We start from the raw sequence: 576,716 nt of genomic DNA on the forward strand, positions 1-576,716 counted from the left end.
TATGAAGGTTTTATACATACAAACACATGTTGAATTCTGCTTTGTTCTTGGTTTTTCATGCTTTTATTTAACTTACTCTCTCTGTATATGTATAGAGGGAGGGACCCCTCCTCCTGTTGAGGGAGGGACCTGGTGGGAGGTGATTGGCCCGTGGGGGCAGTTTCCCCCATGCTCTTCTCGTGATAGTGAGTTCTCAAGAGATCTGATGTTTTTTTTCTTTTTTCATATTTAACAATCTTTAATTCAAATGTAAAAGTTTAATACAAGCCATTTATAGGGCTTGAGATTTGTTGGTCTTTTATAAACAAGAAATGGGGAAATACAACAAAATGATCTTTCCACTTTTCAAAAGCTTTCAAGTAAAGGATAGATCATAGGGCCATAAAAGATCTATTTAAATCAAACCCACTTTCACCCCCTACCAATTGTCTTACACCCATTCCGCAATCTTAATACATATTCCTGAATTAAGATTTACAGTTCACCTTTGCTTACATAACCATTTAAAAAATACTTAGCATCAGTGTGCTTCCTATATAATGCCAAACAAATCATGAAACTACTTCAATATGCATTTCTTCTTTTTTTTTTTTTTTTTAATTTTTTATTGGATTATAGGTTTTGGGGTACATGAGCAGAGCATGCAAGACAGTTGCGTAGGTACACACATGGCAGTGTGCTTTGCTTTTCTTCTCCCCTTCACCCACATTTGGCATTTCTCCCCAGGCTATCCCTCCCCACCTCCCCCTCCCACTGGCCCTCCCCTTTTCCCCCCAATAGACCCCAGTGTTTAGTACTCCCCTTTCTGTGTCCATGTGTTCCCATTTTTCATCACCCACCTATGAGTGAGAATATGCGGTGTTTCATTTTCTGTTCTTGTGTCAGTTTGCTGAGGATGATGTTTTCCAGATTCATCCATGTCCCTACAAACGACACGAACTCATCATTTCTGATTGCTGCATAATATTCCATGGTGTATATGTGCCACATTTTTCCAATCCAGTCTATTATCAATGGGCATTTGGGTTGATTCCAGGTCTTTGCTATTGTAAACAGTGCTGCAATGAACATTCGTGTACATGTGTCCTTATAGTAGAAGGATTTATAGTCTTTTGGATATATACCCAGTAATGGGATTGCTGGGTCAAATGGAATTTCTATTTCTAAGGCCTTGAGGAATCGCCACACTGTCTTCCACAATGGTTGAACTAATTTACACTCCCACCAACAGTGTAAAAGTGTTCCTTTTTCTCCACATCCTCTCCAGCATCTGTTGTCTCCAGATTTTTTAATGATCGCCATTCTAACTGGCGTGAGATGGTATCTCAATGTGGTTTTGATTTGCATCTCTCTGATGACCAGTGACGATGAGCATTTTTTCATATGATTGTTGGCCTCATATATGTCTTCTTTCGTAAAGTATCTGTTCATATCCTTTGCCCACTTTTGAATGGACTTGTTTGTTTTTTTCCTGTAAATCTGCTTGAGTTGTTTGTAAATTCTGGATATCAGCCCTTTGTCAGATGGGTAGACTGCGAAAATTTTTTCCCATTCTGTTGGTTGCCGATCCACTCTAGTGACTGTTTCTTTTGCCGTGCAGAAGCTGTGGAGTTTCATTAGGTCCCATTTGTCTATTTTGGCTTTTGTTGCCAATGCTCTTGGTGTTTTGTTCATGAAGTCCTTGCCTACTCCTATGTCCTGGATAGTTTTGCCTAGATTTCCTTCTAGGGTTTTTATGGTGCCAGGTCTTATGTTTAAGTCTTTAATCCATCTGGAGTTAATTTTAGTGTAAGGTGTTAGGAAGGGGTCCAGTTTCTGCTTTCTGCACATGGCTAGCCAGTTTTCCCAACACCATTTGTTAAACATGGAATCCTTGCCCCATTGCTTGTTTTTGTCAGGTTTATCAAAGATTGTATAGTTGTATGTATGTTGTGTTGTCTCCGGTGCCTCTGTTTTGTTCCATTGGTCTATATTCTAAGCAAAAAGAACACAGCGGGGGGCATCACACTACCGGATTTCAAACTATACTACAAGGCTACAGTAAGCATTTCTTCTTTTTAAAACAAAGGGGGCAGTTATCTGTAGAAAGCAATACTCAGCCTCCAGATACATTTCCCAGAAATGGCATATGCCATTCAAAGGCCCAGACACTCGCATGATTTCAAGGTAGAATACCTAGCCTAATGTGCATAGAAGCATGAATGGCAAAGTTGAAGATCAATATTATAACTATTTTTCTATTTATTTGAAGCACAGTAAAAAAAAAATGGTACACTTTGGAAATTCAGTGGCACAAGGTACACTGCCATAACTTGAAGGACATTATACAGTAAAAAAAGAAAAAATAAGGAGGTAAGAAAAATAATTATCCTGTTTCAAACAACTGCATTACATAATTTTACCTGCCCAAACAGACCATTTACAAATATTAGGTCAATAAACTACTAACATCCATAAAAAGGTAGCTTTCTTACTAAAATGGAAGAATTTAAAAGATTAGTATCTAAACAAAAGACAAAAACAAACTGGAATGAAAGCCTAGATATCACATCTAAAATCAGGGTTTTTTTGTTTGGGCCTTTGTACTCTTCTCTCCCTCTGCCATATCCTGCTGGAGTTCCAGGCCCCATTCCTCTAGGACCCTGTCCACCCACAGGCCCCGCACCTCCCTGCCCGAAGTGCTCAGTACGCATGTCACTTCCCATCATGGAACCACTCATGGTTGCTGGTGGAACTCCAGGATTAGCTTCATAACCTACGCCACCACCACCACCTAGAGGTGGAAATTTCTGGCCTCCTGAACATAGGGATCTCCTATGTTCATTGCTCCTCCGCCACCCATCTCATGTCTCTTTCTCTTGGATCCATGTAGCCCATTTGGCTATAACTTTCCTCTCTTTGGCACCTCATTTGTTCTTCCATATCACGCTGACGAATCATCATCTCTTCCTCTCTTCTACGTCGTTCCTCCTCTTGCCTCAATTGCATTTCTTTACGTTTCTGCAGTTCTTGATTATGAAGTTCTTCCATGCGTCTTAATTCTTCCTGTCGTCTCAGAGATCTGATAGTTTAAAAGTGGCACTTCTTTCTTCGCTATCTCTCTCTCCTGCCATCATGTGCAGAAACTGCTTGCTTCTCTTTCCTCTTCCACCTTGATTGTCAGTTTCCTGAGGCCTCCCTAGCCATGAGGAACTGTGAGACAATTAAACCTCTTTCCTTTCATAAATTACCCAGTCTTGGGTAGTTCTTTATAGCAGTGTGAAAATGGACTAATACAGATCCACCCCGCCTCACAATAGTCAGCTGAGTACTCATCAGTGTCTATATATGAAGCAACTACCTGAGGCTGGGGAAGAACTACCCACAATGAGACATAACAGTGTCCAGTGTTTAAACAGATCCAATAACAGTATCGGTTTCCACCAGCCAGAAAGCAAGCCCCATGATTCACAGCCCATTGATAGAGTACAAAAGACCTTGGCTAAGGAGTAGGGAAAAATTAGTCCTTGACTGAGCAGACCCAGACCCCTGCTCCAGACCTACCTAACAAATTTGAAAAAGTAAGAACTGAAAGAATCAATTTGTTTTCAAGTAACTTCTTTGCATCTCAGAACAAAGCTTGATAATATTTATAGTAATCCCAAAATATCCAGTGCTCAACAAGATAAAATGCACAATGTTAGTGTTATGGACTGAATGTTTGAATCCCCCTCCAAATTCGTATGTTGAAATCCTAACTCCTAATATGATAATATTTGGAGGTTAGCATTTAGGAGGTAATTAGGTCGTAAAAGTGAAGCCCTCATGAATGGGATTAGTGCTCTAATAAAAAAAAACATGTGAGGCCGGGTACAGTGGCTCATGCCTGTAATCCCAGCACTTTGGGAGGCCGAGGCAGGCAGATCACAAGGTCAGGAGACTGAAAACATCTTGGCCAACATGGTGAAACCTGTCTCTGCTAAAAATACAAAAATTAGCTTGATGTGGTGGCACACAGCTATAGTCCCAGCTACTCAGGAGGCTGAGGCAGGAGAATAGCTTGAACCCTGGAGGCAGAGGTTGCAGTGAGCTCAGATTGCACCACTGTACTCCAGCCTAGGCAATAGGAGCAAAACTCCATCTCAAAAAAAAAAAAAAAATTGAGGGCTTGCTTTTACTCTATTTGCCATGCAAAGTTAGCAATCTGCAACTCAGAAGAAGATCCTTGCCAGAAGCAACTGATTTCAGAATTTCAGTTTCCAGAACAATGAGAAATAAATGTTGTTAAAAGCCACCTAGTTTATGGTAATTTGTTACAGCAGCACAAATTGACTAAGACAGCCTAAAATATGGTTTAAAAAAACAAACAACTACTAGGCATACAAAGAAGCAGAAATATTCAACTCATAGTAAGAATAAAAATCAATCAAATTGAAACTGACTCACAACTGACACTAAGGTTAGAATTGGAAAACAAAGATATTAAAATAATTATAACTAATTCTTTATGTTCAAAAATTAGGTAGATACATGAGAGATATAAAAAAGATCCAAATCAAACTTCTAGAGATGAAGACTACAATGTGTGAGCTGTAAAGTACGTTTAATGGTATTATTGACAGATTAGACATTGTAGAAGAGACTGGAGACCTTGAAGACATAGAAGCTTTCCAAAATGAAGCAAAGAGAGAAAGGAAACTGTTTTAGTCATGGTTTCCTAGACAGAACTGATAGAATACGCACGCACGCGCACACACACACACACACACACACACACACACACACACAGAGAGAGAGAAAGAGAGAGGATAAAGGACTATTATGAGAATTGCCTCACTTGATCATGGAGGTTGAGAAGTCCCACAGCAGCCTGTCTGCAAGCTGGAGAAGCAGGGAAACCAGTAGTATTACTCAGTCCAAGTCCAGAGCCCTCAGAACCAGTGAAGTCTGAGACTGAGGCTGAAGGCCTGAGAGCCCAGGGGGCTGCCATACAAGTCCTATTGTCCAATAGCCAGAGAATCTAGTTATAATGTCCAAAGGCATATCCCCACTCTGGAAGATGGAGCAAAAATTCACTCTTCCTTCATCTTTTTTGTTCAATTCAGGCCCCCAGCTGATTGGATAATGTCCATCCACATTGAGGGTGGATCTTTCCCATTCAGCCCACCAACAACTCACATGCCAATCTCCACTGGAAACACCCTCTCAGATACTCCTGGGGCAGCCCAATCATTCCAACCAAATGGCAAGCCATCTGTGTTTCCCTTTCAGCAGAAAAGGGATGTGCTCAGTGCCCACTGAAGCACTGAGAATTAACAATGCTTTCCCAGGTACTTAAGTGTTCCTTAATCCAGGCAAGTTGACACCCAAAATCAACCATCACAAGGACTTATTTTTTTCTTTTTAATGAACAGAGCATCAGTGAGCTGTGGGCCAATTTCACTTGGGCTAATATATGTGACAGTGGAGTTCCTGAACTAGGACAAAGATAAGGGTATAAAAATATTTGAAGAAATGATGGCTGAAAATTTTCCAAATTTTATGAAAATTATTAACCCACAAATCCAATTGTGAATTTCAAATACAAGAAATATAAATAAAGCAACATCAAGACACATCATGATTAAATTGCTTAGAAACAGTGATAAAGAGAAAAATTTTTAAAGCAACCACATGAAAAAAAAAACCCACACATTCTATATACAGAGGAACAAAGATAAGGATGAGAGCAGATTTTTCTTTTTTTTTTCTAGAAACAATACAAGTAAGGAGACAATGTATCCATATCTCTAAAAGTACTAAAAGATCATTTGATAAGGCAAGCACTACCTTGATGCTTAAACCTAACAAAGAAACTATAAGAAAACTACAAACCAATATTGCTCACAAAGTCAACCTCTCTATTTGCAGACAATATGGTCATCTATGTAGAAAATGTGATGGAATTTATTTTTTTAAAAAAATACCAGAACAAATTATTTTAGCAAGATCATAGGATACAAGATAAATATGCAAAAATCAATTGTATTTCTATATACTAGCAATGACCAACTGAAAAATAAATATTTTAAAATAATGTAATTTAGAATAGCATCAAATTTACGAAATAGGAATAAATCTGACAAAAGATGTGAAAGTCTTCTACATTAAAATGATAAAGAATTGGTGACCAAAATTAAATTAGACCTAACTAAACAAACAGATACAGCATGTTCATGAGTCAGAAGAATCAATATTATTAAGATGTTCGTTCTTCCCAAATTGACCTATTAGAGTTAGCTCACTGCCAATCAATATAGCAGAAGGCTTTGTTTTTGTAGAAATTAACAACCTAATTCTAAAATGCAAGGGACTTAGAATAGTAAAAACAATTTTGAAAACAAAAACAATGACTAGCTTAGGCAACATAGCAAGACTCCATCTCTACACAAATAAAATACTTAGCCAGACTTGATGGTGTGCCCCTGTAGCCCTAGCTATTCCGGAGGCTGAAGTGGGAGAACTGCTTCATCCCAGGAGATGGAGGCTCTGGTAAGCTATGACCATGCCACTGCACTATAGCCTGGGCAAAAGAACAAGACTATGTCTCTAAAAAAATAATAATAAAAGAAAAAAAAGTACAAAGTTGGAAGACTAACACTACCTGATTTCAAGACTTTCTATAAAGCTAAATGAATAAAGATAGGTGTTATAAAGATAGACACAGAGCAATGGAACAAAATATTCCAGAAATAGACCCACATATAGATGGCAACTGATTTTTTTTTTTTTTTTTGAGACAGAGTTTCGCTCTTGTTATCCAGGCTGGAGTGCAATGGCGCGATCTCGGCTCACTGCAACCTCCGCCTCCTCTGTTCAGGCAATTCTCCTGCCTCAGCCTCCCCAGTAGCTGGGATTACAGGCACGCGCCACCATGCCCAGCTAATTTTTTGTATTTTTAGTAGAGACGGGGTTTCACTATGTTGACCAGGATGGTCTCAGCAACTGATTTTTTACAAGTCACAAAGGCAAAGCAGTGGAGAAAGGATAGTCTCTTCAACCAAGGGCACTGGAACAATGGGATATTCATATGCCAAAAAAATGGACTTCATGTCTTGTACCATGTATACAAATTAACTCAAAATGGGCCATAGGCCTAAATTTAAAACTAAATATTATACAATTTCTATGAGAAAACGTAAGGAAAAAAACTTTGACCTTGGGTTAAACAAAGATCTTATAGACACAACCCCAAAAGTACAATCCAAAAAAGAACAAATTGATGAGTTAAACTTAATCAAAATTAAAAACTTTCATTCTTTCAGAGAATGAAAAGACAGGCATAGGTTGGGAAAAAATATTTTTAAATCATATATCTAATGAAAGAATTAATTCAGAATATATGAAGAATTTCTAAAAACATATTATAAGAAAAAAAAGCAACTCGGTAAAAACCTGGGCAAAAGATTTGAACAGACACATCATCAATGAACACAGACTAATAGTAAATTAAGTGCATGAAAATATGCTTGACATCATTATCCATTAGGGAAATGCAAATTAAAACCACAGTGAGATGTGACTACATTCCTATTAGAATGACCAAAAAGATTGCCCATGTCAGTGTAGGTGAGGATGGGGAAGAACCAGAACTCTCATATGCTGCTGCTGGGAATGGAAAATGATACAGGCACTCTGGAAGACAATTGACAGAGTCTTTGAAAGTTAAACATATACCTACCATGTGATCCAGCCATTCTGCTTCTAGGTGTTTAACCAAAAGGAATGGAAATATGTATTGATTTAAACACATGTGCATGAATGCTCATAAAAGCTTTATTTGTAAAAGAAAAAATGGAAAGAATCCAAATTTCCATCCACAGATAAGTGAATATACTGTATAGGATATCCGTATAATAGAGAGTGACTACTCAGCAATAAAAAGGAATGAACTGGCCAGGCGAACTGGTTGATGCCTGTAATACCAGCCCTTGGGAGTCCAAGCCAGGCAGATCATGAGATCAGGAGTTTGAGACCAGCCTGACTAACACAGTGAAACCCTGTCTCTGCTAAAAATACAAAAATTAGCCGGGCTTGGTCGTGGGTACCTGTAATCCCAGATACTGGAGAGGCTGAGGCAGGAGAATTGTTTGAACCCAGGAGGTGGAGGTTGCAGTGAGCTGAGATGGTGCCATTGCACTACAACAGAGTGAAACTCTGTCTCAAAAAAAAAAAAAAAAAAGAAATCAACTAATGAATTATTAGTATGTATTAATATGCATAAACTTCAACTTGGATGAATCTCAGCATGATTATGCTGAATAATAGATGCAAGATAAAGGACTCAGAGAGTACATACTATAAACTTTCATTTATATAAAATTCTAGAAAAGGCAAACTTTCATATAAACTTTCATTTATATGAAATTCTACAAAAGGCAAAAAAATTCTAGAAAAGACAAAGGGGCATATGGACATTTTTGGGATGATGAATATGTTCACTATCTAGATGATAGTTTCACTGGTTTATACACATGTCAATACTTATCAAATAGAACAGTTTTAATATGTACAACATGTTACATGGCAATTATACCTCAACCGAGTTGTGTTCTTTTAAAAGTGTAAGTTTAAAATTATCTGTGAGGCTTGGCGCGGTGGCTCACGCCGGTAATCCCAGCACTTTGGGAGGCCGAGGCGGGTGGATCACGAGGTCAAGAGATCGAGACCATCCTGGTCAACATGGTGAAACCCCGTCTCTACTAAAAATACAAAAAATTAGCCGGGCATGGTGGCGTGTGCCTGTAATCCCAGCTACTCAGGAGGCTGTGGCAGGAGAATTGCTTGAACCCAGGGGGCGGTTGTCGTGAGCCGAGATCGCGCCATTGCACTCCAGCCTGGGTAACAAGAGCGAAACTCCGTCTCAAAAAAAATAAAATTATCTGTGAATATTATGCTTAACCTTTAGCCCTTTGCCTTGGCCAAAATGCCTTCTCATGCATAATTGTTTGCAGAGAAAGCTACATCTCCTTCACTTACCGTGATAAGACAAGGGGTAAACAAATGCTTTAATCACTGTGATAGCTGTAGTTCTAGCACCTGACTCATAAGAAGTACTTAATGTATGTGCAACAATAATACTTCATGCTTAGGAGTAATATGGGTCTAAAATTCACTAACTAAAGAACTATAAAAATGTGAGTTGCGGGCTGGATGCGGTGGCTCATGCCTGTAATCCCAGCACTTTGGGATGCCAAGACGGGTAGATCACGAAGTCAGGAGATTGAGACCATCCTGGCCAACATGGTGAAACCTTGTCTCTACTAAAAATGCAAAAATTAGCTGGGCATAGTGGTGTGTGCCTGTAATCTCAGCTACTCAGGAGGCTGAGGCAGGAGAATTGCTCGAACCAGGAAGTCAAAGGTTGCAGTGAGCCAAGATTGAGCCACTGCCCTCCAGTCTGGTGACAGAGCAAGACTCCGTATCAAAAAAAAAGTGATTTGCAATAAACTTAGAAGGTGACATTTAGGAGGCATTGCACATCACAGGAGCATATATTTCTTTCAAATACACAGAAGAGAACCAAGGAACAACTGAGCAAGCTCTACCCTGCAAGGTCCTGAGGATCCTTATCTAGCCAGTGACTCAGAATCTGACTTACTCCCAGGAGCCATCTACCCCAAAGTGCTGAGCACATCAAACTCAAAATGGCTGGAGAAAATGCTCGCTTCTGGTAGAAGAGCTGCATGTAAATTGGATACCAGAAGGAAAGCAATTTAAGTTATGCAAACACAACTCAAGTAAAAACAGATTAAAGAGAACGGCTGTAACTCACACCAAATATTTAGTAGCTGCAATTTTCATTTTTTACTGCGGAGTTCAATTTACAAAAACAACAATAATATCTATTTAACATCTGTTATGTGTCAACAGTGTGGTAGTCGTCTTTAAGGCTGTTAAGCATTCAAATAAATTGTAGGAGGCAATGAAATCTCCCTTCTAAGAAATCTTTCTATTTGCATACAGAACGTATCTATACAAAATGAAATAAGTGTAGATCTTCCAAGACAAGATCTTTGCCTATGACTTTTTTTTATATATTCAAGCTTTCATGGCCACGATGCCTTACATAAAAAATTAATTAATTACAGCACAGTTCACAATAGCTAAGATTTGGAAGCAACCTAAGTGTCCGTCAATATATGATTAGATAAAGAAAATGTGGTACATATATACAATGGAGTACTATTCAGTTATAAAAAAGAGTAAGATCCTGTCATTTGCAACAACATGCATGGAACTGGAGGTCATTGTGTTAAGTGAAATCAACCAGGCACAGAAACATAAACTTCATATGTTCTCACTTATTTGTGGGAGCTAAAAATTAAAATGATTGAACTCATTGAGATAGTAGAAGGATGGTTACCAGAAGCTGGAAAGCATAGTGGTGGAGAAAATGGGGGAAAATGGGGATGGTTAATCAGTTCAAAAAAAATAGAATGAGTAAGATCTAGTATTGGCTAGCACAACAGGGTGACTATAGCAAAAAGTAATTTCATTGTACATTTAAAATTAACTAAAATAATATAAATGAATTGTTTGTAACACAAAGGACAAATGCTTAAGGAGATGGATACCCCATTTATCCTGATGTGAATATTATGCATTGCATGCCTATATCACACTATGTCATGTAACCCATAAATATGTATACCTATTATATACCCACAAACATTACAAATACATTTTAAAAATTAATAGGGTATTACATAATTTCCCCCAGGTCTGGCTCAGTAATTCCCTATGAACAATGTAGAGAACATATTGTCTAGTTAACTTGGTTGAATAAGGACTCAATGAATGGGGAAAAATGTATTTGGAAATTCTTTCCAAAAATTGAAATACTATGGTCATCCATTCATTAAATAGTCACTGAATTTCTACGATGTCCTGGGAGTGTGCAGTGGTAAACAAATCAGGCATATGGTCTCTGCTCACATGAGGCCCACAGGGAGGCAGAAGATCCAAAAATAAATATACCATTATGCATTGTAATTAATTGAAAATATTTGTGTATACTAGGTGGCAGAGAAAGCCCAATGTGCTGCCTCACTGTAATTTCCAGTCTCTACAGAAGTAAGAAAGACATTGCTCTACTGCCCCTTAATTGCAGCAGCTTTTCTGTTTTTGCATTAGTAGTAATTAAGTGCCCTTGACATTTTCGTGCTCAGAGTGCAGCAACCTGCCTAACAAGCATGGCTTTCTTCTCCCTGGGCATAACTACTGAGTACTTGGCAGGCAGGCTGGACTGACCTGCACCATGCACAGAGCCAGAGCCCACCACCAATGCTTCAAGCCCAGAGGCTGTGATCCTGGGTGCATAGCACAGAAAAGACTGCCAGGCCGTGTCAGTCTTTTTAATCACACTTACGCATATAGGTTAACCACAGTTACATAAGCAGGTTCTGAGAAAAGGTGGGGAAGAGAACGGAGAGTTTTGCTACAACAGAGGCAGAACTCTGAATTTATTTCCAGCTGCCTTTCTTGTCTGTCCTGGAGACCTAAGCCCTCCAGCACCTACATACACAGTCTCTTTGGGAGCAACTATCCTGCCACTGGCTTAGAAAGGCTGATTCCTAAGAATTCCCTCTTGCTCCTAAGAAATTTCAAGCTTCTTTTGTGTAAGTGGCTTAATGAGACAGGATGAGTGATATAAGCAAGAAGAATCATTGTTATGTCATTTTATGTTTTTATCACGTTGTCATTGTGCTGGCTAAGTTCGTCTTTGATGTTAAAATACTAATGCGAATTGTGATAAAAAGGCTTTCAATATGAAATAGACAAGACATATTATGGAAAGAAATGCTTCCCAGAATGGATTTCCATAAAAACGTGACAAGACTTTCTCAGTGTCATTCTGTAAAATCGCTGCTATTTTTCCACAAATGCCAGATGTTAAAGCATTTGCATAGTATCCCTTGGAGGGTTGGGTGTAAAGACATGCATTAATATCAGGTTAACAGAAAATAGCTATTATATATAACATGATATCTAGACGCAGATGCTCAAGAAATGCCCATAGCATTTGTTAGGACTAATTATTATGAAGTCCATGGACCCTTTTTTATATCAAATAATTTAGTAGACCCTCACTTATAGATCTTATACTTGATTAAGAATGTGTAAAACTGACCAAAAATGTCATTGTGAATTTCATTAAATCTTGTATAAAGATCAAAATGTAGGTCTCCAGCTGTGGAATTTAGAATCTCATCTTTCACTATCCTTGAGCAGCTTTGAGTGAAATGGCAGATCAAAGTTTGCTTTTCATAAATATTTAAGTAATGTCACAATTAGCAATGCTCTTCTAGATAATTAACGTCACTACATATTATTAACTGAAAAGCTATGAAAACGTTACATGCAAGTTGTCTTGGGAAATATAATAGAAATGGAACATAATTTGACATTAGATGTTTGGTATTAGGTTGGTGCAAAAATAATTGCTTTTAATAGCAAAACCACAATTACTTTTGCACCAACCTAGTACTTCGTATAACATCACCAACAACCAGCCAGAAAGCTTCATATTAATCGTAAATGAATTGTTGCCATTAACAATGCTTTCTTCTCTGAGATTCAGCTGGAGAAGTTCATTTTGAAAACGTTTAAAACTGCTGTGCACATGAACCTCTGAAAAGATATGAAGCTCTGGCAATAAAACAGCAAACAATAAATGAAGGCTAAAAACAGACGGAAGCAATTTCCCAGTGCAAAGGGTTTTCTATTATTTTGATTCTCATTCCTTAGATGTTTTGGCTGAAGATATGAAAAAAAAAATAGATATGTTTTCCTCAAAAACCATCACTTTATTTTTGTGCCACAGTTTTAATTTGTTTAAAATAAGATGATAGAGAAAAAATTATAGAGATAAAATCAACTGTAGTAGCCAAAAAAAAAAAAAAAAATCAGTGTAGTAACCAAAGGAAATAAGTCTGTATCTCCAAATCTTTGAGAGCCCATCAGTGTGGCTGGCAGATGTTTTACAAACACGTAGGGAATCTGTCATGAACTTTAAACAGAAGACCAAGAGAGCTTTTTCTATTTGCCAAGAAATTTGGAAAACAAAGGGAAATTAAACCCATTAGTCTAGTTTAACATCATGTGCTTTCCCCACTTGCCCCCCCCCCCGCCCCATTGCCAGGGCTTATGCTCACACACTGAATGGTACTTACATTCCTTAGGAAAGATCAGTTGGCCCCATTTCAGGGCTTTAAAAAAGCCTCATCACTATGCACCCAACATTAACACTCAAAGCCCTGCAGGGCTGTACCTTGCACGGCTGCTTCTACTGAGTAAGATCCTCAGCAGATGAAATGCTAGCAGCAGCAGCAGCAGCAGCATCTATGAACTGCCTTATAATAGACTGCAACTTGGCTGCACTTAGTCATCACTAGGGCCACACACTGATGCATGGACTCCACCCTAAGAGACGCTGATTTCATTGGTCTGGGAGTGGCCTGGACATCAGGATCTTTTCCTTTTTTTTGAGACGGAGTTTTGCTCTTGTTACCCAGGCTGGAGTGCAATGGCACGATCTCGGCTCACCGCAACCTCCGCCTTCTGGGTTCAAGCAATTCTCCTGCCTCAGCCTCCCGAGTAGCTGGGAGTGCAGACGCGCACCACGACGCCCAGCTAATTTTTGTATTTTTAGTAGAGATGGGGTTTCACCATGTTGACCAGGATGGTCTCGATCTCTTGACCTCGTGATCCACCCGCCTTGGCCTCCCAAAGTGCTGGGATTATAGGCGTGAGCCACCGCGCCTGTCCATTTTGAGACAGAGTCTCGCTCTGTTGCCCAGGCTGGAGTGCAGTGGCACAATCTCAGCTCACTGCAAACTCCGCCTCCTGGGTTCAAATGATTCTCCTGCCTCAGCCTTCTGAGTAGCTGGGACTTCAGGCACATGCCACCATGCCTGGCTAATTTTTTTTTTTTTTTTTTGTATTTTTAGTAGAGATGGGGTTTCACCATGTTAGCCAGGATGCTCTCGATCTTCTGACCTCAGGGTCCGCCTGCCTTGGCCTCCCAAAGTGCTGGGATTACAGGTGTGAGCCATAGCGCCTGGCCTCCCTTTTTAAAAAAAACTAATAATAATCCACAGAAAGTTGCAATGTTTTTTCTAATTGTTACATCTCACACCAGGAAACTGACCTTGGTACAATGTGTGTGTATAGTTCTCTGTCACTTTATCACATGTGTAGATTCATATAACCAGCATTGCAATTATGATAAAGAACTATTCCATCACAAAGATATGCCTTTATGATATCACCTACCCACCTTCTCTCTACTATCCCTAACTTCTGACAAACACTAATCTTGATAATTTTGTCATTTCAGGAATGTTAAATAAATGGAATCGGCCAGGCAGAGTGGCTCATTTATGTAATCCTAGCACTTTGGGAGACTGAGACAGGTGGATCACTCGAGGTCAGGAGTTTGAGACCAGCCTGGCCAACATGTCGAAACGCCATCTCTACTAAAAGCACCCCAACATTAGCCAGGTGTGGTGGCATATGCCTGTAGTCCCAGCTACTCAGGGGGCTGAGGCACAAGAATTACTTGAACCCAGGAGGCAGAGGTTGCAGTGAGCCAAGATTGCACCACTGCACTCCAGCCTGGGTAACAGAGTGAGGCTCTGTCTCTAAATAAATAGAATCATACAGTGTGTACCCTTTTGAGATTGGCTTTTTCACTCAGCATAATGCACCTGAGATACATCTAAGTTGTATGAATTGATAGTTCATTACTTTTTTATTGCTGGTATAGATGTTCTACGCCATGGGGCTATTACAAATAAAGCTGCCATGAACATTTGTATAAAAGTTTTTGTGTGACCAGCCTGGGCAACATAGCAAAACCCCATCTCTACAAAAAAAAAAAAAAAAAAATTAGCCGGACATGGTGGCATACACCTGAGGTTCCAGCTACTCAGGAGGCTGAGGCAGGAGGATCAGTTGAGCCCAGGAGGTCAAGGCTGCAGTGAGTCACAATCACACCACTGCACTCCAGCCTGGGTGACAGAGCAAGACCCTGTCTCAAAAATTATAAAAAGTTTTTGTGTGGGAACATAAGTTTTTATTTCTCTGGCATGAATGCCAGAAGTGCAGTTGTTGGATTGTACATTAAGTATATGTTTAGTTTTTAAAGAAACTACCAAACATTTTTTTTTGAGATGGAGTTTCACTCTTGTTACCCAGGCTGGAGTGCAATGGCGTGATCTTGGCTCACCGCAACCTCCACCTCCTGGGTTCAGGCAATTCTCCTGCCTCAGCCTCCTGAGTAGCTGGGATTACAGGCACATGCCACCGTGCCCAGCTAATTTACTATCGAACATTTTCCAGAGTGGCTGTACCATTTTACATCTCCACAAGCAATGAGAGGCAATTTCTCCACATTCTTGCCAGCATTTGTTATTGTCACTGTGTTTTATTTTAGCCACTCTGTAGGTGTGTGGTGAAACTTCATTGTGGTTTAGTTTACATTTCCATCAAAATGAGTGATGTTGAACATCTTTTCATGTGCTTATTTGCCATCTGTATATAACGCTTCAGTAAAATGTCTCTTTATATCTTTTGCCCATTTTCTAATTGGATTTGGGCATGGGCCAGAGAGATGGAAGAGGGGCAGTGCATCAGAAAGTTCCCTAAGTGTATCTACTATGCAGGCATGTTTGGAAAGCACTGCCTCATTATAACTTCTTTATATAGGTACATTCTAAATGTAAGCCATTGCACCTGTGCTAATATTACAATAAGGTCAGTGTGGGCACTGACTAATTAAATATACCTGCAGTCCAAGGAAAAAAAACTGGAGGTACTTTCCATGACCTCAGGTTGTTTGCATATGCTCACCATAAGGCTGGAAGAGTGAGACCTGCAGGGAACATTTCTGGAAATGTGGCCCAAATATCTTCTGCTTCAGAATCATGGCATTTGGATGTGCATGTGTGCACCTGTGTACATGTGTGAAAAATGGTGATTCCCCAGTCCCAAATCCCAGACCTACTAAATCAGGACTTTTGAGGATGAGGCCTAGAAATCTATATACATAGCCCAGGAGATTTCCATGCTCTCAAAAATTTGAGACCTACCTTGCTCAGGGAAGGCTGGGGACCCAATCTCTCTACTTCAGGGCATAGGTGGGTCCCTTCCTATTAAGAAATCGGTTGGCCGGGCACAGTGGCTCACGCCTGTAATCCCAGCACTTTGGGAGGCTGAGACGGGTGGATCACAAGGTCAGGAGATTAAGACCATCCTGGCTAATACAGTGAAACCCATCTCTACTAAAAATCTAAAACAAAACAAAACAAAAATAGCCAGACGTGGTGGCACGTACCTGTAGTACCAGCTACTCAGGAGGTTGAGGCAGGAGAATCGCTTGAACCCGAGAGGAAGAGGTTGCAGTGAGCCGAGATCACGCCATTGCACTCCAGCCTGAGTGACAGAATGAGACTCCAACTCAAAAAGAAAAGAAATTGGTTTAGGCAGGGAAGAGTGGCTCCTATCTGTAATCTCAGTGCTTTGGGAAGTCAAGGCAGGAAGATTGCTTGAGGCCAGGAGTTTGAGACCAACCCAGGCAATACCGCAAGACTATCTCTATAAAAATAAATAAAGAGGCCAGGTGCAGTGGCTCACGCCTGTAATCCCCGCACTCTGGGAGGCTGAGGTGGGTAGATCACCTGAGGTCAGGAGTTTGAGAGCAGCCTGGCCAACATGGCAAAATCCTGTATCTACTAAAAACACAAAAAATTAGCCAGGCATGATGGCAGGCACCTGTAATACCAACCACTCACGAGGCTGAAACAGGAGAATTGCTTGGACCCAAGAGGTAGAGATTGCAGTGAGCTGAGATTGTGCCACTGCACTCCAGCCTGGGTGACAAGAGTGAGACCCTGTCAAAAAAAAAAAAAAAGAAAAGAAATTGGTTTAGAGAGGAGTTGCCGTGAGCTAACTTGGGGGATAGAAACTTGTGTTCTATTTCAGAAATATGAGGAACAGAAAGGGGCAGGATAGTGTGTTTTGTATTCGGCCAAGTATACAAAGGTATACTTGAGAAGCAATAACTTGTAGTGATCAATAAAGATAACATAACCAACATTGTATAAGCACTAACTAGTGCTAGCTTTCCCCACACACTAGCTCCCCTAATTCTTACAATAAGTTAGAGGTTATTATATTCTCTACTTTGTAGATGAGGAAACTGAGGTTCAGAGAGGCCTGGTCATTTGCCCAAGATCATAGGACTAGCAGATGTCAGACAGTTTTTCCTTCTGGAATCTTCCTTAATGTTGTCCTTAGTTTTCCCAAACTCCAGTTTTATTATTTAATATTTTTAGAAGACCTACTCAAACCTCATTTTAAAAAGAAACTAGGCCAGGTGCAGTGGCTCATGCCTGTTATCCCAGCACTTTGGGAGGCCAAGGCCTTTGGGTCATTTGAGGCCAGCTTGGCCAACATGGTGAGACCCCAGTCTCTCTAAAAATACAAAAATTAGCCGGGCATGATGGTGCACACCTGTAATCCCAGCTACTTGGGAGGCTGAGGCAGAAGAATTGTTTGAACCCAAGAGGTGGAGGTTGCAGTGGGCCGAGATCACACTACTACACTCCAGACAGGGCAACAGAGGGAGACTCTGTCTCAAAAATATGTAATAATAATAATACAAATTAGAGAAATTATTTTAGAAAAGAAACTATAAGAATTTATAATATATTTACACATTCCTGAATAGCCTAATTGATCATCATTGTGGGCTGTAATAAATGCTGCATGGAAGTGGTGTATCTAATTGTTTCTCTGGTGTAGTACTGCAGTCTGAACTGTACGCGTCAAGCCGGTTCTAAATAGAGACAGTGGAGCTCTCTGGAGCACTCAAGTGGCAAACTACTGTACAGTCGTAAAAATTCCTTTTATCCTGCTGCTCAAGAACGTGTCATGATGGGTAGAGTAAGCCACACCCTTTAAATATGCACGTGTGGCCCTGGTGTCCATGTACACAGCTGCCATTAAATGGCTCTTCCAGGTAAAAGCCCTTTTGTTTTCCAGCTTCTGTCCTGAATCCTCTTGGATGACTGCCTCAGGTCTCAGTGTGGCTCTGACATCATTGATATTTTCATAACGTACCCAGCTTCATTGTTCACATTTCCTGGTCTGTGCCAATTTGTGTTTGAGCACGCTGTGGACGTACGGGTATGATGAACCCGTTTCCTCTCTTCCCTTTCCACATTCAAAACCTAAGCCTTCCTGCAAGCCTCCTAGCCTTCGGGGTTTCCATAGAAGTCAGAGCCTGAGGCCAAGTTTAAGGTGTAAGGCTATATCCCAGAGCTGAAAGGGTGAGGGGAAGGGGAAGGGAGTCAGTGTGGGGTGATATGAACCAAACTGGCCAGGGTGCCACAGAAACCACACCTGTCACAGTCACGCAGGACTCTGTGAATGGGCCATGTGGAGCCACCACACATTGAAATTGTCAAAGGGGCGGAAGAGAGAGGAGCTTAAATCCTGACTCTCTCTGGTCAAAGTGGGGCCTCTGTGGATTCAACTCTCCCTTACCTGGCCCTTTAAACCGTGGCAAGGCAGCCATCTTCTAGGCCCCCAGTCAGGGGGCAAGAAGCTTCATCTGAGTCTGCAAGCCCTGGGAAGAGCCAGTCCCGTGCTACGGCCTAGGCTGCAAACCCCTGCGGCTCCCATAAAGTGGACATTGCAGCAGCCATGCCTAAGCCCAGCTCTCACCCCTCACCCCGTTGGGAAGCAGCATCTGCGGATATTGGCAGAGAGGAGGTGACATTGGGAAGCTGGGGCTCCCCACTGAGCAAGCAGCCAGGGCCCAGCAGGCAGATGGGGCTGAGCTAATGTGGGGAGGCACAAAACTTAGGTCCAAGTAGTCCTCTCCCCGATTCTAATGTCATATCTGAGTATCAGTCAGGGTTCTTACTTGCAAGCCACAAGAACATACTTTAGCTTCCTTAAACAGAAAAAGAATTTATTGGGTGTACATGGAAGACCTTTCAGAAACTGAAGAGTGGGTTTACAGTGCAAGCAATGAGAGCTGCCACCTAGGCAGCAGAAACCCGGGCACTACCATGGGGGCAGGAGCCTTTCTCTACTATAGCCTAACATCAGCACCTCCTCATGAGACCTCACACCATCAGCATGCCTCCAAAGAGTGCAGGGCCCCTGATGTGTGTTATGGGTTTAACTGTTCCCCCACCCCCAAATTCTAATGTTGAAGTCCTCACCCCCAGCACTTCAGAGTGTGCCCTTATAGGAGATAGGGTCTTACAGAGGTAATCAAATTAAAACAAGGTCATTAGCATGGGGCCTACTCCAATATGACTGCAGTCCTTATAAAAAGGAGAAATTGAACACGGAGACATGCATAGAGAGAAGGCAAGATAAAGAGACATAGAGAGAAGATGGCTACTTAGCAGCCAAGGAGAGAGAACTGGAACAGACCCCTCCCTCACAGCCCTCAGGAAACCAACCCTGCCAACACCTTGATTTCGTACTTTAGTCCTCCAGAACTGAGAGAACAATTTCTGATGTTTAAGCCACCAGTTCGTGGTACTTTTTAATAGCAGCCCCAGCAACAACAATCCTGGAGAGCAAAGGGGGAATAAAGAGAGAATCCTTACCCGTTGTCGAACTTTCGCAGATTGCTAAAGCACTTCGATGCACATTACTTGCCTGTTCTCAGAAGCACCCAGCACTTGGTTCAATGCCCTGCTGTTGCCATCTTCACATTCTTCATAATTTTTTAAACAAGGGACCCCACATTTCCATTTCAAACTGCCCCCCCCAAATTAGATAGGTACTGTCGCCTGGTTATCTTAGTAATCTCGTGAAGTAAACAGAGACTGTCATTATTTGTGTTTATTAATAATGAAACCAAAGCTGACAGAAGTTAAGCAGTTTGATCAACAGACTCCCTGGATGTGGATCAAGATCTGAGATCTCTGATGCAATGGCTTCTGTGTCCACCCAATTTTGAGATTCTGTCATTCTAGAACCTATATAAAATGTAAGAAAATTTGGAGGTAAACCTTTACACAGCTGCCTTGCTTTCACTCGGCTGTCTTGGCTGAAGTTTAGCACATGAAAGCAAGCTTGGGGTCTCCTGGAGAGTCAAGAGGTTCCTTTACCAGCCTCATCTCTGTCACTGGTCTGCTCTAGTCTACTTTTATCAGTGTTTTTGTTAGCCTTCATACGTGGGAAAGCAGGGTTCTTACCTGCCTGGACCCCAGGTCAACCCGGCTTGGGTTCAGATAGAAACTGCTGACCTCAGGCCACTGGATTTATGTCCTAAGCCACGGTCCTTGACAAATATTAGGAATTAATCAAGTAACCTCTTCCTTGATTCTAGATATTCACTCTCCTTTTTCCTGGGATAAACTAACCCTTCTAATTGGTCTGGTATAGAGTTTCACTGTCTCTCCCATCTCCTTTCCCTCCTCTCCCTTCCCCCTTGAGTCCTTGCTTCACTGATGTTCTTCCGTTAGGCCAACTGTCCCTGTCCCTGGACTTTCTTACCTTTTCCCCAGCCACTGTTCCACCATGGTTTTCTAATAGCCTCTCAGTTCTTCACAGCTCTCTCCTCCACCATCACCACCACATCCTCCCATTGGTGTCCTAAATAAACATTTCACAAAGTGGTGCTTCATTACTCTCGGGTCCCACTCAACTAGGTCATTTTCCAAGTTCATGAAAATTGGAAGCGGTAAGAGGAGGTTTGGGGGTTTTAAATTTATTTGTCACAGAATGCAACTTGGAGGGTGGGGTGTACAGTAATTCTATTTTGTTGTTGCTTATTTATCCCCTGAGGCAGACATAAGTTGTTTGCACACATGTCTTTCTTTGGACAACTTCTCCCCCATTGCGTGTGGGTCTTGTGGGGCTGACAGCCTCCTTGGTGCCTTCCCATATGACCCAGACTGGCCAATCAGAGTATCCTATCCTCCAGTAATTGGCTTTAGGATTCCCAGATGACACAAACAGCACCAATCAGAATCATCCTTGACAATGGGGATCTAGAAAACTGGAGGGAGATGGTCTCTCTTCCTCTACGAATGGGCAAGCATGGAGACCAATGCTAAGAGGAAAGAATAAAGGAAGTGGGGTGGGATCCAGATTTAAAGACTTCAACTTGATGAGATCACTAGCGATGGTTACTTGCTCACAGAGTCCGATGGAGATCAAACTGAACAGCAGTGATTTAGAGTTTTAAGGGCAGGTGGTATCAGAGAAAACTGAAGTTTGGCAAAGAGCGGTCTTGAATACACAGAGTGATGGTGCCAGATAGGAACTAGTACTGCTCTCAGGACCTCTTCTTTTTCTAACGTTTGGGGGTTTCTGGGTGTTATCATGCTTGGGGGGTGCTTTTGGCATTGTGAGACAGGAATGCTAGACTCTTGAAATGTGCAGGAGAGTTCTACAAAACGAAGAATTGTCCTGTTATTTGTTCTCCCTCTGCAGGAGATAGAAAACCCAAACTGTAGAAAGAAGCAGAATCACGGTGTCACTGAATGAACATGTGTATCCAGCCCTGTAGATGCCTGAGATCCATCCTCAGGCTGTACCTTTTCCACTTAAGCCTGTTTGCATTGGGCTTGGTCACTTGGCAACAGCAAGAGAACTAACAATTTCACACGTTGTGGGAGTTACAAGTGCTGTGCCCTTCTGCAATTGCCGTCCATAAGTCTCTAGTCTATACACTAAATTAAAATTCATGTTAAATCTTCCATCTGCCCACAAAGCTGGCCAAGTCGGTCCTCTGTCTTAAGTTCTTATTGGTTCCTCTTTGCCTAGAGGCTCCAGGGCAAGGCACAGAAAGCCCTGGTGCCTGAGGGCTGACCATCTCTCCTACCTCATCCCTGGCTACTTCCTGCCTTGCCCTCTGTTCCCTAGATCAACTGCACTGTTTGAGGATTTCTGTGGTCTCACCTGTCCATGCCATTGCTCCTTTGCCTGGAATCCATGTCCTCCCTCTTTTGTCCAGAGTCAGCTCAATCATCAAATCCCTCACAGGAAGCCTTCCACGAACCCCCAGCTGGACTAATGCCCCTCTTCTGTGCTCCCAAAGCACACAGCGTGTACCTCTATCTTATGATCATCTTACATTAAAACATCTGTCAGTGCATCTGTCTCACCCACTAGACTAGAAAACTCTCAGGTTCAGGGGTTGTATTTCATTCAGTTATGTCTTCCACAGCAGCTAGCATACAGTGGCTGGCATATAGTAGGTCCTCAAAAAAGATCCTGCTGAACGGATCCTTGTCATAGGTCAAATACGATAGTATTTCTGGTGTATCATAAGTCATATTGGATGACATCTGGGTTAACCCCCAGTTTATAGAATCTTTAGTTATTTGAGTGAACCACTGTTGCACCTATTACTATTTGTATGGCCTTTGTATGAAAACAAAGCTCTCTGAAGACAAATACTTTTTTAAATGGCTTGAATTACTTAGTTGAATATAGGAAAACAAAATGACAAAATGAATGCTTTTTTTTAAGAGTCAAGGTTTCACTGCATCACCCAGATTGGAGTACAGTGGTACAATCATACCTCACTGCAGCCTCAGACTTTTGGGCTTGAGTGATCCTTCCACCTTAGCTTCCCAAGTAGCTGGGACAACAGGTGCACGCCACCTACCTGGCTAGGTTTTTAAGAATTGTGTAAAGATGGAGATGTCACTATGTTGCCCAGGCTAGTCTCCAACTCCTGGCCTCAAGCAATCCTCCCCACCTTGGCCTCTCAGAGCACTGGGATTACAGGGGGGAGTCACCTTGCCCCATCCAACATTTTCTCATTTACACAAGGCCATTTTAGTTTCCCAACCAAGCACAGTCAGAGGCAAACACCACTGCAGAGGCAGAGGTGGAAGGCCAGGCTTCTAGAGGTGGGTTCCTCTCTGGAGTGGTGAGAGAAATAAGATTGCTCCTGAGCCCAGCAAGCTGTTGTTCTTTGGCCTGGATTTGGGAAGGAAGAAACGAGTCCCTGCGGCATCTGAGCATCCAGTTCCCTGTGTGTGGGTATAGACAGCATTCTCATTTTCTCTTTATCATCTCACAGTATATCCTTGTTTTTACTGTTTTTGTCTCAGAGGAGGTGGTAGGGTGAAGAGAGTGAGGAGAAGTGAAAAAAATGTGTATTTTTAGCCATGACACAGCCAAATGTTCTGAGTCTTCTTTTATAACCACATTTAAAAATAAATGTCAAGAGTTAGGAATTAAGTGATTTCTTAGTGTCCACATCCTCCTTCCATTCTTAGTGTGGGCGTGTCTTCTTCTGACCTGCTTGCCCTTGTATGGTCTTGCTTTCAACTCTAGGTGTATACATCACTTGCTGCATGGAATTTTTTAAGATATCACATGAAATGCTCTTGTTTTTACAGTTAAAATATGCACCTTTATTCTGAATTTAGTATAATAATACAACTGCTCCCATGCAAGGATGTGAGCATGATTTACCATGAAAATCATGCATTGTGCTGTGTTTTCACTCATTTTTTCATGCAGTACTTCTCGGACATATACCAAGGGTAAGAAATCAGGCAATGTACACAAAGATGAATAGCACCCTGCTTTCTGGGAGTTACCATCTGGACAACTCTTTCTCATAAGGGTCTCTGAATTGTGCTGACATTAGAATCACCTGCGGTTATTGCTAAAATGCAGATGCCTGGGCTGCACCCTAATTTTGCTGAGTTAGATCACATATGAGAGAATGCATTTTCATGTCTTCAAAATGCCTTCTAACTAAGGGTGTATGTGAATGCCTTCAAAATGCCTTCTAACTAACGAAGGAACTAAATGACTTTCGGGAGGAACTAATGCCATGAAATTCATAAGGGTGTGTGTGAGTGCCCTCAGTCAGGTTTCCAGAGGGTACTAGGTGTTAAGTTAACTAAGACTGAACCACTGTGGGCAATGAGACCTATGTTTAAACCTCAGTCTAACCATTACTGGCTGCATGTTCTTGGGAAAGTTATTAAACTTGTATTTCTTCTCACATCTTTAAACTTGGGATAAAGCCCACCTTATGGAGTTACTTTGAGAATTAAATGGAACAACACTTGAAAAGTCTTAACCCAGCACCCCATGTAGTGATGCTAGCCAGCAGACATTCTAGATTTATGGACACTTTTCAAAGATAAGATTTTTTTCATAATAAAATATTTTTTTCTGCTCCAGGTATATGAAAGCATAGGACTCAAGCCATTAACTCCCTTCTCCCACTGCTCTGCATCCTGTGGTTTAAAATGATTAAAATTTTTTTGCAATTAACAGCTTTATTGAGATATAATTTATATATAGTAAAAGTCACCATTTAAAGTACACAATCTGGCCAGGCAAGGTGGCTCATCACTGTAAACCCAATACTTTAGGAGGCTAAAGAGGGAGAATCTCTTGAGGCCAGGAATTTAAGACCAGCCTCGGCAACAAGTGAGATCCTGTCTCTCAAAAAAAAATTAAAAATAAAAATTAGCTGCAGTGATGTGTGTCTGTAGTCAGGAGGCTAAGGTTGGAGGATGGCTGGAGTCTAAGAGTTTGAAGATGTGGCCGGGCGCTGTGGCTCAAGCCTGTAATCCCAGCTCTTTGGGAGGCCGAGGTGGGTGGATCACCTTGAGGTCAGAAATTTGAGATCAGCCTAACCAACATGGAGAAACCCCATCCCTACCAAAAATACAAAACTAGCCGGGCATGGTGGCTTGCGCCTGTAATCCCAGCTACTCAGAAGGCTGAGGCAGGAGAATCGCTTGAACCTGGGAGGCAGAGGTTGCAGTGAGCCGAGATTGTGCCATTGCACTCCAGCCTGGGCAACAAAAGTGAAACTCCATCTTAAAAAAAAAAAAAGAGTTTGATGCTGCAATAAGCTATGACTGTACCACTGTACTCCAGCATAACTAACAGAGTGAGACCCTGTCTCTATAAAATAAAATAAAATAAATATGTCAATTGTTTTCAGTGTATTTACAGAGTTGTGCAACCAATCACCACTATCTAATTGAGAACATTTCCAAGATTAGTTTTTAGAATGTGTGTGTGTGTGTGTGTGTGTGTGCCTTCCTTAGGTTAAGTGAGCTTATCCTACAGAATTGTTGTTGTTGTTGTTTAGACAGGGTCTTGCTCTGTCACCCAGGCTGGAGTATAGTGGCACGGTCATGGCTCACTGTAGTCTCAACTTTCTAGGCTCAAAGCCATCTTCCCACCTCAGTTTCACAAGGAGCTGGGACTAAAGGTGCATGCCATCACATCCAGCTAATTTTTGTATTTTTTGTAGAGATGGGGTTTTGCTCTGTTGCTCAGGCTGGTCTCAAACTCTTAAGCTCAAGTGATCCACCCAACTTGGCCTCCCAAAGTGTTGGGATTACAGGCATTAGCCACCATGCTCAGCCCAAATTTTTAAAAACAAATAAATAATATTATACACTGTAGCAGTTATTTTCTATTTTGCATACCTTGGGAGACTACAGATCTTTCTTTAAGGATTTATTTTCATCTTTCTAATTTACCTCCTGGAATTGTTTTCAAAAATTTGTTCACATCGTTTTAAGTATCTTCAGTTGTGGTGGATCATCTTTTGAAAATGAATGTGAAAGTGATCAAAAACAGTGATTATCTGTCTTCAATGGCCAATGGAGGAATGCAAACTGGTTAATGCTATCTGGAGTGAGGGGTCAAAAAATCAAGGATTGACTATAAGTTAGTGAGACAGGTGATCTACTGTGACCCATATCTGAACTCTAAAAGTATAAAGAATGAACAAATTAATAAAAATATCAGTAAATATAGTGCATAAGATATAAGTTTGTTACAATAATTTAGGGAGATATTGTTAAGTCAATCCAGAAATAAATGGATTCTGACAAATCTGGCACCAAAGTCTACTATGACACTTACCATATTGTGCTGTGAATGTGTATCTGGCTACGTGTCTCATCAGCGTGAGCTTCTCTAGGGCAGGCACCTTGTCATATTTGTCTAAATATTGCCAGTACTTACCCATGTCCCTGACACAGTCAGAGCACCCAGTGAGTATCCTATGAAAAACCAGAGTGTCAAGCTCATGAGCTCTAGGCTGTGCATAAAGGCTGTACCTGTATAAATTACTTGGAGATAGAAAAACTTCTCTTCAACTGGTTCCTTAAGTTACTTTAGGGGAATTCTGTGGTACAGAGTTCTGGGTTGAGACACATGGATTGCTCAGTAACCCCAGGGCAAAACACAAGTGACTTGTCAACAAGGAATTATTTTATGTTAGCAATGCACATCTCCTTGTAAACAAGAGCTGACCACAAAACATCTTGACACACAGAACATAGAGATGCATTTTAAAACTCTTCATACCAACTATTATCTATTTCCTTGACCAAAATAATATCTAGGGATTATTAAAGCAAAATAATAATAATTCAGGTCCAAATTAAGAACCCTAAAATGTAGATTTATATATATATATATATACACACACACATACACACTTTTTTTTTGTTTTTTGGAGATGGAGTCTTGCTCTGTTGCCCAGGCTGGAGTGCGGTGGCGTGGCCTTGGCTTACTGCAACCTTTGGCTACTGGGTTCAAGCAATTCTTCTGCCTTAGTCTTCTGAGTCGCTGAGATTACAGATGTGTGCCACCATGCCCAGCTAATTTTTGTATTTTGTATTTGTAGAGACGGGGTTTCACCATGTTGGCCAGGCTGGTCTTGAACTTCTGACCTCAGGTGATCCACTTGCCACGGCCTCCCAAAGTGCTGGGATTACAGGCGTGAGCCACCGCACCTGGCCTACTTTGTATTTTTGTATATTCTGAAGAAAATCTATACTTCTTCCTTATGCTGCATTAACAATATGAGTATGTATTGTTTATATTAGAAACGGTTTAATCATCTCTATATGATGCAACTACTTATTGCACAGATTTTCTTTTAGCTGAAAATTTCAAGATACTGTTGACAATATGTGAACAGAAGGAACCATTAACTTTAATTAATATCTGAAAATATATAGGTTCAAATGATATCTTGGCATTACAGATTAACAAAGCATTTCCACATGCCCGATATCTCATTTACTTGCCTTGAAGGTACTGATTATTTTCATATTATAAATGGGAAAATTGAGGCAGAAAGAAATGAAGTAAAATCGCCCCAAGTCGCAAAGTCAATGCATTGCAGGACCAGAGTCCTAACCCACGATTTCGACTCCTGGCCTCATCGCCTTTCCTGTGTGAGTCCAACACATCCCCTCCATAGCTCGCCTTCACCATTCAGCTTACAAACAGGTCATGAAAACCTACTGCATGCTCTTGAATATCCGAGGGAATCCCACTACATTTTAAGATTTAGAAACAAATCCACTCTGAGAAGGAAATGCCAATGCTGCTGCTGCTTCCACCCAAAATAGATTCATATATTTTGTTTGATGAACCAAAAGATATCTTCTTCCTCTTGCAGTCAGGGGAGAAGCCTACTGATTGGAGAGAAGAGCTTGGACCTGCCATTTGCCCTCTGTTTATGCAGGAAAGGATTAATAATACCTTAGCATGATAAGGCCAGGATTTTAGTAGGAAACAAGGTAAAGTTACATGAATAGAAGGAAAATAGCTTTCTTGTTTAGATGAAATGGGGAATACAGATAGAAATTAATTATAGCGGCACTATTAGTGGGAGTCTAAATTAGTTCATCCATTGTGGAAGGCAGTGTGGCTATTCCTCAAAGAGCTAAAAACAGAATTTCCATTCAACCCAGCAATTCCATTATTGGTTCATAACTAGGGAAATATAAACTGTTCTGTCATAAAGACACATGTATACAATAGCTCAATTGCAGCACTATTCACAGTAACAAAGACATGGAATCAAGCTAAATGCCCATCAACCGTAGACTGCATAAAGAAAATGTGGTACATATACACCATGAACTACTACGTAGTCATAAAAAAGAATAGGATTATGTCCTTTGCAGTGACATGGATGGAGCTGGAGGCCATCATCCTTAGCAAACTAACACAGGAGCAGAAAACCAAACATAGCATGTTCTCACTTATAAGCGGGAGCTAAATGATGAGAGCTTAAGGACACAGAGGGGAACCACAGACACCCGGGTCTACTTGAGGGTAGAGGCTGGGAGAAGGGAGAGGATCAGAAAAAATAACTATTGGGCACTAAACTTAGTACCTGGGTGATGAAATAATCTGTACAACAAACCCCTGTGACATGAGTTTACCTATATAACAAACCTGCACGTGTACCTCCAAACCTAAAATAAAAGTTAAAAAAATTATAGAGAGAAGAATGTTTTGGTTTTAAACACTCAAGAGAAAACACACCAGGGCACTGAATGGAACCTGCTGTACCGTTTAACACTTCCCCTTATCTATGGGACTGGCGCTCATCCCCTTTCCTCTCCAGGGACTCGGTAGACGCATGTCTTGAAACCAGAGACAGCCTCCCCCTCTACAGAGCAAGTCAGTAGACAGAGAAGAGAAGTAATGGGCATTCACCAGAGGCCGCAAAATGTGCAAGTCATGAGAAGGACCAATGGAGAAGAAAACTTGATTATTTCTGTAAGGAAGAGGGAGGGATGGTAGATCCAAGGAACAGGATATCAGTGAGAAAGAAGGAAAGGGAGGCATACTGGGGAGAGAGAATGAAACTATCTAAAGACCAACAGAGGACCTGCAGTCACACTAAAAGTCATACCCAGGTCAAGGTCTAAGGCAGGAGAGATCACTGCTTAAGCCTCCCGGGGCGGGGGAGTCTGTGGAGGAGAGACAATGCCTTCTTCCACAGTTTTATCCCGGAATCTCTACAGCAGCAGAACAATGATCTCTTGTAAACACCTGCTTAAACCCTGACTGCATTTCAGTGGCTATCTGGTTTATGGAAAGGCAGGTGAGGAGGCGTCCAGCCCAAAGGGGGATGGTTTCCTGCCCTATGGTAACTGCTGTGGTTTCCCAGGGCAGCCATGAGTGTCCTCTCAGGGACACATACCCAACTGCAAAAACAGCCAGGTGAACCCCACCAGCCCACCACTATGTTCCCTTCCTTAGAGGCAAGCTAGTGATCCATCTGTGAGCAGAAAAGGCAGGAATTTGCTGTATGGTTTGTTAAAAGAAAGACTTTAGGCTGGGTGCGGTGGCTCAAGCCTGTAATCTCAGCACTTTGGGAGGCCGAGGCGGGTGGATCACAAGGTCAAGAGATCGAGGCCATCCTGGTCAACATGGTGAAACCCCATCTCTACTAAAAATACAAAAAATTAGCTGGGCATGGTGGTGTGCGCCGGTAATCCCAGCTACTCAGGAGGCTGAGGCAGGAGAATTGCCTGAACCCAGGAGGCAGAGGTTGTGGTGAGCCGAGATTGTGCCATTGCACTCCAGCCTGGGTAACAAGAGCGAAACTCCATCTCAAAAAAGAGAAAAAGAAAAAAGAAAGACTTTAGATAAATTAACAGAGTTAGTTAAACAAAGAACAATTGGAGAATTGGGCAACCCCACCATCAGAATAGGTTCAGAGCAACTGGTGCTGTCATGCATCAGAGAGGATTTATGGGCAGAAGAAAGTAAGTGATGTAGAGGAAGCAGAAGTGAGATACAGAAACAGTCAGATTGGCTACAGCTTGGGGTTTGCCTTATTTGACCATGGTTTGAACAGTTGGCTGTGGTAATTGGCTGAAATCTACTTGTTACAGGCGTTCATTCGTCTGTTTATACATCCAGTTAGACTACAGTTCACTAAGTATGGAGAAATCTTTAGGCTAAAATATGTAAGGAGGCAGCTGTAGGCTAAACAATTTAATAGGTTTTACATAGCAACCCTTGACCTGATTTGCTTTCTAGTTAAAAGTAGCTAATTAAAACTTACTTCACCTTCAGTAGACGAGCTGAATGGGTAAAGCTAGCATGATGTAAAAATTATGACATTAATTTCCCTACTCTCTTCCTTCTTAGAATTCCGTACCTTCTGAGAACCTGTACTTATTTCAATGGATAGTATGGATTTATAAAAAGATGCATGAAGGCATGACTGTTTGCATCCCCGAAAAATTGTAATATAACCAAAGTACACACAGTAAGTTTCTTGTGATATTTTATTCTTCGAATGCATTTAAAATATAATTCCAGGCCAGGCATGGATGGCTCATGCCTGTAATCCCAGCACTCTAAGAGGCCGAGGTGGGTGGATCAACTGAGGTCAGAAGTTTGAGACCTGCCTGGGTAACACAGTGAAACCCTGTCTCAGGTGTGGTAACACGTGCCTGTTGTTCCTGCTGCTCAGGAGGCTGAGGTAGGGACATCATTTGAGCCTGGGAGGGCAATGCTGCAGTGAACCATGATCTCGCCCCTGCATTCCAGCCTGGGTAACAGAGTGACAACAGCCTGTCTCAAGAAAAAAAAAAAGAATGTAATTCCAAAAATTCAAAATTTGTTCAGGAAGACAAGGGTAGGTATGTTTGTTGATTGTCTCTCTCATATCCATTCCCTACCTCTCTTTTCCTAATAGATCTGGGATTTCCCAGAAAGGTAGTTTGGGTGAAATAGGTTGTACCCATCCAGGTCCTGGAGCAGACCCTGACTGGCTTAATCTAATTAGAGTGATCTACCCCTCCTAGTCACATCAGTTGGTGCAAGGATGGGCACCTGACTACAATCTTGCCAATCAAAGCCAGCAAGATTCAATTAGGGGATTTTGGTTAAGCTATTAGAGAAGCAATGCCTTCCTGCTGGATCTAGCCGGCAAGCATGTAGCTCTGAGAGCTTCTAAAAGTCTTTTGGGATCAGAAGAGGAGGCCCTAAGAATAGAGCCATTAAACACCAAAGTGGCAAAGCTAAGAGGTGAAGAGGAGAAACTCGGTCCTAGTTAATGCTGAAGCCAGGGATACAGCCTCATTTTGTAAAACTGCTCTACATCAATCAATACATTTGCTTTTCTGAGCCAGTTTGGGTCAGGTTTTCCTGTCATTTGTAACCATAACACCTTATTTTCAAAAATCTACCTTATAAAAGGTAACACACATGTCTAAAACTTCTTTTACTGATCATTTAAAACTAAGTTTCATTTTCATAATGAAATCACATGAAGAACCACAAAATACTGGCAACGCCCACTGCAGAAAGGAAGTGGGTTATTTCCACCACTCACTAGCCTTTCTTTTCTCTTTTTTTTTCTCCCTTTTCCCCCACTCTCTCTGCCTCTCAACTTGCAAAGGAAACACTTGGGTAAATCCTATTTGGCCAAAGTCAAGTGCACTGAAGACTGCATTTGTTTTTCGGGAAGGTGCTGAGAATCTGTGTCACTCAGTGAGTATGGTGCCCTGGAGTGTTAGTAATCTAGATTTTCCTTCCTTTTGTGGGTAATTTGCACCATGACTTCTTAGCTATCACTCTCTGCCTTTATAATCCGCCATTTTTATTGAGTGAAGAAAACACAGCCTTAATTCTCCCTTGTCAGGTGAACCCTGGACATGTGTCAATGCCAGCTACAGCTGCCACAAGTATCATGAGTCCACGTGTTCTCTTCTTTCTGGATTTGGGGGCCCATTTTGAATCTTTTTGAATCCCTCACTACAGGCAAATATTTTTAAATGTCCCTTCATGATGATGATGTTAATGTAACTGTTTTGGTACCTGATTAAATCCAATTTTGCACATATCTGGTGTGCATTACATGGTAGTTATCCCTCTATCCATGCCACCCCTTCCCTGCCTATTGTGGGGTGCTAGGCAGTTGCATTGGACTGTGCCTTAATTGTTCAGCAATTAAATTTCCCTGTCTGCACAACGGACTGTGTGAGGTTCTTGAGACAGAACTAGCCCCACAAAGAGTGCTCTGACTTTGCCTACCCCTCCCCCCATCCTCAGCTGCAGGGCCTCAACTACTCAACTACAGCTCTTAAACAATGTCCATAGTGTCATTCATCAATTCCATGAAATTCTTTTTTTAAATGTTTTCTTCCCAGTAACAGGGACATATAGGACTGTGCTTGGCTGTCTTTCCCAGTTGGGGGAGTATAGGTTGTCTCCTATATCTGATGTTTTGCTTTTGGTTTCTCTCCCTTATTGACTAGATTGCTTTAGGGATATGGCGAACGGTTCCACAGATCCAAAGTTCCAGCAGCCTGTAAGTGCATGCTGTCAGGGTGACCTCTGGCAGTGTGTGGCCAGGGGCACCCTCCATGGCAATGGCCTCATGTGGACCTCAGTGAGCATACAGTCCCTAAGACCTGCATTTGAGGGCCCTGCCCATACACACACACACACACACACACACACACGCACACACACACAGACACGAATAAATTTATTAAAGAACATACAGACACCTCAGTCACTTGGAATGTGGCATTCAATGCTGCCTTAGTGGGATGTATAACCTCGACATCCATTTTCATGATTGACTGCATGGTGTCAATCATGAAAATGGATGTCGAGGTTATACATCCATTAGGGGAATGCTTAGCTCAATCCCCTAAAAACAAAACGTTACAGCCTCTCAATGCCATGAAGAATGGTGACACTGCTAATGTTTGAGACTAACATTATGTCAAATCCAAGAAAACCTAGATTTTTTTTAAAGGTCAGCTTGTCAAATCCTTCTCAGACAGCATGAATGCAGTGATTCCTGCATTACAACGTACTGTTTCCCAAGGGTGAGAATCGTCCATTTTCTTGCTTCTGTCAGTGTTCCAGTTTGTCGTTCCAGATGTACTCAAGAATTAGCATGGTTTTGCAACAGTGATACGTGGCACTTAAGGAGTGGCAGTAACTCTTTTTACTCTAAAATTTCTAGAGGCTGGAAATCCTGTATGGATTTGATATAAGGAGGTACGGTACAATTTGCAAAATAAGTAAAAGCAACTCATATGACAAAATTATTTTGTATTTTTCTGTAATAATTTATCATATTGGTTCCACGATAATGGATGACATAATGTTTAAAATTCATGAGTTATTTCTAAACCTAAGGATTTCATTTTAAAAACAATTCTGTTGTAAACGCTTCAGCAAACTTACTCCAAGTTGAAATGAATAAACTACACTCTAAGAACAATAGTGACTCAAGGAAGGTTGTCTAATTTGGCATTAAGAACATAATACTGATTGCAACGCTATATGAAGGGGTTTTGTTAAATTAGAGAAAAATATGGAAAAAACATAAAAATGACTTATGTCTTGAATATTGCTTGTCTTTAGAATATTAGTCATCCAGATATCACCAGGCCATCATCAGAACAGTGAGATTTCTGCGATCATGACTAAATCCAGTCACCGTTGATGTTCTGCTGACATTTGGTCATTTGAAAGCCAAAGCTTTGCAAGAATAATTGGCAATGTGAGAACAGAACACACTTCAGCAGCGTAATTTGTAACTTTTAAGTATTTGGGCATACGGCATATAGGCCTCCATTTCTCCTCCTGCCCCATTGCGCAAATGTTGGTGGCGGGCTGGAGTGAGTGGTACCCGGATCCAGGTGTCGGGGGGGGGGGCGGGGGGGGCTCTCCCTTGGAGTCCCGCCGCGCAAGACTCCGGGGAGCGGTCCGGCAGGTCCCAGAGGCCCCGCCCCCGCCGCCCACCTCCTTGGGAATTGGCTGCTCAGGTCCTAGGGGGCGGCCCCAGCGTCGGGATGAAGTCCGGCATCCCGGACGCGGGCTGTGTGGGGTTTCCGTCACTCGTGGACAAAGCGCCGCGCGCTGGCGTTGCGGCCCGGGCGGAGATCCCCGTCCCCTTCCCTTTCCTTCCACACCGGCTCGCTCACTCTCCCTCTGCGCCTTGCCCTCCCCCAGACTCCCGGGTTCGGCCCCTTCGGGGGAGGGTGGGGCGCTTGGGTTTCCCGGCCTCGCGTGCGTGTGTCCGAGCAGCCCCGGGCGGTGGGCGAGGACGCGGCTTGGGGACCCAGGAGGGGCCGGACCACGGGGTCTGCAGGAAGCGGAGGCGGCCGCGGCTCGTGGACCGGCTCGGCAGGGTGAGAGACACCCGGAAACGGATTCCGCTTCGGGGCCCGCGCGAGCCGGGTGCCTCGGAGGGCGCGAGAGGAGCGGGCGGGCGCTGCTGAGTAATCCCCGCGGCGGCGGCCGGGCGCCCACCTCCCCCGCAGCGCTGCAGCCGGGCCGCGGCTCCTCCCTCCGCGGCCCTTTCCTCCTCCTCCCTAGTCTCCTCTCTCTTCCCCTCCCCTCCCGGCTCTGCTCCGCTCCGGGCAGCTAGAACCCGGCTTCGGGCGCGCGTGCGGCCGCAGCAGTTGCTCCCGACCTCGCCTCGGCCCGACGCAGGGCCTCGCGCGCCCATGGCCGGCTCCGAGCAGCAGCGGCCTCGGCGGCGGGACGACGGAGACTCGGACGCGGCGGCAGCGGCGGCGGCGGCTCCCCTGCAGGACGCGGAGCTGGCCCTGGCCGGCATCAACATGCTGCTCAACAACGGCTTCAGGGAGTCGGACCAGCTTTTCAAACAATACAGGTGACCCACGCGCCCGCGCTCCCCTAACCCGGCCGCGCGCACTTCGTGTCCGGCTCACGCGCCTAGACCTGCGGTCCCCAGCAGCCCCCTCCCCCTCCCGTCGGTCACCGATTCCGGTCCCCAGGTCGCCTTCCCGGGCAAGATCTGCAGCCGGAGCTAATGCGCCTCGGCCACATTCCCCCTGTCCACCTCCACCCCCGGCTCCCTGGTCCTTTCCCTCCCGGGACCCGCCGCGCGCCCGCGGTCTCCCCTCACTTTCTCCCACCCTCGCCCTCGCAGAGATGTGGCTTCTCTCCGCTGGGCAGCTGGCTTTGGGACCGGATGCAATGTGAGGCAGCAGCGAGCTTGGAACGCGGACTTGTGGTGACTCTGGCTCTCGAGCTGCCCTGCCAGCCTTTGTGACACCGAGCCCACCAGCTTCCTGCTCCTCGCGCGTCGCATGGCTCTGCATCATTGTGCATTCTAGACGCTTTTATTGTTTGAAAACAGATACCCGCACGCTTGCTTTGCAGGAATTAAAAAATTTCAGCCCAACTCTGCCCACTCATCTCTCTGCCTTGTATTCTACAAACTCAGTCCTTAAAATGAGTTCCTGATGTCTTTCAAGCAGGCATTATTTATTAAGAATTTCTCCAACGTAAAGAAAGGAAGAAGTTAGAGGGAGTTTTAAAAAGTATATGAGAATGGTAGGAAAACATGTGTGTTAGGTTAATTTTTTTCTTTGTCTTTAAAAAAAATAAAGCGAAAGAACTGAAACCTGGTAGCTTTCCTGTGGGGGTGGAAGGAACCTTCATTTCCTTGGGGACCTGGCGTGTCTGTTCTGGGGTTGAGGAAGCAAGTTTGTGATATGCCGTTTGCTTGATGACAAGCCGTAGGGATATTGATGAGCAGCTTTACCCAACACGTTGAGGGGCCGTGTGCTTCACACTTTGGAGACCCTATAGTCTGGTTGGAACGAGAGGATCAACATGCAACTGTGACCGAGAGACAGAGTCTGTAAGAATGAGAGGAGAGGGAGTGTATGATGTCTAAAGTCTCAGACCTCAAAGAATGGTGGTTTCTACCCAGCAGAGCTTCCACCTTCTTGATGGCCAAGCAAATATCTATGAACTTTTCACTAAAGCCCTTTTATTTTTCAATCAGGGATTTCCCCCTGTTTTCTGAAAACAACAACTTCACTTTACTTAGAACATTTCATTTTTGAAGCATACAAGTCTGGTTTCAAGATGGAGTTGCATGAAAGACTGTTGATGGGGGATTCAAAAGATTTACTTGTCACACAATAAGCCCTCAGGAAGAAAGGTCTGAATATTTCCTATACTGTACTATGCTTTTTTTAGACTACTAGTTTGTGTTGCATGAGAGAAGGATGGAGAGTCTTAGAGGCAAATTACTCTTTTTAGTTGATGATTAAGGTACTTGTATATTTAGTACTTCTTGCTCTGAAGTCTCCTGTAATACTTACTTTAATGGTCTTTTTTCCTCTTCCTTTTCTGCCTTAGGCTGAAATACTACCTTTACATTGAAAGCATGACATTTTTGCTTTATCTAGACAATTTTTTTTTTGAGGTGGAGTTTTGCTTTTGTTACCCAGGCTGGAGTGCAATGTCGCGATCTCGGCTCACCCCAACCTCCGCCCCCTGGGTTCAGGCAAGTCTCCTGCCTCAGCCTCCTGAGTAGCTGGGATTACAGGCACGTGCCACTGTGCCAAGCTAATTTTTTGTATTTTTAGTAGACAGGGTTTCACCAAGTTGACCAGGATGGTCTCAATCTCTTGATCTCGTGATCCACCTGCCTCGGCCTCCCAAAGTGCTGAGATTACAGGCATGAGCCACCGCGTCCGGCCCATATCTAGACAATTTTATTTACTGTTAATAGAAGGCAGTATGTGAGTGCTTGGAGAACTCACAGCAACAGCAGAGAGACGCCCCTTCAAAGGTATTTCTCTGTGGGTGAGTGCATTTTGGATGTGTCCAGGGAATATTTACCTTTTATAGCTAGGTAATGTCTGCTTGTATTTTGATATGGGAACTGAAGATAAAGAAGGGAAAAAAATTGTAGTACCTCTTTTCTGCCAAGCACAGTGCTAGACACATTCCCTTATATATTCTCACTGTTGTGATGACAACAGAAAAGTGAGATGTATCTTATCATGACAGTTTTATAATGAGGGCCATGAGACATAGTTTTTGCTATGGACCAGGGCACAAACACTATAGTTCTAAATCAAGGATTCTTTTCATTTTACCATTCTGCCTCCCTCACTAAATTTATAATAATTTGTCATCTGCTCTGCAATTTTTTTCCCCAGCAATGTTAAAAAGCTTTTTTAGAAGTGGTAGGAAGGAAAAAGACAGAGGTAGACAGAGATGGTATCATCCTATCAGCTTTCCTTGGCCCCATCTGATTTGTTGGTGGTATGGATGGTCATTGCATCCTTCCCACCTCCTAAAATATGCTTCTGATGTATGTTCTGGGAAGCACAATTGCATACAGGTGTGATCATGGACCAGCATTCTGCAACCTGGGTTCCAGTCTTCTGCCACTTTTGTAGCTGCTGACTTTGGTTTCTCAAAATTTACTTCCTTATCTATAAAATAGGAGTAACAGTAAGAGTACCCACATTATCATGTGGTGGTTAGAATTAGAAGTCAGAATCCAAGGCCCCTGGCTAAGTTTAAGCACTCAATAAACTCTGGCTAGCTTCAGTACGTGGTGCCTTCTCCGCTAGTATCGTGCTTTCTTATTGCGCTTAGTATTGTGCATAGTTTGAGTACAAGACATGATGTCTTGTGTGCAGGTAGCTTTTCTATTTAAAGTTTATCTTAAGTATTACAAATGAAGAATCTAAGATTCTGTTATGCATTGGGAAACTTCCCTTTCTGATCCAAAGTTAAATGGCCTGCTGAAAGCTCAGCAGTGACTTGATAAGTGTTTAAGGAGCACACCCCTGGCTCATTTTAGCTACAGAGCAGGGTTAGGCAAATTACCCTGTCTCCTTATTAAATGATTGTTTATCACGGGGGACACCATTCCTCTACTAGTAGACCTTCCAGTCTTACTGTTACAGTTTAACTGTAGAAACATATTTTGTATCTACCATAACAATATTTTTATTAAAGCAAGAAGGTCATTTTCTCATGCCACCTTACTGTAATGAAGAAAGTGTATCAACAGCTGTCTGATGAAAAATGGTTACTTTGTAGAAACAGATTATGGTGAAGGCCACTCTGAATTAGTGGAAAGTCTGGATTGTATAATTCAGATATTATGCATGTAGGAATTAGAAATACATGCACAGTAGAAGCCTTCTTTTATTTTTTTTCTGAGACGAAGTCCTGCTTCGTCACCCAGGCTGGAGTACAATGGCCCTGTCTTGGCTCACTGCAACCTCTGACTCCCGGGTTTAAGCAATTCTCTTGCCTCAGCTTCTGAGTAGCTGGGATTACAGGCCACTGCCACAATGCCTGGCTAATTTTTTTGTATTTTTAGTAGAGGTGGGGTTTCTCCACATTGGCCAGATTGGTCTTGAACTCCTGACCTCAGGTAATCTGCCTGCCTTGGCCTCCCCAAAGTGTTTGGATTACGTGGGTGAGCCACCACGTTTGGCAGTAGAAGCTTTCTTTTGGAATATAGGACAACTCCCTGGTTGGGATTTGAACGGTAGCTGCCTTTCTATTGGAACTATAGTAATAATGTAGCAACAAGCTGCCCTTTGGTGGTGCTGAGCCACCATTATGCATTTTGTGATGTTTTTCCAGAGGTCAGGATAGATTTGTCCTGCTTGAGGGCTCTTGTGCTTTGAACCCAAGTCCAGATATTTGTACGTCCATTATCTTGACCACTTGAAGTCAAGTTCCTCAATACTCAGTGCTCTTGTCTGGCCGTAGTCACTCCCCCTCCACACTCAGACACTCATTCTCTTCTTGCATATGTGACATGCATTCAGACCTTTAGTTGCTCAAGCACATAAGATAAACTGTGGGTTAGGTGCAGAAGACTGTGCTGGATGTTCAGGTGTTGCAGTGTAGGTAAAGCTGATGGTGATAGGAAGGCTTGGAGACATACCCTTGATCCCCTGGAGCTTGTAGAAGAAAAGAGAAGCAACATCCAACCCAGTCTGAAGGACAGTTTTGTGGAGGAAATGACACCTGAGCATTATGATGGGGTAGAAGTGAATCAGTTGAATGACTTGAGAGGGGCAGGGGAAAGGGAAAACGAGAATGTGAGAGGTGCTGAGATTTAAACAGAAACCTAGGAGAGGAAACAGTGGAAAAACTCATGTGGAGACATGAAATGACCTTGGGAAAAGAGTGGTCAGAACTGCACGCTCACTAGTATTACTAGGCTGTTGCATTGGATGGCTTGTTCTATACTTTTCTTCCTACCACTGGTCAGTCCATGTTTCCCATGAGTCAGTGCTTTTTTCAGGGTTACTTTGCTGCCAGGTGTCTCATCAACTCACTTTTCACCATGGCCATTGTCCACAGTGTGGCTTGTCACAGCCATAATTCACTCTTGGCTCCTTGGGACTGCAGGATCCTAATATCACCACCTTTTTTCTCCTTATGGCTTGAAATACTACTTTTTAACAGAGGACTGGCAGGAGTGAAGCACGTGGAGCCCTGAGGAGCGTGAGACATTTGGAGCTCCTGACCCAAATGAGCCTCGTGATTCTTATTTCTGCTGGCCTGACATAAAGTCTCCCTCCTCTCCCTTGAGGTCACCAGCCCATCTCCTGCTTTAACTCTTGGCATTCTTTTTGATTCTCAGACTTTTGCAGTTCTTACCTCTGCCAGTGCCACTACCAGTTTCTGGCTGTAGATATTATTAAAAAGTCCTACTTAGTCATTGTCAACTAAAATAGGAAACATATCATTATTATGAATGTTTATTGGTACATAGTTGCTATGAATTGTGGCACTTTTCCATTTTTAAATTATAAAATGGCAAAAACTATATTAAAATAAAAAGCAAGAAAAATTCATGGTAAGAAATGTGAATGTGCATAAAATGAATGTGTGGACTCTAAATTGTTTAACATCGTTTCTGGCACATGTGACAAAGCCATATGAGAAAGTCGTAGGATATGCAGCCTCAGTTTGTGAGCATGTTGATTGTGGAGCTAGTGTTCTCACACAGATGATTCTGTATAATCCAGGGGTTGGCAACCTATGGTCAGTGGCCAATGCTAGCCTGACACCAGTTTCTGTAAATAAAGTTTCATTGAGACACGGCCATGCTCTTTTGGTTATGGGTCTGTGGTTGCTTCTGCACTACACCTGCAGAAGTGAGCAGTTGTGTCAGAGACCATATGGCACGCAAAGCCTAAAATATCTACTCTCTGGCCTTTTACACAAAGGTTTTTTATGCCTGAGAAAACCATGGTGCTTCCTGGAAAAACTCAAAGGCAGTGTGAGAGATGTTGGGTCAGCCTCTGAGCCTCTTGCCTGCCTAAAACGAAGTCAGATTCTTGGGAGGACAGGAAGGACTTGCAGGCTGTGCATGTTTTCTAGACAATTCAGCTGCTCACAGACAAAAATCTATCTCTGCCTTGCTCCTGGAGATGATAGGAAAGTCCATAGATACAAAGATGTAAGAAAAGGAGAAGCAATGAAAAGCAGAAATGGTTTAAGGAAACTGGCGGGAAAGACAGGAAATTCATCTGTTGACTTTTTCCATCCTCTTCAACTCAGTGGTGTGTTTGTAAAAAGGCACCTTTTTTCCCTCCCATCTATTATGCTATCTGAAAAGGTCCTAATTAAATATTCATTAAAGATTCATTTGGCTTAACTGAGATTCCTTTTAAAATACAGCTGCCTGTAGAATAATATAATTTGGAGGAAATTATCAGGAAAAAAAATACCTGTGCTGTAGTGTATGTAAGTTCCTGTAAGTGTGTACAAGTGTACACTTATACAAACACAAAGCGAAAGATGTGAGCCTTAAAAGAATGTGTTCTTGGCTGTGTGTGGTGGCACACACCTGTAATCCCAGCACTTTGTGAGGCTGAGGCGGGCGGATTGCCTGAGCTCAGGAGGTCAAGACCAGCCTGGGCAACATGGTAAAACTCCATCTCTACTAAAATACAAAATAATTAGCTGGGCACAGCGGCATGTGTCTGTAGTCCCAGCTACTCAGGAGGCTAAGGCAGAAGAATTGCTTGAACCCGGGAGGCAGAGGTTGCAGTGAACTGAGATCTCACCATTGCATTCCAGCCTGGGTGACAGAGTAAGACTCCACCCCTCCCCTCCAAAAAAAATGTGTTCTCCAAATCACATATACACTTATCCCTTATTATCCATGAGGGATTGATTCCAGGACCCCCGGAGGATACCAAAATCTATGGATGCTCAAATCCCTGATAGAAAATGGCACAGTATTTGCAAATCATCTACACACATCCTCCCAAACATCTGAACTTATCTAGTGACTTATAATACTTAATATTGTGTAAATGCTATGTAGACAGTTGTTAATACTGTGTTGTTAGGGAATAGTGACAAGGGAAAAAGTCTATATATTTAGTACTGATGGAACCTTCCTTTTCTTCTGAGTATGTTTGATCTGCAGCTGGTTGTGGAACTCGCAGATACTGAGCGCTGACTGTATTGTATTAACAGGTTCAGTGAGGTTACCTCCTTTCCCTCACTTAGTTGAAAGAAGCTATATTGAGTGAAATAAGGTTTTGATGAGGATTTTTTTAAAAAGGGAGAGAGAAGTAATATTGACACATGGAAGCACTTTCTATTCTAGTTACACAAAACCGCTTGTAGATCCCCAGACACATGGTATTTCAGGAGTCTAGACCTTTCACACAGGCTATTTTAGTTCCTGAAATACCATTTTCATGCCTGGTCTCTTTTGCCGAGGTAACCCTCCTATTTACCCAGCAGCAGCAGTGGGACTAGAAGCGGCTATGAAGGACTCAGGGAGAAGAGGGAGTATTAAAAAGTAAGGAAAAGTAGATGACTGTGTGGCAAAGATGAATTTATCTATTTCAAAACTGGCTGGTGCTGGCTCTGCTCTGTAAGAGGAGTGGGGCTGGGTAGGGAGGAACTGGTCCTGTCTTCTACAGCGCCTCTTTTGGCACTTACTCTCCTCCCAACACCCTAAATTCATGAGGCTGCTGCTCACTCTGTAACGTGGGTCCATGTGGGGGTTGAACAGCCTTTGTACACTAACATGGGAAAAATGCATTCCAGTTTCTGAACAAGTGACTGCAAATACATGTTTTTATTTAAAATTAAACATGCATGTGCTGTGCAGGAAGAGAAAATCATGCCTCCTGGAAGCGGATCTGATGGTGGGTGGAGCTGGGGCTTTTCTGGTTGGTGGTTTGTACCACCCTTTTCCCTGGCGGAGGTCGCTTTCTCCATCTCTTCCTTCTTGCTCAAGAATTTCAGAACGTAAGAAATGTGTCTACATATATCTAAGGTAGTTACTCCTGTCTTACAGGAAAACTCAGTTATTACAGAGAAAGCCCCTAGAGAGTGAGGAAATTCATCTCTAAAAGTCTGTGTTCATAGAGTGTCTGCCATGAACAGGACAAAGGTGAGAGGCAGATCTTTCCTTTAAGGAGGAATTACTTCATGTCTTTATTCAAATCTACCTCAAACAGAGTCACTTTAACACTCAGTCTTATCCAAGTTGTAATGTCTGCGAACTCACTGGCTTAGGTGACTTTCTTTTCCTTGTGTACATCAATGTAAACACAAAATGATAAATACTGAATGGCATTTACTGTGAGCCAGCCCACAGCCCCAGCCTTACATGAGCTTTTCACCTCATTTAATTCCCCCCAACCAGCTCTGTGAGGGAGGCCCTTACTATCTCCCTTAGACAGAGGGAAGAGGTAGAGCCCAGGGACATGAAGTGGCCCACCTCGGGTCTCACAGCAGTAATGGGGAGTGCTGGGGTTGAAACTGGGCTGCCTGGCTTCAGGGTCTGGATGTGACCATGTGCTATCTACCACTCTTACAGAACTTTTACAATAAAAGGATTCACATGTGTCCTGTCAAAGCCATTTGGGGGCAGATTCCTTTAGCAGTATGCAGATTGTACTCTGACACCCAGAAGCTATCCATCAAACCCCCAGAGAAATCTGTCTTCAGGGGAGATGTGACCCCAAGCTTTAGACCCTTTGTGGCTCCCAGTCTTGTGCAGGATAAAGCCCAGCATCCTGGCCTGGCCTCCGATGTCCTGTGATCTGGCCCATCTGCTTCCTGTCCTGCTTCCCTTGTCTCTTCCATGCTAGTTGTGTTGGGATATTTTGCATCATCCAGCCAGGTGTATCTTTCTCAGACACAGCTCAGATTCTTGGAGGAAGGGTGTGTGACTCCCCTGCACTCCTGCAGCATCCCATCCTTACCTTTATCTGGCACTTGTGTTGCATCAAAATAGTTTACACGTCTGCCTGTCTGCCTGAGAGGGCTGAGATGGTAGAGATGGATAATACCTGGACTTTCTCTCCAGGTGTTCCTGACTTTCTTGAGGTTGCTGGAGTTATGTGGGGTCCACATTGCTAAAGGCATAGCAGCTCCCCTTTATTTGAAGTCAGCAAGTGCAGCCCAGGAGGCAGCTGCCCTCTTGGAACTCCAAAAGCCTCATTCCTCATCACTCCCTCCCATTCTAATGGCATGGATGTGTCTCTTGGCCCAATTTGAGGTGCTCCAGACAGGCTCTAACATTGATGCTCTGTTTCTCATAAGCAGTTGCCAGAGCTCCCAACTGGCCCCAGCACTGCCTTTGCCTTGGAGTGTCCAGGCTGCCCTGTGCTGAGTAGGGACGATGGGAAGCAAAGCCGCTGCTGAGCCACCGCGGGTCTCAACAAGTGCCATCACAGGTAAAGCTGGCCCTAACGACACTCAGTCTCCTGCTTCCAAAGAGGTCACAGGTGTCAGCTGTGCCTGGCCTGGGCATTGTTAAGGCAGGATGGCTGTTAGTGCAGTGACAAGGAGGCCGGCCCAACTGCTGGGACTTTTGCTTCTCCCTTCTGATCCCTTGCAGGGCTCTGGGGTACCCCTAGGGGGTGGTGCTATGATAATGCTCTGGTATTGTTTGCCTGCCTGGCATGAAAAAGTAGAAATGTAGTTCCCAGACTCCAAAAGTGGGGTTCTGCGTTTCAGGAAGCGCTAGTCTCTGGGAGAACCTGGTGGCTGGGAGGGGAGGTTTGCTAGAGCAGTGACTTTCAACTCTGTCAGTCCAAATGCCCTCTTTTGCCAACAGATATTTTGTAATTCCCCTTTTATGATTCTGAAATGAAATTGATAGATGAAATGATCTACTTACACATATAATGTCTAAAAATAAATAGAATGCCCAAATAGTATTATAAAGGAAATGTTAAAAAATCATAATAAAGTTACATCTATCTATCTATATATTTTTTGAGACAGAGTCTTGCCCTGTCGCACAGGCTGGAGTGCAGTGGCTGATCTTGGCTCACTACAACTTCCACCTCCCAGGTTCAAGCAATTCTCCTGCCTCAGCTTCCCGTGTAGCTGGGACTACAGGTGTGTACCACAAGGCCTAGCTGATTTTTGTATTTTTAGTAGAAATGGGGTTTCACCATATTGGTCAGGCTGGTCTTGAACTCCTGACCTCATGATCCGCCCACCTCAGACTCTCAAAGTCCTGGGATTACAGGCGTGAGCCATGGCACCTGACCTACGTATATTTTTAAAGTGCAAATGCTCAGTACACCTTTTTCAGATGATAAAATGAAGTAGTTAGATGACTGTATCCTTGTATAATGAAGAAATTTGGCTTTAGGAGAAGGTGAGAAGGCATTGCAGAGAAGGAGAGAAAAGAGCAAGTATGCTTTAAAATAAAGGAAGTAACAGAACAAATTTACCTGTACATGTTAAGAGAAGGGGGAAAATAACCCTAACCCGCCAAGGCAAAATACTGGCTGTTGAAGTGGTTTTAATGAGCAGTGTGACTTCTTGCAATGAACCAGGCCTTCTTTGTCAGAGTGGTATTAATTTCCTGTATTAAGATATAGGATGTGTGCTGACAGAGTGTCTCAGAAAACCTGTCTCCCATTGTTAAATCCCTCTGCAAACCGAGAACTTTAGAGACCATTGGCTTTAATAGATGTCCAGAGTAGAGGATGAATTGAAAAAATGCTTAGAGGACAATTGAGTGGCAACCGACCCCTGAGGACAGTCTCAGCGTAAGGTTGAAAAATAAGATTCAAACCCAAAATAAATCGTTTTTTGTTTTTGTTTTTTCCAGACAGGCTTGCTCTATCTCCCAGGCTGGAATGCAGTGACATGATCTCAGGTCACTGCAGCCTCCAACTCCTGGGTTCGAGTGATTCTCGTGCTTCAGCTTCCTGATTAACTGGGTCTACAGGTGCATGCCATCATGCTCAGCTAATTTTTGTATTTTTGGTACAAAGATGGGGTTCCACGATGTTGGCCAGGCTGGTCTTGAACTCCTGGCCTCAACTGATCTGCCCATCTCGGCCTCGCAAAGTGCTGGGATTACAGGCGTGACATGTCATAAGTTTCAGTATGCTATGCATCCTTAAGAATATTGAATGGCAGAAATGAAATAAATTTATTAATGAAATATATTCATATCCAGGATTTCATATATCTTCAATAATTTATTTGGCTTTAAATAAATTAAAAGGAGCTTTCAGTATTACTGTTAAATATTGGCAGGTGATATACAAATGCAAGCTGGTTTAGCTGTGGTTCGTTGACAACTCAGATGCCACAAGTAGTGTTGCCGTTGGTGACATGGTTTTCCATAATCGTAAACAAATCATGATAAACTGTGTATTCAAGCAGTGTAAGGGATATTTGGTGTTTCTACATAAATGGAGATACATCTTAGAACTAAATAAACAGTTTTTCATCCATGTGAACTTCCAGGAAATGTTCAGAGTGGGCTGGATGATCTCACACATTGCAGGATGCCTTGCGTCCTTGGCCCCATGCAGTCATCATGTCATAAACGGCCCCATAGGTTTACAAAATGTCTCCATTGAGAGGCACTGAGCTTGGGGCTGGAAGGTTTAGGACCAGATTTGGTCTCTGTTGCTGAATCCACCAGCTGCTTAGAACAGCACAGCGGTGGGGTCTTTCTGCAGACAAAGTGGGGCTGCAGGAAGTGGAAGAGCTTACCCAGGCTGACACAGCTGTGGCTAAAGGAGAGAGGTGGAGAAGGGAGTTTCTCTGTTGGTACCAGGGCAGAGGCCAGGCGCAGGGTTCCTTGAGAGGTAAAGATCCCAAATATTGGACTCCCTGGGTCACACTGCCCCTAAACATCAGTCACACACACGCTGCTTCTAGGGCCCTAATAGCTCCAAAAAAGGATTTTTCTGTCCCTTGCCACATGAATGGAGAACCACTGAGGTTCTTCCCTTCTTCATACTCCACCTGGACCTAGCTTATAGGACCTGTATCTCTGCAGCTTCAAGGTGACTTTATTTTCCTGCCCTGTTCCTGCCCAACTCTTCCTAACTTTGAATCTCAAAGTATAAACTGGTCTATATGCTTCCCAGGAAGTGAGCAAGTCTTTTCTTTTGCTAAGTAGGTCATGCAAGTTAAAGCAAATACAAATTTAGTTAAAAAGCAAAGGCCAAATCCCCATAAATCAGCACAAGTTCTCCAAAGTTCCATAGTCTTTAAGAGCATGGGATGCTTCTAAAATGTGAGGAAGTAGGGTCAGATGCTTCGTGATTTTCATTGAGCTTGTACTTAGAAGTAATTAGTAAGGAAAGGAAACCCACATAATGTAGTATCTTCTGGGGCACCTTGATACACAGATAGGCAGAGCTTTCCCTGGTCCCACCCTCAACCATGACATCAGTTGCATGTTAGCTCAGCCTATTTTACATGCTCGGCTGCACCACAAGTCCCCTTTCAGGTGGGGCTTTTCCAGGAAAATACGAGTCTGAGCGTGGTAATACGCCTCACTCCCAGTGCCTACAGTGGAGTGTTATTTGCTGCTCTTCCCACTTTGACCTTCTTATTACATAGATTATTGTCTTTTCTGGCCTCTCCCTGTCTGTGGCAGCCATTTTTTGGGTTGTACTTCATGTAAATTATCACTCCATAAAATAAGCTTCAAAGATGAACATATTTGCAAATATTTGTATCATTCTTTCTTGCACATGAAACTCTTTGGTGCTAACAGGACAGGACAAAAAGAGGGAAAATGACATTTTGAATCCAAATTCAAGTTGAATTTGCTAAATGACAGAAAAGCAATTAAGAAGCAACCGTCTGGCACAGTGGTTCATACTTGTAATCCCAGCACTTTGGGAGGCTGAGGCAGGCAGATCATTTGAGGTCAGGAGTTTGAGGCCAGCCTAACCAATGTGGTGAAATCCTGTCTCTACTAAAAGTACAAAAATTCGCCGGGCATGGTAGTGGGTGCCTGTAGTCCCAGCTACTCTGGAGATTGAGGCAGGAGAATTGCTTGAACCCAGGAGGCAGAGCTTGCAGTGAGCTGGGATCATGCCACTGTGTGAGACTTTTGTCTCAAAAAAAAAAAAAAAGCAATTGGATTAAACTAAAATCCATGCTGCATGGCCTCTAGGATTGCTTCCAACAGAATGAGTCACTGGCAAGGCTTTGAGTGCTTCCCCTTGCCCGCCATTTTGAATGGTGAATTGCAAAATCTTAAGTTATATGTTGTTGACTGATTTCTGGAACAAGAAATAACTTGGTATCTTTCTGTCTTGCAAATTAAGCTCACCCATGTCTTTATTTAGGTCTAAAATAAAGTAGCATGTTGGAATTCATCAGCTGCATGCTTGTCTTATGTGACTATTTTTTTTTTTGAGACAGGATCTTGCACTGTCATCCAAGCTGCAGTACAGTGGCATGATCATAGCTCACTGTAGCCTTGATCTCCTGGGCTCAAGTCATCCTCCCGCCTTGGCCTCCTGAGTAGCTGGACTACAGGCCTGTGCCACCACACCCAGCTAATTTTTTACTTTTTAGTAGACATGAGATCTTGCTATGTTGCCCAGGCTGGTCTTGAACTCCTCAACTCAAGCAATGCTCCTCCTCGGTCTCCCAAAGTGCTGGGAATGTAGAATGAGACACCGCACCTGGCCTGATATGACTTTTCCAAGGCTACAATGCGGCTGCTTTTCCAGGCCTGCAGTTGTTGAAGGAATTGGGCTACTGACTTTCCACCACATTATAGCCAAGTTTGCATCGATTTAGTTGCACAGAAAAGAGTTTTGTTTACATCTGGAATGTCATTTGCTTCAGCTGCCAACCGTGTGGATCCAAATCAATTTTTGGTTATTTCTATATTGATGATTGATGAGACACTCATTACTTTGAATTATCAAAATTATAAATTGAATTAGAAATTACTCCTTTTGAAATAGCACGGAAAGAAACAAGGAGGTGGTAAAGGGCTGTGGTATGGGGGAAATGGCTAAACTACTTCCAAAGTACTTAGAAGTTTAGTCAAAGTGTCGGGACCTGCTATGGTGGAATTCTCAGACATTCTTGTTCTGGAGAAATTGCCAGTGTAAAAATGGCAAGGAGAGAATGCTTGAGTGTTTTTCTATAGCCCTTGTGTGACATTTTGGATCTGGGCTGGGCTTATGAGAGAGAGTAATTGAGGCCAACTTGAAATTGGAAGCTTTTCTCCTAATGGAAGAATGTTGAGTTGTAAAACAAAACAAAACTTCATCAAATAGCTATTCTATTAATTTATTCTTAAAGAAGCCTGTGAAATAGTGATATAAGCCCAAATGAAATTTTCTCAACCTATGCTCTACTAAAAACTAAAGAAAAATGTAGATGCCTTAGTGAAAGGTGGACATCTATGAATTCAGAGTTGTTTACTGAGAACTAGTTCACACAAAATTTTATTATGAAGAATGTGTCTAGCTTCCCTTTGAAATGACTTTTCACTGGAAAATAGAGAAGTCCATAATATTTTTATTTATGTATTTTTTATTATTTTTTTTGAGATTGAGTCTCACTTTGTCACCCAGGCTGGAGTGCAGTGGTGTGATCTGAGTTCACTGCAACCTCTGCCTCCCAGGTTCAAGCAATTCTGCTGTCTCAGCCTCCAAGGTAGCTGGGACTATAGGCACATGTCACCACACCTGGCTAATTTTTGTGTTTTTAGTAGAGACAAAGTTTCACCATATTGGTCAGGCTGGTATCAGCGTCCTGACCTCCAACGATCCACCCATCTCAATCTCCCAAAGTGCTGGGATTACAAGTCTGAACCACCATGCCTGTCTGTAATATATTTAAATTATTCCCTAAAATTAATTAGTGTTTGGGTTGCTTTATAAACAGATATGTAGGTTTTTTGTTTTTTTGTTTATTTTTGAGATGGAGTCTCACTCTGTCACCAAGGTTGGAGTGCAGTGATGCCATCTCAGCTCACTGCAACCTCCGCCTCCTGGGTTCAAGCCATTCTCTTGTCTCAGCCTCCTAAGTAGCTGGGATTACAGGCATGTAACACCACATCTGGCTAATTTTTGTATTTTTAATAGAGACGGGGTTTTTCCATGTTGGCCAAGCTGATCTCAAGCTCCTGACTTCAGGTAATCCACTTACCTTGGATTCCTAAAGTGCTGGGATTACAGGTGTGAGCCACCACACCTGGCCAGATGTGTGTGTTTAATCCTCAAAGCATTGATGCAATTTGTAGATTATGCCACATATAATAAAGGAATCATATTATGACTTAAAGCTCTTTGAGAAAATTATACAAATATCTTTTAAATTTCAATATTTTGGGGTGAATGTGTTTGGTTACATGGATAAGTTATTTCGTGGTGATTTCTGAGATTTTGGTATACTCATCTTCCAAGCAGTGTACGTTGTACCCATTGTGTGGTCTTTTATCCTTTACCCCCTCCCAACCTTCCCCTGCTGAGTCCCCAAAGTCTGTTGTGTAATTCTTATGCCTTTTTGTCCTCATAGCTTAGCTGCCCCATATAAGTGAGAACATAAGATGCTTGGTTTTTCATTCTTGAGTTACTTCACTTAGAATAATGGTCTCCAGCTGCGTCCAGGTGGCTGCAAATGTGATTATTTTATTCCTTTTCATGGCTGAGTATTTCATGGTATATTTATACCACATTTTTTTCATGTGTTAATTGATTGATGGAAATTTAGGCTGGTTTCATATTTTTGCAGTTGTGAATTGTGCTGCTATAAACATGCATGTGCATGTGTATTTTTCATATAATGACTTCTTTTTTTCTGAGTAAATGCCCAGTAGTGGGATTGCTGCATCAAATGGTAGATCTATTTTTAGTTCTTTAAGGAACTCTATACTGTTAATAATGAAAATATCTTGATTAATTTTGTTACTTTAAAAATAGTCCTTGTTGAAGGAGGGGTAAGAAAGTCTTTTTAGTTGAGAAATGTGGTTTGGATGTCCTCTTTGTAAATTGCTTATCAATGCTGTCTCCATGGACCATTAGCATAGAATAGAGATGAATTGCTTGTTTATTCTCTATCTTAAGATAGAGACGGAACTATTGCTGATAAGTTAGGAAAATATTTGATGCACATTAATACTAGATTGAGAAAAACTATTTAAAAATTGAAATAGTTTAAAATAATCTGAATAATTATTTTCAGAACATACCAGTAACTCTTAAGACTATCAGGACTTAGCAATAAATGAATATGAATTAAGCAAAACTAGAGAGGAATCTGAATAAGGGCAGAAGTAGGACACTCTTGTAGTCATACAACTGTCGGTTGATCTTTGCTTAAATGCCTGCACAGGCAAACAATGACAGTGGATGGAGGTGGAGTGGGTCATAGATCCTTACTGTTCATGTGTCATTGTGTCATGTGCATTTCATCCTTCATCCCTTAATCCCAATTTTCTCAACAGCCCAAAGGATAGGGTTTTTTTGTTTGTTTGTTTGTTTGGTTTTGTTTGAGAAGGAGTCATGCTCTGTTGCCGAGGCTGGAGTTCAGTGGTACAATCTTGGCTCATTGCAGCCTCAAACTCCTGGGTTTAAGTGATTCTCATGCCTCAGCCTCCTGAGTAACTGAGACTACAGGTCAGCCACCATACCTGGCTACTTTTTTGTATTTTTTTTTTCTTTTTTTTAGTAGAGTCAGGGTTTTGCCTTGTTGGCCAGGCTGGTCTCGAACTCCTGACCTCAAGTGATCTGCCTGCCTTGGCCTCCCAGAGTGTTGGGATTACTGGTGTGAGCCACTGTGCCTGGCCCTCAAGGATAAGTCTTTTATCTTCACTTTGCACATACAAAATTAAGGTTTACCAAACCCAAGTGAACAAGATTGTGAGTGCAAGATCTGCTTCTGCCCTAGAGTATATGCTGTTCCCTCCAAAAGAACCCTGTTTTTATGCTGAATAGTATTATGTGGACTTAGCCAGACTGCAGCTCAGTTGTTTACCCTGGTCTTCTTCCAGGGCTCCCAGGCTCAGTGGATTGTATCACTTGAAACCTGGATGTACACACTAGAAGGCTCTTGGCACCTCCGTCTTGCTCACCTTTTGTGTCTGCCAATTTTGCCTACGAAGTGTCAGTTGAATCCATCCACTTCTCTTCATCTTCACTACTACTGCCTAGTCCAGGCCACCCTCACCTCTCACTTGGACACTTGCACTGGCTCAGCTGACTTCCTTATATCCTCCCTGCCCTTCCTTACCTTCACCAGAGTGATCTGGCCAACATTCGAGTCTTAATTGTATGCCTCGCCACTAAAATCTCTTTTGCAGCCTCTGTGGTAGGCTGAAAAATGGTCCTCCCAAGAGGTATCTATGTCTTAATCCCTAGAACCTCTCAGTGCTACCTTATAAGGAAAAGAATAAAAGGTGCCATGCAGATGTGATTAAGTTAAGGATCTTCAGATGGGGGATTATCCCCGATTATCTCAGTGGGCCCTAAATGCAATCACATGTATCCCTGTAAGAGGGAGGCAGAGAGAGATTTTACACACACACAGGAGAAGCCGAAATGGAAACATCACGAGAGATATTTGAAGACATTGGCTTTGAAGATTAGAGCAACAGTTGCCCTAAGCCCGAATGTAGGCAGTCACCAGAGGATGGAAGAGGCATGGAACGGACCCACCCGTAGAGCCTCCCCAGGGAGTGTGGCCCTGCCAGTACCTCGATTTCAGCCCAGTGATACTGATGTCACTCACTCTTCTGGTCTACAGAACTGTAAGAGAATACATTTCTCTTGTTTTCAGCCACCAAGCTTAGGGTAATTTAGTATAATAGCCACTGAAAACTATTCAGCCTCCGATGGCTTTTAGATTAGGATTTGTCTGGCATAGCTCAGGCCTGCTTGGTTTGCCCTGTCACCATCCACTGCCTTATTCCTCTTTTTTTTTTTCCATATAAAGATTGAGTATTGCATATCCTAAATATTTGGGACCAGAAGTGTGTTGGATTTCAGATTTTATCAGATTTTGGAATATTTCCTTATACATAATGAGACATTTTAAGAATGGGACCCAAGTCTAAACACAATTCATTTATGTTTCATATACATTTTATGCACATAGTTTGAAGGTAATTTTGTACAATATTTTAAATTTTATGCATGAAACAAAATTTTGACTGTGAACGTCACTTAAGATCAGGTGTGGAATTTTTCACTTGTGGCAGCATGCCAGTGCTCAAAAAGCTTTAGGTTTTGGAGCATTTTGGGTTTCAGATTTGTGGAATAGGATGCCCAACCTGTATTTTAAAATATTTTTATTGTATTCTTTCTAGGCTGTGGCTGTACAAATCTCAGTTAGCTCATGCTATAAAATAGACTCATGGATCCCCCTTTTATACAGTGGTTTGTAGAAAAACAAAAAAGTAAAATAGCTTTAAATTGGCAATGACTTTGGTTTTAACCAGCTTAGAATCCATATTAACCTTCACTGAAAAGATCAATGCTGGCTCGGTGCAGTGGCTCACACTTATAATCACAGCACTCTGGAAGATGAAGATGAGTGGATCACTTGAGGCCAGCAGTTTGAGACCAGCCTGGCCAACATTTTTAGCGAGACCCTGTCTCTGCTAAAAATATAAAAATTAGCCAGGCGTGGTAGCACATGCCTGTAATCCCAGCTACTCAGGAGGCTGAGGCATGAGAATTGCTTGAACCTCATAGGTGGAGGTTGCAGTGAGCTGAGGTCGCATCACTGCACTCCAGCCTGGGCAACAGTGTGAGCCTGTCAAACAAACAAACAAACAAATAAACAAACAAATAAATAAATAAATAACCAACCAACCAACCAACCAACCAATCAACCAGTGCTTTGTCCAATTATGCCATTCGGTAGCATTGTATTCCATTGCTGTGTTCCTTCCTTAATTACCTTGATCTTTCAGATTCTTGACTTTGCTTTGCTTCCTCCTGACACAGGGTTTTCACTGCACCTGGAATCTCTCCTTCAAGCTGACTCAATTTCTACTTATCCTTCAACCTCAACTCCACCTTCCCTTTCTGGAGAGGTTTTCCATGGTCTTCCAGCCTCATTTCTTTGCTGTGCATTCTGTATGAATCAGGTTCCTTTCCTTTGTGTTCTTACCTCAGTTTGTAATCATACCCAGACAGCCCTTGCTTTACTTGCTTCTAATATGCACAGATTCCAGTTTCCAGAGTTTAATTAAGTAACACCAGTTCCTCACTAACACAGTTCAATTTTCAGCTACTACTGTGTATGAGTTATGAGTAACTGTAGCCACTAGCTCTTCAGGCCACAAATCATGATATATGTAACAGATACACATCATGATCAGTGGCCAATCAATCAGAGTCTGCCTGTGATTGGTCATTGAACCAGTTATTCAGTTCACAAACAGCAAAGAGTGTCCTTGTGTTGCTTTGTTCATTCCTAGTGATGACCCACTGACATTTTACAAAAGGGATAATTCAATGAGGGCTTTGGCCAACAAAGATGAAAGTGCAGCAAAGAAAAAAGTGGTAACACTGGAAGTGACATGGGAATCAGATATAAAAAGCTGATCTGGAATGTTGACATTGTCCCTATTTGAGTAGCCACAGGCACTTAGTGAAGAGGAATTTATTGGACGTAAAGGAGGAAAGTGGTTGTGAGAAAAAAGATGCAGATGTCACAGAGGAGGTGACACTGGCCAAGAAAAACTTCACAAAGAACTTTTGGAAGGATCTTACAACATTGAAAGCACAAAGGCTAAACAGAAGCTAAGCCAAACTTCGTAAGGAGAATTACAGTTGAAAGTATGATAAGATGCTTACTTTACATCATATGTTATCCTACAAGAAGAGGAGGGCATGCCCGGCTCAAAATCCTCTTGATAAGTTTCTTACAAAGAAGGAAAGTGCCTTAATGCTCAATGCTTCTAATATTTTAAATAAGAGTTTATAAAATAAATGTTTTGCTAATATTTTCATATCCCTAATATTTATAAATGGTAGAGTTTTGAAATGCTTTTTAATTTTTTTTTCAATTGTGGTAAAATACACATTAGGTGACATCATTTTATTTATTTTTAGATGTACGGTACAGTGGCATTAATGGCATTAAGTACAACCATCACCAGCATCCATCTGCAGAACTTTTTTGTCTTTATAAACTTTGTACCTATTAAATGATAATTTCCCATTTCTCCCTAGCCCTGGCAACTGCCTTCTGCTTTCTGTCTCTATGAATTTGTTTATGATAGTTACCTCTTATAAGTGGAATCATACAGTATTTGTCTTTTTGTGATTGACTTCTTTCACTTAGCATAATGTTCGTTATAGCATATGTCAGAATTCCCTTTCTTTTTAAGGCTGCATAGTATTCCATTGTTTGTATATACCACATTTTGTTTACCCATTCATCTATTAATGGACACTTGGGTTGCTTCTGCCTTTTGGCTATTGTGAACAATGTTTCTGTGAACATGGATGTACAAATATCTGAGCTCCTGCTTTCAGTTTTTTTGGATGTATACCCAGAAGTGGAATTGCTGGATCATATGGTAATTCTAGTTTTACTTTTCTTTTTCCATTTTTTTTTTAAGAGACACAGTCCTGCTTCTTGCCTAGGCTGGAGTGCCGTGGTGTGATCAGAGCTCACTGTAACCTTAAACTTGTTGGCTTATGTGATTCTCCTGCCTCAGCCTCCCGAGTAACTAGGGCTACATACACATGCCATCACGCCCAGCTAATTTTGTTTTTTTGTAGAACTGGGATCTCACTGTGTTGCCTGGGCTGGCCTCTAACTACTGGGCTCAAGGGATAATCTCACTTTGGCCTCCCAGAACATTGGTATTACAAGTGTGAGTCACTGTGCCCAGCCCTATTTTTAGTTTTTGAGGAACCACTATACTGTTTTCCACAGTGATTATACCATTTTACATTCCTATCAGTGATACACAAGGGTTCCAGTTTTTCTACGTCCTTGCCAACAAGGATTTCTTGATTTGTTTTGGATAATAGCCATCCTAATAGGTGTGAGGTGGAGTCTGATTTACATTTCCCCAGTGATTAGGGATATTGAGCATGTGTTCATGTGCTTGTGGTCATTTGTATATATTCTTTGGAGAAATGTTTGTTCAAGTCCTTTGCCCATTTCTTAAGTTGTTTGGTTTTTGTATTGTTGAGTTTTAAGAGTTCTTTATATATTCTGGCTCTTAACTCCTTATCTAGTATATGATTTTCAGATGTTTCCCCCATTCCATGGGTTGCCTTTTCACTTTGTTGTTAGTGTCCTTTGATGCAGAAAAGATTTTAATTTTAATATAGACCAGTGTATCTGTATTTTCTGTTTTTGTGTGTGCCTTTGGTATCTCATCCAGAAACCTTTGCCAAATCCAATGTCATGAAGCTTTTTCTCTGTTTTCTAGTAAGAGTTTTATAGTTTTCACTCTAATGCATAGGTCCTTGATCCATTTTGACTTAATTTTTTTAATGGTATAAAGTAAGGGTCAGCTTCATTCATTTACATGTGGATATCCAGTTTTTCCAGCACCATTTGTTGAAAAGATTGCCCTTCCCCTGAACCATTTGTTGAAAAGATTGCCCTTTCCCCATTGAAGGGTCTTGGCATCGTTGTTGAAAATCATCTGACCATACGTGGGTTCTGTGTTCTTTTCCATTCGTCTGTATGCCAGTGTTTGCACTGGTACAACACTGTTTTAATACTGTAGCTTTGTAGTAAGTTTTGAAATCAGGAAATGTGAGGTCTTCTGATTTGTTCTTTTTCAAAGTATTTTGGCTATTTGGGGTCCCTTGAGATTCCATATGAATTTTAAAATAGATTTTTCTATTTCTGCATAAAAGACATTGTTTGTATTTTGATAGGGATTACATTGAATCTAGAGATGACTCAAGTAGTATTAGCTAATATTAAGTCTTCCAATCCACGGACATGCAACATCTTTCCATTTATTGATCTCATCTTTGATTTCTTTCAGCACTGCTTCATAGTTTTCAGTGTATTCTTTTACCTCCCTGGTTAAGTTTATTCCTAAGTGTTTTATTCTTTTTGATGCTTTTGTAAATGGAACTTTCTTAATGTTTTGAATTATTCGTTGTTAGTGTGTAGAAATAAAACTGATTTTTGTGTGTTGATTATCTTCCAACTTTGCTGAATTTGTTTCTTTTAACCATTTCTCCTAGAATTTTTAGGGGATATTTTTGTTTCCATTTTTGTTTTCTTGAGACAGGATCTCACTTTGTTGTCCAGGCTGGAGTGCTGTGGCGTGATCATGATCTACTACAGTCTTTATCTTCCCAGGCTAAGTTGATTGTCCCACCTTAGCCTCCTGAGTAGCTGGAGCCAGATGTGTGCCACTACACCTGGCTAATTTATGTGTGTGTGTGTGTGTGTGTGTGTGTGTGTGTGTGTAGAGATGGGGTCTTGCCATGTTGCCCAGGCTGGTCTCAAACTCCTAGGCTCAAGCAATCTGCCTGCCTTGGACTCCCAAAGTGCCAGGATTACAGACGTGAGCCACCATGCCTGGCCATTTTTAGGGCTTTCTACATCTAAGATCATGTTATCTGTAAACAGATAATTTTATTTTTTTTCTTTCCAATTTGGATGATTTTATTTCTTTTCCTTCACTAATTGCTCTGGCTAGGACTTCTAGTACTATGCTGAATAGCAATGGCAAAAGTGGGCATTTTTGTCTTGTTCTAATCTTAGAGGAAAAGCTTTTGCTCTTTTGTTGTTGAAAATGATGTTAGCTATAGGCTGAATGTTTTAATGAAGTTTTTAAGAAGATCACACGGCACTTCTGATTTTTCCCATTTATTATTAAGATCAGTTTGTATGCTTTCAGCTTGCATGGTCCTTTTTAGGATCTTATTCTATCATATAAAGTGAGTACTGCCTGTATTCCCTAAGATAATATTTCCCCCAGCTGGACTATTCTCCTTCAGATGAAGAATTTTGTCTGTTTGGCTCACTATTATATCCCCTATACGTAACCTAGCCTAATGTCTATCATGTAGTAGGTACTTAGTCAATGATGTATGAATGATTCTTACTTTAAACATGAGTTTTTCTGGGTTCCCACCATATGTGCCATGTATCCCCCATTCTCCAAATGTGTGGATTCCTTATGATAGGAAATTTGTCTGGGATGTTAGAGAGTCTCAGATAGACCGTCTCACCAGGAGGATTGCATAAGAGTCCAAATTGGTATCTCTTACTTATTTTAAGGCTTGCGTGTATTAGACATTCTGTATTGTATTAACTGGTTATTACAATATTGTGATAGTGTCAATTCAGCACTTAGACATGGAATATGGTTTCTTTTGAAATGCAAAATTCACTACAAATGGAAGGTGGTAGTAAAGTGTAGTTGATGGCAGGGTTGCTGTTGTGAACTTGAGTTCTTCAAGGAGATCACAAAGAGATTGTGGCATTTTACTCTGGGATATGACTGTGAAAGGCAGGTACCATGGATCAGGTCAGGAGAAAAGGTCTTTTAGCTCTTTTCATTCTTCAGGTGACATATTTCTTCAGAGACTTCCCTGCAGATGAAGCCTCAGCCTGGGGTCAATAAAAATACAACCCAAAATCAGCACCTGCTATGCTGTGTATCCATTTTCCCTGAGTTGTCAGATGTATGTCTAGTGGCACCATTTATCTCTTACAATTCAAACCAAATTCTGTAAAGGGTAATGTTTGTTTAAAGTTGAGTCCTCTTTATTTTCATATGTAAACTAAACATTGATTATGTGCCAACTGTGTTTAAATTACTGTGGTAAGTCCTGAGAGGAGACAAAGATGAGTAAGATCCACACCCTGCCCTCAAGGAAGTACCCGTCTGGAGAGGACAGTCCACACCGCACATAATTTATTTTTATTTTTCTTGAGACAGTCTCACTCAGTCACCCCGACTGGAGTGCAGTGGCGTAGTCACAGCTCACTGCAGCCTTGACCTCTGAGGCTCAGGCGATCCTCCTACCTCAGCCTACTGAGTAGCTGGGACCACAGGCATGCACCACCATGTCTGGCTAATTTTTGTAGTTTCTGTAGAGATGGGGACTTGCCACGTTGTCCTGCCTGGTCTTGAACTCCTGGGCTCAAGCAATCCTCCTGCCTTGGCCTCCCAAAGTGCTGGGATTACAGACATGAACCACCAGGCCTGGCCCACACAGCCTGTAATTTAAATGGAACCACATCATGAGAACAGTAGTAACAACAGGTGTATTGGTCCTCTTGGGCTGCCATTAACAAGACACCAAAGACTAGGTGGCTTAAACAACAGAAATGTATTCTCGTAGTTCTAGAGTCTGGGAGTTTGAGACTAGGGAGCCAGCATAGTTGAGATCTGGTGAGGGCTGGCTCTCTTCCTGGCTTGTTGACAGCTACTTTATGGCCATGTTCTCATATGGCCTTTTCTCTGAGTGTCAGGGGCACGTGTGAGAGAGTGAGATTTCTTTCTTCCCCTTCTTAGAAAGACTTCAATCCTCTTGGATTAGGACCCCATCCTATGACCTCATTTAATCTCAGTTACTTCCTAAAAGCCCTGTGTCCAGATATAGTCAAATTAAGGTTTAGGGCATCAACATATGACCTTTTGGGGGACACAATTCAGACCATAGCAACAGAGATACACAGCACTTATTGAGGACCCCCAGTGTGCCAGGTGCTGTGCTGGTGTCCTTATTCAGTCCCCCATATGCACCTGTAAGACAGGTACTATCATTTCCCCCTACTTTACAGATGAGGAAACTGGGACTCAAAAGAATTATTTTCCAAGGACACTTCACTTAACAGAGCCAGGATTTGAAACCAGGACCATGGGAATTGAGGGAGTGTCAGAGGCGGTGCCTTGAGGATGAGCAGGAAGTCTTCCAGCGGGGCTGGGGCAGAGCCAGCATCCTCAAACCAGGCATGAGTTATATTCAGGGTCAAGGTGTTCTGTGGCCGCACAAAGGAATGCGTATTTAAAAAATTGGTGGAGGTGGACACACATGTTAGGTTGGTCTGTGTTCTATGTAGAACCATGGATTTTAGCCTTTCCCACTTGGGTAGTCAGGAACCACTGGTAGATTTTTGTTTTGTTTGTAGAAGACATGGGGTCTCACTATGTTGCCCCGGTTGGTCTCAAACTCCCGGCCTCAAGCGATAGATCTCTTGCCTTGGCCTCCCAAAGATCTAGGATTACAGGTGTGAGCTACCATGCCTGGCACCATTGGTGGTTTTTGAGCAGAGGAGTGACATGGATTTGTATTTTAGAAAACTAATTCTGGAGGCATTGTACACAGTAAGCCTGGAGGAAAGAGAACAAGTTAGAGAGCAATTGGCATAGCCCACATGGGGCTGGGGAGAGCAAGGGAGATACATATGAAAGGGTTTAGGAGATAGAATCAGCAGGACCCGTTTGGTTTCAATTTGAGTTTTGGTTGTGGTTGGGAGGAAAGAGGAAGAATTGAGGATGTTCTGGGTCACTAGTTGGGTGATACTGACATACAGAGCAAGAGAGGAAATGCAAGAAGAGGAACAAATTTGAAGGATTAAGCAATGTTATAATTTATTTACCAATTTGTCATCAATTAGCAAATGTGACACCAATTATTTTAACTCTCTTGGGAAAGAAATGTATGTAGTACTGAATATTGACAAAGGACTTGAAGTAGCTGGAGGAGTAATTGGGGGACCATGATTGGGACCACTAGTGATGATTTATTATAATTTAAGAAGTCAGTTAAAGCAGGGGAATATAAAAATGAATTAACATTGAATAAACATCTTGTTATTACTTTTGATGTGGGGCCAAGGCCTTTACTTTGTGAGTTTGGTGATGGATTTTTAACTTGACTTTCTTGCATAAGCCACATCTACAATACATTCCTGTGACTTTCAGTTATTGGGGTCACTAAAGTGTAGTAAGAGGTTAAAATCATTTGTGAAGCAATATTGGGTGGATGCCCCTTAGTTTTACAAGTCTTTCACACTTATCTTGCTTTCACCTAACCCTAAAGCAACTTTTAAAGTCATCTGCCATTTTCAAATCTTTTCAAAGCATTTATTTATTTTTCATAAATGTAATTTTTTACATTATTTCATGTAGTTATACAATGAACGATGAATTCTGTAGTTGTCATTTAACAAGGCTGTATATGTAGCAATTATTATATAACAAGGGCAATAGGAATAAACACATTTGGAAATAATCGCTTAGAGACTATCAGTAAGCATAGGGCTTAAGTAGTAAAGGGAAAAGCCCACTGGCCTGAGTATTCAATAGGTGAAGGGCAGCTAGCCCTGGCGTGCGCGCTCGTGCGCGCTCTCTCTCTCTCTCTCTCTCTCTCTCTCTCTCTCTCTCTCTCTCTCGTTGGTCAATCTAGAGATTTAGGAGAGTGAAGATTGGCTAAGCGAGTTTCCACTGTGTGTTACTTTTGTGTGCTTACATATATATAACACAAGGGCAAGTGTAGACATCAGTGTGAAATGATGGCACTATATCATTACATTATAAATTACTGATTATTTCTAAGACAGTTACAAAGAGGAAATTTAGATTGTAGGAGGCATTATACAATGATAGTTTACAATGAAAGTGGTGTTGGTGGAATTTTGCATTAGATACAATAGTGAAACGAAGTGGATTGAGTTCAGGGAAAAAAGTAGCGGATCTGAGAGTCTGTTGGATTACTAGAGAGAGATGAATGGAAATATTTCCTTCTGAAAATCAGATTTACATGTCATTTGATAATTCATGCCTGCATAGAGCCCTAATGCCATCAGTTAAAATTATCATTGCTTCAAAGTGAGCCCACCTACTTTCTGACCATGCTAAAAGCGCAGCTAATGGTAGCATCTAAAACAGCTTGCACGTACAGTCCATTATAGTAGGAACTCAGTTATTTTCCCTTGATGATAAGCATTGATTCGCTAGCACAGGAAGAGAAAGCTGAAGTCTTTTGGGAATGCTGGGCTCCACCTTGCAGCAAGTCTGTGTCTGATGGAGCTCTGGTGGATGAGTGGGCAGTGAAGAAAGCACTAGCCATTGGCCCAGCAGCGTGTTAACCGTGTGAGAGAAGGGCCAAGAGGGTCATTTGCCACCTTAAGAGACCAAGCAAATGATTGTAAAATGTAATATGTTCCTTAGTTCATGGTCCTTCAGGAATACTGGCCTCTGTCATTAGGTTAGGAATAGCTAGTAAACATGAAATATTTTAGGGACCGCTTTCCTCTTTAACCTGTTGCCCTGATTGCTTTTGTTATTTTAATAATGGAGAGAAATTGAGCCTCTCAATACTTTTAATGGGTGTATTATATTACTTTTTCTTTTAACAATTTAAAATAGTTTGTACAAAAGTGCAGCATATTATAAACAAATATAGATGGCCTTCATACTCAGAATTACGTTTTGGAAAATGTTCACGTTAGTAAACATTCGCCATATTCACTTCTGATACCTTTAGAGAAGTAAGACATTACAGATACAGTTAAACTTCCCTTCCAGCCCAGCATGATTTCATTTTCCTCTTTCCCTCTCCAGAGGCCACCAGTGTCCTCAGGCTGGTGCATGTCTTTTCCATTCTTATCTTATACTTCTATTGCATGTTGCTAACCGTTAACAACATATAGATTCCTGTTTTCAAGTTTGCATAATAAGTGTCCTTTGCAGTTTGTATTTTTCATCCAGTTTGTAAGTGTTGAAGTTGGCCCATGTTGAAATATATTTTAAATCAAGAACAATCATTTTAATGTCTAAATCAAGTGTTTCATCATACAAATATATGATATACTTAGTCATTACGGGTAACCACTTAGGTGGCTTCTGTTTTCTTAGGACCTTAACAGTGCTATAGTGCAGCAGTCCCCAACCTTTTTGGCACCAGGGACTGGTTTCGTGGGTGACAATTTTTCTAAGGGTGTGGAGGGTTGGGGGTATGGTTTTGGGATAGAACTGTTCCACCTGAGATTATCAGGCATTAGATTCTCATAAGGAGGGCACACAACCTAGAATCCACACATGCACAGTTCACAATAGGGTTTGAGTTCTTATGAGATTCTAATACTGCTGCTGATCTGACAGGAGGTGGAGCTTAGGTGAAAATGATGCTCGCTCGCCCAGTGGTTGCTCACCTCCTGCTGTGTGGCCCAGTCTCTAACAGGCCACAGACCACAGTACAGACCTGCCACCCAGGGTCTGGGGACCCCTGCTTTAGTGAACATCTTTCTTTTTTTCTGAGACAGTCTCACACTGTCGCCTGGGCTGGAGTGTAAAGGTGTGATCTCAGCTTACTGCAACCTCTGTCTCCCGGGTTCATACAATTCTCCTGGGATTACAGGCACACACCACTATACCTAGCTAAATTTTTGTATTTTTAGTAGAGATGGGGTTTCACTATGTTGGCCAGACTGGTCTCAAACTTCTGACCTCGTGATCTGCCCACCTCAGCCTCCCAAAATGCTGGGATTACAGGTGTGAGCCACCGTGCCTGACTTAGCAAACCTCTTTATACATGTTTTTATGCACATGTGCAAAACATTGCTGGGGTATATATCTAGATGTGGAATTGTCTGGTCTAAGGATCAGTGATATTGTACAATGGCAAATCTCTCTCCAAGGGTTTTTACAGGGGATTGTCTTGTCAATGATATGATATAATTTAAGATGTTGAAAGACTACAAAAGAAGAAATGAATATACTCTGTATATTTATACAGTGTAAATAAGGGGTGTGCCTAATGACATTTAGGGTTTTGGGTTTTTTTTTAATTAGCTGTTTCTTTATTGAACATTTCCTGTGTACTGAAGCATTGTGGAAGCTTCTGGAGCAATTTGAGAGTAGGTGCCATGACTTTCATAAATATGTTTATATTCAGTGTCTGCAGAGCAGTACATTTTGGGGATAAAATAAACAAAACTATGTGGAAGAAATAAGATCTGGTCTCTATTCACAAAAATTTGGAGTCTAGTTAGGATTATATAATATGTGTGAAAGATATACATTAATGAATAAAACTAAGTAGTTGAAAATAATGTAATTTGTAGAAGTAGCTTGAAAATTAAGTTGAAGAAGTATATGTTGAAAAAAGAACGAAATAAAAAAACCACTCAGTGAGCTGGGTGTGGTGGTATATGTCTGTAGTCCCAGCTATTTGGGAGGCTGAGGTGAGAGGATCGCTCAAGTTGAGGACTTCAAGGCTGCTGTGAGCCAATGATCATGTCACTGCACTCCGGCCTGGGTGACAGAGCAAGACTCCATCTCTAAAAACAAAAATCTACTCAGTGACACTATTCTTTTTTTTCCTACCCCTCCTTTCTCCATCTTAGAATTAAACATTGAGAGAATGAAGTTATTAGAGCATTCATTCAGCAACAGAAAAATACAATTAAAGGGATGGGAACCACTCAGGGTCTTCTGATTATGAACCAGGTTGGAGACACTGAGGCCAGATGCCCCGTGGGAGGTAGGGCACTCTAGATGTGTCTTGAAGCCCTGCCCATCTTCCGCCTGGGCTGTAGCTGCACAACACAAGGCTGCAAGTGTTTGTTGCCTGCTATCCCATATTCAGTGCTTTCAGACATTTCATGCTGTCTCATATTCAAAGCTCACTGAAATCTGTTACTGCACCATTAACTCTTATGTCCATAAAGTCCCTGAGCAAAGGCACATGGGAAGGTGAAATTTTGCCACCAGGGCAGTTCCAGGGATGGAGAAAATCTCAGGGGGTATGGTATTAAGCTCAATCATGGCAGGCTCAGGAGTGAAGAAGTGGTTTGGCATCTGCAAAACGTTTCTCTAATTCCTACCAGCTCCAACATTTAGCAGTGCACAGGCAGGACAGCATTTTAACTTCTTGCCAAAAGTCTGTACCTCCACCAATTGGGTTTTTCACCTATGGGAATTAAACTTCTCTTCCATAATGGCAGTTGGCTGAAAGATTATTTGTGTGTCTGTCTGTGTATCTGTGTCTGTGTGTTTAATAACCAGTTTTGCTAGAGCCACAGTGCAAACCCAGGAACATTGGTTTCATTCTGTGTACACTGGGGACAGGTTACAGAGAGGGCATCATGAAAAAAGTCAGATTTTTTTCCAGGATTTGAATCAGGAGTCTGAAGAAGAGAGGGGTGGACGTGCAGAGGCTGGGAGGCAACAATCAGTCTTGTGGGGTGGTTTAGGGCTTGCACATTTGCTGAGCTGGATCAGAGGACCTGCTTGGAAGAAGTGAGAAGCCATGCTAGGGAAGGCCAGGTGCCTGGTTGAGGGGATGCTCAGAGCCTGGCAGTTGCGTTACTTTGCTGTGATGCATAGTGGAAAGAGGCGACTGATCTAGAACATGTGGCATGGTGAAGTGTCTTCAGGGTGCACAGCTTCTGTGGCAGTTTGGCATGGACAGAGTCTGGGGCAGGCTCTGTGTAGCAAGCCAGTCATGAGATGCAAGGACCGAGATGAAGGTTGGTGTAACAGGAACAAGGAAAAGGAATAACACAGAGCAAGAACACAGGAGAACAAAGAAAGGTCAGGACCCTCATCCTCCAAAGGCCTCTGAGGACGAGGGACCATCACTAGAATGGAAAATGGAGATGTACTTTTGGGGAAAGGATCTTAGATTTGGTTGAACAGAGCAGGGCTTCAGCAAATACAGGAATTCTTAATTTCAGGTAGGAAGATGTTAGCAGCGTCTTCTAATATTTCTTTTCAGAAAGATTTATGTCATTTTAGTTCACACAACTCTGTCTGCCAGCATCATTAACTTACCTAACTTGTTTAGAAACAAAAATTCCAATAGCACCTCTGAGACCGTGCTAGTCTAAGTGTGGTTTGGGGACCAGTGGCATCAGTATCGTTTAGGCACTTGTTAGAATGTAGAGTCTCTGGGCAAGGTGTGGTGGCTCACATCTGTAAGCTCAGCACTTTGGGAGGCCAAGGCTGGTGGATCACCTGAGATCAGGAGTTCAAGACCAGCCTAGCCAACATGGCGAAACCCCGTCTCTACTAAAAATACAAAAATTAGCCAGACGTGATGGCATGTGCCTATAGTCTCTGCTATTCGGGAGACTGAGGTGGGAGAATTACCTCAACCTGGGAGATGGAGGTAGCAGTGAGCTGAGATCATGCCACTGCACTCCAGCCTGGGCAACAGAGTGAGACTCTGTCTCAAAAAATAATAATAATAATAAAAATAAAGACTTTAAAGAAAATGTAGAGTCTCTGATCCCAGACCACCTGAGTAAGAATCTGCATTTTAACAAGGGGGAAAGGGGGGATTTGTGTGCACCGCAAAGTATTACATGCTCTGCTCTGACACACTGCCTTTATGTGGCTTAAAAATAAAATTATAACTTAAAATGTTATGGCATATTCAGTTTTGTTTTCTGAAAGCCTGTAATAAATACCCAAAATGCCATTTTAAAAATGCTTATATTATCAGCTCTAAAAATGATGAATTTAGCAAGAAATACAGTGTCTATATTTCTGCTCTGGAATGTAAACTCCATGGGAGGGACCTCATTCCACTGTTCCACTGCTTGCAACAGAGCTGGTACTTACAGGTATTCAAAAAATATTCGTGAAATTTTGTATAAGTAAATAGATGAAATTTAATTATATATTGGCGTTTTAAATTAGTTCTGTGTGCACATTTTAAAGCCATGCCTTATGTTGATCAAATTGAAAACTTTAAATTATAAAGATAAATGCTTACTCATTGGTAACATAGAAGGAAAGGAAAGCACATACATAGAAAAACCACCCTTTACTCCCACTACTTATAGATTACATTTTAGGGTGTTTCCTTCTGTGGCTATTTTTACTTAGTTTATCTTACTACACATCTTATTTGTATCCTGCCGTTTCCATTTATCATCATGAGACAGTAACTGGTTTATTGTATGTCCTAAGCTTTAGGCATTCGAGATATTTTTCTTGTTTGCTTATTATGTCCACATAAGGCTGTATAATTACATCACATTTTCACATGAGGAAACGAAGGTTGAGAGTTTGTCTTTCTTACTAGTAGTCAGATTTAGTCCATGATCAAGTTGAGATTTTAAGTTGGTAGCATTTTCTAGAGCCTGTGCTTAGAGTAAGCATTTCCTTAGTTATGACTTTTTGTTGTAGAATAATATTTTGCTAGGTGAGTATGTTTAATTTGACTAACAGTCTCTATTCCTCAATATTCTAGTTTTCTTGTTTCTCAATACTGCATATAATAATACAATGAATATTTTTGCATAGAAATTTTTTCTATATTTTATTTCTCTTAGGGTAGATTTCTTAGAAACGTTTTTAAGTCTCTTGAAACGTACAAAGAGAAGTTTCCAAAAGATTTGCACCCATTTTCATTCCCACTAGTCACTGTAAATATATTGTGTATTTGAATGCCTATAGACAAAGCAATATGCTTTTTTTCCTGCTTCCACAGAAAAAATACATTTAGATGTATTTTCTTTATGCTTCAAATAATATGATTTTTATTTCACTTAATTGACTTTTGTTATTGAAATACTTAGCTTTCCCTAAATATCAGCTTCTTTAGTACATAGAATATAAGCATGAGATTCATATTCTCCCCTGCTTAAAACCCTATTTTAAAAAAGTTCACAGTTTCTTAAGAAGATACACATTTACATTGATATATATTTCTAGGTTTTTTGTTTGTGTGTGTGTTTTTTGAGATGGAGTCTCACTCTGTCACCCAGGCTGGAGTGCAGTGGCACAATCTCGGCTCACTGCAACCTCCGCCTCATAGAGTCAAGTGATTCTCCTGTCTCAGCCTCCCAAGTAGCTAGGATTATAGGCGCCTGCCACCATGCCTGGCTAATTTTTGTGTTTTTAGTAGAGGTGGGGTTTCAGCATACTGGCCAGGCTGGTCTTGAACTCCTGGCCTCAAGAGATCCACCCACGTTGGCCTCCCAAAGTGCTGGGATTACAGGCATGAGCCACTGTGCCTGGCCAACATTGACATATATTTCTTAATATCAGAAGTCTTCATAAACTGGGGGTTTTGTGGTTATACAACCTAGTTATTTAACTTTAATGTGTATTTAATACCACTTGTTCTCAAAAATCAAAACATGTCATTCTTAGACTATGGTATAGTGTTTCTTTCTTTCCTTTCTCCCTCCCTTTCTTTCTTCCTCCTTCCTTCCCTTTCTGTCTGCCTTCCTCCCTCCCTTTGTGCAGGAAAGCAGATGATACACAGAGAAGAAAACCTATTGTAACAACAGCAAAACCAACCAAACTGACCTTTACTTATATATAGCTTACTTTGATCCTTTAATAAAACTATTGAAGAAGGAATCTCCTACTGCTAATATTTGAAATAATAATAGATCATTATAAAATATAACAGCTCTGTATTGAATCAGGACCATAGAGGAAATAACAAAAAATATATGAACCTGATGTATTATAGATTGTATACCTATACTGAAATATTTTGTGTGCCCCATAAATATATACACCTACTATGTACTCATAAAATTTAAAATTAAACATTAAAATAGTATTTGAAAGATGGAACACCGCCTTACTCATTTAGCCATGTTTATTTTGTACATTGCATGTTTATTTGTAGTATAGCTTTCTCAAATATAATCACAATTGCTTTAATATGGCAAAAAATGCATTTTGTTATTAAAACAGAGCCTCTTATAGGTAGGCTTATCTATTATATGTATGATTTTTGTGGTCTAATAGTGCCCCAATAAAATGGAAATTTAAAGATAACATTAAAGTTTAATAATTTGTGTGAGACTAATAAACCAGCGAATTTGGAAAACAAATATACACGTGTGCCTTCCAAAATGTGTTATAAAGTTTTGCAATTTTGAAATACTTGATAAACTATAGGATACTAATATATAATTGCATAAGCAGTTAAGGACTCATGAGAATGCGTTGATTTTATTTAAATTTTAAATACCCTGTTTCTGACTTCTTTAAAGAAGTTTTTATGCATTGCCCTTTTGCATTTATGCAAGGCTGTCATAGCCTGAAGGCAGGGGTCAGTTATGCCTGTGTGAGTAGGAAATTAAAGGCTTTTATGATTCTGATTTCAAATTTTGAAAGAAGGACATGATAAATATTTGAGATAAATGTATATTTTTGGTTAAAACATGTAACATTTTTCTCCTATCTCTAGTGTTCTGAAATATCACTTAGTTTTATATAACTTTGAGAATATATTGCTTTCTTTTTGTGAACTCTGTTCCTTTTTCATTAAAAAAGTCTAAGTACTATATTTACTTTTTAAGGCAACAGGAAGTAGCAGTGATTGCTGTTTTGAGGTTGTTTTTCTTAAGTGGGCTTTTCAAAGACTGGAGGTTATTTTTAGGCTGAGGTGGCAATCAGTGTGTAGGTCAAAAAACAGATTTGTTATTTTCTATTGTAGAAATATGTTCTTTGAAACATTGTAATTATTTACATTTTAAATTGTTAAAATCGAACAATACAGTTATGGAATGGATATCTCAGTACATGATTATGTAGTTCTTAAGACATGTTTGCCAACTCAAGAGAAAATTTTGTAATTATGATAGGACTCCTAGCTTAAGAAGTGGCTTTGTAATGCCACCTTTCATACTTTTCAGCATTCTATAGGTAAACAATTCAAGAACTATATTTGTAAAGTGATGTTTCAAAGAGAGTGCACGGTAAAGGCAGGAAATCATTTAAAACATTTTGTATATTCCAGAGACTACTCAAATATTAATCCTGTTTTCAGGAGTAACTTCTTAGGCATGGAAAAGATTTTCCTTTATTTAGACCAATTCATTATTTATTAACTTCATTCAATAAATAGTTACATTGTACCTACTATGTGCCAGGCACTATTTTAGTGAGTTTGTTCACCAGTAAGTCAGCTCTATAACATGGAAAGAAATGGAAACAATTTCACCTGCCTCATAGCCACGTCTGTAGCTCAGCATAGATAGTCTTCTGTTCATTTGCATGCCAGGCTGTACACTCACTCACTCACTGACTCATTCATTCGCTTATTCGTCAGATACCCATTGAGGGCTTTCTGGGTGCTGATCCCTGTGCTAGGAACTGTGCCGGTGTGAGTGGTGTTCTGAAGGGTGAAGGCTGAGGATCTTGAGAGCCCAGAGGAGGGATCCAGCCCAACCCCGGGGGAGCAGGAAAGGTGGTCTGGAACCAGCACCCTTTGGACCTAGGCTAGAGGCCGAGCAGGAACCATTGAGAACAGAGGCAGGAGGTCAGTGGCCCAGGCAAGAGCCCTCACCCCCAAGCCCGCAAATTTTCATTTTGATTTGGAAAATTTATAGGATTAAAGTAATAATTGGAAAGGAAATAAAAATGGAAACATTTCCTATTTTCCCTATTCTTATCTGGAGACAAACTTAATTTCTGTGTTGCTGTTTTCTCTCTTAAATATCCCCTTACTAAATAGTCTGTCCATATTAATTAGACTGGGTAATAATAACTCAAGAAACATTTGGCAGTTAAAAGATGAGTGACTCAGGGTCCGACCTTTTTCCTTGGCCTTCATTTCACTGTCTCTCTTTTCTCCCCTCTTCTTCCCAGGCCTGGCTGGCTAGGTGCCTGGTTACCATTTGGCCTCTGAGAAGGGTGTGGCTGCCAGCCCCCAGCTCTCCATGCCTGCTTAGGCACTTGTATCCCTTAACCTGTTCACCGTTTCTCCTTTCTCATTCTTCCCATCATCTGTCCTGCTTAAAACTCCTAGGTTCTAAGGGACACCCCTGTGTTGATTGCCTTTCCTTTGCTGGACACCTGAGACAGGCTAAAAGGTAAAATTTGGCCTGGTGCAGTGGCTCATGCCTGTAATCCCAGCACTTTGGGAGGACAAGGTGGGTGGATCACTTGAGGTCAGGAGTTGGAGGCCAGCTTGGACAACATGGTGAAATCCTGTCTCTACTAAAAAATATAAAAATTAGCCAGGCATGGTATCTCATGCCTGTAGTCCCAGCTTGGGAGGTGGGAGGATGACTCAAACCCAGGCGGTAGAGGCTGCAGTGAGCTGAGATTGCACCACTGGACTCCAGCCTTGGTAACAAAGCAAGATCTTCTCTCAAAAAAAAAAGAGTGAGCCGGGCCAGGCACGGTGGCTCATGCCTGTAAGCCCAGCCCTTGGGGAAGCTCAGGAGGGTGGATCACCTGAGGTCAGGAGTTCAAGACCAGCCTGACCAACATGTTGAAACCCTGTCTCTACTAAAAATACAAAATTAGCTGGGCATGGTGGTACATGCCTGTAATCCTAGCTACTTGGGAGGTTGAGGCAGGAGAATCACTTGAACCCAGGAGATAAAAGTTGCAGTGAGCCAAGATCATGCCATTGCACTCTAGCCTGGGCAACAAGAGCAAAACTCCATCTCAAAAAAAAAAAAAAGTGAAATTCTGTTTTTGTCATCTTGTTGTTGAACTTATCTGTATTTTGAGTTACTTCCATGACTGAGTATTTTGCCATACTCAGGATGCCTTCATAGTGTATGTGTGTCCTAGAAATGCATCTGTCAGAGGAATAGTCCATAGGAAGGAAGGAGCAAGGGCCTGGTTATTATTGTTTTTAGGGTGCCTCTTAGAGAGTGGCTCAATAGTGATCTGTAGATGATTACTATCTCAGGCTGTAGGGATGGACCATCCAGGCTCCTGCTTATTCTTCCCCTCAGTGGGGAGGAGACCCAGAGTAGACTAGCCCCAGATGTCCTCCCATCCCCTGCCTGCTGCAGGCTAACAGCTTCACTGATCTTGGTGAATCTTATGGCTTCTTGGCACCAGCCAGTGAATTACAAAGTCTTTTTTTTTCTGATAAGATGCAAGGCCATATCACAAGCAGTTAACAAAAATAAACAGAAACTGCATTGGCTGTAAGCATAAACATTGCTGTACATATAGGGGCCATGCTTTCTGGGGACTGGTACCCCTCCAGGCCTGAGGTGCCCCTGACCTCCAGGGATGTCTGGGGTGAGCTGGTGGTGGCTACAAACATCTATATTCCCCAAAAGGGTGGGCACATAATAAAAACAAGTCTGAACAGAAGACTGGACTTACTCCAAGCATTTGTAAATCAAACACTCATAAACAAAATGGCTGTGGCAATCAGTGTTTTTAGAGGCATGCTGTCCTTTAGATTAAAAGGTCCCCAAAGGTCACGGTTTGAGTCATGTCTGAAAAGCAAATAAAGACTTCCCATGAATTCCCCACAGCTGTCTTCTGGTGAAGGAAATAAGCACATTTACTTTTGTGAGTGAAAGCCTTTTTACAGGTTTAGGTGAGGAAGATCTTATATCTAGTCATTTTTTGACGCTGTGGAGGACAGTTCATCAGATGAAATGGGAAGTACGGATTTTGTAGGACGTAGTTGGTTGGTTCATTAAACAGGCATATATTGAGGACCTGTTAAACTCCAGATCCTGTTGTCGGTGGTCAGGACAGCAGCCAGTAACAGAGATAGGGTCCCCACTCCTGGGGACTTTTATTTATTCAAACAAATAACGACACAGATATCAGATAGTAATAAGTGCTCTGCAGAGAATTAAAATATAGAGAGTGATTGGAGACATACTTATATATCTTTAAAAAGAATACTAGAGAAGACACATATGATGTTAGGGGGCCCTCATTTGTTCACAAAAAATTTGATGACAAGGGATGATGATGTGAGTCAGAGTCACCACCATTTACCCACTTTGCATTGCTGTTTATTAGAAGGGCGATTTGGACTTTCTAGATGCCAGACTGGACAGTGTATGCTCTGTGAAGAGCAGGAGTATTTTTGGTCATCTCCTGACCAAGTACTGGGCCTACTGTGTACTTGGTGTTCAGCAAACACGTTTTGAATGAGTGAGTAGAACACAACTAGATTCATTAGAATTTTTCCTATCGCCCTAAGTATAAGAAAAGTCACTTTTTATTTATTTTAAACTGACGAACAGTATCCAGTCATGACTTAGGTGGGTGATTTTAAAATTAAAACTCTTAAAAAAATTATTGCGTGTTTTAAAGAAAATTTATGGTTTTCTCTTAGATAACTTGGAGGAGCCAAGGAACAAACTGGAAAACTATAAATTATTTATTAGACTATGATACTGAATTTTATTTTTTGGTTGGCCTGACTTCTCAATTGCTTTCCTAGTTATTTGACTTGGATGGAGTTGATTTTTTTTTTTTTTTTTTTTTTGAGACGGGAGTTTTGCTCGTTACCCAGGCTGGAGTGCAATGGTGGGATCTTGGCTCACCGCAACCTCCGCCTCCTGGGTTCAAGCAATTCTCCTGCCTCAGCCTCCCGAGTAGCTAGGATTATAGGCGCTCGCCACCATGCCCAGCTAATTTTTGTATTTTTAGTAGAGACGGGGTTTCACCTTGTTGACCAGGATGGTCTCGATCTCTTGACCTCGTGATCCACCCTCCTCGGCCTCCGGAAGTGCTGGGATTATAGGCATGAGCCACCGCACCCGGCCTAGTTGATGTTTTAATCCTTCCATGAGTAGGCTAAGTGTCAGCTGTGTACTATGGGAAAGCATTGAGAATTGGAAATTCATCATGGATCCTTAGAAGATGTGGAGCAGTGGAGCGTGCAGGCCGTGGAGTTGGACCTGGTTACTCTGACTCATATCATCATCCTTTGTCATCATATTTTGTGAACAAATGAGGGCCCCCTAACACCATATGTGTCTTCTTTAGTATTCTTTTTAAAGATATATAAGTATGTCTCCAGTCACTCTCTATATACCTGTCCCTCAGGCCTTTTGGGAGGAGGAGACCTCATGAATGAGTAGAGCCATTGGTATTACTGTGGAAGTGATTTAACTTTTTAGGATAATCATAGGTAATGAATTTTATCTGATATGTAGCAGGATTCAAAAAGGGACATTCCACACATGCTGTCCAATCTCATATGAGACCTCTAAGGATGCTGTCTGTAATACATAAAGGAAGCATTGACAGTACTTTTAAAGTAAGATGCTTTCAGAATAAATCAGACGGTTTCCTTTTGAAAAACATTCTTCATAACTATATAAATCATGTCAAGAAAAACCCTTCCAATAAATCATTTCCCATTTTACTTTTCTTGGCCACTGTCTGAGGGAATAGATTGCTTTTCTTCTTCAACCTTCGATGTTCAGTTTTCCATTTACTACTTCCAAGACACCTTTACCTTTTCTGCATATGGAAGATGTTCTGTTTAATAAACTGTTGAACGAATGCCACGTAAACAAGGTGCTAAAAACATTATGTTCTTCCTTCCTGACATAATATGGGTAGAGAAAAGTCTTTCCCTTTAGTTGGTGAGTGATATAAAGTTTTATGTTCTTGGGCACTGGCTGAACAGCTATTCTTTCTCTGTTATTGCTGCAACATCTTTGAATTAAGATTGAGACCTCCAACTTGCTGAGGCGGAGGTTACAGTGAACCGAGATCGCACCATTGCACTCCAGTCTGGGTAACAACAGTGAAACTCTGTCTCAAAAGAAAAAAAAAAATAGTTTCCTGTGTCTGAGTGGTGTTACAAAGTAAGTTCAACAAATTTGGAAAACATAGTTCACTGCAGAAGCACTAAACGAATCTATTGATTCTTGCTACAGTGTACCCAAGTTAGAGAACTTGAGATATAGAACAGTAAAAATGAGCCCATAACCCAGGAACCACAAGTACAAGCTACGTTGGGGCTGCATTCAGAACGTCAGTGTTCTGTGAAATTGAGACATTTCAAGGCTTTATTTACTGCTGACTTTTATGTGTTCAAAGCACATATTTTTAGTTTTTGACTCAGCCCTCATCAGATTATCAGATTCCTTATTATAAAACTTTTTATTGTTTTTCTTGGCAAAGTGGGGAGGAGTTAGCTAAGTAGAGAGATTTCACAATTAAAACAGAAAAAAAACTTTTTCAATAAGAGAATAAGCAAAAAAAAGTGTTAAAGTTCCATTTTGTTAAATTTTGAAAGGGATGCATTAAAAATCTTATTTATACTACTTATATGGGTTATATATAAAAGTGATCTTCAAATTATTTGCATTTGTTTTTGGAAAAAAATTAGAGGCTGTCTTGGGGAGTGACCTCATGTAAGTGAGGTCTGTTCTCTACTTCTTGTGGGTTCAGTTCATTGCCAGCCTTGTGCTAAGGGTGCCCTGGGCCACAGTACAGCGAGGCCTCAGCTTGTCGCTCAGTGGAACGCTCATTCCCACATAAGCGGGATTTGGCTCTCTTGTGATGAATCACCCCATTCTTCTGTTTGGTTGGCTGGATGGTATATTCTGTTGAGAAAATTGTATCAAAATAACAACCAAATCACAGGGATGTAGAACAACTAAACCAACTTAAGTTATGCATTTTTCTCTCTAAAGGGAGTGGAAATGTAGGAAGAGTGTCTGTGGTGACAATTTGAAAACAGAGATGATGATTAGAGCAGTTTCAGTCGTAACTGTTCAACCTCCCCGCCATACATGCACTTTGTGCTGGGGAAGACCCCCTTGATCTTCTTGCCCCTCACAACAAATTTGTTCATTTTTTAAATTGTCTGTATGTGTTGAAACAGTGTACGCAGAACTTTTGTTTTCACAGTAACTTCTATCAAAAATCTTTTTAGGTCATAATAATATTCCATCTGGTTATTTGTGAGTCATTTATTCTATTGTGGAAAGTTTTTTCAATTAATTTTTTAAACTGTGGTAAAATATACATAACAAAATATATCATCTTATCCATTTTGCAAGTGTACAGTTGAGTCGTGTTAAGTACATATACGTCGTTTTGCAACCAATCTTCAGAACTCTTTCTTCTTGCAAAACTCAAACTCTGTACCCATTAAACAATAGCTCCCCATTCCTTTCCCCACCCCAACCCCTGACAACTACTATTGTGCTTTATGTCTCTATGAAGTTGACTATGATAGGTACTTCATAGAAGTGGAATCATACAGCATTAATCTTTTTTATTTAATATAGAAAGCAATTTATTCCATTTTAAGCACTTACACAGTCATAGAGACTGACAGGCCTGCTGGTGAAACAGGCCACCCAAAATGTAGGTGGCATTTAACTAGTGGTCAAGGATTAACTCCTTAAAGAAAAAAAAAAGCAATTTTTATCAAGGACTATTTAATTTTTTTTTATTGTTTTGAGATGGAGTCTCCCTCTGTCACGCGGCCGTAGTGTAGTGCACGATCTCGGCTTACAATCTCCGACTCCCTGGTTCAAACGATTCTCCTGCCTCAGCCTCCTGAGTAGCTGGGATTACAGTCATGCATCACCATACCCGGCTAATTTTTTATTTTTAGTAGTGACAGGGTTTCACCATGTTGGCCAGTATAGTCTCAATCTCCTGACCTTGTGATCCACCTGCCTAGGCCTCCCAAAGTTCTGGGATTACAGGCATGAGCCATCGTGCCCCTCCTAATTTTTAAAACAAATACAAGTTTTTGATTCACTTTTCTTAACTTGACATAGTGTACCTGTGGTATAACTGTTAGTTAAAAACATACATCTTTACAACTTGATGGTCCCAAGTTAAAAAAAACTGGAAACACCATGAAAGAAACAACATGGAAACAGCTCAAGAAATACACTAATGAGCAAAAATATATGGGGAAAGAGGAACGTGTAGTTTTGATTTAACTGAAGAAATCAAGAGAAAACTGGTCTACGTATGAAAACGTGCATCCTGGAAAGTCAGGTGTCAGGATTTTTGAGTAGGAATCCATATGGCTTTAATCTCCCCTGTTTCCTGAATAAAAGTGACATCTTTCAGTATTTATACTTCATGGCTCAGACATCTACCTCATTTGTCTCTACTCCTCACTCACTCTAGCCTTTACTTAAATGAGTCTGAAAAACTTGGGGATGTAGCATGAGAAGGAAAATAATCACACATAGTTTCCTGTTTCTGTAGCTGCTTTAGACCTGGGTTTGTTACTAGAAAATTCCTGAAGAAAATTTCAACGTAAGTCTGGCTTTGCTGAATCAAGCCCCCATTTAGAAAACACCCACTGTTTGGGTTAGTAGCATTATTGGTGGTACCTATTATGTAGAGGGATAGCTGAACACAGTCCGTGTCTCAAAACCAGTGTTAAATCAGTCTCAGAGTTGAGAAGAAAAAAGGGGAGTCTAAAATCACAAGAAGTAAAGACATATATATCTAGGACCCTTGTCCTTCCAGATCCACGCTTCCTTCAGGGTCTTCATCATTATAAATGTTCTCTGCCATTTGCCACACTTGCATGATACTGTCTTCTGATTCAGAACAAATCACCCAAGGGTCACTGGGATTCCAAGAGAAATCAGGTATCTTGGCAGTGTGACCACCACGAATAAACAACAACTCTGGTGGCCCGTCTTCTGCATCTTCTGGGGATTGTTCCTCTCCAATTTTAATTAAATCCCAGACATTCAGTCTGTAATCAGTACCACTGGAAGCCAAAATAGTCTCATTGTGAAGTGACCACTGAATCTGGAACATTTCATCCTTATGTGATTCAAAGGAATGCAACTTAAGTTTCAGATTTCTCAGATCCCACAAGGCAAAGTCTTGTCAGCTGATCCTCTGGCAAGAATGAACTCACTATAAGGATTGAAAGAGAGGCAGTTCACTTCAGCAGTGTGAGCATCAACGGAGTGGTTGGAAGTATTGTTTGAATGAGTATCCCAAATTATAAGTTTCTGATCATCAGCAACTGATCCAAACAGAGACTCATGGAGCAGATGCCAGAAAACATGTACTGCTGTGTGCCCTGTAAAGATGGTCTTCGCCTCCACCACTTTTCCCTCCTTTGGAACAGCACTGATGTCCCACAGGCAGATGGTGTGGTCATCTGAAGCACTACATAAGTGCCCACTGAGATTTGGGTTCCAAGAAAGCTCATAGCCTTCCTTCTGATGTCCACGGAGATGCAAGTCTGGGTTGCATTCTCTAGAAGGATCTGGTTTAGAAGGATGTTTCGTATAGTCAAAGACAAGAACATCACTGGAAGGAGTCTGTTGTAATGATACAAGGGTTCTGGGGCATGTAACGGGCCCTGTTTACTTCTCCTTCATGGTTGATCTTGATTTCTATTTCATGTTTTCCACTAACTGAACCAAAACCTCTGAATTCCCCTTTCTCACTGTTGTAGTGTGACACATCAAACTGAGCATCATCATTAGGAAGTTGCACTCTGACTATAACAAGATGGTTTTGTTCATCCAATGTCTGTGTTCCCAGGACAAGTCAATGAATGCTGAAATCTTTTCCCTTCTGGTCTGGTTACATCTAGAAGCCACTGGGCAGTTAGGCTAGGCCACTCCAGAGCATGGGTCGTCACCACATCACAAAGAAAAGGAGTGTTCTTTTTCCAAATTTTGTACTCCTCATTGACCACTCATTCTTCCATCATCGAAGGCTGCTTCCTTGGCCATGGTGGGCAAGCTGGGGGAATCCTGGAGTGGAGAGTTGCGGGAGGGGTGTGTAGGATGCAGGCCCTCGCTCTATGTACAAGGCCTCTATTGTTTCCTACCAGTATTAATCTTTTTGGGCTGGCTTATTTCACTTAGAATAATGTCCACAAGTTTCATCCATTTTGTCACATGTATCAGAATTTTCTTTTTTTAAGACTGAATAATATTCCATTATATGTATACCACATATTGTTTATCTATTCATCTGTCCGTGGGCACTAGAGTTGCTTCCACCTTTGGGCTGTTGTGAATAATGCTGCTGTGAACATGGGTGTACAAATATCTGTCTGAGTCTCTGCTTTCAATTTTTTGTGTATATGCCTAGAAGTGGAATTGCTAGATCATGTGGTAATTCTGTTTCTAATTTTTGGGGAAACTGCCTATAGTTTTCCATAGTGGCTACACCACCTTACACTCCCACCAACTGTATGCAAGGGTTCCAGTCCACATCCTTTCTGAAACTTACTTGGTTATATTTTCGATAGTAGCTATCCTGGTGGGCATGAGGTGGCATCTCATTGTGGCTTTGATTTGCATTTCCCTAGTGATTAGTGATGTTGAGCTTCTGTTCGTGTGCTTATATAGCCATTGGTATATCTTCTTTGTCTATTCAGGTTCTTTGCCAAGTTTTTAATTAGCTTGTTTGTTTTTTGTTGTTGCTGAGTTGTAGACGCTTTTTAATATATTCTGAATATTAACCCCTTATCAGATATATGATTTGCAAATATTTTCTCCAGTTCCATAGGTTGGTTGACTTTTCACCCTGCTGCTTATGTTCTGTGAGGCACAGAAGTTTTAATTTTAGCGTAGTTCAAATTATATACTTTTATTACCTGTGCTTCGGTGTCACACCCAATAAATCATTGTCAAATGCAATGTCATGAAGCTTTTTCCCAATGAGCTGTTAAAACCAAGGTTTTCTGTATTCTGGTTAATGTTGCAACAAGTAGCTTCACGCATGTAGTTTTCTTTTCTTGGCATTGTTTCACTCTTCTTTCAGAAGAAAAGATGAAATACCAAACCAGTTTGCCATCTTAAAGTCCGTTTTTGATGATACCACGCAGAGCAGAAGATATCGCTTGTCTTTTTGGCAAAAATTATGTTTCTGAAGGCAAGGTCTAAGGCATTAGAGAAGCATTCAGTGTTGCCCTTTTTGCTAATTGTGCAAAGTTAACTGCAGTAGTCCCCTGGGGCTGTGATTTTTCAACAGCATGGGTCACAGAAAAGCAGAGCTTCCATTAAGAGTAGCAGGGGTGAGTGCATGCAGTTTTTTCTTCAACCTTCAGATCTTAGGTCTCAGGGCTGCAGTGAAAGATGTGGATGACAGCTGTGGGCTGATTCGATTCAGACGGCCCTGTGCTTCCTTTGTAATCCCCAAGAATCCAAACCCCCACACATTGAAGAGGAATGAAAATGAAAAGTCATTTTGGAAAATTTTTCTAAGAACTAAACATAAAATAAATTTAGGACATTTTCAGAAAAATGGAAGACTTAAAAAATTCTAGCTATTCACCACTTTGGGTAGTAAAATTGCATTTAAAGAAACATATTCAGTTAGGAACTGTTTTATAGTGATGATGCCCACTTACCTAAGTGAGAAATATTCCTCTGAGAATTAAATATATACATTCTCTTCCACTGTGTTTCAGGAAATAAAGTCTTCATCAGTCAAGTTTTTAATATCCTGGAGAAACTTTAAAAAAATTTCCAAGGCAATGTTGGTGAATATCAGAATAGAGGATCAGTTGCTTCCTTTCATTCACAACAGGTTTTCTGCCTTTGGATGACTCATATAGAGAGAAAATTTTAGAGCCATTTTATTACTGATGGTTCATTTTTAAAAAGCAGATGCAGTGAATGTAAGAGGCCCTTTCATGAAAGGATTCCAAAAGACACCTTATCTTTTGTAGAACGTATATATGTTTTAAAAATTTTTTAGAGACAGGGTCTCACTATGTTGCCCAAGCTGGTTTGGAACTCCTAGTCTCAAGCAATCCACCTGCTTTAGCCTCCCAAAGTGCTGGGATTATAGATGTGAGCCATTATGCCTCGCCTTGTTTTTTACCTTTTTATTTTGAAAAATTTTCAAAAGTACATAGAATAATTTAATTAATTCTGATGTTCTTGTCACTCAACTTTAATCATTATCAAGTCATGGCCAGTTTTGTTTTATCTATCTTCTGTTCCCTTTTAATCTCTTTGCCCCAAATGATTTTGAAACAAATCCCAGTCAACACATCATTTTGTCTGTAATGACTTTCATACAGACCTCTAAAAAATAGAAGATCCTTTAAAATATAGCCACAGTGCCATTGTACACTGGAAAAAAAGAATACTAATTCATTTGTATAATCAAATAGTCATCAGTGATTACTTATCTGATTGTTTTTCTCTTTTTAATATTTTTCTCTTTTTCATAAGGAAAAACTTACATAAAGAACTTTTCCAATGTAAACATCAGTGTAGCTACTATCCAGGTAAAGTTATAAGACATTTTCAACACTCCAGCGCCCTCCTTTGGGCTCCTTCTCAAATTGATACTCCCCCAGAGGTAACCACTGTTCAGACCTCTGTCATCATTAAAAGTCAGAGTAGTGGTTTTGGACTTTAGATACATGAACTCATCTAGAATATACTCTTTTGTGTCTAGTTTCTTTGACTCAACATTATCACTATGAGATTAATTCGTGTTATTGCGTTGAGTCAATATGTTGCAATACTAGATCTGTTCTGTTGATGGACGCTTGAATTAATTCCACTTTGAGGCTAGTATGAATAACACTGCTATTAACATGGTGTATGTGTCTTTGTGGGGAGCATAATCATTCATTTCTGTTGTAAAAGTTACTGGTTTACCTAGTAATCCCGTGATTGGGTATGCACCCTAACAAATAAAAATTGTTCTGCCATAAAGACACATGCACGAGTACGTTCACTGCAGCACTATTCACAATAGCAAAGACATAGAATCAACCTATATATCCATCAGTCATAGATTGGATAAAGAAAATGTGGTAGATATACTGTGGAATACTATGCAGCTATAAAAAAAGAATGAGATTATATCCTTTGAGGGAACATGGATGGAACTGGTTAGTGACATAGCCTTAGCAAACCAATGCAGGAACAGAAAACCAAATACTGCATGTCCTCACTTATAAGTGGGAGCTAAACATTGAATACACTTGAACACAAAGAAGGCACCAACAGGGAGCAGGGCGCTACTTGAGGATGGAAGTTAGGAAGAGGATGAGGACTGAAAAACTACCTATAGTATACTGTATTTATTACCTGGGTGACAAAATCATTTGTACACCAAACACCTGTGACACAAAATTTACCTATATGGCAAATTTTCACATGTACCACTGAGCCTAAAATTTAAAAAAATTAATGACACCTATATGTGCACAAAATTAAGCCACTGTTAAATTCATTAGAGACTGGATGCAGCAAATCACACCTGTAATCCCAGCACTTTGGGAGGCAGAGGTGGGTGGATTACTTGAAGTCTGGAGTTCAAGACCAGCGTGGTCGACATGGTGAAACCCCATCTTTACTAAAAATACAAAAATTAGCCAGGTATGGTGGCATGAACCTGAAGTGCCAGTACCTGGGAGGCTGAGACACAAGAATCACTTGAACCTGGGAGGTAGAGGCTGTAGCCTGGGTGATAAAGTGAGACTCTGTCTCAAAGAAAAAAAAATTCATTGGAATAAATAATACAATTATCAAGTTCATAATTAATTTAAAAAATTACTAGGGCAGGCATTTTTAGATTTAGTAGACACTGGTTAGTGACATAGGAGAATACTAGTTGCTCCACATCTCACTAACGCTTGATATTGTCAGTCCTTTCGGACAACCGGATGAGCATAGTGGTATCTTGTTTTGGTTTTAATTTGTATTTCCCAGATAAACAATGATTTTCAGCACTTCTTAATATGTTTATTGGCTTTTGGCTACCCTTGTCTGTGAAGTGCCTATTTAAGATTTTGGCCATCTTTTTAGTAAGTTTTCAGTCATTTTTTTAACTGATTCATGGGAGTTTTTAATGTATACTGAAGATGAGCTCTTAGTTGGATATGTGTATTGCAAATAACTTCTTTCAGTCTGTGATTTGCTTTTTCCAGTCTCTTATGACTGAATGGAAATTCTTAATTTTAATTGTCTTGATGTCTGGTAAAGTAAGCATCTAGCTTTGTCGTTGTTCTTCACATTCGATTTGGCTATTCTAAATAATTTATTTTTCCATATAAATTTGTTTTTTCAACTTTAAAAAAAAACTTCTAAATTCAGAGGTAAATGTGCAGGTTTGTTACATAGATAAACATGTGTCTTGGGCATCTGTTGTATAGATTATTTCATCACCCAGGTATTAAACCTAGTACTAATTTTTTATTTTTTCCAATCCTCTCCCTCTTCCCACCCTCCATCCTCAGTTAGGCCTCAGTGTCTGTTGTTGCCCTATATGTATCCGTAAGTTCTCATCACTTAGCTCCCACTTATAAGTCAGAACATTCAGCGTTCAGTTTTCTGTTCCTGCATTAGTTTGCTAAGGATAATGGCCTTCAGCTCCATCCATGTCCCTGCAAAGGACATGATCTCATGCCTTTTTATGGCTGCATAGTATTCAATGGGGTATATGTGCCACATTTTCTGTATCCAATCTATCATTGATGGGCATTTTGGTTGATTCCATGTCTTTACTATTGTGAATAGTGTTGCAGTGAACATACACGTGCATGTATCTTTATAATAGAACGATTTATAGTTCTTTAGCTGTATATCCAGTAATGGGATTCCTGGGTTGAATGGTACATTAGTTTGTTTTCATGCGGCTGATAAGGAGATACCCGAGACTGAGACTGGGTAATTTATCAAGGAAAGAGGTTTAATTAACTCATGGTTCCACATGGCTGGGGAGGCCTCACAATCATAGCAGAAGGCAAAGGAAGAGCAAAGTCACGTCCTGCATAGCAGAAGGCAAAGGAAGAGCAAAGTCACATCCTGCATGGCAGCAGGCAAAGAGAGAATGAGCACCAAGTGAAAGGGGAAACCCCTTATAAAACAATCTGAGGCTTATTCACTACCAGGAGAACAACATGGGGGAAACCCACCACCATGATTCAATTATTGCCCACCCGGTCCCTCCCACAACACTTGGGAATTATGGGAGCTACAATTCAAGATGAAGTTTGGGTGGGGACATGGCCAAACCATATCAAATGGTATTTCTGCCTCTAGGTCTTTGAGGAATTGCCACACTGCCTTCCACAATGGTTAAACTAATTTATACTTCCACCTACAGTGTAAAAGTGTCCCTTTTTCTCCACAACCTTGCCAATATATGTTGTTTTTTGACTTTTTAATAACCATTCTGATTGGTGTGAGATGGTATCTCATTGTGGTTTTGATTTGCATTTCTCTAATCATCTAATGATACTGAGATTTTTTTTTTTCATGAGTGTTAGCCACATATATGTCTTCTTTAGAAAAGTGTCTGTTCATGTCCTTTGCCCACTTTTTAATGGGGTTGTTTTTGTTTTTGTACATTCAAGTTCTTACAGATGCTGGATGTTAGACCTTTCTTAGATACACAAATTTTCTACCATTCTGTAGGTTGTCCATTTATTCTGTTGATAGTTTCTTTTGTTGTGCAGAAGCTCTTTAATTTGATTAGATCCTATTTTCAGTTTTTGCTTTTGTTGCAATTGCTTTTGGCATCTTCATCATGAAATTTTTGTCTATTCCTGTGTTCAGAATGGTATTGTCTAGGTTGTGTTCTTCCAGGGTTTTTATAGTTTTTGGTTTTACACCTAAGTTTTCATTCTATCTTGATTTAATTTTTGTATATGGTATAAGGAAGGGGTCCAGTTTTAATCATCTTGTTATGACTAGTGAGTTATCCCAGCATCATTTATGGAATAGGGGTTACTTTCTCCATTGCTTGTTTTTGTCAGGTTTGTTGAAGACTGGGTAGTTGTAGGTGTACAGTCTTGTTTCTGGGTTCTCTATTTGATTCCATTGGTCCATGTGTCTGTTTTTGTTTTAGTATTGTGTGGTTTTGGTTGCTGTAGCTCTGTAGTACAGTTTGAAGTCAGGTAGTTATGCCTCTAGCTTTGTTTTTTTTTTTTTTTTTTTTTTTTTGCTTAGGGTTGCCTTAGCTATTCAGGCTGTTTTTTTGGTTCCATTCCATATAAATTTTAAGATCAGTTTTTCAACACACACTCACACAAACACAGCAAAGATTTTGCTTAGAATTGCATTGAATCTGTAGTTCAATTTAAGAGACATTGTCACCTTAGCAATATGGAGTTTCCAATCTATAAGTATTATATGTCTTTTCTTAGATTAGTGTTTCACAACCAGGGTCAGTTTTGCCTCTGGGTGGACATTTGACAATGTCTAAAGATATTTTGATTACCACATCCTTGTTAGGGTGATGACGTATGATATTGGTGTCTTGTGGGCATACAGGAAGTCTGTTTGCCATCCTACACAGACAGGACGGCCCCACAACAAAGAATAATCCAGCCTGAAATGTTAAGAATGTTGGAAAACCCTAATTTATGTCTTTAATTTCTCTTAGTAATTTTTTTCATTTTCAGTGTTGGGATATTACACATTTTTGTTAGATTTATTCTTAGATAATTATTTTGATGCTATTGTGAATGGTAGCTTCAAATTTCATTTTCTAATTATTGCTAGTGTGTGTGTATGTATGTGTTTATGCATAGGAGTGTATGTATTTGTTGTTTTTTATGCCTCTTATATTGTCTTTATATGTTTCCGTTGCTTTTTATTTTTTATTTTAGAGGTTCCTCTTTCATCTCTTTTTCCCCTTATGATTTTTTATTGCTGTTTAAGAAACTAGAATTTTTGTCCTGTAGAATTTCTCACAGCTTGAATTTGGCTGATTCTCTGCCATGGTGATGTTTAATATGTTCTGTCCCTATCTTTATGATTATTGCCTCTATCTGTTAATTTTTTAGGAGCTGCAGAATGATGACACTCTAATGCTATCATTTGCTTTTCATTTGTTAGCCCAGAATACTTTTGTAAAGGGAAACTCTTCCTTCTTCCACCACCCCAACTAATTGGTTAGTCTTGAGTTCATAGAGAAAAAGCAGGGCAAGTGCTTATTCTTTCCCTTTTTTTTAATCAGTTTTCAAAATAATGAATTGGTTCCCTAGGATCTTCCACAGACAGCCAGTGAGATTTTTTTTTTTTTTTTTTAATTAAAAGTATCAGCCTGGTGCAGTGGCTCATGCCTGTAATCCCAGCACTTTGGGAGGCCAAAGCAGGCAGATTGCAAGGTCAGGAGTTTGAGACCAGCCTGGCCAACATGGTGAAACCCCATTTTATTAGTGAACCATCACTACTAAAAATACAAAAATTAGCTTGGCGTGGTGGTACGTGCCTGTAATCCCAGCTACTCAGGAGGGTGAAGCAAGAGAATCACTTGAACCTGGGAGATGGAAGTTGCAGTGAGCCGAGATTGCACCACCAGCCTGGGTGACAGAGGGAGACTGTCCATCTCAAAAAACAACAAACAAACAAACAAACAAAACTTAAAGTATCATTATGAACTCATGGTTTATAATGAATTTAAACTTACTTGATGTTTCACTTCATTGATATTTCTGTCCTCAGGGATGATCAGTTGTTCCGTCTTTGGCTAGTAGTAAACCCTTCAAAACCCTATATGTTTTTTAAACTTCCTTACTTTCTGCTATGACATGGTATTTCAAGCTCTTCTGGAATATTTCTTGCCCCTAACCTGGAATCAGCCATTTCTACAAGAAGCCTGGAAAGGATGCAAGGCTGTGTAATGCCACTAGGTGATCATTGCTCCTGGGCTTTTTCAGTGGACAGAGCTAGGAAATAGTTTTTGTTTGTTTGTTTGTTGTTTTGAGATGGAGTCTTTCTCTGTCGCCCGGGCTGGAGTGCAATGGCGCAATCTTGGCTCACTGCAGCCTCCGCCTCCTGGGTTCCAGCGATCCTCCTGCCTCAGCCTTCCGGGTAGCTGGGATTACAGGTACACACCACCACGCCCAGATGATTTTTGTATTTTTAGTAGAGATAGGGTTCACCATGTTAGCCAGGCTAGTCTGAACTCTTGGCCTCAGGTGATCCTCTCACCTCAGCCTCCAAAAGCGCTAAGATCACAGGCGTGAGCCACTGTGCCCAGCTGTATTCTTTTAAAGATTAAAAATTCAATGAGTTTGCTTTTACTTTTACAGTTTGTATTCTGGACTATAAGATTTAGACGTTTATTTCCTTCTTTTTCCTATGCACAAAGTCCCGGGTCCCAACAAACACTGACATACTTACTGATTGCTTTCTCACCTGCTACGACCCATATGACCCAGCAGCCTTAGAATAACAGTACCCACTTGTCCAGTACTAATATGATTACTGAAAACAGATTAAGATTTTTCTTTTAGCCACCTTTTGGGGTCAGTTTTAAAGGTTATTTCACAATATTGATATGCTGTCAGATTATTGTGTTGTAAAGTCTCTTGGAGTAGTGCTGCTCTGTTATGTTATCAACCGGATTTGCTTTTAGGGACACTTTATTCACTTTCTTTTGACTTTAGGGATTGCATTATTAACATTTGATTTAGTATTGTGAATAATTTTTACATGATTTCAAAACAAAATCTACAAAACAAGATGTATAAAAGGGAGCTTCATATCCATCCTCTTTTCTTCTTCCCTATTCCCCTACCTCACTTACAGGTATCAATTTTGAAAAAAATGTTATAGATTATCCTACCATTGTTTTTTTTCAATATCTGCAAATAGGTATATATGTTTAGTCTTCTTTAAAAAAAATGGGTTTTTCACTATGGCTTATTTCACTTGCCCTGTTTTTTGTATATCTTCTGGTATTTATAAAGGTTTGTGTTTGGGTTTGAATGCTTACCTTTATACTCAGCCTTCACATGGCACTCTCACTCCCCTCTTGTTTGGTCTTTGTCTGTTGGTTCCAAATATGAGCAATATTGAAATGAGCTGGGAGCCTCTTCCTCCCCTTACAGCACTGGTTTTGAACTAAGGACCTTCATACTCTTTGGGAACATTTCCAGATCTCCAAAATCAATGCATTTTGTATAGAGACACATGTGTGGTCCACAACTGATAATTGACTAGGATGTAGTAAGTTAACTTAGGGTCACTTGTTAAATAAAAACACAAGTGGGCTGGGTGCAGTGGCTCACGCCTGTAATCCCAGCGCTTTGGGAGGCTGAGGAGAGCGGATCACTTGAGGCCAGGAATTCAAGACCACCCTGGCCAACATAGTGAAACCCCATCTCTATTAAAAATACAAAAATTAGCCAGGCGTGGTGGCACATGCCTGTAATCCCAGCTACTCAGGAGACTGAGGCAGGAGAATCGCTTGAACTGGGGAGGCGGAGGTTGCAGTGAGCTGAGACTGCACCACTGCATTCCAACCTGAGCGACAGAGGGCAACTCTGTCTAAAAAAACCACCAACCAACCAAGTACCAAGTGAAATGTGTTAGATCGAGCTGTTCTACCAGCGAGTGATGGGCAGCCTGAGAGGACACCCACCTGTCCTGCAGTGCATTATCCTGTGCCTGATGCACCTGAGTGCTGTGTGGGACGCAGACAGTTCTTTAAGGAGGGAAAATGCTTTCATTGGGCTGGTTTCTATGGTTTTTACCCCGCCCCCCACTTAAGTGATAAGATGGTATATGAAGTCATAAGGGCCAGGTTAGGTACCATGAATAATTAATTGCCACAGCTCTCAGTAACCTAATTTTAGAAGCAGATGTGGCAATAATAGGCCCTGGTTTCAGTTTTCTTCGTTTTGCAAATGGCAAGGTGGCCAGTATTTAAGCAGGGAAAGGGAAAAGGAGGGAAAAACCATAGTACTCAGCACTTGATTGAGACGTGTCTGGTTCCTGAAAAGCAGAGTTAGTTCTGCGTCATCCCTTTCTTCACTGACTTGGATTTGCGGAACGCCTGCTATGTGTAAGGTGGATATCATATATACAGTAGGATAGGGTAGGAGCCTGTACTGTTATGCTCATATAGTGCTACGGAATGAGAAAAACTAACATATTTTGAGGCAGACTGTGGGGATGACAGACCCTATAAAAGTGTGCCGTTTGAGCTAGGTTCACGGGTGTAAGTGATGGTTAGGGATTGCTCACAAGTGAATTGACCTTCCTTTTTTTTTTTGAATGTAGGTTTAAGTAACCTATTAAGTGGGACAAGCAGACTATTATTAACTGTAGAATTTAGGTAGGTACTAAGTAGATGAAAAAATGGTAGCAGAAGGTTAATGTTAATGTTAAATCAAGTCCTGGATCTCACACATATTCTCTCTTTCTCTGACACTCACAGAGTGCACCAAGAGAAAAATGAATGTGTGTACCCTTTATCTCAGTAGTGCTACCTCTAGCATTTTATTGCAAGAATATATTTGGCCTTTTCCACAAAAATATATGTGCAGGATGTCAATTAGGCATATGTGTGTGTACACACACATTGACAAAGTAAGTGTGCACCTTCTTTCCCATAGACACACACATACTCTCACTTTGCATATATTCTGTATTTATGGTAGGAAATTGAATAATTGTTTCATGCCTTTATATAGTGACCATATATTAATTGTATAATTAAGAAAATCGGTAAAACGATTTTCATTTAAGAAGGTAATTACAATTTTCTTTTCCTTTTAGTGCAAGTTATAGAGATCTGGATTTTGTACTGTTTTGTACTATTTTTTATTTTGAAGCAGAACATTTATATTCTTATATTCTTTAAACTAAATTGGTATTGATTCAGTTTCATTTTTGGCTTCCAACAAAATCAGATGATTACAAGGGAAGAACAGCTGACCCTTAGGGAGGCATTCCTAAGGTTCTTGGATTGATGAATGAGTTTGTGAAGTCTGACTCAGTGATGAAACTCTTTGATCTACTCTAGAAACTATACTGATTTTCAAATGTGTTGAACATTTGTAACAAGTTTTGCGTTTTAAAAATGATCAAACTGGTAATGGCAGAAGATAATTTTAAAAAGGAATAATAACCATCTTTCTTTGGCCATGTTTTTATAGGTGTCAGATTGTTTCTACCTTTTTTTCTTTTTTGAGACGAAGTCTCACTTTGTCACCCAAGCTGGAGTGTAATGGTGCAATCTTGGCTCACTGCAATGCAACCTCTGCCTCTCAGGTTCACGCAATTCTCCCTGCCTTAGCTTACCGAGTAGCTGGGATTACAGACACCCGTCACCACACCTGGCTAACTTTCGTATTTTTAGTAGAGATGGGGCTTTGCCCTGTTGACCAGAATGGTCTCCAACTCCTGACCTCAGGTAATCCACCCACCTCAGTCTTCCAAAGTGTTGGGATTACAGGCGTGAGCCACTGCACCCGGCCCATTTCTAACATCTTTATATTTACTGTGTCAACTCTTTAATGCCACAATTTAAATGTTTACTAAGGCAGTGTCTGTTATAATTTGACTTTTGATTGCCTTGCTTTGAAGAATCAGAGGCAAATTCTTTTGGGGCAGACAGAGTTGTAAACCACCTTGTCTCTTTAACTTCTTTCTTAGGGTGATTTAATCTGCTTGATAACCTTAACTTCTTTTATCCAATTAGTAGGATTACATGGTAATCATGATTTGTCAAATGCTTTTAAAATAAAATTTTACAATGAAAATAATTTTATTTTTATATATTTTTTAACAGAAATCATAGCCCACTAATGAGTTTTGGAGCCAGTTTTGTCAGTTTTTTGGTAAGTTGATATCTTAAGACCTATTGGCATGAAGGAAACAATTACATAAAGTAATGTCTGTTAGTGGCTACCAGTTGTATAGATACACTATTATAGAGAATCTTTTAGAGTTTAAAGCTGAAATAAAGTTTTTGCCTATTACCCAATGCCTATGAAATAATCTATCTTCCCTAATTTTTAAAAATAAATGCTTATATCTTATTTATAGAGTATTATATTTTAACCAAAGTCCTTTTTAGAATAAAAATGTAATGGAAAGATCATCAGTGATTAAAACTGCGTTTGAGGGAGAAAAAAAGGTCTGGGGTTTGAAATAATAAAGATTTGCTCTAAAATTATTGAGTAAATGTGGACCAGAGGATATGTTAAATGAGTGGAGCTAACGTTTGTCAGTTAGTATTACATTTCCAAATATGAGTATTGGGGAATAGAGGAAGTAAGTTGCAGTTAGGTTTTAAAGTACATTGGGCAATGTGGAAAATAGGATGCTTTGATTTTTCAGAAACAGTTAAGCATCACACAAACTACTTTCAAACATATAATTTTTTAAAAGACTGCTGAAGAATTGTGTAACAACAAGAATAAAGAGACATGACAGAGACTGAAAAAGGGAAAGGATTTAGATCTAAGACTTAGAAAGATGTCAGCGAATGGGCATGTCACACACAGCCTGGCAGTGCTCAGCCACAGTACCAGGCCAGCTTCCAGTGAGACATTTTTATTCAAGGTATTTATTTCCTCTTATTGCCAGTTAATGCAACAAAAATGTTAAGGGCTATTGTTTGAAAGAATACATTATTCCCAACCTCAAGGAGAATGGTACAGGGTCGGGGTCGTAACTTTAGTACTCAATGATTACAAGAGCTGTAAACAAGATATATCTAAAGGGTCTTGGCTGAGTCTGGTGGTGGAGGAGGTGAGAAGCAAGGCCACACAGCAGGGTTGAGATTTCAGCAGCTTGAGAGGAGGGTTGGGAAGAAGAGTGTGGCAGGGAGGCTTGGGCCAAGGTGATGGTGGTGTGGTTTGGCTAGAATGGAGAAGTAGGTTAGAGCCATACTGAGGAAGCTTGAAATGTGAAATGCCAAGATGGAGATGGTGGAACTTGATAGGAAATGGGGAGCTGGAGACATAGGTTCATTAGGTCCTTCCAAGAACCAGGTATCCTGTAGCAAGTCTCTTTCTGCCCCTGTAAGCCCATTCATGCCAGAAAACTCAGCTCTACTGGGTAGAAGTCACAGGTGTTCAGCAGTTTGGCAGATTTTCCCTTCGTGGTTAAATGTGGCCTGAAAAAGTCCACCAGGATCAGGTGCCTAGAAACAAACTGTCATGGAATTTTGAACCATAGACAATATAAAACGAATTCCTTTTAAGTGAACCCTCTGGAATTGCAGTCCCTGGAAAGACTGAATTTTTCTAAGAGTACCTACAAGCTGTTGTTACATTAGCATTTTCTGTGCAGTACTTGGCGGAGCCAGGGATCATCCATATGTGGGTAGAATGAAGTTTTGAATTAGACACCATTGTAAAAACTGAATTGAGCATACCAATCAGAAATTATGGAGAATTTTTTGTTGTGTTTAATAACAGCAACAATAAAACTTGTAGAACAGTAATTACAGGGACATTTATTATTGTATTTTCATGATGATAGAGGTATAGTCTTATTTCATGTTGAGATTATAGTTTCTTTAAATGAATAGATTGTGCTGTTACATTTACATTCTTTTGCTTGCAATAAATAATTTGTTTTTTTTTTTAATTTGGAGTTTTGTTGTAACAAATTTGCCTAAATTTATTTCTCTCTCTCTTTCTTTCTTTCTTTCTCCTCTCTCTCTCTCTCTTTCTAGAATGCCATGATGACATTTGAGGAAGAAAAAATGCAGTTGGCATGTGATGACTTAAAAACTACAGAAAAACTGTGTGAAAGTGAAGAGGCCGGAGTAATTGAAACAATCAAGAATAAAATTAAGAAGAATGTAAGTTCTGCGGCTTCAGGTTGTGAACTGTGTGCCGCTTATTCAGAATATCACTTGTGTTCATTTAGAACAAAAGCCATTTGCTTGGTTTTGGTATTTAGAATATTGCTGAAAAACCACAATGTTTCTTATGGTTTTTGGCTATATAAAATGTATCTCTTAAAAAAACAGAAGGTCCTTTCAGTCATCCAGAGCCATTCAGTGCATGTGCATTTGGTATCTTAGAATCATCTTCTTCCATAATGGGCTGTGTGGCAAGAGCTGTTTTAATGAGCTTTTCCTATATGTAATTCAAATAGGATACGATGGCAGTTGATGAATAATAGAATTGCATTTTGGTATAATTCTGAAACTCAGCAGTTTACCTAATTTTCCCCAGGCCTCATCAGCCTTTGGTTGCAAATAGTCATAATAACATCGTAATCAAGTTTTCCTGATTTTACCTTCATCTTTCAGTGCAAAAGTGCTAGGCTCTGGAGAGGCATCCTCCTAGCCCTGATGTTACTTGGATTGCCCAAGGGTCTCACATATGTCACTGACAAATCAGTCTGTTGGATATAGTCATCAGAAGCCACCTGTCTTCTACTCCTGTATGCCTGTGCCCTGCCTATAAAGCATCATAGGAGAGTGCTTTACCTCTGCTCTTGTTTATAATGTCCACCATGAGAAAGCTACCAATGGGCCAAGTGTCCCATCTCCTGATTGTCCAGAGGGCCAGAGTTTTCCTAGCTTCCTTTCTCTCCAGCCTGATGTCTAATCAATGACCAAGTGCTGTTGACTCTTTTTCTTAAATACTTCTTGAATTCATCGACTATTCCCCATCCTCACTGCCATCTCTGTAGGTCAGACACCATCCCACTTGTCTAAGACACATCGGCATTTCTGCCTCTGGTCTCATGGTTTCGTAATGTAGGGGTTCCCAACCCCTGGGCCATGGGTCCATACTGGTCCATGGACTGTTAGGAACCAGGCCACAGAGCAGAAGGTGAATTGCAGGGTGAGTGACCATTACCGCTTGAGCTCCACCTCCTGTCAGATCAGCAGCCCGTCATTAGATTGTCATAGGAGCATGAACTGTGCAAGTATAAGGGATCTAGGGTGTGTGCGCTCATTATGAGACTCTAACTAATGGCTAATGATCTGAGGTGGAATAGTTTCATCCTGAAGCCATTAACCCATACCCTCCCAACCCCCCAACCTGGTCCACGGAAAAACGGTCTTCCATGAAGCTGGTCGCTGGTGCCAAAAAAGTTGGGGTCTGCTGCTCAAATTATTGTTGATAATATAGTCACTAAAATGCAAATTTGTTGCTTACTTGGTTTTCAGTGGCCCCTCTCACCAGCCATTGCCATTATAATAAACTACCAACTCCCTAATGTGGCTACCTTGGCATTTACATTTCCTCTGCCTGGAACATTCTCCTCCCTCATTTCCTGGTTCCTGTTCTTTTTTAGTTCTTTCTAGGTGTCCTTTTCCCCAGGGACTCTTGTTTGAGGCTCCATGCCCTGTGGAGTATGTCTCCTACAGCTCCCGTGGTTCCCTGCCCTTACCCTTAGAGTGCTTCCCACAATACATAGTAATAATAATAAGGTCTGTATTTCCTCAGTACAATGAAAGCTTATTTACATGTCTGTCATCAGTATCCAGTACCATGTCTAGCATTTGCATTAATAATTAACATTTGTAATGTGTCCTTACAATTTAAAAAGTGTTTTCACATTGAGCATCTCATTAGCCCTCCCAACAATCCTACGCATTAGTTTGTTTTTTGTTTTTTGTTTTTTTTTGAGATGGAGTGTCTCACTGTCGCATGGGCTGGAGTGCAATGGCACGATCTCCACACACTGCAACTTCTGCCTCTCGCGTTCAAGCGATTCTCCTGCCTCAGCCTCCCAATAGCTGGGGTTACAGGTGCCCACCACCACACCTGGCTAATTTTTTGTATTTTTAGGAGATAGGGCTTTTACCATGTTGTCCAGACTGGTCTCAAACTCCTGATCTCAGGAGATCCACCTACCTTGTCCTCCCAAAGTGCTGGGATTATAGGCATGAGCCACCTTGCCCGGCCAGATGTTATTACAAATGAGGAAATAAAAGCATCTTGACATTTTTCCAAGTGAATAGAGTAGTGAGTGCTGGGGTTAGATTTGGAACCACAGTGACCATGATGGATTATGCTAAAATCTAGAAAAAGGGAAGGAGATGACTCTGGCATGACTACTGTATATACTGTTGACACATCTGCAAAAATCCTATTATTTTTTCTGTCATTGTGATAGCATATTGAAAGTTATTTAACTTATTTTATTCCAGTTTACTTTGTACTAAATACAGAGTGTTCTATTCTGAAGTGATTTTTTCTTCATTTTAGAAACATGATAAAGACGAACATTTTATAAAAAGTGATTTGACTTTGCATATTTTTATTTATATGACTTATATTTCAAGTACTGTTTGTGATTTATTCAAAGCTAATTTTGAATTCCAGAATATTTTCTCCTTAATGGAAATGTAATCTGTTTCTGATCCTTCATCTCAGTTGCATGCACAAATAGAATGTCCCTAATGTGGCCAGGTGCGGTGGCTCACACTTGTAATCCCAGCACTTTGGGAGGCTGAGGTGGGAGGATCACCTGAGGTTGGGAGTTTGAGACCAACCTGATCAACATGGAGAAACTGTATCTCTATTAAAAATATAAAAATTATCCGGTGTAGTGGCGCATGCCTGTAATCCCAGCTACTCAGAAGGCTGAGGCAGGAGAATTGCTTGAACCCAGAAGGTAGAGGTTGCAGTGAGCCGAGATTGCACCAGTGCACTCCAGCCTGGGTGACAAGAGTGAAAGTTCATCTCAAAAAAAAAAAGAATGCCCCTAATGTTATCCTACCTGAAGACAGGTGGCTGCAAAGTCGACTTTTCAGGTTATCTACTTGGAGGAATGTATTGTACCTTTAATAATTTTTCTTTTGGATAAGAAAGACTTCACATTGTTTTTTTTTTTTAAAAAAGGTGAAACTCTGAAGTTTTGTGTTGCTTTCATATTTCCTATGAATTAAGCTTGTATCACTTAGAATATTTTTATTTTTGAATTACAGTGCTCAAACAAACAAAACTAAGTCAGACTAATGGAAATTTGGAGCTGCCAGGCCCATAGGAGAAATTTGGTCTTGGCATTGAGTGAATGCCAGGTTTCACAATTCCTATGTGAAATTACTTTGTACAATAACCTAATACTGTCTGGGGGGGACTATCGTTGTTATGTGTGATTTATCACTGTGGGCTTTCTTTCCGCCAAATAGGTTGATGTCCGAAAATCCGCCCCCTCTATGGTTGATCGGCTTCAGAGGCAGATAATCATAGCTGACTGTCAGGTTTACCTGGCTGTGCTTTCGTTTGTAAAACAAGAATTGTCAGGTATGCTGAAGTTTTATTTTTAATGACTTTCACTATTCAGTGCACACAATTAGTAATATGCTTTTTTTAGAATGCCTTATATTTCAGTCTTTGAAAACATGTGGCACCCCTTTGGGGCATGATACTGATTTATTCCTGGGGAAATTGAAACCACAAGTGTTTAATGTGTATTTAGTGGAGCAGTTTTTGTGCTAGAGTCTGTTTCATCCTCTTGTCTCAAGAGAATTCTGTCATACTTGCAGAAACTGCCAGTGCTTTTTATATGTATGTGGATGGATAATACTTTGTGGGAATCAGATTGTGATAGTAACCTTTAAAGTGAAATATAACTGGCTTAAATTTAAGGTTTTCAGGAAGTTGTTATTGAAAGCCTGAGTACCTTCAATGGTTTTAAGTATATTAGGAGATCGTTAAAGATCATTAAAGAATTGCTATGGCTGGTCGCAGTGGCTCATGCCTTGGAAGGCTGAGGCGGGCGGATCATCTGAGATTCGGAGTTCGAGACCAGCCTGACCAATATGGTGAAACCCCTGAATCTTAAAAAAAAATTTTGCTAATATACTGGAATGACCTGCATTTTAGCAAACTTTAGTGAGGGATATAAACAAATTTCTTAATTAGTTTGTCCAAGACAAATGTTTTCCAGGCTTAGTTTTAATTTCTTGAGTGAAATAGAGTCAAGTGAGCTTCTAAAGCTTGTCCTACCAGTGAGTCTAAAATTGACCTTATTCTTTTAATTATGTAGTTATGGGTGTCTCTGATATTGACAGCAGAAACTTGCCACTTTGGCAGATAGAATTTACTTGAAAAAAATTGAAAATTCTAAAAGGAAATCAATTAAAATTCACTGTCAGAAAGATAATTTCTCTTAAACCTTAAATGAAGAAGGATATATTTCTTTTAAATTAGAACATGCTCTTTCTAGCCTTTCAGAAGCCAGTTTTTCCTCCTCCTTCTTATTTCCCTTGCTTCCATCTTTGTCTCTGTCTCATCCCGAAGATGCTTTATTCTGTTTGGCTGAAGTCAAAAGTGGAATTTGGAATTTCACTTGTATTTTGACCTCTGAGATTTGGACTTCTAAGAATTGATTTTTCTTTTAAAATATGTTCTATGATGTACATTCACTGTTTGCTTTGGTTCAGTAATTTTTTTCCTCTTTAACCCTCTTCTCAGGACTCTTCTAATACTACCTTGCTTATATGGTCAAGAACTCAAAGCTCATGTGAATTTTCTATAATGCAATAATGTCAAATCCCCCACGTAGAGCTCACTCCTAACTCAGATATAAAAGAGTAGCGGAGCTTATCTGAACCTTGTTGGTCAAGACAGGAGCTCTCCATGTTTTTGTACTTCCTTTTCCTGACACTCAAGGACTCTCATAAGGAACTAATTTTAACCATTAAGAAAATATCTGGTCAGGTGCAGTGGCTCACACCTGTAATCCCAGCACTTTGGGAGGCCAAGGCAAGCGGATCACTTGAGGTCAGGAGTTTGAGACCAGCCTAACCAACATGGTGAAACCCCGTCTCTAGTAAAAATTCAAAAATTAGCCAGGCAGGGTGGCGGGCGCTTGGGAGGCTGAGGCAGGAGAATCGCTTGAACATAGGAGGTGGGGGTTGCTGTGAACTGAGATCACTCCACTGCGCTCCAGCCTGGATGACAGAGTGAGACTCAAAAAAAAAAAAAGGAAAAGAAAAGAAACTATCTGTTGAGGGAGGAGGCTAAAGCAAATGTAATAAAAGTTAAGCACATCAGAACTTTTTTTTTGAGATGGAGTCTTGTACCGCCTCCCAGGCTGGAGTACAGTGGCACAATCTTGGTTCACTGAAACCTCTATCTCCCAGGTTCAAGTGATTCTTCTGCCTCAGCCTCCTGAGTAGCTAGGATTACAGGTGCCCACTACCACTCCAGGCTAGTTTGTGTTTTTAGTAGAGACAGGGTTTCACTATGTTGACAGGGTCTCCAACGCCTGACCTCGTGATCCACCTGCCTTGGCCTTCCAAAGTGCTGAGATTACAGGCATGAACCAGAACTTTTTAAATGAGTTTATCTGTTCTTCATTTGTTCAATCATTGATCCATTCAACAAATAATTAGAGAGCAAATGCTGTGTGCTAAGCACTAGTTAGATAAGAAAACACAGACCTAGTCCCTGCCCTTGAGAAGCTGAGAATTATCAGATATTTATATTTAAGATTATTCTGATTGTAAAATTTCTAAATATTAGTATGGAAAATTTTGGAAAGATAGAAAGCAAGTCATCATCTCTAATTTTACCACTTAGAGAAAATCTCTTTGTTAATAGTAATCTGCTTTATATTTCTCTATTTTTTTTTTTTTTTTACAAAACTGTGTCTATAGTATTTTGTATCTTTTTTTTTCTTTCTTTTCTTTCTTTCTTTTTTTTTTTTTTGAGACGGGGTTTCGCTGTTGTTACCCAGACTGGAGTGCAATGGCACTATCTCAGCTCACTGCAACCTCTGCCTTCTGGGTTCAAGCAATTCTCCTGCCTCAGCCTCCCGAGTAGCTGGGACTACAGGTGCGCACCACCATGCCCAGCTAATTTTTTGTATTTTTAGTAGAGACGGGGTTTTACCTTATTGACCAGGATGGTCTCGACCTCTTGACCTAGTGATCCACCCGCCTCGGCCCCCCAAAGTGCTGGGATTATAGGCGTGAGCCACCGCACCCGGCCGTATTTTTTCTTTTCAAATATACTTTTGATATTTTCCCTATGACTCAGTTTCAGAACATAATTTTAAATAATAGCATGTTCATTTATCATATGGTTACGCCATAATGTATTTAATCAATTCCTCATGGACATTTAGATGATCCTTGGTGTGCATTTTTTGGGGTATTAGTGAGGTTGAACATGTTTTTATATTTTATTGATAAACTATATTTCTTTCACAAAGTATCTTCACAGTCTTTACCTATTCTTCTAACAGTTTGATACTATTGTTATTTAATCCTGTTTATCATAGTATTTGACAGCATTCTTGGCTCTTCCTGAAGTCCTATGATTCATTGAATATGATATTGACCTTGAAGTAAAATTCTCATAGGCATGAAAGCCTCAGGTTGTCATATACATATGTCATGGTTATTTGCTTTGTGAATAGCTCAGCATTTGTTTCAAACAAGCATAACCAACAATGTGCTCTATTTGCCTTTCAGACATCCAGTGGGTTATTAAGCTACAAATAATTTGTTTACTTCATTGGTGGGATTCACATTTCTTAGAAAACATTTTACATGGATAATTTTCTTGGGGAAAAAAGAATCTCAAAAAGCTTCTTGTCGGAGATGTTTGTTACGGGTGGCCCTTGTCAACCCTGGAGCAGGGCAGCACTGAGGAGCCAGGGAGGCAAACACAGGCCAGAGCTCTGGTAGGGATGAGCCGGTGTGAACTTTGTAATGGTTCATACCTTTTTTTCTTGAGACCGAGTCTTGCTTTGTCACCCAGGCTGTAGTGCAGTGGCATGATCTCGGCTCACTGTACTCACCTGCCTCCCAGGTTCAAGCAGTTCTCACGCCTCAGCCTCCCAAGTAGTCAGGATTACAGGTGCATGCCACCATTCCCAGCTAATATTTTGTATTTTTAGTAGAGATGGGGTTTCACCATGTTGTCTAGGCTGGTCTCAAGCTCCTGACCTTAAGTGATCCGCCTGTCTTGGCCTCCCAAAGTGCCGGGACTGCAGGCATGAGCCACCATGGCCGGTCAATGCTTCATACTTTTAAAAGAGCTTGTGTTTATCTCATTTAAACTTCCTTATAATCAATTGCCCCATATCTCTTCAATTTCTATTACTACTTTATATCTTTTTAATTTACTCTATTATCCAGTGGTCTTTTATTGCAGCAAGAATATATTACTTTTTGGACAAAAAGAAATTATTTTTAAAACATATTTTATGGCACTTGCCACCTTGTTTTATTATGTTTCCTTTTCTTCCTTTTGGATTTGAAGAGAAGGCCCATGTCTTTCTCACCTTTGAATTCTTGGTAACATGTACTCAAGTTTTCCTCAGATGAGATTATTTTCCTTATTCGACAGGTGAGACAGTTGCGGTTGAATGATTGATGCAGCTTGATGGTGATGATGGAACCAGGGCCTGAGCCATGGTTTTCTTATTTCTTAACTGAAGTCCTGGTGCTCTCCACGTGTTCCCATCATCATAGTTTGGCCACTTGTGCTACCTGCCACCTTCCAAGTGGTCTAGAAACCCACATTTCTTGGGGCCCTCTCCCTCAGGTGCTCCCTGCACCCTGGGGAAGTAGCCCTGGGCTGGAATAGTAGCCCCACTGCCTCTTGCTCCCCTCCGGGCCACACTCAGCATTGCTGCTAGAGCATCCTTCCAGAACCCCTTAGACCCGTGCTTTTAAACACTTACCTGGCCTTCCTCACCTGCACAGGAAGGTCTGAGGTCCTTTTGTGCGGGGATATAAGACCCTGCCTCTTTCCTAGCCACTTTCCCTTGCACTACCTCATCTAGCTGAGCCGAGGTTTTCACACTTCCCAAACACAGCCTGCTGCCTTGAGCTTTTATTCACCCTACCCTCTCAGCGTGGAACACCCCTGCACCCTTTATCTTTCTCTTATGCTTAACCAGTGCAGCCCAGGCCTTCCTCCTTCATACATCATAGGGTGGGACAAATGGTCTGTCGCCCAAGCTGGAGTGCAGTGGCACTCAATCTTTGTTCTTTTTTTTTGAGAGGCAAGGTCTCACTCTGTCACCCAGGCTGGAGAACAGTAGCTCCACCCAGGCTGGAGATCATAGCTCACTGTAGCCTTGAGCTCTTAGGGTCAAGTGATCCTCTTGGCTCAGCTTCCTGAGGAGCTGGGACTACAGGCATGTACCAGCGTACCTGACTAATTTACAAACAATTTTTTGTAAAGATGGGATTCTCACTATGCTGCCCAGGCAGGTCTTGAATTCCTGGGCTCAAGGGATTCTCTCACCTTGTCCTTCCAAAGTGTGGGGATTACAGGTGTGAGCCACCGTGCCCAGCCAATCTGGCCTTTGTTATGCTACTACTTATACCCTGTATATCACCATGTACCACATGTATCACACAGCAGTACTAATATTTACATGCCTGTCTGAAGTATTAGGCTACATACTCCTTGAGGGCAAGGACTGTGCAATATACCTGCTGTTTTACCTCTTCTGTGTCGAGCATTTCCTATGTGTCCAGATGCTGTGAGATGATAGGTGCTGGTAGTCTAGAGATTAATGAGATGTAGCTCATGTTCTGGGGGAATTCATGGTTTAGCAGTAGGAAAAGATAAGTAAGTAAGTAAGTAAATTCTAATTCAGGAGTATACTTCAGCCCATAGACACATAAGTTAGTCATAGAGGTTGAATAGGGAACAGGTGATTCTGAACATTTGGGAAGATCAAGGATCCCTTAGCCCTGAGCAGGGTTGTAAAGAATTTCCTTCTCTGTGTCCCTGGAACCTGGTAGGATGTTTTTGTCTAGAACATGGTGGGTGAATATTAAAATCTATTTACGCCTAGTATTCCATTATTGGAACGCTAAGCATGTGGGAATTATTTATATCCTATAGCTCAAGGTCATTGCCAAGGTCTGACTGCAAAAATTCAAAAAATTGCAGCCTCAGGCATAATTAACGGGAAGAAATGGAAGAATGGTAATGCCATTTAGGAAAGATATTGGGATTGGAGAAGTGAGCCTATTAGAAGTCTGTCGGTGAGGGGTAAAGATAGTGAGGAGGTGGGCTACTGGTGAAAATGAAATCATCTTTTGTCCTTCAAAGTCTTGACCCAGGCGCGGTGGCTCCCACCTGTGCATGGTGGCTCCTAGCACTTTGGAAGGCCAAAGTGGGTGGATTGCTTGAGTCTAGGATCTTTGAGACCAGCCTGGGCAACATAGAAAACTCCATCTCTGCTAAAAATACAAAAAATCAGCCAGGCTTGGTGGCACATGCCTGTAGTCCAGCTACTCAGGAGGCTGAGGTGGGAGAATCACCAGAGTTTGGGAGGTTGAGATGGTGCCACTGCACTGTAACGTGGGCAACCCAGGTGAGACCTTGTCTCAAAAAAAAAAAAAAAAAAGTCTATTATTTGAGTTACAAGAAAGAGAAGCCTGAATTACCTTCCATCATGGGTTAACCAGCCTCCTTCCAGGACAGCTGAACAGGCAAGCTTTAGTAGATCCTCACACCAGATACAATCCCCCTGAAAAATTACAAAATTTATCCCAGATAATTTAGAGTACCTTGATATTTCCACTTTGAAGGCAGCTCTTGCCCTTTCCCCTATCCCTGTATGGGGCAGGGTTTCCTTTCACTCGCTCCATCTCTCAGCTGGTTGTTGCCTGGACCTTGTAGAGTGGGACAGATAGTCTGTCACCCAGGCTTGAGTGCAGTGACACAACCTTGGCTCACTACAACCTCCACCTTCCAGGTTCATGCTATTCTCCTGCCTCAGCCTCCCTAGTAGCTGGAACTACAAGCACCTGCTACCATGCCTGGCTATTTTTTTAAAATTTTTTAGTAGAGACGGGGTTTCACCATGTTGGCAAGGCTGGTCTTGAACTCCTGACCTCAAGTGATCTGCCCGCCTCAGCCTCCCAAAGTGCTGGGATTACAGGCATGAGCCACCCAGCCCAGCCTGGTCTGTGGTTTTCTGCTGTCTCCACCTCCCTCCACAGACACAGAGATGACAATGGCTAAATGATTCATGCTTGACCTTTCAGAACAGCCAGGTGAAAGGCTATGCAGGGTATGTGGCTCTTAAATAGCATGTTCTCTGCTTGTTGGGAAGACATGGGCTTAGGTGCTGCATCCTTGAGTGGAGCTGCTGGAACAGCCCCTGTAGGAGCCACAGTGTGGAGGGTGCTGCCCTCTCTGCCACATCCTCCCCCAGCCTCTGTCTCCTCCAGAAGGGCCTGGTGGTGGCTGGATTTTTTGCTTCATAGTGTGGAATGAAGAGTAGGGCAAGAGGTCCCGAGAGAACCTGTTTCAGTGCCAAGTTGGACATAGAATGTATTAAAAGCAAAACCTCTCTTGACATGTGCATTAAGTTTGTTTTGACATACTTCAGTTTATAATCTTTGACTCAGCTGAAAGCATTGGGTTCTGTTTCTTTGGCTCAGATTAAGGGCCTTACAGCTTGTTACCATAGAGTTTAACATGTGCTTTCAGACATTGGCACCCAAATTAGGCACAAAATTAAAGCCGGCTTGAATTTATTATATTGTTATTCTAAAAGTGGGGTTTTCACCATGGAGGTTTCTGTTAGGTTTTATTGATTTAGTTCCATGCACTCAGGAGCAGATGGATTCTTACATTTGTTTCCAGTTCTACCCTCCGTTTCTATTGCTCCTCACCTGAGATCGGGATTGTTACCATTCTTGTCTGTAATCCTGGTCCCTTCAACGTCACTTTGAGAGATGCCATTTCTTCGGGAGCAGGTGTTCACTCCTCTGCTGGGCTTGCACCCTTCTGTCCCAGTGTGTCCCATGCTTCACTCTGCCTCCAAGCTGCTCACCCATCTGCTCCTTCCTACTGGCATTCCTGCTCCTCTCTCCTGGGACATATCCTTTCCCTAAGTGCAAGCTTCACTTCCTTTAATAAACCTGAGTTAGCCTGGAAAATACAGGATAAAATGGAGTTAAGTTTATCCCTCCAAATTTCCAGTTAAGAATGGGTAGGAGACAAGAGTTCTTCCAAAATCCTGTAATAACTATTTTGTCTCTCTAATTTATTTATGTGTTTACTATATGGAAACCTATTTAATGACAAAAAAGGAGACAAAAAAGAACAATTTACTCATCATCTCAGCATTGTTTTCACTCTTTCTATATATGGCCCAGTAGAGAATTTAAATATATATGTTAAGTTGCATGTTTATTTTTTCTTTGCGTTTATTTTCTTTTCTAATTTTATAGTAGGCATTAGGAGGGGTTGGACTATGTTTTATAGTTGTTTGGTGTTCCTCAGATGGCAAGCACAATGCCAGGCACATAACAGAAACAATCAATAGCAAATTGATATTTCTAGGATTTTACAGATTTTTAAAAAATCTGCAACCAGTGATTATTTGCTTTCAATTAGATTCCAGTTGCCTCTGTGTTCTCAAGAATATATATTCTAGTTTCCTCTTTGTTTTTTTCCCCCAGCTTTTCTGTTAAATCTTTGGCTTTTTCTGTTGTTACTAAGTATCATCTTTCTTGTTTGTGGGCATTCTGGATCAATCCAGACACTTAAAAATCCACTTTGTTAGTATAAAAGAAGCTTCCAGGTTTTCTCCAGGCTTTCTGTTCTGTAGTGCCTCCATTTAGGACGGGAGTAAGTCATTGAACCTCATAAAGGAGGGATCTCTGTCTTATTTCACGTTGATTCACCGAGAACAGTGCTTGAAACGTGGTGTTTGTGCAGTAAATATTCTTGTTAAGTTGAACAAATGAAAGTAAATTGTCTCAAATGTATTTTATTATTTTAAAGTTACTTTAAAAACTTTGTAGGTTAATTTGTTTTACTTGTTCATTCTATACTATAGCATTCTTTTTAGTGGAGGTAGACCATAGGACATGAATCACCCAGACGTTGTAGGATAGTTGTTTTTAAATGTGATCTCATGGGTGATATGGTCATCATTTGTCAGAAAATTGATGCATTTAAGTAAAATAATAGCTTGATACCATGGATTTGGGGTCCCCAAGACCACCCCCGAGTTTGATGACTTGCATGCAAGACTCATCTTATAATCATATTCTCAGCTGTGGTTTCTTACAGCAGAATTATGTTGCATGCTTATTTTTTCATTTGTATTGGTTTTCTCTCCTAATTTTATTGCGACATTTGGAGGGCTTAGATTATGTCTTACAGTTCATCTGTATTTCTTGGATACAAAGGGAACTCAGCAAAGGGAAAAAGCACATGAGATGGAGTTAAGGTGAGACTAGGCATGAGCTTCCAAGGCTCTGCTCTCAGGGGAGTCACCCAGGATGTGCTAATTTGCCCCAACAACGAGTTATGACAACACAAATGAAATGTCACCATCCAGGGAACCTCATTAGAGACTTAGTGTCAGAGTTGTTATTAGTGGCCGATCATGTAGGCTCCCCTACCTTGCACATAGACAATTTCCAGACTCCCAGAAGAAAAATAAGTGTTCAATGTACATCATATTATTTGTGCAGGCAGTTAAGGTGCACACAGTGAGCCACTCTTATCAGTCCTGGAAATAGTAAGAACCTTCCCAGAATCCGAGCTCCCAACCCAGCCAAGGGCCAACCTTGTTAGCAGTTCTGTTGAAGGATAGCCATCAGGCCTGCTGCATCAGCTGTTTTCTACACATCTGTTCGTAGATCACTCTCAATTCTTGGATTAGGCTTTTGTAAATCAGTTTTTGTTTTATATATTTCTGAAATTTAAAAATACCTCTTCGAAAACCTCTTTTCCTACTATTCTAAAGGTCCGGGAAGTCTGACAATTTATGTTGTCCATTTGTGCATGAGGATCAGAGTTGGTATCATAACATTGCCAAGTGGATAAGCTCTCTCATAATTAGGAGAGAACTTTCAGAAAATTCCCTACAGAAAATCCTTTCTTAAAAATGCAATGATGATGCATTCAGATAGTCCTATGTAAGTTGAAATCCCCTCTGCCCTTCCTACTCATCTGAAGGTAAAAATATTCCTAGGAGGAGCGGTCAACAGCAGGGCCCTTTGGGAGGCTGAGGTGGGCAAATAATTAAGTCCAGGAGTTTGAGACCAGGTTGAGCAACATGGAGGAACCTCATCTCTATAAAAAATACAAAGTTTAATAGGGCGTGGTAGATTACAGGCATGAGCCACTGCACCCAACCTTGGCTAGAAATTTAATGGTCACCTAGACCTAGACCAAGACCAAGAATTTGCTTTTGAGGAGGAATGTAACACAGGGCAGACAAATGCAAGGATTATAAAAAAGTTTATCAGGAAAGCAGTATAGCAATTCAGGAACGCAATGGAGGGTTTCACAGAACGTGTGAAAAGATATTGGGTTCAAGTGATGCACTCATTCCTTCAATGTATATTGCATACCATACTCCATGTACTGCATGGAGGGCTTGATAGAACAATGAGCAGAAAATCACATGCTTACCAGTCATCATCCAGTGTAGTGAAGGGATACTGATGAGAAATAAGAAATTTAAGTAAGCACTATAAGAAAACTGGGTACAAACAATAATTTTTATGTTTTTTAAATTGTTTACTTGATTTTCAGGTTACTGTTCAGTATCCCTTACTATAGAAATACAAAATTATTTTGAATTTTTTTCCCCTCTCTTTTTAGCATACATCAAAGGTGGGTGGATCCTTAGGAAAGCCTGGAAGATTTACAATAAATGCTATCTGGACATCAATGCCCTTCAGGAGCTGTATCAGAAGAAGCTAACTGAAGAGTCCTTGACTTCTGATGCTGCAAATGATAATCACATTGTGGCTGAAGGGGTGTCTGAGGAGTCTCTGAACAGACTGAAAGGTGCTGTTAGCTTTGGATATGGCCTTTTTCACCTTTGCATATCCATGGTGCCCCCAAACCTGCTCAAAATCATCAACCTGCTGGGTTTTCCTGGAGACCGCCTACAGGGGCTTTCTTCACTGATGTATGCAAGCGAAAGTAAGGACATGAAGGCCCCTTTAGCTACGTGAGTAGCTGTATTGCAATGCTTTGGTAGATAATGTAGTGTTGAAAGTAAGTAAACGAAACGACATCAAAGACTTTAAAGGAAACTTCAGGTAAAATGTTTGGTTGGTTGACAGGATGCTGTGTCTTACGTCTTTCAGTGCAACACCAAGGACTGTGTTCTGTGGTGGTGTTGGTGGTTCTGAGCTGACTTTAGTTAGAGAATAAGGTGTTGTTCAGGAGTGTCATAAGTCCTGTATTTTAACACATCACATGACCTTATCTTTCAACCTCAAATGATTTTATAAGCAGTTTTTGTGACTTTGTTCAGTCTCTGAGATTCACAATTCTAATATTTGGACTCATAAGATATAAATTTGATAAACTTTTTCTGTGGTTCTGAAATTTTTATTCTTACAAAGAATCCTCATATTGGGTAATTTTCCTTGATGATTCAGGGTGGTTTCTTATACGTGGCGTGGGTATTTTATGCTCTTCCACTAAACTGAGTCATGTCATGTTCCTCAGTCTAAACTTAAGTAATAATTATTTAAGCAGGAGAGGAGAGCATGGGGAAGCTGTTATAATAGAACAAGAATCCACTCACTTCTACATCAGTTAAAAGTGATGTGATTTTTGCCTGTCTGTTTTAGTCTGGCAAGGAGCTACCATTTGCAACTTGAGTAATTTTACAAGTAGCAGATGTTCTTTGTCTAACAGTATAGCACTTGTCAAAATTTTCCCCAGAAAATGTTGACATCACAGAGGACCTTACCTCTATTTCTACTTGTGTCAGTACTGAGAAATTTGGATGTTAACTCTTAATCAACTGATGGCTATTTAAAATATCATTAATTTTTCATTAAAAAAAATTTGCCTCCCTAAACTCATTAAATTACACAGTTGTCCTTTATTAATTTGAATTAACAGGTTTGTTAACTGGTGATCATTTGTTTGTATCTTAATATTATTTTATGCTTATCTCTGATAAAGAAATGAATCGAATTTTTAATATAATTTGTTTGAGCTCTGTAAGAGAACCAAATTTACAAGCATACCAGAAGTATGCATTTACATAAAAACATTTGACATGCTAGTTAAACATTTTTGTCTGTTTCTTAAATTAAATCCCAATGACTGTTTTGTTTACCTAGTTTAACGTAGACTTTTTTTTTTTTTTAAGCAACGAGTTTGGGGCAAGGGAATCTGAAGTAATTTATTTATTTACTTGTTTTTTTAAATTGAGCATCTTCAGAGGCCAGAGAAAGGGCTCTCTGTTTTATCCTGTCACTTATTTTAACCCAACTTAGTATAATTTGTGTCTGTGGTTCTATATTTAAATTTATTCTTTTTAAAAATTTTCTTTTTCCCTTGACCTATTTATTTGTACATGATATTACAATTAAATTCTAGGCTTACACCCTAACTATTGTGAACACAAGAGAAACATTTTCCTTTGCCAAAAATAAATAAATAAATAAAGCTTTTATTACAAGGGGACAGTAAATTTCATGGTGACTGGTTACCATTTCTGATTGGTGCATTGATGAGTAAAGTATAGAATTTAGAGATTTATGTCAGTCATCTCTTCAGTGATCTGTCTAGAAAGCTGAGAAAAGCTAAATGCTACTGTTAAAGCATTTTCTCTCCCCTGAGGGAAGGGTGTATTCTGATTTATATATTGTGCTAAAGTTGCAGTTTTCCCAATATTAACATTAAAATGGGGAAAGACATTCTGATTTTACTTCTTCCAAGACTGCATAGTAAGCTTTTTGGAAAAAGTAGTATTGGAAAAACACATACTGAATTTTTGAAAGATAGAAATGATATTAGAAAAATTATGTGCTCAATGTTTCTCTCCCTCTTCCTCTAGATTAGCTCTGCTCTGGTATCATACTGTAGTCCGCCCGTTTTTTGCCTTGGATGGCAGTGATAACAAGGCAGGCCTGGATGAAGCTAAGGAAATTCTCCTTAAAAAAGAAGCTGCTTATCCAAACTCTTCCCTATTTATGTTTTTCAAGGGACGGATACAACGACTAGAGGTACTGTACCTTCCTCATCTTTTTAAAATAAAGCGTCCGATGATCAAATCTCTGATTCTCACTTGAGGACTGTTATCAAAACGAGCCAGAATGTCACAGGGCCCGGGAGCATTTTGTTCTTTTGCCTTTCCTTGCATCATTGCTAGGGGAGACTCTTCCAGGAGCCCAGGATGTTAGTCAGTTACCTTCTGTTCGGAAGACGTGGGCGAAGTAGGGGTAAGATTCCTCGTGGCTAATGACACAGGATTGGTGCACTTCCAGCCTAAGGCATGTGAACATTACTTAGTGGCTGAGTTGAAAAACACAAAATACAATTTTTCCCTCTCCGAGTTACTAATGATCTCTTTCTAAACTTTGATCTTGGCTAACAATTGACTTAGACAAAAGTTACTGCCTTCAATATCAGGGCAACATGAGCTTTGAAATATTAGGAGCTTTTATCACATTTTCATATGCTTAATTTGGCTCAGTACTGTGTCAAGAGCTTTACACATGCTCTTCCATTTCATCCTCAGAACAACCCTGTGACATAGATACAAAATTGTCATCTGCATCTTACAGAAAAAATAAACAAGGACCCAAGAGGGTTTCAAGTAACTTCCTGTGCTTACCCAGTGAGTGGGCCCAGGTTGTCTCACTCCAGAACCAGAAATGCCCTAGCCTTTGGAGGTGTCTGTGTCTCCTTTGCATCTCTTTTTATCTGCATGCTTGAGGTTATGAGGATTTATAGAAAAATGAAAATGTAAAATAAGATAGCTTATAGTAGCTGCTTCATCTACATTCTCACCAATAGTTATCAGCAAAGCAGTTTGTGTTTTTAACATTTGTCCTCCAGTTAACCAGGTGCTCTGAGAAATCAGCCCCCATGAGTCCTTTTGAAGATTTTTGCCTAGAAATGCTTTCATGGGCACAGGAATGATTTGTTCTTTTTGAGGTGGAGGTGTGGCAAGCAATGGAGGGGATATTACTTTCTCAGTCATTTTTCTCCTTCATAAAGTGACTCTTTAAATCTGAAGACTTTGCAGAACAATTTTCTAAGCGCTTTATGTATGGAAGATGTGTTTTAGAGATTAATTTAGCAATTGAAAATTGAGATATAGTCCGGGCATGGTGGCTCATGCCTGTAATCCCAGCACTTTGGGATGCCAAGACAGGTGGATCACCTAAGGTCAGGAGTTCAAGACCAGACTGCCCAACATGGTAAAACCCATCTCCACTAAAAATACAATAAACTAGCTGGGCATGGTGGCATGTGCTTGCAATCCCAGCCACTTGGGAGGCTGAGACACGAGAATTGCCTTAACCCAGGAGGCAGAGGCTGTAGTCAGCCAAGATGGCGCCACTGCACTCCAGCCTAGGTGACAGAGCAAGACTCCATCTCAAAAATAAATAAAATAAAATGAAATAAAATTGAGATATAGTACAGAAAGCCCACCAAGATCTGAATTATTTAAACCCATGTCCAAATTGTTTTTCTTCTCATTATCTTGAAACTCTTTCTCTTTGCGTACAGGCTTATGAGCCTTTGGTTGTATTTCTCCCTTTTTTCTCTTGCTCTTTTTTTTTTTTTCTTTTGGAGAAAGGGTCTTGCTGTGTCACCGAGGCTGGAGTGCAATGGTACAGTCATAGCTCACTGCAGCCTTAGCCTCAACCTTCCAGGCTCAAGTGATCTTCCCATCTCAGCCTCCCAAGTAGGTGGGACTATAGGTGTGTGACACCATGCTTGGCTAATTTTTTATTTATTAATTAATTTATTTTAGGGATAAGGTCTCCCTTTGATGGCCAATCTGGTCTCAAACTCCTGGGCTCTAGCCTCAGCCTCCCAAAGTGCTGAGATTACAGGTGTGAGCCACTATGCCTGGCCACAGGATGAGTGCTTTCTTAGATTTAGATTTCTTCAAGGGCAGGCATGAGTTCTGAGTAGCTTTGAACACATTGATACTGGGTTTTGTGTTTAACAGAGATTTACTGGGAGTGAAAGCCTTAAATTTTAAATTGTGTGCAACAGGGCAGTGAGGCCCTTTAGCTCTGGGCATTTCTTAGGATTCTCTCCCTTTATTCTGCTGATGAATGAATGCTCTAAATTGGGTTTTGAAGTTGTTAAACAGAAATGTGAAAATCAGAACTTATACGTTGTTATGCTTGCCATTTGAGTTAAGTTTTCATTTTAAAACAAAATCGCTTAACTTCTGGTTAAGCTAATAACTTTTTTCCCAAAAAATATTACTTTGACATGGTTTTAGTTTGTGCCATGACTAATTCCTGTAAAGGAATGAGGGAATACTAAAAGTAAGCAGTCATTCCTTGTTGTCATGATGGTTCTAGAAATAAGGAAGCCACAGCTTCATCAAAAGATTCCTGTAAATATGGTTTTGGGAGGTACATAGTCCACATTATAGCTCTTAGTAGATATGTAGTCTATTTGGGAGTAGATAGTTATAATCAGAGGTAGATACTAGAACTCCTTCGCAGTTAAGTGGTTTCCTTATTTAGTTTTAAGAAAAAGCACCCAAGATCTGTTACTCCTGTTATTTAGTAAGCTGTAGCTTTAGGGCCAGACAAAATATGATGAGTGTTTCTGTGTGGCTCTTCCCAAAGGCCCAGAGGATGAAAAGATTTTAAGGCTAACTTGAAATATGGTTGTTATTATCATCAGGGTGCCCAGACAGCAGTGTTGCATTGATCTTCCCAGGTATGTGTAGGAAGGTATCAGAAATGAAGGGGTCATCCTTCATTTGCAGATGAGGGAGGCTGTGATAAAGCTCTTGCCAAAGGCTTTTCATGAGGCTTCAAAGGCCCTGATTCAGTTTATGAAACATACATGACTCCTTCCAATGAATTTGCTTACAAAGAATTTTTTTTTTTCTTTTCAGTGAGCATTTAGGTTAGAGATAGGGCCCCTTGAGCTCTTTTTATCAGCATGTACTCACAGAACATGGTCTAGGGGCTCTAATTTAGGCAGACACATCATATGACACCATCTTTGTTTCCTCGGTGACTCAGAATCTGTGAAATTATTTGAACAGCTGCTTTTGTGAAAGCTTGCTAACATGCAGGGTAACTAGCTCAGTTTGCGCCCGTCAGTGTTCATTCTTCTGTACTCATTTTCAAATCCTGTTCAGTGCCCACTTTTTCTTTTAGTGTTGTTAACTTTTTACGTTTTTTACCCTTTGTTGTTTGGGACTCTGTAGAGTGAACATAGGAGAGTTTCTTCCACACATCTGCTCCTGTGCTGCCACTTGTATAAACCTCGTGGTGGTGACTTCAATGTTTTCTGTTGTGGCCTCAGTTGATGTTGCAGTGAAGTGCTACCCCATGGTGGTGAGGTCCATTTGCACAGGATCCTCTTCGCCAAACTGCAGGAAGAATTCCCTTGCCTCGCTGCCTCTGCTTCTCCCCGCTGTGTGTAAAGCACCCCACCTTGAACCTTCGCTGCCCACTCGTGTTGTCCTTACTACTGATCCTGCCTTCCTTGACTCCTTCCATGTGACATACTACATTGCTGGGGGCAATCAATGTGCGATTACAGTACCCAGCCTGTGGCAAACGCTGTCGAAATAATAGTGTGATCGTGGTTATTATTCCTACTGAGCGCTTAAGCCTGAGAAGTCAGGTATCAAATTTTCATTTTCATTTTTTTCTTTCTTTCTTTTGGAAAAAAATAATTTGTTTTGTGTTGAGAGCTGTCAATAAAACAAGGCCTGTGATTGGCAAAATCGGGCATGGGTGTAGCTATAAAAGATGTAGGTACTATACAGCTATTTACTTTTCCCTGAATTTCCACAATGCAAACCATGTTTAGGAGGCTAACCAATGGATTATATGGGAATCCCAATTTTCTTTTTTTTTGAGACGGAATCTTGCTCTATTGCCCAGGTTGGAGTGCAATGGTGTGATCCCTGTTCACTGCAACCTCCGCCTCCCAGGTTCAAGCGAGTCTCCTGCCTCAGCCTCCCAAGTAGCTGGTATTACGGGCACCCATCACCACACCTGGCTAATTTTTTTATTTTTAGTGGAGATGGGGTTTCGCCATGTTGACCAGGCTGGTCTCGAACTCCTGACTTCAGATGACCCACCCACCTTGGCCTCCCAAAGTGCTGGGATTATAGGTGTGAGCTACTGCGCTTAGCCTGGGAATCTCAATTTTTACTGGTAGTTGTAATTCTGAATTTCTGTATTCTTCTCTTCCTCCATCCTACGTGGTTCTGTTAATGTTCAGGCACAACAATGTTCCATTAATGTTCACTTAATTTTCATCCAGTTAAACCCATGGTAGTGTTATGTCCCTTAAGACACAAGCAATTAATGAGTATTTTTTTTTATTATTTTGACAGTATTAGGGACAACTCTATATTTTCATAAACTGTTTTCATTTCTCTCTGTTCTTTTTTCTTTAAGCAATACGGAATTACACAACTTTTTTCCTTTTCAGCTTTACCAGTCTACTTTGTATGTGTCATGTAACAATCTGGTTTTCTGTAAATACTTTCACACACACACCTTATGTGGTGTAACAATTTAGTAATGTAACTAATTTTTAATATTATTTACCTCTAAATAAGTGTTCAGATGTTCAAATGAATGAAAGCAGTTTTCTGTAAACTCACTGCAACCTTTGCCTCCTGGGTTCAAGAATTCTCTCTCAGCCTCCTGAGTAACTGGGATTACAGGCATGCACAACCATGCCTGGGTAATTTTAGTATTATTAGTAGAGACAGGGTTTCACCATGATGACTAGGCTGGTCTTGAACTCCTTACCTTCATTTTGAAACTGTCTCCTGAGCTTGAGCCCATACGCTGTGAATATCCTGCATGCTGACATTTTTAAACCTTGGGTTTGTTTTTTGGAAACCAAAATCTGGGCCTAGCACAGGACTGCCCTTCATTGTATGTTTGTTGAATGAATAGATGAGGCTACTGGTAGAAAATCTATTGCTGTGTGTCATTTCTTTGTTAAGAAATGAAGTTGGGGTCGGACGCGGTGGCTCAAGCCTGTAATCCCAGCACTTTGGGAGGCCGAGGCGGGTGGATCACGAGGTCAACAGATTGAGACCATCCTGGTCAACATGGTGAAACCCCGTCTCTACTGAAAATACAAAAAGTTAGCTGGGCGTGGTGGCGCATGCCTGTAATCCCAGCTACTCAGGAGGCTGAGGCAGGAGAATTGCCTGAACCCAGGCGGCAGAGGTTGTGGTGAGCCAAGATTGCGCCATTGCACTCCAGCCTGGGTAACAAGAGTGAAACTCCATCTCAAAAAAAAAAAAAAAAAAAAAAAAGAAATGAAGTTGGTTATCAAGGACTATTTACTTTTCCTGTGGCACCTAAATGTGTTCTTAAGTCAGTTCCAAAGAAGAAGTTGCAATATTTTCTTGGTAATTGAAATAAGAGGATGATCTCCTAAGGAGGGGGCCAAATCAGCTCTTTAAATTCCGGTGTGACAGGAGAGTAGACGTTGACCCCTTTGGTGATTTATTTATCAGATAGAGGAAAGAACAGGGAGACCCTGGGGGGTCATGGAGAATAGGGCCAGTGTAGAAGGGCCTGTGCCCTGCCCCCGTCTCTGGAGTATGTTGACATTATCAGAGCTGTTTGGTGGTTGTGTTTCTTTGCATCTGTTGAAGGGCAAAGCTGCCTCTTGTATTTAGAACAGCATGCCTTGTCAGCATGATGTAATGTTTTTATTTATAGGATCAGGAAACAGGCAGTGCAGGAAGAGGAATAATTCCCTGAAGTTCTGTTAATTGTAATCTTTATTCTTCCATTCTACAGGGTTCTGTTAATGTTCAGGCACCAAAAAAGAAGGTTTCTGTTTATTCTTAGAAGTATACCAAATGAGAGATTGATCTAATTTGGTGTAGAGGAGATGGAGGATGTATTTGTATCTCACTTTCCAGTGAGATAAATCCATATTGTGTGGCTTAATGACTGTTCATCAGAATGAGAAGATATTAGTAACCCCTTGCTGTCCTTTTCACCCTATCTATCTGTTTGGTTGAAAAGCAAGTAGAAGGTTAATATTGATTTATATCCCTAAGCTTATTATGTATGCCTAAGAGGATGAGCTTTCCCTTGCCTACCTAGTCCTAAGGGTAGGGGGCAAAAGCATAATCTATTTCTAGGTGACCTTTATAGCAATATTGCTAAACTGATTCTGCTACTCAGCAGCATTAGTGCTGAATTGCAGGTGGGTTGTCATAGAGTGTCCTTCTGCATGCCACAGGTGACAAGGAGATCCTTTCATTTCAAAACGCATACATAATTATTTTAAGATTTTAAGCAACATCATAAAAGTAACCTAGTGATATATACAAACTGAGCTGTTTTACTTAAAATTATTTCATAATCTATACATACGAGAGAGACTTTCTACATTTTGTTTACAAATCTGATGTTTACAAGTATTAACATAGTTTTTAAAATAAATAATTGATATGCAGGCAGACTACTTAGATTTCCCTTGTGTTAATAATTTGATATTTTCCTGTGATTGGGAAATTGTGGCTGGGATATTTGACTGTTGTTGTTTCCCAATATTTCAATGTGATACCAAGTACTGCAATAAATATTTCAGTATATATATTTTTAGTTTCTTATTAGATGATAGCTCCAGTGGTAGCATTGTTAAAATCAAGGACTGTGAACGGCTCTGTGTAGCTCTTAAATGATGAGAAATTCTCAAGAAATAGGGGGACAGAGTATAATTACTCATTATTTTGCGTGTGGTGCCTGCAATCAGTATTCTACCCCATAGTTTTGTTTGCTTATTTTTATTTCCATAATGATACAGATTAAAGCAGTTTAAAGGCAGTTTTGAAATACTATGGAGAAGATATCCCATGTTTTGTGTCAGAACTCTCAGTATCATTAAGTGGCGGTACTTTCCTCATTGAGTTACAGATTGATGCAGTGTCACAATCACAGCATTATTTTTTTTGTAGAAATTAACAAACTAATCCTAAACTCAAAGGACCAAAAATAGCCAAAATAATATTGGAAAAGAAGGAAACAATGGAAAGTGGAAAAAGAAAACTCCACTTCCTACTCTCAAAACTTACTACAAAGTGATCAAGACAGTGTGGTAGGAGCATGAAAACAGACATATGAATCAGTGAGAATAAAAAAAAAAATCTTACATTTATGACCAATTTACTTTTTTTTTTTTTTTTTGAAATGGAATCTTGCTCTGTTGCCCAGGCTAAGTGCAGTGGCATGATCTCAGCTCACTGCAACCTTCGCCTCCCAGGTTCAGGCAATTCTCTTGCCTCAGCCTCCCAAGTAGCTGAGACTACAGGTGTGTGCACCCGTGCCTGGCTAATTTTTGTATTTATAGTGGAGATGGGGTTTCACCATGTTGGCCAGGCTGTTTTCAAACTCCTGACCTCAGGTGATCCGTCTGCTTCGGTCTCCCAAACTGCTGGGATTAAAGGTGTGAGCCACTGTGCCCAGCCTTATGATCAATTTACTTTTGACAAAGACATTAAGATACATCAGTGGGCAAAGAATAGTCTTTTCAGCCAGGCATGATAGCTCAATGCCTGTAATCTCAGCACTTTGGGAGGCTGAGGTGGGCGGAGTGCTTGAGTTCATGAGTTTGAGACTATCCTGGGCAACATGGTGAAACTCCATCTCTACAAAAAATACAAAAATTAGCCAGGTGTGGTGGTGTGCATCTACAGTCCTAGCTGCTTGGGAGGCTGAGGTGGTAGGATAGCTTGAGCCTGGAAGCTGGAGGTTGCAGTAATCTGAGATCACGCCACTGCACTCCAGCCTGGGTGACAAAGCCAGACCGTGTGCTAGGACAACTGAGTATTTACAAAAAGAATGAAGTTGGACCCTTATGCTATACACAAAAATTAACTCAAAATAGATCATAGACCTAAATGTAAGATTTAAAACTATAAAACTCTTGGATTAGACCTTGGTTTCTTAAACATGACCCTAAAAGCACAGTGACAAAAGAATAAATAAAACTACATCAAAATGAAACACTTGTGCTATGCACAGTGCAATCAAGAAAGTGAAAAAGACAAAGAATAGGAGAAAATATTTGCAAGTTATATATCTGATAAGGGACTTGTATTCTGAATATGTAAAGAACTGTTACAACTCAATATTAAAAAGACAAGCCATTTAAAAATGGACAACAGATCTGAAGAGATTTCTCCAATGAAGATAGGCAAATGGCCAATAAGGCCATGAAAACATGCTCAGTATCATAAATCATTAAGGAAACACAAATAAAAATGAAGTAAGATACTGTTTCACACCTACCAAGCTAACTACAGTAGACAAGACAGCCAGTAATAAGTGTGAGCAAGGATGCAGAGTGATTGGAACCCTCATTCATTGCCATTGGGAATGTGAAATGGTGCACTGTTCAACAGTTCCTCAAAATGTCAAACTATATGAAGCAGTAAGTAATATGAATTCACTCCTAGGAATATACCCAAGAGAAATGAAAGCACAACTCCATCTTATTACCTATAGTAGCCAAAAAGCGGGCAACAGCTCAGATGTCTATCAACTGATGAATGGATAAACAATATATGATGTATCCATACAGTGGAATATTATTCAGCAATATAAAGGAATGAAATACAGATACATACTACAGCATGGATGAACCTTGAAAACATATTATGTGAAAAAAAGCCAGTCACAAAGACCATACACTGTGTGATTCAATTTATATGACATCTTTAGGACAGGTAAATCTGCAGAGACAGGAAATAGATTATTGCTTTCTTCAGTGCAGAAGTGGGTGAGGGAACAGTGTGGAGTGACTGCCAATAGATACATGGTACATAGTTTCCTTTAGGAGGATGAAAATATTTTAGGCCAAGCATGTGGCTCACACCTATAATCTCAACCCTTTGGGAAGCTGAGGCAAATGGACCAGTTGAACCCAGAAGTTTGAGACAAGCCTGGCAATATGGAAAAACCCAATTTCTACAGAAAAATACAAAAATTAGCTGGGCACACACCTGTAGTCCCAGCTATTTGAGAGGCTGAGGTGGGAGGATCATCTGAGCCCAGATGTTGAGGCTGTAGTGAGCTGTGAAAGCACGAGACCCTGTTTCAAAAATACATACATTTTAAACTTAGACTACAGTAGTAGCTGCATAACTATGATATTTCTCTGTAATAGTCTAAAGACTTATTGTATACTTTAAGTGGGTGAATTTTATGATATTTGAATTTTATCTCAATAAATAAGTTTTATGAAATTTATTGAGAGTGTGCATTTTTTACATGATTTTATACAATCTCTTTTTCTTTGGATATAAGCTGTTGATTAAACCAAGTTTGACTTTCGACTAAGATTATACAGGCATACATCAGAGACATTGCAGGTTTGGCTCTAGACCACTGCACTAAAGCAAATATCATAATAAAGTGAGTCACATGAAATTTTTGTTTTCTTAGTACATATAAAAGTTTACATTGTACCATAGTCTGTTAAGTGTGCAATAGTGTTATGTCTAAAAGCACATTGTGTATACTTTAATTTAAAAAACTTTATTGCTAAAAAAATGCTGTCAATCATCTGAGCTTTCAGCAATTCCTAATCTTTTGGCTGGTGGAGGGTATTGCCTAGATGTTGATGGCTACTGGCTGATCACGATGGAGGTTACCGAATGTGGAGGTGTCTGTGTCAATGACTCGAAGTAAGGCGACAATAAAGTTTACCCCACTGATTGATTCTTCCTTTCTCGAATGATTCTCTGTTCAATGTGATGCTTTTTGATAGCATTTTACTCACAGTAGGACTTCTTTCAAAATTGGAGTCAGTCCTCTCAAACCTTACACTGCCTTATCAACTAAGCCTGTGTAATATTTTAATTGTTTTGTTGTCATCTCAGCAGTGTTCACAGCATCTTCACCGGGAGTAGATTCTATCTCAAGAAACCGTTGTCTTTGCCCACTCATCATAAGCCCCTCCCATCTCTTTATGTTTTGTCCTGAGATTGCCACAAGTTAGTTCCATCTTCAGGCTCTACCTAATTCTAGTTTTCTTGCTATTTCTACTACATTGGCTGTTCCTTCCTCTACTGAAGTCTTGAACTTCTCAAAGACATCTAGGAGGGTTGGAATTAACTTCTTCCAAACTCCCATTAATGTTGTTGCTTTGACCCTCTTCTATGACTACATGTTCTTAATGGCATTTACAATGGTAAATCCTTTCCAGAAGTTTTTCAATTTATTTTTCTCAGATCCATCAAAGGAAGCCATGTCTATGGCAGCTATAGCCTTATCAAATGTATTTCTTAAATAATGAGACTTGAAAGTCAAAATTACTCCTTGTTCCACGAGCTACAGAATGGACGTTGTGTCAACAGACATGAAAACAACATTAAATCTCATTGTACATCTTCATTAGAGCTCTTTGGTGGCCAGGTACATTGTCAATAAGCAGTAATGCTTTGAAAGGAATCTTTTTTTTTTTTCCTGAGCAGTATGTCCTAACAGTGTGCTTAAAATACTCAGTAAACCATGTTGTAAACAGATGTGCTATCATCCAGGTTTTCTTTTTCCATTTATAGAACATAGGAAGAGGAAGAGTAGATTTAACATAATTCTAAAGGACCCTATGATTTTCACAATGATTAGTGAGCATCAACTTAATGTCACCAGCTGAATTAGCGACTAAGAAGAGAGTCACCCTGTCCTTTGAAGCTTTGAAGCCAATAATTGACTTCTCAAGCTATGAAAATTCTAGATGGCATCTTCTTCCAATAGAAGCTGTTTTGTCTCCACTGAAACTCTGTGTTTAGTATAGCCACCTTCATCAATTATCTTAGCTAGATATTCTGGTTTTCTTGCTATGGGTTCTCTACCAGGACTTGCTGCTTCACCTTGTACTTTTACTTAATGGAGATGGCTTTTTCTTAAACCTCATGAACCAGCCTCACCTGGAAAGGTTGTGGCTGGTTTGATCTTCTATCCAGACCACTAAAACTTCCTTCATATCAGCACTAAGGCTGTTTGCTTTCTTAACATTTATGTGTTCACTGAAGTCGAACTTTTAATTTCATTCAAGAGCTTTTCAGCTGGGCACAGTGACTCACACCTGTAGTCCCAGCACTTTGGGAGGCCAAGGCTGACAGATCGCCTGAGATCAGGAGTTCGAGACCAGCCTGGCTAACATGGTGAAAACTCCATCTCTACTAAAAATACAAAAGTTAGCTGGGCGTGGTGGTGCACTCCTGTAATTCCAGCTACTTGGGAGGCTGAGGCAGGAGAATCGATTTAACCTGGGAGGCAGTGAGCTGAGATCGCACCATTGTACTCCAGCCTGGGTGACGAGAATGAAACTCTGCCTCAAAAACAAAACGAAACAACAACAACAAAAAACTTTTCCTTTGCATTCACAACTTGGCTAACTGGCATAAGGTGCCTGGCTTCTAGCCTTTCTAAGCTTTCAACATGTCTTCCTCATTAAACTTAATCATTTCTAGCTTTTGATATAAAGTGGGAGTCTTGCAAATCTTCCTTTCACTTGAACACTAAGAGGCCATTGTAGGGTTATTAACCAACCTCAATTAATGTGTCTCAGGGAATGGGGGGCCCAAGGAAAGGGAGAGAGAATGGGGAATGGCTGGTTAGTGGAGCAGCCAGATCACACACAGCATTTATTAATTAAGTTTGTTGTCCTATGTGGGCACAGTTTGTGGTGCTCCAAAACAATTAAAATAGTAACATCAAAGATCACTGATCGTAGATCACATAACACATATATCAATAATGAAAAATTTCAAGTATTGGGAGAATTACCAAAATGTGACACAGAGACACAAAGTGAGCTCGTGCTGTTGGAAAAATAATGCCAATAGATTTGCTTGATGCAACCTTGCCACACAGCTTCAGTTTGTTAAAGAATAAAAGTGGAAACTGTGAAGTGTGATAAAATGAGATGTACCTGTATTTCTTATATATTTGTCCAATTTCTCAATGTATAATATAAATATTAGTGATGTTAATTATATTTTCCTTCTATTATATTACTTTCGTTGTGAGAATTAGTGCTACCTTTAATTGGAACTTTGAACATTCAAAAATATATATGTTATAATAATAGACTTCATTTCTCCAGAAATGAAATTTATCTTCCTTTCCAAACCAAGATGTATAGACTATTCTATATTTTTAAATTGTAAATGAATGTTTAAAAACTATCTTACTTACTGTCTTTTAATGCCTCTTTGTGTGTATGAGATGTGCATATGGTTTTATTCTGATCCCTTCTGTAAATCAGGGATGTGCTTTTGATTCAAGGGTATTTTCTCTTCCTGTCATTGAATTAAATTCTTAAAATACATAAAATCTTTATTTTATTCTTTTTATATTTTATCTTTATGCTTTTTATTTTTAAATAGATATTACATAGCTTTGATAATTGTGATAAGGGGACTTCAAAAAGTTTATTGGCAAATGGAATTAAAAGATAAAAATATAAAACATAAACTTTATCAACATAAGCTCTATCAAGTTTTAGCTCTTTGGTAAGTGATGATACCAGCCATTTAGTCCATCTTTAAAGAACTGTGGATCCTGGGAATTTAACCATGTCACTGCAGTTTTTTTCACATAATTAACTGAAGAAAAATCTGTTCCCTCTAAAATTAGGAAACAAAAAGAAGTCAGAGGGAGCCAAATCAGAACTGAAAGGTAGATGCCTAATGATTCCCAAGGAAACTCTCACAAAATTGGCCTTGTTTGTTGAGAGGAATTGGCCAGAGCATTATCACAGTGGAGGACTCTCTGGTAAAGCTTTCCTGAATGTTTTACTGCTAAATCTGTGGCTGACTTTCTTAAAACAGTCTCATAAATGAGCAGATTTTATTATTCTTTGTCCTTCCCCCACCAGAAAATCGACAAGCAAAATGCCTTGAGCACCCCAAAAAACTGTTGCCATGACCGTAACTCTTGATGAGTGTGCTTTTGCTGTGACTAGGCCACTCCCACTTCTTTGTAGCCATTGATTAGATTGTGCTCTGTCTTCAGGATTGTACTGGCAAAGCCATTTTTCATCTCCTGTTACAATTCCTTGAAGCAGCACTTCAGGATCTTTATCCCACTTGTTTAAAATTTCCATTGAAAGCTGTGCCCATGTCTGTAGCTGATCTGGGTGCAGTGGTTTTGGTACCCATCAAGTGAAAGTTTGCTTACCTTTAATTTTTCAGTCAGAATGGTGTAAGCTGAACCAATTGAGATGTCTATGTATTTGCTACTGTTTATGCAGTTAATAATTGGTCCTCTTCAATTAGGGCATGAACAAGGTTAGTATTTTCTTTGTAAATCTGTGTAGATGGTCTGCCACTGTGGGCTTCATCTTCATCATCTTGGCCCTTTGTAAACTTAGTTATCCATTGCATATTGCTGATTTCTTTGGGGAACTGCTTCCATAAACTTTTTCATAAAGTGTCAGTGATTTCACCATTCTTTCACCTAAGCTTCACCATAAGTTTTATGTTTGTTCTTGCTTCCATTTAAATGTAGAATTCATGTTGCTCTGATAGAGGCTGTTTTCAAGCTGATGTCTTATACTTCTTAGTGCCTCAAACTAGATGCTACACAGACATGTTATAACGAGTTAGTATGGGCTTATTTTTGTGCAAAAAGTTTTCGAAATTCATGCATGGTTTTATTATAATGTACATTTTCTATAATTGTTTTGAAGACGTGCATATGTATTAAATAAAACAAGAACATTATTGCCTTTAAAATATATATTATATTATTTTTTATCCACTTATTCTTTCACATATATATATAAAACTATCAGTTTCTCAGGTCCTCTGTACTATGGGGAAATTTAAATTGATACTATGTTTATAATATTTCTTATCAGTCACTGAGGATATCTCTTCATTTAGTCATGTCACCTTTTATTTCTACCATTTCGACTATAAAAATTTTTGCATACATCCGTCCTGTACTCTATATAGAAAGCTGGGGTCCAGATGAGATACATACTTTATGAAAGTATACATAGTTATTTTAATATTAAGGAAGACCTAGAATTAAGACTTTCTTTCTTTCCTTTCTTTGTCTTTCTCTTTTTCTTTCTCTTTCTTTCTCTTTCTTTCTTTCTTTTTCTCCTTCCCTCCCTTTCTTTTCTCTTTTTCTCTCTTTTTCTTTTCTTTTTAGATGGAGTCTCGCTCTGCCACCCAGGCTGGAGTGCATTGGTGAGATCTTGGCTCACTGAAACCTCTGCCTCCTGGGTTCAAGCAATTCTCCTGCCTCAGCCTCCTGAGTAGCTGGGATTACAGGCACCCACCCCCACACCTGGCTAATTTTTATATTTTTAGTAGAGACAGGGTTTTGCCATGTTGGCCAGGCTGGTCTCTAACTCCTGACCTCAGGTGATCCTCTCGCCTAGACCTGTAATCCCAAAGTGTTGGGATTACAGGCGTGAGTCACCGTGCCCAGCCCAGGCTTTCTTTTTAATCCAGTGTTTTTTCTATTATATCCCACTGCTTTTATTTGCTAATAAGTTACATATATATATATATATATAATGTGTGTGTATATATATATGTTTTATTTTATATATGTAAACATGTTTATTTTTATATATAAACATATGTGTGTGTGTATATATATATATATATATATATAACATAAACATATAGTTGGGCTGTTATAAAAGACTACCATAGATTGGGTGACTAAAACAATGTGTTTTATTTCTCACAGTTCTGGAGGCTGGCAGGTATGAGATGAAGGTGCCAGAAGATTGGGTGTCTAATGAAGACCATGTCGTGATTCATAGATGATGGCTTTTCACTGTGTCCTCACATGGTGGAAAGGGGGTTAGAGAGCTCTCAGGGGTCTCTTTTGTGAGGGCACAAATTGCGTTCATGAGGCTCAACCCTCAGCACCTGATTACCTTTCAAAATTCCCACCTCCTAATACAGTTCCAGTGAAGGTTAGGATTGCATGTATTTATTTTGTGAGGCAGAAGCATTCAACCCCTAACGATGTTATATATACCTTATATATGTAACTTAGCAGATAATATGTATACACATTTAAATGTGAATATAAATATTTCTGGAACTCGTTTTTACTAGGCTTTAGGAATAAACTGGATTTGTTTTTAATGACTTGGCTAAAAGCATATCTTTCTTAAATTTTGGAGAAATAAATCACTTAAAGTAATGAAACTGCCATTAAACATTGGAAGGAATTCTCATGTAAATTACTGCTTGAAATTCCCTTTTGAAGTCAGTTTATTAATAACTTTCCTTATTTTGTCTGTATACTTATATCAATTTTAGTTTTATATCATAGTTTTCTATTTCTACTTAATACTCTTCAAACATATAACTGAATACTAGTTTCGGACCTGTAAAAATGTGGTATTATTTTTATTAGACTAATTTGTGTTTTCTTAATTTTATGATTAAGCTTTTGGATTATTATATTGGTTTTGAGGGAGAGAGTGATTTTTTTAATCAACTCATTTTTAAATTTCCATTTTATTTCTAGTTTCCTTTAACTTTGTTTGTTTTATAGTTTTAATTAATAGTTTAACATAACACATTTGTTTTATTAGAATTAGAGATTTGATCGCATTTCCTAAATTGAAATTTGGCTTAAATTTCTTTATCTGTTTTACTTGAGAGTGTTTAGGGAGCCTGAAGAAGGTTTTATTAAATGTTCATTGTGATGTGTCTTAATTATCTGATAATGATTAATCTTATATTTCTTAATAAAATGAGCATGGGGCCTCCTCTGTCTGAGTCTGTGGCCCTTGTCCTCTGCCTGGCAGAAGCCCAGAGTTTAGGGGTCACCCCTGGAGACCACTGCTGGGATGAATCTTGGCCCTTCCACTCTGGCCAACCCTTCACCTATTTAAACCTTGCTTCCCTCCTCAGTGAGATGGGGACCTCAGTGGTACCTTGGCATGCATAGTTGAGCTGTTAGGATTCAGTGAGGTAACCCAGAAGGTGTGTGCAGCATAAGGCTGGGAGTGACTGCCCAGTCGTTGGCTGTAATGACTGTGGTGCTGCTGTGTGACTGTTCTTAGGACTGCAGTTCTCAAGGTGAAAGCGACAGAGCTTGCCAGGCATTGGGGAAGATCCAGATGTGAGACCAGGCAGACACATAGCAGATGCAGAGGTAGCTGGACCTTGGAAACCATAAAAACAGGGCTACTGAACACAAAGAATTATGAGCGACCCCACAGCTGGGAAAGATGACCAAGAAGTGGGGCTATTTGGGCTGGTTCTTGAAGAGTCAGTAGGAATTTTCAGCCAGAGGTAAGGGAATGGGGGATGAGCCTGCATTGAAGCCCAGATTGGAGAAAAAACCCAGACTTTCCTATGAAATTTTATATTGAGGAGATTTGAGCTCAGTAGGGCTGGCAGGTAGAGTAGGGTGACCTGGGAAGCAACAGATCATTCTGTTTTGTTTATCAGTCCCACCAGTGACTCTCCTTTCTCATAGAGTTTAGCTTTTTCACTCGTATTTAATTGAGTACATGATGCATGTGTATTTTTTTCCATTGCCTTTTGGAGTTATATTTATTGTTCCTATTTGTCTGTTTCTGCTTACGTATTTTTAGGTAGACTTTCTGTTAGTATCAGGTTAAAAAATAATCTTTACCTGTTTTCATGGCACAGTTAACATTGGTTTCACATGTCTATGCAGTGCTCACTCCTGTTATCTTTTGTTTCTCTCTTTTCTCCTGCTAATAGGTGTATGGTGAACTACCATTGAGGGGTGGCACAGAGGTTAATTTTAGGAAACACTCTTCTTACTTCTACCTACTCCTTGCCCCAGACTTTCCTATGAAATTTTATGTTTTCTCATAGTATCATATCAGATTCCTTTTAGCTTTTCTTTATGAGTTGGGGTCATAGATGTTCAGGCACACTGGCTCCTTAAATCTGCGCATTTCTTCCTTTGTTCAGTGGAATAGTCTTCATTTCTCTGGTTTCTTTTAGAGCAGCAGTCCTCAATCTTTTTGGCACCAGGGACTGGTTTTGTGGAAAACAGTTTTTCCACAGAGGAGAAGAAGGGGATGGTTTCAGAATGATTCAAGCACATTACATTTACTGTTCATTTTATTTCTATTATTATTATGTTATAATATATAATGAAACAATTAGGTAACTCATCATAACATACAATCAGTGAGAGCCCTGAGCTTGTTTTCCTGCAGCTAGATGGTCCCATCTGGAGGTGATGGGAGACAGTGACAGATCATCAGGCATTAGATTCTCATAAGGAGTGCACAACCCAGATTCCTGCTCCTGTGAGAATCTAATGCTGCTGCTGATCTGACACGAGGTGGAGCTCAGGTGGTAATGTGAGTGGTGGAGAGCAGCTGTCAATACAGATGAACCTTCACTTGCTCACCTGCCGCTCACCTCCTGCTGTGTGGCCTGGCCTTCTGGGGATGCATATTAGGTCTTCTCCATTGACTTTTACTGTACCAGTTCGTGGCCTGGGGGTTGGGGACCCCTGTTTTAGAGAACGTAGCTGGGAATTTATTGACATAGGGCTTCTGAGCTTCAGTTTTTAGTGTGTTGCATTGTAGAGAGAACATTGGACTAGAAGTCTGTGGAGCTGATTTCTGGTTTTGGCTCTGCCATAAACAGTAAAACTGTATTTCCCAATGGTTGCTTTCATGTCAGGCAGTTTGAAAGAGCTGGGAGACCTCAAGCCAGTGGCCTTCTCTGGTGTTCTTTTTATTTAGCTGAAATGTTAGGGGTGGAATAAGTCAGGGTTTTCTGAAGCACTGGCCCAGGATCACTGATTCGATGGCCTGTTAGTGCATGTCCCATGAAAAGAGGTTGGTTCTGTGTCGGGTTAATCGGGATATCCTGGGACTTCTCCCAGACTTTCATATTGCACTGTGATTCACAAAGGGGAAGATAAGAGTATGCAGGTATGCCGTGTTTAACCAGCTTACTTGACCAGGAAAATTCCTAGTTATGCTTGTAGCCTGTGAGACTAGAAGCATTCAGTAGAACACACTTTTGGGAAGCAGTAGGCTAGATAATTTGTGAGATCTCTTCCAGCTTTCAAATGTTATGGTTCTGCAAATATACTAAAAAACACTTACTTCTGTACTTGAAAAGGATGATGGATTTTCTGGTTTGTAAATTACATCTCAGTAAAGCTGGTTACAAAATCTTCAAAACTGACTACCTGGAATTATTTCTGCTTTTCACAACTTGACTTTAATTCTTCATTAAAAAAAAAATCCACATGGCAGGTTGCCCATTGAACACCCTTTATATAGAGTGTCTTTCAGGTAGAGGAAACATTCAATGTCACTTTGCTGATGATAGCTTTGGTCTGTTTCTCTCATACCAGTCTTGATGCATATTAGGTCTTCCTGACTTCCTAGGTTTATCTGTTTGCCTTGAGATGCTGTCTTCATTGGAGTGGCTGTGCTTGTAGGCTAGTGTATTCTGTATTTCTCTGATTTTTGTTTTTCTGAGTTAATTCTTTGAGTTTCCTTCACTGTTATTTTTAATTCTTTGATAACATCTTTTACGTAAGCACATTTCTTTTAAACTTACCGCTATGTTTCAGATACATTTTCCCCATCATTTTAAAAGGCATTTCGATGTAGTGGAGAGAGCACCAGGCTCATCTCAAAATGGGCTCTTCAACTTACTGGCCCAGCCCAGCTTGCTTAGCCTGTATCCTCATCTGTAAAAAACAAGGCAGTACTTCCCTTTAGGAGATGTCAGCCTTCAGTAATGCAGCCTGGGAAAGGTGAAGCACTAAGCACAGGGTTAGCTTATCAAGTGTTCCTTTCCTATCTAGACAGAATCGTGTCTGAATTGTAATCCCATTGTGAAGCACTTTCCATCACAAATGTCAAAATCCTGTCATAACTTTGAGAGACCAAGGATTTTTTGTAACTGGTGCATTATTTATTTCCTCTACCATTAGTGGTGGATTCAGTTACATAATTCATTTTTCAAGGGGATTGCTATTCATTCATGTGGAGATGCTGAAAACATAACTACTCTATCCATTATTTGTACATAATCAAGTATTTATTTGCCTATGATGTAAAGGGCCTTCTGGGGATGCCCACAAGAAACATGCAATTCAGTTATAAAGAAAGCAGTGTTTATACATGAAAAAGCAAGAAAAAGGAAGTGCCAAGTGAATGGGTGGCTGCTGTGGGTGGAGATGATTGGAGAGGTGGGGACCGTCATTAGGATGAGGAGGCTGTGGAGCGGGGAGGTCCGCAGTGCTGGCTCTGGAGTCAGACTGAGCAGGTTCCACCTCAAAGGCTGTGTGGCCTTCAGTGAAGCCTGGAGACTGTGCACCTGGCCCACAAGGAAGGTTTGCCATCTTACCAGGCACAGGGCTCCTCCTCTGATGATGATTAGACCAGGATGAGCTTATTAAAGCAGTTTTGTTTAAAGGCTCTTTACGTAGGCTGATATGGTGGCTCATGCCTGTAATCCCACTACTTTGGGAAGCCAAGGTGGGAGGATTACTTGAGCTCAGGAGTTCAAGACCAGCCTGGGCAACATGGCAAAACCCCGTCTCTACAAAAAATACAAAAATTAGCCGGGTGTGAGATGCATGTAGTCTTACCTACTCAGGAGACTGAGGTGGGAGGATCCCTGGAGCCTGGGAGGCAAAGGTTGCAGTGAACCATGATTGCACCACTGCACCCCAACCTGGGCAATAGAGTAAGACCCTGTCTGGGAAGAAAAAAAGAAAGAAAAGAATAAAGGCCCTTTACTTAGCCTTTTCTTGCTCCACATCAGAATGTTAATTTCCAATTGCCTCATTCTATCTAAATAAGTCATATTCATTTGAGAATGTGGTAAAATACAAAAGTATATCAAGGTACAGGTAAACATCTTGCATTCCAGAAATAAATACTATTTACATTTGCTCAGTACCTGAGTATTGACTCAATCAGGTGGAGATCTACATCTTCTAAGTAGTCATTCACAATAGGCACTGGGAGTGTTCTTATGTCAGAAATCTGTATAGACCATGACAGCACAAATGGAGATGTGCAGACATCCTTGTGGTGTTAAAATCTGTGTGTAATTTACTAATCTGCAGTTGGTCTGCATGGCCAGCAGTAACAAACAGTATGCATGTGGCCTGGTTGTTCTGGTTCTTTGAACTCACTCCACTCCCCTGCCTTGTCTCCTAGGGCGTGTATCTCAAGGTCAGCATCAGCTTTTATGTGCTGTATGTATCCCTTCACATGTCATGTTGTTCACTTTTTTTTTTTGAGACGGAGTCTCACTCTTGTCGCTCAGTCTGGAGTGTAGTGTTGCAATCTCAGCTCACTGCAACCTCTGCTGCCCTGGTTCAAGCAATTCTCCTGCCTTAACCTCCCAAGTAGCTGGGATTACAGGCACCTGCCACCATGCCCGGCTAATTTTTGTATTTTCAGGAGAGATAGGATTTTGCCATCTTGGTCACACTGGTCTTGAACTTTCAAAATTAGGACATAATAGAAAGATAAATAAAACCACAGAAAAAGAAAAATGCCAAAACACCTAAGCTGGGAAGTCAGGATATATGATATACAAATTATCAATAATATATGAACCTCATGAAAATCCAGAAAAATGCAAATTAAAACAGCTTGGAAAAATGGTTGGCTAATATGGAAAAACATTCAGTGTGAATAAAAGATAGAGAGAAATTGACCCTTGACAAACTGTTGGTACATATGGAAAATTGATAAAATCTTTATGGCTGGTGATCTCGTGTGTATAAAAGTTACTGTTATAATTTGCCAACCTAAGAGGGAAATAAATGTACTGTATAGGCATGCATATGTGAAATACATATGTGCACATGCACACACATACACTTGCAGGCAGGTACCACAATGGCCCACCTTTGTCACCTGTAAGAACTCCAAGGGTGGCTTCTGAGTGGGGTGTGGGGAGCACTGTGACTTGCCTCACTTGAGTTAGATGCTCACCCTGGCCCTTACACCAGAGAAAGACACTTCCATGCCACCACATAGTGGTTTTATAAGGGACTTCTCACCTTTGCTCTGCACTTCTCTTGCCTGCCACCATGTAAGATGTGCCTTTGCTCCTCCTCTGCCTTCTGCCATGATTGCAAGGCCTCCCCAACCATGTAGAACTGTGAGTCCGTTAAACTTCTTTTTTTTTTTTTTGATAAATTATCCAGTCTCAAGTTTTTCTTTATAGCAGTATGAAAGTGGACTAATACACTAACAAATCTTTGTTTTTGAGACAGGGTCTCCCTCTGTCACACAGGTGGGAGTGCAGTGGTACAATCATGGCTCATTGCAGCCTCGATCTCCTGGGGTCAGGCGATCCTGCCATCACAGCTTCCCAAGTAGCTGGGGCTACAGGCATGCACCATCACACCCACCTAATTTTTTGTGTTTACTTTGTAGAGATGAGGTTTCACCATGTTGCTTAGGCTCTACCAGGCTTTTTACTTACTAATTACTTAAAACATTTTAAAATAGAATGTGCTTAGGTTTTACAAACTGCAAACATATTTATCTAACAGACTTGAACATTCTCAAAGGCAAATGCACATCAAAGCTATAGAAGCAGGGAGCAAGGGACTATTGTGTTCTGTGATTCGTCTCTGCAATAGTCACCTCCTGTCTGACATTTAACCCAACAGATTGAAGTGACACCAACATTATTTTAATGCCAGCAGACAGGGCTCTGAACTGAGACCTTTGTGCATGTCACCTTTTTGTCACTTAACCTTAAATATGATTTGGAGGTGGCCCAAAGGAAACTGCTTGCTTGGGAAGCGGAATCTTGTGTTACAGATTCAGGGAAGGCTGGAACTTGGCTTCCCTTTGGCAATACAGTCTGGGCCAAATCCCCAAAAGAACTCGGCCTTGTTTCCATTTCTACTCTTTTGCAGCTCTAGAAATGGAATCTTGTGCTGGGAAGCTGAGTTCAGCAAGTCCTCTTCGTTAGGTATTGCTGAAAAACATTGTTGAGTAGAACATTAGGGAACATTAGTAGACCCCAGGCCTCAGTTGTTAACTCTGAAAATCATTCAGACTTTTTAGTGTTTTTATATTTATATGTTGAGATCTTTATAAAGGGCTTTAAAAGTGTATTGGTGTGGAAATTTCAAGAGTAACTTGAATTTTTAAATTGTGTGGAAAATGTCACCTGTAGTTTCTCCATTCCTTTATAGTACATGGTTTATTTATCTTTGTCCTTTCTCTTGCCACAGAACATGCATGTGTGTGTTTGGATATTGCAAGAGTACATTCTTGTGTATTTATGATAGAATCTTAACGGAAACAGATCTTAATTATGCCTGTTAGAAAAAATCTGGAATTTCTATTGGTGAGTCTGAAACAATGGGTGGGAAATTTAATTGTCATTTACTACGAGTTTGTGTTTAGAATGTAGGAAAACAACATTGTGGACTATTTCCCACCACTATTAACAGGTGATACTTATTTTTAAAGACAAGGTGCCTTTCCTAAGAGTATTATACTTATATGAAATTTATTTCAACATCCCAGCTGGGTGCTGTGGCTCATGCCTGTAATCCCAGTGCTTTGGGAGGCCAACGCAGGAGGACCACGTGAGGCCAGGAGTCTGCGAACGGCCTGGGAAAGATAGCAAGACTCTCATCTCTACAGAAAAAAAAAAAAGTTAAAAAATTAGCTGGGTTGATGGCGTGCACCTATATAGTCCCTGCCATATATATATATATATATATATATATATATCTATCTATCTATCTATCTATCTATCTATGGGCTGAGGTAGAAGGATTGCTTGAGCTCAGAAGCTCAAGGCACTCCAGCCTGGGTGACAGAGCAAGACCCTGTCTCAAGTAATAATAATAATTAAAGAAACTTAAAACTTGAAAAAAAAATTTCAACATCCCCTGAGAATATAAACAAAGCAAATTATTTCCTAAGGTTCAAACTTGTGTTGATTATAAAGTTGGCACTAGAATTGGATAGTGTTGTCTAAAGCCTAGTATTCTTTGCTATACTCTGTGGCCATTAAGAAAAAATTTAAATTACAGCGATTTAAACACTTAAGTTAATTATTCAGTTGAAACGCATGGCTTTAAAACAGGAACTAGTTATTTACGTAGTTCTAGAGCATAGGAAATATGAAAATATTTTCAGCCGGTTCTCTAAGTCTAGCATTATCCTGATAACCAGAGTAAACAGTAAATGAAAAACGATTAATCATGCATTCCCAATATAGAAATTCTAAATAAACTGGGTGCAGTGACTCACACCTGTAATCCCAGCACTTTGGGAGGCCAGGGCAGGCAGATCACCTGAGATCAGGAGTTCGAGACCAGCCTGGCCAACATGGTGAAACCCCATCTCTACTAAAAATAAAAAAAATTAGTTGGGTCTGGTGATGTACACCTGTAATCCCAGCTAATCGGTAGGCTGAGGCATGAGAATCACTTGAACGTGGGAGGCAGAGATTGCAATGAGCAGAGATTGCCCCATTGCACTCCGGCCTGGGCAACAGAGTAGGCCTTTGTCTCCAAAAAAAAAAGAAGCAAAAGAAAGTCTAAATAAATAATAGCAAATTAAATCCAACACTGTAATTTTTAAATGCTATATTATGACCTAATAGGACTTATTCCAAAAAGGCAAGAATGGTTCAGCCTCAGGTCATTTGTTCCTGTTAATCCCTGCATTGAGAAAATAATTGATAAAACCATACAGTCTTATCAATAGTATTTAATAAAAGGTACTACTGAATCCAGATTTTTTTTTAAAAAACAAACGGTTAGTAAACTATAAATAGGAAGGAAATTTCTCTATTTAGTAAAAAATGGCATCTACTTGCAGCAAGCTATATTTCATGGTGAAACCATATTTAATGGTAGGCTCATTAAAGGCAGCAATGCAGTGTGTTATTATAATTCAGCATTTTAACTGGCTCTGAGCCAATTAAAAAACAAATTTGTTGTAGAAGAAGAGACAGTGCTGTCATTTGCCAAGTATTTTAATGTCTCCATGGAAAAATCTAAGAAAATTAAGTATATGTGTAAGAGAACTCCTAAGAGGATGATATTGTGACATACACAAAATCAACTTGCAAAAACCCAGTTTTCCTTCGTACCAGCAACACTCACTTAGAGAATGAAATGGAGTAATGAATCCCTCTTACAGTTTCTAGAACAACTAGAAAATGCCTAGGAATACACCTACAAGAGGGCAGCTGGAATATCGAGAAGTGTGCTCCATCTTTAGTAACCGTGCCATGGCTGCAGATTATGCTGATGTTAATTTGTCAATAAATATGCTCTACTTAATTTGGCAAAGGTTTGTGCTTTTGTTCTTCATGGTTTTTTTTTTTGGAAGCATATAAAGCTAGCCAATATTGTTTTTCATTTTACTCATTCTCATTTTAATGGTTTTTGTGACACAGTGTCCAGATATGTTCATGAGACAAAAGCCTATATATGGTACTAAGTCAGTCCTGGCCTAATGTTTGTACAGTCCATTTTCTTTATGGCTTAGAGATCAGAGTATCTGTATTTCTTTAAAATTGAACTGTGAATCAAGTATCCATTTGAAGATAATTATTTCATTCTTTCTCTGGTCCATGGTGAATCTCTCTCTCTCTTTTTTTTTTTTTGAGACAGAGTCTTGCTCTGTCGCCCAGGCTGGAGTGCAGTGGTGCGATCTTGGCTAACTGCAACATCCATCTTTTTTCCTGCCTCAGCCTCCCGAGTAGCTTGGACTATAGGCATGTGCCATCACACGAGGTTTCACCATGTTATCCAAGATGGTCTCTATCTCCTGCCGTCATGATCCACCCACCTTGGCCTCCCAAAGTGCTGGGACTATAGACGTGAGCCACTGCACCCAGCCCATGGTGGATATCTTAATTTTTCATATCAAAACTCTCACAGAGGGCAGGCATGGTGGCTCAAGCCTGTAATCCCATAATTTTGGGAGGCACAGGCAGGCAGATCGCAAGGTCAGGAGTTTGAGACCAGCCTGGCCAATATGGTGAAACATCATCTCTACTAAAAGTACAAAAATTAGCCAGGTATGGTAGTGTGCGCCTATAGTCCCAGCTACTCGGGAGACAGAGGCAGAAGAATTGCTTGAACCCAGGAGGCAGAGGTTGCAGTGAGCCAAGATCACACCACTGAGTCTAGCCTGGGCAACAGAGTGAGACTTTTAACTCAAAAAAAAAAACTCTCACAGATCATTTTTTTCGTTTTTTGGTGAGACTGGGCATGGTGGCTTATGTTTGTAATCCCAGGACTTTGGGAGGCCAAGGCAGGAGAATCATCTGACCCCAGGAGTTTGGGACCAGCCCGGGCAATGCAGTGAGACCCCTGTCTACGAAATATAAATTAAAAAACATGTTTAGTCATATGCAGTGCATGCCCATAGTCCCAGCTACTTAGGAGTCTGGGATGGGAGTATCGCTTGAGCCTGGGAGATTGAGGCAGCAGTGAACCATGAATGCATCACTGCACTGCAGCCTGGGAGACAGAGCGAGACGCTGTCTTACAAAAAAAAATTACTTTGGTGAAAAATAAGGGTAAATCTATTTCAGCTGTGTTAATGGCTTTTCTTCACTGAATAATAATAATAATAATAATAATTCACTGAATGATCAGGATAGAACTCGAATCAATTCTGCAGTTCTGCTTGCTCCTGGGATAGTGCCACTGAGCTCCACAACATGGTCTCAGTCTGTGCTTTCAAGCCGTCTGGAGGCTGCAGGGAGATCCCTTCCTTGCCTCTTCCCGCCTCTGGTGGCTGCTGCCTTCCATGAGTTGTGGCAGTATCGCTCCAGACTCTGCCTCCACGGTTGACAATGTCTCCTCCTCTCTTGTATGTGTTACATTGAAGGATACATGTGATTGTTTTTAGGGCCAACCTGGCTAATCCAGGATAATCTCTCTCATCTGAAGATCTGTGACTAAATCACATCTATGTACACGTTCCCCAAAGAAAGCACACTTTAGAGGCAATCAGGGCAGAATTTTGAATACTAGTCAGTTGCTACCTTGTTGACCTTGACCAAGCTCCTTTGAACTTTACTTTCTTCATCTGCAAATGGAATTAATACATGCCTATCTCAGAGCATTTGAAAGGTTCAGAGAAATGATGTCGCTTGAAATACTACCTGGATTTCTTTTTCCTTTACGTGGATTCAAAGCTTTGTTTGGACTCATCTTTGTATCTTCAGAGCCTGTCCCTGGCACATAGAGGTTGCCCAGTAAATGTTTCCTGACTAATTTTCTGTCCTCTGAAGAACAGCCTGCTATCACACTGTCATGTACTGTGGGGGACAGTGGGGGACAGCTCGGTGGTGATGGCCCATCCAGAAACATTCTGAATGTGAGAGCTATGTCATTAATTAATCAAAGTGAGAGAGATGTGTGCAAAGTTGAGCCCCTAATGCTGTGGTTTCTGTATAAATATGCTAAATGGAGTGCATATCCGATTCAGGAAAAGAACTGTTGATCCCCAAAGGGAAAAATTAGACATGGAGAGTGACATGAGTGCCTAGATATCTACACATGTATTCATGCACACATGCATGCATCATAAAAGTTTATTTTTTAACCTTGGTGCTTTGTATTTGGGCTGTGTGTTAACAGTCAGTGTCAATGTCTGCCTTCTGAGCTGTGGGTGATTCCCATGGCTGTGAGATTTCTTCCAACTGACGTTAAGTTACTGAGAACAGGAATTAGTGATGTGGTGATGAGTGTCTTCTGTGGCTACCTGGTCAGCATTCATAAATGGTGATAATGGATTGAATGCTGCAGTTTCAACCTTCCTGACAAAAGAGGAGAGTGTTACTTTGGGGCTTGAATAGCTATTGATCCAGCTGGGCCTTGGTTAATGAGTCATTTGGCTTACAGTGTTCCTGAGTCACAGGCTGTCCTGAAGATCACCTGCTGACTCATTGGCGCCCTTGCTTGCCCAAGGCCTCCTGCAGTGACGTGGAGAGGAAAGGAGCCCAGGTCTGCAGGTGGGGGACCCGTCTTCTGAGAAGCCTGCAGCTTCTCCTCCAGGACTTTCCAGGACCCTTCTGCCCCACCTGGCTGGCTGTGGAGAGAAGGGCAGCTGGGAGCGTTGAAGAGGGAGAGAACTTAGAGAAGCAGTAGGAGGCACACTCAGAAGCCCGGGGAAGGAAGTCCACCTCCCTGCCAATGTAGGGCAGTGAGAGGAGCCCTGGCACCAGCAGAGCAAGAAAGAAATGCTCTGAGACCACACACACCATTCAGAATAAGCTGTCAGGTGATCCGGGTGTTTAAGACTTACTTATTAATGATATGTGACATTTAGTATTTCTCGATGCCTATTTAAGATTGAACTAACCCTTTGAATCTTGGTGATGCTTTTGAGCTGTTCCTCTCCGGTGCTTGTGGCATCATGTTGGCAGACTCTGAGCGAGATCTTTAGTGGAATGAAAAATGAAAGGTATTTAAGTAGCAGTAAGTAGAGCAGACATTTGAGAGTTTGCTGGGTTTCAGACAGTGTTATGTGAATGCAAATGTTGGAAATGTAATCTGGGTCCTCAGAGAATTTTTAAAGTGTTGGGAGAGATGATTTGATGACCAGAAGCAATTAGAGAACAGCATTCTAGGGTACAGAAGCAAACTAGTGGCCCAGCGCAGTGGCTCATGCCTGTAATCCTAACACTTTGGGAGGCTGAGGCGGGTAGATCAGAAGGTCAGGAGTTCAACACCAGCCTGGCCAACATGGTAAAACCCCATCTCTACTAAAAATACAAAAATCAGCTGGGTGTGGTGGCGGTCGCCTGTAGTCCCAGCTACTCAGGAGGCTGAGGCAAGAAAATCACTTGAACCCAAGAGGCGGAGATTGTAGTGAGCCAAGATTGATCGCAGCACTGCATTCTAGCCTGGGCAACAGAGTGAGACTCTGCCTAAAAAAAAAAGATGAAGAAGAAGCAAACTAGCAACTGTATGGTGAAGAGTTCACCGAGGACTGGGCTAATGGGAGTGGCTTCGTGCATTCACTCAGAAGTGATTGAGAGACTTCTGAGCCAGGGTTGAGTGTACACAAGGGAATGAAATATAGCCCCTTCCCTTTCCACACCTATGTGGTAACAAGGAGCTAGATTAGAAAACAATTAAAATACAACACGTCCTACTGTACAAGTATGAGAGAATGCTGGAGGAGAAGGCAGGTGCGAGCTGAGCCCTTATCACCAGAGCAAAGGAGAGGGTCTCTGTGCTTAAGTCAATTTCACAGCTGTGTGGGGGCAAATTGGAGTATTTTCCTAGCAGTCTTTAACCCACTGTCTTCCATAGTGCCTAACCTGTTTAAAATAACTATGAAGGAAAAAGATGCTTTTGAATTATGATGATTGTAATGTTATTGACAGATCTTAGCCAGTAACTGTTTTCCTTTTCTCCTTAGTGTCAAATCAACAGTGCCTTGACGTCTTTCCACACTGCTTTGGAACTTGCAGTAGATCAGAGAGAAATTCAGCATGTCTGTCTGTATGAGATTGGTAAATATGAATGTCTGTCCAGCCTCTTGTTAGGAAGTAGTATTTGTGGAGTATTTTAGCATTCATGTCATTCGGTGTGTCTGCAAAATGCTTGGTGCCTTCTGTAGTAGGAAGTACTTCAATTATTACCATAGTACATGCAATGATACTTCTCTGTCTGATTCTCATTACTTCTTTATAACATTTTTTTCTTCATAGCATTTTGATTTCAGGATAATAGTGTTAAATGAATTGGTTAAATGACTGCAAGTACCTTATTGGGCTGCACATTAGAATTCAAAACTCTTCGTTCTTCCTTCCCACCAATATTGACTTGAGAAGAAAAATAGGGGACAGCAGATGGTTGGACTCAAGTCTTATTGTTTTTCACCAACTGGCTCTGAGATCTTAGATACGTTGCCCAAACCTTCCTAGCCACGGAGTTGCCATTGGAGTTAAAGGGCCTCCCCTTGTGGCGGCTGTTAGGTTTAGATGACATGACATTGAAGCCTCATGCATCCTGGCACGGAAGGCCCTCCATACATGTTAGCTGCCACCTTCTGCTTCTCCCTTACTGGAGAGACAGTCACAAACACACCTGGAGGTATTGATCTGCCTAAGACTTTCCCCTTTCTCCTCCAAAATTGTTGCTATGGGTCTTTGCTGACTGCACTAAAACACTGATCCTCTTACATTAGTAATTGCAAAATCCTTCTGTGGAACAGTTTCTCCATTGTGCTGGGAGAAGTAAACACAACCTGGAACTTGAAACAAAAAAATTTTTAAATAAGGGACTCAGACTTTTCAGAGTTTCAGCTTAGCTAATGCTATAAGGTCATGCCATGTAGCATATAAGAAAGGAATGACAGAGGCAAAGAGAAAGGAGAAATGATGAGATAGTGACGAGACTCCAAAGGGAAATCGAGACTTAAAAAGCTTTCTGCAGAGGGGCAAGGAATTGGAGAGAGAATGCTGGAGAAAGCAGTTGACAGCTGTCAGGTTGGGGGGCGAGGCCCTGTGCTGCCTGCCACTTGCTTTGCCTGCTGTGGGCACAATTGTCTTCCTGAATCTTTTTAAGGAAAACTGAAAAACCAAAATATTGCAAATGGCCCAATAAAGAATATTATGTTTTAAATGCCTGTTGTGGTTTCAAAAGAGGAAATGAAGTATAATCCAATGGAAAAATGTGTTTTTGTGTCATCTACATTCTGCTGGAGCTCTGCTTAGTAGCCATCATATAGAATGAAATGTGTTTCAAAGAACTTGAATGAAAAAGTGTAGCTTTGGCCAGGCACAGTGGCTCAAGCCTGTAATTCCAGCACTTTGGGAGGCCGAGGAGGGTGGATCATGAGGTCAACAGATTGAGACCATCCTGGTCAACATGGTGAAACCCCATCTCTACTAAAAAAATACAAAAATTAGCTGGGCATGGTGGTGCATGCTTGTAATCCCAGCTACTCAGGAGGCTGAGGCAGGAGAATTGACTGAACCCAGGAGGCAGAGGTTGCGGTGAGCCAAGGCTGAGATTGCGCCATTGCACTCCAGCCTGGGTAACAAGAGCGAAACTTCGTCTCAAAAAAATAAGAAAAGAAAAAGTGTAGCTTTGATGGTCTTTTGTTGGTGCATGATTTCAAGGCCTGTGACAGGATAGAATGTTAGAGCAGAAGGAAGCTTAGAAATCATCCAACCCAGGCCTTAGGAAGGTTAACCGAGGAGCACGTAGTTACTCAGGCCTCTGATTCAGGGTCAGAAGCTTGAGTTAGTACTTATTCCCGAGTTATTCCTGACTTAATTCCTGAGTCAATACTTTCTTCCATCTCTGTTTTGTATTTAATTTAAATATTACCCCAATTATGCCTATAATCCCAGCCCTCTGGGAGGCTGAGGGGGACAGATCGCTTAAAGCCAAGAGTTCAAGACCGGCCTGGCCAACATGGTGAAACCCTGTCTTTACCAGAAACACAAAAATTAGCCAGACCTGATGGTGGATGCCTGTAATTCCAGCTACTCAGGAGGCTGACACAAGAGATTGGCTTCAACCCAGGAGGCAGAGGTTGCAGTGAGCTGAGATCCCACCGCTGCACTCCAGCCTGGGTGACAGAGCGAGACTCCATTTCAAAAAAAAAAGCCCAAATTTTTACTCTAAACTATGTAAGCATCATATCCCATAGGATTTGACAGCAAATTTTTGAATTGTATATCTCACCCACTCTTCCTCTCATAGTTTAAATGGCAAGTCTCAGTTTATACAACTAGTGATGTACCTGATAACAAAATTTTTTTTAAGGGGGCAATATCATGTAAAGGAAAGTGTGTTGGACTTTGATCCATGGTTCTTCCTTCTTCTTAGCTGCATGGCTTCAGCAAGTTAGACACCTCTTGATACCTTAGTTTTGTGTGTGTGTGTGTGTGTGTGTGTGTGTCAGGGTCTCACTCTGTCACCCAGGCTGGAGTGCAGTGGTGCAATCTCAACTCACTGCAGCCCAGACCTTTCCGGCTCAGGTGATCCTCCTACCCCAGTCTCCCAAGTAGCTGGAATTACGAGTGTGTACTACCACGCCTAATTTTTTGTAGAGACAGTATTTTGCCATGTTTCCTAGGCTGGTCTTGATCTCTTGATCTCTTGAGGTGATCCTCCCACCTCAGTCTCACAAAGTGCTAGAATTACAGGCATAGGATTAGTCCTTGCTAACACAAGGACACTATTAGCCACCTTGCAAGATTGTCACAAGGATTAGAGAGCATTATATGAAGTGCCTACCACAGCATTGGTGCACATTAGGGGCTCAAATGATGGGAGTTACTGTGATGAAAACTGGGAATAAAGTCCTTTACATTTTAGTTGCGGCAGTTCCTTACTAGAATGCCCATCTAACAGTGTTTTGATCCAGGAAGGTGGGGTTCTTTCTCTACCAGCATGCTGAGGGAAGGTGAGCAAATACCTAATTTCTCATTGGCTTGCTCTCTAGATCTTAAGAAGTTTTGAGAATGAGTAGACCAAACACAGTGGCTACCCCTGTAATCCCAGCACTTTGGGAGGCTGATCACTTGAGATCGGGAGTTCAAGACCAGCCTAGCCAACATCGCAAAACCCCATCTCTACTAAAAATACAAAAATTAGCAGGGTGTGGTGGCGGGTGACTGTAATCCCAGCTACCTGGGAGGCTGAGGCAGGAGAACCGCTTGAACCCAGGGGATGGAAATTGCAGTGAGCTAAGATCTCAAAATTGCACTCCAGCCTGGGAGAAAGAGTGAAACTCCATCTCAAGAAAAATTAAAAAAAGAATGAGTAGTAGTTACGGAGTACATAATCAAATGGTGTTGCTTCCAGTTTGTTACTGCAGCTGTGTGTACTCTGGGAGAAGTACTGCTGTGCTTGGGTTAACCTCACAACCGTTAGGATGTAAGTGGGAGTGTCTTTCTGGAAATTTTATGCCATTCTCTTCTGTGCTGTTTCATTGGTTGTCTGACTGAAACCTAAGTGCATTGTCTAATTCAAACTTTATATTGAAAGTATTTAAAGGAAAAAATAATTTCTTAGGTTTTCAGGTTAAAGTTTTTATGCATTTCATAGAACATGCACAGAGAATGATCGCAGTTTCAGAGACTCATGGCTTAAATAAGGGTCATAGAGCTCAGTACTTTAGGGACATGTGCTAAAAATATTTCTTTCATAGGTTGGTGCAGCATGATAGAGCTCAATTTCAAGGATGCGTTTGATTCCTTTGAGAGGCTAAAGAATGAGTCCAGGTGGTCACAGTGCTATTATGCCTACTTAACTGCAGGTGAGTCGCCCATGGCCCCTCACGGTCCCTCACGGTCCCTCTCCCTGTCATGAATTAGCTCACTTGACATGGGCAGACAGGAAAATGATGGCAGAAGGAAGTAAACGTTGCACCCTTCCACAGCCTTCCCCAGCATGTTCGTGTTTTGTGCAACCAAGTAAATAGCACTGGAACACTGTGTTCACTGACACAGGTGAACACCTAGAAATTCAGCCGTGTCCAGGATGCCTCTTTGCCGCACGCTTCCCCTCTGGACCTGGTTTAATGCTGTTCTCTGTCTTGGAAATGCATATTGTGAGGTCTTCCAGTTATTGTACATTTTACCCTAAATGGCTTCAACCTGTCTCTATTCCCTTACTTTTTATGCTATGTTTTTTCTTTATTAGGATTCTGAAGAATTTTTAAGAATTGAACAGTCTTTTTTCATTGTGTTAATTTTTTCTTTTCGAGTCTGAGTCTTACTCTGTTTCCCAGGTTGAAGTGCAGTGGCCTGATCACAGCTCACTGTAGCCTCAAGCTGCCAGGCTCAAGCCATCCGCCTGCCTCAGGCTTCAGAGTAGCAGGGACTACAGGCATGCCCACCACTCCCAGCTAATGTTTGAAAAAAATTTTGTAGCAACAAGGTCTTGCTGTGTTGCCCAGGCTGATCTCTAACTTCCTGGGCTCAAGTGATCCTCCTGCCTCAGCCTCCCAAAGCACTGGGATTATAGGCATGAGTCACAGAGCCTGGCCTGTGTTAATGTTTTTGTTAGGTTAGTGCTCTGGTTACAAAGTTGCATAGGTTTGAGTCATCTGCTCCAACGTTGTTTTACCTCCTAACCCTATTATATTTACAGTGTGATATTTCAGATGCAAGGTATTTCAACATTGCTTATCGTTAATAACCCCTGTATTCTGAGTGTTTTTTTTTTTTTGCCCTTGTATGAGGTAGAGATGTGCTGCCACCTGGTGGCCTAAATAGTTGTCTGCATCCTTCAATACCTAAAGGGTCACATGATTTAGAATTGTAGAGGGGTGGAATTGAAGAAAGTGAAGCCGCAGTTGTACATTTTCTGCCTTTAAGCAACTTCATGTAAGCCTTCTCTGGCTTATGTAGTGAACTCTCCTCATGCAGCCACATAAGAGATTCTTTTACTTAAAATTCAAGACTAATCCAAACCTTATTTTCAATACCTTCTTAATGTTCAGATTTAATGAACCATCTTCCACTTCCATTCTTCCCTCTTAACTGATCTGTTTAAAATAAGATAGAATTGATTAACATTGGCCAATAAGTATATTCTGGATATCTTAAATTCCCTATAAAGTTGCATCAGTTCATTAATAGTGCAGAGCCCTCTTGCATCCGTATTCCACATTGCAGTCCCCGTCAGACATGCATGTTCTCATGGCTCTGTCCCTGATGTCTGAATAAGCTTCTTTTTCAAATACCGCATAATATGCTATGTCTTACACTTAAAGGGTTGTTGTATAGATTTTGATGACATCTCGGATGAAAGTAGCAGCTATTTGTTGAGTGACTCATTGTGTTTCATACGTTGAAGAGTGGATTAACCCAGATTGAATACCCCAGAGAAAAGAAGTCTGCACACAACTCAGCAGCCATTAGGTGTCATTGGGCTGCACAATGATGGACAGCTGATTATTTTTTCATCTCTGTTGAGCTTCAGTTATGTAAATGTACAGTGTGGCTGTGTAGAGGAACATTTATTTATTCCCCCAATATTTGGAAATCCCAGGACCATATTACAGATAGGAGCGGATAAGCATGAAAGATTCTGATCTCTGTTTCTGCATGGGGATTTTATAGAGAGGGTAAGATGTGGGTGAATAGCTCCACTACAAACAGTGCCTGAGACAGGGAAGGAGCACCCATCACACCATCATGCAGGAGCTGCCTTTTGGGCTGGCGGTGAGCTAGAGGGAATGGGCATTCAGGGGCCCCAAACACTGCCACTAGGGCTTAGTTCCCCAGCATGTGAATGTTTTGTGTGACTACGTCAATAGTTCTCTACTTTTAAAAGTTGTGGTAAAATATACAGCAACATTTACCATTCGAACTTTTTTTAGGTTTACGTGTCAGTAATGCCAGACACACATTGTTATGCAAACATCACCACATCCATCTCTGGAACTTTTTCATCATCCCAAACTCAATCTCTACCCATTAAGCAGGAACTCCCCATTCACTTTTCCCCCAAGACCCTGGTTACCACATTTCTGCTTTCTATTTCTGTGAATTTAAATATTCTACCGATCTTGTGTGTAAGTGGAATATATTTGTCCTTTTGTGTCCGGCTTGTTTCATTTAGCATAATGGCTTCAAGTTTCATCCTCATTGTAACACGTGTCAGGATCTCCTTCCTTTTTTCAGGCTGAGTAATATCCCATTGTATGTATATGCCATATTGTTCATTCATTCATTGATGGACATGTGGGGTGTTTTTAGCTATTGTGTGGAGTGCTTACCTGGAACACTGGTGTAAAGATACCTGTTCCAGTCTTTGCTTTCAATACCTTTGGGTAGATACCTAGACGTAGAATTGCTTGATCATATACCTCTACTACTCTTGCAACTTTTCTGTAAGTTTGAAATTATATCAAAATTATAAGTTACCAAAAAAGATTCGAATATTACATATGGGATTGTGTATTCTTAGTCTTAATGGAAGAGCCAGTCATCCTAAGCTCTGCTTAGGCCTCATGTTTTAGGATAAACCAGAGACTCCCATGCTTTTAAGCATCTGCATCTTTTAAAGCAACTGTGTGGCCACGCACCGTGGTTCACACCTGTAATCCCAGCCCTTTGGGAAACCAAGGTGGGCAGAGGCCAAGATGTTGAAACCCTGTCTCTACTAAAGATACAAAAATTAGCTGAGTATGGTGGTGTGTGCCTGTAGTCCCAGCTACTCGGGAGGCTAATGCAGGAGAATCACTTGAACCCGGGAGGCCAAGGTTGCAGTGAGCTGAGATCATGCCACTGCACTCCAGCCTGGCAACAGAGTGAGACTCCATCTTTTCAAAAAAAGAAGAATGAACTAGCAAATCAACTTTAGTACATTCCCACTGGGAAGTGAAAAACCACGTGATCTAACAAAAAAATGGATAGAAATGGAATCAGCACCATTTCTGGTTTTTTTTAGCAGAGATGGGGTTTTGCCATGTTGGCTAGGCTGGTCTCAAGTTCCTGACCATCAGTTAAGAGGAAAGGACAGAGAGTGGTGGTAAAGTTTCAAGCAGGTGGTGATGCTGCAGCCAGTGCGAAGTTTGCAGAAGGAACAGAGAAGACACAGCAAAGGGAGGATCATTAAATCTTTGGGGTCTGAGGTGAGAAGAGGGTATGCAGGTGATCAAAATCTCACTCATTCCTCAAGATGCGCTTGACTTCTCCTAGCTCCTTATAGCTTCTGGTCACGCCAAAGAGAAATGATCCCTTGACTTTCTGAGCTTTCTAAAAAGCACTTTAGTTCTCCTACCCTAACGACTCCTGTCACTACATGGCTTGCAGCTTGTGGGGCTCCATGTGTGTGTGTGAGCAAGTGTGATCTCTTCTACTGAAATTTCAGTTTCTTCAGGGTTCAAGCACATGTGTTTCCTCTTCACATTCTTGCTGGTGGCTTACAGGTAGTAGGCAGCCAAGGAACACGGACAGGAGAGATTCATGACTTCCTAGGACAGGGAGATCCTCCTTCCACCATGAAGCTTTCACGATCCTCTGGGCTTTTCACTGTTCTTTCTTAGGTTTCTATTTATTCCACTTTCTGAGCATGTGGGCTCTAACTAGGTTGTACACTGAGACAGTAGCTAAGGATTTTGTTATGTGAGAACCTGTCTCCCAACAAGAGGACAAAGACCATGGCTTTCCTCAAGTTCCCTCAAATCTGTGGGAACACAGGCACCCAGAAAAGTGATCAGCAGGGTGGAAGAGTCTTTCTTTTTTATTGAGACAGTCTCATTCTGTCACCAGGCTGGAGGACAGTGGCATCATCTCATCTCACTGCAACCTCCACCTTCCAGGTTCAAGCGATTCTCCTGACTCAGCCTCCTAAGTAGCTGGGATTACAGGCATGTACCACCATGCCTGGCTAATTTTTGTATTTTTAGCAGAGATGGGGTTTTGCCATGTTGGCTAGGCTGGTCTCAAGTTCCTGACCTCAGTTGATCCACCTGCCTCAGCTTCCCAAAGTGCTGGGATTACAGGCGTAAGCCACCATGCCCGGCCCTTTGTGGAATGGTCTTTAAACATATTTGCTCATGTTTTTGGTTGTTTTTTTTTTCCCCCCCAGGTATCATCACTTCAGGTATCCCTTAGTGGCATTTTCCCTGATTTAAACTCAGAAATATAATTACAGTTTCTTACAGTTTGTCAGGGAGCCACTGGTGACGTGGATGGGGCACAGATTGTCTTTAAAGAAGTTCAGAAACTCTTCAAAAGGAAAAACAATCAGATTGAACAGTTCTCAGTGAAAAAGGTATGTTGGAGCCTATTCATCTGATGTACTTATGATGGGCGTTTGTAACCAACACCCCCTTGTCAGGCTTTAGGAAATTGTATTTCAGGCTGCCAATTTACTTGCCATGTAAAGCACAGTTTACCACCATGGAGAAAATTCTCTCCTTGATGGCACCTCTGCCCTGAATAGAAGATTCTTGCCTTGCTGCAAATAATGAAAGCAGATTTTTTCAAAATTGACCAGCCCTGCAGATATAGGGCCTCAAAACTTTGGGTTAAAACTCACAATGTTTCCCCTTCATGGAAATATTTAGCAAAAGATAAAAGAGATATATGAGCTGAAGAGTAACCAGAGTATAGGTGGTTTGTTTTGTTTTTTTTAAATGAATGAAGACATTATACATTCTACAGAGCTAATGAACACAACTCTAAAGAGAAAGCTCTGTCTAAAGAATTAGGTGGTTTTGGCTGGGCGCGGTGGCTCACGCGTATAATCCCAGCACTTTGGGAGGCCGAGGCGGGTGGATCACGAGGTCAAGAGATCGAGACCATCCTGGTTAATGAGGTGAAACCCCATCTCTACAAAAAAGACCAAAATTAGCTGGGCATGGTGGTGCACACCTGTAGTCCCAGCTACTCGGGAGGCTGAGGCAGGAGAATTGAGGCTGAACCCAGAAGGCAGAGGTTGCGGTGAGCCGAGATCGTGCCATTGCACTCCAGCCTGGGTAACAATAGTGAAACGCCATCTCAAAAGAAAAAAAGAAAAAGAAAAAGAATTAGGTGGTTTTGGAAGAATCCAAATTGGCAGGGCCTAGTGAGAAATGCAGGCTGTGAGGGGTTGAGAATAGGGAACGCCTCACATTTTGACGTAATAAAAAGCAAAGTGTGTGCCACAGTTGCCAGCAGTAAGGCCAGGACTGTAGACAGTGTTCCTAATGTAGTCCATACTTTTGTGAATACCATTTTGCTGAATTACCTTGAGTTACATAATGTCTTATATCCTGAATTATCAGTTATTTTAGTTTTATATGTTTTTATTGAATGAATATTTAATGAAGTGTCTGAGTATAAATTAGATAATAATGTACAGCTGAGAGCACTGGCACTAAATAGCAAATTTTAAAATCAAGAGAACTGTAACTAAAAGGCATCCCGTCTTAGCTCCTCTGTATAAGCCTGCTGAATTATTAGCTGTCACCAAGTTTTATACATTTTGTTGATCTAAATGCACATAAATCTAGTTTCATCCCCAGGTTTTCAGAATGTACCCTGCATCTTGATAGTAGGTTCAGTTGAATCATGAATGAAAGGCATAATTTTCAGTATGTCAAAAATTGAACAAAACATTTCTCATAGACAGAGGAATTGCTATTCTTAGCTTGAAGGAGAAGGTCATTCACATTGATGATGAACTATGTGCTTCTAAAGTGTCCGAGGTATATTTTTTATTTGAATTTGTTCTTGGAAAATGGAGCCTGTTTATTCTAACTCCTTACAGGCAGAGCGATTTCGGAAGCAAACCCCAACCGAAGCACTCTGCGTGCTGGCGTCCATTGAAGTGCTGTACTTGTGGAAAGCTCTTCCAAACTGTTCCTTCCCCAACCTGCAGAGGATGAGTCAAGGTAAAAAATTTAAAAAAAAAAACAAAAAAACAAAAAACCAGAACTCTGTACTGGACACATTGGCTTCTTTTGTCAGTGCTCATTCTTCAGTTTCCCATTTTTCTCATCCAATTGAGGGAGAGGACATACCTCTCCTTCTTAGATAAAGGGTGATGAAAGAAGTCCTGTCACTTAGGTGACGGGAGGAGGAGGCAGCACTGCTGTGTATAGATCTGCTTGCCTTAAGTGTGTGATGCTTTTGTTATAAATGTTATTAATTCTGTAGCTGTGGGCGTTGCTGGAAGCATACATTTTTTCCCCCAATGAGAGTACTTTGTTTCCTTTAGGTGTGATTTACATAAATTAAAAGATACTAAAGTGTGTCCTGGTGGGGTGGCTCACACCTGTAATCCCAGCACTTTGGAAGGCCAAGGCAGGCAGAGGGCTTCAGCCAGCAGTTTGAGAACAGCCTGGGCAACATGGTGAAATGCTGTCTCTACTAAAAATACAAAAAATTATCTGGGCATGGTGGTGTGCACTTATAGTCCCAGCTATTGGGAAAACTGAGGTGGGAGGATCATATGAGCCCAGGATGTCAAGGCTGCGGTGAGCTTTAATCATGTTCCACCACTCCAGCCTGAATGACAAGAGTGAGATCCTGCCTAAAAAGGAAAAATAGGAAAAGAAATATGTTCTTACTCATGTATGTGCTGCCTTTTCCCAAGAAACTTAGTATTGACAGTTTAGACATAATATTCTAGACAGAGTTTATAAGCCACTGGTTCGGACTTTTCTCCAGTTACTCTTGTTTTTGACTAACTATGGCATGATCCATTGAGCCACATACTTTTATCAGACCCTGCAAATCCCGTTTGCCTGTTTCTTTTTGTTTGTTTGGTTGGTTAGTTTTGTATTTTGTTTTTTGTTTTTGAGACAGTCTCGCTTTGTCACCCAGGCTGGAGTAGCGCAGTGGCATGATCTCGGCTCACTGCAACCTCTGCTTCCTGGTTTCAGAAAAAAAAATGTCTTTCCTCAAATGTGAAAACAAAACATTGCCAGTTGCCAGTGTTGCTATTCCAGAGATCAAAGGAATGAAACTCCTCCATAAGAAGCGGAGATCCTGCCATTGCACTCCAGCCTGGGCAACAAGAGCAAAACTCTGTCTTAAAAAAAAAAAAAAGAAGTTTTGTACAATGGTCCTGTGAGCCGAGTAGATGTGTGACCCTCTCAAGGAGGAACTGGAAAGGAAACAGAATATTCTTGAATGTGTTAAATTGTGCTATGCTCTTTAAAAAAATTTTTTTTTATATTTTAGAGACAGGTCTCATTGTGTCACCCAGGCTGGGTGAAATGGTATATTCATAACTCACTGCAGCCTCAAACTCCTGGGCTCAAGTGATCCTTCCACTTCAGTCTCCTGAGTAGCTAGGATTACAAGTGTGTGCTACTGCACCTGGCTGCTGTATTTATTTATAAAGTATTTGCATAATTCAACCCCCCTTTCTTATTGGAGCAAGTATAGAACATCTACTAATGTCCAACTCAAAGGAACAATGAAGAATATTAAGTACTTTTTTTAATGTACAAGTATAGGATCACATGTTTAAAGATAAATTAAAATACAAATATAAGGCAGGCAGTAATTAACAGTCACAGGAACAACTATCAGTTAAGTGAGATTTGACAAAAAATTCTCTGAACCCCGTTCCAGGTATCAAAATGAAAAACTAACAAAGATGTGTGCCTGGAAGGGAAGACAGACAGCATCTGAAGTGAGCATGAGATAATTCTTTAATATCTTAGCTAAATTTAACCCAGTTCTGAGGTCTATTAATTCGATTATATCATTCCTCAACGGCAAGCAGTAATGGTACAAACTGATCCAACCACATCAGTACAATGAAGATCTTTGTAGAGAAATAGTTATGTTCCAGAAAAAACTGATAGTGGCAATGTGGATCATAAACATTTATTAAACTCTGCATCATGCCCTCCCCATTTTGTGCATTCAGCTTATCAGAGTCCCCATCTGTAGCTCCCTGCACCAGCCGAGCTAGTGAGAATCCTGTATCCTTGTCGTTTCATCCATGACCTTTTCCCCACCCACCTGCCCTTCTCCACTGCGTTCTTCCTCTGCGTTGTTTTTTGTTGTTTTTGTTTTTGAGACAGATTCATGCTATCTCGCCGAGGCTGGAGTGCAGTAGTATGATCACAATTCACTGCTACCTCTGCCTCCCTGGCTCAAGTGATCCTCCCACATCAGTCTCCTGAGTAGCTGGGACCACACCAGCTATTAAAAAAAAAATTTTTAGAGATAGGGTCTTGCCATGTTGCCCAGGTTGGTCTTCAACTCCTGGGCTCAAGTGATCCTCTTGCCTTGGTCTTCCAAAGTGTGGGGATTACAGGTGTGTGCCACTGTGCCCAGCTACATTGTAAACATGTTTGTATTCTAGGCCCAACAGGCAGAGTGATCCTATTAAAACCTAATCATGTTGTGTCACTCTGTTTCCCTGAATCCTCTATGGTCTCTCATCTCATTCAGAGTAAAAGCCCAAGTCCATTCAGCGGCAGGCAGTGCTCCCAGTCTGTAATCCCTGAGGCTGTTGTCCCTCCCTGCTCTTCCCCCTTGCTCAGCACAGCCCTACTCCCTGCTCTTGGACACAACCAGCCTCTATGACTTTGTACTTCCTCTTCTCTCAAAGGAATTTTTTGTTTGTTTTGCAATTGTTGTAATCCAAGCACCTAGAACTGCCTGGCAAACAGTAGTGCTCAATAACAATTGAATGAATGAGGAATGAATGAATGAACGAACAAGTGAATGAACTGCATTAATGTTTCCTTATTGTTGCTCCTTAGGAGCCTGAGTTCTTTTTCTTAGGACTGTATTCCCAGCCTGGCTTTCTGGGGCAACTCCTGCTTCTACAAGATCAGCTTCTATTCTTCACATTTACCTCTTCCTCTCGCCTTCAAATTACTTGTTCTATAACTTGAGTTCTCTCTCTCTCTCTCTCTCTCTCTCTCTCTCTGTGTGTGTGTGTGTGTGTGTGTGTGTATGTGTATATATATAGTTTTTGTTTGTTTGTTTTTGAGACGAAGTCTTGCTCTGTCGCCCAGGCTGGAGTGCAGTGGGCGCAATCTTGGCTCACTGCAACCTCTGCCTCCTGGGTTCAGGTGATTCTCCTGCCTCAGTCTCCTGAGTAGCTAGGACTACAGGTGCCCACCACACCCAGCTAATTTTTGTATTTATTTTAGTAGAGATGGAGTTTCACCGTGTTTTACATGGTCATGTAAAGACCATGTTGGCCAGGATGGTCTTGATCCCTTGACCTTGTGATCCACCCAACTTGGCCTCCCAAAGTGCTGGGATTACAGGCATGAGCCACTGCACCTGGCCTATATATATACTTTTACATTATAATATAAAAGATAATACATGCATAATATTCAGTAAGATACATATCTTGTTGATTCACAGTATTTTTATTAGTCTTTGGAAATAATTGTATTACTTCCTTTCTTCCTCATTAGTTCCATTATGTTTCCATTTTGCATCTTTCTCATTTCCTTGGAAAACTCCCGTAACATTCTCCAATCTGTGTGTCCATCCCCCACAGCTTGCTATTGAAGTGGAGGGATCAGTTCTGATCCCCTCTTGCTGACTAGTATAGTACCTCATACAAACAGAAAGGTGCCTATGGCATGGCAGTTTAATGTGAAGTTATTTTTAAGAAATTAACAGAACTTTTTTTTAGAGCAGTTTTAGGTTCATAGCAAAATTGAGCAGAAAGTCCAGAGTCCTGACACGCTCCTACCCACCCCTGTCCTTCCTGACTACCAACATCAGTGTGGTAGGTTTGTTACAGTCTGTGAACCATCACTGATACATCGTAATCACCCAAAGCCCCTGGTTAACAGTAGGGTTCACTCAGTGAACAGACAGTAGGGTTTGGACCATTGTCTACCATGATGATATCACACAGAATTTTCATTGCCCTAAAAATTCTTTGTGCTCCATCTACTCATCCCTCCCTCTCCCCTCACCCCTGGCAACCACTCATATTTTTACTGGATTCATAGTTTTACCTTTTCCAAAATGTCATAGGGTTCATAGTTCCTAGAATCATACAGTATGTGTCTTTTCAGATTGGCGTTTTTCACAAGGTAATGATATGTTGCAATTTGAGTTTTCTTGGCTCTATGAAGTTTGGTATTTTTGCCTTTCTTTGTCTTAGGCTACTCACTAATGGATGAGGAATGGGTACCTTCTGAGTTTTAGGAGGCAGCAACATGAACTGAAATATTCACCTCACTCAGCATGATATTGAAGGAATTAAGTGAATGCATTTTCTTACTGCTGTGTTCACTCTCCTTCTTTTTAAGCTTGCCACGCGGTGGATGATTCATCTGTTGTTGGATTAAAGTATTTGCTTCTTGGTGCCATACACAAATGCCTAGGAAACTCAGAAGATGCTGTTCAGGTAAACTGTTAATGTTGTCAGGGCTAAAGAAAATAAATCGTGAACACCTACATATGTGCTTGTGAATAAGAAAAATGAAAAAGTGCTAAACAAAACCGAACCTCCCACTATGAACTTTATCCAACTGATTTGATTAATGCCATTGTCTCAGATGCTACAAGTTGATGATGGTTAATACTAGTTTTTACTTTAGATTCTTAGAATGCTTCTTTATATATGGACTCCTTTTCCGGCATTAGTATTTATCAAAGATGACAGTCTCTACGTGAGAGAGGAGGACATGAGGAGGCAGACAAGTTTGAAGGAGCTGAATGAAGCCTCATAGTTAGACAAGAACAAAAACGATCGGACATGCTAGTCTTTATAACTGGATTATTGATGCAGTCCTGGGGGTCAGTGAGAGAGTTATTGGCTTAGGACAGTCTGTGTACATATTATATAAAAAAGAATTATTAATTATTTTTAAATATAGTTGGAAGGATTTTTCTAAACAAGTTTTTTTGTGAGTTGGTTGTTTTGAAGAAGTATGTATCAGTGTTACTTTGACTACACTTTGAAAGAATCAGTGTATAGTGGCCAGGTGCAGTGGCTCACGCCTGTAATCCCAGCACTTTGGGAGGCCAAGGCAGGCGGATCGCTTGAGGTCAGGAGTTCAAGACCAGCCTGACCAACATAATGAAACCCTGTCTCTACTAAAAATACAAAAATTAGCCAGGTGTGGTGGCACATGCCTGTAATCCCAGCTATTCAGGAGGCTGAGATACAAGAATTGCTTGAATTTAGAAGGTGGAGGTTGCAGTGAGCCAAGATTTCACCACTGCACTCCAGCCTGGGTGACAGAGCAAGATTCTGTCTCAAAAAAAAGGAATCAGTGTACAATATTAGGAGACTTTTGGCTTTTAAATCCTAGATAATAATGTCCTTGTAACTTTAGTCTTTCACTATGGGTTTATGGTAGTTATTACAGCCCTAAATAGCTTATTTTAGATCAAATGCTTAAGTGCTTGCAAGATACAATCAAGACACATGTCAAGAGATGGTAGTTGCCTTGTGTGTTTTCTGTTTTAAATATTAAAATGGGATGTTTACACTCTTAGATACAGATAAACTTGTTCTCAGTAATAAAATCAACAGAGGCTAATATGTGCTCTGGAAAAATAAGTAGCACAGATTAGGTAGTCTAATATATTCTAGGAACACACTTCAGGCAGCATGTAAAGAACTTCTAAGATACAGATAGGAAGGAATGAAGATGAGGAAAGAAGAAAACATCTGATCTAGAAAACAGAGTATGAGTCCCCCTTCCCACCACCTCTTGAAGATTGTAATAAGCCTTACACTAAGTAGGAAAATGAATTCATCCAATAACATTTGCATTCCTTTCAGTACTTCCAGCGGGCTGTGAAAGATGAATTGTGTCGTCAGAATAACTTGTATGTTCAGCCTTATGCCTGTTATGAACTTGGCTGTCTTCTATTAGACAAACCAGAGGTAAGGTCTTCTCTATGTATATTTCAGTAATGTTCATCAACAAAAATGTAGAAGTGAGCAAACACAAAGCATCCTTCATTTAAAACAAATTGATTCAACACAGTTTTCTTCATTTTGTTTCCCTTGATTTCACTTAGGATGAGTCCAAGAAGCTAGTAATACTATCTTACTCTCTTTAAGGAGGTAATTTCTTCCCTAGAATTCAAATTACAGTCATATATCTCTTAATGACATTCTGAGAGAGGTGCTGTCAGGTGATTCCTTCGTTGTGCAAATATCACAGAGTGTACTTACACAAACCTGTTGCTATCACCTACTGCACAGCCAGGCTGTACCTATAGCCTGTTGCTCTGGGCTAGAACCCTGCACAGCATGTTACTATATTGAATACTGTAGGCAACCGTAACACAGTGTTAAGTATTTGTGTATCTAAATGTAGAAAAGGTATAGGAAAAACACAGTTTTTAAAAGATAAAATATGACCAGGCTCAGTGGCTCATACCTGTAATCCCAGCAGTTTGGGAGGCTGAGGCAGGAGTATCACTTGAGCCCAGAGGTTCAAAACCAACCTGGGCAACAAAGTCAACCCTCATCCCTACCAAAAAAAAAAAAAAAAAAGCAAAAAACAGTCAGGCATGGCAGCAGATACATGCCTGTAGTCGCAGTTAACCTGGGGGCTGAGGTGAGAGGATCTCTGGAGTTTGAGGTTGCAGTGAGCCATGATTGTGCTGCTGTACTCCAGCCTGAGCAACAGAGCAAGACTCTGTCTCAAAAAAAAAAAAAAAAAAAAAGAAAGATTATAGCTGTATAACTTACTGATTATCTAATCATTAATTTTAAGGTTGTTTAGTACGATTTTAACCTAATATATTTTAGAGGTTACCTTTTATAGACTACGAAAAATTATTTATCAAGTAATTATATATCAAGTAATGTCCTCATATAGACAAATAAACATCTTTATATTAAAAAATATTGAGGCTGGGCACAGTGGCTCACACCTGTAGTCCCAGCACTTTGGAGGCCAAGGTGGTGGATCACCTGAGGTTTGAGACCAGCCTGGCCAACATAGCGAAACGCTGTCTCTACTACAAATACAAAAAATTAGCTGGGCGTAGTGGCAGGCACCTGTAAACCCAGCTACTCAGGAGGCTGAGGCAGGATAATTGCTTGAACATGGGAGGCAGAGGTTCCAGTGAGCCAAGATTTTGCCACTGCACACCACACTCCAGCCTGGACAACAGAGTGAAACTCCATCTGAAAAAAAAAAAGAATATTGGAGTCATTATACTTGAATGGACACTTGACTCATTGCTGTGTGTGCTGTGAATTGTTTTAATTAACATAGCTTCCTTATACCATTTTCTGCCTGCATATATATAAACACAGATTTTAAGGGATAATGTGTTTCTCTTATAGACTGTAGGAAGAGGCAGAACTCTACTTCTTCAAGCAAAGGTAAATATCCTGAATCTACCTTTCTCCAGTGGCCTTTCTTATCCCGTACAGTGTACACCTGAGTCTGAATTCCAGAAAGTTTATGCAGTGATGTTCTGGTTGGTAATATTTCTGTGTAGGAAAAATGATAACCAATTGACTCAGTGAGCTTTTGAGTTTTAAGGGAAATTACATGATCATAAGGAACTCCGATGAAATTGTTCATCCTGCTTTAGAAACACTCTTAGTGTTTGGGTGGGAAAATAACATTAGATTTTATAACTATGTCCTTGAATTAAGAATTTCCAACAGTAACTTATATTGAGCACAACGTAAGACTACTTTTTCAAGAATAACATGAAGAAAATTGTCCAAAGAGAACATTCATTATTGACATTCAGTTGCTGTTTTCAAAAATGAATACAAAGTTTGAGGTTGAGTAATATGAAAATCAAGTGGATGGGAAGCCTTTACTAGGAGTGTGGAGATTTTACTTTGGGAAGTACAAAACTGTGTATGCTTTATACCATAGTACCCTGTGCAAGCTTAGCTAACAGAGGGCATAAATATCTTTCTTTGATCTTACAGGAGGATTTCTCTGGCTACGACTTTGAAAACAGATTGCATGTCCGCATCCATGCTGCTCTGGCCTCTCTGAGGGAATTAGTTCCTCAGTGACAGACCTGGAACACCTGCTCTGTCCCTCCCCACCCAGGGTCCGCACTTTAAAATAAAAGCAGAGGACAAAGCTCTTGTGAAGATCGGCTTTTCTTCTGAAAACCACCTGTGCCAGAGACACATTTTCCCACTGAAGCTGACATATTAAAGATCTCCTCTTTTAAACATGTAGCTAAAAAGTAATAATGATGTTGAGGAGGATGATGATGGTTATGACTAACCACCTGGGGAGAGGGTTAAGTGACCTTGCTCAAACATTTTAGTTTTGTGATTTATTATTTTTAAAAATCAAACAAAATATCCAACCCAAGATCCTAATGTAAGCACATATCTGAATGGGTAACATTACAAGGTACCTGTAAATTATTAACAATATCATGACATAGCATTTATATTTGTGTTTTGAAAAAATAAAAGTGCTTTCTAGCGTTTTACTTTATCTTCACAACTCCAGTGAATGACATAGCACAGATATTCTTAACCCCACTTTGCAGACAGTGAAACTCAGGCACAGAAAGGCTAATTGACTTATCCCAATTAATTATTCCTTTTGTCAGCAGAAAAATGAATAGAAAGCAGATCTCCTGACCAACTGTTCTTTTTATTATAAAAAAAATTTATGTTAATAGGCCAGAATTCCATGCTTTACTTACTAAAAGAACAAAATCTTCAGTTGAAGACATGTCAACAGAAATACTCATCTCCAGACTGTCTACAGAATGTTTCAAAGTGATGGACACTCTTTTTTCCTTTGAAAGCCAACCAACTAGGAGCAAATATTAATAGAAGATAATTTTACAACTAAAAGTGTAGCCCTTTTGCTAATCTCTTAGAAGGCATAGTCTATAGATTAGACAAATAATATCTACATTTTGTGAGTTTTTCTTTCTTTCTGAAAATTGTCAAATTACCAACTTTTGGAAATCCTTTAACAAATGACTTGAAAGATTATTCGTGAATGAACATAGATTTTTGTCTCAAAATATTTGCTGGTGGAACATTTGCTGGGCTACACAGTGCCAGGTTTTAATCATTTTCCCCTTAGCTCAGGTTATTTAGATATTATAAAAGGAATTCAAAGTTATTTTTTTATCTTCATTGCTAATTTTTATTGTCATTTAATTTACCTCCATGCCCAGTACTGCAAACCTGTGGTTTTGAAGAATCTAAATACCTCAGTCACTTTTAAGAATCTCTGCCATAATTTGGCTCAATGTTTAAGGTTAGGTTTTTAAAGAAATTTTTATTGAGCAAAAGGGTATCATTTTGGAGTATCGTTATTTACAAATTCTTTTGGCTGAAGCATGATCTCACGATATTAATATTTTGATATTTCTTTTCAAAATAAAACATGAGAAAAGCAAGTAGAATGTTGGCAAATTTAATCTGATTTGACCTTGTTTTGAAGGAATAATCATAATTTCTTTGAAAGAAGTTATTTCTCACTGACTTTGGCAAAACTATATTCATGTTTCTTCATCTCTGTTACTGATGATGTCACTTTTCAGTAGACTGTTTCCAAAGTGTTTATTCACACTGACTTTCTCTTGATGTGAATTCGGTGTGGATTTTACATAATAGTAAGAGAGAAGAGATTGCTCTCCTATATTCAGTGTATGAGAGCCTCCAGAAGCCAAGAAGGGAACTTTTTTCTGAAGAGAAAAATTGATGTCGAAGAATATTGGATATCTGGTTTTATCTAGACTGAAGGGAAGAACATTATGAATCTTTAAAATACAGCTATTGCCATTTTGTTCTCTTAACGTGCAGCATAGGTGACAAGCTTTTCTGTCGTGATCGTGGAGCATTCTGAATCATGGCATTCTCGTTTCAGAGTTCATTCTTGAATTTTCAGTTTAAAATATTGTTTGAACTATTATTCCATATTCAAAGATTACATAATTGGCTCTTTTTCAAAAGATTTATTTCTGCCTGCTTACAAAACTACATTTATTTCTCCATAGAGAGTACAGGACTTCAAATTAGTTTGTGTTCAGCTCACTTACCTGGATAGACAATTTTGTGTTTTGCAACACCATCCTGTAGGTTTTCTTTACTAGTCAAAGTGTAGGTCTTTTTAAAATTGTATTTCTTTATTTTGAGATGGAGTCTTACTCTGTCACCCAGGCTGGAGTGCAGTGGTGCCATCTAGGCTCACTGCAACCTCTGTCACCCGGGTTCAAGCAATTCTCCTGCCTCAGCCTCCAGAGTAGCTGGGATTATGGGTGCCTGCCACCTCGCCTAATTTTTATAGTTTTAGTAGAGATGGGATTTCACTATCTTAGCCAGGCAAGTCTTGAACTCTTGACCTCGTGATCCACCCACCTCGGCCTCCCAAAGTGCTGGGATTTCAGGCATGAGCCACTGCGCCCAGCAAGGTCTTTTTTTTTTTTTTTTTTTTTTTTTAAAGAGTCTATCCTAGGCTTGGTACAGATGGCCCCCTTGGAACATCTATATTAACTTGGTGGTATACCATGGAGAGTGGGTAGATGGAGCTTCTAGACTCTAAAACAACAAAACCACAGTGTGAGTACACTGTCCCATTAGATTGACTGAAGTCTGAGTACATTTTCTGGCCTGCGTGCTGTGACTCATCCAACCTATGAACTGCTTGTGATCCGCCTGGTAACCTGGTTTGGTGTAAACTGCTCTTAACCCTTTGCTGATGAAGACAATAATCATATAAGTGCAACTATTTGCATCTATGTGTGTTTCTTTTTTTATGTTGTTATCACTCACTCCTTCCCCTTTCCTATTTTGGAGGCTCTCAGTGGATCTTCTAAATTTATAAATGTCAAATATATTTTTGTATTAGATTGTGCCTATGATGAGAGAAATCTCTAATGTATATTTTATGTATGCTGAACACATTTTTATAATTTGACACACTTGGAGGCATGGTCTAGTAATAATAATGTAGTATGTACCTTGCTGGTTAATATAACTAAGATTTTACCTTCAATGGGTTAGGTATCTTTTTTATTTTAGGACCCGATAGCTGTCTTCTACTGAGTAAAGAATTATAACTTTTAGATGTCACAGAAAATTAGAATATTTATTGTCACATATTGTGTAAGTCAATTATTTACCGAATTTGCACTTTTCTGTCTCTGCCAACTAAAGTTAAAGGACAAGTGATATCTGATTTTTAAAATGAGCACATGTGCTCGTGTGTGCGCGCACACACACACACACACACACACACACACACTGCTGTATAAACTTTTCCATCAGCTTTCTTCTTGGAGTAAATCATGGTGGCAGGTGTTCAAATACGGCTTTACACTATGAAGATACACATTCACAAAATCATGATATACTATTTGGTTTCTGTGGATGCTATATTTTGTAGAAAGGCAATTGTTAAATTGAGATCATCCAAGAAGATATATAGTTGAGTCAGATACTTTAGAAGCTAGAAGAGGAAATGCAGAAAGAGAAAAGGTTAGGGGAGCAAGAGAAAAAGTTAGTCCATAACAGATATGCTCCTTCCTCAGTAAAGTATGCAGAAATCGCCAAGAGCACAATTTAACTGGTTTTCTTGTGAAATCTAGCAAGGGTATCACCTAGTTGACTTGGGTGTGAAATAGAAGCAACACATTTGAAACCCAGGTGACCTCTATGTAATGCTTAATTCCTCTTCCCAGAGGCCAGTGGTTGTCAATTTTCATGAGATTCTGATTTGATAGGTTTGAGTTGGGGCTTGGGAAGGCATTTTTAACAAGCTCCTGGGATGATTTCTTATGCAGGTGATGTGGATTAGAAAAACATTGCCTTATTTATCTTTTGTTAAGTATTTAGTAAAACTGGGAGAAGAGTCAAACACAAGTAGAAGTATATAGGATTATATAGCAAGGGTAAGTCATAGAGCATACATCATGGGGCCACTGAGAAAATGCTTCTAACTCACTGGCTTCCTAACGTAGGAGATTTCTGAGATGAGTTTTAAAGGATAAGCAGGATCCAGTCAGGTGAAAACACTTGCTGTTTCCAAGGCCTTGGACCAGATGAGCAAAAAGCACGGAGGTGACAAATGGCATGTGTGTTTAAGACTCAGGAGGGTCAAGTGGGAACCACATGGTGAGAGAGGAATAGGAGAGGTATGCAGAGGCCACACCCAGAACCGTGGACTTCACAGGGTAAGGATTTGGGGTGTGGGGGAGGGGCAGTAGAAAAGAAGACAGTTGCATTTTAAATCACTGGTGACCAGCAAATAAAATACTGGTGACTGAAAAGGAGGCCAACATTGTGAAACCACATCAAATCATTAAGAGTTCAAGAAATGAAAGCAGCAGATGGGCAATGGTTTGAAAGTTCTTGGTTAGATGTTTTCATTGAAACAATTTGCATTTCAGAGTGATTCAGCCAAAACATTGCAATGAGGAAAGAGTAAAATCTTATTTTCTGAGTTACAGGTATTTCTGCATAACACTGTGCACCTCATAGATGCTTGATATGACCCACCCAGGTTAGGTTAAACAACCATAAATGTCTCCAGTTCCAAAAAACACCATAGATGAGCCCTCAGTGTTTGTACTTAGGATTTTTTAGTAGTTCAGTTCATTATTTCTCTGATAGTTCAATGTGTTATAAACCAAGCCATCAGAAATTATGACAACCTCATCTCACTTTTATTTACATTACCAAAGTGGTGCTGGAGGCAAGTGATGAAGGATGAAAACTGTATCATCTGCAGACCCACCAACACAGTCTAAAAGCATTCCTCCCTCTTTTTTTTTGTGAGATTTAGTCTCGCTATTTCTCCCTTTTTAAGTGTGTAATCTTCCCAAGAAGAGGAAACTTGCCTGGCTCTCAGTAATTATTAAATGGATTAATAAATGGCCCCAGATAATGCTGACTGAGGCCTTACATTGCCTTTTATTGCAAAGTGCCCTGGAAGCCCTAATATTTTCTGAATTTAAAAAAAGGGGTTTTTTGTTGTTTTTGTTGTTAGATATTTGCCCTTTTGATTCTCTTTAAAGTATTTGCTTTTTGTTTTTTGAGACGGAGTCTTGCTGAGTAGCTGGGACTACAGATGCATCATGACTGGCTAATTTTTTTTGTATTTTAGTGGAGACGGGGTTTCACCATGGCCAGGATGATCTCAATCTCCTGACCTCCTGATCTGCCCGCCTCAGCCTTCCAAAGTGCTGAGATTACAGGCGTGAGCCAACACACCCGGCCACAGTAGCTGCTTTTCAAACAATTGAAGACGGATCAAAACTAAGGCTGCTTGTTTGTACTCAAATAATCATGATTATGGTGTTATTTAAATGACCCCCGCCCAAATACCTGAGCCTAAATGAGTGAAATGGCAGGGAGTGGGCGTTTTTAAACTTAACATTCCTTTAGTTTGGTAAAACTGAGTGGAAGTTGCATGCAGTAACTCTTTCACTTGCAACCTATTGCTGACGGTGTGCTTTTGAGGGATAAATGGTGTCTGATCTCAAGTATGGAGTAACAGGAAATTTCGGGATTCATGCTGAACTCCCATTCCACAGGAGAGTTTTCCAAAAGAAAAAGTACTCTGTTGCATAAAGTTATTCATTTTTTTTTTTGGGGGGGGGGGCGGAGTTTCGCTCTTGTTACCCAGGCTGGAATGCAATGGCGCGATCTGGGCTCACCGAACCTCCGCCTCCTGGGTTCAGGCAATTCTCCTGCCTCAGCCTCCTAGCTATTCACTCTTTATGTCTACACCGTGGCAGAAATTATTCTTCCTAAAGGTCACGAAAGAGAGCTATAGTTTTAGGGGCCAGGAGCAGTGTGTGAAATGGCGAGGCAGCGACAGCAAGGCAGCACCAGCATAAATCTATTTCCTTCCAAACCAGCTTTAATTTTAGGCCTACAACCAAAGATGGAGAGGCGTCTCTTTGAGCTACTCCCGGCCGTTTGTTTGGAAATAAATTCACCTAAATCCCTTCAGATTTAGCCAGAAAAGAGGAAACATGCCTCGCCGGCCACATTACGGATTTCCTAGCTTTCAGCTTCCCAATGATTACAGCCGCTGTGGCCCCGCCCCCTTGCGTGCGTGCGGGGCTTTGTGGCGCACGCCCTGACGCGCCTCTGGGGATATAAAAAGGCCCACAAGGGCCAGGCCTCCTCAGGAGCCGCCCGCAAGCGGGCAACGAGGAAGCTCTTAAGAACGCGGCCGGAAAGGAGGTGGGGAGAGTCTGGGGAGAGTCTGGGGAAAAGGCGTACTCTGCGGCCTCGGAGACAGTCATGCCTCAGGCCGTCTCGTGTAACTGGAGAGGTCGAGGGAGCCCCAAGCAGAGGGTCCTCGGAGTTGGGGGCCTTTGGGGCGGCACCGCCCACACCGGGGAGTGAGGCCAGCGGATTGCCCGCGCTGTGGTGGCGCTCCCGAATCCGGGCCTCGGCGGGTCCGTCACCCGCCTCCTGTGCCGGCGACAAGAGCACGCGTAGCCACCTACATCTCACTCCCCTCTCTCCCAAAGAGACCAAACCAAGTGCAAAACGAGGAGCACTGACACAGCTGGGGCCCACACACCCGTTTTTGTTTTTTCCAGCGGGGGCCCACACACTAGAGTTTTTGTTTGTTTTTGACGGAGTCTCCCTTTAGGGAGGAGTTGGAGAGTGCGGTTTCCGTTACCTGTGGTTCCGAAGCCCCCCGCTCGCTTCCTGAAAGGCATCGTGTTTCTTGCTTACGGCGTGACCCTTGTGGCAGCAGGCGCAGGGACATTTGCAGTTGGGCGGGGGAGGGTTTACTTGTGCTAGTGTTGGACCGGTATTGTTGATAGGAGAGATCTGGGGAGAATATTAAGCCGTCGCTCTTAACCCTAATAGTGTTTGTGACGATTTTACCCGTTGATTTTTCTCAGCTAGCTCAGGATCGTTCTTTGTGGGGAACTGAATGAACTGCAGGCTGTTTAGCGTCCCTGGCCCCACGCGTTCCCAAAGTCGGAGTGAGAACTAGGACAGGGGAGGATGGAGTGCATGGCCCCTGTCCCCACTGTTAGTAGCACCAACTGCTAACTGCCTCCCGAAAGGTTGGCGCCATCGTGTTTCATGGGAGCCTTTCAGAACGGTCTATCTACTCACCTTGGGTACTGAAAGAAAATTATATGTATGACATATATGAGTGCTGCCTGTGCCCGTTAGCATTTAGCATGTGGGGCCTGCCGAAGCCCCACTTTCGATGTTTTAAAAAATTCTTTGTTTTTGTGAGTACGTCGTAGGTGTATATATTTATAGGGTACGTGAGATGTCTTGATTCAGGCACACAATGTTAATCACATTATGGGGAATGGGGCATCTGTCCCCTCAAGCTTTTATCCTTTGTGTTACAGACAATCCAGTTACACTCTTATTTTAAATGTACAATTAATTTCTTGACTATAGTTACCCTGTTGTGCTATCACACAGTAGGTTTATTCATTTTTTTAATATCCATTAACCAGCCCCACTTTCCCCCTCCCCACCCAGGCCCCCACTACCCTTCCAACTTCCGGTAACCATCCTTCTACTCTCTGTCCATGGGTTCAATTGTTTCGATTTTTAGCTACCACAAATAAGAGACCATGTAATGTTTTCCTTATATGCCTCAGTTATATCACTTAAGGTAATAATCTCCAGTTCCATCCACTTTGTTGCAAATGACAGGATCTCATTCTTTTTTAATGGCTGAATAGTACTCCATTGTATGTACCACATTTGCTTTATCCATTCATCTGTTGATAGACACTTAGGTTGCTTCCAAATCTTAGCTGTTGTCAACAGTGCTGCAACAGACGTGGGAGTGCAGGTATCTCTTCAGTGTATGATTTCCATTATTTTGGGTATATACCCAGCAGTGGGATTGCTGGATCACTTCTGATTTTTTAAAAGATGGTTTAATTCAGTAAATCTGTCGAATGATACTGTGAAAGGAAGTTTTCATTAAGGGTGTGCTTTGGCCAAACATTCATTTTGTCCTGACCTTTGGGAAGATGAGATGTGCTTTTAAGTATTCAACATTTTGCTATGAGATATTAGTTACTTTATAACAGAAGCTGGGCCCTTCTATAATTGTTGTAACTAAACTATGCCACTTAGCCCCATGAAACTCATTATTTACTGTAGGATGTTGTTGAGGACATTGGTTCATTATATCACACCATTTGCTTTATAAGGACTCGGGGGAGAAATTTCTCCTGGGTTTCAGTATCCAGAATAGCTGTGGTTCTCCCAAGCAACTGATTTTTCACCTCAGGAAACCTGAATCATTTAACCACCTGTTTCCTATTTTGTGATGGCAGCTTGATAGCAGGGCTGTCAAGGGGACAGATTTGATACCCATCTTTATCAAAGTTAAGGCACTGTGGCATGCACTGGAGTACTAACTTCACCTGTACTTTCATCCTGTTTTTCCTGTCAGTTTTCCCCTCCCCACTTTAGAGATTTTCTTAAATATTTAATTTTGTTCTTTAGAAGCTGGAGATATTTTAGAAGGAGTTAGAACACATACACCCTGACACAGTTTAAGGTGGCAGTCTCTGCAACTCTGAGAATTACAGATTGGTCTGTGCAATATGTTTGATACTACTTAAAAGTCAGAAAGGCAGAAAGGGAAACAAGGGAAAATCTGGGCAGAGGGTAAGGGAGATACGAGAAAAGAAAGGTACAGGTGACAGTGGGTGGTATAATAATGCCACAAATAAATTATACCCACTCTGATTAATGTTAAAAACAAACTTATTCCTGCAGGTATGAAGCAGGCTGGAAAAAAAAATTTAAACCTAAAAAATGTCCACTTAAAGATAAGCAACATGTCTGAGGATCTATTTAGAAAAATAAGGAAAAAAGATATTTTCTTAAACTGTCTTGTAACATTTGATTAATATAAGTACAGAAGGGCCAGTGCCTGTGTGGTTTGGAAGGACTTGTTTAGAAACGTACATGAAATGTTAACTGCACAAAATATTCACTGAATTTTAGAGCAGGTTTTGTTTTTTTGTTCATTTTTAATGTCCTCAGGGTCTTGGCAGAGTTTTTCCTGTGCATTTCTATAATGGTACTAGATTGCTCATCTGCACTTAGTAAGCTATTGGTAGTAGAGTTGTGGTTTTTTTAACTACCATCAAGAATTAGTCCATTTTACTAAAATGAATACCTAAATATTAGAATTAAAGTTAATAATTTTAATAGGAGATAATTTATTCTTGGAAAGTATAGTTAACTGATAACTATTTTAGTAAAATTATTTATAAGACTTTGTTTTTTTTTTTTTCATTCTGCTTGAGTTACAGACATCCTACCAAAATGATTTCTTCAAAGCCCAGATTTTGCATACCCTATGGCCTCAAGACTCTACTCGAAGGAATTAGCATCGCCATTATCAAAAGCAACCCATCAAACATCGTCCAGTTTGCAGCAGTTTATTTTGAAGAACTTACTATGTATAGAGAAGGTTTGTTGTTATTTTATATGTTTGCTACTTTGAAAAAAAGAAAACATTTTAAGTTGGGAATTTTATGTATCTGTATTTCCTGTATTCTTTCAGTGAATACTTCTCTGGATATAAAGGATCTGGTTAAACAGTTTCATCAGATTAAAGGTAAGTACCACAAGTAGCAGTAGTTTTAATAAGGATATTTATAAATTATTGCATCATTACTAGCATACATTCAAACTCAAGAATGGTGCCCACAAATTATTTTATGTTTAATCACATTGATCCTTTTTCTAAAAAAAATTATTTTTTTAGAGATGCACTCTTGTCACCCAAGCTGGAGTGCAGTGGCACCATCATAGCTCACTGCAGCCTGGGTCCAAGGGATCCTCCTGTCTTAGCCTCCCAAGTAGCTCAAACTGCACTTGTGAGTCACCATGTCCATCTAATTTTTAAAAAATTTTTGGCTGGGTGCAGTGGCTAACGCCTGTAATCCCAGCACTCTGGGAGGCCCAGGCGGGTGGATCATGAGGTCAGGAGAATGAGACAATCCTGGCCAACATGGTGAAACCCTGTCTCTACTAAAATACAAAAAGCTAGCCGGGCATGGTGGTATGCCCCTGTGGTCCCAGCTACTTGGGAAGCTAAGGCAGGGGAATCGCTTGAGCCTGGGAGGCAGAGATTGCAGTGAGCCGAGATCATGACATTGAACTCCAACCTGGTGACAGAGCAAGACTCCGTGTTTTCTTTTCTTTTCTTTTTTTTTTTTTTTTTTTGGGATAACGACAGGGTCTTGCTGTGATCCAGGTTAGACTTGAATTCCTGGATGCAAGTACTCCTCTGGACGCAGCCTCCCAAAGTGCTGGTATTACAGGTGTGAGGAGAATTTGATTTTATGAGATTACTTAGGGAGGTTGTATAAATACTTTTGTTGGAAGTGTTTTTTTGTGATGGAGTCTCACTCTGTTGTCCAGGCTGGAGCACAGTGGTGTGATCTCAGCTCACTGCAACCTCTGTCCCTGGGTTCAAGCGATTCTCCCACCTCAGCCTCCCAAGTAGCTGGGACTCCAGGCATGGGCCACCACACCTGGCTAATTTTTGTATTTTTAGTAGAGACAGGGTTTTGGCGTGTTGGCCAAGCTGGTCTTGACCTCCTGGGCTCAAGTGTTCTGCCCACCTCAGCCTCTGAAAGTGCTGGGATTATAGGGGTGAGCCACCCAGATGGTTATTTAAAGCAAAGGCCAACCACCCATTTACTCCCTAATGGTGTAATTGCAGTCCAGGCTGGAGGATGGGAGATAGTTAGGTGTCTCTGAACACACTTTTTGCTCAAAGAGTGTCTCTGTTTATAGAGAGGTTTTTCATGGATAGTGGTCACCTCCAGCACATCTCAAACACTGTGACATAGTCCTGTGTGTTTGCTTAGAAGAAATTTGTGTTTGGTGTGTATATATGTAAATGTCTAATATCTAATGTGAACATGACAGTATGAAACTCAGTTGACAGAGAAGCAATGAAAAAGTTGGGGAGAAATGAGGCAAAGTTTACATAGTGAAAATTTGAGATCACTATAAACAAAAGAGGATATAATGGTCAGATCCCATGGACAGATGTACACATCTAAAAGAATGTGAAGAAAAAGCTTTTCACAGAATCTTGTGAAGCAGGCATATGGAGATTCCTCGCTAGTATGGGAAATAATGACTTCTTACTATATTGACTGGCCAACATTTTGGAATGATCATAGAGAAAAAGGATTCAGTGAGTTGTTAGCTACTTCTGTACTGTCACTTTGGTGATGTTAATAGATATCCAAAGTAGAGAGAAATTATGGAGTACGAACTAGGAAAATCTTAACTAGGAAAATTGAGGCTTTGGGTCTGCAGTGAAAGAGATACTGAAGATCCAGAATAGCAAGGATCAGCATTTGAAGGGACAAGAGAATGAAGCATTATGGTTCAGGAATATTTTCTCATCTACTCTGGCTGCTTTCCTGCCGGACCTCAGTTCAGCACAGGAAACGGGTCTGGGACTTGCTTACCATCAGCAAGGTATACAGACAAGTAGAAGAGCATTAATTCTTTCCCTGGCCATGAGTCCAGTTTCTTTGTTAGTCAGGGTTATTACTGTCTGTGTACTTGTATCCTCTCTACCAGACACTATTTGAAAGTATTGGGAGTGTACAGGCTTGCTGTTTGAGAATGGCAATTCAGTGAATCTTTATGGTGGAAGGAAATTAACTGGTTGCTTTTGAATTTGTTTACTGAAGGATTTATCCACCGTTCAGCTTAGCAAGTGGACTAAACAAATTAGATTCTGGTCTAGGTAGGTTAATATCTTTGAATCTCAGGGTTCAAAATTAACAGAATAACAAAATTAATGGAGTAGCCATCCTTTCATGGAGATAAAGGAGATACTGCCGGTTTTCTCCTCCAATAATTAAAGATATCGAGGAGGCTGACATGGTATACAGTAATCCTGAAAGCAAGTTCATAGTATAGTTGTAGAAATTACTCTTTAGGCAGTAGAGTAGAAATGAACATTGCTTGTTGTAGTTTACTAGGAAGATGGGAAGGTATGATCAGGAAAAATAAGAGTTCAGTGCTACCATTTGGCTTATTTGTTCAGTTTGGCTCATTTGGCTGTCTTTTATTATCCCAAGTGGTTTCTTACTGGACAAATAATCCATTAACTGAGGTCCTGTCATGGACTGCATGAGTTCATCTACATCCAGGAAAGCATTACTCTGGGCTAAAGAGGTACTATCTAGTAATATACAGGCAAGGATCCTACTTTGCAGGGCATTTCCTCCCCTGAGTGACACCCTGCTACTGGTTTAATTCCCCAACTGCTATTCCTGTAGAAGCTCTGGGTAAATTTGGTTGCATAGTTGGTCAGTTCTCCACAATAAAAATACAGGTATAGGCCAAGCACGGTGGCCCTCGTGGTGGCCCACGCCTGTAATCCTAGCACTTTGGGAGACTAAGGTGGACGGATTGCCTGAGCACAGGAATTTGAGACCAGCCTGGGCAACACGGTGAAACCCTGTCTCTACTAAAAATACAAAAAATTAGTTGGGCGTGGCAGTGTGCACCTATAGTCCCAGTGACTCGGGTCAAGAAGAATTGCTTGAACCCGGAAAGGCAGAGGTTGCATTGATCCAAGATGGGGCCATTGCACTCCAGCCTGGGTGACAGAGTGAGACTCCATCTCAAAAAAAAAAAAAAAAAAATGTAGGTATAATAGGTAGTATCTTTTCTTTCATTAAATAGAACTTCCCCTTTGTGGATCCCAGTTTTAAACAACAACGTTGTTACCTATAATACCCTACATGCTCTGTTAGCCCCAAGGATTGAGGCCCTCTCAGACTTTGACTTGCAAGATGGGGAAACAAAGTATCCTTTGAGGACTAAGTCAGCTGACCCTTATTCTGCTCTGTCAGTCTCTTCAGCAGGAAGCTAGATCAGCCTAAAGACAGCACTAGATGTTAGGACTTGGTGATGTGGGCAAGAACTGACTATCATCTGGTGCACTGGTACTCCCTCATCTCTCAGATATCACATGAGCATGAAAGATGTGTTGTTTCATAAGAGTGCTCTGTAGGGATGTTGTATCCTCCAAAGTTACCCCTAAACTGGTGAGTCTGCTGCCTAGCAGCATTATACCAAGCTGCCTGTATGTGTGGAAAGCATGGAGATAAGAACATCCCTGCTTGTATCATTTGCTTTTGTTGAATACTTCATTCTGGGATTTTTTCCTAGAAAGAGCCCCAGTTTTGGTAGGCCTCATCATAAGACTTGATCACAGGACCACAGCATAGTGTTTACCCATTTTCCCAGTAGCTTCAAGACTTCATGTACAGTCAGGTAATACAGAAAGTAAGAGAAGAAGAATCAGACATGGGAGCAAGTTGTTTTTTCATCTTTTTCCCCCTTTTCCAGAGCCTAGTGTCTTTAGGATGGTTGCTGGCTCTATCCAGAGCCATGTTCATTGTGTCATTTTGCTCACATGCCCATCTCTAAAACAGCTCATCCTTTGAAGCTCTTTCTTGGATCCTCTTCTTGTTTTTCTAGTTTTGTTAAACATATGCACACTACCATGTGAATCAATGAAAGCTCTCCATTTTTCAAGCTTTTCAGGAGTTTCTTACATTAATCCAAATAAATCTTTAATTGATGGTATTTTAGAAACTCAGGCAGTACTTTAAGGCAAGAGAGTCATTCCTTTAAATCCACCAGTTAGTATGTGACAGGAAAAGAAGTGGAATAGAATTAATATTTATTAACTGTTTTGTCCTAGACACTTATGTCAATTCAGACAAGCTTAAGAGTGATTTTAAAACTTCTAATCTTCTAAGTAGAGTTAGGACGTGAACTCCTTAGTAGTGTGGTTCATGTTTTTCCACTCTAGAGTATATTACATTCTAGGATCCCTCTGGAAAAATCTTAGATCCTCAAACTCAAGGAGTAAAGGGAGAGGAATTTGAGCTCCCTTTTCCCCATATTGTCTCCCGCTATTTCACTTCTCTCCACCACCCCTCTACCTTTTTGTGTGGAACCTGAAGCCCAGATTGTCCTAATTCTGATCTTTTCATCACTCAGTGAAGATGGCAGTGGTTTCTCATCACCACTATTATCTCTCATCCCTGAAAGCCAAATTAAGTCCTGTTTCCAGTGTCATCCCTGTCTCATCTCACAGAGATAGGAAATAGCCACCTCTTTTGAAGAATCAAGGAGATCTAGCCTACCTGGATCCCTTAGTTAGCTTGTGAACTTTTCTAAGTCATCTTGGACACTTTTGGCTTGGCCACATGAGAATAATTATAGTCAGAAACTGCTGCTGATCATTGGGCCCAATTGCAATTACTGTGTAGCACCAAAGCAGTTATGCATATCATCATTGTATTGAAATATTCATATTGAGCTTTTAAGTTCTTATGCCAGTGCTTTTATTATGCCTTATTTTGATAGTTGGTTACACATACTTGTAACTATCCATTCATAATTAAACAAGGGATATATATGTATTTCAGGCTTATCCATACTAAAGTTTGTGAGGCTCTGGCACTATTCTGCAACCTTCCTGGGCATTTTTTCAAATACAGCTATCCTGATTCCCTAAAAACGGGGATGGATATTATGCCAAAATGCCCCTTTTATTTCTTGAAGTCTTGCATATACCTAAGCAGGGTAGTGATAATTTGTACCAAGGTAAGAATTTCATTAAGCTTAGAAAAAGTTTGATCACATGATAGTAGGAGAGGGGCTTTGGCCCTTTATTCCATTCTGGTCAGATTAATCAGTTGGGGAATAGTTTAGATGAAAGAAGTCTAAATAAATCAGTGAGCAAATGGTATAGACAAGAATCGGGGTCAGAATATCAGACTAAGGGAATAAGTGACTGGACAGGAGGCAGATTTGGCCAGTCAGTAAAACTAAACAGGAAACCAGTTTGCCAAGATAAGATCAGATATTAGAAGACAGAGTCAAGACATAAGGGAAGGACATCTTGATTTTTAGCTTTATAGGCTGGATATATCACTCTTTTCTAATCTGGAAGCTCTGATAGCTCCCTATTATCCACAAAATCAAACTCTTCAGTGTTGTAGGGATACTTCGAAAAATATTAAACTAGTATACTTAGATTTCACATATCTCCTAACTATTCCAAACTTGTCAGTATTAGGGATACTTTAAAAAATATTAAACTAGTATACTTAGATTTCACGTATCTCCTAATTATTCCTGTTTGCTCTCTTGATATCTACCCATTGAAGCATTCATTGAATTTAGAGGAAAGGCAAATAAAGCTTGGAGCAAGAAAGTCATTACTCAGTTTTGAGTTTACAAAGTTCATAATAAGGAAGCTAACAATTTGGAATCTTGCAAGAGCCTGTTTCTGCTGAGAGGGAATGATTTTCTTGAAATTTCCAGAGCTGTATTTTAAAAACCAAAGCTAGCAGAATCAAATTTTTACTTTACATAAGCAATAGAGGAGTAAAAGAAATAGGATATAATAAGGTCAGTTCCTGCTGTAAAGGAAAGGGAAATGGAAAGTCCTTCTAGGCAGTGGGGTTGTGGTGCTGGGGTGTGGCTAGAGCCTAAAAAGTGCTAGGTGAGATAGAAACTGGGGATAAGTAAGGTAGGTATAGATTCTCTGATCAGAATTCCCTAAAACCGGCTGGGCACAGTGGCTCACGCCTGTAATCCCAGCACTTTGGGAGGCCAAAGTGGATGGATCATGAGGCCAAGAGGTTGAGACAATCCTGGCCAGCATGGTGAAAACCCATCTCTACTAAAAATACAAAAATTAGCTGGGTGTGGTGGTGGACACCTGTAGTCTTACCTACTCAGAAGGCTGAGGCAGGAGAATTGCTTGAACCCAGGAGGTGGTGGTTGCTGTGAGCTGAGAGTGCACCACTGCACATCATGGTGTCAGAGTGAGACCCCCCCATCTCAAAAAAAATTTTTTTTCTAAAACCTAACAGAAGGCTTGTTCTTTGTTTTCCTAGGTGCTATCTAGAAGAATCCATGTCTCAGAGAAGCCATGTGGTTCACATGGCCTGCATTTAGCATGACATATGCCACATTCAGTACCTATACTGTACTTGTCATGTGCCAGCATTCTGTAAATATCTGTTCAATGAGAGAATTGCATATTGAAGCAATAGGCTGGAAATAATGGAGGGTCATTTCTCAGATGGGCCTGAGATACTACTGATTTCCTGTGGCCTATGTGGGTTTTTTGTTTTGTTTTGTTTTGTTTTAGTTTTTGCTGGAATGCAGTGGCACGATCTCAGCTCACTGCAACAACCTCTGCCTCCTAGGTTCAAGTGATTCTCCTGCCTAAGCCTCCTGAGTAGCTGGGATTATAGGCACATGCCACCAGACCTGGCTAATTTTTGTATTTTTAGTAGGGATGGGGTTTTGCCATGTTGGTCAGGCTGGTCTAGAACTCCTGACCTCAGGTGATCCGCCCAGCTCAGCCTCCCAAAGTGCTAGGCTTACAGGCATGAGCCACCACACCTGGCTACCGTGTATGGTTTTTAGTGAGTCTTGATATTTTTGGATTATCCCAATGAGAGTGACAGCGAGCATGGAATCAGGATGGGAAAAGGTGACATGAGCAGAGAGCTACAGCACATAACATCCAAGCTGAGAATAAAATAAAAATTGGCAGCCAGGCCTTAGGTGCTACAGAGGACTAAATTAGGAAGGAGATCTGCTAGTCTTTTAGTGAGATAAACAGGGCACACTTTCCACAAAATGGAAACATTTTGAGCAATGAATGCAGTAATGTTAGAGACCAACACCCAGAGGGCAGGGCCGATGGCTCACGCCTGTAATCCCAGCCTTTGGGAGGCCAAGGCTAGGAGTTCAAGACCAGCTTAGGCAACATGGTGAGACTTGTCTCTAAACAAACAAAATAAAACAGAACAAAAACACCAGAAACCAGTTATGCGTCTACCAGAGGTAATGGAGAGCCGGCATAAAAGGACATGTGGATCAGAGACAGAGCTTATTCCAGCACTGAGATTTCCTCTTTTGAAGGAGGAGAACCTTTGATAAAGGAACAGTAGCCCAAAAGACTCATTAATTAACCACAAGAGACTTTTAAACTACAAGGGACAGATTTTTTTTTTTTTTTTTTTGAGACGGAGTTTCGCTCTTGTTAGCCAGGCTGGAGTGCAATGGCGCGATCTTGGCTCACCGCAATCTCCGCCTCCTGGGTTCAGGCAATTCTCCTGCCTCAGCCTCCCGAGCAGCTGGGATTACAGGCACGCACCACCGTGCCCAGCTAAGTTTTTGTAATTTTAGTAGAGACGGAGTTTCACCATGTCAACCAAGATGGTCTCGATCTGTTGACCTCGTGATCCACCCGCCTTGGCCTCCCAAAGTGCTGGGATTACAGGCTTGAGCCAACGCACCCGGCCCAAGGGACAGATTTTTAAACTAAGATCAAGTTCTGCCATTGGGAAATGAGCATTTTAATGCAAGATGAGAGCAGTTAAAGTAATACTTTCTGACATATCTAAGTCACAATATGTAAATTTTGACCCCTTTATTTACAAGAGCATGGCATGTAAAGCTTTCTATGATTTCAGTCTAACTTACCTTTGCAATCATCTGTCTCATTTCATAGACCTCATATGCCATATATTTAGATAATCTGTCGTCTCCTGAAATGTGAAATTTCAAATCATTTGATTTTGGCTTATGTTCCTTCTCCCAGGAGTTGCTTTCACTCCTTTTTTTACCTTTCAAATCCTACATATCCTTGAAGTCCAATCCATTATTTCATTTAACAAATATTTAAATTCCTGCCAATTTCCAGATGCTGTGCTAAGTGAAATTCAGCAGAGAGGGAGAGATTTTCATTTTAGTTATGATAGAGAAGTCAGTATTGGACTTATCCTCCTATCATAAACAGACATAAAAACAAATTATATAAAACAAAGTCCAGTACCTAGATTCTTAGGAGAAAGGATTCCTAGAAATTCAGCCCATATTCACAGAGGCTTTCTTCCTGAGGACATTTTCAAATTCTTGTGCAGGAAAGTATAGCTTAAGCAGTCAGTGAAATCTATAGAGGGAGAGGTGACAGAGAAGCAGAATTTGGGTCTTCCAGTGTGGCTGGGATATGAGTGACAGTACCAGAAAGGAGGCATTATCAGAAAAGGACCTCCAAAAGTTTGCAAAAAAAATTTCCTTTGGGTTTTTGTCCAACTCCGAAACTCCTCATATGTAGAGTAAGGCTTGATGAGGTTTAGCAGAAAAGAGCCATTGGGATACTGAAAGCTAAGTCAAAAGATCAAAACCGTTTAGTGTTAGGAGAGGCTTTGCAGGTTGGGCCCAGCCAAAAATAAGAGATTTTTGTGAAACCCTGGCAATTCAGTTGAGACCTCAGAAAGTTCATACACTATGAATAAAGACAATGTGCTAGGAGTAAGAACAAAACAGAACTATGCCCACTTTAACAGAATTTATAATCAAATCTCCAGAGGATCAAATTGATTTGCCATTAGAACAAAATCAGTACCATGTATAAGAAAATAACAATCAGAGCCTCTACAATGTGTCATTTATAGTTTCCAGCATACAGTTAAAAATTACTAGACATTTGGCCAGGTGCGGTGGCTCACACCTGTAATCCCAGCACTTTAGGAGGCCAAGATGGGTGGATCATGAGGTCCGAAGTTCAAGACCAGCCTGGCCAAGATGGTGCAACCCCATCTCTATTAAAAATACAAAAATTAACTGGGCGTGGTGGCAGGCACCTGTAATCCCAGCTACTCAGGAGGCTAAGGCAGGGAATTGCTTGAACCTGGGAGGCAGAGATTGCAGTGAGCCAAGATTGCGCCAGTGCACTCCAACCTAGGCGACAGAGCAAGACTCTATCTAAAAAAAAAAAAAAAAATTACTAGACACTGAAAGAAGCAGGAAGAAGTGACTAATAATCAAGGGCAAAAACATAACACACTCACTAGAAGCAGACCCATAGAGTATCCAGATACTGGAATTACTACATGAAGTGGATGGAAAATAACCATAATTGATATTTTGGAAAGATGAAAAATAGATGAAAAAATGCAGAACTTCAACAGAGTTAGAAATTATAAAACATTTATTCCATAACTGCAAATTATAAAACTATATGGCTTTATTAGAAGACAGAATTAGGAAACTGAAAAATGGGCCAACAGACAATAACTAAATTAAGGCAAAGAGAAAAATAGAAAAGAATGTAAGAGACAATATGGGACATTGTCAAAAAGTCTGTCCACCTGTAATTGCAGCTACTCAGGAGGCTGAGGCATGAGAATCACATGAACCTGGGAGGTGGAGGTTTCAGTGACCCAAGAATGCACCACTGTTCTGACGCCTAGGCAACAGAGCAAGACTGTCTCAAAAAAAAAAAAAAAAAAAAAAAAAAAAAAAAAAAAACAGTCTATGTCATTGCAGTCACAGGAGAAGAGTAAATGGAAAAAGTAGTACTATTTGAGAGCGTAATGGCTAAGAATTTTCCCACTCTGAAAGACATTAGTTTACAGATTCAAGAAGTCTAGTGAACCCATGGCAGGATAAATACGAAGAAAATGACACACAGGTACATCATAGCTAAACTGCTGAAAAAGGTATACAAAATCTTGAGAGCAGGAGGAGGGGTAAAAGGGTACATTACTTTTCAGGTAACAATAATAAGACAAATAGCTGATTTCTTAATAGACAATGGAATGTCATAAAGTGACCTAGAATGCCAACCTAGAATGAATATATACCCAGTGAATATATCCTTTAAAACATGAATACAGACATTCTCAGGCAGACAAAAACTGAGACAAATGCATTACCTGCTCTACAAGAAATGCTTTGAGGGAAGTTTATAAACAGGCATGGTGGTTCATGCCTGTAATCCTAGTGTTTCAGGAGGCTGAGGTGGGAGGATCGCTTGAGGCCAGGAGTTTGAGACCAGCCTCAGCAGCATGGTGAGAAAGTTTCTGTCTCACAGCAAATTTATTTAAAAATTGGCTGGACATGATGACACATACCTGTAGTCCTGAATATTCAGGAGGCTGAAACTGTACTCACAGCAGTGCACTTCAGCCTAGGTGACAGTGCAAAACCATGTCTCAAAAAGAAAATGTATAAGCAGACAAGGAATACAATGGAACTTCCTAAATCTAGGAATGGGTACAAACACAAAAACTTAACGATGACATATTACTCAACGGTGAATATTGAATGCCTTCCCCTCAAGAGTAGGACCAGGACAAAGATACCCAAAATCACTGTTTGTATTTAGCTTTGTACTGTAGGTTCTAATCAGTGCCATAAGGCAAACAAATTTAAAAAAAAGGAAAGGCATATGAAGAAATAAAACTATTCACAGATGACATGACTAGATGTAGGAAATTGAAGATAATCCTCTTCCTCTTTTTAATCAGCCTTTTTTGTTTTTGTTTTTCATTTTTACAGAGGAGAGGGTATATGGACACACCCCAGATGTTTATGGGCAGAAAGTTTAAAAAAGTACAGATATATTATTTAGTAGCTGTAAATCTTAAGATAAAGCATTCAACAAGTACCCAGACAGAATGGGTATTATGAAAGTCATAGAATAAAAAACAGATATGGTATCTAAAGAGCAGCACTTAACACAATCCCCCTCTGTCATGTCTCTTTACTACTACAAATTTATGCCTCATATCAGTTAAGAAAGCTTTCAGCTGCAAGTGAAAACCAATTAAGAGTAACTTTAAGAAAACAACATATCTGAAAAGGTGTTCATTCTGCCCCAATATAATTTAATAATCATCACATATCTAGGCACTCTGCTGTATCATTCTTAGGATATTTTACATGTCCCCTCATGCGACTGCTCCAGATGTTATGCCTATGTTTACATCAGGAAGAAGGAGAAAGTGGTAGCTCTAGTGACATTTGTTCCTTTCATTAAGAAAGGAAAATTTTTGCAAGTCTTCCAACAGACTTCTACTTCTGTCCCACAGGCCAAAGTTTATGGTAAGGGAGATCAGAATTGTCCCATGCATTGCAGGACTTCCGGCATCCCTGGTCCTGGCTTCTAAATTACTAATGCCTCCCAGACATTGAAATAAATAAAAATGTCTCCTCTACATCTATAAGTACTCTCAGTGGAAGAGGGGGATACTGCTACCCCTTGAGAACCAATGTTTCATTAGTGATATATCACCTGGGGCTGGGTACATTGCTGCCCCTGATCTAGCTAAGATTATCTTGGCAAAGAATAAGGGAGGGAATGTCTGCTATTCCAGCCACCCTGCTTTAATTATTTGCCCTTAAGTGAAGTTGAGAGAGATGAGGTTTGGTAAAAATGTTGGGGGCAGGAGTGTGCTGGCAGTGATGAGGGGAGGGAGATAAAAACAACCAGAAGAGAAGAGCAAAGGACGAAGCCAAAGAGATGCCAAACTGCATTTGGTGTTGCTCTCTGTGGCGCAGAGAAGTTTGATGGTAGCGCTGGAGAACCAAGAGGAGAGTGAAGGAAGAGGGCCATGGCATGGGAGAGATTACCTAGGATATGCTGAATGGCATTCTCCCTCAAACTGACCATGCCATCTTTTGCTTTCCACCTCCTACAGTCCAAATTACTAGCCACTTTCACACCTGCTCCTCATTTCTAAAGCTTAACCAAAATCACCTAAAAGCTGTTGTATCCCAAACATATTTCAGTCACTGTATTGACCACATTGGCATATAATCAATCATCTGTCTCTCAATCCTTAATTGGACTGAGATCTTTAGGAAGTCTTATTCCTCTTTGATTGTTCAGTGTCTAACACATACTGGAAGGAAGGGAAAGGAGGAAGAGGGGAGAAAAGAAACCATCTACTTTATAGTTTCTGGCATTTTCATTCCATTAAGTTCAACACAGACTACTTGGAATCTTCTGTTTTAAACTCTTAAGACTATGTACCATACATATTCCTGATTTTAAGCACTCTTTCCACTTCGCACCTCCAATTCTTACACAGCCTCTCGTATATCTTGTTAGGCCCTGCTGCTTATACACTTCTGGTCTTTGGATAACCTTCCAGATTTTCCCATTCCATGCTAGAATATGTCCTTTTCCTTATGCTTCTTGGGCAGTTATGTACCCTAATACCCTGACTCTCCATGTGAGTTGTGCCTATTTTAAAAAATGCTGTATGCTTGTAATTTATCTCTTTATCTTATTGATTTCATGGAAAATCAGGATTCTGCAAAGAATTTTAAAGTTAACCATTTTGAGTCATTTTATTATACTTAAAAAGGAACTTCTTTACAAGAAGGAATGCCTTTAGTTATGTTCCTAATTCTTAGTGTATATAGTTGTGTCAGCGTTAAGTAGAACAAGATCACCAAAGTCTTGGTGGGTTAATCTTCATGAGGTTGATAGGATCAACCTTTAGCAAATCTAGGCTACAACTTTAACAAATTCTGTCTTCTACAACCAACATAATCTCAAGGTTACAAGTCAGCAATTGTTATAAGTATTTAAAGCAGACATTAAAACATTAGAGCAAAGCCTTCTTAATAAATAATCACATGAATTCAATATAGATGTACATTAGATGTATATGGTAACTAGTAAGTATATAATTGCCAACATTCTTTCAAGGTATTCCATGTATTCCAGACAAAGCCAAATGGCTGGTCTAGTGTTTGCATATTTTTTTTTTTTTTTTTTTTTAGACAGAGTCTAGCTCTGTTGCATAGCCTGGAGTGCGGTGGCATGATCTCAGCTCACTGCAGCTTCTGCCTCCTAGGCTCAAGCAATTCTCCTGCCTCAGCCTCCTAAATACCTGGGATTACAGGCATATGCCACTGTGCCTAGCTAATTTTTGTAATTTTAGTAGAGACAGTTTCACCATGTTGGCCTGACTGGTCTCCCAACTCCTGGCCTCAAGTGATCTGCCCACCTCAGCCTCCCAAAGTGTTGGGATTACAGGTGTGAGCCACCGCACCTGACCTAGTGTTTGCATTTTCAAAAACACTATAAAAGTTTAAGGCATCTGGTATTAATTTTTTTAATTGAAAAAATCCATTAAGTATATAACACACACATATATAAAGAAAAAACATCCTATATTTTACCACCAAGTTTAGGAAATAGCCAATTTCATTTTAATCAAAACTGAATTAAAGATATTTGAGATTTATAGCTTTTAAGCTGAATTAAAGATATTTGAGATTTAGAGTTTTTAATTTCATACCACATTTTCCAAATTTTTCTGTATCTCTTTTTAACTGGGTATTGATTCATTCTTTCCCTGTTTATATGTGATTTACAGTTTCTTCAGTGTTTTCAGATGTATTATTTCACTTAATGTGCACAGAAACTCCATGAAGTCAGAGTTAATGTCCCCATTTTGCAAATGAGGAGGCCTGAAGCTATTAAATCATGCAGCTATTAAATCTCAGAGCCAGGACTGGAACCTAGGTTTTCTCATTAACTTTTTTACCATGAGAAAAGTTAGTTAAGAAAACAGTATCATAAATTCCCTGGTAAATTACTAAGGATTCATAATTATATAATGCTTTACCTTTCCAAAATGGTGGTTATAAGGGATGTTTTTGTTTAATCACTTCTAGAGACAAAAATACTGAGCTTTTTTAATGTTTAAAAAATAGATCATTTTACTAATCCCCTAGACATAATTTCAGGTACCATGAACCTGTGAGAGAGATACTTTTAATTAAAAGGGCAGGTGGTCCTTTCCAGAGTTGCCTAAATCATATCACAAGCAAGCTGTCAGATAGGTCCAGTGTAGGCACTCTAGGTATTGCACTAATCCAGTTCGTAGATTGGCTGCGTTCTTGAAAAAATGCTCATGGTATGTAAATCAGTAGTTAGGGAATTTAAGACCTTATTGGGGAAAATAGGAAGGCTTGAATTGGCATGGGAGTGGGGAGGTCAGTCTGGTTAGGAGCTGGGCTTGGGTTTTGTTGTTGGTTTCATACCTTCACTGTACTATAGGCCTCAAGACCTTCTAGGAGAGGGCTGCCAAGACCTTTTGCTGAGGGTGGGGATGGGTACTAGAGAGTATTTCTCAGCATCTGTGTTTCCCTCTCAGCTTTCAGCCTTCTCTGCCACTGTACCCCACAAAGGGCATCTCTCCAAGCTCTTGCCCCCTCCCCTGCTGGCAGCCCGGTGTCTCTTGTTTCTCAGTGCTGGGCTGGTTGGCAGGGCAGGAGGTTCCCTGTTGTTCTGGCCTTAGGCCTAGGCTGGACCTGTGCACCTGGGTTTTGGACACAGGGCTTTCTCAGTGTTCCTGCCCTCCGTCCATGTGGTAGCCAAACCCTGCCTTCTGTCTGTGGTCAGTCTTGGGCCAGTGTCTTCTGTCTCTGCTCTGATGGTAGGAAACCTCTCTCTGGCCTTCCACCCTGCCTCCATCTTTTATTTGAGGCCTGTGGAAAATGTTTGCTAATGAGTGTGAACTTTCCTTGGGTCTGGAGTCCCAGGCAATCCCAGACTGACATCTAGTGCACCTTTGGCCTTTGCCAGTATGTTAAGATATAGCTGGTAGAACTTCGTGGAACATACACAAGTTTCAATATCTGAATTAAAAAAAAAAATAGACTGTAGCTGGTACATTCCTAACAGCTGGTGTGATGGCAGCGTATTCTTTCTGGGCCCTGCTACAGCTGAGACTGTTCTTATGTCTCTTTTCTCCTTGGAGGGGTTGGTTTCTCTTTTGAAATCAGATTACATGGTTACCTTTTGACTTCAGCTCTCTGCTGAACTCAAGAAAAGTTAGGATTTTGGGGCTTATCTATCTGGCTTTTTCCTGTTGTTATGATGGGAACAATGTTTTTTGTAGCTTTCTATATTCTAAGCATAAGAGTAACTCTCCCAAGATCAGGATTGAATAAGATTTTTCCCCCTACTCTGAACTCCCAAGATCTTTATTAGTACCAATTAGGTACTTGTACTTTTTAACCTATATTTATCTTATTTTCCCTATTAAATATAAGCTATATGAGATCTCATCTTAATAGTCTTTCTATCCTCAACAGTGCCTAAAACAGTCTTACATGTAGCATAGGCACTCAGTCAAATGTGTTGGGCTTTCCTGAAAAGTGGATGGGAAAGTCCTGAAGAGGTGAACGGTTAGGAAAATAAGGTTATTGTTTTAAGCAGAGGGCGGTAACGACAGATGTGGCTTTCTCTTTTTGAATCTTTCTCTGTATGTGAGCATTTGGTATAATGTCTATGTCCAGAATTAGAAATCTTAATTGAATTTGAAAAACATCAGCAGCCAATGTCAAAGGAGACACTGCAGGTCACTGTTTTTTGGAATGCAGCTGAACCTACTGAAAACATGTCTCCAGACAGTTTTTACTTGAGCCTAATATATTCTTGTGAAGCAAATTCTGCTTTTCCTGTAAATTTCATTAGAGAAATGCTTCCCAAAGGAAAATTCTTAGCAAGCAGATGTGAAAATTTTTGATGAGTAACGACTAAGGTAGTTAGGTGTGTGGATGATGCACATAAAATACTACAGCAGTTTTCCAGCTCTAGGATTTTGTGTATGTCATGAGCTGTTGTGTCCTTCCAACCCATGAGAATTTTCCTCATGCCTGAGGATTCACTTAGTTTGCACTCTCAGATATAGAGATACCCTCCTTTTCCTCTTGGCTGGGTCAGTTGTCTGACTTTAGCTACATAATCACACATCACTGGAAGGAGCTACCATTTTTAGGTTAGAATATGTGACTTTCCTAATGTAAAAAAAAAAAAAAATCCTATAGTCCTCTAGCTTATCAATTCATTAAGTTAAACTTTATGTACCAATTTGCTTAAATGGAGGAATCCCTTTATTAATATACAGCATCTATGTTATTCCTAAGTTACTACATCAACAAAGATGAAAGTTGGTCTCCCTCCCCCCAACCTCTTCCCCCAGTTCTGTGTAGTTCGATCAGAAGCTTTTTCCATGGAGGTTTTCAGCTTCCTTATTTCTGGGCAAAAAGTTATGATCTTTCTCCTGATGCTGACCACCTTATGATGATATCTGATTATTAGTTTTGCCACTGCCCTGTTTAGTCACTTATTTCTGAGAAAATGAACTGAGGGTCTTGGTGTAGATAAGAACAGGAGTGTTTTGTTACCCACACTAAATTACAAAAACTCTTGTATTTGTGTCTATACTGATGTCTGAATGCTCAACCCATTATTGCTTTTTTTTCAGGCAGTGTGGGGGATAGAGATGGGTCTCACTGTTGTCCAGACTGGTCTTGAACTCCTGAGCTCAAGCAATCTCCCACCTCAGTCTTCCAAAGTGGTGGGATTACAGGCATGAGCCACCACACCCCTATTTATTGCCTTCTTTAAAAAAATTTTTTTGTGGGCATAGATGCTAATTAACCCATCTGGTTGTGTGTTTTAGTACAGAAGTGGTCAGAAGGATCAATACGACCGAAGAAAGCAGAATGTTTAAAAGAACCAGAAAAATCATCTGTAGAATCTAAAGTACCTACACATATGGAAAAATCTACAGACACAGAGGAGGACAATGTAACAGGAACAGGATATAGTGACAAAACCACCCAGTTTCCATCAACTTATGCTGAGCTAGGTGCTGAGCAAACGGAAGCAGTTCATGATTCTTCTCCCAAAGCAGCTACCCCTAAGACTACTACCCCACCCTTCTCACCACCTCCAACAGCTGTCTCACCAGAGTTTGCCTATGTCCCAGCTGACCCAGCTCAGTTTGCTGCTCAGATGTTAGGTAAAGTTTCATCTATTCATTCTGATCAATCTGATGTTTTAATGGTAGATGTGGCAACCAGTATGCCTGTTGTTACTGAGGAGGTGCCGAGCTCAGAGGCTGCTGAAGATGTCATGGTGGCTGCTCCTCCTGTGTATTCTGGAAAGGTACTAGAAGTGCAGGTTGTGAGCCAAACATCTGTCCATGTATATTTGGGTTCTCAACCTAAAGAAAATGAGGCTGAACTATCAACGGCTTCCTCAGTCCCCTTGCAGGATGAACAAGAACCTCCTGCTTATGATCTAGCTCCTGAGGTCCCTTTGCAGGCTGATACTGAGGTTATGTCAACTGTTCATATATCATCTATCTATAATGATGTGCCTGTGACTGAAGGAGTTGTTGATGTCGATTAACTGCCAGAACAAATAGTTATCTCTTTCTCTGATCAAGTTGCTTGTCTTAAAGAAAATGAGCAGTCACCACTAGTTAGTCCCAAACCTGTAGTAGAAAAGACAACCTCTGGTATGTCTAAAAAATCTATAGAATCTGTAAAACTTGAACAGTTGGAGGAGAATGAAAAATATCCCTCAGTATATATGGAGGCAGAAGCAACAGCTCTGCTCTCAGACACATCTTTGAAAGGTCAGCCTGAGGTACCTGCAGAACCCCTGGATGCAGAGGGCACTATCAAAATAGGCTCTGAAAAATCTCTGCACTTTGAAGTGGCGATCACTTCAATAGTCTCTGACAATACTGGGCAGGAGGAGTCCGGGGAAAACACTGCACCCCAGGATATGGAAGGCAAACCTGTGCTCTCTGGGGAAGCTGCAGAAGCAGTGCACTCAGGTACATCTGTAAAATCATCTAGTGGCCCCTTCCCTTCTGCTCCAGAAGGTCTCACTGCACCAGAAATCGAACCAGAAGGGGAAGCAACAGCTGAATAAGGTTTGATGAAGCCAGGTAAGAAAATCAGATATTTCCATTACAAATTGCATTTCAGGTAGCCATCTATGTAGGCTCCCTGCAGACTGGTCAGTCTTTATTTTCAGATTTTTTTTAAATGTCAAAGCTATGTAAAGGCTTTGTTGTATCTGAAATTCTAGTACTATGAGACGAGTGATTTTAAAGTGATGTCCCCAAAGCCTGGCCTCAAAGTTTGGTCATCTAGCACTTTTATGTTATTCTTTTGTCAGGTATTAAATATATTCATGTGATCTAAATATGCTGATTGCAAAAAAACTGTAATTAGGGGGTGCTGGTTTGAAATTTTCCTCTTGTGAATGTAAAACTATAGCAGTACATTTACATAGGCTGTGGTATTTTAAAAAGTGAAAAAATGGTGGCTTGTTTGCTTTCGCACTGAATCAGGAGACCTCTGTAACCAGGTTTGGGGTGCCGGGCCATGCATTTGTTTTCTGCCTGGGAGCTTCCTGCACCTGAGGGATTTTAGATGGAGAGGGGAAAGGTCAGGGGAGCAGGGAGGTATTAGCAGCAGAAAGGATACCCCGGCACTTGAACAGCAATAGATGCAGTTCACATAATTGGCTTCCTTTGATCAGTTCCCTCTCCCTGGCAAGTGCCAAAAATCAAGCTGTTTTCTTGGCTGCTGAACTATCACCATGTTTTCCTATGATATAGACATGATGTGACTTTCATCTGTATCTAATTATGGCATTTGGTCTGCTCACCCTCCTGCTCATGGATAATTGCAGGGGCCCTTCTCTTTTTAGGGATAGAAGGAACATGCATGAGCCAATCCTCCCATTCCTTTTGCAAAAACTCTTAACCAAGCCAGAAGGATTCAAAAAGTTTGGCAAAGCAGGTGTTTAGAAAAGGTCACATTTTGTCTGGCAGTGTGACAGGGATTCTGCACAGCTGGAAAGGCAGAGGACAGTGCTGGGAGTGGAGTGTGTGGAACTGGTGCTATATTTGTGGCTTAAGCAGTACTTCCAGATGAAGTCACTGTTTTCAGATGCTTAACTATTTCCAAAGTAAAATAGAGTTGTCCACAATACTAAAGGGATATGAACCAAAAAATTCAGATTATCAAAACCTCTCTCCTTGTGAAACAACTGAAGACCTGGCTTGTACACGTGCATTATGGATAGATGGCACTCCTAGACCTCTTTCTCTCAACCCAAAGAATGCCTGTGGGACTAACCAGCCTTTCACTGCCACCTAGGACCTATGATTTCAAGTCTTGCCTAAAAGTGGTGCTCTCTGGGGTTTTGAGTTCTAGATTATGTGATTTTGTATGTGTGGTAACAAATTAATGGGAGATAATGGTGGCTGTGATAGGGCCAGAGATATTTTGATTATATGGTGAAGATGATACCTAGTGCTAACTTCTTGCAGATGCATTAACACTTCCTTTAATAGCTTAACACACTCTACACTCAATTGATTTTTGGGTAAAGCTAAAGGTTGTGTTGACTGTCCAGTTTGCTCTACAAGGATCTTATAGAAGTCATGTCTAAAGGTGAAGTAGCTAGAAACAGCAACTTAGAATGGGTTTGCTTCTTTAGCCACAACTGTAGCATCCCTCCCACTTGCCACCACAACAACACTGTTCTCGTTTTCCCACTGTAGAGAATCTCTTTCACATTGCCAAACAAAATTATGCAGCCCTCTCTAAAGCATGCTTTGTGGTACATATCACTACAGCTGTTTTAATATGTGAAAGAGACTTACAAAGACATTACTATTCATAGTGCCTGATAGACCAAAACTTTAATTCCTGCAAAATTTTTTTTATAGCAATGGCAGCAAGTGAACCAGAACAGCTACCACCATATTCCAACATGTGGACCCTTTATTGTCTAACTGATAATCAACAAAGTCACTCATCACCGCCACCTGCACCTGGGCCTTTCCCCCAAGCAACCCTCTACATATCTAACCCTAAGGATCCGCAGTTTCTGCAGCATCCACCAACAGTCACTTCTCCCATTTATGTGATGGACGATACAAAGAAGATCAGTGCCCCACCTTTTATCTTAGTAGGCTCAAAATTTCAGAAAGCACAGGAATGGGAACCTCTTCCTGGGCATGCTGTTGTTTCGCAGTCAGATGTCTTGAAGAGATATGCTGCTGTACAAGTGCCCATTGCTGTTCCTGCAGATGGGAAATTCCAGAAACATACTCTAAGTCCCCACAATGCTAATCCTCCAAGTGGACAAGATGTCCCCAAGCCAAAAAGCCCTGTTTTTCTTTCTGTTGCTTTCCCAGTAGAAGATGTAGCTAAAAACAATTCAGGATCTGGTGACAAATGTGCTCCCTTTGGAAGTTATGGTATTGCTGGGGAGATAACTGTGGCTACTGCTCACAAAGTTCGCAAAGCAGAAACTGAAAACTGGTAGGTACACTTTCCTACCACAATATGTGGGTAGGGAAAAAAACATGTTTTAAGCATTTTGATTTATTGACCTGGAGATTTACATAGCTAAAAACAATTTGAGATAACATGTAATAAGTTGGGGTATATTCTAATTTCCTGGGGTTACTGTATCTAACTTCCTAACCACCAGTTACTAATAAATGCATAGTAGATACACTGTACCACAATGACTTGCACCAAGGATTTGATGCCCAATACATGACATTAATGAACTCAGTGGCCTTTGAATACCTAGTCCATTGTCTAACACAGTGGTAGATGCGAAAAGGGGATGGATTTTTAAAACAGGACAATTTAGTTGGCATGTTTAGGGAGGAGCTGGAAAAAACTGAAGAGCAAGGTAAGAGAGAAGTCTTGATTATGTAACAGAGCACTTAATCCATGTGGTAAGAGACAGTAGATGGACAGGTGAGAAGCAGAGTAAAGAGCTAAGTAACAGCAGAGATTAACTGTGGATGAGACTGCTTGATCACAAGTCATTTTTAAGTTTTTTGTTCATACTTAATGCCAAGCCCTATGCTAGCCCGCCTACCCTATGTGTGGACAGTAGAGTAAGCAAAACATGGAACCTATATCTTAATGGGGGAGACAGACAGAAAAGTATATTACAACATGTATTATGGAGAAAACATACTGACGCAGGCCTGCCTTTAAGTGTCACTATTAGATAGCGTGTTCAGGCTCAGATATAAACTGACACCCAAGCATGAGAAGGAGCCAGCTCTGCAGGGTGCACCCAGCTTGTGTTGTAGGGCAGGAAAGAACACGGGGTTCCAGAGACAGCAAAGGAGGCCACAGTGAGACTGGCTGGGAGGGGATGGGGAGATGATTGCATAAGATGAAGATTTTGATTGTTCAATGGGAAGCCAGCACAAGTGTTTTAAGCAGAAGAATGATAAAATCAGATTCCTGTTTTTATTAGATCCCTCCGATTGCTATGTAGAAAAAGATTAGCTAGCAGTAAGGGGAAGGTTAACAGAGGAAGTGTGTTATACCAATTAGTTACTAAAATAATTTGTGGGAATTTTAAGTTGAACATCTGAGAGATGGACAAAAGCTACATTTCATTCATAAGCAGGCTCAAGGACCAGTTACTATATTTAAGGAAAGACAACTATCTGAGGGCTACATGCATGTCTTATTTAAAGTCTTTATGGACTTCTAGTGGAATTGTAAAAATGGCTTTTAGCATGAAAGTGCTAGGATATTGTAGTGCAAAAGCCCACAGTTAACTAGTTAAGCTTAGTAACAGAAGATAGACCTTGCATTTCTGATCTACTCATTTCACATGTTCAGTTGCATGTTTAACTTTAAACAACTTGCATTATTCCTAACAGATCCAGCAATGATGCTGTTTGAAGGGTCATCATTCAGGGAGGAGTCTGCCACCAAGTGTAATATATCAATAAACTTCATGCAAGCATACAAGTTTGTATTGCTTATTTTTGTAATTTAGGAGAGCTACAAGCAACCAACCAAACATAAAAGCAGTATCATTTTCCAATTTCTATGTATATATATGTTTAAACCATTCCTGCTCTAACAGATCTAGTAATGAATTTTCTAGCCAGGTATTTCCACTTACTTCAGCATTTGGGATTCACACCGAATTAATATGGTAGTGACCAAGTTTAACTGAATGCTAAATACCTCCTTAACACTATGTACATCAGGTAACTGGTTATCTCCTTGGCTCTTGGAGCTATGGTACCACAAGGACTTCTTTCTTTGTAAGGACAGTATATTTAAAAGAAACCACAATGTGGGGGAACATTCTAAAGCCTTTATTTAGAATCAGGTAGATTATTTCATTATAACACCTGTTAACTTCAAGACAGCAATTAAAATTATGTACTCGCAGCTACCTAAGGCCCCTGGGAGTAATATCTCAGTCTGGGGTTTGGGTGGATAAATACTGTAAGATTTAAGATTAATGTACCCCAATTAAAGGGGCAAAGCTGCTATACAGTAGGTCTCCACACACATTTTAAGTATACAGGTACCTTGCAAACTTGAAATGCACAAGACCTCCTTTTATATAGTTTGATACATACATGAGTGCAACTTAATTTCTCTAGTGGCATTTGCCACTGGAAATGGAAGCATTTAACAAGGTTTGTCATTATGTAATGGTGATTAAAATCTGTATTTCTAGGGCATTTTTGTGAATTGCTAGATTTCATACATATTTTCAGTTCAAATGTAAACATTTTAATGATACTGATGGCAGAAAACTGTAAAAGTAAATTCAGAGTTAAGTAAATGAAATACTTTTCCAGTTTAATTCTTTAGAACTATTTTCAAATCAGAAATACTTGTTTTGAATATTCAGGCATCTTTTTTTCTTGGAAGATGGAAGGGATAAAATTGGGAGGATCAGTATGAATAAAAGCCATCTTGTCAATGGAGTCTTCACAAAATGACATAACCTCTACATTTGAGCACATAAACATTGTATAGGAGGAGAGTTCTAAATATGTCAAAGATTACATCTAAAACATTCAAGCATGACAGCATAAAAATATTCAAAATAACTTGATTTGGGATTACTATATAGTTCCATAAAGCTAAAGTTACATTTAGGTATAAACCTTCAGTAAATATGGCAACAGCAAACATAAAAAGCATATTCCCCAGCAGTTTTCTTTTACTTCTATATAAAATAGTATTCCAAATAAGTACATTTTATAGCAAAATTATGCATTTTTCCTAAGACTTTCATCACCATTATCACCTTATACCCTAATTTTGTTGGGTGAAATGCAGTTATCTCATGAGTGTTTTCTCTTTTTAAAGATAAGTAGAAACCAAGGGAAAAAATTTAAAAACACAGGTTTAAGACTTATTTATAGATTAGCCAAACACCCTGACTTGTATCCATTTTAATAAATGTCAGGCAAATTGAAGTAATTTCTGTCCCAGTAGCTGCCAGAGTAAATCCAGTCCTGTGCTCCATTGTAGGGATTAGGACCTTGATGGAACCACCTGTTAAAAGAAAAAGGTCAAGACTTACAGGAGAAATGATTCAAAATCACAGGCTGTTTCTTCACTAGCTTGCAGTATTTTTCTATTGCAGCAGTTCATTCTGTGAGTGAGGGATTTCCAAAGAGATGCTGAAGTGATGCTGTTTTTCTGCTTAGGGAACAGGTCTGCAGAATAATATTCCAGAAGAGGTAATGATACCAAGGGATGATGATTTCCCACCGGCATCTAAGCTACTTGACAGAAATGGTCTTCTAATAGGGTGGTTCGAACAACGTATTTGTCTAACTGGTTTATCCTCTAGGCTGGCTCTTATTTTCCACAACAAGCCATTCTTTTAAGCAGTCAGGAGTAAATTAGGATAAAGAAATTAAAATTTACAGCATACCCACCACAGTGTATAAGGCACCTGGTTCAGAGTAAATGCCGTTCAGACTCTTAAAGCTGCATATTACACAGGAGAAGCTGAATGTCTAAAGCAGTTAAATAACTTGCCCAATCTAGTCACTGCTGGCAAATTTAGGTTTAATGTTAAAGACCAAGATTTTTCTAATATACCATCCTACACATAATCCAAAAGACATGAATAGACATTTCTCAAAAGAAGACATCCAAACAGCCAAAAGGATATGAGAAGATGCTCAACATCACTAATTACAAGAGAAACATGAATACAAACCACAAGATACTATCTTATACCAGTTAGAATGGCTGTTATTAAAAAGAAACAATAACATGCTGGCGAGGATGCAGAAAAAGCAAGCTCATATACTGGTGGTGAGAATATAAATTAGAACAGCCACTATGGAAAGCAGCATGGAGAGTTCTTTAAAAAACTTAACTGCTATATGATCTGGCATTCCCACTACAGGGTATTTATTCCAAGGAAAGGAATTCAATGTATCAAAGGGATACCTGCATCTCCATGTTTATGACAGCACGATTCACAGTAACAAAGATAGGGAATCGACCTATGTCCATCTACGATGGATGAATGAATGGATAAAAGTCAGTGGAAATAACTTTTTTCAGGCCTGTAACAAGTTGGCAGGGTCTGTGTCAGGTAGGCCCTTGCTCTGGGGTCCCAGTGTCTGGCAACCCTGCCTTGTCTGCACACAGCAGCCTCACATCCCGACTCAGGCACGCACCTCGTCTTCCAGTCCTCTTCTGACTTGGACCTGTTTTTGCGGGCTGCTCTTTGTTTTTCCTCAAGTCGTTTTTTTTCTTCACTAGCTTGATCTAAAATATCATCAATATGAAGCATTAACACTCTACGCAGAGGATGCCAGTCACAGTATTAAACACAATAACTTCACAAGAGAACCATCTACATGCATCAGCATCGTTTCCCTTTTATTAAAACACAAATATCAGAGTCAAAAACGAAGCAAAAAATGTAACAGCTACCTGGGCTAGTAAGAGTCAGAGCTGGTATCACAGATGCAGCATCTCTGACTGCCTATGCTCTTAACAACCTTGTCTTTGCCAAGAACAACCTGTTTATTCTTAAGGCCAAAAGAACTGTGTTAAAATCTATCAGTGAAAACTTGCGTGTAAAAACTAAATAAATGTGAAATTATTCTAAATTCTTAGACCTCACAGAGCTCCTTCAGATTCCATTCTTAAGAAATTTAATGGTAGCTCACACCTGTAACCTCAGCACTTTGGGAGGCCGAGGTGCGCGGATCACCTGAGGTCAGGATTCAAGACCAGCCTGGCCAACATGGAGAAACCCCATCTCTACTAAGAATACAAAAGTTAGCCAGGCATGGTGGCGCATGCCTGTAATCCCAGCTACCTGGGAGGCTGAGGCAAGAGAATTGCTTGAACCTGGGAGGTGGAGGTTGCAGTGAGCTCAGTTCATGCCACTGCACTCCAGCCTGGGCAACAAGCCAGTCTGTCCACCACCCCCTCCTCCCAAAAAAGAAATTTAAACAGTTTTTCAAGCTTTTTCTCCACTGTGGCACTATGACATGTGGGATGTGATGATTCTATATCATAAGAGGCTGCCTGGTACAGCAGAGGATGTTAGCAGCATTCCTGGCCTGCAGATGCCAGTAGTCCCTCCCAAAAAGTAACAACCAAAGTCTTCAGACTTTGCTACATGTTTCCTTAGGGAGAAAATGCCCCCCTTTTGAGAACCACTGAGTTGGAAGAAATTTAACAGTATAAGAAAAATGGGCTGAGTGGGGTGGCTCACACCTGTAATCCCAGCACTTTGCAAGGCTAACATCAGTGGATCACCTAAGGTCAGGAGGTCCAAAACTAGTCTGGCCAACATGGTGAAACTCCATTTCTACTAAAAATGCAAAAATTAGCTGGGTGTGGTGGCATGCGCCTGTAGTCCCAGTTACTCAGGAGGCTGAGGCATAAGAATAGCTTAAACCTAGGAGGCAGAGGCTGCAGTGAGCTAAGATTTCACCACTGCACTCCAGCCTGGGAGACAGAGTGAGAGACTCTGTATTAAAAAAAATTTAAGGCCGGGCATGGTGGCTCATGCCTATAATCCCAGCACTTTGGGAGGCCGAGGCGGGTGGATCATGAGGTCAGGAGATTGAGACCATCCTGGTCAACATGGTGAAACCCCGTCTCTACTAAAAATACAAAAAATTAGCTAAGCATGGTGGTGCGCGCCTGTAGTCCCAGCTACTCAGGAGGCTGAGGCAGGAGAATTGCTTGAACCCAGGAGGCAGAGGTTGCAGTGAGCCGAGATCGTGCCATGGCACTCCAGTCTGGGTAATAACAGTGAAACTCCGTCTCAAAAAAAAAAAAATTTAAATTTAAATTTTAAAATGTTGTAATTGATATCCCATTTACCCTGATGTGATTATTACACACTGTATGCCAGTTATCAAACTATCCCACATACTCCGTAAGTATATACATCTAGTATACCCACACACAAAAACATGTAAGTTATAATTAACCAAGGGGAGGCCACACTCTCCTCTGAGGCTGATGAGGTGCTACATAAATTCTGAAGTAGACAGTGACATAATTAGTCAGAATAGGCCTCTGGCCATCTCCAGTATATTAAATTCTCAGGGGAGTATTACCAAAATAATATGAGCTAATAAGGTCTGCTCAGATTTCCAAATTAAAATAAAAGTTACTGAATTTAAACTGAATGTTAATTTAAACCATCTCTAAGACTAAAAATGCTAGTACTCCAATGATGCTAACAATCATGAAGAATAAAACAAAGCATCAACCCCTAAGAAACGAGTCTTCACTGGCAGCTTCAGCAGATGCTAGTTACCTATCTCTCCATTTTCCATGGCTCTGATGTCAGGTCGTAACCTGCAGTCTGTCTTGGGAATCACACTCTCCATGTCTTTGTCTACTTCATTCAAAACCATTGCAAAACTAGTAAAATTATACATCTGAAAGAAGCAAAAGGATACAATTAACATATGCCAAGGCATCACGCAAAATGAAAAGCCCTGAAAGTAGAACAGGGTTGACTTGACAACGACCCACTCCCTTTCGTGGAACAATGGTCAGTCTTTCTCAGATCACACATAATCTAAATGTTTTCACCAAAATATGCACCATCTGTGGGTATCTGTCTCAAAAACATCTCAAAGCAGGCTTTGCAGAATAAATATCCTCTATCGTGATCAACTTGAAATAGAACTCTAAGCAAAAATCAACATTCTTTTATCTTTATTAAAATCATCCTTGCTGGCTCTGGAGGGCTGGTACTGACTAGGTTGTACCAGCTTATATTTAACAAGGACCAGTTGTACTGCTAAGTAACTATTAAGCCCCAGTGAAGTCCTACCTAACACATCCTCCTCCTGGCCAGATGCCAGAGGGATGGACAGCATGATGCCTTCATGATGCACTGAGCTCAGGCAAGAAGGGAGCACCCGAGAGCCAGTGGGAGCTCAGGATGCCAGCCTGCCTGTCTCCATGCTGCCTGGGCTGGCCCCTCACGTGCCAGGAAAGAGCATCACAATGCTGAACACAGACAGTGAGGCCACAGCCAGCAAGCCCAGTCTCACCTGGGCAGAATTTGGAGGTCGTGGGGCTATTCGCCACAGGAGAACGCTTCCAGGGATAATGAACACGCTTTCAGAATCTGGCATCGGCATTTCATCCGACTCCTCAGAAGTGCTCATCTAGAAAAACCAACCAATGAACACTAAGTGAAAGGTTTTAAGAGACAGTCTAGCACCACATGATGACATTTCAGTCCACAACAGACTGTAAACATGATGGCAGTCCCCTAAGGTTACAGCAGAGCATGTAGAGAAATCTGCTATATGGCATTCGGTATTGGCATTGCAGACCAGGTAGGGGAAATGACTGATAATTCAGTAACCGTGCTGGAACTTTTGGCTTTCCACATGAAAAAATAGATTAGAATACATACACCATGAAAAAATAGATTAGAATACATACACCTCACTGTATGAGGCTCGCACAATGATGAAATGATTTCTAAGAACGTTAACTCTATCCTTAGGAAAATATATATACACTTACAAATTGTAAACCATTGTTTACTGCACACCACTAGAATGTAAACTACATGAGGGCAGGGACATTGTGACCTTCTAATTCTTATAACCTTTTTTTTTCCTTTTTTTCCTCAGTTCTCAGGAAAAGTAATAATTCTTATATCCTTTTAACAGAGTGTGGGAAGCCAGTGAATACCTGCTGATGCCCAAGCGGGTGCTATGAGTCTCCTGAGCTTCAAGGGCTGTGCCATTTAGTGTTATCTGCATTGAAGTCATTATCATCATCACTCTTTCCTATAGTGTTTTATGTTTTTAAGGCTTGTTTCCTTTTTAAAGACTAAAATAATTCATTTGAATATTTTTATTTATTATTTTTGAGATAGGATCTTGCTCTGTTGCCCAGGCTGGAGTGCAGCTACAATCACAGCTTACTGTAACCTCAAACTCCTGGGTTCAAGCAATCTTCCTGCCTCAGTCTCCCAAGTAGCTGGGACTACAGGCGTGTGCCACCACACCCCGCTAATTTTTTTTTAATGTTTTTACAGAGATGAGGGTCTTTCTATGCTGCCCAGGTTGGTCTTGAACTCCTGGCCTCAAGCAATCCTCTCACCTCAGCCTCCCAAAGCATCATTTGAGTATTTACTGAGGAACCTCTGGAGGCCCAGCACTGGGGTGCTAGAGTCACTACTTGACTGTCGTGGAATTCACACACTAGAGAGGAACAATCTGAGAACAAAAAAAGGTTATGCTCTTGGAAAAGTCAACTAAATTTATCAATGGCACAAAACCAGGAGGGATTCTTAGTGCATCTGATGAAAAGAGAATTTACAAAGATGTTAGGCTACATGGGAAGCCAGCGTTTCCTCAGGCTCCCCTCCCCGCGGCCCCAGCTATGCTAATGCTCTGTGTATGCGGTCTTTATGCAACAATCCCTCGAGGAGATGTCCTGACTGCTGTTTTAAACATACGAATTAAGGCTTTGGAAGGGTAATATATGTAACATAAACATAACAATTTGTAAATGTATATATATTTCCCTAAGGACAGGGATATGTTCTGAGAAATCATTAGGTGGTTTCATCATTGTGCAAACCTCGGCATCACACAGTGAACAAATCTAGAACTACTAGCTGAGACAAATTCAGTGAATATACAGTTCACAAAATAGCAGAGATGACAACACTAATGATACAAACTTCCCGCAGCGTCTATGTTCAGGGACGTCAGAAATCCATGGCAGGTAGCTGCACACAGGAATGAGAGACCAGAAAAGCAGTGGATGTGTGCGAATACCTGCTCTCTCCAAGGGGAAAACCCACTTTTTCACAGACTGACTAGGAACTTAAGGGATATAAAGAATATTCCCTGGAATTTCGCCAATGTTCCTGGCCGCCCCACTCTGTAAAGAGAGTTGGAAGGCAAGTGTGTTGGGGAGATTGTCTTTGTCAAGGTGCTTCCTATTAGCAGGAGCTGCAGCCGAGGAGTTTGTGCTGGAGGTCCCAGAATCCTGGACCTGCCCTTCTCAGGCACGTCAGTTTCCTCCTGGCTGTGGAGCACAGCCGGTGCCTGGTTCTTATGGGCGGGAACATGGGATGTAAGGAGGGAAGCAGAACTGTGCACACACAGCTGAAGGGAAACAAAGAAGGAAACAACCCCAGCCACTGGAGAGCAGAATGCTCCGGCCATTTAATAAACCGCTTTTCACTTTGGGCTCAAGCTTAACTCCATCTACAAAGAAAGTCACTCATAAATACACCTTCTGCTTTGAGGGATCTTAGGGCTTCCTGAACTTTCACATGCATAAGAAATGCTGAAGAGCCCCAGAGACTGGCCTTCAGTAGGTCTGAGGAGAAGCCAGGCAGCCTGCATTTCTAATAAGCTCACAGAAGATGCTCAAGATGCCTGTCTGAGGAAGTACTTTAGGCAGAAATGACTTTATCAGTCTTTACTACGAGCAGACACTGTTCTGAGCCCATTATGCTTGTTAACTCATTTAACAGGTAGGTGCTATTATAATGCCCATGTTACAAATGAAGGCACTGAGGCAGACAGATGAGAAATCTGGGCTTCTACTGCTCATCAGTGGTGGGGCTAAGATACTAACCCAGAGTTTGCACTCAGAACCATTATCTTGGTTGCTGGAATGGAATCCAACCTCAAACAAATACTATCTGTCCAAAGAGGTGCAGTCCTCTTTAGCTCTGAGCATTTATGCCTGGAGGGAAGGGGCAGGAGTTTGCTAACCACTGAAGCCCACCTGGGACCATGCAACAAAAAGCCGCATGCCTCCCCTTTTGGGATCTAACTGCCCCACAAAGAAGAAAGTTTAGTAAGAAGAAGATAGCAGCCCACGGATGACTCCTTTAACTATGACGGTCTTACCATCAGTAATTTCATGATAAGGAAGAAGGCAACAAAACTGATGATAAACATGAAATGTCAGAGAGAATTTTGGAGGAATTTTTTTCTTGAGAGAGTTTCGCTCTTGTTGCCCAGGCTGGAGTGCAATGGCACAACATCAGCTCACTGCAACCACCGCCTCTCAGGTTCAAACAATTCTCCTGCATCAGCCTCCCAAATAGCTGGGATTACAGGCATGCCCCACCACACCCCGGCTAATTTTTGTATTTTTAGTAGAGACAGGGTTTCACCATTGGTCAGGCTGGTCTCAAACTCCTGACTTCAGGTGATCCACGTGCCTTGACCTCCCAAAGTGCTGGGATTACAGGCGTGAGCCGCTGCACCCAGCCAGGAAATTTTAAATCTTCAATTTCAACCTTCAGTGCACATAAACAGGAGGAAAAGAAAATTTGTTTCGTTAAGATGAACTCCATAACATTCCAAGCTATGTGAATTAAAGCAAAGTCCCACATATAACTGCTCCACAGTTACAAAACTGGTACATGTCCATATCCTATACAAGACTGTGTTGAATATCTGTTAAAGCAAATATCTGATTATTAAAAAGAGAAAAGTGACATGGATTAGAAACAAGGAAGAAGAAAGTCAAACTGTGTCCCTGGAATAGGCCACCTCCAGGATTAGCACACATTGAAGAGTCCAGTTATCCTTCGATACCACCTTACAGAATGTTCACCTGTTTGCTGTTCTTCTTCTCTTCTGTATTCTTTTTATCATTCTTTTTGTAAGCCTCAAATGTGGCAGGGTCAACACTGTATAAACATTCAGTCCACTTCCCATAGAGGGCACAGAGCTTCTTTTTGCTGTCAAGAAAAAAGGATGTTTAGTTAACAAACCAGTGTTTGTTTTTTCAAAGCAGACAGCACCCAGTATTCCCAGGTGGACTCCCTTCCAAGTCCTAAGCAGGCCTGACCCTGCTTAGCTTCTAAGAGCAGATGAGATCAGGCATGCTCAGGGTGGCATGGCCATAATCTGTTTTGCTATAATGGAAGATTACTATAAAGGTGTGTTCGAATCAGATTTTCTATTATTATTATTTTTTGAGACAAGGTCTGTGTCACTCAGGCTGGAGTGCAGTGGTGTAATCATGGCTCACTGTAGCCTCAACCTCTTGGGATCAAGGGTTCCTCCCACCTTAGCCTCCAGAGTAACTGGGTCCACAGGCATGTACCACTACACCTACCTAATTAAAAAAATTTTTTTTTAGAGATGGGGTCTCACTATGTTATCCAGGCTGGTCTTGAACTGGCTGCAAGCAATCCTCCCCATTCAGCCTCCCAAAATGCTCGGAATACAGGTGTGAGCCACTGTGCCCAACCAAATCATGTTCTTCAATGAAATACACTTGTAGAAGAAAGATTTTTCAACTTATTACAATGCTTGTTTCCTAGGTTATAGCAATGTTTGTTTGTTTGTTTGTTTGCTTTTCTTTGAGACGGAGTCTCGCTGTCACTCAGGCTGGAGTGCAGTGGTGCAATCTCAGCTCACCGCAAACTCCGCCTCCCAGGTCTAAGTGATTCTCCTGCCTCGGCCTCCAGAGTAGCTAGGATTACAGGCTCCCACCACCCCACCCAGCTAATTTTGTTGTATTTTCAGTAGAGACGGGGTTTCACTATGCTGGCCAGGCTGGTCTCAAACTCCTGACCTTGTGATCCACCTGCCTCGGCCTCCCAAAGTGTTGGGATTACAGGCATGAGCCACCAGCCCAGCCAACAATGTATTTCAATACTGACATTTTATCTAGTGAACAAAATGTGTATTATTCAACATTTAAAATGGAAATTTTACCTTTTATCTTGAATGTAGCCTTCAACTTTGTGTAATTCCTTACCAAAAAGGCCGCATGGCTTAAAATTCAACACACACTTGTCCCCAGTCCTACAAAGAAAATAGTAAGTCCAGATTATCATTTATTACCAATGCAGTAGTAGAGAAAAATAACTGTGATAACTTTTCTAGCAGCAGCTACTGTTTACGGATTTTCTGTGTGTGCCAGGCTCCATACTAAGGTGATAACGATTAATCCTCGATTGGTAACGTTCCCACCATAACAAAAAGAAATGTGAGGTGCAGAAAGAATTCGTGACTTGCCTAAGGTAACAAAGAATGGGCACCCAGCTCCTTCTAGTAACTTCCATGCCCATCTCCCTTGCCCCCACTAAACAAAAGAAGCAAAATGAGCTGAGATTGGAATTAAGGTTCACAGTCTTCCTTAATCAGAGACGTTTATTAAATAAATGGGCTTCTAGTCATTTAAGAGTTAGTTCTATTGCCTGATTGTTAAATTTTCATCAGCCTGTTCTAGAGCTTTTCTTTAAAAACAAACAAAACAAAAAAACTGAAGTCCACTAAATCTGCTTGATGAAAGTGAAGGAACGGATGAAGTACCCCAAGGTGCCTTACTTGTGGTTTATGATTTCCACATTGCCGTACTGTTCGATCCAGAGTTTACCCACAATAATATTATGCACACAGCAGGTAGGATTTGTCCACGTATATGCCTCATTGTGTCTAAAAAAACAAAACCAATCCCAAAAAAGTAAGTGAGAGGTATCGCTTTGTTTAAAAAGTGCACTTGCTCCAAATGCCACTACTCAGGATAACAAACTAGGCTGCTCAAGATAACTAAGTCCTCAGAGTTTCAAAATTCTATTGATGTTAACTCACAGCAAAATTGAGATCATTTGCCCATTGTTTCTTAAAAGGAAGTAACAGTTTAAGAAAAAATGATATGCTTCCACCAAACTCCAAATAAACTACGTACATAATCATTTTAAGCATTCAAAAGTGTCACGAAACATTTAAATAAAGCTAGAGACAGAAAATAAAGTCTATTTAGCACTTTCTAGAGAAAGTACCTTCCAGCTCACCAAAGGAAAAAACTCACCTATGTGAATAAACTCTGATTTTATAATCCTGTATACCCAGAGGAATAGAAATCACTCTACCATAAAGACACATGCACGTGAGTGTTCACTGCAGCACTTACTCACAATAGCAAAAACATGGAATCAACCTGAATGCCCACCAATGACAGATTGGATAAAGAAAATATGGTACACATACACCATGGAATACTATGTAGTCATAAAAAAGAACAAGATTCATGTCTTTTCCGGGAATATGGAGGAGCTGGAGGCCATTGTCCTTAGCAACCTAACACAGGAAGAGAAAATCAAATGCCACATGTTCTCATTTATAAGTGGGAGCTGAATGATGTGAACTAATGGACACAAAGAAGGGATGAACAGACACTGGGGCCTGCTTCAGGGACGAGGTTGAGAGGAGGGAGAGGATCAGAAAAACTATTGGGTACTAAGCTTAGTACCTGGGTGATGAAATAATCTGAACAACAAACCCCCATGACAAAAGTTTATGGATAGAACAAACCCTTACATGTACCCCCAAACCTAAAATAAAAATAAAAATAAAAAAAGTTTTATTATTCGTTATTTATTTATTTATTTTTTGAGCTGGAGTCTCACTTTGCCACCCAGGCTGGAGAGCAGTGGTGCGATTTTGGCTCACTGCAACATCTGCCTCCCAGGTTCAAGTGATTCTCTTGCCTCAGCCTCCCGAGTAGCTGGGATTATAGGCACACACCACCATGCCCAGCTAATTTTTGTATTTTTAGTAGAGTCAGGGTTTCACTATGTTGGCCAGGCTGATCTCGAACTCCTCAGGTGATCCACCTGCTTTGGCCTCCTCAAGTGCTGGGATTACAGGCATGAGCCACTGCTATACCTTTGTATTTTCCTTAGATATATGTTTTTTAATTTACATAAAATTCATTTTTGTTGGTGTTCTAGTCTACATTTGTACAGATCTTTGTAACCACCACCAACACAATCAGAATCCTAAACAACTCCTCCACCCCCAAAGACTTCGCTTATGCTTCTCCTGTAATCAGATCTTTCTCCACTCTTAATTCCTGGATCTCCAACTCATTCCTGATCCCAGCAACTGATCTGTTCTCCATCGCAATAGTTTTTCCTTTTCCAGACATCATATACATGTAGATTACCTTTTGAGATTGCATCTTCTATCTGTATAATGCACCTCAAACTCATGTGTTGCTCTACATATCAATAATTCATTCTTCCTTTGTGCTGAGTAGGATTCCACTGTATGGATAAGCCACAGTGGCCATTCACCCACTCAAGGGCATGTGAGCTGTTTTGAGTTTTTGGTGATGATGAATAATGCTACTATAAACATTTGTATATAGGTTTTGGGATGAATGTAAGTTTCCATTTCTCTAAGGTAAATAAAGATGAGTAGGCTTGCTGAGTCATGTGGTAATCAGTTAACAACTATATAAGAAACTGCCAAATTGTCCTCTGGGGTGGCTCTACCATTTTACATTACAACACCAACAATACACAGGTTGAGCACTCCAAATTCAAAAACTGGAAATCTGAAATGCTCCAGAATCTGAAACTTTTAAAGCATTGACATGACACTCAAAGGAAATGCTCCCTGGAGCATTTCAGATTTTGGAATTTTGGATTTGAGATGCTAAACTGGTAGGTATACTGCAAATACTCCAAAATCTGAAAATATCCAAAATCCAAAATGCTTCTGGTATATTTTAGAAAAGGGATACTCAATCTGTATGAGATTTTTAGTTGTTCCACATCCTTGTCAGCACTTGGTATTGTCAATTTTTACAATTATTTGATTTTGGACATTGTAATAGGCATATGGATAACTCATTGTCGTTTTAACTTTGTAGTTATCTAATAACTGATGCTGTTGAACATCTTTTTACATTTTTTATTTATTTTTTAGAGATGAGGTCTTACTCTACCATTTAGGAAGGAGTGTAGTGGTGGATCACAGCTCACTGCAGCCTTGAACTCCTCGGCTCAAGTGATCCTCCTGCCTTACCCTCCCAAGTAGCTATGACTACAGGCATGTGCCCCCATGCCTGGCTAAATTTATTTTATTTTTTAAAAGACAGTCTATGTTGCCCAGGCTGGTCTTGAACTCCTGGCCTCGAGCAATCTTTCAGCCCTCCTGCCTCAGCCTCCTAAGTAACTGGGAATTATAGGTGTGAGCCACTGCAATCAGCTGGCAGCATCTTTTCGTGTGCTTATTTGCCCCATATATATATATAGTTTTTGTTTTTTGTTTTTTTGGTGAACTATCTGTTCAATTTTTGCCCAATTATCTAATGGGTTGTTCTTTTTTGTTGTTGTTGTTGTTCCAGAGACAGAGTCTCAACTCTGTTGCCCAGGCTGGAGTGTAGTGGCACAATCATGGCTCACTGCAGCCTCGAATTCCTGGGCTTGAGCGATCCTCCCACGTCAGCCTCTCAAGTAACTGGGATTATAGGCATATGTCACCACACTTTGCTATTTTTAAAATGTTTTAGTAGAAACAAGGACTCACTATGTTGCCCAGGCTGGTCTCAAACTCCTGGGCTCAAGTGATCCTCCCACCTCAGCTTCCCAAAGTGCTGAGATTACAGGCATGAGTCACCACGCCCGACCTTATCATTTCTTATTGAGTTTTAAGAATTCTTTATATAGTCTAGCTACAAGTCCTTTTATGGCTATATGATTTTCAAATAATTTTTACTATTTTATAGTTTATCTTTTCATTCTCTGAGCAGTATGTTTCAAAGAATATGTTTTTTATTTTAATAAAATATAATTTATCAATTTTTGTCTTTCATGGGTTATAATTTTGGTATCATATTCATAAGAGTTCTTTGCCTAATCTAAAGTTGTAAGATTTTCGCCTATGTTTTCTTCCAAAAGCCTTAGTTTTACATTTTATTTTAGTCTATGATCTATTTTGAGCTGATTTTTGTAGAAGGTGTGAGGTATAGTTTGAGGTTCATTTTTTAACATACAGCCATCCACTGTCTCCATAGTACACACGGTTGTCTGTGGAAAGGACTGTCCTTCTTAGCTGTATTGCCTTTGCACCTTCGTAAAAATCAAGGGACCACATTTCTGCGTGTCAATTTCTGGATTCTCTTCCCTGCTGCATTAATCTATGCAGTCTTTACTCTGGCCACAACCACACTGTCTTGATTACAACAGCTTTAGAGTTAAGTCTTAAAACTGGGTAGTGGGAGTCCATCAGTTCTGTTCCTTTTCAATATTATTTTAGCTGTTCTATGTCATTTGCCTTTTCATACAAACTTAGAATCAACTTCTCTATATCTATTAAAAATAATCTAGGGATTTTGATTTGGGTTGTGGTTCATACAGATTGCTTATAGATCAGTGAGGGGAGAACCAACATCTTAACTATAATTCAAAATATATCGAGGCACATTACTCAGGTAATCCTGGATTACTTTCAACAGTTTCTTGTGGTTTTCAACATATACATCCTGTAAATATATTGGCATATGCATTCTACCATTGAGCCTATCCCAATTATTATATTTCTATTACTATACTTTCAGTACTAAAATTTCCAAAAATACCATTTTATTTATTTTTTTGCTTGCATGTCTTTCTGCTCCTTTGGGAGTGTCCACCTTTCTCTTGTGGAGCTACTTTACATCTCGGATACAAATGACAGTATCTGGATCAGCTTTGGGTTGGAGTCTGTTGACTGCCTTTTCTATTTTAGTTTCCTGAGATCTTCCTGTTTCTTGGTATGCTGAATGATTCTGGACTGTATTCCGGACACCTGAATATTATGAGACTCTGTCCTCTTAACCTCTTCTGGAGAATACTGATTGTTAAAAATTTTGTTTTAGTAGGCAATTAACAGAGTTTCAGGCCAGAAGTCCTGACCCTCCTCCTGTGGGCTTTGATTCCAGTATCAGTTTCATTCTCAAAGCCTCTGTAGTGCTGCTCAGGCTCACCCCTCAATAGCCATCCAGGGACGTGGATCTCAGGCCACCCAGTATTTCAGATCCTGAGGCCCTTGTGTACACTTTTGGGTCATTTCAATGCATGTATGTAGGGATGAGCTTAGGAACTCATACCCAGCTTTAGGGGATCCTTTTCTTGAGATCCCTCCTCTTTGTGGTTTCCCCAATACTCTTAGCCACCAGGGGGCCCTTCCTCTGCCCTCTGTCGGGCAAGCTGGGATTTGAGCCTCTCTGCTCTGTCCTGTATCTTACACAACTAGGTCTTCCTCTGGGGCAAAGAAGTAGAAGAAAAGAAAGAAAAACCAGTAACAGAAAAACAAGTACTGGCATTATAGGAAAAGAAAAGAAAAACAAGAACAAAAATACAAGTGCTGGGATTACAGGGATTCTCTCACACTCTTTGGACCCTAGAGGTTCCTTTATTCAGTTCCTCTGGCCAAAGAGAAGGACTCTTGTCTGAGTTTGAGGCACAAGTGTGATTGCCACAGCCCCCACTGCTGCAGGAGTGTAGCTACAAACCCTAGGGCTTGCTTGGGTCAAGGCTGTGAGACAAAAATAAAACAGGAGTTCCTCTGGTCTCTACTTCCTGCAAGGGTATCTTTCTAGGTCCTTTAATTAGAAAGAGAGTTACTCTTAGAACTTTTCCTGTCTGCCTCCAATGCCCAGTTCTGCAATTTGCTGCTCTGATTCTAAGCCAGGAGATTTGAGAGAAATATATAAAACCAGTAAACTCACTGCCCTATTAGTCTTCGGGTTTTAACTTCTCTCTCCAATCTGCCTGCTACTATTTATGTTTCAGAGTCCTCGGGTTGTCGCTTTAAGTCTTCTGTAAGGGGTTTCTAGCTGTAATCAGTGTTAAAGAGATAGGGTATTGTATGCGGATTCTATCCTAACTGGAATTAATTGTGGATTTAAAGCTCATCTTGCAGAAGAAGAGAACTCCCAATTTATCTAACGCCTAACATGCACCACAATTGTCATTTCATTATTTCTCAAAGTGAATTCATTTTGAAAGATCTTTAAACAAAACACTGGCACAAGGATATTAAAAAGCATGTTTCATAAGAACTGTCATGAAGCAATTAACTCCATTGATCTTAAAATAGATCCAAACACCAGAGTCAAACATCAAGTTAAACTATTTACACATACCCAGATTAATTAGCAATGGCTACTGCCATGTTTCTCAAATTCTTTTACATAGAGGTAGATAGTTTGCACTGTATGAAAGCTGTTTTTCTCCAGCTTTTGAACAATAAGGTCAGCTGAGTGTGCATGTCTACAGTTACAGGTAGGTATATATAAAAAGGGTTTAATGGCTTGATTAGAACTCACTCAAGGAACTCCAAGGTGATGGTTCCTTTGGGTTCCGCTTCTACACTCTTCCCCCAGAATTTCAGTTTGGGATAGATTGAGCCATGAAAGATGAAGTCATTGTTTAATCCTTCAGCATGAAACGCACTGATTGGTGGGTGATGGCTGACTTGTTCCGAGATAAGTCTAAATCCAAGGTCATCTCTTAAGATTAAAAAAAAAAAACAGCAACATTATAATTAACTCTATCATTAAACATGTACATAATTGCGCTTTCAAGTAAACAGTTCGTGTGTGTGTGTGTGTGTGTGTGTGTGTGTGTGTGTGTGTTTCAAGATGGAGTCTCACTCTGTGCTCAGAGTGGATCTCGGCTCACTGCAACCTCTGCCTCTCGGGTTCAAGCAATTCTCCTGCCTCAGCCTCCCGAGTAGCTGGAACTACAGGTGCCCATCACCATGCCCACTAATTTTTGTATTTTTAGTAGAGACAGGATTTCACCATGCTTGTCAGCTGGTCTTGAACTCCTGACCTTGTGATCCACCGCATCCGGCCAACAATTCTTTATTCTCATTGCAATGAAAGAACTTAACCTGTGAGAAATTATACAAATGCAACCCAAACCACCAAATCCAATGTTGTAATGCTAGCTACTTGAACAAATTAAAATAAAGAACAGCCACATGAATTTGAATGATTTACATGAAAAAATATTATGTAAATTGAAAACATATTATTCCTGTTACATTAAAATAGAGAAATCTAGTGTGTCCACTTTCAAACATCTAGGCAATAAATGAGATCAAAACTTGTGCAGAGAAGAAGAGGAACACATGGAAAAACTAAAGCCAAATAAAACCCCTTAATTATGGATAAACAAGACACAGCCTCGCTCAAGCAAACAGACCTGCACTTATAGATGCAGTCATTAGCTTATGCAAACAATATATACTTGTGCTAATAGATTTTATTAATAGTGTTTATAAAGAGATGTTTTTATAAGAGGGTCTCACTGTTGCCCAGGCTGGAATGCAGTGGCTAATCATGGGTGCAATCCCACTTCTGACCAACCCCGGAGCTTTGAGCTGTTCCACTTGTGACTTCCCTCTCCTGGGAGGTCACCATATTCATGCCAAACTTAGTGTGGACACCTGACCAGCAGAGTGTACTACAGCCCAGAGCTCCTGGGCTCAAGAGATCCTGCTGCCTCAGCCTCTCAAGTAGCTGGGACTACAGGCATGTGCCACCATACCGAGCTAATATGTTTTAAATGATTCTTTTTAAAAACTCGATCATATCTTATAATCTACATAAGGAGAAAAAGAGGGTGATTAATCCCATGTGATCAGGAATACCGAAATCCTTGCAATTATTTCTTATAATGGTACCTTTTTTGTATGTGTCAATATTTTTTGACAGTCTCTATAATAGTAAGTATCCTAGAAACAAACATCAAAATTGTTAACTTGCTCCAGTTATATATAATTGTTATTGGCCATGACCAATATGTATGTATTTCTCCTCTTCATCTGCAAGGCTATATAAAGCATGCGAGTGAAAGGCCTCACCGCACTAATTCATAAGTCTCTCCCAGCAGTGGGTTGAAAGGCTTTCCAGTCCGTTCCCACTGAGAAGCAACAGCAGATACAGCAAACGCAGCTACACACTGTGGGACAGAGCATGAGAACAAGTCAAAAATAGCTGAACTCGCTCTGCATTCTTTTAGGAACTAAAATTTTGCCGAAGACAGTAATTTACGAATTATTTTGAGGAGTTTAATTACTTTGGAGTTTTAATATGGCTCTAGCAGTGGAACATGGAAACTTGCATATTCAGAATGAAAATTACTTTGAGTCACTTCCTATAGTGTTATTCCCAACCATGGTTTTCATCACACTCTAACAGGGCTTCAAATCCTCTTCAAGGACTCTTAAAAACACTCAAGTCCAAACTTACATTTAATTCATTTAATTTTTCAATAAGTAAAAAATTTCTCCAGGATTGGGGAGAGAGATATAAAACTCCACACCTTAATTGGTGTTAAGTCCATGAGGTTGGAAAATGCTGATTTACAGAAATGAAAGAACAGAAAGCCTCAGTTTAGAATGCTCTTGCTTTGTTGAAGGAGAACAATGCGCCTACTATACTCAGCCTCTACCCAGTCCATCCATGTACAACACAAACATCTTCCATCTAAAAAATTAAAAAGTGCAATTCCTTGCTGTCTCTTAACATATAACAATGGATATATATTTATATACACACGTAAGTACGGACATATCTTTCTATTGTGTGTGTGTGTGTGTGTGTGTGTGTGTGTGTGTGTTAACCTATTCTTGGAAATACCCCAAGAAAGTCTGGAAGAAGAAAGGTTGAATTCTTCCCTCAACACAACTCTAATTTCTTTTTTTTTTTGAGATGGAGTTTCGCTCTTGTTACCCAGGCTGGAGTGCAATGGCGCGATCTCGGCTCACTGCAACCTCCGCCTCCTGGGTTCAGGCAATTCTCCTGCCTCAGCCTCCTGAGTAGCTGGGATTACAGGCACACGCCACTGTGCCCAGCTAATTTTTTGTAATTTTTAGTAGAGATGGGGTTTCACCATGTTGACCAGGATGGTCTCGATCTGTTGACCTCGTGATCCACCCGCCTCGGCCTCCCAAAGTGCTGGGATTACAGGCTTGTACTTTCTTTTTTTTTGAGGTGGAGTTTTGCTCTGTCACCCAGTCTGGAGTACAGTGGCGCAATCTTGGCTCACTGCAACCTCCGCCTCCTGGGTTCAAGCGATTCTCCTGTCCCAGCCTCCTGAGTAACTGGGATTACAGGCGCGCATCACCATGCCCGGCTCATTTTTGTATTTTTAGTAGAGACAGGGTTTCACCATGTTGGTCAGGCTCGTCTCGGACTCCTGACCTTGTGATCCACCCGCCTTGGCCTCCCAGAGTGCTAGGATTACAGGCGTGAGCCACCGCGCCCAGCCAACACTACTTCTAAACTAAAGATTTAGAAAAAGCCCACTAATATCCAGGTTTGCTTCTGGGCCACCTCCTGCTTCTCCTGTAATACTCATTGGTCTTTGCATGATGGTGTCACCCTGACCAGGGGCACTCCAGACACGCAACTAAGCTTTGATAACATTTCCCAACCTCACATTGAATTTCACACTAATTGTGTGAATGTGTGTATGTTCGAGGCGGGGTGGGTAGAGAGGTCTCTATGCCTTAGACCTTTTCCTCCCTTGGCTCATACCTGCATCCTTTCCACAGGATCAGAGAGTGAACTGGCCTTGTGGATGAGGTAAGTATGCTCCATGTATTCAGTTAGGCGCTGTAGGAAGCTCAGAGGCTCATTAAATATAACTGGCATCGTGATCTTGGATAGTTCCTATTTAACCAGAAAATTGAAACTGTTACGTCCAATATACATAGCAAACAAACCTACTGTTATCTTTACATAACATCCTCCTGGAAAGGACAGAACAGCAACTAGCAATCCATGACATTTCATCAGTATTGGTTCATTTACACAAAATCTTTCCAGACCACCTAATACCATGGAGTATAACCTTCTAGGCCTTGAAGGAGGAAGTACAAAGACTGCCCAAACAGTCTCCTTGGTTTCAGGGAGCTCACTATCTGCTGGTGAACATGAGCGGATGACTATTAATCAGTCTGCCTTACATGAGAATTAGGAAATGGAACACCAAGGTGATGGAGACCGAGCAAAACTCTTCATAGTGGTGTTAAAATAATTAACTGCAGGGCCATTAACGACTGGAGAAGACTCCAGTGCCTTGAGTTTCTACATTAACAAACTGAAACCCCTCCCTGTCAACTTAAGCTTCACCAATCAGAAACCGCCAAACCTCTATCTAGGGATGTGACACTTTCACCAAATGTATATACTTTCTTTGTCTGGCTCCCTCAATGAACACCTTCCAAAAGCTCCCCTTCCTGCCTTCTCAGTGGAGTGTTGAACTGCTTCAGCTCTGGGGCTGTTCAAGTCATGGATTGCTGTCTGTTCAAATATATGTGTTAAAACTTCAATGTGTCTACATTTATCTTGTAACAATGGGCTAACGATGAACCACACATACCATTTTTTCTGGTAATTTTCCAAAAGAAATTTCACAGCTTTTGAAATGACAATGAAATGAAATGAAATGATAACACTGAGCTTATCTGAGCACTTATCTGGGGTACTAGCAGCCCACTGCATATTTGACAGGATAGATTTTAAATTCTGTCTGCCACAATGCTGCCACCACAGTAGACTCTCAAAATAATTTAACAATTAGGAAGAAAGCTTCTGACCTGAACTGCAACTGTTCAACTCTGTTTACCATGTGCCACCAGCATGTAATATTCTGGTGAGGCCTTTACAAAATTCATTAAGTAACACACTTATCTTGGTATTTACTGGAATATTCCGACGATCTTCTCAAACTTCTAGCGACCACTCCCTTGGGAATCAGGTCTTTTATGAGGCCTGCTGGCTGGTCGCGTGGGGAGGTGAACAGTCCTGAGGTGCAGTCAGGCTGGATGCCACCTGACTTAGCTCTGACTTTCCCCCCTAAATATCCACGTTCCCACTGAGCTTTTAAATTAAAAATAATGCAACCTTCGCAGAACCGAAACTGGAGCACATTCAAAGAAAATAAGCTCATTCATTATCATAAAATACCGCAGAACACAGACATGTAACAGCTAAGCCTAATTAAAAGAAAAGGTAAATTTATTGCTGCCTCTCTGGGGAGATGAGGGAAAAAGGGAATGTATACAGAGAAATAAAAGAAGCCTCAACTACATACACTCTAAGAGCTCATTAAACCCAGAGACTCACTGCTGGGGACAAGTCAAAAAAAACTGAGACTGCCAAGGCTTGTCTTAATTGAAATGTCCCAGGCTCTCTTTCTTCTATTTTTTTTTTTGAGATGGAGTCTCACTCTGTTGCCCAGGATGGAGTGCAGTGGCACGATCTTGGCTCAGTGTAACCTCTGCCTCCCAGGTTCACGCAATGCTCTTGCCTCAGCCTCTGTAGTAGTAGCTGGGATTACAGATGCACACCACCAGACCCAGATAATTTTTGTAATTTTTTAGTAGAGACAGGCCAGGCTGTGATAATTTTTGTATTTTTTTAGTAGAGACAGGCCAGGCTGGTATCGAACTCCTGACCTCAAGGGATCTGATCTCCCACCTCAGCCTCCCAAAGTGCTGGCATTACAGGTGTGAGCCACAGAACCTGGCCTTCTTCTATTTTTCAATAAAAAATATTTTTTTCTATTAAAAAAACGAATTAGGAAATACATAACTGTCTTAGGATAAAATATAATAACATTGAAATAAAAACATGAAAATGTCTCTTTACTTCCCTTTCCTACTCCTCTCCCCAGAGACAAAACAACACACACATATGCATACACACTCTTGATTTATATTCACACTTTTTCTTTTTCTTTTTTTTTTGAGATGATGTTTCACTCCTGTCGACCAGGATGGAATGCAATGGCATGATCTTGGCTCACCGCAATCTCCACTTCATGGATTCAAGCAATTCTCCTGCCTCAACCTCTCAAGTAGCTGAAACTACAGGCGTGTGGCACCATGTCCAGCTAATGTTTTGTATTTTTATTAGAGACAAGGTTTCACCATGTTGGCCAAGCTGGTCTCTAACTCCTGGCCTAAGGTGATTTGCCTGCCTCAGCCTCCCAAAGTGCTGGCATTACAGGTATGAGCCACTGCACCTGGCCAGGATTTGCTTGTTTTAATGAATAGCATCAGCTCTACATACTGACTCTTCTGCTGTGTTCTGGGGATCTTTTAGGGGGGGTCTTATACACATGTAAGATCCATACATTGAGTCTTTCAAGTTTTTTGTAATCACAGGATAGTGCAATGGTAAGACCACTGAACCAGACTGAGTTCCACTGCTGGGTTCACCATTAATAGCTGTGTAGCTTTGACCAGATTAAACGCTGTTCCAGTACTTAGTACTTATTGATGAGGAAACTGGATATAAGGGTATCTATCATAAAGCGTAGTTCTGGGCACATTAGTAATGCTATACATGTGTTTATTAAATTTAAAATAAAGTCCATATATGTCCATATTCATATATCTTTAAGAATACAGGCAAATATGGCTTTTAAGTAGAAGATTTCCCTAAGTAGAGTTTCTGGGTCCAAAATGCTAATTTTTTTTTTTTTCCAGACACTACCAAGCTTGGCTGGGCACGGTGGCTCATGCCTATAATCCCAGCACTTCGGGAGGCCGAGGCGCGTGGATCACAAGGTCAAGAGATCAAGACCATCCTGGTCAACAAGGTGAAACCCCGTCTCTACTAAAAATATAAAAATTAGCTGGGCATGGTGGTGCACACCTTAGTCCCAGCTACTCGGGAGGCTGAGGGAGGAGAATTGCTTGAACCCAGGAGGCGGAGGTTGCAGTGAGCCGAAATCGTGCCATTGCACTCCAGTCTGGGTAACAACAGCGAAAACTCCGTCTCAAAAAAAAAAACAGATACTACCAAGCTCAATGCTTTCCAAAATGGCTTTACCAATTTATACTCCCACGAGTGCTGCATGACAGTCAACATCTCTGATGCTAAAAGAGGTGTATTACTTCCAATTTGTTCCTTCTGTCATGTTCATGCTTTCATTTAACACATATTTAACTGAGCGTCTACCATGTGCCAGGTGCTGGAGTAAAAGCCCCATTGCAAACAGCCACTTGACCTGGAATGCCCTGCTCTCTTCCCTGTGTTCCTCTACATCCTACCCAGATTACAAGGCCCAGTTCAAGTCTTTCCTCTTCAAGTATTGCAGCACTCACTGATTTGCCACTCCTTCCAACTGCTAGAGTACCAAAATGTACTGCTCACAACTGAGCATTTCATCATAGGTTAGATTCTATTACCTACTGTTATGGTATGCGTGGTAACCAGCTTATCTTGCTACATGTAGAGTAACATAATCAAGTAGGTTTCTCTAAGCAGAGTTTCTGGGTCAAAAGCATGCTTATTTAATTTTTTTTGATCATAGATTAGATTCTATTACCTACTGTTAATGGTATGTATGGTAACCAGCTTATCTTGCTACAGTATAATAATACAATTCCTTGAGAAAGGGGCACTATCTTATACCCCATCTACATTCCCCCATCACCTCACAGAGACTGGGGAGCACTGCAGGTGTGCCCCGCCCCAGACGCACCCTGCATTCTCACTGCCCCTTGACTTTTCCCTGTTCAGGCGTTTGTCACACACTGCACTTCCCGCCTCCTTCAATGGAAAGCTCTTTGAAGACAAAGACTTTACTTAATAAAGCACAATGGTTAACACAGCTAAATGCTGAGAAAAACGTTCGTTACTTTTGGAATATTATTCAGCACCGAAAAGAAATGAGCTACCAAGTCAGGAAAAGACATGGAGGAAACTTAGATGGCTATTACTAAGAAAAAAAAGCCATTACGATTCCAATTGTATGACATTCTAGATAAGACAAAACTATGGAGACAGGAAAAAGGTCAGTGGTTGCCCAGGGTAAGGAGGAGGGATGAACCGGCAGAGCAAAGGGGATTTTTAAGGCAGGACACTGTATGTTACTATAATGTTGGACACACGTCATTACATGAACACAGAACACCAAGAGTGAGCCCTAGTGTAAACGATGACCTTAGGGTGAACCTTGATGTATCGCAGGTTCACCAACTCCAAGAAATGGGCCCTCCTGGTGAGGATGCTGACAATGGGGAGGCTATACATGTGTGGGGCCAGGGAGTATGCAGGAACTCTCCGCACCTTCCTCTTAATTTTGCTGTGAACTGAAAACTGCTTTATTTTTATTTTTTATTTTTTTGAGACAGAGTTTCACTGTTGTTACCCAGGCTGGAGTGCAATGGCACAATCTCAGCTCACCGCAACCTCCACCTCCTGGGTTCAAGCAATTCTCCTGCCTCAGCCTCCCGAGTAGCTGGGACTACAGGCACGCACCGCCATGCCCAGCTAATTTTTATATTTTTAGTAGAGACGGGGTATCACCTTGTTGACCAGGATGGTCTCAATCTCTTGACCTAGTGATCCATCTGCCTTGGCCTCCCAAAGTGCTGGGATTATAGGAGTGAGCCACCGTGCCCAGCCTGAAAACTGCTTTATAAAGTAAAAGTCTTTTTTAAAAATAGGCCAGGCGCAGTGGCTCACATCTGTAATCCCAGCACTTTAGGAGGCTGAGGTGGGTGGATCACCTGAGGCCAGTAGTTTGAGACCAGCCTGGACAATGTGGTGAAACCCTGTGTCTACTAAAAATACAAAAATTAGCTGGGTGTGGTGGTGGGCACCTGTAGTCCCAGCTACTCAGGAGGCTGAGGCAGGAGAATCGCTTGAACCTGGGAGGCAGAGGCTGCAGTGAGCCAAGATCATGCCACTACACTCCAGCCTGGGGGACAAGAACAAAACTCTGTCTCAAAAAAAAATTTTTTTTTTAAATAAAATAAAATAAAATTAGGCCAAGCAAGGTGGCTCATACCTCTAATCTCACCACTTTGGGAGACCATGGCACAAGGATCACTTGAGCCCAGGAATTTGAGACCAGTCTGGGAAGCAAAGTGAGACTCCATCTCTACAAAAAAAAAATCAGAAAACTAGCCAAGCATGGGGGCGTCCCAGCTACTTGGGAGGCCCAGGTGACGGCTTGCTGGAGCTCAGGAGATCACGTGAGTCATGTTCGTGCCACTGCAATCCAGCCTGAGTGACAGAGCAAGACCCTGTCTTAAAAAATAAAATTGTAAAAAAACTAGTTTTGATCAATCAGTTCTGTTACAGAAAATATCATAGTCGCAGTCACATGTGATAAAAGAGAATGTAAAGCCAAAAAAGAGTTTTAAAAAAAGTACAGTAGGGTATTAAGGCCATTAATAAAAGTCTGTAAATTTTGGATTTGTATTGTTTGTAGTACGAAGCATTAACAACATGATTGTGGAATGTGTTAACAACATTAACAACATTATGTACATTTCAAAACTTGTAATTTTTCTTTATTATAAATATTCACTTTAAAATCTGGAAGAAAAAGGTTAAAAAGCAACATGTTCAAAAATATTCTAGTATTGTTAAATGTTTTTATAGCCATAGAAACAAATGCTAGAAGATAGTAACATAAAAGTTAACAGTGGGTATCTCTAGGAGTTGGGAGCATAGGAAATCCTAATAACCTTCCTTATGCTCTTCTGTATTTTCCAGATTTCCTAAAATGAACTTGCACTCCTCTTCTAATCAAGGGTAAAACGAGATGTTTCTTTAAAAGCTAACAATAGGCTGGGCGCGGTGGCTCACGCCTGTAATCCCAGCACTTTGGGAGGCCCAGGAGGGTGGATCATAAGGTCAGGAGTTTGAGATCAGCCTGGCCAATATGGTGAAACCCGTCTCTACTAAAACTACAAAAAAAAAAAAAAAAAATTAGTTGGGCGTGGTGGCAGGTGCCTGTAGTCCCAGCTACTCAGGGGGCTGAGGCAGGAGAACTGCTTGAACCCAGGAGGTGGAAATCGCAGTGAGCCGAGATCATGCCACTGCACTCCAGCCTGGGCAACAGAACGAGACTCCCTCTCAAGAAAAAAAAAATTTATTCATTAAAGAAATGAAGAGCTTTACCTGTAAGTCTAATTTTGAATTTGTTTTTCCTGAAAAACACTCTAAGGGCTATTACATACCCACTGAGGAAGGAGCAGATGGACCAGGGCTGACATTTTGGTATTTATGAGATAGCAGTGCTTCCCTCCAAGTGAATTTGCTTTCTCAGGAATACCGGCCTAGGGACGTAATCGTTCAACTCTAAAGCAACGGTGTGTGCACTGCCATTTCTCTACATCCAGCTCCATGGGACAACACAGCACAGCAGGTTGGGGCAAGCAGGTGTCCACAGCCACAGGCTGCTCAACACCGGCCACTTGGGCTTTCCAGGGGTTCCAAGCCAATGACAAAGAGGGTGGTGTGAACTCTGGAGACCAAGGCACCAAAGATGTGGGTTTATCATCAGTTCAATAAGTAGATTTATTTTTTAATCATCTGAAAAGCTCCTAAAATTCTAACAGGCTCTTTGAATAAAACATTATAATCTACAATAATTTAAACAGCTTTCCATTTCTTTTAGTAACTCAGAATGAAAGCATTCAAGAAAAGGAAAAGGCACATGGCTGGGTCAAATTAACAGAGAGGCAGAACCCAGACTGCCATAAAAACCACCTGGACCTTCACAGAGAGTAACATGCTATTTTAAAATACAGCAACTTACTTGCAATTGTATTGCCTCCATCATCTGTAATTATTTTTAAATAATCTTACAATTTTTCAATTGCTAAAACTTACAGTTCCCTAGAGAGGTACTGAAAAACTCACTGACACAACGTATATTTTATTTCTTTCCCTCTTAGACCTCTTGGAAATTCACTGATACATCATTTTTGCTTCTAATCCAATGAAGTTGGGTGTTGCATTCTCTATTTTATACAACTGATGCGTGTATATATTCCAGTAATAAGAAAAGCAACAATTCACATTATGAAGATCAAGCTTCAGGAAGAACCACTGCCTAGAATACTTCTTTTTCGTTTTTGAGACAGTGTTTCACTCTTGTTGCCCAGGCTGGAGTGCAATGGTGTAATCTTGGCTCACTGCAACCTCTGCCACCCAGGTTTAAGTGATTCTCCTGCCACAATGTCCAGCTAATTTTTGTATTTTTAGTAGAGATGGGGTTTCAGCATGTTGGCCAGTTTGGTCTCGATCTTTTGACCTCATGATCCACCCAGCTTAGCCTCCCAAAGTGCTGGGATTACAGGCATGAGCCATCGCAACCAGCCTGCCTAGAATACTTCCATCATTGAGAGCTTCAGGCAGCTGGAAAAGTTAAACATTTATGCCCAGCAATTCAACCTATGACCCAGCTAAAAGCAAAGTTTAAATTTATCCATGCAAATTAATAGCAACCAATGATGAAACTGCAGAAACTCGTAATTGCAATTGCTCATCAGCTGACAAACTGAGACGACGGAGAGAAGGCTGCTTCTTCACTTGAGCACTAGAGAAACCTGAGAGAGCAAGGTCAAGTGAGAGCTCAACTGAAACTGGAAATACTGCAGAAATGTCAAGTCTACCATTGTAACAGGATAGAAGGGCAACTACTTAAGACAGAAAATCCCCTCAGGTGCTAGGCTATGTGTGTCTGCTGCTCTGTTGCCCAGACAGCAGCTGTGGGCAGGGTGCTCACTGGCATGTAGGACCCAAACTCTGGTGGGTCCCAGGGCTCTTTCTCCACATCAGTTGGGGCTGGCAGCGGTCGGCTATACCTTGGATAGAGCCGTGCCTCCTGCAAGATGGAGTTGGCACTGGATGTTTCCTTTACAACACCTCTACCTCCTACAGCTACCGAGGATGAAAATATTTCATCGTTCTTGCATGGTAGGGCCTCGCAGGGCCAAATGTCTTTTTTCCCATCTCATGCTACTCAGTTTCCTCCCCTCCATGGCATCTCATCTATTAGTTTATCACTGCATGAGGGTGCTTGTCATCTCAATACTGATTACATGCAGAGCAGTTACTCTAAGGCATCACAGGACAGCTGCCTGGGGCCACTCTGGATGGGCAGTTTGAAAAAAGCCTGCTGCCCTCCTGCCTTCTGTCCTCGGTCCTCACAGACCAGTGGGGAGTACAACAGGGGCCATAGTGAAAGACACACAGGCAGAAAGTAGGCACTAAGGAGTAGTAAAAGGTGGTATGCTCATCATGTGTTAACTGAAACACAGTGTGGGCACCTCTGTGCAACCAGTGGGAAAACAGGGAGAAAAAGATAAGAAAAGCTCTAAGGAAAATGCTAATGAACATAAAGATATTCCTTTTCTACTCTTCCTGCTTAGGAGCTGAGTATCTTCAGAGTTGGCAGGTGGCGTGAGCCCTCTTGCTGGGGACTTAACCAAAGGCTGGACAACACCTAGACAGGAATGTGAAGAGATGATAGAGCATGGGCTGCAAGCTTGCACTGGATCACTTGGCATTTGTGGCTTTAAGGGAATCTACTTCCAAGTGCATTTTTTTCCTAGAAACTGGTAAGCCTCAGATGGCACCTGGACTGGAGGGACCATGCTGCTCCTCTCTGCTCATTTCCCCATTTACAGTTGCTCTTGGCTACTTAAAAAAAAAAAAAAAAAAAGCAAACAACAACAAAAAAGCACTTAATCTCCTACACCCTGAATCATAGCACAGTATTCATACCCGGAAGTGTGAAAACCTCCAGGGCACTGCACAGAGAAGGTTAGAAACAGTACTGTTATCAGAAAGCCTCTTTTACTTAGGGAACCATTAACCTACATTAGGGCTCCTTGACTGCCTGTTTCAGCTAAGGGAAAAAAGACATGACATTAGAAATAGGGTCTTCAAGCCATTTATCCCCAGGATGAAACATTCTGATTTTAGGCTACTGTAGAGTGTGGGGGTAGAGATAACAAATTTTGTTTAACTATCTTGCTGCTTCTATCCTCCGTCTCTCTAGCTGGTATTTATAACATGCCAGGTTTGGCAACACTCCAAATCTTATCTAGCTCTGCATCTATCTTAGAGTTGAAATGCAAGAATAACACAGTTGTCATGGTGGCATATACGGTATCACATGTTTATCTGAATCCAAAAATAATATCACATCCCTTCCGACAGTTACTCTGACCTGGGGATAAGTCTGGGCATGAAGTCTGGTCCCATGGTTATGCGGCAGGCATTCTGTACTGGAATAAATGGGCTACATCTTCAGTTCGTGGGAAACATCTTAAGATTCATGGTGAGATAAGAGCATTTTATCAAAAACATATTGGCAAAGATTTACTTCAGTGAAAAATATTTGAATTTTCTCAACCGTTTCTCAGTATTGCAAGGTACAACTGAGTGATAAAAACAGTTCCATGAATCAAGATCAGAGAGCTTGGGAAAAGCTTCTCTGCTGTATTTCCCAGAGGCCAAGAATGACTAATGAAAGGTAACAAAACCTTGTGCAAGTTAGTTTTTTGAAGTTGTATTTTTAGTAACACTGAAGGCAGTCCTAATTGAGTTGTTAGCTTATAAAGCACACAAAAAAATGTTTGTTAATATGATCTGACTTTTGGCATATAGTTGAGAAAGGGGTCAAAGAACTGAATGACGTTATTGGATATTTTTTTAAAAACCCAAAAAACTCCTACTTCCATCTGTCTATAATATGAGCAAAGCTCTCAATCCTTGCATCTATTCAAAAACAAGAACATAATTGTTACTGAAAATCCTGTAGCAAGTGATATTCATCTCCGATACCCCAACCCCAACTGAAAAAAAGGCTTTTTAATAACATTCTACCTTTTGTTAATATTTTCATATAATTTTAATGTTTACAGTTATAATCATTCAAATATTAATATTTACAAAAATAACAATGCAAAGAAACCTTTAGTACTAAAGTCTTACAGGATATAGCTTTTAAAATTTTAATTTTTATGCACATTTCTGTAATAATGAAGTATGATAAAGTAATTGATAAAAGACCCTCAGTGTAGAAAAATTGAGTTAATATTCTATAGGAAGGATAAAATGGAAATACAAGTTAAAGGAAACATGGAACTATAAGCTTTTCAATTACTAAAGAACAGCTTGCTCATGTGTTTAATATAATGACAGTCGCAATCAAAACTTGATGGAAATGGTGTGCGGTGGCTCACGCCTGTAATCCCAGCACTTTGGGAGGCTGAGGCAGGTGGATCACGAGGTTAAGAGACAGAGACCATCCTGGTCAACACGGTGAAACTTTTGTCTACTAAAAATACAAAAATTAGCTGGGCGTGGTGGCACATTCCTGTAATCCCCGCTACTCAGGAGGCTGAGGCAGAAGAAAGGCTTGAATCTGGGAGGTGGAGGTTGCAGTGAGCCGAGATGGCCGCACTGCACTCCAGCCTGGCAACAGAGAAAGACTCCATTTCAAAACAAAAGAAAACAAAATTTGATTGTATGTGAATTCTACTAGCTACCTTTAAAAGAATGATACAAGACTTTAAATAGTCAGTATTCACGATATACCAGACCTTTGTATAATCCAGGACTCTTGCAATAATAAACCTCTTGCAATAATCCAGGAGTATCCTATTACTTCAAGACATCTAACACACACAAGGTCGGCGTGCGCATGGCCTTGAGCCCAAGGACCTCCTCAAATTTTGTGCTGAGGTCCTGGGGCTGGTTGCCTAAGTCACTGAGCGTGAACACCCACCACCTAACCTCTGGCTGAGCCCCGCTGAAAAAGCCGCTAGAACAAAGGGACGGAGGAGGACAGCAGGACGGGAACCGGGTACCCACAAGACGCAAGGCTTTCAGATTAAAGAGTCCTGTGACGAAGGGGCAATGAGCAGAAAGAAATAAGCGAAGGCTTCAAATGACTAAGCAATGTTAGGATTAGTTCTCAGGAGCTGGAGATTTGTTTGTTTGGTGAAAGCTTCAGCCACAAAGAGATTTAGAGTTGAATTCCAGTTATGTAAAATATTCATTTCACATTGTATAATCTGACATTTTGATAACATAATCCTGCCCAAACAAACTGGGAGAAGAAAAGAAGGATGTGATCAGTTTTGGAAATCTAAGTGGCTAAATGCTATTTGGGAAAGGGTAAAACGTGCAGGTGTGTGGGAGTGGAGGAGACTGGGGCAGAGTAAACCCAGCTGAGGACGGGACTGTGGGCACTGGGGACCAAGATGACAAATGCCTGGAGAAGAAACTGTCACTTTCCTTCTGAAGACAAAGTGAGAACTAGACCATACCTGGCAGGTAAGCGTCTGTACTGTGAATCTAGAAAAGCCACGGAATTTGAATAATAATAGCATTACACCATAAAACAATATCATCATAGCATATAAATCCAGGGCATTAACTGTTTTAGAAAAACATAGGATGGGGAGCCTAGTTGAGTGTGGAATTGTGGGGCTGTCACCCACAGGATACTGACATCCTGCACTCTGCCCTGGCCGAATAACCTTCGAAAGATTCAGTCCAAAGTCTATAGTAGCTTAGAGCAGTGTTTTTCAAATGGTGGGTTTGGTTCATTAACAAGTTGTAAAATAAATTTAACGAGCTAGAATCAGCACTTTAATAAAATAAATGAGTATTCTTTTGTGAAACATTTTAATTTTAAGGACACGCATATATACATATTTGCATACTGGATCACAAAGGTAAACATATTTAACTAAAAGCATTTGAAAAACACTGGCTCCTCACAACAACAGAGCACAGAAGGGCTGCGGCTATCAGATTTCCTCTTCCACTTTGAAGATTTCTTACTAACAAATAAAGAGACTGGGTAAATGGAGGGAAGGGAAGAGATGATAGCTGAAGGTATGCATGTGGCTTCTGGAACTGAGTTTCACCCCGACAAAAAGGACACAAACTGAAGTATTTGGATCAATGTGTTAGAAGCAGAAACATGCAGGCCGGGCGCAGTGGCTCCTGTCTGTAATCCCAGCACTTTGGGAAGCCAAAGTTAGTGGATCACCAGAGGTCATGAGTTTGAGACCAGCCTGGCCAACATGGTGAAACCACATCTCTACTAAAAATGCAAAAATCAGCTGGGTGTGGTAGTATGCACCTATAGTCCCAGCTACTTGGGAGGCTGAGGCAGGAGAATTGCTTGAAACTGGGAAGCGGAGGTTGTAGTGAGCTGAGATCATACCACTGCACCATAGCCTCTACAAGAGAGCAAGACTCTGTCTCAAAAAAAAAAAAAGAACCAGGAACATGCAGTGGGGATTTTAGAAAATGCTTTCAATTTAAGTGTATTAAGACCCATGGATAGTACTATTTCTAAGTTCAGACCTATTTTCTTTTGGGATATGGAAACAGGCAGATATTAGAGACTGTTGATATCAAAATTTACTTTAAAAATATATTCCAGGCCGGGCGTGGTGGCTCACACCTATAATCCCAGCACTTTGGGAGGCCGAGGCAGGTGGATCACAAGGTCAAGAGATCGAGACCATCCTGGTCAACAAGGTGAAACCCCGTCTCTACTAAAAATACAAAAATTAGCTGGGCATGGTGGCGCGCGCCTGTAGTCCCAGCTACTCGGGAGACTGAGGCAGGAGAATTGCTTGAACCCAGGAGGTGGAGGTTGCGGTGAGCCGAGATCACGCCATTGCACTCTATCTAGCCTGGGCAACAAGAGCAAAACTCTGTCTCAAAAAAAAAAAAAAATTTATATATATAAATTTTATATAAATTTATATATATATATTCCAGGCCAGGCGTGCTGGCTCATGCCTGTAATCCCAGCACTTTGGGAGGCTGAGGTGGGTGGATCACCTGAGGTCAGGAGTTTGAGACCAGCCTGGCCAACATGGTGAAACCCTGTCTCTACTAAAAATACAAAAATTAGCTGCTTCTGGTGGAGGGTGCCTGTAATCCCAGCTACTTGGGAGGGTGAGGCAGGAGAATCGCTTCAACCCAGGAAGTGGAGGCTGCAGTGAGCTGAGATCATACCATGGCATTTCAGCCTGGGTGACAGTAAGACTCTGACTCAAAAATGAAACAAAACAAAACAGAAAAAGTAGTAATATTTGTATTTCTCTCTCAAGGCTCCTCATTTTTAATCTCTACTGTCCCATAGTGCTTATACTTGATTGTGTCTGCTGCCTGAGAGAGAAGCTTCCTACAACAGACAGTGTCCAAAGAACAGTATTTCCAAAAGCTGGTGATTTCCTTTCAATCCACATTCATGAAAATGTTCTTCCAGAATATTCGTCTCCTATGAACCTCAGCAGAAAGAAGTTTCTAAAAACACGACTTCCCCTGAAGATCTCTCTCTATGCTTTGAATCAGTAAGTTCTACAGATACAATTCAGAACATTCTATGAAACCCTTTCAACCCAAACAGCTGTTTATTTGTAATATTTTGTTTATAATTCCACATAAGCATTTACGTGTACAAGAAGTTCTGTACCTAAACATAAAAGTAAAACCGCATTCTAGAGAAACAGTATCTTTGAGAGCATAGCAGACACAATGCAACACAACATTACCTCCTATCTTTTAAAAGAACCATTAGTCTCGATTTAGACATAAACTAGACAGATTGCTGGTCGTCTACCTGAACAAATTTATAACACCAACACTACAGCTGACACCCAGTGAAACAGGAGAGAGCAGGAGAAAGAAATCAGACAACAGAAATACAGAAAACTGTATATTCTATAACAGCCCCAAAGACTAAACCAAATCTGAAATGTTCATACAAACTCCTTTGACCAAATAACCTTAGTAAGACACAGTACCAATTCTACAGTAACTTAGAGCAGTGTTTTCCAAAGGTGGGCTTGGTTCATTTACAAGCTGTAAAATAAATTTGATGAGCTAGAATCAGCATTTCTTTAATATAATAGAAAATAAAATTTGTAGTAATGATGAGTATTATTTTGGAAAACTGATTTTAAGGACATGCATATTTACATATTTGCATACTGGATCACAAAGGTAAACATATTTAACTAAGGGTCTGGAAAATACTGACTCTACAGAATACAAATAAATAATCATTTTTGTCTTGAAATTTTCCGTTCCAAAGAGACAAACGTGCGTAACTGTCATCTTACTGTCTATACACATTTGCTTTGTCCTGTTGAATTGTAACTGAAATAAAATTAGAGCTCACGTCTCATTCTCAGCTGTGATTAATGAAAAACTATTATTTATTGAGCACAGTGTTAAAGCAGGGACTGTTCCAGGCATTTTACATAAATTATTTCTCTCTCAATACACCTCTAAGATACAAATCATCACCCTAGTTTTACACCGGAACTGGCTGGCATGCTACTCAGGTAGGAACTGCAACTTGCCTGTGGCCCCACAGCCAGGAAGGAGGAGAGAAGAGATTTAATCCTACATTACCAGGCTACAAAATTTGGATGAATTACTCTCCATGCAGAAGTCAAAAAATATTTTTTTGAAATTAATGTTTATGGAATTTGTTCCTTGAAAATTACATTTAGGAAGTTTCAGATTTCATCATCCACTCGAAGAAGAGAGACATTGGAAAAATGCCAGAGGCCAGGAGCCACGGCTTGTGCTTGGAATCCCAACAGTTTTGGAGGCTGAGGTGGAGGGACAGCTTGAGCCCAGGAGTTCAAGACCACCCTGGGAAACATAGCAAAACTGTTTCTCTATTAAAAATACAAAAAAAATTAGCCAGGTGTGGCAGCACGTGCCTGTGATCCCAGCTACTCAGGAGGATGAGGTGGGCGGATCAGTTGGGCCAGGGATGTTGAGGCTGCAGTGAGCCATGACAGCACCACTTCACTCCAGTCTGGATAATATATTGAGTCCCTGTCTCAAAAAAAGAAAAAAGAGGCCAGGCGTGGTGGCTCACACCTGTAATCCTAGCACTTTGGGAGGCCGAGGTGGGTGGATCACAAGGTCAGGAGTTTGAGACCAGCCTGGGCAACATGGTGAAACCCATCTCTACTAAAAATACAAAAATTAGCTGGGCGTGGCAGGGTGCACCTGTAATCCTAGCTACTTGGGAGGCTGAGGCAGGAGAATCTCTTGAATCCGGGAGGCAGAAGTTGCAGTGAGCCCAGATAGTGCTATTGCACTCCAGCCTGTGTGACAGAGTGAAACTGTCTCAATAAAAAAAAAAAAAGGAAAGAAAAGAAAATGAAAAGAAAAATGCCAAAGGGGGTACCTCTGCAGCGCACAGGATTTCAAGTCGCAGAATGAAGCGTGTATGAGGTGACCATACTTCCCAGCACAGGGAAAGTTCTGAGAGTGCTCCCGGGTTCCACACACGATTGCAAAATGTTAAGAGGTAATGTGCAGGCAGATTCTTTTGTGCCACATGACTTATGTGTTTTTTTAATTTTCATCATTCTAGGTGGTCCAAGGTCATACTAGTAAGACCTAAGAGAACTTTACCCAGAATAGTCCTAGCCTGACTGACAGCAGGGTGGCAGTGTTGACTACTACCTTCAAGGGAATCTAAGGGTTTCTATAAAAGGACATGCTGCCATCTCCCTACCTCCCCCCAAATCAGATCCACCTGCACAGATAACTAAGCAGAGACATATTCCAAATATTTAATACACCATGCTTGCAAATTCTGAAAACAAAAACTTGCTCTGTGTATAGAAGTGTAATGAAATTCTGTCCTTCACTGTGGAGGTATCTGTTCTTTCTGAGAGTTTCTATGTAAAACTATGGGGCAATACAAATGTGATATGACAACCAAAGAAGAGCATTTTTTTTTTTTTTTTTTTTAACATTGAAAAGGCACATTAAAGCCATCAGAGTGGCTCAAATTCTTGCCAGAAAAAAACGCGCCTATGACTTTTCACAATTTATGATTCTTGTACGTTTCCATAAACATTGTTGTGCACCACTTTCAGTAAAACTTTTCAATTCCTTTCTAAAGAATATGTGATTAAACATATCTGCTTAATATCATATGAAAAAACCACCAATTTACCATTCCAATACATTTTCTGAGGATGCTCCAGATACTGAAGTCATTTCTGGAAAACATAGGAGAAGGCAAACTTGTTCTGCAAAAAAAGAAAAGGAAAACATAAAGTTCGTTCTAATGCCATTGTCATTAGGAGGGAAAAATTGTCATTCATATGAGAGCTGCAGGCACAGAGAGACACTTCAAAAATGTGTGTCATCACAGACAGGGTGAAACAGGGCTGATCCAGGGTTGCCCCTGTTCACCGCTACCTATGTTGACCCCTCCAGAGATTCTGTAGCCACTCAACTGACCCTCTGTCTTCAGCACTGCTTTGATCTAACTCAGTCCTCCCAGGCCCTGGAGTCCAGCTGTTTGGACCACCTCAGAAGCCCACTCTCCTTTCATGTTATGGCACATCTGACCCTGTTGGATTCATGTCACACTTACCGTGTTCTGATACTTAATACATTATCATTCTCTAGCTGCTAAATGATGTAAATAAAATACCATCACACAGTCTAGATACAGGTTTTTAAGAAATGATTTGGAAAATAAAAAATACAAAAGTATTGAAAACCTAGGCCCTGCAATATACATCAGTACTTCCCCTGAACAAAATTTAACAACTTTAAAACAAATTTACCTCTACCGAAAGACCATCTTCAAAGCCTCTATAGGTGTTTAAAAGTAGCCAGAGGGATGTGGCTTCCTGGGGCAGAAAGTCTGTGGCTTGGATAAGCAGCATATCACAGCCAGTCCTGATGGGCAGGGAGCCACCCCATTTCCACGGAGCAGAATGGCAGCACCATCAGCAATCAGGGGTGTACAAGAGGTGCCCCGGCCAACTTTCTAGAACACGGTTATTCAAGTTTTCCAGTTGCCAGCTGGGTGTGTAGTTCAAGCCTGTAATCTTAGGACTTTGGGAGGCCGAGGCGGGTGGATCAGGAGGTCAAGAGATCAAGACCATCCTGGTCAACGAGGTGAAACCCCGTCTCTAATACAAATACAAAAATTAGCTGGGCATGGTGGCGTGTGCCTGTAATCCCAGCTACTCAGGAGGCTGAGGCAGGAGAATTGCTTGAACCCAGAAGGTAGAAGTTGCAGTGAGCCGAGATCGTGCCATTGCACTCCAGCCTGGGTAACAACAGTGAAACTCCGTCTCAAAAAAAAAAAAAAAAAAGTTTTCCAGTTGCCAGCTGGGCGTGGTAGTTCACTCCTGTAATCTTAGGACTTTGGGAGGCCGAGGTAGGCAGATCACTTGAGCTCAGGAATTTAAGATCAGCCTGGACAACACGGTGAAACCCATCTCTACTAAAAATAAAAAAATCAGTCGTGCGTGGTGGTGCATGCCTGTAATCCCATCTACTTAGGAGGCTGAGGCAGGAAAATTGCTTGAACCTGAGAGGTGGAGGCTGAAGTGAGCTGAGATCGCACCACTGCATTCCAGCCTGGGCAACAGAGTGAGACTCTGTCTCAAAAACTAATAATAATAATAAAATAAAAAGTTTTCCAGTTGCCTCCTGAAATATATCCATGTAGCTAAAATATTAAATATTTTAAAAATCATCTTCTAAAGAACCTTTAAATTAAACTAGTTGTATAGAAGTTGATACAATTGACATTTTTAAGTGAAGACTCCATGGTGGAATTCTTCTGGTTTTTCTTTTTTAGGAATACACACTGCTCATTTGGCAGATCTGCCATCTAACTAATCTGCTGGATAAGTGGCCACAGATGGTAATTAAATCATATTCCCCACTATCCAAGACTATCAATCTCTGTGACACAAACAATGGATACCAGGAATAAGAATCCTGGCCATTATCTATCCTTTGCATGTATAATATAGTTTCAGAGACGTATATAAACCAAATTTTCCATCTATTTTTTTCTTTTTTTTTTTTTTGAGATGGAGATTCACACTTGTTGTCTAGGCTAGAATGCAGTGGTGTGATCTTAGCTCACTGCTACCTCTGCCTCCCGGGTCCAAGTGATTTTCAGCCTCCCGAGTAGCTGGGATTACAGGTGCATGCCACCATGCCAGGCTGGAGTGCAGTGGTGTGATCTCGGCTCACTGCAACCTCTGCCTCCCAGGTTCAAGCGATTCTTCTGCCTCAGCCTCCTGAGTAGCTGGGACTACAGGCACCCGCCACAGGAAACAGGAAAATCACTCAAACCCAGGAGGCAGAGGTTGCAGTGAGCTAAGATTGCACTACTGCATTCTAGCCTGGCAGGACTACAGGCACCTGCCAAAAAATAACACCTGGCTAATTTTTGTATCTTTAGTACGGACGGGTTTCACCATGTTGGCCAGATTGGTCTCAAACTCCTAACCTCAGGTGATTCACCCACCTAAGCCTCCCACAGTGCTAGGATTGCAGGTGTGAGCCACCATACCTGGCCCTAGGTGCCACTTTTAAAAGAAACTGGAACACTTTCATGCAGGAGGACTGATCCAAGGCAAGGCAAATATCTTTTCCAAATATCTGGAAAACATCTCTTACAAGCAGTGCTGAGGGACGTGCGAAGCTAGGGAAATAAAAGCTAGAGGCCTGGGGAACAGTGGGCACAAGGCAGGTCTTAGAATATCGGAGAGCAGGCCCTGGGATGGCAGGAGTAATAAATCCATTCCCCCAGTTGCTATGCACCTCGGCCTGCTTCATCCTCCTTCTCCATGCATTGATTGACATGATATAAGCTACATTCTCTTGCTGACCTATTGATGACGTCCCTCCCCCAAACAGTATGTAAACTCCATGAGAACTCATGTTCTGTCTACTGCTGCAGCACTGTTGCCTAGAACGATGGCTAGCACCAAGTGGGAGTTTTAAGTATTTGTGGAAGGAGCTTTGTAATGTATAAGATCTATTAGACATTACCTCTTTTGTAAAGAATTTGGTTTATCCTGTGCTACTCAAGAGAGAAGGAATTTGACTGCAGGTGAATGCTTATATTAGGGTGGCTAATATAAAGACCTGTCTCACAATTAATTCTAAAAACAGGAGATGAGAGAGGCTTCTTAAGGAAGGGTTTCAGACAGAGGCTGGAGGATTCTACCAGTCAGGGCACAGAAAGACACTCAGCTCAACCAAGGATACTGCTGAACATCGTGCCGGGAACAAGACAGGCTCCACAACAAAGAATTACCCACCCCCAATGGCAGCAGTACCAGGGTCGAGAAATCCAGCCAGAGAAATACAATGAGAGCTTCATGTATAATCTCAAATTCTCAGTAGCCACATCTTAAACTAATTTTAGTAATTTATTTTATTTAACCCAATATATCCAAACTATTAGCATTTCAACATATAATACATATAAAAAATTGTATTTTATACTTTTTCCATTTTGTCTTCAGAATCCAGTGTGTACCCTACTTTTAGAGCACATCTCACGCTATGAAATTAACAGTTAACATGAAATCTAGTCTTAACAAAGTTGTGTTTAATGAAAATATGGTTTCTGCTTCATTTTGCAATTTAACTTATGTCAATTAAAGTTAAGTAAAAAATCAGTTTCTCGGTCAAACTCGGCAGATTTCAAGTACCCAAAAGCCGCATGTGGCTAGTGGCTACTGTACCAGATGGAATGGATCTCTGTGATTACTTCTCAAAACGAAATGGTTACGCTGTTTCAAGAATAGGGCGGGGGAACAAAAATCTGCCCAATTTTACCAGTCTAAAGACAAGAACAGACAAAAAAGTCCACAGTCTAATCATCAAAAAATGCTAAAGCTTGTGCAATGTTATTTGAAGAAGCAGAGGGAGTAGAGAAATAATAATAAAAAAAAAAAGTAGGAGGGTCAGTTCTAAAAAAATAATTTGTGTTGAAAAAGATGTGTTTCCATATTTAAAAATTTCACTCCCTCTGCCAGAAAAAAAAGGAGAGAGAGAGAGAGAATTCCCTAATGATGTTGGATGGTGGTGTTACTCCAGGCAGAAATAAGAACAGATGAGAGCAGCAATCAGAATTTTCAGGCTGAAAGCAGAGTCAGTGATTCTCTTTCCGTGGAGTTTATCTGAGGGTCATTATCCTGCATTCTATGCTTCCTTTTTCTCTTCACACAGAGAGAACACACCCTGTACCAGGGACTGGCAGTGATGTGTCCTGGTTCTATTTTCAACCATACAGATGACATTACGACTATTTAGACAACAGCACAATAACTGGTTTTTAAATGAAGCGTCTCACACTGGTTTTGTCTATGTGATGCGAATGGCTCCACTTGCTAGCACACCGTTATTTCCCCACTACACAGCATTGTAGACAGACCTAAAGAACCACATGAATTTAAGAAGTGTTGACTAATAAATGCTGTGCTTGAATCCCCCTTGTTCTGGAAACTTGGCAAGGTCAGGAGATCACGATCCCCCAAAATCTTTTTTTTTTGAGACGGAGTTTCACTCTTGTTACCCAGACTGGAGTGCAATGGCGCAATCTCAGCTCACCGTAACCTCCGCCTCCTAGGTTCAAGTAATTCTCCTGCCTCAGCCTCCCGAGTAGCTGGGACTACAGGCGCGCACCACCATGCAAAAATACAGCTAATTTTTGTATTTTTAGTAGAGACGGGGTTTCACCTTCTTGACCAAGATGGTCTTGATCTCTTGACCTCGTGATCCACCCACCTCGGCCTCCCAAAATGCTGGGATTATAGGTGTGAGCCACCGTGCCCGGCCCCCCAAAATCTTTAAATGTCATTTGGATGGCAGAAATTATATGTTATTTGGTCTGGGCACGGTGGTTCATGCCTGTAATCCCAGCACTTGGGAGGCTGAAGCAGACGGATGACCTGAGGTCAGAAGTTCTTGACCAGCCTGACCAACATGGTAAAATTCTGTTCCTACTAAAAATACAAAAATTAGCTGGGCATGGTGGCACATGCCTGTAGTCCCAGCTACTCAGGAGGCTAAGGCAGGAAAATCACATGAATCTGGGAGGCAGAGGTTGCAGTGAGCTGAGATTGCACCCCGGCACTCTACCCTGGGCAACAGAGCAAGACTCCAACTCAAAAACAAAAAAAAGAAAGAAAGAAATTTTATGTTATTTGGAAGCTGAGCCTCGAAAATTCACCTAATTACACAGATCTCTTTTATCTACCTGCCGGACACCAAGCCCACCTCCTGCCTCTGCTCCATGGACTGCTAGGTTAAACATAAACACTTAACACTGTTTGCTCTCAGAGGCCCCTGAAAAGAAGAAAAAGATGACAAAACAAAGGTAGGCCCATTAAGCCTCACCTGGAATTAGCTGCCAGGTGCTTCATGCTTTCCAGGTCTGCTACCTGATTTTCGTGAGACACATATGAGCTCTTCTGGGTCCTGTGTATACACATGCATATTTTTACTGAGGTATCCTTATACTTGGCAGGAGGTGGGAGAGTATCATCTCTTTCATGGAGGATATAAAAGAACCGTGGAATGGAAACCAGAGCTACTGAGCACACTCTTGCTACCGCCCAGCTGCGTGACCTGGGGCAAATCTAAGTCAAAGCTACACAGCTGTACAATCCTCCTCCTTCTGGCAGCTAGATCTGCACTAAGAAAAATGCCTAGGACAATTAAAGCCTCTTGGAAATGAAGATTCAACTTCTTACCTACATGTCAGCTTTAAAGAATTTTTTAAAAATTATTTGCTATTTTTATAAAGTACAAACATTCTAAGATAAAAAACACTCATTGTCAATGGTGATATCATCTGTCCACTAAATTATCTTCTAACTATGTAGGAGTTTTTTGTGTATTATGGATATTTCATTCACCACCTGCGTTACAGATAACTTATTCCAAGTCTAACATTGGTCCTGTGGTTCTGTTTACAGTATAATTTGCCAAACCAAATCTACCTACTTGGGAAAGCTATATATGTTATTATCAAAATCTATATGTGAAACATAAATGAACAGCTATCATTCAGTATTTTCCCAACAGACAAGATAAAAACATTCATTATTAACAGGTATTCCAGAAAAAAAAGGTGAATTTCTTAATTAACAACATTTGGTAATTTTGACTCTAAATTTTTAGAAATTCAAGTTCTGTGTCAAAACCAAAAGACCATATATAATTAAACCAGTCTTCTCAGGTATATACCAAGTGGTAGTAAATACAACTAAATCAGAGGGGGGTATGGTAATGGCATATGATTATTTTTCAAATTAAAAAATAATACTTTTTTTGGAGAGTTTCCCTCTTTTTGCCCACGCTGGAGTGCAATGGCACGCTCTCAGCTCACTGCAACCTCTGCATCCTGGATTCAAGCAATTCCCCTGCCTCAGCCATCTGAGTAGCTGGATTACAGGCATGTGCCACCATGCCTAGCTAATTTTGTATTTTTAGTAGAGATGGTGTTTCATCATGTTGGCCAGGCTGGTCTTGAACTCCTGACCTCAGGTGATCCACCCTTCTCAGGTTCCCAAAGTGCTAGGATTACAGGTGTGAGCCACCGAGCCCAGCCAAAAAAGAATACATTATATAACAAAGGAAACAATCTAGAGATAAAGGACAAGCTAGACCTCCCCTCCTACACCCTCCAACACCAACAGAAACAAACGAGTGCTTCTTTCCACATGCTTTTCTTCATACAAACAAGGGTATACAGGTAGATGCATTTTTTCAAATTGACATATTACCCTATAGGTCACATTGCTTTTTTCACAAACTATCAAGGACACTCCCCTTCAAGTTGATAGACACAGGTATACCTTTCTTTCTAATACCTTTAGGCACATGTATACATATGTAAGTAGTACATCACGCATGCTGATTTTTTTTAATGTAGTTTTTCCCCCTGCCACCCCACTCCCCAATCTCTACCACCACTCTACCACCCTATACAATCCACAGTAAGAAGCGGGCATCTAATTCTTCTGTGCTTTTCCACATGTTCCCGAAGAGCCACATGTGGAGCATGCATGTGTGCACACACAAAGGGGCGTGCTGCCCTTAATATTCCAAACTAGGGTACTAATCATAATGCTTCTCTATGGTCTGCTTTTCAATACTGCATGCAAACTTGTTGATGGCAAATGGTATACTAATCATTTTAAGGAATGTATAGTATTCCATAAGAATACTATATATCAAAATACATTTTGTCATTCTCCATGAAGGGCATTCACCATTTCATTCTTTTGCCAAAAGAAACAATGCGACAAAAATATTTCAATATATGATGCATTCTTTTTAAATCTGATGCCTTCACTTTAATAGTGCAGAGCACTGGGGTTAAGATCGCTGGGTCAAAAGTATCTCTATTTCACATATCCATAGATGCCGCCAGACTGCTTTCGGAGAAGGTGTTAACAATTTCCTGTCTCGCCAGCAGTCCATGAACGCTCTCCTCTTCCCACCAGCAAGAGTTGGTGTTAACAAGTGTTCTTGTCCTTTCAGGTTTTGGGTCTGACTGCGGTAGTGATGCTTACATAGTTATTTTGTTTTTCTTTGACCACTAGTGAGTTAGAACATTTTTCATGTGCTTAATGACAATCTGAATCCACAGATGGTCAACTGCCTATTTATATCATCTATACCACTGAATTTTGCCCTTTAGTAAGAATTTTTTTGTGTGTGTGTATGATAGATATCAATCTTTTGTCACCTAGACTGCAAACAGTACCAGTTGCAGGTTAAACAAAACTTCTACAAACAAGTATGTCTCTTTTTAAAAACATAGCTTCTGTGTTTTCTATCTTGGTGAAGGCTTCTCCCACCCTAAAGCTGTTTCTTTTTTTTTGAACATGATGTTCCAAATCTGTAAATGATATATATTTTTCTCTCTTACGTCTGTCTTTCTACATAAAGATAGCTAGGTCTCTTTAAGGGGCGTGTCCTTGTTTGCTCATTTGAGCCACTTGTGACTAAGATTCTCGTGCCCTCTATGCCTTTCACAAACAGGGCCTGTGAAGTGGCCCTACTCCCTTCCTTCCAAGACAGAGGAGCTCTCTCTCTCCAACACTGCTCTTACCCGCAATTCCAGGAACCTTAGTAGTCGTATTTTTATTTAGCTTCATCCCAGCTTCTATCTCGGTTCAAAAGACCTTAATCATTGATTTGTATGTTTCAGGGAAGACTGAAAAAGTTCAGGCGTTTTTTAAAAAGCAACACTTTCAGAAATGCTGTGACATCAAAATATCCCCAGGCTAGCTTTAAAGAGTTCTGGTAAGATGAAGTGGTTGAATACTAATGGCGAACATTTATGGAGAGTTTACTCCATTTTAGACTATGTTAATCACTTAAAGTGCATCACCTCATTTAATCCTCAAAGTAATCTTATTAAATAAGGTATCCACGATAACAAATTGAATTAGTAGAACTGGATTCTTTAACTCCACAGCCCTCGCTCCTGGCTTTCAGAACTCTGAAACCTTAGTTTTTCTTAGAAAATAACAATACCATTGTTTCATATGGCCATGGTAGAGTTCCCAGGAAACAATGCATACAGAGAGTGCTTTTAAAACTCTAGGGCTCATTCATTCTGGTCTATAGACTCAATTTAACTGTACATAACCAGCATTTAAAAAATGAAATCAAATACATCTGGCAAGGGTAGGTATTGTTAATGAAAATTCTGTTCCAACGATACGTATGCACTCCATATGTGTGCATTATGTGGTCAAATATAATTTTATGTTAAATATGGAAATTGGTCAGTGATATAAAACATTCAGTTCAGTGCCTGGTATAGGTCAAAAGCCTTCAACATGAAGTAGATATTATCATTATTATTAATAATTTCAGGGAAGACTGTATCATCTTCCTGAGTTGTTAAAGATTTAAAACTACTACTACTTTATAGATGAAAAATTTACTAATTACAGTTTCAAAAGATGATCTAAAAATGGTTATTTATGAAACAATTGTCATAACTATATTAAGGTTTTCACAGAGAAACAGGAATGAAGTTGTTTCAATTGCCTGGAGAAAAGCAGAAAAAGCAATAGTTCTCACCACCTGCTACTTTCCCCTAGGAAGGCTTTTATTTTTTTCTTTGAGAGGAGTCTCACTCTGCCACCCAGGCTGAGTCTTTAAGCAAAGACTGTGGTTAAGATATAATGAAGCAGCTTGGGAGGGACTCTGACTTAGAACTGTCCCTTTCTTTTCTGTCACTTAATAATTCATTGGCATTCTTTGTTTTAATGTTGTATGACCTGAGTGAAAGTGCTGAGACAATTCTGTCCAAGTAATATTTTTCATTTAATTGAAATGATGAAAAAACATACTAATAAATTCCAAACTTAATTTCACCATACCTTAAACATTCCATTGACATGATTAGATGGCATTAAACTCATTCCTCTCCAGATCCGAGGGTACATCCTCTCCCGACCCGTATTTGGGAGAAGACCTCGAGCATGCTCCTCCATTCAGGCTTCTCTTATGCACACAGCCGGAACGATCTCAGACTCACCAATGGTATCAGCAATGGGGTTTTAAAAGCAACTCCAAGGTTCCAATTTGGAACAATGAAATTGACTAGTTCCGTGCTCAGCTTAAATTTCCCAATTCTTCATTTTCTCTATATTCATTCCCTCTGCTATTTTTTACATATCTGCCACTCATAGAGTGTAATCCCCTCCCCTCCAAGACTCTGAGATTAGGGATTATGTCTCATTCTCCTCTGTGGCCTTTAGGGTACAGAATATTTTGCATATGACAGGTGCTCAAAGTTTTAAAATAAATGATTTTACCTAATGTCTCAAGTTACAATGGAACCAAAGAAAGAAAAACAATGAAAAACTGGTATGGATAAGTAAGCAGTGAGGTATGACGAACACAACAATCATTTTCTGTCCCGCTCTGTGGCCCAGGCTGGAGCAGCACAGTGGCAGGATCTCAGCTCACTGCAAACTCTGCCTCCCAGGTTTAAGTGATTCTCCTGCCTCAGCCTCTCGAGTTGCTGGAATTACAGACGCCCACCATTATGCCCGGCTAATTCCTGTATTTTTAGTAGAGACAAGATTTCGCCATGTTGGCCAGGCTGGTCTTGAACTCCTAACCTCCGGTAATACACCAGCCTTGGCCTCCCAAAGTGCTGGGATTATAGGCGTAAGCCACTGCACCCAGCCTCTTACGCCACTTATTAAGAGAATATTTTCAAAACCCATTTTTTTTTTTTTTGAGACGGAGTTTCGCTCTTGTTACCCACGCTGGAGTATAATGGCGCGATCTCGGCTCACCACAACCTCCGCCTCCTGGGTTCAGGCAATTCTCCTGCCTCAGCCTCCCGAGTAGCTGGGACTACAGGCGCACGCCATGCCCAGCTAATTTTTTGTATTTTTAATAGAGACGGGTTTCACCATGTTGACCAGGATGGTCTCGATCTCTTGACCTCGTATTTCACCTGCCTCGGCCTCCCAAAGAAAACCAATTTAACACACATTTTCACTTGCATTTAACAAATAAGTGTTTGTTATCAAGTATTATGTAGGAATCATAACTTTAGGTAGCAGGATATTGATCTGGATATTTAGAAAAGTGAAAAGCAACTTAATTCTTACCTCTGATTCAAGATCAAATGAACTAAAAATCTAAGAAAACTATTTCACAGAGAAACAGACTTCAACACATGTGTAACTACATTGACAGTCTGTATATATACATGTATATTGTCATATGTGTGTTTTGCGCTTGTGTGTGCCTAACAATTTGGAGCTATTAGATACTTATCATCTCTCTTCCCAACTATCAAACTTCTCCTTTCCTCCAAATCCTTCCTTCTATCACCCAGGCTGGAATGCAGTGGCACAATCTTGGCTCACTATAACCTATGCCTCCTGGGTTTAAGCAATTCTCGCGCCTCAGCCTCCAGAGTAGCTGGCACTACACTGTGTGCCAGTGTGTGCCACAACACTGGATAATTTTTGTGTTTTTAGTAGAGACAGGGTTTTGCCATGTTACCCAGGCTGGTCTCAAACTCCTGGCCTCAAGCAATCCACCTGCCTCAATCTCCCAAATTGCTAGACTGCAGGCATGAGCCACTGTGCCCTGCCTACAAGTCCCAATTTAAACATAATTTAATGACACAGCTTGTATCTTTAATTTCTATTGCCCTGCTGATGTTTACAAAACACTCAAAGCAAAACAGTCTTCCAAATTAGGAAGTCATTAAACTATAAAATAAACTTAAATTCACAAAAGTAGATTTTAAAATTATGTAGAGTAAATTACTGTAATAATAAAAAGTCTTACTTCATTTTCACAAATGATGCATAATCTTACTTGAAAAAAATCTTTACATAGTTCATCTGGGATACAGCTCACAAGTCTATACTTTAAACAATGGTTGAAAAGGAAATAATGAGCAGAAAAGCCTAGCAATCTCCCTGCTGGATAAATACATTCTGACTTACAAGTCATTTGAAAAGTACAAAATTCCACTGTTAGAAATTCACCATTCATCTTTCTACCCCTTCTTTGTCCTTGTTGGGTCATAAAAAAACACAGAGAAGACAAAACATTTTCTCCGTCTGAAAGGCTAAGAGTTCCCGTAAACACTGTTATTCACCTACCATGAATTTCTTGAGAACATGTAAAGTTGCTGCAGCAGATTTACTTACTTAACTCTATTACTATTAGAGTCCAAGCCCTGCTGAATGAGCAGTGAATGGCATAGAACTTGTAATATAGGTATTTAGCACACATTGCTGAGATCAACCTTATACCAGATGCTTTTCTATTAATTAGGGATCTAGAATGAGTAAACTGTCCCACACACATTTACAATAAGTAACAATTATTCCATAGTATTAACAACAAAAGGCTACTGTTTACTCTGAGAAATTAAAATGTTGCATTACAGAATTTCTGATGTGCTCTAAATACCTTTTTTTTTGAGACGGAGTTTTGCTCTTGTTACCCAGGCTGGAGTGCAACGGCGCGATCTTGGCTCACCGCAACCTCCGCCTCCTGGGTTCAGGCAATTCTCCTGCCTCAGCCGCCTGAGTAGCTGGGATTACAGGCACGCGCCACCATGCCCAGCTAATTTTTTGTATTTTTAGTAGAGACAGGGTTTCACCATGTTGACCAGAATGGTCTCAATCTCTTGACCTCGTGATCCACCGCCTCGGCCTCCCAAAGTGCTGGGATTACAGGCTTGAGCCACCACGCCCAGCCTAAATACCTTTCATTCTTCTGTCATTCTCTTCAAAAGACACTGACAAAGTTAACTTCAAGAACAAACCATCGGTGATACCAAAGAGCCACTGGGGCAGTGACTGAAAGTTTGGGGTAGGCAACAATTACTTAGAGAGAACCCCCAAGAGAGCACTAACATAACAGAAAAATTACAAGGTGAACTTCATTAAAACTAAAGACTCTGCTCAAAGCAGTAATTAAAGACTTCTGTTCATTATTAAGGAAACAAAAGGGCAAGCTACCAACTAGAAAAAATACTCATTATCTGTGTATTTGATAGAAAATTAGCCTCTAGAATATATAAAGTATTCTTATGAATCAATGATACAAAGACATACAAACAAATTTAAAATGGACAAAAGTCCCAGACACTTCACGAAAACAATGGCTAAGAAAAACATGGACAAGCATTCAAAATCAATAAGAAAATATAAATTAAACCCACACAATGAGATACCATGTCATACCTACAAAACATCAAATGTTGGTGACGATATGGAGCAGCTGAAATTCTCACGTATTGCTGACTGCAGCGCAAAATGGTCCACATTCAGGAAACAGGACAATAACATCTTACAAAGGTAAACATACATCTCCCCTATGACCCAACAATTCTACTCCTACACAGTGAAGAGAATGAAAACTTTCTGCAGAAAGGTATCTAGAAGAACATTTATAAAAGTGTTTTTGTTCATAACTCCAAACTGGAAAAACTCAAATTCCATCAACAGGAGTATAGATAAGCCAAATCATGGAATATTCAAACTAGCACAGCACTCACCAATAAAAAGGAACGAGCAATGATTTATACAATAGGAATGAAAGTCAAGACAGGGTGTTGAGTGACTAAAGCCATACTCAAGGAGTACATGCTCTATGATTCATTCATAATGCTATCCAAGACTAATCCATAGTGACAGAAATTAGAGCAGTGGCTATATACGGAGGGAGAGTGGGAGATCGACTGAAAGGCAGTCAGAGGGAACCTTCTGGAGTGATGGAACATTCCATATCTTGACTGGGATGTTAGTTACATGGGTCTGTGCACCAGACAAAACTCACCAAATTTATGTGTTAAGATCTGCTACTTTCATATATAAAAGTTATACTGCAACAATGAAACAAAAAGAAACTATCATGTAATGTAACTTGTTGGTATAGATTAGCAATTCTCAAACTTTTGGTCTTAAGGTCAATTAAACTCTTAAAAATTATTGAAGACCCTGAGGCCAGGCTCAGTGGCTCACACCGTTCACACCTATAATCCCAGGACTTTGGGAAGCCAAGGCAGGTGGATCACCCAAGGTCAGGAGTTCGAGACCAGCCTGGCCAATATGGTGAAACCCCATCTCTACTAAAAATTCAAAAATTATCCAGGCGTGGTGGCATGCACCTGTAATCCCAGCTACCCAAGAGACTGAGGCAGGAGAACTGCCTAAACCTGGAAGGCAGAGGCTGTAGTGTGCCAAGATCGTGCCACTGCATTCCAGCCTGGATTATGAAGACTCTGTCTCAAACCAAACCAAACTTTACTGAAGACCCCCCAAAAACCTCACTGAAGACCCCAAAGAGTTAGTTTGTTTTCTTTCCCTTTCCCGTCTCATTCTTTTATTTATTTTTTTGAGGTAGGGTCTTACTTCCACCCAGGCTGGAGTATAGAGTAGCACAATCAAGACTCACTTGCAGTCTTGACCTCCCAGGCTCAAGTGATCCTCCTGCTTCGGCCCTGCAAGTAGCTGGGACCACAGGCAAGTGCCACCATTCTCAGCTAACTTTTTTCTTTTCTGTTAGCAACGGGGTCTCCCTATGTTGCCCAGGCTGGTCTCAAATTACTGGACTCAAGTGGTCCTCCTACCTTGGCCCCCAGAAGTGCTGGGATGACAGGCATGAGTCACCATACCTGGCATAGTTTTCTTTTAATGCGGATTTTATCTATTGCTATTTACCAAATGTTTAAAAAGCTGAAAACAATTTCTTGACTTATTAATTCATTTAGTAAAAGTAATAATGCTAACCTAAATAACATTTTTATAGGAAAAAAAACCTATATTTTCCAAAACAAAAATAACTTAGAGGCGTAACACTGTTTTACATTATTGCAATCTTTAAAATGTCTGGATTAACAAAGGATAACTGGATTCTCATAACTGTTTCTACATTCAATCTGCGATTTCATAAATCAAGTAGTCCAGAAACTTCATATTAAACACTTAAGTGAATGACAGGAAAAAGGCACACTTTCTAGTAATATAATGAAAACTGTTATAACTTTGTTGTCCCCTAAAAGAGCCTTGGGGAGCCCCACTCCCCACCACAAAGGTCCAAAATCTCCACTTTCTAGAACTGCTGGCATAGACAGTCAGCGGAAGGGCTTTCCCTTTTCCCAATACAAATTTAAGAAACTTTGGAACAAGGCAGTTAAGAAAAAAAAAATTTTTTTTGGCCAGGTGCAGAGTCTCATGCCTGTAATCCTAGCACTTTGGGAGGCTGAGGTGGGTAGATCACTTGAGGTCAGGAGCTCGAGACTAGCCTGGCCAACATGGTGAAACCTTGTTTCTACTAAAATACAAAACTTAGCCGGGCGTGGTAGTGTATGCCTGCAATTCCAGTTACTTGGAAGTCTGAGGCACGAGAACTGCTTGAACTAGGGAGGCAGAGGTTGTAGTGAACCGAGATTGTGCCACTGCACTCCAGCCTGGGCAAAAGTGAAACTCCAACTCAAAAGAAAAAAAAATCAATTCATTCAATAAATATTGACTGCATTTCAACTACTATGAGGTTTTAAGGATATTAGGAAGCTGGATAAGTAAAGTATACAGGAATGTTTACAGCTGAGATACTTCTGTTTCAAAGCATTATTTCATTTCTGGAATATGCTTCAAAAACCTTAAAACCCTGGCACTTCCGCTAAGTGGGCTTAAAAATATTTTAAATCACTAAGATAGTTTAAATCAATATCATCTTATTTTAATAAGAGAATTCAAAAATTTAAACCAACACTTATCTTTTGTAGTTCACCTGACTGTCTAAAAGTTCAGTGTGATTTTTCATATTACCTTAACATTTAAATCTGAGAGTAAATACTGGTTTTTAGTCACATAACCCACAGAATCTCACCTTAAGCTGCTGCAATTTGATTTTATCACAATGAAAATGATGCCCTCACACAAGGGAAAACGTTTGCCCTCCAAAGTTGATGAGATTTATTTCACAGTCTTAAAAATACTATTATTCCATCTAGGCGCAGTGATTCATGCCTATAATCCCAGCACTTAGAGAGGCTGAGAAGGGCAGATGACGAGGTAAAGAGTTCGAGACCAACCTGGCCAACATGGTGAAACCCAGTCTCTACTAAAAATACAAAAATTAGCTGGGCATGGTGGCAGGCCCCTGTAATCCCAGCTACTCAGGAGGCCAAGACAGGACAATCCCTTGAATCCGGAAGGTGGAGGTCACAGTGAGCCAAGATCACACACCATTGCACTCCAGCCTGGGTGACAGAGCGAGACTCGTCTCCCCCCAACAAAAAAAAAAGAACCTATTATTCCTCAGTTTTGTACTATTAATTAAAACTTTAGCTGTAAAATATGTGAAGATTCAAGATCTTCAAAGTTATCTTAATATGAAATATGTAATGAATTTAATATACAGAAGTCGACACCAAGTGTCTAAAATTTACCTATACAATTAAATTTCTGAAACTTGCCTATCCCCATTTAAACAGAAGCAGAATTTAGGCTGGTTTTAAAGAGGCCAATCGCATAAAACTCTTCTTGCATGAGTGTTACAGTAATGTACCCTGTACCTAGTTTCAGGGTTGAACTCAGACAAACACAGTCATCACAAAGTTCTCTCTGCATATCTAGAATGCCATTCTGAAGCCCAGTATAAATGAACACCATATCTTACAGCTTAGTCAGAGATGAAGGTGACTCAACAGCTGGGTATTTAACCCGCTGTCAGACCTCTCTAACTAAAATTAGCCTAGCATCTTAGAAGCAGGTCAGTACAAGTCTAAGACAAGTGCTCTAAGACTAGTCATATACCTTTTTTAGTTATGAATCTTGAAAAAAATCCAATCACTTGGTTTCCTATTTTAATAATTTGATGTGGCCAGGTGCAGTGGCTCACGCCTGTAATCCTAGCACTTTGGGAGGCCGAGGCGGGTGGATCACCTGAGCTCAGGAGTTCCAGGCCAGTCTGGCAATATGATGAAATCTTGTCTCTACTAAAAATTAGTAGGACGTGGTGGCCCTACTAATTAGCCAGGTGTGATGGCAGTCACCTATGATCCCAACAGTCCCAGCTACTCGAAATTCAATTGCTTGAACTCGGGAGGCAAAGTTGCAATGAGCCAAGATTGTACCGCTGCACTCCAGGCTGGGCGACAGAGTGAGACTGTCTCAAGATTATAATAATAAAAAAAATTGATGTAATTAACTGATATTACCACTTAATTTTGCTAATATTTCTATAACTTAAGATTATTTTTCATTTTTGATCTTTTAAATTACTTATGTATAGTCTATGATTACCACTTAGCAAATCTGGCTCTACACAGTAAAAAGGTTAGGGTGGTCTTGTTTTATAAGAGGTTGTACTTGTTTTGACATTAATAAGTTAACATTGTATGTACACAATTTTAAACTGATTTTCACAATGGATTTCTAAAATTTAGAATTTGTTGTCAAGCTTCAAGAACACAGAATATTTCCTTTCTACTTCTGCTAGTTTATCACCATAGCTGGATTACAGAATCTTCACATCTGAAAGCAAAAAGGAACTGATGAAAAAATATTCCAGAACCAGTCTTTAAGTTTACTAAAAAGATATCACGTCAGGCAGCTGTTCACCTTACTGCAGGCTTGTTTCACCTTGTTCAGAACAGTCCCGAGGAATTAAAGATGAAACAGAAAGGCAGACCTTAACCTAGAGACAAGGTCACTATTCTTTGCTCACCTTTATCTCTAAGAATAACTTACATTTCATGCAATGGGTGCTGTAACAGACAGATGCAAAGTCAACGAAATTAAGTGAAAAGTCAGAGTAGATCATGGTCGTTTGGACCTAAAGGAAATGGTCTGAACAACAGAGAGATTAATGAAGTGCATGATGAATGCTGCCCAGATCAGAGCTAACTACTGTCATCCCTACAGGATTAACTAGGTCTCCCGCAGTGTGGCGCTCTCCAAGAGCCTTCAAGGTGGTGTGCACAAATCTTCTACTAACACCTCTCCATGTTCCAAAAAGGATCCAAAGCTGTCTTACTACTGGTAATTTTGTTGGTTGGGGAGGGGAAAGAAGCTCTTCCTGGCCAGGCGTGATGGGTCACGCCTGTAATCCCAGCACTTTGGGAGGCTGAGGCGGGAGGATCACGAGGTCAGGAGATTGAGACCAATCCTGGCCAACATGATGAAACACCGTCTCTACTAAAAAACAAAAAATAAACAAACAAAAAAACCAGAAGCTCTTCCTGATTATAACAGAAATCTCTTGGGCTCTCTATTGAGAAATGTCCTGTTTCAAAACTTGAACACGCTCCAGCTGGATTAGGAGGCTGGTGGCAGCAGCAGGCGGTTTGGTGAGACCTAAAGTTCTCTACTACAATGCAGGTTTGAATTCTCAATGAAAATTCATCTTTGAATGCAACTCTGAAGCAAGGCTGTTTTAATAGGCTGTATGTTATCTGGAACACTGAAGACAAGGATTTCTGATCACCAAAACAGGGGTTTGGGGAAAACTGTGAAAAAATACTTCGCAAGAGAAAACAAAAAAGGAAGCAGAGATGGACTGAATAACAGAAGTGCCTGTCTGCCAATATGACTGTGTCGCTTTTCATGGCTCTGAACTTTCCAGACTAACATCCTTTTAAACCATACCTACTTTTTCAGAATAAATATAACAATTTGTTTGTGTTTTGCTTTAGCTACTTCTTCAGCCTGATTTAACTTCATTTATAAATGATCTGAGATGCTTTTTGATTGCTTACCATCAGAGGGATAGAATTTCTAGGAAGGGAGCTGAGTTTCTGGTTCCTTCCTGCTCTGTGATACATAACACATAATATCTCTAGGGTTCTCTAACATTTATGTTATTTTCACTTGTGTTTCCTTGCGGATTGCTCTGAGCATAGTAAAATACCTGTACTGCATTCTTCCCCTTCCTAAAGCGGGTTTTTTTCTGCTGAGAAAGATCATGCAATGTTCTAAAACATACAATCAGATCTGAAATTTACTATGGTAAAATGGAAAGTTCATCCTAAATTTCAAATCCTGGCTGAACACTGCACTATATCAACATGATACAATGGCAGGTTATAGCCCAGATAGTGAGAACAGGTCACATTTTATACAATCAATGTGTTTTGAAAAGAGTTGTGTATAAACTAAATTTTTCTGAAGATTCTAAAGGTAAACCAACCGACTAGGCTTTAAAGGACCTATGTTATTATTTAAAACAATCACTTCCTTATTTACCTTGCAAATTATTATTATTATATATGGTGTTCTCTGAAAGAGGAAAATGCCTCCTGAGCTAACAAGCAAAGCAAATAATACTGAAGAATTCTGCATCCCCTGAGGCAACTTTCTCCTTTAGGCAAAATTTAGATTGGCATAGCTCCAAAGAAAAAGATACTTCAATGTATTTGTAGAGACCAAATCCCTTGAGTCACCAGAAGTCAAGACACCCAATCTATGATTTATTAGAAGATGTGGGCAGAATAAACAGGTTAAGGCAGATCTTTAAAAGACTATGGTTACTCTGAAAGATATTTCCTAGGCACTCAAAAAAAAAAATTTTTTTTTTTTTGAGACAGAATCTCACTCTGTTGCCTAGGCTGGAGTGCAGTGGTGCAATCTCGGCTCACTACAACCTCTCTCTCCCAGATTCAAGGGATTCTCCTGCCTCAGTCTCCCTAGTACGTGGGATTACAGGTGTGTGCCACCACGCCTGGCTAATCTTTCGTAGTTTTAGTTAAGACAGGGTTTCACCATGTTAGCCAGGAAGGTCTCGATAACTTGACTTCGTGACCTGCCCACCTCGGCCTCCCAAAGTGCTGGGATTACAGGCGTGAGCCACTGCACCTGGCCAGCACTCAAAATCTTATGTTCATGTGTGTTGGGAGTGGGAAGGCTGGGGGAAGAGGGTACGTCTTCGGATAAACAGAGCAAGAATATACATTTTAATAACGATTTAACTGCTTCTTTCTGTTGACATTCTGAGGATTATAAGTGTTTATAAAGTAAACTTGAAATAGAAATCGAATATTTACTTAAGATATTGAAAAAGTCTAAGGATAAAAAGGAGAAAATAATGAGACCTCTGAATGGGGAAAGCAGTATCAAAGGACCCAGGAATAAATAACAGAGCTTACAGTCTCTCCTCACCTATTCACATTTTACAATGTAACTTTACGACCAGTTGTGTGGAGACCAGCCACACCTTTGTATTCTCAATAAAATTAAAAATCGGCAGGGCACGGTGGCTCCCGCCTATAATTCTAGCACTTTGGGAGGCCGAGGTGGGCAGATTGCCTGAGCTCTGGAGTTCGAGACCAATCTGGGTAACATGGTAAAACCCCATCTCTACTAAAATACAAGAAATTAGCCGGGCGTGGCAGAGTATGCATGTAGTCCCAGCTACTTAGGAGACTGAGGCAGGAGAATTGCTTGAACCTGGGAGGCAGAGGTTGCAGTGAGCTGAGATTGCGCCACTACACTTCAGCCTGGGCGACAGAGCTAGACTCCACCTCCAAAAAAGAAAAAGAAAGATAAAGAAAAACTGTTCCATGTTTCAATTTAACCATACCGTGAAATAACCTTATAAAATATAATGGAAATCAAGGAGAGTTTTAAATATATGGGCAATTTTTCTTATTTCACATTTACCATAAGAAAACAATGTTATTCTAAGATCAGTACTTTCATTCCAGCTACCTCTTTCTTAAACTCCAGTTTCAAAGGACAATATAAACACCCAAAATTCAAAGATATTTTCATATAAATTAAAAGAAAGAACAAGAACAATTTTATTTGCCTGTTTTTGCTTAGGGTTCATCACTTATTTTTTCTTTAAAAAGAACAAGGATGATCCACAACAAAGCTGTCTCCGAGGAGTAAGACTGAAAACAACAGTCACTGCAGCAGCAATGAACATCCTTACAGCTCAGGCTGTTGTTTCTAAATATTATTTCCCACTACAATGAAATACGGCTCCTTAGAGAAATAGCTGACTCTGTGTCTGGGGCAGGAAACAAACAATGTAAGCCTGAAACATTTTTTTCTTATCAGAAAGCAAGGCGACTATCAAAGACAATGGAGTTATTGGCTACAAATTATAACTAAAAAAATTACCAGTGAAACCAACTAGGATCCTATCAGATGGACACAGAAGCCAACCCAGAGGGGCTTCCTCTGACCAAAGATGGGGAAAGATACTGTAATAGATTTAAACAAATCCAATCCATGGGCTCATATATCACCTTTGGAGGATGCTAGGAAATCAATATATAGATCACTTTGTAAGGAGGTAGGAGGAAGCTCTTCTTTATTTTTTTATTTTTTGTTTTTGTTGTTGTTGTTTTTTTTTTTTTTGAGACAGAGTCTCACTCTACCAGGCGCTAGGCTGGAGTGCAGTGGTGCGATCTTGGCTCACTGCAACCTCCACCTCCCGGGTGCAAGCAATTCTCCTGCCTCAGCCTCCCAAGTAGCTGGGACTTCAGGCACACACCACCATGCCCAGCTACTTTTTGTATTTTTAGTAGAGACAGGGTTCACCATGTTGGCCAGGATGGTCTTGATCTCTTGACCTTGTGATCCGCCCACCTCGGCCTCCCAAAGTGCTGGGATTACAGGCGTGAGCCACCGCACCCGGCATATATTTTTATTTTTTGAGATGAAGTTTCGCTCTTGTCACCCAGGACAGAGTGCAGTGGCGCGATCTCAGCTCACAGCAACCTCCGCCTTCTGGGTTCAAGTGTTTCTCCTGCCTCGGCCTCCCTAGTAGTTGGGATTACAGGCACCCGCCACCATGCCCAGCTAATTTTTGCATTTTTAATGGAGACGATGTTTCACCATGTTGGCCAGGCTGGTCTCGAACTCCTGACCTCAAGTGATCCACCTGCCTCTTTCTCCCAAAGTGCTGGGATTACAGGTGTAAGCCACTATATCCGGAAGGAAGCTCTTCTTTATAGAAGATTTCCAGCTAATAAATATAAGAAGGAATGACAGAATCGAAAGATCACTGTTTTGTAGCACCTAAGAAATAAGGATGAAGACAATGATCAACAACAGCTGCGAAATCATTAGATGAAAGATTGTCAGGCAGCTTTATCTTGGATGCGTCAGACTGCCAATGACCGAACCCAATGACCAATCTCAACGTTACAGAAAGAAGAGAATCAGAGAGCAGATGCTCTCTGATTGATGTCATAGGAAGTACCTATGCTATGTATACCTATGAATTTTGTGCTAAAAAACTGAAACATAAATCTGGCCATGCCTCTGTAAATAACCATCAGTCCACAGGAAATTCAGGAGTAAAAGAACATGTTGAATGATATCCCAGGAATACAACCAGCAGTATCCAGATGGTAGAATACTCTACACAACAAATGACCAGGTTTCTTGAAAAATAAATGGAAAGAAAAAATGAGGGAGGGAAGAGGAAACCCAGAGTAAAAAGACTTAAGAGACATATAGCCGGGCGTGGGGGCTCAAGCCTGTAATCCCAGCACTTTGGAAGGCCGAGGTGGGTGGATCACGAGGTCAAGAGATCGAGACCATCCTGGTCAACATGGTGAAACCCCGTCTCTACTAAAAATACAAAAAATTAGCTGGGCATGGTGGCGCATGCCCATAATCCCAGCTACTCAGGAGGCTGAGGCAGGAGAACTGCCTGAACCCAGGAGGTGGAGGTTGTGGTGAGCCGAGATCGCGCCATTGCACTCCAGCCTGGGTAACAAGAGTGAAATTTCGTCTCAAAAAAAAAAGACATATAAACGAAAGGCAGTGTGTGGAACTCTGGGATCCAATTACTAAATGACATTTATGAGACAATCAAGTAGATGTGAATACTAACTAAATACTTATGAAATTTAAGAAATTTTTATTTATGCATGATAATAGTACGTGGTTTAGAGGCAAGACTCCCACTACTTTAGAGATACATAGTGAGTTATTTAAAAGATGAAATGAATGCTTGTTTTGGCAGCACATATACTACACATTGGAATGATACAAAGAAGATGAGCATGGCCCCTGAAAAAGGATGACATGCAAATTTATGAAGTGTTCCATGTTTTTTGTAGAAATAAGTTCAAGAAATCTACTGTACAACATGGTTTTCATTTTGTTTTGAGATGGTCTCGCTCTGTCACTCAGGCCGGAGTGCAGGGGGCGATCTTGACTCACTGCAACCTCTGCCTCCCAGGTTCAAGCGATTCTCCTGCCTCAGCCTCCTGAGTAGCTGGGATTACCGGTGCAAGCCACCATGCCCGGGTAATTTTTGTATTTTTTAGTAGAGATGGGGTTTCACCATGTTGACTAGGCTGGTCCCAAACTCCTGACCTCAGGTGATCCACCCACCTCGGTCTCCCAGAGTGCTGGGATTATAGGATTGAGCCACCACATCCAGTCCAACATGGTCACTATAGTTCATAACAATGTGTTATATACTTGAAAATCACTAAAGAGAATACACTTTAAAGTGTTCTCACCATAAAAAATAAGCATGTGGTAATGCATATATTAGCTTGATTCAGCCATCACACAATGTGCAGTACACATATTTCAAAACACCATGTTGTACACCACAAATACACAATTTTTATTTTAGTAAAAAAGCCATGTCCTTAAAAAAAATAAAGATAAAATGGTATAGCTTGCATTTCCTTCTTGTTTTTTTTTTCAGATGGAATTTCACTCTTGTCACCCACGCTAGAGTGCAGTGGCACTATCTCGGCTCACTGTAACCTCTGCCTCCTGGGTTCAATCAATTCTTCTGCCTCAGCTTCCTGACTAGCTGGGATTACAGGCACCCACCACCATGCCCGGCGAATTTTTGGTATTTTTAGTAGAGACGGGGTTTCACTATATTGGCCAGGCTGGTCTAGAACTCCTGACCTCAGGTGATCCACCCGCCTCAGTCTCCCAAAATGCAGGGATTACAGATGTGAACCACCATGCCTGGTCTGAATTTGCTTTAAAATTATAAAAGGCCAAGTGCAGTGGCTCATGCCTGTAATCCCAGCACTCTGGGAGGTCAAGGTGGGAGGATCTGTTGAGGCTAGGCGTTCAAGAACAGCCTGGGTAACACAGCAAGATCCCATCTCTAAAAAAAAAAAAATTTTTTTTTAATTAGCCAGGCATGGTGGTGATGCCTGTAGCTGCAGCTGCTTGAAAGGCTGAGGTGGGAGCATCACCTGAGCCCAAGGAGCTGAGACCGCAGTGAGCTAATCACACCACTGTACTCCAGCCTGGACAATGGGGTGAGACTGGCTCACAAATAATAAAAATCAATTGAAACATTTATGAGGTGCTTTATAGATAAAACGAAGTTGGGCACATGGTAAAGTCGGGGCTGAGTTATGGGAAGAAAGGGTTCATGATATTATTCTACTTATAGGTATGTTTGAAAATTTCCAGAGTAAATAAAAAGTTTTAGAAATGGGATTATCCGCCTGAAAATATATATTTTTATTTCTCTTCACACATAAGTTTATCAGCTCTTTGATATGTGGTTGCTTTAAGCAAAGATTTACAGATTATGGCTGCCCTAGAAAACCACTCTTATTTGCCCACAATCATCACGCATCTAGACTAGATGAGAAGAAGCGCTTGGAGTCAGGTGAAAATGTGTCTCACCATCATTTGCTTCAAGAATGCTGGAACTGAGAGCAACTATGGGGTTTTCCAACTGTGTTTTAAAGAGTCTCAGCCTGTTTCTAAAAGAGCAACTCCTATCTGCTCTTTAAACTAGAGCAGGACGAGGAGAATGTTCTGAGGAGAGATGTCTCAGTTTTCCCACAGACATTCCTGGCAATAAGCCGGGCAACTCAGCTTGGGTTTGTCAACGTAATTCTCATGAATCTAGACTCACTCTGCCTCTTTTCTTCTTAACACACTCGAAGTGACTCCATGGCCTAGCAGCTTGTTAGTCCTGGATGAGGTTTTAAAATTGGAGCCCTATTCGCTGGATGACCAGTCTAGTCTCCTGCCAAGCTGGCACTCTCTCTTATTTGTTACATCTCCAAATGCACTTTTGTGGGAGAGATGGATGTCACATGTAATGAGTGGCCTGCTGGTTTTTAGTCCTCTGCTTCAGCTGCTGCCATTCAACCTGACAATCTGCTCCAGGTGTCCAATCTCCACTGGCCTCTGATAACAGACAGCTGCCATGGCAGTACTGCCAACAGTCAGCCTACACCATAGCACAGTGGTGCCCTCATCTGACCTCCATGCCTTTTTAGGATACCAAGCATCTTCCTTTACGATTCCTCTGAAAGCTTTTCATTGCCTGCTCCTTGGTCCCTAGTTCCCTTTCTCTCTGGGGAGAGTTGAGATAGGCTTGTTTCCAGCTTGTGAAAGAGGTGGGCTCTACAGCAGGCCTGCTTGTGTTTCTAGTGATGCTACTCATTCTTTTTATTGCAACCCTCTGCTTTCCCGGACAAGTATTCTAGGAAGGGAGTGGGGAGGTAAAAGGGGAGCACAGACTCCCATTGTCTTGGGAACCACCGTCTCCTCCAGCCCCCACCCATCACCACAAATCTGGCTCATTCTGAGCAGGGCTCTTGCTCTTTCCCTTACTGCTCCTGGGTTCTCTGAAAATCAGAGGTGTAGCTTGTGCTCCTGGTCACTACATGATGAGGAGTTACTCCAAATACTTCCTGATAGACACAGGTGTTCTCTTTTTTTTTTTTCACTTTTGCTGCCCAAGCTGCAGTGTAACAGCGTGATCTTGGCTCACTGCAACTTCCGCCTCCCAGGTTCAATTGATTCTCCTGCCTCAGCCTCCTGAGTAGCTAGGATTAGAGGTGTGTGCCACCACGCCCAGCTAAGTTTTTTGTACTTTTAGTACAAACGGGGTTTCACCATGCTAACCAGGTCTGGTCTCAAACTCCTGACTTCAGGTGACCCACTCGCTTCAGCCTCCCAAAGTGCTGGGATTACAGGAGTGAGCCACCGCACCCAGCCATGGGTTTTTTTCTACCCATGGCACCAGGTCTCTGGGTGGGGTGACTTGTTGCTAACTCTATTCCCTGACCTAATGAAGTCTAAGCCCAGACCATCTATCCCATATCTTTAGGGAGTGAGATTTTATTTTATAAGTTTTTTTGAGACAGAGTCTTACTTTGTCACCAAGGCTGAAGTACAATGACATGATCTTAGCTCACTGCAACCTCAGCCTCCTGAGTAGCTGGGACTACAGGTGCTCACTACCACACCTGGCAAGGTAGTGTATTTTTAGTAGAGAAGGGGTTTCGTCATGTTGGCCAGGCTGGTCTCGAACTCCTGGCTTCAAGTGATCTGCCTGTCTCAGCCTCCCAAAGTACTGGGATTACAGGCATGAGCCACCGTGCCTGGTCTAGGGAGTGAGGTTTTAAAACCAAGGTGGTTTTATTCTAGTGATTAAATGTATTCATGTTAAATAATTTTTATTTACCATTAACAACATTTTTTCATTGTAATCTTACTTCCAGGAAGGTATTTTCTTAGCTTACATTTTCAGCCCAAACAGGTAAATTCAGTGCATTCCTTGTGTAAATGCTCTGTGTGCAGTGACAACTGATATACTCCTCTTTCTGTGGCTACCTAAAAACTAGAATCTAAAGCAGTCAGAAGGGTGAACAAACTAAGCAAACGTCTGGAGTCCTGATCTACCATTTCAGCAAAGTAAACCCGAGATTCTCAGCCACATTTACTACAGAACTCTTTTTTTTTTTTTTTTTTCAGGGGAAAGCGTGAACACAGTCCCCCACTACCACAAATTATGCAGTCGAGTTTCCCACATTTGGGGAAATCGCAGGGGCCAGCACATCCGGAGTGCAATGGATAAGCCTCGCCCTGGGAAAACCACCTTCGTGATCATGGTATCTCCCCTGCCAGGTAAGTAGTGAATAGATCAAGTACAAGTAATTAGAATCAGATGAAAAAAAGTCCCTAAAAAATCCTTCCCTATCTCAAAATTGTAAAGATATTTTACATTTTCTTCCAAAGTATTTAAGTTTTGAACTTCCACATTTAAGTGTAAGATTCATCTAGAATTTGTATATGAAATAAAGATCCATTTTCTTTTTTCTTCCTTCCATATTAAATGACTATCCAAGCATCATTTACCAAACGATCTAGTCTTTCCCTCACTGATCTGCTATGCGAGCTCTATTACATATACCAGGACGATAAGTTTTCCTTTTCAGTAAGTTTTATCTCTTTCAGAAAGTCTTATTATTACACTCTTTTTTTCCCCAAGACTTATTCCTAAGTATGTGACTTTTTAAAAGTGACTATAAAGATCTTCCCTCTCAGTTTTAATTGCAGTTTCTGTCTGTTGATGATACACAGAAATGTAATGGGCCGATTTTGTATACAGCAGCCTGGCCAAACTTTCTTACTCTAATAACTTCTACGGGTTTTCTACAGAAACAATCTGCAGCTGGCTGAGAAGCTGGGCAGTCTGGTGGAGAACAATGAGCGGGTGTTTGACCACAAGCAGGGCACCTACCGTGGCTACTTCCGAGAGCAGAAGGACGGCTACCGCAAAAACGAGGTCCACATGCGCCGCCGTGGCTACCGCCAGCTGCAGTCTCAGACGGCCTGAGCTCTCCACTGTCTCCGTGCCTAGACCATCCAACCTTGAAGTCCTAAACCACACCCCAGTTATTAAAGGTCTATTTAAAGTTGTAAAAAAAGAAAAAAAAGCTCGGCATCTGGGGACGCTCTCTGCTGTCGGCGCCCGGCCCAGCTTCCTTCAAAATGTCTACTGTTCAGGAAATCCTGTGCAAGCTCAGCTTGGAGGGTGATCACTCTACACCCGCAAGTGCAGATGGGTCAGTCAAAGCCTACACCAACTTTGATGCTGAACGGGATGCTTTGAACATTGAAACGGCCATCAAGACCAAAGGTGTGGATGAGGTCACCATTGTCAACATTTTGACCAACCGCAGCAATGCACAGAGACAGGATATTGCCTTCTCCTACCAGAGAAGGAACTTGCATCGGCACTGAAGTCAGCCTTATCTGGCCACCTGGAGACGGTGATTTTAGGCCTATTGAAGACACCTGCTCAGTATGATGCTTCTGAGCTAAAAGCTTCCATGAAGGGGCTGGGAACCGATGAGGACTCCCTCATTGAAATCATCTGCTCAAGAACCAACCAGGAGCTGCAGGAAATTAACAGAGTCTATAAGGAAATGTACAAGACTGATCTGGAGAAGGACATTATTTCGGATACATCTGGTGACTTCCGCAAGCTGATGGTTGCCCTAGCAAAGGGCAGAAGAGCAGAGGATGGCTCTGTCATTGATTATGAACTGATTGACCAAGATGCCCGGGATCTCTATGACACTGGAGTGAAGAGGAAAGGAACTGATGTTCCCAAGTGGATCAGCATCATGACCGAGTGAAGCATGTGCCACCTCCAGAAAGTATTTGATAGGTACAAGAGCTACAGCCCTTATGACATGTTGCTAATGCATTTATTGATTATTCTGAATAACCGTTTAGTTTTTTTGAAATGTTTAAAATCTATTAGGTCGACCATATGGTTTACTCCTTTAATCTATTCATGTTAATATAGTGAATAACGTTTACAGAATCATAACATGGATCCAACATTTGCAGATGCTGACTAATTTGCTTTCTGTTAGCATCATTTACACTGTATCTGGAGACACGGTTGAAGTAAATATCAGTATCTTTACCAAATATAACAAGTTGGGTAAAACTGCTAACAAGTTAGAAGATTAGAGCTCAAAATAAACATAATAGATTAGGTCCAAGCATAGAGAATTGCTTCTATGGAACGTGGCCAAGATGGCAATAAGCTCTGTAAATATAAACCTGACTACAGTATAGTGTCAGCTAATTTTCCACAAAGCAACTTGATATTTTCTGGGAAAAAAGTACCACAGAAATGAAGGTGGTGCGATTTTAACAGCTTCTACATTAAACTTCTGTGGCATGGCTAAAAAAGAAAATAATGGTTGAAAAAGCTTGTTCTACTTTACAAGAAAAAGTTAAGCTGGGATTTAATACTTGCTATGGGAACAATTTGTAATATTCTCTTTCCCAATTAAAAAAATATACATTCTCTCTTAAAAAATGTTTTATAATATATATGTTTCCCATGTCTCCCTAATTTTATGTATGTATTTCCCAGGGCATAGTACTGGTGGCATGGGGTGAGGAGGAAATGCAAGGTTTCTATGGGAAAGTTAAATAAATAGTAAGTAAATATATTTTTTAATATTAAAGAAAACAGAAATCTATGACAAGGACAAATATAATTTTCACATGTATTTTAAAAATAAAACATAAGGCTGGGTGCAGTGGCTCACACTTGTAATCCCAGCACTTTGGGAGGCCGAGGCAGGCAGATCGCAAGGTCAGGATTTCAAGACCAGCCTGGCCAACACAGTGAAACCCCATCTCTACTGAAAATATAAAAATTAGCTGGGCATCGTGGTGCACACCTGTAATCTCAGCTACTCAGGAGGCTGAGGAGGGAGAATTGCTTGAACCCAGGATGTGGAGGTTACAGTGAGCCGAGATCGCACCACTGCACTCCAGCCTGGGCAACAGAGCTAGACTCCATCTTAAAAAAAAACACACACAAAAAAACACACAAGAGTCAAATAAATTTCTTGGTCAATTCAGGCCAATCTCCAGGTCATGTAGCAACATATGCCTGTTTTTCTAAAACATAACCCAAACTACTATGAAGACAAATTATTCTTATCCATATAAAAACTGTCTATTATAATCACAGATTATTCATTATGGAACGTAGGGTGCTGGCAAGATGGATGTGATAGCACTGAATACCCTTTTTTCCTATTCTAAAATTAAACTTTTAAATTATGTGTGGCATCTGCTCTATTTATTTGATTAGAGAAGAACTTTATGAAAAGAGGATTTTTTTAAATCTTTTTTTTTTTTTAAAGACGGGGTTTCACCATATTGGTCAGGCTGGTCTCGAACTCCTGACCTCAGGTGATCTGCCCGCCTCAGCCTCCCAAGGTGCTGGGATTACAAGTGTGAGCCACCATGCCCGGCCTGAAAAGAGGATTTTTAAAAACTCCTATGAAAGCTACTTTTTAAAAACAGGATATTATGTTTTTCCACATATTAGGCTGCTGACAATTTCCTGTTTTCCTCTTTCACTCTGAATAACTGAAGAACATCATATTACATTTATAGGTTTAATAAGACGCATCTCATTAGTCAGTTCAACTTTTCTGGTTTGGTTAGGTCACCTAGTTTCTTTGTATTCTTCCTTAGTGACCTGTCCTGATTGCATTTGTTTTTGAAAGTTTCATCTCATCTTAACTTTCACATTTGTACCATTCTGGGTTTGACTTTAGAACACAGAATGTATGAATATGGTATAATTCTGTCAAATGCAAAATAACTCCTGTCATGATTATAGCACACACACAAAAGAACTGCCAGGCCCTGAGAAGCAATAAAGAAATCCCCTGTAGCTACAGCAGAGGACAGCATCTGAGCACAATGCCTTTTCTGATATTAATAATACTAAATAGGTGCGTGTTTCTTTGAACTTTCCAAAGATTTCACCTGTGTTCTCACCACACTGGCATGGTGTATGTGTTAAATAGTTAAAGACTATCTTCTCTTTAGAGATTGGTAGGTCTGCCAAGTTCACTGTTAAGTATTTCATGTCCTAAACAGAATTTTGTACTGAACTCCAAAGAAACTGATAGTAACTACAGAGGAAATCAGGAAAGATATTCACTGCTGGACACATACTTTGCCATCATAAGCATGTTTAGAGGAAAACCTCTAACCCAACAAAAGAAAACTCTGTTTTAATCTAGTTGGGTACCTAAAACTCACTGATCTTTGAAAAATAAATAAATATTGAGACATTTTTGTTAACAAAGGGAAAATACACATAAGCCAGAGAAGTGATGCATACATTTTTTTCTAGAACAATAGTCAAAACCAGTTGTGGCCAGAATCATAGTACAGAAATGGAATTAGAGTTACACAATCTACAAATAGTAAATGAAAAACTACCTTCCAGAAATTACCATTAATAACTCCCTACCCAAAAAGTAGGTTTTACAATGACAACAGAATATATCCTGCACTGATCATTTAATAAAATATTTTACTATATGAATACTAGCAGGCATATACACCACTGTCTATAAACTTGGGCTGAAATCAGAGAACTGTGGGTATCCATTATGCCTCATTAATTTGGGACAATCTCTAGGACTAAGCAATCAAGGGGATTAAAAACATCCTAATGTTATTAGGCAGTACAAAACGGGTATGTTCAGCAACTTCTGGGTCTTAATAAACATCTTTGTTTAAATTTAACTAAACTGCATCAACAGGCTGGAAATACTGCCATTCATTCTTAATAAAACCAACTAGAAGATCAAATGACCAGACACTAAAATAGCAATGGAAGGCAGAGTCATAAAAGATGTATGATGAGAAAGGGCACACAGGATCAGTTTCAATAGGTAGTTCTGAATAACCTTTCTAACTCACCAACTAAAGGATTTACACACCCCTCTTAGAACATGGTTGCTACACCCAAGTTTTGTACTCTGTTCTTACAATTATAGATGATTCTCTTAAATAGACAGAGGAAAAGGTACTTAAGTTAAATGCTTTCTTTGAGGTGATAGAGCAATATAAATCCCCTACATAGGGAAAAATGAAGACAAGGCATACATTTCTTTCTGAATCCTAATGTACTTGATCGTAACAACAGCAGCAGTGACAACCGTCAGAGGAGATCCTACCTGTGCTTCTTGATGCCGTTGGAGAGAGCATCTCCGCCACCACAATCTTTTTCTTCAGACATTCTGTGTTTTCTGCTGCCCAAATGCTCTCCTTCCTCTTCAAAGGAGTGTGCTGTCACTGCTTCCAATCTACTCAGGGACCGTTCAGACTCAGAATCTGTGGCAGAGCAGGTTCATGGTTAATGAATTGAACTTGGGTGCGAGGCTTCCGTAACAATGGATCCCGCCCTTCATGCATCAGGCTTTGAAACATAAGCAGCCTACTTTGTCCCGCAACAATCCATCCGTTAACTACCTCCTCAGGGATTTCACAGAACCTGCACCCAATAAGGCTGAAGTGGATTTATCAAACAGATGTACACTTATATAAGCTTACAAGTAAACAGGTCTGACATAGTAAAAGACATCTCTAAAGGTTACCCAGTTCTTTAAGAAATCATATTCAGTGGTTGTCCCCCAAAATTTCCCCTTCTTCCCTCACAAAGCATCTTAAGGATAACTTCCAAAAAATTTAATTTTTAAAATTCATGTATAATGAAAAAGCTGTGGTAGCTAGCTGTCCTTCTGAGAAGTTTAAATTACATCCAATACTGTAGACATAAAAGCGAAGTAATTTTTAAAATACTTTAAAAAGGTTGGGTCAGTGGCTCACACTTGTAATCCCAGCACTATGGGAGGCTGGGGCGGGAGGACTGATTAAGGATAGGAGTTCAAGACCAGCCTGGGCAATATAGCAAGACCTCATCTCTACAAAAAGTTTTTTAAAAAGCTAACAGCCGGTGTGGTGGTGTGCACCTGTAGTCCCAGCTACTGGGGAGGCTGAGGCAGGAGGATCACTTGAGGACAGGATTTGAGACTGCAGTGAGCTGTGATCACACCACTGGCACTCCAGCCTGGGCAGAGTGACACCCTGACTCTATACAAAAATAAATAAGATACTTTTAAAATTACTTTTCCCAGGATGATAATATTTAAATTTTCAAGGACAGAAACCTGAAGCATCCCCACAGTAATTGTCAGGCAGGCATTCTTAGGATGGAAATGTCATATTTCCAATTGGCTATATATTCAGAGCGGCACCATCTGCTAGTTTGGGAAGAAGACAATGCATTTTTGTAGATGACATTGGAATTTCCAGGTGCTTTCACATTCTTCATCTCTTTTGAGCATTTCAAGGATGCTTTCGCAGAGGTGAGGCCAGACAATGTGGTTATTAACAAGCACTAATGGTCTCTCACAGCTTGTGACAGTATAAAATGGGTATGTTCAGCAAGTGGGAGAAACAGAATTTGAACCCAGGTTTTCTGATTCCTTGTTGAATGTTTTATGTATTTCAGCTCCAAACAGTAGTCAGTCCATTTCCATCACACTTTAAATGAGTTTTTATTAAAGTGGAAATTCAAGATGACCTCTAACTTCCCATCTTGAGCACAGGACAAGCCACTCCTTCACCCGCAGCTCTGACACACGTTCCAGCAAACTTCCTATTTCAATACATTTATCAACAGTCTGCTAAATTCGTATTATAGCTACACTGGTCACGAAATAAAATGTTTTACTGCTTTCTTTCCCCACTACAGCATTACATATTTCAACAAAAATCACAGAACATTAACTTTACCACATTAGGCTAACTCAGGAGAATGACTGCTGGGCTAGTCCAAGTACAGGTTGGCTAATGCACCTTGAACTCTAAATGCCTACCCTATGACTCATCCAAGTGACTTACAGAAAGGGTTTTAATGTTGGGAAAGTTTTGTTTTCTGCAAATATAACTTTAGTAAAATTTCTGAAAATATAGTTTTGTTCTGTCCTATACGTTATAACAAAAAAAAAACAGAGTTTTTATTTTCCTTTTTTTTGAGATGGAGTCTCACTCTGTCGCCCAGGCTGCAGTTTAGTGGCGCGATCTCAGCTCACTGCAACCTCCGCCTCCTGGGTTCAAGCGATTCTCTTGCCTCAGCCTCCTGAGTAGCTGGGACTACAGGCACGCACCACCATGCTCAGCTAATTTTTGTATTTTTAGTAGAGATGGGGTTTCACCATGTTGCCCAGGCTGGTCTCAAACTCCTGACCTCAGGTGATCTGCCCACCTCAGCCTCCCAAAGTGCTGGGATTACAGGTGTGAGCCACTGCACCTGGCTAGAGACAGATATTTTAATAATACATTTAAAGAGACATTTATTTTTCATTGTCAATTTTGGCAGAAGGAAACATAATATTATTGAAAAAAATTAAAGACCACCTAAATAGTCAATAAGAGGGCAACAGTTGCTGTCAGATGAAATAAGTTGTTAAAATTATGTTTACAAGAATAACTTAATGAAATAGAAGACTGTTTTTAACATACATAATGCAAAGACAAAAAAAAATCACGATAATACTTTGAAACTCTAAAATACAAGCAAAGAAATAATTTCTCTCTGCACTGAAGAAAGATCAGTCTGGTTAAGGTAAACAGATGTCTGAAAACATGGGAGCAATAGGCCAGGCACAGTGGTTCACACCTGTAATCCCAGCACTTTGGGAGGCCCAGGCAGGCAGACCATGAGGTCAGGAGTTTGAGACCAGCCTAACCAACATGGTGAAACCCTGTCTCTACTAAAAGTACAAAAATTAGCCAGGCGTGGTGGTGGGCACCTGTAATCCCAGCTACCCAGGATGCCAAGGCAGGAGAATCGCTTGAACCTGGGCTATAGAACAGGAATTCGTCTCAAAAAATAAAAAGAAAAGAAAGAAAAGAAAAATTAAAAATGGGTGCAATATAATGACAGAAGTTTGTTTAGGGCACATGCGGAAAGAGATCAGTCAGTTTTCTGGAGGAGGCACAGGGCTGTGAGGAAAGGCTGCAGAGGAGAGATGGTGCGATGGCAAATCTTTAAACAGAATTGGTGCTTGGGCAGAGGTGTGGGACATGCCGGAAGGAGCAGGAACAAGACCTGAATCGGAGATGTAACAGCCGTCTTGGGGTGGGGGTCAGGGGTGGGTGCGGTTCCACTCACACATTGTGAAGTTTGTTTCATATGAGAAAAATAAACATCAAAAAGTCAAAAAATAATTTTGTCTGTACTAGTCAGTATTATTTAAGATGTCATATTAGTTTACGATTCAGATGTCGTGAAAATCATAAAGCAACGAAGCAAAATACCTCAAGCATTTATGCACGGGATAGAGTGTTTGCAATTTAACAGACACAAATCATAAGGCAGGGACTTGCCCGCCTAAAAAGAATTTATTTAGCAAAAGCAGACAGAGTAAACATTAAACAAGAAACACTAAGAGCTTCTATGAAGCAAAGACAGACTTCACAGACCAAGATTTCAACTCAGTGACTACACAAGCTGAAGATCCATGACCCTCGACCTCATCAGTCACACTGAGAACTCCCTCATGGACCACTGCGCTGACCCTTAGGAATGCTCCACCAGATGACAGTGCACACCCTGTCCTCTGTGATTAGCAGCCTCTGACTTATGCCCCTTGTCCCTCTCTTTGTCCTCATTCTTCTCCCTGTCTCCCCACTGCTTTCCTCCCCCTCCCAACTTGCTCCCTAACTTCTTGGTATAGTATATTCAGGCTATCCCCACCCTTCCCCTGAAAGGCTCTGAGAAAGGTCATAATGACTTCCACATTGCAAAGTCCAATCATCATGTTTCAACTCTTTAGTTTGACTCATCCACCACATCTGATGCTGCTTAATTAGCCCCTCCCTTCCTTGTACCATGTGCAAGGCCTGTGAAATGAAGGAAGCATTAAATCTGGTCCCTGCGCATGGTCCAGCAGAGGGGAAGTGTGAACAAATGAGTTCAGCAGATTTCTCTAGGTGACAACAGAAGTCTGAATGGGAGCAGCGGGCCACAAAGGAGGCATTAGTCAATTTTGTAAGTGGAGAACAGAGTATCAGGAAAGGACTGTGGCTGATGATTGAGCTGAGTTCACTGACAAGGAGTAAGAGTAGGGATGAGGACAGTTACAAGACAAGAGCTGTCCCAAGCAGTAAGAACAGCATGGGCATCACAGCGAGGAATGGAGTGTGCAGTGGGATGGCAGCAGAAGGCACAGAATGAGTGGACATGAGGCTGTGAGTCAGTCTTAAAACCGACTATATAGGATAAATAAAAATCAAATGCAGGCCGGGTGCAGTGGCTCATGCCTGCAATCCCAGCACTTTGGGAGGCTGAGGCAGCTGGATCATTTGAGATCAGGAGTTCAAGACCAGCCTGGCCAACATGATGAAAACCCATCTCTACCAAAAATACAAAAATTAGCCAGGCATGGTGGCACTCACCTGCAATCCCAGCTACTCAGGAGGCTGAGGCAGGGAGAATTGCTTGAACACAGGAGGTGGAGGTTGCAGTGAGCCAAGATTGTACCACTGCACTCCAGCCTGGGTAAGATAGCAAAACTGTCTCAAAAAAAGAAAGAAAGAAAGAAAAAAATCAAAAGCAGGTAGCGGGGGGAAAAAATGAAGCTAGGTCTCTCAATACATGTCATGAGGTTCTTTATATCACTAGAGAGAAATCATAAACTCTGAGCTTTCTGGTTTCAAAGGCAAAGAAGGAAACATCAATTATATGATTCCCAGTGCCTGTGAAATAAAAACTAGCCGCTTAAAAGCCAAAGCTCAGTGATTTCCAGTACAATGAATAGAGAAATGTGGAATGAATATAGTGTGAAATAATTGGGGCTTACTCTGTCAGTAACAGAGACCCATTCTTGAGAGATTGTACCTCAAAGCCTTGGTCACACAGTCGATCTCTAGTACAGCATCATTTCATGTGGGACTTGTAGTTCTAGAGTTATTTAAGTTTAAAAATGTTTAGCTCAATACCAAAGAGGGCACAGCCACTGTGGAGGTTACTGACGAAGGTCAAAGCCTATCCATAGAAGTTATTTTCAAGTCTCCCTGTAAAACAAATCAGTGCTACATCTCAGTGTCTCTGAAGTGATAATTTAATCCTTTTGTTTGTTTGTTTTGCTTTGAGATGAAGTCTCGCTCTGTTGCCCGGGGTGGAGTGCAGTAGCACGATCTTGGCTCACTGCAACCTCTGCCTCCCGCACTTAAGCAATTATCCTGCCTCAGCCTCCCAAGTAGCTGGGACCACAGGTGTGCACCACCACACCTAGCTAATTTTTAGTAGAGACAGGGTTTTTTTTAGTAGAGACAGGTATTTTTAGCAGAGAGAGGTATTTTTAGTAGAGACAGGGTTTCACCATGTTGCCCAGGCTGGTGTTGAACTGACCTCAGGTGATCTGCCCACCTCAGCCTCCCAAAAGTGCTGGGATCATAGGCATGGACCACCATGCCCTACTGCTAATTCAATCTTAAAATTGTGGGTTCTTCACTGTTGCCCAGACATATAAATATCAAAGTGCTAGTGGGCTAGAACATAGTAATGCCTTAGGAGAAGGCATGAAGTAATGGGGGGAGGTGCATCCTGCCTCCCATGTGCTGGTTACAGTTCTCTCTTGCAGTAGGTTGAGGCCACAACACCTGGGCTTTCAAAACAAACAAGGGGAGGGAAGAGGGAGGAATGGGGAGATAGTAATTAATGGGGATGAAGTTTCAGTTTGGGATGATAAAAAGGTTCTGGAAAGAGTAGGTGGTGATGGTTGCACAGGAATGTAAAGGTACTTAATCTCACTGCACTGCACACTCAAAAAGGGCCACGTTGGAAAGTTTATGTTATTTTACCACAGTAAAAACAACAAACAAAAAACCAAAAGCCAAGCAAACATACAAAAACCTGTCACTCAAAAGCAAATGAGTTGTCACGTGGGATGTATGAACTACTCTGTCCAGTGAACTTGTACCCCACTGCCAGGAACAAAACATGGCCACATGGAAGGAAAACTGGTCAGTTTTTCTAAAGCCATGTTTTTTAATGCAGCAGAAGGAAGTTTTTTTGTTTTTTTGTTTGTTTGTTTCTTTGAGACGGAGTTTTGTTCTCGTTGCCCAGGCTGGAGTGCAATGGCGCCACCTCGGCTCACCACAACCTCTGCCTCACGGGTTCTAGTGATTTTCCTGCCTCAGCCTCCTGAGTCGCTGGCATTACAGGCACCCACCACCACGCCTAGCTAATTTTGTATTTTTAGTAGAGATGGAACATAGAGTTCTCCATGTTGGTCAGGCTGGTCTCGAACTCCCCACCTCGGGTGATCTGCCCACCTCAGCCTCCCAGATGCTGGTATAATACGCATGTGCCACAGCACCTGGCCAGAAGTTATTTTTACAATATACATAACTAGGTTTCAGACAATGGCAGCCTGTCATTATGCTTTTTATGTTCCACTGCATTTTCCCCTTAACAAACATACACGTTTCTATAAACAGGCAAAGCCACTCAAAAATTTTAGGATATTTCACTGACCCCTGAAAAACAGCATAAAAGATTTATGAAATAGCCCTACATTATTTACTGAACTTTGATGAGCTCTTAGGGAAATCTGTACAGCACTGAGTAATGATGGGAAATTGAATACTTGATAAGCACTTATTTGTAGGTTTGTTTATTCCCATCTAGTTCCAAAAGGATTCAAGTGACTCAATTGAGAATTATCTTTTATAGAAAAACCATCAAGCCATGTGCAGTGGTGTGCACCTGTAGTCACAGCTGCTTGGCAGGCTGAAGTAGAGGATCACTTGAGCCCAGGAGTTTGAGACTGGGCAACAGAGCAAGACCCTGTCTCTTAAAAAGAAATAAGAAGTGTCAGAATACACTTTGAAAAACAGACTATATTTTACAAGATAAATGCTCTAGTTTATAGAAGCATTGAAGGTGGACAGAATCTTTACCTGATTAATTTCTCAATTAAAACAGCAGTATTAATAGAACTAAAATTTAAAACCCCACTAAGTTTGCTTTAATGTGATAAGTCTACAATGGCCCAGATCTTTAAAGTTCTTTTTTGTTTGTTTGTTTGTTTTGAGACAGTCTTGCTCTGTCGCCCAGTTGGGAGTACAGTGGCATGATCTCAGCTTACTGCAACCTTTGCCTCCTGGATTCAAGTAATTATCCTGCCTCAGCCTCCCTAGTAGCTGGGATTACAGGTGCTCACCACAATGCCCAGCACTTTTGTATTTTAGTAGAGATAGGTTTCACCATGTTGGCCAGGCTGGTCTTGAACAACTGACCTCAAGTGATCCACCCACTTCGGCCTCTTAAGGTTCTGGGATTATAGGCATAAGCCACTGCATTCAGCCTCAGATCTTTGAAATTCTGTCCATATTAGAACTCAGAATTATTTTAAATACATTCAGATTGAACACAGTCTCCTTTCTCATCAAACTAGCTTGGAAGCCAACAAATGGCTATCACTGGGTCATGGTGACTTTAACTTTACTCCAGAATTCAGAAGATCCTGACCGCTATGTTCCTTTTTTTACTGAGTGGGAAAACTGTCCAAGTGTTGATTTGTTCATTTTTTTCTACTATGAAAAGGCTGAAAGAAGAGGCCATAAAGTTCACAATATAAACATGCCAACAATTCTTGTAAGTTTTCCTCATAAGCACTTTTTTATTCTGACCTTTGGAAACCAGCCTGAGAACAAACAGTACACAAAGCAGCAAGATGCGGAAGAACTGTGGATAATATCCAAGTCACTCTTCCTCCCGTTATTGAAGGTAACAGAAGACAGCCAGGAAATGTACACATGCTCAATTTAATACCTTTATTGTTTATGGTTTCCCACGTACCAGGCATGTTCTGAAAATGTCCAAAGTAACCCAAGGTGCAGCTTAAAATATCAGTGCCAAAGTTTTATTTAGCCTTGAGGTATAACTGCATAAACTCAGAAATAGCACAGTAAATATGAAGAACACAAGGAAAGTAAACATAACCTATCACATTTAAAATAAATCATAAACTGAAAACCAGGATGAGTCCAGAGGGGGTTGGCAAGAGACCGCTGCAATAATTTACTAAGGAAGTGACAAACGCTTGAAACAGATTCTTGGCAGCAAGCAACGAGAGTCGGAGACATTCTACACAGATCCTCTCTGAATGATGTCCAAGGTCAAAATTAGCCAAATGGTAGAGTATTGCTGGTGACGGAGTTTCTGAAAAGTACCAGCTTGTCCCCAGGCAACTAAATCTACTACTGTTTTCTACAACTGGCAAAATCTGCTCATGTAATTGAAGGTGAGGAGTTATACAAACCAGCGTGTGGGCTCCTGGAGCTGTTATGTGGAGCTATTTGAGCTACCAAATCCAGAGCTTCCCAATTTGCCTTGATTTCTCAACCTTATTTTTAGGAAGGTCACATTATGCATTAACTCTACAAAGAAAATAATTCCAGAACCGAAGGCCACTTGCAGAATAATCCATAATTAGAAAACAAAGTATTTTCCTGTGACTTGGATTTAGTAAGTCAACGTTTACTAAGGACCTACCACAGATCAGGTCAAGTGCAAGTTGCTAAAGCAGTTTGGAAAGATGAATGAGATATGGCTGCTGCCCTCCATGCATTCAAGATTTAAAAGACAAACTCTTATGACTGCTGAGAAATGCTAAAACTGGTTGCAATTTCATGATATAACTATGTATTGGTTTTGCTCATCTACACTATTGGATTTTATGCATTATTCATGCACATTTCAACCAAAATAGCATTAAGGGGAAAGCTTAGCAAGAAAGCCTTTCTAGAGCAACTTATCTCAACATGTTTCTAAAAAGGAAAATGAACATACAGTAAGAACAATAATGCATTCTGAACTGACAATATTCAAAGAGCAGGAATTTTCCGTGAAACTGCTCTCACGCTAGCACTAAAGAACAACCACCATGACATTATTTATTTAACTGGTAGTAAGTGTTTCAAAAATAACTCCTTAGCAGATGATTAGAGATTCCTAAAGTCATGTACCTTTAGTTTTCTCTCCTTTAACTACTGGTTATCTGTCCCCTCCCTGGTATCAAGTCTCGTATCTCCAAATTGATTGTAAACTCCTTGGGAACAAATGTCATTTTCTAATATTAATACTATCTCATCCCTGCTTCCTCCTTTGCTACCCATCCCTCTCCTCCCCTACAGAATCCAAAGTGGTCATTATAGATGCGTAAAATCACCATGCACTCCTGATTATCTTAGTCTCATTATTGAAAACCAATATATTTTTAGGGAGGACAGAAATATCAATGACATTTGCTCAACAACCTGCATTTGACAAGCACTTAGAGAACACTGATTCTGTGCTACGCACTTCAGAGATATAAATAGATATGGTCTCTATTATCTTTTTCTTTCTTTTCCTTCCTTCCTCCCCCATTATCTTTTTCTTTCTTTTCCTTCCTTCCTCTCTCTCTCTTTTTCTTTTTTTTTTTTTTTTTTGAGACAGTCTTGCTCTTTTCCCAGGCTGGAGTGCAGTGTGCTATCTCAGCTCACTGCAACCTCCATCTCCCTGATTCAAGCGATTCCCCTGCCTCAGCCTCCTGAGTAGCTGGGACTACAGGTGCGCGCCACCATGCTCAGCTATTTTTTTGTATTTTAGTTGAGATAGGGTTTCACAATGTTGGCCAGGCTGGTCTTGAACTCCTGACCTCAAGTGATTCACCCATCTAGGCCTCCCAAAGTGCTGAATTACAGGTGCAAGCCCCTACAGGGTCATATTATCTTAGAGACAAAATGCAAGGAGGCTATAAAAGAGATCTAAACCAAGGAAACACAAAAGAAGAAACTAATTCTGCCTGGAGGAGTCAGGAAAGGTTACTCAGGAGAAGAGATGGTTGAGAGCCTTGGTAGACAGAGTAAACATAAGGAAAAGTAACACTGATAGGGTAGAAATATATACGAAGAGCCAGGCACAGTGGCTCATGAGTGTAATCCCAGCACTTTGGGAGGCCAAGGCGGATTGATCACCTGAGGTAGGGAGTTTGAGACTAGCCTGACCAACATGGAGAAACCCTGTCTCTACTAAAAATACAAAATTAGCCAGACATGATGGCTCATGCCTGTAATCCCAGGTACTCAGGAGGCTGAGGCAGAGGTTGCAGTGAGTCCAGATCACACCATTTCACTCCAGCCTGGGCAACAAGAGCAAAACTTGGTCTCAAAAAAAAAAAAAGTAAGAAAGAAAGAAATAGGAAGAACGACTTTCTTCTTCTATTAAGTGTTTCTATAACTTTATTTGCAGAATAGTTTATTCACAGAACTAATGGTTTCTCATGAAATCTTTTTGCTTCAATGCACATGAGTGTCTAGCCCTTTCCCAGGAAGTGTTTCCTTACAGTTACATCCGAAATTTCACTTGACATAATCATTTCATTCCTTAAACACACCCCCACCCACACACACATTGAGGACAAAATGTGATGCTTCAATAAATTTATCTCCTTTTAAATAAGTTTACACGATGGAATTTAATCAAATTGTGGGGGGGAAATCTGTGTGCTTTATGTAGTTTTATGAAATGTTTAGTCATTGAGCATACTGGAAAAATGATTTTCTCAAGCAATCCCAGGGGGCTGGAAAAACTCTTATCCTACACTGCTGGCTCCGCAGCAAGGCTCATTTCACTTACCGTATGAGTAGATTTCCACTGATCTTGCTTATCTGAAAAAGCTTAAAGGGATATGATAAAGGGAAACAGGAAACCATATGGACTTTAGATCTAATGAAGTTATCCCTTTATTTTAAAGTAACACGAGTTAACAACTTAACAACTTTTTAAAAGATTAAACATTTAGTGAAAATGTTTTTAAAATCTTTTAAGAAGAGTAATTTGAAATAAACCTTTTTTTTCATACCTTCTCAATATCAGGATATGCTTGATTTCATCTATCGTCATGATTTAGCGGTTAAAATGAAGGTTCAAATGAGGTAGAAGTCTGTATACTTTTCCTTGCTCTTGCTTAACTGTGTATCCAACTGTCTGACTCACTACTGCATCTGCGGCCTGGAGGCCGCACCAGTGCATTAAGTGGAGGGAGCAAGGGGACAAGATGAGTGTGAAGAGGCAGCAGGGTCTGGGTCATGTCGAGAGCCTTGGAGGTCTGTGAAGGCGTCTGAGTTTTATTGTAAGTGCAATGAGAAACCACGGAAGAATTCTAGGTGAGGGAATACGACGATGTGATTGTCAACAAAGGATCACCATGGATGGCGTGTGCACCAGGATGAACTTCAGCAGGCTGAGGCCATTCATATCTCTTTATAAAAGGGAAGGAGCAGGCCAAGGCTAGAAGCACCGAGACAGTTAAGAGGCCAGACAAGAGTAGGTGCAGTGAGGGTGACGATAACGACAGCTAACATCTGCCAGCCCCTTCGTGTGCCTGGCACTGATTTAAGTACACTACAATCATGTATCGGTGAATTCTCTGCAACGATCCTAGGACCCATTTGCAGATGAAGAAATGAGGCACAGGAAAGCGAAGTAACTTTCCCAAAGGTAAGGGAATTGGTGGAGCTCTGACTCAGCAAAAGCATTCAGCTTCAGCACCTACACTTTTTTTCTTTTCTTTTTTTTGTGAAATGAAGTCTCACTCTGTCGATAGGCTGGCATGCAGTGGTATGATCTCGGCTCACTGCAACCTCCACCTCCAGGTTTCAGGCAATTCTTCTGCCTCAGCCTCCCAAGTAGCTGGAATTACAGGCCTGTACCACCACATCTGGCTAATTTTTGTATTTTTTAGTAGAGACGGGGTTTCACCATATTGGCCAGGCTGGTCTCAAACTCCTGACCTCATGATCCACCCGCCATGGCCTCCCAAAGTGCTGGGATTACAGGAATGAGCTACCGCACCTGGCCCCGCGCACCTATACTTTGCTATCCTCCATTAGAAGAACACAGATGAATTCAAGGTATGATTTGAAGGCAGAATGGCCAGGCCTCGATTCTGTGTCTCACAGGAATTTCACGGATCACTCCTAGTTTCTGGCTTTAGGAGATGAAAGAGGTGCCATTTACAAAAATGAGGTCAATTCTAGGAGAAATAGGATCTGGGAGGAAGAGCAAGATTCATTTTTTTATATATAAAGCTGACAGCTCAATATGTAAGTCTCTAGCAAGAGATCAAGGTTGGAGATATAAATTTGGGGACTGTGGCAGTCAGGACAAGGGTTCCCCAAAGACATCTATGTCCTAATCTCTGGAACCTGTGAATGTGTTACCTTTCACAATAAAAGGGACTTTGCAGGTATGATTAAGTTACATATCTTGAGATGGGGAGATTATCCTGGATCATTTGAGTAGGTCTAATGTAATGCCATGGGTCTTTATAAAAGGGAAGGAGCAGGGCCAGAGTCACAGGCAGCCAGAGAGAGACTGGAAGATGTCCCACTGCTAGCTTCCCAGATGAAGGATGGGGCCATGAGCCAAGGAATGCAGGCAGGTCCCCAGAAGCTAGAAAAGGCAAGAAAACAGTCTCTCCTAGAGCCTTTAGAAGAAATACAGCCCTGAAGACACCTTGATGCTGGAACTTCTGACCTCCAAACTGTAAAAGAATACATTTGCATGGTCTACTATGCCACTAACTTTGTGGTGATCTATTACAGCAGCAATAGCAGACAATAGCAAACTAATAGAGAAATTTTTAGTATTTAAAGTTGTACAGTATTGAAAGTGTAGGTGAAGGAAGCAAAAACTAAAAAAGTCTCCTCGAGAACTTACAAGGAGACAGGTACCAGGACAAATGAGGAAGAGATGGCCTTAATGAGGGGGTTCATCTGTTCTCTTGCAACAGAGTGAAGGAGGAAACGGGGTTGGAGCTAGTGTGTAGAGACCGCAGTGGCGGGAAGATGAAGTAATTCCCACATGATGGCTTTGATGATTTCAATGAATTGGGTGGCTAGGTCAACAGCAAGTCAGCACTTGACAGGGCATCTGACTCAATTTTAATGCAGTTTCTGTATTGTGCCAAATTGTTCCAAGATTTTTAGTAGGAAATAGTGGGAGTAGCCACAGAAGGGCTACTATGTTCATGCAAATGTAACAAAACTCAGCTGTGCCATTTGAGGCAAGGAGGAAGGAGAAAACGCTTGGCATCTGACCCTCACTCCATTTACTATAGCCAAGGCAGGATGTGCTGATCAGCCCAGGCACGTGGACTGAGCCTCAGGATCGATCCTTCTCAGCATAGCAACCCACAAAGCAGCAGATACTGCAAACCAATCTGAATTAGCACTTGAGGTGAAATTTATTTGCCAATCCTGATCTAGGGACTATAGTTCTTTTTCTCTCTTCCTCCCAGAGGAGATGACTATTAAAATATTACTGAGAGGCCAGGAGTGGTGGCTCATGTCTGTAATCCTAGCACTTTGGGAAGCCAAGGCAGGCGGATTACCTGAGGTCGGGAGTTCGAGACCAGCCTGACCAAGGTGGAGGAAACCCTGTCTCTACTAAAAACACAAAGTTAGCAGGGAGTCATTGTGGGCTCCTGTAATCCCAGCTCCACAAGAGGCTGAGGCAAGAGAATGGCTTGAATCCAGGAGGCGGAGGTTGCGGTGAGTCAAGATCACGCCATTGCACTCCAGCCTGGGTGACAAGAGCAGGACTCCATTTAAAAAAAATAGATTACTGAGAAACAGAAAGACAGTGGCTGCTAGATGTCTATCAAGAAGAGAAGGATTAAGGAAACTGTGGCATCATTATATTACAGACTTTTATGCAACCTTGAAAAAGATGAGCTAGGGCTTATAACACTGACAGGAAAGATTTCAAAGACAAGTTGTCAGGAAAAAGCAGCTCCAGAGCAATTACACTGCTCCTTTCATTCGTGACTTAAAAAAATGTATATATACGCAAGCCCATGTATATGTGATGCTCAAAAAAGGTCTGTAAAAGAGTATATCTGGCTGTTAATCAGAACCTCTGAGGAAGAGGAGGAGTGCATGATTAATTGGGATAAGAAGTGAAGAGAATTTCACTGGGTTCTCACATACTTTTATATTGAATTACTTAGAACAAACATGGGGTTCTTCAATAAGATTTTTTAAAGGCGTTTTTGTTTGTTTGAGACAGGGTCTCATTCTGTCATCCACATGCTGGAGTGCAATGGCACAATTACAGCTCATTGCAACCTCCACCTCCTGGGCTTAAGTGATCCTCCCACCTCAGCCTCCTGAGTAGCTGGGATTACAGGCATGCACCACCAAGCCTGGCTAATTTTTCTATTTTTAGTACATTTTCTATTTTTAGCCCATGCCTGGGCTAGTCTCAAACTTCTGGGCTCAAGAGGTTCTCCCACCTCACCCTCCCAAAGTGCTAGGATTACAGTTGTTCAGCCACCACACCAGGCCAAAACGTCTTATTTTTTAAAAAGAATATATAAGATGAGCAAATGAAGTATCTGGGCTCTTTTATACTCCAAGCTCTATGCATTTAGACCTAGACTCCCTCTTGCAATTTTCCTTTTTGGATGCTCCCCATAGAAGAAGCACTGCTGGACTTGGCACAGGGTGGACATGTAATAAATGTCAGCAGTCTTAAATGTCACTCATTCTCCCTCCACCCTCCCTCACATATGCTAAATGCTTCCCTTACCTTGTCACTCATTCTGTCGATCCCAAATCCTACCTTCTCTTCCCAACATGAGTCACTCTCACAAATCCCATAATTAATTGACAACATCATCATCATTATAATCTTGTCTGTCCAATTGTTATCAAATCTGGCTATGAAGATTACTTTTCCCCTTTCTTTTACTACTAGCAAACCTCTACTAAAAAAAAAAAAAAGAAAAGAAAAAAAAACTTTTCCCCTTTCTTTTACTGCTAGCAAACCTCTACTAACAATGTTCCTATTCAATTGTTTGACTTAATCAATTAATTGCTTCCCCATCAATCTACATCCTACCAACATCATTGTCCTTGTCCTGTATGATCATAGCATTTTAACTGCCTTAACCTAATCTTCAGTTCTCATCTCTCCTACCTCTCACCATGCTTCCTCTCTTTCATTTCCTATTATGAATTTGATCCTTCACTTCAAATACACCAGGATTTCTTGTGTCCATGATCAAGTGTTGTGAAGCTCAGTAATTGTATATGCTCACCTATTATATATGCATTTAATTTTCTCCCATACAACAATGAATTTTTCTCAGTCTCACTGATCTCTAACCACCCCCTTCCATGTTCCTTTCACCTCTCCTACCCACACCTCCCTCAAAAAATTTGAAATAAATTCCAAAAAGGTCAAAACTATTTAGCAGTACCTCCTCTCATCCTCGAATCTCCATATACATTTCCCATTTTTTAGCACTGAGTACCACCAGGCACTGTTCTAACCACTGTCTAAACAGACAAACTCATTTAGTCATCACACAACCTGTTGAAATTGACACTATAATGATCCCATTTTAAATAGGAGCAAACTATAAACAGGGAGGCCATGGTACATGCCCCAGGTCACACAGCTGGCTAGTGACAGGCTCTGGAGCTCATGCTCCGTGCAGAACTGCTGTGCTGCCCTTTATCGTGTGTTTCTGAGGCAAAGTTAGACATCTTTTCTCTGCTCCAGACACATTGTGGTCACACCTCTACTGTGGTACTTAGCATACTATGCTATCACCAAGCACTTGTGCTTGGTTACCTGTATTCTTTATTCAAAGAACTCTTTGAAGACAGAAACTGTCTGTCTGTCTCTCCTTAGAATATGTGCTGGCTCCTGGCAGTAGGAGGTATTCAGGAAATGGCCACCCAATAAAGAACAAATCCAACATGGGCAGTTCTAACAGCACTCCAATCCTAGCCTAGCATACATCTTCAGAACAGGCAGACTGTGATGAATTTCATTCCAAACTTTCAGACTCTGGCCTTAATAACATGACACACACAAAGTACATAGTCTGGGAGCTATACTGATACATCACTTCTATTTATTCCCAGAAACTCAAGGTGATGTCCACGCTAAGGTAGTGGACTCAAGGGGACCTTGCTCATTTAGCTGGTGGGCACTAAATCACCAACAGTGCAGAGGGAAGGATGCCAGAGTTACCTGACAGCGCATCATAGAACTCGTCTTCACTAAGGATGCTGGCGGGTGGAGATCCTTTCACCAGAGACTGCTCTAATTCATGATGTTCAGTAGCTAGCGTCTCCAGTGCCTCTGACAAAATTTTGTTTTTTTCTTGTTCTTGTTCCAATTTAAAATTCCTCACCTAGAAGAAAACAGATATATAAAAAAGATTTCAGAGTGACAGGAGACACAGACTTACTCAGAGGATGTGAAAATTATTTGCTTTTGATCCAGTTCAATTGCAACATCAGAAATGAAAACAGTCGTGTTACATGCACATGGATGAATGAGCAAAATTACTAAACTAATTTTGTTCTTCCCATGGGGCCTTTTCATGCAACAGCTTAGCTAATGAAAACAGATTAAGAACTAGCAAACAAATTCAGCTCAAATGATCAGGATCCCGGTATAAGAACATCAGTCAATTCAGAAATCATATAAATTTTTTAAACGTAAAGAATATTTCTCACTCAACATTAAGTACACAATTAAAAAAACAGTTTCGGCATATCTTTGAACAATTTTTTTTAATTTTAGATATTAAAAAGCAAACCATATCAAAGCATGAAATATAATCCCTCAGTTTACTCCCAAAATAGTTGCTAATACTTGGTATACCAAATGAAGGGAAACAGGTTGCCTGGTAATGACTATCAACATTCTAGTTTTCATTTTTCTTTTTTTTTTTTTGAGACAGAGCTTCATCTGTCATCTAGCTGGAGTACAGTGGCGCAATCTCGGCTCACTGCAACCTCTACCTCTTGGGTTCAAGCTTTTCTCATGCCTCAGACTCCTGAGTAGCTGGGATTACAGGTATGCACCACCACACCTGGCTAATTTTTGTATTTTTTGGAAGAGACAAGGTTTTACCATGTTGGCCAGACTGCTCTTGAACTCACGACCTCAAGTGGTTCGCCTGCCTCAGCCTCCCAAAGTGCTGGGATTACAGGCATGAGCCACCACGCCTAGCCTATCTTTCATTTTCCAATTCTATATTTTGGTTTCAACTCCACATTTTATCTTTAACTTATATACTAAAAAAAATTGAAAGATTATCAAAAAGGCAAAGCCTGGTTTGATTTTTTACTATTTAAAGTTAAAATCTATTCCTCCTATCTGATGCAAGGGCATCTGAACCTTTGTGTCTGAACAAAACCCTCTAGAATTCAAGTCACCTAATCCTTATAAAATAGCATGTACTGGATTTCACAGAGACGCTTTTGCCTATTTTCGTATCCATAGTCTGGAAATCACTACTATTCCTTAATCTTGCTGGACTTCCAGAGCCAATGTGCACTACAGACAGAGAGAAGCAGCGAAGCAGGGGTCCACTGTAAGTAGCAGCAGTCTTCTCAAAAGTCTCTTGTACCTTAGTTTAGGAACAATTAGAGGTTTCTACTATCACCCAATAATCTAATCCCAAGTCTTCAACTCAATGGTCTTCAAACTATTTTTTTTCCAATTGAGCAACTGAACCTAATTCTCAACTATAATCCCAACATATAAAATAGATGTTTTCGAAAGTAGTTGTGTGCTGGGTGGCGCTGAATGGAGAAGCCCCACTCCTTTGACTTTCCCCTCCCCTCCCAGAGGTCCCCTCTAGGGCCCAAACCCAGGGGATATTCCAAGTTTGAAAAGCACATGGTACTGGTACCAAAACAGATATATAAACCAATGGAACAGAACGGAGGCTTCAGAGTAACATCACATATCTACAACCTACAACCATTTGATATTTGACAAACCTGGCAAAATCAACAATGGGAAAAGAATTCCCTATTTATTAAATGGTATTGGGAAAACTGGCTAGCCATATGCAGAAAACTGAAACTGGATCCCTTCCTTACACCTTAGACAAAAATTAACTCAAGATGGATTAAAGACTTAAATATAAGACCTAAAAACTATAAAAACCCAGGAAGAAAACCTAGGCAATACCATTCAGGACACAGACATGGGCAAAGACTTCATGACTAAAACACCAAAAGTAATTGCAACAAAATCGAGAATTGACAAATGGGATCTAATTAAACTAAAGAGCTTCTGCACAGCAAAAGAAAATATCATCAGAGTGAAGAGGCAACCTACAGAATGGGAGAAAATTTTTGCAATCTACCCATCTGACAAAGTGCTAATATCCAGAATCTACAAGGAACTTAAATAAATTTATAAGAAAAAAAAACATCAAAAAGTAGGCAAAGGATATGAACAGACACTTCTCAAAAGAAGACATTTATGAGGCCGACAAACATATGAAAAAAAGCTCATCATCACTGGTCATTAGAAAAATGCAAATCAAAACCACGAGATACCATCTCACACCAGTTGAATGGTGATCATTAAAAGTCAGGAAACAACAGATGCTGCAGAGGATGTGGAGAAATAGGAAAGCTTTTAGTCTGTTAGCGGAAATATAAATTAGTTCAACCATTGTGGAACACAGTGTGGCGATTCCTCAAGGATCTAATACCATTTGACCCAGCAATCCCATTACTGGGTATATCCCCAAAGTAGTATAAATCATTATACTTTAAAGACACATGTACACGTATGTTAATAGGGCTCTAATAAGAGCACTATTCACAATAGCAAAGACTTGGAACCAACCCAAATGCCCATCAATAATAGACTGGATAAAGAAAATGTGGCACATATACACCATGGAATACTATGCAGCCATAAAAAAGAATGAGTTCATGTACTTTGCAGGGACATGGATGAAGCTGGAAACCATCATTCTCAGCAAACTAAACAGGAACAGAAAACCAAACAATGAGTGTTCTCACTCATAAGTGGGAGTTGAACAATGAGAACACATGGACACAGAGAGGGAAACGTCACACACTGGGGCATATGGGGCAGGTTAGGTGGGGTGGAGGGCTAGGGGAGAGAAAGCATTAAGGGAAATACGTAAAGTAGATGATGGGTTGATGGGTGCAGCAAACCACCATGCCACATGGTACATGTAAATCTATGTAACAAATCTGCACATTCTGCACATGTATCCCAGAATTTAAAGTATAATTAAAAAAAAATTAGTTAGAAAAAAAAAAAAGAAAAGCACTGGATGGAATGACAACCAAAACCTCCTCTAGGTCCAACTTTCCATCTCGAGGTTTTGGGAGCTGTGACCCCTCTCACAAATCCTGCATTACTCACTGCTGAATCTAATCCTGTTACCTCTTGACACACCCTCTCCCATGCTCCTCCCCACAACCCCCATGGACGAAGGTTCTTCTTTATTCTGGGGCCCTGAATTCCTGCGAGCTGCACATCAGGTACAACACTCCGAGAGTCCTAGATATCACTTAAAATACAGTTTTACTGAAATGTAAAGTTCATAGCAGAAACAGGGCTAAACCCTTATTATCTTGGGAAGAGTTCTGGTCCTCAGGCACTTTAGTGTTTATCAATAGAGCAACCAGATTATTAGTATGAGTCATAATGAAATAAAAATCGCAATAAATGGTAAGCAATCAAGACCAGAAGAGATATGAAAAACTGAAAAACAAATTACTCAATTACTCATGTCATTATAATTTTTAGGAAATCTGAAAAATACTTTCGAATATTTCTATACTGTAAATTGTATTTGCAGAAGAGGAAATAAGCATACTAAGGCTAGAGTCAACTTAAAAAAAAATAAAAAGCTGTCCTACCTCCATTTGATGGATTCAACAATTCATTTCCCTATTATATAAACAAGGACTACATGAGGCAGGCAAGTCACTTGAAGTCAGGAGTTTGAGATCAGTCTGGCCAACAGAGTGAAACCCCATCTCTGCTAAAAATACAAAATTAGCCGGGCGTGGTACCAGGAGACAGTAATCCAGCTACAGAAGGCTGAGGCAGAAGAATTGCTTGAACCAGGAAGTGGAGATTGCAGTGAGCCTGAGATCACGCCATTGCACTCCAGCCTGAGCAACAGAGCAAGACTCCATCTCAAAAACATAAAAAATAAAAAACAAGGAGTACAAAACTGAGCAATGTCCAAAATGATCCCCTCTTTGAAAGGCTCTCTCAGCACTGTTATATTTGTAGACTCTAAAATCAACACTGCAAAAAAATCCAAATTCTTCACCCCTGCCTACACCATCTCTTTCATCTTTTTTACTTTTCCAATATCAAAATGTAAATGTGCTGTTGACACCACATCTTTAAATATAAGAATTAACTAAAGTATCCTATTTAACAAGTACTTACATTTTAATACCTAAATTCATCTAGTAGATTTCAGCAAAGTAGCAAGATAAATGATAGAGGCCCATAAATACCCAGTCCCCTCGAAAAAATCTTATTCAAAATGCAATCTATGCTTTACCCAACTAAAATAAGCATCACTTCACTGCTGCCACATTCACATCTATTCTCACTTGTTCTTGAGAGAGTAAAAGGGTTGGAAGCAGGAGAGGAAGAGACTGAGGCACTAACCACATTCTATTTCTTACCTTGTTTTCATCTTTCAATTGATCTGAGTGTACTTTTATTAGCTTCAAGCCTAACAGGATTTTCTGCACTGAAGATACCTTATTATAAAATACCCACAAAATGGCAGTTTCTCCCATCATGTAAGTGATGTATATGAGACAGTAACTACACATCACAGAAAATGCACTGGTAATGAGTTTTCTTGTTACGTTAGACAAACACCTGAAAGCATACTTAACTGCCATTAGTACGTTTTGGTCAGAAGGATCACTGGAACAATGCAATTCCAGATCCTCTACAATCTCAACATTTCAGAACACCTAAGGGAAATCCTGCATTAAAAATTGGTTTAGAACTGCTAAGAAAGATATGCATATGCAGAGTGCAACTTAATAAAACTTCACCTTATTTTTGAACTGTTTCCAAGTTCTTAGCTGCTAGCTTAGAAACGATGTTGTAACAGAAACAGTGCCTTTCACACAATCTCTTAATCTCTTTGTAATTCTAAGTACAATGCTTCACTTATATTACATATCAATAAGTGGATATTGATTACTAGATTTTTTTCAATTCTCAAACTACTAATCATCCTAGTTATTACTAAAGGAATAAATAACTTCCTTCACAGAACTAGTGGGTCCCAACAGACGTGTTTATAATTATTAGATTATAATTGTATATATGTTTATACATTAGAACTTTTCTAGAATAAGGCTGACATTCTTATCTTTCAAATTTGCATATGAAATATACACCTGCAGTCCAATGACTTTCAAAGTCAACATAAATTAAAGTGAACAAAAACATTGCCCTTTTTGTAAGGAAAAGCTTAAGGACTGAGCCACCGTATGCTTAAGAATAAACATATGCATTGATCTGTGTCTGTAGCCCCTTAAAGGACAAATTTAAGCCTTTCCAGTAATTTGTCTCCTGAAACCACTTCAATATGGCAGTCTCTCATTTCACTCCCTTTCAGGCCAGAAGGCAAAATCCACAGTGACTACTTCCAAAATGAATGGGTGCCCGCAAGAGAATGCAGAGTTTTGAAAACAGTCATGTGCTAGCCAGCTTTGACACATTCATCTACACTCTCATTCTAGAAAGTGCCCCGTTACTTACCTATGTTTCACAGGGGTTACATAAGAAAGAGATTCAATCTGGCAAAGACACAGCACTAATTGGGGAATAAGTGATTAATATTCACAAAACAGTGTGTGCAATCAGCCAGCTATAAGATAGATACAATTCTGGCCTTGATAGTCAATCTTTCAACTGGCCACACTCTGGTCAGTTCAACAGGATGAGCCTTACTCTTTCCTCTTTGCTACTGCATGGATGGCTACCATTAACAAAATGTATTAGTTTGAGATGGAGATATTATATTTTTTTTTTTCTGAGACAGGGTCTCGCGCTGTCACCCATGCTGGAGTGCAGGCATGCCACCCACCATGGCTTGCTGCAGCCTCAAGCAATCCTCTTGGCTCAAGTGATCCTCCTGCCTTGGCCTCCTGAGTAGCTAGAACTATAGGCACACACCACCATGCCTAGCTAATTTTTTTTTAATAGAGATGGGGATCTCTCTATGTTGCCCAGGCTGGACTCCAACTCCTAGCCTCAAGTGATCCTCCCGTCTCTACCTCCCAAAGTGCTGAGACTATAGGTGTGAGCCACTGCCCCCAGGCAATGCTTAATTCTGTGGTTAGACCAACAGTGTTCTCATTTCAAAATTTGTTTCAAGGTATTTGCTTTTAGGTGACTCTGCTATTGCCACACAGCTGTTAAAAAGTATGGCTCTGATGATTTACAGCTAGTAAGAGCTCTTCCACCCACAAGTCTGACTGTTATATTGCTTAGGTGGAGGAAGATGGAGTTCCCATGTGGATGCAATGGACAATGTTACTTCTGGAACCATGGCCAGGTTGAATCACATTCTCACCTCCAGGGTCCACGAAGGTGAAACTTTGACCTTGTGTCTCAGGCAGGATCAAGCACAGGCATATATCTTCATGACAATATAGTATATCTTTGCTGTGTTTTATAGATTTACAAAACACCTTTGCTCACATTAAATTTCAAGGTTTTTGTTGACTCTCTAATGTCCTCCTTCCATGCCATCTCATCATGCAATTTCCAAATGCAATTGATTTCTCTATGTTCCTGAAACTCTTTTCAGTTCTTCCTACCACTAAACAATGACATTCATTTAAGAATAAATATTTAGGGGCCAGGTGCAGTGGCTCACGCCTGTAATCCCAACACTTTGGGAGACCGAGGCAGGTAGATCACCTGAGGTCAGGAGTTTTAGACCAGCCCGACCAACATGGCAAAATCCTGTCTCTACTAAAAAAAATACAAAAAATTAGCCTGGCATGGTGGTGGGCTCCTGTAATCCTAGCTATTTGGGAGGGAGGAGAAACACTTGAACCTGGGAGGCTGAGGTTGCAGTGAGCCAAGATCCTGCCACTTCACTCCAGCCTGGGCAACAAGAGCGAAACTTCATCTCAGGAAAAAAAAAAAAGAATAAATATTTAAGAATAAAGACTAAGAACTAAGAAGAAAGCCACCTGAGGCACCAAGGCAGATTTACCTGGTAGGAGGAAGTTGAGATGAGCGAGGGATGTGCACAGGGCTTGCAAACCACAGCAGAAACTTATGAGTGAAGTGGGAAGCCAGTGGAGGAGGGGCAGAAGCAACATTATTTGATTTACTTTTTAATATGATCTCGTAGTTATAATGCTGAAAAGGGGATGAAGGGGCCAAGAGTAGAATAAAGTAAGATCCCAGCTGGGCACGGTGGCTCACGCCTGTAATCTCAGCACTTTGGGAGACCAAGGTGGGTCAATCACTGGAAGCTAGGAGTTCAAGACTGGCCTGACCAACATAGTGAAACCCCGTCTCTACCAAAAATACAAAAATCAGGCAAGTGTGGTGGCATACACCTGTAATCCCAGCTACTTGGGAGGCTGAGGAAGGAGAATCACCTGAACCTAGGAAACGGAGGTTGCAGTAAGACAAGACTGCACCACTGCACTCCTGGGCAACTGAGTGAGACTCTGTCTCCAAAAAAAAAAGAAGAAGAAGATCCCTTTAGAGGCTACTTCAATTCAATAACTAGAATAAGAAATGGGTAAGAGATAGCAAGGGAAGTGTTGAGAAGTGGTCAGATTCTGGATGTATTTTGAAGGCCCAAATGATTTGCTGACAGACTATGTGATATAAGAAAAAAGGGAAATCAAGGATGACTCCATGTTTTGGCCTGGGCAACTACAAGGACTGCCTCAAAAAATAAGTATGTTTTTTTTTAAATTAAATTTTAAAAACAGAAATAAATAAAATTAAAAGACCAGACAGCATCATTAAGGGAGAAAGTGAGACAGAAATGTGAAGAAAGCCATGGACTGAGGCCTAGTAGAAATGCTGAGAAAGAGCCAGCAAAGGAAACAAAAGGAGGGGAGAGAGAGCGCACGCGTGCTTGAGAGAGAGAGAGAGAGAGAGAGAGAGAGAGACACCAAGCGCAAGCCTGCACGTGAGAAAGGGGGGGGAGTAAGCCAGTTGTGTGTGGTGTCCTGAAAGCCCAAAAGAGGTATTTCAACAAGGAAAAAGTGATGAACTGCCAAACACTGATGAGAGATCAACTTCAAGAACTAAGACAAGGCCACTGGACTGGCAATGTGGAGGTCAACAGTGAACTTGACAAGGGCAGCTTCAGTGGCATGCTGGGAGGATGCTTGAAGAGATGCCTGACCGTGAGTCAAGAAAGATAAGACACAATGAGTATAGCCTGTTCTTAAGAAGGTTTTGGTTGGACAGGAGATATGTGTTTGTTTGTTTGTGACACGGTCTTACTCTGTTACCCAGGCTGGAATGCAGTGGCGTGATCACAGCTCACTGCAACCTCCGCCTCCTGGGCTCAAGTGATCCTCCCACCTCAGCCTCCTGAGGAGCTGAAACTACAGGTGCACTTCACCATGCCTGGCTAATTTTTTTTTGTATTTTAATAAAGACAGGGTTTTGTCATGTTGCCCAGGCTGGTCTTAAACTCCCAGACTTGAGCAATCCACCCACCTTGGCCTCCGAAGTGCTGGGATTACAGGCATGAGCCACCATGCCCAACCTACAAGAGGTTATTTCAAAAACTAAAAAAAATAATAAAATTCTTTTAAAATAATAATTGTTGCTCAAGAGGAGGAGAAAGGTGGGGCAGTTGCTGGAAAGGGTTGTGGGGTCAGTGAAGTTTTCATTGTGGGAGACAACCCAGATTGCTTTTACATGGATAGGAAAGGTTCAACTGAAATGTGATTATGTTTGCAGAAGTGAGAGGGGAGAATTGCTGGAATAATGTTCTTGACTTTGCCGAAAAAAGGAGGAGATCTAATTCACCAGTATACGGTTGACCTTTGCTAAGGGCTCAGACAATCCATCCTTAGTCGCAGGAGAGATGCAGTGAATATGTGCACAGATTCAGATAGGTAGGTATGTTTTTTTGTTTTTTTGGGGACGGAGTTTCACTCTTGTTACCCAGGCTGGAGTGCAATGGTGCAATCTCGGCTCACCGCAACCTCCGACTCCTGGGTTCAAGCAATTCTCCTGCCCCAGCCTCCCGAGTAGCTGGGACTACAGGCATGTGCCACCATGCCCAGCTAATTTTTGTATTTTTAGTAGAGACAGGGTTTCACCTTGTTGACCAGGATGGTCTTGATCTCTTGACCTCGTGATCCACCCGCCTCGGCCTCCCAAAGTGCTGGGATTATAGGCATGAGCCGCCACACCTGGCCAGGTAGGTATGTTTAACAAAGTTTTCTTCTAATTGCTTCTGCAGTCTCAGAGCATATAAAGAATACAGAGAATAAGAAACAGAGAAATATCTCACCAACCTAACTGGTTGCAGTCAGAAGCCTCTAGTCTCTTGACATTATATATAAGTTCATCCTGAGATTAAAAATGAAATGAGTCTCAAGGCCCTACGAAGCCTCATGCACACTAACTTGATCAACCCAACACATTTCCCACTGGTTATAGCTGACTGTGACCGGCTTGTGCCACCATCAAAAATGCCCCTTTCTTACAGGCACTGTCATCTTCTTCAGTCTAGTTCAAGCAAAGAAAAAGAAACCCCACTCAGAATGGCCTTTGCATCCTTCCACACGCAAGCTCCTGCATGGGAAAGAAGGTAAGAACGTATCTGATTTTTGATGTACTGGCCATGCTGTAAGTAAAATGGCCTCAACGAAGCTTGTTCCACGTTACTTTCTGCTAACAATCTGTTAGGTCAGTTACTTCCAAACTCTATCTTCAGACATTTAAATCCATATTCTAATATGGAGATAACCCCAAATCTAGGACAGAGCCCCTAAATACTCGGGGGAACAGAAAAAAGACTTGGTAAAATCAATGGAGCATTTTATAAGCAAGGTGATAATGGTACTTGGAAGAATCAATACAAACCCAGAATATTTGACACTTCTTTTTGTCAGAATGATTTAAAAATAACTTCTCATAAAATCAATGGAAGACCAGTGCTATACACAAATGACAATTTAACAAATAAGTTTTAGTTTTTACATGTCTTTTATAAAGCAGATAACATGAACACGTCTTCCGAAACAAAAGTAGTGTACACTCCCGCAGCATGCTACCAATGGCGGATTCGATACACGTTTACTCCAATGCTTTGTTAGTGGCTCTGGCATTTAAAATAATTTGGTGCAAATCTCACAACAATTTGCTCTTCAACTGCAAAGCTGAACCACTTAATGCTGATTATAACTCTCACATAAGGAACTTCCACAAAAATTTAAAATTTCCATTACCATGTACAGTTTACAATCCAGAAGTAGGACATACAGGATATTTCTAAAAATACTATGTACATCCATGCGTAATTTCCAAATTAATTCAGACTATGGCATAATGTATTTAAAAATTCAACAGGGTTTTACGTATCATCAAATAAATTAAAGAACAATGTGAGCAGAGCAAGATGGCGGAATAGAAGCTTACACCCTTTGTACCCCTTAGAAGAACATCAAATTTTAACAAGTATCTGCACACGGAAAAGCACCATCACAAGAACCAAAAATCAGGTGAGCAATCACAGTACTTGGTTTCATATCTCTGAAGAAGGTATTGAAGAGGGTCCAACAGACGGTCTTGAATCACCAACATCAACCCTTCCCCAACCCCTGGCAGCAGCGGTACAGCATGCAGTCTCTGCACTTGCAGAGTACGGCAACTGGAGGACATTACATTGATCTCAGTGCTCCCCTGTCATAGCGGACAGCAAAGCCACGCTGAGCTCAGCCAGCACCTGCACACACAGGGAGCATTTGGACCAGCTCTGGTCAGAGAATCACCCATCCCAGTGGTCAGAACTTGAGTTTCTTGGCAAGCTTTGCCACCTGCGGCCAAAGTGCTCTGGGATCCTAGGTAAACTTGAAAAGCAGTCTAGGATACAAGGACTGCAATTCCTAGGCAACTTTTAATGCTGGGCTGGGCTGGGCTGATAGCCAGAGGACTGGGTGGCACCTGACCTAGGAAATTACCAGCCAAGACGGCTAAAGGAGTGATTGCGTCATCCCTCCCCCAACCCAGGGCAGCACAGCGGGCAGCAATGCAAGTGTCTCTTTCCTTCTGCTTGAGGAGAGGAGGGCAAAGACTAGAGAGGACTTTGTTATGTTTCTAGGATACTGGTTCAGCCAGCCATAGCAAGATAGGACACTGAGCCGAATCGTGGGGCCCCCATTCCAGGCCTTAGCTCCCAGATGATATTTCTTTCTTCTTTTTTTTTGAGACGGAGTCTCATTCTGTTGCCCAGGATGGAGTGCAGTGGTGTGACCTTCGCTAACTGCAACCTCTGTTTCCTGGGTTCAAGCAATTCTCGTGTCTTAGCCTCCCAAGTAGCAGGGATTACAGCATGCCACCACGCCCAGCTAGTTCTGTAGTTTTAGTAGAGACAGAGTTTCACCACGTTGGCCAGGCTGGTCTCGAACTCCTGACCTCAGGTGATCCACCCGCCTCGGCCTCCCAAAGTGCTGAATTACAGGCATGAACCACCATGCCCAGTCTCCAGACGACATTTCCAGACACATCCTGGGCCAGAAGGGAACCTGCTGCCTAGAAGGAAAGGACCTAGTCCTAGGAGCATTCATCATCTGCTAACTGAAGAGCCTTTGGGCCCTGAATAACCAGCAGTAATACCAGGTACTACACTGCAGCCTTGGGTGAGCCTCGGAGACTTGCTGGCTTCAGGTGATACCCAACACATTACCAGCTGTGGTGCTATGATGATGACTCCTTTTCTTTGAGAAAAGCAGAAGGAAAAGTAAAGGGACTTTGTCTTGCACCTTAGCTACCAGCTTGGCCACTGTGGGACAGAGCAGTAAGTTGGCTCTTGGGGTCGTGGAGTCCAGGCCTAGGCTCATGGACAACATTTCTGGACCAGAGGGGAGTCCAGTGCTCTGAAGGGTGAGTCCTAGGCCTAGCAGCACTCACCACAGCTGATGAAAGAGCCCTTGGGCTTTAAGTGACTATCAGCAGGGGCCTGGCAGAACTCACCCATGGGCCAATGGTAGTGGTGCTCACAGGGAGAGGCTCCTCTGCCTGTGGAAAGGAGAGGGAAGAGCAAGAAGGACTTATATGGGGGTCTGAATGTCAGCTTAGCTACAGTAAAATAGGACATTAGACAAATTTCTAAGGTTTTAATTCCAATCCCTGGCTCCCAGAAAACATCTCTGGACCTACTTGGGGCCTAGGGAAACTCGTCACCCTGAAGGGAAGGACAAAACCTGGCTGGCTTTGCCACCTTGTAACTATGTAGATCCCTGAGGTCCTGAGTGACCATAGGTGGTAGCCAGGTAGTGGCTACAGTGCGCCTTATGACCCACTGCTATGCTGGATTCAGGTCTAACCTAGCACAGTCTTAGAGATGGTGGCCACAGGGGTGTTTGCATCACCATACCCCCAGTTCCAGGTGGCTCAGCACAGAGAGAAAGAGGGAGAGAGACTCTATTTGTTTGGGAGAAAATAAGGAAAAAGAACAAGAGTCTCTGCCTGGTAACTCAGAGAATTCTTTCAGATATGATCCAAGACCACCAAGGCAGTACCTCTACAAGTCTGGAGAAACAACATTATTATTAGGCTTGAGGCCTAAGTCCGTTCGAATAGCTGGAAAACCTTCTCAAGAAGGCACAAACAAGCCTGTGAAGACTATAATAAATACCTAACTCCTCAATGCCCAGACACCAAAGAATACCTACAAGCATCAAGGTCAACATGACCTCACCAAATGAACTAAGTAAGCCACCAGGGACCAATCCTGGAGAAAGACAGACATGTGACATTTCAGAGAGCGAATTCAAAATAGTCGTTTTGAAGAAACACACAAAATTCAAAATAACACAGAGAAGGAATTCAGAATTATATCAGATAAATTTAACCAAGAGATTAAAACAATGAAAAAGAATCAAGCAGAAATTCTAGAGTTGGAAAATGCAACTGACATACTGAGAAATGCATGAGAGTCACTTAATAGCAGAATGAAACAAGTAGAAGAAAGAATTAGTGAGCCTGGAGACAGGTTCCTTAAAAATAGTCAGATGAAACAAAAGAAAAAATAAAACATGATGAAGCATGCCTACAATATCTAGAAAACAGCCTCAAAAGGGAAAATCTCAGTGTTAATGGCCCTAAAGTGGATGTAGAGAAAGAGATAGAAGTAGAAAGTTAATTCAAATGGCTAATATCAGAGAACTTCCCAAACCTTGAAAAAGGTATCATTCAAGTACACGAAGGTTACAGAACACCAAGCAGATGTAACACAAAGAAGACATCATGGTATCTAATAATCAAACTCCTAAAGGTCAAGGATAAAGAAAGAATCCTAAAAGCAGCAAGAGAAAAGAAACAAGTAACATTCAATGGAGCTCCAATATGTCTGGCAGCAGGCTTTTCAGTGGAAATCTTACAGGCTGGGAGACATTTAAAGTGCTGAAGGAAAAACAAAACTCTTATTAGAATAGTACATCTGGCCAAAAAAAAAAAAAAAAAAAATCCTTCAAATATGGAGAAATAAAGATCTTCCCAGAAAAACAAACAAACGAAAAGCTGAGGGATTTCATCAAAACTAGACCTGTCCTACAAGAAATGCTGAGAGGAGGTCTTTAAGCTGAAAAAGGACATTAACCAGCAATAAAAAGTCATCTGAAGGTGTAAAACTCACTGGTAATAGTAGGCACACAGAAAAACACAGAATATTATAACATTATAATTGTGGTATGTAACTACACTTAGCTAGAAAGGCTAAAGCTGAACCAATAAAAAATAATAACTTTTCAAGACATAGTATGATAAGACAAAGAGAAACAAAAAAAAAAGCTGAGAGAATAAAGTGTAGTGTTATTATTAGTTTTCTTTTTTCATGTTTGTTTATGCAATCAGCATTAAGTTGTCATCAGTTTAAAATAATGGGTTATAAGACAGTATTTGCAAACTTTACAGTAACCTCAAATCAAAAAACATACAACAAATATACAAAAAATGAAAAGCAAGAAATTAAATCATACCACCAGAGAAAAGCACCTTCTCTAAAAGGAAGACAGGAAGAAAAGAAAAGAAGGAAGAAAAGGCTGCAAAACAATTAGAAAACAAATAACAAAATGACAGGACTAAGTCCCTACTTATCAACAATAACATTGAATGTAAATGGACTAAACTCTCCAATGAACAAAGACAGGGAGGCTGAAAGGATGAAAAACAAGACCCCACAATCTGCCCACAAGAAATGCATTTCACCTATACAGAGAAAGAAGGTCATTACACAACCATAAAGAGGTAAATCCAGCAGCAGGATATAGCAACTGTATAACCCAGTGGGTTCACCTTGCCTGCTGCCTAGATATAAGTGATTTATTAAGACAGGGGAATTGCGATGGAGAAAGAGTAATTCACGCAGAGCTGGCTGTGTGGGAAACTACAGTTTTATTATTACTCAAATCAGTCTCTCCAGCACTTTGGGATCAGAGGTTTTAAAGAATTTGGCTGGTGAGGGTTTGGGAAGAGAGGAGGGCTGACTGGTCAGGTTGAAGATGGAATCATAGGGGTCGACCAGAGGTTTTCTTGCTATCTTTTGTTCCTGGGTGTTGTGGCAGAACAGGTTGAGCCAGATTAATGTTCTCCTTGGTGCCAGCTGATCCATCCAGTGTAGGGTCAGGAAAATATCTCAAACACTGATCTTAGGTTTTACAATACTGATGTTATCCCCAGGAGCAACTTGGGGAGGTTTGGACCCTGGGAGCCAGAGGCTGAAAGACCCCTAAACTGTAATTTCTAATCTTGTAGTTAATTTGTTAGTCCTGCAAAGGCAGACTGGTCCCAAGGCAAAAAGGGGGCCTTTTCAGGAAAGGGCTGTTTCAATTTTGTTTGAGTCAAACCATCAGCTGAATTCCTTCTCAAAGTTAGTCTGACCTATGCCCAGGAATGAACAAGGACAGCTTAAAGGTTAGAAGCAAGATGGAGCTGGTTTTATCTAATTTCTTTCACTGTCATAATTTTGCAAAGACGGTTTCAATTGTAAATATATATTGTACCCAATGCTGGAGCACCAGATATAGAAAGCAAATATTATTAGAGTTAAAGACAGAGATAGACCTGAACACAATTGCTGGAGGCCTCAACACCCCATTTTCAGCATTGGACAGATCTCCCAGACAGAAAATCAACAAAGAAACAACAGACTTAATCTGCACCACAAAGAGATCTAATAGATATTTACCACGTTTCATCCAATGGCTACAGAATACACATTCTTTTCCTCACTACACATAACATCCTCAAAGATAGACCATTTGTTAGGCCACAAAACAAGTCTTAAAGCATTCAAAAAAAGGGAAATGATCACAATGGAATAAAACTAGAAATCAATGACAAGAGAAATTTTGGAAACTATATAAACAAATGGAAATTAAACAATATGCTCTGAATGACCAGTGAGTCAGTGAGGAAATTAAGAAGGAAATTTAAAAATTTCTTGAAACAAATAATAATGGAAACACAGCATACCAAAACCTGTGAGATACAGCAAAAGCAGTACTAAGAGGGAAATTCACAGCTCTACGTGCTTACATCAAAAACAGAAGGAACACTTCAAATAACCTAACGATTCATCTTAACGAACTAGAAAAGAGCAAACCAAACCCAAAATCAGTAGAAGAAATAATAAAGATCAGAGCAGAAATAAATGAAACTGAAGTGAGGAAAATACAAAAGATCAATGAAACAAAAAGACGGTTTTTTGAAAAGATAAACAAAATTGACAAACCTTTAGCCAGACTACCAAAGAAAGAAAGGGAGAAAACCCAAATAAATAAAATCAAGGATGAAAAAGAAAACACCCTGATCAACCTCCATACATAGACTCATGGCTACAGCTAGTTCTAAACCCTCCACAGGGGCTGAGAGGACAAGCAGCAACGGTACTGATGGCAAAGGGGCAGGCAGCTAGGGAAAAACCTCACTCCACCCGCCGAGGGATGTAGACTCCTAAGGCCTAAGGCAGAGGACAATCCGCTAGGACTGGCAATCAACCAGGCCCCTGTGCTCATTGAAGTCAAGCCTGGGGCTCAGCCAGTTAGGCAAAAGCAATATCCAGTTCACCAGGAAGCCCGAGAAGGATTTGGGTCCACCTAAAACACTTAAAGGACTATGGAATTATAGTTCCTTGCCAGTCTCCATGGAACATCCCCCTCTCGCCTGTTCCTAAACCAGGGACCAAAGATTACGGGGCCAGTGCAGGACTTGCGCCTGGTTAATCAGGCCACAGTGACTTTGCACCCAGGTACCCAACCCATACACACTGTTGGGATTATTGCCAGCAAAGGATAGTTGGTTCACCTACTTGGACTTAAAGGATGCTTTCTTTAGCATTAGACTGGCCTCAGAGAGTTAGAATCTATTCGTTTTTCAATGGGAAAATCCAGAAACAGGTGTAACCATCCAGTACCTCTGGACCCGGCTACCCCAGGGGGTCAAGAACTCTCCCACCATCTTTGGGAAGGCACTGGCCCGTGACCTCCAGGAGTTTCCTGCTAAGGACTTAGGCAGCATGTTGCTCCAATATGCTAATGACCTTTTACTGGGACACCCCATGGCTGTCAGGCATCCTACTTTGGCACCTGGAGGACTGTGGGTATAAAGTCTCTAAAAAGAAAGCCCAGATTTGCCGACAGCAAGTGCGATATCTGGGGTTCACCAACCAGCAGGGAGAGCGCAGCCTAGGAGAAGAGAGGAATTTGAAACCTGCCAGGACCCGAAACTAGAAGGCAGATACGAGAGTTCCTGGGAGCCGTGGGTTTCTGTAGATTGTGGATTCCAAACTTCGCGGTACTGGCCAAATCCCTTTATGAAGTTAGTAAGCAGAGAGACAAGGAACCCTTTGAATGGGGATCTCAGCAGTGGCAGGCCTTTCAGGAACTGAAAGAGAAACTTATGTCAGCCCTGGCTTTGGGGTTACCGAGAAAAAAATGGCAGTTGGGAGTTCTAACACAAACAGTGGTACCTTGGCCCAGGTCTGTAACTTCTCTCTCCAAGCAGCTGGACGGAGTTTCCAAGGGATGGCCCCCATGCTTAAGGGCCCTGGCAGCAACTGCTCTGCTAGCACAAGACACTGACAAGCTAACTCTGGGGCAAAACTTAAATAGCAAAGCACCCCATAAAGTAGTGACTCTAATGAATAGCAAAGGACATCATTGGCTGACAAATGCCAGGTTATCCAAACACCAGAGCCTGCTTTGTGACAATCCCTGCATCAGCATTGAGGTCTGCAACACCTTAAACCCCGCCACTTTGTTCCCAGTGTTGGAAGGCCCAGTTGAACACAACCGTGTTGAAGTACTGGACTCAGTTTATTCCAGCAGGCCCAATCTTCAGGATTAACCATGGACAGTAGAAGACTGGGAATTGTGTGTGGATGGAAGCAGTTTTGTTAATCCACGAGGGGAAAGGTGTGCCAGCTACGCGGTAGCAACTCTGGACACTGTAATCAAGGCCAAGCCACTGCCTCAGGGTACTTTGGCTCAGAAGGCTGAACTTACTGCTCTGACCTGAGCCCTAGGACTGAGTGAAGATCTCCAGGTAAATTTCACTGAAATGCCCAAGTGTGGAGGACGTAGTATTTGTTAGTCCTGGTGTGCACATACTGTGAGTGGGTAGAGGCCCTCCTGACTAGGACTGAAAAGACCCATGAAGTAACCCGTGTGCTTCTTCCAGATCCCATCCCTAGGTTGGGACTGCCACTGCGCATCAGCTCAGACAACAGACAAGCATTTGTGGCAGATTTGGTCCGGAAAATGGCAATGGCATCGGATATCACTTGGAAGCTGCACGCCGCCTACCAACCACAGAGTTCTGGAAAGGTGGGGTGGATGAACCGGACTACTAAGAATAGCTTAGGGAAAATGTGTTAGGAAACAGGATTAAAGTGGGTGCAGGCACTTCCCTTGGTGTTATTCAAAATTAGATGTACTCCCTCTAAGAAAACAGGATATTCCCCCTATGAAGTCTTATATCACAGCCCCCCTCCCTTACTGCAGGGACCCCCAGGAACTCCTCGGGAGTGGGGAGAGATTGAACTAGGGTGACAGTTACAAGCTCCAGGAAAAATCACTCAGGATATTTCAACCTGAGTTAATGAAAGATGCCTGTAAGCTTCTTTTCCCCAGTTCACCCTTTCTCACCAGATGATTCTGTGTGGATAAAGGACTGGAATGCAGTCCCTCTGAAGTCACGATGGAAAGAACCCCAGACCGTGATCCTGACCACCCTAACAGCTGTAAAGGTAGAGGAAATTCCAGCCTGGCAGCAGCTGAAACTTAGGAAGCTAGACCAGACCCAGACAACGACTGCAGAAATCACCTTGAGAAGGACACCAAGTCTTGTTCCAGCCACATCCTGGAGGCTGGCTGGTCCATGCAGGGCTGAAGCATGAGGAAACTCATCGTGGGACTTATTCTTCTTAGAATTTGGATTTACACACAGTAGGGACATTAACTGATTTTGGAGAATGCTCTCAGTATGTGCACCAGGTTACTGAGGTAGGATGGAAAGTTACTGCCATTCTTTTGTTCTACAGGTATGATGAATGTACAGGGACACAGAAGGGAACCTGTTTATATAATGATACTCAGTATAAGGTGTGTAATCCAGGGGATGGACAATCCAACGTCTGCTATGATCCATCAGAACCCCCTATGCATACAACTTTTGAAATTAAACTCGTAACAGGGCAATGGAACAGCCCTACTAAGTTAACAGCTAAAATAGAGGATCAGGAAAATGAGAATGAGAATGACAACACTAATGTTATAGGTGAGATTCTCAAAGCGGGGAGTGAGGAAGGAGACCCTTCATCCTCTTAAGCTTCTAAGAGCCCTTCCCCCTAGACTGACTGCTACATTGTATTTCAATAGGAAAAATAAAGGTTGGCAGACAGGGCGCCACCCTTAATTGCACTCCTACAGATCACAGGCATGGTATGGAGGAATCTTTCCGGAAGGCACTGTTTTTGCTTAAACATGATCAAACCCCCATCTAGTCATGTAGCCCATGCCTACTTCATGGTTTAAGACCCTTTCATACATAGTTTCTAGAATTCTAAGCCTTTAAAAGGGCAAGGACTTTGTCAAGGAGCTCGGCTGTTAAGGTATTTTTACCTGCCACAGCTCCCTCCCAGCCAAATAAATCACCACTTCCTTTCCTCTTTGGTGTTTGAAAGGTTTGTCTGTGGCTGCTCCTGCTTCACTATGACCAACTATGTGCCAATCAATTTGAAAATCTACAGAAAATGGATAAATTCTTAGACATATACAACCTACAGCAAGATTGAACCATGAAGAAATAAAAAACCTGCATAGATCAATAACAAGTGTCGAGACAGAAGCTGAACAAAAAGCCTCCCAGTAAAGCACTCCCATGTTTGCTGTGGCACTGTTCACGATAGCCAAAATTTGGAAGCAACCTACATGTCCATCAAGAGATGTATAAAGAAAATGTGGTGCTTACACACAATGGAGTACTATGCAGTCATAAAAAAAAGAATAAGATCCTGTCATTTGCAACAACATGGATGGAAATGGACATTGTCATTAAGTGAAATAAGCCAGGAACAAAAGACAGACATTGCATGTTCTCATTTACTTATGGGAATTACAAATCAAAACAATTGAATACATGGAGACAGAGAGGAGATGGCTGGTTACCAGAGGTTGAGAAGTGTAGTGGGACAGGGTGGGGGGAATATGGAGATGGGCAATGGATTAAAAAAAAATAATAGAAAGAATGAGGGCCGGGCGCGGTGGCTCAAGCCTGTAATCCCAGCACTTTGGGATGCTGAGGCGGGTGGTGGATCACAAGGTCAAGAGATCGAGACCATCCTGGTCAACATGGTGAAACCCCGTCTCTACTAAAAATACAAAAATTAGCTGGGTATGGTGGCGTGTGCCTGTAATCCCGGCTACTTGGGAGGCTGAGGCAGGAAAATTGCCTGAACCCAGGAGGCGGAGGTTGCGGTGAGCCAAGATCATGCCATTGCACTCCAGCCTGGGTAACAAGAGCGAAACTCCGCCTCGAGGAAAAAAAAAAAAAAAAAGAATGAATATCTAAATATTTGATAGCACAAAAGGGTGACTACAGTCAAAATAATGTAATTGCACACTTTATAATTAGATTTTTTGTAAGACAAAGGATAAATGCTTGAGGGAATGGCTATCCCACTTTCCATGTGATTATTACCCATTGTATGCCTGCATCAAAATATCTCACATGGTCCTTAAATGTATAAAACTCCTATGTACTCACAAAAATTAAGAATTAAAAAAAGAACAGAATGCTAAATTGCCTCATAGTGGTATATACTAAATATATTGCCAATACATTAAATTATAAATCAACCTACTTGTTAAAATTCTGTAATTTTTAAAAGTCTATTTTTAAAATTACATCTTTTTAACTCGGTATTAAATATTTGTGCACAATTGTATCCTAGTGCCTGGATGGTCCCTAGAACACACTCTACTTAATCAGGATCTCCAAGAATGAACAAGGCCTGTGCATTGTGACAAAGACTGCTAATTTCTCCCAGTATCTATTTCTCCCTTTTGTCATTAGTAAGAGCCCCAAGTTTTACCTTTTGCCCTCCAGCTAAAAGGCCATATTTCTCAGTCTCTCTGTCAGCTATAGCCATATGACTAAGTTCTGACCAAGAATGGAAATACTGTGCAGGGGATACTAGATCTACTTAAAGGGAAGGGTATAACCCTTTTCTGTTGTCTACAATTTGAAAATAGGGACAGTCCCTAACACCTGAAACTGCATACAGGCCCAGCCTGCCTGCCTCTCATCTTCTTTACAGCCAAAGAAATATAAATCTCTAATTTAGGCTAATATTATTGGGCTTGGGGTTTTTTGCTTGTTAGATGGTAATGCATTGATACATGTAATTTTTTTGTTTGTTTTTTGAGACAAAGTCTTGCTCTGTCACCCAGAGTAGAGGGCAGTGGTACGATCTTGGCACACTGCAACCTCCCCCTCCCGGGTTCAAGGGATTCTCCTGACTCAGCCTCCTGAGTAGCTGGGATTATAGGTGCATACCACCACACCTGGTTTAATTTTTGTATTTTTAGTAGAGACGGGGTTTCACTATGTTGGTTAGGCTGGTCTCAAACTCCTGACCTTGTGATCCACTCACCTCGGCCTCCCAAAGTGCTGGAATTACAGGCGTGAGCCACCACGCCCAGCCATGTAATGTTTTCATAAAGCACCACAGACTATTCTGATAGGGCTTTTGAATAAAAAGTAATTTAGAGAAATTTCCATTTAGTTAAAAAAAAACCATATATCAAAAGCACAAACGACAAAAATTTAAAACTTTGGTGCATAAAGGAACACGATCAACAAAGTAAAAAGACAACCTAGGGAATGGATGGAAATACTTACAAATCATATATCTAACAAGGGTCTAGAATCTGGAATACATACACAATTACAAAGAACTCTACACTCAACGATACGACAACAAATCATCCAATTAAAACACGGGCAATGGACTCAGACATTTCTCCAAAAAGACAGGCCAACAGCCAGTAAGCACATGAAAAGATGAGTTCAACAGGTGAACGCAAATCATAACCACAATGAGACACCACTTCACACCTACTAGAATGCCTATAATTATTTTATTTTATATTATTATTATTTTTTAATCTTTAAAAACTTTTTTTAAAAAAAGAAAATAAGTGTCCACAAGGACGTGGGGCTGCATATTGCTGATGGGAATGTAAAATGTAGCAGCCACTGTGGAAAACAGTAGGGTGGCTCTTTAAAATATTAAACATGGAAACACCATATAACCCAGGAATCCTACTCTTAGGTATATACCCAAAAGAATTGAATATAAATGCTCAAATACTTGTAAAAACATTCACAGCATCACTATTTGTAACAGCCAAAAGGTAGAAACAACCCAAATGGCCACAAATGGACGAACAGATACAATGTGATACATACATACCATACTTCTTAGCCATCAAAGGTAAAGCGTTTATACATGCTACAATGCACAGGAACCTTGAAAACATTAAGCTAAGAGAGAAAACCAGACGGGGAAGCTCACATATTGTATAATTCCATTTACATGAAATGTTTAGAAGCAGATTAGTGGTTTTAAGGGACTGGGGATGGGTTACTGGATGGGCAGAGAGTGTTTAATGGGCACAAGGTTCCCTTTGGCATGATGAAACTGTTTTGAAAGAAGACAGTGGTGATAATTGTATGCTGTGAATGTATTAAACGTCACTAAATTGTATGCCCAAAAGAGTGAGTTTTATGTTAGGTGAATTTTTCCGAACTTTAAAAAAAAAAAACTCAAAAAGGCCGGGGGCGGTGGTTCACACCTGGAATCCCAGCACTTTGGGAGGCTGAGGCAGATGGATCACAAGGTCAGGAGATCAAGACCATCCTGGCCAACATAATGAAACCCCATCTCTAGTGAAAATACAAAAAATTAGCCAGGTGGTGGTGCATGCCTGTAGTCCCAGCTACTAGGAGACTGAGGCAGGGGAATCGCTTGAACCCAGGAGGCAGAGGTTGCAGTGAGCTGAGATCACACCACTGCACTCCAGCCTGGCAACAAAGCAAGACTCAGCCTCAAAAAAAAAAAAAAAAAACCTCAAAGTCAAATATGGATTTATCATATAACTTGACCATTCTACTAGGCATTTACATAAGAAAAATAAAAGCTTATGTCTACACAAATACTTGTATAAAAATATTCATAGCTTTATTTGTAATTCCCCAAAATTGGAAACAACCTAAATACCCATCAACAGGTGAACGGATAAACTGTGGTACAGCCACAAAATGAAGTGTTGTTTAGCAAGAAAAAGGAATTAACTATTGATACATTCAACAACATGGATGAACCACAAAATAACTATGCTGAGTTAAAGAAGTGAGAACCCACCCCCAAAAGTACATATGATGATTCCATTACTACAAAATTTTAGAAAATTCCTACCAATGTCTAGTGATAAAAAGCTGACCAATACCTGCCTGTCGACAGGTGTAGAAGAAAGAATAAGGGGTATTACAAAGAGACAGTAAAGAACTGTTGGAAGGAAGAGAAGTATTCCTTAACTTGATTGTGGTGACAGTTTCACTACTGGAAGCACATGTCAAAACTCATTCAATAACAGTTTAAATATGTGGAGTCTACTGCACATCAATTATACCTCAATAAAGCTATAAAATGATAGTGTTTCTCAATAGGAAGTGCAGAGTAAAATGATCACTCATACACTGACAATGGAAATTAAAACAACAATACATTTCGTATGAAGTCTTAAAAATATTTTTGAGCTGAACACGATGTCTCTGTCATCCCAGCACTCTGGGAGGCTGAGACAGGCAGATTACTTGAGCCCAGGAGTTTGAGACCAGCCTGGGCAACATGGGCAAAATACAAAAATTAGCCAATGTGGTGGCACATGCCTGTGGTCCCAGCTATGAGAAAGGCTGAGTTGGGATGATCATCTGACCCAGGGAAGTTGAGGCTGCAGTGAGCTGAGATCTCTGCAGTGAGCCAAGATCATGCCCCTGCATTACAGCCTGGGTGACAAAAATGTTAAAGAAAAAAAAATTTCAAAGAATAGCTGCTTTTCAAAGAAAAATACTTACTCTGATATTACTGAAAATGATGTAAGATATTAAACAGCAATGTGCATTGTATTTGCGTTTGCACACCCATATGAATAAGCTAAGACACACCAAAATCCTGCTGGTGATTGCTGGGACGTGGTTTTTATATTCTTCTCTATATGCTCTAAAATAGCTTTCTGTATACTCCTGTGTATCTTCCATATATAGCTCATAATTCTATAATTAGCAAAATATTTTAAAATATGCTTACATAGGAATGATATTTACATCATCAAATTTTGTATCAGATTTGCAATGCATCCGTTGCAAAACAATGTTTGCAAAGTCCTCTTAAATACTGCAGAACACAAGACTTTCTCAGACGTCTGGTATGGGAGCCCAATCTGAGAATTTAAGCACAATCCTGTTTCATCATGGTTACAAAGCTTCTACCTAAAAATAGCTTACTCTTACATAATCGCTTGCCACAGATTTGTATGTTTTACATATCCTCAAAATAAATAGGTTTTTGTTTTTGAGATATGCCGCCAGAGGTAAATAATCATTCTTAAAAGCAGGGAAGTTTAATCATAATCTAAACACAAATCTTTTCAGAAGTTATTCAGGGGCTCTGCAACTGATAGTTTTGTTGATGAAAATCACTAGAAACATTTATATGTAACAGAAGTAACACCATAGCAACTAATTGTTTAAATGAACTTTATTTGAAATATATATAATACCTCCATTTTAAGTGTATGATTCATTAAGTTTTTACAAATATATACCCCATGTAACTAGCACCACCATAAGATACATAATATTTCCATTACCTCTCCTCCCCAAGTTCACAGTCACTTTCCCACTTCTCTTCACCCCCCACCCAGGCAACCACCGCTCTGACTTCCATATGGTTTATGTTTGTCTGGTTTTGAACTTTGAATAAATGGAATCATGCAAGATGGGTACTCTTTTGTATCTGGCTTCTTTTACTAGTATAACATTCTTCAGATTCATCCATATTGTTAAAACTATAAGCAGTTCTGTCTTTACGAAGGACTACTCCTCTGTACAGTTGTTTTATGATTTCCAGCTCCACTTTTTACATGACTTCAGCTTTGTCTCTGAAAATAACTTTCTGTATATGGTAAATATTGCTACGCCCAGAAAGACAATCATTTTGCTTTTTTAGAATTTTGATATTTTATTCTGCTTTGACAAGTGTTTCCTGGTTCTCAAACTTGAGTAAAAAATTAAAATGTGTGGAATCACAACTTGGGTTATATGACTAGCTGAAGAAAACACTGCAAATATGTTAACACAGTGCTTCCCAAGTTTTGTCAGTACATATGTTTACTCTATGCGAGGTACTATGCTAAATACATGGTGTATCAGCTCATATAATCCTCTCCACCCACAATCTTGTGAGGTTTGCCGCTGAACAACACCCTTAAAAATGGTTAAGATGGTAAATCATATATTTTACCAAAAACAGAAAAAATAAAAGATTTTCTCCAAATACTGGACTAAAATATATGGTTCAGATGACTCATATTAACACACCAACGAAATCCCAAAACCCTTCCATTGCAATATTTGCCATGTATTTTTACTTGGGTCCTTGACATTATCTATAACAAAGTCACTCTCAAAATGTATATATTCTTGACATAAAATAAAACGATAGCATAAGGTAACAATATATTCCCAACATCTTTTCTTTGAAATGGAGTCTCACTCTGTTGCCCAGCCTGGAGTGCAGTGACATGATTCTCACCACAACCTCCGCCTCCCAGGTTCAAGAGATTCTCCTGCCTCAGCCTCCCAAACAGCTGGGACTACAGGTACACGCCACCATGCCTAGCTAATTTTGTATTTTTAGTAGTGATGGAGTTTCACCATGTTGGCCAGGCTGGTCCAGACCTCAGGTAATCCACCCACCTCCACCTCCCAAAGTGTTGGGATTACATGTGTGAGCCACTGCGTCCAACCTATTCCTAACATTTTAACAACTATGTACTTAATACTACTTGCAGAAAAAAATCCCAAAATGTAATCAGCATATGTGAATGCACCCTGGGGTACAATCATATTGAATTAATTCACGAGAGAATGTTGTAATCTAATGATTGCCAAACTGTGAGACTATGAAAATACAGAACAGTTCCCAATTGGGATTGAGGCAGGACCTACCATTGATGAAGCCTACACAGAAACTGTGGATGAACCACAAATCAGGCTTTGAATTCTCTTAAGGTCAAAACAGAAAGAGAAATACAATCAATTATGCCCTTTTAATTGTCCACCAGGAAAAAAAACCACCAACTGTTCCTTAGAGAAAATAAACTCCCTCTTTGCCCTTAGCTCTAATTTCTTATCCAGGATTATATAAAGGGGAATACAAGTATTAGAGGGCAAAATAACCATGTCATTAAGGCTAATAATTTTTGAAATACCTTTCAACAAAAAATTGAGGGCATAACTCCAACTTACAAGTCAGTCAGGGCCATTTTCCTGAAAAATCAAGAAAACACAGTCCAGGCTACAGCATTCTGACAGTTCAGCTTAACATGAAAATAAGGAATCTTAGGAAATAGGCTACTTCTGTTTTCCCAACGTGCGACTTCAACCAAGCAAAATCTTCACAAAAAGATGGAAAGCAATTTCCTGTTGAAAACCTGGAACACAGGTATTCTGTGCAAAATCGGAGGACATTTCAGTATTCTTGGCCATCTGCTTATCTTACTTCTAAATTTGGCATCCCTTGGTCAAATTAAGAAAGTAGCGTATAGAGATGACCACATCCGCTTGGGCTGTCTAAAGAATTTTCCTGTTCTTCAGCATTAAATTTAGAGGCAGAATCCTGGATTTAGCTCTGAGTTTTGCCCACTCTTAGCTAGCTACGTAAGCTTGGGCAAGTAAATGACACTCCTCCTGGTCCTAGCTTCCTCTGCAAGATAAAGAACAGACCACTTTCAAATCGTTCTGTGGAGATGCTACAGTGGATGAACAGGTGCTTTTACTTTCATCAGTCTTGTACACTGGTATCCACGTCTGCCTCCACTGTCAGTAAAACCTCTGAAGACTTCCAGACCAGATGTTCTACAATCTAAGAACAATTCTGTGATTTTTGAGATTTTAAACAACTAATCCTTAACACAAATAACATAAATAAATAAAATATTCATAATGAAATAATTTCTAAAACAAGTAAGAAATTTTGGCCAGGTGTGGTGGCTCACGCGTGTAATCCCAGCACTTTGGGAAGCCAAGGTGGGTGGATCACATGAGGTCAGGAGTTTGTCACCAGCCTGGCCAACATGGTGAAACCCCATCTCTACTAAAAATACAAAAATTAGCTGGGCATGGTGGCATGTGCCATGCCCATAAATCCCAGGTACTTAAGGCTGAGGCAGGAGAATCACTTGAACCCAGGAGGCAGAGGTTTAAGTGAGATGAGATCATGTCATTGTACTCCAGCCTGGGCAACAGAGTGATACTCCATCAAAAAGAAAAGAAAAGAGAAAAGGAGGAGGATAAAAAAGAAATTTTACTAAGAATTATGTACTCACAAATCATTTCTAATCAAACTGTTCAGAACCCAGAAAAACAAGAAAATCTCCCTCACAGAAACATTATTGTGAGGGCTGATTTCTCAAGTAAACTCAAAAAAGGCCCAGTGTCCTCAATGTAGCAAATAATTAGGCAAAATAACAGGTGATGTCCCCAGAGCATAGCATGTCGTCACCAGAGCATAGCCTCTCCCCTGCCACTGTATGTAACAATGTGTTCGTGTCTGCAGCCTGGGCAGTTATGAGCTCCCCTCTCCCAGGGGAAAGACATCCCCTGCATCTCTCTTGACCACTGAGCATAACCACTGTGCTGCTTGTTATTTCCATTACCACCTACTGCTTCCCATCAGGGTTCCTCTCATCCAACACACCATGCCACAAACCAGTTCTGCTCCCTTTCTCTCCCTGAATTGTGCACAAGTTCCCTTTAAGATATTTTGGTAAGAATAAAGCATGGAAACTGATGAGTTTCCCTTATTGCATCTGAATGTCAGAGCAACCTGTGAGATAGAAAAAAGGGTCTGTGTTAATGACTCTGTGTTACACAGAACAACATGAGCCTTGGAGTAAGTTGCCCACAGCCAAAGAGTAAGAAAAGGGTGTCTGCTACTGAAACCCGTGCGTGCGGACCCTACATAATAGCAGGCTTGTGTTCCATCATTTATGCCTTCTTCCCTGGCTTTCCCGCACTCTCTCTGGCTCTGTCTTCAGCTGGACTGCATAAAGAATAACAAAGATCATGAGGTAAACAATGGTGAACCTTTGAGTATCTAAAGAAAACCAGATACGAGTTATCCTGCCTTGTTTCTCTTTGGTGTTGGGGCCAAGGTTCTGAGAAGGAAAGGGGGTGATGAATATGTTGAACAGACGATGGAAAAATCCTCAAAGTGTAGGACAGAGAAAACAAGGGAGAAAGAAAAAAGGTGGAAAAGGGAACAAGGGAATGAGGGTCATTCTTCTAACACTCAAGGATAGAAAACAAAGTATGAGGGAAAAAGAAGATGAGCAGCAGGTGAGGGAAAGAAATTGAAATGCCAAGCAGTGGAAACAGGACAAGGTGGCTAAGAGAAAAAAATCTGGAAGTCATTCAAACCTTCCATACATTTTAGGTGTTTTAAATGTTAGGGGTATAGTACCTAGACTCCTGCATAAGCAGTCTTCAGGCTGGCAAGATGGAGTCTACAAAAATACATTATTAGAGTCTATAAAATAAAGCACTGGTTAAGCTAACAGTGATACATTCATGAAAATTACAAACTACTAGAACTACAAAATATCCAACTAGAAATCTGGAAAAGAAAAATTTTGAATTATCCATGTTCAAAAGACAAGGGATGATAAATGCATAGATCTAAAGAAAAAAATGAAACAAAAAACTGATATAGATAATTGGAAATTTAATTTTAAAAAAGATGCAACAGATAAGAAACTAAAGACCGTTTCTTGAAAAGTAATCAAAAAAAGCTTTAATGAGACTTATAGGGAGGAACTTAAATTCATATGAAAAGAATTTATTTGGAAATATCCAAGTCAGGATTAGAAAAAAGAAAATGAAAAAAGTTTAGGAAGGATATATAATCACATATCCAACCTAAGTTTAAAAAAAAAAAGAAAATTATGAATACGTTTATAATACGTTTCAAAACTTAAATGTAAAGAATTCCTGAAAATATATAACTTGTCAAAACTGACCCAAAAAGAAATAAAAAACTAAAATAACCCTAGAAATATTAAATACATGTAGTTAGTAGTTTAAAAAAACACTTCACAAAGATGTTCTTATATGAAAGTTCTAAATTTTCAAGGAACAGATCATTTCAATTTTATACAAAACAGCAAAAGAGGGAATACTCCTAAATTCACTTTATGAGGTCAGTATAACCTTGATGTTAAACCCTGATGAGGACAGCACAAAAAAAGAAAATTCTGAATCAGTCTTACTTATAAACATACATACTAAAATCCAAAGGAAACCAAATTGACTAGAATGTCAAAGATAATACATCATAACCAAATTAGGTTTATTCCAAGTAGACAAGGATGGCTGGCTTATCACTAGAAAAGTCCAAATACATCATTTACCAGCTTAACAAACTTAAGAAACCATACAACCCTTTAAACAGACACCAAAGAACATCTGATAAAACTCAGCACCCCTTAATGATAAAAAATTCAACAATATAAGAATGAAAGGAAACTTTAAATCTAGTAAATCATATTTGTTAACTACCATTCTTAACAGTGAATCATTAGAAGTTGGAGGTATGCCTTTCTTTTAAAAGACATCACCGATGAACATGAATTCCCACCATCTCAGCTTCTATTCAACATTGCCCTGAAGGCCCTAGCCAATAAATTAAGAATAACAAAAAGAAATGAAAGGTATAAGAATGGAAAGAAAGGAATAAAATTACAATCATTCACAGATTATGAATGTCTACAAAATCTATCTTGGTCATTTGTTTCCTCACTCCCTCCACATTTACTCCTTTGCACACTGCAATCTGGCTTCTTCCTATGTCAAGCTTCCCTGTTTTGTGTTTATTTTTAAGACTGGGTCTCACTTTGTCACCCAGGCTGGAGTGCAGTGGTGCAGTCTCAGCCCACTACAACCTCCCCTTCCCAGGCCCAAGTGATCCTCCCACCTTAGCCACCCAAGTAGCTGGAAACACAGGTGCACACCATCACAACCAGCTAATTTTTTGGTAGAGACAGAGTTTTGCCATGCTGCCAATGCTGAGCTCAGGAGATCCACCTGAGCTCACAATCTCCTGAGCTAAGGAGATCCACCTGAGCTCACAATTGCCTGTGCTCAGGAGATCCACCTGAGCTCACAATCTCCTGAGCTAAGGAGACCCACCTGCTTCAGCCTCCCAATGTGCTGGGATTACAAATGTGAGCCACCGTACCTGGCACTATGTGAAACTTCTAAAACTTCTGTCATCAAAGATTTCAATGACCAACCACCATGGCACATGTATACCTGTGTAACAAACCTACATGTTCTGCAAATGTATCCCTTTTTTTTTTTTTAATGAAAAAAAAAGATTCTAATGACCACCTGGCTACCGAATACAATGGGCATGCTTCAGTTCTTACTCGTCCTCGGGGTGGCTCGTCTCCCTTGACCTCCCCTGTTCTAGAGCTCCTCCCGCCTCTCTGGGAGCCTTTTCCCAGTCATCTCCACTGGCTCCCTTTCTTCCACTTGTCTTTCAAGTGTCATATTCAATCTTTTGATTTCAAACTTGTCCAAGTGTCTTCTCCTAGGTGAGATTATTCATTCCTTTGACCTCAATTACCGTATTTACTTAGGTGACTCCCAATGCTAATGATTCCCAAAGTTTTATCAGACACCTAAGAACAACCTTACTTGAACATACTTAGGTGACTCCCAATGCTAATGATTCCCAAAGTTTTATCAGACACCTAAGAACAACCTTACTTGAACATACTTAGGTGACTCCCAATGCTAATGATTCTCAAAGTTTTATCAGACACCTAAGAACAACCTTACTTGAACATAAGCATGTCCAAAGGTAACTCATCTTTCCACATTCCCTCAATTCCCTGCCTTAATCACTTTCTAATCAGTGTAACTTGTGCCATAATCCTGGGTGTCACCTATGGCTCCACCTTCATTCCCCACATTCCCTGTAGTACCAGCTCCTAGTCACGTCGTGTGTTTCTGAAGCATCTCTCTGCTCTCCAATCTCCTTCCCTTCCCTTCTCCAGTCACTAACTTGGTTCAGTCACTGATTATCTCTCTTGAGTTCCTGCACCTGGTTGTCCTGTTTGCAGGCCAGTGCTCCTCTCTAAATCCTTCTCATAAGGAGCAAATCTCATTAAATCTGATTAAAATCTTTCAGTGACTCCAACTGCCCAAGATAGAGAACTCTATAAGCATACTTTACAAAGTCTTTCAAAAGGACCCTGCTTCTAGCTGTTAGACTGGACTGTCTCTTTATTCTTTCCCTCCATTCCAGTCTTAATAAGTGATTTGCCAAAATTTACCCTCTTCTTTTGTTTCTGGATATGTTGTATCTTCTGTAAGAATCTATTCAGTCACCTGACTCCTGTATAAGTCAGATGACTAAATAGATTTGTCATCTAGTTTGATGAAGACAGACTGGTCTAGCAGTCTCTTATAAGGTAAACAATCTATAAATATTTATCAAATGACTCAAAAAAAAAAGTCACAGACTGTAACAGACATCAAATCCTCAATGGTCCATTATAAAAATGTACAGGGGTTACACCCTTAAGACTCTGAAGTTAAAATGAAAGGAAAATTATGTCTGCCTATATAACTCATGCAAAATTCATCAGCGTACAAGCCAGGCACTGCATTCCACATTGGGAACATGGCAGGGAATAAGACAAACACAACCACATGCAGACTATAGTCTTGGTATCATCGTGAGATACAAAAACTTATCAGGATAGATCTTGAGTCACATCAAGCATGACAACCTAACACACACACCCGCACACACACACTCTCACACACTCCATGCTAATTAAAACCTTATGTAAGGTTTTATAATTAGCATTATGAATCTTATGAATTTTTGTTCAAAAATTCCCCAAAAGTTATCACAATGAAATCCAGCTTCAGTTCACATAAACTTCATTTTATGTATAACTTATGTTCTAGCTGCTTCCAAAATAAATTTGTAACTGTATCTCTGGACACTATATAAAATAAACTGAAAATTTTAGAAATATCTGTTGAATAACGTGGACTGAATCACAATTCTAAACTTCTATTAGCGGAATTAAAATATTGATTATAATCCTCAGAAAGCTGATAAACAGTCATATATTTGAATAACAGAAGTAGTAAGTTTAGCCAACCTTTTTATAAAGAATGTAAATGATAAATGTCAAAAACTGTACATAGAGCTTAGATTATGATGTTGCATATTTTCTCAGTTATGCACAATATTTAAAACATGCTCAAACTATAAACTACCTTGAATATTAATAAGACCTTTGCTTTAATATGGAAAACCTAACAGGCTTTTTTACTTCCCCCGGTTTTGCAGGGCACAAAACCGGAGTTAAAGAAATTATATGGGTCACCTTCACCGTCAATACAACCTCCTCAATTTAACCTTTAAAGGGTTTCTAAAGAGGTGAGACTAGAGTCCAACAACTATATTCAGATTGATACAAGCTCCTTTAAAACTCGTCTAGCAAAAGTAGCACTGGGACAGAGGCTGAAATAGCTACCTGGTCTTTATACTCTGATTAATTACATGCTAAACAGAAATTGAGTTACCTTGCCAAAGACATCAGCTTAGGAGCTAAAAAATCAAATGTGATTTGGAGGGGAGATTAACTTCGGTGTGTCCTCAAAATGGAAAGCAAGTTTACATTAAGACACCCCCCCACCACGCCCCGTATTCCAGCCTACACATTATTCCACCAACACGCATTTCAAGCATTTTTTTCTCTCGAAAAAGATTCCTGCTAAGCAATGCCTTAATTCAGTCTTTGAACCTAATTAAAATTAAGAAACTTTTAAGAGCCTTAATAATTCAGAAAAGCTGTACTAAGCTCTTCCCCGGCATCTTCCTCTCCTTACCACCCTCTCTCCAAACCCAGAAAAATCCAGCACAACAGAAAGCACAAAACAACTAGCCACATGCTCTGAATGCTAGGAAACGTGATTCCCCACTGGTTTAGGCTACAAAGAAAGCCTGTGAGTAATCAAAAATCCTTAATCAAAACATTAAAGTTAAAAGCCACCTCCCCATTCCCCAACACAAATAGAATTTCCCTTTCTCTCCTTAATCCGCTCGGCACTTCTCGTATTCTTGGAATTTCATCGGCCTCTAAACAGCGGCTGGTAAGTTCATCTCAATGTCAGCCAGAGCAGAGCCATGCGAAAAATCACTAACTTGGAAGGTTATTCAGGACAATAATGTCTTTCACTGTCTTACTCCTCCCACTCCAGCCCTACTTGACCTAATACTAATATTCAACTAAAAAACACATCGGTCCACGGGCTTTTTCCCCAGGGGCTCTTCCTGCAGGAACCCCACGGCAGGGAGACCCGCGCTGGGAAGAGAGCCGGGTCTCGCGGCTGGTGCTCCCCTCCCCACGCGCCCGCGGCTGCACCCGGCTCTGCACACACACGTCCAACTATTCTTGGATCTACTCACATCCCTGGATGAAGTCTGGCCGCCCTCCCCGGTCCCTCCCTCGGCGTCCTCAGTGGCCCCAGGCTGCCCCGCAAAGCCACCGAGCTGCAAATACACCCACCCACCTGGGCCAGATCCGTGGACCCCGGCTGGCGCGCTCCACCCAGCGCTCCTCGCTAGCTCCAGCGCGAATGCGCCCGGCCTGCTCCTCCTCCCCCTCCCCTCCAGTCGAGCCGAGCCGAGCTGATCCTGGAGGCGCGACCCAGGGCGGCCCGCAAGGTCTCCCTAAGTCACCTTCGCGCGGCCCGCCCCTGGCTCCGGCTGGGCAGCAGCGCCCGCCTCCCCCAGCGAGGTCGGGCAGAGGTGGGGCCCGCCAGCGGCCCAGGACTCCCGTGCCGCGCCCGCCCGGGCCGCAGAGGTCCGCGCTGCCCCTCGGCCGCCGCTGGCTCGGCCGCAGACCCACCCTCCGGGGCTCGCGGGTAGAGCGCGGGCAGGCGGCGGAGAGGCCTGCGGCGGGCGGCTCCCAGCGCGCGACTGGCGGCGTCCGGGCCGCTCCTCCCCTTCCCCAGCGCCGCTGGCGGGCGGAGGCGCAGGTAGGGACCGCCGGGGAAGCCTGCACAGCCCTCGGAGTAGAGAGGTCCGGGACTGCTCCTTGGGCTCTGCGCGAGCGCCGCGGCGAGGCGCCTGCGAGGTCCTAGAGCGGCTGTGCGCTCGGCCCTCTCCTGGAGACACCGGCCCTGGCAACTTTTTTTTTCCTTTTTGCCAGCCCGCCCATCGGGAAACTCTGGAAAGCAAAGGAATCTTCTCTCCAGTCCTGCCTGTCACTTACTCAGGCTTATGCTGAAGCGTTCGCGTTTACGGTTCCAAAACCAAGACTGAAAGCCAGTCTTCACATAGTTGTTTATACCATAGTTTGATGGGACACTGAGCAACGAGGAAAACAACGGTATTAATCCTACTACCATGAAACCTACTTACATAAAATTATTCCAGCCAAGCTTGAAGGGCAAAGGTTCAGGGAGAAGGAAAACCCACCACCCAAATACCACACTTCGGTGCGATTTTCAGGTTAATGAAATGTATGGTTAACTATAACATTCTGATGGAGGGGGAAAAAATCTTTTTTTTCCAACATGTTTTAAACCTTTCACCTTATTAAAGTGTTTAAGTCTGTCATCATACTTAAGGGAGTTCAGGGTAAAAATTGACAAAATTAAATACTTCTTTCACAAGATCCTACGTACTTTAAGTCCCACTGTCACCGGTGGTAGCTGTAATTGTTCTACAGACCTAGAATGTGTTAAAGACCATTCCAGACCATACTGGGAAAATTGTGAATGAGTGTCAGTGAGGTTTCATGGCATCTTTGTTTTTATTTTTATTTATTTATTTGGAGACAGAGTCTTGCTCTGTCCCCCAGGCAGGAGTGCAGTGGCTCAATCTCAGCTCACTGCAATCTCCACCTCCTGTGTTCAAGCGATTCTCATACCTCAGCCTCCTGAGTAGCTGGGATTACAGGCCTACACCACCACACCCGGCTAATTTTTTCTATTTTTAGTAGAGATGGGGTTTTGCTATCACCCTTGTCTCCAACTCCTGGCATCAACCAATCCGCCTGTCCCGGCCTCTCGAAGTGCTGGGATTAGGGGCATAAGCCACCATGCCCAGTATCATGGCGTCTTTGAAAAGTCTGTTTCTTTCTCTTTTTTCACTCTAAGTAATAACTGTTACTGTATTTGGAAAAACCACATATGGAAAGAGGAGTCCCTGCCCTCCCCAGGCCCTGAAAATTAGAGAATGAATTCAGTTTATAAAAGAAGTACTACGTAGAAAAACAATGAACAACAAATTACCTTCTTGTTTTAAAAGGCAATGTACAGAGCCCCTAAATGTACCAGGTACTGTACTGAAGCACCTCACATAAAATGACACATACATATGCTCAATTTCAGATTTGGAAACAGAATTCCTAAACATATATTGATTTGCTTAAGGTTGAGGTAGCAGAGTTTAGATCCATATTGGTCTGATCCAAAAGCCTGAATTTTTCCCTTTGTACATTCATTATTCATTCATTCAAATATTTATTCACTATCTACCACACGCCAAGTACCAAGCTACAAAAATAACTACCATACAGTTGCTTCCTTAGGGAGCTCCATTTTGTGAACATAAAATTATACAATATGATAAATGCTCTGACAGCAAGGAACTCACGGAGCAGCAGGGATACCTCACCTAGTTTTGAAGGGTGGAGCCTGGATGAGGAAATGGTCACAGTCACCCAGCATGGCAAGCCTGAGAATTTATCTCACACAACAGCAATGGGGATCTGCATGCTGGGGTCAGGGAAGAAAGAATAAAGGGAGATACACAACCAAGATATAAAAAAAATCAAATTGGGCTGGGTGTGGTGGTTCACGCCTGTATTCCCAGAACTTTGAGAGGCCGAGGCAGGCAGATTGCTTGAGGTCAGGAGTTCTAGACCAGCCTGGCCAACATGGTAAAACCCTGTCTCTACTGAAAATACAAAAATTAGCCTGGCATGGTGGCAGGCATCTGTAATCCCAGCTACTCAGGAGGCTGAGGCAGGAGAATTGCTGGAACCCGGGAGGTGAAGGTTGTAGTAAACCAAGATCGCACCACTGTACTCTAGTCTGGGTGACAGAGTGAGACTTTTTCTCAAAAAAAAAAAAAAAAAATTGACAGGACTTGATTAAAGATAGGGAAGAATAAGGAAGAAGAAGGATGGACCAAAGCCGGTTCCCATGATCTTGGCCTGAATTACTGAATGAGTGGCAAGTCTATGAGTTGAATGGATAACTCAGTTTGAGACACATTCGTTTTGAAATGCTTCTGATATAAACATATGTAAATGTTCAAAAGGCAGCTGGATATACTAGATCAGAACTTGGGAGAGGTCTGAGGTAGAGACTTCTGAGTCATCATGGAATTCTAGTTAAAGGAGTGGGCGAGATCAACCAGGGAGAATGCGAGGAGTGAGAAGGCCACTCACAGAAACCTAGGGAATACTAATATATAAGGCATAGGCAGATGAAAGGATGCTTTAGAAGGTGACTGAGGCTAGGCCTGTGGCTCATGCCTGTAATCCCAGCACTTTGGGAGGCCTAGGCAGGTGAACTACTTGAGGTTAGGAGTTTGAGACCAGCCTGGCTAACATGGTGAAACCTCATCTCTACTAAAATACAAAAAATTAGCTGGACGTTGATGGCATGTGCCTGTAATCCCAGCTACTTGGGAGGTTGAGGCAGGAGACTCACTTAAACCCAGGGGCTGAGGTTGCAGTGAGCCAAGATAGAGTCATTGCACCCCAGCCTGGGCAACACAGTGAGACTCTGTCTCAAAAGAAAAAAAAAGGTGACTGAGAGGGAGCTGCTACAAAGGAAGGAGAAGCCAAAAGAGGCAGCATTGTGGAAACCACTGTGGAATTCCAAAAAGCAGGAAGCAGTCACATGCCAGGCCCTTCAGAGGACAAGACAGACAATTTTTAAATGTCTTCTGATTTAGCAATAACAAAATATTGGCAAGAACAATTTCGGTGGACTAGCTGGGAATGAAGAAGTAGAAACAGAAAGTATCACATTTTCAAGAATGGCATTGGAAAAGGATGCAGGGAGATAGACAAAAACTATAAATAAGAGGGTAGAGAATTCCAAAGAGAGGAGCTATTTTTTGAAGCAAGGTCCTCAGGGAAGCAGAATGGAAGGAGACAGATGCCTCCAGCAAAAGGCAAGAAGAAAGGATAAGAGCAGATGCAGATGAAAACTGGAGAGAAGGGAGTGGAGCCATATACAGTGACTGGCTCATGTTTAACAAAGGAATTCTGCTCAGAGTGGAAGGAGATCTGAGTGGACTGCAGAGACAGAGGGCCAGAGAGGGGTGTGGGCCCAAAAGAGCTGTTAAGAACATAGGAAACGAAAGAGATCAGGGTCACAAAATGACTACAGGACTGCCTGAGAGCACAGGAAGTGAAATGAATGGAAAAGATCATGACTTTGTAGGGCTGTAAGTCCACATGAACGCATGATTTCGCTTCAAAGATACTAGTGTCTGGTCCAGAGAAGCAGCATAGAATTCTAACCCTTCAGATAGTTCCAATGGCATATGGTGCATATACCACAAAATTAGTACCACTCTTTTTTTTTTTTTTTTTTTGAGATGGAGTCTCACTCTGTTGCCCAGGCTGGAGGGCAATGGTGCAATGTCAACTCACTGCAACCTCCGCCTCCTGGGTTCAAGCGATTCTCCTGCCTCAGCCTCCTGAGTAGCTCGGATTACAGGCACCCACCACCAAGCCTGGCTAATTTTTTGTATTTTTAGTAGATATGGGGTTTCACCATGTTGGTCAGGCTTGTCTCAAACTTCTAACCTCAGGTGATCCATCCGCCTCAGCCTCCCAAAGTGCTGGGATTACAGGGGTGAGCCACCACACCCAGCCAGCACTATTCTCAATCCACTCATACAGTTGGGTCACAGCTCTTCAGCAGTCAGGAGATTTAACATGAAATATATAAAACACTTGATAAGTGAGCTTATACTAACTTTAAATGGACAGTTCCTACCTTGGAAAAACTAGTATAACTAACTTCATGGAAGCTTGATAGTGCACAAAATGAGGAGGGCATCCTCTGGCAAGGAACACTACAGAAATAAACAATTCCAGAAACCAGTTTCTGGCCTTTCAAATGGAACTCTCAGACCAGGGTAAGAAAATACACAGCACTCACACTCTGTTACATTGTTTCCAAGAAAACCACCCTAAAAACAGTATCTTAGTTTTTCTTTAGCAGAGCAACCACAAACTTTATCAATTATTTTTTACATTGCCATTTTCTCAACAGCATAAGCAGTTTTGTTTGTTTTTTGTTTTTTTGAGATGGAGTTTTGCTCTTGTTGCCCAAGCTGGAGAGCAATGGTACAATCTCAGCTCACCGCAACCTCCGCCTCCCAGGTTCAAGTGATTCTCCTGCCTCAGCCTCCCAAATAGTTGGGATTATAGGTGCGCACCACCACGTCCAGCTAATTTTTTTTGTATTTTTAGTAGAAATGAGGTTTCACCATGTTATCCAGGCTAGTCTCAAACTCCAGACCTCAGGTGATCCGCCCACCTTGGCCTCCCAAAGTGCAGGGATTACAGGCATCAGCTACTGCACCCGGCTGTAAGCAGTTTTATTTACAAATGAAATCTGCCTGCAATATTGCCTCATTTATTTATAGCTCCCATGAAAAAAACCTCAGTTATGTAGGTCATATCAGTACATCCTCAAATAAGTAAAAAACACCCACACGCCACAGAAACAGAAGGCTGAAGGCCTGCACGCACCGTAAGCCCCAAGATCTCAGAGAGAGCCAGTTTACTCTGACTGGACATAATTTTATGGAGTTTGGTTATCTGGTTTTCTTTTAAATAGGAGATTAGAAAGGATAAATCAGAAGGCATCAATATTTCACTGCTATTGGCAAGTACACAGTTAATCCGAAAAATCAAGAGGGGTAATTTTTAAAAACCTATAAAGAGCAAACAAGAGTTCAAAAAGCATTGGCAGGACCAGGCCATTTAGCAGAAAAACACGGACTCATATAAACATTATCCCCTGAGGGCACCTCTGTATTAGAGCACAGAGTAATTATTGACATACAAAAGGCCAATCTGGAGACACCTAGAAAACATAAAATTATGGCCTGACAAGGGCTTGTAAAAAGAAAAAATGAAAGAAACATAAAAGTAAGTTTTAAAATTTTAGGTTAAGATGTGAAACATTTAGAATAACTGCCATCAAAAAAGACTAGAATAAAAACAGCGTTGCTGCTGTGGGGGCTAGGGTCACTTATAGCTACTGGATCCCTGTTTTGTGCCAGGCCCTACAGAGGTGTTTCACCAACATAATCTCCTTTACTCTTCAAAACAATCCCTTTTGGGTGGTCACCATTTTAAAAAGGAGATTGTATTTTAAAACTGAGTCAAAGAGAGTAACTATCACAGAGCCAGGAATTGAAGCCAGGTCTGGAGGACTTGAAAGCTTATGCCTGCTCTTTAAATAAAATTTCCAGATAATAGAAATGTAATTTACAATGCCAGATAAATAAGGCATTACAGCACATAATTACACCACTCTGACCTCGATTATGCTATTAAATTCCTATGTTGTAATCCTTATGCATTTGAAAGACTAAGTTCAGAAATACCACTTACCTTTCAAATATTTTGTGGTGCCTTCTCGCTGTTTATCTTATTGTTGAGAAGGAAATCCATGGATTCTAAGTGTTTCACGGAGTTAGTATTTCATATAATTACAGAAAAGATATCTTAAAGATAATCCAAAAGTTTGAAACATTAAATGCTAGTTACTAAATGGAATACTGTGTTCCACGCAGTATGCTAACATACTCTATATATGTATCATTCATCTACATATAGTTGATGCCCACACCCAACTCGGAGGTGTTTATTTTCATTTTACAGAAACTTGTCCCACAGTTGGAGACAAGTTAGAGAAAGATTGAGATTTAACATAGGTCCATCAGACTTTCAGAACAGTGCTTCTAACGGCTTGCCAAATGGTCTCCCTTGTTTAACAGATGAAGACAGCAAGATTCAGAGAAGTGAAGTAGCCTTGTCATTTAAATAATAAGGATGGAAACACAACGAGCATCTCAACGGTAGTGGTCAAATAAAAGTTCTTTAGACAATGCTACCTCTTCCCAAAACAAGATAAATACAAAGTTACACACATAAAAGCTCCAAGATACTATCAGAAAAGAGAGGCTACAAATGTTAATTAGATAAGATCTTATGATAACTGTTGACTTCTTTTCAGAGCTTACTATGTGTCTGGTATTAGCTAAGTATTTTGCTTACATTATCTTATTTAATATTCATGACAAATTTAAGTGGCTAAAAGAGGTCAATTAGCCTAAACTTTAGGCTAACACTCTTACACATCTTGATTTTCACAAAAACAAAGAATTAGGCTATTTTTTTAAGCAGATAGTTTAAAAAATAGAATAGTTTGATTCCTCCAGAAATTAAACCTGCACAAAATTAACACATTACTTCCAATCTAATGTTCAGCCTTAAAACCATACATCTCTAGAACAAGAAAGTTATCAATACATTCATCAGATACCAGAAGACATGAGTGAAATGTGGTTTTACAATGTACTAAATATTTCATGAATTCTATGACATCATAATTTTTTAATTTCAAAGATGTTCTGAAATGCAACCATCCTCTTCAGATTTATTTCGAACACAAAATCATCTGTTATTTAAATAAACTTGCACATGAAATTTGCAAACCACCAAAAATAGAAGTGCTGAGGAGGGATATTTTCAAACTATTAAAAAATCAACCATTTGCAATGTTTAATGAACAATTATGTTTTCCTGTGATAGTTAATCAAATTCTATTAAAAGACTTTTGATAAGTTTGTTTTAAGTGATTATTTCCATATTTGTCTTATTCTCCAAATAAACTAATATATGGAATTTGTGCTACATATAGCAAACACAGCATTTAAAAATTTGTATATGCTCACCATGGCGGCTCATGCCAGTAATGCCAGCACTTCAGGAGGCTGAGTCGGCGGGATGGCTTGCATCCAGGAGTTCAAGGCAAAGCTGGGCAACATAAAGGCCCCATCTCTTAAAAAAAAAAAATTAGCTGGGCGTGGTGGTGCATGCCAGTAGTCCCAGCTATTTGTGAGGCTGAGGTGGGATGATCACTTGAGCCTGGGAAGTTGAGGCTACAGTGAGCCATAACTGTGCCACTGTACTCCAGCCTGGGCAAAAGAATGAGACCCTATCTAAAAAAAAAAAAAAAAACAAAACTGCATATGAATTCATAAGGATCCTTTTGTAATCATGAGAAAATAAAATTTTAGATCTTTACATATTAGAGGAACGTATATACAACCATTTCATCTATCTTCTTTTACTGAAACCTAATCTCTAACCAAAAGATACAAGTAAACTATAGCAAGAATAAGAAATCTGGCATCTTAACTAAAATACTGAAGATTAGAAATATATATATTAACAAAATGCAAATAAAGCCTATTGACACTTGACTTACATTAAAGTCACAAAAATGAGGGGGAAAACCATAAAACAAGAAAAATCCTAGTTCTGGCAACCAAAACATATCCTTACAACATTTCAGTCCTTTCAAAAAGAATCACCAATAGCTCAGCATAGCACTCTTACTCATATTTGGTTTTCTTTTTTTTTTTGAGACAGGGTCTTACTCTGTCACCCATGCTGGAGTACAATGGCGTGATCTTGGTTCACTGCAGCCTCCGCCTCTTGGGTTCAAGCGATTCTCACGCTAATCTTTTTTTTTTTGAGATGGAGTCTTAGTCACCCAGGATAGAGTGCAGTGGCGCAATCTTGGCTCAAGTGATTCTCCTGCCTCAGCTTCCCAAGGAGCTGAATTACAAAGGCGCGCCACCATGCCTGGCTAATATTTGTATTTTTAGCAGGGACGGGGTTTCATCCTTTAGGCCAGACTGGTCTCGAACTCCTGACCTCAGGTGATCTGCCTACCTTGGCCTCCCAAAGTGCTGGAATTACAGGAGTGAGGCACCATACTCAGCCTTTACTCATATTTAGAAAAGCAAATGGCAAACTGTTGAAGAGTAAGAGAGTGAGGGGAAAGAACACTAAAGATATTTAATCCATTGAGCTTAGTTTACATAGATAAGTATGATAGCACTCTATTTTCTAAATAAAAGTTTTTTAAAATATAAAGCCCTTCTGTTTCTAGAATATTTTCACATCTTTCTTACTGAAATGTCACAACAATCCTGATAGATCAATTTTAAATATACCTATTAAATATGGCCACATCAACAAATTCAAAAGACATGAATATAAGTTATTTCATCCTGCTTAATCAATAATAGACAAGTTCTAAATTTTGGTGACAAATGAAACTTTCATTTTCTTTGTTAATACTAATTTTTTCCTACCTTTGAACAATTTGAAAGCAATGACTTCATGGACAACCACGCAAGTAACATCCAAACAATTATTTTACAAATTCAATTCTGAACTACCTACCCCTTCTTGTTTAGTGAAGAGATTAAGGCAGTCACTCAAAGCTACACAAGTCTCTCTAGAGGCTTCTGAGACAACTTCAACTTTCTGAAGAAATGATGGAAGCATTTCTATAAATAAAAAAATAAATATAGTGAGTGTGATTTTAAGGAATCTTAAGGTAAACTAAGACCACAAAAATATTAATATCTATTAACCTCATCTTTCCATCTAGCTATCTTAAACAAAACATATCATATGTTTCTTTTTTTTTTTCCTTTTGAGATGGAGTCTCACTCTGTGGCCCAAGCTGGACTGCAGTGGAGCAATCTTGGCTCATTGCAACCTCCACCTCCAGGTTCAATGGATTCTCCTGTGTCAGCCTCCCAAGTAGCTGGGACTACAGGCACAGACCATCACGCCTGGCTAATTGTTTTTGTATTTTCAGCAGAAACAGGGTTTCATGATGTTGGCCAAGCTTGAACTCCTGACCTGAGGTGATCCGCTCACCTCAGCCTCCCAAAGTGCTGGGACTACAAGCGTGAGCGACCAAGCCGGGTCTCATATGTTTCTTGGGCATCTTTTTTAAGCACAGGCTTTATTTAGGGCACATAAATTGGTACAGAAAAAGAAAGAACGGAGCCTTCTCCTAAAAAGGTCTATACTCTACAACAGGGGTCCCCAAACCCAGGATGCACACTGGTACAGTTCTGTGGCCTGTTAGCAACCAAGCTGCACAGCAAGAGGTGAGCAGAGGGTGAGCGAGCATTATCTAACCTGAGCTCTGCCTAGTGTCAGATCAGTGGCGGCATTAGATTCTTACAAGAGCACGAATCCTATTGCCGACTGTGTATATGACGGATCTAGGTTGTGGGCTCCTTATGAGAATCTAATGCCTGATGATCTGAGGTGGAACAATTTCAGCCCGAAATGAAACCATCTCCCCACTCCCACTCCCACCCCTACCCTTGAGTCTGTGGAAAAACTGTCTTCCCTGAAACCAGTCCCTGGTGCCAAAAAAGCTGGGGAGCACTGCCCTACAAGCACCAAGACTAAAAAAAAGGTTTATAGGATTTAAATAACAACGTAATGTTTAAGAAGAACAGCTGACAAGAAGGACTGATAGCACTCCTTATAAGATATTAACATTTCCTTTGTAGATAAATAATTTTATTCAAAAGCAAGTGCTAAAGAAACAAAAATTATTCCGTAGTTGACATGGTGGCTAACATATCTGAAGACAGCATTAACTCTACTTCCTGTTTGGACCATTGTTTGGCAGAAATAGGTCTTTCACTCTCAAAAATGTGTTCCTATAAAGGTCCAGTACCACTGAGTATATGTTTAAGTTACAAATAAAGAAATGGTAGTATCAGTATCTGCCCTGGTTCCCCATAGAAAGTCTTAACCCATTTACTCATTTAAAAAATAAAAAAAAAAAAACAAGCAAAATGTTATGTCGAGATTAATGCAAAAAAATATACTTAGTTGAAACGGTTTCTGATATTTTGTTAATTATACATTAAGATCCTTTAAATCTGTCCCTTCCATCAAATAAAAATCTTAACATTTAAGAAATCTTTTCATCAAAAAATAACGAAACGATGGGGACAGAACAAGATTTGTTAAAAGATACAATATTACAGCTAGGGCCAGGCATGGTGGCTTATATGTGTAATCCCAACACTTTGAGAGGCCAAGATGAAAGGATCACTTGAGGCCAGGAGTTCAAGAGTAGCCCCAGCAATAAAGCAAGACTTCACCTCTACAAAATTTAAAAATTAGCTGGGCATGGCGGTGTGCCTGTATTCTCAGCAACTTGGGAGGCAGAGGCAGGAGGATCCCTTGAGACCAGGAGTTCAAGTTTCTATACTATGGTTCAAGACCAGTATAGCCAACATGGTGAAACCCCATCTCTATTAAAAATACAAAAATTAGCTGGGTGTGGTGGTGGGTGCATGTAATCCCAGCTACTCAGGCAGCTAAGGTAGGAGAATCACTTGAACCTGGGAGGTGGTGGTTGCCGTGAGCCGAGATGGTGCCACTACACTCCAGCCTGGGAGACAATAAGACTCCATCTCAAAAAAATGTGTGTATGTGTGTGTGTGTGTGTGTGAAGGCAAAATATTTTATATATATATATTATATATATGTGGATATGAAGGCTAAATGATACTTTATATATATATATATGGATATGTAGGCCAAATGATATTTTACCACAGTTTACATCCTATGAAATATATCTTATGGAATAGTTTTCTCTTGTTAGCTATTCTTAATAAAGCCTAACTCATTGAAAATTACCATATTTTAAAACAAATTTGACTTTACAGACCTTATTTTTCATTTTGAACCTCTGATACACATTGTGAAGATTTATTCTCCACTTAGTTGCTAAAGAGCAAAAGAGAGTACCATATGCTAGGTGCCATATGACTTAAATAGTGCCTGAACAGATTTCTCACACGAACTGTGGACTGAGTACTGTGAGGAGATGTACCAGGAGACACAGACACAGCCTATGCCTTCCTTACGTTTTCTGGGTAATCTAGTAGTTTTCCACTTTCAGGGCATAAATGACAGGAAGATGGAAGCATAACCATTCATAGGTATAGTTCTCGTATTAAATACCATCATAAGCTTAATATCCTGTTTTCGTCTGTTTCAGATATTTCATGAACTTTAGATACTTGTTAACATGAAGCAAACATTAATTGTCCAAATACATGCTTAGGAATACTTACAAGTGTTTGAAAATACTGGTGATGCAAAGTTTCAAAAAATATCCCAAATATATAGATATGGAGTTGCCCAGGCTGAGGTGCAGTGGCTCATTCTCGGCTCACTGCAAACTTTGCCTCCCAGGTTCAAGCAATTCTCCTGCCTCAGCCTCCTGAGTAGCTGGGATTACAGGCATGTACCACCATACCTGGCTAATTTTTGTATTTTTAGTAAAGACAGGTTTCACCATGTTGGCCAGGCTAGTCTCGAACTCTTGACCTCAGGTGATTCGACCACCTCAGCCTCCCAAAGTGCTGAGATTACAGGCGTGAGCCACCACCCCTGGCCATAAAGAGAAGTTTTCATATGAATCCAACATTGAGACAGTGTCAAATTCTTTTGTCCAAAAGAGTCAAATGTTACCTCATTCCTCTGACAAGCTAGTGTTAAAACAAGATTGTTGAAATGAACTTCCACAGTGGAACCGTTTAAGAAATGCTGAACCTTGCCATATGCCACACTGCAATGTAGCACATCAGGACCATTCAACTCACATTGGCATGCTCCTCCTCCTTCTTTTTTTTTTTTGTTTTGGAGACAGAGTCTCGCACTGTCACCTAGGCTGTAGTGCAGTGGTGCGATCTCGGCTCACTGCAATCTCTGCCTCCTGGGTTCAAGCAATTATCCTGCCTCAGCCTCCCAAGTAGCTGGGGCTGCAGGGGCATGCCACCACGCCCAGCTAATTTTTTTGTATTTTCAGTAGAGATGGGGTTTCACTATGTTGGCCAGGATGGTCTTGATCTCCTGACCTTGTGATCTGCCCACCTCAGCCTCCCAAAATGCTGAGATTACAAGCATGAGCCACCGGGCCCGGCCTGGCATGCTTCTTATAGAACGTTTACATATTATTCCATAAAAAAAAAAAATAAAACTGCTAAGCTTCTAGAAAAGTGACCAACTGGGAATCACTGCAAGTATGTTTTATCCAGTTAATATTTAGAGACTAAACTGTCATGAATAAATGCAAAAAGGCCGGTATGCTGCCTTATTTGGCCTGCTATAAGAATCTGATACTGTTGATTTTCAGGAAAATAGTTATTTTTTGTACTAAAAATGTTTTTTAAGTAATGAAAGCTGTTAGAAAATCATATTGGAAAAGCTTAACTTTAGAGACATAAAAAGCTCACAATCTGTTGTTTTTCATGATTACACTGAACAATTTTTAATAGGGTTTTTCAAATAGTGGGAAAACACTTGTTTCTTTGTGTGAACAAATTAACCTCTTGTACAGACAACCTCCACTGTTCTCCTACTGTAAAAAAATAAAAGTCCACAGTTCCTTTGCCTAACATTTAAGATGCTCAATAAGCTAAATTGGTTTCAGCCAGACTGTTCTCCTGGAAATGTTTGTTTACCTAGAAACAGTCTTCAAAATGTTCCCTCTTACTTGAATATTGGAAATAATAATTATTCATATTCAGAAATTTCCCTACTTGACAAAAAAAATTATTTTCTTTCACTGCCTAGTTCAAATGCCATCCTCCCCCAGGAAGCCTTCCTTAAATATCACTGTGGAGGCTGGGTGCTGTGGCTTATGCCTGTAATGACAACACTGTGGGAGGCCAAGTCAGGAGGATCACTTGAGCCCAGGAGTTCAAGGTCACAATAAGCTATGATCACACCACTGCACTTCAGCCTGGTGACAGAGCAAGGCCCTGTCTCTAAAAACAACAACAAAAGATCACCAGGGCCATGACAGCAGCTGCTCCTGGACTCCAGCAGCAGCCACATCCACTTGTTACAGGGCCATGAGGCATTGTATGGAGGTTGTCTCTCTGCAACCCTCTGTAAACTCTAAACCTCCTTACCCCCATCCAAACTCCAAGCTTTGCCAAAAACATAACCTCTCAAATATTTATTATACGAATAAGAAAACCTTATACCTTATATTCAATAAGGTAATAAAATACCTATTCCATGCCTTGCTACCATAATTCTTTTAATGTAAAATGTAATTTGAATCCAAAAGAACCACAGTTCTTTTCAGGTAAAATATAAAATAAAAACATTATCATTTATATTACTATAGATTGGTTGATTAGGGCAGATTGAGAAATAAGTAATTTTTAACTACATTTTGTTTTTCACTTGTGGTAGAAGAAAATATATTTTGCCTATTTTTCAACATTTTTTTTTTTTTTTTGAGATGGAGTTTCATTGTTGTTACCCAGACTGGAGTGCAATGTCACGATCTTGGCTCACTGCAACCTCTGCCTTCTGGGTTCAGGCAATTTTCCTGCCTCAGCCTCCCAAGTAGCTGGGATTACAGGCACACGCCACCATGCCCAGCTAATTTTTGTATTTTTAGTAGAGACAGGGTTTCACCATGTTGACCAGGATGGTCTCGATCTCTTTTTTTTTTTTTTTGAGACGGAGTTTCGCTCTTGTTACCCAGGCTGGAGTGCAATGGCGCAATCTCGGCTCACCGCAACCTCCGCCTCCTGGGCTCAGGCAATTCTCCTGTCTCAGCCTCCTGAGTAGCTGGGATTACAGGCACGCGCCACCATGCCCAGCTAATTTTTTGTATTTTTAGTAGAGATGGGGTTTCACCATGTTGACCTGGATGGTCTCAATCTCTTGACCTTATGATCCACCCGCCTCGGCCTCCCAAAGTGCTGGGATTACAAGCGTGAGCCACTGCGCCCGGTCTCGATCTCTTGACCTTGTGATCCACTCCCCTCGGCCTTCCAAGTGCTGGGATAATAGGCATGAGCCATCGCGCCTGGCCGTTTTTCAACATTTAACTGAAATATTCTCACCATTTGCAACAAGTTATTTAAAAGAAAAAAAATAGATGAAGGCATTTTATTTTCTCATCCTTTCACTGCTGGTAATGGTGCTCCCTTGAATATGTGTGTGTGTGGCATTTTTTAAAAAAATAATTATTTATTTTAAAATAATTAAACACAAATAGGAGAGAGACTAAATCCAAAACTACAAAATCTAGTGACAAAGCTAAAGATGAGAGGAAATACAGAAAATAACAAAATGGGTGATTTCTCTTTTGTCGTGTTAAAAAAAAAAAATGCAATATATAATGACTACATACCTGAAAGACCTAATCTAACCAGAATGAGCAAAATCTATTTTAAAATGGACTTTCATGTCAGATTGGAATTATATAAATGCTTCAAAAAAAATCAGTACTCTCTTTTCAAAACAAGGAACAAATATTTGCACATAAAAATCAACTAACCTTCTAAAAGCTTCTACTCCATAAAACTAAAACTTGAAAATATATCTATTTTTTGTTCAAATTGAAATGACTACCTTGAATACAATCATCCACTGAAGAAGTACCTCTGACCATTTTATCTGTAATATCTACATCTATATAATTTACATTCATTGCACTAGAGGATATAAAATACATAGCTCAAAGTGGCATGTATTCAATGAATAATAAAAAGATATCTGGGATGTTGTGAGACATAACTACAGAGCACGTTGTGCATACTTTTAAAAATATTAAAATTTCAGGCCAGGCGTGGTGGCTTATGCCTGTAGTTCCAGCACTTTGGGAGGCTGAGGCGGGCAGATCACAAGGTCAGGAGATCAAGACCATCCTGGCTAACACAGTGAAACCCCATCTCTAATAAAAATACAAAAGATTAGCCGGGCATGGTGGTGGGCCCCTGTAGTCCCAGCTACTCGGGAGGCTGAGGCAGGAGAATCCCTTGAACCTGAGAGGTGGAGGTTGCAGTGAGCCAAGATCACACCTCGGCACTCCAGCCTGGGCGACAGAGCAAGGCTCCATTTCAAGTTAAAAAAAATAAAATTTCATTAAGAGATTCTACTCATGAAAAAATAAAATACAATTTCAGAGAAGAGCATTATCATTATGGACTAGAGTAATCCATACTTTGATGAAAAGATGTGGCACTTCAGCTGGATCTTAAAGAACAAGAAACATTTTTTCATCACTAAATATAAACCCAATAAAACAAACACCTCTAAAATAGAGTGCCAAAAATACTAGTCCTGAGGGAAGACAGTTTCAGAATATGATCAATTAGAACTCTAGTGAGGTGAGAAGATTTCATGTACCAGATATGGAGTGGTAACTGCATGGCAGACACCAGCTAGGGGCTGGGAAAAAAAGGGGTAAGTAGAACAGACAGTCTTTGTCCTTACAGAGCTTGCTGTCTAGCAAGGAAAATGGAAAATAAAACAATTCCTTTTGAATAAATAATGCTGATCAAAGGGAGACTTTTCCAGAAGAGTAAGAGGATAAGGATATGATTATCTGGAAAAAATGCAATGATTTACATTTAAAAATTTAGAAAAGAGAGGCCGGGAGGGGTGGCTTACACCTGTAATCCCAGCACTTTGGGAGGCCAAGGCGGGCAGATCACCTGAGATTGGAAGTTCAAGACCAGCCTGACCAACATGGAGAAACCCCCTCTCTCCAAAAATACAAAATTAGCTGGGTGTGGTGGCACATGCCTGTAATCCCAGCTACTCAGGAGGCTGAAGCAGGAGAACTGCTTGAACCCGGGAGGTGGAGGGAGGTTGTGGTGAACCAAGATAGCGCCACTGCACTCCAGCCTGGACAACAAGAGTGCAGGCTATGAGACTGCACCACTGCCCTCCAGCCTAGGAGACAGAGGGAGACTCCCATCTCAAAAAAACAAAAAAATCCCACAAGCTCCACTGAAGACGAGCTCTCCATAAAGTCACAATCCATTGTGATAAACATTCAGCAGAAGAAACAAGACTTAGCTGTGCAGCAACTTGAGATATAAGAACATTCTGAAAAAGGAGCTAAATTCCTATGTCTGGAATTATTAGAGATAAAGTTAGAAATAGATGTAATATAAAAGAACATGCCACTACGGGGAAAAACAACAAATTTTAAAAAACACCACTTAAAATTTCTAGAATTATAAAATACGGCCAACTAAGATTAGAAAGTCAAAAGATTAAGCAGAAAAGCTGACTAAATTGAGAAAGAAACTAAAGCTAGAAAATAGATCTGAGAAAAGTACTCAGAATGCAACAGAAAGAAATGGAATGAGAAACGAGGTAGGAGGATAGAAACGAGAAGATTCAACATATGTCTATTAAGAGTTCTGGCAGAAGAGAATATAAAGAATGATGAAGTAAAATTGGAAGAGAGAACAGCTAAGAACTTTTCTAGCTTAAAGAAGATAATAAATGAGTCCTTGAATTAGAGAACAGAGTTTCAAGCAAGCCATAGAATCCAAACCCAGAGACAGAATAAAACTGGAGAATACCAAAGACAAAGTGAAAATCTTCGCAGCAACAAGACGGGAGGAAAAAAGAAAACAGATTCCTTACAAAAGAATCATAATGAAAATATTGGGCCAGGCACGGTGGCTGATGCCTATAATCCCAGCACTTTGGGAAGCCGAGGGGGGTGGATCACCTGAGGTCAGTTTGAGACCAGCCTGGTGAACATGGTAAAACCCTGTCTCTACTAAAAATACAAAAAAAAGAAAAGAAAAATTAGCTGGGCATGGTGTCAGGCGCACCTATAATCCCAGCTACTCTGGAGGTTGAGGCAGGAGAATTGCTTGTACCTGGGGGGTGGAGGTTGCAGTGAGCTGAGATCACACCACTGCCCTCCAGCCTGGACAACAGAGAGAGACTCCCATCTCAAAAAAAAAGAAAAGAAAATGGTAACTTATCTGAGGAGGATTTGAAAAAGAGATTGCTCATGAAGGTCAGGAGGGTTCAGTGAAATACCACTGGCTGGCAGGACACAGTTACCACCCTGGGACAGAAGGGGAAAGGGGAGAGGACAGTATTTCTGAGTCCAGCAAGAGCTGGAGTTCTAGAACAAGACAACGGCCAGGTAGAGGAATGCAGCAGCACTGCGGAACTGGGAATGAAGATGAAGTTCTGACACTACTTCCCCTCAAGTCCCTCCGTGGTTCTCTGGACAGGGCCTCCCATTTGCTGAATCCAATCAGAAGCCCCAGGGCTGAAGCTGCAGTACACAAAGCAGGGCAGAGCAGATGGAGCAACCCAGTGCAGGAGGCCAGGAAAAGCCTCTGTGTGCTGGGACCTTTGGAAGAAAGGCCTAGGGAAGAAAGGAAGAGAGTGACAAGGCCACTCAGGAGAAAAGCCTTCCAGAAGAGGGAGCAGCTCATTAAAGGCCCCAGGCAGGCATAGGCATGGCCTGTCTGAAGGACAGCAAGGGCAATGAGGCTGGAGAGGAGCCGCAGGGGAACTGGGAGGTGAGGGCTCAGAGGTGGAAGGGGCTGGAAGGCTCTGCAGGTCATTAGAAGGACTTTGACTCTCGCTCCAAGTGAGAAGATCTGGAAACCACTGGATGTTTCCAGCAAAGGACATCAATCCACTGACACTTTGGGAGGATCTGGGGCAGAGGCTGTAGGGGGAAGGGTGAAATGTGGGGACAGTGGGGAGGTTTTCAAGCGTCCACGTGGGAGGCAATCATGGCTTGGACCAGGTGGCAATAGAGAACGTGGTAAGTTTGTTTACTCAAAGCCCAGATTTTAAGGAAAGAGTTTTAAGTAGACTAAATAGGAGTGCTTTTCCTTTCAGATTCTTTTTCAGGTTTTTCTGAGTTTGACTATTTTGTTTTTATATTTCAGTAGTTTTGGGGGAACAGGTGGTGTTTGGATTATGTTCTTTAGGGGAGATGTCTGAGATTTTATTGTGCCCATCACCCGAGCAGTGTACGCTCCACCCAATATACAGATTTATTTTCTTTTTTTGAGATAGAGTCTTGCTCTCTTGCCCAGGCTGGAGTGCAATGACGCAATCTTGGCTCACTGCAACCTCTGCCTCCTGGGTTCAAGCGATTCTCCTGTCTCAGCCTCCCAAGTAGCTGAGATTACAGGTGCCCACCACCATACCCAGCTAATTTTTGTATTTTTTAAAAATACAGACAGGGTTTCACTATGTTTGTCAGGCTAGTCTCAAACTCCCGACCTCAGGTGATCCACCTGCCTCATCCTCCCAAAGTACTGGGATTACAGGCATAAACCACCACACTCAGCTCCATATGTAGATTTTAATCCCTCCCCGACACTCTTTCTTCTCCAGTCCCCAAAGACCATCATATCACTCTGTAAGTTCCTGTGTCTTCAAAGCTTAGCTCCCACTTATAAGTGAGAACAGTTCTTGATTTTCCATTCCTGAGTTATTTCACTTAGAATAATGATCTCCAGCTCCATCTAAGTTGCTGAAAAAGACACTATTTCATTCCTTCTTGTGGCTGAGTAGTATTTCATGATGTATAAATGTCATTTCCTTTATCCACTCATCGGTTGGTAGGTACTTAGGTTGGTCCCACATCTTTTGCAAGTGTGAACTGTGCTGCTATGAACATGCACGTGCATGTATCTTTTTCATATAATGACTTCTTTTCCTTTTGGTAGATACCCAGTAGTGGGACTGCTGGATCAAACAGAACTTCTACTTTTAGTTCTTTAAGGACTCTGCATACTGTTCTCCACGGAGGTTGTACTAATTTACATTCTCACGAGCAGTGTAAAAGTGTTCCCTTTTCACCACATCCACACCAAAATCGACTGCTTTCTGACTTTTTAATCATGGCCATTCTTGTACGGGTAAGGTGGTATCTCCTTGAGGTTTGAATTTCCATTTCCCTGATGATTAGTGCTGTTGAGCATTTTTTCATGTTTGTTGGCCAATTGAGTATCTTCTTTTGAGAAATGTCTATTCATGTATCTTCCTCACTTTTTGATGGCATTATTTGTATTTTTCTTGCTAATTTGTTTGAGTTCCTTGTGGATTCTGGATACTAGTCCTTTGTTGGATCCATAGTTTGCAAATATTTTCTTTCATTCTCTGGTTGTCTATTTATTCTGCTGCTTATTCCTTTTTCTGTGCAGAAGCTTTTTAGTTTAATTAGGTCCCACTTATTTATTTTTCTTGTACTTGCTTTAGGGGTCTTAGTCATGAATTCTTTGCCTAGGCCAATGTCCAGAAGAGTTTTTTCAATGTTATCTTATAGAATTTTTATGCTTTCAGGTCTTAGAATTAAGAATTTGATCCATCTTGAGTTGATTTTTATGAAGGTAAGAGATGGGAATCCAGTTGCATCCTTCTACATGTGGCTTGCCAATTATCCCAGCACATAAATTGGGAAGAGGACAGCCATTGAATAGGCTGTCCTTTCCCCACTTTATATTTGTGTATGCTTTTTCAAAGATCAGTTAGCTACATAATATTTGGTTTTATTTCTAGGTTCTCTATTCTGTTTCACTGGTCTAAAAGCCTATTTTTTTATAACTGTAACCATGCTGTTTTTGATAACTACAGCCCTGTAGTATACTTTAAAGTCCAATAATGTGATACTTCTAGATTTGTTCTTTTTTCCTAGCATTACTTTGGCTATTCAGGTTCTTTTGGGGTTGCATATGAATTTTAAGAATATTTTCCAGTTCTGTGAAAAATTGTGACGGTATTTCTGTGGGAATTGCATTGCATCTGTAAATTGCTTTGGGCAGTATGGTCACTTTCACGATATTCATTCTTCCCATCCATAAGCATGAGATATGTTTCCATTTGTTTGTGTCATCTATGATTTATTTCAGCAGTATTTTGTAGTTTTCCTTGTAGAGACCTTTCACCTCCTTGGCTAAACAAATTCCTAGGTATTTTATTTTTCTGTAGCTCTTGTAAAAGGGACTGACTTCTTGATTTGATTCTCAGCTTGGTTGCTGTTGCTGTATAGCTGTGCTACTGATTTGAATACATTGATTTCATAACCCGAGACTTTACTGAATTTGTTTATGAGAGTTAGGAGTCTTTTGGATGAGTCTTTAGGGTTTTCTTGGTGCGTGATCATACCACTGGTGAACAAAACTAATTTGACTTCCACTTTTCCACTTTGGATGCCCTTTATTTCCTTCCCTTACCTGACTGCTCTGTCTAGGACTTCCTGTACTATGTTGAACGGAAGTGGTAAAAGTTATTTTCTTCAGTTCTTAGAGGGAATGCTTTCAATTTTCCCCTATTCAGTATGATGTTGGCTCTGTATGGGTTCGTCATATAGGACTTTATATTATTTTGAGATTAAGTCCTTCTTTGCCTAGTATATTTTTTAACATAAAGGGATGCTGAATTTTATCCAATGTTTTTTCTGCATCTACTGAGATGATCACATGTTTGTTTGTGATATATTATATTGACTTGCATATGTTAAACCATCCCTGCATCCCTGGTATAAAATCCACCTGATCATGGCATCTTAGCTTTTTGATATGCTGATGGATTCAATTAGCTAGTATTTTGTTGAGGATTTTTACACCTATGTTCATCAAGGATATTGGTCTGTAGTTTTCCTTGTTTGTTATGTCCTTTTCTGGTTTTGGTATTAGGGTGGTACTGGCTTCACAAAATGATTTAGGCAGGATTCCCTCTTTCTCAGTTTTTTGGAATAGTTTCAGTAGGATTGTTACCAATTCTTTGAATTCTGGTAGAATTCAGCTGTGAATCCATCTGGTCCTGTGCTTTTTTTGTTGGCAATTTTTAAATTACTGATTCAATCTAACTGCCTTTTTTTTTTTTTTTTTTTTGAGACGGAGTTTCACTCCCATTACCCAGGCTGGAGTGCAATGGTGCGATCTCGGCTCACCACAACCTCCGCCTCCTGGGTCTGAACTCAGAATTGCCTGAGCAATTCTCCTGCCTCAGCTTCCTGAGTAGCTGGGATTACAGGCACGCGCCACCATGCCCAGCTAATTTTTTTTAGTAGAGACGGAGTTTCACCATGTTGACCAGGATGGTCTCGATCTCTTGACCTCGTGATCCACCCGCCTCGGCCTCCCAAAGTGCTGGGATTACAGGCTTGAGCCACCATGCCCAGCCCCAATCTAACTGCTTATTATTGGTCTGTTCAGGGTTTCTGTTTTTTCCTGTCTTAATCTGGGAGGGTTGTGTTTCCAAGAATTTATCTATTTCCTCTAAATGTTTTAGTTTGTGCATCTAAAGGTTTTCACAATAGTCTCAAATGATCTGTATTTCTGCGGTTTGGATTGTAATGTCTCCTGTTTCATTTCTAATTGAGCTCATGTGGATTTTCTCTCTTCTTTTCTGTGGTAATCTCACTAATGGTGTTTCAATTTTGTTTATCTTTTTCAAAGAACCAGTTTTTTGTTTCATTCATCTTTTGTGTTTTTTTGTTTCAATTTCATTTAGTTATTCTCTGATCTTTATTTATTTTCTTCTTCCAGATTTGGGTTTAGTTTGTTCCTATTTCTCTAGTCCCTTAATGATAACTTGTGTCACCATTATCACTCATTTCAAAAAATTTTTTAATTTCCATCTTGATTTGTTAACCCCAAAATCATTCAGAAACAGACTTAATTTCCATGTAATTGTATAGTTTTGAGCATTCCTTTTGGGGTTGATTTCTAGTTTTATTCCACTGTGGCCTGAGAAGATCCTTGATATGACTTCAATTTTTAAAAATTAATTGAGACTTGTTTTGTGCCCTATCGTGTGGTCTACCGTGTGGTTCCCTTTGCTGATGAGAAGAATATATATTCTGCAGTTGTTGGGTAGAATTGTCAGAGGCGTGTGAACCAGAGCAACTCCACCTTAAATAGGAACTGGGTAAAATGAGGCTGAAACCTACTGGGCTGCTTTCCCAGACAGTTAAGGCATTCTAAGTCACAGGATGAGATGAGTTCAGCACAAAATACAGGTTAAAACACAGCACAAAATAAAGAGCTGGCTGATAAAACATTTTGCAGTAAAAGATCTGGCCAAAACCCACCAAAACCAAAATGGCAACCAGAGTGACCGCTGGTCATCCTCACTGCTACACTCCTAACAGCGCCAATGCAGTTTATAGATGCCATGCATGGCAACATCAGGAAGTTACCCTATATTGTCTAAAAAGGGGAGGCATGAATAATCCACCCCTTGTTTAGCATATCATCAAGAAATAACCATAAAAATGGGCAACCAGCAGCCCTCGGGGCTGCTCTATGGAGTAGTCATTCTTTTATTCCTTTACTTTCTTAATAAACTTGTTTTCACTTTGCACTGTGGACTTGCCCTGAATTCTTTATTGTGTGAGATCCAAGAACCCTCTCTTGGGGTCTGGATAGGGACCCTTTCCTGTAACAGAAGTTCTTTAAGTATCTGTTCATTGCATTTGTTCCATAGTGTAGTTTAAGTACACCATTGTTTCTTTGTTGACTTTCTATCTCGATGATCTACCTAGTATTGTCAGTGGAAATGACTGAAGTTCCCCACTATGACCATGTTGCTGTCTATCTCATTTCTTGGGTCTAGTACTAATTGTTTTATAAATCTGTGAGCTCCAGTGTTAGGTGCATATAAGTTTAGGATTATGATATCTTTTTGTTGGATTAATCCTTTTATCATTATGTAATGACCTTCTTTGTCTTTTTTAACTGTTATTGCTTTTAAGTCTGTTTTGTCTGATAAAAGAACAGCTACTCCTGCCTGCTTTTGGCTTTCATTTGCATGGAACATCGTTTTCCACCCCTTTACCTTGTGTTTATAGGAATCCTTAGGTGTTAGGCAAGTCTCTTGAAGACAGAAGGTATTTGGTTTGTGATCTTTTATTTGTTCTGCCATTCTGTATCTTTTAGTTGGAGCATTTAGGACATTTACATGCAATGCTAATATTGAGATAGGAGGTACTGATTCATCATGTTAGTTGATACCAAGATGTTCATTGTGCTATTATTTTATAGGCCCTGTGAGTTTTATGCTTCCAGCAGGTTCTATTTTGATGCATATTGAGCTTTTGTTTCACAATTTAGAACTCCTTTTGGCATTTCTTGTAGTGCTGGTTTGGTAATAGCAAGTTCATTCAGTATTTGTCTGAAAAATTACTCCATTTCTCCTTCATTTATCAAACTTAGTTTATCTGGATACAAAATCTTTGACTGACAGTTATTCTGTCTAAGGAGGTTAAAAACAGGACCCCAATCTCTTCCAGCGTATAAGGTTTCTGCTAAGAACTCTGCTGTTAATCATCAAGCTATCTCAATTCAACACGAAGGAAAGAATTCTAAGAGCTGTGAGACAAGAGCATCAGGTAACTTATAAAGGATATTTTCTTTTAGATAACTGAAGTCATTCTAATTTCTTTAACTAAGGATTCACTATACACATTTAGTAACACGCAATATAGTATATGTATTAAAGCTGGTATGTAAAATAACGTATCTTTTTTAGTAACTTAGCTCTATGTATAAACAAGCTCAAAAATGCATTTTCACCCACTAATCCCATCCTAAGAATCCTAAGTTAATATGATCTAATAAAAATGCACAATAAAATATTATTTATAATAGACAAAAATTGGGTAAACAATGGTACATTTAAGGATGTGTGGAAGAATGGAGTGCTAACATGGCCTTCAGGAAGTCTTCCAAATGTTTCATTATTTTAGATGATTTTGTTTTTGCAACCAGGCTTTTGATAAAGATAAAATGATAAAAATTTCAATAGTACATTCTCTGAACCTTGAACTATGCATTGTCAACACTATATGCAGAAACTCTGATATTCATTCAGATAAAAATTAGCTTTAAGATTCACTCAAGAAAATTAAAAGTATATTTCGAAAGAGGCTATTTCTGATCAGAGACACGATGTTTGGTCACGGGTATTTCTAGGAGTCATGGGAGAGAATAATTGAAAAGAAGGCTGGAAAATTAGGTTGTGGCTAGACTCTGAAAGTCCTTAAATGCCCACAGAAGTCTGCATTTTATTCTCTAGTTGCAAAGATTTACAAAATATTTTCTTTTGTTTTTTTTTTTTTTGGTGAAATGGAGTATCATTCTGTCCCGGGCTGGAGTGTAGTGGTACGATCTTGGCTCACTGCAACCTCCACCTCCCAGGTTCAAGCAATTCTCCTGCCGCAGCCTCCTGAGTAGCTGGGATTACAGGTTCCCACCACTACACCCAGCTGGTTTTTTGTATTTTTAGTAGAGACAGGGTTTCATCATGTTGGCCAGGCTGGTCTTAAACTCCTGACCTCATGATTCACCTGCCCCAACCTCCAAAAGTGCTGGGATTACAGGTGTGAGCCACTACACCTGGTCTAAAAGATTTTCAGTAGAAAAAAATTATGATTAAAATAAGTACCTTTACAAAAAATTAACGTGGCAGCAATAAATGCAGTACTTTAAAGAATCTGAGTTAGAAGAGTTCCATAAAGTCTTCTGATTCAACTCCACCCAAGGATGGAATGCACAGAGTCCCAGGAGCCAGGGACTAAAGAGCAGGCTGCTGGATTTGAGGGGAAATAGAGCTCAACAAGTATGGCAGAAAGTAGAATAAGAAGGAAGGGATATGGGTCTTAAAGTTAATGTCATTTTGCACTGAAATTTAAGACAACTAACAATTACAACTTTAAGTTCTGGATTCTGTCCACAAACATTTTAGGTTTTTTTTTTTCTCCCGATTTTCCTTTTTTTTTTTTTAATGACAGAAAGAAAGAGAAAGAGGGAGAAAACAGGAGTCTTGCTCTATTGCCCAGGCTGGAATGCAGTCTAAAAATAGGTATTAAAAACCTTTTATGCCAATAATTGTGCTTAACAGCAGAGACAGGAAGGAATAAGGGAAGAAAGTAACAAAGAAACAGCCAACCAATATTTCATCTAAGTCTGTGAAATGCTATGCAAATGCTCAAGAGTGATTTACTTCCAATTATGTGGTCACTTTCAAAATAGGTGTAATGTGATACTGAGAAAAATGTATGTTCTGTGGATCTGGTGTGAAGAATTCTATAAATATTCACTGAGTTTACTTGTTCCAGGTCTGAGTTCAAATCATAGATGTGCCTGTTAATTTTCTATCTCGTTGATCCGTCAAATATTAACAATGTGGTGTCAAAGTCTCCCGCTATTATTGTGTGGGAGTCCAAGTCTCTTTATAAATCATTAAGAGCTTGTCTTATGTATCTGGGTGTTCCTATTTTGGGTGCATATATATTTATAATCATTGACTCCTGTTGTTGCATTGATCCTTTTACCATTGTGTAATGTCCTTCTTTGTTTCTTTTAGTCTTTGTTACTATTAAAGTCTATTTTGTCAGAGACAAAAGATACAACTCCTGGTTTTTTTTGTTTGTTTTTGCTCTCCATTTGATTGGTGAGTCTTCTTCCAGTCCTTTAAGTCTTTGTGTGTCCTTGCTTATGAGATGGATCTGGATACAGAGTACTGATGGATTTTGACTTTTTATTCAATTTGCCCATCTGTGTCTTTGATTGGGGCATTTAATCCATTTAAATTTAGGATTAAGATTGAAGTTCTCATATTGTATTCTTCAGTTCCATTAATTCACTTATATTCCTCTCTAAATTGTCTATTCTCCTTAGGATTTGGTCAAACCTTTTTTCAAGGTTCTTAGTTTCTTTACATTGGGCTAGAACATGTTCTTTTAACTCACAGAAGTTTCTTATTATCCACCTTCTGAAGCCTAATTCTGTTAATGAATGCACTCGTTCTCCATCAGGCCTTGTTCCCCAGTTGATGAGGAACTGTGATCCCCTGTAGAGGGACAGGCATTCTGATTTTGGGTATTCTCAGCCTTTTTACACTGGTTTCTTCCCATCATTGTAAATTTATCCACCTGTTGTCTTTGTAATTACAGACTTTCAAATTAGGTCTCTGAGTGGACGTCCAACTTGTTAATTCCCAGCACTGGAATCTGTGCAAGCTAAAACAGAGGCATTAAGCTTCATGGAGCTTTTCTGCCCGGGGAATCTCCAGTCTGGCTTCCCTCTTGAGTCCCTTTTTCAATCAGCTGAATGGGCAACTCTGCCTTCCCAGAGCTCCAAATGTCGACCAAAAGGGGACCCAGTCCCATTTTCTTTGCACTGAGAACCACTGCACTGAGGTGCCGGCAAACCACTGTGCCAGCCACAAGAGTCATGCTGGCGACCCATGGGGCTCCTCTGCTGGGAATCTCCTGATCCGTGAGCAACAAATATTCATCTGAAAGTGTGGCGTCTTCCCATTCTCTGAGCTTTCACTGGGAGCTTCAATCCTGAGCTGCTAATGATCGGCCATCTTGGATCTCTCGCCTCCATTTTAGTTTTTTATCTTGAGAAGTCACTGGCAGACTATGTAAGAAGTTTGGAGCAGAATACCTATCAGTTTCTTTCTCTCTCTGTCTCTTCCCCCACCCCTCAATCTTGGTGAGAGAGAGAGAGAGAGAGAGAGAGAGGAGAGAGAGAGAGAGAGAGAGAGAGAGAGAGAGAGAGGAGAGAGAGAGAGAGAGAGAGAGAGAGAGGAGAGAGAGAGAGAGAGAGAGAGAGAGAGAGGAGAGAGAGAGAGAGCACATGCGCGTGAGAGAGAGCATGAGAGCAAGAGTGAGAGACAGACAGAGACAGACAGGGTCTGGCTCTGCCACCCAGGCGGAGTGCCGATGCCTGATCTGGGCTCACTGCAACCTCCACCTCAAGCCTTCCTCCCACATCAGCCTCTCACCTCAGCCTCACCCTCCTGGGACTACAGATGTGCACCACCATGCCTGGCTAATATCAGTTTTCTTTAATAAAACACATGGCAGGTACAAGACTGTCCTACATAAACCCTTGACAGTAAGGGCAGGCTCAGTTACGTTCAACTCTCCAATTCCATTCATCAAATCATCTTAACCCTATTTGCTTATTATTTATATAAAATGCAGTTTATCTGTACTGATTTTTCAGAAAATGTTCATAATTATCTTTTTTTGGTATCAAATATTATGCATATCTCTAAACAGTGTTGATTTCTTCTCAGTTTCTCCAAATTGGATTAATTATCTGCTCAATCTTTGCTAATACAGATACGCATACCATCATTATGAATGACGTGTCACACAGGCAATCTGGAATGAGATTTGACTCAAGATTCTTTTTAAAACTTAATTTGGTTGTAATTCTAATTTTGATGTAATTTCTTGGTTTGGTCCAAGTTAAATGAATTAATCTTCATATTTCCTATCACTGAACTTTTTCTAAAGAAAATCTTTTAAATATTGTTGTTTTCTACATCTTTAAAATGTTTCTACATCTTTTAAATCTTCCTACTTTTTGGTAGTTCTTGATGTGTTTTAAAAGCACATTGACAGTCACAGTTGTATAACTCTGTGAATAGTTATTTAAAAACCACTGAACTGTACATTTTACATGTATGAATTTTGTTATGTGAATTATACTTAATGATGCAGTTATCTTAAAGTCCATTGAGAATGAACAGTGCTAAGTAATATAATATTACAGCCTGCAACTTAATAATCAAAATAACCTAATCACTGTCCTTCCCAAAGCTATCACTGCTGATAAAAATATGTTTGTTCAACTGAAGTAAAGAGATGCTGTAGGTACAGTTGGACAAATACAGAATATTTATGGTCCGTTTACTCTAACATTAACATTTCCTCACATTCCCTGGAAATATAGAAGCTGAATATAGGAGTCTAGTAAAGGAAACTGGCATATGACTAAAAGAGTCACTCATAAACTCACAGATAACGACATCATTCACACTTAAGTGAAGTCATTTATATATGCATCATGGCCAAAGACTAAGCAACTGTTAAGTGTTTAAAGTCTAAGAAACATGATAATTTTTTAATTTATAAAGAAAGAGGCATCTTTTTCTCAATACTTAAGTTTGATTTGAAGGCTACTTTTTTTCTTTTTGTTGAGGTGGAGTCTCGCTCTGTTGCCCAGGCTGGAGTGCAGTGGCGTGATCTCGGCTCACTGCAATGTCTGCCTTCTGGGTTCATGCGATTCTCCTGCCTCAGCCTCTCAAGTAGCTTAGATTACAAGCATTCGCCACCACGCCTGGCTAATTTTCATATCTTTAGTAGAGACAAGGTTTTGCCATGTTGGCAGGCTGGTCTCCAACTCCTGACCTCAAGTTATCAGCCCGTCTCCCAAAGTGCTAGGATTACAGGTGTGAGCCACGGCGTCCAGCCTTTTAGACTATTTATAGTCAACTCTTGATAACTCATAATTAATAGAGAATGAAGACAGAAAAAATTATTACTGAAAGGGACATTAAAAATTAGCTAGACAAGATCACATACATTTACAGAATCACAGAAGGCCAACGCCTGGAAACAACCAACTTCTTTATTTTATAAATGAGGGCACCAAAGCTTGCAAGAGTTAAAAGCATTGTTCAAAGTAACAGCCAGTAAGCAGAAGAGTAGGAAGAGTAAAGATTCAAGCCTAAGACATTCTTTTTTTCTTTTCTTTTTTTGTGAGACAGAACCTTGCTCTGCTACCCAGGCTGGAGTGCACCAGTGCAATCTCGGCTCACTGCAACCTCCATCTTCTAGGTTCAAGTGATTCTCCTTCCTCTAATTTTTGTATTTTTAGTAGAAGTGGGGTTTCACCATGTTGGCCATGTGGGTTTTGAACTCCTGACCTCAAGTGATCCACCTGCCTCGGCCTTGCAAAGTGCTGGGATTACAGGCATGAGCCACCACACCCAGCCTTAAGCCTTAGACATTCTGACTCTAAAACCCAAGTCTTCTGGGATTCATAAGCAGAATTCTCATTCTGTAGCCAAAATTAATTTACAGACCAAAAATGTTAACTTCAAATTCATTTTTCTTTTTTTAAAAGAATAAAAACATTATTAATCTCTAAAGCAAGCATTCTCTGTGAGTAGAAATTTTAAATTGCCCTTTTAAAATTTCAAAATAGTTTTACCAAATAGAACTCTGAATTCAAAACCAAAACTATTTTAAAACATAAGTCAAACCAAACTACAAAGGGTCAATACCTATGTGTTAAAGAGTGATTTTAGGGTTAGTACTTGTCTTTTTACCTTTAGCCATGGTACACTCCTTAATCATTTTGAGAAAACTGGAAATTTCTCTATCTAGTCGCTGTTGGCATGACTGTGCTTTCTGCAAAAAAGACAAAATTAAAACAAACAAAAGATTTTTATATTACTTATGCATTAATGTTTCTATCAAAACTTGCAGTACATAGATTAATATACCATAATAAAGACATATGCCTTACAGAGAAAAAAAAAGCTGAGAGAAAATTTCCTTATAAACTGAATATAACATTTAATTAATCAAGTATAAAGTAAAAATAAATATTTTTAAGTTTTAAATACATTAAGCATCTGTTGTGTAGATAAAATACAATTTCATCAATTACTATTGCTATCTCATTATGCCATGCATATCTGAGGAATTATATTTCTCTGATTTATTAGCACTTTTAGTAGGCCTGATGAAATTCATCAAGAAATTATAAAATGCATTTCTTAAAAACATATTTTAAAAACTGTTTTGTTAAAAAAAAATCCAGATGGTCTTAACATTTGGAAACCACAAGCTGATTCTCATTCAGCAATCTAAGTGCATGCAGCCCCCACATCATCAGACCAAAAAGGACATTTTCTTAGTGTGCCAAAGCTTCTGAAAATAAGGTAAAGTCAATTATAGAAAGCATTCTTCCTTGTAATTTGAAAGTTCTGCATTTTTAGATCCCTAAAGGCAAAAAAAACCCCATATATACAGAATTTCGTGATCAAAGTTGCATCCCATCTCAGTGCAGATTTAGAAATTCAAAATGAAAGATCAGCTAAATCCATTTATTATATTAAAAATGTCACCTTAAAGGTAGTTTTATATATCGTTTCCCTTTAAAGAGAGGTGAAGAATAAGCAAGAAAATTATCATGGTAAATTTGCTTGGTTATCAAAATAGAAAATATTTATTCTGAGAATCTTGACTTTATAAACAGAACCATATTCTTTTAGGTACAGTAATATCTTTAGCCTTATGAAACTTCCCTCCTTTGTACTCCTAATCTCAACTAGCTCATCACAAAACATTTTGCACCCCCAAAATTAAACTTACCATAGATCAGTATGTCAAGGTGGCACAGGTAAATACTCTTCTCCTGTTTCACCTTATAAATTTTTTAGTGCTTACAAAGCTCAGCTCAACCACAGTAGAATTATTCATGTCACCACATTAGTGACAGGCAATGTTCTCTTCAAAATCTGTACTCTCCTTTTGTTTTGAGGGCTCTAACGCCACTAAGTATAATTCACTTGGTGGGGAGCAGGGGCAGAATAGATATACCATGGAATTTAAAATACCATATATGCCTGATAATTTTTCCAGACCCAGCCTGTGAATACAGGTTGAGGGGCAGGGAAAACGTTTATCTAGAGGCCCCAAAACATGCACTGCAACCAAATGCATCACTCATGATTTATTAATAGAAAATCATCATTCTTGCTCTATACATATTTAATACTCCTGCTCATGTGCAAGTCAATGCTACTGTTTTATCCTTTCCTTTCTATGATGAAAGTTAGCTAGAGGCATAAAAGTAAGCAATGGCTTCAATTGCAGACTATGAATCTGTAATAAACAGGATAGTTTTTCTGAAGTTATAATTGAAAGTAATAAACACCCTCTGTAGCATCATCTTCAAGTACATCAATCACATTTATTTTCCCTTGAATCACATCTCCACTCAACAGTTACCACAAAGTTTCCTTGATTGATGATTTACTTGTTTTAAAGGGTACAAAACAGGTCAGGTGGAGAAGATTCAATCTACACATGCTGTTTTAAGTTAGGTACAAATTATGTCTTCTGTTCTAAACAACTTGGTGCTTTTTAACTGATACCAAAAATAACAGAGAGAGATTATTACTATAACAAAACCTAATATGGTCTCCCATTTTCTTAGTCACTACTAGTTATATTTTGAAAACCTAAAAATCAATTTATGAAAGTTTATTCTTATTAATAGTTTGCTAAATCCAATGTGGTTTCTCATTCTTGACTTCTATGCCATTGACATGTTAGAGACTGATATGATTTGGCTGTGTCACCACCCAAATCTCATCTTAAATTGTAGCTCCAATAATCCCCATGACTCATAGGAGGAACCAGTGGGAGGTAACTGAATTATGGGGGTGGGCTTGTTCTGTGCTGTTCTCATGATAGTGAATAAGTCTCACAGGACCTGATAAAGAGGAGCTCTGCTGCACAAGCTCTTTTGCCTGCCACCACGTAAAACGTGCCTTGCTCCTCCTTTACCTCCCACCATGATTGTGAGGCCTCCCCAACCATGTGGAACTGTGAATCAATTAAACCTCTCTCCTTTATAAATTACCCAGTCTCAGGTATGTCTTTATTAGCAGCATGAGAACGAACTATTCAAGGACTCTCTTTTAAAGTTTTAATTTCTATTTATTCTACATAAATAGAATTTTACTATGAGCAATGTTATGATACCTAAAGTTTAACAGCATTTTAATTTTGCCCAAGTCATCTAGACAACGCACCCAAGTACAAGGATTATACACACTGATACAGGGGCCTAGAGGATCAGAAGGTACTCCAGGTGAACAGCTGAGCCACATTTACAACACAGCTCTCCTGCTTAAGACCAAAATTTTAGCTATTGGTTTTGTATGAGTTAAGCTGATGTTAAATTACTTTATAATCCCTAACCTAGAGGGTCGCTCAAAAATGCATATCAAGGGGTGAAACGCTAGAGAGGAATGCATAGGTTAGGAGAGAAGTAATTAATTCCAGGCTATTTGCTGCAGAAAATACACATTTGGTTAATTAAGCACAGAAGCAGATTGCCTCCTACTCATCAATAAAAACGAATAAACTGCTAATACACACGATATTAGAGTGAAAAAAGACACCAAAGAGCACATACTGTATGATTCCATTTAAATGAAATTCTAGAACAGGAAAGCTGATCCTGCCTATAATGGCACTGTCATTGTATCAGTGTCATTAGATCAGTGGTTGCCAGAGATGGAAGTGGAGGATATTATCTGGGAAGAGCAGCAAGGGAACAACATTTTGACATAATAAAAACATTCCCTGTCTTGATAGGAATGGTGGTTACACAGAAAATATACGTTTGTCAGAATACATCAAATTGAAGACATGAAGTGAATTCCTTTTTTTCTGTAAACATTCTATCTCAATAATATTAATTCAAGCTTTAAAAATAATAGATTGTAGAACTCCGATCACTTTTGTCTTGGCAGAAAATGGCCGCTCTTACAAGTGCCGGTGCCCTAGCACTTATCTCTAAGACTTCCTAACTCCAGCCAAATCCACTTCAAATATAGTCCATACTCTGGCCAGGCACGGTGGCTCACTCATATAATCCCAGCATTTTGGAAGGCTGAGGCGGAAGAATCACTTGAGCCCAGCAGTTTGAGACCTGCCTAGACAACATAAAGAGGCTTAATCTCTGCAAAGAAACAACAACAACAAAATTACCCAGGCGTGGTGGCACATGCCTATAGTCCCAGCTACATAAGAGGCTGAGGCAGGAGGATCACTTGAGCCCAGGTGGTCAATGCTGCAGTGAGCTGTGATCACACCACTGCCCTCCAGCCTGGGTGACAAATTAGACCCTGTCTCAAAAAGAAAAAAAATAAATAACCCATACTCCATTTTTCCTAAGTCAACCCCAAAGCACATTTATTCTTTCTGATATCTGGCAAGTATTATGCCCCTGCTTTGTAATTTTCTTAATGTTTTACTTTGCAATATGTATTTACATAAAGTAAAAATAAAAAAACAACAAAAAAGGATAGAGAAAAGTAATCCTCCTTCACACACCTGACAATCTTATTTTGTACCTTTCTCAGCTGCAGAACAAGTGTTAAGTTCTCATCTTTCCTGGATGATTTAAGTCTACACAAATACATATGTGTACATCCCTCATTTTTTCCTCTCAAATAGTATCATATTTGATACATCATTTTATGCCTTGTCCTTTACACTTAGCTGTATATATTAAATATATCAGCATATATACATCTGCCTCATTCCTGCATGGATGTACCAATCTTTATTAGCTCCATGTTGATGTACATGCAACTTTCTGCACATTTATTTTGGTTGGGAATCAGTTATTCTTTTTGCTGTTGTTTTTGAGAGAGTCTGGCTCTATCGCTTTATTGCCCAGGCTGGAGTGCAATGGTACAATCTCAGCTCACTGAAACCTCCACCTCACAGATTCAAGTGATTCCCATGCCTCAGCCTCCTGAGTAGTTGGGATTACAGACATACATCACCACGCCTGGCTAATTTTTGTATTTTTAGAGACAGGGGTTCACTATGTTGGCTAGGCTTGTCTTGAACTCCTGGCCTCAGGTGATCTGCCCGCCTCAGGAATCATTTATTCTTAAATCAGAAAAGCTTTATATTATTTTCTCATTCAATTAAACTTGAACATCTTCTGCTAATTACTTATTTATCTTTTTTGAGGCAGGGTCTCACTCTGTTGCCCGGGCTGGGGTACAGTGGGGTGATCTTGGCTCACTGTAATTTCCACCTCCTAGGCTCAGGCGATCCTCTCACCTCAGCCTCCCAAGTAGCTGGGACTACAGGTGTGGGCCACCATGTCCAGATAATTTTTGTATTTTTATTAGAGACAGAGTTTTGCTATGTTGCCCAGACTGGAGTACAGTGGTGTGATCACAGCTTGCTGCAGCCTCAGCATCAAAATTAAAAAAAAAAAAATGTTTTTAAGATGGGCATTCACCTTGTTGAGCAGGCTAGTCTTGAACTCCTGGGCTCAAACAATCCACCCACATTGGCCTCCCAAAGTATTGGGATGACAGGCTTGAGGCACCACGCCTGGACTGCTCATCACTTCAGATATCTTTAACAAATAAAACCCCCACTTTGCTAGTATCACCCAGAGCATCTAAAATCCTATCCCAGCACTGTCCAATAGAACTTCCTAAGATGCTGAAAATATTCCATATCTTTGGTGTCCATTGTGATAGCCACATGTGGCTATTGAGCACTTGAAATGTAGCTACTATGTAGTTAAATATAGTTAAAATGAATTAACTGAATTTTTAAATTTTAATTAATTTAAATGTAAATAGCCACATGATAGCTAATAGCTGTCATATTGGACAGTGCAGTCCTATACCAATACTGTGCTTGACTAATTTCCAGTTTTTATTTCTGAAATATTTGCAGGTTGCTATTATAGCAACAACCATGAGGTCACTATTTCTAGGACTTGTCTTATACAATCATATTATACAAAACAGTTTACTGAAAACTGTCTGTACTAAAAAACTCTCTCTCTCTCTCCCCCCCCTGCCCCTTTCTAAGAGATGGGTCTCACTATATTGCCCAGGCTGAACTCAAACCCTTGGGCACAAGCGATCCTCCCACCTCAGTCTTTCCCTCATTTCTTATAGGTCTGAGTACTAATCCAAAAGCATGTTAAAGAAATAAATTCAGTTTTGTTGTTAATTCAGATTATATTAGAGTATTTCTGTCCTAGAATGCCTAATTCCCCTTAGAATGTCTATAGGTACCAAGAATAAATCTTTCCATAAACTGGCCCCCAAATTCCGTTGAAACCTAAGAACCCAAGACTGAACGGCATCCTGGAGCCAGCTTACTGACAAGCTGTAATTCAACACACTTCAAAGCTAATTTCAGATTTTACCTATTTTGAACCAACCTCCAGATGTTGAGACAGAATCAAGATTCACAGAATTGGCCAGGCACTTTGGGAGCCCAAGGTGGGAGGATCACTTGAGGTCAGGAGTTCGAGACCAGCCTGGCCAACATGGTGAAACCCTGTCTCTACTAAAATTACAAAAATTAGCTGAGCACGGTAGTGTCTACCTGTAATCTCAGCTACTCAGGAGGCTAGAGCAAGAGGATCACTTGAACCTGGGAGGTGGAAGTTGCAGTGAGCCAAGATCGCACTACTGCACTCCAGCCTATGCAACAAAGCAAGACTCTGTCTCAACAACAACAAAAAAATAGATTCCCAGAATTAGCATTCAAACTCTGTTGGACAGAAACATGCAAAACCTGTAAGTGCTTAACACTATAGTGCTAAAACTCTCATTGACTTTAGGTGCAACAAAATCTAAACAGCAAAACCTTCATGGTTTTAAAGTTAACATGTAAGGCCGGCATGGTAGCTCACACCTGTAATCCCAGCACTTAGGGAGGCCGAGGGGGGCAAATTGGGAGGCTGAGGAAGGGGAATCGCTTGAACTTAGGAGGCAGAGGTTGCAGTGAGCCAAGATTGTACCACTGCACTCCAGACTGGTAACAGAGTGAGACTCCGTCTCAAAAAAAAAAAAAGTTAACATGTGAATAAAACATTAAAATAAGGAATAAACTGAAAGATACAGTCAAGGTTGATGACCTGAAAATTTGAAAATTATGCTAAAGAAGAAATTTTTTAATGGTATATAAGTTAGTACACTTTTATTTTACCTGTAACTTCCATTTAAAGGGTCTTTAAAAATTATCATAATCCTAGGAAAGATATTAGTGTGCTTAGTAAATCCAGGTTTTATCATTCACCTGCGATTGAGGGTAGGTAAGTAGGAAAGAATTTCCTTTCAATTAGGGAATACCAACTGAAAGTTAAATATTTAGCATCTTTTTTTTTTTTACTTGTTTAATGTAATCTTGGCCATAGGTATTTAAATCTTACCTATTTGTCCAGTTTTAATGTTATTTAAATGCTGTAGTAGATACTGCTTTTGCAAAGTTCACTGATGTGAAAATTATGTTTATGGTTCTCACATACATATTAGGTTTTGAAACAGCAGTAGTATGGTAAAGGAGTTGTCATTAGTTCTGGGGAATGTCTGCAACAAACACGGGAGAGTTCAAACTCTTTAATGTTCCATCACAAATTAAGATTAGGGATTGAAAAAAATACCTTTTATATTTAAATGTATAGGTCCCTAAATTGATAAAACTCCTTAAGTATTAGGGAATTTAACTTCATTAAAGTTGCTGAACTAGAAACGTTCAAATCTTGCCACCAACTCATTCAATTTATAAAAACAAAAAACATTACATTTAGTAGGCAAATTCATATATCCTGACATAATTATTCAGACTGAAACTCATCATCATTCCATAGTTCTAATTCTTCCAAACTCAATTCCCATTCTTTTAGATACAAGATGTATTTAAGAGGTACAGCCAGAATATTTTGTCTTCTTTTCAGATCGCATAAATCTTTCACCTTTCAAGAGGTACAGCCAGAAAATTGATAACCCCTCAAAACACCTATTTCACTTCAATTACCTATGCTGATATTCCTCTAGGGATAAGGCACTGGTATCACTTCAGATGGCTTTTCCATTCATTATTGATGCTTACCTTACCTCTTAGCAACCAAGCTGCAGATTACAAGTGGTTTTAAAGGAAACCTACTGACCAGGAAAGGTATCACTATGGCTGCATTATTTAAACTCTGAAATCTGCAGTGAAGTCATAAAGGGCAGCAAGTAAAGCTATGCATGCTCCCCCTCCTGGCAGCAGCTTTCAAACAGAATGACAATCTGTTAACAGCAATGTAAAAAGTTTAACCTAAAAAAGTACATAAGATGCATGTCCATCTCATCAGAGCACATCTACAAAGGTATTCGATAGTATTGCCACAACAGATATAAACTACCAACACAATGCAATTCAGCAAAGAACAACACTATTTCTATTGTCAGAAATTATTTTGAAACCTTACTCTTTTTTTTTTTTTTTTTTTTTTTGAGACGGAGTCTCATTCTCTTGCCAGGCTGGACTGTAGTGGATCTCAGCTCACTGCAACCTTCGCTTCCTAGGTTCAAGCGATTCTCATGCCTCAGCCTCCCAAATAGCTGGGATTATAGGCACACACCACCATATCGAGCTAATTTTTGTATTTTTAGTAGAGACGGGATTTCACCATTTTGGCCAGGATGGTCTCAATCTCCTGATCTCGTGACGTCCGCCCACCTCCGCCTCTCAAAGTGCTGGGATTACAGGTAGGAGCCACCATGCCCGCCCTCAAAACCTTGCATCTTAAAAAAAAAAAGTTCTTGATAAAACCTGTATGACACAGATAGCTATAAAGGTCAGGCTACATTTTCCTATTTACCTCTAAGGATTTCTTCAAGTCTACAGCAGAAACTGTATCTTCCTCCTCCTCATCAGTCAGCTGGTCCTGGGAACAGTAGTGGGTGCTGTAAGCAGAATGTTCTTCTATTGCTTCCAGCCAGTCCTGAAATCATCCAAGGATTTAAATGAGAGTGAAAAGCAATTTTATTCCAAAGAGATAATACTACAATGATCTGATAAGCATAAAATTTACCTGGTGAAATAAATATTTTGGCCTCAAAAAAGGAAAGAAAAGCAACCAACAATGAAACAACAATGTGGGTCTCTTGTCCATAATATGTCTGGATAAACACTTCTCCTAGTAGTTTAAAAAATATCAACTATAGATTTACATTTTCATGAATATTAATATTCAAACACATTAGAGAAATTAAATAATGGGAGAAAACTTTGCCACATAAAATTACAGGTTCTCCCTGTTTTTAACATTGAAAACCTATAATTTTATAACAAATAAGTTACTATATAGTAATGGATCCAGATACACGATTTTACTAACTTACAATCTAATTAGAAGCACAAGAAACTATTGTCATATTAAAACAGCCAACACTTGCCCTGATGCTTTAACTTCTGCTATATTTTAAAAATAACAGTGATTTCACAAAAAGAATTTTTGGCCTAAAAATACCCTATCTTACTTTTCTCTCATTTTCTTACACTCTACTGGGGGTCAAATCTTACCATTTTATGAAATGTGGGAGAGTCATGAGTTATATTGTTTAGGGTTCTTTGCAGGGCCAAAGTTTACCACTTGGAAAATAGATTCTTTTAACCTCTTACACAGTTTACCAAAAAAATCAAGATATGTCTATGGACACTGCTTTGATTTAAAAGAATAAGAATAGGCCTGGTGTGGTGGTTCACACCTATAATCCCAGAACATTGGAAGGGCATGGTGGCTGGATCACATTCAAGACCAGCCTAGCCAACATGGTGAAGTTCTGTCTCTACGAAAAATACAAAAATTAGCTGAGCATGGTAGCACATGTTTGTAGTCCCAGCTACTGGGAAGCATGAGGCATGAGATTCGCTAGAACCAAAAAGGCAGAGGTTGCAGTAAGCCAAGATCATGCCAGTGTACTCTAGCCTGGGTGACAGAGCGAGGCTCTATCTCAATAAATAAAGAAGAAAAGAAAAGGGCCAGGCACGGTTGCTCAGCCCTTTAATCCCAGCACTTTGGGAGGCTGAAGCAGGCAGATCATGAGGTCAGGAGTTCAAGACCAGCCTGACTAGCATGGTGAAATCCTGTCTCTACTAAAACTACAAAAATTAGTCAGGCGTGGTGGCATACACCTGTAATCCCAGGTGCTCAGGAGCCTGAGGCAGGAGACTCGCTTGAACCAGGGAGGCAGAGGTTGCAGTAAGCTGAGATTGGGCTACTGCACCCCAGCCAGGATGACAGAGTGAGACTCCGTCTCAAAATATAGGAAAATAAAAGAATAGGGATACTCCATTAAGTGACTGCATCATAAGTATTGGTCAAGTAAATCCCAATTTTCTAGCTTGCTGCTACTGTTCAATTTATCCCAAGCAAGGCTGAGTCTCCACTATAATGAGTGTCAGAATACCTGGATCATAGTACAGGTTCTGTCACTCGCAAGCTACATTGGGAAATCACTTCAATCTTATAATCCTTAGTTTTCTCACCTATAAGTTAAGGCGTAGACCTGGCATTTACATGAAAAGGATACCCCTTACCTTCAGAGAATTAAAACTGAAAAACAAATTACAAACAGAAATACCTGCAGGTACACGCTGATAAAGAACTAATTCATGTACCAAATGTTAAAAGCTTCATTTAAAAAATACAATCAAGCTGGGCATGGTGACTCACACCTGTAATCCCAGCACTTTGGGGGGCTGAGGTGGGCAGATCACCCTAGCTCAGGAGTTTGAGATCACTCTAGGCGATGTGGTGAAACCCCATCTCTACCAAAGTACAAAAAAAAATTAGCCAAGCATGGTGGCACACGCCTGTAAGTCCCAGCTACTTGGGAGGCGGAGGCATAAGAATCGTGTAAGCCTGGGAGGCGGAGGTTGCGGTGAGCCAAGATTGCACCATTGCACTCCAGCTTGGTCTATAGAGTGAGACTCTGTCTCAAAATAAATAAATAATTTAAGAAAAACAAAAAGTATAATCAACAAGATTTTGGATGTTACCACTGAAACTATGTTATATTCTCCGTGTCTTTAAATGTTCTGTAAGTTTTAGGAAAGATCAATGAATCCATAAGTTACCTCTCTTGACTGTTGAAGGCTATTCTTGGGAACCCGGAAGCCATGAATGGTGTCATCAAAGCATTTAATAAAGAAGAGGCAGGTATCAGTGGGTTTTACCTTGGATATAAAGAAGTCAGTAAGACAACATTCACTCACACAAAAGAGGACCCTAAAATTATCTATACGTAAAATTTAAAGTAGTGACATGACTTAAGGATACCCATTTAAACACTTAAATATTGATAGATAAAAATCGGAAAAAACAGATTACAGTGGGAGTATCAAATGCACTGTCGTTTATCTATGTTGAGTCTGGCGTTCACCTTCTCAGTTACTCAACATAAACACTATGGTTCATCAGGTGCGTCATTTTACTTTCATCCTTTCTTAAGGATAACTTAATATGCACTTGGGCTACAAAATCGTTTAGATGCCACAGTTCCCATTTTTTATTCATACTCCTCTCCTCACCTTTTTGTTTGAGCTGAGAATAAAATAATCAGCAGTAGATAAGGTTGATAAAGAAGGAGAAAAGGGAAAGAGAGCAAGAAACATCAGAAATAATTATGAGTTTTAAAACAAAAATTTGACATGAAAAGGATTTTAAGCCATTTATGGCAGAGGTTGCAAATTTTTTTGTGAAAAATCAGACCTTGGTTATGACCTTGAGCAGTAGGATATAAATAATTCCCACAAGCTTAGCATTCTAATAATGGAACACTAGGCATGAATAGGTTAAGAATGGAAAAAGGAAGATTTCTTCATGACCCTATCAGAGGCCCCCTACCTGTTGCAGAAAACAACTATAAAACCTGGAAGAGGCAGCCACATGGAGGAGCCTGGACCTGAACAAAAGCTCAGACTCTGACGGGGGGTCATGCTCTCTGGAGGAAAGGGACCAAGGAGCTCTGGAAGTTCCCACACCTAAGGTTTTGCCCCGGGACTAAGCACAGTCCACGTGGTGACAGGGCAGTAGCAAGGGCACATGTGGAAACCCCTGTCTTTGGACATTAATAACACAAATCTGGGAAGCCATAAGCACCAAAGAGAACAGGGGAATCCCCTAAAGGAAAGTGACAGAGAGGGGGTCCCCAAATTCCGTCTATTACTCATATCTCTGACTCATGAGCTGCACTAACATAGCAAAGGTTCAAAGCAGCTCACATTAACACAACCTATCTGAACTGAGTCCAGAGCCACTGCCCAAGACACACAGCTCATGATCCAAACCAAGCCAAGAAAAGGACTTGCTACAACAAACAACACTTAACAGAGAAAAATAACAGAATCTAGAATCTCCAGAACTCAGCATTCATAATATTGAGAGTACCATCCAAAATTACCTGACATACAAGCTGGGTACGGTAGCTCATGCCTGTAATCCCAGCAGTTTGGGAGGCCAAGGTGGGCAGGTTGCTTGAGGTCAGGAGTTCAAGACCAGCCTAGCCAATATGGCAAAACGCTGCCCCTAACAAAAAATACAAAAATTAGCTGTGGTGATGTTCACCTGTAATCCCAGCTACTCAGGAGGCTGAGGCGGAGAATTGCTGGACCCTGGGAGGTGGAGGTTGCAGTGAGCTGAGATCATGCCACTGCCGTCCAGCCTGGGTGACAGAGTGAGACCTTATCTCAAAAAAAGAAAAACAAGAACAAACAAAACACAACCCAAAATCACCTGACATACGAAGAAGCATGAAAGTAGAACACATTCCCAAAAAAAAAAAAAAAAATCCAATTAAAAGGCAAAAATTGCCAGAATGGGTAACAGAAACTAAAACATATACCATCTCTGAGACACAGACAATAAATATAAAGATACATATAGGCTGAACGTCAACGGACAGGAAAAAGACCCCATGTGAACAGTAAACACAAGAAGGCCAAAGTGGTTATGTTCATATCAGACTAAATAAATTTTAAAACAAAATGTATTACAAGAGATAAAGAGGGCCACAAAATGATAAAATGATCAATTAATCAGGAAGACAACAATCATAAGTATGTTATCAATAACAGGAAGGAAAGGCGGCATTCTACAAGCCTCTTTCAGCAACTGACACAACCACTAACCAAAACCAGAAAAGACACGAAAGATCTGAACACTATTAACCACCATGATTGAATTAATATTTACAGGACCCTCCAACCAACAATAATAGCAAAATACACATTCTCGTCAAGTGCATGTACTAGGATATTTCATAATCAAATAAGGCTGGGTAAGGTTGACAAATATTTTTGGACAATCCATCTCTCATTCCATAATATGTAGAGATAAATAAAAGTTGACTATATTTTAAAATTTTGTTCGAAATGGAGATGACACAACTTTACTTGTTCTCAAATAAAAATATATATGAGTATTTTCTACAGCATTTCATTGAACCCCAGGATTTTACAAGGCTGTATAAATGATTTGGGGCAATCACTTGAAGAACTGATTTCACAGTTAGAGGAGCAAAGATGCATGTTTCATCCTACCGTGCATACTGCTTGAGTAAGGTGTTTGCATCCCTGGCGATAAATATTATGAACTGCATCAGGCCTTCCAAATAAAAATGAAATGATTAAGACAAAAGGAAAAGAGATAAGTGAAAAAATGTAATACTTGAAAATTTATACAGTAAAATTTGATAGGTGTAAGAATGGAATACTTACTGTTTTCTATACCATGAAAGGACTCCATGCTCTAACACTACCCAGAATAATCTCCAACCAAAAAATCTTGAACTCTAAGGGAAAAATAACAGATTTCCCAAACTGACACATCTAGATTCAAATACTTGACAGATAAAAAGTAATTAAGTGATGACAGTTATATGTGAGTCTTTAGACAGTAGTACTGAACATATTTAAAAAAACAATCAAACATGAACTTAGGTACTCAGTGCAGTAATGAAAACCTAACCACTACAGGGTGACAGGAACAGCAGAAATGCCACACTGATAAGGTCAGTGATGACTACAAGCTTATGGTTCTGACAAAACTGTTCAGGGATTATTTACAGAAAATATACCAGTTGTGGGCTTCAAAGACAATTTCCTCAAAGTCATGAATGAATGTCTAAAAAAGAAAATTATCCTAAATTTATTTTGTATAATATAAGCATACAAATACATAAATAGATAGAGGGACTGCTCGCAAATGCAAAAGAAATTATATGCTCTTACATGGTTAATTCTAGAGAACAGGATTCTCCACAGTGTAGAACATTTTAGGACCAGAAGAATTTTATGTATGTACCATGTGATAATTCAAATATTAATTTTCTTCTAAGTCTTCCATGGTTTGATGTTCATAACAACAATAATACTGTAATTCTTTGATCTAGTAAGAAAAAACTGTATTTTCCCACACTCCTTTCCATAAAAACTTAAGTCACCTAAAAGTGACTCATCAACACCAAAAAAACACCTGAGAGTGACCATCAACACACAGAAAAGTAACTGCTACAACCAGTGGAAGCGTCTTGAAATCTGGTAGTATAAAAGGGTTTACATTATAAGATCCAAAAGTGATTAAATCACATATACTTCCAAAACGATTTTTTGAAAATATTAAACAGAAATAGAGTACCTAAGAGTTATTTTTTACAGTTATATAATTTAAAAACCACCCCAACCTACCTTCCAGAGAGGGCCTTCATATCGTCTCAATGCTTTGTAGATGACCTGGTAAAAACGGTTTTCATGAAAAATGCATCTACATATTTGAAACATTCAAAATTTTTTTTGAAAAATTATTAGATAAATTTAATCCATTACTCTGTACCTTATTACCAACAAGAATGTGTTTCATTTCAGCACCCTGGGCAAGGTCAAGAGGTTTCTGATCTGTGCAAAATACAAAAAGAAGCCATTAACAGCTTAAATGTGCTATAAAAATCAATGCTGCAATGGCAGCATATAATATTCCTTCCTTTTTCTATCACCTACATCTTTTTCTTTTCCTCTGAAATTACCTACCAGAGAGAGGTGCCATCTCAATTCTCTACAGTCTCCCTTTTGGTCAGTAACTATTAAGCCAGCAAAGCAGATTAACTTCACAACACTCCTACAGGGTCTGTGACCATTCAAGCTTTCTTAAAATGCCCTATGAGTTTTCTATGATTGCTGTAACAAATTATCACAAACTCACAAATTCGTGGCTTAAACAATACAAATTTATTATCTTACAGTTTCAGAGGTCAGAAGTCTGAAATCAGTTTCACTGGACTGAAAATCAACGTGTGGACAGACTGGAGTGCAGTGGTGCAGTCTCGGCTCACCATAGCCTCTGCCTCCCGGTTCAAGTGATTCTTCCACCTCAGCCTCCCAAATAGCTGGGACCACAGGTGTGCGCCACCACGCCCGGCTAATTTTTACATTTTTTAGTAGAGATGGGGTTTCACCATGTTGGTCAGGATGGTCTCGATCTCTTGACCTTGTGATCTGTCCACCTCGGCCTCCCAAGTGTTGGGATTACAGGCATGAGCTACCACGCCCTGCCACCTTTTCCTCTTCTAGTGGCCACCTACATGACTTGACTTAGGGTCTTTTCCTCCATCTCCAAAGCACATCATTCCAACCTCTGCTTCCAGCATTCTGTTTTCTCTCTATATATAGGCGTCCCTCCTATAAAGGGCCTTGCAATTACATAGGTCTACCTGAACAATTCAGGATTTCCCCTTTTTTCAAGATACCTAAGTAATCACAAATTTGGGGTCCAATATTCAGCCGACCACAGGCCCTCTTCAGCCACCTCACTGCAGAACGGGTAGTAGAGATGGCTCACAAGCCGAGGGTGTGATGGTCCATAATTGAGGACAAAAGAAAAAGGTGACCATGAAGAATGAAGCCAGCAAGTTATCAGTGTAATTTTTCCAACCTTACACATGCACATTCCATGTTTTGCCAAACAGCAACAAAAACAGAGTTTGTCTTATTGAAGTTATTTAATGAGTTCTGAAGTGAGCAGCAGGACATTAAGTGAAGGACAAAAGGTTAAAATGAAAAAAAAAGGAACAACCAAAAAACCCCCACAAATAAATCAAACCATCTCCTAGCCTCAAATAGGTTATTAGTAGAGAAATGAAAGCTATCTATAAAAGTTAGAACAGTCTTTTCAAAACAACATATTGATTAGAACTCTGCAACTGTTTATGCAGTAAGGTGATACATTCTATCAAATAACCTTTTAGGCCAGGCGCAGTGGCTCACACCTATAATCCCAGCACTTTGGGAGGCTAAGGTGAAAGGATCACTTGAGGCCAGCAGCCTTAAGACCAGCCTGGGTAACATAATGAGACCTCATCTCCACAAAAAAAATTTTTTAATTAGCCAGGCATGGTGGCATGTGGCTACAGTCCCAGCTACCACTGCACTCCAGACTGGGTGACAAAAGTGAGACTGTGTCTCTAAAAACAAAAAGGGGAGCTGTTAAAATAATATTTTTATAAATACCAAACACCTGGTATGTGTTGCCAATTTTCTGTATGAATATCTCCTAATGAGGGTCTGTTATGTACCAATCACTATTTTAGGTATTGAGAATTCACCAGTGAACACAACAGAAAAAATACTGGGTGGATGGGAAAGCACAGAAGGAGGGGCAGACAGATGATAAATTAATTTTAAAAGATCAAGCAGACAATGAATCATGGTATGCCAAGATTTTTTTAATAAATGATTTGACAGAGTGACTGGGATACCACTTTAGATTAGAGCATAAGAGGTTGATCAGGGAAGGCCTCTTTGAGGAAGGAATGTTTAGGATGAAAGGATGGATCCAGCCTTGTAAAAATACAGGGAAGGACATTCTAGCAGGGAGAACAGCTGATGCAAAGGCTCTGAGGTACAAACAATTCAGCAGGCAAGAGATAAAGTCAGAGAGGCACACAGAAAATACATCACACAAGGGGCTGTAGGCCAGACTTTCGTGAGCCATCAGGAGTTTTGAGTTTTATTCTAAATAGGATGAAAAGCCACTGAAGGGTTTTAAGTAAGAGTAACATGATCTGACTCATGTTTAAAATTCTGCCAAAGCCAAGCATGGTGGCTCACACATGTAATCCCAGCACTTTGGGAGGCTGAGCCGGGTGGATCCCCTGATGTTGGCAGTTCAAGACCAACCTGACCAACACAGAGAAACCCCATCTCTACTAAAAACACAGTATTAGCTGGGCGTGGTGGCGCATGCCTGTAATCCCAGCTACTTGAGAGGCTGAGGCAGGAGAATCGCTTGAACCTGGGAGGCGGAGGTTGTGGTGAGCTGGGATAATGGCATTGCACTCAGCCTTAGTAACAAGAGTGAAACTTCATCTCAAAAAAAAAAAAACTTCTGTCAAGGTGTTAAAACAATTATAATATAAATATGAACTTTGGCAGTTTCATGATTTTGATAATTACTAGAATATTATTAATAGGATAATACTATTGTGCTTGTTTTTTAATAGTCTTATTGAGATACAAATTAACATATAATTCACTCACTTAATCTGCACAAATTCAGTGGTTTTTATTGGTGCACAGAGTTGTGCAACTATCACATGCTTATAGTTTTTCTTAAAAGGTGCCCTTATTTTTTATTAATATACTGAACTACAGATGTTCCCCAACATACAACAGTTTGACTTAATGTTTTTCGACTTTACAATGGGTTTATCAGGGTATTAAGTGCATTTTCTTTCTTTCTTTCTTCTTTTTAGACAAGCACTCACTCTGTCACCAAGGCTGGAGTACACTGGCATGATCACAGCTCACCACAGCCTCGACCTCCTGGGCTCAAGCAATCCTCTTACTTCAGCCTCCCTGGTCGCTGGAACTACAGGCATGTGTCATCACAGCTGGCTAATTTTTGTATTTTTTGTAGGAATGGGGTTTCACCAGGTTGGTCTCAAATTCCTAGGCTCAAGCGATCCACCAGCCTCAGCCTCCTAGAGTGCTGGGATTACAGGTGTGAGCTACCGCATCTGGCCTTAAGTGTATTTTCAACATACAATGGGTCTATGGGGACATGGCCCCAGAGTAAGTTGAGGAGCGCTGGGGATGTACAGATAAAATGGCATGATGGGCCTTCTCTTTCCAGTTCTTCCCAGAATTGGGAAAAGCTGGGTTGAGAGAGTAAAAAAAGAAAAACAACTTTAAAAAAAAAGAAAGAAATAGCAAAATATCTGGAACTGCTTCAAAATAATCCAGGGAGTGGGAAGAGATAAAGAGTGGCCATTACTGCTAAGTTCTGGAGGAGGGGGAATGAGTACATCAATTAATTTTGCTATTTTATTTTTTAAGCTTTGATAATTTCCACGATTTTTTTCTTAAAGATCACTCCGGCTGCTGTGTGATGGCTTATAAATGCGGCCAGGAGAAATGCAGCGAGGCTAATTGCAAAGAGATGGCAAGAGTGCAGGTAAAAGACACTGGTGGTTTGCAGAAATTCTATAAACTCTTTGCTGTTTTTGATACCTGCTTTTCGTTTTGTTTTGTTTCGTAAAAATGATAAACTTCAGAAAATAAAATGTCAGTGTTGAATAATTAAAAAAAAAAGATACTGGTGGTTTGGACTAGAAAGTCAGTAGCAAAATGGAGATCATTTTTTAATATAGAGAGAAGCATGTGGCTTTAAGCTTTATTTTAGAGGAAGAGTTTTTTTATTTTGTTTTTTGAGATGGAGTCTCCTCTGTCACCCAGGCTGGAGTGTAGTGGTGCCATCTTGGCTCAACGCAATCTCTGCCTCCCAGGTTCAAGCAATTCTCCTGCCTCAGCCTCTCAAGTAGCTCGGACTACAGGCACACGCCACCACCCAGCTAATTTTTTGTAGAGATGGGGTTTCACCGTGTTAGCCAGGATGGTCTCAATATCCTGACCTCATGATCTGCCTACCTCGGCCTCCCAAAGTGCTGGGATTATAGGCATGAGGCACCGTACCTGGCCTTGGAGGAAAAGTTGTAGAGCTGTTGATGGGGAACCTGAGGCTGGTGATACATTACTTCTTTAAAAGCTTTTTAAAACATTAAGTGAAAAATTAATAATCAGTTTAATTTTTCTGCCTAGCACATAGGAAAATGTCTTATAAAGGTCTGCCAATTCTGTTATTTTCATTCTACCTACAGGGCACTTTTGAGAAATTATTTCTTTATACAGAGAGAAAGACAACACTATGATTTCTTTCATAGAATTCTGCCCTAATACCAAAAATAAATTCTGAGTTCCTGCCAACTAGATGAAATTCCAGGACAGAGACCTCATTTCTGGACTCAATGTTAAAATGCCTGGCACACAGTAAGAATTCAATAAAATGCTTTTGAATTGAATGAAATAGCCTCCTAGATGGAATCTAGATGGGTTCTATTACCAGTTAAAAAATGCACTACCTCTTTTACCAGCCACAACAAAATAAAGTGAAAAACAGGAATGATGTAATATTTAAAAGTTTGCCTGACACAGATTTGTCCCTTAATGGGAAAACTCAATCAAGATGCCAATTCTGGCCAGCTGTGGTGGCTCATGCCTATAATCTCAGTATGTTCAAAGGTCGAGGCAGGCAGATCACCTGAGGTCAGGAGTTCGAGACCACCCTGACCAACATGGAGAAACTCCATCTCTTCTAAAATACAAAATTAGCCAGGTGTGTTGGCACACACCTGTAATCCCAGCTACTCAGGAGGCTGAGGCAGGAGAATCACTTGAACCTGAGAGGCAGAGGTTGCAGTGAGCCGAGATCGCCCCATTGCACTCTAGCCTGGGCAGGAAAAGCAAAACTCCATCTCAATCAATCAATCAATTAAATGAATAAATATAAGATGCTAATTCTCCTTAAATTAATTTACAAAGAAGGTAATTTCAATTAAATCCCAATGAGGAATCTAAAAATATTTTTTTAAATGCCATCTGGAAGAATAAACAGATAAGGATGTCAAAGGAAGTCCTTAAAAAAGAATAGTGAGGGGTAATCTCAGATATTAAAACATTATCATCACTAAAAGTGCAATACTGTCTAAAAAATGGGCTTTTTAAAAATGCAATACTGTCAAAAGAAGAGACAGATGAGTGAATGAAAAACACTAAAAATTACAAAAAGAGGCTGAGCATAGTGGCTCATATATGAATTTATTTTTTGTCTATGTCCTCCCACCAGAATATAAACTCAAGAGAGCATGGGGACTGTCAGGCTCTGTTCACTGTTGGGTCTCCAGCACCTAGATGGTTCTAGGCACACAGTGGAGGCGCAGCACTGCTGAATGAATGTGATTAAACTGGGAGGAAACAGAATTAAACATTTACCAAATCTCCACCTAAGCTCAGAAGTCTCAGAAGAAATCAAAGAGATCGATTAACCAATTTGATTAAAAATTTTAAATATCCTTGTTATTTTTCAACTTTAATTTTAATTTTTCTTGCAGAGATGGGGTCTCACTATGTTGCCCAGACGCCCGGGCTTAATCGATCCTCCTGTCTTGGCCTCCCAAATTGCTGGGATTACAGGTATGAGCCACTGTAACCAGCTCCTTGATTTTTAAAAAAGAAAAATAAAAAGACTAGGAAATTTTCACTGTATAAAAAAATTATACAGAATTGTTTTTATCACTAGACTTTTGGGTGAAAAAATTATGTTATATCCACATGAAGTATTTTCCATTAGGTGAGCCATAATGACTGTGCTTCTGGGGACGATGTGGAAAACTGTTGATGCTTCATTAAGAGTGGAATTTTAATAGGCCAACTCTATTTACAACCTGTCAACTAAAATGAAGATTCACTTTCTGAGGTGTCTGCCAGTCCTCATCCATTCACCCCTGTGTTCCTATCCACACTCCCAGGAGGAGGCCCTGGCAGCCACCTGTGTACCTTATGTCCCGCCCCTAAAGTCCCAAGTGACTGCACTAGGCACAGACCCCTAACACAAGCAGGTACTAACATTATCTCCCGCTGAAATTTAACACTGGGGTTGAGAGACTGTGGTCTCCTGAATGGAATCACTGGGCAGTCATCTGCCATTATGTATACTGGAAAACAAAACAGCTAGTCTGCTAGAAGACACGGTCAGATCACACAGTGAGAGACGGATACACACAAGGCAGCCATCTTGGTCCCTAACAGTTTTTTGGTTCCCAATTCCATCCCATCTGATGCCTAACGCCATCTCCCACTTTGGAAGATCAAGAGATGCCTGTGTACATGAGTAATATATAACTTTTCTTTTGCTTACATTCTTGAGGTACTATCTGTTACTTAAAACTTTTTAAAAATCTATGTCACTATGGAACATTAACAACTAAAACTAAAACACTAACAACTAAAAACTCAATCTTTGGACATTTGGGATACAGATGATTATACACTTTCCTAGTACTTTTGTTTTCTTCACTGCAACTATGATTTTTTAAAAATGTTCTAAAATAGGCATGAAAATAGATTAGAAGGTTGCCAAAGTAACTGTGGTTATGCTTGGTTAATCTGTGTTTTTTCTCTACTTTTACAACTTTCTATAATGCAAATGTTGCTCTTATGATTTTTCTTTTTTGGAAATGGAGTCTTGCTCTGCTGCCCAGGCTGGAGTGCAGTGGCACGATCTTGGCTCCTCACTTCAATCTCCACCTCCTGGATTCAAGCAATTCTCCTGCGTCAGCCTTCTAAGTAACTAGGATTACAGGTGCGCTCCACCTCGCCCAGCTAATTTTGTTTTTAGTAAAGACAAGGTTTTACCACGTTGGCCTCAAACTCCTGACCTCAAGTGATCCACCCGCCTTGGCCTGCCAAAGTGCTGGGATTACAGGAATGAGCGAACCCACCCAGCCTTTGACTGATTTTTTTTTAAGAGGGAGTCTCACTCTGTTGCCTTGGCTGGAGTGTAATGGTGCAATCTCCACTCACTGCAACCTCCACCTCCTGGGTTCAAGTGATTCTCCTGCCTCAGCCTCCCAAGTAGCTGGGATTACAGGCGCCTGCCACCATGCCGGCTAATTTTTATATTTTAGTAGAGACAGGGTTTCATCATGTTGGTCAGGGTGGTCTCAATCTCCTGACCTCAAATGATCTACCTCCCAAAGTACTGGGATTACAGGCGTAAGCCACCACGCCTGGCCTGAATTTTTTTTTAATTATTCTTTTTCAGAAGATGCTATTCTGACTTTTGTCAAAAACAATTTAATAGCTTTAACAGGAATATTCAACTTTGGTTACTAATATAAACGGTAGAGTAAATACCTATTTGATACCAAAAATCAACTTTTCCATATTTACAAGGGAAGTTTTTTTCAGTTTAGACTGATAGAACTATCTTAATTTTTATTTCATTTGGCTGCTTCTGAATCTATATTTTGAAGGAAAAATCATTATAAAACTCCAGGCAGAAAAACTGCTCAAGTGTTTGGCAAACTGGTAGAGACTAGAAATCACACTTTAACGTCAGTTTTTGCTGTTGTAACTCTTTTAGTTTATCCTTTTCCACTAACTGCCTTCACATCTCTGTTGAAAATTGACCATACTTAAATGCATTGGTATCTGAACTCTCTCCTGCTCCAAGAGCCTGTATCTGTCTTAGGGATACAGGGAAAGGCTCTCTGGGAAAGCAGAGACTGAGCTAGCTCTTGAAGCAAGACTAGGGTTTACCAGATGGATAAGAAAGAAAAGAGCACTCTGGCAGAGAGAAAGTACAGGCAACGTGATGACAACACAGTGAACCAGAGAGCCTCTGGGACAGCTTGTTACGTGTAGAGCTGCATTGTCCAATACGGTGGACACTAATCACACGCGGCTATCCAGTACTTGAAATGTGGCTAGTCCACACTGAGATGTGCTGTAAGTGCAGAAATACACACCAGATTTCAAAGACTTGGTGCCAAAAAAGGAATGTAAGATTTCACTGATAATTATTTTTTACTGATTATATGTTGAAATGGCATTTTTGATATATCACTTTAAATAAAACATGAATAAAATTAATTTCACCTTTTTTTCATTTTTTTTAACATATCTACTAGAAACTTAAAATTACATACATGACTCCCATCATATTTCTATTAGACAGTGAGAGTCTAGAGGATAAGAGCCAGTCAGCCAGGAGATCTCCAATCAATTTTCTTTCTCCTTTCTACTCCTTTTGATGTCAATAAAGCTCAGGTCCTAGCCAGACATAGTGGCATGCACCTGTGGTCCCAGCTACTTAGGAGGCTGAGGCAAAACAGTAACTTGAGCTCAGAGTCTGAGGATGCAGTGAGCTAAGATCGCACCACTGCACTCCAGCCTGAGCAAAAGGATAAGACCCCATCTCTCAGGGCAAAATTTTTAAAAGACATTGGGCGAGGTGGCTCCCACCTGTAAGCTTAGAACTTTGGGAGGCTGAGGCAAGTGGGTCACCTGAGGTCAGGAGTTCAAGACCAGCCTGGACAACATGGTGAAACCCCATCTCTAGTGAAAATATAAAAATTAGCCAGGTATGGTGGTGCATGCCTGTAATCCTAGCTGCTCACGCAGCCGAGGCAGGAGAATCGCTTGAACCCAGGAGGCGGGGGTTGCAGTGAGCCAAGATCACACCACTGTACTCCACCCTGGGTGATAGAGTGAGACTCTGTCTCAAAAAAAAAAAAAAAAAAGTATGTCCCGCTAGCCTTATCCATGGATATAACATACCAGTTATTTTAATTACATATAAAATATATATTAATTGAATATATAAAATTTAACGTAGGTACACTGCCTGCCTTGTGATGAAGTCTAATGATTTAGACAATAGCATATAGTTAATATTCACCTTTGCTTTCAAAAATATCTTTGTATAAAAAAAGTCTCTAAACTTCAAAACTCAAATTCACCAAGGAAAGCATCTTCTAAATCTTACTGTGGTAAGCTCATTTTTCTAGACTGTTATCCTACATAAGGGACTTAATTTGACAGCTCCTATAATGACGCCATACATTTTAAATTAAATGTATTTTTTTCCCTTAAACTCTTGTGATGGCAAAACTATTTTCCTCAAAGCTGGCTGGTTATGTGGGTCTAGAACAGTACTTACATGTAACCCGGCTCTGCCAAGCTTAAGGCACCTTTTATCCTGAGGCTTTTTGGTACTGACCATGATATCTGCTTGACGAATTTTTGTGTTATTATTAAGAAATAAATGTGTTTTGCTCCTTGAAAAAAAAGTTCAGGTCCTACTCACCTCTCACCGAAGACCATTTCGATAGCCCTACTGTATAAGTCTACCCTGCTAGGATGACCCCTGGATGTACCCTCAGATGCAGCAAACTGGGGATTTCACCTATACCTAACTTGTAATTTTCACCTTAACCTTTTCTGATAATCTTCCCTCTGCTGAGAATACCCTTCCCAAACTCCTGCTTATCAAAATCTTACTAGATAATAATGGTATTATTATTATTATTATTATTTTTTTTTTTTTGAGACGGAGTTTAGCTCTTCTTACCCAGGCTGGAGTGCAATGGCGTGATCTCCGCTCACCGTAACCTCCGCCTCCTGGGTTCAGACAATTCTCCTACCTCAGCCTCCCGAGTAGCTGGGATTACAGGCACGCACCACCATGCCCAGCTAATTTTTTGTATTTTTAGTAGAGACAGGGTTTCACCATGTTGACCAGGATGGTCTTGATCTGTTGACCTCGTGATCCACCTGCCTCGGCCTCCCAAAGTGCTGGGGTTACAGGCTTGAGCCACCGCGCCTGGCCAGTATTATTATTAACTACCATTATTATCAAGACAAAAAGGCTCAAGATAAAAAGATAATAATGGAAATGAAGGTACAAAGTGAAGTATTTAGAGATAAAAACATTTTTTTTTTTTTGAGCCAGAATTTCACTCTTGTTGCCCAGGCCAGAGTGCAATGGCACGATCTCAGCTCACTATGACCTCCACCTCCCAGGTTCAAGCCATTCTCCTGCCTCAGCCCCCTGAGAAGCTGGGATTACATACAGGCACACGCCACCATGCCCAGCTAACTTTTGTATTTTCAGTAGAGACGGGTTTCACCGGCCAAGCTGGTCTTGAACTCCTGATCTCAGGTGATTTACCTGCCTTAGCCTCCTGAAATGTTAGGATTACAGGTGTGAGCCACGGCGCCCAGCCACTAGAAATAAAGACATTTTTAAAATCCTACTAGGACTTCAGGATCTGTATCAAGAACCTATTCCTTTATGAAACTATTTCTAACGACTCCAAATCTTCAACAAACACACAGCCCTTCCCAGGTGTTATGTGCTACGCACTGCTCTAGGAGCTGGGTAAACCAGACAATGAAGTATGAGGCCTGCCCTTAGGAGTTCAGTCTCATGGGAGACAGCAACATAAGCCAACAAATACCATGGGGTGTGATTCAGGCTCTGACGGAGGTGAACACAGGGTCCCGTGGGACCTCTGACAATTCCTAACCCAGGCTGGTAGCAGGCAGCAGTAAGCATCCTAAAAAGTGGTGTGAAAAGGCCCTGATGGCATGTTCCTCTTTTAAATACCCAAGACACCTTTAACAGCTTCTCTTCTGGTTTCTGATTCTGTCTTTCAAATTGTCACACTCATTATTTACATATTCCGCATTTGCAAATTTGCCTATTGCCAAAATTCACTGGTACCTCAAGGTCAATATTCACTGTAGTTTCTCAGTCATTCATGAACATGCCCAGAGTGGTGAAAAATGTGGATTGCCCAGTGTTCATTTTCCCAGCTGAGGTAGAAGAAGGTGATACCCGGCCTTCTTGTTTCATTCTAGAAGCTCTCCTACTATAAACAAATGTCCTTGCCACGGTCTATTTAGGGTCACGCTTTCTACCTTTTTTTGTTTTTTATTGGTGACTTCATTGTTTAAAATGACTCCAAGCAGCTGGGCACGGTGGCTCATGCCTGTAATCCCAGCATTTTGGGAGGCCAAGGCAGGCGGATCATTTGAGGTCAGGAGTTCGAGACCAGCCTGGTCAACATAGTGAAACCTTGTTTCTACTAAAAATAAAAATAAAAATTAGCCAGGTGTGGTGGTGCATGCCTATAGACCCAGTTACTCAGGAGGCTGAGGCAGGAGAATCACTTGAATCCAGGAGGAGGAGATGCAGTGAGCCAAGATCGCACCACTGTACATCATCCTGGGCGACAGAGCAAGACTCTGTCTCAAAAAAAAAAGTGGCCCCAAGCATTGTGCTGAAGAGCTGTCTAATGTACCTTAGTGCAAAAGGCTGTGATGTGCCTTAAGGAGAAAACTTTACTCAGGCATGAGCTATGATGCTGTTGGCTATGAGTTCAATGTGAATGAGTAAACAATATGTATTAAATAGGAACAGCAAAAACAAACAAGGTTGCATAATGATCAATTCATGAAAATGTCATGACCTGAGGCTTGCAGGAACCTAACCCCGTATTTTCCCCTAGGAACAATAACTCAGCCTTCCCTAATTCAGTGCTGGTGGCAACTTTATAGAACACAGCTACTGCAAATAACAAGAATCAACTGCACTTATCTTTCCTTTGAGGGTAAGATCTACCTTTGTCCTTATTTTTTCTTTTGTTTGAATGCCTTGGCTCCAAAATTAAATAGAAACCATACAGTTTAACAAAGGCTGGATACTGAAACAAAACAATCTTATGTAGTATTGACTTCATTTTATAGTTTCAAAATGGCCAATGATGGTTTTTGCCACATGCTTACCATTTTTGTTCTTCAGATTGGGGTCTGCTCCACTTCTTAAAAGCTTTAAGGCACACTGTTTATGGGCTCGGTAGGCTGCACAATGCAAGGGTGTATTTCCTAACTGATCCGAACAGTTAACATCAGGAGGATTGGGCCTGTTGAGCTAACATTTTAAAAAATGCAATGCAGAATTATATATCAAAGATAGACTTTCTCTCATAATTCACAGGAAATTGTATCAGCAGAGCCTGAAGAATAGCCAGGGGCCTTGGCATCTAGGCTGTTAGTGGTTTCTTGCTCACTAAACTAGCCAACCCTGCCACTCCCATGCTTATTCTCAGATGCCCTGAGATAGATCTCAGTCCTGTGTCCGGGTCTCACACTTCTCTGACAACAGACACTCTGCACCATGCCAGCACCATCTCACACACCCAGACATTAAGATTTCATAACAATTTACTTGCCCCTACCAGCCTTGCAATTCACACTTGTGACAGCAGAAGTCCAAATCGGTCTGCCAGTCTTTTATGAGTTAAAACCATCAATGTTAAATGTGTAAATGTCAAGGTTCTACTGAATTTGTTGTTCCCAACTTATTGCTTTAGACACTTCTTTATATAGCCTCCATTTCACAAAATTTAAAAACCGGTTTAGGCCCTATACTTAGAAACCAAAGAGGCCTTTTCAAATGAGCCAAAATAACTTTAAAGCAAATGGCAGTGCTTCAGTCATGAATTCAGAACAAATTTAGAGTTTCATGTTTAATGAGACTGTGCAGGAATGAAAACTGGAAAGTAGGTCTTCTAAGGGGGAAAAAAACAGGAAAATCTTTCAGTCTAATGTGGTATAAATGTTCCAAAATACTGTTCCTTCTTTGCATGGTACCTTCCAGAAGTGTAGCATTCCTCCCAGAAACTACTGCTGAGCAAAACTAGAAAAACTGATTCCTTTCTAGCGTCCTATTTATTATGTTTCAATTGGCTTAATTACAGATAAATGTGTGTGTGTATACACTATTTACCATTGTTCTTACACTATTTACCATGAAAAGTCAAATTCTTATCCATCAGGTTTTCAGGGGGATTGGGGCAGGTATAAATCAGAAATTCAGGGAAAAAAACCCCACCATTTAAAATGTGTCCTGCTTAAACTATCACCATGCTAAGTGTTTTTAGATATTTAAGAACTTTGGTTCTATTATTATGATCTCTGGAGTTTTGGGTTCCACAATTTAAATTATGTACTTAACATTAAGTAAAAATTTTCCTGAAGTATAAAGAAAAAATGTTTTTTGTCTTTTTGGGTTTTTGTGTTTGTTTTACCAGAGCGGTGAGTTCTGTGGTTCTGCCTTCTCTTGCTGCTGCTAAAAGTAATTCTTCAAGCTTTCTTTGTTGAGTCCTTTCTACAGCTGCAAAAGAAAAGTGCTTATTACCCTGTTGCTAGTCAGGATCTAATTACAAATTCATTATAAAGTGAAAATGATGAGAAAAATCAAAATGTTTTGGATTGTAATTCAAATTCAGTTAAAATGTATTGTTATTATCTTACCATTCAGATTACAGAGTTCCATTTACTTCAGGTTTGGATGAATTTGAGTTTTTAATTCAGAATTCTTTAAGTATTTTACTCACGATGATAACCATCAAAACTAATTATAGATTGCTTTTACATACTGAAATACTATTACATATTTGCCTTGGAAAGGTAGGTAAGTGAGGTTCATACCTTCCAGAACCTTAGAATGTGAAAAATAACAATAAGAAATAGCACTGATAGAAAGACATACATGTCATATAAATATATGCAGACACATCAATTATAAATTGCCACATAAAAATGTAAAATAAATGTATGTATGTACATATGTATGTTGAGCTAAGGACTCGCTCTATCAGCCAGGCTGGAGTGCAGTGGCATGATCATAGCTCACTGCAGCATCAAACTCCTGGGCTCACACAATTCTCCTGCCTCAGCCTCCCAAGTAGCTGGGACCACAGGTGTGCCCCCCACCACACTTTAATTTTTTTGTAGAGATGGAAGTCTTACTATGTTGCCCAGGCTGGTCTCAAACTCTTGCCCTCAAGCAATATTCCTGCACTGACTTTTCAAAGCACTGGGATTACAGGCATGAGCCACCTTGTTCAGTCTATTTTTATTTCTTTAACAAATACGTTAGCACTTACTACATGCCAAGTGCTATTTAAAGCTCCTTAAAAATATTAACTCATGGCCAGGCACGGTGACTCACGCCTGTAATCCCAGCACTTTGGGAGGCCAAAGCCGTGGATCACAAGGTCAAGAGATAGAGACCATCCTGGCCAACACAGTGAAACCCCGTCTCTACTAAAAATACAAAAATATTAGCCAGGCGTGGTGGCACGTGCCTGTGGTCCCAGCTACTCGGGAGGCTGAGGCGGAGGTTGCAGTGAGCTGAGATTGCGCCACTGCACGCCAGCCTGGAGACAGAGCAAGACTCTGTTTAAAAAAAAAAAAAAAATTAATTCATTAATTGTTAAATTGATTTTTATAGACAAAGGAACTGAGGCACCAAGAGGTTATGGAATTTAACCAAGATCACACAACCAGAGGTGGAGGAACTGGGATGTGAACTCCAGCAGGCTAGTTCCAGAGTCCATGCTCTTATCACTACACTTCCTCTGAAGTTATACTCACAGGAAAAGAGCAACTGGAATCCAATTTGTGTAAGAGACTGGAATATGTAAGTAAGATCTAATTTCTGCTAGATCTGAATTCTATATTTTAGTTTACAGAAAGGAACTAATTTCAGAGAAAGGCTTGGTGATCCCACTACATATACATCTACAATGTCCTGTGCAAAGGCTGCAAAGGAGGAACTAAAAGGTTTTCTAGCTTATCCTGGCTAAAGTCAAGTAATGGACAGAGAAGCAGGTGGGGGAGCCAGGTGACTGGGGAAATAGTAATTACTATGTGCTAAATGCTGTTTAAGACTCTACCCATACCATTACATTTAAACTACAGCTAACACATATATTGAATCCAGGCCTTGCTGAAACTAGTTTACTTTCATCTTAAGAAATAAGTAGGCTGGCTGCAGTGGCTCACGCCTGTAATCCCAGCACTTTGGGAGGCCGAGATGGGTGGATCATGAGGTCAGGTGATCGAGACTATTCTGACAAACATGGTGAAACCGGTCTCTACTAAAAATACAAAAAATTAGGAGGGTGTGGTGGCAGGTATCTGTAGTCCCAACTACTTGAGAGGCTGAGGAGGGAGAATCACTTGAACCCAGGAGGCGGAGGATGTAGTGAGCCGAGATTGCGCCCCTGCACTCCAGCCTGGGCAACAGAGCAAGACTCCATCTCAAAAAAAAAAAAGAAATGACTAACATTGTTATATACTATTATCTTCTTTTCTCACATTTTTATTTTCACACCCAGACTCTCTACCTCAGAAGGCGGCCAAGCCTCTCTGTAGACCGTTCATGGCTTCTGCTGCTGGGATGCACTGTCTTCAATCTTTCCTCCCGCTGGTTCTATGGCTGCTGAACTGTGACCTCTTTGAGAACAGTGACATCTCCTACACCTCTCATACATCCCTCCACTACTGCATGTATCACCCTGACCTTTAATCTATTCCCTCCATCATTCTTGAAGTCAGGTACTTGTTTCTATCTGTCTGTGTAACCTAAGCATTTATGACAGCATCTGGCACAATGCATAGTTGGTTAATAAATATGTGTGGAATACTGAAATAATGTTTGTCCTAGATTTTAGGGAAGGAAAATAAAAGATACCCTATTGTGGCCGGGCGCAGTGGCTTCATGCCTGTGATCCCAGCACTTTAGGAGGCCAAGACAGGCGGATCATGAGGTCAGGAGTTTGAGACCAGCATGGCCAACATGGTGAAACCCCATCTCTACTAAAAACACAAAAATTAGCAGGGTGCAGTGGCAGGCACCTGTAATCCAGCTACTTGGGAGGCTGAGGCAGGAGAATCACTTGAATCCGGGAGGTGGAGATTGCAGTAAGCTGAGATAGCACAACTGCACTCCAGCCTGGTGACAGAACAAGACTCCGTCTCAAAAAAAAAGATACCCTACTGTTGCTTTCCAGGTTGTCTAGGCTCATAAATGAAGTAAAATGGCAGGAATTTGCAGTTGAAAATACTATACATGTTCTTACATTATGTTCCTGTCCAGTATTCTTTCAGGACACTGAAATAAAACTACTAATCACATCAATGAAAAGCAAATATTCTAGTCTGGGGTGGTGAGGCTTCTAGAATGCTGATAATGTTCTGTTTCTTGATGTGGATGCTGTTTACAGAGACGTGTTCTACAGAAATAGTTCTACAGGGAGCTATACGTTCATGATGTGAACTTTTCTGCATATACTTTGTATCTCAATAAATATTCTTAAAGCAAATACCACCAATCCAAAAAATATCTGTCCTATAAGAGTTAAATTTAGTATCACTCTAACTAACTTTCCATCAGAATCAAGTTAGTGAGGATCTTAGAGGTCACAAAGTCTACCTCAGTCCTGACTGATGCTTACATACATGCAGAGAATAGGCTGAATAGTAGTACACTTGAAATGCAGGCAAGCACCTGGAAAATACATTTCATTAATGATAGCAAATCTTTACTTTGCAACCACTATAGTAATCAATGATTAGGGCAAATATTATCAATGAATGCTAAAACCCCTGAGTAGAAGTGTATTGGTAAATAGGGTATTTACATCGTCTCAATTTTTCTCCCTGCAGGTCATTTATTAATTACAAAGGGGAGGTGCCTTTACAGTGGACCACAAAGTGATCAGAGTTAACATCACTAGTAATGAAACAAAGTGACATTATGTGCCTCCCAAGATGATGCGCTGGCATGAGATATAAACTCCCCTACATAATATTCCTGACAGAAACACATATCCTGAATCAATTCATATGAAAAGAGAAAACCCAAAATCAAGGGACATTCTATAAATAATTCCACAACCGATCTCCTCTTCAAAAAGGTCAGTATTGGCCAGGTGCCAAGGCTCATGCCTATAACCCCAAAACTCTGGGAAGGCAAATTAAGAGAACTGCTTGAGGCCAGGAGTTCCAGACCAGCCTGGGCAATATAGTGAGGCCTCATCTCTATAAAAATTAAAATAAAATAAGCCAGGCATGGTGGTACATGCCTATCGTCCCAACTACTTGGGAGGCTGAGGCAGGAAGCTTGCTTGAGCCCATGAATTCAAGGCTTCAGTGAGATATGATCACACCCCTGCACTCCAACCTGGGTGACAGAGTGAAACTCTGTATCAAAAAAAAAAAAGTCAGTATCATAAAAAAGGTTGAGAAATTATTTTAGATAAAAGGAAACAAAGGACATGATGTCACAATTAAATGCAATGTGGGATTCTGGATTAGATCCTAGATTGTAGGGGGAAATGGTACAAAGGACATTATTTAGACAACTGGCTAAATTTGTATATAAAAATATATATCATATATTATTTTAATGCTAATTTTCCTGAAATTGAGCACTATAGTGTGATTATGTAAGAAAATAATCCTTTTTTAAGAGATACTGAAATATTTAGGGGTAAAGTATCATTATGTTTGCAAATTACTCTCAAATAGTTCAACAAAAAAAGTTAAATAAAACTAAATAAATAACATCAAATACATAACAGTCTAAACCAGATGTGGTAAAATGTTAATAATTGGTGAATTTGAGTGAAGGACATACAAACGTTTACTATAGTACTCTTGAAACTTTCCCATAGGATAGACATTTTTCAAAGTAAAAAGACAAATAAGATAAAGAAGAAGACAGCATTAGTAACAGTACCTGAAAATAGTCTATCCTTTGCTGAATACCTCAATCACGTACCTTTCAAGGCAATCCAAGTCATTATTCCTAATGTTGGACCCAAAGATAAACCCCCTGCTACTCCATCAACTGGGCAATCGACCAGCCCTGGTTTGGCCACAAATTAGATTATCCGTCCTCCCAAGTAGCAGCTCTCAGGTACTTGAATATAATTTCATTGTGCCTGCCTATGTCTTTCTTTCAAGAGTAAATCATTTCCTGTCTCTCCAGGCATTATCCTATGACATGGTTTCTTATTTGTTTGTTTATTGTTTTTTTGAGATGGAGTCTGTATTGCCCAGCCTAGAGTTCAGTGGCGCAATCTCGGCTCACTGCAACCTCCGCCTCCCAGGTTCAAGCCATTCTCTTGCCTCAGCCTCCCAGGTAGCTGGGATTACAGGCTTGCACCATAAGGCCCAGCTAATTTTTATATTTTTAGTAGAGACAGGGTTTCACCATGTTGGTCAGGCTGTTCTCAAACTTCTGACCTCAAGTGATACATCCACCTCGGCTTCCCAAAGTGCTGGGATCACAGGCATGAGCCACTTTGCCCAGCCCCTTGACGTGGTTTCTGATCTATTTATGGTCTTATGGTCTACTTACGGTGGGTTGCTCAAGGTACTTCCTGTAGTCTGTCAATGAGCCATTTAACACTCTATCCACAAACGATATATGTGGGTAAGGTGCTCTCATTAGAGCAGAATCACTTAATTACGTCTCTACTTCTATTTCCCAGGCTAAGACCACATCAACTGACAAATCATATTACCTGTAAAGTCAACTAAGCCCTCTTCCTTGTGCAGTTTGGGTTTTGAAATATCTTAGAGCATGTCTTTACAACTGCCCTTATTAAATGTCAACTTGTCAGGCTAACCTAACATTCCAGTCTGTCAGGAAAACCTCAGTTCTGGGTTCTCTTCTTGTTATAATTAGAATGACAGGACCTAATCAAAGACAGTACCTCACCCTCCCTGTTAGGTCACAAATAATTAAAGGGCAGGAACCACAGCTAATATGTGTTCCTAAATTCATGTAACACAGTGCCTGACAGAAGATGTTATCTGTTAATTTGCTTGTTCATTGACAAGGAGAGGGTTCATTATGAATGCAAAAACAAGCTAAGACACTGACCTTAAAAGTCTGACAAGTAGACATGGTGGGTTTATTTTATTTATTTATTTATTTATTTAAATTACAATTATTTAATCAGAAAAAAAACCTCTTAAGCAAACAAGGTAAAAATAGCTAATATTCTACAGAGTAATTGAAATTCACCCTGTGGTACTCTCCATTTTCTTTCTTTTCTATTTTTTAATTGCATTTTAGGTTTTGGGGTACATGTGAAGAACATGGAAGATTGTTGCATAGGTACACACATGCAGTGTGATGTGCTGCCTTCCTCCCCATCACCTATATCTGGCATTTCTCCCCATGCTATCTCTCCCCAACTCCCCACCCCCACCGCTGTCCTAACTACATAACGAGTGAGAAGATTTTAGCTCTGAAGACTAATTGAGGGTGATAAACAGCAGGATCTTGGTTTTTACATAGATAAAAATACGGGAAAATTTAAATGAAGAAATCAGCATCCTTTACATACAAAATTATATTGGCTTTCTCCAAATTCTAAAGGGAAGAAATAAAGGGTATGTGTGAAATTGCAACTCTAATTCAATATCATTACTCATTTAGCAGAAAATTAAAGATCTCTTCTCAACATTAGAAAAACTACTAAAAAATAATTATAGCGAAGCCCTGGCCATTCAAAGAAAGATCCTTTTATATGAGAGTCTCTAAATTCAGGGTCTTTCCTCACCCAGGCTGTAGTGCAGTGGCCCTTTGAGGCTTACGGCAGCCTCAAACTCCTGGGTTCAAATGATCCTCTGTCTCCCAGTGGACTTTGTAGACAGCCTGATATGGAGTCTCAAGAAGATTAAAAAATGTCTCTAATTTCAATAAATGGCTGCAATCCAAAAAAAAAAAGTCTCCAAATTTAAGTACCAAACGTTTTCGTTCTAAATTACTTTAGAGAAAGTCTGAATGATTGCAGACTCATGGTTTCTTAAATGTAAATTCCTCTTTGACATTCACAACAATGAAGCTCAGCCATCAAGAAATTACTGCCGCCTGCTATACTGCAATGAAGTCCTCGAGAAAGCTGAGAAGGCCAGACACAGTGGCTCACACCTGTAATCCTAGCACTTTGGGAGGCCAAGATGGGGGATCACTTGAGGCCAAAAGTTCAAGACCAGCCTGGGCAACATAGTGAGACCCCCATCTCTCAAAAAAAATTTTAAAAAAAGAGCCAGGTACAGTGGCTCTCGCCTGTAATCCCCGCACTTTGGAAGGCCAAAGTGGGTGGATCACTTGAGGTCAGGAGTTCAAGCCAGCCTGACCAACATGGTGAAATGTCGTCTCTACTAAAAATACAAAAAAAATTAGCAGGGCATGGTGGTGTGCGCCTGTAATCCCAGACTCAGGAGGCTGAGGCAGGAAAATAGCTTAAACCCAGGAGGCAGAGGCTACAGTGAGCCAAGATCATGCCACTGCACTGCAGCCTAGGTGAAAAGAAAACTGAGCCAGCCAGAGCTATCTTCCCCAACATCAAGCAACTCTCAAAAGCAATACCTCTTACAGCTTGCACTGACACCTCTTACTGTCCGTCACTTCTGTATTCCTTGTTACAGTTCATCAGCCTATTAGCCATATTCCCTTATGTATTTACTTTTCTACTTTTAGTTTTGTTGAGTATTTGAAAAACAAGTATTTTTTGAGACCCAAAAAAACAGACTGGCGGTGGGGGTGGGGGGTGTCTCACTCTGTTGCCTGGACCGGAGTACAGTAGCACAATCAGGGCTCACTGCAGCCTCAAACTCCTAGGCTCAAATGATCCTCCTGCCTCAGCCTCTCAAGTAGCTGAGACTACAGGTGCACACGACCATATCCACCTAATTTTTAATTTGTTTATATGTTTTATAGAGGTGGGGTTTTTACTATGTTGCTCAGGCTAGCTCGAACACCTAACCTCAAGTGATCCTCTTCCCTCAGCCTCCTAAAGTGCTAAAGTTACAGGTGTGAGCCACCACACCCAGCCTAAAAAACAGATTTTTAAAACTTGCCATAATTTTGTACGAATTAAGAGTTAAAAAGTTTTAATTGAAGAAGCTATCATATAGGTACTTGTGTGTCTCATCAATGACTCCCAGATCGCATTATCATTAGAGCATTGGCTGGCTATCCTCTATTTTGTCCTCTTTCTCAGAAACCATTTTTAGTCATAATCTGAACCTTGGTTATAATGAAAGTAAATGCTGTTTATGTTCACAGCCATGATATTTACCTTCAAGCATGCTTCTGATTTCTTCGGCATGAGTAACTTCTTTTGCTGTCTGTCCACTCCCATTAACAACAGTAGCATCAGCATTATATTCTAAGAGAAGCATTACCAATTCCTAAAAATCAGAGAATTTATTTTTCACTATTAAGCTAAGATTTTATTGTATTACCACCCTTTTCCAAATTACTAACTACTAGAGAGCCTCCACAATAGAAAAAGTACCATGTGAAAATCTTTAAATCACATGTTATATCTATAATAAGTGATTTAACTAATTGTGATAACACTTGACAATTGCCCAAACAATTGCGAATCCACAATTAATACATAGCCAACTTCTAGAATTGATTTTTTCAGTGACTTATCTGGCTGTTCTGCCAAAATAATTCATGTGGTCAAATTAAATGTATTTATTTAGAGCCACTATTTAAATTATAGAAAGAAGTACATTCACTAAACATCATTCCTCTAAGGCCTGTTGAGAAATATAATATCTGCCCAACAGGCCAAGATTTTAAAAAAATTAATCTTGATATTTAGACAAAATAAAGCATTATTTTCTAAAGTAATACACCATTATTGACTGATAGGAAACACCATTATTGAAGAAATGGTTTATAAGGAAGCATTAGAATTAAGCATTAGATGAGCATGAAGATTTCCTGAAGTCAATATTCAACAATAGATAATACACCACATCTTTTTATTTAAGTGTCTAGCTGCTCTTTTAGAAATTTCAAATAAATTGATAATGTACATATGTGCAGTATCACTGGGTCAGTTATATGACTTAACAAGACAGCAGAAATGGAGGAACAGAATTTCTAATATTGCAGAGAGCATTAGAAATTTGATGTTAAGATACACAGCACCTAGGGAGAGATGACGGATAGCTGGCTCCTCAGTCTTGCACTAAGGGAGGCTGAAAAACAGTGCTGTTCTAACTTCTAGACTGACAGTGCCTGTAAAATATGAAATGATATCCTGTGTCGCTACATGTTACGCTGTTCTAGGAATTTCATCTTTCCTTTGGGCCACAACATACATTTCCTACATTATTTTGAAATGTTTTCATAGAAAAAAAAATGTTTAAATAAAATCTAAAAAACATAAACAGGAAAAAAATACATATAGTTACTATCCTCATCATTTTATGACCACTAGAAACATTTTGGTGCTTTTCTTACTAATCATTTTCCCCATGCGTAAATTTGAGTTTTCATAACATAATTTTACTTACATGCCACAATTGTTTCATACCTGTAATATTTCCCAGTACAGTATATAGTGTTTATAAACACATTTTTCATATTTGAGTATCATTCTATAAAACATACTACCACATTTTAAATATAAGGAAAAATTTAAAATATCCTAATATTTTAATAAAGTGAATTCTCATAAAATATCTGAACATTTCCTATCATCTTAAAGGTAACATTTTGGGATTCATGTTTTCATACTTTACATAAATAGTTCATATCAGTTAAAGAAAGTAGAACAACCCACAGAATGAGAAAAAAAGTACAAATGAACATTTGCAACTCAACAAAAAGACAACCCAATTAAAAATGGGCAAAGATAGCAATGAACAATCCAAAAAGGGAAACTAAGAAAAACAATTCTATTTACAGTAGCATCAAAAGGAATAAAATGCTTAGAAATAAACTTAACCATGAAGACGAAAGGCTTATACACAAAAGACTCAGCATAAAACGCTGCTGAAGGAAATTTAAAATGACATAAATAAATGGGAAAACATCCTACCATCATGGATGGAAAGACTTAATATTGTTAAGAGGAGAATATTACCCAAAGCTATCTATAGATTCAGTGCAATCCCTATCAAACACCAACAACATTTTTATAGAAGCAGAAAAATCCCATCCTAAAATTCATATAGAATTTCAAGGCACCCCAAACAGCCAAAATAATATTTAAAAGAAGAACGAAGTTGGAGATACAACTTGATTTCCAAACTTACTACAAAGTTTGGAAATAATCAAAACAATGTGGTACTGGCATAAAGACAGACATACAGACAAATAGAACAGAATAGAGAACCCAGAAATAAACTCTCATATATATGGTCAAATGATTTTTGACATAAGTGCCAAGACAGTTTTAATGAAGAAAAGACAGTCTTTTCGAAAAATGGTACTGGGAAAAGTGAATATCCACATGCAGAAGAATGGAGTTAAACCCATAGCTTACCCATATATAAAAACTAACTCAATAGGTCAAATATGTCAAAACTAAAACTATTAGAAGAAAAAAAATACCAAGAAAGCTTCATAAGACCTGATTTAGCAATGATTTCTTAGATATGACACCAAAAGCAAAGGCAAAAAAATGAAAAAATAGTGCTCTGCCTGCTTCTGGATGAGCAAGAAGACTTGTGCTCTGGTTCTCTGACTTCCTCAGCAGCATGGCCCCCAAAGGCTAGTCTGCATTCTCACCTCAAAAGAAGAAACCTAGACCACCTTCTGCTCTGGGACTGGAGTAGACATCAGCCTCAGCAGGCTTGCCGAAGAAGGGAGAAAAAGAACCGCAAGAAGCAATTGAACACATTGATGAAGTACAAAATGAAACAGACAGACTTAATGAACAAGCCAGTGGGTAGAACAGAAATGTAACAAACTTCGCCAACCATTTTTTCAGAAGAGGTCAGAATTGATTGCCAAAATTTTGGGGTAACAACATATGTCAGCCATCCACAAGTGTCTGCACTGCTTGGGAAGGAGGACGAAGAGGCACTGCATTATTTGACCAGAGTTGAAGTGACAGAATTTGAAGATATTAAATCAGGTTACAGAATAGATTTTTATTTTGATGAAAATCCTTACTTTGAAAATAAAGTTCTCTCCAAAGAATTTCATCTGAATGAGTGGTGATCTATTGTTAAAGTCCATCGAAATCAAATGGAAATCTGGAAAGGATTTGACAAAATGTTCAAGTCAAATGCAGAATAAAGCCAGTAGGAAGAGGCAGCATGAGGAACCAGAGGGCTTCTATACCTGGTTTACTGACCATTCTGATGCAGGTGCTGATGAGTTAGGAGAGGTCATCAAAGATGATATTTGGCCAAACCCATTACAGTACTACTTGGTTCCCGATATGGATGATGAAGAAGGAGAAGGAGAAGATGATGATGATGAAGAGGAGGCAGGGTTAGAAGATATTGATGAAGAAGGATGAGGATGAAAGTGAAGAAGATGAAGATGATGATGAAGGGGAGGATGAAGGAGAAGATGACTAATAGAACACTGAGGGAGTCCAACCTTCCTTTTTAAAAACTTTTTCCAGTCCCTGGGAGCAATTTGTAGTTTTTTTCCCTCTTGTGCTCAGTCACCCTGTTTTTGAGGTCTCTTTTCTCTACACCATGGTTCTCAACTTATTTTAGGGGAAATATCTTGAGCAGAATACAGTGGGAAAAGAGTCTCTACCCCTTTCTGTTTGAAATTCATTTTTATCCCTTCCTGTCTAAACAAAAACTCTATGGAATCACCACCACCAAGCTCTGTGGGAAAAAAGAAAAACCTGCTCCCTTCACTCTGCTGGAAGCTGAAGGGTGTAGGCCCCTGTGTAATACTGCACAGAATTCTAGCTTATTTCCTCCTTTCTCTGTATATTGGGCTCAGAGAGTACACGGTGTCTCCATGTGAATATGGACAGCTGACATTTACCAACATGTATCTGTCTACTTTCTCTTGTTTAAAAAAATTAAAAAAAAAAAACTTTAAAAAATGCGGTTGTAGAAGGTCAGCAAAGGCTGGGTTTGAGATGTGTGGGTGGGTTACGTGGGCATTTTGACAACATGGCTTCTCCTTTGGCATGTTTAGTTGTGACATTTGACAGACATCCTTGCAGTTTAAGATGACACTTTTAAAATAAATTCTCTCCTAATGATGACTTGAGCGCTGCCACTCAGTGGGAGAATCAGCAGAACCTGTAGGATCTTATTTGGAATTCACATTCTCTATTGTAATTTTATTCCTGTTTATTTTTAAATTTTCTTTTTGTTTTACTGGAAAAGAAAGATGATGCTCAGTTTTAAACTTAAAAGTGTACAAGTTGCTTTGTGACAATAAAACTAAATGCGTACAAAAAAATGGAAAAAAATAAACTTCATCAAAATTTAAAACTTTCCTATCAAGAGAAAAAGGAAATTCAGGGAATGGGAGAAAATACTCACAAATCAGATATCTGATAAGGGATATATGTACAGAATATGTAAAGTATGTCTAAAACTCAAAAATGAAACAAATAACCAAACTGAAAAATGGGCAAGCAACTTGAATAGACATTTCTCCAAAGACAACGTACAAATGGTCTATAAGCCCACAGAGTGATGCTCAGCATCAGTTGGATGCAGTGACTCACACCTGTAAACCCAGCACTTTGGCAGGCCGAGGCAGGCAGATCACTTGAGGCCAGGAGTTTGAGACCAGCCTGGCCAACATGGTGAAACCTGGTCTCTACCAAAAATATAAAAATTAGCCAGGCATGGTGGCATATGGCTGTAGTCCCAGCTACTCGGGAGACTGAGGCAGAAGAATTGCTTGCACTCGAGAGGCAGAGGTTGAAGTGAGGGGAGATATGCCACTACACTCCAGTCTGAGTGATGCAGCAAGACTCTGTCTCAAAAAACTAAAACTAAAAATAAATAAATAAGCAGTGTAGGTTAAACACAATGGGTATGTTCTCCACGTGGAGACAGCAGAAAAGAGGATTTGCAGTGAAAATTATTCAAAGACCAACTCAGATATTGTGTAAGGAACAGGTGCTGGAGGAAGATGAGGCCCATTTTAGGTGCATGAAGTTTCAGATGCCCAAGGGGCAGCTAGGGACACCCAGCATGCATGCAGAGGACCTGGATGCCTAGAACATAGCATGAGGTCGAAGTGCCGGCGTCCAACATACTCCAGGAACAGAAAATAAGGGCATAGAGTCAACTGGTCCATTGAGGGGGAAAGTTTCAAGAGAAAAGAGAATGGGCAATTTTTTGATTTTTTTGTTTTTGTTTTCTTGGAGGGAGACAGGGTCTCACTCTGTCACCCAGACTAGAATGCAGTGGTACGATCTCAGCTCACTGCAGCCTCAACCTCCTGGGCTCAAGTGATCCTCTCACCTCAGCCTCCCAAGTAGCTGGGACTACAGGCATGTGCTACCACACCTGGCTAATTTTTGCATTTTTTGTTTTTTTTTTTTTGTAGAGATGGGATTTTGCCATGTTGCCCAGGGTGGTCTCGAACTCCTGAGCTCAAGTGATCTGCACACCTCGGCCTCTCAAAGTGCTGGGACTACAGGCATGAGCCACTGCACCCAGCTGAAAAGAACTTAAAAAAAAAAAAAAGAACATCTATAATGAAGGGTAAAGAAAAAAGGCAGGAACCATAAAAGGAGCCATGCCTCCTCCCAGAGAAGGAGTCAGCCTTGTTAAGGTGTGGCTATGGAAAAATAAAAAAAACAGTGTGCAAACAACTGCTTAAAGCATGTAAACCACTGCTGACCTTCGGAAAAAAATTCAGTTAACTGGGAGAGCCAAGACTCAGACTAGAAAGGGTCAAAATAATGAGATGTTAAGGAAATTCAAAGGCCAGGCACAGAGGCTCACGCCTGTAATCCCAGCACTTTGAGAGGCTAAGGTGGGCGGATCAATTGAGGTCAGGCGTTCAAGATCAGCCTGGCCAACATGGCAAATCACCGTCTCCACAAAAATTAGTCGGGCATGGTGGTGGGCACCTGTAGTCCCAGCTACTTGGGAGGCTGAGGCAGAAGAATTGCTTGAGCCCAGGAGGTAGAGGTTGCAGTGAGCTGAGATCATGCCACTGCACTCCAGCCTGGGCAACAGAGCAAGACTCTGTTCTGGGAAAAAAAAAAAAGAAAGTTGATAAAGGAGATATAGATATATTTTAATTTTTTTTTAAATGCAGTCATCCTCCTCAGAGAAGCCTTCCTCACTCTCCGTCTAAAGTAGAGTTATCCACTCCCAAACTCTCATCCCCTTGCCTCTTACTAATTTTCATAGCACTTCTAAATGCTGTATTGTTTGCTCCTGTTTTATGAAAGAAGAGATTTGGCCTTTTGTTCACTGCTATACTCCCTGCACCTAGAGCAACGCTATTTGTTTTTACTCTTTTTCCTGAATAAAGATGTTTTACTGAAAATATTCCTGGCTAAGACAGCACCTTGGCCAATTAGAAAACCAACTACTAAAAAGTCAGAGGAGGAGAGTACTCACTTTGAGCATGATACTTGCATTTTATTTTTTACTGGAGGTACAAAATGTGTTTGGACTAGCAGCACCACAAGGGTGAGAGCAAAGACCAAAGTTAACACAGCCGTGCATCACACTCCCAAATCGCTCTAGCTCCACCCTCTGCTCAAGAGTCGGTCATTCCCTTACCGTGCCTGTCATCATCACACAAGTCATCTCAGATGAAACACTTAGAGAAAAATCCCCATGCCCAGATTGATTTTTTTCTTAATAACAGCATTATTAAGATGTAATTCACATACCATAAACTTCAGCCTGTGAAAAGCACACAATTCTGTGGCTTTGAGTATATTCACAGAGCTGTGCATCATCACTGTCTAATTTTAGAACATTTCACCACTCCAAAAAGAAACCCCATATCTATTAATAATGACTGCCTCTCTCCCCCCTCTTAATCCCCTAGTAACCACTAATCTGCTTTCAGTTTCTATGGATTTGCCAATTCTGGACATTTCTATAAATAAATCAAATAATAGGTGGCATTTTGTGTCTGGCTTCTGTCAGTTAGCATGTTCTCAAGGTTCATGTATGTTTTGGTGTGTATCAGTACTTCATTTTGTCATATTTTGGAATACTCCATTGCATGAATACCACGTTTATCTATTAATTAACAATATTTGAGTTATTTCTACTTTTTATTTATTTTGGGTAGAGACGCGGTTTCGCTCTGTTGCCCAGGCTGGAGTGCAGTGGCATGATGACAGTCACTGCGTCCTCAAACTCCTAGGCTCAAGAGGTCTTCCAACTTCAGCCTCCCAAAGTGCTGGGACAACTACAGGCACACACTACTGTGCCCAGCTAATTTTTTTTTTTCACATTTTGTAAAGACAGGGTCTTGCTATGTTTCCCATGCTGATCTTGGACTCCTGGCCTCAAGCCATCCTCCTGTCTTGGCCTTCCAAAGTGTTGAGATTATAGGTGTGAGCCACCAAACTCAGACTCACCTTTCTGACTTTCAGGAATTATGCTGCTATGAACATTCCCTTACTGATTTTGAAAGATAATTTTTCTATAAAATTATCTACTTTCAACAGAAATACAACATGAAAACTTTTACTTCTTGTAATTTCTTTTCTTTCTTTCTTTTTTTTTTTTTTTTTTTGAGACAGAACCCAGGCTGGAGTGCAGTGGTAAAATCTCAGCTCACTGCAACCTCTGCCTCTCGGGTTCAAGTGATTCTCCTGCCTCAGCCTCCCAAGTAGCTGAGATTACAGGCATCCACCACCATACCCGCTAATTTTTGTATTTTTAGTAGAGATGGGGTTTCACCATGTTGGCTAGGCTGGTCTTGAACTCCTGACCTCAGGTGATCTGCCAGTCTCGGCCTCCCTAAGTGCTGGGATTACAGGTGCAAGCCACCGCGCCCAGACATAAAGCAATTTCTTGATGCAGGCTTCAGATTTCAAGATTAAAAAGGAGAAATAATTTCTAATAATTATGCTTATTGGGCCGGGCACAGTGGCTCTCATACCTGTAATCCCAGCACTTCAAGAGGCCGAGTAGGGCAGATCACAAGGTCAAGAGTTCCAAACCAGCCTGGCCAACATAGTGAAATATGTTAAAATAGAAAAATCAGCTGGGCATTAGCTCAGCATATGGCCACCAAGAATAAAGACTACATTTCCTCACTATCCTTTAGCTGGTGTGGCCATGAATATTTAGTCGATGAGATTAAGCAGAAGTCTTATATAAACGTTTCTGGGAATCTTCTAGAGCAGTCTGTATATATTCTTTGTCCTTTTTTTGCTTCCCCTAGCTGACTTCCTGGGATTGGGATGCTCCCAATTGGGATGATATGGTCAGAGCCACACATCAGAGAACATTAAGACAAAAGAAGTCTGAGTATTTGAGTATTTGCCACCTGCCCTAGTCCACCTATCTAGACTTTTAGGTTATCTGTCATTCTTTTTTGTGGGGGGTGGGAGAAAGGTGGGTAGAGATGGAGTCTCATTATGTTACACAGGCTGGCCTCAAACTCCTGGCCTAAAGTGATCCTCCCTCCTCAGCCTCCCAAAGCATTGGGATTATAGGCATGAGCCACTGAGCCCAGCCTGTCATCCTAATTTTAATTTATATACTTCCAGTGATTAAGTACTAATCAGGTCACATACGTAGGACCAGGAATCAGAATAGCCCTAGACTTCTCAAAAACAATACTAAAAGCTAGAAAATAGTGATACAATACCTCCAAAATTCTGAGAAAGTGATTTCCAACTTAGAAATCTATACATAGCCAAACTATCACTCAAATACAAAGGTAAGGTATTTCCAGACATATGAATTCTCAGAAAAATGATTTCTAATGCAACCTTTCTCAAGAAGCTCCTGAATGCTGTGCTCCACCAAATGACAGAGAAATCAAGATGGAGGAAGGCATGAGACTCAGGAAACAGGAAATCCAATATCAGAAAGTGGTGAAGAGAATTCCCAGAATGACTGAGACATAAGCTCCAGAATGACCAGCATGTGTACAGCTCTAGATGCCAACTAGTCCAGGTAGAGCAAGAAGACATAAAAAATCAGTCTGGGCATGGTGGCTCATGCTTGTAATCCCAACACTTTGGGAGGCCAAGGTGGGTAGAACACTTAAGGTCAGGAGTTCAAGACCAGCCTGGCCAACATGACAAAAGCCCGTCTCTACTAAAAAATAGAAAAATGAGTGGGATGTGGTAACACACATCTGTAATCCCAGCTACTCAGGAGGCTGAAGCAGGAGAATCCTTTGAACCTGGGAAGTGGAGACTGCAATGAGCTGAGATCACACCACTGCACTCCAGCCTGGGCAACAGAGAAGACTCCATCTCAAAGAAGAAAAAAAAAGAAGAAATCAGGAGAGCTGCTCCCAGATGTGATAATTACATGATGTATATGATCATAGTAAAAAGAGCTTTGGAGCTCTTACACAGACTTTGAAATTATGTGATGAGAAAAAGAACTAAACTAAGATACCCCATGCAATTTTTTTTTTTTTTTTTTAAGCCAGAGTTTCGCTCTTGTTGCCCAGGCTGGAGTTCAATGGTACGATTTTGGCTCACTGCAACCTCCGCCTCCTGGGTTCAAGCAATTCTCCTGCTCCAGCCTCCTGAGTAGCTGGGATTACAGGTGCCTGTCACCACGGCCAGCTTATTTTTTTATTTTTAGTAGAGATGGGGTTTCAACTATGTTGACTAGGCTGGTCTCAAACTCCTGATCTCAGGCGATCCACCCATCTCAGCTTCCCAAAGTGATGGGAATTACAGGCATGAGCCACCACTCCGGGCCTGCAATTGTTAACTCCAGAAAAAATAAGGAGTTATATCAAAACAAACAAATATAGGACCCTAAGTGGCTCAAGCTAGCACAGCCAGAGTAATATAAACTCAGTACTTATTTAACCAAAATCTAGTAATAGGCTAAGAGAATGAAAAAGGTGACGTGGTTTTGGCAAGGATTAAGAATGGGAGAAACAGGCCAGGCACGGTGGCTCATGCCTGTAATCCCAGCACTTTGGGAGGCTCAGGCAGGGATCACTTGAGCCCAAGAGTTCGATACCAGCCTGGGCAACTAACAAAACCTCATCTCTACAAAAAGTATATAAATTAGGCAGGCATGGTGGAATGAGCCTGTAGTCCCAGCTACTCAGGAGGCTGAGGTCAGAGGATTGCTTGAGCCTGGGAGGTCGAGGCTACAAGAAGCAGTGATTGTGCCACTGCACTCCAGCCTGGGCAACACAGTGAGACCCTGACTCAAAAACAAACAAATGAAAAGAAGGGGAAAGACAAAGAGCAGAACATAACGCTTATCTTCCAGAGATAGGCCAACAGAAAATCTAAAATTAGAAAAATAAAACACTTAGTCACATGTTATCTATGAACAGGAGGTTAAAAAGAAAAACTCAAGTAAGAGCTAACAGTATGAAAAGTAGGTGCTTCTGGAAGTGGTAAACAATCACCTCAAGGACTCCTGCCCCTTAGATAAGGACACAGGTTTAGGATGGAGGCCGGAACCAGACAACAGAGAACACCCACCCCACATCCTCTACTCCTACCCCAAGACTAGCAAGTACTGAGAACAGGCAACAGCAGTCTCTTAGTGGGCAGAAGCCAAAGTGTGGAGGGAACCCACTGAGGCACACGAGGCAGGCCTAAGGTTGAGGGCAAAGCAGGAACACAGGCAAAACCTTCCAGTGAATTGGCCGGTGCCCTCTGCAGAGGCAATACTGAATTTGGAAATGGAAGGAAGGTGAAGCCTGAGGTGCAATGGAAGTAACCATAGCAACAACTAATCATAGCGACAGGGATAAAGGATGCTTCAATGGGCTCATCAGTAGCTATAAGAGCACCACTGAGGAATGTTCAGTAAACTTGAAGATAGGTCAGCAGAAATCAGCCAAACTGTAAGAGAAAAGAAAGAGAAAAAAGAAACAAAATTGAGCATCCAATGGCTGTATGATGACATCGGTGTAACAAATGTGTAGTAACTGATGAATTTAGTACAAGGCAGTAGTTTCTCAATCTAAAGAAAAAGATGATGAAAGTCGTATCTGCTACCATTTGTCCATCTAACTTTGCCCGTCGGAATGCTGGGCTCTATTAACTGTTTCCTTAACTCTGCAGGTCAGCCCTCCCACCATTCCCCTCTGAACCTGCCACTCATTACCACAACTGTGCCTCCCTGGCTCCTGATGGTTAAGTGCTGCCTCTCCTGGCTTCTACTGCCTTGGGGTCCAATCATTTTCCCTACACCACCCCTTGCTGTCAGTGAACTTAGGTCCATAGCGGCCTTCTCACAGCAGCCCTAGGCCATGGAGGGGAATTGCCAGGGAGATTCTCAGTGAGGCTGGTGCCTTTCTTACCAGCAATTTCTTCTGCTTTGGTAAATGATGGATCCTCTAGGCCCTTCCACGACATATAATTACCTGGTATATTATCTGAACTTCATACTACATCCAATCTAACATGCCCATTTATTAAAAACTTGTCTTCCAGGTCACGTGCAGTGGCTCACATCTGTAATTCCAACACTTTGGGAGGCTGAGGTGAGCAGATCACAAGGTCAAGAGTTCAAGACCAATCTGGCCAACATGGTGAAACCCTGTCTCTACTAAAAATACAAAAAATAGCTGGGCATGGTGATGGGTGCCTGTAATCCCAGCTAACTCAGGAGGCTGAGGCAGGAGAACCATTTGAACCTAGGAGGCAGAGGTTGCAGTGAGCCAAGATCTCACCATTGCATTCCAGCTTGGATGACAGCATGAGACTCTGTCTCAAAACAAACAAACAAACAAATCTGTCTTTCATGGCATTTCTGGCCTCTTGACATCTCTTAATTGGGACCATTTCTTTTTCCCTGATGCTAGGACCCATCCCAGTACAGCTCAATCTGTACCATCAAAAGAAATCAACAGTGAAAGGCCAGAAGCTGAAGAGTCACCCCATTAAGTCATGATACTGGCCAGGCTCGGTGGTTCACGCCTGTAATCCCAGCATTTTGTGAGGCCGAGGCAGGCAGATCACCTGAGGTCTGGGGTTTGAGACCACCCTGGCCAACATGGTAAATCCCGTCTCTACTAAAAATAAAAAATTAGCCAGGTGTGATGGCACTTGCCTGTAATCCCAACTACTCAGGAGGCTGAGGCAGGAAAATCACTTGAACCCAGGACAGAGGTTGCAGTGAGTTGAGATCTCGCCACTGCACTCCAGCCTGGGTGACAGAACTAGACTCTGTCTCAAAAAAAATAATTTAAAAATAAGTCATGATACCATGTCCAGTTTCTGGACCTGAGTCAACTTTGGACACAGAACTATTTACTGAAGGGGAGGCCAGATCCTCCAGGGAAAGATTCTGCAACAGCAAAGCAAACACTCAGTGTCATGAATGCCCCAGACCATTCCCAAAGGGACCAATGATCATTTACTCAAGTAACTGTACAGCAGGGAAAGGGGAGCACCCAAACGTTTCACAAGCTGTTAGATCTAAGGTCCAAGTTGGCATTGACACCAAGAGATCCGAAGTGTCATGAGGCCCCTGTGTTAGAAAGGGGGCATGCATGGGAGTGAGGTTACAGAGGGTGCCCTAGCCAAGGTCTGGCTCATAGTGCATGCACTGGTTGGGTCCAGAAATACACCTCGTGGTCATTCTCCTAGTCTCTGAATGTGCAATTAGAATAGACACACTTAGTTGTTGGTGCAACCCTCACACTGCCTCCTTGGTCTGTTGTATAACAGCCAAATGGAAGTGGCTGCCCACCTCCAGCCACTGGCCAAGACAAATTAAAACCAATATTCCATATGGGAAGAGATGGCAGGAATCAGTGCCACCTTTAAAAACCTAAGAGAATGCTGGCTGGGTGTGGTGGCTCATGTCTGTAATCCCAGCACTTTGAGGAGGCCAAGGCAGGCGGATCACCTGAGGTCATGAGTTTGAGACCAGCCTGGCCAACGTGGCAAAATCCTGTCTCTACTAAAAATACAAAAATTAGCTGTGTGCGGTGGCAGGCGCCTGTAATCCCAGCTCCTCGGGAGGCTGAGGCAGGAGAATCGCTTGAACCCAGGAAAAGGAGGTTGCAGTGAGTCAAGATTGTGCCATTGCACTCCAGCCTGGGAGACAGAGCAAGACTCTGTCTCAAAAAACAACAACCACCACCACCTAAGAGAATGCAGGGGCCATGGCCCCTATCATATTTCCATTTAATTCACTCATCTGCCACTATAAAACCCAGATGGAATGTGGAGGATGACAGTGAACTTCCACAAACTCAACCAAATAGTGACCTCAATTCCAGCCACTCTTCCACCTTAGGTACATGGTATGCAGTAACTGATAAGGTAAATGTATCTTTTCTATCCCTATTAGGAAAAAAAATCAAAGACAGTTTGCACTCACATGGACAAGAGTATACATACACAACTTGCCTCATGCCATCTGGGAATCTGGCAGGAAATCACACTGGTCCACTTCATCAACGACATTGTCAATCAAGAAAAATGATGAGAAAAGTCTCAATCATTTTAGATTTATTTGCCAAAGTTAAGGAAGCGAGCCCAGGAGACAGGCATCTTTCTCCAAAGATGATTTTTGAGGGCTCCAAATTTAAAGGGGAAAGGGTGGGATATTGAGAAGTACACCATTTTCAGGTAAGTGGAGGGTAGAAAAAAATAGTCATTCATGCCTCTTTCTGGCTCTGTATATCTGCAGTTTCACATAAGATGACATAAAGAAATGGGGCAGAAGAAAAACACAGGGAATCTGCATTCTACATAACACAGACAAAATGGGGCGGGGGAACAATCAATCAGATATGCATTTGTGTCTGGTGGGCTGGGTTGACTGCACGTGTAAAAATAAGCTATAAATTTCCATTGCTCACTAGGAATTTCCTTATGAGCAAAATATGGGGGAAGGCGTGTAGCTTTTCATCTTGTAGCCATCTTCTTTAGGCAAAAGGGGGAGGCAGGTTTGTGTGACCAGTTCCCAGCTTGATTTTTCACTTTGACTAAATGAGTTTGGAGCCCCAACATTTCATTTCCTTTCATAACATCATGCCAAGAGAACCAGGAGAAGAGGAGGCTTCTTCTCCTAGAGGCTAGAATGTTCAAAGCCTTGGTAAGACATATCTGATCCAGAGGTGGGGAGGTACAACTTAGGAAGAAATCAGGGGCTTTTCCATGTCAGTCAATCTTTAGAAGTTCACTGCACTGGGCAATGACAAGACACTTCCTCACAAGTAAAGAATAAATTACTGGCCAGGTGCGGTGGCTCAAGCCTGTAATCCCAGCACTTTGGGAGGCTGAGGTGGGTGGATCACGAGGTCAAGAGATCGAGACCATTCTGGTCAACATGGTGAAACCCCGTCTCTACTAAAAATACAATAAATTAGCTGGGCATGGTGATGCGTGCCTGTAATCCCAGCTACTCAGGAGGCTGAGGCAGGAGAATTGCTTGAACCCAGGAGGTGGAGGTTGCGGTGAGCCAAGATTGCACCATTGCACTCCAGCCTAAGTAACAAGAGCGAAACTCTGCCAAAAAAAAAAAAAAAAAAAAAAAGAATTACTCCATCTCACACTTCCTATAACAGAAGGGAGCACAGTGCCTAGTTGGCTTCAGTAGATTTTGGGGCAGTTTATTCCACACCTAAGGATAATGCTCTGATTCATATGCTAGGAGGCACCAAAGGCTACCTGAATGCTGGGGTCCTTGCATCCAAGGACCAGCAGGCAAGAATAGTCACCATCTTAGCAGAAGTAATTGAACTTGATCAGCAAACAAAGTAGGGTTGTACACAATGGGGACATGGAAGAACAGGTTTAGCATACAGATGAAAAACGTAGGTGTCTCCTGGTATTCTCTTGTCCAATTTTGACGGTAAATGGATGAGAGCAGCAATTCCAGCATAAAAAGGGCATGGTATACACGGTCTCAGAGCTCCAGGGATGAGGGTTTCCAGAGCAGCCTGTATCTGTGACTATCTCAGGGTATAAAGGCCTGGCCTCTCATTCCCAACAGGGACCACTGTGAAGCATCATCTCTTCTGCAAAGCCTTGCACACAGTAGAAAGGCTGAGGCATCACTGGAGACTGCAGCTCTACTTGACTCGTCCACTCCTGCCCACTCCTTCCCCACTCCCCTTCCACAGGTGTGGTGCCACGAGCACTCCATAAACCTGCTGCCCACTCTTCTCTGTTTCAGCTGCCCTGAGAACCAATCTAGAACAAATGACATATATTATTTCAAGGTAGTTGTTTTCCATCAAATGAAACAATAGATGTCAAGTTGTCTGGCCATCACCTGACAGATAGTGGGCCTTTAACAAGTAAACATGAGAGATGATCTCCCAGGAAACCTGAAGCCCAGGATTATACATATTTTCTGTATGTGAGGTGAGAGAGAGAATTTCTAAGACCCAGAATGTAGAAAGCATTTATTTCATTTATTTACTATTTTGGAGACAAGGTCTTGCTCTGTCATCCAACCTGGAGTGTGGTGGTGCCATTTCAGCCCACACACTGCAGCCTCACACTCCTGGGGCTCAAGCAATCCTCCTGCTTCAGCCCCCGGAGTAGCAGGGCCTACAAGCACATGCCCTGCATCCAGCTGATTTTGATTTTCCTAGAGATGAGGGTCTTGGCTGGGCACGGTGGCTCACGCCTATAACCCCAACACTTTGGGAGGCTGAGGCAGGTGGATCACTTGAGCCCAGTAGTTTCAGACCAGCCTGGGCAACATGGTGAAACCCCATCCCTACAAAAAAATACAGAAAATTAGCAGAGTACACTGGTACATGCCTGTGTTTCTAATTCCTGGGAGGCTAAGATGGGAAAATTGCTTGAGCTCTGGAGGTGGGGGTTGCAGTGAGCTGAGATTGTACCACTGCACTCCATCCTGGGTGACAGAGTGAGACCCTGTCTACAGAGAGAGAGAGAGAAAGAGAGAGAGAGATGGGGGGTGGGTCTTGATATGTTGCGCAGGCTGGCCTTGAACTCCTGACTTCAAGGGATCCTCCTTCCTTCATCTCCTGAGTAGCTGGGATTATAGGTATGAGCCACTACACCTGGCTCTGGAAGCATGTGTTCTCAGCTGGGCATGGTGGCTTATGCCTGTGATCCTGGAACTTTTGGAGGCTGGGGTAGGAAGATTGCTTAAAGGTTCGAGACCAGCCTGGGCAACATGGTGAAATCCTGTCTCTAGAAAAGATTTTTTTAAATTAGCCAGGTACAGTGGCACACACCTGTAGTCCCAGGTGGAAGAATCTCTTGCACCCAAGCGTTGAAGGCTGCAGTGAGCTATGGGGGCCCCACTGCACTCCAGCATGGGCAAAAGCATGAGATTGTGTCTCTAAATAAACAAAAATTAATAGAAGCATTCTCAATTCTGCTAAACGGTCAGTGCCACAATACAAATATTTATCATACACACCACATCCCTATTTTAAACTGATTAGAAAAGGCATAAAAACTTCAGAATTCTAACTGCATCTGAAAAATAAAGAACAAATACTAAATACAATATTTTTAAATTCTGGCATTCTGATTTTTACAAACGAACACTAGGGGGCACTAATGTACCAAGAAAAGCCCAAAGGGCCCTCAAAATTTGGGGAGCTGCGTTTTGGAAACACAGTTTCGTTTTTGTTACCCAGCTGGAATGCAATGGCACGATCTCAGCTCACTGTAACCTCCACCTCCCAGGTTCAAGCGATTCTCCTGCCTCAGTCTCCCAACGTGGCTGAGATTACAGCCACCACAATGTCCAGCTAATTTTTTTGTATTTTAGTAGAGACAAGGTTTCACCATGTTGGCCAGGCTGATCTTGAACTCCTGACCTCAGGTAATCCACCCGCCTCGGACTCCAAAAGTGCTGAAATTACAGGCATGAGCCACTGCCCTTCCAGGGAGCTGCATTTTTAAAATATTCCAGAGGATAAGAACTAAAAGTGCTTTATAAAAAACTGAATCCCTTTTCCTTTTTTTTCTTTTTTTTTTTTTTTTTTGAGATGGAGTCTCACTCTGTCACCCAGGCTGCAGTGCAGTGGTGCAATTTTGGCTCTCTGCAACCTCTGCCTCCAGGGTTCTAGCAATTCTCCTGCCTCAGGCTCCTAATTAGCTGGAATTACAAGCACACACCACCACGCCTGGCTAATTTTTGTATTTTAAGTAGAGACAGGGTTTTACCATGTTGGCCAGGCTAGTCTTGAACTCCTGACCTCATGATCCACTCATCTTGGCCTCCCAAAGTGCTGGGATTACAGACGTGAGCCACCCCGCCCAGCCCCAAATCCCTTTTCAACTGAACATTCTACTTACTGAATCACAGCATCATAAGGTATTTTAAAATTATCTTCATGGTAAATGATCACATAGGAATAAGATAAATTGATTCTTTTCATGAGAACAATTAGAAGTTAAACTTTTTGTATAATTCAATCATGCTTAGATACATTTTTAAATGTTCCCTATGTAACACAATCATGTAACTTCAGCTAAATGTTATTTTCTAAGACAAAAGATAACAAAATACAGCAGATCTTCAAAATACATGTTTCTTTCAATATCGTTTCATTGTAACCTTCACAAGAAAAACAAAAAAACTGATTCCTAGAGAGGGCCACTGTGTGTGTGGAGTTCACATGTTCTCCTGGTGTCCATGTGGGTATCTCAGGTACTCTGTTTTCCTCCCACACCCTAAAGATGTGCATGTCAGGTGAACCGGCATATCTGAACTGTCCCAGTGTGAGTGTGGGTGTGTATGTGAGTGGCCCTGGGACAAGATGCATCCTGTCCAGGCCTGGATCCCCCTGTGCTCCCTGAGCTACCAGGATAGGTTCCAGCCACCCTGGCACCTGAACTGGAATAAATGGGCAAATAATTAACTGACTTGTTTTTACTAATCTTTCTAAAAGTATGAATAGCTCACATTTATTTCAATGGTTAGTATTAGACGTGTTTGCTCTTTATTTAGAAGTGTAATTTTATTTTCTTTTTTGACAAAGAGTCTCACTCAGCTGCCCAGGCTGGACTGTGGTGGCGTGATCTCAGCTCACTGCAGCTTCAACTTCCTGGGCTCAAGTGATCCTCCCATCTCAGCTTCCCACATAGCTGGGACTACTGGCACATGCCACCACATCTGGCTAATTTTTATTTTTGTAGATGTGAGGTCTCACTATGCTGCCCAGGCTGGTCTTAAACTCCTGGGCTCAAGCAGTCTGCCTGCCTCAGTGCCCCAAAGTGCTGGGATTACAGGCATGTACTACCACGCCTGGCAGTGATGTTTTCTGTGACTAGAATTATGCGGTGGGAACTCAACTCCTGTTTATATGCATTGGCCTATGATAAAGTTGGTTTCCTTATACATCGTTTACCCAAAAGTTAGTTTCCCAAAATCTACCATTGACATTAAGTGAGGACTTACTGTATATTAAGTGAGGACATACTGATGTTTATGTCAAACTAAGTCTTAGTTCAAAGTTCAAGAAAATAGCAGAAATGGCCAAATCTGCAAAGAGCTGAGCATAGATAAATGAACTTATTTGATCTAGGTAATTATAGAGAGGGAGGTAAAACTTACCTTGTGTTCATGGAGGACACAAAAAACAAGACGTGATAATTCCTTGCTAGCAAGATTAATGCAACTTGGTAGCAGAGTTAAGACATAAACAACAGGCTGGTACAGTGGCTCCCTCCTGTAATCCCAGCACTTTGGGAGGCTGAGGCGGGCAGACGGGCAGATCACTTGAAGGCAGGAGTTCGAGACCAGCCTGGCCAACATGGTGAAACCCTGTCTCTACTAAAAATACAAACTATGGTGGCATACACCTGTAATCCTAGCTACGCAGGAGGATGAGGCAGGAGAATCACTTGAACCTGAGAAGCAGAGATTGCAGTGAGCTGAGATCACACCATTGCATTCCAGCCTGGGCAACAGTAGAAGACTCCATCTCAAAAACAAACAAAAAAAAGACACAGACAAAAATAACACTAATACAAGGTAGAAGATGAATGAAAGTGCTACATATACTGTGCCCAGGAAATATGGAAGAGTATAGTTTCCTTCCAGATACATGTTAGGAAAGAATTTACAGAGATTACATTTGAGCAGCACTTTGAATGGGTAGATCTGGGCCATGTGGAAATAGATGACAATAGAATTTTCTTAGGTACGTAGAAAAGAATGAGAAATACAAGCCTATAAAGGGGAACAGCAAGTAGTTCACATAGCCAAATTAAGCCATCTGCAACTTATATCTGAAACCCCACAAAGTCAAACATAGAAATTATCCACAACCTTTACTGTTTATTATAAAAGGTTATTTTTTCTCAGCTTATGTTAAGACTTCATATCTGGTTCATAAGTATCAATTTATAACAAATAGACGAGAGTCGTATAAAATGTACTAATTCAATCATCCTTAGCACATACGGAATCACTCATGGTAACGTATTAAAAGTTAGTTAAATCTAGTCATTAGAAGAATGAAAAGTGTGAAACAATATAATAATAAATTCATTCTTTAACTCATGATAAATTCACATAAAGCTTCCAACCATGTGATTACGAAATGGCCTTTAGGTATCATGTTGGACTATGGACAATAGTTGGAATAAACAAGAAATACCCTCAATGTCATAGTTAATTTTGCATATTATTTAAATAATCAAAAATCATTCACATGGGGCGATGAAACTTTTAGCTATGAAAAGAGAACTGTTTTCCTGAAAAAATGAGTAAAAAGCTGGACAAAATTATCAAAACGAACCATTTTGTGGCGCTGGAAATCCATTAAAGACACACTGAGAGGCAGTTACTCCAGAGGAACTGCAGGAACTTGGAGTAAGAACACTGGGAGTTTTTAGCTTTCTAGCCACAGGCTACTACTCCTCCCCACTTCCCCAAACAAGTCCGACCAGGGCAGTTTTGCTGCCAGAGGAACTGACTTAAAACAAAAGGCAGTAACCCAGTAAAAGTAGCAAATACAGCAGGAAACAAATGAGAACACTTACGTGCTTGCTAGCATGAGGCTGCTTTTCCATTAACATGTATGAGCTTTCTACTGCTGCTGTAACAAATGACCACAAACTCAGTGCCTTAAAACAACAGAAAATGTGTTACCTCACAGTTTTGTGTTTGAGAAGTCCAGAATGGGTATCCCTGGGAAAAATCAAGGTGTTGCAAGGTCTCTAGGGGAGAATTCATTTCCTTGCTTTTCCAGTTGCTAGAGGCTGTCCACATTCCTTGGCTCACAGTCCCCTTTCCTCACTGTCTAAGACAGAATACATCTTTCTGACATTCCCTCATAGGCACATCTCTCTCTTATTACACTTTCTCTCTCTCTCTCTTTCTTTCTTTTTCTGAGATGTGGACTCACTTGGTTGCCCCAGCCAGAGTACGGTGCTGTGGTGAAATCATGGCTCACTTCAGCCTCAACCTCCCAGGCTCAAGTGATCCTCCAACCTCAGCCTCCCAAGTAGCTGGGACTATAGGTGTGCACCACCACACCTGACTGATTGTTTTCTTTTGGTAGAGATGGGGGGCTCAAGTGTCCTAACCTATCTTAAGGTTAGCTGATTAGCAATCTCAACTTCATCTGCAACTTTAACTTCCCCTTGCTGTGTAACCTAACATACTTACAAGTTTTGGGGATTAGGACGTGAATGTCTTTGGAGGGTCACTATTTGCTTACCACATAGGCAAATGGCAAAACAGCCTAAAACAAGACAACCCTGCAAACGAAGGAACTGGAGGAGTAGGTAAGCTTCCCAGGCACTCAGGCTGCTGGGAAACTCCACACATCTACAGGAGAAATGAGAGGGGGCCTTGCAAAAGTCAGGGCAGAGGAAGAAATGAGAAATGCCTGGACTGTGAAAGCACCCTCCAGCCTCCACACAGATCCATGGGCAGAGCAGAGAAGCCTAAGGGGATTGAGTAATGGAGCCTATTGCTGCCCAAATATGGCTCAGCACTAAGATATGCAGATGCAGGAATGAACCCTAAATACTATGCTGAAAGCCAGGCACGGTTATGCATGCCTATAGTCCCAGCTACTCAAGAGGCTGTGGTAGGAGGATTATTTGAGCTCAGGAGTTCAAGGTCAGCCTAGGTAATCTAGTGAGACTTGTCTCTAAAAGAAACAAACAATTTTTTTTTAATTGTTAAATTTTGGTTTTGTTTTGTTTTGTTTTTAACTGAGCAGAGATATTAGCTCACTCCAGATTCCACAGATTAACGCCAGGCTGGTTAATACATTTAACCAAAGGACTGCAAGATCTGTACGTTGAAAACATCAGGCCAGGAGTGGTAGCTCACGCCTGTAATCCCAGCACTCTACAAGGCAGAGGTGGGTAGGTCACTTCAACCCAAGAGTTCAAGACCAGTCTGGACAACATGGCAAAACCCCATCTCTACAAAAAATACAAAAATTGGTTGGGCATGGTAATCCCAGCACTTTGGGAGGCCGAGGTGGGCAGATCACCTGAGGTCAGGAGTTTGAGACCAGCCTGGCCAACATGGAGAAACCCCATCTCTACTAAGAATACAAAAGTTAGCTGGCATGGTGGCGCATGCCTGTAATCCCACCTACTTTGGAGGCTAAGGCAGGAGAATCGTGTGAACCCAGGAGGTGGAGGTTAGTGAGCTGAGATAGTGCCATCGTACTCCAGCCCAGGCGACAGTGCAAGACTCTGTCTCAGAAAAAATCCATACAAAAATTAGCCAGGCATGGTGGTACGCACCTGTAGTCCCAGCTACACGGGAGGCTGATGTAGGCAGATCGCTTGAGCCTCGAGGCTGCAGAGAGCCGCAGTTGTATCACTGCACTCCAGCCTGGGTGACAGAGTAAGACCCTGTCTCAAAAAAGAAGAAAAAAGAAAAAAAAACTTCAAATATTGCTGAGCAAAATTAAAGAAGATCTAAATAAATGAAGAGGTTTCATGTTCATGGATTAGAGGAATCCATATAGTTAAGATGACAATCCTCCACAAGTTAACCTACAGAGTCAAGACAACACAACAATCCTTATCAAAATTCCAATAGGTGTTTTTACAGAAGTTGACGAGATGATCTCAATACTTATATGAAAATGAGAAGGACTGAGAATACCCAAAATAACTTTTCAAAAAAAGATCATAATTGGAGAACTTACACTGTTTAATATCAAAACTTAATTATTCACACCTGTAATCTCGGCACTTTGGGAATGCCTTATTATAAAGGATATTACAAAGGATACAGATGAAGAGATGCATAGAGCAAGGCATGGGGAAGGGCACACAGCACCCATATCCTCCCTGGGGCATGATCACCCAAGAACCTCCATGTGTTCAGCTACCCAGGAATTCCTAGAAATGAGACGGACAAACACTTGGGCCCAGGAGTTCAAGACCAGCCTGGGCAACATGGAGAAACCCCGTCTCTACTAGAAATACAACAAATTAGCCAGGCATCGTGGCGCACACCTGTAGTCCCAGCTTCTCAGGAGGCTGACATGGGAAGATCTCCTAAGCCTGGGAGGCAGAGGCTGCCGTGAGCCGAGAATGAGCCACTGCCCTGCAGCCTGGGTGACAGAGTGAGACCCTGTCTCAAAAAAAAAGAAAAATCCAGAAATAAACATTTAACTTATGATCAATCGATTTCCAACAAAGGTATCAAGGGAATATAATGCAAAAAGATCGTCTTTTCAATAAAAACTGAACAGAAAACAAAAGGTGGCATATCCTTACAGTGGAATATTATTCGGCCATGAAAAGGACCAAACTACTGATACATGCTACAGCATGGATGAACCTCAACAACATTATGCTAAATTAAAGAAGCCAGACACAAAAGTTTGTATGATACTATCTACAAGAAATGTTTAGGCCAGGTGTGGTGGCTCACACCTGTAATCTCAACACTTTGGGAGGCCAAGGCAGATGGATCATCTGAGGTCAGGAGTTTGAGACCAGCCTGGCCAACATGGTGAAATCCCATCTCTACTAAAAATGCAAAGTTAGCTGGGTATGGTGGTGGGTGCCTGTAATCTCATCTACTTGGGAGGCTGAGGCAGGAGAATTGCTTGAACATGGGAGGCGGAGGTTGCAGTGAACCGAGATCACGCCATTGCACTCCAACGTGGGCAACAGTAAGACTCAGTCTCAAAAAAAAAAAAAAAAATGTGGCTGGGTGCAGTGGCTCACGCCTGTAATCCCAGCACTTTGTGAGGCCGAGGCAGGCGGATCACAAGGTCAAAAGATTGAGACCATCCTGGCCAACATGGTGAAACCCTATCTCTACTAAAAAAAAAAATACAAAAGTTAGCTGGGCGTGGTGGCATGCACCTGTAATCCCAGCTACAAGGCAGGAGAATCACTTGAACCTGGGAGGTGGAGGTTGCAGTGAGCTAGGATTGTGCCACTGCACTCCAGCCTGGCAACAGAGTGAGACTCTATATCAAAAAAGAAAAAAATGTTTAGGAAAGGCAAATATCTAATATCTAGAGACAGAAAACAAATCAATGATACCCGGGGGCATGGGAAAGGGGCAGGGGATGAATATAAACAGGCATGAGGAAACTTCTGGGGTGACAGGAATGTTCTAAAACGGATTTTGATGATGTTACACATCTGTGCAAATGTGTAAAAATCTCTGAAATGCACACTTACAATATGTGATCAAATTATGCTTTTCCTCTGCTCTCATTCCACAGCAAGCAACACTGAAGACTTCTGTGACCAAATGTGAGTCGAGGGCAGTTCTCCCCACCACCAAGCAAGCAATCAGTTCTGCAGCAAACACCAACTGTTTGTCCTTCGATTCAGTTCTGACACTAGCTACCCAGAGTTAGCATCAATCCCACAGGCTGAGGGCTCAGTCCCAGGACTTCTCCCCACCCCTAACACACCGGCTGCAGGTCCAGACCTCCAGAACTTCTATTGATGGGCTTTAAGTTAGGGTTCCCATGACTCCCTGTTTGGGTTCCATTAATTTGCCAGAGTAGCTCACAGAACTCAGGAAAACATGTTTACTGGTTTATTATAAAGGATATTACAAAGGATACAGGTGAAGAAATGCAGAGGGAAGGCAGAGGGAAGGGCACAGAGCACCCATGTCCTCCCTGGGGCGTGATCATCCAAGAACCTCCATGTCTTCAGCTACCCAGGAGCTCCTAGAACCCTGTCCTTTCAGGTTTTTATGGAGGTTCCATTATATAGGCATGATTGATTAAACCACTGGCCACTGGTAAGCAATTTCCTCTTTAGGGCCTCTCGCCTTCCTGGAGGTTACAAAGTTGGGCTGAAAGTCCCAATCCCCTAGTCCTGCCTTGGTCTTTCTGGTGAACGGCCCCCATACTGAAGCCCTCTAGGGGTTGCCAGCCATCTTTCTGTACAACTTTAGTATACAAGGTCAAAGACCTAATATACATTTCACAATATCACAGGTGAATATTATGCAATGTAAGTTATACCCCAATAAAGCTATTTTTTTAAAGAAAGAATAATCAAGAGTTCCCCATTGCTGGAGTGCACAAGCAGAAACTGAATGATCTCCTAACTGGGATGCTGCAGGGTGGGGGTCTCCATGACCTTCATACTTGACCTCAGTGTCTGACTCAAAGATCCTGTGGCCTTTTGACCCAAAGTGCTGGTGTGTGCATTTTTTTTTGTGGCTTTCTCCAGGTGCTGGTTAGATGGTTATAATAGAGAAAACAACGGTAACTGCTCTTCCAAACACCTCACTTATAAACATTGAACACGAAATGATTTTCACCTTTCGTCCTGTAAAGGCAGCTCGGTGAAGCGGTGTGTCTCCCATGTCATTCAACACATTCACTTCTGCACCAGCCTAGTAAACATGACCACTTTAAATATCAAGAAATACACAATGGTGAAAATAATTCCTTCAAAATATATCAAAGCCTTAAAAAATTAAAATTGTTAATATCGTATAGGTGTCACTACTAACAATAAATTAAATTTGTGGTAAAAATAAAAGCCAGCATGGTGGTGTGAGCCTATAGTCCCAGCTACTTGGGAGGCTGAGGCAGGAGAATCACCTGAGCCCAGGAGTTCAATGCTAGCCTGGACAATATAGCGAGACTCCATCTCATATATATACACACACATATATATCACAGACACACACACACACATATATACACATAGTAGTGTATATATATAGGTTTCATGAAAGGTAAAAATCTACCTTATAGGTAGAAGAATTAAAAGTTAAAAGGTACTTTTCATTAAAAGTCTGCATACCCTGGCCAGTCATGGTGGCTCACACCTATAATCCTAGTGCTTTGGGGGGCTGAGGTGGGCGGATCATTTGTGCTCAGGAGTTTGAGACCAGCCTGGGCAACATGGTGAAAGTCCATCTCTAAAAAATACAAAAACATTAGCCAGGCGTGGTGACGCATGCCTGTAGCTCCAGCTACCTGGGGGACTGAGGCAGGAGGATCACTTGAACCTGGGAGGTTGAGGCTGCAGTGAGCCAAGATCATGCCACTGCACTCCAGCCTGGGTGAGAAAATGAGACCTTGTCTCCATTAAAAAAAATTCTACACATCTTCACTCTACTTTAGAAGCAGTCATATTGAAAAAAGGAGAATGATTTCTAGATGACATATCACATTTCCTGCATTATTAATTTAATAACTTTTCAGGAAAAATGATGCCATTATTTAAACGTACAGATGAATTATAAGATGCAACCCAATTTCAGAAATGTCAGTATATGAGAAGTTATTCATCACAGAATTAAGAAATATGAAGTTTCGGCCGGGCGCGGTGGCTCACGCCTATAATCCCAGCACTTTGGGAGGCCGAGGCAGGTGGATCACAAGGTCAAGAGATTGAGACCATCCTGGTCAACAAGGTGAAACCCCGTCTCTACTAAAAATACAAAAATTAGCTGGGCATGGTGGTGTGTGCCTGTAGTCCCAGTTACTCGGGAGGCTGAGGCAGGAGAATTGCTTGAACCCAGAAGGCGGAGATTGCGGTGAGCCGAGATTGTGCCATTGCACTCCAGTCTGGGTAACAACAGCGAAACTCCGTCTCAAAAGAAAAAGAAATATGAAGTTTCAATTCTCTTTAAATACAGTGCTAAGAGATTCTGACATTATTTTTTACTGTTTTTTTTTTTATTTTTACATGTGTATTGACATTTTTTAATTATTTAGGGCAAGCTTTGGTTATTTTTTTAAACTGTCACACTCATAAAACTGAAAATAAAATCTTCATTAATATGCCCACTTTTGTAATTTTTAAAAGCCAGTTATATAAAAATCTACTGATTAAACATGCAAGTTTAATTAATCAGGCTAACCTAATTAAGTGTCTTGAATGATGAACTATTGCTTTAAATAAGTCACTATGACTCAGGTGGCTTTTCTAAGACTTTCATCTTAAAATTTCTATAACAATAATATTCGTTGTAGTCGTTAAAAATTAAAGCCATAAATAGACCTTCAAAAGATCCTGGACCACTTGTCTGTGTCCAAAATAGCATGCCAGATGTAGAGGTGTCCAGCCCAAGTTAGACTTACTTCTTCCTAAAAATGGAAAAATACAAGGTATTTTAAGATTATATCTAGGTAATTTTATAACAAAATTAACTTCTCCATAACAAGCTACCTCAATACTCTCCTTCACAATGCATTGCTGATGAGTGAAAGGCAAGATATGTGACCTTGTATAAAGTGTAATGGGTGTAAAGGACGAGAAGGCACAGGTGCAAGATCTGGTGCCACCTTCTGATTCGATGGCCTCACCTCTAAAAGGGTACAGGGAGACACCATGGGGGTTACATTTGAGCTAGATGATCTCAGCAGCTTCTTCTCTAGGGCTCCAAGTCTTTAATCATCTTGCCATCATCAGGTCAAGAGGGGTTTTCCTGACAAATTTCACGACAAGTAACTCTCTCTTTGAAAATCTGTATCAGGAGGCTGGATGAAGGAGCTGAAGGCAGTGCATGGCAACCTCTGTACACCTGTACCACATCAGGAGTCAGTAAAGAATATTTCCTGCAGCACCTGTGATATGGTTTGGATTTGTCCCCACCCAAACCTCATGTCTAATTGGAGGAGGGGCCTGGTCGGAGGTGACTGGATCATGGGGGTGGATTTCCCCCTTGCTATTCTTGTGACAGTGAGTGAGTTCTCATGAGATCTGATGGTTTGAAAGTGTGTGGTACGGCCAGGCACAGTGGCTCATGCCTGTAATCCCAGCACTTTGGGAGGCCGAGGTGGGCGGATCACAAAGTCAAGAGATCGAGACCATCCTGGCCAACATGGTGAAACCCCGTCTCTACTAAAAATACAAAAATTAGCTGGGCACGGTGGTAGGCACTTGTAATCCCAGCTACTCAGGAGGCTGATACAGGAGAATTGCTTGAACCTGGGAGGTGGAGGTTGCAGTAAGCGAGTTCATGCCACTGCATTCCAGCCTGGTGCCTGGCAACAGAGCAGAACTCTGTTTCCAAAAAAGAAAGAGTGTGGTACGTCCCGCTTCGAGTGCTCACTGTCTCTCTCCTGCTCCCCCATGGTAAGCTGTGCTTGCTTCCCCTTCACCTTCCACCACAATTGTAAGTTTCCTGATGCCTCCCAGTCAAGCTGCCTGGTAAACCTGAGTAACTGGGAGTCAGGTAAGTCTGTCTTCTTCATAAATCACCCAGTCTCAGGTAGTTCTTTACAGCAGTATAAAAATGGACTAATACAATCTGGAAAGCTGTGAACTCTACAGATAGTGCCTGAAAGTGGAGTCTCTGACTTCAGATAAAGTCTCAGTTCATGACGATATTGGGTTACCAAGGTGAGAGAGTCCAACTAGACCAGGACCGAAGTTAAGGCAATCAAGTGTCAGATCCTAGCAGCAGAGCTGAGGAAAGGCATAAACAACTGAGTGTTGCAAAAACAAAAACTACTAATTCAGTTTAGCAACAAAGACATAGAGGGCCCTATTTAGAGCTGAGACGATAGCCCAACAGCTTCCCCAAATTCCCAATCAGACTGTAGAGAACACAGCTCAATTAAATCCCAAAGTCATCCGCCTTGATGGGGCTGTTACAGCCCAATAAAATATTCCAAGGGCCACTGCAGGGAAGGAGCCATGGTTTCACAGCTACTGTGGCCTGCAGCACCTCACTTAAATGACACACTCCCCTCAGCTCCTGTATGCCAAGATCTGAACCCACAGAAATCTTGGTCACCAACCTCAGCACACCCACAACAGGCCTCTAACAACCCTCCAAGGGACTGCAGCTGCCAACAGTGTCCCTGGGATTGTTTGCCATTTACCCAAACTCCTACATCTGTTTCCTCTCAAGTGTGTGCCCTGTGGAACCCCTATTACACAGTCAATAAATCCCAGAGCCTCGGTCTCTTTCACTGAACCTGTCTTTTGCTTTCTGTTCTTAGTGAAACCTAGCTCATCCTGATAAGGATTCCCCTTTATTCCTCAGGTGGGGTCCCCCATCCCCACTGTACCTCACTGAACAGAAGTATGTGAACCTCCACAACAAAACTCCACTGCTGGCAGAGCATGGTGGCTCATGCCTATAATGCCAGCATTTTAGGAGGCCAAGGAAGGCAGACTGCTTGAGCCTAGGAGTTCAAGACCAGACTGGGCAACATAGAGAAACCCCATTTCCACGGAGAATAAAACAATTGGCCAGGCATGGGGGTGCAAAGCTGCAGTCTCATCTGCTCCAGAGGCTAAGGCGGAGGATCGCCCGAGCCTGAGAGGTGGAGGCTGCAATGATTGCACCACTGCACTCCAGCCTGGCCAACAGAGCAAGACCCTGACTCAAAACAACAAAAAACCCACTACTGCCTTTGGTTGATGACGTCTCTACTCACGTGACAGCTCCTCCTTCGAGGCTTCTGTCATTAAGCCAAAGTTCTTATGCATGCCTTCTCTGCTGCCATTCGCCAGCCTCCCAGTGGCCTGCCCCCTCGCCAACTAACTTTGGGCAGCACAGTCTCCCCCCACCCCCAACTGCAAATCCTGCCATCATCCTCAGGGGATCCACTGCCTATTCAGCACCCTGGTCTCTCAATTTCTCAGCTTCCCTCATTTCTCACAACTGTGCCTCTGCTTACGTCAGGGACCCACTGCCAGAGCTATAAGCCTGGCTGCCATCATCGACCCTGGACTCAGAACACAGAAGGCCAGTTTCCCAAGCACTCGCAACCTTCCAGCCTGTCCACACAGCTTACCCACTAGACTTTCTCTTCAACTTACCCAACCCCCAGATCTAATCACTTTCTTTTTTTGAGACAGAGTATCCCTCTGTCACCCAGACTATAGTGCAGTAGCACAATCACAGCTCACTGCAGCCTTGACCTCCTGGGCTCAAGCAATTCTCCCACCTCAGCCTCCCAAGTAGCTGGGACCACAGGCATGCACTACCACACCTGGCTGATATTTGGATTCTTTTGTAGGGATGGGGTTTTGCCTTGTTGCCCAGGCTGCTCTCAAACACCTGGGCTCAAGTGATCCTCTAACCTCAGCCTCCGAAAGTGCTGGGAGTACACTACGCCAGGCCTAATCACTTTCAGATATGTAAATACCCTCCATCTCACTTCCTTCAATAAATGCAGTGCCTATTCTTTAATCTCTCACTTCAACGTTTTTTATCATATCCTCAAAATCTTGGATTCACTGTAATATATGTCAAGCAGCCTAAAAATCTCCAAAGTCTGCTAAGTACATGAGCCCAGTTTCTCCATAGCCACACCCAGGTTGCTAACCAACGGTGAAGAAAAACATAGCCCTGTGGATTTACACACCATAAAGTCAGAATCTCACGCTAGCTGAAGGCCCTTTTATAAGGCCCTGTCCAAGCATCTCTCGTATATTCCAAAGAAAAGTAATTCAATCCTTCACTACTGTCCTCAAGCCTTTTACCGAGACAACTCCACCTTAGCAAATGATATATTTCAGAGAAAACAGAGCTTCACAGAGAAAACAGAAGCTTTCATAGAATTCTCTGAGCTCCAGCACCAAATCAACCATCCCACCTCTATCTATAGGCATTCTGCTAAACTTTCCTCCCGAGGTCTAAGGCTAACTGTTGTTCCTGGATCCTGGAGCCCAACCCTTCCTGCTTCTCAGGCACTCCTTTCTTCCCTGCCTTCAACCTCTCCCCCTTTAGTTGCTGATGGGAAGGAGTAAACACTTGGGTCTCATCCACCTAATGAGAAAACACAAATGAAACTTCCCTACTCTGTGCTCCCTGGCAGCTACTGTCTCCCTCACTTTCCCCATCCCATTCTACTCACTGACTTTTTCTTTCTTTTGAGACAGAGTCTCACTCTGACACCCAGGATGGAGTGTAATGGCATGATCTTGGCTCACTACAACCTCCGCCTCCCAGGTTCAAGCAATTCTTCTGCCTCAGCCTCCAAAGTAGCTGGGACTACAGGCATGCGCCACCACACCCAGCTAATGGGTTTCACCATATTGGCCAGGCTGGTCTCGAACTCCTGACCTGGGGATGTGCCCGTCTCCGCCTCCCAAAGTGCTGGGATTACAAGAGTGAGCCACCACGCCCAGCCTCACTGGTTCTTTCTAACCTAACATTCCTTCCTGTCAACCCCACCCATTGCAGATAAGGCTCATCTCCCACCAGGTCATGAACACTGTTCTCAAGTTTTATCAACAGATGCTGTCACTGGGTCCCGGGGGGCAGGTTTCCACCATCGCTGCATCACTGGACAGCACAGCCGTATTCTTCCCTGGGTGCCACAGCCCTGGACCCTATGGGGTCCTCTCATTTCTCTGGCGCTACTTCTCCATATCCTTTGGAAAATGTATTTTCCCTGACTAGTCCCTTATTGGTAACTTCAAAAATGGTAGGCCTGGCTTGGTGGCTCACACCTATAATCCCGGCACTTTAGGAGGCCAAGGCGGGTAGACTGCTTGAGGTCAGGAGTTCAAGACCAGCCTGCGCAATGTAGTGAAACCCTATTTCTACTAAAAAATACAAAACTCAGCTAGGTGTGGTGGTGCACACCTGCAGACCCCGCTACTCCAGAGGCTGAGGTGGGAGGATCACTTGAGCCTGGGAGTTCAAGGCTGCAGTGAGCCATGATCACACCACTGCACTCCAGCCAGGGTGACACAGCAAGTCCCTGTCTCATAAAAAAAGAAAAAGAAAAAAAGAGGTATTTTCTGACCTTCTTCCACTGCTTCTATTGTTTCTGTGTTGTTGACTTCAAAATCCATATTTCCATCTCCAAAGTGTCCACTAGACATCTCCATTGGGATGGGCAAGGGTTCCTCATGCTCAGAAAGCACAAAGCTAAACTCACCTGTCATCCTCTGTACACACAATCGCAGGAACCACCAGGCCCTCCCACATGTGTGTTCACAATGATGGCCCCATCATTCCCCTCACTTCTCACTCAACGGCAGCTGCACCTCCCTTTCCCCTTTTCACCCCGTATTCAATTAGCTCGAATGACTCCAACTCCTAAATATTAATTACATCTACTTTTCTCCATTGCTACCGCTTCTGCCCCCATCCAAACCACATTCCTCTCACTTCCTGTGACCGCTTCTGACCTGGTAGCCTCATTTCTATTATTTCCAAATGGGATTCTGGATCAAGAAATCAGAATTTCCAAGATCCAGTTGAGCATGGTGGCTCACGCCTGTAATCCCAACACCTTGGAAGACCAAAGAGGGCAGATCACCTGAGATCAGGAGTTGGAGACCAGCCTGGCCAACGTGGTAAAACCCCATCTCTACTCAAAATGCAAAAAGCCAGGTGGTGGTGGGTCCCTGTAATCCCAGCTACTTGGGAAGCTGAGGCACAAGAATCACTTGAACCCAAGAAGTGGAGGGTTGCAGTGAGCCAAGATCATACCACTGCACTCCAGCCTAGATGACAGAGTGAGACTCTGTTTCAAAAAAAAAAAAAAAAAATTTCCAAGATCCTACATTTACGCTTAAAATATTTCAAACAGGTTTTATACTCTTTAACTACTTATGAATAGCTAAAAGGATGTGTTCAAGGAATAGGAAATTTCAAGGTTTGGTGTATTTACAAGAATAGCACACTATATGGAATATTAAAACACTAAAACACCAGCAAATATTATTGGGAAATATTCAAATAACTTCACATTTGGACCTTCTAGTAGAGTGACAGCAGTACTCAGAACTGTGTATTGAGAACGCCAATATAAGACTTAGTTTGCTTCCAAAATGTATTGTTTCTTGGAATATCATTCATGGAATTTACAAAAAGCATATTATGCATATAAGCATATTAATATTTATTTTATTTGCAAGAATGACTCTACTAGCAATAGACAGGACCAGGAACACGTACTTGTAACACAACACCAGCTGCAAGTACAACTAATTATATCCTCCTCTCTTAGACCCTAAAAAACGATAACCTTCCTTTTCCACTCCCATCAGCTCTTCTTTTCCTCACTTGCAACCTGACATCAGCGGATTCCTTCCAAACAGTAACATCTCTGTGTTGAGTGTTAAGCTTTAATTCTTGCAGGTAAATTACAGTAATTTATACCATTTCCCCAATTTGTCATGATTTGGAGAAACAAGAAAGAAAGGAAACCAAGAAATGCCAGGAAGGCACCCCCACATGGAAACACTATTCGGGCCCAGCCTTGCCTACCCCTCCCCACTCCGTTGAGAACTGCACGTCATCTGACTGCGTCACCTTCGGCATCAACCCTTCAAACTGCCCTTAAGGTAAAGTCTGACTGACAGGTATAATGAGGTGAAATTGAAAAAAAAAAATTAACATATTTCTCAGTTTTACATTTCCAAGTAGATGACTTTCTCCTAATTAGCCTGAGGCAACCATGGGCAGAGGTGGGAAGGGGAGATGGAAAAGGGTCACTGAGGATGAGCAAATATTTTGGCATTCAAAATAGAATCTTGAGGGAAAGATACAGAGCCAGTCTTTGCTGAAGAATAGGGGGACATTTTATACATTTTTTTATTTAAAAAAATTTTTTTCCTCAGATCATTCTCCACTAACAAAGACACATTTAAATTCCTTTAACCAACTCAGTTTCTAGACAACCCAGATTGCAAAGATACTATTTCTTCTCCCCTGAGGGTGAAGTCATGAGCTTTGCTGCTCTGGTACAGGAGGAGGAAGTAGACAAAAGAGTAAAATATCCATGTGAAGCCAGCCTTTCTAGGACTGAGGAACTGTGGAAGAGAAAAAGACAAAAGATGACACATGTGGTTCTGGATCTTTTTTTTTTTTTTTTTTTGAGACAAAGTCTCACTCTGTCACCCAAGCTGTAGTGTAGTGGCATGATCTCAGCTCACTACAACCTCCACTTCCCAAGTTCAAGCGATTCTCCTGCCTCAGTCTCCTGAGTAGCTGGGATTACAGGGATGCGCCACCATGCCTGGCTAATTTTGTATTCTTAGTAGAGACAGTGTTTCTCCATGTTGCTCAGGCTGGTCTCGAACTCTTGACCGCAGGTGATCTGCCCGCCTCGGCCTCCCAAAGTGCTAGGATTATAGGCGTGAGCCACCATGCCCATCCATGGCTCTGGATATGAAACTCAGAAAACAGGATACATTGGGGAGACACGGAGAACAGGCAAGCTGCTTCTGAAAGGCAGGAAAAGCACCCCCCTCTAGGTTGCCCATCTTAGCACTCCTCTGCTAGGTGCCACATCAAAGCAGACTCAGTAAGGTGGCATCAAGAAGGCTACATTTTGGCTAACCAGAGCTACTCTAGGTTTCCCACTGAGCCCCTATGTGCCACTCTCCCAAGAAGGGAACAGGAGTGTGTCTGCACTGAACCAGCAAGCCTAGGCCAGGTGCCAAATGAAGATGTGACAAAGGGTAACACGAGCCAATAAGAACCAGCATGAGAGTCTCCTGATACTGCCAAGGAGTCTTACCTATACCACATGACACACTTAGAGATGTGACTTTGACTTTATACCTGAGTTTCACGTCAGTTTCCAACACTTCAGGAGCACCAGGAAGACAAGGATGGCTGAGAAACCAAAGCCAAGTCATAGATTTGAGGAAACCCTGCCTCTCCACTGCACAAACATACAGCAAGGCTCGCCTTTACACTCAAACTCCAAGTTAGAGGAAATAAAGGGGAAGGGAGATCAAGACTTTATCAAAAGGATTACTAAAAAAAGTATGGCTAGATGCAGTGGCTCACACCTGTAGTCCCAACACTTTGGGAGGCTGAGATGGGAGGATCGCTTGAGATCAAGAGTTCAAGTCCAGCCTGGGCAACATAGCAAGATCCTTCTCTACAAAAATTACAAAAACTAGCCAGGCGTGGGGGTGTGTGCTTGTAGTACCAACTACTCTGGAGGCTGAAGTAGGAGAACGGCTTGAGCCCAGAAGTCTGAGGCTGCAATGAGTTGTGAGCATACCACTGCACTCCAGCCTGGGCAACAAAACAAAATCCTGTCTCAAAAAAAAACCCTGAAGTACCCAAAGACAAACATTTACTCTCCCCCAACCTCCCAGAACATGGAGGGGTTTATTACAATACCAGAGCCATTTTAGAGAACACACTTCATTTCTCTGCACATTTGATGCAAGATTGTGATGTACTGGCCACTTTGCTACACAAGGCACATGATGACTTGGCTGCTATGTTGTTTCTTCTGCCTTGAGCCATTTTTTCTTTTCTATCATCGCCTGGTTAACTCCCACACTCTTTCGCATTTCACCTTAGAATCGTTTCCTCCTAATCCTTCAAGTTCCAGTTCCAAACCTCTCTCACAACACCTGCACTTCCACATCCTGGTGTGTATTTTGGAATGCAGATGAGTCAGATCTATTAATCTACTAGATTAAGCTCAGTTAGGGCAGGGAGCCCCTCTGCCTCCTCCTCCTCATCTCCAGGGCACACAGTAAACTGACTCAACTGCAATGTCTTCAAGAAGAAATCAAATCATCACAGGATGTATCCTGTGGGCTAGGGTCACCCTTGTGGCTTGTAGTATTTGGGATCCATAACAATTTTAAGAATGGACCTCTACTTTCTCTGACTTAGAGGGGGCTGGGACAGACATTTCTTCCAATCTGTGGGGTTCTTCCTGGCATGAGAGATGGAGACTAATTACATTAGCATTCAATAAATGCTCAGACTCAGCCGGGCGCAGTGGCTCATGCCTGTAATCCCAGCACTTTGGGAGTCCAAGGTCATGGACCCGATCATGAAGTCGAGATCAAGACCAGCTGGCCAACATGGTGAAACCCCTTCTCTACTAAAAATATAAAAATTAGCCAGGCATGGTGGCGCATGCCTGAAGTCCCAGCCAATCAGGAGGCTGAGGCAGGAGAATTGCTTGAACCCGTGAGGTGGAGGCTTCAGTGAGCTGACATGGCACCACTGTACTCCAGCCTGAGCGACAGAGCGAGACTCTGTCTCAAAAAAAAAAAAAAAAAAAAAAAAAAAAAGAGTAGTGCAGACTCATAAGGTAAAGCTAAAAAATCCATTCAAAGTTTACCTTTGCAATTAATGTCAGCAATCACTTCGTTCCTCGCCATGGTCTCTAATAATTGTCTCACTTCTTCAGTGTTGCCATTTCTGGCGTGATGGAGAAGCTCTTGCTCCGCTTCTGTGCTCATTTCTAGATTAAGAAAATAATAACATTGCTATTATCTAAGAACATAATTAGCTCTTATTTATTACCTGCTAATACAGAAAGGGGAAAGAATCCTCCTCATTTTGCAGCTGATAACACAGACACAAGAACTGAATAAATCCGTTGCAGGGTGAGAACTTGAGCCTGAGATCCCTTGCCCTTTCTCTTATTATTGAAGCAATATGCACGTGGGTAAGTCTCTTAACTTCTTAAGGCCTTAGTTTCCTCATCTGCAAAATACAACCAACCTCATAAGATGTTTGTTGTAAGAGTATGTATGTGAAGGCATTCTGTCAAATATATAGTATTATGCAAATAGTTATTACATTAAAAATTAGACATAAAAAGAAAAAATAAAATTAAAGTCAAAATATGGCCATTCATATAGGAATAGTATAAGACTAACATGTAAACTAACACACTCAAAACTGTGCAAAAAATCATTTTGAACAGAAACTATAGATAAATGCCGTGAAGTGACTATACTTAAACAAATAAATGTATTTGTTCTCTCACATTTTCTTACCAAGTCCCAAACCAAATACAGAAAATTACAACCAAATTTCAAGTATTTATGTCAAAATGGACAAATGTGGTACAAACAGCAATTCCTAGAACTATGTCATTCTTAATAATCATCAAATAAACAGAAATAATTCAAACACAAATGATATTTTTCTTACCCTTCGAATTAGCAAAAAATAAAAAAAAGATAAGGTACAATGCTGGCATGGCAGGAAATACGCACACCTATAGACTGCCAAAACGAATATAAATGCATACAGCCTTTCATACGTTATAAGCAGAGAGTCAACAATTTGGCAATATCAAATAAATTTCAAAATGTATGTATACCATTTACTCTGTCTGGGCAATTTTATTTCTAGGAATCTATCCTGCAGAAACATTTACACAAGATTATTTTATTTTTTATTCAAATGTTTATTTTTCCCCTCATTTTTGCTGTCATCTTCCACAAGATTATTTTGAAAGCATGTTCATCAAGATTACATTATTTGTAATAGTGGAAAAGCTAGAAACCACTCCATGTCATCAAAAGGGAACTGGTTAAATACATCTTCCAGTGAGGCTAAAAGAGATGGGCTGTTTAGGCTGGCGGCCGGATGGGTTTTAAAGGCATAGTTTCAAAACAGAGCAGAGTAAACAGCTGGACCCCAGCCCTCTTCCCCTAATCAGCATTTCTAATGCTGACAAGCCAGGCTTTACCCTCTATGAGACTTAGCTAGTTATATTCCCTAAAGTGCAAGAGAAACACCAGGAGCTCCCAGCAAGTGGCCAAGCCAGGCAAACCTCACAGTGAAGTCAGCAGTCAACACGGCCCACCCACTCTCTCAGTTTTCAATCGCTTTCTAGCTCTCCACACTTGAACATGAAAGCTAAAGACCAAAACCAAACCGGGAAAAAACGAAACCTGGAGAGAAAAAGGTATCAAAGAAAAGGTTACAAAATAATAACTAATCCTTAGATAATAAAAGACATTTTGTCCTGTAATAAAAACAAGAAGGTAGTCTAAAAAAAAAAAAATAAAGCTTGAGAAAAAGAACTTTGGAAATACAAAATAAGAGCAAATATTAAAACTTCAATAAAAGAGTTGGAAAATAAGTTGAGAATCTCACCTAGAAAAGAAAACTGTTGGGCTGGGCATGGTGGCTCAAGCCTGTAATCCCAGCACTTTGGGAAGCTGAGGCAGGTGGATCACGAAGTCAAGAGATCGAGACCATCCTGGTCAACATGGTGAAACCCCATCTCTACTAAAAATACAAAAAAATTAGATGGGCATGGTGGCGCCTGCCTGTAATCCCAGCTACTCAGGAGGCTGAGGCAGGAGAATTGCCTGATCCCAGAAGGCGGAGGTTGCGGTGAGCCGAGATTGCGCCATTGCACTCCAGCCTGGGTAACAAGAGCGAAACTCCATCTCAAAAAAAAAAAGAAAACTATTAAGAAAATAGGAGATAAAATATGAATGTTGGCCAGGCACAGTGGCTCACGGCTGCAATTCCAGCACTTTGGGAGGCTGAGGCGAGTGGACCACTTGGGCCCAGGAGTTCAAAACCAGCCTAGAGAATATGGTAAAACCCCATATCTATTAAAAATGCAAAGTTAGATGGTCATGGTGGTGCGTACCTGTAGCTACTTGGGAGGCTGACGCAGGAGAATTGCTTGAACCCGAGAGGTGGAGGTTGCAGTGAGCCGAGATCGTGCCACTGCACTCCAGCCTAGGTGACAGAGCAAGACTTGGTCTCAAAAAAAAAAATGTTAAGAGAATTGGTCTAGGAAGTCAAACATTGAAACAGAAGTTCTAGAAAAAGAAAACAGAGACAGAGAAAATTTCTATGGCAGGCTGAGGCAGTAGTATCACTTGAGGCCAGGAGTTTGAGACCAGCCTGTCCAATATGGTGAAACCCCGTCTTTACTAAATATAGGGAAAAAAAAAAATCAGCCGGGCATGGTAGGGCAGGCCTGTAATTCCAGCTATATCGGGATGCTGAGGCAGGAAAATTGCTTGAACCCAGGAGGCAGAGTTTGCAGTGAGCCAAGATCACGCCACTGCACTCCAGCCTGGGCAACACACTGAGACTCGATTTCAAAAAAAAAAAAAGAAAAGAAAATTCGAGAAAGTCTTACAGAATTGAAAGGCCTAATGAGAGCCCAACAAGTAGGGAAAATGTCTGATCTACAGACAAATGCAAACCTATGAAACTACATCATCATGAAATTTTAGAACTTCGGTAACAAAAGATATCAGGTAATAAAAGAGCAGGAATTAGGGTGATTTTTGACTTCTCTATCACAACATAAGCATCTAAAAGACAACAAAGCCATGTCCAAAAGGTCTGGAGGAAAATTATTTCCAGCCCCCAGTTCTACAACCAGCCAATCAAAAGTAGGAGTAGAATAAGGACATTTTAAAATACACAAGTATGTAAATTTATTTCCCGGGAACCATTTCTCAGGAAGCCCCAGGGGTATAGCCCACCTAAATTCAAAAACCAAGGAAGAGGAAGACATTAAAAACAGAAAATTAGCAAAGGAATCCCCAGAGTGAGGGGAAACCCCTGAAATCTAGCTGTGGGCCTGGCCTAGCTCTTATCTATAGTTGGTTTATCTGGCCCACATGCTAAGAGTGTTCTGCTGCATGTTCAGCTGAGGGTCTCAATTCCACCCCTCAGAAGTGTTCTCCTTCCATCCATACCTGAGAAATACCTGTGACCTTAGAGGCAGAAAATGAAGAGTAGCCTAATCCCCCAACAAATTCCTGCCATCCAGGAGCCCACATCTGGTCCCTCTTACAGCCCTACCAAGCCCCAGACTGGCTAAGACCTGTTTCCAGTGCTTGCACAAAGCCTTGCTCAGTGGCTTCCCTTTGAAAGAGCTCTTATAGGTCAGGCACCGTGGCTCATGCCTGTAACCCCAGCATTTTGGGAGGCGAGGCAGGTCAAACACCTGAGGTCAAGAGTTCGAGACAAGCCTGAACAACATGGTAAAACCCTGTCTCTACTAAATACCAAAAAAATTAGCCAGGTGTGGTGGCATATGCCTGTAATCCAAGCTACTTGGGAGGCTGAGGCAGGAGAATCACTTGAACCTGGGAGATGGAGGTTGCAGTGAGCCGAGACTGCACTTCATTCCAGCTCAGGCAATAAGAGCAGAACCCTATCTCAAAATAGAAAGAAAGAAAGAAACAAAAAGCTCTTATGAATTCTGCAGGAAGCCTAAGAAAAAATTATTTAGCAATATTCATTAAAGCATGATAAGGAAGACTTTATTCAGGACCCCTGTGGTAGTTACAAGGACCACTGTGACAAGGTCTTGCAGTGAGAGCTGGAGCTCAACTCCAAATGCAGCAAGGACAAGGATTACAGCCAAGGAGCAGGGTCAGGGTCAGTGGGTAGGAAAGTACTCAGAGGAAATGTCAGGGGCGAAGGGGATTCTGGCTGAACCAAACTAACAGGGTTGTTGCTGAAGACAGGCCAGCGTGGTCAGACACCACCTGGGCGACAGTGGAGGATGAGGAACCTGATACAAGGGTGGAGGATTCTTGCTAAAACCAGATTTTACAAGGAAGTGCACAGAGGGACCTAGCAGAAGGTTCAGAAGTCTGATTACAGTTCGACCAAGCAAAGAATCTCTGTCATGACTCAAAATCTTATTTTCAGAGTAAATTTCTGCAGATTTCATCTAACAGTGAATGTAATGCCCTTTCTTCAGAGAGAGATTGCTAATCAGCTTTTGTATTAATGCCCTCTGCATTCATTCACCTGTTAAAATATCTAATCATTTTTCAATATTAGCAATACTTACATTCATTGTAGCATTATTTATAAAGAAAAAAAATCAGGACCAGGCGCAGTGGCTCATTCTTGTAATCCTAGCACTTTGGGAGGCTGAGGCAGGCAGATCACTTGAGTCAGGAGTTTGAAACCAGCCTAGCCAACATGGCCAAAAAAAAAAACCGTCTCTACTAAAAATACAAAAATTAGCTGGGTGTGGTGGCAGGCACCTGCAAAACCAGCTACTCAGCAGGCTGAAGCAGGAGAATCGCTTGAACCTGGGAGGCAAAAGTTGCAATGAGCACAGATCGCACCACTGCACTCCAGCCTAGGTGACAGAGTGAGACACTGTCTCAAAAGAAAAAATAAATAAATAAAATAAATACAAATAAAAAAAGAAAGAAAAACAATGTAAGACCCATCAATAAAGGTTCATTCACCTAATACTATGAAGCCATTAAAAATATTACAGAAGACCCAGACTGGCAACATGGTGAGGCCCTGTATCTACAAAAATATGAAAACTTAGCTGGGCATGGTGGCATGTGCCTGTAGTCCCAGCCATTGGAGAGGCTGAGGTAGGAGGATCATTTAAGCCCAGGAGGCTGAGGCTGCAGTGAGCCAAGATAGTGCAATGGCACTCCAGCCTGTGTAACAGAGACACTGTCTCAAAAAAAATTTTTTTAATAAAAACATACAAGAAGCCAGGCAAAACGGCTCAGCACTTTGGGAGGCTGAGGTGGGTAGATCTCAAGTCCAGGAGATCAAGACCAGCCTGGGCAATATGGTAAAATGCCATCTCTACAAAAATACAAAAATTAAGCAAGGTGTGGTGGCGTGTGCCCGTAATCTCCACTACTTGAAAGGCTGAGGTGGGAGGATCACCTGAGCTCAGGAAGTTGAGGTTGCAGTGAGCTGAGATCATGCCATTGCACTCCAGCCTGGACGAGAGTGAGACCCTGTTCCAAAAAAATAATAAATAAATGAAAAAGAAAAACTTTTTAAATAATTTATAAAACTAGGAAATTGCAATATATTGTTAGGGCAGATGGTCCCTATACAAATTAAGTTCTATATATTTTCTAGACATTGGCATAGAAACAGCGGGAAAAGATATCAACATGTTAAGAGTGGTTACTCCTTGTTGTGAAATTATGAATGGTTTTAAATGTCTTCTTTGGTTAGTCATATTTTCCAAATCTCCTACATTATAAAAGCATTTCTTTATAACTGGAAAATGTAAGTTATTAAAGACAAAACTAAAAAAGCTTCATCTCTAATTGCCTTCAATCATTTGCATTACACAATGAGTGATGGTCTAGATTTGTTGGCATATTACACAAAAAGGCTTAATATTCTTTTCATGCCTTTAAAGAATGAATCAAAGAATGTTTGAAGCATCTTCAAAACATACAAGAAGTTTTTTTATAACATTTTCCTTGGGTTCTTACTACATTTGGCTTACAAGAAAAAAGATTTAAAAAAATTCTCAAGTTCTGTACAGTAAATATGAAAAGGATAAAAACAAATCATTGGGCCGGGCGCTGTGGCTCACGCCTGTAATCCTAACACTTTGGAAGGCCAAGGTGGGTGGATCATGAGGTCAAGAGATAGAGACCATCCTGGCCAACATGGTGAAACCCATCTCTACTAAAAATACAAAAATTAGCCGGGCGTGGTGGCATGAGCCTGTAGTCCCAGCTACTCGTGAGGCGAGCCAAGAGAATCGCTTGAACCCGGGAGGCGGAGGTTGCAGTGAGCTGAGACTACACCACTGCACTCCAGCCTGGCAACAGAGTGAGACCCCATCCCAAAAAATAAATAAATCTATTAACTATGTAAACAGTCCATTATAATATATTAACCACAATAGTTACTCATAAATGCTGGCATTGAAACTAAAATGGATTCAACCAATGTTTCCTGAGTAACTACTGATGCTGGAGCTGTTGCTGATGGACACTGGAGGTATGAGGACTGCCCTGTTCTGGAGGGTCCCTGCCAACAATCACGCAAACAATCATCACAACAACATGTGTCGAGTACAGCAATGTACGAGGAACAGTGGCTACACAGAGGAGAAAGGGAGGGGTCAGCTCTTTGCCGACATTAGTGATTAGATACAGAGAAAGCAAAATTTAAACAGGTACTTGAATAAGAAGTTCACCAAGATCACAGGGTTCAACAAAGTTTGTTGAACACTAGATAATAGGGAGATTAACCAAGATATGGAACAGAAAATAAACAACTTGGGTGAAGATGTGATTCTATTTGGTTGTGGTGAGTTTGAGATTCCCATGGGAAACAGAAATGAAGATGTTCAACAAGAAACTACAGGCTGGACACAGTGTCTCACACCTGTAATCCCAGCAGTTTAGGAGGCTGAGGTGGGCAGATCACTTGAGGTCAGGAGTTTGAAATCAGCCTGGCCAACATGACGAAATCCCGTCTCTACTAAAAATACAAAAATTAGCCAGGCATGGTGGAACATGCCTGTAGTCCCAGCTACTTTGGAGGCTGAGGCACAAGAATCACTTGAACCCGGGAGGTGGAGGTTGCAGTGAGCTGAGACGATGCCACTGAACTCCAGCCTGGGTGAAAGAGTGAGACCCTGTCACAAAAAAAATAAAATAAAAACAAAGCCGGGCCCAGTGGCTCATGCCTATAATCCCAGCACTTTGGGAGGCCAAGATGGGTAGATCACCTGAGGTCAGGATTTCGAGACCAGCCTGGCCAACATGGTAAAACCCCATCTCTACTAAAAATAAAAAAAAGTAGCCCGGCATGGTGGCGGGTCCCTGTAATCCCAGCTACTTGGGAGTCTGAGGCAGGAGAATCCCTTAAACTTGGGAGGCAGAGGTTGCAGTGAGCCAAGAGCACACCATTGCACTCCTAGGCAACAAGAGGGGAAACTCCGTCTCAAGGGAAAAAAAAACCCTAGCTAATTAATAGCAGTTTACAAGAAGCAAGCAGTTATAGGTTAGAATTTAAATAGCACCTGTAGTACCACCTACTCGGGGGCTGAGGCAGTAAGACTGCTTGAGCCCAGGAGTTCAAGGCTGCTGTGAGCTATAATCACACCACTGTATTCCAGCCTGGGTAAGAGAAGGAGATTCTGTCTCTAGAAATAAATAAATAATTTAAATAGCGGGAGTCATCAGCATATAAATGGTCATGAAAATCAGGAATAAATGAGACCCCTCGCTGGGAAAAAAGCAACAGTTATTCAAGGGGAAGCAGGCCAGGGAAGAGAAGCTGGCAAAAAATGACCAAGGGTGGAGAGGGGGCATAGAAGAGGGTGGCAGCAACTGGAACCAAGGGAGGAATGTGTTTTGGGAGATGGGATGGGTACAGAAGGCCAAAGAAAGGGTAAGAAAGACAAGGCCTGAAAACACCATCTGCTTTGGCAAATAGAGGAAGGCCACCGATGAACTCCAAGAGTATCTCCAGTGAAAATGAGACAAGCAAAAACACTATTGGTAAATAGAGGAGTGAATGAGGGATAAAACGGAGACTGCACCAGACTCCGTTAAAGCAACTTCCTTGTGAAGAGAAGGTCACAAGTTCACTTTTAGGATATTAGACACCTGGGCATGTTTAAAGGCTGTGGGGCAAGAGCCAGGATAGAGGCAAACTTGGCATACAGGAGAAAGGAGGAATGAGGGATGGAGTGAGATCCTAGGGGCGCCTGAGCAGGAAGAAGAGAAGCCCAAGGGAAGGACAGCCCTGAAGACAAGGAAGACACTACAGCAAGGCTGGTGGGCAGGAAAGACGGCAGAGATTATGATGATGAGGACGGTTAAGGAGCCAGAAACCAGGGAAAAGCTCCTATCTGATGACTGCCAATTTCCAGAATAAGAAATGGGACAGATTTGTAGGTTCCTGAGGAGGAGGGAGGATTCTTCCTATAAGACAGGATGTAGGAGATTAAAAAAATGGGTCATGGGGTCAATAAAATCATACAGATTATTTTATTATTTTTAAAAAAGAGAAATGAGTAATTGCTGAGAGTCCAAGATGGCTGAATAGGAACAGCTCTGGAGCACAATTCCCGCAAAAGCAACGCAGAAGGCGAGTGATCTTTGCATTTCCAACCGAGGTACCAGGTTTATCTCAATCGAACTGGATGGACACTGGGTGTAGCCCAAGGAGGGCAAACCAAGACAGAGTGGGGTGCTGCCTCACCCAGGAAGTACACTGAGCCAGAGGACCCCCCTCCCACCCAACAGAGGACACTGGGGACTTTTCCAGCCACTCTGGCACACCGGTTCAGATCCTGTGCTTCCTCTATGGTCTTTACAACCCACAGACCAGGAGATTTCTGTCAGGCCAATAAAAGCCACGGATTTTCAGCACAGATCTGAGCCACCATGGTTTTCAGCACAAACCTGGGTGGCTGTTTGGCTGGTGCCTGGAACACCTGCGAAACAGAGCCTCCTACTCCCTTGAAATAAGTGGAGCTGAAAGTAGGGAGTCAAATGATCTGGCTCAGCAGCTCCCACCCCCACAAAGACCAGCAAACTGAAACCTCTGGCTTGAGAGTTTCCCAGCCAGCACAGCAGCTTGAGCTCAACCCAGGAGGTCGAGCTCGGGGGGGAGCGGGGAGAAGGGCATCCGCCATTGCTGAGGCAGTTCTAACTTTACCTGTGTAAACAAAAGCGGGAGGAAGTTTACACTGAGCCCTAGGCAGCTCAGCAGCACCTCTACATGCAAACTGTGACTAGACTTCCTCCTTGCTGGGCAGGGCATCTCTGAAAAAAGGCAGCAGCACATCAGAGACTTATAAATAAAACCCCACCTTCCCAGACAGAGCACCTAGGAAAAGGGGCAGTTGTGAGTTCAGCTGCAGCAGACTTAAATGTCCCTGCTCAGCAGCCTTAAAGGGAGCAACAGAGCTCTCAGCACACCACTTGAGCTCTGATAAGGGACAGACTGCCTCCTCAAGTCACTCCCTGACCCCCACATATCCAAAAAGACACCTCATACAGGAGAGCTCTGGCTGCCATCTGGCAGGTACCCTTCTGGGATGAAGCTACCAGAGGAAAGAACAGGTGGCAATCCCTGCTATTCTGCAAACCCTGTGGGTGAGTCACAGGCAAGCAGGGTCTGGAGTGAACCTCCAGCAGTCCTGCAGCAAAGGGGCCTGTTAGAAGGAAAACTAAAAAACAGAAAGAAATAGGTTCAACATCAACAGAAAGGACATCCACTCAGAGACCCCATCCAAAAGTCACCAACTTCAAAGACCACAGGTAGACAAATCCACAAAGATAGGAAGAAACCAGCGCAAAAAGGATGAAATCACCAAAAGCCAAAACACCTCCTGCAAGGGATCACAGCTCCTCACCAGCAAGGGAACAAAACTGTATGGAGAATGAGTTTGATGAATTGACAGAAGCAGGCTTCAGAAGGTGGGTAATAACAAACTTCTCTGAGCTAAAGGAACATGTTCTAACCCAATGCAATAAAGTAAGAACCTTGAAAAAGGGTTAGACAAAATGCTAACTAGAATAACCAGCTTAGAGAAAAACATAAATGACTTGATGGAGCTGAAAAACACAGCATAAGAACTTCACAAAGCATACACAAGTTTCAATAGCTGAATTGATCAAACAGAAGAAAGACTATCAGAGATTGAAGATCAACTCAATGAAATAAAATGAGAAGGCAAGAATAGAGAAAAAAGAGTGAAAAGAAATAGAAAAAGCCTTCAAGAAATATGGGATTATGTGAAAAGACCTAATCTACATTTGATCAGTGTACCTGAATGTGATGGAGAGAATGAATCCAAGCTGGAAAACACTCTTCAGGATATTATCCAGGATAAATTCCCCAATCTAGCAAGGCAGGCCAATATTCAAGTCCAGGAATGCAGAGACCACCACAAAGATATTCCTCAAGAAGAGCAACCCCAAGGCACATAATCGTCAGATTCACCAGGGTTGAAATGAAGGAAAAAATGCTAGGGGTAGCCAGAGAGAAAGGTCGGGTTACCCACAAAGGGAAGCCCATCAGACTCCCAGTGGATCTCTCAGCAGAAACCCTACAAGCCAGAAGAGAATGGGGGCCAATATTCAACATCCGTAAAGAAAAGAACTTTCAACCTAGAATTTCATATCCAGCCAAACTAAGCTTCATAAGTGAAGGGGAAATAAAATCTTTTAGAGACAAGCAATTGTTGAGAGATTTAATCACCACCAGGCCTGCCTTACAAGAGCTCCTGAAGGAAGCACTAAACATGGAAAGGAACAACCAGTACCAGCCACTGCAAAAACGTACCGAATGGTAAAGACCATGGACACAATGAAGAAACTGCATCAACTAACAGGTAAAACAACCAGTTAGTATCAAAATGGCAGGATCAAATTCACATATAACAATATTAACCTTAAATGTAAATGGCCTAAATGCCCCAATCAAAAGACACAGACTGGCAAACTGGATAAAATGTCAAGATCCATTGGTGTGCTGCATTCAGGAGATCCAACTCACATGCAAAGACACACATAGATTCAAAATAAAGAGATGGAGGAAGATTCACCAAGCAAATGGAGAGCAAAAAAAAGCAGGCATTGCAATCCTAGTCTCTGACAAAACGGACTATAAACTAATGAAGATCAAAAGAGACAAAGAAGGGCATTACATATTGGTAAAGGATCAATGCAACAAGAAAAGCTAACTATCCTAAATATATATGCACCCACTATAGGAGCACCCAGATACATAAAGCAAGTTCTTAAAAACCTACAAAGAGACTTAGACTCCTACACAATAGTGGGACACTTTAACACTCCATTGTCAATATTAGACAGATCAATGAGACAGAAAATTAACAAGGATATCCAGGGCTTGAATGCAGATCTGGACCAAGCAGACCTAACAGACATCTACAGAACTCTCTACCCCAAAACCACAGAATATACATTTTCTCAGCACTACATCTCACTTACTCTAAAATTGACTACATAACTGGAAGTAAATCACTCCTTAGCAAATGGAAAAGTATGGAAATCATAAAAAATAGTCTCTCAGACCACAGCACCATCAAATTAGAACTCAGGATTAAGAAACTCACTCAAAATCGCATAACTACATGGAAACCGAACAATTGGCTTTTAAATGTTGACTGGATAAATAATGAAATGAAGGCAGAAATAAAGATCTTCTTCAAAACCAATAAGAATGAAGACACAACATACCAAAATCTCTGGGACACATTTAAAGCAGTGTCTAGAGGGAAATTTATAGCACTGAATTCCCACATGAGAAGCAAGAAAAGATCTAAAATTAACACCCTATTGTGACAGTTAAAAAAAAAAACTAGAGTAGCAAGATCAAACAAATTCAAAAGCTAGCAGAAGATAAGAAATAACTAAGATCAGAGCAGAACTGAGGGAGATGGACACACAAAAAACCCTTAGAAAAAAATCAATAAATCCAGGAGCTGGTTTTTTGAAAAGATCAGCAAAATAGATAGACCACTAGCCAGACTAATAAAAACGAAAAAAGAGAAGAATCAAATAGATGCAATAAAAAATGATAAAGGAGATATCACCACTGATTCCACAGAAATATAAACTACCATCAGAGATTGCTACAAACAACTTTATGCACATAAACCAGTAAATCTAGAAGAAATGTATAAATTCCTGGACACTTACACCCTCCAAAGACTAAACCAGGAAGAAGTTGAATCCCTGAATAGAGCAATAACAAGGTCTGAAATTGATGCAGCAATTAATAGCCTAACAACCAAAAAACGTTCAGGTCCAAACAGGTTCAGAGCCAAATTCTACCAGACATACAAAGAAGAGCTGGTACCATTCCTTCTGAAACTATTCCAAACAATACAAAAAGGTGGAATCCTCCCTGACTCATGTTGAGACCAACATCATCCTGATATCAAAACCTGACAGAGACACAATTAAAAGAGAAAATTTCACACCAATATCTATGATGAACATCAATGCGAAAATCTTCAATAAAATGCTGGCAAACCAAATGCAACAGCACATCAAAAAGTTTATCCATCACGATCAAGTAGGCTTCATCCCAGGGATGCAAGTCTGGTTCAACATACGCAAATCTATAAACATAAGCCACCACATAAACAGAATGAAAGACAAAAACCACATGATTATCTCAATAGATGCAGAAAAGGCCTTTGACAAAATTCAACAGCCCTTTATGCTAAAAACTCTCAATAAACTAGGTATCAATGGAACGTATCTCAAAATAATAAAAGCTATTTATGAGAAACCCACAGCCAATACCATACTGAATGGGCAAAAATGGGAAGCATTCCCTTTGAAAACTGGCACTAAACAAGGGTGCCCTCTCTCACCATTCCTATTCAACATAGTATTGGCAAGTTTAAGCCACAGTAATCAGGTAAGAAAAAGAAATAAAGGGTATTCACTTAGGAAAAGAGGAAGTCAAACTGTCTATATTTGCAAATGACAGGACTGTATATTTAGAAGACCCCACTGTCTCAGCCCAAAATCTCTTTAAGATGATAAGCAACTTTAGCAAAGTCTCAGGATACAATATCAATAGCAAAAATTATAAACATTCTATACACCAATAATAGATGAACAGAGAGCCAAATCATGAGTGAACCATTCACAATTGCCACAAATAGAATAAAATACCTAGGAATACAACTAACAAAGGATGTGAAGGACCTCTTCAAGGAGAACTACAAACCACTGCTCATGGAAATAAGAGAGGACACAAACAGATGGAAAAACATTCCATGCTCATGGTTAGAAGAAACAGTATTGTGAAAATGGCCATACTGCCCAAAGTAATTTATAGATTCAATGCTAACCCCATCAAGCTATCATCGACCTTCCTTAGAACTGGAAAAAAACACCTTAAATTTCATATGGAACCAAAAAACAGCCCACATAGCCAAGACAATCCTAAGCAAAAAGAACAAACTTGGACGTATCATGCTACCTGACTTGAAACTATACTACAAGGCTACAGTAATCAAAACAACATGGTACTAGTACCAAAAGAGATACAGACCAATGGAACAGAACTGGGGCCTTGGAAGTAATGCTACAAATCCACAACCAACTGACCTTTGACAAACCTGACAAAAACAAGCAATGGGAAAAGGATTCCCTGTTTAATAAATGGTGTTGGGAAAACTGGCTGGCCACGTGCAGAAAGCTGAAACTGGATCCCTTCCTGATAGCTTACACTAAAATTAACTCCACATGGATTAAAGATTTAAACATGAGACCATAAAAGCCTTAGAAGAAAACCTAGGCAATACCATCCAGGACATAGGCATAGGCAAGGACTTCATGACTAAAACACCTAAAGCAATGGCAACAAAAGCCAAAATAGACAAATGAGATCTAATTAAAGTCCAGAGCTTCTGAACAGCAAAAGAAACATTAGAGTGAACTGGCAACCAACAGAATGGGAAAAAAATTTTTGCAAGCTACCCATCTGACAAAGGGCTAATATCCAGAATCTGCAAGGAACTAAAATAAATTTACAAGAAAAAAACAACCCCATCAAAAAGTGGGCAAAGGATATGAACAGACACTTTTCAAAAGAAGACATTTATGCGGCCGATAAACATATGAAAAAATGCTCATCATCACTGGTCATTAGAGAAATGCAAATCAAAACCACATTGCGATACCATCTCACACCAGTTAGAATGTGGATCATTAAAAAATATGGAGACAACAGATGCTGGAGAGGATGTGGAGAAATAGGAACACTTTTACACTGTTGGTGGGAGTGTAAATTAGTTCAACCATTGTGGAAGACAGCGTGGCGATTCCTCAAGGATCTGGAAATAGAAATACCATTTGACCCAGCAATCCCCTTACTGGGTATATACCCAAAGGATTATAAATTGTTCTTTTATAAAGACACATGCACATATGTGTTCATTGTGGCACTGTTTACAATAGCAAAGACCTGGAACCAACCCAAATGCCCATCAATGATAGACTGGATCAAGAAAATGTGGCACATAAACACCATGGAATACTATGCAGTCATAAAAAAGATAAGTTCATGTCCTTTGCAGGGACATGGATGAATCTGGAAACCATCATTCTCAGCAAAGTGACACAAGAACAGAAAAAACCAAATACTGCATACTCTTACTCATAAGGGGGTACTGAACAACAAGAACACATGACACAGGGAGGAGAACATCATACACTGGGGTCTGTTGAGGGGGCTAGGGGAGGGATAGTGGGGGGTGGGGAGACTGGGGAGGGATAACATTGGGAGAAATACCTAATGTAGGTGATGGGGGGATGGAGGCAGCAAACCACCACGGCCTGTATATACCCACGTAACAATCCTGCAAGATCCGCACATGTACTCCAGAACTTAAAGTATCATAAAAAGAGAGAAAGAGAGAGAGAGAGAGAGGAACAGAGCCAGTTAAATTTCAGCAACACAAGGAAAAATCAACAACTCATGTTGCCCTGTGCCTAAAGTCCATAGGTATCAGTTCAAGACAGGCATTTGACTTAAAAATATTCTTAAAGCATTTTGGACATTCTCTCACGTTCAAAGCAATTTGACACTACATGCATCAAAACCAGTTAGTCTAGTTGTACAGCCCAAGCACACTCTAAAGATTTTCTGACTATGAAACTTCAGACTTAACCCAATAAGCAATACCTAGAGGATAAATTCCAAAATGCTAACAGGCATTTTCACTGCTTTTCCCTTATAATCTTTATAACTTTAGACACGAATGGCAGGGGTGGGGAGGAGACTGCCACCTTCTCTTATCTCCTTTCAGAAATGAGTTAATAAAAATGAAGTATAGGCCAGGCACAGTGGCTCACATCTGTAATCCCAGCACTTTGGAAGGCCAAGGCAGGTGGATCGCTTGAGCCCCAGGAGTTTAAGACCAGCCTGAGCAACCTATCAAGACCCATCTTCACAAAAAAATACAAAAATTAGTCAGGCATGGTGGCATGAGCCTGTAGTCAGCTACTCAGGAAGCTGAGATAGAAGGATTGCTTGAGCTAGGGAGGTAGAGGCTACAGCGAGCCATGATTGCACCACTGCACTCCAGCCTGGGTGACAGAATGAGATCCTATCTCAAAAAAAAAAAAAAAAAAAGAATAAATGAATCAAGTATACCTCTAAAACTTACCTCTATAAACAAAGTATTTACTATTAAAAGCAGAAAACAGTAAAAATATACACTTTTTGAAATATATATACATTTTCTGAAATCTATAGATTTTTGAAATTTATATATAGATATCTCCTGCACTGCTGGAGTGCAGTGGCACAATCAGCTCACTGCAGCCTTGACCTCTCAGGCTCAGTTGATCCTCTCAGCTTAGTCTCCCGAGTAGCTGGGACAACATCACCATGCCCAGCGAATTTTTGTTTTTTTTGTTTTTTGTAGAGACAGGGTTTCACCATGTTGCCCAGGCTGGTCTCGAATCTTGGGGTCAATTGATCTGCCTACCTTGGTCTCCCAAAGTGCTAGGATTTACTGGTGTGAGCCACCATGCCCCGCCCAAAAATATTTTTTATGGCAAAATACTTTCCCAGTGGCTCTAACACCCAGGCAAAATAGCACAACTCCAAATATATCTGTAATTTAAAAACTGAGAAAACCTCCTGAAAAGGATAGCAATACTAATTAGATTACTATAATAAAATGATCTTCATATTCCTTTCAGCTACACTACAAAGAAAGAAACTATTAAAACAATGTTTCAAACAAGGAATAGCCATTCATCACAATTTTTTCTAAGAGATGGAGACTTGCTCAAACCCCTGGGCTTAAGTGAGTCCCCATCTTCACCTCCCACAGCGCTGGGATTACAGCCATGCACCACTGCACCCAGCCCACAATTTCTTTTCTCATCCAAGAATCATCCATTAAATGTGGACTAAAAGTCCTCTGCTGTCTATGTAGACCTGCATATCTAGAATGTCCATGAGTATCTGAAACCTTAACCCTCAGGTGAACGTTCAGGTAGTTATCCTCCCATCAGGTGTCCAACATGAAAGCCACCAGAAGCTGCAGTTTCCCAATCACCAGCAGGCCTGCATCACCTTCCCTAATTCTCATACCACACAAGTAGATAAATCACTACCCAATGACTTGAAGGCTTGCCACATTCTAGGCATTGTTCTAACCTCTGATGACACTAATGAATAAAACCAGGCCTCACACTAGGAGAACTTTTAAATGTTGTAAAGAAAACAAGTGTACAAATAAACTACTATCCACATTTCTGGAGAGAGGTCTGACTTGCTTTCTCCATCTCCAATATCAGCTAGAGCCTCTTGACAAGCCCTCATGGTAACCTGCCACAATATTTGAGTCCACAAGTATTGGTGTGGTCATTTCTTTGGTTGTCCCTGGACTAGACTGTAAACTCAATTAGAACAAGTGCCTCATGTCTATTCTGTTTCCCCATTATACCCCTAGCAAGGTGCATAGAACACAGCAGGCAACCAAATATTAGTTAACTGGATGGATGGATGGATGGATGGATGGATGGATGGATGGATGGATGAATGGATGGATGGGGACTTAGTCCTTTAAAAACAAAGCAATCAGGTCTCCCTATAGGAAATTCTACAAGCAATGCCTTACAAACGGTGTAGGTTTTTTTCTAATAAGCCACAGGAAATACGGTATTAAAAATTTATACCACCAGGCACAGTGGCTCACACCTGCAATCCCAGCACTTTGGGAGGTTGAGGCAGGTAGATCACCTGAAGTTAGGAGTTCCAGACCAGCCTGGCCAACACAGGAAAACCCTGTCTCTACTAATTACAAAAATTAGCCAGGTGTGGTGGCAGGTACCTGTAATCCCAGCTACTCAGGAGGCTGAGGCAGGAGGATCACTTGAACCTGGGAGGCAAAGGCTACAGTGAGCTGAGATCGTGCCACTACACTCCAGCCTGGGCGACAAAAACAAGACTCCATCTCAAAAAAAAAAAGAAAGAAGAAAGAAAAAAAATGTATACCAAAAATAATACCAAAAAAGGGAGAAACTGTTTAAAACACACCCCCAGATTATTTAGGCTGATAACTACCTTCTTAATTTAATACATCTTTAATTTATAAACTATTTAATTTCCATTAATTTCTTACTAAAAGTTACCTTTAGAAGAAAATTCGAAATTGATTTTTTAAAGAATCATCCAAATTCATATGTTGAACAGATTTTTTAAAAACATTCTTCCAAATCGTGAGAGCTTATTCCAGAAAAGTGCTTTGTCCCTGATATTTAAGCCAAAAGAAGATAAGCATTCCCGAACGCAGCTGGTCACAACGGATTGCAGTCATATTCTATCAGAGAAATGGTATTTTTCAAGACCACTTTTCAGCTGCTCTTATCACATTCACGCAATTCCAAGCTCTGTTTTTCAATTCATGAGATTTTCATGGCCATAAGAATGTTTTCCAAGAAATAAGTAGATGAAAAACATTTTAAGCTTCAAAAATTAAGAGACAAGAGACCATTTTTGCCTTATGTTTTCTCTCCTCCAAAGTCCACCATGGAAAGCTAGACTTTTAATTTTGTAACGGAAAAGAATACCTAAAAAGATGGCAATTTAAGGAAAACGGGAACAAATTATAAAGCCTATTTTGGGAAGCACTCACCTATATTGTTTCAAGTTATAAAACAAAATTTTAATCATTTAATTTTTAATTCAGTGAAACTTTAACTTCCTCAATAAGTCTTTGTGCCCTAATAACAAGCATTCATCTTCTGGAGAAGAATTGGCTATAATTGTAATGTGTCATCTTATGGTTTGTAAAGCACTAAAATCATAAAATGTTTATACCAAATTATTACTTTGCATTTGATAACTTTACATTACCTTCTCTTATTCATATCCATTCCAAACCCACACCGACTGGGATGCCATACAGACACAATAAAAAAACCAACCCTATTGCCAGGCATTTTATCCATATTCGGTTGGAAATTCTAATGTTTGTTAATATTAGTAAAAACTAACTAAGCTTCATAGTTTTGCTTACGAACTCGCTTAAAATAACTTCAGGTGCTATAATTTTAGCTGCTTTAACAATTAAGCACTAACCCCTAGATGCACCGGATTTGAATTTCAACTTGACAGATTCTGAAAACTATTAACTACCGTTTCCAAACAGGCCAGGTACCTAGAAGAAAAGAGCAGAGAAGTCTGTCTGCATATTTCACAAATCAAGTTTAGTAATAAAAACACTAACAAGGAGGCTGTTATCTTTTAATGATAAAATTCCCTAAATTTTAGAAAAGTACATTAAAAATTTTCCCATTTTGATTATTTCACACTTGAAAATTATCTTTTAAACTGAATTAAACTCATGTATGATAATACTGACCATCATAGAAATAATCTCTTTAAAGAAAAACTTTAAACACAAAGTAAAAACATGGTTACTTTCCATTGTCACATGATAGGAAAATGTACAGCTAAAGACTGCTTTCACTATACAGTAATTTCCTATTTGCAGGCTGATAAATAAAAGTAAAGTTAGTGACCTAGTTTTTCTTCTTAGTAATAGCATTAAAACTATTTCTTATACTAACCTGCCTCATACAGCCCCCTTAACACTGACAATGCCGACATAGCATTAGTGGCAGAGGCCAGGTGAGGAAAAACATTTCTAGAGACCAAGAACATCACATAAGATACTTATATGACACCACTATCACAAATATACATACACTGTACAGAGTGCGTGACAATGTCTTTTCTAAAACTTCATGAATTGCTGGTATAAGCTGGTGACTGCAGTGCTAAAACCTGTCCTCTTTCTAGGAAATTAAGATAACTTGCTAGGTCATCAAAAAGGTTCTGATTGTCAAAGTTGAGACTCAGCTTGGAAGAACTGACAAGGTTCTGAAGGATATCAAATTTCTCACATGTATTTGATATCATATTCTCTCTTCTCCACTAAGTTACTCGTTTGGCTGATTTCTACTTTCCGCCTACTACTTTTCTCAGTAAATATATACAATGTATAAAACCTCAGCTTCCAGTATTGTTAAGAGGTAAGAAATTGACACAGTTCCAAACTTAAAATATTATAAGTTTATAATATTATTAAAACAAAGCTGCAAGGAGAAAATTTGCAGTGTATTAATATTTAACAGACATTTCATCATGTTACTACTCAAAAAGGACTCACTGTATTTTTCAACTTGATTGTTGGTTCTAAAACAGTATCATTTCCCCTTGTTTTGAGGAATTGGTGGGGGAGGAAATTTTTTTTTGAGACGGAGTATCGCTCTTGTCACCCAGGCTTGAGTGCAACGGCACAATCTCCACTCACTGCAACCTCTGCCTCCTGGATTCAAACGCTTCTCCTGCCTCAGCCTCCTGAGTAGCTGGGATTATTGGCGCCCACCAACACGTCCGACTAATTTTTGTAATTTTAGAAGAGATGGGGTTTCACCATGTTGGCCAGGCTTGTCTCAAACTCCTGACCTCAGGTGATCCGTCCACCTCGGCCTCCCAAAGTGCTGGGATTACAGGCGTGAGCCACTGCACCTGGCCGTGAATACTTTCATAGAAATAATGCCTATTGCTCTGAATCACAAGTTGGCTAGAACAATACATGCAAAAATGAGCAGCCTCCAAAGGGAGGAATTAGCCAGCCACCCGCCATAAGTTTCTCCTGATTCGCAATGAGATATTTAGCAAATGTCATTTTGATAAACAACCTTCACAAAATACTACACTGAGATAACAAATGTTTCAGATTAATCTACTCAATCTTTGGCAGTTAACTCCTATTTTGACTATCTGTTGCTCATTGCTGAAGGAGAGTTACACTGCTTGGGAGAAATGAAAAAGATAATAGATAAATTTTAAGAAAGGAATGTTACTGTCAGTTTTCTCCTCTTTCCCCCTATAAATTGTAGACAAAGCCCATCTAGTGGTTTAGAATTAGGGAATTAAAAGGTGGATTTTGTAACTATGCTGTAATTAACAAATTTTCACAATTGCAGCTCGGGAGAGGGGGGTGTCAGAATTTATACCTATCACATCGCTGCAAAAAATTCATTTTTCAGGGTTAGACTGCAAATAGTGCTACTCCTCAAAACAAATTATGCTGAGTAAAGACGTGAGGAGGTTCCAAACTCCAAATCCAGAATGACCTACTATAGGGCAAAGACTGAAGTTTTCAGAGAAGACACATCACTGATTGTAAAGCGGATTTAATTGTACTATTAACTATTCACAGACACCTAATAGCCACATTTGCAACATTCAAGCAGCCTTATTTAACAATATCACACTGCCCACAATTCCATTTCACAATACTGTTTCCCTTAAAACGACAACTTGAACTGAAAACTAATATTAACTAAATCGGGATAACCCTATTCAATGCCTCCTGCCAATCATTAGGGCAGTGGGGAAAGTGAATTGTTAAAGTCTATTGTGCAGCTGCGCTCTCATTCAGTTTCGGAATCTCCCTTGGATATTCGTTCATGCTTGTCGAACTGACCACGCGGTACATTGAGAAACGGTCACATGAACAACGCGTGACTTCTATTGTGCATCAATCCTCCTGCTCAGAGGAAATTAAGTCACGATGGACACACGAAAGTACAGAGAAGGCATGCAGCTGAAGATCTGGTGGGCGATGCATGCAGCACCAGCATGGTTGTGGCACCCGAGTGGAAGTGCAACAAATGCCAACATCTTGTTACTTTTAATGCCTAACTTTCTGCAGCGCCGGAGCAGCCCCCGGCCGCCGGGAGGCCGAGCTCCGCTGCAGCTCTGCGTCGCCTCGCCACGACCCATCCTCGGAGACGCACGGGACGCGAGCGCCCACCCCAAACGGGCGCGGACAGACCTCCCGAGCGCAGCCCAGCGGGAACCCATCAGCGCGGGAACCCATCAGCGCGGGAACCCATCAGCGCGGGAACCCATCAGCGCGGGAACCGGCCTCGAACGCCAGGCGGGGACAGCAGCGAGAAACTGACCTACGAGGTCACCCGGGCTCCCAGAACTCCCGAGGCGGGGACCACGACCTCAGGGCTTCCTGTCCGCCCGCCCCACGTCGAGGAAGCGCTTGTCACCGACTCTCGCTGGCACTCCCCGAGGACGCTCGAGCCTGTAACGTCTGTCTCCCAGGTCCCGACGCCGGGACCCGGGCGGAGCGCGAGGTAGCGCCGCCCCTCCCCGCAGCGCCCCCCCTCGCCCCTGGAACGCGCACCCTCCGGACGTGAGGGCATCCGCCCGACACGTGACAGCAGCAGGGCCACGCCCATACCCCGCCCACTCCCCGCCCACTCCCCGCCCCTGCCCGGCCTGCCCACGCCCCCGGCCTGCTCCTGTCCCGCCTTGGCCACCCGCGCCAGTTCCAGGTTTTGCCAACTACTAGGGAGGCGCAAAGCCTTCGCGCTCCTCCCACTACACCCCGGGAGAAGAAGGGGCGGGCCCTACCCCGGCACTACCAGAAGTCGCCCGTGTGAGCCAGTGGAAGACCCCCGTCTCCAAGCAAACATAAGTCCTGGGTTAATACTCTGGAAGTTTGTCATTAAGCAATACATCACCCAGCTGCTCAGATTTTTTTTTTGCTTTGGCCGCAACTCCACCCATGGGAAATTAATTGGCAGTGTAAATTAGACAATTTACAAAAAACACCTTCTTTTCCTTTCACATGTCAAAGGAAGCCCTTAAAATGCCATGCAGATGTAACCATTATAAAATAGATATGCGTGAGACAAAGATTTACAAAATTTCCTCACCTCCTCCCCTCATCAAATAATCTTAAGGAGCTCCCCTCTTCAAATTCCATGCACAAGGCGTCTAGCTAGAGAAGTTAGCACAGAGTCTATAACGTGAATTACACCGTTTTTTTTTTTTTGTTGTTGTTTGTTTGTTTTTCGTTTTTCTTTTTTTGAGACAGGGTCTCACTCTGTCTCCCGGGCTGGAATGTAGTGGCGCGATCTCGGCTCACTGCAGCATCAACTTCCTGGGTTCAAACGATCCTCCGTCCTCAGCTGGACGCCCGGCAAGTAATCCAGGGACTGGGATTACAGGCGCGCCCCACTACACCCAGATAATTTTTGTATTTTTAGTAGAGACAGGCTCTCCCTATGTTGCCCAGGCTGGTCTTCAACTGCTGGGCTCAGGCGGACCTCCTGCCTCCGCCTCCCAAAATGTTGGGATTACAGGTGTGAGCTACCCCTCGCTGGCCACAACTTTGCTTTTTAAAAGCATTTCTGCATGACTAAAAAGACAGGAAATTACAAGCATACGAAATCTGATTTCTACTTTCCTGAATTTTCCAAATGTATTTAATGAACATGTTCTTTTGCAATGAAAAAGTAATAAATAGGTATGATTTTTAAAAGGACTATAGTTTTTCCATCTAGTCTAGAAACATGTATTGAGAACCTATCATAGGTCATTTGGTCATTGTAATATGTGTGAAACAACATATGGCAGATCTTTTGAAATGTTTTTGGAGGCCACAAGCAATCCTGTTGGTGTATCTCAGGCTGGCATCATCTTTTATTAACAAAGCAGGCACATGATTAGCACAATACTTCAACTGGAAAATATGTGGTAGCTAAAGCAGTCGTATTTGTCTTGAAAAGAAGAAACCTCAGGGCTTATTGTCTAAGGATATTAAACCATCTTATTTTTTTCTTGAGACAGAGTTTTGCTCTTGTGCAGTGGTGCAATCTTGGCCCACTGCAACCTCTGCCTCCCAGGTTAAAGCAATTCTCCTGCCTCAGCCTCCCAAGCAGCTGGGACTACAGGCGCATGCCACCATGCCAGGCTAATTTTTGTATTTTGAATAGAGGCAGGGTTTTACCATGTTGGTCATTCTGGTCTCAAACTCCTGACCTCAGGTTATCCACCTGCTTTGGCCTCCGAAGGTGCTGGGATTACAGGTATGAGCCACCACGCCCAGCCTTGAGCCATCTTCATAGCCAAAATAAAACTACTGAAATAATGACTGTAACATTGACTACTGAAATAATGGCAATACTAATTGGCTACTGAAATAATTTTCCACGATTCCATGAAGGCCTTTATTCTCTCTGTGATGATTTCATTACTTAAATTCACAACTTGCACTTTGCAACTCCCTTCTTCAGTTTGTAAGGGAAAAATAGATTGCAGTAAATAGGAGGATGAAATATTAATCACTATAATTAAGAGAAATTCCAATCTTGATATCATTAATATTTGTACTATATTTTTATAGGACTTTACTTGATATTTCCATAAAATATGCAGAAAAGAAATTTCATTGGCATTTATATTATTGACAGCTAGTATAGGTAAAAACACCATGATGGCATAACAGAATTCATTATTCTAGAACATTGCTGTCCGGTGGAACTTCCTGTGATGATGGAAATGTTCTATAATTCTACCTTGTTCAGTACAGTAGCCACTAGCCACATGTGGCTATTGAGCACGTGAAATGTGGCCAATGTAACTGATGATTTCAATTTTGTTTCTTTGTTTAGGACAGAGTCTTGCACTGTTGCCCAGGATGGAGTGCAGTGGCATCCTCTGTCTCCTGGGTTCAAGCAATTCTCCTGCCTCAGCCTCCCAAGTAGCTGGGATTACAGGCATGTGCCACCACGCCCAGCTAATTTTTTGTATTTTTTTTTAACTGTGCAAAGTGGTTTTATTTTTTTTATTACATTTTAGGTTTTGGGGTACATGTGCAGAACATGCAAGATAGTTGCATAGGTACACACGTGGCAGTGTGATTTGCTGTCTTCCTCCCCTTCACCCACATTTGGCATTTCTCCCCATGCTATCCCTCCCCAGCTCCCCGCCCCGCTGTCCCTTTCCATTCCCCCCAATAGACCCCAGGGTGTAGTGCTCCCCTCCCTGTGTCCATGTGTTCTCATTTTTCATCACCCACCTATGAGTGAGAATATGTGGTATTTCATTTTCTGTTCTTGTGTCAGTTTGCTGAGAATGATGTTCTCCAGATTCATTCATGTCCCTAAAAAGGACACGAACTCATCGTTTTTGATTGCTGCATAATATTCCATGGTGTATATGTGCCACATTTTCCCAGTCCAGTCTATCACTGATGGGCATTTGGGTTGGTTCCAGGTCTTTGCTATTGTAAACAGTGCTGCAATGAACATTCGTGTGCATGTGTCCTTATAGTAGAATGATTTATAGTCCTTTGGATATATACCCAGTAATGGGATTGCTGGGTCAAATGGAATATCTATTTCTAGGTCTTTGAGGAATCGCCACACTGTCTTCCACAATGGTTGGACTAATTTACACTCTTACCAGCATTGTAAAAGTGTTTCTATTTCTCCACATCCTCTCCAGCATCTGTTGTCTCCAGATTTTTTTAATGATCGCCATTCTAACTGGTGTGAGATGGTATCTCAATGTAGTTTTGATTTGCATTTCTCTGATGACCAGTGATGATGAGCATTTTTTCATATGTTTGTTGGCCTCGCGGTATTGATGGAATGTATCTCAAAATAATAAAAGCTATTTACGACAAACCAACAGCCAATATCATACTGAATGGGCAAAAACTGGAAGCATTCCCTTTGAAATCTGGCACTAGACAAGGATGCCCTCTCTCACCACTCCTATTCAATATAGTACTGGAAGTTCTAGCCAGAGCAATCAGGCAAGAAAAAGAAATAAAGGGTATTCAAATCGGAAAGGAGGAAGCCAAATTGTCTCTATTTGCAGACGACATGATAGTATAGCTAGAAGACCCCATCGTCTCAGCCCAAAAACTCCTGAAGCTGATAAGCAACTTCAGCAAAGTCTCAGGATATAAAATCAATGTGCAAAAATCACAAGCATTCCTATACACCAATAACAGACTTAGAGAGAGCCAAATCAAGAACCAACTGCCATTCCCAATTGCTACAAAGAGAATAAAATACCTTGGAATACAACTCACAAGGAACGCAAAGGACCTCTTCAAGGAGAACTACAAACCACTGCTCAACGAAGTAAGAGAGGACACAAACAGATGGAGAAACATTCCATGTTCATGGTTAGGAAGAATCAATATCATGAAAATGGCCATACTGCCCAAAGTAATTTACAGACTCAACACTATCCCCATCAAGCTACCATTGACTTTCTTCACAGACCTGGAAAAAACCACCGGAACTTCATATGGAACCAAAAGAGAGCCTGCATAGCCAAGTCAATTCTAAGCAAAAAGAACACAGCAGGAGGCCTCACACTACCAGACTTCAAACTATACTACAAGGCTACAGTAATCAAAACAGCATGGTACTGGTACCAAAACAGAGATATAGACCAATGGAACAGAACAGAGGCATCGGAGGCCATACAATCTTTGATAATCATACAATCATACAATCTTTGATAATCCTGACAAAAACAAGCAATGGGGGAAGGATTCCCTGTTTAATAAATGGTGTTGGGAAAACTGGCTAGTCATGTGCAGAAAGCAGAAACTGGACCCCTTCCTGACACCTTACACTAAAATTAACTCCAGATGGATTAAAGACTTAAACATAAGACCTGGCACCATAAAAACCCTAAAAGAAAATCTAGGCAAAACCATTCAGGACATAGAAGTAGGCAAGGACTTCATGACCAATTTTTTGTATTTTTATTAGAAACGGCATTTTACTATGTTGGCCAGACCGGTCTTGAACTCCTGACCTTGTGATCCACCCGCCTCATCTCTCAAAATGCTGGGATTACAGGTGTGAGCCACCACACCTGGCCCAATTTCAATTTTTATTTAATTTAAATTGAATTTAAATAGCCACATGTATATAGTAGTTACCATATTGGACAGTGAAGTTCTAGAATAACAAAACTATCACTAGATTGTCCCCAATCATATCATACTCTATTCTGAAAAACATTTGGCAGAAATAGAACCTCTGGAACTAGTTAATAAATATTTTCCTTCATATTCCTCTCTGAGCTTTAGAGGAATAGGTATTTTAATTTTGCAGATGTGGCATGTTAAAGTAACTATTAATATAATCCCTACATATGTCAGTAGGAATTGCAATGGAAGCTCTGACTGGTTGGGAAATAGATTTGGGAGTAACTAACCCCTGGCCCTGCCATTCCCAGGCCTGCCTGACCCGCATTGAAGTGAATCGGGTAACTTTAGACTAGGATGGGCTTCATCAGAATTGCTCATTGCCTGTTTCAGACTGGATTCACCTTATACTCTTTTGTTTCAGTAAACTTAGGAGCCCAAATCTCTTTACTGCCACCCCCCTCCCCACATTCCAATGCCTCCCTTCAGAATGGGATCCTCTCAGTTTATAGCACCTAATGTCTGCGTCCTTGCAGTTTTGTCTTAAGCCTGAGACATCCCAGAATGCACTTAGTGCATTGCATGTTTTAAAAACACTCCCCTGGTGCCAATGTGACTTTGAAGTGTTGCAGGAACATGCTAAAGGCTTAAGTCTTATTAAAAGGAGGATTTTATGGACTGAGACTTTGGGGAGGGCGTTGGGTAATTACTGTCTGGAATACTGAAAAGTAGGTCAGATGTCATCAGGCGAATGCAGATAAATTGTTGAGTTGGGGGAAATGAATCACTCCCTTATACCTTCATATGAAGGACTTTGTAGTTATTATTAACTCCAGACCATTAAAACTATGAGGTCGTTGGGAGTTTTTCTCTCTTAAAAGTGGTCTAAATTTGTTGTTTGTCATTTGTGCCATTACACTCAGTTCATTTAATAACAGAAATGAATTGGTATATTTTCAGATATTAAATTGTTTTTATCTAGACTGAATTTTGTACCATCTCTCTTTTCCTGCAGGTGTGACACACAGATGTCTAAGCAACTGCCTTCCAGCAGTGATTGATTTTGCTGGTTCTCCACACAAAAAGTTTGGAAGAGACCCTTATGTTGTAGAGTTTCTTGGTTGTAAGCAGCAAGCACTGATGCTGGCTAACTTAAACAAATGAGGAATACATCATGCAGGCATCAAAGAAACAGCTGGAAATCTGGATTGGCAAAGACCAGATTAGGGAACTCCCGGGGATATGGGTAGTCAGAGCTAGTGTATAGTTCTTCCTCGGTGCCAACACTGGGAAAGAATATGTCCCGATTATTTTCATTTTCCTATCCTTTTGTCTTTTTTCAGAAGAAGGAAAGTTGAGAGAAAGCCTTTCATAGCTTTTCCCATAAGGTATGTGGTCCTTGGGCAACATGTTCAACTCAACCTTTAGCCCTTAGGTTGCTTTTAAAAATTTTTTTCGAGACAGGGGTCTTGCTCTGTCGGCTAGGCTGGAGTTCAGTGGCATGATCATGGCTCACTGCAGCCTCGACCTCCCAGTCTCAAGCGATTTTCCCACCTCAGCCTCCCAAGTAGTTGGGACTATTGGCACGAGCCACCATGCCTAGCTAATTTTTGTTATTTTTTATAGAGACAGAGTCACACTATATTGCCCAGGATGGTCTCAAACTCTGGTTTGAGCAATCTGCCCACCTTGGCCTCCCAAAGTACTGGGATTACAGGCATGGGCCACCTCACCTGGGCTGTCTTTCTTTATTCATCATGAATATACCCTGTTTAGCCTGGTCAACATGGAGAAACCCTGTCTCTACAAAACAAAAATTAGCCAGGCGTGGTGGCGGCATGGCCTGTAGTCCCAGCTACTCAGGAGGCTGAGGTGGGAAGATCACTTGAATTTGGCAGGTGGAGGCTGCAGTGAGCTGAGATTGCACCAAATATATATATATATTTGGGAGACAGAGAAGGACCCTCTCTCTCTCTCTCTCTCTCTCTCTCTCTCTCTCTCCATATATATATATATGTTTGGGAGACAGAAAAGGACCCTGCCCCCTCCCATACATATATGTATATGTGTGTGTGTGTGTGTGTATATATATCCTGCTTTTCTATTCATAATTGTCTGCTCAAGCAGTGTGCCTGACAGTTACATGACCCCTTCTAGGAAGCCTTGAAAAGTCTGCCCTGCCCATTGCCCCTTTTTGAGGACTTCATTATGCAGCCTACAATTCTTCACTCAGCTGAAGGAGCAAGAGCAGGGGAGCAAGGCCTACTGAAATGGCACCTTTCTATTAGGCTTACCAAAGGCCTGGTAGATGTGCTCTGCCCAACAGGTAATCTCTATACTGAGTAGCACTGAACTATCTAGATTTCTCTCTGCGGTCGGTTTGACCATGATGCACTCAAAGGACTGTCCTCATCAAGGTAGATCCAAAAAGGCTCACAGAGGAGAGTAAGAGCAGAGAGAAAGCAGAAGCCACGAGATAACCTGAAGTAGAAGGGAGAAAAGATGACCAAGAGCGGCAGAAGCAAGATCAGAGAGAGAATGACTGACACCCCAGAGTGTGGACACATTAGGGTCGGGAGCAAAGGATGGCGCCCCCTGCTGAGAGGTCCAGAATGGCTGGCTGCAGTTCCATCTTCCGCAGCGGTGTGATGTCTCTGCTTCTATGCCTCTGAATTGTTGCAATAAATTCTTACTGTTTATCTGCTGTGACCTGAGTGTTTTTCTATTCCTTGAGTCCAGAAAGAGCCGGATACACCATTACTACCTCCTTTCCTGTTCTTATTTCTCCCATTTTAATCTGTAACCAACAACCTTGTTGATACCTCCTTTCCTTCCAGTAGCCATCTCTTCAGGGTCTCACGCTGTTCTTTGCTCTTCTGAGTCTTCTAAACTGCATCTCTTTTACAGATCCCTGCTAACCCCTATATCTCAGTCACCTGTCAGCACTGAATACAGGTCAAAGGCCCCATTCTCAATGAGTTACAATAGAAGGTGATTTTACTTCATTCACCAAGTCGCAACGATCAAGGGAGGAAATCTCATGGGCTGGCAGTCTTTGCACCTAAATTGGAAGTATGGAGCAAATCACCAATTCCTGGAGGTTAGATTTGTCAGAGTTGTCAGAAATCATCTAGTTGAATCTCGAAGCTAAAGCAGACTGTTCTTAACCACCTCAACCACAATAGGAAGAGGTCCCCTCCCCTCTGGTGTGTGGCTGGAACTTTCCAGACTGGCTGACAGGTCACTACTTCACAGTGCCGCCCAACCACTTTTTTTTCCAACATTGAGAATGCGGGGCCGGGCATGGTGGTTCGCACCTATAATTCCAGAACTTTGTGAAGTTCAGGCAAGCAGATAGTTTGAGCCCAAAAGTTCAAGACCCACCTGGGCAACATGATGAAACCTCATCTCTACAAAAAATACAAAAAAGAAAAAGAAAAAAAAGCTGGGCATGGTGGCTTACACACCTGCAGTCTGTACAACTCATGAGGCTGAGACCGGAGGATCACTGGAGCCCAGGAGGTCGAGGCTACAGTGAGCCATGATCGTGCCACTGCACCCCAGCAACAGTTAGAGGCTATCTGAAAGAAAAAAAAAAAGTTTAAAGATGATGGTCATGAGCTACCTTGATATTTCTTTTCCAGGATTATATTTCCCCGTGTTTCAACCCATCTTCATGCTCCAGCTGCTCATGGTAGTTTAACACAGTTAGACTAACACAGATAGACTAACAGAGAATTAAATAAATCACAACTGTTTCTATGAAACCAAAGAGGGTAAGGAAGTCTTAATAAGTCTTATTTTAATATCAACTTTTTTAAACCTATGGTCTTTTTTGTGTACATATCAACTCTGACCTCTCCATTGCTGTCTGGTGGTAGATAATTTTCCTCACTTAATAGAGACCTAGAGGAAGGAGGTGGAGGAGTTAGATGGGAGAAAGAGTGCAGGGAATGCAGCAAAGAAGTTATAAATTTATATACAAATTCCTGGCCTCATGTCATGAAGTTTATGATCTAATTTGGAAGGCAAAGTATACAATTGAAAACTCACAAAAAACAATAAGCCATATAGCCAAAAATGGTAAATAAAATAAATTCCAAAGGATTTAGGAGGACTAGAATAGAGAAGACATTTAGAAGTGGTGGTATTTACACTTAGGCTCAGCTTTGGATAGGAAACACCAGGAAAAGGAAATAAGTACCCTCAACACAGTACATTGGAGAGATGCAGCCAGAAACAAAGTATGAGAGTATCCTTTGAGCAAGAGCTCAGGGCTATTTAGAAACAGATTTTTGAATCATCCACAAATATCCATGATATTGTATAGCATTACCAATGGAAAGAAGATTGGGATAATGACATGTAAAGACTTACCAGACAGCCTGGACAACATGGAGAAACCTCATCTCTACTAAAAATACAAATCTGAAGTGGGAGGATCCCCTGAGCCTGGGGAAGACAAGGCTGCAGTGAGCTGTGATTATGCCACTGCACTCCAGCCTGGGCGGCAGACTGAGATCCCATCTTAAAAAAAAAAAGGAAAAGACTTACCAGAACAGAGAATTTGTCATTCATCATTGATTAAGTCATTTATTCATAAATCAGTAAATATATACATATTAACTTAGTAAATGAGATGATTTTGTGAGTAGATATACATGCAAGACACTGTTTTAGGCTTAGTGAGAGATAATAAATCCTATAACAGTTCTTTTCTTCAAGGACTTAATCTAGTAATACAGATAAGATAAAATAAGACTTGTAAATCAGCAGGTATATGAATAAATTAAAAAAAATAATAATCATGAGAAAAGGACAGATAGAGGAGAAATAAGAGAAAGAAAATTTTTTTGTTTTGTTTTGTTTTCAGTAGGTGATGATAAGTGAACGCTTTACAGAAAAGATGGGTTTTAAAGTTGCAAAAGTGTGAATATGTCCCCAAAGGTTCATGTATTAAAAACCCAGTTGCCACTGACAGTATTAAGAGGTGGGACCTTTAAGAGGTGATTAGGTCATGATATTTCCACCCTCATGAATGAATTAATGCTGTTATTTGGGAAGTGAGTTAGTTATTATGGGAGTGGGTTCCTGATAAAAGGATCAAGTTCAGCCTCCAACCCTGCTCTACCTCATGCTTGTACCTCCTCTCCATGTGGGGCCCTTCCACCATTGGATGACACGACCCTAACCAGATGCAGTGCTATGTTCTTGGACTTCCCAGCCTCCAGAACTGTGAGCCAAATACGTTTCTATTCTATACATTACCCAGTCTATGATATTCTGTCATAGAAGCAGAAAACAGACTAAAACAAAAGTTAAATGCTTAAGATAGCTAGAATTTGAAAATATGTAAATGGTTAGAGAATATGTTATGCAAATTAAATAGTATGAGCAAAACTGACCAAGGTAGAGGAGCATGGACACAAAAGGTAGAGGAGGGCCCTGCACATGAGAGACCACACTGCAAATGCATGAAACAAAACTCTGACTGGATTCTCAGAAAGGCCCAACAACCTTCTATCCTTCATCCTTTCCCAGTCAGTTCAGAGCCAAAGCTACAGGGACATGTAGTTGAAGGAGCCTTTGAGATACCCAAGCATGGATGACAGGTGAGGAGTTCGGATGTAAATTCTGGACTAGATATATAAATTTGTGATCATCTGTGTGTAGATGACATGAAGCCATGAATTGATATGTGAGTCATGAAGCCATGTCACCTCCACACAGATGATCACAAATTTATATCTTGCAGGAGATGGTTTAAGAAGAAAGACGAATCAAGTGAGAAGAAAAGGAATTAGAGCTGTACTTTATTTCCCGTCCTTCAGATAACTTTCTTCACTCTCCTCAAATCCCTTTCCCATAGCTCCCTTCCACAGTCTCAACAGGTGACTTCACCTCCTACTTTAACAAGAAAACGAAAGCCATTAGAAACTTCTCCAAACTTCTTACCACCAAATCAACAAATCTTCCAGCACCTATATAATTTTTTCCTTTCTCTTTTCTGTTAAAATGGAAGAGGTATCCTTCCTAAGACTAGAGCTTCCACAGATGTTCATAATTCCTCCCTTTACCTCCTCAGCAACTTCACTCTCTCAACTCTCTCTCTCCTAGATCTTCAAGTGCTCTCAAAATGTACCTGCTATGTAAATGTTCTCTAATGTCTACCATCTTTAAAAACCCTCCTGCCAGATGGTACCCTTTTTTTCATTCTTCCTTCAGAGTTAACTACTTGAAAGAGTGATCTACACTGGCTCTCTCTATTTCCTCTTCACTCTCACTTCTAGTCCCACTACTCCATTGAAACTTTCCTTGCTGCCAGGCACAGTGGCTCATGCCTGTAATCCCAACAATTTGGGAGGCCAAGGCAGAAGGATCACTTGAGCCCAGGGAGTTCAAGACCAGCCTGCGCAACATAGTAAGAGCTCATCTCTACAAAAAATAAACAAAAATTAGCTGAGCATGGTGGCACACACCTGTAGTCCCAGCTATTCAGAAAGCTGAGATGAGAGGATCATTTTAGCACAGGTGGTGCAGTGAGCCATGATCATGCCACTGCATTCCAGCCTGGGTGACAGAGTGAAACCCTGTCCCTTTCACCTTCTGAGAATGTTCTTCTGTTAGTTTTCCCGAGCTCCAAGTTCTTGGCTCTTCTGTTAACTGTTGAACGTTCATCTTCAAACTCCACCGCCCCTCGTACTCTTCTTACGAGAGCACAGAAGCTCCCCTGACTGTAATAACTTTGTATATACTCCTGTCTCCTAAGTCTCTAACACAGGTCCCAGTGTCACTCCTGAGCCTCTGATTCATACATCAATTAATAACAACCAAAAAAAGCTCAATTTCTCCTCTTCCCCCCAACCCTTTGCTTTCCTTTTTAATATTCTCTTTCTTGGAGGCAAACACTCTCTTTCTCTATCCTCCCCATCCTGCCTATCTCTGAAACCTCAATCTATTCTTTACTTTGTAGGCAGAAGATGTTTCTAAAATTTAAATTCGATCTATTAATTCCCTTGCTGAAAATTCAAGTCTTCTTTTTTTTTTTTTTGTAGAGGCAGTGTCTTGCTGTGTTGTCCTGGCTGGAGTGCAGGGGCTATTCACACATACAATCATGGTGCACACTACAGCCTCTACGTCCTTGGCCCAAGGGATCCTCCAGCCTTAGCCTCCTAGTAGCTGGGACCACAGGAGCACCAGCAGTGCACTCCAGCTTCAGCTCTACATCTTTTGGAATGTAGTCTAAACCCCTTAGCATCATAAAGCCCTGCACATGTCCAGACTCATCTCTCATCACTGTCACCATGGTATTTCACATTGTGGCAATTATGAACAGTGTTCAGTTCCTGGCATTGACACAGTCTTTGATGCTTAGAGCCTTTGCCCATGTTGTTCTTTTGTGCTTTGGACACTTCCCCAGTTTCTTTGTCTTCCTGATATTTATATTTCATGCAGTCTGAGCTTAAAAAATCACTTCTCTCCGAAGTCCTTCCTGACTCCATATGGTTAGGGCCCTTCCCATAGGCTGTCCTATTCCTTTGTACTTATGCCTATGATCATCACATGGTCTGCAAATGCCTCTTGATTTATCTATACCTTTCATCTTTAATCTAGAAGTAGATTGGCCTTTTAGCAGGAATGCCTTCCTCACCAGTGTATCCCCTTTATTTAACATAGTGCATGGTACATATTCAGAAATCAATAAATTGTGGAATGAATGAAATGAACTTATGACTATGATGTTTTATGTCTAAGATATTTTACAGGAAGGCAGTACAGGGAAGTGGAATGTACACAAAATTTAGAATCAGAAAATTGTATCAAATCCCAGCTCTCTGTCACTTAATTAGCTATAAGATCACGATGTATTTACCTTCCCTGGATGGAGGGACCACCAGGTGCTAGGCACTGTACTGCATGCTGGGGATAAAAGGATGAAGACTTAGTAACTGCCATCAAGGAAGCTGAGTTTAAAAAGATGTGTATAGAAATAGGTGAGAGGTGGGAGGAGAGAACATCCCATGTATAGGGAGTGATATGCAAGAAGGACTATAGTAAGCAAGCAATCACGTGTCTCATTAGCCGGAGTGAAGTAGTTCAGTGAGGTTAGAACCTAAGGTGCTGGATACAGCTGGATGAGGAGATGAGACTGGAGAGAGAAGAAGGAGCCATATCTCAAAGGGCCCTATACTGTGTCATAAAGTTTGAGATACATCCTTAGGGCCTAGGAGTTAAAACCCCCAGACAGTTTCAAGAGGAGAGTCACTAAGTTTCCATCATAGAGATAAAGTGGAGGGTGATGTGGAGAATGGGTTGAAAGACAGTTATGTTGGAAGCAAGAATACCAGCAATGAGGCTGTTGCAGGGGGCTCAGTCGATAGACAGAGGTGGCTTGAGTTTTTGCAGGAACTATGGGGATGGTACAAAGTATCAGTAGGCAGATTCAGAAGATACTTATGTGATAGGACAGAAGGAACTTGGTGATGGTTGCATGAGAGGGATGAGGGACAAGGAAGATAGAGGATGGCCACCATGTGTCTGGTCCAGAGGAGCATGTGGAGGAGCCATTTCCTGAGGTTGGGAATGCAGCTGAAGAGGCTTTTGGACAATGGATGCTTTAATGAGAGAGCTGAAGGCAGGATGATTAGAAGGGAAAAGTCCGGAGTCAGGACAAGGAGCTAAGATGTGCCTGCAGTAGTATAGGGGTGAGGTGATAGGGCCTGAACTAAGGAGAGCAGCTGGAATAGAAAGAAGGGAAGGGTCTTATAAATTAAAATAAAATCCTGAGCTTTCCTAGTGACTGAATGAACCCCCTCTTGGCCAAGGGGACTCTAGAAAAAAACTTAAAAACTGAATTCCTGGCCATGATGGGAAGGGAGTTCAGAACGCCTCATTATACTATATGCCTTTTGGAATTTAGGCAAAATGACCAGTATTAGTGTTAAAATAGAGATCATAAGACTGACAAGGCCAGGCACAGTGGCTCCCAGCACTTCAGGAGGCTGAGGCAGGTGGATCCCTTGAGCCCATGAGTTTGAGACCAGACTGGGAAACATGGCAAAAACCTGTCTCTATAAAAAATACAAAAAAATTAGCTGGGCATGATGGTGCACACCTCTAGTCCCAACTACATGGGAAGCTGAGGCTGGAGGGTCACCTGGGCCCAGGAGTTCAAGGCTAGAGTGAGCCATGATCATGCCACTATACTTTATCCTGGGCAATAGAGAGAGACCCTGTCAAAAAAAAAATGACAAAACAGTCTTTATGTCAATAAGGTACCAAATTATGAACAAGACCTAAGGCCACAGAAGGCAAGTGTTAAGTCACACCTGCAGACAGTCATTCCTTTCTGCTGACTTTAAGCTTTAGACAGAACCTTACTCCTTTAACTAGTTGCAAATAAAGAATCTCTGAATCCACACGTAACCTGAAAGCCCCTCCTTCAAGATATCCCTCCCACCTTGGATGAACCAATGGATACCTTCCATGTACTGATTTATGTCTTTGTCTATCACTCCTGCCACCCTAAAATGTATAAAACTAAACTGTAATCTGACTGCCTTAAGACTACTTACTCAAGGCTTCTTGGATTTGTGTTTTCCCTGGTCGTGGTGACTTATATTGGGTCAGAACAAAACGATTTAAAATATTTCATATAGTTTGGTTTCTCCATTAATAGGCTAATGTGACAAATGAGCTGAAATAACAAGAGACAGGGCTTGGCCATTACAATGGTGAGTACGGAAGAAGAGTATCAAATACCCAGATTAGGGGCTATCCAAAAGTCTTTGAAAGCCAAGCAGAGAAATTGAGACTTGATTCAGTGGGGAAAATATTACAATATTCCTGGACAAAGAATGCTTAAGGAACATTATTCTCACAATAGCATTTAAGAGATTAACTAGAGAAGAGAAAGGATGATGGAGGCAGAAAGAGAATATAGTTATCATTTGAATGGAACATCCTAAAAATGTGGACACTACCAGTGAAGAATATAAGGTACTCATGACTCATTTAATGTGAGGTATGAAGGAGAGGATGCAACTGACATATCACCATGGCACACAACACATTCTCAGCAATTGTTTGTTTACATGTTTACCTCTGTCAGGCTATGGGCTTCTTAAAGTCAGAAACTATGTCTTCTTTATTTTTATAGCTTCAATATATAGCCAAATTATGGCATAGATCAAGTCTTGATAAATATTCTTGAATGACCAATCTAATGAATATGTAAGTTGGATAGGTGGAGTACATATGAAAGCAAGATAGTTTGGTGAATGTGTTTTTTTTTTTTTTTTTTAATTTAGAGATTGGCCAGGCATGGTGGCCCATGCCTATAATCCCAGCACTTTGGGAGGTCAAGGCGGGCAGATCACTGAGGTCAGCAATTCAAGACCAGCCTGGACAACACGGTGACACCCTGTCTTCACTAAAAATACCAAAATTAGCCTGGGTGTGGTGGCACATGCCTATAAACACAGCTACTTGGGAGGCTGAGGCATGAGAATCACTGGAGCCCAGGAGGCAGGGGTTGCAGTGAGCTGAGATTACTCCACTGCACTTCAGCCTGGGTGACAGAGCATGACTCTACCTCAAAATAAGTAAGTAAGTAAGTAAATAAATAAATAATAAAACTAGAGATTGGGTCTCTGTTGCCCAGGTTGGAGTGCAGTGATGTGATCATGGCTCACTATAGCCCCAAACTCCTGGGCTCAAGCAATCCTCCCACCTCAGCCTCCCATGTAGCTGGCACTGCAGGCATTTGCCATACCCTTTGCTAATATTTATTTATTTTTTGTGGAGGCAGAGTCTGCATTGCCTGTGCCTGTCTTGAACTTCTGGACTCATGCAATCCTCCCACCTCAGCCTTCCAAAGTTCTGGGATTACATGCATGAGCCACTACTTCACACCTAAGAATGTTTTGAATTTGGTTTTGAAGTGTTCTTCTTCCTTTAAAAAAAATTTATTGCCAGGCACGGTGGCTTACGCCTGTAATCCCAGCACTTTGGGAGGCCAAGGCGGGTGAATCACGAGGTCAAGGTATCGAGACCATCCTGGTCAACATTGTGAATCCCCATCTCTACTAAAAATACAAAAAAAATTAGGTGAGCATGGTGGCGCGTGCCTGTAATCCCAGCTACTCGGGAGGCTGAGGCAGGAGAATTGCCTGAACCCAGGAGGCGGAGGTTGCCGTGAGCCGAGATCACGCCATTGCACTCCAGCCTGGGTGAAAAGAGCGAAACTCCGTCTCAAAAAAAAAAAAAAAAATTTATTTCACACAGTTGGACTAGGATGAAACAGCTGTGAAACATTGAGTTTAAGATGTGACATCTAAGATAACCACTTGTAAATGTCTTACAGATGTGACATCTAAGATACCTACTTGTAAATCTCATAGATACAGAAAGAGTAAGTGCTCAGAAGTCCAGAAGAGAGAAGAAAGCTGGAGAGAGGCACAGTAGGGAGTTATCAGTGTTAATCATGTCTCTCATTGCACCCACATCTAAATTTGAAACAAGCAAGCTGAAACCTCAGTGGTTTCATAATGCAATGCAATTCAGTCAAGGATAGAGGCTCCACTCTGGATTTCTTCCATTGTGAGCACCACAATTGTCACAACCGCACTGGAGGTTTTATGGTTGGTACCACTTTTTTTTTTTAGACGGAGTCTTGCTCTGTACCCAGGCTGGAATGCAGTGGTGCTATCTCAGCTCACTGCAACCTCCGCCTCCCAGGTTGAAGCAATTTTTCTGGCTCAGCCTCCTGAGTATCTGGGATTACAGGCATGTGCCACCATACCTGGCTAATTTTTGTATTTTCAGTAGAGACAGGGTTTCACCATGTTGTCAAGGCTGGTCTCAAATTCCTACTTCAAGTGATCTGCCCCCCCATGCCTCCCACAGTTTTGGGATTACAGGCATGAGCCACTGTGCCTGGCCAGTTTGTGTCACTTCTATCCATCTGATATGGTTTTGCTTTGTGTCCCCACCCAAATCTCATCTTGAATTGTAGCGCCATGATTCCCATGTGTTGTGGGAAGGACCTGGTGGGAGATAATTGAATCATGGGGGTGGTTTCCCCCATACTGTTCTCATGGTAGTGAATAAGTCTCACAAAATCTGATGGTTTATAAGTGGTTTCCCTTTTCACTTGGCTCTCCTCCTCTCTTTTTGCCTGCCATCATGTAAGAGGTAACTTTTGCCTTCTGCCACGATTGTGAGACCCTCCCAGCCATGTGGAACCGTGAGCCCATTAAAGCTCCTTTTCTTTATGAATTACCCAGTCTTGGGTATGCTTTTATTGGAAGCATGAAAATGAACTAATACACCATCTGTTTGTGTTCTGTCAATGCCTTCAAACTTCAGCTTGACTGTTGACTGAACAATTGAGGAGAAACATTTGTCTCGTCAATCCATTCCATGCCCTTCTCTATTCTGCTCTGTGTCCTGAGAGGCTGGTCTCTAGGGATTAACCGTCAGAGCTTCCTTGCCCTCTGGCTCTCAAGTTGGGTTCAGAGGATGAGAGGTAGCAGCAGGAGAGTAGAAACTGGAAAAGAGGGAAGGAAAGGTCTCTACCACTTCCTAGTCCATCCCTACCCTCCACTGACACTTTGTGGAGAACTCCAGCAGAGCAGATGCATTTTCCTCCAGTCACAGCTCCCTGTGGGCAGCTCCTGTTCTATGGCTCCAGTTCTTGCTGGCCTCCAATAACACTATTCCCTTCAATTCTGGGGTCCTAATGGCTTCCTGCAGTTAATAGTTTCTGGCTCTTTCTTCAACCTCTTGTGGGGTCCCTTAGCATTGCCTGTTATTCTGTAAATCATCCCCTTCCTTAATCTCTCTTCAGTTGAATCCTTTTGAGTGTGCTATTTGTTTCCTGTTGAAACCCTAACAGATACATTGTTTACTAGCTCATATTAATTGTTTCAATTACCAAAGCACTATTTGTGGGTGATTTAGCTAATTTGTTCCATCAAAAGGGGCACAAGTGACCACTGTAGTCAAGATTCCATTTTAGTACCACATAGTGAAAGTTTTAAGCCCATATTACATATTCTATACCAAGAGAGATCGTTTCTTTTCATTAGCTTGATAATAGAAATGGTTGTTCATAACTCTAGTGTTCATCTATAGCTATAGTTACCCCATAAAGTGACTTGAATTACCCGATTCTATCTTTTTTTCCTTCTATTCCTGTTGGAAACCATTTTTACTTGTGCATCCAAGGATATAAAATCAGACCAGGTACCATGGCTCATGCCTGCTATCCCGGCACTTTGGGAGGCCAAGGTGGGCGAATCACTTGAGGCCAGGAGTTTTTTTTTTTTTTTTTTCTGGTTTTGTTTTGTTTTTGAGATAGAGTCTCACTCTGTCACCTAGGCTGAAGTGCAGTGGCATGATATTCGCTCACTGCAACCTCTGCCTCCCAGGTTCAAGCAGTTCTCCTGCCTCAGCCCCCCGAGTAGCTGGGACTACAGGTGTGTACCACCACACCAGGGTAATTTTTTGTATTTTAGTAGAGGCAGGGTTTCACTGTGTTAGCCAAGATGGTCTCAGTCTCCTGATCTCATGATCTGCCTGCCTTGGTATCCGAAAGTGCTGGGATTACAGGCATGCCTGGCCGAGGCCAGGAGTTTGAGACCAGCCTGGCCAACATGGTGAAAGCCCATCTCTACTAAAAATACAAAAATTTGCCAGGTGTGATGGTGCATGTCTGTAATCCAGCTACTTGGGAGGGAGGCTGAGGCATGAGAATCACTTGAACCTGGGAGGCAGAGGTTGCAGTGAGCTGAGATCCTGCCACTGCACTCCAGCCTGGGTGATAGACTGAGACTCTGTCTCAAAAAAGAGGAAAGAAATAAAAAGAAAAAAAAAGGGAAATAAATGGTGGGTAGCTGTAAAATAGCAGTACAGGTAGTAGGGAGAGATAGTGCATAATGTTAATGAGAAGTTGAGATATCCTGGTACGGTACAAAAGGGCATGACTGATCAGATATATGGGCATGGCAAGGGTGAGCTTTAGATAACCAAGGGAGATCACAGGACATAAGGAAACAGAAAAATTAGTTTACCATTACAGTTAGAAAAGCAGATAAGAAATCTGGAGTTTTGTTCCCACCATATGGCAGTTGCTGAGTCTGTAGTTCTTGAATGGCAAGAACTGTGTCTTACTAATATTCTTATCTCCAGCAATTATGAAACTTCCACATATCAAGCAGCAAAAAATAGCGACTAAGTTAAATAGTGAAACTTCATACTGTTTTCTGTATGACATATTGGTACTTATTTCATGGTAGGTGCACTGCCTCAGGCCTGTTATCCCAGCACTTTGGGAGGCCAAGGCGGGCAGATTATTTGATACCAGCCTGGCCAACATGGTGAAACCCCGTTGTACTAAAAATACAAAAATTAGCCGAGGTGGTGGCGAAGGCCTGTAATCCCAGCTACTTGGGAGGCTGAGGCAGGAGAATCACTTCAACCTGGGAGGCAAAGGTTGTAGTGAGCTGAGACCATGCCATCGTACCCCAGCCTGGGCAACAAATGTGAAAAAAAAAAAAAAAAAAAAAAAAAAGAATCTGTTTCATAGGATTAGTGTGAAAATCAAATGATATAACTTATGTAAAGTCTTTAGTCTATTTCCTGCCATGTAGTAAGCATTCAGTAAATACTGTATTATTGCACCATTTTATAATATATTTCTATTATATATCTTCATCATAGCATTTACAGAGCTGTACAGTTAATAAACATTTTACAGTAATTGTAAGTTGTAATTACATAAGTTATATCATTTGATTTTCACACTAATCCTATGAAACAGATTCTATTATTTTCATACTTACAGAGAGGGAAGTAAACTAAGGCATTAGGGAGCTATTAAGTCACACAGATAGCCATTGGCAAAATCAGTATTTATACCTAAGCATCTGGCTCTGGAGTGTTCCCAACATATATAAGTAAATAGGATAGCTATAGCAGCTTAAATGTACACCACATCAACCTCACAAGAGGATGCTCAACAGTGTTTGGCTAAGGCCAATGATTATTTATTCATATTTGAGACAGAGTCTTGCTCTGTCGCCCAGGCTGGAGTGCAGTGGCACAATCTTGGCTCACTGCAACCTCTGCCTCCTGGGTTCAAGTGATTCTTGTGCCTCAGCCTCCCAAGTAGCTGGGACTACAGCGGCACGCCACCACACCCAGCTAATTTTTGTATTTTTACTAGAGACGGGGTTTCATCAAATTAGCCAGGCTGGTCTTGAACTCCTGACCTCATGATCTGCTCACCTCGGCCTCCTTAAGTGCTGGGATTACAGGCGTGAGCCACCACACCTGGCCAGGCCAATGATTTTGAATCTCTTTAGCACCCATTAGTCAGGATAATTCAGTGTGCTATGCAGTGTTGAAAATAAGTCCTACTCAAAAAGGCCTAGTTATGCAGTTTCCTCTACACTTTCTTAGCCTTCTTGGAAATGAATCACATAATGTGTTGTATATAGCACAAAACAAGTACTCAGTAAATATTTAGTGAATTTAACTGAACTAGTAACTTTTCAGTGGCTTTGTAAGAAAAAGTACCAGGAGTCATGAAAAACTAGCAAGCAGGCCGGGTGCGGTGGCTCAAGCCTGTAATCCCAGCACTTTGGGAGGCTGAGGCGGGTGGATCACGAGGTCAAGAGATCGAGACCATCCTGGTCAACATGGTGAAACCCTGTCTCTACTAAAAATACAAAAAATTAGCTGGGCATGGTGGCGTGTGCCTGTAATCCCAGCTACTCAGGAGGCTGAGGCAGGAGAATTGCCTGAACCCAGGAGGCGGCTTGTGGTGAGCCGAGATCGCGCCATTGCACTCCAGCCTGGGTAACAAGAGCGAAACTCCGTTTCAATTAAAAGAAAAAAAAAAAAAAACTAGCAAGCAAACAGTGATGTTAAAATACATAGTGAATCTCAACATAAATCATCATTACCTCCTGGATACAAATTTTTGCTAGCTTTGGAATAACAGTTCAATAAATATTTTCAAGAATATTGTTGAAAATGGTCGCTAATAGTTTTTAAGTGCAGCAGAAAGCACATTTTACCTGGAATTCTTTCCTTGAAAGCCTGAGATTGGTCTTCAGACAAACCAAAGTATTTTTTTCTTTTTTTCTGGTCCTTGACTCAGGAAAACCACAATATTTTAAGGAGAGGAAAAGTGCTATATTCACTCTTTTTTTTTTTTTTTTTTTAATTTTTTATTGGATTATAGGTTTTGGGGTACATGAGCAGAGCATGCAAGATAGTTGCGTAGGTACACACATGGCAATGTGCTTTGCTTTTCTTCTCCCCTTCACCCACATTTGGCATTTCTCCCCAGGCTATCCCTCCCCACCACCCCCTCCCACTGGCCCTCCCCTTTTCCCCCCAATAGACCCCAGTGTTTAGTACTCCCCTTTCTGTGTCCATGTGTTCTCATTTTTCATCACCCACCTATGAGTGAGAATATGCGGTGTTTCATTTTCTGTTCTTGTGTCAGTTTGCTGAGGATGATGTTCTCCAGATTCATCCATGTCCCTACAAACGACACAAACTCATCATTTCTGATTGCTGCATAATATTCCATGGTGTATATGTGCCACATTTTTCCAATCCAGTCTATTATCAATGGGCATTTTGGTTGATTCCAGGTCTTTGCTATTGTAAACAGTGCTGCAATGAACATTCGTGTACATGTGTCCTTATAGTAGAACGAGGACTTCATGAACAAAACACCAAAAGCATTGGCAACAAAAGCCAAAATAGACAAATGGGACCTAATGAAACTCCACAGCTTCTGCACGGCAAAAGAAACAGTCACTAGAGTGGATCGGCAACCAACAGAATGGGAAAAAATTTTCGCAGTCTACCCATCTGACAAAGGGCTGATATCCAGAATTTACAAAGAACTCAAGCAGATTTACAGGAAAAAAACAAACAAGCCCATTCAAAAGTGGGCAAAGGATATGAACAGATACTTTACGAAAGAAGACATATATGAGGCCAACAATCGTACGAAAAAATGCTCATCGTCACTGGTCATCAGAGAGATGCGAATCAAAACCACATTGAGATACCATCTCACGCCAGTTAGAATGGCGATCATTAAAAAATCTGGAGACAACAGATGCTGGAGAGGATGTGGAGAAAAAGGAACACTTTTACACTGTTGGTGGGAGTGTAAATTAGTTCAACCATTGTGGAAGACAGTGTGGCGATTCCTCAAGGCCTTAGAAATAGAAATTCCATTTGACCCAGCAATCCCATTACTGGGTATATATCCAAAACACTCTTTTCTTATATAAGAAAACCTTGGTCTGAAAATTGAAAGTGAAAGCTCTAAGAAGACACTTTATGACGGCCATTGTATGAAGGTGATTGAAAGACTATTTTTTCACTTTCTATTTTCTCAAGGTAATCACAGTCCAAATTGGCAAGGATGGAATACCTCCTGTACCTAACCGGACAGAGCAAATTAGATTTTAACATTTCACAATCTCAAAGACTCTTTACTTAGAATTCAAAAAGCCATTTGTTCCAGAATTAGAGTTTCCTATCCACCCAGACCAGATGTCCTATCCCAGGGTGACATAGCAACCTCAGAGATGATCTGAATTGGCTCAACCACGATGTGTGTGCTTTGTCACTTCCTTACATCCCTTCAGCATGTTAAGACTCTCTCTCCCACCTCCAGATAAGCTGTTTCCCCAACCATGTAAGTTTGTCATCCATTTAACTAATATTTATTGAGCATCTACCATACATCGGGGCTGCTTCTTTAGGGGACACAGCAATGAATAAGACAGACAACACCTATGCCCACACAGAGCTTATATGCAGTTGAGGAAGACAGACTACACATACACTAAAGATACATAACCTGGGGCCGGGCATGGTGGCTCATGCCTGCAATCCCAGCACTTTAGGAGGCCAAGATGGGAGCTTGAAACCAGGAGTTGGAGACCAGCGTAGACAACATAAGGAGACCCTGTCTTGGCCGGGCACTGTGGCTCATGCCTGTAATCCCAGCACTTGGGAGGCCAAGGTTGGCGGGTCATGAGATCTGGAAATCAAGGAAAAGCCTGACTAACATGGTGAAACCTCGTCTCTACTAAAAATACAAAAATTAGCTGGGCGTGGTGGTGTGCACCTGTAGTCCCAGCTACTTGGGAGGCTGAGGCAGGAGAATCACTTGAACTGGGATGCAGAGTTTGCAGTGAGCCAAGATTGCACCACTGCACTCCAGCCTGGGCTACAGAGCTAGACTCCCTCTCAAAAAAAAAAAGAGGCCCCTGTCTTTACATTTAAAAAAAATTAAAAAAGAAAGATTTGTAACTTGGATAATTATTGAATATTGATTCACCCTGTGAAAAAATTCCACAGAATAGATGGCCCTCAGGTGTCTCACCATTCGCCTCGTCCTATTCTGTCAACCCTCTTTTAAGTACAATTTAAAGAAAGAAAAGTTTTCAAATAGGTGACTTCCTTGGCCCCTTTCCCCGGGACCATGGAACCTCACCCAGGAGTTGAATAAATTGGCATTTAATTTTCAAAAAAAAAAAAAAAAAAAGAAAAGTTTCAAATAAATGTAAAATCCAAATAAATCACAGTTTTATTTCTCTCATTTGTAAAGAATAAAGTTATTTTAAAAGAAAAAAAGAAAAAATTCCACAGGACAATGGTTTAGAGCAGCAGTCCCCAACCCTTCTGGCACCAGGGACCAGTTCCATGGAAGACAATTTTTCTCAGAGTGGGGATGGGGGTGGTTTTGGGATGATTCAACTGCATTACATTTATTGTGCACTTTATTCCTATTATTATTACATAGTCATATATAATAAAATAATTCTATGACTCACTATAATGTAGAATCAGTGGGAGCCCTGAGCTTGTTTTCCTGCAACAAGATGGCCCCATGCGGTGGGGGGCCAGTGATGGGAGACAGTGACAGATTATCGGGCGTTAGATTCTCATAAGGAGCACGTAACCTAGATCCCTCGCATGTGCAATTCACAATAGAGTTTGTCCTCCTATAAGAATCTAATGCTGCTGCTGATCTGACAGGAGGCAGAGCTCAGTCAGTAATGCCAGCAACAAGGAGCAGCTGTAAATACAGATGAAGCTTCACTCAGTCGCCTTCTGCTCACCTCCTGCTGTATAGTCTGGTTTCTAACAGACCCGGAAGTTGGGAACCCCTGGTTTAGAGTGGGAAAGAAAAAAATCACCTGCTAGTTGGCAGCTGGACTGGCACACCCAGCTAGATCACAGCATTCTCCCATCAAACATAAACAGTTCCTTTTTCTGTTTTTGTTCTTTTTTTTTTTTTTTTTTTTTTGAGATGGAGTCTTGCTCTGTCGCCCAGGCTGGAGTGCAGTGATGTGATCTCAGCTCACTGCAACCTCTACCTCCTGGGTTCAAGCGATTCTCCTGCCTCAGCCTCCTGAGTAGCTGAGATTACAGGTGCCTGCCACCATGACTGGCTAATTTTTGTATTTTTAGTAGAGACGGGATTTCACCATGTTGGCCAGGCTGATCTCAAACTCTTGACCTTGTAATCCTCCAGCCTTGGGTTCCCAAAGTAATCCTCCAGCCTTGGCCTCCCAAAGTGCTGGGATTACAGGTGAGAGGCACCGCACCTGGCCACCTGGACAGATTTTTGTCATAAACTATTATTTGTTCTGCAGGCCCAAAAGATTTTGTCCCAAGCCATTTTATCTTCTCCAAGTGCTTTCATTTCTCCCTAAAAAATCGTTTACCAACCTTCAAATTGCCACATTTCCCCATCTCCCCTTTCTCTATGAGAAAGATGTATAAACATCTGTCTCCATCGGATGATTATTCTCATGTGATTCTCCTGCTATGCATGTCAAAAAAGGTTTTTTTTAATGCCTTTGCCCCTATTCATCTGCTTTGAGCCAGTTGATTTTTCAGCGAACCTTCAGAGGGTGAAGGGATAGCTTTCCCTTTGCTCCAACAGCATCAACAAGGGGAGAGGGGAAGTCTTTAGTCAGGGTGGTCAGAGAAGTCTTTGATAAGGAGTTATTGTGCTGAAAAGTGAAAGGTAAAGAGATGGCCAATTGGGTTGGGCACGGTGGTTAATGCCTCCCAGCACTTTGGAGGCCAAGACGGGCGGATTACTTGTGGCCAGGAGTTTGAGACCAGCCTGGACAACATGGTGACTCCTTCTCTACTAAAATTACAAAAATTATCTGGGCGGGGTGGTGCTCCCCTGTAGTCCTAGCCACTCAGGAGGCTGAGGCAGGAGAATATCTTGAACCCAGGAGGCAGAGGTTGCAGTGAGTGGAGATCTTGCCATTGCACTCCAGCCTGGGCGACAGAGTGAGATTATGTCTCAAAAAAAGTAAAGTAAAGACTGGGAGCAGTGGCTCACACTTGTAATCACACTCTGGGAGGCTGAGGCAGGCGAATTACCTGAGGTCAGGAGTTCAAGACCAGCCTGGCTAACATGGTGAAACCCCATCTCTACTAAAAATACAAAAATTAGCCAGGCATGGTGGCAAATGCCTATAATCCCAGCTACTCGGGAGGCTGAGGCATGAGAATCATTTGAAACCAGGAGGTAGAGGTTGCAGTGAGCTGAGATCATGCCACTGCACTCCAGCCTGTGTGACAGTGACTGTCTCCCCCCCCGACCCCAGCAAAAAAAGGCGGGAAGAACATTCCACTCAGAGGAAAAAGGGAAAAGCAAATAACTTGTATTTCCTAACCAACAATTTTGGCTTCAGACACATCTCCTCTAAACACTGATTTTGAGTATTAGGCCTCCAAGTCCAGGCCTGGTCATTTTAGCCTTGGTAACCCTCACATACACCTCTGGAAAGTCCCTAGGAGCCAGAAAGTCTAGAGTAACCACAAGTGACTAGGCGGCCACAGAAAGAAGTAAAACAACTTGTTCCTGCCTTGACTAATTGCTCTGCAAACCTATACCCATTGTTCCTGTTCAGCCTTGCAAAAATTTCCCCTGGAATTGGGTTTCTCAGGACCCACACCCCTGTTACTATTTAGCTCACCCTCCCCTCTGCTTGCAACTGATACCTCCCACCCTTATGATCATACCTGTTTGTTGTAAATAACGCTTACCCTTGTGATCATACTCTCCACACTTATGATTATGCTTGATTGTAATAAATGACCCCAACCTTGTGATCACGCATCCTATGACACCCTTCCCCTCCCTAAGTTAGATTATCGACCTCTTTCCTTGCAGTCATGCATCCCGTGACTTAACAACAGGCAGTCGTATTCCTATGGTGGAAAATGGGGACAAAAAGCATTGGTACACTGGGCACTGTTCCAGCCTTGGCCCAACGCATTATCACACCCACCCTAAAGTTAATATGTTTAAAGGCTATTTTTAGGGAATTCATCCTATTAGGACAATTTCAAGATCAAAAATATGCTAACCGGAACCTTGCTAAGTACATGAAGTAGCACCCCAAGCCAAGGACTTAACCAAACATTTACTAAACTACAAAAATCACAAACTTTTCTTTTAGGTGTCCACGCAGCCCCTTGTCACGCTTGAAGTAGCCATGAGAAACATCGCCCCTGCTCCCTTCTTTAACTTTTCTTTCTTTTCTTCTTTTATACATACATAAAAAGATGGGAATGTTAGGCCTCCAAGTCCAGGCCTGGCCATTTTAGCCTTGGTGATTTGCGTGTACGCTCTGGAAAGTCCCCAGGAGCCAGGAAGTCTAAAGTAACCACAAGTGACCAGGTGGCCACAGGAAGAAGTAAAACAACTTGTTCCTGCCTCGACTAATTGCTCTGCAAACCTGTACCCATTGTTCCTGTTCAGCCTTGCAAAAATTTCCCCTGGATATTGGGTTTCTCAGGACCCCCTTCCCTATAACTATGTAATTTACTTCACCCTCCCCTCTGCTTGCAACCAATACTCCTCACCCTTATGATCATACCTGTTTGTAGTAAATAACCCCTACCTTGTGATCATGCATCCCGTGACGCCCTTCCCATCCCTAAGTTAGATTATTGACCTCTACCCTTGTAGTCATGCATCCCGTGATGTCCTCCCCTCCCCAAGATAGATAACCACCTTTAGCTGACCATTCGCCACAACCTATATAAGCAGTCCCATCTCCTACCCCCCTTTGCCTAACTCCCTTCTCGGACTTGGCCCACTTGCACCCAAGCGTGAAATAAACGGCCTTCTTGCCCACACAAAGCCTGTCTGGTGGTCTCTTTTCGAGAGCTGCACATGTAACAAGTGGTGCCAAAACTCGGGACAGGGAAACTCCCACGGGAGACCAAACTGCCTGTCTCTACCTGTGCTCCTTCCGTGAAGAGACCTACCCATGACCTAGGCTCATCAGGTCAGCCCTCGCATCCGCTCACCATCCTCAGATCAGGTAAGCGCTTTGCCTCAGTTCTTCTTTTTTGCCTTTCTCACTGCCTGTCAGCTTCCTTCTCCTTTCATTTTCATTTTCCTCTCTCTTTCAGTGGAGACAAGAAAGACAGGACTTTCCGTGAGGTTCATGACTGGAAAAAATCCCACGTAGGAACGGGGAAGACAGTCTTCCCTCTGTGACTGATGATCGCAGAGACATATGCTTTGATCACTCACTGGCACTCCTTCGGTGACAGATCATTGCAAGATGTCCGCTCTGGTCACTCACTCGCACCTGCACTCGAAGGGTGATGGATGACACCAGGGAGCCCCCTTTGATTGACCAGGTTCAGACCGAGGTTTAGTCTGGGACTCCTGCTAAATTGCTTGGTCTCGCATTCACTTTTCTTGTCTCCACTGCTCTTCTTAAACTATGGGCAACCTCCTGCCCTCCATTCATCCCCCCATTCCTCCCTCTTCCCCCTTAACCTGTGTTCTAAAAAACCTCAAACATCTCCAGCTATCATCTGACCTAAAACCTAAGCATCTTATTTTCTTCTGCAATACTGCTTGGCCACAATGTAAATTGGACAATGGCTCTAAATGGCCAGAAAATGGCACCTTTGATTTTTCTACCTTGCAGGATCTAGACAACTTTTGTCACAAAATGAGCAAGTGCTCTGAAGTCCCCTACATGCAGGCATTTTTCACATTTTGCTCCCTTCCCAGCCTCTGCTCCCAATGGGACCTCTCTCAAATTCTCCTTGTTTCTCTTCCACCTGCACCCGCTGTCCCTACTGCCAATGCAAATTCTTCACACTCAATAGACCCTTCTGACCTTTCCCTTCCGCCCTCAAGCTGCCCCTCATCAGGCCGAACCAAACCCTAATCTCCCTTCCACCCCATCCCCTCCCTCTTCTACCTCCTTTGTCACTTCTCCATCCCACACCTGCTCCGGGACACAATTCAGCCTTAAAACTAGCGCTCCTTCCTCTGCCCAACAGTTTCCCCTTTGAGAGGTGGCTGGAGCCGAGGGCATAATCTCTAACCTCTATTCTTTCCAGATGAAAGAAATTGGGTTTATACTCTGTCTCAGTCTTATGCTGACACCTGCAGACGCCATGAGCCAGCCCTCCAAGAGGGCATCAGGGCAGTACCTAGGGAAGAACCCAATTGGCAATACCAGGTGGGCTCACCTGACATTGCCAAGCCTGACTATACGGTTTCTTGCTTGGTTGAGGGACTTAATCAGGCAACTTACAAAGCCGTTATGACGAGCTTAAGGAAACAACTCAGGGCAAACATGAAAATCCTGCCCAATTTCTGCCCACCTGGCAGAAACTCTCAGACTCTTCACAGCTCTAGACTCAGAGGGACCAGAGGGTCGCCTTATTTGCATTTTATTACCCAATCTGCCCCAGACATTAGGAAAAAAACTTCAAAAACTAGACTCAGGCCCTCAATCACCACAACAGAAACTAATTGACCTTACCTTCAAGGTGTTTAACAATAGGGAGGAGGCAGCCAAGCGGCAACCCATTTCAGAGCTGCAGTTGCTTGCCTCCATGGTGAGACAAACCCCAGCCACTATTTCAACAACAAGGAACTTCCAGACACTGAGGTGACCACAGTTGGGTGCTCCATCAAGCCATCCTCCTCCAGGGCCTTGCTTCAAATGCCAGAAAACGGGAGTGCCCACAGCCATCCTGCTTTAAATGCCAAAAGCTTGGACATAGGGCTAATGAATGCTCACAGCCCAAGACCCCCCAGCCGTGTCCTGTCTGTGGGGGACCCTACTGGAAATAGGACTGTCTGGCTCACATTACAGCCTCCCAAGGCTCCTGGAGTTCAAACCCATATTCTCCAGGCAACTGCTTTCCAGAACTTCTTGGATTAGCAACTGAAGACGGACGTTGCCTGACTGCTTCGGAAGCCCCCTGGACCATCACGGACGCCGAGCTTTGGGTAACTCTTATCGTAGTGGGTAAATCCATCGTCGATACGAGGCTACCACTCCACATTACCTTCTTTTCAAGGACCTGTTTCCTTAGCCCCTTTAACTGTTGTGGGAATTGACGGCCAGTCTTCAACTTCAAAACCTTTCGAAATCCCCCACCTCTGGTGTCAGCTTGGGCAACACTCCTTTTCTCATTCCTTCCTAGTTATCCCCACATGCCCTGTTCCCTTATTAGGGTGAGATATTTTAACCAAACGATCTGCTACCCTGACTATTCCAAGACTACAGCCACATCTCATAGCTGCCCTCTTCCCTGGCCCAAAGCCTACTGCACACCCTGCCATCACATCTCCTCACCTTAACCCACAGGTGTGGGACACCTCTACTCCGTCCTTAGCAACTGACCATGAACCTATCACTATGCCCCCAAAACCCAATCATCCCTACCCTGCCCAACACCAAAGTCCCATTCCCAGCAAGCTCTCAAGGGACTAAAACCTGTCATCACCTGCTGGTTACAACATGATCTCCTAAAGCCTACTGACTCTCCTTACAACTCTCTATCTTGCCTGTCCAAAAACCAGATAAATCCTACCGGCTAGTCCAAGTCCTTCACCTTATCAAATTGTCCTTCCTATCCATCCTGTAGTGCCAAACCCATATACTCTCCTATCCTCATTTCTTCCCTCCACTACCCATTATTCTGTACTCGAACTCAAAGATGCCTTTTTAACCATCCCCTTACACCCCTCCTTCCAACTTCTATTTGCCTTCACTTGAACTGACCCTGACACCCACCAGTTACAATAACTCACCTGGACCATCCTGCCTCAGGGCTTCCGGGACAGCCCACACTACTTCAGTCAGGCCCTCACTCACAACCTGCTCTCTTTCTGTCCCTCAACTTCACCTTATTCAATACGTGGACGACTTCCTCCTTTGCAGCCCCTCTTGTGAAGCTTCTCAGCAAGATGCTCTCCTGCTTCTTAAATATTCTTAAAGTGATATGTGTCCTGCACATATTCTTAAAGTGATATGTGTCCCTTCTAAGGCCCAAATTTCTTCTCCATCTGTCACCTATCTGGACCATCCTCCAACAAAACACCCATGCTCCCCGCACCAACTGTATCCAGTTAATTTCCTCAACCCCAACTCCCTCTACCAAACAGCAGCTCCTCTCCTTTCTGGGTGCAGTCGGATACTTTTGCCTTTGGATACCAGGTTTTGCTATTCTTACCAGACCTCTATATAAGCTCACCTAGGGAAACTTATCCAACCCCATAGGTCCTAAATCCTCTCCCCACTCTTCCTTCTGCTCCTTAGAAACAGCTCTAGAAACTGCTCCCACACTGGCTGTCCCCAACTTGACCCAACCCTTTTTATTATACACCGCTGAGATTCAGGGTCGTGCAGTGGAGTTCTTACACAAGAGCAAGGCCCCTGTGCTGTTGCCTTCCTTTCTAAACAACTTGACCTCACTGTCCTAGGTTGACCCTCATGCCCACAGAGTGCAGCAGCTCCCTCTGTTCTACTCCTTCTTGAGGCTTTCAAAATCACAGGCTGTGCCTCACTCACTCTATACAGCTCTCACAACCTTCAAGCTTTAGTATCCTCCTTGCATCTTCCACATCTGTTATCTGTCCTAGGTCTTATCCAACCCTATTCACTCTTTATAGAAACTCTCACTGTGACTATTGCACATGGCCCCAATTTTAGTCCAGCCTCTCATCTAATACCAAACATAAACACAAGCCCCACACCCCGTGACTGTATTTCCCTAATCCGTATAGCATCCTCCCCATTTCTACATATTTCTCTTTCCCATTCCAGACCCAGATCACACATGGTTTATTGATGGCAGTTCTTCAAAGCCCAGTCAGTTAGCACGGGTCAAAGCTGGTTATGTGGTTGTATCCTACTCATCTATCTTTGAGGCTGCCACACCCCCTCCCTCTACCACTTCTGAGCAAGCTGAACCAATTGCTTTAACCCCTGCTCTTACTCTCTCTAAGGGACTATGAGTAAATATCGATACCGACTCTAAATATGCTTTCCACATCCTACACCACCATGCTGCCATATGGGCAGAAAGAGGCTTTCTCGCTACACAGGGATCTTCTATTATCAATGCTCCTTTAATACAGGCCCTCCTTAAGGCTGCTCTCTTCCCAGACAAGACCGGAGTTGTCCACTGTAAAGGGCACCAAAAAAACTTCAGATCTCATTGCCCAAGGAAATGCTTTTGCTGATGAAAAAGCTTAAAAGGCAGCAAATACACCATTATCCCCTCCTAGTGGACAATATTTTTCTTTCTCATCGGTTACTCCTACTTATTCTCCTGATTCCTTAACCTGCCAGTCACTTCCCACTCAAGAAAATTGGTTTTTGGATCAAGAAAAATTCCTTCCTCCTGCCTCACAAGCCCATTCTATCCTCTCTTCCTTCCATAGCCTTCTTCCTGTGGGATATAAGCCTTTGGCCCATCTCTTAGAACCTCTCATCTCCTTCCCTTCATGGAAGTCCATCCTTAAAACAATTACATCCCAGTGCTCCATCTGCCACTCCACCATTCCCCAGGGATTTTTAAAACCTCCTCCTTTTCCCACTCACCAAGTGCAGGGATTTACCCCCACACAAGATTGGCAGATTGACTTTACTCATATGCCCCATGTTAGGAAATTTAAATATCTTCTTTATGGGTGGATACCTTTACAGGGTGGGTTGAGGCCTTCCCTACTGGAACAGAAAAGGCCACTGCTGTTATGTCTTGTCTGTTAAGTCATATCATTCCCCGATTTGGCCTGCCTGCTTCCATCTAATCTGAAAATGGCCCTGCTTTCATTAGCCAAATCACTCAAGCAGTCTCTCAGGCCCTGAGCATTCAATGGAATCTTCATGTTCCTTACTGCCCTCAGTCACCAAAGAAAGTAAAGAAAGCTCATGGCCTTCTAAAAACACATCTTACCAAGCTCACCCTTCAACTAAAAAGACTGGGTATCCCTTCTACCTATTGCTCTTCTCTGAATTCATGCCACTCCCTGGGAACCCACAGAATATAGCCCAGTTGAACTCCTATATGGCTGCATCTTTCTGCTTGGGCCTAACCTTCTCCCAGACACCAGTCCTCCTGGAGACTAACTTCCAGTTCTCCAACAAACTAGGCAGGAAATTTGTCAAGCTGCTAACACCGCGATTCCTGTCCTGCCAGCTGATTGGGCTGCCTCTTCCATCTCCTTACTCCTATGCACCTCTTTTAACAGTCCCCAACTCTACCCTCTCATAGAGCTTCCCTATTTCCTAGATAAGTTTAGCAAAACTTCCTCAGGCATTTCATACCAACAAGCTGCTGTACTTCTCCACAACGATTTACAGCAACTCTTACCTCATGTTAACTCCACTCTGCCCATTTTAGGACCCCTTACTACACACACAACTATCCCCACTCCTGCTCCTCTATGCATTTCCCACCAATGAACCAAAGGAATTCCCTTGGGTAATCTTCCACCTTTGAAGTGCTCCTCTACTCTTCATCTCCAAAACCCTGATGCACATGTTAATATGCCTTTAGGAACATACTCACTTCGCTTCACTGACAAACCGTCTATCACTGCTAATAACCTAAAAAATATTCACAGTCATTATTGTCTAGGTCGGCACCTTCCCTGTCTCTCACACCACGTTCCTCAGATTCTCCTCCTGGCCCCTCTTGATGCTTACTCATATCCGACCCTACAAATATTAGTAACAGACTATTTGTTGATACTACACGCTTCCTCAGACATTATGAAAATCAGACTGCCCCCAACACAAAGTTACCTCATCAGTCTCCCTTTCAACCCCTAACTGCTACTGTTCTTGCTGGATCTTTAGGAGTTTGGGTATCTGACTCCCCTTTCAAGGATCCCTCCCACCTTTTCACCCTACATTTTCAATTCTTCCTTCCCCCAGGCCTCTTCTTATGTGGCTTTTCCACTCACATGTGTCTACCCACTAACTGGATGGGAACCTGTGCCTTAGTCCTCCTTATTCCTAAAATTCAATTTGCCAATGGTAATGAGCAACTGCCTGTCCCCCTAATGACACCTATAGACAAAAAACTATACCAGCTAATTCCATTACTCATGGGAATAGCTCTTCCAGCCTCCACTGTAGGCCTTGGAGCTGGCATAGTGGGGGTCACCACCTCTGTCACCACATTCTGCAGTCTGTCTACTGATTTCTCTGCCAGCATTACAGACATATAATATCTTGTCTGTCCTTCAAGCTCAAATTGACTCTTTAGCTGCAGTTGTCCTTCAAAACTGTCGTGGCCTGGACTTACTCACTGCAGAAAATGGAGGACTCTGTATATTTCTAAATGAGGAATGCTGTTTTTACCTAAATCAATCTGGCCTACTTTATGATAATATCAAAAGGCTCAAAGACAAGGCCCCAAAATTTGCTAATCAGGTGAGTAACTATGCCAACCCCACCTGGCCATTTTCTAACAGGATGTCGGGGCTTTTTCCTATCCTTACTCCCCTAATACCCATCTTCCTCTTTCTTTTATTCAGACCTTGTGTTTTCCGATTAGTCTCTCAATCCCTACAAAACTGTATACAGGCCATCACTAAACATTCTATGCAGCAAATGCTGCTTTTAACAACCTCACAATATCACCCCCTGTTCCAGGACAGCTCAGCCACTTAATCTAGATGCCTTGCCAACCCTCCCTGTTAATTTGCCTGTCTTATCCTCAGCCCTATTTCACAGACTTCATCCTCCTACGATCAACCAGAAACACCACTCCATTGCTCATAGGCTCCAGACAGTGCCTGGCTGAGGTCAAGGTGCAGCATGATGCCTCTCCAGAACCTGCACATCCTCCTTTCCATCCAAGTCTTCTAGGACCACCCCCTGTAATAAAAGTTTTTTAAAGCCCTGTCCTTAAATATCTTCCTTACCCCTGAATTAAAAGGCCTCTGGGAAAAATGTCTAAGGCGTATGGGATGGCAGCCATCAGACCCTTGCCTATCGTGCCCCCAGGCATATTCTCAAGAGGATAAACTACAGGACAAGTATATAGGTCCTGTATGCCATATTTGGCAGCCAAATCAACATCCAGGTCACCATGAAGTATGCCACTGGCTACTAGAAGGCTTCGGTCTTTTAGTCTTTTGCCAGCCTCAGCTCAGCTTGGCAGATAAAGACTACTATACTTATTACCTCTCTTGCATAGAGTCGTCAATCAGAACTATTAAGGTTCTCCACTCAGACCACCACTTACACGTATGGGAAAAGGGTGATATAGTGCATTACTGGCTCAACAACAGGCAGTCGTATTCCTATGATGGAAAATGGGGACAAAAAGCATTAGTACAATGGGCACTGTTCCAGCCTTGGCCCAACGCATTATCACACCCACCCTAAAGTTATTACATTTAAAGGCTATTTTTAGGGAATTCATCCTATTAGGACAACTTCAAGCTCAAAAATATGCTAACTGGAACCTTGCTAAGTACATGAAGTAGCACCCCAAGCCAAGGACTTAACCAAACATTTACTAAACTACAAAAATCACAAACTTTTCTTTTAGGTGTCCACGCAGCCCCTTGTCACGCTCGAAGTAGCCATGAGAAACATCGCCCCTGCTCCCTTCTTTAACTTTTCTTTCTTTTCTTCTTTTATACATACATAAAAAGATGGGAATGTTAGGCCTCCAAGTCCAGGCCTGGCCATTTTAGCCTTGGTGATTTGCGTGTACGCTCTGGAAAGTCCCCAGGAGCCAGGAAGTCTAAAGTAACCACAAGTGACCAGGTGGCCACAGGAAGAAGTAAAACAACTTGTTCCTGCCTCGACTAATTGCTCTGCAAACCTGTACCCATTGTTCCTGTTCAGCCTTGCAAAAATTTCCCCTGGATATTGGGTTTCTCAAGACCCCCTTCCCTATAACTATGTAATTTACTTCACCCTCCCCTCTGCTTGCAACCAATACTCCTCACCCTTATGATCATACCTGTTTGTAGTAAATAACCCCTACCTTGTGATCATGCATCCTGTGACGCCCTTCCCATCCCTAAGTTAGATTATCGACCTCTATCCTTGTAGTCATGCATCCCATTGCATCCTCCCCTCCCCAAGATAGATAACCACCTTTAGCTGACCATTCGCCCCAACCTATATAAGCAATCCCATCTCCTACCCCCCTTTGCCTAACTGCCTTCTTGGACTTGGCCCACTTGCACCCAAGCGTGAAATAAACAGCCTTGTTGCCCACACAAAGCCTGTCTGGTAGTCTTTTTAGGTGAGCGGCATATGTGACATTGAGGTTATAGGGAAGCTTATCATATGGGCATTTTCTACTTTTAGTCAAAAAACACTTCTGGAGGAAAAAAATTTGAGATGTCACATAAAGAGGAAAGGAAGTCAAGGGTGGCAATTAAGAGTGTTCGGTGCTGAGGAAGACTTATCTCCGGGTTTACCCCACTCCCACTCCCACCCAGGAGAATATTCTCCATTGTCTATAACCCAATCCTTACTAAAGTTTTAATGAATAATTAACAATAAAGCTGGCAACTATCCCTTCTAGAAGTTTATTCATTAACAAGATGCTTCTTGAAAATGGAAAAATAAAAAGATCAGAGTTAATTTTTTTTTTGACACGGAGTCTTGCTCTGTCACCCAGGCTGGAGTGCAGTGACCAGTCTCAGCTTACTGCAACCTCCGCCTCTCATGTTCAGGTGATTCTTCTGCCTCAGCTTCCCCAGTAGCTGAGACTACAGGTGCGCACTACTATGCTCAGCTAATTTTTGTATTTTTAGTAGAGATGGGATTTTACCATGTTGGCCAGGATGGTCTTGATCTCTTGACTTCATGATCCACCGGCTTAGCCTCCCAAAGTGCTGGGATACAGGTGTGAGCCACCGCGCCCAGCCTCCATTATTTTTTACAGCTATGTTTATACAATTTTCAGCTGATCATCCCAGGGTGCAATGTTACTTATGGTGAAATTATAATATTAAAGGATTTTCTCTCCCCCCAATTACTTGCTTGCTATCAACTGTTTCCTTGATTACTTCTTTGACAGAGCTTCTCCATAAAACTTATAGTTTAATATTCAGTATTCTAATCTTTAGCCATAGTGGGTCAAATTGTTGACCAACCAAGTGAACAGCACAAAGAGAAGCAACAGCCTCAGCATTCATTGGCCCTGTAGTCAGATACAGTTTGGCTTTCATCGTCTGGGAGCTAAGGTAAACATGCAGAGAATTGGGCAGAAAAGATCACTGTGTACCAAGATGCTTTGTGTTTTATTTCTAAAATATTTTGAGGACATATTTCCCTGAGAAAAATATTTCAGAAACGGATATTATAAGTTAATACTGTTAAAAGATAAACAGATTCAAATTTTCACGAGTTTGAGCATGAAGTTATTCATGAATCACACAGCATCAGAGGACAAACGGTTCAGTGCTCCACTAATCTGCTGGGAGGGAGAAATTTTTCTGAGGTATTTGCAGAAGCAGGACAAAGAAAATATTTGATGGCTTAAAGTAGCAAGTCCCCAGTTAGGTGTTAGTTGGTGGTTTCTGACTGGTTAAGCTTAAGTTTAAATTGAGTTCTATTTCTGTTTGCTTACCCAGGAACACAAGGCAATGGAACTGACTCAGCCTCGTGGCCTCCCAATTAATTATTTTAACAAAACTAAATGGATAGAATTGACCTGTGCTACAGTGTATCCTAGAGCAGTTTGTTTAGTCTTCTTGGAGAGGAAGATACCAAAATGAAGATAAATATGCAAGAAATGTATTAGGGGAAATATCTGTAGAAAATTTGGAAGGAACTTGAAGAGGCTCAGAGAACCATCACACCTATGCTAATCTGATCCTGAGTGAATGGGGAGAAAGAAGTAAAGGGTTGTCACTATGGCTCACGCCTGCAATCCCAGTACTTTGGGAGGCCGAGGCAGGAGGATTGCTTGAGCCCAGGAGTTCTAAAACAAATTAAAAAATTAGACTGGTGTGGCAGCCCGTGCCTATAGTCCCAGCTACTCAGGGGCTGAGGTGGGAGGATTGATCGAGCCCTGGAGGTTGAGGCTGCAGTGAGCTGTGATTCCACTACTGCACTCCAGCCCAGGCAACAGATGAGATCCTGTCTCTTAACAAATAAAAAATAAAAAGAAGGCCGGGCGCGGTGGCTCAAGCCTGTAATCCCAGCACTTTGGGAGGCCGAGGAGGGTGGATCACGAGGTCAAGAGATCGAGACCATCCTGGTCAACATGGTGAAACCCTGTCTCTACTAAAAATACAAAAAACTAGCTGGGCATGGTGGCGCGTGCCTGTAATCCCAGCTACTCAGGAGGCTGAGGCAGGAGAATTGCCTGAACCCAGGGGGCGGAGGTTGCGGTGAGCCGAGATCGCGCCATTGCACTCCAGCCTGGGTAACAAGAGCGAGACTCCGTCTCAGAAAAAAAATAAAACAAACAAACAAATAAATAAATAAATAAAAAGAAGAAGTAGAGGAAGGTTGTGTGGCAGTTGTTATAAGGAAAGTTCAGCAAGGCATGGAGCCCAAGCCCCCCATCAGTGGAATGTCATGTCTCCTGAATATAAGCCTACCTAAAAGTAACTGTGCCATGCCCTTGCCTGAGAGGTGCCCATGAAACGTTGTCTCAGTGCAAGCATAGTAACAGATCTCTGAGCCCAGTAGCTGGGGCGCTCAGTCAATTACTCTTCCGGCTAAGATCAAAGATGTGCTTTTACTGGGTCATCCCAAAAGATTCTCAAAATTTAATCTACATACAAATCACCTAGGAATCTCATTAAAATGCAGATTCGGTAGTTCTGAGGTAGGGCCTAAGTTTTCGTACTTCTAAAAAGTACAATAATATGCCATTGCTCCACAGACCTCACTTTAAGTAGCAAGGGCCTAGAGAATACTTGAAAGCATCTTATTTAGACCATCTAAATAGGTTATAGAGAACTCTTCACAGGTTTAATGCCTCACCCCTGATGTACCAGGAAACTGTGTTGAAAACAGATATACACAATTCTCGGTTAGGATTTTGCCATTCAAATAACTAATTTCTCCTTGAGTAAAATCACAGCTGTCAACTCCTTTTTGCCATACTACTTGTACAATCCCTTTATAATTATCTCTGTATCACCTGCATATGTGCCTTCATTTTTGTACCAAGAGAGGGCTTTGACCCTCTATGATGTCAATCATATCCTTTCCCCCTGTCAATTATTTAGTATGGATAGTTTGTTTCTTAATCTTAAGCAAAACATTTCAAGCCCTTCCTAACAATACTGGGCTCCCAAAGCCATCCTACATGAAGAGTCTGGTGCAGCCGGTTAGCACAAATATATCTTCTAGGTGGGAGTTCTCAGGGATTTGGGCATGTGCATTTCCTCCCAATTGCCTGAAGATTTGTGCAGCTATCATCCTAACCGTGTTGCCATTTGTCTATCGTGAAACAAATCTGTGCCCTTCTTTCACTTGAGTTACTGCCATCTTTGCATATCTTGGCTCAATTCCTTGTATTATGTCTACTGCATAAAATAGCAGTTTCATGCTTTCCAGAAGCCATGGATTTCCTTCTTCAAAGAATGCTTAGGAAAAGTAGATTAAGCTGGTATGGCTGAAACGGTGAGAGATGAAATTAGAGAGATGACCAGGAACATATCTTGTGAGTTAAGGTGTTTAAGAGTTATCATTAAAGCAAAGGGGAGCAACTAAAGGATTTCAAGGAAGGAGACCCGGTCAGACTTGCACATTTTGATTACTTTGGCAGAGGTGAGAGAGGAGGATAACTTGAAGAAGGTCCAGAAAGACTAGAAAGGAACATCTGAGGATATAAGGGATATCAAGTAATCAGAGTTGTCAGAACTTGCTGCCTGGGTATGGAGGCAAGGAGTGAAGAGTATAATATAGTATGTCTTCCAATTTCCAATCTTGGACAACTGTGGATGCAAGGGTCCAAGGGTTGCCAATTATTGAATTGGGGAACACAGAGGAGTAAGTTTAGGAAAAAGCGATTGAGTTCAGTTGTGAACATACTGAGTTTAAGGGAGACAGCCAGTAACCATCTGAGTAAATGAATATGTACATCACCAGAATCTGGCTTAGAGACTCCTCTTGGATTCAGGATTGTGTTGTTATTTGTAGAGTATTCTCAGTTTCTGTTTAGGCAACTGCTCAAAGTTTACGCTAAGTAGTCTTTTTCAACTGGATTGTCTAAAATGTCTCGCTTTTTTTCCAACACGTTCTTCAAAATGTAGTTTGCCTGCCATGCTTGTTACTTTAAATTACTTCTCTTCTTCTCTTTTCAAAGGGCTCCTTGCATGTCCAAGTTTGGGGCTTATTCGGGGTTCTGACTAAGGGTTACATGCCAATACAGGCCAGAGAAATGAGGAGGGGTCCCTTTGGCAGAAAGAGCCATTTCCATTTAGAATTTGAGCTCGAGGCTGCGTGCAGTGGCTCACGCCTGTAATCCCAGCACTTTGGGAGGCTGAGGCAGGAGGATCACTTGAGGTCAGAAGTTTGAGACCAGCCTGGCCAACATGGTGAAATCCAGTCTCTATTAAAAATTCAAAAGATAACTGAGCATGATGGCGTGTGCCTGTGATCCCAGCTACTTGGGAGGCTGAGGCAGGATAATTGCTTGAACCTGGAAAGCGGAGGTTGCAGTGAGCGAAGATTGCACCCCCCCCCCAAAAAAAAGAATTCAAACTCAAAAGAAGACTTAAAGGTTGTAGCTATTGAGGAAATAGGAATTAAGAGAAAATCATCAGTGTAATCTGTAGAAGATAAGATGGCCTGGGTTGCTATGACACATAGTAAGAATAGAAGTACTGTGTGCAACTAATTGAGTATATTGTGCTTTGTTTGGAAGGCTAAGTTTTAACGTGGCGTTTTCAAACTTGGGTTTTAAAGTTCTAGTGGGGCTGCTGAGAGGAAGGGAGTACTGCTAAGTACTTGGACTTCAGCCCTATTTCCACTTCAGCCAGAACAATCAATCCTATTTTCATTTCAGCCAGAACAAATTTGTTTCACATAAACTTTCTTTGAAGAAAAGATTCCATGGCGTTAAAAAAAAAAGTGATTTAAGGGTGAAAATCATTATGTTTGCATCAAAGCTGTAAGAGATGTGAAAAGGTCAGTGAAGAAAGAATGCAGGGATGGGTTTGGTGGCTCACATCTGTAAACCTAGTGCTCTGGGAGATTGAGAAGGGAGGATCACTTGAGGCTAGGCATTTGGGACCAGTCTGGGCAGCATAGTGAGACCCCCCCCCATCTCTACAAAATAGATAAATAAATAGCTGGGTGTGGTGGCACATGCCTATAGTCCTAGCTACTAGGGGAGCTGAGGTAGGAAGATTGCTTGAGCCCAGGAGGTTACAGTGAGTTATGTTGATGGACCAAATATATTACAGTGGTCTCATAAGACTATAATACCATAATTTTACTATACTTTTTCTATGTTTAGATACACCAATATCATGTGTTACAATTGCCTATTAGGTGCAGTAACATGCTGTACAGGTTTGTAGCTTAGAAGCAACAGGCAACACACAGCCCAGATAAGTGGTAGGCTATACCATCTAAGTTTATTACTCTGAAGTTCCCACGATCTCTATGAAACTGCCTAAGGGTAAATTTCTCAGAACTTATCCAATCTTTAAGAGATACATTACTCTATGTCTGGTTCACTGATTTACTTTTGTTCCCTTCACATCTTAGCCCCTTAAAGGCAATGCATGACAGATGATTTTGCATATCCAATGTTTAGCACAGTAAGAGCCTAATAAATGTCCATTGAATTAATAAATCCACAAAGCTTATACTCAAAGTAATGAAAGTGGAACTCTCTACAGGTATTGAACTCCTAACTCTGAGAAGAGTTTTATTTATTTTCCCCTACAATAATTTATCTTAAGAGAATGGTTTTAAAGGGGGCCAGAAAAATACCCATGATTACGGAAGAAGAGAGGGGAGATGTAATATTTTGAGTTTTTGTGTATCACGTGTGAAGGAAAGTGAAGCAAGCAAAAATAAAATGCCTTGCAATCAAGAAAATGCCTCGACTGAAGTGTCTTGAATAAGGCTGTTGATATAATTCATAACCAATGTATTAGAATGTCATCGCACGTTTGTTGTGAGCGAGGGAGTAATGACAAACGGATTCATTTTTGGGGAAACTCCATCAGTGCCCCTTATGTCGACTGGCATAGCCAGTGTCTCGCACAAAAGTTGCCCCCAGACAAAATATTCAGGGAGACTAAAGAAAATGATCGCAATACAACAGTGAATGGGAGAAATAAGGTTTCTCCTCAAGCTTTTAAAAATCACCTCCTGCCTTCTCTGTTTTCCAGTTTTGGTCAATCAAACCTATCTTTGCCAAAATCCGACAAAACTTAAAACATGTCAAAAACAAGCAAACAAAAACTCTGCCTAGGCACGTAAAGACGAATCTGGGACTGTGGACTGAGGTTTGAGTCCCGGGACGCGGATGTAAATTTGACTTCCCAATGTCTCTTGGGCGTTCCCAAGGCGCCAAGGCTGCAATGGGCAAACAGAAGCCCCCTGCCCCGGCGCATTCCCAGGAGACAGAGCCAAGAAGGCTTCCAGCAGCTCCTCTGGAGGGCCGGTTTTCCCTGTGGCTCTGCCTTGCCAGAGAGCCGCAAGGCAGGAATGCGGGATGGCGGGCGCAAGGGCCCAACGGAGAACTCCACCCAAAAGCCAGGGGGCCAGGAGCCCCTTGCACTAGTCAGCCTGCAACCCGGAAGCAAATGCCGACGGCGCGGCGTGGCAGCGTTGCGGTTCCGGGTCGGGCCTCGCCGCAGTCAGCTTTAGGCTCGCAGCCGCAGTGCCCTGCCCCCGCGTTCCGGACCTGGCAGGTGGCGTCTGCAGGGCTGCTCCCGGGGCCACATGGCTGAGGGGGACGCAGGGAGCGACCAGAGGCAGGTGAGGCCCCGGCGGGGTGCTGACTTTCCAGGCTTGGCTCGGGCTCGCCTCGCCATTCCAGTCCTCCTCAGCCGAGGGCCCTCCGCCCGGGGCCGCCGCGACTTCCTCCAGCACTGGCCGCGCCATTTGCCCCACCGCGTACCATTCTCCCGGCGCTTCCCCTCGGCCCAGAGCTCTTAGGCCGGCAGCTCCTCGGCGGCTGCTGGCTCGGCCTGTTTCGGACGGTGTCCTCGTCAACCATTAACACGCGACGAAGCAGCTCTGGGCCAAAGGCAAAAACCAGGGTTTCGCTTCCCACCCTGCTGTCGCCGTGTCGTCTTGGACAAACCACTTAAGAATTTCGATTCCCTCTTTGGCAAAAGGGCTATAACCCAGATCCTGTAGGTCCTCGAGAGCCCACCGAATTTTACTCCTTTTGTCCTTAGTATCGAGCTTTCCCTGTGCCTCGTTCACGTGGGCGATCATAAGTCTTTTCCTACAGGGCTGTGAGTACAAAATGAAATGCTACGAAGTCGAATCCATACTTTGCTTCCCATCTTTTCCCTTTAGGTCCTTCTTTTTTAACCCCAAGCCCAAAGAATAATTATTTTTCTTTTTTAACCCCAAGCCCAAAGAATAATTTATGAAATGTTTTAAGGGTTTGATTACCAAACAACCAGCCATCCAGTCCCTCTGTACCTCACCCCATTCCCCCCAACAAAATTGAATCCAAAAGAACGAGTGAGACACCCAGCAGGAATACACAGATAATGTGGGACAGAGCTATTGGGGGTGGGAGTCAGGGGTGGAATTACCTGTTAAAAAAGAGAAGGTGGAACAGAGAAGATAGGTGTATCTTTTCACGTGTGAATGGTCATTACAAAGTATAGGACTGCATACAATATTTTGGCTCAATAGTGGCCAAAAGCACAGAAATGTGATAGCAAGGCTGGCTCCAGTCATTGGAGTAGCGCGTAGCAACAAACCACCCAGAGAAGAACATGGTGACCTGCTCTTGAGAACATTTGGCTTGCTAAGGCTCATCTAGGAATCTACACTGGTAATGTTGAATGCAAATACCTTGCAAAGTAGTAAGAATAGGAATTTAAGATGTGTACATTTGTTGACTTAAAAAAAATCGGTTTCTTTCAGAATGAGGAAATTGAAGCAATGGCAGCCATTTATGGGGAGGAATGGTGTGTCATTGATGACTGTGCCAAAATATTTTGTATTAGAATTAGCGACGATATAGATGACCCCAAATGGACACTTTGCTTGCAGGTACTTTCCCTTCCTTCCCTGCAGTCATCTTTCTGTTACAGTCATCTTTCTGTTCCAGCCTTCATTATATGGTTGACTTTTGTATTCTAATGATTATTTGTGCTGTTTTCTAAATTATCTTTGTTGTCAGCGTCTGTCAGTGATTATCTAAACACATGGGCAGTAACATCTTAGATCACTTTCAAATCATACAGTAATTGATGGTTTCAGTCTTTCTTATCCCAATTCTTTTAATCATTTAAGTGTGTTAATGTACCCTTGTGAGACTGTAGTTTGCTTCTTTTCATTATTCTCTTCATTTAAAAGCAAAGGGTCTAAACCTGGAAAAATAGCTAACATTTAAAAGGAAGGAGAGGTTAATAATGTAGGTGATTCATAGAGTAGACACTCATTTCTTTATTAATTAAGACTCAGTGATCAATTATCAGTTTTAGTTAGGATAAAATAAATGAAAAGATCTGCTATGGCTTTTCTTAGTGCTTAATCTTTGATGACTGCTTGTGTGTACTTTGAACTTTTTGCCAGTGTTTTTATAATAATACAATTTGAAAAGAAATATGTATGGTTCTCTATTATGTGTTAGCTATTTCATATAGTTAATAGTGTTTCCTAGGATTTTTGTAGTATTCTGAAAAGTAGCCAGAAAATATTATAATGTCACTCCATCCACTTGCGTCAGGGTATAATGTCCATATTTCAGTTTTCCTTTTCCTTTTATCTCTGTCCTCCTCACCCTTTTGTCCAATTGCCAGCTTAATACATATGGTTATTTTTGAACCTTGATGAAGTGTAAACAGGTTTGTTTTGAACCTGCCTTGTAGGTGATGCTGCCAGATGAATACCCAGGTACAGCTCCACCTATCTATCAGTTGAAGTAAGCTGTATTTCTATCTTTATATTGTTATAAAAAGATTATACTTTGAAAGATATTTCTCTATACTGTTCATTGCGTTTAGATAAAATACCTTATTAAAATATATATATAGAAATTAAGAATACTTTTGGGTTTGGTATAGAACATTTAAATAAAAAATTAAATTCTATAAAACAATGAAATATACCACTTAGTATAAAAGAGGTTCATAGAAGTGAAGTAGCTACAGAATTGTCTTTATAGATGAGGAAGGAAACCTTCCTTTTTAGACAGCTTAGTAAGGTAGAAACCCTGGCCCTTAGAGTTTCTCCTATCCTAGTTTTGCTGACCTAGCCACAGTTCCTTGATGTACCTCTAAGACTGCCTGCTTGTTTCTCCCTGCCCCTTTCCCTGGTTGATGTTGAGGAACCATCTTCTTAGCAGCCCAAGCTTACTTAGTCTTTATGAATCATGACCTATTGATGCAAGTGATCTTTCATCTACCTTGGCCCCGTCACCTAGTAATATGTATAAACCCTTGGGAACAGAATTGCATAAAAATTTCAATTACTAGGTTGGTCTGAGTGTAGACCAGTAATTGGTTTATAACCAGTAATTGATCACAACTGGTTACAGATTTCTTTGTTTCTTCTTCAGTCCGACTGCTTCACTTAATTAGCCTTAAAAAAAACCCTCAATTACTAGAATTTTTACTGATTAGTTTTTTTGTGCATGTATTTTAAAACTGTAGCATTAATGTTTACTATTAATAATGGTTCTATAAATTTTTATTTTTATTTATTGCACATGGTAGATACAGAATGCTTGTAAACATAAATGTCCTTTTCAGATTTTTTTTTAAGAGCTGTTTTGAGGCACCAGTTAGAAAAAATGGGGAATTCCTGGCATTGTAGTGAATGCTATACTATACTATTTAGATTCTAGACCCTTTTCTGCGACATAAATAAATGTGGGCAGATTCACGAAACCCTATGAACCTATCCCTGATTTTTATTTTTGAGGCAGAGTCTCACTCTGTTGACCAGGCTGGAGTGCGGTGGTGTGATCTCAACTCACTGCAACCTCTGCCTCACTTGAATCATGGGTTCAAGTGATTCTCCTGCCTGAGCCTCCCAAGTAGCTGGGACTACATGCATGTGCCATCATGTCTGGCTAATTTTTTGTATTTTTAGTAGAGATGGGGGTTTCACCAAATTGGCCAGGCTGGTCTTGAACTCCTGACCTTGGATCCACTCACCTCAGCCTCCCAAAGTGCTGGGATTACAGGTGTGAACCACTACTCCCAGCCAATTTTTAAATCATTAAAATAGAGTAATTTTGATGTGAGTTTTGACGTGTTTTTTTGGGAAGACTGAATGAATTAATGCTAATGAAAGCATTTTGCAACTATATAGATTTATACAAATATAAGATTGCTTTTTAATGAAAATAGATAAGTTTTTTGAAGCCAAAAAAATCATTCGTGATGTAATCAGTAATTTGAGATATAAACATAATCCTTGAATAAACTTCCTAATTGTATTTTATTTAATCTTAGTGCTCCTTGGCTTAAAGGGCAAGAACGTGCGGATTTATCAAATAGCCTTGAAGAAATATATATGTAAGTGACAGGTGATTTTTAAAAATAATTCTGTTAGTGATTGTATTGTGGGCTTTTGTTAAATTTCTGAACCCTTTCTTAGAACCTTTCTAAACTTTTTAAAGCCACTTGTGCTTTAACAAAAAGGATTCACTCGAAGAGACCTTGAAAAGTTAGCTATATAATTTTATATCTACTTTCGATATTGTCTACTTAGATAAAAAATACAGTAATATTTAGTGCTAATAACTATTAAAAAAGCACTTAGCCAGGCTGGGTTTGATGGTTGAGGTGGGAGGACTGCTTGTATCCAGGACTAGCCTGGGCAATATGGTGAGATCCCCATCTCAATCTCAATAAATTAAAAAAAATTGTTTGTTAAAGGATCTTACTTAAAAAACAAAAACACTTAACCAACTTGTGAAAATAAATTAAGAGATATTGTTCTTGATTTGGTATTTTCATAGGCTGTGTAGAATGAAATTAAAATGTCTATGTACTTTGAATAGTAGTTTCTCTTGTATTAGGCCATAAGACTAAGAATCTATTGATAGGCTTTATTTTTCATTCATTCCTTCATTCAACAAATATTATATGGCAGGCACTGTACTAGATCCTGAGTGCAGATATGGTTAGCATAAACAGAAGTGCCCTTTTTCATGGCATTTAGAATTTATGGTGAGGGAGAGATATTACTTATAACATTGTAAAAATGAATATAAAACTATAGCTATGGTAAATTCTATGAAAGGAAGATATGCAAAACTAATCGAGTTTGAAATAAGACCTGACATAGTCTAGGAGGTGAGGGATGACTTGTTTGACTTAAAAATGGAGTTAATTAGGGGATGATAATTTCAGTGAGAGGCCATATAGTACAAGGCTTGTTGTTAGGGAGCTTGGCACATTATAGGAAACAGTAATGGTGATAGGTAGTGGTAAGAGACAGGATGAGATCGGGGGAATATGGTGGAGAAAGGACTGGAGAAGTAGGCAAGACAGGTCCTGCAGAATTTGGTAGATTATGTTAAGGATTCTGTCTTCACACTAAGAATAATTGGAAGCAGAGAAGGATTTTAAGTAGTAGGGTGCCATGATAAGATAAGATTTTCTTTTCTTTTTTTTTTCCTGAGACAGGTTCTTGTTCTCTTGCCCAGGCTGGTGTGCAGGGGTGCAATAGTGACTCACTGCAGTCTGAACCTCCCAGGCTCAAGCGATTTCTCCCACCTCAGCCTTCTGAGTAGCTGGGACTACAGGCACCCACTACCATGCACAGCTAATTTTTGTATTTTTCGTAGAGGTGGTGTTGCACCATGCTGGCCAGGCTGGTCTTGAACTCAAATTATCCACCTACCTTGGCCTCCCAAAGTGCTGGGATTATAGGCATGAGCCACTGCACCCGGCCTGCAGCTAACTTTTTAAAAAATTATATATTTTTTATAGAAATGGAGCCTTGCTTTATTGTCCAGGCGGGTCTCAAACTCCTGGCCTCAAGCAGTTCTCCTGCCTTCGCCTCCCAAAGTGCAGAGATACAGGTGTGAGCCACTGTGCCTGGCCATAATAATATTTTCATTTAAAAAAGGTTATCCTATTTCTGTTTGGAAGGCAGCAGGAATAGATGTGGGACATCAATTAGGGGGCTAATGCAGTTGTCTAGAGAAGATATAACCATGATTTAGATTAATTTTAAGGAGATATATTAGTAAATAATGTTCTGGAATATCAGTTTTACTGTAATCTAGGATCTAGTAAGGATTGTATTATATGTTCTAGGTGGCCACTCCATTTGGTACAGTGACAGCCCCTCTTTGTGTCCCTGGGATCCAGGCCAGGTTTCTTTTCCTCCCAAAATATTTAATTAGAAAATGGTAAGTCATTGTGGAATCCATTTTACTTATTCCTGCCTAGAGCAAGTATGGTCTTCCTTGGGTCCCCATTTAGTGATACTGTTATCTTTGGCATATAAGTATTTCCTTAATTAAATGTTCTGATCTCTCTCCCTTACCTTACTGGCCACTCCAACTTTTGTGCCCCCAACAAACTTCTTTCTATAATCCTTTGTTTACTCTTATTTGCCAATTTATCTGCCACCGCCCCCTCTGCCCCCTGCCCCAGCTTCAAGTAGAATAAGATCAATATACTGCAGATTTGTTTGCCATTAACACCAGAATTGTTCATCTAGTAGTCATTTTTCAGCTCTTACCTAATTTTTGGTGGTATTAACCACTTCTTTTTTCTTGAAATTCTTCCCACACTTAGCTTCTATCATGTTAATCACATTCATCAGTTACATTTTTTTCTTAGCCATGTGCAATGTCATATACTCAGAAATGGCTCCCCACCTGCCTATCCCCCATCCAAAAAAATCCTCCTTTTACTAAACTATACCTTCCCATTGGACACAGCTTTCCTTTTCTCCTTAACTAGTTTGCTTGAGCTATTTGAGACTTACGAAGTATCAGAGATTACAATACAGTTTGTTGTAATGGTGGAATATGAGCCATATTGCTTTGTTTATTAAATGTGCTTGAATAACCTTGGTCCAAGTGGTAATATTTTCATGCATGTAGTCTAAGTAGAAATACACATCTTTTAAAACTTTCTTTTTTTAATAGACAGGGTCTCACTGTGTTGCCCAAGCTGGCCTTGACCTCCTGGGCTCAACCCTTAAGTGATCCTCCTGCCTCAGCCTCCTGAGTAGCTGTGACTGTAGGCACATACCACCACACCTGGCTTTATTTTTAAAACTTTCATGTAACAACTTTTTGGTTTTTTGAGACTGAGTCTCGCTCTGTTGCCCAGGCTGGAGTGCAGTAGTGTGATCATGGCTCACTGCAACCTCTGCCTCCCGGGTTCAAGCAATTCTCATGCCCCAGCTTCCTGAGTAGCTGGGATTACAGGCATGTGCCACCATGCCTGGCTAATTTTTGTATTTTTAGTAGAGAGGAATTACAGGTGTGTCACCACACCTGGCTAATTTTTGTGTTTTTTAGTAGAGACGGGGTTTCAGCATGTTGGCCTGGATGGTCTCAAATTCCTGACCTCAAGTGGTCTGCCTGCCTTGGCCTCCCAAAGTGCTGGGATTACAAGTGTTAGCCACCGCACCTGGCCTTTTGTGACAACTTTTAATCATATTTTCCATATAATTCCATCAGAGGGCAGAAAGTGGAAAATATTGGTGTTTAAAAATTAAACGGGCCAGGTGTGGTAGCTTTTGTCTGTAAACATAGCATTTTGGGAAGCTGAGGTGGGAGGATTGCTTGAAGCTAGAAGTTTGAGACCAGCCTGGGTAACATAGATAGGTAAGAGTCCCCCCAACCCATCTTTATAAAAAATAAAAAAATAAAAATTAACTGGGTGTGGTGGGGCTTGCCCGTAACCCCAGCTACTTGGAAGGCTGAGGTGGCAGGAGGTCAAGTTTGTGTCACTGCACTGCAGTCTGGTTGACAGAGACTGACTCTGTCTCAAAAAAATAAATAAATGAAAAGTAAGTCTGTGAAGAAGGGATTCTTTAGAAGAGCAGTCAGTAACTCAGGAGGGATATGGTGGAGGCCTTTATAAAGGGAACCAGAAGAATGGAGAAGATCAGTTAAAGAAATACTTAAAAATATAAGCTAGGATTTGGTGACTGATTAGATATAGACTAGTTTGGTTATTGTACCCACTTTTTTTTTTTTCTGAGATGGACTCTTACTCTGTTGCCCAGGCTGGAGTACGGTAGCATGATTATGTCTCACTGAAGCCTTGACCTCCTGGGTCCAAGTGATCCTCCTGCCTCAGCCTCATGAGTGGCTGGGTTTATAAGTGTGCTACCACTGGCTAATTTTTGTATTTTTTTGTAAACAAGGGGTCTCTCTCTGTTGCCCAGACTTGTCTGAAATTCCTGGCCTTAAGCGATCTGCCTGCCTCTTCATGTCAAAGTAATGAGATTACAGGCATGAGCTACTATGCCCTTAATTTTTATTTAAATATTCTTTTTTTTTGAGACGGAGTTTCGCGCTTGTTACCCAGGCTGGAGTGCAATGGCGCGATCTCGGCTCACCGCAACCTCCGCCTCCTGGGTTCAGGCAATTCTCCTGCCTCAGCCTCCCGAGGCTGGGATTACAGGCATGCGCCACCGTGCCTAGCTAATTTTTTTGTATTTTTAGTAGAGACGGGGTTTCACCATGTTGACCAGGATGGTCTCAATCTCGACCTCATGATCCACCCGCCTTGGCCTCCCAAAGTGCTGGGATTACAGGCTTGAGCCACCGCGCCCAGCCTTAAATATTCTTCATAGGAATATTTTAAATATTTTATTTTGAATAAATGAAAGCTATTTCGCTAAAACAAAAAGTAAATACATTTAAAATACTTAGAATGTGATGTTGTTTAAGAGAAAATGAAAAGGATTACAAGTTTTTTTATAGTATTTGATTTTGTGATGATCTATTTAAGCAATATTTAATTTAGAAGTCCAAGAAAATAATTTTTGAAATTTTTTACATCTCTTCACATTTTGATATATCATGGAGTCTTAGGTTTTAATGTTGGTAAATGAGGCTTCTTGAAGCAAAAATTATACTGGATAAAGTTAAACAGACAAGGAAGACTGTATTAAAGGCCATTGCAGTAGGGGAAAGAGGCCAGAACGAAGTGTAAACTCAACTCCTCTGCAACAAAAGGTGGAAGGGTTTTTAAGGGCCAGGATGAGCTAGTGGAAAAAAAAGTACTAAAAGATATTATGTGGGGCCATTAATCAGGTGTGTTGGGCATGTTGAGTTTTTGTTGTGTTTGCAAATATTTCTCTTTGTGAGTGGGCCATCTATGTTTACCAAGAGGTACCTGTTGAAGTTAGCCTGCTATTCTCCCATAGAGACTGGAAGATAAGGGCACTGTCTTCTTTGATGATTGTGTTTCAAAGGGATGGTTCCTAGGTCCTTGAGAAAGACATTTCCTGGGTTGTAAAACCAATTAGGAAGTTTTTTATAAAAAGATTTACATATATCTCAAAGAGGTAGAGAAGGAATTTACAATGACAAGTTTTCTAAAGAAAATACTCCAAGAAAAGGGAGGTCAGGGCCTAGAGTCAGGAATGGGCCTATTTAAAGTTCAGTAAAGCTGAGGTTAAGGCTGTTTCAGTTGAGGTTTTGGAGTCAGTTCTTTAAATAGTGTCATCTCTTTGTGTCTGTTTTCTTACCTGTAAAAAAGGGGATAATGTAAGCACTAAAGTAGCAGCTGTCATTTTTTTGTTCTTTAAAACAGTCATTTTTTATTTTTTTGAGATGAAGTCTCACTGTGTTGCCCAGGGTGGAGTGCAGTGGTGCAATCATAGCTCACTTCAGCCTCCAAACTTGAGGTTCAAGTGATCCTCCCACCTCAGCCTCCCAAGTAGCTGGGACTACAGGCACACATCATTGTGCCTGGCTGAGTTTTTGAATTTTTTGTGGAAATGGAGTCTCACTTTGTTGCCCAGGCGTCTCAAACTCAGTTTTAAGCTATCCGCCCACCTTGGCTTCCCAAAGTGCTGAAGTTACAGATGTGACCCACCATATCTGACTCCTTCTTTTTTTTTTTTCCCAAGAAGTGTTCTCTTTCTGTTACCCAGGCTGGAGAGCAGTGACACAATCTCTACTCCCAGGCTCTAGTGATTTTCCCACCTCAGCCTCCTGAGTAGCTGGGATTACAGGCACACACCACCATGTCCAGCTAATTTTTGTATTATTTTAAGAGATGGGGTTTCACCATGTTGCCCAGGCTGGTCTTGAACTCTTGAGCTCGGGTGATCTGCCCACCCGTCCTCCCAAAATGCTTTGATTACAGGTGTGAGCCACCATGCCCGGCCCTGGGGTGTTCTTATTTTAAAAATCATCTCCTCCAGTTTATAATATTGAAAATTAGGTGACTGAAACTCAGATTAAATAATTAGTTTAATTTCACATAGCTTAGTGCATTTTAGTGAATAGCTTTATTGTATCAACCAATACAAGTATTTAGTTTTAGTATTAAGAATTGTGGGTGTGATGGGGTGGATTTGAGGGTATAGAATTATTTGAAAACAATGTTGTTTTCTTCTGTTTGCTTGTTTTGAAAGTTTTGGTGGGTGTTGATGAGTAGTGATAAAGAGAGATAATGGTTTCAAGGGAAGCTTTTAGAGGAAGGAGGTGAGGTGTTGCTATATAGTAGTGTGGTGGTATCTTTAAACACATACCGTGCTTATCTACAATTAGTGTCATTCTGTAAAGAGCAGACCACTTGGGCCTTTATTTTATTGCTGTTGCCATCATTTAACATAACGGTGGACATGACTTTAAAACCCATGACACACTGTTTTTCTCAATGATCCTTTGAGATAGATTTAGTTATCTGAGGCAACCAAACATCATTTGGAAACAAAATGAATCAATTTAGGCAGTAGAATATTTTGTCAGAAACAAGGTATGAATAACATTGTTGAATTGTCTTTTAGGTCTTGTAAATTGACTCCCTGAAGGAGTTTCCCATATGCTTTGCATTCTTTCTTGTTGAAATAAGTATACTAAATGATAAGTGTGCTAAATAAGTGGTTTGAAATTCTTTTAAAAGTTCAAAAATGGAAGCAATGATCAGACGTCCATACTGAAAAATTGTATCTACTTATAGAAACTAAGTCACATTTATATTTCTCTAATCCATCTAGTTCAAAACTGTTTATTCTCCTCTTTGGTTACAACTCTTCTGTTTATTTAAAAATAAGCCGTGTTAATTTTGGAGTCAACTGGAATCTTTAACGTTGATATAACCTGTATTAGTTACTCAGACACAAATGTTGATAAACCCCAGGTTTTTATAAATTATTTTTAAAAAGAGATGGTTAGATCGTATATACTGTCTTGGATTGTAAATGTCTGGATCTTCTTGAATCTGCGAAGGTGATTTTTGAAATAACAAATTTTTTCCCCTTAATTTTGTTTAGACAGAATATCGGTGAAAGTATTCTTTACCTGTGGGTGGAGAAAATAAGAGATGTTCTAATACAAAAATCTCAGATGACAGAACCAGGTAGGATTGAAAAATACTATCAATATTCTTTTTACGTAGAGTAATTATATTTTTATGTAGATACTCTAATTGAAATTTAATATGAAAATATGTATTCTGGTTTATGGTTTGTATATTATAAAATCCAAGTTTCTCCAAAGTATAATTGTTCATGTAATTATAGTTATTTCTTTCTATAAGGTTTAGCCTTTTTGATTTCGTATTACAGTATTTCTCCTTATCTGAGGTTTCACTTTCCATGGTTTCAGTTACCTGTGGTAGACTGTGGTCTGAAAATATTAAATGGAAAATTCCAGAAATAATTCATAAGTTTTAAATTGTGCCATTCTAAAAACGTGTTGAAATCTTGTTCTGTCCCATTCTGTCACATAGGCATTTATTACTTTACATCATCACAAGAAGGGTAAGTGCTGTGCAATAAGATATTCTGAGAGAGAGAGGTCAGTCGATCATATTCACATAACTTTTATTACAGTATATTATAATTGGCCTATTTTGGCTTTAGTTATTGTTCTTAATCTCTTGCTGTACCTAATTTATAAAATACACTTTATCATATATATATATATATATATATATATATATATATATATACACACACACAGGAAAAAACAGAATGTATAGGGTTTTGTACTATCTGTGCTTTGAGCCATCCACTGCAGTATCCTAGAACATATCCCTTGCAGATAAAGGGGACTCCTGTATACTCTTACAAAAGTAGAATTTTATGGTGAAAGAACTTAGGTCCAAAATTTCTGTTCTCTTTGACTATAGTTAAGGTAATATGAACTTTGTAACTTTCCTCATGAATCGTTGGACTGTATAAATGAGATATTAATTTCTTTTTTTTTTTTTTTTTTTTGAGGCAGAGTCTCAGTCCATCCCCCAGGCTGGAGTGCAGTGGTGCAATCTTGGCTCACTGCAACCTCTGCCTCTCCGGTTCAGGCAGTTCTCCTCTACGGTTCAGGCAGTTCTCCTCCCTCAGCCTCACAAGTAGCTGGGATTACAGGCATGTACTGCCATGGTTGGCTAATTTTTGAATTTTTAGTAGACACAGGGTTTCACCACGTTCGGCAGGTTGGTCGTGAACTCCTGACCTCAAATGATCCACCTGCCTTGGCCTCCCAGAATGCTGGGATTACAGGCATGAGCCACTGCGTTCAGCTGAGATATTAATTTCAAATGAATCTAGTGTTTACAGAAAAAGAAATTTGGCCAGCACTTTGTGAGGCTGAGGCAGGCAGATCACAAGGTCAGGAGTTCAAGACCAGCTTGACCAATATGGTGAAACCCCATGTCTACTAAAAATACAAAATTAGCCAGACATGGTGATGCACGCCTGCAGTCCCAGTTACTCAGAAGGCTGAGGCAGGAGAATAGCTTGAACCCGGGAAGCGGAGGTTGTAATAAGCCAAGATCACATCACTGCACTCCAGCCTGGGCGACAGAGCAAGACTCCGCCTGAAAAAAAAAAGGAAAAAGAACTTTGGAAAACACAGTGACCAATATTAGGATATAGAAATTAACTTCACAATTGAATTTTTTATTGAGATATAATTTACATGTCATAATTACTTACCCTTTTAAAGTATACAATTCAGTGGCTTTTAGTATTCCCAGAGTTATGCAGCCATTACCACTAATTTTAAAACATCTGAAAATTTATATTTTTCTCTATTATTGTTAATCTTCTATTGAATCACTAAGTATATGAACAACATAGAAGCTTCCAACATTTCCTATGACTTCACTTGCTAGTCTTCGTTTCACATACCACAGAAGCCTTTGAGAGAGTAAAATAACTCTATTTAACATGTTATTTCCAAATAGGGTGTTCTTGTTACACTAGTAGAATTGTTTTCAATTTGGGAAAAAGAAGGATTAGAAAAAGACTTGGGCCTTTAATCCCAGCACTTTGGGAGGCTGAGGTAGGAGGATTGCTTGAGCCTGAAAGGTCGAGGTTGCAGTGAGCTGTGATCATGCCACTGCACTCCAGGCTGGGTAACAGGGCGAGATCCTGTCTCCAAAAAAAAAAAAAGCAGGAAAGAAAAGAAAAATAGAACCTGGTAGTTTACTTAGTAATTTTTTAGAAGGCTATTTACAGGAAACTAACTATTTAGGACTCCTTGAGCAAAATCAGTTTAAAGTTGATAGCAGTATATCTTCTTTAGAGCATTTTTACATTTTTCTACGAGGGCAAGTATTTTTACTGCTTCTATTAAAATCAGAGAGATAAGGATGGACACCTAGTTCTCCATGATATGAGTATTGCACATTGCATGCCTGTATCAAAATATCTCATGTACCCCATAAATACATACACCTGTTAAGTATCCACAAAAATTTAAAAGAAATCAAAGAGATAAATGAAGATATTCTGTCTATGTAACAATCTTTCTTGAAGTATTTTCTTTAACTTTTTATGGTCCATGTTCTGATTTGGTAGCGTTTCAGGGCATCTGTGAGAAAAGTGTTCTCAGAATTCCAAAAACAAGTTATTTGTCCATCTGCCTTTCTAGAGATGGAACAATTACAGAAATGGAATGTATTACAGTAAAAAATTGGGACTCCAGAAACTTTTGTATCACTTAACGCTTAGGAAATTTTAATAATTGATCTTAAAAATGATAGTTTTGTCCGGGTGCAGTGGCTCATGTCTGTAATCCCAGCACTTTGGGAGGCTCAGGCAGATCACTTGAGGTCAGGAGTTTGAGACCAACTTGGCCACATGGTGAAACCCCGTCTCTACTAAAAATACGAAAACTAGCTGGGTGTGGTGGGGGAACGCCTGTAATCCCAGCTACTCTGGAGACTGAGGCAGGAGAATTGCTTGAATTTGGGAGGCCGAGGTTACAGTGAGCTGAGATGGCATCACTGCACTCCAGCCTGGGTGACATAGTGAGACTCAGTCTCCAAAATATATATATATATTTTTTTTTCCTTACCTGTATCCATAATATAGTTTGACTACTCCTTAAATTTTGGACTTATTAATTTGTGTTGTATAATTCATAATTTTGAATTTTTAGAAATTTTTTTGTTTGGAGTTTTTTCTTTAAAATTGTTTTCGTAGACTTCATATTATATTAAAGTGAAAGGGTTAATTCTGAAGAACTAGTAAGAATAAGTAATTCATTTTGATTTTACTGTTACTCTTCAGTATAGATTTATTCTTTATTATTTATATATATTTTTTAGCATAAAAATTTCTAATTTTGAACTAATTACACAGCTATTTACAATTTCTAAAACTTTTGAACTAATTCTAAAACTTACAGAAAAGTTACAAAAATCGTATGAAGAGCTCTTTTATATCCCTTACCTAGATTTCCTGTTAACATCCTACATAACCATCATACAGCTATCAAGAGCAGAAAACTGACTGTGGTGCAATATTATTAACTAAAGGAGCAGGCTGGGCGCGGTGGCTCAAGCCTGTAATCCCAGCACTTTGGGAGGCTGAGGCCGGTGGATCATGAGGTCCAGAGATCGAGACCATCCTGGTCAACATGGTGAAACCCCGTCTCTACTAAAAATACAAAAAAATTAGCTGGGCATGGTGGTGCATGCCTGTAATCCCAGCTACTCAGGAGACTGAGGCAGGAGAATTGCCTGAACTCAGGAGACGGAGGTCGTGGTGAGCTGAGATCGTGCCATTGTACTCCAGCGTGGGTAACAAGAGCGAAACTCCGTCTCAAAAAAAAAAAGAAAAAAAAGAGCTTATTAAGATTTTACATTAATATCCTCTCTGCTGTTATAGGATCTTGTCTAGGATTCTACATTGCATTCCATTGTTGTTTCTCTTTACTCTCCTTTTGTCTATAAACAGTTCTTCAGTCTTTCCTTGACTTTTATAACCTTGACACTTACGAAGACTACTGATAGTTATTTTGTAGAATGCCCCTCAATTTGGATTTGTCCAGTGTTTTCTCATGATTGGAGTGAGATTAGCCATTTTGGCTGAAGCAGGAGTGACCATGAGAAACAGACCTCTACAAATTGTCTAACCACCAAGCTCACCTAACAAAGAGAAGCTCTGCCTTTATATAGGCTTACACTCTAGATACTACACATAAAAGAATCTTAGGTTCACAGCCTTAGAAATTACAAGTGAAACGGTCTTGGGTTTGCAGTTTTAGAAATCACATATGAAAGGGTCTTGGTTGATGGAGGAGTGGGGTGAGGGTTTGATCTTAAGTAAAAACAAATGTCTTCCAGAGAGATTCCCCCACACCATGCCTGCTATTTACAGGAGGCGCCAGGCGGCTAGCCTTTTCTTCTATTGAAATGCAGTGTGGAAGTCAAGGAGGAGGTGATCCTAGATGCCTAGGTCTCCTTCCTAATGGCAAGAATACCAAAAAAATGCTGTTGTGTCTTCCATACTGCAACATATTAAGGAATTTATATCATAATGGCTTTTTTTATTTGAGACACAGTTTTGCTCTGTCACCCAGGCTGGAGGGCACTGGCATAATCTCAATGTAACCTTTGCCTCTCAAGTTTAAGCGATTCTCCTGCCTTAACCTCCTAAGTAGCTGGGATTACAGGCACCTGTCACCATGGTCCGCTAAATTTGTTGTGTTTTTAGTAGAGGTGGGGTTTTACCATGTTGGCCAGGCTGGTCTCAAACTCCTGGCCACAAATGATCTGGCTGCTTCAGCCTCCCAAAGTGTTGGGATTGTGGGTGTGAGCCACCACACCCGGCCCATGTGCTTTATTTTTTACTTTTACTTTTAATTTTTGAGACACGCTCTGTTACCCAGGCTGGAGTGCAGTGGCATGAACCCATCGCTCACTGTTGCGTCAACCTCCTGGGCTCAAGCTATCCTCCAAGGCTTGGAGGGTGTAGCTGGGACATAGGATGTAGCTCCAAGATAGGAAAACCCTGTCTCTACAAAAAATTTAAAAAGAGCTGCGTGTACAAAAATTTTTTAAGGTAGCTGGGAGTGGTGGTGTATTCGCAGCTACTTAAAAAATCTTTTGTACAGACAAGTTCTCCCTATGTTGCACAGGCTGGTTTCAAACTCCTGTGCTAGTGATCCTCCTGCCTCGACCTCACTAAGTGCTGGGATTACAGGTGTGACCCACTGTGCCTGCCGTATCATTTGCCTTATTATTGGTGATATTTACTTTGATATCTCGGTTAAGGTGGTATCTGCCAAATGTCTCCACTGTACCCTGTAGTCAGGGTTCTCCAGAGAAACAGAACCAATGGAATATGTGTGTGTGTGTGTGTGTGTGTACACACACACACACACACACACACAGAAATATATTTTAAGAAATGTGCTTATAGAATTGTGGAAGTTGACAAGTCCAAAGTTTCAGGATAGGCTAGCATGCTTGGCACCCAGGAAAGAGTGAATGTTGCAGTTTGAAAACAAAGATAGTCTGCTGGAAAAATTTCCTCTTCTGGGGAGGTCAGTCTTTTAATGTTAAGGCCTTTAGCTGATTTGATGAAGCCCATATGGAAGACAGTCTGCTTTACTCAAAGTCAACTGACATAATTGTTAATCTCATTTGAAAAATACCTTCAGAGAAAATCTAGAATAGTGTTTAACAAAATATATGGGTACTGAGGCTGGGTACAGTGACTTGCACCTGTAATCCCAGCACTTTGGGAGGCTGAGCTAGGCAGATCGCTTAAGGTCAGGAGCTCAGGACCAGCCTGGCCAACATGGCGAAACCCCATCTCTACTAAAAATACAAAAATTAGCTAGGTGTGGTGCAATATGCATGTAATCCCAGTTATTTGGGAGGCTGAGACACAAGAGTCACTTGAACCTGGGAGGTGTAGATTGTGCACGGCACTTCAGCCTGGGTGACAGAGTGAGACTAAGTGTCAAACAAAAATAAACAAATAGATCTCCCCTGTAATCCCAGCACTTTGGGAGGCCGAGGCAGTTGGATCACGAGGTCAAGAGATCGAGACTACCCTGGTCAAGATGGTGAAACCCCGTCTCTACTAAAAATACAAAAAATTAGCTGGGCATGGTGGTGCGTTCCTGTAATCCCAGCTACTCAGGAGGCTGAGGCAGGAGAATTGCCTGAACCCAGGAGGTGGAGGTTGTGGTGAGCTGAGATCGCGCCATTGCACTCCAGCCTGGGTAACATGAGCGAAACTCGGCCTCAAAAATAAATAAATAAATAAATAAATAAATAAACAAACAAACATATATATGGGTACTGTGGCCTAGCCAAGTTGACATGTAAAATTAACTGTACAGTTACTATCTTTGTCTTTATAGCTTAAGGGAGATATTTTGAAGCTATGCTAAAGTCCTGTTTCTCCTTAGACTTTCAGCCACTGATTTTAGTATATATCCATGGATCTTGTCAATAATACTTATTACTGTGATGTTTGCCTGATGATAATTTTCTATTTTTCCATTCCTTCTTCATTTAGTAATTGGAATTCTATTGTGAGAAAGGGATGTCTCTCCTCCCAATTTATGTATTTATTTATTTGTTTATTTATTTATTTATGTAAGTTATTTACTTATTTATATTATGTATATTATTTCAGCCATTGGTTAAAATGCCTACTATCATTATATTTTTGTTGCTCAAATTGTTCTAGCTTTCACCTTTAAGAGCCCCTTTAGGTTGGCTCCTGTGTTCTTTTTATAAGCCCCACCTTTTTTTAAGCATTTCCCAGTTTCTGGATCCACATGACGTTCCAGATTCATCTTGTGTTTTCCTTGCTCCAACTCAGAATCAACCAGTTCTCCTAGAGGCTGAGTGCTGGGTCCTTCCGTTGAAGAGTGGTGTTTAGAAACCAAGACCCAGTGATTATTTTAAAAAGCATCATTTCTTATTGCTTCATAGAGTAATTGTGTCTCATATTCACATAGGCCCAGAAGTAAAGAAGAAAACTGAAGAGGAAGATGTTGAATGTGAAGATGATATCATTTTAGCATGTCAGCCAGAAAGTTCGGTTAAAGCATTGGATTTTGATATCAGTGAAAATCGGACAGGTATAATGTTACTAACTAGTTTCTTTTGAGGAGAGTGGGGTTGGTAGTATTATGTATTGTTATTTGAGATGATAGAGAAATTTACTGATTTTCTCAAATTTTAGGAAGGAGTTATTAATTTGCAGATAATTGAGATTTATTTCTTTCCTGCCTGTTGGCAGTTTTGGTGTTTGCTGAGGTTATCAAAATGGTAAGGAAAAAATGGAAATTTACTCTTTTCCCCCTACTTTCTAGAGTTTTGTTTAGTGGTGGAAGAAATTGAAACTAAGAAAGGCTATTAATGCTTTTAATTTACATCATGTTTTTATATTTTTCTGTATTGAGATCCTTAGCTGTTTTCTGTTGTCTCAGGACTAAATTTCAGGAAAGTGCAGCCCCTGAAATTAAAGCTAGTAAAATGCCTTTAAGAGTTTTTTGGAGAGATGAGGTCTCGCTATGTTGCCTAAGTTGGCCTTGGACTCCTGGGCTCAAGAGATCCTCCCACTACAGCCTCCTGAGTAGCTGGGACTACAAGGACGCACCTTTGTGCCCAGCTTGAGTTCAGTTTTTTTTTTTTTTTTTTTTCTGAGATTGAGTCTTGCTTTGTGGTCCAGGCTGGAGTGCAGTGGCATGATCTTAGCTCACTGCAGACTCCACCTCCCAGGTTCAAGTGATTCTCCTGCGTCAGCCTCCCAGATAGCTGGGATTATAGGCACATGCCACCACGCCTGGCTAATTTTTGTATTTTTAGTAGAGATGGGTTTCTTTATGTTCGCCAGGCTCCTCTCCAACTCCCTACATAAACCTACTTTCTTGTCTTGAATAACTTTTCATCCTAAGTGGGGCAGGTAGTAGTAGCCAGGATGATTAAGTGTTTCAACAGAATTGAGAGTTAATTAGTGATTCTTAAACTTGTTTAAGAGATGTAGTTAATGGAAATCATGATACTCTTATGGAATACCAGTTGGATGTATTATTGATATATTCCATCATATGAAGTAGGAGCAGTTGTATTAGCAGAAGATATTATATTGTAGTTACACAGTATAAAGAATATAAGTTCATAGTTTTTCCAACTCAGAGGTCTAACGAGAGTGAAATTGATAAATAAGTTTTATATTAGCAACTATAAATCTTTGGTTTCAGGACCCCTTTACATTCTTAAAAATTATGTATTGTGTTAGATATTGTACCAACTTATACTACTGACTGCAACAGTGGAGGATTTTAGTTTCAACCCACTGCTTCCCCTGGGTAACCTTGGCAGGTGGAGATCATTTATAAGTCAGATATTTTAACCTTATGTACAATATACTTAGAAACTTTTTACTTAAAATTATAATTTACATTTAGTTTTGGTAGATAACAATTAATGATTATTTTAGTTGATTTACTATATAATTTACATTTCTTTCCCAGCTCCTCCCCATTTCTTTTTTTCAACATTTGAATGTAAGACTTTTAAAAAAAATAAAGTAAATGAATTCTTTACATTTCTAGAAGTAGAAGAATTACCTCCGATTGATCATGGCATTCCTATTACAGACCGAAGAAGTACTTTTCAGGCACACTTGGCTCCAGTAGTTTGCCCCAAACAGGTAAAGTTCTTTTGTCTAGCTCACTTTGATATTTTACTAAAGTAATTCAAGTAAATGATATTGCAATAATGCCCTTATTTTTACTTTTATGTTTTATTTTCATATAAGATAAAGATTATTTGTCCATTTTTCTACTCCCAAATAACTGTGAATCACAGAAGATTTGTTTTGTTTCTGTTCGTCACTGCTTGCTTTCTTTTTTTGTGAGGTGGTGTCTCACCATGTTGCCCAGGCTGGTCTAGATCTGGACTCAGTTAGCCCTCCTGCCTCAGCCTCCCAATCCAAAGTATTGGGATTACAGGTATAAGCCACTGAGCCAGGCTTGTCACTGCTTTCAAAATTATATCTAAACCCTGATTAGGGGTTAACCCTCTAATGAATCTTTAAATAAGAAACACTCATTGTGTTATTATAGAAAATTATGATGCTTAATATCTTGTCAAAAAGAATTATTTGTCCTGTAGAATAGGAGTTCTGTGAAACTAAGTCCATTCCTCTGTTGTTATTATTCAACAAAGGGGACAGTAGACAGACTGGCTAAACCAAGTCCTCCCTACCTGACTGACTTTCCTTTGTGCTTCTTGATCTTAGGTGACCTTATTTCCACCCAGGGGTATAAATGGGAGAGATTTCAGCCAAAAACTATTCCTAGGTCTTTGCCTTTCTCATTCTCCTTTCAGCAGAATCCTTTTCTTCTTCCTTGCTTCTATAATCTAGCTCAGCTTAAACTTTATTGATGTATGAGGCAATTTCAATACTACCTGTAAAGTTAAATTTTTAAAAAAGTCTCATTTGCCACAGATTTTAGGTATGAATCTCTTCCTTTTGTCTTTGCAGCTGCTCTACTCTTGAAGCTCTTTAAAGCCCTGACCTTCAGGGTTAGAGCTCTTTGTACCAGGCTCTTTCACTCTGAAAGAGTAAGTTCTTTTCTTCACTGACGTGTGGTCAAGATCATAACTTTTGGTGCAGACTTCCAGTCTTTTCTCTCAGGAATCCTATTTTGTCCCTCGCCTTTGGTCACATCTTCTTCCCAGGGTCCTCTGAGTTCATTCTAATTTTGAATCTATTCATTCTGGATCCTCTTTCTGTTTCTGATCATAGTCACTTAGATTTGCAGGATTATAATTTGTGAGAGCTGAAACAAATTTTAGAGGTCATTGTCTATTTTATTGATCAGAATATGAGAACCTGAAAGATTAAAAAATGATAAACAGAAGGTTGCACAATTTGTGATCCAAATTGGTGTCCCCAACTCCAGCTCATTGTTCCCTGCCACCAATATTTCTTCCATACTTCTTTCCATTACAACATTTCTGAAAAATCTGACCATGTTTCACTCTGTTCTCTCTCTTATTCACCTTCGCACATGTAATCTTTGCTGATTTCCAGTGTCTACAAGGGAACACCCAAACTTATTGCATAGATCCTTTGTAATATGGCCCTAGCTTATCATTCATGACAGATCTTCTATCATCTCTTTCATACTCTAAGTTAAAGCTGTTGTAAAACTTCCTGAACTTTTCTTTTTTTTGTTCCCGCTAGGGTTTCCAGATAAAATACAGAATACCTAGTTAAATGTGAATTTCAGGTTAATGTTATTGCATGGGATGTACTTAACAGTAAAAAAAATTACTTGTTGATCTGAAATTCACATTTAACTTGATGGTCCTATATTTTAATTTGCTAAATCTGGCCACCCAGTCCCTGTATTTGTATATAGCCTATTCTTTGTGTGGAATGTCTTTTTGGTGCAGAAGAACTGCCATTTATATGACCTGGCTCATGTGACCTCCTCTATGAACCTTACTTGACTCCCAGAAAAAGGTGTGGTTTTATAACATTTGGAACATACCATTATTGTATACCTGCTACATTGGATGTATTCATTTGGTAAATTTCAGAGCTAGTTTTTAGAAGTTTTCATATTTGCATTTAAAATTCTTTACATGGGGAATACATTTTCCCTTTGACATAGTACCGAAATATTTGTTGATAATTTGTGATCAAAAACACCAGGTCTGTCATTTTTATACCAATTATGAGTACCAGTTTCTGCCCCTAAAATGAGAAGAAAACTTTGAAAATGACTTTTTCAGAGTATAAGTAGACTCTTTAAGTGACTATTTATTTTAATACAATATGCTTTAAGGCATTTTTCTAGCATTTATTTACAGAGCAAATATAATGTATACTTATTTATATTATTGCTGTTTTTAAGGTGAAAATGGTTCTTTCCAAATTGTATGAGAATAAGAAAATAGCTAGTGCCACCCACAACATCTATGCCTACAGGTGAGTAATCATTACAATTTTTAGTATACGAAATGTATAAAAAATTGAGGGTAATGATGCATGATTTTAGAAAATAATAATTATTATGTATTTTTTCCATTATAATAGTAATAGTTATTTAGAATACTTGGAAAATGCAGAAAAGAAAAAAAAATCAAAGGGAAAAATCTGGCATTTTCTTCCATCTGATGTAACTGACAATATTCTGGTTTTTTTTTACTTTTTCTATACAAAGTTAATTTTTTCCCAATGCTTTACCCTTGTATTCTGCTTTTTTCTTAATTAAACAAAACAGCTTTTTCATGTCGTTATAACTACTTGATAAATACTGTTTAATGGCTATCATATTTATTTGAGGTGCCATTCTACAGTTTAACCATTTTCTTTTAGTTTTTCATATTTTTCACGATTATAAAGAGTGGTCCAGTGAATGTTTTTGTATACTTTTTAGGTTATTTCCTCAGGAAAGGTTCTGGTTGCTTGAGATTCTCATTTGAAATGAAATGGGAGTATAATTCAAGGAAGAAAGAATTCTTAGAATTATCAGAAAGTGTGAACATTTTTGAAACTTTTGATATATAGCCAAATTTCTTGTAAAGGTTTTGTTTTGTTTTGTTTTTTTGAGACAGTCTCCCTTTTGTTGCCCAGGCTGGAGTGCAGGGGCACAATCTTGGCTCAAATGATCCTCCTACCTCAGCCTTACAAGTTAGCTGGGACTACAGATGCCAGCCACCATGCCCAGCTAATTTTTGTATTTTTTGTAGAGACAGGGTTTTTGCCATGTTGCCCAGGCTCATCTCAAAACTCCTGGGCTCGTGTGATCTGCCCAACTCCCAAAGTGAAAGGATTTACAGGCATTAGCCCAAAGATTTTAAAAACCAATTTATGCTCCCATCAGCAGTGAATTAAGAGTACCTCTTTTACTACAGGAGTTTCCGTTTTGAGAATTAAGGTTTTTATACACAACTTTGCTGATTTGTAAGTGAAGAGATGAAGGCCATTTAAAAAAGTACGCAAATTTGTAAGACTTTAAAAGAACATAGTTTAGGCCTAAAGTAAATTAGAACATAAGGACTTGGTGTAAATTTAAAATACGATTGAGACTATTTGTAGAATCTTGGCTATCTGAAACTGAAACTCAGAAATTCATCACTTTGAGTAGGTGAGTTTTTAATATTGCTAATTTCACATCTCTTTAAGTGCCACAGCTTACTTACAATTATTTGTTATGTAATTCCCTTATTAATGGAGTATCACTAGACAGATTTTTAATGTTTTCTTAATCAGTTATGACCTTCATTAGGAAAATGAGGAATTCAACTGTGTTCTCAGTCATTAGAATGGGCTGTAAAAGTTGTAATGTTCATTTATTCTACATGTTTTTTGAGTGCCTACTCTGTGCCAAAACTTTATGTAAATTAACTCTGAGTAATTAGCAGTTCTACCACTGTAAAAAGGTTAGCTTTTTCAAGATCCCATAGTTAAGTGATAGACCTGAATTTGATAATCCAATTTCATTTGTTTATTTTACTCCTCCATGGCTGTGGCTGTAGCTTCAACAATCTTGTATCTAAGCTATGTAAAAAAAGCTAAACAGTGCTCATAGTATTTTAACTTTAATGTTTATAGTAGGTGGTCAGTAAATATTTATTGAGTGGATAGATAGATGGATAGATGGATGGAAGGAAGGATGAGTGAATGAATGAATGTGACTGCTGTAAGGTAACATAATTGACTTAGGTGTGTAGATGACCTTTTATAGCTTTTAGTATTTACATTAAAAGTTTACAGCTTTTTATGGCCAGTGCTGGGAGGGTGTCTTTATTACATTTGCCCAGTTCCACATGATGCCATCATAGGGCCCTAAGAAATCCACCAGGTGGCATACCATAACTGACACTAATTTTCTTTCAATCTCTAGCACCTATTTGCCAAGCTTATTTTACTATATTGTAGATCTACATTATTATTTCAAATACTAACTTTCTAGGTAGTTTAAATTGATTAAAATACCATGATTTATCTCTAATATTAGTAACCATCCAGAGGAAAATTTCAAAGAAAAAAATAAATCTTAACATTCTTACTCAGAAAGAAGAAAATAGAGAAATGCATGATGGGTGGAATAAGATGAAAGGAAAGTATAAAATATTACCTTATGTTGGTTTTATTGTCTTCATTTTTTCTATATGCTTTTTGTTTCCCTATATCTTTTTTTTTTTTTTGAGACAGTCTCACTCTGTCACCAGGCGCCAGGCTGGAATGCAATGGTGCAATCTCTACTCACTGCAACCTGTGCCTCCTGGGTTCAAGCAATTCTTTTGCCTCAGCCTCCTGCATAGCTGGAACTACAGGTGTGCACCACCACGCCCAGCTAATTTTTTTGTATTTTTTAGTAGAGACGGGGTTTCACCATGTTGGCCTGGATGGTATCGATCTCTTGACCTCGTGATCTGCCCGCCTTGGCTTCCCAAAGTGCTGGGATTACAGGTGTGAGCCACTGCGCCTGGCCTCTTTCCGTATATCTTAAGGCTCTTTGAAGGCAGATAACATGCCACTTACTTCTTTTATAATATGCCTTGATGCCTATTATGTTGCTTCTATAGAGTGTATTCTCAATAAATGTTCTTCAGTGATTGCTCTCTGTAACTTCAGTGTTCAATGAAGTAAGGGGAATGTTACATGTATAAATTCACCTTCCCATAAGAGCAGCATTTTGGATATAAAGGAGATGCTTTTGATTCCTAGCTTTCCCAAGTATATAAAAAGACAAACATACTGGATAGTAAATCGTCAGTGAACATATATCTAAAATAATACATATCTCAAGAAGGATTTAGAAAAATGAATATGCTGATTTTGGAAGTAATCAAAATGGTCAGAAGTATTGAGAAATAATTTACATTCTAATATTTTAGGTTCAAAGTATAATGCTATTATATGTATTTGCAGAATATATTGTGAGGATAAACAGACCTTCTTACAGGATTGTGAGGATGATGGGGAAACAGCAGCCGGCGGGCGTCTTCTTCATCTCATGGAGGTAGGTGTAAGGAAGCTATTAATTCTGTTCTGTATGAGCCATAAAATTTCTCAACAAAATAAAGCTCCATTTAGTAAAAACTAAATCAGTTGAACTATGTAACATAAGCTTTATTTCATTTAATCAGTAGTTGATGTTAAAATATTGAGTGAAATTTTTAACCAGTGGATTGGGACAGAAAACAAACAATTAATAAGAAGTGTTATGCTTTCAAGACATAGATAATAGAAGATTGTCTTTAAGTTTGGGAAAACTTTGTTTTTTTGACAATTTCTTTCTCTTTATTTTTTCTTTATGAAACTCCTATTAGTTGGATATTGGAACTTCTGGATAGATCCAGAATTTTAAAAAATTTTGTATTAAGTTGTCCATCTCATTGTCTTTATATTCTGAGACATTTTCTTGACTGTTGTCCAAATTTCTGTTGAATTTTAAATTTATTTTAGCAACCATATATTTAATTTTTAAGAGTTCTTTGCTGTTTTCTGTTTTTCCTTTCTGTTTTTAAGAATATCCTGTTCTGTTTTTATGGATTTAATATCTTCTAAAATTTCTCTGATTATATTAATTAGAGTTTCTCTTTTAAGATGTTCTCACCCCTAAAAAATTTTCCTGGTCCATTTTAGTTTGTTTATCTTGTCATTTCTCTTTCATGCTGCTGGATTTTCTTCATCTGTCTGGTGATCATTTATTGTCCATTAATTTTAAGATTGGATTATTTTTTCCCTAAGATAGTTACTTGGTTTTTTTCTGCTATTGTATGCGGAGGTTTGTTTTCTAACAAGGCCTTTCCCTTGAATAGGAATTGTGTTTGTGGGTCAGTCCTGTAGACTGGCGGGCTTCACATTAAGGGCAGCATTTAACAAATGTCAAACTGATGAAGACGCCGGGCATGGTGGCTCATGTCTGTAATCCCAGTACTTTGGGAAGCCGAGGAGGGGAGATCACTTGAGCCCAGGAGTTCGAAACCAGCCTGGGCAACATGATGAAACCCTGTCTCTACAAAAAAAAAAACAAAAATTAGCTGGGCATGGTGGTGCATGTGCCTGTACGTTCCAGCTACTTAGGAGGCTGAGGTGGGAGGATCACTTGACTCCAGGAGGCAGAGGTTGCAGTGAGCCAAGATTGTTCCATTGCACTCTAGCCTCGGTAATAGAGCGAGACAGATCTAGGTCTCAACTGATAAAAACCTTATTGATAGCACCAGGGATTAACACCTCCTGTAGCCTCTGTAGCTTTATTCAGAAGCAGGTTTTTTGTTGTTGTTGTTGTTGTTGTTGTTTGGCCTAGTGGTAAAATGCTTCCTAAACTTAGATGTTCTGGTTGAAATTACCAGGAACTAGAGCCCTACCTGCATGGTCTCCCCTTCACTCTGTCCGGTTGCCCCAAAGGTGGAAGTTTGAGAACATTGTGAAACACAGTGATGGTTTCTGTTCCAGATTCCCTTCTGTTCTTCCATTTTAATCCCTGCATTGTTAGTAATCTCACTCAGTGCCTCCTCATACGGCTCTACTGTTAAAGTCACTGGGAAATTTTATGAGCAATTTTATATATGGGTTATTTCATTCTACTTTTTAAAAACTCACATTTGTACATGTCTGTCTATGTATCTAATTATACTTCCAAAAAATAACAGATTTTGAATGTGAAGAATGTCATGGTGGTAGTATCACGCTGGTATGGAGGGATTCTGCTAGGACCAGATCGCTTTAAACATATTAACAACTGTGCCAGAAACATACTAGTGGAAAAGAACTACACGAATTCACCTGTAAGTGGCTCCTCATACTGTATCTATCTAGAGAATTTCTCATCACTGCCTGGGAATTTTTTAAAAACACAAAATTAAGAAGTAATCGGAATGTGAGTGGTATATACCTGGAGACCTAGACTCTAGTCTAAACAGTGTGTCTGTCCAGCCATCCCTTCGCACCTTGATTTCAGGGTTCATAGAATTTTATAATTAGAAAAGACTAGTTTCCACCCCCTAAAATTGAGCCCCCGAGTGGTTGTAGCTAATATCACATCAGACTAGATGTTCTTTAAACATCTATACAATTCTGAAATTCTCTGTTAGTGTCAAAACATCTCCCCTTCCCCTGGCGTGCCTTTAGATGCTTTCTTCCTTTATACTTTGAGTTTATTTTATTTCATATTTTAAATATGTTCATAACTGTCCTATGTAAACTTTACTGCCTTACTTGGGAAAGTGGGACAATAGATGAAATAATATTGAAGTTATTCAAATGTAAATCTACTAGATAAATAAGTTTTCCTTGATTATTCTTGATTGTTTAAAAAATATTTGCGTAGGCTGGGCACAGTGGCTTGTGCCTGTAATCCCAGTGCTTTGGGAGGCCGAGGTGGGCGGATTACCTGAGATTAGGAGTTCAAGACCAGCTTGGCAAACATGGTGAAACCCTGTCTCTGCTAAATAAAAAAAAATTAGCCAGGTGTGGTGACATATGCCTGTAATCCCAGCTACTTGGGAGCCTGAGGCAGGAGAATCACTTGCACTTGGGAGGCAGAGGTTGCAGTGAGCCAAGATCGTACCACTGCACTCCAGCCTGTGGGATAGAGTGAGACTCTGACTCAAAAAAAAAAATATTAGCCTATAAGTGACAGTACCCTGTAAAACAGAAAAATGACACATACGGAAGTGATTATACCCTCACTGTAACATACATACATGTATATATGTATGAATATATGTATAATATATATAGATATATAAATATATTCTAAGAGATTAGATTTAAAGTCTAGTTTTTATGTAAATGGAAAGATGCTACACTGACTTGTGTCTTTTTCAGGAGGAGTCATCTAAGTCTTTGGGAAAGAACAAAAAAGTAAGAAAAGACAAGAAGAGGAATGATCATTAATACCTGAAACTATAGGAAAGGTTAATTTGCCTATAATTATGTATACATTTCATAGTCATCAAGGAATATATTGTGCAGAGAGAGTATCCTTGACTGCTCAAGTCAGCCAGTTCAGCATGGATACCAACATTATCTTTTTTTCTTTGGTTATATCATCTGCCAAAAATAGAGAACTTATAATCTATTCATATATGTTTCAGGCTTATTTGGGAGAACTAATTTGAACTTAATCACCACTTCATCTAATTTTAGGAAGGTAACAGTTGCCCAGGGCAGTACCTGAATTAACTGTCCATTTCAGTACATGTCAAGTGCCTTTGTTAGGTGGAGAAGTAATACCTCTAGAGGAATATAAATACCTGATTTCTTGTCATCGAGATTCTTGTACTGTTAAATGAATATTGCCTTTTTACTGCTCTTTATGGCTTGTTGGAATAGGAGTTCATTTAAGATTGATCTTGGAGAGTTTCTTCTTGTGATTTTAGTTCATGTCACCTTCCATTTTATAGTGTTCATCATTGAATAATGGATCAAGTGAAAATCCAGGAGTATCCATCTGTAGTTATGTGCTGAGGTGATAATTCATCCAGCTTATTTGTTAGCATAAATATTATGCCTCAATTTCTGTTGCAAATTGGTGATTGTGAAATTTCAAAAAGTGATTTTCTAGGCTCTGCTTTTTTTGTTTAATTCTTGTAATGTAAGCAATAAATATGGAGTGTCACTAGTCTCCTTTCACCCCAGAAATGTGTTGCTGTAACATTCTGCTTTCTTTTTAACAACCTGGAAGTACCTTTCTTGCAATCTTCATTGAGGAATTAGAACTATGATAGAAGCGATGCTGTGGTGAATGAGACACTGAATGAGATAGAGGTGGCAGAATGACCCTGGTGTAGGGCAGGAGTCAGGAGTATGTTGTGTAGTTACATCAATTTGATGCATGCACTCCAGATAGCTTTCTCACTTCCAAGATTTTGCAGAGAGAGGAACAAACCTTTTGATTGGAAAAACAGGAACAACCCCTCTCCCCCCATTTTTTTTCCCTCTGTTCTTACCAAACCTTTATGTTTCTTTCATCTTCAAGTTACCTCTGGGCATTTAGACAATGAATTTACCTTTGAGATATAACAATAAGTTATTAACTGCTCACTTTCAGATATCATTGCAAACAATTATTAAAAGTTACTAACTGATCACAGATTTGCCTGGACTTCCTTCCCAGGGAGGGAACAGAAATTAGGAGGCAACTTTGGAATGGTGCTAGAGCATTGAAGACACAGAATTGGACAAACAGGTCTTTTTCTCTTTTTTTCTGATCTTTTGCTTTTAAAAGATCCAACCAACATCCTTACTGCTGGTATTTTTAGTAAGGTTATAGTAAATAGCTTTACACCAGGATGGATTCTGATATACAAATTCTGAATTATTTGTTATAACTATGTTTAATGTTGTATGTTATCAGGAGTCAGCAGAGAATGACTGTTGTGTATTTGGAACACTTAAACATCAGGTTCTATGAAAAGTGTGTGCTGTGTTTTAACTGTTAAAATAATTTAAAAAGTCAGTTATTTTAAATAATTAAAGAAGTTAAAAACTATTAAGTAATATTAAATAATTTCACAATTTTGGCATGTCAGACCTGTGAAGGGAGATAGGAAACAATGAGAAACTTATTTTTACAGAATTATTAACTGTTATTTTGCTGACTAAAAAACCCTCATATTCTTTATCTGAAGTAAATTGGCTGGTAACAGGGAGAGATGCAAAATTCTCCAGTTCTTAACTAGGAGCTATTTCACACTCTACCCTTAATGGAAACTTGAACTAATGATAGATAGTATTTTTTTCCTCTATTTAAAATTTATCTTAATTAGAGGATTTTTCAGTTTTCCACATAATAGTTTTCTATAATCAGATCTATGCTGTGGCATATTTTACTTTATTTAAAACATTTTTTTTAGAGGTGAGTTCTTGCTCTGTCACCTAGGCTGAGTGCAGTGGCATGCTCACTGCAGCCTTGACCTCCCACCCTGCCAAGTAGCTCGGACTGCAGGCATATGCTACCACACCTGGCTAATTTTTAAATTTTTTGTAGAGTTGGGGTCTTACTATGTTGCTGAGGCTTGTCTTGAATTCCTGGTCTCAAGCAATCTTCCTGCCAAAGTGTTGGGATTACAGGTGTGAGCCACCACGCCTGGCCTGCTTTGACATATTTTATAGTATATTAATTACAAATAGTCTCCATATGCTAGTATATAAGAGCAAATATTGTCTACTTTTTAGATGGAAATTGCAGAAGCTGCATCAAAAGTATGCTTTGCGGTAGATATAATGAAACAGAGCCTTTCTGAAGAGAATTATGTCAAACTAATTACAACCAAGAAATAATAGTATGAAGCAGATACTGTTTGGAGGACAGGAAAGTTTATTGGGAAAATTGCATAATCACGTCTGTTTCCACTATCCAGAGATAGCGATCATTATTTAATATTTGGTATGTACATCCTTATATTATTTTTTCTTATGCATGGTTTTGTATATATGACTATTTTTCTTTCCATAAAAATGGTATTAAACTGTATATACTGTTTTGTAGCCTACATATTTCATATAGAAGTAAATTGTTAACATTTTCCATGTCAATAAATATTCTTCTATGTCTTAAATTTCTTATGGCTGCATTGTATTCTGTCTTCTCAGTATATCATACTAACTAGTCCTCCACTTATTTCCTATTTTTAAGTTTTTTTTCCAACTTTTCACTGTTATAAACAGCTATGAAAAACTACATTATTTGCAAATTTACATATATATATCTTTGATTATTTCTTTAGGAAAAGCTTCTTCTAGATAGGGAATTTCTTGGTCAAGGTGTGTACATTCTAGTAACTTTTGATTAGTTGAGTCAGGTTGTCCTCCAGGAAAGTGTTATCAGTGATTGCTCCATTAATACTGTGTTAGAATATACTTAATACTAGCCAGAGACAGGAAAAAAATCGTCAGTTTGCTTGTTAAATTCCAATATCCTTTTTAAAAAAGTACCTTTTTGGCCAGGCATGGTGGCTCATGCCTGTAATCCTAGCACTTAGGGAGGCTGAGGCAGGTGGATCACTTGCGGTCAGGAGGTCGAGACCAGCCTGGCCAACATGGTAAAAACGGTCTCTACTAAAAATACCAAAGAAATTAGCTGGGGGTGGTGGGCATCTGTAATCCCAGCTGCTTGGGAGGCTGACCCAGGAGAATCACTTGAACCTGGGAGGAGGAGGTTACAGTGAGCTGACATCGCCCCATTGCAATCCAGCCTGGTGACAAGAGTGAAACTCCATAAAAAACAAACAAAAAGTAACCTTTTTGTCTTGAAATAATTATAGCCTCACAAAAAGTTATAAAAATAGTAGGTCCTGTGTACCCATCACAGAGCCTCCCCTAGCAGTAACATATAACTAGAGTGAAATTTCAAAACCAGGAAATATATTTGATTGCAACTCCTTTTTCAGATAAATGATTTCCAAATATTTTCTCCCAGTATGTAGCTTGTCTTTTCATTATCTTAGCAGTGTATTTTGCAGAATAAAGTTGTTAATTTTGATGAGATCTAATTACCTGTTTTTTCTCTTTTTTGGATCATTCTTTTCGATGCAATGTCTAAGGACTTTGCCTAATCCCAGGTCAAGATTTTCTTCTGTTTTTAAAGTTATATCCTTTTGTGTTTTTTATTTAGATCTATTTTCCATTTTTAGTTTTTACATAAGCTGTGAGGTTAAAGTCAAAATTTGTTTTGTTTTGTTTTTTGCTTATGTATGTCCATTTAGGGAAGTGACTAGTTTTTTTTAATAGATTTTTTTTTTTTTTTTTTTTTTTTGAGACAGGGTCTTGCTCTGTTGCCCAGGCTGGAGTGCAGTGGCCTGATCATGGTTCATTGCAGCCTTGACCTCCTGGGCTCAAGTGATTCTCCCACCTCAACATCATGAGTAGCTGGGACTACAGGTACACACTACCACACCAGGCTAATTTTTATATGTTTTGTAGAGATGGATGGGGTTTCACTATATTGCCCAGACTGGTCTCTAGCTCCTGAGCTCAAGTGATTTGCCTGTTTTGGCCTCTCAAAGTGCTGGGATTACAGACATGAGCCACCATCCCTGGCCAAATGGAACTTTTTACTCATAAATATTCACAGAGTAAACACAATTATGTAATCAGCAGTTAGATTGACAAAGGACAACACCAACACCTCACAGTCCCCCTTGTATCTCAACTGGTCATTATCTGTTCTGCTGCCTGACAACCACTTCGCTGGTTTCTGACACCGGAGATGAGTTTGGTCTGTTTTCCCTTAGGTAAGTGAAATTATACAGTACCCCTGTTTTGGTTCCTTTTCTAACATTTTGTTTGTGAAAATCATCTGGGTTGTATGTCACAGAAGTCATTTTTTTTTTGGTTTGTTTTTTCAAGAGTCGGAGTCTCACTGTATCACCCAAGCTAGAGTGCAATGGCATGATCATAGCTTACTTTAGCTTCAAACTCCTGAGCTCAAGCAATCCTGCCTCAGCCTGACAAAGCTCTGGGATTACAGGTATGACCCAGCTTGTACCTGGTTGAATTCTCTTTTTCTTTTTTCTTGTGGTACAGAGTCTCTCTCTGTCACCAGACTGGAGTGCAGAGACATGATCTCGGCTCACTGCAATCTCCCCCGCCTCGCCCGGTTCAAGCAGTGCTTCTGCCTCAGCTTCCTGAGTAGCTGGGATTACAGGTGCCTGTCACCATGCTGGGCTAATTTTTTTTTGTATTTTTAGTAGATACAGGGTTTCACCATGTTGGCTAGGATGGTCTGGATCTGCCTACCTTGGCCTCCCAAAATACTGGAATTACAAGTGTGAGCCACCGTGCCCGACCAATTCTTTCATTCTCATCACTGCATAGTATTCCACTGAATGAATGTGACAATCTATTTGCCACTTCTATTTATGGATATTTGGGTTTCCAGTTCGATGCTATTAAAATTAGTGCTGCTGTGACATTTTTGTACATGGCTTTTGGTAAACATAGGTACACATTTCTATAGGATGTATGCCCCGGAATGAATTTGCTGGGTCATAGGATATGTGCATGTGGAGATTTGGTATATTCTGCACAGGCATGTGCTGGGCTGGGTGCTGATTTGTAATGTTTGCCAAGTTTCCATGTGTAAATACTCCCATTCTCTCCAGTTTCAAGCTACCAAAGTGAACTCGGTTGGTTTACAAAATAGCTAAAAATGTTAACAGTTGCTTCTGTGAGGTAGTACAAGCCAGCTCCAGGACATCCCTCATACTGCTAAGCAGTTTTCCAAAATCGTTATACCAGTTTACACTTCTGCCAGTAAGTGAATGAGAGTTCTAGTTGCCAGACTTGTACTTTTGGCATGATCGTTTTCATTTTCATCATGCTGTGTGGTGTGTAGTGCATCGCTTTGTGGTTTTAATTTGTATTTCCCTGATGACTAATAAAATTGAACACATTTGGTTACTACATTTTATACTTGAGGTGACTGAATAATCTGAAACTAATATTTTTTCTCCCAGGAATAGAAAGATAAGAGCTTGTTATTGAGTGTGGTTCAGATACAGATAAGATTACAATTTTGCATGTCTTATGACCTAGTCTGTAAATTTCAACACTTCATCACCATCCCACTGGTATACAGTCTGTGAATTTATCTGGGAACTTCAGCTCTCTTTTTGCCCTTAATTTTCTAATTTGTAAAAATGTGGGTTATAGTTCCTTCTGGTCTGGGTTAGTTCTGGGGATTAAATAAGATTCCTTCTATGGTGCTTAGTGTATGATAAGAATTAGATAAAGTCATACCTTGTATTTGAGATGAGCTATTTCTGAGGATTTTAACAGTACCCAGAATTTTTTTTTTTTTTTAAGACAGGGTCTCACCCTGTCACCCAGGCTGGAGTGCACTGGCACCATCTTGGCTCACTGCAGCCTCTGCCTCTGGGGTTCAAGCAATTCTCCTGCCTCAGCCTCCCGAGTAGCTGGGATTATAGGGGCACGCCCAGTTAATTTTTGCATTTTTAGAACAGATGGGTTTCACCATGTTAGCCAGGCTGGTCTTGAACTCCTGACTTCAGGTGATCCATCTGCCTCGGCCTCCCAAAGTACTGGGATTACAAGCATAAACCATCACATCCAGCCAGTACCTAGAATTCTGAGTTAACATTGGGGTTTCCAAGTTCTTAGCCTCCTTTAGGGAGACAACATAGTGTAATAGTTAAGAGCCAGGTCTCTGAAATCTGACTTGGGTTTGAATCCTGTGTCTGCTTTTTTTTCTTTTATTCTTTAAGTTCTGGGGTGCTTGTGCAGAATGTGCAGGTTTGTTACATAGGTATACACGTGCCATGGTGGTTTGATGGATTAAAAATTTAAACATAAGACCTAACGCCATAAAAACCCTAGAAGAAAACCTAGGGAATACCATTCAAGACATAGGCATAGGCAAGAACTTTATGACTAAAACATCAAAAGCAATGGCAACAAAAGCCAAAATAGACAAATGGGATCTAATTAAACTTAAGAGCTTCTGCACAGCAAAAGAAACTATCATTAGAGTGAACTGGCAACGAACAGAATGGGAGAAAATTTTTGCATTCTACCCATCTCTCTGCTTTTTAATAGCCTTGCAAGCTTCGGCAAGTTCTGTCTCTTCTCTGTACCCAGTTTTGCAAAACCCATGAAGGAGTTAGGTGGCTACTATTGATGACACTTGTTTGCAAATGTCATCTTTGCATTTGTCTTTCCTATTGTCCTGCTAGGGAGATAGCAGGACAGAACAGATCACCCGGTAGGACTGGGAAGTTATTGAGGACATAAGACTTAGCACGCGTATCTAAGCAGGCCATAGGTTGGTACTGAGACTACTTAGGGAGAAACAAGGGAGAACTCTGGATGTAGTCAAGAAGCATAAACCAGGGATTGACAAATGTTTTCTGTAAACATCCAGATATTAAATATTTTTGGCTTTGTGGGCTTTGTGGTTTGTCACAGTTATTCAATTTCTTTCTTTTGTTTTGTTTTGTTTTCTTTTTTTTTTTTGAGACAGAGTCTCACACTATTGTCCAGGCTGGAATGTAGTGGCACAATCTCTGCTCACTGTGACCTCTGCCTCTCAGGTTCAAGCGATTCTCCTGCCTCAGCCTAATTGGGATTACAGGCGCCTGCCACCATGCCCGGCTAATTTTTGTGAGACAGGGTTTCACCATGTTTGGCAAGCTGCTCTCAAACTCCTGACCTCAAGCGATCTGCCCACTTTGGCCTTCCAAAGTTCTGGAATTACAAACATGAACCACCATGCCTGACCATAGCTACTCAGTCTTGTAGTGTGTTTCGATGTTCCTTCGAAATGTTAGCTTGAGCTGTAATCCCCAATGTTGGAGGTAGGGCCTGGTGGGAGGTGATTGGATCATGGGGTGTATCCCTCATGAATGGCACCATCCCTTTGGTGATAAATGAATCTGGCTCAATTCACACAGTATCTGATTGTTCGAAAGAGTCTGGGACCTCCCTATTCTCTATTTCTTGCTCCCTTTCACCATGGAACTTGCCTGCTCCTGCTTCACCTTCCCCCATGATTGTAAGCTTCCTGAGGCTGTCACCAGAACCCAAGCAGATGTTGGTGCCATGCTTGTACAGCCTGCAGAACCATGAGCCAATTAAACTTTATGAATTACCCAGTCTCAGGTGTTGCTTTCTTTCTTTTTTTTGAGACAGAGTTTTGCTCTTGTTGCCCAGGCTGGAGTACAATGGTGCTGTCTTGGCTCACTGCAACCTCTGGCTTCCAGGTTCAAGCTATTTTCCTGCCTCAGCCTCCCAAATAGCTGGGATTACAGGCATGTGCCACCATGCCTGGGTAATTTTTTGTATTTTTACTGGAGACAGGGTTTCACCATGTTGGCCAGGCTGTTCTCTAACTCCTGACCTCAGGTGATCCACCCACCTTGGGGTCCCAAAGTGCTGGGTTTATAGGTGTGAGCCACCATGCCTGGCCAGGTGTTTCTTTATAGTAATACAAGAATAGCCTAATACACATGGCTATGTTCTAATAAAACTTTTTGGAAACGTTTGAATTTCGTATGATTTTCATGTGTCATGAACTATTATTCTGTGGATGTTTTTTTCTTTTTTTGAGACAGAGTTTCGCTCTTGTTGCCCAGGCTGGAGTGCAATGACGCAGTCTTGGCTCACTGCAGCCTCAGCCTCCCAAGTAGCTGGAATTGCAGGCATGTGCCACCATGTCGAGCTAATTGTACATTTTTAGTAGAGACGGGGTTTCACCATGTTGGCCAGGATGGTCTCGATCTCCTGACCTCAGGTGATGTGCCCGCCTTGGCCTCTCAAAGTGCTGGGATTATAGGTGTGAGCTATTGCACCCAGCCAGGTGTTTCTTTATAGTAACACAAGAACAGCTTAATATACATGGCTATGTTCTAATAAAACTTTTTGGAAACATTTGAATTTCATATGATTTTCATGTGTCATAAAATATTATGCTGTGGACTTATTTTTTAATTACCTAAAAATGTGAAAGCCTTTGTTAGCTCATGGGCTAAACTGTGTCTCTGGGCTGTAGTTTGCCAACCCCTGGTGTGGACCGCGAAGGAGGAATGTTGGCTGTTCAGCCATGGTTCTCAACTAGTGTGATGTGTGTCAGGGTGTGGAGGAGAAGCCTCAGAGGAATCTTGTCTCCTGTCAGTGAGATAGACATATGTAGAGTCATACAATAGCACAACTTGAAAGCAAGGGATAATTTACATTTAAGACAGAAAGGTACTGTCAAAGAAGGAATGCTGGCAGGATTGAATAATTTGACAGAGCTAACACTGGAATGTATAGAAGAAAAATATAATTTTGAAGCAGATGTTCAAATTGTATCATGGAGAAGAAAACAGAAAGGCCAGACAGCTGAGACCATAGTATGGATAAATTAGACATCAGTATTGACTCTTTTGGGAAACTTTTAAAAAAATTTAAGTTTTCCCCTTCTCTTTTGATTTTTATCTCTGGCTTGCTGTAGTAAGAAAAATGCTTTAAAAAGTAATAGGATCCATTGGCTGTGACACCAAAACCACGGGCCAAGAAAAGTAAAAATACAGAAATTGGATTACATTAAAATTAAAAACTTCTATGCATCAAAGGACTCAACAGAGTGAAAAGGCAACCTATAGAAGGGAAACCATATTTGTAAATCAGATATCTAGAATAAATACAGAATTCCTACAAGTCAACAGCAAGAAAACCTTTACCCAGTGAAAAATTGGGCAAAGGACCTTTCTGTGAACAAATAAACATTTCTGCATAGAAGATGTACAAATAGCCAATAGGTACACGCACAGATGTTCAACATCACTAGTTATTAGGGAAATGCAAATCAAAACCACAATGAGATACCACCTCTACCCATTAGGATGACTATATAACTAGTGTTGGCAAGGATGTGGAGGACTTGGAATCCTTGTACACTGCTGGGAATGTCAAACGTCCAGCTTCCATGGGAAATAATACGGACAGTCCTCAACAAAGTTTAAAGTAAAATTATCATATGATTCAGCAACTTCATTTCTGGGCAGATACCTAAAAGAATTGAAGACATTCCTGAAGAGATATTTGTATACTTGTATGCCTAGCAGCATTTATTTATGATAGCCAAAAGGTGGGAGCAACCCAAGTGTTCATGGACAGGTTATTAGATAAATGTGGTATCTATACACAAGATGTTATTCAGCCATAGAAAGGGGGGAAATGTGGACATATGCAATAAACCTCAAGGACATTATTCTAAGTGAAATAAGTCAATCATAAAAAGACAAGGGCTCTGTAGTTCTACTTATCTAGAGCAGTTAAATTTGTGTATAGAGAAAGTAGAATGGTTGTTGCCCAGAGCTGAGTTGAGAATAGAATGGGGAATTATTTAATCGGTATGAGTTTCAGTTTTTCAAGATGAAAAGAGTTCTGGAGATTGATGGTATAGCAGTGAGCTCTGGAGATAGGTTGTACAGCAATGGTAGTGATGGTATTAACACTCCTGAACTCTATACTTAAAAATGATTAAGGTGATGAATCTTCCATGTATTTTACCTCAAAATAATAATAAAGTGAATGGGACCCTGAATGGTCTAAGGTAGTAGTGGCTTTGTTCTAGCGGTGGTGAAGTGATGTGGCAAGCAGGAAGAAAGCTCTGGTGGGAGTAGCTGATGGAAATTATGCAAAGTCAGGGGCTAATGAGTGTGGAAAAAAGTCCCACATGAAATACAAGATCTGAGGAATTGCACCGGTGGAAGGACCTACCTTACAGTTCATTTCTTTCACTAAATTTATGAAGAACATTTGCATAAAGGAAATGAAGGGTGGTTGTGGTTGGAGTACAGGAGGGAAAAGGGAAAGAATCTCAGATGAAATGGCAAAGTGAAGCAGCAGGCAGTCATACAGGGTGATGTAGATCCTGATGAAAAGAGCAGGGTGAAACAACAGAAGGATTTGACGCAGAAGAGTGACGCAATCAGATCTGTATTTTAGAAAGTTACCTCTGGTTGCTGGGTAGAGAATGGATTGAAAAGTAACAAAAGTGGAGAAGAGGCTATTGCAAAAATATGGCAATTCTATTCTTCAGTATATAGTCAAGAGAATTGAAAGCACGTATAGCAACATTATCCTAGTTTAGACTAGAATAATGGCAATGGAGATGAAAATATGTTGATGGATTTTAAAAAATGTTTAGGAGGCAAAATTAGAATCTGGCAATAGATTGAATAACAGGGTGAGCCATTGGTATAGATCTCTGTTCTAATATTCTTTCATATCTGTTGAACTTTCTTGGTTTAATTTAAGGGGTTTTCTTGGTCTGCCTATTTCATAGCCAACAAACACATGAAAAGTTATTCATTAGGGAAATCCAAATCAAAACCACAATGAGATACCAATTCACACCCACTAGGATGGGCATTATAATAATAATAATAAACAGAAAATAACCAGTGTTAGCAAGCATGTGAAGAAATTGGAACCCTTGTAACATTGGCTTTTACATTGGAATAAAATGGTGCAGCTGCTTCGGAAAACCGTTTGGCACATCCTCAAAAAGTTAAACATACAGTTGCCATTTGACCCAGCAATTCTGCCCTTCAGTATATAGTGAAGAAAGCATGACCACATAAAAACTTATGCATTAATGTTATGGCAACATTATTTATAATCACCAGAAAGTGAAAACAACCCAATGTTCATCAACATATGAATGATAAATGTGGCCTATCCCTACATTGGAATATTATTTAGCAATAAAAAGGAAGGAAGTCCTGATTCATGCTACAACATGGATGAACCCTGAAAACATGCTATGTGAAAGAAGCCAGTCACAAAAGACCACATGTTGTATGATTCTATTTATATGAAAGGTCCAGAATAGGCAAATCTATAGAGACAGTAAGTAGATTTGTGGTTACCAGGGCCTGAAAGGTAGAGGTGAGGGAAAAGGGAGTGACTGCTAATGGATGTGGGGTTTCTTTAGGTGGTGATGAAAATGTTCTGGAATTCAGTCACACAACTTTGTAAATATACTAAAAGCCAATGAATCGTACATTTTAAAAGAGTGAATTTTATTGTATTTGAATTATATGTGAAACGTTAAAAATCAAAGATCTATTTGATTGTCAGCATCTTGGACAATGGTTTTATAAAACATAGATATGAAACTTCTTGAGTCATATGTTCCCAAATAATTGGCAGTATGCATTCCATAAAATAGCTTTTTAATTAAATTATAAATCAATCTTCAAAACATACTGAAAAGCATATAGAAATTATATATCTGATATTTGAAACATGAATTTCTGAAAAGTTTCCTTGTTGAAATGATCTAAATATTCAGCCCAAATAAGCGTCTAGTTTTACAATTTCACACGTAAGAGAGAAAAATGATTACATTCGCATTCCAATGAAGAATTTATTTTAAAATATTGTGTTGGGAGTTACTCTGGTTTCATTTCAATATTTTGAAAACAAGAGACAAGTACATGTATTTGTAGTTGCACATTCTACTGAGGGGCTACTGTTTGTATTTTTTGTAGAGGTGGGGTTTTGAGGTGTTGCCCAGGCTTGTCTGGGACTCCTGGGCTCAAGTTATCCACATGCCTGGGCCTCCCAAAGTTCTGGGAATTACAGGCATGAGCCACTACTCCTGGTCATTATAGGTTATAACAGTTTGTTTCAAAATCCTTATTGACATACTCTTTTATATATATAAATGCAGTGTGTGTGTGTGTGTGTGTGTGTGTGTGTGTATACACACAGTATATATGCATTATTGTGTGTATACACATATACACATACACATATACACACATACTGCATTTATTCAGCTGGAAGGCTTATGTGCAGGATAGTACTTGCAGTTTTTAAAAAATGTGTGTTATAGGGGCTGGGCATGGTGGCTCACACCTGTAATCCCAACACTTTGGAAGGCTGAAGTAGGCAGATCACTTGAGGTTGGGAGTTCAAGACCAGCCTGGCCAACATGGTGAAACCCTGTCTCTACTAAAAATAGAAAAAAAATAGCCAGGTGAGGTGGCAGGCACCTGTAATCCCAGCTATTTGGGAGGCTGAGGCATGAGAATCTCTTGGACCTGAATCTCTTGGAGGTTGCAGTGAGCCAAGGAATACCACTGCATTCCAGCCTGGGTGACAGAGTAAGACTGTCTCAAAAAAAAAGTTTGTTATAAAATATATACATATATTAAACAGGTACGACTTAAAATTGGGTTGATTTTTATTCTGACAGCATGAAAGTTGTTTCTCATCTTTTTAAGGAAACCTTAGTCAGTGGGAACTCATTTACCATTCTCCACCGTCACTCTTCTTTGCATCACTTGTTAATAATTTACTAACAAGAGGTGCTAGGATTTTTTTTTTTTACATTTTCCCACAATTACAAAGTTCTTTTCAAAAATAGCCAATAGTTATGCTTAGTCAACTTTCAAGATTGCTTTTGCTGTAACAAAAGCACCACAGCAGTTGTTTTATGTAATTTTATAATTTCAACATCTAAAACCAGATACTCTAGAGAGCCCTTGGTGTGAAGAAGGAAGGAAAAAAAAAAGCTGATAAATACATGGCTGACTTGTCAGATAAGGTACAAAAGTAAACATTATGACTGCAACCATTGTAGAAAAGACTATGAAGGGGCACTGAGTGCCTCAGCCCAGAAAGTAAATAGGGATTGGTTCTCTGTACTGTGTGTGATAATCTGTACTACTTTTTGTCATTTCCTGTGGAAAGAGAAAGCAACTAGACAGCCTTAGGGATCTTGCCTTGTGGCCTTAGGTTGTGGGGAATTGTCTTTATGAAAGCTAGCTGCCAGGTAGATAACATTCAGGAAAAAGAATAATGAGGAATCATTTTGGGTCAGATATCATTCTCTCTTACATTATGTGAAAATAGACCTGGTGTAGCTGCAGAGCATTCTAGATCTCTATTTGAATTTACTTACATGTATTGAATCTTAATCGTAAGTGTCAAATCATTTTCTATTTTTCTAACTTGTGTGGCAGCGTCCCCCACTGCCTTCCTTCTCTATCACACTCAATATTTCTAACTATTATTTTAAAATACTTATGGTACTTTTTTTTGAGAGAGAGAATGAGGGTCTCTCTCTATTGCCTAGACTAGAGTGCAGTGAACAATTTTCCTACCTCCACCTACTGAGTAGCTGGGACCACAGGTGTGCACTACCATGCCTGGCTAATTTTTAAAATTTTTTGTAGAAGTGGGAGTCTCCTTGTGTTTCTCAGGCTGGTCTTGATCACCTGGGCTCAAGCAGTCCTCCTGACTTGGACTCCCAAAGTGCTGGGATTATAGGCATGAGCCATCATGCCTGGCCCTTAAATTCTGTAAGTAAAAATAAATACATATAATTTAACCCCATCAATTGTCTATTATCAGTTCTGTTCCTGAGTGAATTCACCACACAACATAATCTGTTTATATAGTCTGTTATATAATCATTGACATTAATGTTCAAAAGGTCATGATTAAACCCTTTCAGTCAAGACTATTAAACAGTTATAGGCTGATACGGTTTGGCTGAGTCCCCACCCAAATCTCATTTTGAATTCCCATGTGTTGTGGGAGGAACCTGCTGGAAGGTAATCAAATCATGGGAATAAGTCTTTCCTGTGCTGTGCTCATGATAGGGAATAAGTCTCACAAGATCTGATGGTATTATCAGGGGTTTCTGCTTTTACATCTTCCTCATTCTCTTTGTCTGCTGCCATCCATGTAAGACATGACTTGCTCCTCCTTGGCTTTTGCCGTGATTGTGAGGCTTCCCCAGCCATGTGGAACTGTAAGTCTAATTAAACCTCTTTTTTTTAGTGAATTGCCCAGTCTCAGGTATGTCTTTATCAGCAGTGTGAAAATGGACTAATACAGTAAACTGGTACCGGTAGAGTGGGGCATTGCTGAAAAGATACCTAAAAATGTGGAGGCTACTTTCTAAGTGGGTAACAGGCAGAGGTTGGAACAGTTTGGAAGGCTCTCAGAAGAAGACAGGAAAATGTGGGAAAATTTGGAACTCCCTAGAGACTTATCGAATAGTTTTGGCCAAAATGCTGATAATGATGTGGACAAAATGCTGATAATGATGTGGAAATCCAGGCTGAGGTGGTCTCAGATGGAGATGAGGAACTTGTTGGGAGCTGGAGCAAAGGTGACTCTTGTTAACATTTTTGCAAAGAGACTGGTGGCATTTTGCCTCTGCCATAGAGATTTGTGGAACTTTGAACTTGAGAGAGATGATTTAGGGGAAAGAAATTTCTGGGAGAAGAAATTTCTAAGCAGCAAAGCATTCAAGAGGTGACTTGGGTGCTGTTAAAACATTCAGTTTGATAAGTGAAATAGAGCATTAAAGTTCATAACATTTGCAGCCTGACAATGCAATAGAAAAGAAAGTCCCATTTTCTGAGGAGAAATTCAGGATGGCTGCAGAAATTTGCATAAAAAATGAGGAGATGAATGTTAATCTCCAAGATAATGGAGAAAATGTCTTAAGGGCATGTCAGAGGTCTTCATTGCAGCCCCTGCAATCATAGGCCTGTGGGTCTAGGAGGAAAAGATGGTTTTGTGTGCTGGGCCCAGGGTCCCCATGCTGTCTGCAGCCTAAGGACTTGGTGCCCTGTGTCCCAGCTGCTCCAGCTGTGACTGAAAGGGGCTAACATAGAGCTTGGGCTGTGGCTTCAGAGGGTGAAAGCCCCAAACCTTGGCAGCTTCCATGTCAGGTTGAGCCTGTGAGTGCAGAGAAGTCAAGAACTGAGGTTTGGGAACCTCCACCTAGATTTCAGAAGATGTATGGAAATGCCTGGATGCCCAGGAAGAAGTTTGCTGCAGGGGTGGATCCCTCATGGAGAACCTCTGCTAGGGCAGTAAGGAAGAAAAGTGTGGGGTGAGAGCCCCTATACAGAGTCCCTACTGGGGCACTGCCTAGTGGATCTCTGAGGAGAGGGCCATGGTCCTCCAAACCCCAAAATGGTAGATCCACCTAGAGCTTGTACCATGCACCTGGAAAAGCTGTAGGTACTGAATACCAGCCTGTGAAAGCAGCCAGGAAGGAGGCTGTACCATGCAAAGCCACAGGAGCAGAGCTTCTTAAGGCCATGGGAACCCACCTCTTGTATCAGCATGACCTGGATGTGAGACATGGAGTCAAAGGAGATCATTTTAGAGCTTTAAGATTCATGGTCCCACTGGATTTCAGACTTGCAGGGGGCCTGTAGCCACTTTGTTTTGGCCAATTTCTTTCATTTGGAATGGCTGTATTTACCCAATGCCTGCACCGTCACTGTAGGTAGGAAGTAAGTAACCCGCTTTTGATTTTACAGGCTTATAGGTGGAAGGGACTTGCCTTGTCTCAGATGAGACTTTGAACTGTGGACTTTTGAGTTAATTCTGAAATGAGTTAAGACTCTGGGGGACTGTTGGGCAGGCTTGATTAGTTTTGAAATGTGAGGACATGTGATTTGGGAATGGCCAAGGGTAGAATGATATGGTTTGGCTGTGCCCCCACCCAAATCTCATCTTGAATTCCCATGTGCTGTGGGAGGGACCCAGTGGGAGGTAATTTAATCATGGGGGCAAGTTTTTTCCTGTACTGTTCTCATGGTAGTGAATAAGTCTCATGAGATCTGATGTTTTTAAAAAGAGGAGTTCCCTTGCACAAACTCTCTTTGCCTGCTGCCATCCATGTAAGACGCAACTTGCTTCTTTTTGCCTTCCACCATGACTGTGAGGCTTCCTTAGCCATGTGGAACTGTAAGTCTAATTAAACCTTTTTCTTTAGTAAATTGCCCAGTCTTGGATATATCTTTATTAGCAGCCTGAAAATGGACTAATACAGAGGCTTTTATATACCAAATAGCAATTTACTATTAAATGATGTATTAAAATAATTTTATTTTAGTCCAAGATCTATTGGTATTGCTCGGAATCTTTAACTTTAAGCCCTTAAGTGTGCTTGAACTTTGAGTTAAAGATTCATCTTGCTAGTGTCAAGGGGAACATAGCAAGAGCCTTAACCTCCCTCATCAGATGGTGGACTATGCATACTGATCGCCAGCATGTTCCATCTCCTTCAACAGACAAGGGACTAAAACAATTACCATACAGAAGCTTTTTGGCAGGTTTACGTATAGGGATGAAGAGGAAGTAGAAGGATCAGGCTGTTTGACCAGGCTGTTCTTTTCTGTTTTTCCTTTTTTTTAAGACAAGGTCTTGCTCTGTCACCCAGGCTGCATGTGGCATGTGGCTGCATGGCACTGCATGTGGCTGCAGTGGCATGATCATGGCTCACTGCAACTTCAGCTTCCTCAGACTCAAATGGTTCTCTGACTTCAGCCTCCTGAGTAGCCAGGACTACAGGCATGTGCAACCATGCCTAGCTAATTTTTGTGTATTTTGTAGAGATGGGGGTTTATCATGTTGCCAAGGCTAATCTCAAACTCTTAGGCTGAAGCAGTGCTCCTACGTTGGCCTCCCAAAGTGCTGGGATTTCAGTTGTGAGCCACTATGCCCAGCCCAGCCTGTTTTCTTTCTGAGAAATGTTTCATTTTCTATTGCAATTATTTTTTATTTTCTTTATAAATTTTCCCTTCATTCTTTTTTGCATTTTGATCTTTTGTCTCCCTTTTCTTCTTTAAGTGGCCTTAGTTTTTCTGAGTGATTTTCAGTTGTGTGTATTTAATCCTTTTTGCGTTTCTAAAGGAGCAACTACTAACACTTTTTTGTTGTGTAATGACATCAGGTTTTACAACTGCCTCATGACTCTCAACCTGGTAGACAGCTTTTGGAAGACCATGTAGAGAACAAAACAGCTGAAAACAATGATCACCCATACATAGGAAGGAGCCCACTGTGATGTACAGAAGGCCCAGCCCGTACATTTCCAGGGCTGGGAGCACTCCTCAGTCTGCTCTCTCTCTAGTTCCTTGGCAGCTTCTTTCCTGGAGCTATCTCTTTATCTCTTCATCATTCATCCAGTTTTGGAGAATCATCAAAGGTAAATGTGTTACTAGTAAAGAAATGAGTGAGCAGGCCTGGGTTGTCCAAATGTTGCACATTTCAAAGAAAGTTTTGGCCCTTATCCAGCACGTTGGAGATAACCTCTAAGCTCATGGTATATCTTGCCTGTTACAAATGTTAGCATGGGACCTTTGCTAACAACGTGATTCATAGTGGGGGCCTTGGCTTTGTGATTGCAGTTTGACCTCTGGAGGGGCTGGTAACTGAAGGTTACCCATGTGGGCACTGCATACCTATAATACCAACCTCCAATAAAAACCCTGAACACTAAGGTTAAGGTGAGCTTTCCTGATTGGCAATACTTCAGGTATGTTACCACATGGAGAATTAAGGACTGTGCATATGACCTCACTAGAAAAGGAAAACTGGAAGCTTGTACCTTGTTTCTCCTTGACTCTGCCATATGCACCTTTTTCCTTACTGATTTTAAGCTGTAACCTTTTGCTGTAATAAACCATAACTGTTAATATAATGGCTTTTCTGAGTTGTGTGAGTCCTAGCAAATCATTGAATCTGAGGTAGTCTTGGGGTCCCCCAGTAATAGTAAGGCAGCCCAGTCAGTCTTTCTGGCCCCCTCTTGAGCTCCTTTGTACTGGAATGAAGTAGTGGAAGCCTGACTAAGGCCCAGACACTCATTACCTATAATGCTGCATTGACACTGTGAGATGTCCCAGTAATATTCTTGCCATACCTAAGGATGTGGGTAACCTGTCTCTTACCCCCAACAACCTCTGCTAGAGAGGTTCACTCTAATCTACCTTAACCTGTGTATGAGTAGGCCGCAGATTTTGCATGCAAACATGTATATGATACCGATTGTAGACTGACTGGACAATTAATTACTAAGATATGGCTCTTATATATGACCCCAAACCCATTTCACCTTTTCTTCAGCACCAGGGAGTGGTTTTATAGAAGCTTGCTTTTGCCATTAAATATCTCCTTTCACACATTGGTAGCAAAAGCTAGAACATACTTGTGGGCATGTGAGCAGGACCCGAGGCTTCACTTGCATTTCTAAAGGAGCAACTAGCCGTAGTGTCTGGGCTTTCATGATTCTTAGTTCCCTTAGCCTTTAGAACATTACCAAGTGTTTAACCCAGGAGTTGGCAGGCTTGTTGTGGAAAAGGGTCAGATAGTAAATATATTAGGCTTTGCAGGCCATTTGGTCTCTGTTGCAAGTGGAAGCAATCCTGCATAAGCTTTCTCAACAAAGTTTGCCCTTCCCTTTGGCATATCCACTCAGCTGGCTCACCACTTCATCAGCTCTATCACTGAGAGCACAGTGATCTCTGTCACATTGCACTTACTCTGTGAAGATGTTCTGAGCATCCTTATACCTTGAGTTAGTCCAATTTTATTCCTTGGTGTCTTTATGCTAATCGATTTGTGTCCATGGTAGCACTGGGTAGGGGGTGGCATGTACCTATTCAGATAGCTCAGTTCTAGGACATGAATCTAAAGTATGACACAGCTAGACATAGCACCCAATTTCAAAGATCCCATGTGGAACCCTTCAAATGTAACTCATGAACCAGAGTCCTCCCCGGTCTACAGATTGAGTCTCCAGCAACCATCTAAGAAAGGTAAAGTTGGGAAGATGGTTGTCATTACTCTTTGTTGTAGAAAAGCCCTTCCCTATTGTAATTCACATTGCTGTCCATCCCATTATCTCCTTAAGCCTTATTGCTGTAACTTATACCTGCTGATGTCCAAACTGCCAGCATCAGCATTTCTTTGCCTGAGTCTTTCTTTGGTGGTCCAGGTCTTCTCTGCATGTACACCTCAGGTTTGAAATACCAGGGAAATAATGCCACTCCTAAACCCCAGGAGTCTTCAACTGGTAACTTACAGCTCCTTCGTGGTTATGGAAGTAACTCTGAAGGGTGTGTTCTATATTGGCTTCCAGAGTGTCCCAGTGGGATTTTTTTCAGTTAACCAAAGTGGTAACTTGCTTGACAGTGTACCCTTATTGACTATCTTCCTTTCTCCACTCTCCCAGGGTTTCAAGGAATTACTGCTTGATAAACTACTTGCATTTGAATCCTTGTCTGATCTGCTTTGGGACAGCACAAATTAAGAAACCTGCTAACTTGACTGCTACTCCTTGCTTCCCTGGGCTCCTCTTCTCCGTTGTTGCTTCTGAATGCGAACTAATTCTGGATGCAGGTTTAGGCAGTTCTTCCTGTAAACCTTCATATACAGAGTCTAGGCCCAGTGGGGTGGAGAGTGGATTTGATATTATGGTCTTATGACTTTGGTCATAAGCCATTGGTCTTATGCTATTGGTCTTATGACTCTGCCATCTTGTTCTACCCCAGGAATGTACTCTTTTGCTGTGTAAGCTTCCAGAGGTGGCCCAAATGCATACTCTCTCAGCCTTCATTTTCTGTTTTTCTTCTGCCTGTTCTTTGAAGTCTTCTTTCTTTGACCTCTCCCTTTCTTACTTGAGTCCCCTGCCCCTCCATTTCCTGGGATTTTTCACCCATCTGTGGAAGAAATCAAGTCCTAGTATCTTCTCCCATCTTGCAGTTTCCACTGTGCTTGCTGCTCCAGTCCCAGGAGAGACAGTGGGAGTGGGGCAGAGGAGATACACGTGAGAAATTATGGCTGCAGCTGCTTTTTTCCTAAAATAACTGCATTAATGGTGACAGTCAGGGTTTGATTGCTGAAGAGGACTTGCAGGAACCAAAATGACAATAGTTTGGTTTATTGCAGGAAAAAGATCTAAATTAGCACCAGCATTAAAGTTAGGAAATTTGTCTGAGAGAAAGGCTGCTTTACTACAAGGGGTCTGAAGAAGCGAGGCCTGACCTCCAGTATCCTCTCCATGTAAGGGCCACACATATGTATGTCCTCTGTTGGACTGGGAACCACTGACATGTGCATGAAACACCGTGAATCCAGGGAGCATAAGATGGAGCCTCAGTTGAGGTTTCTTATATCTTGCTGGTCACATAAGGATATTCTTTCTGTCATCAGCCCCAGTGGCAGAGCCCTCTTGGGGCTCATGAAGACCAGGTGCAAATCATCAATCTCACTCGTATCAATCAGCAATGCTAAAAGCTGGAACAAACTGCTCTGAAACTCCTCAGACCCATGTTACAAAGCATTGTGGTTAGTCAGTACATTTCATGTCTTGATAGGGGTCAGTGCATTGCAGGTACTTTAGCAAAACAACTCAGCCTTCTGGAATGAGCCTTCACAGCATAGTTCACTGCCTCCACCACCAATCATCAAGGCATTTTTAAGACCAAATGATAACTCTTCATTTGAGAGCAATTACTTGCATTACAGCATCATATAATCAAATCACATAGACAATCAAAATGCACCTAATGTAGTAAGGGGTTGGTATGGATTTAGACAACTGAACAGTTCAATAGTACTAGCACAAAATGGAACAAACTTGCTCATATTTTGGACTACCTTTTTAATTCTATTTCCTCTCTGATTTACAACTCTCTGCTCTCTCAGGTATGCATCTATGAGTGAAGAGTGGCAAAAATAATTCATCAAGTCTAAATCTTCTTCAGGCCAATTTTATTCCATAGCAATAGTGTTGTGAGGCAGTTTTAATTCAATCTCAAAATACATTTGATCAACCACCTCAGTATTATTATAAGTTTTATTGGCCTCTATAATATTAAATTTACCTGTGATTTCTGTATTGTAGTACTCTAATACATGGTATAATATAAATCAGACATAATGACGTATTATTTTGTTCCTCCCAACAAAATATGCCTTTTATCATGGGAGTGGAGGTTAGAGGCCATGTCTCTATTATTTTAGGATTCCAAACCTTTTGTAAATTCCTTTCTCTGGGCATATGGTTTGATGGATAGCATTTTCCTGGGAGGAGACACGTCCCCCAGCAGGGCCTATTTAATCCTCATTGGAAGTCATCTAGTCCTATTTAAAATGTGTGTAATACCCACAAGTTACACTACAGAAAAATAATAGTACTCACCTGTGGCACTAAAGTTGTTAAAGAGCACCTCAGTATGTTGTATTCTTCAATTACAAATTTCTACAGGCTGGGAAACATCAGCCTCCCCTAAGTGTGTATCCTGTGCTTCTGCTGTGAGAATCCCAGGCCACTGTGCCTGAGATAGCTCACACTCCATTTGAATGAAGATATTTTGTAATCCAGCTGTGTGACATGCAAATCCACTCCCATCACTTGGTCTGGGCATGTGGTCTTAGTGTGTACTCTAATGCAAAACTGTTCCATCAATGCTGTGTTGTCATTTCAGTTGCCATCCTTGTCATTCCTCCTGTAGGAAGATGTCTTGCAGTTTCTTCATTCATACCAGAAGTCTTTTTTTCCCCTCTTCAAAATATCTTTCCTCATTGAAAAGGAATTCCTCTTCACCAATTCCTCTCAACCTAGCTCTGAATTCTCAGAAGGTTCCCTTAAGTGGGCCAGTGAAGTTGGATCCACTAGACCCACTATTGATGTTGAGTACTAACTTCTTTCTTATAATTAGGAAATAAACTTGGATCCTACAATGTTGACTCTCTCAAACTACAGCCATGTGAGTAGTACTCACTGCTAAATGAATTTTTTGTTTTTGAGATGGAGTCTTAGTCTGTTGCCCAGGCTGGAATGCAATGGCATGATCTTGGCTCACTGCGATCTCTGCCTCCCGGGTTCAAGTGATTTTCATGCCTCAGCCACCCAATAGCTAAGATTACAGGCATGTGCCACCAAGCCTGGCTAATTTTTATATTTTCAGTAGAGATGGGCTTTTACTATGTTGGCCAGGCTGACCTTGAACTCCTGACCTCAAGTGATCCCACCCACCTCAGCTTCCCACAGTGCTGGGATTATGGGTGTGAGCCACTGTGCCTGGCTTCTAAATGGACTTTGATTCCAGTATACCATAATGCTTCCAATACCCATTCACATAGAATTCCTGATTTTTTATGCTCAGTACTTGAGCCTGCAAATTAGATTTAATTATTTTCCATTCTCAGTGATCCAAGTATCTCAATTGTTCCTCCACCTCTTTATGTCTTTCCACCTCCAATAACAGGAACAAGAACTACTTTTGTACATAATGTTTTGACAGATGTGACATGCCAAAGATGAATGTCTTCCATCATATCCCAGTACATTCTTTAAAGTTTCATTATCATAATCAATGGTTGCACAGTGTTCATTTAGACTAGTGTTCATCGGTGTTTTCCAGATTCAACTGGATATGTATTCCATAGTTTGCTTCCCAGTTCAGGTTTTCAATCATAGCTCTATCCTGTGAGAAATGGAAACCAAGATATAGCCATATTTGTATTTTTCTGAATAGTTACAGTCCGAGCTGCTATCTGTTCATCCATTTTGAGGATGAAGACCACTCTCAGAAGTGTATGTTACATTCATTGAGTTGGCTACTGTCCTGCTTAGTTCTTGATTCTTCAGAAAGGGATTTTAGAAAACTGAATCCTTTACTGCAAGGGCACTGAGTTAAAGGTAAAAGAGAGTATTATTGTATTGCTCTGAGATTCCCTCAAGGCACCAAAATTATATTAAAATTTCCCTTTTATAACATTAATTTATTAACTACCCTCCCCTCAGCAACAATTTCACCTTTCTCCCATTTATCATTAATTTAAATCCAAACCTTTTCCCCTAAAGTAGGTCCCACTGGTTGAGTCACTGAACTATCCTATATTTTTGGTAGTAAGATGAGATATTCTAGCGTTTCCTTTTGGGGTCATTCCCAATAGTAGGAGATCATATTGGATAAATACGAAGAAAGGGTACTATCCGTCCATGAAGCAACAAAACATTTAGATGGTAAGCCCCACCTTGGCAAAGTGCAGGGAACAGATAATCCATGCCATCAATTGCTTTAGAATTTTTGCATTTAGATTCAAATTTATCTATCTATCTATCTATCTATCTATCTATCTATCTATCTATCATCTTATTTTAGAATTTTATAAGATTTGGGTATTCTTAATGGTAGCCCTGATTGCAAGGACTACCAGATCCATTGTTGAAAAGGAAAATAGAGGTGAAGTAGGGAAGACATGTATGCAAATACTTGTTTCATTCTTTATCTCTTTCTCCCTAAGGCAACCAACTGATGTAATCATTTATCTAATGGAACTTCACTTTTGGTTCCCTTCACCTTCAGTTGCAAAACATAATGCTATCCCAATGCTCCTGGAGTCAAAAAAACAAAACAAACAAAAAACATAATGCTGCAGGCTGGCAGACTAGCCCTTTGATTCTTTGTTACGGCCGTCTTCTTAAACAGGTATTTTAGTTACCCATTTCAATTTCCTATTAGCCCATGACTTTGAAAGCGATAAAGGTAAGTCCATTGAATACAATGTTATTTTGCATGTCATTTCCTATGTGAGTGGGGAACTGAGTGCTGTCAGTTCACTTTACTAAGATCTAACTGATCTTCAGTTTAGATCAGTTAAAAAGGTAGAAATTGGCTGGACATGGTGGCTCACACCTGTAATCCCAGCACAGCACTTTGGGAGGCCAAGGCAGGCAGATCAATTGAGGCCAGGAGTTTGAGACCACCCTGGTTAACATGGTGAAACCCTGTCTCTACCAAAAAATACAAAAATTAGCTGGGTGTGGTGACATGCACCTGTAATTCCAGTGACTCAGGAGGCCAAGGCAGGAGAATTGCTTGAACTCAGGAGGCAGAGGTTTCAGTAAGCGAAGATAGTGCCACTGCACTCCAGCTTGGGTGATGGAGTGAAACTGTGTCTCAAAAAAAAAAAAAGGTAAAAGTTTTCCAAAATTCTAAGTTCTCTCAAGTCTGAGGTGGGGGAACGGGATGGGTTGGGGGAGTATCAGTTTGCCTCTTGCTTCCTCAGAGTCTTTCTCCTGTTGGAAATTGCGTCTTTCTGGCATTTTAAACTGAAAAAAGATGTAGGTTCTGAACTCAGGTATTTGCTTTTAAAAGAAATCTGGTCCTGTTCCTGTTTTTGAAGTGGATATCTAATAAATACATATCAGTTGGAATTATCCAGTAAAGCAGCTTCTGGCTCAGGTTATGATTGGCACCTGAGAAAGAATAGTCTGTTTTTCTTCAGTGAAATTATTAAGGAAGGGAAAATGTAATTGATATGGTTTGGCTATGTCCCCACCCAAATCTCATCTTGAATTGAAATCCACATGTATTGAGGGAGGGAAATAATTGGATTATGGGGGCAATTCCCCATGCTGTGCACTCACATGCTATCTCTTGCCTGCTGCCATGTAAGACGTGCCTTCTTCCCCTTCCACCATGACTGTGAATTTCCTGAGGCCTCTCCAGCCATGCAGAACTGTGAGTCAATTAAACCTCTTTTCTTTATAAATTATGTCTTTATTGCAGTGTAAAAACAGACTAATACAGAAATTAATTACTTTTATCTTCATTTTAATCAATTTACAAGCAAATGACATTAATAAATTGTGATAGAGCATAATGTAAAGATTTTAAAATAATTTATTAAACCAAATATGGATCACACAGAATGAATATATATGAAGAAGTATTTTATGTAATTTTTGAATTTACAATTCCATCTATAAAATTAAAGTGTACAAAATTAATTTATGTTTTTAGATGCCCAGATAGTGCTTACCCATGAGGGCCGAGTAACTGGAAAAGGGAAATATTGAGGTGCTTCTTGATATGGGCGGTGGTTACATGGTTATGTTCAGCTTGTACAAATTAATCAATTATCAATTTATGATTTGTACACTTTTTTGTATGTGTATCATACTTAAAAAAGTAGCAAAATGAAACAAAGTGCAACCTGCCATTAACTTATGTTCTATTAAGAGGGTCAGCAAGAAAATAAATCTCCATTTCTGTTGCTTTTCCTTCCTTTGTGCAGAGTCATTTTTGCATTTGGCATCATTTTCCTTCTGCCTGAAGAACTTCCTTTAACATTTCTTAAAGTGCAAGTTTGCTGGTGGTGAATTATTTCAGCTCTCATATATCTTAAAATCCTTTATTTTGTCTTTGTTTCTAAAAGTTTTTTTTTTTTACTAAATATAGAATTCTAGGTTGACAGTTTTTTTTCCCTTTCAGCACTTGAAAGATATTGCAGTCACTGTTTTTCTGCTTCTCTTGCTTCTGATGAAAAACCTGTTGACACCCTTTCTTTTTTTGTATGTTATAAATATAAAATATCTTTCTTATTTTGTATGTTATATGTCCCCTCCAGCCCCTGCTTTTCTTAAGCTTTTCTTTTTCACACTGGTTTTGAGCAATTTTATTTGAAATGTCTTGTGTAGTTTTCTTTCTGTTTCTTGTGTTTGGGGTTCATTGAGCTTCTTGGTTTATAGTTCTCATCACATTTTGAAAGGTTTTAACCATTGATTCTTTAAATTGTTTTTTTTTTTTCTGTCCCTTCCTTTCTCCTTTCCTTCTGGGACTCCTGTTAGACACATATGAGGTCACTTGAAGTTGTCCAGTAGCTTAGTGATGCCCTGTTAATTAAAAACAAAAAAAATCTCTTTTATCTTTGTGTTTCATTGTGGATGGATTATATTGTTATGTGTTCAAGTTCACTAATCTTATCTTATGCAATCTCTGATCTGCCATCAATCCTTTCCAATGTTGGTTTAGTCCAGACATTCTAGTTTTTACTTCTTGTTGTTTGATTAAAAAATCTTCTATATCTTTACATATCTTTTTGAAAATATGGAATACAGCTATATTACATTTTCCTTTTTCCATATTCCAGCTGACAATTTTAATGTCTTTGTCTGTTAATTCTAATACCTGTGTCATTTCTGAGTTGATTTCCATTGATTGATTTTTTTTCTCCTCATTATGGGTCACATTTTCCTGCTTCTTGGCATGTCAGATAATTTTTAATTGGATTTAAGACATTGTAAGTTTTATATTTTTGAGTACTGGAGATATTTATGTTATATATATATTCTTGAACTGTGTTCAGGGTTTCAATTAAGCTACTTGGAAACAGTTTGATCCTTTCAGTTTTTACTTTTAAGATTTGCTAGGAATAACCCAAAAATATTTAGCATAGGGTTAATTATTCCTGACTGCTGAGGCAAGACAGTTCTGAGCATACTGCGCAATGTCCTGTGAATTATGAGTTTTTTCCATTTGGCTAATGGGATCAGGCACTACAACCAACCCTCTGTGAGCATTGGGTACTATTCCCTCTAATCTTTTTGAGCGTTTCCTTTTTTTGCTTGAAAGCATTTCCTCCACACTGTGCTAATCAGTACTCTGGTGAAAATTTGAGGGGGGTCCTCTGCAGATTTCTGGAGTTCTATCTCAGTGCAGCTCTGCAGTTCAGATTCCTCTCTGGTACTCCTGTACTCTCAACTCCATTTTCTCATCCCAGGAGTCTCCTGGGCCCCCTGCCTGGATTTTCCCTCTCTGCCCATGCCCTGGGAACTCTCATGACAGTAGGCTGGGCCAACTGCAGGCCTCATCCCTTTTCTCAGGGATCACTGTTCTTCGTTGTTAATGACAAGTGCCTTGAAAACCATCGTCTAATTTTTTGGCTATTTCAGATGGGACAATGAAGTTCAGCCCCTGTTACTCCATGGTGTCCAGATGAGAATATTTAACTGAATCTACATGAGTTTTAAAAATGGCTGGGTGCTGTGGCTCATGCCTGTAATCCCAGCACTTTGCGAGGCCGAGGTTGGTGGATCACTTTAGGTCAGGATTTCAAGACCAGCCTGGTGAACATGGTAAAACCCCATCTCTATTAGAAACACAAAAATTAGCTAGGTGTGGTGATGTGTGTCTTTAATCCCAGCTACTCAGGAGGCTGAGGCAGGAGAATTGTCTGAACCTGGGAGACAGAGGTTGCGATGAACCAACAAATGCCACTGCACTCCAGCCTGGGCAACAGAGCAAGACTCTTTCTCCAGAAAACAACAAAAACAACAAAAATGAACCTCACGTGAGTCCAATTTATTACCTATACAATGTATCTATTATATTTTATAGATATTTAATAATTTTATTTTAATAATGGGAGATGAATGAATCACAGTAAGATGTTTAAGGTAAAACATTTCACCGTTTTTTCTAAGTACTTTTTCAGTATCAGTTAAAGGGAAACTGTTACCACAAGTTTGCTTTATCAAGAATCAGGAAGTATTTAGACATCAGCATTAGATTAAAACAGTGTTGTTTTGAGTAGAAGACTATACATTTTAGGTATCTGATTCGAAAACATACTTGTCAGAATTGTCTGGCTGGATTAATTTGCTAATTTGATCGTCTTCATCATTTGATGTAATGTCAGATACTAATAGCACAAGTAACTCCTCACTAAGTGCTCATATTACTTTAGCATTTTTTATGTCCTTACTAGCTTTTGCTATAATGCTAGGAAATGCTGTGGTCATTTTAGCTTTTGTGGTGGACAAAAACCTTAGACATCGAAGTAGTTACTTTTTTCTTAACTTGGCCATCTCTGACTTCTTTGTGGGTAAGTTTTATATCTTTATTTAAGACAATTTTTTCCAAATTTAATTTATTTCCAAAACATGAAAGTAACTTTTGTTATTTCAGGGTACTGTGTACAACTGGGAAAAAATAAACAAAAAAGTTTAAATATTAAATTTTGGAAGGGGGCTATATGGCACTGTAAGGGAACGTTATACTTATTTAAATCAGTGCTATCTGGGAATTTTCAGCTGAAAACAGTTTATTTTCTTTTTATAGAATAAAGAAAAATTTAGAATAGCCCCAAAACTGTTTTAATGTAAGAGCTACTTGGTTCTGGTGCTATTTTCCTTGTATGTTTAGACTTGTAAGTATTCCTCTGTAAGTAAATATCGTTTTCTCAGTATCACAGTGTTAGAGTAATAAGAAGTTATGTGTATGCTAGTAACCAGTACAATCAGAACATGGAATAGTCAAGTCAATTAAATAATATGGTCAATAGTATTAATTTAATGATATGGTATACAATTTTGCAAAATATACCCAACCGTAAACTACCTTGCATATGTCATAGCATTATATAATTGTTAAGAGACCATAGACATCAAATCAATTGTTCTTTGAAAATATGCACTATATAATTTTTCACTGCCTGATGATTATTTTTAAACATTGCTTATCATAATAAGTAGATGTGCAGACATGTTAGCTGATGAGGTTGTTTTATAGGAGTTTTTAGTATAATATAATCTGGCATATTCAGATTTTTTTTGTTTATAGCTACATAAGGTTTACATTTATGTTAAAATGAAATAAACACATAAAATACGTAGTTCATTTCCTGGAATACAATGGTTACTCAATAAGTGTTAGTTCCTTTTTTTTTTTTTAATTTATCTGCAGATAGGGGTCAACCCCCATCTAGATCACAAATGTTAGTATAGTATCTACCATGTATAGTAAGTACTGCTAGGTATGTAAACACTATTAGGTAATCAAGGGATCTATAGAAGATTAGGTTAGTCTCTTCCAGTAAAGTTTTGATGTAGAAGAGTGGACAAGAGATGTTCAGAAATGACTATAGCAGCATAGAGTAACATAAGAACCCAAGAAGACCTAATGAGTGCTATGGTCACTTGGAGGAGGGATAAAGCACGTTTAGTTAGCAAACAATGGCATTTAACCTGAACTTTGAAGGATGGATAGAATTTCCATAGGCAGTGATAGGGCGGAGATGAGTATTTCAAGAATGAGCAAAGGCCTGCTGGTAAAAAGTTATTGTGCTTATCTTCCTAAGGGAGAGCTTGAAGCTGGCTGGTGTGCAGATGGGTGCAAGGGAGCAGTAGAGATGCAGTTGAAGTCTATACAGTTAGGGCCTTAAATACCAGGGTGAGAGTGGAGTGGAGTTTATTCAGCAGGCCATGTGGAGATTTAAGGATTTGAAAACAGGTGAGTGGTTGAAAGGATCAAAGCTTTATTTTAAAGGCATCGGAAGAGCCATAGGAAGTGGGGAAACTGGAGTGTCGGGTGGCATGGTTTCAGGGATGATCCTGCAGCAATCTAGGCAGAAGTCATGCAGTTAGAACCTGAGCTAGGCTGATTGGATAGGAAGGCCAGCAGGCAGAGCGGCTAAAGGTGGGGCTGGGCAGGAAAGGAGAAATCTGAGTTAAAGACTGGGCTTCTGAGACTAGGAACAGTATGGCACTCTTCAAAGAAACAGGAAGCATTTGGGCAGGGCAGCTGTGGTTCTGATGTTGCATTGAAAGTTCTGGAGAAACATTCTAGTTGAGGAGATTGATTTAGGAGTCATGGCATAGAAATGCCAGATAAAGACCGCTAACCCTTAAAGAAGTATTGAAAAAATGCAACATCTCCCCGTTCGTTTCCTCAGTTCTGTTCCTTCAGGTAACCAACATTTGCTGCTTGAAGTAAATCCTTCCACATCATTCTCTGTGCTCCCATAAACATGTACAAATACACAAGTTTATTTATGTGAACATAGAGAAGGTTCCACTATAAATATATGTATCCCTTGCTTCTTCCTTCTTCACAGAATCCTGTGACTTTCAGATGACAGTCAGCACTTAAAATAGATGATGTGTTTTTACTAATCCAAAGGGAGTGAGGCCCTGACTGCCCCAGTTTTAGGGAGGGATAGGCGAGACAGCTGAGACAGCCTGAGCCCTGAAACTTTTGAATAAAGATAGTTCTATGGCTGGGCTTGGTGGCTCACACTTGTAATCCTAGCATTTTAGGAGGCCAAGGTTGGCAGATCACTGGAGGTTAGGGGTTTGAGACCGACATGAAGAAACCCCATCTCTACTAAAAACACAAAATTAGCCAGGCATGGTGACTCATGGCTGTAATCCCAGCTATTCAGGAGGCTGAGGCAGGAGAATCGCTTGAACCTAGGAGGCAGAGGTTGCTGTGAGCTGAGATCGTACCATTGCCTTCTAGCCTGGGCAATAAGAGCAAAACTCTGTCTCAATAAAAAGAAAGAAAGAAAAAAGAAAAAGATGGTTCTAGATCAAAATGTCTCCGTATCTGGCCCAAGCCAGCATCATGGCAATCCTACCCTCAAGGACTTGAGCTTATTTTTGGGAAATGGCCCTGCAGATGTAGTTATTTAGCAGTCCTGGTGGTCTCCTCCATCAGCAGGTGGATGAGGAAACAATTCAGATAATTTCTTTTGCTTCTGATTAAAGGAGTCAGGTGCAGGTCAGGTCAGAGTCTCCATTCATCTGCCAGCCTCATCCCTCATATCTCTCCCGCCTGGTGTCAGCTTCATCCAGAGGTCTGTATATTTAACGCAGGGCTCATCATGACACAGTCCCTGGGAGCTTTTTGTAACAGGATACAAGTTTTCTGCCAATGCTGTTCTTTCTCCTTTGCCATGCTTGGAAGTGAACCTTTCATCTCTGAGCCTGGAAGACGGCATGGAAGTGGTGAGCATGCAGGGCAGAACTCATAAGAGGTTTTCTGCAGCTGTAAGCCATTGATTCTTAACATTTAGGTTCATGAGATATGGTCCTCCAGAGCCATGTGACAATGGCAGGGCAGATTAGAACCTCACATGTGGTTGATACTGTGGCCTTTCTTTCTGATCGTCCTCTTCTCCCAGGTTTTAGAACTGGCCCTCTGTGGAGAATCTAAATTTGTGGCACCCGAATTGCTAGCTTCTCAGGCTGAATTTACTGTTGAAAGCAAAGATTTATTGAGGAAAATTCTAGTACTACCTATACCAGATGATCTATAAATAACACCTCATCTGTACAGTATTCTGAGAAACACATATTATGTATATCTACATCAATATCTGTGGAAGTGTTATCATGTGACCAGTGTTTCCATTTATGGGTAGTTTCTTCTCATCTACATGTTGTACTGGCATTTGTGGCCTATGTGACCATGTGACAGGTGGCTGGATAGGATCTTCAGGGGATAAAGGTGGTTGCTGCTCTCAGAGCCTGAACCAAACGTTCAAGAGGGCAAAGTTTATCTTGATACCTCTATGCCTGAGTTCAGGACTCTTTCCTGGCCTTCTGCATTCATCTGCTCAGGCTGCTGTAACAAAATGCTCTAGACTGGGTGGCTTAAACAACTGACATTTGCTTTCTCACAGTTCTGGAGCCGGGGGCATTTCAAGATTCTGGCCAATTTTGGTTCCTGATGAGGGCTCTCTTTCTGGCTTGCAGATGGCTGCCCTCTACCTGCACCCTCACGAGGGTTTTCTCTGAGTGTGCACAGAAAGAGAGAGAGCGAGCTCTGCCATCTCTTCCTATAAGGACACCATTGGATCAGGGCCCCACTCTTATTAACGTTTTTACCTTTAATATTTTCCTTAAAGGTCTTAGTTCCAAATATAGCCACATGAGGGGTTAAGGCTCCAACATGTGAATTTGGGGAGGCTATACACGTTCAGGCCATAACACCCTCTGTGCCCTCACCGTCATCCACACATTCCTCTGGTGGCCCAAAAGATTTACTTGGCATTTTAACTCCTCCCACCTTTAATTGCCATTTTCTCATGGAAGATGTAGCTTCTTAGTTGACTTAGAAAGAAGGGACAATACCAGATGGATGGCAATTTTAGAGCAAACTGGGCTTCCCCATCCTTATCTATTTGTTCATCCAACAATCATTTATTTTAAAGCAGGCGCTTTCTGAGGTTCTGGGGATAGAGCAGTAAAAATACAGGTGGAAATCCCTGCCCTCGTGATGCTTCTATTTCTACTGGGAGCAGGGGCATGGAGACAGACAATAAACAAGAAAAATAAGTAAGTCAAATTATATAGTATTTTAGAGGTTGATAATTGCTACTGAAAAAATGCAGAGATGAAGGAGAAGTAGTGTATTGGGGATAGGGCTGCAATTTTAAACCTTGGAGCTAAAATTTTCTGAGAAAGACACATTTAAAGGCCAGAAGCTTTGGCTCACAGGTGTAATCCCAGCACTTTGGGAGGCTGAGGCTGGTGGATCACTTGAGGCTGGGAGTTTGAGACCAGCCTGGCCAATGTGATGAAACTCTTATCTCTATTAAAAATACACAGATTAATTGGGCATGGTGGCACATGCCTGTAATCCCATCTACTCAGGAGGCTGAGGCAGGAGAATCACTTGAACCCAGGAGGTGGAGTGCTACTGTACTCCAGCCTAGGTGACAGAGCCAGACTGTACTGCCTAAAAACCAAAACAAAACAAAGCAAAAAAGAAAGACATTTGAGCAAACAGAAGTTGCCCTTGGGGGAAGAGCATTTCATGCCAAGGAATAGCAGGTGCACGGGATCTGAGGCGGAAGGGTGTGTGGTGCATTGGAGGCCAGAGGGACTGGGGTGGAGTAATTGAGGGGTGAGGAGTAGGAATGGGACTGGGAAAGTGGGGCATATAGTTTGTTTTCAGTTTTGTCTTAATCTGTTCAAGAAACGGGCTCTTAATTTTACTTATCAACTCCATTTGACCCAAAACCATAATTCCAGAATTGAAGGTGTAGAAACACTTTGGAGTAGGTATATCAGAGAAATAGTTTAGATTCGCTTTTTTTGCAACTTCTTTGGAATGAGCCACAGACATCTCTGTTGCTCAACCAGACAGAGGAAATGTGCATGTCACAAGTAGAGAAGCATTACATAGAACGCAGGGTGACAGCACAGAGCGGGGGTTCCGAAAGTCAAAGGAAACCCTAGAGCCTGTCTCCAGCCGACCCGTTTCCAGCAGCACCTATGCTTTCAAACACACCCTTCCTTTTTGGTGTAAATCAGAAAGCGTGCGACAAAGAGCATTTACCTCCCACCTCTCCCCTGCACCTCTCAGTCACTGGTGTCTAGAATGCATGACTGGCATCTCTCTTCTTTTTCATTTCTGTGGAAGAAATGAGTGCCAGTGTTGAAAATCCTCATGTTGAGAACACTGGAAGGCACAACCGTGGGCTAAAATATAATAAATGTCTCTGTTTGGATACTTTTATTTCCTTCAGTGCAGATCAGCTTAGATTAACAATTAAAATGCCAATAGTCTCATATTTTCAAACTGCTAGTCTTGACCCATTATTGGTGACCTACATTATTTTATTTATTTATTTATTTATTTTTGAGGCAGGGTCTCACTCTATCATCAAGGCTGGAGTGCAGTGGTGTGATCATGGCTCACTCCAGCCTTGACCTCCCTTGCTCAAGTGATCCTCCTGCCTCAGCCTCCTGATTAGCTGGGACTACAGGCATGTGCAACTGTGTCCAGCTCATTTTTGTATTTTTTTCTTTGTGGAAATGGGTTTCTTCCATGTTGACCAGTCTGGTTTCAAACTCCTGGGCTCAAGTGATCTACCTCCCTCAACCTTTCAAGGTACTGGGTTTACAGGCATGAGCCACCAAGCTCAGCTAGTGACCTATTTTATACCATAGACATACACACACTCACCCTGGAGGAGATGAAAGGCACCCTAAGGAAGTTTACTTATCATTGAAAATATACTTGAAACATGAAACAAGCAGGTTATTTGAACTACATATAAGAATTGACCATGCAACTCTTCATCTCTATGGGGTCTTGTGTTTCATCTTTGTATGTGAACCTAGGGATAAAATAGGAGGGTTTATTTAGCACTACCTTCCACTGGTTCTGAAACCATGCCATTATAGCCTCATGTGGTCTTATTATTGTAGAATGCAGGCTTTCCTTCTTCCTTTCCTTTTCCTTTATCTTTATTATTATTCTTAATGATAGACTAATTTGGTTCTCATATGAAAAAATGGGAATTCCTGGAAGTGCCTGATACATTTGAAGAAACTCAACAAAATAAGATTTTATCTGAGCTTCCACCTAATAGATCATATTCTCAGCAACTAATCACACCTTTGTGAAATGCCAATGTAATTAAAAACCTCTAAAAGCTAAAGGAAAAGGAACCTCATTTTGTCACTTGTCAGTTAAGCAGTTTCTGCACTGAGCTGAATCACTGTGGTAGAGCGTGTCTGTTTGTTCATGCAGTGAAGAGTCATAGGTGAAGTCAGAGGTTCTGAAATCACATTGCCTGGTTTAACATAAATCTTCTCCACTTGCTAACTGAGTGGACCTTGGTCTAATTGTCTCTTTTCAGAGCTTCAGGTTCTTTAAGTGTTATCTCAGCATGGTCCCTTCCTCACAAAGTTTCTTTGAAGGTGAAATGAGGTGACACTTGCAATGCACACAGCACAGGGTCTGCCATATGGTAATTGTGCAAAACATATTGGCTGTTATGAATTTAAGTTAAATGTACAAGTCATTGGCCAACTCTAGAGGATGCAGGAAACACAGACATTGATTTGTGAGATGGCCCTAATCCTCAGAAGAGACAGACTCAAAAGATGACTATGATATAAAAGTAGAAGTAATTAATGTATGAGAGAGGGAAAGATGAGCAAAGGACTAGGAAAGTGCAGAGGACAGAGGGGTCACTTCTGCTGAGGAAGCTCCCAGAAAGAGGACATGGATGAGGTCACTTTTTGGTCTTAGTGAATAATGAGAAGGAAATGAATTGGCTATTTATTTTTTATTTTTATTTTTTTGAGACAGGGTCTCACTCTGTCACCCAGGATGCAGTGCAGTGGTGCAATCTCATCTCACTGCAACCTCCATCTCCTGTGTTCAAGTGATTCTCCTGCCTCAGCCTCCTGAATAGCTGGGATTATAGGCATGGGCCACCATGTCTGCCTAATTTTTGTATTTTCAGTAGAGACTGGGTTTCACCATGGTGGGCAGGCTGGTCTTGAACTCCTGACCTCGTGTGATCCACCTGCCTCAGCCTCCCAGAGGCTGAGCCACCATGCCCGGCCTGAATTGACTTTTTAGTAGAAGACAGACGGGCATTTTAGGAACAAAGAATGACACTGGCAAAGAAAAAAGGGATGTGAAAATATGCAGTGTGTTTGGGGGAAGGGTGGCCCATCCATCCTGTTTGGGTTAGAGCATGGAGAAAGTAAACATGATTTATGCTGCCTGTGGCTGGCAATACTAGACCTGTACTTAATTTGGAAAGTAGAAAGGAGCCATTGAAAGTACAGTCACCCCTTGGTGTCTGTGGGGGATTTGTTCCAGGACTCCCCTTAGATAGCAGAATCCAAGAAAACTGAAGTCCCTGATATAAAATGCTGTAGTAGTTGCATGTAACCTATGCACATCCTCCTGTCTACTTTATTATTATTTGTTATTATTTTTAATAATAGAGATGGGGTTTCACCATGTTGCCCAGGCCAGTCTCGAACTCCTGGTCTCAAGTGATCCACCCACCTTGGTCTCCCAAAGTGCTGGGATTACAGGAGTGATCCATCACTCCTGCCCCCTCTCATATACTTTAAATCATCTGTAGATTACATATAATACCAAAGACAATGTGAGTGCTATGTAAATAGTTGTTATACTGTGTTGTTTAGAGAATAATGACCAGGAGTCATTACCATTAGTCAAAGTCTGTACATGTCCAGTACAGATGCAGCTTTTATCCAAATATTTTCTCTCTGTGATTGGTTGAATCTACAGATGTAGAATCCACAGATAAGGGAGGCCAACTGTACAATGTTCATGACCCTTCTTACAAAAATGGCATTTAAGGAATGTGTAGAAAATCTGTCCTGAGCTGCTTCATGAAATACCATGAATTTCTGAATTAGAACCAAACCATTTGTAGTGAATTCAGATATGTCATGGTATTGTGTTGCCATTAAAACATGCCCCTTTGTGTTTATTGATATGCACTAATTTCTTATGCTTCTGTTTTTCCTGTGCAGGTGTGATCTCCATTCCTTTGTACATCCCTCACACACTGTTTGAATGGGATTTTGGAAAGGAAATCTGTGTATTCTGGCTCACTACTGACTATCTTTTATGTACAGCATCTGTATATAACATTGTCCTCATCAGCTATGATCGATACCTGTCAGTCTCAAACGCTGTAAGTCAAAACATTAATTTTTCCCCCTTAGAAGATTATGTAAATGTACATGTTGGATTCCCAAGCAAAAATTCTTTTAAGCCTAACATTTAATTTAATTGACAGACCTTGGAGGAGCCCTCTCCTTTTGTTGTCTGGCATAAAGTTCTTGCTGGTTGTTAGTTTGTGTGATTTGGATAATTAACTCACCTGGGAAGGAATCAAAGAAAACCCAAGGCAAGTTGTCCCAACTGGTATACTGAGTCTATAGTAGATTGGATGGACATGACATTCATGGTAGGTTTATTGGTTCCACTCCATAGACATACTGAGACCTGAATATATTCCTTGGAATGGAACTTGGAGGGCAGTAGAAAGAATCCCAGACTGAAATGCGGTGAAAAAATCAATTCTGAATGGCCAAAGGAAAAGACAGTATACAGGGAAGCTACAGTTTACACAGTGGGACCAGTCAGAAAGATCAAGTCCTCATGCCACTTAGAGCCCGTGCCCAGGAAGCCAGAACTTACTCAAGATTTGGAATTGCCTCATCTACGAGTTAGTGGAAATTCTTAAGTCAGCTAAATTTCTCAGCAATGGAACAAAGGAGAAAATAAGGTTGAAGTAAGGACAAGGGGGCCACAGAAATATGGGGCAGTGATCTAAAACCTTTGAGGCCTACATGGGAAACTTCCTTCACTCCCATCTCAGGGACCCAACTCTTTGGGTTACTACTGTGTGATAGGCACTTTGCTGAGTGCTGCGTTACAAAAGTGAATATGCAGAGTCTCTATTTTATCTTCTTTTGAATGTTTGTTTTGGGTTCAGGGGATATGTATTCAGGTTTGTTATATAAGTAAGCTGCATGTTGTGGGGGTTTTGGTGTAGAGTATATTTTGTCACTTCGGTAATGAACATAGTATCTGATAGGTAGTTTTTTTTAATCCTCTTCCTCTTCCCACCTACCATCCTCAGGTAGGCCCAGTATCTGTTGTTTCTTTTTTTGTGTGGGTCTCTATTCTTGACGAACATAGTCATCTGCATGGAGGTGGATCCAGGAACATGTGGGTTCAGTACAATGGACTAAATGCTGTGCTGGGGGCCTTGAGAGGACAGTGACAGCTCTAGCCTGGGAGGATTGTGCAGCTGGAGGTTGACAGGATCGGAAGGTGCATTAGATCGGGCGAAGATAAACTACTGTGTCGAAGAGACTATAAAATGTGGAGGCTTAAGCAAGCTAAAAGTTTATTTTTCTCTCACACAACAGTCCATGAAAGGGTGCATTCTCTGCTCTAGGAACTCACCAGGAACCCTGCTGGCAGGTGGCTCTGCACCTTCTAGGGCAGGGACTGGCAAACCTTCACTATAAAGAGCCAGATAGCAAATATTTTTGGCTTTGTAGGACCTACTGTTTCTATTGCAACTGCTCAAATGTACCATTGTATCCCCCAAACAGCCATCGATAATATATACAAAATATGTACTTGGCTGTGTTTCAATAAAACTTTATTTACCCAAATAGGTGGTGGGCCACATTTGTTACTCTGTTACCCAGGCTGGAATGCAATGGCATGATCTTGGCTCACTGCAACCTCTGCCTCCCAGGTTCAAGTGATCCTCCTGCCTCAGTCTCCTGAGTAGCTGAGATTACAGGTGAGCACCACCACACCTGGCTAATTTTTGTATTTTTAGTAGGGATGGGGTTTCACTGTGTTGGCCAGGCTGATCTCGTACTCCTGACCTCAATTGACCCGCCTGCCTCTGCCTCTGCCTCCCAAGCTGCTGGGGTTACAGGCATGAGCTACAGCACCTAGCCCATATTTGTTTCATGGCCAGTAGTTTTCTGGCCTCTGCTTTAGGCCATTCTCCTTCTCTGCATGGTCAAAGTCAGGTTGTTGTCATACTAGGTTCTGGAGAGGAAGGGGAAAGGGAAGAAGTTCAGAGCAAGGGATTTTTCTTTTAACCAAGTAGTGCAGAGTCACATAGTCATTTCCACTTACATTTAATTGGTGAAACTTAGTCACATGGTCCCATCTTGCCACAGAGGAAGCTGGGAAACTCTAGTTGAGCCACCACATAATCAGGAAGGAGGGGAGAATGGATGTGGGAGGGCAGCCAGCTGTGTCTCCCCCTTAGCACTGGGTACTTCATTGGCGCCAGGGTCCACTGCAGTTTGTATTGTATGCAGAGAGTGCAGATCAGCTTAGATTAACAATTCAAATGCCTATAGTCTCATAGTTCTCAAACTGCTAGCCTTGACCCATTATTGATTTATGAAATCAGTTTAGTGGGTTGTGACCTTTGTTTTCAGTGTAAAGATTTGGACTGAAACAGAATAGGACAGCTGAGCATGGTGGCTCACACCTGTAATTTCAGCACTTTGGAAGGCCAAGGTGGGTGGATATCTTGAGGTCAGGAGTTGGAGACTAGCCTGGTCAATAGGGTGAAACCCCCATCTCTACTAAAAATACAAAAAAATTAGCTAGGCATGATGGTGCTTGCCTACAATCCCAGCTACTTGGGAGGGTGAGGCAGGAGAATTGCTTGAACTTGGGAGGTGGAGGTTGCAGTGAGCTGAGACTGCACCATTGCATTCCAGCCTGGGTGTCACAGCAAGACTCCATCTCAAAAAAAGAAAAAGAAATGGAATAGACCAAAATAAAAAATTAGAAAACATCAGAATATCTTGTACGTAAGAAAAGTAAATACCGTTTTATGAATACTTCCATCTGTGTGTTTGGTTATGACATATAATATATTTTTTACTTTAGATCACAGTCGAGTGTTTGAAAACAGTGCTCTAATTCAGAATCTTTCCCATTTGCACTTTACATTTTTTCCTTTCTTTCTGGGTTAACATTTCTTTTTAACCTCCACTGGATGTTCCTAGGGCTTCCTTATCTGGATGGCTCAGCTTTTGAATTTATTCTCAGGTTTGAGGGCAGAAAAGGGACAGCTTACCCAGTCAGGCAAAGTGCTTAGAGGTTACAGAGAGATGAGGGATGAGGCCCAGAGGGAATTAGACTTTCTTTTTGTTTATTATTATTTATTTATATTTTTATTTCTTTTAGACAGAGTCTCGCTCTGTCCCCCAGGCTGGAGTGCAGTGGCACAATCTTGGCTCACTGCAAACTCTGCCTCCTGGGTTCAAGCCATTCTCCTGCCTCAGCTTCCTGAGTAGATGAGATTACAGGTGTGCACCACCACGCCCAGCAAATTTTTTATTTTTAGTGGAGAAGAGGTTTTGCCATGTTGGCCAGGATGATTTCTCTTGACCTCAAGTATCCACCTGCCTTGGCCTCCCAAAGGGCTAAAATTACAGGTGTGAGCCACCATGCCCAGCGTGTTTTTTGTTTTTAAATCCTAGTCTTGCCCCAAGGAATTCCCCAGGCAATTCAGGCTGTAAACTTGATGAGGGATGGGTTGGCTAGATCCTGGGTCCCCTGTGCACAGCACAGAGTAGAATACACAGGGTTCCACAAATGAATATATGGGTGCTGGCAGGGATGCTCAAGCAGACCTTGTACCTCTGTTGGCGAATAGTTCAAATGCAGCCATGTGAAAACAGAAGGAAGCCTTCAAAGACCACTGGGAGCCCATAAGAAGCAGCAATGGGGAAGCTGAACCCTTACTATAGCTGAAAGTAAGAAAGGGGAAAGGGATGGGTGGCCTGGGAAATGGAAATCTGACAATAATTTGGAAAAGTAAAGCTCAGTGCAGGTGGAGCACATAATTACAGTCCTCAGAGAGGTTTTCTGGAGGGGCAGATTCCATGTGGCTGAAGTCAGAGTTGGGTGGGGAAGGAGAACAGCAGGTCTTCATGATAGCTGGAGGGAATGGGAATTAAAATGTAAATAGAGGCTGGGCATGGTACATAGAGGTGGCTCACGCCTGTAATCCCAGGGCTTTGGAAGGCTGACTGGCAGATCACTTGAGGTCAGGAGTTCGAGATCAGCCTGCCCAACATGGCAAAACCCAGTCCCTACTAAAAATACAAAAATCAGCTGGGCTTGGTGGTGGGCGCCTGTAATTTCAGCTACTCAGGAGGCTGAGGCAGGAACTTGAACCTAAAAGGTGGAGGCTGCAGTGAGCCAAAATTGGACCACTGCACTCCAGCCTGGGTGACAGAGCGAGACTCCCTCTCAAAAAAAAAAAAAAAAAAGCCAGGCATGGTGGTTCATGCCTGCCATCCCAGCACGGTGGGAGGCTAAGGCAGGCAGATCACCTGAGGTTGGAAGTTTGAGACCAGCCTGACCAACATGTAGAAACCCTGTCTCTAATAAAAATACAAAATTAGCTGGGTGTGGTGGCGCATGCCTGTAATCCCAGCTACTTGGGAGGCTAAGGCAGGAGAATTGCTTGAACCTGGGAGGTAGAGGTTGTGGTGAGACAAGATCATGCCATTGCACTCTAGCCTGGGCAATGAGAATGAAACTCCATCTCAAAAAAAAAAAATTGTACACACAATTAAGATAGTAAAAGAAGGGTACTTCTTTACTGGCAGGAGAAGAAAGAAACTTGACAGTAAAATCAAGACCACAGGAAATCTGCCCTGGGAGGACTCACTGGGACACGATGTTTGTTGCTAGGGCTACCATAACAAGACCACAAACAGGGTTGCTGAAAACAACAGGAATTTATTCTCTCCCATTTCTGAAGGCTAGACATTTAAAATCAAGGTGCTGACAGGGCCATCCTTTCTCGGAAGGCTCCGGGACACCTTGTTCTGTGCCTGTCTTTTAGCTTCTGGTGTTGCCAGCAACCCCTGGCATTCCTTGGCTTATAGATGTGTTCCTGCAGTCTTTACCTCTGTTGTAACGTGGTGTTCTCTCCCTGGGGCTGTGTCTGTGTCTCTGTTTTCTCTTCTTATAAGGACATATTGGATAGGGTGACCCCTAATTCAGTATGAGCTCATCTTGATTACATCTGCAAACACCATATTTCCAAATAAGGCCACATTCACAGGTACTGAGGGGTTTAGGACATCACCATACCTTTTTGCGGGGCACAATTTAACTCACAACAGGCATTTAGAATGGTCCTGAAATCCATCTCATTATTACCACCAACAAGTTCTAGTAGGCTGCTCAGATTCTCAAAAAAAAAAACAAAAAAACCCTGATTGACAGAAGGTGTGGACATTTTATTGGGGTGGGGCAAAAAGTAGGGTAAGAGACAGTGTCATGAATAATGGACATATTCTGTAGTGGGCAAGAACTAGGTCACTGCGGGATTTCAGGGACACCACTCCATGCAGCCTGAGTCTCGATTCAACCAATGCTTGAGCTGTCTATCTTTCAAACATGCTCCCTGGAGATGCAGAGATCAGCATCCTCTTCACAACTCCTTGGCTGTCCATTATCTCAATTGACCTTATGCATAATGGAGGAGAGATCATTTTCCAACATATTGTGTTGTATCATTACCAAGGCTGAGCAGAGCAATTAGAAAACTAAACGCAGCTTTAGGACCATCTGGGTATTGTTACCATCTTCATAATCATTAGATTTAGTGCAAGAGATGTATTAATTAGTGGCACAGGAAACAGAAGGCCAAAAAAAAAAGTGTATTGTATATGAGAGCTTGTGGTCAGGACCATAGGCATTTTAACTTAGCCTCAGAAAAACGCAACAAACCCACCTCCCTACAATTAAAAAAAAACTTAGTGTTTTTATTTTTAAATTATTAACTAGCTTTCTTTTATCTCTAGCCAATAGAGGTCTTCTCAGCCTGTATGATCCAACAAAGAAAGTGTGCTGGGCAATGTTGCACCCCTTTAAAACCACTGCAGGACGAGACTCAAACACTCACAGAAAAAATATGACACAAGAAACAGAAAAAAGGGGGCATGTTCCAATGACATGGGTAGATCAGTTTTTTTCCCTGTGAGTGAGGAAATTAGAGAAACATGGAATATATGAGCTGAAAGGAACCTTGGAACCTTACTAATTTTTTTTTTGAAATCTTATTGATTTAAATAAGGTTCACAGAGGTTGTCTGTTCCAGGTTGCCTTAAAGAATTCCTTATCGCTCATATACAGTGATTGGTCTTATATGTATTTAGATTTAGAAGACATTCTTAAAGATTTTAGGATTGACATAAGGATTTTGGGTCCTGTGATCAGAGGGCAGTCCTCACTCATAGAATCTCATTATCCTTTATAGAAGCTTGTCCTTGTGACCAAATGGCGTTAGAATATTCTTCATCCTTAAAAAAGATGGTGGCACTAGCCACAGTCGTGTCTCTCAAAGTGGATGGTCATCACGGCTTTGACGTAGTATTTTTCAGATGGAAAGGCTTGCACAAAGAAGGGACGTGGTGGGCTGGGTGAGCTCAAGTTTAAAATCACAGCATTTTGAGAGGCTGAGACACGAGGATCACTTGAATCCAGGAGTTTGAGACCAGCATGGGCAACATAGTGAGACACTGTCTCTACAAATAACAAAAAAATGTAGCCAGGTGTGGTGGTGTACATCCATGGTCCTAGCCACTTGGGAGGCTGAAGCAGGAGGATGACTTGATCCTAGGCAGCCTAGGCACAGCTGCAGTGAGCTGTGTTGTGCCACTGCACTGCAGCCTGGGCAATAGGACAAGACCTTGTCACAAACAAACAAACATCAGGAAGCGACTTGGTAATGCTTAACAGTAATGTGGTATTTATCTGCAGCGGGTTTAAAAATCTTTTTTGGGCTGGGTGTGGTGGCTCATACCTGTAATTCCAGCATTCTGGGAAGCTGAGGTGGGCAGATCACCTGAGGTCAGGAGTTTGAGACCAGCCTGGCCAACAGAGATGTAGAGAAACATCGTCTCTACTAAAAATATAACAATTAGCTAAGTGTGGAGGCAGGCACCTGTAATCCCAGCTATTCAGGAGGCTGAGGCAGGAGAATTGCTTGAACCTGGGAAGCAGAGGTTGCAGTGAGCTGAGATCACACCATTGCACTCCAGCCTGGGTGACAAGTATGAAACGCCATCTAAATAAAATAAAATAAAAATATATTTGTCTGTGATTAATCTTCTTGGGAGTGATAAGAATCCTTTCTCTTTTTGATTCCACCTTGAAGTCTCAGCAAAAACTACAGAGTAGATTCTTTCTGAATATTGGAATCAGATAAGGCAATGACTTTCAAACTTTTTTGACTGTGACTACAGTGAGAAATGCATTCGGCACTGTGATTCAGAGAAACAGCGTTTCCCCTTACATACGTGTATCTCTGTTTCCAAAGATATATTGCTTTGTTTGATGAAACATCATCAAAGAACACTTACCCTCACTATGCGTGATGCATTCTGATATCGACTACTCTATTTCATTAAAATGCCTCAGCCTGCAGATTGAGCAATACTGTGGGAAGGTGTGCCCAACTTCAGTTGTTTGACATTCAGGTTAGTGTCAGTTAGGAAAAACTGCTTTCTTATTTTACACACTGGCCTTGGTATTTTCTATAGTATCAGAGATTTAACCTTGAAGGTGACAGTCTTCTCCCCTGAAAACCATTAAGAGAGTTTGCATCTTGGCCCAGGCTCCGCTGAAGTTGAACTGTCTGCCCTGGTCCACATTATGATACCCAGGTTAGTTAATGTTTTCATCCTTTGCACATCCCTGAAATTTCTAAGGGCCTATGAGATACTTTATACATTCAATATGCATTTATTATATTGAAAATAATTTGTTTGGTCTCTTCTAGGTGTCTTATAGAACTCAACACACTGGGATCTTGAAGATTGTCACTCTGATGGTGGCCGTTTGGGTGCTGGCCTTCTTAGTGAATGGGCCAGTGATTCTAGTTTCAGAGTCTTGGAAGAAAGAAGATAATGAATGTGAACCTGGATTTTTTTCAGAATGGTACATCCCTGCCATCACATCATTCTTGGAATTCCTGATCCCAGTCACCTTAGTCGCTTATTTCAACATGAATATTTATTGGAGCCTGTGGAAGCGTGATCATCTCAGTAGGTGCCAAAGCCATCCTGGACTGACCACTGTCTCTTCCAACATCTGTAGACACTCATTCAGAGGTAGACTATCTTCAAGGACATCTCTTCCTGCAGTGACAGAAGTAGCTGCATCCCTTCATTCAGAGAGACAGGGGAGAAAGAGCAATCTTATGTTTTCCTTAAGAACCAAGATGAATAGCAGTAGAATTGCTTCCAAAATGAGTTCCTTCTCTCAGTCAGATTCCGTAGCTCTTCACCAGAGGGAACATGTTGAACTGCTCAGAGCCAGGAGATTAGCCAAGTCACTGGCCATTCTCTTAGGGGCTTTTGCTGTTTGCTGGGCTCCGCACTCTCTGTTCACAATTGCTCTTTCATTTTACTCCTCAGCAACAGGTCCTAAATCAGTTTGGTACAAAATTGCATTTTGGCTTCAGTGGTTCAATTCCTTTGTCAATCCTCTTTTGTATCCGTTGTGTCACAAGTGCTTTCAAAAGGCTTTCTTGAAAATATTTTGTATGAAAAAGCAACTTCCACCATCACCGCACCGGTCAGTATCTTCTTAAAGACAGTTTTCTCACTTCTGTAAATTTTAGTCTCAATCTCACCTAAAGGAATTGGATCTGGCCTTTATCTTACCCTTTCCATTCTACCAACAAATCTATACTTTGAAGTCAATGGAAAATTACTCCAGTGAATAATAGCAGTATAATGAATTGATGCTATTTTTGTAAACTTGTGGCCATAATAGTACTATGTTGTTCTTAGTCATCACCTCTTCCTTATCTTTTAGATGTTAACATCATGTTGATTACAAAAAAAAACCCCAAAAATCCACTTTTTGTTTTCTATGTTCCATGTTTAATACAGTCTTAAGTGAATTTCTCTTTATTATTTTGTAGTAATAGAAACTTATACAGTTTCAAAATCATTCCCTAAAGCATGCTCTAGGAAAAGGAGCTTCCTGGTTGGGACTGCCCGACTCTCTTCTGGTCAGTGGGTGGGCGAGGTGGGGTTTGAGCTGACAAGAGCAGGGAACGGGAATGTGCTCCTGTGTATTTCCAGATTTTTGTATTCCTAATTCCAGGAAGGGAGAGAGCATAGTATGGGAGAGGAACGAGCTGAAGACTGCTGCTCTCAAGGTCCTCAGTAAAGTTATTTTGGAGGCGCAGGTGGTCACAGGATCAGAAAGCAAGGGATAGACAGTGGTCATCAATGCTTGAAAGTATGGCTTGTCCCTTTTCTTCCTGTTCTCTTCTTTCAGCTTCCACATCAGTTTCTTTTTGTTAGAAAATATGGAAGAGTAAGGCTAAGAGATGGTGAAGGGACTACATGATTAAACTAGGCAGACCTGGTATACAGTCACTGAACTAGTAGATGTCAATAATAATTATTTTTAAAAATGTTTCTTTAAGAGATTATCTTGCTCTGTCTCCCAGGATGGAGTGTAGTAATGCAATCATAGCTCACTGTGGCCTTGAACTCCTTGGCTCAAGCAATCCTCCTGACTCAGCCTCCCAAGTATCTAGGTACTCACCACCACACCTGGATATTTAAAAAATTATTTTTGTAGTGATGAAGTCTCACTGTGTTGCCCAGGCTGGATGTCAATAATTATTTTTTTAAAAAAACATTACAAATTTTTTTAACAGATTCTTACCCTGTTACCCAGGCTGGAGTGCATTTGCATGATCGGGGCTCACCACAACTTCTGCCTCCCAGGTTCAAGTGACTCTTGTGCTTCAGCCACCTGAGTAGCTGAGATTACAGGTGCATGCCACCATGCCTGGCTAAGTTTTATATTTTTAGTAGAGATGGGGCTTTGCCATGTTGGCCAGCCTGGAAGTTTTTTATTTTGATAGGACAGGATCTTGTCATGTTGCCCAGGCTGTTCTCAAACTCCTGGGATGAAACAGTCCTCCCATCTTGGCCTCCCAAAGTGCTGGGATTATAGGCATGAGCCACCATAATAATTATTGCCTGGATGTCAATTATTATTTTAAAATATTGTCTTTAATGCATTTGCTCAATATTTTACATTGCATTGGTCAGTGTTATTCCTTTATTATTTGGTAGTATAGATTATATTTTACTGATGAAATCACATCACATAGTCTGGTGATGTTTTGTCCTTTTTAAAAATTTTCTTTTGAGTTGGGGTCTTGCTCTGTTGCCCATGCAGGAGTGCAGTGGTATGCTCTCAGCTCACTGCAGCCTTGACTGCTGGCTCCAGCAATCCTCCTACTTCAGCCTCCAGAGTAGCTGGGACCACAGGCATTTGCCTCCATGCCCCACTAACGTTTTTTAAATTGTTCTCTTTCTTGAAGTGTTCTCTGTCTTTGTCACAAAATTTCATTTTTTTCTCATAGTTAATTTCATCTTTCATGTAAGATATTATTGGTGTTTCTTTTATAACTTTGCAGTTCTTACACAATTTAGTCATTTTTGTGTTTCTTAGGAACTTTAAGCCATTGATTAACTTCAAACACTAAAGTACGAAAGTCTTGTAAGTACACGAGTGCTTAGAAATGCACATACTTTTTATATACTCTTATGCCTTACATCAAAGTTCAATATGAGAAATACGTGTTTAACATTCAATAGTAATTGGAAAATTTTGGGAAATAAACTCTCTTAAGTGCACACATTTTAATAAACTTGCTACTTGTCTGCTGTTGATTTTAACATTTAAATAAATTAGTAGTTGTGGATTTCATGTGATCACTGGGGGCTTGAATGTTCGTGGAATGGAGTGGTCCTATGACAACTTTTCCCATTTGAACCATAGGGGGGCACATGCCTAAGTATTTACATGTATTTTCTACAGTATATATAAACTATAATACGTATTATATTTCATTCAATCTAAGATGCCATCAAGAAAAGACATATTGTTATTTTATTTACTGTATTAGTCCGTTTTCATGCTGCTGATAAAGACACACCTGAGGCTGGGAAGAAAAAGAGATTTAATGGACTTACAGTTACATGTGGCTGGGGAGGTCTCACAATCATGGCGGAAGGCAAGGAGGAGCCAATAACTTCTTACATGGGTGGCGGCAGGCAAAGAGAGAGAGCTTGTTCAGGGGAACTTTGGTTTTTAAAAGCATCAGATCTTGTGGGATTCATTCACCATCACAAGAACAGTGCGGAAAAGACCCACTGCCATAATTCAATCACCTCCTACAGGGTTCCTCCCACAACACATGGGAATTGTGGGAGTTACAATTCAGGATGAGATTTGGGTGGGGAGACAGCCAAACAGTATAAAAGAGAAAATGCTGCAAATTGTCTGATACAATACTTTAAAAAAATCACATTGACGATAAGCTTCATTCTGATTTTAGAGTTCAGAAGTGGACAATATGTGTCTTAGAAGTGATGGAATATGATATATGTGTGATAAATGAACTGAATGAAACTAATCTTCTATGAAACGAGAGTTTGAAGAATAAATCCTATGATGGTACATGTGTGTATTCATTAAACAAGTGTTTACGGAGGGTCTGTCATGTATTGTCTACTTATTGTAAAAATGCCTATGAACCATGCCAGTAAGATTTAGATTCTCCAGGAACAGGAATTTTACTTTGGGGTTCTTGTAGTACACTACCAGGCATGCCATAGATGCTCAGTAGATGCTTACTGAAAAGGCACAACATACTTGAGGCATTTTCATTCAAATGGAGGGTAAATCCCAGCTTTAAAATTCCAGTATTTAAAATTTGCACTAGAGGAACTTTAAAATGTATTTTCCATGATAATAAAAGCAATGTGTACTTATTTTTTTTTTTTAATGTGTACTTATTGTAAGAAGAAAAGACATTACTACAACAATTCCTATATACAAGGTGTAGCCATAATTATTAGTTTGGTGAATGTATTAGTTTGTTCTAGCATTGCTATAAGGAACTACCTAAGACTGAGTAATTTATAAAGAAAAGAGGTTTAATTGTCTTACAGGTCATCAGGCTGCACAGTAACCATGTATGCGAGGCCTCAGGAAGCTTACAATATGGCAGAAGGTGAAGACGAAGCAGGCATGTCTTATATGGCCAGAGCAGAAGGAAGAGAGAGAAGGGGAAGGTGCTACACACTTTTAAACAACTTGGTCTGTTGAGAACTCACTATCATGAGACCAGCAATGGGGAAATCTGCCCCCATGATCCAGTCACCACCAGGCCTCAACTCCAACATAGGGGATTACAATTTGACATGAGATTTAGGTGGGGACACAAATTCAAACCATATCAGGGTAGATGTTTCTAAAGAAAAAAAAAAACCATAATGTAATCTCGTTTTTTTGGAAACATATTTGCACATATAAATTTCTAAAGATACCTTCAGGCAAATGGTTTCATAAAATGAGGTCTATTCTAGAATGAGTAATCACTGCCCTCTCCCCCAAACATGGCTGGCTTATAAAATCTGATTTTTAAATATTTATTTGCTCATCTTAAATCCAGATCCAAATCCACTGGCATAATTGGCAGAATATTCCTAAGAATATTGGCTCCTGAGTACTGGCTTCCGCTGGCATGTGTAGAGATGGACTCCTGAAGAGTGAAGGGGGCTTTGGGATATAAATGCTGATTAGGATGACACTGCAGGTCAAGTGGGTTTTTGTTGTTGTTGTTGTTGTGTTTCAAGACGGAGTCTTGCTCTGTCACCCAGGCTGCAGTGCAATGGTGCGATCTCAGCTCACTGCAATCTCTCTCTCCTGGGTTCAAGCAATTCTCCTGCCTCAGCCTCCTGAGTAGCTGGGATTACAGGGGCCCACCACCATGCCCTGCTAATTTTTGTATTTTTAGTAGAGATGGGGTTTTGCCATGTGGGTCAGGCTGGCCATGAACTCCTGACCTCAGACAATCCACCCACCTCGGCTTCCCAAAGTGCTGGGATTACAGATGTGAGCAACCATTCTCCACTGGTCAAGTGTTTTTATGAGTCATGAAGCTTTCAACATAAGTAGCTGAAGTATCCTAAGAGCGATTCTTTTTCTTTTCTTTTTTTTTTTTGAGATGGAGTCTCACTCTATTGCCCAGATTGGAGTGCAGTGGTACAATCTTGGCTCACTGCAGCCTCTGCCTCCTGGGTTCAAGAAATTCTGCTGTCTCAGCCTTCCTAGTAGTTGGGATTACAGGCACCTGCCACCACACACAGCTAATTTTGGTATTTTAGTAGAGAGGGAGTTTCACCATGTTGGCCAGGCTGGTCTTGAACTCCTGACCTCCAGTGATTCACCCACCTTGGCCTCCCAAAGCGCTGGGATTACAGGCATGAGCCACTGCATTTGGCTCTAATAGGGATTTTATACAGCTATTTTTGTGGCTTTTTGGTAACATTTTCCTGTAGTAAAGATTTTGAATTTTTGTATTTGTATTTGAAGAAACTCTTTTTCACATTATGATTTCAGAAAAAAATTCTAGCATACGAAGTAGATTTTTATTGTAATAATTGCTATCAATCAAAGTTGAATGAAGGAAAGAGAAACCATGTTAATTATTTTAAGCAGAAGGACTTTAATATAGGGAATTGGTTAACCCAGAGATTAATACTTTGAGAAAACAGCTAACATCTTTAGGAATTGAGAGAATATAAGGGGAGAAATGATGTCAGCAAAATCTAGGATCTTCGAGAAGTCTCTGGAGGACTGATGCTTGGATTTCTGATTGATTCGTGATGTTTTGTAGTTAGGGGCATCCCAATAGGTGGGACCAGCTAGTGCTCAGACTGCCACGTGGGGTTGAGGAGACAGTTGCGGCGGCGGCTGCTGGTACCTCGGATGGGGTACACTGAGGTAAGAGGCTTTCTGTGCACTGCCGCTGAAGGGAAGTCAACTCGCTCTGCAAGCGCTGTTTCTTCTCAGTACTTCTGTCTTCCTATTTCCTGCCAGTGTTTTCCATTGGTAGAAGCTAACTGAAAGCCAGCTGACGAGAGAGACTGAGAAATAAGATGTGACTCCTAGCTCCAGCTTTATGGTGTGGTGTCTAAAACAGTGGGGTTGAAGCTTACAGACAACAGAGAAATCACTGGCAAAAGCATCTTATGTTTAAGCATAATAAAGTAGAACTTTGGCCTTTAGGGATTTCGCATTTACAGTTGCAACTGTACCATAAGCAGCCTGCTACTCCATAACATACTGTAATTTGTAGTTTTCTTTTTCTTTCATTTTTTTTTTTGAGACAGAGTTTCACTCTGTCACCCAGGCTGGCATGTAGTGGCACAATCTCAGCTCACTGCAGCCTCTGCCTCTCAGGTTCAAGCAGTTCTCTGCCTCACCCTCCCAAGTAGCTGGGAATACAGGCACGTGCCACCATGCGCAGCTAATTTTTGTATTTTTAATAGAGACAGGGTTTCCGTATGTTGGCCAGTCTGGTCTTGAACTCCTGGCCTCAAGTGATCCACCCACCTTGGCCTCCCAAAGTGCTGGGATTATGAATGTGAGCCACCACACCCAGTTAGTAAGTTGTAGTTTTCTTAAGGCACAAGTTCAAATCATGTTCCATTAGGTAGGTATGCTGAGTGACTTGGCTGCCAAACCCAGCACCCTTGTTCCAGTGAAGTTTTCTGTTCTTGTCAGCAATGCTTACTATGTGTCTAACAGTTTTTTGTGTTGGTGATGGAGGTGAGGGGGGAATGAGGAACTCAGCTCAGCTCTGAAATTGGGAGTTCACCCTATACTTCATAACAGAGGTTCCAAGAGAGTGGTTCATGGATGTATCTGGTCAATACAATGACTTGAATTTGTTGTGATGATTATAAATTGAAAAATTTCTCCTTAAAATTGGGATTTTAGCTTTTTTTCTGCCTAAAAATATTGGAAGATTCAGTAATATTGGGCCCACATTCCCTCAAGAAAATAATTTGCTCTGTAGCCACAGCTACTCGGGAGGCTGAAGGAGAATTGCTTGAACCCGGGAGGCGGAGGTTGCAGTGAGCCAAGATCGCGCCACTGCACTCCAGCTCGGCGCCTGGAGACAGGGCAAGACTCTGTCTCAAAAAAAAAAAAAGAAGAAAACAATTTGCCTGTCTCTTCCCTTTCGACATCTAGATTGTAACCCCTACTCTACAAGTAAAAAGAAAGTGATTCATTACATTACTTTAGTGAGTACCCTGGAAAGTACAAACATTCCAACAGAAAGTTGGAAATTTCATGTTCTGCGGGATCCATCCATTAGGATTCCTTTGGTTACAAATGACAGAAACACAATTTGAACCACCTGGGCAAAATCGAGCTAACTGGCTTTTATGAGCAAAGTACATGAAAACAGTGGTAGGAGCTGACCCCAGGGATGGCCAAAGCCAGAGACTCCAACAACTTAATTTTCTCAGCTGACTTCTGCACAGGGCTGGAACGATGGATGCCTGTGTTCCTTTTAATCAAATAGAAACAGGGTCTCTCCTAGTAACAGTGAGAAAAAAAAAAAGTGCTAGAAAAAATCAATGGAATGCCCAGCTGGTATCTTGTGCATGTCTCTGAACCAGTCTCCAGAGGGGAGGGTGGATTGAACATTATTATGCAAGAGAACAGACTTGTTTTAAGGCCAGGGCTACTTCTCCATAGGAACATTTATTGATAAATGATGTAGTGGTAAAGATAATTGATTTTGAAATATCATAAACTACGAAACATAACAACAGAGAGTAAAATTGTACTGAGAGAATGGAGGAGGATGAGCATCGCAGGGAAAAACAAGCTGTTCTTAGCTACCAGCGTCTCTCCCTGAATTACCTCATTCGGCCTCTTCACCATGTTAAAACATATAATGCCACCTGAGGACTGGTTATGTACTTTGTATCAAGTATGAAATAGTGCCTTTAAAAAATTGCATTTCTCCTTGCTTATACTCATAGTCATTTCTTCACATGCTTCTACTTCTGCGAGGGAATAAAAGGAGGAGAGGACCTTAAAGAGAACCAGCCTCCTTGGTTCAAGATTTGTAGCTCTGTGAAAGGATTAGCAGAAGGAGTCGGCTTTGTCTCTCATTTCAAATTTCCATACCGCCTGTTCTCTCCTCTCTTACTAAAGGTCACAGTTGACCATAAAAGAAAACATCCTGCAAAAAAAATTTAGGGTAATTCTGGAAACATTTTTCTGATGTTCACCCTTACTGAAAATTTCTAATAGGCAAGACAAAGATGTAACAAAAGGATAGGCTTTTTTCCTCCATGGGAAGACACTTAATCAGTTTCTTCTTAGATACCTGGAAACCAATGTTTTTAAAATCATTACTGTGTCCTTCCTGTTTCCTTACCGCCGTGTAGGGCATCTGGGTCATGGCCCAGTTAGGTGGGTGGTTGCATGTTCTGCGTGTGGTTGCATGTTCTGCGTGTGGTTGCATGTTCTGCATTTCCTGGCCTCTCATTTCTGGAATCAAGTTGGTGTGAGTACAATTCTTTTTTTTTTTTTTTTCATCTAGCGTCACATGGATGATCTGAAATTCTGAAGGCCTTATTCTTCTAGTCTATTCTCGAGACTGAGGAAAATGCCTGCTGCTTCGAGACAATAGCCCTTACCCAGGTTCATAGCACAGAGTGGGTATTGGGGGACGGGTAGGCAGAGCCCTTGCCTTTAAGGAGTTAGAGCTCGCCTGGCATGGAGTCAACAGGAAATCGAGCATGAATGTGTGCCACAATGAAGTGACATCCTTGATTAATTGTTTCTTTTATAGTAATATTTGTAGGGATGCAAGAGAGGGCAGTGCTCCTACAGCTGTCTTCCCTGCAGAACGGCTGTGCTTGGCCTTACATCGTTTCAGGCAACCCAGTCCTATGGCAAGGCTGTATACCTGATATCCCAGACTTTGTATAGACAAGGCTGTGACTGAAGAAGGCTGAAATAGGATTTGCATGGATAATGACAATGCAGAAATTTAGGTACGGTGCTTACTCTGCCAGCACAGGATTAATGGCCTCATTCCTTAGAAGCAAATGAATGAAGAGAGTAGATGACTTGCCTCGATGGCACAATCAGTGGGTGCTGAAGCTAGAACTTGAATTCAGGGATCTGAACCTCGGTCCAGGTGCTGAAGCTTCATCCCACACTGTCTCTCCACTTTCAGGAGGCTCTGTTCACATCATTCTCACACAGAAATTTAATAAGACAGAGCTTGTAGAAGGAGGTGACTGGTAAGTGGACCAAACAAAAAACCGAATCAAATCAAATCAAATCAAATCAATTCAAAAACTGCCTGGGCACGGTGGCTCACGCCTGTAATCACAGCCTTTGGAAAGCCAAGGATCATTTGAGGTCATGAGTTGGAGATCAGCCTGGGCAACATGGTGAAACCCCATCTCTACAAAAAAATACAAAAATTAGCCATGCGTGGTAGAGGGCATCTGTAGTCCCAGCTACTCAGGAGGCTGAAGTCGGAGGATCACTTGAGCCCAGGAGGTTGAGGCTGCAGTGAGCCGAGATTGCTCCACTGCACTTTAGCCTGGACCACAGAGAGGGACTCTGTCTCGAAAAATAAAAACAAAAAACAAAAAATATCAAACAAACAAAGCCCAAACAAACAAAACAAAAACCAAAAAGCAAATCTGGATCAACAAAACTCCATCTTAAGGGTCTTTCTCCCATCCACAGCAGCAGTCTCTATGTTGTCCACTAGATGGCAGTAGCTCCATATAATTTTTCTCAGTTCTAGTTCTGTCCGGGCAGCCACTGAGTAGTACATAGGTAGAGTTGTTTTGTGTTACAATGTAAAGCAGTCTGATCACAGCCCCCTCACTTCCAATATAATTAAACGCAGAAAATCAGTTTAGGCTACATAAACGCTCTATAAATATGGTAAAACAATTACTTCTCCTTCTCCCCTGCTAGAAGCTCCCCTTCTCCCCAGGGGCTCACATGAAGGCATACGTGCACACACACTCCGCTACATTCACCCCCACACCTGCCGTCTCCACGCGTGATGCACTCTGCTCGCCCACACAGACACAGACTCACACCAATCCACACATATCCATCCAATATCCTCTCCACACACCACACGACCAACCCCCATCCACCTCCCTTCCATTCACATTACACACACACACACCCTACTGTCCCAAGACATTACTCAGGAATACCTTAAAATCCCCTGAGACTATAAGGTAAGTAGAAAAGTTTTTCTCCACCTATGTCATTAGTGTCATTCGTGAATCTTTCCGAACAATATTAAAAGCTACCGGTCTTTTTTTTTCCTTTGAGACGAAGCCTCTCTCTGTCGCCCTGACTAGAGTACAGTGGCACAATCTCAGCTCACTGCCACCCCTGCCTCCCGGGTTCAAGCGATTCTCCTGACTTAGCCTCCCGAGTAGCTAGGATTACAGGTATCTACCACCACGCCCGGGTAATTTTTGTATTTTTAGTGGAGACAGGGTTTCCTCACATTGGCCAGGCTGGTCTCGAACTCCTGAACTCAGGTGATACACTCCACATTGGCCTCCCAAAGTGCTGGGATTAAAGGAGTGAGCCACCGCGCCCCTTGTAAAACCTTTTGACTTTTTAAAAAACGCCACACTCCAGGACCTCCAAAATCGTAACAAAATCTTACTTCCCCAAAATCCACTGAAAAAAAAGTACTTCTTATCTTACCCATTCACAAACCTATGCCCAACTTCCCTAAACAATTCTTGTTGGCTTTTCTCTTGTATCTACTCTTACATCCCCAGTTCCCAGTGATCTCCCAAAGTAGCCATCTATTTCTTAGTAAAAACCACGTCCAAAAGTATCCAATAAATTCAAGCTAACTTCAAATGTCTTCATAAAAGCTAAATTTTCGACTTCCAGTCTTTTCTTCCCTTAAGAAAGCACCATCTACTGGCTAAAGTTGGTATTGCAGCTCAGTTCTCTTTTAATGCCCAATCCCAAAAGAAGCAACAGAGCTTCTTTCGTAATTTTATGTTCAGGGTATAAAGAGTGATATTATTTTTATTACAAAAATAGTTCCTAATTTCAAATTACATCCTGTTTCATGACTCTAATTACACGTTATTTGTTTATTTATTTTGAGACAGGGCCTTGCTCTGTCACCCAGGCTGGAGTATAGCGGCACAATCTCAGCTCATTGCACCCTCGCCCTCCTGTGCTCAAGCGATTCTCCCATCTCAACCTCCTGAGTAGCTGAAGCGACAGGCTCGTGCCACTTCATCTGACTAATTTGTGTTTTTTGTAGAGACAGGGCTTCACCATGTTGCCCAGGCTGGTTTCCAACTCCTGAGCTCGAGTGATCCTCCCGCCTTGGCCTCCCAAAGTGTTGGGATTACAGGCGTGAGCCACTGCACCTGGCCTCCAATTACACATTTTAAATGTTTATCTTTAGCCATGGGGCAACTTCCTTGCTGGTCACTGAGGCAGTGCATACATGTTGGGGTGACCTTTACTGTTTCTATAAGTTGTATCAAAACATCTACTAATCTCTTACATTTGTACCATTCCTTTACATAAAGATATATGGTACTCCTTCCCCAGAACATTTTTATCTTACCCCACATATTCTATATTATTTAAATTGGGGCATCTCTTACACCCAAATATTTGCTGTTATGAAACTCTGTCTTTGATAATATAATAGATGCTAATAGGGAAATAATGTACATTTTGGTGAAAATTGTTCTAAGGTCAATTTTTCAGGATCGATCTATTTCATATTGTAAGCATTATTTAAAATTCACAACATAAACCTGCTTCTCTTTTTTCAGACAGAGTGTCACTCTGTCACCCAGGCTGGAGTGCAGTGGTGCCATCTTGGCTCACTGCAACCTCCACCTTTCAGGTTCAAGTGATTCTCTGCCTCAGCCTCCCTCCAGAATAGCCAGGATTACAGGCAGGGGCTACCATGCCCAACTAATTTTTGTATTTTTAGTAAATACGGGGTTTCACCATGTTGGATGGGCTAGTCTCAAATGTCAGACCTCAGGTGATCTACCCACCGTGGCCTCCCAAAGTGCTGGGATTACAGGCGTGAGCCACCGTGCCCGACTTGGCTTTTTAGATTTATTAAAAGTTGTGACTGACCAGGGAGAGTCCCAGATAGTGTTAATACAGTTAATACCTTCAATCCACCTCTATGAATATGTGTTTCATACATTAAAAATCTTACGAGATTTTGTTCTGTAACTTGAGAAAGAGAAGGAAATTTATTTTCAGGAAGAAAATCTGGGAAGAAAAGTGGGGAAAAAAGCTGGGAAGAAAGAGGAAGAAAAAGAATGCAATGGGTAATGTAATTATCATCTTGGCTTATGTTTGAACTCCTCTCGATAGAAGAATAATGACCAGAAGTTACGAAGTTATTTTACAAATACAGAAGTTGATAAAAGCTTTCAAAAGACACTTTGTGATTCTCTTGGCAAAACAGAGCTGCCTTAGTGACCAGATGTCACAAGGTGACACAGAGCCAGAGAGGAAATCGTTTTTGTCCATGAGGCAAGGAACCCAGCATTTTGACAACCCCTTTGGAATGTTGAGCTCCCACAGAAGAAACGTGTCATCTGGAGGCCTGAATAACCACTGGATTCTCCAGAGGGGCTTCCCCACCCAGGAGGCCCACATGGTAGACAAAGACAAGGGAGAACCAGAGCCACGACTTGGAAGAGGGTGGCCGCTTCCAGCTGACTTCCCTTGACAGACTGGTTGATGGATGTGTGTAAGGCCTTCTCTTAGGGAACTGTCAAAAATAACAGGACAGGTACAAGAAGGTCCACATCTGGAAATCAGACGAAATGGGCTTAATTCATTGTAACTTTGTTTGCTTTTAAAAAAAAAACTCTGTCTATATGTGTATATATATGTATTTTAGATACATATATTTAAATACATGTATCTATAATTTAAATATACATATTTAAATACCTATATATTTTATATATGTATATGTATTTATTTAAATACACATATGTTTAAATATATATCTGTATTTTAAATATATTTTATTTAAATATATATTTTATATATACATATATATTTATTTAAAAATATATATTTTATATATACATATATATTTATTTAAATACATATATATCCATATTTTAAATATATAAATACATATTTAAATGCATATGTATGTATTTTAAATAACAAATGAGGTATTTAAACTATATAAAAATAAAATAAATATAGGTGTTTACAATGTATATATAACTATAAAAAACACATGTGTATTTTAAATACCTAACGAGGTCTGGGATATTTGGGCAATGTCTGTTAGCAGAACTAACAGCTTCAGTGGTAACCCTTATTACCCACGGTAAGAAACAAGCCGGTGTGACATGGAACCGCACCCAGAGGAAATGGAGAGGGTATGGAACCCACTTGAGTTTCCATATTCCAATTACTTCCGGGATTGAGCTGTTTACACCTGGATAAATAACATGGGTGTAAACAGGGAAGAGGGGCTGAGAATATTTTAAAACCCATGCGCATAGCTTGACTGATTGGTTCTAGAAGTTACTAGGGCGTTGATCAGGGTTAGTGGAGCACTTGGCTGATCCCTTCTGCAAAGCACACGTTAGTTTTCACACTTGCATGTGAAACGTCTAGAGCCATATCAGAACTGAGACAAGAAATGAAAGGTGATGAAACCACAGCCCCCGCCCCCACTCCAGCTCTGCTCTGCACAGCTGCTCGTTTCTGCACACAGGCCGACTTCAATGGAAGCTCGATGCGTGCAGAACTGCCCAGGGACCTGGCCTCTTCACCTCTCATCACATTTTGAGGTGGGCAACACCAGCTTTTGAATCAGGAAGCAATTTGAAAATCAGTCATGTTTGGATCCCTCAGGCCTGGTTTCATCTGATTAATAAGCTCTGCTTTCAAGGCTCCCCCTGGACAGTCTCCCTCCCCAAACCCACCCTCCAAGTGTCTGCAAGCGGACTCCTCGGTTCCCTTTTGAGCAAGTCCAGAATAGGAATCGGGCAGCCTTACCCAGAAGGACTAGCCCAGCGCTGGCTGACCTTGCCAGGAGGAATTTCTCACTCCAGCTTGAATTTCCTTCCTGCCTACCTTCAGGCCTTTACTGCTGGCCACGCTCCCCTTTGACCACCCAGAATAAATCTCTCCCGCATCCCTGACAGCTGCTGATTTGGCTTTCTTATTATTATTTTTTTTTAATTGAAAGTAAACCTTCAAAGTAAACCAGCCACCTGAGAAGCTCGGCTGAGCGCGGCAGCTGGGCAGTGAACCTGAAACAGAGGCGCGGCGTTCACCGGGTCCCCTCCCGCTCGGGGCAGAAATCATGGGGCTTTGTGGGCTGCCAGGGCCGCTTAGCTTTCAATTTAGCTTTTGCATTAGAAAAAGGGAATATGGACATGGGTCAAATGATTGTGGAGTGATTTTGAAAGTAGCTATGTAACGGGCGAGAGATGGGGGAAGGGGGAGGTTTGATTTGCAGGCAGAATGCAAGTTTATTTATAAGAGAAATCTAGGGGTGTCTTTGTGCTTTCCTGTTAGACTGTTGGAAGCACTTTGTAGAAGGAAGTACATTTTAAAAAGCATATTCAAATTTAACAATCAGTCTTTAACACCAGGAAGCAGCAATGTACAGGATGGCACAGAGAGGGTCAAGATGGCTAGAGTTTTATTTTAGGGTCTTCTCCTTAGTTACCCTGTCATTTTAAGCTGGTCACTTCAACTCTCTATACCGTCCCCCAAACATATTTTATTTTTGTTTTGGAAAGTTTGAAATACGCAGAAAAGTTGAAAAAAATAATATAATAAAGAACTTCATATCCACCACCTAGATTCAACAATGGTTAACATTTTTTCCATATTTGTTTTATTTTTATTTCTATGTGTACACACACACACACACTTGCTGAAACATTAGAAAGTGAGTTACAGACAGCATGACAATTTGTCCCTAATTAAATACCCCAGCATGCATTTCCTAATATGAACATTCTCCCAAATAACCGCAATACGATCACACCTAAGATAATGAAAAAGAATTCCCTAACAACATCTAATATCCAGGCTGTATTAAAACTTCTCCAAGTGATTCAGAACTGTCTTTGATAAGTGTTTTTAGTTTGAACCAGGAGCCAGTCAAGTTTCACCCATTACGTTTGGTCGTTCTCTTTTTAATCTCTTGCTCTCTCATCTCTCATTGAGGTAGATAGAACCTATATACACGTGTATAACCTTAAACCTGTACCTCAGTGAAGTTTTACATACTTATGTAAAAATATTGACCCCTATGTGCCCATCAAGCAGGTCGACATACGGAATATTTTCATAGCTTCAGAAGGTTGCCTCAAGCTGTTTCCCTGTCAATATGACCTCTTCCCCATTCCCTAGAAGGGGCAAGGATATGAAACCACTAAACCTCCTGGATCCTTTGGCTGAAAGTGCAAATTGGTTGAACTTAGGAAAATCGTTGGCAGTATTTAAAACCCTTCAACAGATACTGACTCTATGAACCAGCAATTCCTCTTCTTAGTCTACACACAAGAGTTGCACATGCCATCAAAGACCCGTGCAAGAATGTTTACAGCAGCTTATTCACATCCCCAAGCTGGAAATGTCACAGATATCCATCAACAATAAAATAGACAACTGAATTGTGGCATATGTGTACAAAGAAATGCTACACAGCAGCAAAAGGAAAGAGATGTTTCGTCTTGAATCTAGGCCATGCTGAGTGAAAGAAGCTTGATACAAGAGCACAGACTATATGAATTCTTATAGATGAAGGTCAAAAAAAAGGCAAAAACAATCATTGATTGTGACAGAAATCTTTAGACTCCTTTACTTAATAATCACCATTTTTTCCCCCATGATATTTTCTCTTTGGAGAAAGTAGGTGAGTTGTTTTGTAGAATATGTCAAATTCTGAATTTGTCTGATTATTTTCTCATTGAGCTTGACCCTTCACAACCAGGGACCCATAAGAAAATTGAGGTGTATTTTCCAAAGGCACCCTTTTTATGTCCTGAATGAAGTTCTACCCCATGCACGTAGAATGGTACTAGTTATGTTCCATTCTTAGGAGAATTGACTAAGTCATCGCTCAACTCATTTTCTGTGGATCCGCGGTTCAGTTGAGGAACTAGCTGAGAAAGAATTACTGAAAGACATTAGGGTCAATTAGAGTCAAGCCATTTTGGGCAAGATTATTTCAGTTTGTACTGTCTACTTCCTCCTGTGTCATGCTGGGACACCGCTGGTGATGTGGGTGTGGAGTCTGTTCCTTTGGTTAAGGTGGTGACCCCACTTCAAACACTTCATTGTAGAGAATGTTCTCCCTGGTCTCCATGGTTTAACAACCTTATTTGTCAGCATGCAGCACTTATAGACCTGTATCTCTCTCTTGATGGAAGGGTTTATTCCCAGCAAATTTAGCTGCAAGGTAAAATTATTCAAAGCAAATTTGTTATTTCACCTACAAGAGCTTTACTCTAAAGTAGGAGCTTCATATCACAAAAGCACAACTGTAAGAGGACATTTATAATCTTTTAAGATTTTCAGGTAACATCAAATGAATTCACTTCTTACTTGAGATAATCTGATAAAGACGACATTTATGATATTAAAACTACTTAGATTTAGGACACATGATTTTGCAGTTGTATACATTTGGTGGTGATAAATATTATGATAAAAGTAGTGTTTAAATCATTGGCAGAAACTAAATTAAGGATTTCATGTATAAACCTAGATCTCAGAGCTGGAAGAGATGTGTTTCAAAGCATTCTGTAGTAGAAAAAATTATTCTTAAGAACTCACTCTTGTACTCTAACTTAAAGGAGGGAAAGTGGTTTAAGCATGATTATCAATAGACTTCATGGGAAGAAAATCATTTAAAGTGACTTAGATGGACTTTAGTGCTTAATAATCACACCAATCCAGAAATTTCATGGAGAAAGCCAAGGGACACATGTCTGAGTAACCATGGCCAGCTACTCCAAGTCTTGACATCCTTCAGGCAGATTAAAGATGGAGACAAATTGGTTGACCATCTTTCTTTCAAGAGATTGTGTCCACGTCTCCTTTCCTGGGAGATTGGTAGGCCCTGCCGCTGCTTTGATGAAGAGCATACCGTGCGAGGGAAGATGTGCCGGATCCTCCACCCACGTCTTAAAAGACTAGGAGCTACCTCTCCCTATCTTTTGAAACACCCACTTCTGGAGCCTAGCCATTGTGCTGTAGAAAGCCCCAGCAGCCCTGTGGAGGGGCCCATGTGGAGAACTGAGACCCCTTGCTCAAATCCCTGATCGAGATCCCAGCTGATAGCTGGCACCAACTTGCCAGCCATGTGAGGGAACCATTCTTGGAAGTGGATCCTCTAGTCTCTTTGGGTCACCTCAAATGATGCTTCATGGAGCAGAGGTGGCCATTTTTGCCAAGCCCTGAACATAATTGCAGATGGTAGAGTAAAATAAATTAAGTTTTTTTTTTTGAGACTGGGTCTTGCTCTGTTGCCCAGGCTGGAGTGCTGTGGCACGATCTCAGCTCACTGCAATCTTCACCTTTTAGGCTCAAGTGATTCTCGTAGTTCAGCCTCCCAAGTAGCTGGAATTGTAGACATGTGCCACCACACCTGGCTAATTTTTGTATTTTTAGTAGAGACAGGGTCTCACCATATTGGCCAAGCTGGTCTTGAACTTCTGATCTAAAGTGATCTGCCTGCCTCGGCCTCCCAAAGTGCTGGGATTACAGGTGTGAGCCACCACGCCCAGCCAAAATGAGTATTATACCTAAGCTGCTAGGTCTTGGAGTAATTTCTTAGGTAGCAAAGATAATGCAACAATCCTTATTTGTTATATAGTGATAAACCTAGTTATCTTGTATACACAGAGGGTAAAACAGAATAGGGTATTCAAAGTGGTTTTCAAACTATAAAGTAATTCTCTGCCAATGTAAGGTGTAAGTCTCTGCAATGACCAATGGAAGAATTCTGTAAATACCACTGATTTGAAGTTGGCATATTGCTCTAATTTCTGTGGATCCCACCTCTTGAAATTGGAAACAGTACCAGTTCCTTTTTCCCTGTGGTAAAATATGCATACCAAAATGTACCATCGTAGTAATTTTTAAGTGTACAATTCACTGGCCCTCAGTACATTCACACTGTGTGAAACCATTGCCACCAACCAGCAATCCAGTTCCTTTTGATAACAGGAAATGCATCTTCTTAACAAGCATGATTTTCCATTCTAAACTTGAAGTGAAGCTAAATCATCTCGGCATCATGCATGAGAATGATAATTTAAGGAACGAGACCATGTGTGCTAAAGGCAGGTTTTCTGAGAGACTCTGAGGAATGGCAGCCCACTGTCTGCACTGGAGTCTGAGAACGCTCTCCTTCTCAGAGCTGGTCCCATTCCCTGAGAACTTCAATTACTCATTAGTCAGCATGGCGATGGGGGAATATTTAGAGAAAAATGAACACTTATTAAAAAGGGCCAAGAGAGCAAGTTTTCAAAGCTAGATCACTCCAGCAAAACCATTTTATATGTAAGCAGGCCCTCTGGAGTTAGCACACATATCTGCACCTGGACCCCACCTGGACATAATTAGTTTCCCTGAGCTCAGAACAGAGCAAACACTGAAGAAAATGATGTCAAAAAACAGAGCAATCTGTCATGATCGGTGCTGCACAATTAGAGCAGTGTGCATTCTGTAAGAGTTATGTAACACAGACGACACAGTATTTAGATAGCCAGAACTGGAAAACCGCCTGCTTCCATTCTGCTCTACAACAATGATGTCTGTTTCTTGAATTATGCTGTATGCCTTGGGGTAGGTATCACAGAAAGAAAAGATGAAATGCTCTTGGTTGATCCATAGGAAGATCTTTTATCTACTTGAAAATGAACACATTCTATCAACAGGGCTTTTAAATTCCAAGAAAGCAGAATCCTTAGTGCTTAAGAATCAAACTGTAAAGCAGCCAAGGACTGAATAGACCCGCAAATCACAGCTGCACGGTGGTTAGTGTGCCATGAAACAAACGGGACATGTATTCTGCAGACAAATGTGAGCCATTCCTGTCTCTCTCCCCCTGGGTCCCAGTTCCCTGGGCTAGCACCCCAACTCCTCTGTGGTGCGTTCATCTTATCAGACTTTCTACACCATCGTCCTCCTGCTATGAGCACACAGGTTGAAACTAGGCCAGTATTCCCCTCACTAGATGATTTTAATATTAAGTCAGTGCTTATTGACCAACAATGAAGTGTCTAGAAGTCCTAGTTTCTTGGGGTCACATAGCAATCACTTAGAAATAATTTATGAATGAATCCAGAAAAATAGGTTTACCAGGCCGGGTGCAGTGGATCACATCTGTAATCAGCACTTTGGGAGGCCAAGGTTGGTGGATCACCTGTCATTGGGAGTTCAAGAGCAGCCTGGGGCCAACATGGTGAAACCCCGCCTCTACTAAAAATATAAAAATTAGCTGGGTGTGGTGGTGGGTGCTCAGAAGGCTGAGGCAGGAGAAGCACTTGAACCTGGGAGGTGAAGTTTGCAGTGAACCAAGATCGCGCCACTGTACTCCAGCCTGGGTGACAGAGTGAGACTCTTTCTCACACAAACAAACAAAACAAAATAAAAAGAAAGATAGGTCCACGGTCAACAGTCAAGGTAGACTGATTATTAAAGTTCACTAAGGTGAGGCAGAGGGGATGGGGTGTCTGAGGTTGAGCTGCATTCACTGCAGCTCGGTTCTCCTAGCCCTCTTTGTACTTGTGAGCAAGATGACAGGAGCCTTACAACAGGGGCCTGACTCAATTACTAGTCAGCTTCAGGTGCTGTTGCCCATATGCCTGTCTACGTTTCTTTTTCTATTTTGTTTTCTCTTTGCCTTCAAGGCCATCACAGCTGTTCTGAGTTTATGGCTTCATTGGTCTTCTTGGTTTCTAGTCCTCTTTCAGCCCTGCACAGTCCTCTTTTGCTCCATGTTCCCTGTTCCAAGGGTTCGTCCACTGGAAACACTAGACTCAAAGCTTTAAGAAGTCTGTATGAGATGAGCAACTGGAGAAGGTTCTTTGTGAAGAACTTGTGCGGTGAAGATCTGTAATAGCGGCTTGAGGGAGAGAAGCCAGGTGAGAAACTCAGGATGTTTGTGGCTTTGGAGGGAAGAGATAAGGGAGAAAGGATGACGAAGCTGGTGGGGTCCTAGAGCACCTGAGAGGGGTGGAAGCAAGGAAGAGAAAGGAGTTTTGAAGGAGAGGGGCATCTCCTCCAGACAGCAAGAGAGGAGGCAGGGAGAGCAGGAAGATAAAGAAACATATTGGTGGAGAAGAGAGAGGTGTTTTTTTTTTTGAGATGGAGTCTTGCTCTGTCACCCAGACCAGAGTGCAGTGACTTGATCTCAGCTCACTGCAACCTCCGCTTCCTGGGTTCAAGCCATTCTCCTGCCTCAGCCTCCCGAGTAGCTGGGATTATAGGCACCTGTCACCATGCCCAACTAATTTTCATATTTTTAGTAGAGACTCACCCTGTTGACCGGTCTGGTCTCTAACTCCTGACCTCAAGAGATCTGCCCTCCTTGGTCTCTCAAAGTCCTGGGATTACAGGCCTGAGCACTGTGCTCAACCAGACAGAGAAAGACTTGAAGAGCTCACATGAATTGCTTTTCTCAGTGAAAAGAAAACCAACATTATTGGCTACGATATTGGGTTGGTGTGGAGTTGGGAGTTAGAGAACGCACACATATTTTTGATTCTTACTAGTTCCATTTCAGAGATTGAATGTTTTCTTCCTGATACTTGTCTTCAACTTTGGGAAACTTCCTTACACATATAAAATATATTAACTGTTAGGTACTCATACTTTACTGCCACCTGTGGGTGACTCCCCAGTGCACCCGATGTGTCCCTCGACAGGAACCAGTGAGCATATTTCCAAATGGGAAGTATCTGTGTGACCTTAGGGTCCCCGGTGGCCTCTCTGAATGTTTCAGGACGTCATATAAAACTACCAAAAAATATCTGTTATTAAAGCAGAGCTAGATGAAGTTCCTTGAAATGTGGTGGTGTCAGCTTATTTTCAAATCCAATATGGGGCCAGGCACAGTGACTATTTTGGGAGGCTGAGGTGGGCAGATCACCTGAGGTCAGGAGTTTGAGACCATCCTGGCCAACATGGTAAAACCCCGTGTCTACGAAAAAATACAAAAATTAGCTGGTGTGGTGGCTCATGTCTGAAGTCCCAGCTTCTCAGGGGGCTGAGGTGGGAGGATCACTTGAGCCAGAGGGCAGAGGTTGCAGTGACATCAACATCACATCAGTGTACTCCAACCTTTTTTTTTTTTTTTTGGCAAAAAAAGGTTAAAATATAAGATTTTAAGTTATATATATTTTACCATAATTAAAAACAATACTGTACTATACCAAACCCATTGACTTGTACACTTTAAATGGGAGAATTGCATGGTTTGTGAATTATATCTCAATAAAGTTGTCACTTATACCTTAGGGACACTTTTCGTTAACTCTGTATGCAGGCCACAGGCACCATGAAAAACCAGTTGAACTGGAAAAATAATTAAGTGTGAACCATTAGGGGAGGGAGACAAATACAGCTGAAGAGATTCAAACAATTAACTGAGAACCTCACCATGCTTAAGAGGCTGAAGGCCATGAGATATGGCAGAGGAAGACTGCATAGCTCAGAATTGCATAAGCCCAGGAGCTGTGCACAGGGTTATTGTACTGGAAGGTTTATACTAGCCTAGAGCTCTTTAGAGACAAGTCACCATGTGTAACGAATTAAATAGGCTTTGATTTGAGGCTAAGGATGGCCACATTTGGGGTATCAACCTGACCTTTCGCTGGCCTGGAAAACAGCAATGTGAATCTGACTTGAATCGAATGGGCCATTCCATCCTGCTCCTCTGGGTGAGGCTGTGTTTAGATTGGTAGGTGATTGATTTTTTTGAAATGTGCATTTGGAGTTCTAGGAGTGGCCATCCAGAGTGCCCACAATGTTACTGAAGAAGACAGAACCATTCATCCATTCAGCAGCCACACCGAGCAGCCTACACTAAGAAAACAACAATACATCCCCAAACAGATCCAACAGCTGCTCATCAATCTGGTGCAAGCTGCAGGTTGCCTGACTAAATTACTGTCGAATAGGCAGACGAGCACAATTTGTCAGTCAGCATTGAGTTTAAATGAGCAGAGATGCACATAAAGCCGGCAATGCAATTGTAATTAAGAATTATAGGCATCAAGTTTCAAAGAGTGCTTTCTTAAGGTAGCAGTGACCCAGCTCTAAGGAGCATAAGAGAAATCCAGAGCAGAATTAATCTCAGGGAATGGTCTACCCTCTACATTTTAAGCAGTTCTTCATGTATAAAAGCAATGTGCAAGTGATGGAGAATCTATGAGAGCTCAGACTCTATTTTTCCTATTTGCTTAAAAAAGATTTATGCAGCTGGGCACAGTGGCTCACACCTGTAATTCTAGCACTTTGGGAGGCTGCAGCAGGAAGACCACTTGAGGTTAGGAGTTCGAGACCAGCCTGGCCAACATGAGGAAACCATGTCTCTACTGAAAATACAAAGATTAGCTGGATGTGGTGGCGCATGCCTGTAGTCCCAGCTACTCAGAAGGCTAAGGTGGGAGGATCCCTCGAACTCAAAAGGTGGAGGCTGCAGTGAGCCGAGATTGCACCATTGCACTCCAGCCTGGGCAACAGAATGAGACTCTGGCTCAAAAAAATTATATCACACATATTAAAGAGTGAATGATAATATACTGAAGTGATGCTTCTGAACACACCACCCAGATTAAGAAAAAGAACATGTTGATTTGTCTGAATGGTGGTTGCAATACTTATGAGAAGTGACTTCCACCTGGATGCTGACCTGACTGGAGTTTCATAATTGTTGGTACTGACCACGAGTGTGGGGGCATACAAAGTTGAACAAGACATAGGCTTGCCTCATAGTGTCTACAGCCTGGAAGCGGGAAGAGAGTGAGATCATAAATAGTTCTGCATCCCATGATGGGAAGAGGAGAGGTGTCATAGGACAGCTATGCAGTGCTGCAGATGTTCGAAGAGTTTGGATCAGGTTGGGGTGTGGAGTGCAGTGAGGGAAGGAGTTCAGAGAATCTTTCCTGAAGAAGGTAGCATCTGCGCTGCCATCAAAGATGAGCAGAAGCTGTCTAAGCTGACAGAGGGTGGGAAAGAGAGCGTTTCCAGTGGAGGGTCTTAGCACGAGCAAAGACAGCAAACCCTCAGGCCTGGAAAAGAAACAATAAATTAATTTGTCTAGAATGTGAGAGTAGTGGAATGTGAGATTCAACAACTGTCCTAGCTCTTTTTAAAAATTTTGCTTTCAACATAGTTACTTAATAGCTCCAATCTAGAAACAACCCAAATGTTCATTAACAGAAGACTGAATAAATAAATTGTGGCATATCAATTCAATAGAATGATGCTGAACAATTAACAAAATTATAGACACAATATCAACAAATCTAAGGATAAGTATGTGTCATGAATGAAGCCAGAAAAAAGAATAAATACTTCCTGATTTTATTTATAAGAAAATCGTAGATAAGGCACAAACTAAGCTACAGTTAATCACTAATTTCCAGGGGCTACATGATCAGCAGTGCAGAGAGAAGAGGATTGTAAGAGACGTGAGGTAATGTGTTGGATGATGGATGCATTCATTATCACAGCTATAGAGATGGTTTGAAATATACATACCTGAAAAACATATCAAACCATATACCTGCAACATGAGTGTCATTGCATGTCAATTATACCACAATAGTGTTTAATAAAGGGTTCTACATAAAAATACAAATCCACTTCTCTTAGAAAACCGGAAGTTTCGGTAAACGTGTGTTGATTCTGCCATCTCTGGCCTGATTCTTTGGGAGGAGCTAACCTCCCACTGTGGTAGCAAAAGTCAGCAGGCAATGAAGGCCATTTCCACCTGAGTCATCAGAAAGACTGGCTGGGTCATAAGCCACATTGCTGGGCTTCATCTACCTCCCTGTAATCTCCACTCTTTCACCTGTGCAGCAATTGTTTAGAGGTGAACAGCCATAAAAACTATAGAAATCCAATAAACTTTAATGCATTTGCTCTGTCAGTGACATTTGCCATAGGAGAGAGATAGATTTGGAAGTTACAATTTAGGTACCCTGATCCTGCACAGCCTTGGTCTCTGAAAAGTTGTGAATGTGTATTTAGAAGGGACACGTTCTCCCAGTTTACTGCAATATCCCCACTCCCTATTAATTACACCTAGTGATTAGGCCCACAATGCCTTTTAAACTTTCCCAGCAAGCCTTGTACAACAATGAAAATCAGGCCAAAAGTAGCAGGAGAGCTATTTTCTTCCTGCCTGCTTTCCCTCTGAGCACACAGATTTGGAGGCCCCGTAGGAAATGTTCCCCTCTTCATCCTGGCAGAGCCTAATTATTTCGCATCCTACCCATAAACAAAGAATAGACCCCCAAAATACTTAAGATGAAATGTAGAACAGACAGGTCCCAGGCTGGGAATCCAGGAGACTGATTAAGTACAACAAAGAGCATTAAGAGTCCAGCAATGCCCATGAAGAAGGGAACCCAATGAGAAAGCTGCCGCAGCTCAAGTCCTCCTGGCCAAAGCCAGCTCGTGCCCCTCTACAACCAGCCAGCGAGAAGGGAATGAGGTCCCTAAGGATTCAGGGGATTCATGATTCTCTCTGGTGACTGGAGAGAGAGCCTGGAGGTCTGACTTTCTTGAGCACACTGGGGTGGCTGATGGATCCTGCCAGGTGCTCAAGGTGAGATGGCTTCCGACTTGGGTATTGGATGTGACATAATCCTTGCAAAGTCTCTAGACAGTTAAGGAAGTGCATTCCACTTCTCGAAAGCTCCCTCCACACCTGGCACTAAAAGGTATTATCACCAGTTCAGATATTTTGATATATATGGTTCACTTCTGTCTAATGAACCATATATCATGGTTTGATATATATATATCATATATATATCAAAATCCCTGCAAAAAGGCTACTGTCCAAGCTACCCTCTAAGGTGAGTCAGTAGACGGAAGAAGGAGGTAACACATCCCCTGGTCTCCTCCAGCCTTCCTCAGTGTGAACTTCCCTGCCCTGAATGAGTAGAGGTTTTTTGTTTTTTGTTTTGCTTTTAGACAAAGTCTCAGTCTGTCACCCAGGCTGGAGTGCAGTGGCACGATCTTGGCTCACTGCAACCTCTGCCTCCTGAATAGCTGGGATTACAGGCACCTACCACCACACCCAGCTATTTTGTTTTTGGTAATTTTTTGTAGAGATGAAGTTTTGCCATGTTGACCAGGCTGGTCTTGAACTTCTGACCTCAAGTGATCCTTCTACCTCAGCCTCCAAAAGTGCTGGGATTACAGTCATAAGCCACTGTGCCTGGCCTGAATGAATAAAGGTTTTGCTAAAAAATTTCCCACGCTGCCTCAGGATAAGGCCTTACTTCACCATGTACCTTCTGGTGATGAACAAGGTACTCGGCTGAAACCTTCCCACATTCTATGCATTCATAAGGCTTTTGCAGGGAGAACTTTCTGGTGCTGAGCAAGGTTAGAGGAGTAGCCAAAGCCTCTCTCACATTGTCCCCATTCAAAAAGCCTTTCTGTATTGTGAACTTTCTGGTGCCCTGTAAGGTAGATGTGTCTGCTGTGGGATTTCCCACACTTGCTGTACACATAAGGGCTTGCTCCAGAGTGAAGTCTCTGGTGGTGAACAAGGTTGGAGCTCTGGTTAAAGGATTTCACACATTCATTGCACTCAAAAGGCCTTTTTCCAGTTTGGGTTCTCTGGTGGTGAACAAGTACATATTTGGAGCTCAAAGATTTCTTACACAATGAGTACAACCACTATGGAGAACAGTTTGGAGGTTCCTCAAAAAACTAAAAATAGAGCTACTATATGATCCAGCAATCTGACTTCTAGGTAAATACCCCAAAGAAAAGAAATCAGTACATTGAAGAGATATCTGCACTCCCATGTTTGTTGCAATGCTACTCACAATAGTCAAGATTTGGAAGCAACCCAGTGTCCATCAACAGACAAATGGATAAACAAAATGTGGTATATGTACACAATGGAGTAGTATTCAACCATGAAAAAGAATGAGATCTTGACATTTGCAACAACATGGATGGAACTGGAGGTCATTAAGGTTAAGTGAAATAAGCCAGGCGCAGAAAGAAAACATTGTATGTTCTCACTTATTTGTGAAAGCCCCTTATAAAATTGTCAGATCTTGTGAGAACTAACACACTATAATGAGAACAGGATGGGGCAAACTGCCCCTATAATGCCATTATCCCCACCTGGTCCTGCTCTGACATGTGGGGATTACGGGAACTAAAATTCCAGATGAAATATTATGTAGGTGGGGAACACAGCTAAGCCATATCACTCTCCCTTATATAGGGGTGGAGAGACCATGTGGCTGGGGTTCTGGGTGGATGTGGGCCTGGGACACAGTATGCCCACTAGTGTGTGCATCCCCAATGCCACCGGTTGGACTTTATGAAATGAGTGGGACCCAGAGGTGAAAATAGGGTGGATCCCTTGGGTTCATTCCACCTACTCCCACCCTTCCTGGGCAAGGGACCTCTGCTCAGTGTTGTTCTTTGAGCCTCTGTCCTCCTTGTGTAAAATGACCAAAAGGATTAGGGATTCTGTTTCTGGATACTGTGGAAATAGAGGACAGGTGCAGAGGCCTGGGGGAGCATGGGCCTGGTGGGGGTAATCGCTCCTACTAAGGCATGGAGGAGGTCTGGCTCTCTTCATGATTCTTCTGAGCTAATTTTAATGTATGTATGTATGTATGTATGTATGTATTTATTTTTATTTTTTTGAGACAGGATCTTGCCCAGGCTGGAGTGTAGTGGCATGATCATGGCTCACTGCAGCCTCAACCACCCAGGCTGAAGCCATCCTCCTGCCTCAGCCTCCCAAGTAACTGGGACAAAGCACATGCATCACACCTGGCAATTTTTTTTTTTTGTAGAGATGGGGGGGGGTTCTCAGTTGCTCCCTCATCTCTACAAAAAAAAAAAAATTAGGGCTGACTCAAGATGGCGCTGTGAGAACAACCCAGGACTGGAGCTCTCTTTGAGTCTGCGGAGAGGTGAGTCAGAGCTGCATTTCCAGACTGATCTTTGTTGCCCGTGGAACGGGGAGATTCCCAAGTATAGGGGAGATGCTGGATGCCTGGCAGTGCCTCTGCCTGGCGAAGCCGGCAGCAACAGGGCACTCAACAGGCGCACTTGTCCGGGTGCCCTGTTGAGCCGGCAACCTGAGACTTGAGAGGGCTGGACTTGAGACTGAGCGAGACTTGGACAGTGGGCCCGCCCAGGGGATTGCAGGGACAGAGCGTTTGGGCTAGCCCAGTGGGACGAACAAGACCACGATTTCAAGCGATCCCCGTGCAGTCGGTCTGAGACGCTCTGTGGGGGAGGGGCGTCCACCATTACCGAGGCAACCCGCCCCAACTGAGATACACGCCCACTGCTGAGGCAGCCAGCCATTGCCGAGGCAACCCGTCCCTACTGAGATACATGCCCACTGCTGACGCAGCCTGCCGTTGCCGAGGCAACCAGCTACAACAGAGAGACTCCGCATCAGGGCATGGCGGAGACCACAGCAGAACAGCAGAGCCTGCCCTAACAGGGCGAGCCTCACAACAGCAGGGGGGAGCCTCGGCAGGCAAACAGTGGCTAGTCTGCCTCCTAGCTGGGCAGGACACCTCAACGAACATCCAAAAATAAAGCCCGAATCCCCCAACACAGAGCATATGAGAAAAAAAGGGTTTTTTTAATGAGCTCTGTTGCAGCAGAATCAAACATAGCAGCCGAACAGCCCTGAATGAACAACAGAGATCACAGCTCAGCAATTGAGCTCCTATAAAGTACAGACTGTCTCCTCAAGCAGCTCCCTGACCCCTCTATATCCAAAAGACTGACATTTGGCAGGCATCATTCTGGGACAAAGATAGCAGAAAAAGAAACTGGTAGCATCCCTTACTGTGCCACAGCTGCTAGAGGTGCACCCCAGACAAACAGGGCCTGGAGTGGACCTCAGCAGTCATACAGTGAAGGGGCTAGACTAGTAGAAGGAAAACCAAGTAACAGAAATACTTCATCATCAACAATCTGGGTGTCCACTCAGAGACCCAATCGAAAGGTCAGCAACTACACAGACGACAAGCAGATAAATCCACAAAGATGGGAAGAAACCAGTGAAAAAAGGAGGAAAACACCCGAAACCAGAACACCTCGCCTCCTAGAAAGGACCAAAACTCCTCACCAGCAAGGGAACAAAGCTGGACGGAGAATGACTGTGACGAAATGACGGAATTAGACTTCAGAAGGTGGATAGTGAGAAACTTTTGTGAGCTAAAAGAACATGTATTAAATCAATGCAAAAAAACTAAGGAACTTGAAAAAAGATATGAGGAAATGATAACAAGAATGGATAACTTAGAGAGGAATATGAATGAATTAAAGGAGCTGAAAAACACAATACGAGAACTTTGCGAAGCATGCACAAGTTTCAATAGCTGAATTGACCAAGCAGAAGAAAGAATATCTGAAGTCGAAGACCAACTCAATGAAATAAAACGGGAAACAAGATTAGAGAAAAAAGCGCAAAAAGGAATGAACAAAGTCTCCAAGAAATGTGGGACTATGTGAAAAGACCTAACCTACGTTTGATAGGTGTACCAGAAGAGGATGAAGAGAATGAATCCAAGCTGGAAAATACTCTTCAGGACATCATCCAGGAAAATTTCCCCCACCTAGCAAGACAGGCCAACACTCAAATACAGGAAATACAGAGAACACCACAAAGATATTCCGCAAGAAGAGCAACCCCAAGGCACATAATCGTCAGATTCAACAAGGTTGAAATAAAGGAGAAAATACTAAAGGCAGCCAGAGAGAAAGGTCGGGTCACCCACAAAGGGAAGCCCATCAGACTCACATCAGATCTCTCGGCAGAAACACTACAAGCCAGAAGAGAGTGGGGGCCAATATTCAACATTCTTAAAGAAAAGAACGTTCAACCCAGAATTTCATATCCAGCCAAACTGAGCTTCAGAAGTGAAGGAAAAATAAAATCCTTTGAGAACAAGCAAGTACTCAGAGATTTTGTCGCCAGCAGGCCTGCTTTACAAGAGCTCCTGAAAGAGGCACTACACATAGAAAGGAACAACCAGTACCAGCCATTCCAAAATCACACTGAATGCTAAAGAGCATCAACATAATGAAGAATCTACAACAACTAACAGGCAAAACAGCCACTTAGCATCAAAATGGCAGTATCAAATTCACACATAACAATATTAACCCTAAATATAAACGGACTAAATGCACCAATCAAAAGACACAGACTGGCAAATTGGATAAAAATCCAAAACCCATCAGTGTGCTGTATCCAGGAAACCCATCTCACATGCAAGGATACACAAAGGCTCAAAATAAAGGGATGGAGGAAGATTTACCAAGCAAACGAAGAGCAAAAAAAAGCAGGAGTTGCAATTCTCATCTCTGATAAAATAGACTTTAAAGCAACAAAGATCAAAAGAGACAAAGAAGGCCATTACATAATGGTAAAAGGATTGATACAACAAGAAGAGCTAACGATCCTGAACATATATGGACCCAATGCAGGAGCACCCAGATACATAAGGCAAGTTCTTAATGACTTACAAAGAGACTTAGACTCCCACACAATAATAGTGGGAGACTTTAACACTCCACTGTCAATATTAGACAGATCAACCAGACAGAAAATCAACAAGGATATCCAGGGCTTGAACTCAGACCTGGAGCAAGCAAACCTGATAGACATTTACAGAACTCTCCACCCCAAATCCACAGAATACACATTCTTCTCAGCACCACATCACACCTACTCTAAAATTGACCACATAATTGGAAGTAAAGCACTGCTCAACAAATGCAAAACAACTGAAATCATAACAAACAGCCTCTCAGACCATAGTGCAATCAAGTTAGAACTCAGAATACAGAAAGCAACCCAGAACTGCACAGCTTCATGGAAACTGAACAACTGGCTCTTGAATGTTGACTGGGTAAACAATGAAATGAAGACAGAAATAAAGAAGTTCTTCGAAACCAATGAGAACGAAGACACAACATGCCAGAACCTCTGGGACACATTTAAAGCAGTCTCTAGAGGAAAGTATATAGCAATAAGTGCCCATATGAGGAGAATGGAGAGATCCAAAATTGACACCCTATCGTCAAAATTGAAAGAGCTAGAGGAGCAAGATCAAAAAAACTCAAAATCCAGCAGAAGACAAGAAATAACTAAGATCAGAGCTGAACTGAAGGAGACTGAGACACGAAAAACCCTTCAAAAAATCAATAAATCCAAGAGCTGGTTTTTTGAAAAGATCAACAAAATAGACAGACCACTAGCCAGATTGATTAAAAAGAAAAGAGAGAACAACCAAATAGATGCAATAAAAAATGATAAAGGGGAAATCACCACAGACTCCACAGAAATTCAAACCATCATCAGAGAATATTATAAACAACTCTATGCACATAAACTAGTAAACCTGGAAGAAATGGATAAATTCCTGGACTCCTGTGTCCTCCCAAGCCTAAACCAGGAGGAAGCTGAAACTATGAATAGACCAATAACAAGGTCAGAAGTCGAGGCAGCAATTAAGAGCCTACCACTCAAAAAAAGCCCAGGTCCAGACGGATTCACAGACGAATTCTACCAGACACACAAAGAGGAGCTGGTACCATTCCTTCTAAAACTATTTCAAGCAATCCAAAAAGAGGGAAGCCTTCCCAAATCATTTTACGAGACCAACATCATTCTGATACCAAAACCCGGCAGAGACTCAACAAGAAAAGAAAACTTCAGGCCAATATCCATGATGAACATAGATGCAAAAATCTTCAATAAAATATTGGCAAGCCGATTGCAACAGCAAATCAAAAAACTTATTCATCATGATCAAGTAGGATTCATCCCAGGGATGCAAGGCTGGTTCAACATACGCAAGTCTATCAACGTAATTCACCACATAAACAGAACCAAAAACAAAAACCACATGATTATCTCAATTGACGCAGAGAAGGCATTTGACAAAATTCAACAGCCCTTTATGCTAAAAACCCTCAATAACTCGGTATCGATGGAACATATCTCAAAGTAATAAAAGCTATTTACGACAAATCAACAGCCAATATCATACTGAATGGGCAAAAACTGGAAGCATTCCCTTTGAAATCTGGCACTAGACAAGGATGCCCTCTTTCACCACTCCTATTCAATATAGTACTGGAAGTTCTAGCCAGAGCAATCAGGCAAGAAAAAGAAATAAAGGGTATTCAAATAGGAAAGGTGGAAGCCAAATTGTCTCTATTTGCAGACAACATGATAGTATACCTAGAAGACCCCATCGCCTCAGCCGAAAAACTCCTGAATCTGATAAGCAGCTTAAGCAAAGTATCAGGATACAAAATCAATGTGCAAAAATCACAAGCATTCGTCTACACCAATAACAGAGTTAAAGAAAGCCAAATCAAGAACGAACTGCCATTCACAATTGCTACAAAAAGAATAAAATACCTTGGAATACAACTCACAAGGAACGTAAGGGACCTCTTCAAGGAGAACTACAAACCACTGCTCAACGAAATCAGAGAGGACACAAACAGATGGAGAAACATTCCATGTTCATGGTTAGGAAGAATTAATATCGTGAAAATGGCTATACTGCCCAAAGTAATTTACAGAATCAACGCTATCCCCATCAAGCTACCATTGACTTTCTTCACAGAACTGGAAAAAACCACCATGAACTTCATATGGAACCAAAAGAGAGCCCACATAGCCAAGTCAATTCTAAGCAAAAAGAACACAGTGGGGGGCATCACACTACCGGATTTCAAACTATACTACAAGGCTACAGTAATCAAAACAGCATGGTACTTGTACCAAAACAGAGATATAGACCAATGGAACAAAACAGAGACACCGGAGGCAGCACAACATATCTACAACTATACAATCTTTGATAAACCTGACAAAAACAAGCAATGGGGAAAGGATTCCCTGTTTAACAAATGGTGTTGGGAAAACTGGCTAGCCATGTGCAGAAAGCAGAAACTGGACCCCTTCCTGACACCTTACACTAAAATTAACTCCAGATGGATTAAAGACTTAAACATAAGACCTGGCACCATAAAAACCCTAGAAGGAAATCTAGGCAAAACTATCCAGGACATAGGAGTAGGCAAGGACTTCATGAACAAAACACCAAAAGCATTGGCAACAAAAGCCAAAATAGACAAATGGGACCTAATGAAACTCCACAGCTTCTGCACAGCAAAAGAAACAGTCACTAGAGTGAATCGGCAACCAACAGAATGGGAAAAAATTTTTGCAGTTTACCCATCTGACAAAGGGCTGATATCCAGAATTTACAAAGAACTCAAACAGATTTACAGGAAAAAATCAAACAAGCCCATTCAAAAGTGGGCAAAGGATATGAACAGACACTTTACGAAAGAAGACATATATGAGGCCAACAATCATATGAAAAAATGCTCATTGTCACTGGTCATCAGAGAGATGCAAATCAAAACCACACTGAGATACCATCTCACGCCAGTTAGAATGGCGATCATTAAAAAAATCTGGAGACAACAGATGCTGGAGAGGATGTGGAGAAAAAGGAACACTTTTACACTGTTGGTGGGAGTGTAAATTAGTTCAACCATTGTGGAAGACAGTGTGGCGATTCCTCAAGGCCTTAGAAATAGAAATTCCATTTGACCCAGCAATCCCATTACTGGGTATATATCCAAAAGACTATAAATCATTCTACTATAAGGACACATGTACACGAATGTTCATTGCAGCACTGTTTACAATAGCAAAGACCTGTAATCAACCCAAATGCCCATTGATAATAGACTGGATTGGAAAAATGTGGCACATATACACCATGGAATATTATGCAGCAATCAGAAATGATGAGTTTGTGTCGTTTGTAGGGACATGGATGAATCTGGAGAACATCATCCTCAGCAAACTGACACAAGAACAGAAAATGAAACACCGCATATTCTCACTCCTAGGCGGGTGATGAAAAATGAGAACACTTGGACACAGAAAGGGGAGTACTAAACACTGGGGTCTATTGGGGGGAAAAGGGGAGGGCCAGTGGGAGGGGGAGGTGGGGAGGGATAGCCTGGGGAGAAATGCCAAATGTGGGTGAAGGGGAGAAGCAAAGCAAAGCACACTGCCATGTGCGTACCTACGCAACTGTCTTGCATGCTCTGCTCATGTACCCCAAAACCTAAAATCCAATAAAAAATTAAAAAAAAAAAAAAAGGCAAAATTGCTCTGAATATAATCTGTCAGAAAAAAAAAAATTAAAAAAATTAGCAACACGTGGTCTCAGCCTATGTTGCTCAGGCTGGTCTTGAACTCCTGAGCTCAAGCAATCCTCCCACCTTAGCCTCCCAAAGTGCTGGGATAATAGGCATGAGCCACTGTAACTGACCCTGAGCTCATTTCTTTTAAGATTCCCACTTCGCTGGAAAACATTCCATCCATAAAGGGCTAACTTTCCTTATTACCTAAAGACTCAGGTTGAACACACCAGACTCAATCCTATATAGGAGGGCGTGAGAGGGAAAATGGTCGGTTTTGGTCATTAATTATCCATTCTGTCTTCCTAACAGTACCCTATGTTTATTTGGACAAGTACCTCTTCCCCAGTATGAGCCTATGCAATATGCTATGGGGTTGGCTCCAGTTTTTAGCTTCAAGTCAAAGTCGATTGGTTCATTTAAATGCAAGTGATCTGGTTAGGCCCCATGAGAGCAAGACCCAGGGCTTTGAGACTGTTAAGGAAGCTGAACAGTTTTTCCTCGGCTGGTTATAAAGCTGAGGGAAGGTAAGGGCTAGAGCTACTGTAGCCACCTCGTGATCATGGGAAGACCCTGGCTCAGAATAAAGTCAACACATTGAGGTGGGGGTCAAAATTCAAAGTATTTAATAAGGATATGCCTCAGGCACTGATCAGAGTGTATATACGTTGATATGCTGTCCTGGGACTCTGTGTGTAGGAACTCACAGCTTTTGAAAAAAAAGTTTTATTTGTGATATATTATCTCAAATAAAAATACTATCATGTAATGGTATACCTATTATTTTTATCTTTATATAACCTTGCCATATTACTCTTAAAATATTTATAATAATTTCTTAATATTATCTAAAACCAAGATTATCTTCAATTTTCCTCATTTGTTTCAAAAAAAATTTTTAAATAGTTTATTTGCTTGTATAAAGATTTAAACAAAGTTATGGTATTCTATTGTCAATCAAAAGGACTCCTTATTCTGGAAACCGTTACAAACAACTAATGCATGAAGTTATGGGTTCAAATCTTCGCTCCTCCATTAGCTGTGATCTCAGACAATCCACTTAACCTTTTAACTTGCCCCAGTAATCTAACTCAGAAAGTTGTTGGGGAGATTTTGTGAAATAGTATATAGGCCAAAATCATCAGTCTGTGTGAGTAAATAAGGTTACTTTGCATGACAGTGGATTTTTGTGTAAACTTGACTGAGCCATGGGATGCCCAGATATTTTGTCAAACACTATTCTGTGTCTTTTCTTTTCTTTTTTTTTAAGACAGAGTCTCACTCTGTCTCCCAGGCTGGAGTGCAATAGTGCAATCTCAGCTCACTGCAACCTCCACCTCCCACGTTCAAGTGCTTCTCCTACCTCAGCCTCCCAAGTAGCTGGGATTATAGGCACGCACCACCATGCCCAGCTAATTTTTGTATTTTTGTAGAGATGGGGTATTGCTATGTTGGCCAGGCTGGTCTTGAATTCCTGATCTCAGGTCATCCACCCACCTTGGCCTCCCAAAGTGCTGGGATTACAGGCATGAGACACCATGTCCAGCCTGGGTATGTCTTTAAGGGTGTTTTGGATGAGATTGACATTTAAGTCAGTAGACCAAATAAAGCAGTTTACCCTTCCTGATGTGGGTGGGCCTCATCCAATCAGTCGAAGGCCTGAATAGATCAAAAAGGCTGATCCTTTCCCAAGGAAGATAGGACTCTCCCTGACTGATGGACTTTGAACTGGAAATCAGTTTTTTTCCTGCCTTCAGACTTGAACTGAAACATTGACTCTTTCTAGGTCTTAAGTGCACCAGCCTTTGCACTAGAACTACACCAGGGGCTCTCCTGGGTCTCCAACTTGCCTGAAGACCCTGAAGACCATGGGACCTGCTAGCCCCCACAGTTGGGTGAGCCAATTCCTTGTAATAAATCTCTTTACTGGTCATGTCTGCTTTTGTTTAGGCTTCTGTGGAGAACTCCTTAAACTTTGTAAGAAATGTTCACATTTCTTTGGCCAGTTGTCCCCACTAATGTTCTAATTCTAGAACATCAGCCCTCCACCCTCTCCTTAGTCTTCCACCATTATTTCTGAGCTTCCTAAGGGAGTTATCTTGCACATGTGCCTGTGAAGTCTTCTCTAAGCCCTCTACTTGTTGCTGTCTGCTTTCTGGAAAACTGAGACCTGACTGGAGGTGCTCCTGCTCTATTCCTGCTACCCAGAAGTCACAAAATCCTAATGTTCCTGAAGACTTACCATTTACATCTTGTATCTCACAAAGTCCCTCAAGAAAACAGCACCTTTTATTTCTGCTTACAATGCTGGGCTCGGATGTGGTCTTAAATGCTAAGCTGAGCCTTTATAGCCATGTTTATTATTTTGCATTCTCTCCATCTCCTCTTTGCTGAAAGCTTCATTCTTCCAGACCAAAAGATCCTTGGAGCTGCTTGGTGGTCTGCCAGACCCTTAATTCCCATTTCAGCTCACCTTTGACCCTGACTCAAATCCCTTACCTAGTTGAAGCTCAAAATTAGTTCTCTTTTCCTTAGGTTTAGAAGTGAGGTGAATTGCAACTGTAGAAGAGGCAGTGTCAAGATAAGAATACAGTCATTCCTGCTCCTCTTAGGACTATGTTCAAGAACTAGATCTGGTTACTCAGCCCAAGGAATGTTTTATTTTCTAACTGTTCTGAGCATATTTTTGGATAGAACCCTCTAACTCTATGAATATAATGTAACTGTGTATGCCATTCTATTTTAAAAGTGAATTGTTAGTGATATTTAAAATATAAATATAGGCTTGACCATATGAAACTGTTTTCATAGATCAAAAATGGTCAAATCTTGTCAATCTCATGTGGCTAAATCTAACACAGAACCATTTGTAAGTCGGCCATTTAGTTCTCATTTCTATGAAGAAAATGAACAAGGTGGGTTCACTTGAAGCCAAATTTGTGTCTTGATGCTAATTTAGGCCCTTGAGTCTTTGCTTTCCCTACTCCATAGCTCCGTCCACTTCCATTTTTCTCAGGCCATAACACTGCTTTCTGAAAGCCATGCGTAGTCATCTAATCTAAGCTCACTATACCTACAGGGGTCTGAGTTCTCACAAAGCACTTCACGTCTCCTTGATAGGTCAGTCTTCAGTCATGGGAGGCTGGTGACCTGATGAAGATTTTCTTGCACTTTAGGATGTAAATGACTGATAGCTTTGTTTAACGTTTAGCGGTATTAGTGTTATTCACAAATAATGGGATTCTCTTCTCCTCCCAGATGGTTATTTCTCCATTCTTTTTATTTTTTGCTTTCCTTTTGAAGCTAGATGTAGTCGTGTGTCTTGCTTTAGTCAATGAAAATGTGAATGGAAATGATACATGCCACTCAGGGGAAGCTTTAAGTGTGCAATTTGTAATACTTCCTTTCACCGACAGGGGGTCTGTGAAAGTGCATGCTAAGCTGATGCCTCTGTGGGCCTGGATTACTCAGTAACTAACCTGAGCAGAATCCCACACGAACTCCTCACTCCTGTCTCAGCCAATGAAGCTCAATAGATTGGAGGGGACAGTCTAATCCATACAGGGATTGAAAACCCAAGATCCTTCCACTGAGTGATTTCCTTAGGGCAAAGTTTCAGAAACTACAGCTCATGGGCCAGATCCAGCCTGTTTTTATAAATTTTATTGGAACACAGCCACACTTATTCATTTACATATTACCAATGGCTGCTTTCCTGCTCCAATAGCACAGTTGAGCAGTCATGAGGGAGATGGCATAGCTCCTCAACCCTAAAATATTTACTATCCAGCCCTTTATAGAAAATGTTTGCTGGGCTGGGTGCAGTGCCTTACACCTGTAATCCCAGCACTTTGGGAGGCCGAGGTGGCGGATCACCAGAGGTCGGGAGTTCAAGACCAGCCTGACCAACATGGGGAAACCCCATCTCTACTGAAAATACAAACATTAGCCTGGTGTGGTGTCGCATGCCTGTAATTCCAACTACTTGGGAGGCCGAGGCAGGAGAATCACTGGAACCTGGGAGGCAGAGGTTGTGGTGAGCCAAGATGACGCCATTGTACTCCAGCCTGGGCATCAAGAGCAAAACTCTGTATCAAAAAAAAAGAAAGAAAGAAAGAAAATGTTTGCTGACTTTTGCTGCAGGGCCTTGGAGTTTTCCCCTGGATACTCTGAATTCAGCTGGTAGGTGAAGGAAGAGAGAGAACAAGGAGGATTGCATGAAAGTTTGGAGCCCAGTCCTGAAAGTGGTGTATGACGAAGACGTTCTCCTTTGACCCAGACCTGAGCCAGTCTCCTCTGAGTCCTCCACTTGACTAGGCCCAACCTTGGGCTTCCCTCTCTGTCCTGGTAGAATCTAGTTCAAACAAGAATCCTGCCAAGTCAGCTTAACAGAAGTCCCCCACCCTTGACATCTGACCACCCTCGATATCTTATCACCCCTCCCAGGTTTCCATAAGAATTCTGTTGAGTTGTTCTAACAAGAATTTTCATTACTGCTGATGTTTTCTTTTAGTAACTTTCCATTCTACTGGCTCCCATCTTGCTTGTTGGCTGTAAATTCCCACTTGTCTATTGTGTATTCAGAGTAGAGCCCAATCTCTCTTTCACTGGAATGGTCCCTGCATCTATCTCAATGGTTCCCACCTAGAATTAAGTCTTCTTTACCATCTTGAACAAGTATCATGGTAGTTTTTTTCTTTAACAATATATCACTTTGATCTACATTCCAGTGGCTAGAACCCAGTCACCAGCAGCATGTCATCACAAGGGAGGCTGAGACATATAGTCTAGCTGTGTATCTAGGAGGAAAATGTGGAAGGTTTGGTGAACAATCACTGCCACATCTGTGACTGCCACACTGTGCCTCAGCTGCAGTGTTCCTTCCAGTCAGCCCTGGTTGAAAATCAGGAGCATTTGCTCTGCAGTCCTGCTAAGCCTCCTTGCTGTGATCTGCTGTGGTTCTTCAATGCTCTGCTTACCCAGTGATTATCCACACACATTGGTCTGCAGGGAGTAGTGTTGGGTAGGGTCTAGCTGAACCATCGACTTCACTCTTTTCTGGGGCATGTACCATTGTTACAGCAAGTTCTGCATCAGAGTGCAAGAAATTCTGGCCTGGAACTGGAAATGTTTTGATCTCATACTTGGAGTGCAGAACATAATGGGATCAATTTCTGAAAATCAAATGAAATCTTGTGGGAGTAGGAGAGGCCCAGTGAATAAAATTATATAAAACAATTTCATACTTGACATTTACTGAGCGAGGCTTAACTTTTCCTACATATTTTAGTCTGTTCAGCTGGTATTATTTATTCATATCCCTTTCCCCATTTGGTTCACAATTTATCTTTTGGGAGCCCAGAATTAAACTGTAAAAATGTATATATGCTAGACACCGTTTTATGTTCCATCAATGGAGAAGTCATCAAAATCTCTAACAGAATAAGATTCAGCCTATTACAGGGGTGATTTAGCTGAAATAAAATGTAATGCTTAACTCGGAGAAGCTGGAAAAAATGAGATTTAGGAATATGGAATTGAATAATCAGTGGGCGAAATGACAGTGGTTTCTCTGTCAATCTCCCAGTTGAGAGAATATTAGGACATCAAGATTATGAATGCCCAGACTCAAATGAGGATACACGATGGCTCAGCAGGACAAGGCTGCCTTCTGATTCCAATGACAACAGATTGTTCCCTAACACTGACAGAAGTGAAAAAAGAGATCCAATGTCCCTTGTCAATTCCTTTGGTTGCATAAGCACATGCTGTGATGATGTACACCAAATTAAAAAAACAAAAACAAACCTTATGGAGCACGGCAGTTTTCTGACAAACACCACTGTGACCAAACATTTACTCAGATATTCCATGAGATGTGGGGAAGTTCTTGCACAAATACATGAATGAGAATCCTACAGAGACACTGTCTGGGGAGGGAAGTTAAAAAAGGAAAGCCCATAGAGTGAATGGGAAAAGCAAAAAGGAGAGTATTAGCTTCTTAGTGCTGCTATAACAAAGTAGTGCAAATGGAGTGACTGAAAACAACAGAAGTTTATGTTGCAGTTCCAGAGGACAGAGGTCTGAAATGCTGATGTCAGCAGGGTGGCGTTCTCTCTAGATGATCTAGGGGAGGAGACTACAGGTGGTTGCTGGCAATCCTAGATATTTTTTGCTTGCGGACATGTCACTCCAATTTCTGCTTCAGTTGTCACATGGTCCTGTGTGTGTAAGCAAGTGCATCAATTCTCTTCTAGAAGGGCGCTGGTCATCTTGGGTTAGGGTCCCCCCAAATCCAGTATGATCACATCTAGAAAAGCCCTATTTCCAGATAGGGTCATGTTCACAGGTACTGGGGGTTAGGGACTCAACCTACCTTTTTGGTGGACATAGCTCAACCCACAACAAGCAGTCTTTGAAGTCTTCTGTGATGGTGACATGAGGTTGGCAGAACAGCCCATAGGAGGGAGGAGCTGCCTGGCACCACTGCCCAACATGCAAACAAGGGCAAAGCTGGATCATCAGTAGAAATGATCATGTCAATAACAATGAACTTACCAAATACTTAGGAGGTGTCAGTTTTTCTAAGAACTTTGCAAGTGTTA

The 576,716-nt window shown here is 41.0% G+C and overlaps 5 protein-coding genes, 2 long non-coding RNA genes, 3 other non-coding genes and 3 pseudogenes across 41 annotated transcripts; 9 read left to right on the plus strand and 4 right to left on the minus strand.

Moving 5' to 3' along the window:
• The first annotated feature begins 33,669 nt into the window (after nucleotides 1–33,669).
• Nucleotides 33,670–156,458, plus strand: TTC39C (tetratricopeptide repeat domain 39C). The gene is made up of 14 exons (XM_002807499.7): nucleotides 33,670–34,468; nucleotides 88,997–89,045; nucleotides 90,893–91,021; nucleotides 94,319–94,433; nucleotides 104,745–105,099; nucleotides 106,951–107,119; nucleotides 135,501–135,594; nucleotides 139,251–139,358; nucleotides 143,721–143,830; nucleotides 145,310–145,433; nucleotides 149,793–149,890; nucleotides 151,277–151,381; nucleotides 152,801–152,839; nucleotides 153,407–156,458. The coding sequence occupies exons 1-14, from the start codon at nucleotides 34,299–34,301 to the stop codon at nucleotides 153,494–153,496; spliced, it is 1,755 nt and encodes a 584-aa protein (XP_002807545.3). The 5' UTR covers nucleotides 33,670–34,298; the 3' UTR covers nucleotides 153,497–156,458.
• LOC100402405 (histone-binding protein RBBP4 pseudogene) lies at nucleotides 75,968–77,223 on the minus strand (annotated as a pseudogene).
• LOC118146971 (U5 spliceosomal RNA) lies at nucleotides 144,054–144,169 on the minus strand. The gene has a single exon (XR_004733154.1). It is a non-coding gene; the product is annotated as a U5 spliceosomal RNA (small nuclear RNA).
• Nucleotides 156,459–159,598: 3,140 nt separating the features above from the next.
• On the plus strand, nucleotides 159,599–184,931 carry CABYR (calcium binding tyrosine phosphorylation regulated). Of its 8 annotated transcripts, none has more exons than XR_013525808.1 (6): nucleotides 159,599–159,655; nucleotides 162,739–162,899; nucleotides 162,993–163,046; nucleotides 179,791–181,071; nucleotides 182,869–183,466; nucleotides 184,846–184,931. XR_013525808.1 is itself a non-coding variant. In XM_008979621.4 (6 exons), coding segments are annotated over exons 2-6 (1,143 nt in total). In that variant the 5' UTR covers nucleotides 159,599–159,655; nucleotides 162,739–162,751; the 3' UTR covers nucleotides 184,847–184,931. The 8 variants fall into 8 exon arrangements, 5 of the variants coding, with proteins under 5 accessions (XP_008977869.1, XP_008977873.1, XP_078204035.1 ...); XM_008979621.4 differs by having other exon boundaries at nucleotides 179,791–180,132; XM_008979625.4 differs by having other exon boundaries at nucleotides 179,791–180,132; nucleotides 183,343–183,466.
• Nucleotides 184,932–185,276: 345 nt separating this feature from the next.
• OSBPL1A (oxysterol binding protein like 1A) lies at nucleotides 185,277–422,964 on the minus strand. Of its 21 annotated transcripts, XM_002757125.7 has the most exons (28): nucleotides 422,806–422,964; nucleotides 401,397–401,519; nucleotides 392,377–392,462; nucleotides 390,680–390,754; nucleotides 366,187–366,298; nucleotides 358,324–358,409; nucleotides 357,020–357,164; nucleotides 345,171–345,232; nucleotides 345,026–345,070; nucleotides 344,057–344,130; nucleotides 343,880–343,943; nucleotides 341,417–341,515; nucleotides 339,156–339,278; nucleotides 331,042–331,123; nucleotides 310,501–310,607; nucleotides 268,070–268,232; nucleotides 252,138–252,294; nucleotides 221,028–221,103; nucleotides 204,776–204,910; nucleotides 203,098–203,195; nucleotides 201,554–201,736; nucleotides 195,781–195,888; nucleotides 195,166–195,255; nucleotides 194,054–194,180; nucleotides 190,498–190,614; nucleotides 189,750–189,873; nucleotides 187,639–187,729; nucleotides 185,277–186,493 (listed from the first exon to the last, which is right to left on the minus strand). In XM_002757125.7, exons 2-28 carry the CDS (start codon nucleotides 401,515–401,517, stop codon nucleotides 186,391–186,393), a joined length of 2,853 nt encoding a protein of 950 aa, XP_002757171.1. In that variant the 5' UTR covers nucleotides 401,518–401,519; nucleotides 422,806–422,964; the 3' UTR covers nucleotides 185,277–186,390. The 21 variants fall into 21 exon arrangements, with proteins under 21 accessions (XP_002757171.1, XP_078204025.1, XP_054100044.1 ...); XM_078347899.1 differs by lacking the exon at nucleotides 401,397–401,519; XM_054244069.2 differs by lacking the exon at nucleotides 390,680–390,754.
• On the plus strand, nucleotides 243,334–243,441 carry LOC118147005 (U6 spliceosomal RNA). Its single transcript, XR_004733188.1, has one exon. It is a non-coding gene; the product is annotated as a U6 spliceosomal RNA (small nuclear RNA).
• On the minus strand, nucleotides 247,087–247,250 carry LOC118147082 (U1 spliceosomal RNA). The gene has a single exon (XR_004733250.1). It is a non-coding gene; the product is annotated as a U1 spliceosomal RNA (small nuclear RNA).
• On the plus strand, nucleotides 248,033–248,839 carry LOC108588074 (annexin A2 pseudogene; annotated as a pseudogene).
• On the plus strand, nucleotides 348,695–359,669 carry LOC118146852 (uncharacterized). Its single transcript, XR_004732939.3, has 4 exons — nucleotides 348,695–348,785; nucleotides 350,779–350,860; nucleotides 356,743–356,844; nucleotides 359,532–359,669. It is a non-coding gene; the product is annotated as an uncharacterized LOC118146852 (long non-coding RNA).
• LOC108588073 (protein SET-like) lies at nucleotides 368,597–369,526 on the plus strand (annotated as a pseudogene).
• A 6,620-nt stretch (nucleotides 422,965–429,584) lies between the features above and the next one.
• On the plus strand, nucleotides 429,585–430,307 carry LOC144579027 (uncharacterized). Its single transcript, XR_013525809.1, has 2 exons — nucleotides 429,585–429,924; nucleotides 430,016–430,307. It is a non-coding gene; the product is annotated as an uncharacterized LOC144579027 (long non-coding RNA).
• A 34,455-nt stretch (nucleotides 430,308–464,762) lies between these two features.
• On the plus strand, nucleotides 464,763–495,057 carry IMPACT (impact RWD domain protein). 4 transcript variants are annotated; one of them, XM_017963929.4, is made up of 12 exons: nucleotides 464,763–465,926; nucleotides 466,019–466,147; nucleotides 466,969–467,021; nucleotides 468,559–468,621; nucleotides 475,535–475,620; nucleotides 482,475–482,597; nucleotides 484,077–484,174; nucleotides 486,393–486,466; nucleotides 489,419–489,509; nucleotides 491,146–491,280; nucleotides 492,323–492,358; nucleotides 494,675–495,057. In XM_017963929.4, exons 2-12 carry the CDS (start codon nucleotides 466,037–466,039, stop codon nucleotides 494,777–494,779), a joined length of 975 nt encoding a protein of 324 aa, XP_017819418.1. In that variant the 5' UTR covers nucleotides 464,763–465,926; nucleotides 466,019–466,036; the 3' UTR covers nucleotides 494,780–495,057. The 4 variants fall into 4 exon arrangements, with proteins under 4 accessions (XP_017819418.1, XP_017819416.1, XP_008977875.1 ...); XM_017963927.3 differs by having other exon boundaries at nucleotides 464,763–464,887; XM_008979627.5 differs by lacking the exon at nucleotides 494,675–495,057 and having other exon boundaries at nucleotides 464,763–464,887; nucleotides 492,323–492,536.
• A 1,208-nt stretch (nucleotides 495,058–496,265) lies between these two features.
• HRH4 (histamine receptor H4) lies at nucleotides 496,266–540,208 on the plus strand. 2 transcript variants are annotated; one of them, XM_002757128.6, is made up of 3 exons: nucleotides 520,129–520,447; nucleotides 528,663–528,826; nucleotides 536,495–540,208. In XM_002757128.6, the coding sequence occupies exons 1-3, from the start codon at nucleotides 520,255–520,257 to the stop codon at nucleotides 537,305–537,307; spliced, it is 1,170 nt and encodes a 389-aa protein (XP_002757174.3). In that variant the 5' UTR covers nucleotides 520,129–520,254; the 3' UTR covers nucleotides 537,308–540,208. The 2 variants fall into 2 exon arrangements, 1 of the variants encoding a protein (XP_002757174.3); XR_008476034.2 differs by lacking the exons at nucleotides 520,129–520,447; nucleotides 536,495–540,208 and adding an exon at nucleotides 496,266–519,913 and having other exon boundaries at nucleotides 528,663–531,536.
• Nucleotides 540,209–576,716: the final 36,508 nt, after the last annotated feature.

Source organism: Callithrix jacchus, chromosome 13 (assembly GCF_049354715.1).
Source record: "Callithrix jacchus isolate 240 chromosome 13, calJac240_pri, whole genome shotgun sequence".
Classification (NCBI taxonomy): Eukaryota; Metazoa; Chordata; class Mammalia; order Primates; family Cebidae; genus Callithrix; species Callithrix jacchus.

Coding starts and splice junctions, on each gene's coding strand:
- HRH4 (XM_002757128.6), top strand. CDS start 520,255: ATGTCAGATACTAATAGCACAAGTAACTCCTCACTAAGTGCTCATATT. Junction 520,448..528,662: donor CATCTCTGACTTCTTTGTGG/GTAAGTTTTATA, acceptor TTTCCTGTGCAG/GTGTGATCTCCATTCCTTTG. Junction 528,827..536,494: donor ACCTGTCAGTCTCAAACGCT/GTAAGTCAAAAC, acceptor GGTCTCTTCTAG/GTGTCTTATAGAACTCAACA.
- TTC39C (XM_002807499.7), top strand. CDS start 34,299: ATGGCCGGCTCCGAGCAGCAGCGGCCTCGGCGGCGGGACGACGGAGAC. Junction 91,022..94,318: donor AGAATAAAATTAAGAAGAAT/GTAAGTTCTGCG, acceptor TCCGCCAAATAG/GTTGATGTCCGAAAATCCGC. Junction 139,359..143,720: donor TTATGCCTACTTAACTGCAG/GTGAGTCGCCCA, acceptor AGTTTCTTACAG/TTTGTCAGGGAGCCACTGGT.
- OSBPL1A (XM_002757125.7), bottom strand. CDS start 401,517: ATGAGCACAGAAGCGGAGCAAGAGCTTCTCCATCACGCCAGAAATGGC. Junction 339,279..341,416: donor GCCTTCAACAGTCAAGAGAG/GTAACTTATGGA, acceptor GGATGATTTCAG/GACTGGCTGGAAGCAATAGA. Junction 195,889..201,553: donor ATCACCTTGGAGTTCCTTGA/GTGAGTTCTAAT, acceptor TTGTTTTTTTAG/ACACAATGAGGCATATACGT.
- CABYR (XM_035270764.3), top strand. CDS start 160,520: ATGGGAGCCTTTCAGAACGGTCTATCTACTCACCTTGG. Junction 162,900..162,992: donor ACTTACTATGTATAGAGAAG/GTTTGTTGTTAT, acceptor GTATTCTTTCAG/TGAATACTTCTCTGGATATA. Junction 180,133..182,868: donor GTTTGCTGCTCAGATGTTAG/GTAAAGTTTCAT, acceptor TTTTTTTTATAG/CAATGGCAGCAAGTGAACCA.
- IMPACT (XM_017963927.3), top strand. CDS start 464,852: ATGGCTGAGGGGGACGCAGGGAGCGACCAGAGGCAG. Junction 475,621..482,474: donor ATCTCAGATGACAGAACCAG/GTAGGATTGAAA, acceptor ATATTCACATAG/GCCCAGAAGTAAAGAAGAAA. Junction 482,598..484,076: donor TATCAGTGAAAATCGGACAG/GTATAATGTTAC, acceptor TTACATTTCTAG/AAGTAGAAGAATTACCTCCG.